Here is a 467,931-nt window from a genome sequence, read left to right on the forward strand (position 1 = left end):
GGGTTCAAATCCCCACTTGACTGTGAAGCTCACTTAGGCCAGTCATTCTCTCACAGAGTTGTGAGGGTAAAATGAAGAGGAGAACCATATGCATTGGAGAAAACATAGGGTATGAATGCAACTGATTAATCAATAAGCTTCCCAGTCATAGCATCACCATGCTGAGAAGCATAGCTGTCAACATTTCCCTTTTTTTAAGGGAAATTCCCTTATTCCGAACAGGATTCCTCACAAGAAAAGGGAAAAGTTGACACCTATGCTGAGAAGCTTTGCCCCACCTCCAAACAATCAAATTTCTACCTGTCGCAAAGCTGTTGAATATATAGCTATAGAAAGGTGGCAACCTTATTCACATATCTGGCAGTCCATTCTCCCTAGCACATACTCCCTCATCAGCTTTTTGCTATAGAGCCAAAAGCTTTTATGTGCAGAGACAATGCAGCTGGTTCCAATTTGCTGTCTGGGGCTGCTGCCTCCCACAATTAAAATCAAAGCAGCAACAATGAGGTCTCTGGTACCAATTTCACCTTGGCCAGGCCCAAAGCTTATCTCATCCTGGTGTACAAAAGGCAAAGGAAACCTTTTTCAGAAGGTTAGCTGGCCAGAGTGGATGGCATTGAAGACAGGCGTGTGAAAACAGAGGTGAGCTTGAAGAACAATTCCATCTATTGAAGGGACAGCTTTCACCTGGGTGGACAGATAGTTATCTCAAAATAAAATTGCAAGAGTAAGGAAAGAAGTAATTTATGATTGTAACTCCTATCCTTCTTGGCAGTGCTTATTGTTCAGAATCGAGAGACCTGGGAACTATACGCTTGGCTGTCTGGGAGAATTTGCATGCCCTGCAATAATGCCCCTCATGTTTCTGATAGTGTTAAAATAAACCCATAAATCATTATGATGATTGTACAGTGCTGAGGTTATGTCTCATATTTCCTCCTTCCTCCAAGATACTGCTACCAATATACTAGGCTCCCATACTAGGCTTCTGTACACATGTCTAAATGGGATTGCAGTAGTGCTGGGTATCTCAAAAATGGGTCCTTGGAGTAGCTACCAACAGATATCAAGCAATGCTGGTGCTGACTACACAAGTGTATTTCTTTCACTGTTGTCTTCTCCAAAAAGAGTTGCAGGAACAGTATACAGATACTCATTATCCTGCAGTGTAATAAGCAAACTTCACTAAAGTGCTTGGTTCAGCTGGCACTCATGGAACATCCCTGGAATACCCAGCTGCCAACAAAAACACCTCTTTGTTGGGTCATTAACTAGCCCTGGTGAGATAAAAGCCAGTAGGTGCTCTTAAGAACTGTTGATAGTTCTGTATTTTATCATAAACTTCCTGGGTTTACAGAAAGTTAAGTGCAAGACACCAGATTGTTGTTTTTTAAAACAAATAAACACACACACACACACACAAATAAATAAATAAAATAAGTTTATTTCCACATGCTGAAATCACCCCCATAAATATTGCTTCATTTTCCATTTCTGCAGTCTCAAGCTTAGTTTCTCCAACTGCATTTGGAAAAGCAACTAATCCTGAAAATATGTTTGCCTCTGTAATCAGTTCCTCTGTCAAGAGGCATTGGGCAGAATTGCAGTTATGATTATTTTTATTTAAAATGATTTATCAAAATCAGTTACCATATCCCTGTTAATCTTCCCCTTGACTGAAGCAAAAATGCGAGCTATGATTTTGAGTAATCCAGGAAAGTTTTAATGGAACAAATCTTTTTCTTCCAATACTGTCACCCCACTCCTTTAATGAAATGGAAAATATTCTGATTATAAAGATTTTGTCCTTTTTACAGGAGATGGAGATAGGTGCATGCAATGAATAATTGGGCTAGCTCTTCCTGTATGTTGCATTTGCAAGAGGAGAAATGAAAATGGCCTGCTAATTCTCTTGTAGGAGAAACTCAGTGTTTTTCCAGCAGTAGTTCTGAATAGTAAACATAAAATCATGTAAATTAACTAGTGCTAGGTAAGTAATCACCAATGCATTTTTAAAAGGATAAGTGTTACATTCAGCTAGATCTAGCTATTCACTTACCTGTGAAGTTTTGAATAAATTGCAAACTTTCTGGAGAATTATGTGATTTGTTAGAATAGGATTTGGGGTAAAAGTAATATTTACATTGCTGCAAATTCTTTGAAATCCATGACAGTTTCATATCCCTCTTTAAATGCATTTCATTTGCTTTTATTTTCCTCCACTGATTGGATAAACTAGGCTCAAGATTTCAGGAAATGAAGGCCTGCTTCAAAAGGTGAGGATAAAGCACACAACCCAAAGTCCACTGAATATAATGGGCAGAATAGTGTAGGATGCAACGGCAGCAACCAAAAGATCTCCAAAAGCAATGATGCCTTCATCCTTTAAAAGTATGAATACCCTGTCCTGATGCTCAAAGCTACATAGAACTAACATGGCCAACCCTTCAGTAGGGTAAGAATTTGGCAGGATTAGCAGGGCAAAATCTCCTTTGTGAATGAAGACTTCCTAATTATGTGTGTACCTGCTAATGCTAAGATAGTTTATATTTTTAGACCTTTTTGTGTGTGTAGCATACTCACCTATATCCAATAAAGTGGAATGAACAGAAACCTCAGGATTGTAACACACTCTATGTTGGGTCGCCCTTGAAAAGTGTCAGAAAGCTTCAGGTGGTGCAAAATGTAGCTGCAAGGTTGTTGGCAGGAGTGTGGATTTTTGACTGTACCATTCTGGCATCATATCGACTTCTAATTACCTTCTCAGACAAGTTCAGGGTGCTGGATAAACAATTTGGGACAAGGGTATCTGAAAAGGTGTTTCCTCCAGCATGAACCTGCCCACACACAGCCATCAACAGGGGAGGTCTTGTTGCGTTTCCACCAGTTTTGCATGGATTGTCTATTGCAAAGTTCAAACTTAAAATGCTAAGATATAAAAGATTTTGAAAATACAATAGAAATACTTTTGCTGTGATTCACCCTCTCTTCTTACAGTGTAATTGTACACATGTCTGCTCAGATATAAGACCTACAGAATTCCAAGGGATTTATTCCTAGGTAAGTGTGTATAGGATTGCCACATAATTATACAAGCACCACTCTGCAAAAGGTAACACTTTTTGTTGCAGAGCTTGTTTCGATTGTGAGGAGGAGTTAGCTCTTCTAAAACTGGTGTTTTGTGTTTGGGGTGCGTGTGTGCTTTACCTTTTGAAGCTTCTCCTTGGTTAAACAATAGGCTTGGCTATGAATGTGGGAGGAAAGACCTTAAACAGTTCTCTCACTCATTCCTTATAATAGTACTGGTCTACCTTACAGGATAGTTGTAAGGAATAATGAGCTAGAGCTTCTTTAAGTGCTTGTATCATTCTAAAGACTTCTATACTTGCTGAGTAGAATCATTTGCAGCCCAACTTTATCAATGCTTGGAACCAGAAGTTTAGCACTACTGAGTTTCACACAGTAAATAATAGATATGTACAGAGTTGCTGTGTCTCCCCCTCCCACCCCCTACAATTTCTCCTAAGAGCCCATAGCTCATTGGTGAAGGGTTTGAAAATCACGTGGTATTTTTTCCCTTCCTTCAGGACAAGGAGCTAGATAGTCTTTGCTTTGCTAGGGGGAATTAAGTCACTCGCAGGCATTAATGTTGGGCATCCTTGAACATGGATTGGTAGCGGAGGTGAGATCCAACTTCTTGCTGTATTTGCAAATACAGTCCCCATGTTTTGGCACGGAAAGAGTTTGTGCAGGGATTAGAAGAAAGGGGAGGGAACAGCAAAGGCAGAGAGAGAGAGAGAGAGAGAGGGAGAGAGAGAGAGCTGATCATATGTCACTGTCTCATTCTTATCTTCCCCTCCCCCGATTTAAGTATAACGGCGGGGTTTAAGTCTTTCGACATCATCAGAGCTCCCTCGGCGGCTCTATTAATCTCAGAGGGAAGCGTTCAGCACCTCGGCCAGCTCCTCCGCGACGAGAGCCGCTTGGCGTGAGAGGCAGAGAGAGAGAGAGAGAGAGAGGAAAAAACTACAGGTGGGGAGAAACAGACGAGTCCAGACTCTCTCTCTAGACAGCACCACTACATAGGTCAATCTGTGGGCGTCTGGCAGTTGAGGAGAGTGAATCGAGGCAGTCGGTTGTTTCTTTTTCTCTTTTTCCTCCCTCTCCAAGCAAACCTCAAGAGAGATTCCCTGTGGGTGGCAACGAGGCGTCCTTCGAGTCGACCCTGCCTTAGGTTTGTTAATGTTTCGTCCCGCTGACCTATGAAGGAAAGGTTGGGGAGCGGGGTATTCTCGGGTTTCAAAAAGTTATTGAAAGCCTTCCTGGCTCGTCTGTGTTAGATGCTGGCGATGATGACCCAAACTAGTGCGCTTTGTCCTTTAGTTTGGGCAGTGGTGCGTGCAGACTCTTCTCTGTCTTGCAGAAATGACTGTGACCAGCTCAGTCCTCGGAAGGTCGCTGTTTAGTACAGCCCCTGACACACTGAGGCTACTAAACAAACAGTAAGCAACTGAAAAATAAGCCTCATTTAACACAGCTCTGTTTATTTGTGCTTGTGTTTCCTTTCTCTTGTAGGTGTATCCTGAGATACTGGACTCCATATTTTCTGTCCAGATGAGTGAAGCCAGCAGCCAGCTTGTATCACTTTATCTTTTCCCATTTAGCACCAGGAAGAGTTGTCTGGAAAATATCAATGACAAGTGGAAAGGGCAAATCTGCTTCTCTTCCAGGAACTATTCCTTGTTTTAGAATTTGGATTTATACCTTTTACGCTTTAAGGATAATGTGACGCCATTGGATCCACATAGACAATCATGTGAAGTTTGAATGGCAAGTCGCTCTTGGACAGACTGATTTCTGTTTTTTTACCTGTAGGGATGGTTTACATATAAAGGAAAAAAAGTGCATTGAACTGCTCCCGGGTTTGTGAAAATCCATTTTCCTCCTTTGCCATTATGATCATTTGCAACATCAGTGCAATAAAAGATTGGAGCACATTTCTCTCCCAGATCCTCCCCAGTGTCAACAAGACTCTCAACTTGGTGCAGCAAGTGGAAGCCACCACCAGCTCTGTGGTGAGTGTTCTGCAGGATCCTGATCAAGGCAGCTATTTGTCCAACAGCCAGTCCATGAATTCCAGTAACTTTACCACTGGCCTGGACCACCTTTTCCAATACTCATATTCAGACAATGACCAGCTTTACAAGGAGTACAAACCCCTTCCTCGGGATGCAATCCCTTTGCCCAAAGCTGTGCTCTACCTTCTTATGGCAGCACTTGTGGTGGTGGCAGTAGCGTATGCCATTGTTGGGCATCTCATCAAGGATCTTGTCCATGATTTGATAGGTGAGTGTTGGAGGAACACGTTTTTATATACCGTGTGTAGCATTGGTGACAATGTCCATTTTCAAATGGAATGCTGGAATTGGTTTCTACTCTCTCCCCTCCCCCCCCCCAACATATCAGTAATTCCAGTGTTGATGGGCAGAATAATCCTAACTGGGTTCTAGAGACTGGCAGAGCTCACACCACTACCGCCAGTGATGCTCCTCTCTGCTGGTGGAGGATAAGTTCATATATGTCATCCTACCCGCCACCCCACTAATATCAGGAAGTTAGAATTGCAGCCTAACAATACCTGTCTACTCATAAAGAAGCTCCATTGGATTCAGTTAGATTTACTCCCAAATAAGTGTGTGTAGAATTACAACATAAGCATTCATTTGAGTTGTTTGTTGTTGTTTTACGTTGTGCCATTGATGTACATAGTATTTAACAAAGTGACTTAAAAATATGGGCGGGTCCCTGCCCTGATGTGCTAACAACCTTAAAACACTTATAACGTACAGTTTTAAAATTACTCTTTTCTTTTCTTAATTAAATGTGTGCTGGCACCATGAGAGATGCTCAAAGGTACTTTAGGTGTTACATGAGAAAACACCAGAAAAGACTCTAATTCAGAACAGGGTGGTGTTGATTCAAGTTTTTTATTCTGCTCTGTTTGGATTTGGATCTAATATGTACTGCCTTGTTAAATAAAACTACTACAGCAAAGTAATGTGGCTAAGTAACAATGATCCATAATGTTAGAAACAATTAATGCTCCCTTTATTGAAAGGTAGATCATTTAAAACTTTGCATTGTTTTTATATCTCACCATGTACTCCCATGTAGCATGCTCTGTTCATCCCAAATGGTTTCCATTATTATTTTTCCTGCTTTTGCTACAGAATTTTTATCCCTGGCTTGCCATCTAGCTGAAAGAACCTTAACCTTTTTAATGGTGCAGCATACAGGTCTGGATTATGCAAATGAAGACCAGGTACTATAGTAATGTTCAAACTTTGAACTGCCACATTTGGAGCATTTGTAGAATCAAAGTGAATCCTTCATAATTTGTGATTGAGCTGACACACAACTTCTGGTCAATACAGAATTCCAAAGCCTAATCAGGTTTCACCATCAGAATAATATTTTAGACAGCAAATCCTCTGGAGCAGGAACCTTGTTTCTTTGATCCATTGTAAAATATAGGACTACAATCTTTAACTGGGTTTCTTGCTTTCCTAGATGCTGATTAATTGACTTATGGGGCAATATAATGCATGGTAGCTATTCATATAGTCACTCATATCAGTAAGTGTGTGTGTGTGTGTGTGTGTGTGTGTGTGTGTGTGTGTGCTTGATTGTTTACAATTAATATTCCAGAAAGGAGTATTAACATGAAACATTACTGCCATATGTGCTGGAGTTAGAGGAATCAAAATATCAAGATTCTGTTTTCAAAGGATCCAAAACATCTACTGTGCAATGTAATCCTAAGCATGCTTACTTAGAAATATGTTCCCCTCTTTTCAGTGAGATTTACTCTCAGGGAAGTGTGTATAGGATTGCAGTGTTTATAATATGTTTTAAAAGAGCTTTCAATAATCTTGCTCAGTCCTGTCACATTCAAACTACATTAGTTCCTCAGTTTGCTTATTCTGAACATTTTAAGCCTTGACTAGTTAACACCTACAGTATGTATGGATTGTTGGACAGATATAAATCTGCTAAATCAGTAAAGAGGAAGAAATGAGCAGGACAAGTCAATGCACATTTACTCAGAAGTAATTTCCATTGAGTTCAGCAGTGCCTACTTCCAAGTAAGTATAGATAAGTTGTAGGTCAAATTGTATAAAGCGTGTTACAGCCATGTCTCATTTTATTATGAATGATTAACATGTACATATATGTGTACGCATTTAAAAAACCACACACATTGTTTTCAGAATCAGATGGGCATAATATTCACTGTGCAAACACAGATGGACATCTGCAAGGCTTGTAGTGCAAGACTCTAATTCTGCAAAAACACAAACATATACTAGACTGGGAACAATGTAAGGGGAATCTTACCTGACAGGATTCCCAGGAGACCTGCTGACATTGTGTGACCTTGATCAGGTGCCAAGATATGTATGTACTTTCCATATTAATGAAATGGGAATTTAGATTATTTCCAAATAAGCTATGCTATGTTGATGGTGATTATCATAATTATTGATGTAACTCTGGCAAAAGGCTTCAGAACATGCTTAATTTTAATCACATTCATCCGTATTATTAGGTGTAATCCACAACAGGAACAATCCACACTGATTTTATTTGATCTATAATGGAACCACTCAAAGTGTGTGCGCTTGTATATGAATGAGAGAGAGGGAGAGAGTGCTCTTGCTTCATTCCATTTTTCTAGGTCTTCCCAGGTACTCCCTCATTGCTGAGAGATGGCAACTGTTCTCCAAATCTGATTCATTTCACTGGGCTCACAGATACATCCTTCATCTTGTCAGAAATAATAGCTCTGCTAAAGAGTGAGTTTTAGAACTCAAAATCTTTTATTTATGATCAGAACAAAAATTTGTACCTGCTTTCACCTCATGCAAATAGAAAATGGAAATGAGTTTCAGGGGCACCTCAAGTCTGCTAAAGCACACGCTCCTGCTTACATCTCCTTAGCAGGCAGTACATGCATTACTCGTATTTATATGCTCCAAATTACAGAATTCTCCAAGGAGGGAGAGGGAGATGATGTTTGTTAACATTGTCAGGTGAGTCATCATTTTCCCTTCCTCCCAAGAGGGATCTTCATTTGAATGAGTTTGCATAAAACGACTTCTGGGATCAGACCGAAGGTGAAAGGGGAGTGGGAAGCAACTCTCAGTTCGATCTGAATTCTTTTCACACAGTTGCCATAGTTAGGTCGTTTTCAGTCATGCAGCCTTTCCCTATAATTAATTCCCATTTAATCAGTGTACTGATTATGAGATGGAAGGTAGAGGACCTACAAGTGCCAGCCCAAACACCCTGCCCCCGCCTTTTAGCCAATTGATGCCTACCGTATATGAGCATATGAAGCTGCCTTATCAGAGTCAGACTATTCACCCATCTAACCCAGTGGTGGGGAACCTGTGGCCATTCAGATACTGTTGAATCCCACCACTGTCCATGCTTCCTGAGACTAATGGGAGTTGGAATCCAACACCATCCGAATGGCTGCAGATTCCCCAACTCTGAGCAAATGCAACGTTGTCTGTTGTGACTGGCAGGAGTTCTTGACAGTATCAGGCTGGGGTCTTTTCCAAGTGTATTACCTGAAATCCTTTTAAGTGGATATGCTAAGGATTGAACCTGAGACCTTCTGCATCACAAAGGCCCTCTTAGAATTTGAGCTTTGCGCCTAATGCTGTTTCTAAATTGTGTTGCTAAAGCATGCACCAGTATCTAGAAGGCTACAACGTGTCTGGGTTTTTGTTTTGTTTTGGATTTAGGCATAAATAAATACATTGTGAGTTTATAGATCATTAGACTTTGCTAAATAAATGTATTTCAGTCAGATGGCAGGTAATATACCTGTATGCACAGGTTCTTATATAATGTTAAAACATACTGCTTTGCTCTTTACAGTGAACATCTCTCAACAAATGAGGTGAGCCAGCTTCTTTCCATTTTCAAGGTTACTCAATTTATTCAGATTGAAAATTCAAAGGGAGTCCAAGTGACATCGTAGCCTTGAGAAAAGTCACTTTTGAGGGGATATAAAACCTTTTATAATGTGTCTCTGACTTATGGAAAGGGATGAAGGTTGAAAAAGTTGTATTTTTTTATTTTGCCAACAGGGAGTGAGCAGAGTGAGATTGGATTCATTTTTAAAAATGAATGCAGAATAGGATAATATTCCCTGTGAGGTGGGCAAATAAAAGGACACCTCTCATTAAAAAGCATCAGGACATTTTGATCGGTTCATTTCAAAAACACACCAGAAGGTGCCTAGCGTTGCCAGCAAACTCTGAAGCCCAACTGTTTGCTAGATTTGAGGAACCTGTCCCTCACAGATTAATTCTGGCTAAAGCTCTAGAGCAGGCATAGGCAAACTCCGGCTCTCCAGATGTTTGGGACTACAATTCCCACCATCCCTGACCACTGGTCCTGTTAGCTAGAGATGATGGGAATTGTAGTCCTAAACATCTGGAGAGCCGGAGTTTGCCTATGCCTGCTCTAGAGCGGAGACGAGGGCATTGTGGACCTCCAGGTGTTATTGGGCTCCATCACCCATCAGTGTGGCCAATAGCCAGGGAATTGGAATCCAACATCTGGAGAGCCACAGATTCCCCATCTCTGTTCTAGGGACTGTTTGCTGTAAAATGGATCTGGACCGGGGCTCTGAATAGCATTGGCTTCTAGGCACTGGCATGAGGCAATTACATTATCATTACCATCCTAGTTGTGCCTACTAATACATCAGTTACTCTGTGTATAATGGGGCCTGCTTCCTAGTTGTGTATTTAGTATGGCAGCCAATATGTTACTCTCCAGTAACATTGATAAGAAGTCATGTGGTGGGATGACTTCCCACACTACTATTGTCTGCGTCTGTCACCCATCCTTGTCTAGAGGAAGACAGGATGGAGCATCCCGAAACACATACAAACTCTGAACAGCCATCAAAGGTGGTCCATTAGAGATCATGGTACAATGTTCTAGGTATGAACCACATGAAGTATGGTTGCTCTGACTAAATCTGACCTCCCAGAATGTTCACAAACTTCTTGAAGCAAGCATACTTGGTGAAATGCAGTGCTGGCAGGAGCAGTGATCTATGCAGGAACACTCAGAGGCTGCTAACCTGAACAACCCTACCCTACACCCAGGTAGACAATTCACACATGGTCTGAACTGTTGATATGTTGACAGTCTGTTGCTCTGAGACCTTCTTTCAGAAGCTTGTTTGGATTATCCATAAATTCCGTGGGGGAAATATGAAAGCGATTTGCCTTATTTTTGAATGAACCTTGATTGAAAATATTCAAAATATTTGTGTTATGCTGAAGAAATTCAGGCAATGTTGTTCCCGTACTTTGAGAAATCCTAAAGCGGTAGGGAGTTCATCACAGCATGGTTTCCTACCTTCCACAGATGACAGAGCTTTCAGAATGCATTTGCACCTGCAGACTGAAAACAAAAGTTTGTCTTGCAACAGTGAATTTGGATAACAATACAGCTGATCTAGGGAATATGACTGCATACAAAAGAGAAAGCAGAACCATAAGCAGGAAATTCTGTCCAGCTGAATGAAGCACAAAGAATATGCAAAGCAAAGCAGGAGAACCATTACTGAAAAACTAATTTAACCTGTAAACACTGTCCCTGTCTTCTTCATCCAACAGCCAGTATAGACATGGCATTCGGTTTATATCCAGCTACAAATGCTCAAAAACTTGGCCATGTTTCGTAAGAAATGTATAACTAAATGAACAACCCCTCCTAATAGCAATAATAAATCCAGTTTCTCATTGGCCTCCTTGCTGGATTGTTCTTTTTCTGCCTTATCTCCAAACACCATGTTTTAGGCTTCTCTTTTGCATAAGAAACATTTTCTTTAAGTGAGTGAAATTAGAACTGTATATAGAACTTCTGAAAGCAACTGATAGCTGATTTAAGTGGCGTATGAATGAATTTGCAGTCATTCTAATCTGGATTTATGAGAGAGGAAGAATACTGTAACACATCTCTAGCCACTTTTATTTATTTATTTAAGTTATTACATTTATATACCACTTTTATCTTACAAGCTGGTGTACATGGTTCTCCTCCTCCCTATTTCATCTTCACAACAAGCCTGAGAGGTAGGTTAGACTAAAGAATGGTGACTGGCCCAAGGTCACCCAGTGAACTTTGTGGCTTAGCGGAGTTTTGGACGCTGCTCTCCCAAACATTCTAACCATGTATGGTTTTATTTTACACTGCCATTGATGTTGCAATTTCCCTTAAAATATCAACAACAGAGTGGGAGTCCAATTCAACACTGTGGACCATTCTTGAAGTGAACCATGAGCCAAGGAGGTAACAGAACCATTTTATTTCTCCATTTAGCATATCTGAATATTATTTATATGTGCGTAATAGATACAACTAGCGGCAATGCTGGAATTTTTTTGCAATGTCAATTTGTACATATTTACAGTGTGAGACTAGAAGTGGCTGGATAGTTTTGTGAATGGCTGCCAATTAAGTTAGGCCCCCATTAACCCCCGATAATGTTAAGCAATTAAGCAATGAAAATGGATGCTCTCCAAAAGTATACACTAATTGAGGGACAAATGCTTTCCTGAGAAAATTCCCCTACATTTCAAAGAACTTGGATGACTTCTCTTTGATCAGATGAGCTTTCTTTTCTTAAGCAGTTTAATTATCACCCTGGGCCTTTCTTTTCTCACACCCTTTCCTGTGTGGATTTGAGGAGAACCTTGGTAAAGCACACATCAGTGAGAAGCCCTGCTCAGTGGGCTTACCTGGTGACAGCAGTGGGAGCAAATAGTCCAATGACACCACCATTTAAATTTTCTACAGTGATCCAGAGTGACACTACATCAGTGGCACTGTGGAAATTGCAAATGGTGCCTCCCCTAGGAGCTGGGAGACCAAAATTCAAATCCCCACTCAATCCTAAAGCTCATTGGGTGACCTTGAGCCAGTCACAGTCTCCTCTATTGTGGGGATAAGATGTGGAGTTGGAGAACCATGTACACAATATTGAACTCCTTGGAGGAAAGGAGGAATACAAATTTAATAAATATAAATTAATAATTGCTACTAATAAATCAGTGTATCTATTGAATAACTGACCAAACTTGCCACATTGGCTTAGATCATCCCTGCATGACAAGCTGGAAAAGCAACTCTGCTTCTGCACAGCTGTGGGTTGTAGCCAATGCTAGCCTACTCAGAGTAGATCCATTGAAATTAATGGCCAAGACTAACTTGGTTTTTAAAAAAAATAAATCAGCAGATCAGAATAAAACTCTGTGAAATATACAGAAAGCCTGTCCTCCTCCTTGCCTCTCATGTTGGACTCACTCATTAGAACAGGGGTCAGCTACCTTTTTCAGCCGTGGGCCGGTCCACCGTCCCTCAGACCATGTGGTGGGCCGGACTATATTTTGAAGGGGAAAAAATTAACGAATTCCTATGCTCCACAAATAACCCAGAGATGCATTTTAAATAAAAGGACACATTCTACTCATGTAAAAACACACTGATTCCCGGACCGTCCGTGGGCCTGATTGAGAAGGCGATTGGGCCGCATCTGGCTCATGGGCCTTCAGTTGCCTACCCCTGGATTAGAACAAGGAAAAGTCCCAAATCTTTTCCAGGATTTTCAGTAGAGTTGAAGCCTTGAAGTTAGGTGAAGTCACATTCTTCAGATTCGATATTCAAAATTAATGCCTGTCCCCAGCTCTTTCAAAGTTCCAGCAAGGCCACTTTTTGTAGAGTAAAAATCCTGACACCCACAAAGCTGTTGAGCTTTCTTCCCACTGGCATTTTGCAGATTCGGCAAAATTCCCCCCAATGCCATTTTTACACCAGGAAACCAGGACACATCAGGAAATTTTCCTGGCAAGCCTACTTTTTGGCTAAGGTTGTGACAGTACCTGCAAAAAGAAGTGGATTATTTCCTTACCTGCCACTTTGATAAAGTCATTTGTTAAACAATTACAGGACTCCTGGCCTTGCTCGTCAGGAGGACATTTCCCACATGAGCTGTCACAGCTGATTTTTAAAATGTGCTCTTCAAGAGCATAAGGGGCAGCTGCCATCAGTTTCAAGTCATGAAAGAAAGGACTCATAAAAGGAAAAAGGATTTCAAGCTGGGGGTTGTTTATTGGGTTGTTTGTATTTTGATTTTATGTATGTATGTGATCCTTTTATGTATGTGAACCACGCTGAGACCTTTGGGTATAGGGTGGTATAGAAACTAACTAACTAAATAATAATAATTGTTAGCTTTTTATGGCTTGCTTTGGCCTTCGCTCAGTCAGTAATATGATCTGTACCTTCGTTTTTTCCAAATGTATACCCCAGACTTAATTTGAGGCAAAGCTCACCAGGTGAAAAAAGTGGAGGCTCACTCAAAAAGTGTCAGTTTGAGCATGTGAAGGCCTCTTGCCCTTGAGGAACCACTATCAGCACCTACATATATGGGATCAAGGCCTGGGTATAACTCTGAGACAGGCTTCAGCCATGACCTCTCATATTTGTGAATTTATTAAACTTTAAATGCACAGAAAGGTTTTCAGAAGAAGCATCAAGGCATTTAGAGGCAGCATTGGCAGGTCAGCATTGGCAGAGGGTGTGTTGATCCTAAAAATCAGGTAGTATGGCATGTACTGGGTGTGTGTGTGTGTGTGTGTGTGTGTGTGTGTGTGTGTGTGTCAGTCAGTCAGTCAGTCAGCACAGCAGCCTCTTTGGGCACATGGTGTGGGTGTGTAGCTGTGTGGACTGTCATGCAGTGGCACTCCCAAGTGTGCCACTACAAAAGTTCATTGCCCAGCATGCTCCCTCCCAAGGCCACTAGACAGGCTGCTTCTGGGAACCTCAAAAATAGGATATGATTCCCTCTTCTTCATTTTGCTACAGATGCTGATCATTGGGGCTGATAGACCAACTATGCACATTTTCTTTCTTAAGAAAGCAATCCAAGCTTGTGCCAATTAATTTCACAGGTTGATTGTGCATGAAATGAAGAAGAATGTTCTTTTCTCTGTTTAGAACCAGTTTCACTGGATGACTCCTAATGTTTTGAAAGTGGATAATTTTATCTGCTCAACCTTACCATGCTTATTTATTTCAAATTTCCCTGCTGTTTTTCATCCCTCTGGGGCCCTCACCTATCATGACTGTAGATTTGTTCACTTGTTGCAACTGAACAGAGGCACAAACACTATTCCTGTAGAGGTGTTTATGTGAAAGAATCAACAGCTTGTTGATTTGTATAGCTCAGCTGTTGTGAACACAGACCATGTTGCATGTGAATGTTGCATGTGAATAACTGCATGAGTAATCAGCTCAACTATTGTGTACACAAGTACAGATTTTACACTGCTTGAATGTATGGTAATCTGTGAACACCCTGTGAACACCTCAAGAGGCCACTAAATACCAGCGGGTGGGGAGCAATAGAGGGAGAAGTCTATGGTGGTGAGCTGGATCTCAGTTGTGGATTTGGTTGCTTGCTGCAGATCTTATAACGTTCTTAATCTCATAGGAGGGTTATACAATTTTCTTTTTACAGATGCAGTGGTTTTTGACTCCTTTCTACTGGAACAGGCAAAATTGCAGCGTGTATAAAACCCATAGGATTCATAACTGCTGAATCCTGCTTCCACTGGCTGTTGTCAAGTATTGCTCGGTTAAAATATTGTTGGTTTGTAACAAAGGCAAAGCATGGCAGAAACTCAAAAGCAATAGCCACCAAAGGTTACCATAGCAGGAGAGGGCAGTTAACACTTTTATTACTATTACAACATCTAAGGTCACTTTCAGACATCTGCATTTCTGCACCTATCTCTCCAATATTTGGATAGATGCCAGCATACGGCCACTGCACAAGAAGAGTGCACCTTCATTAGTCACTGCACAGAAAGTGGGTACATTGTGATAAATAGCAACAGCGAAATAGTGCAACAAATTGGCTTTCCAAAAAATCAAGACTTGGGAGGGGGAAAGAAAAGTTATGAGAAGCTGCAGCGGCATATGCACAATAACAACCACTTGACAGTGGTGTTGTATAGCCTCCGCACTAAATTTGTAGAAATAGATGACAGTTGCCTGATATATGCTTTGTCTGGAAACCTAAGCTTTCCCAAAGGAAGAGCTTTCTCTGATCTCCCTAATAAAGACCTCAGCCCTGTGCCTGGATATAAGGCCTTGGGTGCTAACAAGTCTTAAGGGTACCTTTGCTCTCCTTGCTCATAGAGAAAAATCCTAACAGCATCTCCTTAAGTACTAGCTAGCAACATCCTAATTACCTCTCCCTGCGGATAAGTGACATATTAAATCTAGAAGGTCCCAAAATAATCCCCACGGAAACCATCTTGCAGATTAGCCTGTGAAGAAGTAAGCCATCCTGTTATTTACTTTGGAATTAGAAAAGGCTTCCGTTATATAATTCCCCCCTGGTCTGCTGTAGTGCACTGTTTATACCGAAATCAGACTGAATTTCGGTTTGCAAGGCGTGCCCACAGTCTGCAAGGCTTACAAGGCAATTGCCGGAGCTTCTGTGCTAGCTCTTTTTTGCAAGCAAAATGGAAATCTCTTGATCCAAAGTGCTATGGAAACATTTGGGAATGCAGAGGAATATGCTTCTGTCCTTGGCAACCACAGTAATAGCAATTCACATCCTTCTGTGGTCGACCATTCACTGTCTTCCTGCAGATGTTGTGCAGATTCAAATCCAATGAAATCAGACATGGTGTTGTTGTGATCTCCAGTCCACTATATGTTTCTAGCATGGAAACTGATAAGACCCCAGGGGTGTGCACATGGCTTCAGATACAAATTTTAAATCTGAATTTCAAAACTTCAACCAGTTTTGAACATGTGGCATTTTATTTGTTGCGACAAGTGACTGGGAAATTGTCTTATTCTCTGTACGGACTTTTTGGCTTCTGATCCAGCAACACTGAGGTGTGGTCCTGCTTCTTGTTGTTGTGCTACATTGTCAGCAACCCACTAATGAGGTTTACCCAGGGCAACCTATTCTGCAACCTGCTTCTCCACACAGGCCTAATGCAATTGCTCCAGGAACAATGTGCAAAATGTTGTTATCAGCATATTTGAGATCCTTGCTGTTGCAGGAGGCTTAGACAATGAGTGTTGTATTTTAGACAAGGTCAGTTCAAAAATGTCACCCCCATAATTGCTCTCCAAATTTGATAAAAAAGATATTTCAATGGCCATCATGGTCAGGCCAGCTTGGACTTCACCGTAATGACTACGGCTATCCAAATAAATATGGCTGGGTCACCCTGCAGACATTGCTTGAGCAAGAGACTAAATTTACATTTGTGGTCCTATGCCTCTGTCTGTGTTATCTTCCTGTTGCTTAGAAGATACCAAGACGCTTTCTTACACTGGAGATAGTCTGCCATTACTTTCTTCACTCATAAAACTCTCTTACCTTCTAAACCATAGCCTCCTGTTTAGTTAAAGGTAAAGGTAAAGGGACCCCTGACCATTAGGTCTAGTCGTGGCCGACTCTGGGGTTGCAGTGCTCATCTCGCTTTACTGGCTGAGGGAGCTGGCGTACAGCTTCCAGGTCATGTGGCCAGCATGACTAAACCGCTTCTGGCCAACCAGAGCAGCGCACGGAAATGCCGTTTACCTTCCCACCGGGAAGGTAATTGCCTTAATGCAGGCATGGCCAAACTTGGCCCTCCAGCTGTTTTGGGACTACAATTCCCATCATCCCTGACCACTGGTCCTGTTAGCTAGGGATATTGGGAGTTGTAGTTCCAAAACAGCTGGAGGGCCAAGTTTGGCCATGCTTGCCTTAATGGAATCTGTGAAACATTTTAATGTTTTGCATTAAAATGTACATACACTGAACATACAAAGAATGTTCAGTTCTGTTGACTTGTCTTCAACATGTGAAAATCCTCCTCCATTTAAAATAAAAAGTATTCATTGTATGATGTGCATCTTATGCCAGAGTAGCACAAGGACTTTACAAATAGTCGCTGGGCATCTAGGTCAATTTTCTTCAACTGTAGGAAGGAAGAGCCTTACTGAAAAACTAGCACTGTGTTATCTTCACCCCATAAAGGTAGTTTGCGCAGCTGCACAGAATTACATTCTGGTCCCTCTGATTCTGGAAAATCCTTATGCAAGTTTCCTTATGCAAGAACTTTTGAATTAAACCTAGTCCAATGTCTTTATTACACACCTCTGGGCCTATCTTTGTGCCTTCTCAGGTCATGAATTATCTCCCATCACGGTATAACCCACCTGCTCCCAATGACATTTGGCCACTGACGTCAATGAACCTTAATAGTATCTGCAATCTCATTATGGTAACACTCATCCTCCCACATCACTTCCTGTTCCTTTTGGAAGCAAGAAACAGGGAGATATAACAGCTCAGAACAGTCTAAAGCCAAGAGGTTCTACTGCAGACTGCCGCAGGGAAGGAGGCATAGATTAGCCAGTAAGAAAGTGTCTAACTGGCAGAATATTTTTGCTGGCAATTTTAGTGGATTTAAGATTGCACCCAGGGCCAGAAAGTATCTAGCCCTCATGACTAGATAAAGGTTTGAAAACATGACAGGGGAGCGCTAAAAATGCTCAGTATCAGTAAACAGAACACAACTGCATGGTTGTTTGGGGGTTTTTCCAGACACCCTACCTTGTTAGTTTTGTCCAATCAGGGTTAGAAACAGTGGCATACATATTATTTATTAAATTAATTTCCCATCTTTCCCCCGAAAGCAACCCAGGGTGCCACCAGCTTTATGTACAATAAACTGCATTTGTACAGTGCAATCTCAGTATATTTCCTGGGATTTCCTATCTCACCACCTGAGTTCAGCAGGGCTTTCCTTTAGCCTGCATGCTTACGATGCAGCCAATGCTAAAAGAGTCTTATGGAAAAGTCAGGAAGAAGTGTCAATATCTTGTTTAAAAGATTGACCAAATGCCATAGTGATCTCTTTTTAAGTGCACTGGGTCCAACAGGCTCACAGTTACCCCCCCCATGCCCATTTCCTGGAGTTCTTCCAGACATGAGAAGCTTTTAATCTTGAGCAGTGAGCTGAACGAGGTCAGCTGAGAGCAGCTACAGATGGGAGTTACTTCAATTGGCATTATATTTCAGGGCTTATTCATTCTCAGGATAACACTCTTCGACCCTAGATTAATTAATCCCAAAGAACTAGCAGCAGCCACCCTTTCAATTCCACACCTCCCCTCCACACACCTCAATTCCATCTATACTATAATTACAAACACAAACACTGATTAGAATCACCACTCCGCTCATCGGCCGGAATTGAAACAGTGGGGGGAGTCCACCCTTTCCCCAGTTGGACTGTGCGTAATAGAGGATGTTTGGAGGAGTGATAAAGAGTAACTAATCCGTTTTAGCAGGCTAATCCTATGAGCTGCTACACTGACACAGTGGCTCATAAGATCAATACGCTTGCACAGGAATTCAGCCTCAACTTCACTGCTGAAGGAGCAACAGCTAAGGCCATTGCAAAGGCTGCTGGGCTGGCAACGGCAGTTGGGCCATTTCACAGATTTGGTGGGGCAGAGTAGGAAGAAGCAGGGTGGACAGCACTCAGGGATGGCTGAGAACGGCATCATCCTAAAGACTTTTTGAGCCGAAACCTTGGCATTAACATGCAACAGGTGATCATCCTTCCCTGAAGCAGAAACTGTGGTCCTCCAGGTGTTGGTTGAACTACAGCTCCCAGCACCCTGCATCATTGGCCATGCTGGCTGGGGCTGATGGGGTCTAGTTCCCCATCCCTGCTGCAGCAGATGCTCTCTTTGCAAGTCAATATTTGAATACAATCAGTGATTGGGCCATCAACTTAAAACTGCATTTTTGACCTGGCAGCGGTTCTCCTGAACATCAGGCAGAGATCTTCCCTTGTCATGCTGCTAAGGCTGCATGCACAAAACATTTTATTTTAGAATCAATGGCAAATGGTTACTTTAAAAAGGAAAAAAAAGCATAGTCCATACCCACAACCTAGAGTTACTTCAATTTATTTTACAGTGGTACCTCGCAAGAAGCATGCCTCGGAAGACGAAAAACTCACAAGACGAAAGAGTTTTTCGTTTTTTGAGTTGCTTCGCAAGACGATTTTCCCTATGGGCTTGCTTCGCAAGACGAAAACGTCTTGCGAGTTTGTTTCCTTTTTTCTTAAAGCCGCTTGAAGAGGTGCAGTTGCGACGGACCGTGCTTCGCAAGACGAAAAACCGCGCAAGACGAAAAGACTCGTGGAACGAATTAATTTCGTCTTGCGAGGCACCACTGTATTTTTTAAGCTTTTCTTGAGAAACTGGTTTCATTCCAAAAGTAAAAGCTCATTGCGCGTTGATTCTCCATTACTCTGGAGTGTGTCCATTTGAAAACAGCTGAAAACAAATGAAGGCGGTCTCAGCAATGGAGTGTATATATCTAAGCCTGCCCAATGAGGTTGTGTGAGTCATATTGCAGTCTCTACTTCCTTCGTCCTTCTCTTGGGGCATGCAGGGAAGAAATTGTATGGATAACCAAATCAAGGGGAGGACATTCAAACGTGTATCGCGTAACCAGAACTACTCTTGCTGACAGCAGGATCTAGAATCCATCTAGATTGAAAGCAGCATGTTGAGGATGAGAATGAATTATTCCAGATTGAGAAAAAATTACATTTTTGTGCTACAAACAAGTTACTGTGTGTACAGCCTTACATCTTAAAAAAACCAACTAGAGGTGTCAATGATTGAACCCATATAACATACAAAGCATTATTTCACTGAAATATGTCCTCTGCCCTAAGGCTGCCATTTTGCCCACCCTTTCCTGGGAGTAAGCCGAACTAAGTGGGACTTATCTTTGAGTAAATATGCAGAGAATTGTCTCCACAACACTCCACTTCAAAGGGCAAGACTTTTGCTACAATAAACCAATTGTTTGGAAGGCAGAAGCTAAACCAGACTCCCCAGAGGATTTCAGTTGTTGAACTGAAAGGTGTTCTGAAAACAGAGGGAAAAAATACAATTGCCAGTGTTCATTGATAGGACAGAGAGTGAAAATAATAAAATCTTGTTTAGAAGGAAAGAGTCCTTAATTCAGTTTGGGAGATATGAGTAGGACGCAGTGGGAAACAGGGGTGCCAACTTGAATAATATATTTGGGGGGCCCAGGTAAGCCCTGCCCCATCGATCACAAGACGTGGCTCACACACATCATGGCAATGTCCATCAACTTGGTGGGCATGGCCCCCTCTAATATTTTATTGGGGATGAGCAAAGGGAGCTCAGCCCCTAGGAGTAGGCTTCTATGGTGGGAAATCATGTTGCTAGTCTATTTCTAACCACCACCACCCTCCACACAGACACCTTTTCTCTTATTGTGGGCTGAGATTTAGTGGGTAAAAATTTTGTCATAATTTCATCTCCATGCCCGGCGGTGTGGGGGACTTTACCTGCTAAATTTCTATGTGATATCTGCTAAAAGCATAGAAGCTTTGGCCATAATAAATCTTGACAACCCTACCTCTACCCAATGCATTAACGGAAGTGATATCTATTAAATGATCTACTTAGAATATGTGTCTTTCTAAAACAGACAGGTTTCATTGTTTGTGGCCGCATGCTAATAATCTCAGCTCTACTTCATTAGCTGAGATTTTTTTTATCAGCCACGGTCTTCTATTTTCATAACTGCTGAGGTGCCCTGACTCTGCTATACTTATACCCAGACAATTGGAACCATACAGCCTTGCGATTGTGTTTTAATGAGCACTGAATATAAAACTGCCATACCACCCCCTATCCCTATCTCTCTCTCTATCTCTCTATCTCTCCCCGCCTCCCTCTCCCTCTCCCTCTCCCTCCCTCCCTCTCTTGTACACAGGCTGTGCCCTGCACGCAGCCTTGGTGTTCATGCCATGTATATACATACATTTGTACTAGATAAAACATGTGTGATATTTAACTTCCAGGGATTCTGGGGAGGGAGGCTGAATGTATCACATTTTGCACTAACAACATCTTAATAAAGTATCGCCAAAAGTGGGGGGGGGGACATCTGGCAGAGTGGTTTACCTGAGGGCTTTCCCTGCTGCTTTTCCTGGGCAAAACTGCTCTTTAGTGCTCAGTAAGAGCAAACAGCAATTTGGGATTTCCCCAGATTGCCATTTGTTCCAATCTATCGCTAAAGAGAGGGTTTTCCCTTGGAAAGGAGTGGGGCAAGGGGAAACCCACTCAGACCCATGCGTTCTAGGCATAGTGCAAGTGAATGTATGGACGAATCCTGAGACCCTTTTGAAAAATAGAAACGGTCCCTGGTATATAGGACCATTGGAGCATATGATTAATGTTGCATTCTTCTCCATATTCGCTTCAGAAATTAAGTAGGCATCTTCCTAGCATATACAGCCTCTGCAAGAAAGATTTAGTGTGGGAGGATGTGCGAGGATGGTTGCATATAAGCAGAGTTGGATTAAGACCTCTAGAGTCCCTAAACTGTTTTTTTAAAAAAATGGTGCCCCCAAATATATCTAATTCAAAACATAAACAATAATAAACCATATATCATTAATCTCTGTTATTACTATTTCGTTATTGCTATGTTGTGTGTGTGTGTGTGTGTGTGTGTAATTTTTCCATTTATTGTGGGAGCCTTTTTTGTGGAACCTAGATCAGCTGCACGATATGGTACAGTTTGCTAACAGGGTCTCCCAGAGTGAAGTGTCACTGAATTACATCTAGAGTGAAATGCAAACTACAAAGAGAAAAGCAACATTTTTTACAGACAGAACTGTTTGGTTTGTGTGTGTTTTCAATCAGAGTGCATGGATATGGAATCCTTAATATGCCTGCCTTTGTGGCTGAGAGACATTCTGCATCTTGTCACTTAGAATCTATTACCAAGTCTACATTTCTGCCTCTCGGGAGCCTTTTCTAAATTGGTGCCTTATCTTCAAGGAGCAGACTGAAATATTCCTGCTTTTGGCATTGGCACTTCAGGGCACTGGCTGGAGACCGTTTCCTTATTGGGAACTGCCATGCTCACTCCAGAGCTCTCTCCATCTCTTCTGTCTACATCCTAACAATAATTCAGCTGCTTTTTTTAGTGGTCATCAAATTTGACATTTTCAGTTTCTCTCCATTTCTCACTTCCCTGGTCTTAAGTTCAGTTCTCTACATGCCCATATCTGTTTACTATTTGTTTGTTTCTTTTTAAAAAAAAGTTCTCATGAAAATTTGTCAGTATTTTGGTGCACATACAAACATTGTTGTAAGCAATTTCACCTAATATACAACCACTTTCAAGCAATTTTCCCTAATATAATGATTTTTTTGTATATTATTTTCACTGAGATGTGTCTTTTTATGCACACCATCCTTTAATATGACACTGTTTTTTGTACACATTTGTCAGCTGAAGAACAGCATAATAAAATCTTGAGATTTATGGATTTTGAAGGATGGCTGTGTTTTGGTTCATGCATTATTTCGGGAAGTGCAAATTAAGTAGGTTCACATTAAAATGCAAACTGAACTGAGATCCTTAACCATTTTCTCATCTCTTCCATGGGTTTTGTCTTTCTCAGTAGGCTGTTCTGCAACAGTCACTTCCCTTTTATATATGTATTTTTGACATTGATTGGCCATTAACAACATCCTCTGGGCAATTTGCCCAAAATTCAGACAGTATCAACCAAGTTAGAACACTTAACTTCACTATAATACCCACATAAATGTTGGGATACTGCCAGGGAGACAAAGGCCATCATGCCCCCATGTCGATTCCGGACGATCCATCGATCTCCCGTAGAAACGCAGTATCAGTCAATTAGCGACACAAGCCTCAGAAATAGCTTTCCACATTCCAAGGACTGGTGCACGCTCTATCAGCAGAGTTCGCACAGTGAAAGATGCACTCAGGAGAGCATTATTTACAACTTTATTCAGCGTTGGTCAGAACAAAGAAAAAAACATGACTGCCTGCTTCGATGTTCAGGCACAGAGAGAGGAAACAAAAGCTATATACAAAAACAGAAACATCCTGTGAACAGGAAATACGCAGGCTGTGACACAACAACCTGCTCCCTTCTTAAGGTGGAACGGAAATATCCTAACAATAAAAACCAGCCTGTTCAACATAAAACCATTCTAAAAGCCACATCCCTAAAATAATCTGTCTCAAGAACTAAACATGGTACTAAAAGGCCTGGAGATATTAATGTATTGCTCTCTATTGTATATTGCTTAGTAACTATTGTAGCTAAGTGATATAGAAATTGCTTAAATAAAAAAAATACAAAGTGTCATCAAGGAAGGCATTCTGTGACTGAGGCACCACCACCAAAAAGGCCATCTCCCTAGTGGAGAACCTGGAGGTCCAGCTTAAGGTCCGGCTAAGTATATATGGAAGAAAACAGATAACGTAAGCTTTATATCAGTAATACATATGTTATCTTTGTTCCTGTTTACTCAACAGTCTTTCTTTTTTGGTACTTCTTCTTGGTAAATCATTGCCTCTATTTTGCCTTTGGGGGAGATTCTGGAGATGCCTTTTCAAAATATATTTTTTAGTGTGCACAAATAACCTGTATTAGAGTTGGCAGTCTTCAGGTTTCTGCTCCCTCCTCCAAAGTTAAAACTCTGCATCTGATGTGACAGAGCCTAGTCCATGAAAGCTTATGCCATAAGTCTGTCAGTCTTTAAAGTACCACAAGACTCTTCATTGGATTTGCTATAGCAGGTTAAAGTTATTATATGGTGAGCAGCACCACAAGTCATTTTGTGAATGATCAGGACCAGGATACTGTTTTCTCATTTTGACTGTTAATGTCCTTCCCTTCCTTATTGCCTACTCCAGCAGTGGATAGCATGGTGGGGCTAAATCGCTCACCAACCTCCATCTGGCTGAGTTGCTGCTGTAAGAGAGAGGGAGGGGCTCAGCGGTTTTGAGATCAATGCGGTGCAAATGCATCGGCTCCACCAGTGCTCCTTCCCCCTCTACATCTTGGTATGCTGCAGTGACTCAGCCGGATGGAGGTCAAGCAAGCAGTGCAGCCTTACTATGCTGTTGGCTGCTGGTCTATCCTTTTCAATTTTTCAATTTCAAATTTTAGCACCCCATTGCCTTCTCAGCCTCTCTGGCTGAGTCACTCCTGACCAATGGGCACCATGCAAGTTATATAGAAAACAAACACCATAGTTCCATGTCTGCAGCATCATTTATTTCTGTTTTTGGTGTCAGTGGGCACAAATCCACTGGACACAATGCTTTAAGGACATAAGAAACTCTGTCTAGTCCAGCATCCTGTTCTCACTGTGGCCAATCAGATGCCCAGGGAGAGCCCACAAGCAGGACCTTGGTGCAGCCGCATGATCGCTCTGTGACTTCCGGCAAGCACATAGGCTGCATTCCAGCACTGCTAAATATTAGGCTACTTCCCAGCAAGGAACACTTCAAGTGGCAAGTCTCTTCTGACAGATCTAATTTGGTTTTATTTCCCCTGGGAATTAACAGTTCACTTTCATTTGCATTCCACAGTCTTTCCTTGTGAAGCTGAAGAGTAGATTTTCTCTTTCTCAGACAGCCGAGAAGTATCTGAGGACTGACGGGCTGAATAAATGCTGAGTGATGGGAGATGCTTAGGGATCCAGGGATTCAAAATCCCCAGGGATGTTTAATTAGGGAAGAGATTCCAATACATTCTTGCTTGTGGAGATTACAGTAGCTGTAAGCCCCCTAGGAAAGTGGGGGGGGGGGTGAGCCCAGACAGGTAATTATCTCCAGAGTAGACTTGTCTTTGACCTACATATTTGAAACCAAGTGCCATGTCACCAGAGACCACGGAACACTAGTGGGGCTATTTTTGTTCAATGGCCATACAAACACTTTCCTTCGGTAATGAAAGAGGGGAGTTATAAGAACTCCACTTAGTGCAGAGTAGTAAGACCTTTGTGGGTGCTATGCCACCACAAGGGGTACTGAGAGGCATTTTTGTGTGTGAACACCCTCCCTTACAGCTGCAATGTAACACCAGCTGTATCTGTTGCAATATCTAGTACTGTTGCTACAGTCACTAGTGATACAAAACTCCCTCACTGCATCTGAATATTTATGGCTGCTGACTATGACCACACTGCTTTGTGGTCTGAAATGCACTCCCAACAGAAGAAGCTGGCAACATCTTCTGTTAAAACAATGTGTATCTTGTATTCCATGAACTGCATTAGGGATTGCAAAATGGTTGCTTATTTTTATGAGGCAAACACTGTTTGATAAAGGTCTCCATGTAGAAAGGAAACAGGAGCCCTGAGACAACCATGAGAAAGTGAACATTTGGGAACCAAACAATTCAGTGCTAGGTTAGTAAAGTGTCCTTCTTTTCATTTTAATAATATACCTATTAATTTCTTCCATTTATCAGCATATCTATTTTATTCAAGTCCCCTGTCCTCAGGCAAATTATTAAAAGACACCTCTTTGATGGATGGAAATTTATCCTTCCCTAGGTGTTTCTTAAAGTAATAATAGCAATACCAAAATCATTACTGGAAGGCTGTTGACGGTGGCTGTGACCCAGAAAGCAACACCAGCAGCACCACAATAAACTCATCCTACTTCGTTGGATACAGATGCAGAATAACTAATACAAGAAACTGTGTGACATTAGAATACCTGGGAAGCAATTAGCTATGTGAAACAGCTTCAGGACATATAGATATCCAAACTGGTATAAAATGCCACAGTTGAACCAGGCATACTCACCCAAATCCCTGTTCCATCATGAAGCTTCATTGGAGACTTTTAGGCCAGTCACGCTCTTAGCCTAACCTACCTAGAAGGGAAGTTGTTGAGAGAATATAATTAGAAACACCAGAGAGAGAGAGAGAGAGAGAGAGTCCTCCATCCAGACAATCAAGATGCATTATTAGAGTTCAAGGACTGATTACAACCAGGCAAAAAGCACTTGGAACAGGGCCAGTTAAAGACATGGTCTGAGGAGAGGGTGTGTGGTTTAGGGGGGATTCCAAGGGCCAGATAGAAAGGCCTGCAGGGCCACATTCAGCCCCCAAACTTAAGGTTCTCCACATAAATACCCTTTTTCAGGTAGATTGCTAAATAGAAAGCAAACCCTGAATAAGCTCCTCCTCCTACACATCAACCATACCAGCCTCTCGCTCCCCTTCCCGTTTTCATTGCCAGCACTTACTCCTACATTTTGTTGTTCTGATTGCAGACTGGATGTTTGGTCCCAACGCTGATGACAACAACAACAAGAGCGACGTGAACTGCATCAGCAATAACGTGAATGAGATGGGCGAGATTCGGGGGACGCACAATCACCAGGAGTCCCAGCCCCAGGATGTGGTGATTTCCATCAGCGAACCTTCTTCTTGTCATCTACCCCAGCAGATATGAACAAGCTGGTCCCTGGATATATGCAGAGAGTGCTGAGAGGGTGACAGGTAGAAAGGGAAGGGCTCCCCTTTTTTAAAAGGTACTTTCTCCCCACCCTCAAAATGACTTTGCAACTTTGATGAGGGCTACATTCTCAATTCTTGGCAACCTTGTACGAATACTGGAGTGCGCAATGTCCCTTCCTTTGGGAGCATCCAATGACCAGTGCAACAAGCTAGCACGAAGCAGCTCTATACCAACAAACACTGCAACTTTATATATAAACAGAGGGTCGCAGCTTTTTGAAACACTCCACACAGACTTCCAGAAATCCCATGGGAAGCATAATAAGGAGCGAATCTGCAAGACAAGCCATGGTTTTTCTGATCCCATAGTGTTGTGTAAGATCTGCTTTCCCTTTTGGGTGGCATTCTCCTTGGGAAGAGGCTATGCAGAGTATTCAGCAGAAGTATTTGATCCTGAGGATAGCATTTCTTGCTACCACAGCACTGCAATGAGCGATCCTGCTTCTTTGGTTAATTCCTGCCACCGCCACTGCACAAATATTAAAGGCTCAAAGGCCTGCTCTGCGTCTGAAGCTGGCAACCTTCAGCACAAGGAGGCTTAGACGGAGATAAACATGAGGACTCTGAAACAAGCATGGAGACTCTGTTGCCAGGCAGAAAAGGAGACATTATCCACAGATGCGGAAAGCATTGCCAATTTCAAATGAAGCCTCACAAAGTGCAAAAGTGCAAAATATATGCACCACCTTTCTAATTTTTGCTGTTAATCCGCCTTCTGGTTAGTTTAATGTCTGCCCTTTTTTTTTTAGCGGAACAATGTGTGCCTGGACACACATATTAGCACCATCTTCTCTGTGGAACAATTTGGGCTTTTTTTCTTTGTTTCTATAGGTTTCCACTTCCTGTTTAAATTTTTTTTAGTGCAATAGTAAAAAACAAGATTTTGAAAATTGCTCAGCCTCAGAAATGATTGACTCTTCTGTCTTGTCTTCTAAAAATTAGAAGCAGCCGCGGCCCTGCACACACTCCATTTGCATTCTCAGCCTTTATTTTTCATTGCTGCTTCTCCCCGTCGTACAGATGTTTCTGTTTCCTGAAGCACTGAAGCAGGGAGGCACAAAACAAATGGGCAGGGGCGGAACATCTGTTTCCACTGTGTTCTCCACCAGGATCAGCCTGGTGGTATAAAATGGGCACAGATGCAAGGAGGCCATGTCTTTGCTTGATTTCCCTAGCTAACCTCTCTCTGACTGCCTGCAAAGAGAGAATGGTAGCATTGCAAGCCAGTCTTGTATTACACTGGAACATAGGAAGTCAATACCATTGGTCCATTAAGCTCACTTCTGTCTACCAATAACTGGCAGTGACTCTCCAGGGTCTCAGGCAGGAATCTCTCCAAGCTTTGCCTGGAGACACCAGGGATTGAACCTGGGACCTTCTGCATGCAAGGCCCTTAACCATGGAGGAGAGTTTTTAATTATTTGCCCTGATAATTTGCCCAGATATTTAGGGGTATTATGCTTTTTTAAAAGTGTTGCTTGTAAGAATCATCAGGCCCAAGCAAAAACATGAAGAGCCTTTGCAGATTGATATTATGTGATAGTGCCCCATAATGCAAGTGGGAACCCAAACTTCCATGCCTCTCCTAAGCAACCTCTTCTAATTCCATTCTGCCTTGTCACTTGACACCCTTGCAGTACTTCAGGCTAAATTCTGTTTCTTATGCTGGTCAAGCTAACAGTTGGCCTGTGTCCTAGCCAGGCCTGCGTCCTGGCCAGGCCATAGCTCTCCCGACATATGATTTGGTCTGGAGCCACAGTGTGGAAATAAAGGATGAGATTGCCCACCAGATACCAGGCACTCTACTATTCAATTTAGGCCCCAGTCTTTTCCTTACAATCCCCTTCTCAATGTGCCTCGTTTGAATTAATCAATTTCAATTTTGCATGTAAATTCTCGATTTTTTCTTATTTAAACATTCAACAACTTTTGTACAATCTTGTTTGTTTTCAGTAACCAAAATTATATCAACAGCATATACAAGCAGAAAATTTATTTTCCCATTTTGTAGTTTTCCCCATGAGACATCGGTTGAATTGGACCACATATATCAGGATTAATAAGTTACAAAGGCTCTGTTGAACTTTTCTGGCTTTGCTTGGGGGATAGAAGGTCTTGTTTCCTTTGCCAACAAAACAGTGTTCACAAATTTCACTATTTAGGTCAACTTTACAAGGTTTAAGTCTTTCAAGGTGGGGTTTTATCCTGAAGAACACAGCCATCCTGGGAGTTTCTGGAGATTTCTAAAAGCCCAGTGCATATACCTAATAAACAACCTTAATACATTTCACATTGGGGTGAGACAGAAAACTAAACTATAGTAGCTGAAGCCTGCTCTGTACAATACATAGCATAATGGTTAGCCCAGTCCCGACAGCAGCACACAAATACTTGCTAAGGAAGCCCACCAGCCAAGGAGGAGGTGTCTCTTTACGGGTAATACAAAAAGATTACTATCTGAAAAGGGAGAGAATATGTCAAAATGAAAGAAATGTGATACACCTTGCTCTTTTATTTTGGTCAGAAGACCAGAATGAAAGACAGTTAATAGTGCCCCATCTTTAATTCAAAGTTACTTTTGATTTCATAGAAATGAAATGCATTGGGACAGGGTTACGAAACATAGCAAATTTAACCTGCTTTTCAACTCCTACCAGATGTATTTTTAAACAAGGGAGGGGGTCCCACCTGTACACTGACAATTGATTGTTCCTGCTATTGCAGAAAAATATAGGGCCTGGTCTTTGTGAAAGAAAAGCCAAATAATGGACTGCCGTGAATGGTAGTCCCATAAGACTTCCACTGTCTCATCTCAGTTTTGTTCCTGGTCCTGTTCCACTGCCTCTGACAGGCAAAGGGATAAAATGATGAAGAATAGAGATGAAACTGCATTCCCTTCATTTTGATACATATGTCCGGCTGTAGTTAAACCAAAGGCGCAGGAAAACACAGAACAACAAACTTGACAGCCCTCATATAATTGGCTGCTATTGACCACTGAAGCCCTTAGGCTTTATATAGAGTAAGGCACGGATGGCTGTACAAATTAACAAAAAATATGTTTCACCATGGTATGCATCTGGGACAGCAGATTTCTCCACACTTCATTCTGCTTGTTTTTTGTATTTCTTATGACGAAAGAAACCAAGTTCCCACTCATTTATTTTACTGCTGTCACTCTTAAAGAATGGTATTTCTTTTCTCTTGGAAGGGACTTAAAAATAGTAATTCTGCTCCAGTCCATGAATGAGTAAATGAACACTTGTTAGCATAGAAATGAGATCCAGCTCATTGTCAGCTAAATGTCTATAATTGCATGAATGAGAGCCATCCTCTTCCCCTTTTAAAAGCATTTCTGACAACTGAATAGGCAGTTAATACAAAAAAAGAGATTTCAATACATTGCACTGATATCCATCAAGGAACGATTTAGATCAAGTGCATTCTGCTGGAAGATAGAAGGCTGGGAAAGTTACACCGATAGCCATAAGCTTGATTTGTTCCTTTGAGAAGGAGAGGAAAGTTTCAGCCAGGACAAGATCAAGCAAATTTGACACTTCTAAAATAATAGATCTTTTACTGTTCTAATCTTCAATTTATGGAAACATATAATTCAGCCAGGTGTAACAGGGGGTGTTGGTGGGAGTAGAATCATGAGCAGTGGCTGAAATCCTCTCCTGTACTTGCCAAAGGGGCCCTAGCCTTTTAGGGCCAAGGAACACATTAATTTAAGTGTTGTCACAACTGCAGATCACCATTAATTCACCACTTGAAGTACATCCTCTGAGAGAATGGCCAGCTGTAGGTTAAGCAAAGCATATCGACCCATGACTGTCACTGAAGCGCAACCCATAAATGGCTAGAATTAATGTATGGGTTCTTGCATGGTCTCTCATTGTACGCAGCATTAACACACCACCACTGCTTATTCCTGGGGCACTGGGGTGTATCAATGTGCTAACTCTTCTTGCTTTTTTCCCAACACATGGGGAAGAGAAATGAAACCGTTACCCACACCCAAGCAACCACTGGAGGCAACAGTGGGAGGGGAGGTGTCCATTCGAATTGTCCCTAAGAGAAGTCAAGGAAGGAGAAAGGCAGGCTGCTGGCTAGCTGCAATTGCCCTATCAGCTAGGGAATATAGCAGGAGAGCCCCTAAGGCAGCGGTTCTCAACCTGTGGATCCCCAGATGTTGTTGGACTACAACTCCCATCATCCCTGAGCTCTGGCCTTGCTAGCTAGGGATGATGGGAGTTGTAGTCCAACAACATCTGGGGACCCACAGGTTGAGAACCGCTGCCCTAAGGGATTAATCTAGGTGAGAGGTTGGGAAGTGGTAGCTGTTTCAAAGGGAACATTGAGCAGAGAGAGAGAGAAATGGTTTTTAACAACTAACTGATGCTCCCTTGCTGTGTTCGTTTCATTGGCTGCCTCACAGCACCTTCAAATGGCAGGGGATGCATTTCTGAAAAGCCCATCAGCTGTGATGTGACGGATGCTGCAGGGAAGGATTCCAGCAGAGCCCAGTGGCAGCAAAAGAAATAGCGCTAAAGGGAAGGCTGCTTGCGTAAGCCAAATGGCTGTGAAATTGGCAGCCTGAAGTTCAAACCTACCCTCAAGACATGAGTTTAAAAGCTTTGGGACCAAAAAAATTACATGGTTTGTTCCCGAATCTATGGTATGTGTAGTGCTATTAGACAAAGCCTCTGGATGTTTTACATCATACTTGGGCATGGAGAATTTATTTTTGTCCTTGGTTATTAATTAGGATCATGCATGGCTGTCTTTCCAAACAAACCTCATGAGAACAGCAGAGAGTAACCCTGGACAGCCACAGGCAGGACTTGGGCTGAATACTTCATGCAAGCAGACTTCGGGTGTTGCTCCAACAGCAGTTAAACAAGCCTTAAGCAGGAGTTTGAGTGGGTAGCTGTGCCTTACTGAGAAGAACCTTTCATTCAAAGGAGTCCAACCTTCTTTGCCAGTTATTGTTGTTGTTTATGTGTACCCCGCCCATCTGACTGGATTGCTCCAGCTGAGTGGGAGAGACTCTAGTAGTTGCATTCAGGCTTTTAAACTAGGTTCCTCAGAGTCAGAAGAAACGGATGAGATGTCCTTGACCCAGAGGGATACCAGCAGCATATGATCTTCTTGCAGAAGTACTTCCTGTCGGTTAGATGCTTCTGGGGCTGCCCCTGACGGCAATTCCTTCTCACACCACAAATCCCCATCCTCATCCCCTGAAAAAGGGGAGTCTGACCCCAGGGTCAAGACACTTAAAGGTCATCAAGTTCACTGTTCACTTAGCAGTTTTTCAAGAAGGGGGTCTTTGGAATGGATAGCTAAAGGCCTGTCTCAGCTGCCTGATTCAATGTCCCTCAAATTCCTATTCCATATGTCAGCAGCATTCTCTTCTCAGGTGCGCTGACTCAACACATTCCCAAGGATTTCTCTTCCAGGTGTTTGTAAAAGCATTCTGTCCAGCTAGAATCTGAGTTATGAAGGCTTGATCTCAGTCTGTGCTAATTTTTCACTGACAAACGTGTGTGTGAAAGGAAGTCTTTGAGGGGTGGGCAGTGTTGGGGAGATGTAAAAGGTTTCCAGGCAAGGAAGCAGTCTTCTAATGCTCTGCGGGGTGGGGGGGAGGTTTTAGTTGACTGACTGCACAAATTTAGGGTGTGACTTTCAGATGCCTCATTGCATGGATTGTTTCTGCCACTGCCACAGGAAAAAAGGCTATGCTCAAGGATCTATGCATTCAATGTTTGAAAGAATAGGGTAAATAGGAAGTAGACCAGCCAGGAGAATAATGTTTGAGTAATTACTGAGTACTGGGATTAGGAAATTGGGATAGGTTCTTAGCTGTAGTGAAGAGCTTTGAAACCAAGCTGCTAGCACAGGGCTTTATGCTCACAAACCTTCCTGCATATTAATAGCATTTCCAAGCCTATCATGAAACTGCTGCTCTCCCACAGTTCACAGATACTAGTGGAGCAGTGTGAGCCAGGCTGATAGAGAGTGACAGAGCCAGAACAAGCTCCATTGGGTCAGCTCTGATAAGGAGCTGGATTTACTAAGGCTTCTCTGTATTAAAGCGAGAGGAGGTTCAGGAGGAGAGGCACCCCCCCCAAAAAAAGCATGCGTTGAACAGTAACAGCCGTGCTGAGGAGTCTTTTCCCCAGAGCCAACTGACAGAAGCAAGTTCATATCAAATCCCTGTTAAAAGAGCTTAGAGAGCATAAATCCGCCGTCCTGCCTGTTTAATGATTAGTAGGGCAGTCTTCCCAAGTGTCCTCAGTTGGGCATCATGCCTAGGACCAAATCTTAGGCAGATGTAAAGTCAACAGAAGCACATTCAATCTATTGCTGGTGTACCTCAGGCACGTGCTGGCTCTAGCACATATTCCCTTAGAAAGATGTGTGCTGAGCTAGGAGCTCCTGTTATTCATTTATTTAAGAGAAGGGTAATTCAAATTAAGACAAGAGTGTTTAGGTGGAGGAGTAACCCTTTCCTATATGCCAAACTTTGCCAACCTGCTGCCTTCCTGGTGCTCTCCAAATACTTGGTCATGTGCTGATGGGGGCTGGTTAAAGTTGCAGCACAAAGCATCTGCAGGTCACCAGTCTGGAGAAGGTTGGCATGTGTCATTTTCCCAATGGCAACCACCACCTACCCAACCAGCTGCTATAGAATAAAACATAACAGTGCATTTGAGGTACCATTCTGCTTTGTCTCTTGGTGAATCTACTGTTTCTGCATGCTTCTCTCTAAGGTGCTAGCAGAAATTTCAGGAAGAGGACAATGTAGAAAGTAGATCAGCATTTTGTTGGAGATGTAATAAGGATAATGCTTCTTTAAACCATGTTTGTACAATGTTAAGTTTTGGGAGAAAGTAGTGAATTATATAAATATGACTGTACGAAAGGAGCTAAAATTTTCAGAGGATAATAATTTTTTTCAACTACATACTTCCTATATGGAGTTTGGCAACTGGCCTAAGTGCATGCTATGTTAAATATACAATGTGTGAAGCAGAATAAGAATAAGAATAATACCCCACCCATCTGCCTGGGTCTCCCCAGCCACTCTGGGTGGCTCCCAACAGAATATTAAAAACACAATAAAACATCAAACATTAAAAGCTTCCCTAAACAAGGTTGCCCTCAGATGTCTTCTAAAAGTCAGATAGTTGTTTATTTCCTTGACATTTGATGGGAGGGTGTTCCACAGGGTGGGCACCACTACCAAGAAGGCTCTCTGCATCTTAATCCAATACTTAAGCACAAGGAGCCCTGACTTTCATCAGAATTGTATCATGAGGGAAGGCGAAATTTAATCCTCCCACGCCCAGCCAAGATCATGACAAAAATCTCTTCCCCATCCTCATATGGCTCTGAGGCTTAGGGGGAGAATCTTCCGCTAGGGCCAATGGAAGCTTCTTCTTAGTCCCATAGCAGCACCAAGGGCATGACTGGAAAGAGAAGGATTAGACATCTTTGCAACCATCAGTCTTAATGCAAATGTCCTCCTTCCATGTAAGCATTAACTTTTCTCTTAAAAAAATAGTATTGATTTTTCTTTTTAAAAAATAGAGAGGATAATGCATACTACAGAAATATCCAACCACCTGCTAGTAATTAGCTGCCACAAAGAGTCATGAACAGCCATTCTGAACTATTATCTAGCAAACAAAAATGTTCCTCAACCAGTCGCTGTAAAAGTATATAGTATTTATTTCCCCCAAATATTTGCCATGTAGTCAGGTTTTCTTGAAGAAAGTCTTGTTTTGCCAGAAAATGTATTCTTATTTACAGATTCTAATTTTGAAGAACCTTTGAATTTTGGAAGTTTATATTTTCCCAAACCCGGAATCATATATAATTAAGAGTACTAACATACAAATATTTTATCATTTGTTGACTGAATTCTGCAAAAAGCACACCCGCCATTCTAATATAAAGTTACAATGACAAATACCCTACAAAATCTGCTTCATAAGCAAACAAATCCTGAATGTATTCCTGAGTTGTTCAGTCGCAGCTGCTGTGAGAATAACTTGGATGAGGCTGTTCTTAAAAACTGATCCTCTCTTAATTACTGGAAGATGAGAAGCAAAACCCTGAGGATGCTGGGTAAGAATATGCAAATTAGGTTAGACTGCTGCTGTGGAACCAAGATTCAGTTTTGGCATTACTTTCAAAAATGACTGTGAAGTGCTGCCACTGACGCTTTAGCATGACACATTATTCATATCCTCACAAAGCAGCTGGATTCTGGATAAGTAAAACCAGGTAGCTATGCTTAAGTCTCAGGCTGTGCAGAGCAAAGAAATCTTCATTTTAATGCCATTTCAGAGTATTAAAATCAGGGCTTTTTTTCAGCCATTGCCATTCCAAGAGGGGTTGATGGTGAGTTCTGGCACCTCTTTTTCTAGAAAAATAACACTGATAAAAGGAAAGCACTGATTAAAACCCTTGAAAATTCCATACCCCCATCGTCACCATTTTCCCTAATGAAATGGATGAGCAAATGGTTCATCTTTAAGACTTGAAACCTTACAGCAAAAAGAACCAACCATTCATTCCTTCTATGGCAAATAGTATATTTTATGAAGTTGCCACTTTATCGTAAATCATAAAGCAGGGTGCTGAACCTTAGGCTTGGGGCCAAATGTGGCTTTTCTATTTGGCCCTTAGAGCAGGCTTCCTCAACCTCAGCCCTCCAGAAGTTTTGAGACTACAATTCCCATCATCCCTGCCCACTGGTCCTGCTAGCTAGGGATCATGGGAGTTGTAGGCCAAAAACATCTGGAGGGCCAAGGTTGAGGAAGCCTGCCTTAGAGCTTTCTCCAGGCCACATACCTTCTTCCCCAGGTTCTGCTCCACATCTCACTATCCCAGCTTTGCACCCCATACATTATCCCTGCCTGGAACATGTCCTTGAACTCTGATCACACCTCTTGCTTGTCTGGATGGGGAATAGAGAGGGCTGTGTGAGTGTGCATAGAAACCAGCCTACAAGGCAATTTTTACATTTGTTGCTCCACTCACTTTTGCCACTGGCCTTGACCACTACTGGGTATGTAGCCCTCAGATCAGTGCTTTTCCCCCCTGGGGGTACTCAAGGGTACACAGTACAGGCACCCTTTTTTTTCTTGAAGAAAAGCACTGCCTCAGATGGTTACCCAGAAGAGAAAAAAGTCCTCAGGCTGAAAATGGTTTCTCATTCCTGGATTAAAGCATGCTCAACAGAGGTGATTCTCAAAGCACACATCAATTGTCCAGTCTAACAATTTGGTAAAGGTGAGACTGAATGCTCAAACCATTCTCAAAAGCCAAACTAGGCAATACTGGAAAGGCATGATCTTTTTATAATAATAAAAAATAGCAGGCACTATTAACAGAGAGCTGTATAACAACAGCTGCATTTGAATTATGTGGAATGTAAGTTTACTGTTTTCTAAGTCCAGGTCTGCAAGGCTCTGTAATTACAGATTGTGTCTGGAATATGTGAAGTCGGTCCCTTGTGGCCATTTCGTGTCACTACAGGCATTCTTTGTGCAGCCCATTAGTCAACGCATATAAACACTTGTTCGCTAGATATTGGTGGCTTCTTAGTGACGTTCAGAACCAGTCCTACAATTAAGCAAAGCAAGGCCACAATTTTGGGTGCTAAAATGGTGGCATGTTGCCAGTTTCAGCAGTGTTGTAACTTCACCCAAAGCGATCAAAGAGACACCTAAAGGTATCATGGGCGTAGCCAGGATTTTTTTTAGGGGAGGCAGTTAGCTATGTATTTTTATTTATTTTTATTAACTTGGGGGGCAGCTGCCCCCCCCTTGGCTATGCCCATGAAAGGTATAGAATCTAAATGCAGAGAGTCCTGAAACAGCATATTAGAGCAGGGGTTGTCCCTGATAGGACTGTAAACTCTGTCTCCATATTTTAAATGTGTTGTCGCCTACTTGGAACTATTGAGATCAGGTTGGGTAAAGATATGAATGAATGGGGAAAAAGATATGCAGCAAATCATGCGCCCAAGCGCTGTGTGAATCAACCCACATTTGCTGCTGGCAATTATTATTAGAATTGATGGGCCTCTTTCTGGTCCAGTGTAACAGTGATCATGTTCAAGATGCAGCTGCTATCATAACCTCAGGTGGCAAAGCAAAAATCTGCTCTCTCCAGGTATGTTGAATCCCTGCTTCTCACCAAGGGTTACTCTGCATCACATTTTTCCCTGTGCATACAGGCCAGCCTGACTGGTATTCTGTCTGTGTACCGTATACCTGATAAGACAAGCTGAAAGGCTAGTGTTCTCCAGAAGGTGGCAGGCCTGCACTAGGAATAAGTCATCAGCTTCAGAGAAAACACATATTCCAGATGCCAAACAAATAGACTGAGCTTAGAGGCTGAAAATATGCACACAGGGGTGAGCTTTACCCAATCCAGCTACCAATGGTCTATTCCCATCCATATAACTTTTGTCTGTGTTCATTCTTAAGTCCATTACATGATGTTTCTGCATTAACAATCTGAATTTTTTTAAAATTCATATTTAAATAGTTTTTTTTAAAAAATCTCAATATGCATTTCTCAGTGTTTTTTTCTCTCGTTTTAAAAAGTTTTTTTTAAAAAAAGTTGATAATGACACTAGAATGTTCAAGAAGAGCAAACTTAGTCCAAACATTAGTTTGTGAGGTGCAGCTCATGTTTGTTCAAATCAGAATCCACAAAGATCAAATTCCTCAAACACTCTGACCTGGTTCACACGTGATATTAAGCCAAACCATGGGTAAGTGTAAATGACTAAGGTTGCTGGTATATAGTTTGAAAATCAAGGCTGCCTTATTCCTCCCTGACTCTTGTACCTACAGCATTACAGGGACCCATGGTTTGGATTAGTATTGTGTGCCAATCTGGGCTTGTGGTTTTTCTCACTCCAAACAAGCAACCAATTATAAATAAGGTTTGTTTTGGGCTTACTTATCATGACTTGTTTGGAGAAGACAAACCATATGATTGAGTTTACACATGATGCCAAGTCAAACTTTGTATTAGCTCTGGCTAGTGCATCAAGTGCATGGGAGGAGCACAGTGTCCACATTTTTCTAGCTGCACCAGCAGATTTACTCATACATGCTTAACCATGGTTTTGTTATGTGCAAACAAAGCCAGTGCATAGTTACTAATGGAGCTTGTTTCCACAAGATGAGGCGATGAGGGCCATCAACTTAGATGGTTTTAAAAGGGTGTTAGACAATGTCATGGAGCAAAAAGGTTACGAATGGCTCCTGGTCACAATGACTATATACCTTCAGATACAGGGGCAGGATGCCTCTGAATACCAGTTGTTGGGGATTACACATGGGGACAGTGCAGTTGGCCTTACATCCTGCTTGTGGATTTCTTATAGACATCTGGTTGGGAAGTGTGGGAAACAAGATGCTGGATTAGATAGGCCTTTGGCTGATCCAGCAGGCTCTTCTTATGTTCAAATCCATATCTCCAACTCTAGAGCTCAACACTATTGTTGTGCGATTGAGATTGGGCTAAATGGGTTGGGGGTGTCTTCAGCCCTGTGACTCTGTTTGCAAAAAGAGACTGCTTAAGTGGTCAAACTGCCCAACAGGTCCTGTCATTTGTTGCCATAGGAGCTAATGAATCTGGGTTCTTCTTGGAAAGGGCATGTCTGTCTCCCCTACCCCCTAGCTTGGTCAGAAGTAATGTCTCCTGAAACCGAGGCAGACGAACTTTCAGATGGTAATATTATCATAGTACGTGGGGTTTATTGGAGGGAGTTTGTGAGCACAGACCTTAACAGCTGTCTTAGAAGCATGCATTTTCAAATGGGAATGATTTCCCATAAATGTTGGATGCCTGAGTCTTATTTCCCCATCCATGGTTTGATCTCAGGGGGAAAGTCCTGTGAAGTTATAAAACTTCCTCCCACTGCCTCTCTCATGCCCCAATGACATCTTCACAATCTAACTGAGGTCACAAGCACAAAGACGCAAGGTTCATAAAACTTCATGGGAACCAAAGCCAAGGAGGAATCTTGCCATCCCAACTCTCAGCCGTAAATCGTTCACCAGTGCCCCCGCCTTCCCCATGCAGTGGTTATTAAATGCAAGGGATTGGTTTCTAAGTCTGCTTTTCCTGTCCTAAGCATCTTACAGGAATGTGGGGAGAGAGAAATGCAAGGTTATTTTTAACAGCCTAATCCAGACTCACTGCTCTGTTTGCTGCTTCTTTCCAAATCCCAAATGGGCTGAGCTGCCTGTGACAAATAAACAGGGAGCTTTTAATTGAGGTGACGGATGAAGAAAAAGTTTTTTCCTCCCCCTTAATGTTTGGGGTGAGACTTCTTGAATTTATCCCAGTGTTTTGCATTGGGAGCCCAGGAAGCTCCTCATAAATGCATGCTTGTAGGGACGTGTGGGTCAGGAGGTTGTACTTGGCATCCTTAAAAGGCTCCTGTTTCTTCCCAATATCCATGAAGTTAAAAAAGAAAAAGCTCCATGGCAGCCCTTCTCTCTCCAGGTCTGTGATCCAGGCCATTAACCCATCAAGTGCTGGTGTGTACCTCTCTATGGAATCAAGAGAAGGAGCAAATTGCTAACTCACACTTCATTAATGACGTGCAAATTTCAGGAGGTGAGAAATAATTACCTTCAATAAGTTGTGGCACATTCACAACTCAGAAGTAGGTCTTATGAAATGAAGAGGAATTGAATTGTAATGTTTCTAAAACCGACTAAAAGCCCTTTGAGGGCCCATTCACTGCTTGGATTGTTGAAGGATCTTTGATAATTATACAATAGAAGAATTTTCCCTGGCTAAAGCCATCATTACTTGAAGACCCAGGCCTGTGAAAAAAATTTCTGGGCTGATTGCCCTTCAGAGATATGCACTGTTATTAACCTTAAAAAATGTTAATATAAAAACGCCTACACCTTGAAAGAGCCTCCTGCCTTGCTGAGCTACTACATTGTCTCAGACAGACATAATGGCAGTGCATTTTCATTTGCAAAATGCAAAGTGTAATGAAAATGAATGCTGTTTGGGGGAAAAAACAAATTATATGGTGTATCCTGGGGGAAAGTAGCTGACTGTACAGAGGGATATATCAGTGTTTTTTTCTGGGGGGGGGGGGACACAGGGGGATGCATACCCCTAAACATTTTGTGAATCTTTGCACTTTTGTCCATTTACTGTATTTATTTTCCCCGATTTGAACTATAAAATGGTGATTTTCTTGAGTCAAAATGAGAGTACCCTTAAACATTTTTTAAGGGAAAAAAAAAGTACTGGATATACTGATAGACATACCCTGGATTATCACGCCTCCTGGGTTTCCTTACAAATCAGTTGCAACACAACCATCTGATTGTAAGTAACAAGGCAGGCAGGTGGAAGCCATCTGGCCAACAGACTGAGCTTGGTGGGGCAGTGTCCCATTTGCCCTAATTGGTCAGCTTGCACTGCCCTAAACTCACTTTCTCCTGTCACCTACTCCTTTTGTCTCAGTAGTTTCTTCATCCTCAACATCCTTCCTGGCTCCCCCCTCCCCTACTGCCCAATTACAGTGGTACCTCGGGTTAAGTACTTAATTCGTTCTGGAGGTCCGTTCTTAACCTGAAACTGTTCTTAACCTGAAGCACCACTTTAGCTAATGGGGCCTCCTGCTGCTGCCGTGCGATTTCTGTTCTCATGCTGAAGCAAAGTTCTTAACCCAAGGTACTATTTCTGGGTTAGCAGAGTCTGTAACCTGAAGCGTATGTAACCTGAAGCGAATGTAACCCGAGGTACCACTGTACTTTGAAACTGCCTCCCTGGAGAGCTCCATGAGCAGGATCACATGACTGAAGGGTGTCTTTTTAAAGAGAGAGAGAGAGCTGCTTTGCAGTTCCTGCATGCTGCACATGTACAATAATACCATACCCTCCAATATTTCTCCAATGAAAATAGGGACGTACCATTCCATAGTGATAATTTTACTATTTATACCCCACACATCTTACTGGGTTGCCCCAGTCACTCTGGGCAGCTTCCAAAATATATAATAAAACATTAAACATTAAAAAAATCCCTGCACAGGATTGCCTTCAGATAGTTTGGGGGTCAGATAACGCCATACCCTCCAACATTTCTCCAATGGAAATCAGGACATCCTAAGGAAGAGTGGGACATTCTGGGATCAAATCAGAATCTGGGGTGGCTTCTCTAAATCAGGGACGTCCCTGGAAAATAGGGACACCTGGAGGGTCTGTAATACATATAACACCACCCACATCCAGACCCCAATGTGTTACAAGGAAACCATGTATAGTTTCCTTCGTGTCCATGTGCAGGCTGGGTGAGCCACAATTGGTTGCAGCTTCCCAGCATGTGTGCAAACTAGCACAAAGTTAAATACACACAGATGGCATGAATTTCCTACTCCAAAATGATTTCCATAAAGGATTAATATTAGACAGGCGCCTTCACTGTATTTTTTCTGGTGCCTGCTAAAAATTCTTTTGTTTAGGCAAGTTTACAGAAACATGTAATGTTGTTCTGTACATTTGTTCTAAAACTATTGCTTTTATGTATAGCTTGATAAAATTTTCTTTTTTTGGAAATTTGGTTTTATCAGTTTTTTATTATGAACATTTCTTATTGGTTTATGAAAAGGGCTTAGAGCGTTTGTTCTTGATTAAGTGGAATATAAATCTGCTTAAATAAAAAAAAATGTTCATGTTAGAATGGCCTGTTCATTTGGAATACCTGCCCCAAGCCATGACAGTTTGATAATGTCAGTGAGCCCAGGAAAAGGGGTGCCTGGAGACCTCCCCCAGCTGCACTCGGTTTTCAAAAAATGTAAAGAAAAGCCTAAGAGAAATTTCATTCCTGCCACTTTGGCTTGTTCTGTTTCTGGTGTCTCACCTGGTAATTGAAATTATTGTTGAAATCATGTTCTCAGAACATGTGTCTGGACTGCAGGGTCAGCGCAAGACATTGTGCTCCCAAGGCAAAGAACAAGATGGCGGCCCCCACCCCACCCTCACCCTCACCATCCCATGTACACAAGTCAACTTTCAATTGGATCCTGTTTCAGTACTGGCAATGGAAAAGTGTCCTCTGCTACATCTGAGAGCAGCAGGTTCCTTAGACGTAGGGGACACTGTGTGCCATGCACAACTTTGTAGTCCTACCTGGTCCCCAGTATCTACCACATGAGGTTGTTGTCTCAGCTTCCTGTAGGGCTGGCCCGGGCAGGTTGCATGTTAGAAAGCACTGTGTGGGCAAAATAAGACCACAAATGGATTTGCAAAGGAGTCCTTAGATTTGCTGGAGGAAGTAATGGGATATAATATCGATTTAATAGTTAATAAATCAGCCCAGAATATAAGCACCAACAAGCAGTGGAGGTCACAGCCACACCATTTCATTAAAGCTCTTATACCACATTAAGAGTTGGGAGTTGGGAGGAGACCCCTCACTGAGCTACAATTCCCAGCACCCTTGACAAACTACAGTTCCCCAGGCTTCTTTGGGTTTAAAGTGGTATAAGAGTGTTTTTTCATGGGTGGTGTTGATGTGATCACCATTGCTGCTACTGTTTTCACACACAGAGGGCTTACCCCTTGTCCCACTGCTTTCTCATGGGGGAAACCACTCTTTAGCACTCAATCAGAACAAACGGCAAATTGGGTTTTCTCTAGATTGACGTTTGCTCCGATTTGGTACTAAAGAACGGGCTTTCAGTGGGGCAAGGGGGAAACTAGCCGGGCTCATGCCTAGAAAGCACAGATCAAGCAGAAAAACAGCTCAGACCAGTGCTTTCTAGGCACAGGAGGAGCAGAAGTGTGAACAAGCCACCTCTCTCTCTCTCTCTCTCTCTCTCTCTCTCTCTCTCTCTCCCTCTCCCTTTCCCTCTCCCTCTCCCTCTCCCTGTCTCCCAACTTACTAATGAGGTTTGTTAGGTCCCTGCTGATCATCTTCTTAAAGCATCCTGGTTCAGCAATCTAATCTTATAATTTTATTTCCACAATCTGGGATTACTGCAGCATCAGGTTAGTGACATGTGAAGTGGGTTAATTACTAGCAAAAGAGGAGAAAAGAGAGTGGAAAGCTGAAGAACAATGGCCTGGACCGAAACATCTGAAGCAAAATACAAACTCCATCCAATCATGCCATGCAATTAAGAGAACCCAGCAGTGCCCTCCAACCAAGCATCAAACCCCTGCCACATCCTGCAAGTTTCATTACTCATGCAATGAAAATATTGCATAGATACACCTCTTTTACTTGAGTCGGTGCCAGCCCTTAGCCCAGTTTAAAAGTTTAAATGGTCCAAGGTAACCAAGAAGGCTGCTGCTTCTTGCATCTCTCACCCCACTCCTCAACTAGTCCAGTGTGGTGTAGTGGTTAAGAGTGGTAGTCTCGTAATCTGGTGAACCGGGTTCACGTCTCTGCTCCTCCACATGCAGCTGCTGGGTGACCTTGGGCTAGTCACACTTCTGTGAAGTCTTTCAGCCCCACTCACCTCACAGAGTGTTTGTTGTGGGGGAGGAAGGGAAAGGAGAATGTTAGCCACTTTGAGACTCCTTCAGGTAGTGATAAAGTGGGATATCAAATCCAAACTCCTCCTCCTCCTCCTCCTCCTCTTCTTCTTCTTCTTCTTCTTCTTCTTCTTCTTCTTCTTCTTCTTCTTCTTCTTCTTCTTCTTCTTCTATCCATTGTTCTTCCCCACTTGCTGTAGACACCAGAAAGACCTAACCTTTGCTCCAAAGTAAGGGTGGAAGGAAGGTAGCCCATGGAAGATCAGCGTAGGAGGTGCAATGGTTGCATCCTTTCCTGTAGAACATTGCTGTAGAACATTTAGGTATTGGATGAAGTTGTACTTAGAGCAGACCCATTGAAATGAATGGAGAAGTCACTTAAGTTCATAGGTTTCAATGGGTCTACTCTGAAGATAGGTACGGTTTCTGGGTACGGAAGATAGGTACTGTTTCTGGGTGAAACCCTTACTGTAAACACTGGATTTTCTCGAGAGCAAGGAATACTAAGATGCGAAGAAGTTTTCATATTAAACTAAACAAAGCCAGGAAGCAATGTAAAGATCCCCTCATTCTAGCTAAAGGGTGGAAATGGCTTCCATATGAAGGATGGACCTTCTGCTGTCAGTCTGGAAAGCTGCCACCAAGAGGACTTGACCTCCTTGCTGGATACAATTTGCTGATATAAACACTTCCTGCTTCTTGCTGTAGCCAAGCCAAGTTTCATACAGGGAATCAGGGAGGAGAGACACCCAATCGTGTGGGACTTTCATTGGGAACTCCCCCAAGCGTTTGGAGATGGTGTTCCAAGAATCTGGAAGTGGTTTCATTCATTAACTTCTGCCCTCACCACCGAGTGTGTGCACACATGCAGGCAAGCAGACTCATGCACCAGCACTTGAACAACACTCCTTCCTCCCACAATCTCTGCTATCCAGAGCCCAGTTGCTTTAAAATGGCCTAGACTCAGCCTGGCCAGGGGCAAGAAGCTTTGTGTACCATTTAATGGAAAAATTAATGCAACAATTAAGGGAAAGGGAAATTCCAGCAAACCAAAAATGGCAACTTATTTTATACAAAATGATTTTGTTTTGCCGGAAGCTTCTCAAACAAAGAACTTGACTGGGACCCTCCAACACCATACACATCTTTATGTAAACGTATCCTAAGCTAAATATGTTATATGGTTATTTCCCTGCGTTATTTCATTTAATTGCGCAACATACCTTTACTTGTGACATGTCCATTCTACATGATATATAATAACATTTTTTATTCACATACCTTCTTTTATTATTATTATTTATTTCGTAAAATTTATATACCTCTTGACTATAAAGAAAAGCCTCAAAACAGTTTATGTTTCTAATCCAAATGGTTGGCTTGGCATAATTATGCCTACATCTTTATGTAATGCTCCTTACATATAATTTTTTCTTTTGTGTTATATCTTTATATTCATACTGTATATCCATTTATTATATTCAAGATTCTTTCTGTGTATGTTGCATAGGTTTTGATGTAACCCATGATGCTTTATCCTGGATGACTTGTTGTCATCTATGTTATATCTTACTATGCTGAAAAATTCCAATAAAATTATGATTGGTTGAGTTAAAAAACAGAAAACTATGTACACCCTTGCTGCTATCCACAATGCAATCTCATGATAGTTTTTACTAGCCTGTACTTAGACACCTGCCTTTGGCAATTGGTATGGACTTGCTGAGTCTCCTCCTGTCACTTCAAGAACTTCTCACTATGTACTGGGTGCTTTGAAAGGTAAAGGTAAAGGGACCCCTGACCATTAGGTCCAGTCGTGACCGACTCTGGGGTTGCTGCGCTCATCTCGCTTTATTGGCCGAGGGAGCCGGCGTACAGCTTCCGGTTCATGTGGTCAGCATGACTAAGCCGCTTCTGGTGAACCAGAGCAGTGCACGGAAACGCCGTTTACCTTCCTGCCGGAGCGGTACCTATTTATCTACTTGCACTTTGACATGCTTTCGAACTGCTAGGCTGGCAGGAGCAGGGACCGAGCAACAGGAGCTCACCCCGTCGTGGGGATTTGAACCACCGACCTTCTGATTGGCAAGTCCTAGGCTCTGTGGTTTAACCCACAGTGCCACCCGCGTCCCACTGGGTGCTTAGCCATACCACAAAAGAAAAGCCTTAAAAATCTTAATTCCTTTGAAGATATCATGCATACAGTGAGCCTTTTAGGAGCAAACTGGGATTAAAACCATGTTCTATCCCCAAGTGTTTCCTCTGTCACTGATTAACTTAGATGTATCACTTTGTTTCCCAGAGTAGGGGGTCTCTAATCAAATTTACACACAATGTTTCTTTTACAAGCACCTTTTATTTGGGAAGTTTGTTTTTTCTTGGTGCTTTGTTTCCATATATAAAATGGGAGCAATGTCTTTGGACCTGGTACTCCAGTCCCAAATACAAGAGAGGCTGTTAGGATATCTTTGCGGTAAAGAAAGAGCACTCTAGTCTTCACATAGTCAGACACATTCACTTTTAATTATCACTTCACGTATTCCAAGTCACGGGCCTGGCATGTTCTGCAGCTAAGCACTGGCTTGGATTAAGCCCCATGCTCTTCTAGATCTCTCTCTGGCAGGGATTTGTCTATGGAGAAGACTGCAGTGCTCGGTTATCCCATAAGCACGCAAAATTAATTTGGAACTCCATTTTTCTTGGCACGCTGTTGCCAGGATGAACCCTCCCCACTTCATAGTCTCCTTTTCCCAGAAGCTCACCATCTGAATACATGGAGCAAAAAGAGGAGATGGAAAGTCAGAAAGAAAAAGAGAGAGGCTCAAACCTATCCAGGGAAGCAGTGGCTGGTGTGGCAACAGATCCTGCTGAGCCCATTAACACTTTATTGACAGCGGATTATGTGATGCACATCTCCTTCCTCCTTTGCTTTGTTAACCATTTCCTTTTCCACCCACTCCCCTTTTTCCTACCCAGGCCAAACCCTGAAGCCACAAAGTATTTCAAAGAGCTGTGGATGTTGTACACAAAAGCAAACTCATGGACTAATTAGTTGATTTTGAACTGTCTCTGCTGCCTCATTCAGCAGCTGCCTGCTCCTTTGCCAAAGTCCTGGGTGACAGTGCCAAGTTGGGCAGGCAAGCAGCTGCTGTGCCAACAAAGCAGCAAAAGAAAGGGAAAAAAGAAAAACCCAAGAGAGCAGCCGAGGCTGATGCCGGGGATCCCAGAAAGATCCCTTGAGATTTCCCACATTGGATTTCCGGTGTCTGTTCCACCAATGATGAGTACATGCACTCTATACACTTGGAGGGAGGAGAAGGCTCCAGTTATATTTTGGTGCCTGTGTCCCAAAACACCTTCCAGTCATGCCTCAGGCAGAGCTTTGCATTGCTCTGCTTATAAAGCCCACTGGGGATTGCTAAGAAAACTTCTACCTACTATGCTGAAGAGAAGCTAAGGAGGTAGACAATAAACTGCTCATTCTTAATTAATCCCTGGGAGACAGTGAACAGAAACAGGCTGCTTTTGTGAAGCTCCTGCAAAGGAAGAAGAAGATGTTGAAGCTGTGAAGGACAATGACATCTCACCCCAGATCCAACCCAGTAGAGTAGCTCACTAGCAATGGGTGGCTTGTCCTACTTATCTCCTCTTGTCACAACTTGCTTATCTGTGACCAAGGGCAAGGGGTGCAGGATTCCCCACTGCCTTACAGTGGTCTGCTCAGGTGTAGCGGGGCTGCCAGCAAGGTCCGAGTCTCCTAACTGGCAACTTCTCCTGATCTCCCAGGTACTTTAAGCCAGGAGCATACCACAAACAGCCCTCAAGTGTATGCAGAAATCAGTACAGTCATTTAAGAGGCGTATAAAATAGGGGGTACAGGAATTATTCATAATCAGAAGGAAAATAAAACACAAAACCAGATTATTGGTCTAACTAGTCATGTTTTGGGCAAACTGACATAGCAAAACTAACAGTGTCACCTCTGACACTGGTATACCTCCCAGCTGCCCTTACTCCTGGGTGACGTTTGCCCCCCAGTTCCCTCCCTCTGCATTTCAGCCGCAACCCCCACCCTACCCCACACACCCATGTCCTCAGGCTCCTCTGCTGTCCCCCTCACAACTGCTGTCACCATCCACCTCACCCACTTGCCCACTGCCATCACTGTGCACTGAGCAGCCTGTCACAGGATTCCCCACCCACAGACTTCCATGGTAACCATAGAGAGAGGGAAAGTGGCAGGCGAGCACCTGGGCACTGCCATGTTGATGGGAGCAGGGTGGGGAAAGTCTTTGTTGCCATTGGCAACGGCTTGTGAAAGATCCCTGGGCAAGGAGCATCTTTTGGTTCATGTGAGAGTGTGGGACCAAAAAATGGGACATTCCAGGATCCAATCCAACAGGGATGGTTTCTGTAATTCCACGGTTTCCCACTCAAATTGGGATGGTTGCAGGGTATGTGTAAGACTGTGTACACACCTTTAAAGGACATTTTGCCCCTCAAAGATTTCTGGGCAGAATATTGTAGTTTACCCTCACAGACTTACAGTTCAGAGCAACCCTTAGCAAACTACAGTGCCCATAATATTTGAGGGGGGAAATGCTTTGAATGTGCTTTAAGGGAATAATGTGTGAACAGTAGCCTGTCCACTTCAAGGAAATGGAAGCTGAGTGAGTAATGTGGTATTTAAAGGGGCAGTGTGAGGGTAGCCAGAGATGCAACACAGAAGCTGCTGCATTGAGGAGAAAATGAGCATTGCTAGCCAAGGCTTTTATCTTATTGGCTCCTGTGGAGAAAGGTGAGGTGGCTCAAACAGATTATTATATTGACTCTGGGAAGCTTACCAAGACAAAGTTTGAGAGCCTGCTCTCACTTAATCACACAGGCAGGGAGGAAATGGAGCAATTCAAGATGGATTTGAGGCCTAGAAACTGCACTGAGGCTACTTAATGCTAGCACCAGAAGCAGAACTAGTAAATTACATGTGTAAGCTACCAATACTTCCATTATTTTCATTTTATAGTGTTCACCAGGACAGCTCTGTGAGGAAGCCTCAAGGGGGTAGGAATGTATAACACCCCTGACCCCCCTGCTTCTTTGCTTCACTAGTCCAGGCACCCATCGAGTTGTTACCCACCTGGCTCCTGTACAGAGGTGTCTGCTAACCTTAGGCATACTGAAATAGTGCTGCCCCTTGATGACAGCATCCATCTCAGTGCTAATCAGCTCTTCAGAGGGACAGCCCTGCTGCCCGGTTACCTGTGAGACCAGGAATGCTGAACACCTGACAATCCAATTACTATGTGTCTCTCCAACACCCCAGAACATTTCCAGGACATCCCAAGGAATACTAATTCCTTCCAGTGAGTAATTCTGTCAACCAACTCTAGGTTGGTCTGTTCTAAAGGTGCAATCTAGTCTAGTATGTAATGGTGGCATGAAACAAGGGCCCTCCCTTAATAACTGGGTTTCAAATGTACATGGTGGGTCTATTTAGATATGGTGGCTAATAGCCCCAAGAGGCCTAAACTTCCATGCAGTTTCCATGCATTAATTCTAAGCATTAAAGTAGTTTTAAAGAAAAATCAGCTGCAGTACTAGACCTTGAGAAATGTTAATTGAACAAAATGTTTTAATTGAATATAATGTGAGTATGAGAGCCTTGAGACAAATGCAGCGCTGGGATGGATGCTTTGGAATGGGAGATAATCCCAGCAGCCCTGTGAACTGTCCCAAGGCTTTTAAAAAACGCCTTGACTCAGAACAATTAGGAAGGGTTGGCTGGTCCCTTGCTATATACTGCTTGAGTTCCCCCCATGCCACAGAGAGCAGGAGGTGCATTTGCTTGTTTTGAGAGTCGCTGCATTCTTCATTGCTATACGAGACCTCATCTCAACCCATCATAGTAAGGAGGGACAGTATCTATGTGGGTCAGGAAGATTAAACGGAACAGGCAGTTGTGAGCTCACTGGAAGGGAATTCAAGTCAAGAGACTTGCGGGGGGGGGGGCGCCTCTGTTTTCCTGCTGCCAAGGTTCATGCACACACCCTGGACTAGAGAAGTGGGTGAGGTGGCAAAGATATGACCCATATGGTGAGCTGTTTAAAAAAACAACAACAACCTCACTGAATTCTGTCCCTGACAACTAGCATTTATTAAACACATGTTAGTCTTCAACTCGAACATTGTGCTCTCATCTCAATAAAAGGGGTAGGGGAGAAATTTGGTTCAGGTTACATTGTTATGTGAAGCTGCCTAATCTGTGGTTCGCAAAACAATGAGCGACCCAAAACACAGCTCCCTGAACTTTGCAATGCTAAGTAATGTGTGCCAAAAATAGGTATATTAAAGAAAAGTGTGTATAAACATTTGTTATACCAGTGGAAATATAACAGAGAAACTCATTACGTTCAGGAAATTGCTGGAAAATAAATGTGTATAATGGGATAAATTGCATACAAAGATGTGCGTACTGGGAGAAATGCACAGTAAAATGCTGACAAATTCTCACGATTTACAAATAATAATACTAACTGCAAACTAATCCCCAAAAGTGGACCATTGAATTTAGGTTGGGGGGAAATGATAAGCCAAAATTGACAGATTTGTCCAGCCTTACTCAGTAATCTTGGTTGTAATCCTGTTATCTGAGGCTGTACCTGAGTGATAGTAGCTTGCCTAAAGTGACCTAATGAACTTGTGGCTGAGGTGAGATTTCAGCTGGGATTTTTCTGGTTCACAGCTTACTCTAGCCCTCTGCAGGTGTTCGGCTTGGATACGCAAGGGCAAAAATGTGCAGAGGGATACGGTATGTGCATGAGCCCCATTTCCAATGTCACCAGGCACGCCCCCTCCACTTCCAACCTTAGTTGGTGTAAGTTGGTGTCCCAGAACAGGAACTTACAAGAATCCCCTTGCAATTGGAAACTTTTCTCCGAGCAAGAATTAATGGGATAGTATTGTAAAAGTAGCCCACTTCAGGTTTTTACTGCAGGGGTATCTAACATTGTGCCCTCCAGTTGTTGGACTACAACTCACATCAGTCCCAGCCAGCATGATGGGAGTTGTAGTCTAGAAACATCTGAAGGACACAGCATTGGCTACCCCTGCTGTCATCTCTTCTTACAGGAATGCTAGAAAATCCACATCAAGGGACAAAACCGAATTGTTTCCTCAAACTCTGAATTTATGCAGCTGATTCCCAGACTTAGGGGCCAAAGATCAGGGAGTTGTTTTGGTTGTGTATTCTTTAATTAAGCAGAATGATGAGTGTTTGTTTTAGAAACGAGACCTGATGTTCTCATTGATGTAATAAAGGATTGGTAATGTCACAAACACAGTTTAACGATCCTGGACCCGATTCCTAGGTAACCATTGGGACATTGCTCTGTCCTTGAAAGTCCCCTGAGCATAAGGCCTACAATAACCTCATAGTCCTTTTTATTTAAGCATTTAGACATATTCAGTTGATGGGTGCTGTTGGAAAAGATGAGAACTGCTAAGGCACTAGGATGAGAAAATTATGTTTTCTGTTGGGGTGGCAGTGGAGGCTAGGAAACTGGAGATCATAATCTGCAGAGGGCAGGGTCTATCGTTGCTCCTTGCAACTATATTTTAAGGATTTCAAAGTGGATTAAGATTCTGCTCGCTTAAAAAATAATGAGGCAGCTGGGGACTTTAACCACAGCATGCAAGCAATAAGCTCTGTTGGTGCTGCTAGATCAACATTTAAAATAAAAGGAAGAAGTGGAACCTGCAACAAAATGTCGCAATGTATTGTCACCTCTAAATCAAGTGCTCCTGTTCAGGGTTTGAGCTAGCTTTTCCTTCCAACCAGGACTCATTTTCAATGGATTCTCAGCATTCCACAGCTACTGAGCATGCTCAGCCTTATTCGGATTGCACGGGGGGGGGGGCGTTATGCCCTTTGGGGTTGTTGTTGTTTACAGTTGGCTAGTGCCAGTCCCTAATCTGGCCACCATATTCCACATCTGAATTCTAATTGTGTATTCCTTCTAATTGCTCCCACCCTTCCCAACATGATATAAATTGCCCGATATCCCATGGCTGTGCAGGTGTGTGTGTGTGTGTGTGTGTGTGTGTGTGTGTGTGTACTGGCTTGGATTGCTGGAGCCTAGGAATCCATTCTCTGCATCAAGGATAATAAATCTGCAAAGCAGAAAGCCAAACAAATGCAGAGGTGATGGGCTGGAATGCTGCTAGGCAACTGCAAGGAACAGGGTTATGCTAGGTTTGGTTTACATTGGTTGCCACGGGCATCCCTGCTGTAGGCCTCCGCTGTGCCAGCCTCTTTTGCCCTATATTGATGTCTTGTCAGATAAGCAAAGTGTGTTAGAGCCTAGGGAGAGACTGGGAGCTGCCAGAGTTGCACTTTGGTTGTAACTAAGACATATCTCACACCAAGCACCCTGGCTGTGGCCTGCTAGATGCTGCCAGTTAGTAATTCTTTGGGTAGTCTAGGAGCAACTGCATCCATCCATTGCCTTGAGATTTCCTGGGGTGGCGAGGCAAGGAGAGGAGCCCCAAGGATGTTGCACAGCCCAAATAGAGAAGACCCCGAGAAGAGCCTGGAGCCATGCTTGTCCTCAGGCTTTGGTGGGTCCTCAGGGAAACAGAGTCCTACAAATGTGGGTCAGCTACAGATGATGCCTCTCTGCTTTCCCACTGCTCACGCCCAAGCCCCTGCTGTCTTCTAGTTATCTGGCTGGGTGTCTTTCCTCACAGTCTCTCTTTCCTCTATTAGGGCTCTGTTTATAAGCACACTTGCTCCACTGACCTAAGCCCCAGGAGCACAGCCAAGAAGAGAACGGATGTATTCAAACACAAGACAATTGTCTCTTTTTTTCTTCTACTGGTTAACTCATGAGACAGGTGCCGAGGCAGGGGTGGCACAGATCCACGGGCATGTGGGTGGCCACATATAATGCAATGCACAGCACCGCTTATCGCAAATGCCGATTGGACAATCCCTAGCAAGAAAAAAAGGAAATTTGAACTATTTGAGTGAGCAGGGGCGGATTAGATGGAATATTGGAGGAAGGGGGGAGGACAGTGTGGGTGTGTTTAGCATGCCAGCCTCTGCTTTTCTTTTGCTGAAAAGAGTTCTTTCAATTGCTTTTCATCCAATTAGCCAGAGACAAGGGGCTTCTGTACAGCAGCTAGGCTAATGCCCACACTGTCAGCACATTAGGGAGAGACTTGCTTCCAAATGTGCCCCCCTCCATTAATATCCTAGACAATTGTCCCTTTTTATACACCCTGGCACCAGCTTGGACCCAATCATGCAAATGGGACCTTGTCTCATGGGAGGGGGAGACTGCATGCTCAAGAGAGTCACGGTCGGAGGTTGCTTGCCCTGCCCGGGTCTTGTCTCTTCCTTCCTCCCTGGCCAAGGAACAAACCCCTGAATGTTCCCCTGAGGCAGAGATGGCTACAAATGGAAGCAGAATGTGAAACACTCAGGCTGTGCCCACTTTGCTGGCTCAAAACGCAGGTAATTGTTCTTTTTCTCAGTTTGGATGAAAGCAGGTTTGGAGGAAAACACACCATAAGAAGCAACAGATACAGGATAGATAGGGATTGTGGCTAATGTCGTGTACACAGCTCTTCCCAAACCAGTATTGGAGCACAGTGGCTGCAGAGTAACAGGTGCGTTTACACAGCCTCAGAGTCAATCACTGCGAGGAAGGTCCTTTCTCCCAGACTGCTTGTGACTCTGAGGTTTCTGTGCCTTTGCACCTTCTCATTTGCTTGGGCTCTTTGGACATGAAACAATTTAGCAGCAAGTAAGATTTTGTTGAAATACATCTTAGATTGCTTGAATGCTTTTATTTTTGTTCAATATTGCAGCCACCACCACCATGACAGTATGTCCCTGGAAGCATGAGCTGCTGTGCACTGCACTCTGCCAGATATATTCCTCCTTTTGCTCTACTGGCCTCTCCTTATTTAAAACATTTTTTAAAAAATAAACTTTTTTTTACAGAAGGTAAAAGTGATAGGACTTCTGCCTGCATAACAGGACTTCTAGCTCTCCTCTCCTGATGTGCACATCCACCAAACCTGCTCTGTGGAGTTTGGGGAACTCCAGAACAGATTTGGGGGTACAGAGGAAAGGAGGTCCTATTGCACAGGCAGAAGTCCAGATGGGGTTTCTTTATTGAATGGCTGTGCTGTAAAGCACGGTGCTAGCAAGATCCAATCCACCACACACACCCTTTCGGGCCATGGGCCTGTGTCCTGAGACTTCTAAGTACCTAGTAATAGGCTGATGGCATACACCAAGTCAAACCATTGGCCCATCTAACTCAGTATTGTCAACACTGACTGACAGCAGCTCTTTAGGGTTTCAGGCAGGAATTCTTCCTAGTCTAGCAATGCTCCTGAACTTTGCCATTATTTTCAGGAAACTGGGCTGTTTCTCTCCATGCTGATCAGCTGGCAAACCATTATGTGGTCTCCCAGTCATCCCATATCTATGGTCCCATGTCCAGCTGCAGCAGTAATTTAGCCCATCAGTAATGTAACTGACAACCATAGGCCCACAAGCAGCATTGCCTCTTTTTTATTATTTAAAAAAAATCTTTTTATTAAATTTCCAAAAATAAAGAAAAACATTGCATCTTGCTCCCCTCAGCTAAGCCCTGAGAACATTTCCCTCTACTCTGAGGCTCCAGCTGTTTAGGAACAGGGCTCTGAGAGGAATATCCTGCCCTGTTCTGTATAGAAAAACATCTGAGGCTACCTCAGTGTTCATTTAACCATGAATACATTTCAGTTCCCCAAGGATATGTGGGCGGAATTATTTTTAGCTCCAAAGATAGTGAAGCAAGGCCCCCCAAAAAAGGAAAAAATAGAGCGAGGAATTGACTGCTTGAATGGATATTATGCTTTTGAAGAATAGATTCCACAAGGCTACACATCCAAGGAATGTGCTTGCCTGTGGTTAATGTGAATCTCCACCAGGCACCTTGAAGGCATTCCTTTTTCTGGTCAGCCCCTGTTATTATAGTGCACATGCTAGGAGCATATGAATGATCTGGAGTATGAGGTCAATTGCTATAGTCTCCTTATGGTTACTTACTAGGGGTGTCCATTTGTTTTGGAGGAATCCTGAGCCAAACCAGGCACATCTGTATGGGACAGCTACATATTCCTGCATTGCAGGGGTTGGACTAGATTATCCTTTCAGCTCTACAATTCTATGATTCAGAGAGATTCAGCAGGGTGGGTATCCTCTGATGTGCCCTGCACACCAAACTGAATGGCTCTTTAACTTTAGGGATGCCTTGTTTCTCCTGAAATCCCAGAGCACTCAGACTGTCTGTCTCTTTAAAATCATTACATTTCCCCAAGTTCTCCATACAAGGGCAAGTCTATGGCCCATAAGCTAACTTGTATACAGTGGTACCTCGGGTTAAGAACTTAATTCGTTCTGGAGGTCCATTCTTAACCTGAAGCACCACTTTAGCTAATGGGGCCTCCTGCTGCCGCTGCACTGCCGGAGCACAATTTCTGTTCTCATCCTAAAGCAAAGTTCTTAACCTGAGGTACTATTTCTGGGTTAGCGGAGTCTGTAACCTGAAGCGTCTGTAACCTGAGGTACCACTGTATATGAGGCAACTGGTTGCTTTTATATTTGCCTGCCTTGCTTTTAACTTTGTATTTTGTTGCTGTTTTATTGTATTTTATTATATGTTGCTGTATTTGCATGGTTGCTGTTAGCCACCTTGAGCTCCATTTGTTGGAAAGGTGGAATACAAATTTAACAAAATAAACAAAGTATTCCATCTCCGATCCCTGCTTGGGAGAAAGAACCCAAAAGGATACTCTGAGCCAAGCCCTCACTGATGCTTGAGAAAGGGGTAATGCAACAGGCACAGCTATAAAACCTCTCTCTGCCTTGCTGACTACAACACTGTCTCCTACCCAGTTCTTAAGTCTTGTGGTCTAGCTCTGACTCAATGGCTGGACAGCTCCCCTGATGTTGTAGAAATATTGCTCCTTACTGTGCTGGACTCCTCACTGGTAGGTTGAGGAGTCCAAGGCACACAGCTCAGAGTTGGTGGGAACTGAATTAGGGAGGGGTGAAAACACAATTAAATACATTAGCAATTCAGAGTTTACTTTACATTTTATGGAGTAATTGTCTTTGCATCCAAAAGGAAGTGAAAATCTCAGCTACCTAATTCCACAAAATGTAATATGCTGGGCTCCATCTGCAAGTGATTGTAAGAAAGCAAGGAGACGTCACTGAAGGGAAGACTGGAAAATTTTATTTGATAATATGATTTGCATTATCCACTGGAATGCACTGGGGTTTGTTTTTCTCATGCACAATTGTGGTTTTAAGAATCAACCTCAAGAGGCCATCTTTCCCAGCTATGCAAGAGAAATTTTCATGAGTTATAAAATGCTTTGCTCTCTGCAAACAGCACAATGAATTCTCCTAGGTGAGAACACTGGAAAATCCCATCAATTTCGTTATGGGAATGAAAATATTTCAAAAAGGGCCAACATCCTTAAACTCCACCTAGTGATGTGTGCTGTAACAAGATGAACAATACATTAATATTCAAGGCAATTTACTCTGCATTCTAACAATTTGGAGAGAAGCTTCCTTCTGGTCATATTGTCTGCAGAACCTGGATTTCTTTATTTGCCTTATTCTGCAGCATATGGCTTTGTTCTCTGTTTTGAATCATTTGAGGCCATTTCCTGTGCAGGATTTGGTTTTTCCCAGCCGTGCACCTGCTTGGGACATTCTGTGATCTGGATTGGGTATGTTGAAGCAGCTGCTTGGGCTGTCCAGTCTCTGGGCAGGAAGTTGGACCAGATGAACATTGTTCCCACCCAGTTTTCTAATTCTCAATTTCTGGGCGTATTGTCCAAGTTTTGCAGCAAGTAGGAGTGAACTATATATTTTATGCAAACTCATCCCAAATGTGAAGGGTTCACATTGAAAGCATCTGTTTGTTCTTCAGTTGCTTTGAAAGCAAATGTTAATCTGCCACATTGGTGTGCACTGATTTTGATTGCACATTTATTTGGATGAACTCAAATATGTACGAATTTGTTTTCGAAATGTCATTCTCAGGCTCTGAAGTCAAAGTTTGCTGATATGAATCGTGATGTAGACTTTATACTGGGCTCTGGTTTCAAGTGACAGCTGAAATTGGCCATAGGCTGCCTATAAGTTTAACCAACATGGCCTGATAAAGGTGGAACAAAGAACAAGGTGCTTATCACATAACCAAAGTGGTGAATCCAATGAACTTTGAAAGTTCATACTGGTTGTTTGTAGTACAATATTTGTTGTTGTGTCACCATTGTAAAATGAATATGGCAGCAAATTAAACAAACCGAAACAATTCCTGATTTCCAAGCAACCCACTGTTGAAACTTGGGGAAAGAAGCATAAAGGATTTTATTGTTCTTGGGGCTGGAAACATGGGCAGAGGCATTAGACAACATTGCTTGTGGAATCTATTCATAATCTTCATGTCATTCACTGACCCACACTACTGCTGAAAGCTGGCTTTTTGTCCTTTCAAGCCAAGGTGTTGGTATACTGACATGCATACAAAAAGCTTTAAGGGTGGATATACCTGACAGATGAAGCAATATAGGTCTCTTCACAGAGGGCAGCCACTGCTGCTGCTGCTGCTCTCATTTCTGAGTTTGGATTCTTCAGGTTTTTAAGACCACATAGTTTGTACCAACCCACAGCAGCTCAGAAGAGGATGGGGGGAGGGGAGGCATCGGGGGTTAAATTAGATTGGCCATCATCAATCGCATGATTGAAATAAATGTGTCTTAAAATGCATGTAGTTTGTCTTTAAACATGCTGTTTAAATAGCGTGCACACACACACACACACACACACACACAGTGTGCAATCAGGATCAGGACTCAAGCATGTGGGGAAGGGGCTAACCCTTTTTCAGCCCCGTGTCACAGTTTGAATGAAAAATGCCTTCCTCTCTAAATTTTGCTCCCCACCCCCAAAAGTAGCAGTTTGGGAAGGAATAGTATCAGGGTGATAACATAGGAGGAAAGGATTAAAGTACCCCCCCCCCCATCATTCAAAGTCGAATCCTTTTTTAAAAAAGGGGAGGGACAGTTGCTGTTACACAATTAAGGGTTCTGTGTAATTTCACCCTTTACAATTCAGCATTACATGGGAAATCTGTGTGTCTTCCTAGCAGCCTGAGAAAAGAACAAGTCCTTAAGGTTGTTGATGCAACACTTTGTGGTGTTGTGTGTGTGTGTGTTTTCCTCCTTAGAATTACGTTGAAACCTTCAGGAGAGAACCGTTGTGACTTTGTTGTCAAAACCAGAATTCAAATGCACAGTGAACTCTGTCATATGGCTGGACACATCTACCTTCATCACACGGCATGCATAACTGAGTGCTGAACGTTGTATTGCAGCTGAGGAACTGGCGCCTTTAAGAATGATGAGCATAACAGACACGGAAAATTTAAGTGAGCCTTCACAGAAAATATGGTAAGACCAGATTGGCCAGTGTCATTTTGGCACGCAAGGTTCTGAAAGAAAATCTAGGGAGAAGATGGATGCTCCTCAAATACAAAACCATGTTTAAAAGGATTTCAAAGAAAATACCGTAAGGATTCAGAATGTAGCATGCTGTGCTGTGAAAAATGGTTTTGAAACTTGCAGGATGAAAGTGCACAGTGGCTCAACAGAAGCACTGCAAAATTATGTAAGGCTGACAGATATCTGGTGTTACTGAGAGCACCTGTCCACCCTGCTTTTATGAATTTGACATTGTCTACAATGCTGGCAGGTCAAAAATTGCAGCAATGTGGGGCATGGTGCAGCAGGGGGGAGGGAATAGCAAATGAATTGTCAAACCTTACAGGGAAGAGACTGGAGGATTTGCATCAGAGAGAGTCCAAAATTGGTCCTGTTTCAGTCTTAGCCAAAGTGGGTTAAAGGGACCATTAATTTAAACAAAGGGACCATTAATTTAAACAAAGCCAAAACTACTTCAGCCTGCTCCTTTATTCCCTTTCTAAAAAAAGAGGAAGATTAGATTTTTGCTTTAGCAGGAGTCAAACGTTGGCTTTATGACATCCCCACAAAATCAGGTAATTCCATCTCCCTCTTACTACAGGGTAAATTGCATGGGAGAAAAGCTAGTCAACTTCTTTGAATCCACACCAGAAACAAAGCACATGGGGTTGAGGAAAACCCAGGTCCCTGGATATCAGCCTGAAGGTAGTGACAAAAGCATATCTGTCTGTGTCTGTGTCCCTCTGCGGAGCTGAAAATATGCTGGCTCCCGAACATTTGAGCACACCCTCAGTTCTTCTCCCCAGGATTTTCATTGATCAACTTTCCCCAATCTGGTGCCCTTCAAATGTTTCCACAACAACAACCCTGTTTGCTCAAGCCAGCATGTAGCAAGGGTCAGGGATGATGGGTGCTATAGTTCAGAAACATCTGAAGGGTACCAGGCTGATGAAGGCTGGCCTTGTAAAATGTGTGAACACCAGAGAGAGGCAGTGTCCTGTCTCCAAGCATGATTCCTGCCTCCCTTTAAGCTTGGAAAGAGATCTGGGGCTTGTTTGTGCACCTCCAAGGTACTTGAGCTTCCTGAAAGCATGGAACTAGGGACGGGGAAATAATCCCCAGAGACATGCTACACCTTCAGTGCAACAGAGGCACTTCTAGACAAACTTCTGGGGGCCACATCTCAGTAGAGAAAAGAGCCAGGGGTAGAAGTGGGCAGAGCAATAAATGTAAATGTTACCATTGTACAGAGTAGGCACAAATACACACACCCTTATCCTCCATCCAAGCAACCAAGAAGCGTTTTCAGAGTTCAAGAACACATTCCAGACAAAAGGACCCAAGGAGGATGCAAAGTAGGACTGGTGAGGGCTGTGGCCACAGAGGAGTATAGCTGGGGGAAAGCAGTCTGTAGGGGATCCCTACAGGCCAGACAGAGAAGTCTGGAGGGCTGCGCTTGTCCCCTGGATCTGAGTGTCCCCATTCCTGCTCTAGCCCTTCTCAAAGTGCCTTTGATGCACACTAGGACAGTAGGAATGGTTACTACCCCCCCCCCAATTTTCCTCTGCTCCAGCTCAGGTGGAGGCAGCGACGAACAGAGAGGAATGCTCATCATGGTGAGTGCTGCAAACAAACTGGAATTTGTTTCCCCCATTCCTTTCTTAAACCTGGGACTTTGCTGAACTATTGAGCAAAGGAGGGATAATCTCCCCATCAAAGTGCATAATAACGAAACAGATGAGATGGGGAAGTGGTGTCAAAGGCGTGACTCTGCTTCCCTTCTGAAACCCACAAGCAACTCTCCATTAACATGAACAGCAAGAATAGGGGGCAGAGTTCTCCCAAGGAAAGCCAATCGGGTTGCATCAAGGTATGTGCGCCTCGTTGCTCTTAAGATGAAGATGTTTCTCCAAACCTCATGGATGTGTGGAAGCAGTGATGTGTCACACATGACAATGCAGCATCTCTCTCAGAGATTAGAAACATTATTGCACAAGATTGAAGGATGCCGTGATGGAAGGCCAAGAACCCCTCCAACAGGTATCGCTCGACACAAGAGCTCTTCTTAGAGGCAGTTAATGACAAGGGAGAACCATGCAACTCTATGTTGTGTCCACCAGCAAATGCAGTAGACAGAAGCAACCATTTTGGCAAGGAAAACAGATGGTCCAATCCAAAGTGCAAACTGCTGTAGCTGCATGAGGCCCTGAGCCCATAACCTGCTAGCCCAGGCAGCAAGTCCGGGATGCTACAAGAACGTCACATCGTCTTGAGACTGAACCCACTGCCAATGGGCATCATACTCCAAGTGCCTCCTGCTATTCAACTTGCAGTTCTCCATGTCAACTTTGCTGCTCCTCAAGGCCTTTGCTGCTGGGCTGCTCAACTGCTCGGCAGCTGCCAAGGGTAACTTAACCTCAGTGCTTTGCTCCAGCCCTGGGACATTTCTGCCCAATATCCCATTGGCCATTGGTGGTGACTTCCCAGCAGCTCTGTTTGGCTCACTTGAACACTGGCTTTTAACGGGGACCCTCTCAAGGCACATTTTGCTTTTCTCCAGCTCTTTCTCACCCTTGGCAGGAAAAGCCCTATCTAGGTCAGTCTTTGATCTTTCCAGCTCGGCTCTGGCCAGTGGCCTGCCCGGGGTGGAGGACATTATGGGTTCCATGGAAGAGCTTTGCCCATACTCGTCCATATCATCAGCAAGTGTGTCCAAATAGCTGCCAATGGAGATGCTGTCCAACTTGTCATTGGGGTCTTGAAGGCTGTTCCAGCTGCCCCGCCGGGATGTCTCCTGACTCTCCACCAGGCTGTACTGGCTGCTGGTGAGGCTGCTGCAGTGGCTGGTCAGCGTCCCTTTCTCCTCCAGGAGCCACTTCACCGCCTCTATGCCCTCGTGCACTGCCACTAGCTGCTGTAGGATCTTGATGTCTATTGCTCTCAGGTAGGCCTGTGGGATAGGAAAGAAAATGCAGTACGAAACTATTAGCTGCAGGAGATATGGAATGGAGGACCTTCTGGAAGGTATATATGTATAGCACAGGAACATGGGAATCTAGCTCAGTCTTGTCTGCACTGACTGGTGGTGAGATTCAGGAAGGGGTTTCTCCTAGCATGATCCTAAGTGGAGATGCTGGGAACTGAAATTGTGGCATTCTGCATGCTATGGCCCTTCCCCTTGGCCACTCAGTGCAACAGCCCTGCTTCCATGAAGAACCACCAAAGTGTTCTGACGATGCAAATATAAATAAATACAGTAACAATGCCAACTGGCAAGGGGTGGTTCTTGGCACTGGACTTCTCTCAGTTGGGTCAGGAGCTTCTCATGTGTTCCATGTGGCAGGCAACAATGAAAATGAGGAAAAAACACCAGGTGGCTGAAATGAAATGCAGTGACAACAGAGGTCTCACCAGAATGCCCCATGTATCGCATGAGAATTTACTGCCCCTCAGGAAGACAATTTCCCCAAAAAAAACCTGTTGGGCCTGCAATAAATTTCACTTAAGCTACCTAGAATCCCCCTTAAAAAAAAACAAAAAAACCCAGCCATTACATCTTTCCTGGTTATGTGGTTGGGTTTTTCTATAGAAACCATTTTTTCTTGTAGCTACCTCATTTCCACAAGCTACCTCAAACCTTTCCCCCTCCCAAAGCAGTGGCATGGTGAAGATCAGAGGCCTTTGTATATAAACCAGTGGCAAACAGCTCCTAACAAAAAGCATAATTAAGCATTCTTTGATTTAAAAAACACCATTTATGAATCAGTCCCCAGGTTTCACAAGGAGAAGCTGAGTTCCGTCAAAGTTCTCCCAGTTGTACACAGCATTTGCTCTTGAATGCAGCCAACACAAAACTCCACGATGCTGTCACAAAACTCAGAAGAGAGGCAAGGATCTTGAAAAGCTAGCAAATGATTTGTTTAGAGAAGTTTTGATTTATTAGGCTAGATTCAAAGGCAGCGGTATTGGTAAATGATTCCAGCTGGACAAGATGCCATTGAACTAGCTGATGAGGCATGTGAGCACCATGGACAGAGGAGAAACAGTTCCAACAGCACATAGTGAAACGGGAAAACAAACAGCAGGCCTGTCTTCACCTAGAGACCAAGTGCACCACCAAAGGCCAATGAAGACCAACCCACAGAAAGCATGAAAGCCATCAACTAAGGGCAGCTTGACACGTGATGATTTCTGCAGGCAACACCAGCATTACACTAGTGCTTCCCACTGCGGATGTCAAAAGTGCAGGTATAATGTTGACCTGCATCTTTGTGTACAGACGTCTAATCCAATCGGGGTGCATAGCATTTGAAATGTACATAGTTACTGCAAGAAGCACCAGTGTGATACTTGTGTTTCCTGCAGCAACTCCAACATGAAGAGCTGCTCTGAAATGTATGTATAAACATTGAAATCCTCCTTTTCTTCTTCTAAAAGAAAAAGAACTTTAACTAATTGATACCAAAAATCAGTACTGGCGATGACTATTAGAGTGCCAGATTCCAATGTATTCAGTGGAGAATGATTAGTACTAGACCAGATCTGTTTCAGGTACAGATGACTTGAACAGATGTAGATATATTCTCACAGTTTCTGCTCATGAGCTCAGACATGGAATAAATCCTCCTTTTTTGGAAAGCAGAGTTACCGGTAGCTGGCCAGGGCACTCAGTTGGGCACTTAACAGGGAATGGCGAAGCATTAATTGTGTCCACTTTTCCTTCAATAATACCTCATAACTAGTTTTGGGCTACAGGTTTCAAGCCATTTTACAAGGGCTTGAGGTGGCAAAATAATATTTACATACCAGCAGTTTTGCACTTCCATTGCAGCTGGTTTTGGAAAGGGGAAGTCTGAATGAACAGATGGAAGAACTGTGACTAAGGAAATACATGTCCAGGAAGTGCTTTTTAAAAACCAGGAAAAGACCAGAGAACAAATGGCAGGTCTGCAGGACATGGATCCTATTGCACAAATGTATAGTTCTATTTTTGAATAAAGGCAAATAAACAGAACAGCAGCTGTTCTTTAAAGAGATGTGACTGCTTTGTAGTGGCAATTCCCAGTGGGCGGAATGAATGTGTTCAGTCTGAAATTGGATTGATGCAGGCAGTGAGCATAGGCTTCTGAATTGTTTTCCAGAGTCTCTGCTTCCATTGCATCTTTTAAAACATGTTAAGACTTAAATTGCTATAGGTTTAAAGAAAATACAGTGGTGATACGGCTTACATCTCTGGGCTGCACACTTAAATAAAAATGGCTCTGAATGTGGTGCAGATTGTTAGGGGAACAGTCTAAATATCCTACTAAATATCCTACATGGATACTCTGGATATGTCCCCCTGGACCTTGTAAAAAATTCTGTGCTGATGTTCCCATAGGGCAGCCGTTGTCAACCTGGTGCCCTTCAGTTGTTCTTCGGCTACACTTCCCAGAAGTCCCAGCCTGGATGGACAACAGTCAGGGTCAGGGATGATGGGAAGTGGAGTCCACTATGATCTGGAGGGCACCACAATGGCTACCCTAATGTGCTAGGAGCTAGCAACATATCTCCATGGCATATCTTCTATGCCCAGGGATGGTAAAATATGTAAGAATTCAATTTGCTTGATTAACAAAGGACAGAAAACCACCACAAACTAAGAAGGAAGACAAATTCCTTTGTGGGCCAATAATTATGTAAACACTCCCAGTTTGATGCTGGCAGAAATGTATAGGATGTTCCACTTGATGGGCCATCAGGGTCTTAACTGTGCAGCAGAAGAGTTCTTTGAAGTCCCTTTCCAGGATTGTGTCAAACCAATTCACAAAACAGAAAAAACACTTGTTTATTTTTGGTGTAGGATGTTTAAGGCCACAATTCATTTCAGTGGTATATTACTAAAAAAAACCTGCCTCTTAATGACTGCCAAGTCAAAGTATAAGCTCACAGCATGTTTCTTAAACTTATTTGTTTACATTCATAACACACCTATCTTTCATCTAGAACCCAAGCAGGCAGGCATGCAATTCCCAGCTAGTCACCCATCTAGGCATGGACCAGACCCAGACCTGTTTCATTTCAGCAGGGAGGTAGCCTCACGTGCCTTCGGAGTACAATGAGACATTGCAGGATTAAGGACGCTAGGCATTGCAGCAAGTACAGGATTCACTAAGGCCAGTATTCTAAATACCTTACTCTTAAGTGACTTACTTTTGAATAAACAGAGTAAGGTCTGGACTGAAAGATTGCAGTGAAGTTATCTGATAGTGGTGGAGCCAGGGCTGTACAAAAAGCAAGTTTTAACAACCAGCCACCGAACGCGAAGTGGCTCCTTGAAATTGCTAAAACCATTGGGACCTGCAGCTTCTTGTACCAATCATGTACAGATGACAAACTCCCACCCCCTCTCTAAGAACTGCATTAATCCACATTTGGGTACATCTGTGTAACATATTTGCATGGCAAGCACAACATGGGTGGGGATACCATTGCCCTGAGCAAGCTTCCACCCACATATTCAAAGACAGATAAGGAGTCTCATGTGAAAACATGTTCTTCACACATTATTCCCTTCTGCCGCTTTCTCTCTTACACACACACACACACACAATTTAGGCTGAGTGGGGATTTGAACCCTGGTCTCACAGGTCCTGCACTCTAATCACTACACCACACTGGCACCAAACATGCAGAACCACATGTTATGTAAAGGTAAAGGACCCCGGACAGTCAAGTCCAGTCACAAATGACTCTGGGACTGCGGCGCTCATCTCGCTTTACTGGCCGAGGGAGCCTATGTTTATCCACAGACAGTTTTTCCGGGTCATGTGGCCAGCATGACTAAGCGGTTTCTGGTGAAACCAGAGCAGCACACGGAAATGCCGTTTACCTTCCCGCCGGAGCGGTACCTATTTATCTACTTGCACTTCGACGTGCTTTCGAACCGCTAGGTTGGCAGGAGACATGTTATGTAGGACATATTATTTTTTGTCCTAAAAACAAGCACCTGTCTATCCCCCCACCTATTAAACCAGGGCAACAGTAAAAAGGAAAAGGCTAACCCTCCTCCACCAGTATAATATTATTATTATTATTATTATTATTATTATTATTATTATTATTCCACTCAAACACCCACCAGTCATTGTCCCTTGTGGTCATTTCCAATTCCTGCCTGTAGGGTGTGTGTGATTCAAATCTCGGCACAACCATGAACTTACAAGTTGGCTTTGAGCCTCACATTTCAATGTAGGACACACCGTACAACATTCCTGTAAGGCAGGGGAGGGAAAATGGTGGCCTTCCAAATATTGCTGGACTACAGCTACGGCTGATGGAAGTTGGAGTCCAGCCACTTGTGGAGGACACAGGTTTCCCATCCCTGCTCTAAGTACACTGAATACCCAAAAGGTACCATATATCTAAGTATAAGGTTAAGTGCAAACAGTTACATTGTGTTGCTTCAGATCTTGGGCCTATATATATATAGGCCCAAGATCTAAAGCAACGCAGTGTAACTGTTTACACTTAACCTTAGCCTGAGAAAGAAAAGAAGAATACAGAAATTGAGACAACCTGGTGATTCTGAGTTCTGTGTGCCAAGGCCTCTCAGCTGTCATATTTATGGGCATGCCAAGTTCCCCTGCTCTCTTACACTGACAAGTACCATATCTGCCTGCTTTGAGTAGTACAAAGAATTGGTTAGGGTTTTTTTTAAAAAAAAAGATACTGGGATTTCATTCCTCCCTGCTTGATATCTCTCAAGTGCTGCTGCAGTAGCACAGTGTTCGTCCCAAAGGCACTTGGTATTAATATTAATTAGTGATTAATGGGGATCAAGCAGCACATTTTCTGGTTTGATCCAAATCCCAACTTTCCCAGGGATTAAGAGCAGACACAAACTTCCTCTTTGTGCTTGCCGCTAGTAAAATCAGGTCCCTCTGTCTTTTAGGATTGTAACCAAATTGAGAAATCAGTTGTGCAAAGTACAATCAGAATCCAGCTGCACTGGCTGCCAATTAGTTTCTGAGCCCAAGTCAAACTGTTGGTTTTGACCTATAAAGCTTTAAATGGCTCAGGACCACAAGAACTGCCTTTGCCCATATGAACCGACCAGACCCTGTGATCATCATCTGAGGCTCTTCTTCATGTGCCTCCTCTACATGAGATCTGGAGGATGGCAACATAAGAACAGGCCTTTTCTGCAGTGGCTCCCTGTTTGTGGAATGCTTTCCCCAGGGAGGTTTGGCTGGAGCCTTCATTATACACCTTTAGGCACTAGGCAAAAAAAAATAAATTCCTCTTAAACAGACCTTTGGCTGATTAGAATCCAATGCCCTTTTAAATGTGTTGAGGGAGGGGAGATTATTGGTTTGCTTTGGTTCCTACTTATTATGTATTTTGTGCTTTTCATGTTGTAATTTTGTGTTTTGACTCGCCCTGAGATCTGTGGATGAAGGGCAGTATACAAATTTAATAAAATGAATGAATGAATGAATGAAAAATTTAGCCTCATCAGCGTATGTGCAACAAACCCCTGACTTCAGTCTAAATAGAAAATATCCCATTTGTTTCAAAAAGACTAGATCCAATCCAGCAACTGGTCTAACTTAAGGGCGAAGAGCAGGAGTTTTGATGAGGCAAAAAGTTCCCAGTGCAAGTTATATCTCAGCAATAGCTCACTAAATGGCCACAGGTTACTGTCATTCTCTACCTCCATCTCAGTTAGAGGAAAGTGACATTGGGCCATCCACAAATCTTTGCTGAATTCACTACTGCAATTACAGCTAGCTACCCTCTCGCGTTCCTGGGGTTAGTACCGGTAATTGCCCTTTGGGGCAAGTAGCTTGCCAGACCCACTGCTCATTCCACTAAGAAACTTCTAGGTATGTGCACATGGATACAGGCAGGCTACACTGATATTTTATTTTATTTGCATTCATATGGAAGGGTGTTCCCAAGGCAGTGGGACTCGCCATATTTGGAAATCAGTCTCCAAAGTTAGCATTAGCTCTGAGCTAATGTATCCCAACCGTTTTCTTCCCCCATTTCGCAGCATCCTTGCAAATAAAAAAACCTCAGCATTTGAAACTGAATGGATGATAAATGAAGCTGAATGCCGCCTTCAACCTCCTCCCCGCAGTCTTTCTACCAGTTCAGAGACCTCAAGAGCATCTTTCTCATGCTGTGGAGCAGATGTATCCCTTAGGCAAAGAGCTAGCCAATCTGTGGAGGACAAGAGGCTGTACCCTTGTGTACTATTTTCTCCCTGAGGAAGCAATCTAACAATAAACCACATTTCTTATTGTTCTCTTTTTTTATGCTGATGTCTGGGAAAGGATCACCTGCATGCCAAGATCTAAGTGGAAGATAATAAAAGGCTCAGAATAATTTCATCAGCAATATCTATGGATTAGATTGATATTCTTGCCTTTTATTGCATTTTTGTCACATTAACAGGCAAGTTGGAAAAGGCTCCCGGCAGTGGTTTGGGTTCAGTTTTATTTGAACTCACCTGGAAGTAAGCTCCACTGAAGACAATGAGACTCACTTCTCAGTAGGCATGTATATTGGATTGCATCAAAAGTTTGCAGACAACAACATTTAGCATTTGTACTGTGCATTTAAAGTGTTTGAAGCATTTCATAGTCATTATTTTTTAGCAATTCTTAAAACATTCCTGTAAGGTAGGCCACTGTTAGGATCCCCAATTGCAGAAGAGAGGCTGAAGCTAAGACTGAGTGACCTTAGTAAGCCCATGACTGAGATGAGATCTGGGCCACGAGCTTCTCCGTTCATAGTTCACAATCTCAGCAACAACACTTTGCCAGCCTCTACACACGCATATTTATATAGCATGTGTCTGTATATGTGTATATGTATATAGTGCAAACTGCAATCCTACGCATGCTTACTTGGGAGTATGTCCCACTGCATCCAATGGTGCTCTACTTACTCCATGTATCCTTAGCTCTTCAGCATCAGTCCATCATCAAATATCCCGTTCTAGCCAATATCTCAAAGACAGACATTATAGAAAGAGTATGTGCTTAATCAGTCCAGATTCCAACTGAAATGACATTTCCACTGAAACACTGGCTGAATTGACACAATGGGTCCCAAGACCCTCAGTTGGTCTGTGAAACGGGGACTTGAAACACCTTCCTGCCTCCAGCATCTGAAATGCAGGGAAGTTTGTTGCTCAAACCCCATCGCTTCCAACCAGCATGGCCAGTGGTTGGGGATTATAGGAGTTGTAGACCAACAACATCTGGAAGGCCACAATCCCACAGCCACTCTCTCATGTCAGGAGATGGCAGGAAAAACATAGAAAGAGAAAGACTGGTTGATTATTGCCGGAAGCGCCGTTCCAGCAGAGTCACTTACGACAGGCAAAACATGGTTTGTGTGCATTAGAACTGGTTTGCTGTGACCTGAGGTTCAAGTGGAAGCAGCCACTTATCACAGATGCTGCAATACTGGAGTTCCTGCATAAGTAGGGGGTTGAGCTGGATGACCTCTGAAGCCCCTTCCTATGATTCTAATAATCAGCTACTACATGAATTGGACTGAAAAGATGCACGTATAAATGGTTGGGGTGCAGTTAGCAAATGTAATGTGATGCAAATGTAAAGTAACAGATCCTCTGGATAAATGGAGCTCCCTCCCCAGCAAAGAAATGATGCACACTTATTGTCTCCAAACATTTGGGTTTAGAAAACGCAGATTCTCAATCCCACACTGGAAGGCACAGCAGAGGCGGAACTTGGACAGAGTTGCCCAGCACTTCTATTGCACTCGAAAGGAGGAATGTATGAAGAAGGGGATGGTGACAAATCTAGCATTGAGGATGGGCACTGTCCACCCACCCCCGAAAGGCCATGTAACCCAGTGGGTACAGCATGCGTTTAAAAGGTCCCAGGATCTCTGCCAGAGCTGGGAGGAGACCTCTGCCAATCAGGGCAGGCATGCAGGGCTGGACGGACCAATGGTCTGAGTTCATGGGAAGGCTTTTTTATATACCACTGAGCTGTTAGGATGGGAATGAATCGTTACCCTGTTCCACGGGAGCAGGGAGGGCGTGCTTCTAGCTCCATCGATAAAAAGAAAAGAGGGGGAGTTTCGAGTCGTGCTTTTCCCCTTTCACCCCACAGGTAACCCAAAAAATGGGGGCAGCAGAACTCACCAGCTCCAGCTTCAGTGCCTTGATCTTCTCTCCCAGACCGTGGCGCAGACCCCGGCTGGGGCTGCTCCGGAGCAGATGAGCGGCGGGATCCTCCCTGAGCCAGCGGAGCAGCCCGTCGGGGGCCTTCTGCCCTACTTTGCTCTCCAGATCCTTCAGGTCGTGGGGCAGCGGGAGCTCGGCGCAACTCCCCGGGACCTCCATGCCCAGGAGACTGGAGCCGCCTTCAGATTGGGGAAAGGGGCTCTGCCTGGAGCAGTAGGAAGCCAAGGACCCCGCTCCCCAACTCCTTCCCAAAGTCGAAGCGGGCGGGCTCTACATGCGCTCGCAAGTAGCAACGCGCCTCGCTGCTTATTCAAGAAATTGGCAGCCAGCGCCTCGGCCTGCACCCCAGCGCACCCCAAAGATCTGGGGCGGGGCTGGGGTGGCTCAGCAGGCGGCAAAGCCTCCCGTCCCAAGGATGCGGGGTGGGCCTCACTCTGCAAACCTCTCGGCTCCCAACTCTCCCCACTTCCCGATCTCTCTTTTATCCCTGCTCCCCATCTGGGATTTGGCCAGTTATGAAACCCCCTTTGCTTCGCTCCCGCCTTCTCTAGGAAAGGCGGAGGGCAGCGGCCGCCCTTGCTTTCTCCTTCCAGGACCTTCGGGAGAGGCGGACACCCACTTCTGGCAGGAGTTGACAGGGGGCTCCCTGCAAAAGTTGCCGCCCCACGCAGCAGCAGCGGGAGAGCGGGGAAAGGGCTGCCGCCCGAGCTGCGATGTCTTTTTCCCAGGCAGCCCCGAAGGACAAAAGAGATCCCTCGTCCCTTTAGAGAGTCTCCTCCCGCGCGGGGCCGTCCGGCAAAGGCAGGTCACCCAGTGACGTCCCACGCGGCTCCTGCTGCTGCTGCTGCTGCTGTTTCAGCCTCTCCCACCTGCCCGAGCAGGGATAGGAAAGCACAATGCAGAGAAACAAACTGCTACAAGCCCAGCTACCGTAATGCACCTCGGATAAGCGCATCATGACGCTGCTGCCTTATTTCCCCGCGTGGGGAGGCATACTAATAAATGACACTGGTAGGCAGAACGGTTTAAAAGCTGAACATCCCGTTTAGCCTCCTCGCTTCTCCGTGCTTCTCCGTTGCGCGCTCGCTCTCCACTCTGGTCTTTCTTTCTTTTATTATTACATTGATAGCCTGACTCTCTTCCAAAGTTGAAGGCAAGGTGGCTTGATCTCCCTGCCAAGCACAGACCAAACCTGCTTAGGGTCCGCAAAGCTGCTGTTGCATCATGCGCTGGTCGGGCTGTGTCCAAGATGTCGTCCACAAAACCCATCTACCATGGTTTGGACAGAGACCGTGGCTGCAGACAGACAGCAGTTTCTAACAGGGAGTTTTGTGTTGCGTTGTGCGCTTTCCATCCTATCCTTTGCGCAAACGGAAGAGCGCTGAGTGGGAGGCAGTGGAGCCTGGTGCCCGTAGGGCAAGAGACAGGGAGGCCAACAGCAGGGGGAGCCAGAGCAAATGACTGGTGGAACTGGAGCTAATGACAAGCGGAGTCAGCTTCTCCTTTTGTCCACACCAGTCTCTCTGCTGTGTTATAATAATAATAATAAAAAAAATTATTTATATCCCGCCCTCCCCAGCCGAAGCCGGGCTCAGGGCGGCTAACAACATTCAAATAATCAAACAATCAAATAAAACAACATTCTAAAAATATTTCACTATAAAAATTAATTAAAATCAAGTTGATGGCAACCATTAAGCAAAACTCTGTGCAGGTTACCAGGGGAGGGAGTCAGGCTGCGCCCTGACCAAAGGCCTGGTGGAACAACTCTGTCTTGCAGGCCCTGCGGAAAGATGTCAGGTCCCGCAGGGCCCTAGTCTCTTGTGACAGAGCGTTCCACCAGATTGGAGCCGCAGCCGAGAAGGCCCTGGCTCTAGTTGAGGCCAGCCTAACCTCTCTGAGGCCTGGGACCTTCAGGATGTTTTTATTTGCAGACCGTAGGTTTCTTTGTGGGGCATACCAGGAGAGGCGGTCCCGTAGGTACGAGGGTCCTAGGCCGTATAGGGCTTTAAAGGTTAAAACCAGTACCTTAAACCTGATCCTGTACTCCACCGGGAGCCAGTGCAGCTGATATAGCACCGGATGAATGTGGTCTCGCAGCGAAGACCCCATAAGGAGTCTCGCCGCGGCATTCTGCACCCGCTGGAGTTTCTGGGTCAGTCTCAAGGGCAGCCCCACGTAGAGCGAGTTACAATAATCCAGTCTGGAGGTGACCGTCGCATGGATCACAGTGGCTAGGTCAGGGCGAGAGAGATAAGGGGCCAACTGCTTAGCTTGGCGGAGATGAAAAAATGCCGCCTTTGTTATAGCTGTAATCTGCGCCTCCATAGAGAGGGAGGTATCGAAGATTACACCCAAACTCTTAACGGACGGTGCTGGCACTAACTGCACCCCCGCAAGAGATGGGAGTTGCCCCCTCAATCCCATATCGTCCCGTCCCAGCCAGAGGACCTCTGTCTTCGAAGGATTTAACTTCAACCGGCTCCCACGTAACCATCCAGCCACAGCTTCCAGGCATCTGGTCAGTGTGTCTGGGGCCGAGTCAGGATGGCCATCCATCAACAGATAGAGTTGGGTGTCATCGGCATACTGATGGCAACCCAGCCCAAAACTCCGAACAAGCTGGGCGAGGGGGCGCATAAAGATGTTAAAAAGCATCGGGGAGAGAATCGCACCCTGAGGCACTCCACACACCAAGGAGTGGCGCGATGACAATTCCCCCCCAAGCGCCACCCTCTGTCCCCGACCAGAGAGAAACGAGCGCAGCCATTGGAGGACTGTGCCCTGGATCCCCACGTCGGCAAGGCGGTGGTCTAGGAGTTCGTGATCGACCATGTCAAAGGCTGCTGACAGGTCTAGAAGAATCAGCAGCCCTGACCCGCCTCGATCCAGCTGTCTGCGGAGGTCATCTGTTAGGGCGACCAGAGCCGTCTCGGTCCCATGACCAGCGCGGAAGCCGGACTGGAATGGATCGAGAGCCGATGTTTCATCCAGAAACCTACCAAGCTGTTCAGCAACCGCTCTCTCAATCACCTTACCCAGGAATGGAAGATTCGAAACCGGGCGGTAATTGGACAGATCTAAGGGATCTAATGATGTTTTCTTTAAGAGCGGACGCACCACTGCCTCCTTCAGTTCCCCTGGGAATATCCCGGTGCCAAGGGACAAATTGATGATATCCCCCAGGGGGCCCGTACCTCATCTGGACACGCTCTAATCAGCCATGACGGGCACGGGTCAAGAGGACAGGTGGTGGGCTTTCCAGCTTGGAGGAGTCTGTCCACATCGGCTGGAGATATCCGGTCAAAGTGGTCCAATACTGGACCCGAGGACAGTCGAGGGGCCTCCAGTTCATTTATTGTATCCAAATTGGCAGGAAGGTCATGGCGGAGCAACAGGACCTTCTCCGCAAAAAAGCTCGCAAATGCCTCACAGCTATGTGTCAGATTGTTATTTAAATTTGGCTGTCCTTCAAGGGACGTTAAAGACCTAATTATACTAAATAATTGCGCCGGGCGAGAGCTAGCGGATGCAATGGAGGCCGAGAAGTAAGACTTCTTAGCGGCCTTCACTGCCATCTCATAGGTTTTCATAAAAACCCTATAAGATGTTCTTGAGGCTCCGTCACGAGCACCCCGCCATACTCGCTCTAGCCGTCTGAGATCCCGCTTCATTTTCCGAAGCTCCTCGGTAAACCAGGGAGCCCGGTTTCTGTGGGGTCGCAGAGGGCGCTTAGGTGCGATCTCATTGATGGCTGCCAGGAGCTGGGTATTCCAGCCCTCAACAAGCTCAGTCAATGAGTCGCCAGGGGGAGCAAGGTCCCGCAAGGCTTGACGGAATCTATCAGGGTCCATCAGCCTCTGCGGGCGAGCCCAAATCGGCTCGCCACCTAAGCATGGTGGGGATGGAAAGTCAATCCTGGCTTTCAGAGCGTAGTGATCAGACCATGGCACTTTCATCAAAGGAGACATGATCACATCTATACCGGCGCCAAAGATCAAATCCAGCGTGTGGCCTGCTTGATGTGTGGGGCCCGAAACAAACTGGGAGAGCCCTAGTGTTGCCATGGAAGACACCAGGTCCAGAGCCTGTGAGGAGGAAGTGGCATCAGCATGGATGCTGAAGTCCCCCAATACCAATAGGTTAGGGAACTCCAAGGCCCAGCCAGCCACCGCCTCCAGCAGGCCTGACAGGGTGGCTGCTGGTGCGCTAGGTGGCCGGTACACCAGCCAGACAGCCAAGCTCACCTCAGAGCCCCACACTAGGCCAACACATTCAATGCCGGGGATCAGTGGCGATGGTAGAGCCCTGAAAGAACAATCTTCCCGGATGTTCTATTAATTAGGGCAACCCCAGGAGACAGAAGCCCCTGCCTAGACTGCACTTCTCTGTTGGCATGACTATCACCATCCTCAGTTGCTACAAGGAGGCAGAACCCCACTGCCCATTCTATGGTCCTGAGGGCCTTAGTCATTCTCAATCCAAAGCCCACCAGCAGATTCTGCCTCACTGATTTATATGCAAGAAAGAGACCTGAAGGGACGAGGCTGGCGGTCTCTTTGTGGTATTACTTTTCACCATGACAGCTGGAGACATTAATAATAAATCCAGGCAGATAGGCTTACTCCAATGGTTTTCAACCAATGTGCTGTGGCACCCTGGGGTGCCTTGAATGATGATCAGGGGTGCCGCAGGCAACACCGACCTCCTTCCCTCTTTCTTTGCTTCTCTCCCTCCTTGGATGCCCACTCGTGTCTCTGCCTCTGCATGCAAGGCTGTTTGCTGCAGCAGCCCTGGCTACAAGCTACCTTGGCAAATGATGCCTCTGGGGCTGGCCAGGGGGTGCTGGTTGCCAGGAGCTGAGGTGGCCTTGGAGTAAGCAAGCAAGTGGACGAGGGAGCCCCACCCTTGCTGTTGGGAATGGATGGACAAGTGGGAGGCTGGACAGGCAGGTAGGCAGGTACATTGCTGGCTTTTCTTGTGCCTGCTGTGTGCAATGCCTGCCTGGGAGCTGAGTGCCAGGTGCTGAAGGGGCGCCCTTCTGCCATGCAGGCCTGGCAGCACCCACTGCTGCCTCCCAAGGTAAGGTGCCGGCCTCATGTTCACCTTTGGCCAGTGTCTGTTGGACCACTAAGGCTGGGGGCATCCTCTTCCCAGGCCTCTGTGGGGCAGTGTGAGGAGGCACCTCTCTTTGGGGCAGGGCAGGAAGCTCAGAGACCAGGAGTGGCAGCAGCTGCCCAGAGGAACCCCAAGGATAGTGGAGGCTGAGGGAACACTCCACAAGGGAGGATGTTCGAAAAAGGCTTGAGAGGCTGCCAGCTCTCAATAACAGGGCTCTTGAGCCCCACAAGGGGATGCTGCAGAAAGAATGTAGTTGGTCAAGGGAGCCATGGACTCAAAAAGGCTGAAAACCTCTGGCTTACCATAGCCGTGCTAGGGAATTTTTTTCAGCTCAAGGGCCACATTTCCTCATTGTCAACCTTCCGAGGGCTGCATTCATGTGGTGGGTGGAGCAAGAGGCAAAAGTAGGCAAAGCAACAGGTATGCCTTTTCCCTTCGTACAGTAGGCTGCACACACGTTATAGGTTTCCGTACACACACCTATTCACAAGTACCTGCCTATCCTCCATCCTAGCAAGGCAGATGCATCGTCACCACTCAAGGACATATTGCACCCTGGCAGAAGCACTCAAGTGCAGCAAAGTAGCCTCAGGAGAGTCCTGATGGCCAAACAGAGAAGCATGGAGGGCCACATTCAGCTGCTGAATGTACCCCACTCCTGCTCTAATGAATCTTATCGAATCTGCATGGGGCCAAACTGCATGTGATGATGACAGCAGCCTCATCTCATGAAATGCAGGGCTTGCCGTAAAGGAGATGGTGTGCCATAAAGGAGACGGAGGTGAAATCTGAAGGGTGAAAAGGCAAGATGGATGACATCCCCACTGCTTTCCTCTCCCTGCCCCACCCTGCTCTGCCCCTGCAGTCTGTGCCCCCAAGGTAAGTTTTCTTCCACCTGGACTTGAAAACTAGAAGTCAACCTAAATAGGAGAAAAGTGACTGGCAGGGGTAACAGTGGCTGGGGAAGTGTTACACTCCCCTGACTCACATCTTTTTGAGCATTAAATTGCATTTCACCCCTGCTTTATTCATGATTAAGGAAGCATAGTGTTTAAAGTCACTGGCGTACATTTGCCCCTTGTATGTACATAGAATAAAGGTGGTTATTTGGACAATAAGAGGTTTCTTTGAAACTTGTTGGAATATTTCCCAATAAGCATTGTTTTGCATCATTTTGGATTCTTTGTGATTGTTCTAGTGACACGACCCTCCAAACTGGGGGCCCCTTTGGGGAATGATCAACGTTGCCCTTGCAGGGAAATTGATTCAGTTTAGAATCTAGACCAGCAGGGGATTTCAGATCAATGAACCTTATCAGCTATCCCCTTTCATCATCCCTAAGCCAACTCCTTTGACAAGTTAAATAACAAGATTGAGCCATCAAGTGGAGAGAGGGGAAGGAGGCATTCTTACTTCTGCATAATTCTGTGCCTCCCAACACAGGAAGAATATAAAGCATTAAATTGGCAGCTTTCCCATAATGGATCGCTTTCTGCTCGCTGCACTCTGTGGCTTCATGCTCTGATGAAACCAGCTGGCACATGGCAAGGCACTGCAGCGCTAGCACATGGTTGCAATATCACATTGATGCAATTTCTGTGGGAAGATATCTAAGCAGCCATGGATCACCTTCTATCATGCAAGCATCCCAGCACCTTTTAAGGCTCCAATTGTATCTGGCACCTTTTTCTGGAAGAATAGAGCGCTGTGTGTGTGTGTGAGAGAGAGAGAGAGATCTTCTGAACCGCCCTGAGATCTTTTGATAAAGGGTAGTATCATGTAAGTAGATAGATAGATGATAGGTGGATTGCGCTTTAAGTTTGTTATTTCTCTCTTTGGAAAAAAGCAAAGCAGTTTCCCTCTGAATGCCACTGCTGAGAATCACAGATGGGCAGACTGTTGTCTCAAGTCACCTCCTAATATTCTGCCGGAATGCCTCTAGGGGCATTCAAAGTTCTGACATTCTCATTTGTTTGTTTGTACAGTATGGTGGGCACTTTCAAAATGCTGGTGCCATGATAGGTGTTATTTCAGGGCTGCTTGTGTAGTGCAGACTTCAAAGCCTGGGCTGGTCTCACTCCAGGCACAGCAAAAGAGCCTGCATGCACTGGAGAAAGTGGGTGTTCACTAGATGGAGATCCTTCATTCTTCAATATAACTGTTCCAATAAAGGAGAGATATGGCACTGGAATCACATGAGCAACTACTTAGGACCCTTTCAGACATCCTTTATACTGTGCACTCATGATGACTTGTATTGAGGCAGCTATACACTGTCTTGCTTTTAATTCTGTTAGTGTTTGCAAGAGTTCTGGGGCAGACGTACTGCTTCATTTCCAACCAGTGCATGTCCCATAACATCCTGCTGAAATCCTATAACAAATCCTGTAACATTTATAGCACAAATGTTGCAAGGTGTCCGACTTTTGTTGCAATGCTGTGATAACGTTGGAGAAGCAGCTAATAACACAGCATGATGTGTGAACAGTCCACTATAAGTCTACCACTAATGCACTATTATTGTATCAATGACATTGTAATGACACTCTTGTATTAATTGTTTCCCTAACAACTATTATTGTATCAATGACATGTTGCAGAATATACAAAAAGCAAACAAAGAAATGCAGCCCCCACCAGTCTGGAGGGACCCTCAACCACATTGCATCCTACTCCTTTTTCATCATATATTGCTGTAGAAGCATCAAGCATGCAATTTCCTCCCCAGAGGAATGGGTGGTTACTAATCCTAAGAAGTGTCTAGGCACCTAGTACCAAGATGGGATACTGAGTTGGATGGGAGGACGTGCTTGACCTGGTGAACCTGTTCATACTTTTTGACAGCTGTGGCCTCTTCTTTGTCCTGGAGTTTCTATTTGTCAATTATACCAGTCTGAATGGCTAGTAATTAGCAGAGCGATCTGGCTTTCCTTCTGGGAAATCACCCTGCTTAATACAGCCAGACACTACAGGGCGATGCCTGGAGGAGCCAGCCAACCATTAAATTGTTAATCTGCTTCAGGGGGCCTAGCAGACTCCAGCCCACCCATGCACAGAGGAGGGGGGTCAGAAAGGACAGAGGAAGGTGATAAGGTGCAAAGGAGGCCAAGGATCTCCTGCGTTTAGAAATTGTGTGGAGGCAGCAATTTCAGCAGGAGCAGCTGCACCAAGCAAAATTCCATCTCCTGCCCCAAATGGGCAGGGTATAAAGAAGAAGAAGAAGAAGAAGAAGAAGAAGAAGAAGAAGAAGAAGAAGAAGAAGAAGAAGAAGAAGATGATGATGATATTAGAGCCCCAGTCTGCCTTGGCATGTGCTCACCCTGGAAAAGAATGCAGCTATGACCCTGTGCCAAGCCTGGCCAGATGCAAAGGATGGTAAGGTGCCTCTACTTTTAATTTCTCCACCCTTGTATTAACTGTTTCCCTCTTCTCAAGGGCTCAGGAACCCTTCCTGTTCTCTGACACTGCTTGGAAACAGAATGAAGTATTCTGACCCCACACTCTGTAAGAGAGACTCTCGTACATGGGCAGCGTTCTAGTTACAGACAACTAAATAATGAAGCAGCTTCTCTGTGAACTAACGTAAAGGTCAGATTGAATGTTTAGCCACGCCAATAAACTATACCTAAGATCAAATTCATTTTCATGTCTTGATAAGCACTACAGAGGACAATTCAACAGAGAGTCATTGTGCTTCATTCATGCACTCAGTTACAGCACTGCCTTTCTGCTATGGCACCAAAAAGTGATTCACAATTTTTAAATATAAAAACAAGCAAAAGTTCTCTCTGGCTAGCTGGTCAGGAGCCAGCTGAACTTTTTTCTCTGGTATCTTGGATGAAGAAGAACAGACACAGACACTCAAACCTAACAGGGGGAAACGATTTCCATGCATCTGTAAATAAGCTGTAAGACACCAAAACAAAAACTAATAAAACTATTTAACTTTACCTTTGAAGATTTTTTCCTTGAACAAGGCTGCTTTGCTTCTGTCCATGTTATGATGCCGCCACCCAGTGGTGTAATAATGCTATCTTCCCCTAATTGAAATTAGGACTGAATCCGTATAGGCTCAACATGTGAAAGCAAAAGGAATGTGTCTGCTTTCCTTGCATCCCACCTCCACCAGTTGCAGTAGCCCTGGGTGCACAGAGCCTATAGCCCAACGCATGCATTATGTGCAGGGTATAGCTGCACAGAGAATGGAGCAGGGCTGCACTTTCAACCTACTTCCAATGCTGGGTCTTCCTTCTCCAACAACTAGACATGCACAATTAGCTGCAAGGAAAGCCCAGCATGGGAGCTCCTGCTTAATGGGACTTCTCTAAGTAAACTTGCGTAGGATTGGACAGTAGTGGTTTTTTGTCTGCTGCAACATGGGAATTCTTCGTTTCACTCTAAAAATGTCGGTACAACTATCATATTCTCAGGATCAGCATTTTTCTTTCAAAGATAATGACTTACCGTATTTTTCGCCCTATAGGATGCACCGTCCCATAAGGCGCACCTAGTTTTTTGGGAGGGAAATAAAGGGGGGAAATTTATTTTCCCCCCAGGCGCGGGGCTGGGGCAGGGGAGGCCCGAGCTTCCCTCGACCCCAGCCCCCAAACAGGCAGCTCTCTGCAAGCCGTGGGAGCCCAGTGCTGGCTCCCGCTGCTTGCTGAGAGGTCCGCGAAGCCTGGACGCGCTGAGCTCAGCAAAGGCAGGCTTCAGCATGCAGGCAACTCTCCGCAAGCAGCGGGAGCGCTCCCGCTGCTTGCGGAGAGGTCCGCGAAGCCTGGAGAGCGAGAGTGGTCGGTGCGCACCGACCCCTCTCGCTCTCCAGGCTTCAGCGAAAGCCTGCATTCGCCCCATAGGACGCACACACATTTCCCCTTCATTTTTGGAGGGGAAAAAGTGCGTCCTATAGGGTGAAAAATACGGTAATAACTATTGAGTTCAATCTTTTATTTTAGGAAATTCTAAAAGCTGAAATTATATATTGCACTTCCCCAGAAGCCTCAATGGGGCTTGCTTCTCAGCAGGCACTTGTAGGACTGTGCTGAGAACCACCTGTAGCTGAAAAGGGCTCCAATGAGCAGAAGTTTAAACCATCACTCCTCCTTGATGGAACAAGGCAAGGGAGCCTGTGGTGCTCCAAATACTGCTAGACTAAAAAACCCATTATCCCTGCTTATTGGCCATGCTGGCTGGGGCTGGTGAAGTCTAACAACAGTTACAGGACCACGGGTTCCACATCCCTGGATTACGTAAATTGGGTGGGACTTTTGTGTTGTCTAGATGAAAAAAAAGAAATAGGAGGGGCACTGTGTGAGAGAGGAAATTGGGTAGGATTCCCCCCCCCTTTGCATCTCCTTTCCTAATGTCGTTTTAAAACAAGGTTACCAGACATCCCCGTTTCCTGGGGACAGTCCCCGGATTTACAAATCAGTTCCCATATATTTCGTAGGAAGTTGAAAAGTGTCCCCAGATTCATTTTAAAAAATCTGGTAACCTTATTTTAAAAGTTCTATCCTTGAGGCAAGGGCACTCATACTTTTAATCCCTCTCTAACCTTATTCCTCTCTTTGAGCTCTTGGAAGAGGGCATCCTTAAAGCACTGGATAAATCTATGACATACTAAACACTCGCCTGATAGTTTAGTGTCATGGGTTGTTTTTTTGTGTGTGTGTGTGAGAGAGAGAGCCGAGAACCCAAAAGTGTCATCTTACGCATGTCTGCCCATTCTTGAAGAATGCTCTAAGGGTGTAGGTAGCCTTCTGGCCAGCAGAAAAGTCTGTGGCTACCGTCATCTTTTATTCTCTCCCCCCCCCCCCCGCGCGCCACATTCATCCAGAAATGTAGCGCAATTGAGGCTCCCCTTCTAGCTGGGGGCGACTAACGAGCCTCTGAAACTAACGTGTCGTGTTTGTCGGGATTTGCACCCACCCAGCAGAAGTCGACTCCAGGAAATCTGTCGCTGCCTTTTAGGTAACTCTTTAGTGTAGCAACTTGTTACACGTGTGTGTGTGTGTGCGCGCGCGCGCGCGCCCTCTCTCTCTCTCTCTCTCTCTCTCTCTCTCTCTCTCTCTTTATACACCTGTCCCGGCGAAGGTGCTGCAGAAAAAGCAGTTTGGCTTCGGATCGAGGTTTCTCTTTTTCAGCCAACCTTTGGGGGAACAGATCTTGGCACGCCTGCCTGCCCTCGCCTGCTCGGGGCTCCAGCCTGCGGCTTGGAAAGAAGACTCCTTGTCCTCCTCGCCTGTTGCGCTCCTTCGAGGAGGGGCCGGCGCTTGGATCGGCGGCCAAGGGGGCCAATGGCACTGCTGCGTCCCTGCCATGCGGCGCCTTCTTCCGCCCATCGACAGCCGAGCCGAGACCTCTGCGGCTGCTCCGCCCCTTCTCTCCGCCCGCTGGCTCGTCTCCTTCTTCTGCCGGAGCTACCGCCGCCGCCGTCTCCTTTAAGAGCAGCCTGCGAGCTATATATCCCGCGCCGGAAGCGGAGGAGCGCGTCGGGTTCATCCTCGCCGAGAAGGTCCCTGTGCCTGGTTCGCGACGGGGAGGAAAAGGAAGAGGAGACCAGCAGCTGCCGCCGCCGCTGCACACTGTGAGCGGCTCCTGGTTATGGGCAGAGCGCCGGGCTCGACCCGCTGTCAAGGCCGTGAGTAGATCCACATTCCTTGGAACTGCATGCAGCGTGCTGAAATGAGAGATCCCTTCTGGCAATCCGCTGACCCCCCCCCTTTTCCCCAGGCGCTGTGATCCATTTTGCACCATCACCATCCACCCGCCGTCTTTCGGTATGCTTCTTGTTTTGTGGAACCTGCCGTCGACCCCCTTCCGACGTTTACTCAGCCTGCCCTTCCTAGTAATGGTGGCGGCGAAATATGGGGGAACCTCCGTATTCCCAGAGTTTACTGCTTGAGGCTTATTTTTAAGTCCCTTTCCCAGGATAGCCTACACAGACACCCCGCCCCCGCCCCCTCCAAATGTGTTGCACTCTGTTCATTTCAGGACACGCAATGCCGATTCCGGTTTGCTTTCCGTTGAGGGAGCTGAACATGGATCGTGGTGTTATAAAAGCGAACTAAAAATATCCTTTGTTTTGATGTAGTGTGCCATAAACGATACCCTCTGTGTGAAAAGGAGTAGTCAATAGTGCCCTCCCTTATTCTTTTAATACTTGCCTAGAAGCCGGTCTTGCTGTTTTTGACTTATTTTCAAACATATGTAGCCTTTGCCACTGAAATACAGGTAAAGGGTTACTCGCTGCTCCCACTCCAACAGCAAGCTTTCGTTAAAGAAAGCAAAGATAAGTAAGCATATAATCTGCTCAGCTTTTGGCAAGTAGTGACAGGCTTCCATCTTCCCAGAGGAACAGGAAGCTGGCTTATCTGGAATCAGGTCATCCAGATCAGCACACTAGTAGTTTCTTTACAGGGTTTCGGAGTGGAGTCTCTCGCAACCCTATCTGGAGACCCCAGGAACAGAACCTGGGACCTTCTGAATGCAAAACATATGGGAGCTACAGCCCCTCTCGGCTCCTTGCTAGCATTGGGAAAGGTGTGCACATATTCTGGTTTTAGGCATATCATAGAGTTCGAAGAGGACCTCAAAATTCATCTAGTCAGGCCTTCTGCTAATACAGGAAATCGACTGCTCATGGGTGGCTGTCCAGCCTCTAACAAAGGAGAGTGCACCACTTTCTTAGGTGGGCTCTTCTGGTGCTGAAGAACTTGTGCAGTTGGGAAGTTTCCCCTAAGAGTCAGAATCCGCTTATGAGTTATCTGTAACAGCTTTCATGTACAGTGGTACCTCGGGTTACAGATGCTTCAGGTTACAGACTCCGCTAACCCAAAAATAATACCTTGGGTTAAGAACTTTGCTTCAGGATGAAGCGTGGCGGCAGCGGGAGGCCCCATTAGCTAAAGTGGTACCTCAGGTTAAGAACAGTTTCAGGTTAAGAACGAACCTCCAGAATGAATTGAGTTCTTAACCCGAGGTACCACTGTATTTGATTAATCCACTGGTCAATGTAGTGAGGAGATGTTGCAAGGAACTAGAGGTGTCAAGATGGTCAAGTGTGAGAAACTATGTCACCTCTAACACACCCTTGCTCTCCTTAGATGTTGTGTCATCAAAGTCTCTGTCCTGTCCACCTGCAGAAAGTGTTAAGGATCTCTGATGATAATTGGTTTTTTCTGCATCCTATTATCTTGCGATAACCAAAACTGTGCCCCATGAGCTGGTTCACATGTAGCGCTAAGCCAAATCATGACTTGGCACAAATCAGAGGGTCCCTGGAGAGGGGATTGCTGCAAACAAAGCCAAGGTTTAGCTTAGGGTGTTGCCCTCACCTGTGTTCATGCATCGCCTTGCTCCTGGCAAACCTTGACTTGTGGTTTGTCTTAAGTGAAACAAACCATGATCCCAGGTTTGGACAACACGCTAGGCCAAACCACAGTTTGGCTCACACCAGTGCAGCAACAGCAGGATGGGAGGAAGAGCAAAGCAGCAATAATATACTCTCTGGGAAAACTCCCCCCTGCCATGCTAAACATAGTTTGACTTAGTGTTAAGTGGGAACCAGCTCACTGCAGCTCTAAAGACCATCTAAGTGGGGCTTGGGCCTGGAATAGGACCACTGGTCCTGCACTTGGCCTTTTCCTTCCAGTGGCCCATCATTCCTCTACCCCACAGCTCCCTAACAAAGGAAGACTTCCTTCTATCCTGCTTCTTGCCAAACTATGACATTTTGACAGCTTTCAAGTGATGTAACAGAATAAATTATGTCAATGAAACACTTAATGCACACTTGCATTTTCTTTTAATTAATGGAGCAGATATTGTGCTGCCTTGACATAGAGCTGGACCTTCAGACCTTTGGAGCAATATTGCATTTGACTCAGCCGATTTCACTCCTTCAACTTCTTCTGCTTTCTTTGCTCTGCCAGGTCTTGTTGGTGGTAGAATGCAACTCAGGGAGGCCAGATGCTGAGCGCTGCCTCATGTAGGTGTCCAGTTCCATCTGTTTTGCCCTACTATGATGGATGAGTGGAAGCCCAACCCACTAGCCAATCCACGGAAGAAGCGCAGCTGGTACCTGGCCTGGAAGTACAAGCTGACGAATCAGAGGGCTCTGAGGAGGCTCTGTCAGGTGAGAGAGCAGGTCCCTTGGACTCTTGGTTATGCTCTGCTTGCTGGAGTAACGTGCTGCATCATGTGCAGTTAGGGTTGGCATTATTATTAATAGAAGACTGTTGACTTTAAATGCTTTTGGGTGATGCGGTCTGCGCTTGAGGAAACCTACAAGTGGAGTGAAGAAGATAAAGTGATTCTTTATAGGTACCAAAGGATATCTCTGCATTGTTTCTATTAAAAGGGCAGGATCCTGTGGCATTTTGAAAGCTAGCTGATTTTATTGTAGCATGAGGTCTTGCTTACAAAAGCCCTGGCCTGTGAAAGCTCATATTACGATAAGTATTGGTCAAGAAGGTGCCATGGGATATCTATGTTGCTTAGCTTGTAGCAGACGAGTGCAATTACCCTTGACCACCTTTCAGCAAATGGAAAGGGAGCTGTGCTTTCTCCCTCCCTCCCCCATCTAGCTATATCTATACCTACAAACCAGTGGATTTACAGTGATGTTGATAAAAGTTTTTTTCAGACTGCCAATTCTGCCTTTTTGCTAGTGGCACTGAATGGGTTTCATTTAAATGCTGGAACAGAAGGAGGAATGAAAAGAGTAGCTTCCAGAGACAGATCTTCATACTGGATCATGTCTCTTTGCAATGTTTCTATTTTATTTCTTCCCCCGCATATTTTTAGATGCACTGATTTGCTCCCTGTTCTCTGTAGCGCAGATTTTCAAAAGATCTGTTTATGCAACAGAAGGTTGCTACTAAGTTGCCCCCCCCCCCAAGGGGACAATCTTGTGACAATTTGAGGGAGAAAATATTTTTGCAAATTTTTATATACTGAGACGTAGAAGCCAAAGTGAAAGGTGGCAAGAGTTACAGCAAGGACAGTAAACAAAGGTGGGGGGGATAAGCCTGAAGGAAAGTAGCTGATAACTTATAGGGAGATGCTGAGGCTCAAGGCTACCTGAAAGGGGTTTGTGGTGCATATGGAAGTTTTGAAAGCCTTTTCAGTGCTACTTCTTTATATGTTGTTGTTAAGCATTGAAAGCATAGCCCTTGCTTCCTAATTGCAGGTGACTAAGGGGTTGAATGGTGAAAGAAACTGTCAAGTCTCCAAAATACTGAGTGAGAACTGCAACAAAATATTGCAGCATGGAATACTCCAGCCATAGTTGCTTCCATGGTATTCCACTCCATTCCCCACCCCAGAAGTCAGTCAGCATTCTGTAGCCACTGAACATGGTCAATCCTAACTGGACTTTTTTGCAGGGCTCCCCCTTAACTTTTCTTTCCAAATAATTTTTGAACTTCTGCAAAACATAGGCTGTCCTCAAGCTTGTTCACACCTCCCCTCTTGTGCACAGAGAGTGCAGTTTTTCATATCTAGAGATCCACACTTGGAGAATGAGCTCAGTATTATAAGCTTATAATAACCAATGTCTATGGCATCTTGTAGTGCTTCATAAGCAAGAGAGAGGTGCCTGCCCCAAAGGAGCTTACAATCTAAACTTGAAAAGGGGGGAGAGGACTGGAGACAATAGTGTGGAGGGGGATATAAATATGGGTAAATAGAGGTCATATTTTCAGGAAAAAATTCCAGTGTTATTATTTTTCCTCAGAAAATGTTTCCTGAATTCATTTGTTTACTAAATACAAGTAAAATAAGCATGCTAAAATAGATGACCCTCTAGGGCATCAGAAAATTATCAAATCCAAATTATCCTACACATAATTCGACAAGGAATTGTTTTTTGGAAGATGCACATCATAAAATATGCTAAAATTGGAGGTGAGGATTAAGGGGGCCACATGGGAAGTGTGGACTTTGAGGAGGCAGAGAGAGAGTTAGCACTGCATGCATGTTCAGCAGTGGAGAGCAATGACCTCAAAAACACTTACTGAAATTTTCAAGTGTTCTTGTTTCAAGAATTGCGCAACCTTCCAGCAGCCTTCAAGAAACGTGACATTGCAATAGGCAGAGAGGCATAGCAAATGTGTTCCAATATCTTGTCTGGATCCCATGTCTCCAAACAGCAAGCTTAATACAAAGCTGTCAGTGTTGAGGGGAAAGCTGACACCTTAATTGCACACAGACAGGGCTCTTCAGGTTCGGGTTCCCATAGAAACCCATGTTGCCCTGTATTCCTGCATCACTGGGGGATTGTTCATCATGGCACCTGCTGTGGCAATAGGCAATACTCTGTCAACCACAGTTCCATAACAACGTAATGGAGGCAGTAGCGTTGGGCCTCCTCAAAGGGATATCTAAAACTTGAAGGACCTGTCACTGACTGTTGAACAATCTGAGTCTTGGTATGGGAAAGTTGCTGTGTTCTGAAAACCTTTTGCTGTGTCCTACAGAAGATTAGCAGAGTTAGAGGCTAAGTAAGCATCTGAATTATGGGTCTTGTGGATAGTGTGTCTTCTGGGATGTTTTCACCTGTAAGGAAAGAGATAGCTGAAATTCTGCTCTGTTAAGAGACACTAAAACTTGCAGCTATGACAACCTCAGTTTTCATAAGTTACCGTATTTTTTGCTCTATAAGACACACTTTCCCCCTCTTAATAAGTAAGGGGAAATGTGTGTGTGTCTTATGGAGCGAATGCAGGCTGCGCAGCTATCGCTGAAGCCAGAAGAGCAAGAGGGATCGGTGCGCAGCAATCCCTCTTGCTCTTCTGGTTTCAGGGATAACCACACAAAGCCTCTTGAGCGCAGCGGGAGTGCTCCTCCCTCTTCGTTCAAAAGGCTTTGCGTTGCTTTCTTGCTTCTTGTTTTCCTCCTCTAAAAACTAGGTGGGTCTTATGGTCAGGTGCGTCTTATAGAGCGAAAAATACGGTAAATAATATTTGCAAATGAGGCTGTACTGAATACACTTAAATCTTACTGCCTGACATGTGCTCCAGAGGATCAACGGGGCAGATTGGAGTGGTGGTGCAGAGACTGCAGAAGAGGGGAGAGGAATGGGAAGTCCCATTCATACAAGCTAACATCCGTTGCACAACAAGGCTGCTTCAGCTGGATATGGCCCAGCAAATTGAAGCAAAGTTTATTTGCAAAAACTTGTGTGGCAAATGCTGCATAGCTCTGAGAACCTTTTCCAGGCCAAGGGGTTCTCTTTCCTGTCCTCTCCCTTTGGAGAGTTGGAGTCCTACATCATCTGGAGGTTCCCCATTCTTAATTTGGGGCTTTATCTTTGTGAATATAGGGTGGCATAATTGTTAACCGTTTCTTATGGATATATCCCATATTATTGCATAAATCAGCTTTCCAAGTTGTGCAACCTTTTGGTTCAGGGGCATAGGTGAGCAGGGGCTACACGTTTTATTTTTAAAAAATAATTAGTATTTCTTGAATATTTTCTTGAGTTACATGACAAATAAAATAGGAAAAGTACGTATAGCATCTTCACTTTCAGTTCATAGTCTTTTTTACAGTTCATTTACATTCGGTATGAGACACTAATGTTATAGACATCTTGCAGTTGGGGGAAAAGAAAGGGGAGAGAAAGAGGAAGGGGGGAGATTTGGGCATTATTTTTTCATTCTGTTGCATAGTGTTAGTGTAGGCATTTGTGTCATCATCACAGGGGTAGGTCCTTTATTTTACACATTTATTCATATCCATTGGCATTGCAACCGCTTTGCAACAATTTGTGGAGACACAGTGGGTCCAGATTCCTTCCAAGCAGCTGGTTTTCACTGACCTGAAATCTGATGTCACTTACGTCAATCTAATGTCAACAGCAAGTCAACTTGATATTGGAGAATGGTCATCTGATACTAACTACAGATTGTTGTACCACAGTGCTGCTACACCCTGTGCTAGAAAGCTAAAAACTGCCTGTAATAACAATGGATAGTTTTCAACAACACCCATTTAAGAGGTGCCAGATGTTGGGGGTTGGGGGTGTTTGTTTTTTAATCCTGCTTGAATGCCTTGCAAAGAAAATGTTCGTTCATAATGATCTAGCAATTCATGGTTACTTGGTGCCCTCTGGCTTATCTTCCTAGTTCTGTGGGCTAAACCGGGATTGAGAATTGTAGTAACAATAGCTATTTTTCTTGGATCAGAGTGAAGAGACTGGCAATTGCTAAGGAAGCTTCTGTTTGGAATACAAGGCTAGCAGATAAATGTTTCTGCAACAATCAAAATGTCAGAACAGGGTTTTGTTTTTCTGCTACATATTTTGTAGGTAACATTTGAAATCCTCCTTGCGGCATGCCTCTTGGCCTTGGACTCTGCCGAGTGCAGTTTATTTAAAGAATTGTGTGCCACTTGACGATATTGCCATTATCAAATGTTGGAAGGCATGCAGTATCTGTCACATGACCCCAAACTGATTTCCATCTCCAAATGCCAGCAACTCAGTTCTAAGGAATTTAAATAATGTCTGGTTACTTTCAGGAGAAAACTGAATATATTTGCACCTTTATGCATAGGAAAGGGAACGTGTGGTTATGGGTGACAAGCATTAAGAAGGTAGGAGGCCCCCATTGCCATATAAGACCCTGTAAAATTTTGCTTGGGAAAACAACTCCTTTTAGATGTGAACGGAAGTAGCAAGTAGAGGTATAGGTGAAAGGTACATCAGAATAATTCAAGACCTATGGTTCTGCTCTTTAGCCAACACTGCATCTTTGCCTTCATGTCCTGCTATGCAGGGGATACTTTTCAAGACAGAAGGACTTCTGAGGCATCAGATTAGTAATACTTATGGTCTAATACTAATTGTTTTGCAGATGGGGGCTGTTCTCTTTTTGCTAGTGACTGTGATTGTGAATATAAAGCTGATATTGGACACTAGAAGAGCAGCCAATGAAGAGGAGGAATCTTCTCAGGATTATGGTGTGTATGGAGTGTTGTGTCTAGGTGATAGCAGTAGAATGTCCTTTACAGCAGAGGTCAAGCTGGTATCTCCCCTGCTCAGCATGCCCTAGCATGTTAAATCTCCTGTCTAATGGGTAGCATGCAACATTCCTAGCTACAATAGTGTTGTTCACGGTCTGCTGCGGCTCTGCATGAAAAGTCCTTTAAAGTGTATTCTTCAGCTGGTTGGGAGAGAGAGAAGAAATTCCTTAGAGGAAGGTGTATGGATGTAAGAGCTTAATTACACCTTCCAGTTATTCAGATCCGTCCAAGGAGACCTCTAAGAACCTCAAACGCATGGTCAAAGCAGACACTTTGGAGCATTTCTGTTAGATAATGAGACCTTTAAATGGAAGGAGAGAAATATTCAAGGGACATCAAGTGGGAGGCTGCCACTAAATATCTAGTTTCCCTGAACTTGAGGGTGAAAACATATGTTGTATTATGCTCCTCTTGGAATCTAGATCTTTGGATTATATTTTCTGGGAGTGAGTTGATTGTGGGGGGTTTTAAACCAGAGTTTTTAAGTAGCTTGAAGTAAATGGTTTGTTCCCCCTCCCTAGATGAAGGCTTGCAGAACCCAGAGATCCCTCGACGACCTGTCAACAGCAGGAAGGTTCTGGATATTGAGGTGTACTCCAGCCGCTCCAAAGTCTACGTGGCAGTGGATGGGACGACGGTGAGGGACTCCGCTGCAGCTATAAGGGGAGATGCAATAAATGGGGAAACTGGAAGTTCTCATATGCATGGCTTCAGAGCAAAGCACAGCACCTTTTGGAACGGAGAGGCTCGATACGCTTTGCAGCAAAATCCCACATGTTGAAGATGGGGAACCTGTGCTCCTCCAGATGTTGGTGGACTATAAATTCCATCAACCCTAACCATTGGCCATGGTGGATGCAGCTGATGGGAGCCAGAATCCAACAGCATCTGGAGAGCTGAATGTTCCCCCATCCCTGCTGTATGTGTTTACTTGGAAGTAAATGCCACTGTGTTTAAGAGGGCTTACTCCTTGGTAGGTGGATTTAAGATTATGGTGCTTACTTAGTATTTCTTTCTACCAGGGGCAGGGAACTAATGGCTGATGTTGGACTCAGACGTCCTTCAGCCCCAGCCAGCATGGTCAATAGTGAAGCATGGTGGAAGTTGTAGTCCAACATCTGGATTATGGGAGGTGCAGTCCAGCATTAAGCTAACCATCTCTGTTTTTATAACTGTATTTCACCAGCCACTGTCATCTGATGGGGCATTTGCACCTCAGCTTTCAAGTTCTTCAGTGTAAAGCAGGCTTCCTCAAACTCGGCCCTCCAGTTTTGACACTACAGTTCCCAGCCCTCCAGTTTTGACACTACAGTTCCCATCATCCCTGACCACTGGTCCTGCTAGCTAGGGATCATGGGAGTTGTAGGCCAAAAACATCTGGAGGGCTGAGTTTGAGGAAGCCTGGTGTAAAGCTTACTGTATCTCTTGTTTACACTTCGGGTGGTTTTCCTTAAGCAAGAAATGTGGTGGTAAGCAGTCAACTCTTTGGGGCCACAGGACTTCGGCAACTAGTGGGGGACATTCCTGCAAGAAAGCTTATTTGTATCAAAGGGGTGTGGTGGCAGCTAGAGGGATGGAGTATTATTATAGTTTCTTTTATCATAGTACAGGTTTTGGAAGATGAAGCCCGGGAGCAAGGCAGAGGCATCCACGTGATTGTGTTGAATCAGGCTACAGTAAGTGATTAAGCCATAGATTGACTTGCTGAAAGAAGCTACTTTGCATCTCAGAAGCCAGATGTATTTACAATTGTGCGGAAGTGACTGGTTAACTGTAGGGAAGTCGCTGAAACTAGAAATAGTTCTGATTGCATCATTGATTCTGAAGCCTGCTCTTCTAGAGTTGGGACCCAAATCCCACCCATTCTGCTTATCACTGGTGGCATCCTAGCAGGCAACAGCTTGACAGCAATCTGCAACAGAGGCCTGCAAGCCACCTGTCTCTTTAACAACCCCACAATGCCCTGCATGGCGCTACATTTGGGCACCATGGGGATATCCAAAATGGCAGCTTCCTCTCCACCCTCTGCCGCTGCTTGGCATACTTTAAGCCAAGAAGCAGCGGTTGCTGGGAAAGCCAGGCTCAGTTGCCAAGGAGCCTTCCCAGATGCCCAGCCCTTGTTAGCCCCTTGACTGTGCCAGGCGCTGCTTCCTGTGGCTTGCTTTAAAACAAATAAAATGGTGGATGAAGATACAGCACTCATGTTGGCGTGAGATAAAGACCAGCCTGTTTGCTCAGACACTAGAGGATTCCAATGTTAGTCTGCTGCTGCAATGGGAAGCTGCAAGTGGCTCTGTGGAAGACTTGTTCTACTTGCTCTTTCTTTTTAACCAACATAATTTTAACAGAATAGCAACCCACCCTGGAATCCTATGATGAAATGTGTGTGAAAAAATATACTCTAAAGTGTGCATAGAAGTCCCACCATGTGTTTATATAGAACATGAGGAAGATCCACATTGGCTTCAGTTTTTGGCTGACTCTGTTTCCAAAGAAGCAGCTGGTTGTGTTTAAAACTCTTGTTGTCATTAGTGGATCTCAGCAGTTGAGCAGGACTCATCCATCCACTGAGGCCACCATCTAATCTGCTTCTGTGTATGAATGCTTAATAGGGTCATGTGATGGCGAAGAGAGTCTTCGACACCTATTCTCCACATGAGGACGAAGCCATGGTCCTCTTCCTCAACATGGTAGCTAGAGGCCGCATTCTTATCTTCACAATTAAGGTAGGTGGGAAGGCTGGAGTTTTGGTTCTTTCTTTTTTCTCTCTGCTCCATAGAGATAAAAAGGGCAGATGTGCTCAGTAGCTTTTTATTTTCTTTCAAAGTCATGTAAAATGAAATGCTTCAAAATATTTGGAGTAGGCAGACTTGGACTAACTTTAGCTTTGCAGCTACTGATTTATTTACTTTCCTGTGGCTATAACATAATATGGAGTTCTATTTTATGCAGTTGCTATATATTTACTTTTGTGAATGGTATTGTTTTGTATTCTGTTTACTTAATGAATGATATGCTGGGTGATTCACCCAGAGCGGCAAAAAACTAAAGAAAGTCTAAGGCTTAAATATATTTCTTGATGAAATAATTAGGATTTTATCCTAATCAGAATACACCCACTGAAAATAATGGACCTAAGATAGTTGTGCCCATTAATTTTAGTGGGCCTTCTCTGAGCAGGACTAGTGTTCGATGCAACCTCTTATTCACAAGATAGTGCTCTGCAGATGTTCTTGAGCCAAACGATTAAATTACTGTGGTGGTACCTACTAACTTGTTCTCAGCCGAGAAAACAAATTCTGTCATGAGTAATGGGCTGCTGGAGTTGACTCCACCTTATGGTTGCATCCCTGTTGCTCCTTAGAAATCAGGAGGCAACAAAGGGGGAAAGGAGATAACACTAAAGGGTTGGCCTAGCTGCTAGCATCTGTCTTGGGTGGCTGAACTAATTAGTTATAATTGTAGAACCCATCCTTATTGACATTCTTGTCTGGAGAAAGCTAAGTACTGCTGTTATTTTTGCAGCACCCATTTATGGATGCTCTTTATGCTTTTATCTTTCTGTATAAATAATACACTGTTTTTAACTAAAATGGTAAAGTGGTGCTGAGAAAAGGCTCTAAAACTCTGGAAATTTATCAAGCACATATTTTTGACCTTAACTTTTTTTTTTAAGTGACATTAGTTGTGCCTCTGTGACCAACTCAGAAGGAAAAGGCTAAAAATTGATTGTTATTACAAAAAATAGAGGGGAAATCCTATGTAATTACAGCCTAGCTTTTCTTCCATTTTTCAGGATGAGGGCTCCTTCCACCTTAAAGACACAGCAAAGAATCTCCTGAAGAGTTTAGGGAGTCAGATTGCGGCTTCCCTCAACTGGAGGGACATGTGGACGTTTGTGGGGAAGAAAGGAGGTCAGAATCTGTTTTTTTCCCTAACCCAAATCTGCATGGGAGAATGTGGGAAAGGAGTTCCTTCTTCTACATCACAATAAAAGCAGAGGTGTCTCCATTCCTCCAGTGCCACTTGGTCACCTTAGATGGGTGTTTAGCTAATCCTGCCTTGTGCAGCAGTCCCAATGGGGCACAGAAAGAGGGCAGGCTTGGCTTGATTTCCTTGCTGAGGGTCATGGATCTTGCATAGAAATGGGGGGCGTGTGTCCTTCCAGACCTTGCTGGGCTCCGTCCCACCATCTCTGACCATTGGGCATGCTAGCTATGGCTTTGGGGAGCTGGGAGTTGAACAGCATGTGGAGGCCCAAAGGTTCCCTACCTGTTCTACAAGATGCATGTTGTTGCAGCAGCGGCAGCCTAGTGCCAGGCTGTGGTAATTATCGTATATCCTGGTAGGTAATTATCGTATATCCTGCAGACCCTGACATGCATTCTTCTCTCTAGGTGAGGTTTATGGTGAAAAATACGCCAAGTCCCCAGTGCTTTCCTCTTGGGGAGAGCCTGTCTTGCTGAAGACTGAAGTCCAGCTAACTTCTGTGGAAGGTATGGCCTGCTGGTTCTTCATCGCCGTTCCCTGAGCATCTTCTTAAGGGTGGAGTTGCAAAGACAAGGGTTGTGATGACCCAGTGACACCATCCATTTAAAGGGTTCTTTGCTCCTCCTCTAAAGCATCTGTAGTGAGAACCTGATAGAGGCTTGTCTAGCTCAGAATTGTCTTCGTGTCTCAAAATAACCTCCTTCGTTGTACTCTCAGATGCCGAATGCCACTGGCCTGACACAGAGCTCAACCGGCGGAGGAAGCGGTTCTGCAGTAAGGTGGAAGGGTATGGCAGTGTCTGCAGCTGCAAGGACCCCACACCTATAGAGTTCAATCCAGACCCAGTGAGTAGGCCTGAGCGAGAGCCCCCTTCTTCTTCAACCTCTTCCAGGAATGGAAGTTGATGAGGAAGCACAAAGGCCTTCCTGGGATCTCCTTAACTAAGCAGCCAGCTGAGAGCTCTGTAAGACTATGGATGGAAGTCACCAAGTGACCTGTGAAGACTCTCAAATATGTAAAGGCCTACTGCCCTTCATGCTCTGCCCAGTTCTCAGCCACTTCTTCCGCATTATTTCTAATTCTCAAAGCGATATCTCTCAGTTCCTTTTGCTTGCATGTTTATGCCTTAAATCCAGTTCTGCTGGATCTCTGCCTTTGATACTGTCGACCATGACATCCTTCTGGAGGAGCTGGGGACACTGTTATACAGTGGTTCCGCTCCTTCCTTCTGGGCCATGTTCAGAAAGTTGGGGGGGGGGATGAATGTTCAGACCCGTGGGCTCTCACTTGTGGGGTGTCTCAGGGTTCTGTCCTCTCCCCCATGCTTTTAATATCTATATGAAGCCGCTGGGAGAGATCATCGGGGGGGGGGGGGTTTGGGCTGGGTGTTCATCAGTATGTGGATGATACCCAGCTCTACCTCTTTTAAATCAGAACCAGTGAAGGCAGTGAAGTTCCTGTGTGAGTGTCTGGAGGTGGTTGGAGGATGGAGCTAACAAATTGAGGTTGAATTGGGAAATTTTTAATGCCTAATGTTTTACAATTTTTTATGTGCTCTATGCTGCCCAGAGTAGCTGGGGAAACCCAGCCAGATGGGGTATAAATAATAAAATTATTATTATTATTTTGAGAGCCAAAAATTAATCCAAGTTGTGAGGGTCTCTTCCCAGTTCTAGGCTGCTTAATTTGTAAGGTGGATTTCAAGAGCAAATGGGAAGCTTGTTTTTTTGGAAACAGTTGAAGGGTACCTGGCTGATGGAAGTGCTTTATTTGGCATGTCATAAGAAAATCTGTGCTATGCTAACTTAGTTTACCCTTATAAATGTTCCAGAGCAAGAAATTATATGGGTGTGAATAGGAAGAGGGAATGGGTTTGGGGGACAATTTGTGCTTTTCCTCTGAAACATCTGCTTTAAGGATCTTTCTTCCACTTTTAGCTCAAAGACAACAAAGTTTTTGATGTGCCTGTTGCTGTCATTGCAGGAAACAGACCTAACTACCTGTACAGGTGAGTTGAGTATGCCTTGGGCCCATTGACAGGGCACTTGGCTGGGGTTTCTAAGCACAGCAGTCGGAAATTGAAAATTCAGCATCAGCCTTTCCATATTTATTTCTAAGTGTATGAACCTCAGGTTTTCAAATTCCTTTATAAAGACCCATATTCCTGGCATGCATCTCCATGTACCCTTTAGCTGGGTGGTGGAAAGGAGAGAGCAAGCACAAAACAATGAGTCACAGAGCTGACTGCAGAATATCACCTAGGACAGCTTTGTTGGGCTTGGAATGTGGGAGCCTTGGCTTCTAGCCCTCTTCAAGTGTTGCAATTAGGGTTGAGTAAATGCGCAGGCAGGATAACAGGGACAAGCAAACTAGCTCCATCCCCTCTCTGCCACTGTGTAAGGTGATTATCTGATACAGGGAAACTTCTGTACTCATGGAGGATCCCTGTTCATATTCCTCCATTTTCCTGTTCAGAACCCTGATGTTCACCAGCTATACTGCTTCAGAATAGTGGTTCTTCCTCAGTGTCTCCCTGCAGGCAGAAAACTAGCAGATGGGGAGAAATATTCCAGCTAGCTTTCTATGTGCAAGACTTTGGAGAGAGGGAGACGTGCCCTCCTGTTGTGCAACATTTACTGTTGTTTTTATTAAATCATTTGTTTCTCTAAATTATATAGCAGGAAAGATCATTAAACAACCAAAAATGGTCCCTCTTTCCCATAGGATGCTGCGATCGCTGCTGTCAGCACAAGGAGTCAATCCTCAGATGATAACAGTCTTCATTGATGGATATTATGAGGTGAGTCCCTTCTTCCATTTCATCAAGAACTTTGCATCCTTTCTGATCACAGAATAATGTGCTTTAAAAAAATCCCCCAGGGCTGACCCAGGAATTGAGCTTGCACCTTCTACATCCACCTATTGACAAAATATCCCGTCTCATTCTGTTGAGGTGCTACTGCTGATTTGCTGAGATCTTCCTTTCCCCTTCAGGCCCTACCACTTGAGAGAAGCAAGCAAGCATCTCTTCTATCCTCACCCCACCCCCCACATACACACACCCAATGAGAAAGGCAAAATGCAGCTGTGGAGCATCAAGTTGTTGTTTGGGCTGCCTTTTAAAGCTTCTTCTGAAACCCCAGCTGCTCTGGAATGCAGCAGCCAAATTAAAATATGAAGCGTCTGGTTCATTTCTGGGCACAATGCACAGTGCTCACATTAGTTTTTAAAGCCCTAAATGACATAGGCCCCAAATATCTGAAAGACCGCCCCCTCCCCATAGACCCTCTTGGATGTTGAGATAAGCAGAGGGGGTGTAATAGCGATACCTCTGTAGACAAAGCATCGTACTCATCTTGTAAGTTTCCCAAGAGAACAAGTGCTCTGTCCAATTCTGCTTGGAATTTAGACACTCCAGCCATTTTTGTAATGTAGTATCCTTGTTACCCCTCTAGGGGGATTTAATTCCTTGATCTTCCTTTCAGCTCAGAAACCAAAAGTCCAGTTATTTTGTATCAACCTTATTTTCAACAAGTTATCCCGAATAAACCAGCAAAAACAGCAGAAACAATGTTCTCTTTTTCCAGCTGACAACTAGCTGACTAGCAGCTCACTTGACAGCTGTCAAAATCTTCCATGCAACAGGCTTTCTCATCGGACGTTCCCGGGTCTAGGGGGGGGTGTAGTTTCAGCTCCCAAAATTCTTTTTATCCTCCAGAATATCTTCTTATAATGTCCAGACCGTGAGGTCAGGATCTTTTGTTAAAAAAAGCAAGAAACAGATTCTCTCGACCTTAGCTGCCCAGTCCTTTGCTTTAAGTTGTTTACAAAGAGGGGGGGGTGGACTTCCTTTTTAGCCCCTTCCCGCTCGTTCCAAATCCAAGATTAGAAATTTTTTAAAGTTCCAATCTCCGTATTACTCACGGGTTGATGTTTTAGAATCCAATCAATCTTAGAAGAAGTTGGCGCTCTCTGTCAATGGCTTGCGGCTTCACTCCGTAGACGAGGGAGTACTCTCAGCACCACGCCTTACCCTGCCTCCGTTCCGAAGCCTTTAAAAAGGCTCCGTCGCGGATTGGGGGGGCGCAAATGGTGCCCGCCGAGTCTCTGTGTTCACAGGCATCCGCGCCTGTGATTTTAAGGGTCCCCGCTTCGCCGCAGCGGCCAGACCCAGACACTACGGAGCCGATTCCCTCCGGAGCTCGGAGGGAATCCGCCATTAAACAATGGCACCAACCCGGAAGTCCTCTATTACACTGGACAGTAAACAACTATTACACTGGACAGTAAACAATCGCTATTACACTGGACAGTAAACAACAGCTTGGAGTCTGATAAGGATTTGAAACAGGAAGCCTATTCAACTGAACAAATAAATGAAACCGAAAGCGTAGACACGATGGAGCAATATGTTCTTTTTGAAGAAAACGAAGGAGGAGATGGAGGTTTGCAGGAGTCAAAGGAGAGCTACAATATGAGGCCTGACATGATGATAAAAAAGGACAATAAAAACTGGATGCGGAAAGCCTGGTTTGATTGGGAGTTTGGAAAATGGAGAGATCCTCTTTTGAGGAGATCTGAAGACCTGAGGATTATAAATTTGTTGAAGGTGGAAGCTGGAGCTGTGGGGACATTTGGATTTGAAAGAAATTTGAAACAAGAGTTGGAATACCCCATAGGCTTTGCTTTTGCTTTTAAGTATGGAGGGTTGGCCAGAAGCATCACCGATTCTGTTGGGCCGGAGCCCCTCAGAGACCTGGGGCTTAACATCAAGGTCTATCAAAGAGACCGGCAGAAAGGAACTGAGAGAGACATAAGGGCCTCGGACCTGAGATCTCCAGGCTAAATAAATAATATAAAGACTGATGGATATTGGTTGGGGACTGGAACCGGGAGAAGGGTGGGTGGAGGTTGGGAATCCAAAGGGTACATAAGGATAATTTGCATTGCTTTGTTTGTTTTATATTTTGTTAGTGGTAAGGAAATTGGGTAAACCGTGGAAGGGAAATTTTGGTCGACCTTAGGAAAAAGGTTTAAGAATAAATTAATGAGGTATAAGTATTGATGTGTAATTTTAATAAGGTGAAATTGGTTTTTTTTCTTTTTTTTTAAATTAAGTGAAAATAAGGCTGTTAAAAATAAATGGAGGAAATGGAAAAAAGAAGTAAAGTAAAATAACAGTATGTTAGAATAAATGTTTAAGTTAAGGTGAAGAAATAAGTTAAGGACTTGCTGAATTGACAATTTAAATTGGAATACAAGAAGGGGAGGTGTGAGGAGGTCTGAGAAACAAGGTTGAGGAAAATAAGTATTAGAAACTGTATGTGTTTTTTTCTATTTTTCTGTTTAGTTTCGAATATGCTTTTTTGTGTTGTTTTTATTTTGTTTATTTTTTGTTTTTGTTTGTTGTGTGTTTTTCGAAAATACCAATAAATATTTATAAAAAAAAAAAAGAGATAAGCAGAGGGGGGCCCTTTTGGTCCTTTTGCCACCCTCTTGCTGTAACCCACCCTGGGACCTTATGGTGAAAGACGAGTAAGAAAACTAATGAAAATAACTTGAGGTGCCAACTTTACCTGGGGAATAAGCTGCGCTAGGAGTTCACTGGAACTTACTAGGGAGTAAATGACAGAAGAGTGCAGCTTTTACTGCACTTACATCAGACAGCTTGAGGTAAACTTTCACCTTAACTTCTTCCTGCTGCTTCTCGTGAATGCTGACCATAGACTCTGGCTTACTAAAAGCACTTGAGAAGCTTTCTTTCATTTCAAGGGCAATAAACACCGGTTGTCTTCCTGTACCTTTGTGGTAGCAATACCTTATCAATCGATCTTTGAAGTATGTTGTGCTCCTTGTTACAGAGTCAAAAATATGTCTAGCCATGCTTTCCCTGCCTTGATAAAAAGGAACCAGGGTTGTGGGAGTGTGAATCTCATATGTTTCTTTTTCTTTCCAGGAGCCAATGGATGTGGTGGAACTATTTGGCCTGAAGGGAATCCAGCACACACCCATCAGCATTAAAAATGCCCGAGTTTCCCAGGTGAGGGACCCGTTTTCCTCTTCTCCCCTTGGAAACCATGCCCATGCATTGGGGCAGCCATCTTGCTTGCCTACGAGCCCCATTACAAATGATTGCCCTGAGTAACCATGCTTGGCAGCTGTGAAGCAACTGGACCACACAGAACCTTTAGCTCAAGCGTACCAGTCTTTGTTCTCCAGCAATGTGCCTGTGTCTGGGACTGAGCTTAAAAAACCAACCTGGTGTGACTCCAGATGAAAGTTGCATGAAACTCCTGCTTCTATGCCTAAGTATAATAGAGGTGACCTGCTCTCTGGCTGAGGTTAACACCCTAGATGGACCACACTTGTCAGGCGGGGATGGAGATATATGACTTCTGTAAAGTAGTATTTCAGTAGCAAGTCCGAGTCACTGATCTGAATCAGTCGAGTTCTGAATAGTGTTGTAACAGATGGCATCATTTTCCTCTCACAGCACTACAAGGCCAGCTTGACAGCAACATTCAACTTGCACCCGGTATGTGATCTCCGCCACATTTCCCCACTTTCCCCTTCTAAGAGTGAAAATTCTACCTTTGATTATATCCTTGTATGCAATCACTGGGGAGGATATTCTGTCCTGAATAAATGATTCTAATGATCACCTGTCATAGAACATGATGTAGCAGAGGCTTTTTTAGTTCAGCATGCCGTTAACAAACATGCACAGTGACATAACTGTCTCTTATATAGTGCTTGTTGAGGGGGTGGTACCTTCATGCACTGATCAAGTTGGCATAGTTCTGAAACTGAACTGTTGCTGGGAGCACTGGGTCCCCCAAAATTCCTGCATCCCTTGGGTAAGAACGTTGCTTCTGAACTTTGTATCTCATTGGTCTTGCTCACCACCTTCACTTTTCTCTCTTTGTGCCCCACCTTTTCTGTAGGATGCCAAATTTGCCGTGGTTCTAGAAGAGGACTTGGACATCTCCATTGACTTCTTCAGGTATTATCTGAACCCATCAATGAGCCCTAGCTGCGTCCTGATGTCTTTGCTCATTCTGACCAAAGTCACTTTGGGTCAACTTGCTGCATGACTTAGAGAATGCAACACCATTGTAAAGGGAGTATGAGACTGGTTTCACAAGCCAGCCCATCAGGAAGGATTCTGAAGGGCTGGAAACTAGCCGTAATTCAGACCAACCCTTTATGTCAACCTCTCCAGAAATGTGTGCATTAGATTAAAGGGTAAGGCATAAAATAAATAAAACTCTTGTGGTCATACTTAGCATTTACTCAGATCAATCCATTCGCACCACTGGATTTGACCCCCTAGCCTGACTTGCAAATCATGACTTTGCTCCATGTGTGATACTTTTGTAAAAGAATGCCACTGACCTTAGGTTGATCAATGATCAAAAAACCTCTTTCATCAACCTGATTAAGGTTGGCTTAAACAATGTTTATTCTAACTGTTTTTTAATTGTTGTCTTTTGATGTATAGCTTCCTAAGCCAGTCCATCTATCTGCTGGAGGAAGACGACAGCTTGTACTGCATCTCTGCCTGGAATGACCAGGTGGGTCTTGCTTTTGGTTCTTCATTGCACTTTCCTGCCTCTTCCATTTTTTCTGCATCACCCTCCTGTGATCAACATACTTCTTCCTTCCCTCCCACCACCTCAAATCAGGGTGAAGGACTTCATGATATGCTCTTGTTACGGAAGTTTGCTTAGGTGCTTCTCTTTTTGGAAAATAGGGATATGAGCACACAGCGGAGGACCCCTCACTCTTGTACCGTGTGGAGACCATGCCTGGGCTGGGCTGGGTGTTGAGGAAGACTCTCTACAAGGATGAGCTGGAGCCCAAATGGCCAACACCAGAGAAGGTCAGTGTCCTCTCAGTTTCCCTTGTAGAACAAGGCCTGCTCTTTCTATTGTCAAATGGCTACCCTTTGCAGGCCTTCAGTTTTTATCAGCATTTTTAAACGGCAAGATATAATTGTTCACACTTTCTAACTTTTAGTATGGAAATAAAGTAGAATGTCCCCCAAAAGCTGTTAGATTTTGTAAAGTTGAACAAATGGAGCAGGTAAGGAAATGGTCAGTACTGGGATGTTTGGAATTTTTGGAACCTAGACAACCTTCAAATCCCCTGATCATGTGACCAGGGACTGTCCGAGAAGCCCTTTCTCACAATGGGCTCGACTCCTTTGTGCTCTCTTCCCTCCAGCTCTGGGACTGGGACATGTGGATGCGGATGCCAGAGCAGCGGAAAGGCCGTGAATGCCTCATTCCGGACGTGTCGCGCTCCTACCATTTTGGCATCGTTGGCCTCAACATGAATGGCTACTTCCATGTGAGTATCAGCCTGCACAGAGAAGCATCAGGCAATGTGTGCTTCTGCCTAGGGAACCCCCTTGCTGGCTGCCTTCTGCTTCCACATCCACTGGTTGTGGTCTCTGCTAGCTTCCCACTTCTTTGTTCTTCTCAAAGAGGTCGTGACATGTGTGTTACTCAGTGAGAAGGACGGTTGGAGCAGTCTGCATTTCCCCAGCTGCAGTTCAACCTTGGAGAAAGAAGCTGCTTCTTTTCCTCATCTGTGCATATTGACCTCCCATGCACCTATGCAAGCATTTGTAGGCCATGAGAACTCAGCAAAAGCAGAGGAGGTCTGTCATAGGAACATAGGACTGATTCAGACCATGGGTCTCTCTAGCTCAGTGTTGTCTACACTGATTGGCAGCAGCTTTCAGGCAAGGGGTGTTCCCAGTCCTGCTTGGAAATGCCAAGGATTGAACCATGTGCTCTACCACTGAGCGATGACTCCCATCCTTGGAACCAATAGGAGAAGGCTGAGCCTTCATGCCTAGCTTGGCAGCCTCAAGAGAACTCAGGGGTTGCCACTTTCAAGAAACAGAGTGTAGGGCTAGATCATTTTTCATCTGAGCCAGTACAGCAGTTCCATCCTGTTCTGATATTGAAAGCACAGAGCTATCATCACGTGAGGCATGAGAGGAAATTGGCTTCTGCCCAGCACTCTCTGCATCTTTGGAAGGATGTCTGCAGCAGGACTGCCTGCCAGTACACAGGGACTATCCCAGCAAGCGGGAACCGTGAGCGCTCGGGGTTTCATCTCATGGGGACCAGCTGCCTGGCTTTGGGAGGCTGCCCTGCTGCAAACATCTTCCCAAGCCTGTGGACAATGCTAGGGAGGGGAGACTGCGCCTGGCCCTGCTCTGTGATACTTGTGTGTCCTAAATGCCCACATAGGGCAAATGGCTTGTGTCCAAATAACTTTTCCTGAAAGTCAATTCATGAAAAATAATGGAACTTCAGTTAGTCAATGTGGTGACTCTGCTCTGAGTAGGTCTAGCATTGGATACAACTCTGTGTTCTTATGTCGATTTGTATGCTAGCTCCCAAGTTGCCAGGCTGGTCCAGTGACCCAAAATAAACCAATGCCTCCTGTTTATTCACTTAACACAGCTGCATTTCAGGCTTTGACTACTCCCTGTGGCCATTCCCATGCAACAAATCATTTATGGATAGTTGTCTGCCATGGGGCAGTGTGTTTTTTGATGTGGAGACTCAGTATCTGTGCATCAAGCTTAGATTCCCTCCCGAGTGTGCTCCATGGATATGTGGAAATAAGGGGTTATACGTACATGAAAGGTGACTGATGACCCCTAAATATGTGTTTGCCTCTTGGTTTTTCTAGGAAGCCTATTTCAAAAAGCACAAGTTCAACACTGTCCCCAGCGTCCAAATAAAAAATGTGGAGAGGTGAGTGCAGTATGTCCAGCCTCTGCGGAATGAGCCCTAATACACCCTGGGGCACCTGGGACTGACTTTCTGAGCCAGGCTTAGGGCTTCCTGGCTTATGCACCTCTCCAGCTGAGACTCACTTCTTTACCTGCACCAGAATGCCCTAAAAGTTGATAATAACATGTTGCCTCTTTTGTGGGTGGCCTTTAAAAATCATAGAGTGGTAGTCAGCTAAGCTTTACTCAGAGTAGATGGATTGAAATCAATGAAGATTGCTAAGGTAGGCCTATTAGTTCCAATAGGTCTTCTCTGAGTAAAACTTACTTGACTATTACTTCTAGGAGATTAATACTAGCAGAAAAGTGGTTTCTTCATAAATAGAAAAAAAATACATTTATTTTCCTCTCCAGCTGATGAGTTGTGTTTCCTGGGGTATACTATCTTCTTCCCCGTTTTCTAGTTTTTACCCCAACCCACGTCGGTGTTCCTACAATAGGGTCAAAAAGCTGATGGCTATCCTAGAATGCCTTTCATAGTAGCAAAGGTAGACTGTGGAATTAAATAGTGGTTTTATTGCAGTGGATTTACTAAGCAGGATGCTGACACCCAACAAATTGCCTCTAAGGTGTTAAGCATCAATATTTCTCTCCCCCCCCCCCCGACTGTCTGTCTTTATCTTTCCATCACCCAGCTTAAGGAAAGATGCATATGAAATTGAAATCCACCGGCTGCTCAGGTAACTTGAATGCTAGGAAATCGGACACATGTTGATGGTAAATGATGATATTTTGCAAAGTTTTAAAGAGTGTGTGTGTAGGAACTGTTTCATGTTGAAGATGAATACTTGTTTGTCTGTTGTTGGGGAGGGTATTATGTTTTTATTCAGTTTTACAGAAGCAAGCATCAAAATTATGCTGATACATCTATACAGCTCTTAGAGTTGTTTGGATCACCGGCAGGCTGTGTCTGCTGTCGTTGCGTGGATTGATTTTGCTAGCATGCCATGCCTACAAGAGAGGTATTCTAGTGTCCCCATTTGTGGAAGGTGTGGCATCTTGTGTATGTGCTGCAGCATCAACTGTAAGAGGAAAAACAATAAGTGGTAGCCAGGAATTTTGCACAATTGGATCACAATGTTATCAGTCAATCTCTGAAGTGGGTGGGTGGATTTTAACCAATGTCATTGTGAAGGGCTGGAAGCGTCCCATCTAATACGCGAAGGGGAAGGGTCCCAAAGAACAATGTAGTCACTTTGAATGTTTTGTCCGACGTATAACTACAAAGCTTCAACAATAGGAGCAACGTGAGCCCTTCCCACAAACTTGCGGCCTTTTCTTTTTTACTTTTCCCCACAGACTAATTGGCACTTTTAAAAAAAATTGCTGAAAACCCCTGTGTGTGTTCATACATGTGTGTCTTACGGCTTTTATCTCTTCACTCTTTTGTCTGTCCTCACGGTCCCGGATTTATTTTGATTCCTCCTTCAGTGAGGCAGAAGTTCTGGATCACAGCAAGAACCCCTGTGAGGATTCCTTTGTACCCGACACCGAAGGGAAGATCTACGTTATGTACATTAAGATGGAGCAGGAGGCAGATTTCACCACCTGGACTCAGCTTGCAAAGGTAACTTCCAACTTTTTTGCCTGCCCAGCCTGTGACATAAGATGGACAGGGTGGGGTTTCTGTAGGCCTCTAAATCCAAAGCCAGTGCAGAACGGGAATTGGAAGGCAGCCCATCGACTTAGATGCTGGAGCTTCTGTCGCATGGCTGATTCAACCTTGTTGGCATGTTGCTTGTACAACGTCCTCTTTCAACTGTCCTTAGTGCCTCCACATCTGGGATCTGGATGTCCGTGGGAACCATAAAGGACTGTGGCGCCTCTTCCGGAAGAAGAACCACTTCCTGGTAGTGGGAGTGCCTGCCTCTCCTTATTCGTAAGTTTCCTTCGTGGGCAGGGGAAACTCCCCCTGGTCCCCATGTTAGTGCCAGGCTGCTTAGTCTCTGCATGTTTCTCCCAGCGTTTCCTCAGCTTACCCCTCAAATCAGATCCTGCTCCCCAAGCAAGCTAGTTGAGCCTGTTCGCTCTCACATGTTTTAAGAAAGCTCAGTTGGTTAGAGCATGGTGCTGATAACACCAAGGTTGCAGGTTCAATCCCTGTATGGGACAGCTGCATATTCCTGCATTGCAAAGGGTTGCACTAGATGATCCTCAGTGTCCCTTCCAATTCTATAATTCTGTGTCTTCATAACTCACTGCTGCTGCTGCCACCTGGCGCTTGGAACAAAAATTGCAAGGAACTTGGAAAGAAGCAGAGGCAACACCATTCTTTGCCACGGTTGCTTAGCTGTTCAGCTCCCTGGAAAGGTGGCCGTGTGCACCAGGTAGCTGCAGCAGGAAGGGCTGCGATAATAGCTGACTCTGAGAGCCATCTTGGGAGACCATAGCAAGGTGACTGAGAAGGGATGGGAGGCAGCTTCCAAAGGTGGAGATAGATGGGAGGGTGTATTGTGTGTAGTCATGAAGCAGCCATGAAAAGCCAGAATTCCTCTCCAGGCAGTTATTAAGAGGAGAGGCCTTGACTCAGTGGCAGAGCACATGCTTTGCTCACAGACAATCCCCAGCATCTCCATCTATAGAAAAGATTAAGTCAGGCTTCCTCAACCTCAGCCCTCCATCTCCATCTATAGATGTTTTTGGCCTACAATTCCCATGATCCCTAGCTAGCAGGACCAGTGGTCAGAGATGATGGGAATTGTAGTGTCAAAACATCTGGAGGGCAGAGGTTGAGGAAGCCTGGATTAAGTGGAATGGGGATGTCTGAAGCCTAGCAATGCTGCCTCCAGATGGACAACGCTGGCCTAGATGGACAAATGGGCTTATCTGGGGCAAGGCAGCTTCTTATTTTCCTCTCCACACTGCCCTCTTTGGCCCGAGACACTTCTTTAGCTCCTCGCCCCCTTTCCCTTTTTCATAGCCAGCTCTTTTTTCTCCTTCTCCTCCTAGATCCAAGAAACCTTCCTCAGTGACCCCCATTTACATGGAGCCCCAAGCCAAGGATGAAGCGGTGGGAGCCGTGGGAGCAGGAGCAGAGCAAACTTGAAGCAGGGCTGGGGATTGTTGTCCGTGTTGCCTTCACAGCCTGCTGGGAAAAGGGGCTCAAGACGCCATGGAGCTTCGTGGGAGATTTGTGTGCCGCTTTCTCTGAAGGACTTGGGAAGGGGGCAAAGACAAAGGGGGGACGGCTCCCCACTGCCCCAAGGCAGCTGCTGAGTGTGAATACATTGCACTGGGAAGGCAGGAGCAGGAGCCTTTAATATTTTTCTAAGCCACTGCAACAATACAATTTTGCGGGGTGGGGAGGGGGTTGGTCGGTCCCATTTTTAACACTGATGCTTTACTAACGGTGGCCACCCTCTCCCCCAAATTGTGGGTTAGGCCAGAGGGAGCTGTTTGGAAAGGTGATTGGTTCCCTTTTTAGGGAGCTCTTCTCAGACCACTACTTCAGGATATATACATTTGTTGTTGTTATTTATTAACTCTGTGTGTTGGTCAACATCCTTCAAAAGGCTGTTGTCCTGCTTATGTTTCTGGTGGTTTCCAGTTTAGGGGGAGATTGTGATGGGACTCTTAAGCCCTGGAAAGCATGTGGAGCCATTCATTCTCCAGGCAGAGGAACCATCCTGTACATGGCTTGGATTGATGGCTACAGAGCAGACAGCTCGCCTGAATTTGGAGAATGGCTTTTGTGCCAGAGGATGGAGAAATAGACCTTCATGGCCTTCATCGTCGGGACTTAAGGACACAAACCACAAATGGAACTGCATGTATCGGTACTGTGGGCAACCCAACCTGGATGCTCAGGCCCAGAATTCCTTTCCTCCTGTCTCTGCTCCCAGTGGATTGTGATGCAAGAAGGGAAACATCAAAATCTCTGGCATTTTATCTACCTAGCAAGTTCTCCTGGCTCTAACTGAGGCACCTCTTCTTGACTGAAATGCTCAATAAGAGCCAGACTGGCAACAACAGGTAGAGGCCCAAGGCTGCGAGGCTTGGTGGAGTTGCTCTTCTGTACAATACCCACAGAAAAGAGCCAAGAAGTGGTGAAGGTGTGTGTGTGTGTACAAAAAGTGCCTTGAGGGAGTATGTGCTGGCCTAGAAAGCCTGCTCAGAAAGGGAGAGTTGAAGTGAATGGATCAAGCCGAACCTCAGTTATGTTTGCTCCATTGGAACAAAGCTTCTGTGAGCTCAAAGATCCAAATGCAGGAACACTTGTTAGTCTGCAGTGTGGATGACCTGTGGCAATGGCCACCGTTAGTACCACTAAGCAAGGTCAAGCTCACTCCTGTCCTCCATCCTGTGGAGCTGATAGGCTTTGTGTCCTACCCTGCTCAGTTCAAGCCAGTCTTGCTCTTTTTGAGGCCTAGGTTGCTGAAGCACGTTGCTTGGAAAGGAGGAGCTCATAGGACCTCAAGGAAGTTCTGAAGAGGCTTCTTGGGGAAGTAGGTTCTTCTGGAGTCTGTGTTGGCTGGGCAGAGGTAACGGGGAAGGGAAAGGGCAGAAATTCAGGGACAAAGAGGAAATAGTGGTTTTCCTCTTCCACATCTGGTGCCTTATGAGGTGAGCGAAGTCCTTGGGGTCTAGAATGTAACTTTCTGTACAATGATTCAGTGAACAGCTAAAGGAAAGGGAGCACCACCTACGAGCAGATGGCCAGGTTCTAGTTTAATGTAATCCTTTCCCTTCCATTTGGTGGTGAGGTGTCTTTTTGTTTTGTGTTTCCTCTTCTTTCTCCACACCACCAAGCTAACCATACATAGTTGATGCTGCCCGGGTCTTTAAGAAAACAAACGAATTGGGTGTAGAAGACTAGAAAAGGGGAAAGGTGGCATTACAGCATTTAAGATGTCCATAAGGCAACTGTGGCCTCCATCAATAAGGTACCATCTTCAGCCAACTCCTGAACCTAAGAGTGTCTTGCTTCACCTCACTTGGTCTGTACATTTTCCAAAAAGAAACCCTTTGGCTTCTATCCACGTTAAAGTCTAGTGACTGAGGGGAGACCATAGGGAATTTTGGATGGATGACTTTGGTACAGTCACTGATTGAATGCCGCTGATTTATGGGTTAGTGATGCTTTACTGCAGGGAACCAAGACATCTTGTCAGTTCAGTCCATACCATCTCAGGGGAAACTGGTGGGTGTGTCTGCCTCTGGAAGGTGGGCTTCTCTTGGCCCTGCCTGTTGGCCTTGATGCAGATACACTCAGCATATTGCAGCTGCAAGGTGAGCGTAACCCAGAGCTGAGAGTGCAGCAGTTCCTGCCAGAGATGAAAAGGAACGCTTTGGCTGCTGCTTTCCTTGATTACATCGCTTGCCATCACATTGCCAGTGCATCATGTTTCACTGGAGGTAAATGTGGACACAGCTGCTATTTCCCCCAACAGCTTTTGCAGGTACGGTAGAGCTAAAAGTTAGAGCTGTGCTGCATTTTTGCAAAAGGATAATTTTTCTGTTATGCCTTCCTTGTCTCTCCTTGGCAAGCATTGATGCAGAAAGGGAATCTGTTCCTGTAAACAGGTACCTGAAGGTTCCTGGATACAACTTTAGCATGCGTTTGCATTTTTAGAAACACACATACAAGTTTTGCTGCGGAGTCTTACTACTGATGACATATGAAATGATCCTCATAGTGAAGCAGCTAGTACTTTCGCCATTTTTGTGGCAACATGGTATGGAGCATGGTTTTTTATGTTGTTGGGTTTTTTGTTTGGTTTTATTTAAGGCGCACAGCACCCTTAATAAGGGGAAGGAGCAACTTCTAAGCAGAGTTCAGCAACCTTTGCCCTCCAGAAGCACATTACGTTTCTTTTCCTTATTTATTTGGTAACCAGAATAGGGGATGTTTTGAAGCCGCCAAATCTCCAAGGCCCTATTACACTTGGCACAAAGTGCAAAGAGTTGGGGCTTCTGCAAATGCACAGCAGCAGCAGCAACCCTGAAGGCTTTTTTAGTGATGGCTAACTTCAGCAATGCTGAATTAGCTAATGTGCTTCTTATTAATTTAGAGAAGCCATTTTCCCCCCTTCAGAACCAGTCATGGGATTTCAGGGGCATGGCAAGTGGAGATCTCAGGAAGCCTAATGCCTAGACCAGCCTTCTCCAACCTGGTGCCTTCCAGATGTTTTGAATGACAATTCCAGTCAGCTGCAGCCATCACAACAGTGCTGGCTGTGGCTGATGGGAGTTCAAAGCACCTGGAGGGGCACCAAGTTGGGGAAAGGTGGCCTGGATCTACAAATACCTTTGTCCTTGATGGAGAGCAGAGCACAGGCCTCTCCAGACTTCATCTATATGTTTGGCGTGAGTGTTTAATTGTGGGCAGAGGGAGGGGCTAGTTGCTTTTTGCAGCAGAAAGGCATTTCCTACCTATCAGGTGTGTAAAATCAGGTCACTTTGTGTAGTCATGATCAAAGTTCAGAGCACACTTTCGAAGGGGCTACATCTACCTTAAAAGTGTTCATGAGGTGTCTTCTGAAAGGAATGGTGTTCTGCTCTTGGCACTGGCAATAGACACAGCTCCTGCCCCACCTGACCAAGTGCAAAATATTTTATGGTGAGGACAATCCCAAGTTCCCACGGTGACAGCATCGTTGCAAGAAGATTGTAGTTTGTGACTTTGTGAGGAGGCAAGAAAAGCAGAGATGGGTTGGGGTGGTTTCCCCTATTCAGCCTTGCAAGTTTCCACTTGTGAAACAACTGGAATATGTCAGAGGGTAGCTGGAACAGTTGCTCTAAGCCACTACAGTGGTACCTTAGTTTAAGAACAGCTTAGTTTATGAACAACTTGGATTAAGAACGCTGCAAACCTGGAAGTAGGTGTTTTGGTTTGTGAACTTTGCCTTGGAAGCAGAACATGTTCCGCTTCCTGTTGAGTGTGTTCCATTTGTAAATTGAGTCCCCCGCTGCTGTGGGAAAGCACGCCTTGGTTTAAGAATGCTTTGGTTTAAGGACGGACTTCAGGAATGGATTAAGTTTGTAAACCAAGGTACTACTGTACTTGCCCCTGGCAATATGCCAGTGGGAGCAGGAAGAAAAATAGCAAGGATATAAATTTAATTCAGTTTTCACTGTGTGTGACTTTTAAAATAACAAGTTTCCCCTTGCCAAAAGTTTGTCTTCATAAGGTTACCTGTACTACAAGTGCTGCTTCTAAAACAACCGTTTAGGGATGGGAAATGTTTGATCTAAAGCATTTTAATCTTTAAAATATAGTCCAGCACCATGGACATGAGACTTTTGACTGAAATGGAAGCTAAATGGCCATATGGGGGTTGTGTATCCTGCTGGCATTGGATTTCAGTGGGGTAAGCATGTCTTTCTCTGGATTACACCCAGCAGCTGCAATCCTATGCTTGCTTGTTCTAAAACCTCTTGGCTTCTAGGTAACCTGGGACTGTTTATGAGTAAACCTCCTTGGGATTGACCCAAGTGTGAAACAACTGGAATAAAATGTGTTCACATTCAGCTTCAAATTCCCATTTAAATACAAACAGTATTTAATCCCTTTGATTGCAGTGACTTATTCTCGTCAAACTTTGCAAACAAGTCCAAGGATCATAACCCCTGACCTTGCTCTTTGCAAACTATGCGGGAAAGGATAGCTAAAAGTTCATCAACTGTTCCTCTCTTCCAGTTTATTTCAGCCAGAATCTTTCTGGTTGTTAGTGACAGCGTGCTTGATGCTTTGTCTGATCTATCATGGAAATTACTATTTTCTTGTAGCTTCTGGAGGGTTTGGGGGTTATTTTGATGGTGGTGGGAAGTTGGAGAGGAGACGGTTCTGTTGCAAAGCAGTTAACATTTTTCAGACCAACAGATGCCTAGGTAACATGCCATCATTTGCCATCAGTTTTTCTTGTTTCTGCTGTTCCCCAAACTATCCATTGATAATGCACGACGACATCAGAATGTAAAGCTGTCACACCCTGTGGGTGTTGGTACCATATGTTAGGCTGCTTGGTGCCAGGTGCTTCAAACTGGTGTAACTGTCCTCTTAAATGATACCATCTAGGACTGAATTTGACATTCTTGCCACTATTTGGTTTCCACTTGCTCTTCTATCTCGTTCTTTATTCCTTGCCACCACCAGCACTCTTGTTTTCCTGTAGTTGTCTTTAACTTAATGCAAAGGGCAATGCAGTTTCCTGGGCTGGGTGCACCTTATTCCCTGGACAGACTTGGATTTCATTTGCATGCAGCAACAGGCAAGAACAGAGGCTGCTGTGTGCAGGGTGACCGACTGCTTTTGGGAATCCAGTTTTGTGTGTGTTAGTTGTTGTTTTTTTGTTTTCCAAAAATAAAGGTGGCGGAACTACTAGCCTATCCTTTCTTTTCCCAACTTCCATGGATGGTCATATCTTGCACCGTAGAAAAGCCTGTATATTTTTAAATGTTGCTCAGGAAAAATGCTGCCTTCACCTGTAACCAGTGGGCACAAATGATAAAATGCTTCCCCAGTTATATAAGGTTTCCTGGCTGATCATCTCAAGACAAAACTTTGAAGTGTGACCAGGTGCATCTGTTTAATGGCAGCTGCCCGTAAGCATATTTTGAGAGGAGAGAAAGGCCAGTTACACACAAACCATGGTTAACTTCTTTTTAGAGTCCTGCATTAACCACAGAGCCTAGGACTTGCCAACCAGAAGGTCGGCGGTTCGAATCCCTGTGGCGGGGTGAGCTCCCGTTGCTCGGTCCCTGCTCTTGCCAACCTAGCAGTTCAAAAGCACGTCAAAGTGCAAGTAGATAAATAGGTACCGCTCCAGCGGGAAGGTAAACGGCGTTTCCGTGGGCTGCTCTGGTTCACCAGAAGCGGCTTAGTCATGCTGGCCACATGACCCGGAAGCTGTACGCCAGCTCCCTTGGCCAATAAAGCGAGATGAGCACCGCAAACCCAGAGTCGGCCATGACTGGACCTAATGGTCAGGGGTCCTTTTACCTTTACCTTATTAAAAGGCCTTTAGTATTGAGAGCGCAGTTGAGTGTCAAGAACATTGGCCTTGTAACGGGAAACGTCTGTTCCAATTTCACCTTGCACACAGTCTCACTTGGTGGCTTCTACAAAGGAAGAACACACTTAAGATTTATAAAGTCCCTGGAACTCTCTGCATGGTTAATAGATAAAAATGAGCTTAAAACAAGGAGATCCTTTAAAGTAGAACATGGGGAACCCTTTTCAGCCTGAGGGTTGCATTTCCTCCTAGGCAACCTTCCCAGGACCACAAGCACTCTTCTAAAAATAAAAGAAATGCAGCCCTATATCTTTGCCATCTTCTCATTTCTAACAAAAAAACCTTTGGTCCCTCCAACTTTGCCCTGTGATGCAAAATCAGGCAATTTGCCCTGTGATGCAAAATCAGGCAATTACTGTGTGGCTCCACTAGAGGTACTCAGTCTTGCATAATGTCCAAAAGATAAACTTGAAAAAGTACCATCTATTTGTGTAAACAGGAGAAGGAAGCAACTCCTGCTTTTAAAAGACTGACTTCTTTTTTAACTACCAGGAAATACCACTATACTGCATCATGGTCAAAGGCTTATCAGTGGGATGTGATCATGGCATCAGCTGTATGGTCTTTGATCTTCCTGCTTTCCTATCCTTGCCTGCAATACACCAAGAATATGTGTTGTGAGTCTGGCTGAAGGCAAAATGGATTGATGGCAAACTTCAGTGCAGTTCTTGGAAGTAGATAGAGTAAATGTATCCAAGTGTCTGTGAAAAGCCTCTCTTTCTCCTATCAGTCTTGTGGACTACAAATCCTGGCCATTGGCCATGCTGGCTGGAAGTGATGGGTGTTGTAGTGCAGCTACAACTATTAGGATATGAGTGTTGCTTCTGTTCATATTATGGTGCAACATGGCCCCCTTTGCATTGTTTATCCGGTCAGCAAACACAGCTGTGCTCAAGTTGATTTCAAAGGGATTTGCTTTGGAATAATTTAGTGCAGAGATCATATATTTTGGTCCAGGTGGCACATTTTAAATTCTGAGAGAGTGTCGGGGGTGCCAGCCACAACATGGCTGCCATGAGGGGCATGGCATAACACAAAATTAGTTAAGAGTACAATAGCTCTGAAGCATGGAATCAGAGTTGGAAGGGATCCCGAGGCTCATTTAGTCCAACTCCCAGTTTTTCCCCTAGTTGTAGTTCCATCTGAGAAGAGGCTTAACCTGTTGAATTTCTGCCAAGAAAATTAGAATCAAAAGGTCAGGTGCATTAAAAGGGAGCAAGGAAGTGCAGCTCTTTAGGACCCATGGGATTCCTATTGCCTGGTGCCCAAACTCGCTCATCAATCACAGCTCCTGGCTTCAATCATTGGCAAAAAAAACTACCGATGGGCAAGAGCAGCTAGACTGGCTTATTTCACATAAATCTCTTAGAAAGCTATCTACCCCTTTCAACAATGGATAGCATCCCTTTGCTTCTATCCACTGATCTGACATCTTGGTACGACTCAGCCATAGTGCCTTGCATGACACAATGTAAGGCAATTATAAGGAAAATATTATTTTGATCATATGACAAGTCACCATTAGGGACTTAGGGAAGGGAGGGTGGGAATGGGGCTTCACTTGTTGGTGTTTTCGGTTTGTATTTTTCATATACCGTATATTCCATTAACTTACTTTCTTTCTTTCTGTCTGTCCTTTCTTTCTTTCTTTCTTTCTCTCTCTCTCTCTCTCTCTCTCTCTCTCTCTCTCTCTCTCTGTGTGTGTGTGTGTGTGTGTAATATAAGAGGACTAGAGACCTTTTTTTAAAAAATGACAGCTCAGAGTCTGGGGCACCATGGTGCCCATGGGCACTGGGTTGGTGATCCCTGCTTTAGCACTTTCTTGACCATGCATATTGCCCTTTTATGGGTTTGTACTAGATGCGACTGGTAAAATTTGCCTACGACAAACAATTATTCTGCCTAGGTGCCCATTCTTATGCGTGTCTCTTATTTGTGCCTTCTCAGAAGTAAGGCTTGCTTAGTTTAATGGGACTTACTCCCAGGCGCATAGGATTGCAGCCTTTGTGCTCTTAGGGTTATGACAATGGTCTTAAAGTCCACGTAAATTAGAAACTGGAACAATCTACAGGAAATTCTTGAAGGGGTCAGAGAAACCAACACCCATTTGGTTGCGTGTTTCCTTTTAGAACATTTTAGTATGAACTTCCTGTGTTTCTGCTTGTCCCTCACTCGAATGCTATAGCTTCCTTATTGTACAAGGGAGTTGCAGTTTCTACTGACACAGTTCTTCAGCTGCTGCCCAGAATAAACTTGTCAAAAAGTGACAGAAAATTCCTGTAGATCAAGGAAGTATACCAGTGATTTACTGAAAAAATCCCCATGTAATGGATGTCCCTGCTGCTGCAATCCCACAAAGGCTGAGTTAACAAAAGTATTCAGGTGCCTTTTGTGGCCCTCCATATATTTCTATAAGATCAAGTGTTTAAATGGTAATACGGTAACTTCTCTTGTTGTTATAGATGCAGTCTGGGAAAGGGGTTGAAATTAGTACCTGATGTCAATATCAGATTTGACAAATCCCCCCTCACTCTCCTAATTCTGCATGACCATAAGCAAGAGAGTAAAAGTGCTTGTTTCCTTTTAAAAAAATAATAATTAACTGCAGCTTGTCCTTTTGCCTGTACCGTCATTAATTACAGTTTGAAACTAGCCAAGTTAAAACCATTGGTTACAAAGCTGGCTTGTTTCAACAAACCGTAGTCAAAATTGCCCCACATTTTAGGATTCAGATATAATACTAAATCACAGTTACACAGAAATGAAAGCAAACTTTGATTCCCCTCCTTCTGCATTTGAGATTCGCTGTGCCTTGCTCTTGTCAAGATAAGCCATTGTTTGTTGTGATGCTCAAACTGTCCCATAGTGTGCAGTCAACTTGTGGGTGCAGAGGATTGTGTAGGTAAAGTACCGTATTTTTCCGTGTATAAGACTAGGTTTTCCCCCTAAAAAATAATGTACAAAGTTTGGGGGCATCTTATACACAGATAGATCTCCCCCCATTTCCTTAAATCGGAATCCCCCAAAATAGGGGGCATCCTATAAACAGAAAAATATGGTATATCTGCTTACTGTGGCATCACGGAGTTGATTGGGTAGTTAATTAGTTTAGGCAATTCATTTCATTTCATATGTCATTCAGTTTCTCAGTCCAAGGGTGTGTTCTTTTTCCCACAAACACTACCAATACCATTTTTTCCTGTTGTATTTTCTCTCCTACCATTATTACATTAACCAGTGCAAAGCGGCATTAAGAAGCAAGAACTGTGGGTGAAAAAGGTGATAAGGAGTAGAAAAATCAATATATTGTGAGCTAATGGCACTAGGAGCAAACACCTAAGGGCACTTAAAACTGATGCCTGGATAAGATTGGCTTTTGACGGGTGACGTAGCTGAAGGGCACAGCAGCTGGATTTGGTACTGGGTGGCATTTTCTACTAGGCTGCAAGAGCCTGTGGTGTATGATGCATAGGTGGATAAATTGCTATCTATAGCAGGAACCCAAACTTTTGCTCTGGTGAATTGGTTTTGCAAATTGGCTAGGTCTGACGCAGGTAATTCAAGCTGGTTTGCATCCATGATAAATATACATAGGTTAATTTATCACAGGCTCAAAGCAGGTAATGTCATTGTAAACGAAGGGGGGGAAACTACACTAGACACAACACCATAATACAACTAAAATAGGTCCAATCTATGGTTAATCCAAGTACAAATAGAGAAATCTTAATCACGTCTGGAAAATAATGTGTAGATTGGGCTTTGGGCTTTCAAGAAGGAAGTTTGAACCAGTGCCGCTACATTTTGGGGGGTTGGTGAAGGAGAGATGATGGGGGAAGTGTTGGAAACTTCCATGGGAATACAAAGCACCCCAAAATTTTGAGCTTTCATTTAAAAAGCAAGGTTGGCTCCAGCCCTCTCTGAGTTTATACAATTGGATCCCTAACATAGGAAGCAACTTTTGAACTATGAGGAAATTAGTTTGCCCATTGCCCAATGCATTGCATTGCATTTCCATCCCATCTTTCCACCAAGGAGCTCAAGGTAGTATGCATAGTTTCTCTTCATTTTATCCTTACAACAACCCTGTGAGGTAGGTTAGGAAGGCTTAGAGTGAGTGGCCGGCCCAAGATCACTCAGTGAGCTTGATGGGGATTTAAACCCTAGTCTCACAGGCCCTAGTCCAAACTATGCCTCGTTGGCTCTTGTATAGAGCTTCCATTCACCTAGTGAAGCTTGCCCTCTTTATATTTCTGACACAGCAATATTATGTGGTTGAAGACTGGAAGGGAAGAACACTGTTCCTCATTTCCATTGCATCTCGCTTAGAAATGTGGTAGCAGAAGAAGACAGGAGTAGTGGAAACAGCAACTAGCCAAGTCACAGAGTCAGGAGTGAATTTCTATGCTAGAAGCAACATTTCCTGGTTTAGACTAATCCACACAGAGCATGATCTTTTGTCCAAACACAGCTAGGCTCACATGTTACATCCCACCAACAGCATCGTGTGGGATGAGAGTGGGATTAGATCAAGCATCATCCCTGAATACTGGCCCTGTTAGCTAGGGATTATGGGAGTTGTAGTCCCAAAACATCTGGAGGGCCAAGTTTGCCTATGCCTGGATTAGATCATCTGCTTCTTGTCTGAAAACTGTTCTTCAACCCCAGCAACTGTAAGATTTCAATTAACCATGTGCTTTGTGGGTTTTCCTTTCTACATATCAACACAGATTGACAAGTTAGTGACACACTATGTAGCTACTGAGGGAGTTGTGTCATGAGGTCCACGATATTGTTACGGCAACCTGCATATTGTACGAAACATTCTCGTGCATCCAAGATTTATTTACATTCTTGGCTCCCACTCCTGTTATGATCTGATTTTTTTATTATTACATAATGTCTCCAAAGATAATCTGCGTGTCACAAGTATGTGGCCTTCTGCCAAGCTCTCAGTTTTCCAGCATTACACCCCAACCTTCCAACTACCAGTAGGTAATTCTGTCAACTAAAATGCTGCTTGAATACATTTCTACTATCCCTCTGCTTATTTGCGGGAATGATGTACCAGCAGTGTGGCATAGCAGTTAGAGTATCAGGCTGCAGAGAGTATCAGGATCAAGTCTCCATTCAGCCATGAAGTTCCCTCACTGACCTTGAACCAAGTGATCTCTCCACCTAACCTGCCTCTCAGGGTTGTTGTGAGGATAAAACAGAGAGGGAAGGAGCCACGTAGACCACCTTAAGCTCGAGAGAGAGAGAGAGAGAGAGAGAGAGAGAATAGAATAGAATAGAATAGAAATCTAATAAAATAAATGCCACTATGAATGGATGGCAGAATTTAACAAATGGATGTAAATACATTAGCAGAACAGTTTCCGTACACACGGCAGTAAATACTTGGCAAGCAAAGTCAGCCCCTTTGTGAACTATTGGAACTTGCTTTGTGGACATGTGGACCTATCTGCACTCTCCATTTAGAGCAGCAACAAGCATGGCTTCCCCTGAAGAATCCTGTGAACTGTAGTTTGTGAAGGGTTCAGAGAGTTGTTAGGAGGCTCCTATACCCCCTCACAGAGTCTCTCTTCCCGGGAAACTCTAGAAAGTGTAGCTCTGTAACACCAAATTCAAAAAAGCACCAACTTTTTGATGCAAAGTTCTGGGGAGTGTAATGAAGAGCACACACCCAATTCTCCTGTTTAAAAAGCGGACATGGTTTGCCCAAAATGGTGGGCAAATCACCAAGGTCTGAAGGGCCAGATTAGATCTGTGGGCCCAGGGTTCTACACCTGTCTGGTCTACACAAACTGATAGCATCCCTCCAGAATTTCCATCATGGGTTTCTCCCACCTCTTACTGGAGATGCTGGAGACTGAACTTCGGACCATCTGAATGCAAAGCAGATGCTCTGCAAATAAGCTTCAGTCCTTTTCCTTAATTATTAGGGATAATGGCAGCTGTGGTCCAGAAACATCGGAAAGACCTTAGGTTCCCCACAGACTGCTACAAGGCATCGGAACCACAGTGGTGTTTTTCTATAGTCCTGCCATAATATTTCTTCTCGGCCCCTTCATGAAAGAGCTTGTTTTCTAAATGGCTAGGAACTGTAGGCAAGCATGAGTTTTAACATCAAACTGAACCCATCCTGCTGCCTCAAAGTGTTTTGTTTTTTAATTGTTGTGTTTCTCGTTCTTGTACCACACAACCGTATCCTTTTAATTAGTAACTTTTTCTGGTTTAATGATAAACCTAATATAGTCAATGGCTGCGTCATGGAGCCTTAATATACTCTGAAGGGCTTGTTCTATTCTGTTATCATCGAAAAAAATCCAGCAGGGATTTTGAAGAAAGTTAATGGGAATTTTTTTGTGGGGGTTTTGCAATTTGTGAGTTCCCTCATTTACATTCAGATCCCCTGAGAACTTCTGAAAACTTTTAACTGAGCTTAATGAAATGAAGTTCAGTCAAACCATGTTGAAACAGACTGTGTGTTAACTGTAACAACAAGCAAATCACTTGTCGCATAAGGATCTGACATTGCACAGATAATAAACAGAAAAACTGATGTATAACAAATCCTGAGTAAAATAGAGAATTAAGTGATATTTAAGAAATAAGTACATGACAATTATTCTCATTTTACAGATTGGATATGGCAGGAAGTGATATGCCAAAGGTTACCTAACAAATCCAAGTCGACCAAGCATTAAAACCAAGGTGAACAAGAAAGTAAATGAATAATGAATGATATATTTAAAGGGAAATTGAAACAAGAATTGCAAAAAAACAAAGAGCCTCCAAAATGAACCAAAAACCAAAAGAGAATGTGTCTATTGAAGAAAAAGATTGCTTTCCAATTTGCTTTAATGCAATTTGCTTTGAAAATAAAATCCATTTTTACCCCCAGCATCTTGTGACGTGTTCTCTTTGGTTTATAGGAAAAGTGAACCCATGGCAATAGCTATTCAAATTTATGCTGGAATATTTGCATAAGGAACTCTGTAATTCTATTAGGCGTTCAGCTCCACATGTGTGAAACGAAATGTGATCCCCTTGACAATGTTTGTGCTCCAGAAACTATCCCAGCCAAAGCAGTTCACATATTGTTTTGTAAAGTGCAAATTAATCAGGTTTGCTTTTAATGAATCAAATTTTTCCTCCATCACTTGTTAAGTGTTGCCCTTCTCTGTGGTCATTTGAATTGCATACTATGGGTTCTTGCTTAGCTACACTTCAGCGACCTCCTAATACTTAAGGTAAAGTTCAGCACACTAATTTTGTGTTGCTAGGAAAGTTTATCACCTCCTGTAAGAAAGAATCAGGTTCTGCCTAGACAGCTGAGTTTCCCTACAAAAATAGTCATGATTTGGGAAACGTACAAGATAACCTGCTAGTTATTTCTCACAAGGGTCATGGTCTTCTCCACTTTAAACTGGGCAGGGTAAACAAAATAGCAAACATACAGGAACTCGGAGGAAATAAAGAGTTGTATGAAGGAATAAAGGTGTTCTGACTCTCATCCAGGAAGACCTTTCCACTCTCCTTAAAGATAAAGGTAAAGGGACCCCAGACCATTAGGTCCAGTCATGGCCGACTCTGGGGTTGCAGCGCTCATCTCGCTTTATTGGCCGGCGTACAGGTCATGTGGCCAGCATGACTAAGCCGCTTCTGGCGAACCAGAGCAGCGCACGGAAACGCCGTTTACCTTCCCACCGGAGCGGTACCTATTTATCTACTTGCACTTTGACGTGCTTTCAAACTGCTAGGTTGGCAGGAGCAGGGACCGAACAATGGGAGCTCACCCCGTCATGGGATTCGAACCGCCGACCTTCTGATCGGCAAGTCCTAGGCTCTGTGGTTTAACCCACAGCGCCACCCGCATCCCTCTCCTTAAAGATACCTTGGTCCAAAATAGTACTTTAACTCCAGAATTTAATGACTGGACCCACTTTTCACCCTACATTCTCAAGAACCAGCTTCACAGTTTGCTGGACTATGGACCAAGCAACTGGTAAGAGAGATGCTGTAGTCTTGCTGGTGCAGGATATGAATGGGGAGAGCGTAACTCTCACATGGAAGGTACATATCTCTGATTCTTGGCTTAGGTTCCACTAACTTCAGGACAAGGTATACCCTTCCCCTCTTTCTTTACTTATTTTATTCTGTGAACTGCCCCGAGACCTCCAGCGGTATATAAATTCAATAAATAATAAATAAATAATGTGAGTCTGTGGCCCACTGCTGCACTCACTAGTTAGGGATTCTTTTACTTTTAAGCTCAAAGCATGTCTGTGCTGTATAATCTTCTGTCTGCATGTATGCTATCTTGCTGTCTGAAGCAGCATCCATATATTCTTGTCTCTCTCATTTGATGTTACACAACAATTTTTATTTCCTAACATGTGAATTCCTTATTGGACATAAGGTTAAGGACAGAAACACATATTCATAAGGGATGCGTGCATTGACTCCAGCAAAAGATCCTAAACCTTTCGGAGGGTGCTGAATAGGGAACAGGTGGACACACATGTGGGTTCACAGGTACACTTTGTAGGAAAAGGACTACCCCAAGGTAAATTTGTGAGTCAACAGAGCACACAAAATCTTACTCCAGTCTTTTGACCCAGGGTATTACTGTATATCATCGCAGAACATGCAAGTAAAGTTGTTTAAACACGTGATCACATTACCTGCTGCTGTTCTAAACCTCCTTTGTGTCGCAGAGCTATTGAATAGCAGTTTTATCTTACAGCAAATATTTGCATGGCTATTTATCTTCCCTCTTTGGGAACATGCTACCCACTATTGCTCTAGTTAAATTGTGATAAGCTCATGGCATCCAGGGTGTGGTGATCAAGTCTTTGAAAAGTCTCAAAGACTTTTCAAGCCGACTATAATGAACACGGATTATGGATTGATTCACCAAATAAATCCTTCTGTATTCTGAAAGAGACTGACAAGGAATACTTTTTTGTGCTCATCTCTAAATGTATATATTTGCTCCTTCCTCTGAGGCCAGTAAGTATCCTGTCCTGTCCTCAGTTCCCATATTGCTGGTAGTGTTAACAGCAGTTTGACATCTAAATCCTTGCATGATGGTTTCCCAATAGTCGACAACAGTATAATAATAATAATAATAATAATAATAATAATAATAATAATAATATTTTATTTATACCCCGCCCTTCCCAGTTCAAAAACCGGGCTCAGGGCAGCTAACAACAAATTTAAAAAAATTATAAAAGCAGCATAAAATACAGTATAAAAACATGAATAACAATAAAATTCAAAAATCAATTTAGGGGAAATAAGCATTAGATAACCCCCAGGGCTAGCTGGCTGAATTGCTCCTACTTGGGCCAGCAAGGAAGCCAGGGGAGAATTAGCTGTGGGGTGTCAGAGCGGGTGATCTTCATAAAAGGGGAGGGGGAGGGAAGGGAAAGGAAAGGAAAGGAAATAAAAGATCAGGCTGAATTCAAATTAAAGGCCAGGCGGAATAGCTCTGTCTTACAGGCCCAACGGAAGGAGGTTAAATCCTGAAGGGCCCTAGTCTCATGGGACACAGCATTCCACCAAGTCGGAGCCATCACTGAAAAGGCCCTGGTCCTGGTGGAGGATAGTCTGACTTCCTTAGGGCCCAGGACCTCTAAACTATGGTTGTTCATGGACCTTAAGGTCCTCTGTGGGGCATACCAGGATAGGCAGTCCTGTAGATACAAAGGGCTTTAAAGGTGAAGACCAGCACCTTGAACCTGACCCTATACTCCACCAGGAGCCAGTGCAACTGGTAAAGCACTGGGTGAATATGCTCCCATGGCAGGGACCCCGTGATGAGCCTCACTGCAGCATTCGGCACCTGCTGGAGTTTGTGGGACAGTTTCAAGGGCAGCCCCACGTAGAGTGAACTACAGTAGTCAAGCCAGTCCTTACTTCAAAGCTCACCTCAACAATGTACTCTGTTTGTGGCCATCCCCCCCCCTTTGACAATCCACTCTCTCCCCAAATCTGGGCTATCCATCTGTAAATGGATTTAATAATAGTAGCCTCTAAAAGTATGTATCCAATTCCAACAAGAAAGAAAAGTGGGAGGCATCTAAAGAAACTGGTGTGGCTCCGTAAAAAGCTTACAAATGAGCTAAGATTTAGGAAGGGCATGCATGTATAAGAAATGGAAGAAAGGGGAAATCACAAAGAAGAGTATATATGAGTAGCCAACAGTTGCAGGAAGGTCATCAGGCAGCCCAAAACTCAGAATGAGTGCAGGCTTGCAAGAGTGGCTAAAAATAATTTTAAAATGTTCCTTTGGCTGTGTTCAAAGCAAGAGGAAAAACAAGTTGCTTACATGTGGCATTATAGTCTTTGGAGTTCCTAGTCTCCAAGCTCACAAGCCAAATAAAAGAAAGGGAAAATGTGTGCATACAAAAATAAACCCACAGCCTGACCCCCAAGTCAACCACACCAACGGATCGCTTTCCCTCTCACCCACAGCAAAGTGTGAGGGTCACATGATCGAGGGTGTTTCACAACTCTAGTGACATCACTGACACGCTAACTCCAGTTTGCTAACTATAGTAACCTTTTATCACACTCATTTCCTATTGCAAGTGTCCTGGAAAGGGACCTTTTTAATGCTGTTCAATCTGCTGTATACGTGGAAAGTCCAGTCAGACTATATCCAGTTTCATTTCCTCATACCATCTCATGACACCTCTAGGTTGTCCTAGCATTTGTTGCTGCTGTTTGGATTTCCTCTTGATCAAGATTTTTTTGTTCTTAAGGATTACAAAGAGTAAGGCTGCCCTGTCCTCTAACCTCTGTGTGCCATTCCATCTGAGGCAAGGGGTCGGAACAGTCCCAATGCAATCCTAATTGCTACAGTCACTACCGCACTGACCTTGCTTGCTAAACATTGCAGCATTGTAGGAAACGTAACATTGCAGTAAAGTAGGAAAAGGAAACCAGGGGCAAGAAACCTGTGGCCCTCCAGGGGTTACTGGACTACAACTCCTGGCATTTCTTTCCTTTCTTTCTGTAAAGTTTTCATTTCATTTTATGGTGGATATAAAACGGAGAGAACAATTATTGCAACAGACGAAAATTAAAAGATGAAAAACAAAACTATAAAATAGGCATGGACTCCTAAGTGGTGCAGCTAGCATATTTGCAAAAGCTCAGCACGGTCTGGTACAGTTTCAGATTGGGTGGGGGACCGTGTCTTGCGGTTGGACTAGAGTTGGTTCCCATCCAACTCTATGATTCTATGACTCCATATCTGAGTGGTGATATTGCGCATGGGTTTAAATAACCAAGTCCAAGTAAAGACTAACTCCTGACATTTTTGACCATTGGTTGGGCTGCCTGTCTGATAGGAGCTAGAATACAACAACATCTTGAGGATCATCTAGCCCCTCCCCATCTGTGACATAGATCAATGCACATATCATCATAGGATTGTAGAGCTGGAAGGGTCATCTAGTCCAACCTCCTGCAAACCAGGAGTCTTAACACTCATTCTCCTATCCAATTAGAAACCATACCAGACCCTCCTTAGCTTTGAAAAGGTGCTAGCAGGTTTATTGCTGCACCACCAGGAGGTGCCCAGAATCTCATGTTCAACCCAGTGCTGGGTTTTTAATCTGTGTAAACAGGATGTTGTTAAAAATGCATGTGTATCCTGTAATTTGTTATAAGACACTGTTTCTCAACTGAGCTTCACACAGGTTGGAGTTCTAAAGATGTTCCCAGTTCATCTTTAGCCAAGGTGTTAAGACCTTTGTGTGGGGTAAATATATCCCTGTCCCAGCAAGACCCCCTGGTGTGAACACAAACAGAAATGAATACAACACTAATGAAGCTGTGCTGATATGAAGTGCTCAGTGGGATAGAGTTGTGAAATAGCGGGAAAACTTCATGGGGTGGGGATTTCACTGGCAGTAATGTGGACACACACACACACAGAGAGAGAGAGAGAGAGAGAGAGAGAGAGAGAGAGAGAGAGAGAGAGAGAGAGAAATGGGTAGATAACAGAAAATGGGTTAGAACAGGGATGGGGAACCTGTGGTCCTTCAGATGTTGGACTACATTTCCCATCAGCCTCTGCCAAATTAATATACAGGGATTTGAATTGTGCCCTCCTGATCTTATTAGTAACCCCCCCCCCCCGGGAGTCTTTTTCCCCCTTCACCAGCAGAAGGGGAGAGTAAAAAAATGTTTCATGTCAGTTGTTTGGGACTACAGCTCCCATCAGCTCCAACCAGCACAACCGGAGGCTACCAGGTGGAAGATGTCAGCTTTAAAGGAAGGGAAGGAGAAGGAAGAAGAATCAGGGTTCAAGGCACTTTGTGTGTTTGCCCTGAGAAGGCAAACAAAACCCTGTTTCAGTTCAAGGTGACTGCCGGGTGAGCAAGCAACCTTCAGCACTCCAGGAAATAAGATGTCTTTAATAACTGCTGTGCCCTTGGAAACCTGTTTTCTGTGGGTGGGGTTGAGAACGAGGTAGAAAGAACACTGCAGGAGTTGAATTGGAATAGGGCCACACAGGCTCATAGAAAAGAAGCCTGCCATTATGGAGATTTCCCAAGGCAGCCTTCCTTTGAAATATTGGGGCAATCTAAGAAGGTACAATATCTACCATGTAAGCCAACTCCATGGCTTGCGACCGGTCACCAGGCTATTTATTGCCCCTTCAAAACTGCTGTTTATTCCACAGGAGCAAAATTACAGGTATATGCATCACATCTTTTCTGTATTGGCCCTAACATGTCTCTTTTTTGGAGGGGGAGGTTATAACCTCAAGCTAGCAATCAGAAAAGGACAGAAATCTGCATCAATCTGAAATGAGACACAGGGAAACCAGAGGAAAGGAGTGGTGACTCATCACAAGAGGTGGCATGAAATCAGCTTGGAACATTGTCTAATGAAGTGTACATGGTCAACATTTCTCTCCTGCCAAGCAGCAGGAGCATCACCCATAACCAATCAATTAAAAAGTGGATTCTATTTTTGTCATAATAGAGAGGCAGCTCTCATGCTCATGCTTTTGCAGGCTTTTCATTATCCAGCAACCATCCTCACCTGATTGTATCAAAGACAATACATTGCAGGGAGGAAGCCATAACAGGGCAATGCCTGAGAAGTGATGGTGGTAGAATAAATATGTTTTTTCAAATCAAGTGCAGGGTTATTTATCTGCAACCACATCCTGTCCCTTCTTTCTCTCAGGCGTGCAATGTGATGTTTTGTCCAAAGATCTTTACAAAACGGGCCTCCCACTGATCCTCAGTGGACTCTAGCAAAGCAGACAGACACCAGCATTTCCATGTCAACACAGCACCATTTGCATGGCTTTGCAAATGTGGTAGGTGCAGGGCAGTAAAAGAACAAATCACCAGCTATGCTGAGGACACAGCTGATATTGTGCTGGTTTCATTGCAGCAGAGTCAATGAATAACTCCAAGAGCAGTGCCACACTAGAGTCAGCTGAGCTCTAACTTCTCCATGGTTGCTACTGTGATATGGCACATTTCTCGGCTGCTGTCCTCAGAACCTCAATCCAGGGAAAATTAGTCAGGTCTATGAAATCAACTGGACTTGCTAGTCACAAATTGCTTGCCCTGTTGGTTTTAAGAAAACTTAGGTACAACTTGCTTTTCATAAAGCAGCCTTTCCCAACATGGTGTCCTCCAGATTCTTTGGACCACAACTCCCATTATCCCTGACCATTAGCCATGTTAGCTAGGGCTAATGGGAGTTGTAGTCCAAAACACTCAGGGGAAGGCTGCTGTAGATAGCTGCCATCATATTCAGCAATGCTCTGTACGCTGTGTATTTTGACATATCTTTTTTTTTATAAGGTATTTATTAAAGTTTTTGGAAATACAACAAGAAAAGTAAAAAAAACTCATTTTAAACAAGAAAAGATAAAATACAAAAAAGAAAAAAAGAAAAATCAAAAAGAAAAAACAGAGAATTGAAATCCATTAAGTAAAAAAGAAAAATCAATAAAAAATACAACAAATCTTCCCATTACTGATCTTTCATTAACTTATTTCCCTGACCTCCTCACACCTCCCTTTTTTGTATTCTAAGTCAATTGTCCATTTCAGCAAATCCTTTCCCTCTTTTCAAATTTTTGTCCTGTAAATTTATCTTGAAATTAGTATAACTTTACTTTCTCTCCTTTCACCAATTAACAGTCTATTTTTCCTAAATCTTTGTAACATTTCTGCTAAAATCACATAAATTCATTCCAACATCATTCTAACATTCATTAATCTTGCAGTGTTTCTGTAAATAGTCTTTGAATTTCTTCCAATCTTCCTCCACCGATATTTTGACATATCACAAGGCTTAATATTCTAGTTTTTTAATTAGCAAAAACCTTCAAGGCATTTCCCCACAATAAATGTAAATGGGGTTGTACTTAATCTGAGTTATAATGCAAGTATAAAAGCTACACTGAGAAGCATTTTCCAAATTAGACTGCTGCAACAACAGCAAGGAAGTGTCTTGTGGCAAGTTAAACATCTACACTGACATAAACTTTCATGAACTACTGTCTACTTCATCAGATGCATGAAATGGAATCCTGAGATGCAGACACACATATACAGGTGGGGGAGAGAGAGAGAGACTGTAAAAAGAGAAGTCAGAAGAAAACAGCATTCAGAAAAGTACAGAGAGTGATAATTACATATTTAACAGTGACTATTCTCAAAAGTTGTTGACAGCGCAGAAATCCTGTTATCGTTAAGACAATTAGCACATATAGTGTGATAAAAATCCACAGTGCCAATTCAATCCATGTACATGGCTAGCATGTATGTTTGATTACTCTTCCACCATTCATCCTGCATTAACAAAATGGTACAAAAATAGAACACAAGAAGCTCAAAAGGTTTTAAGAGGGGGCGCGTCTGTAACATGCAATTACATTTCTCAGATATTGCTTTACAGTGTCAGCTCCCCTGCTGTCTTTTGGAGGCAGTCAGGTAAAGTTGTCATTGGATAACAATAGGGAATATTACTCTGCCTGTTTGTGATAGTATTGAATCTCCATCACACAGAAAGAGTTCAGACCCATATGAGGTGGGGTCTTGTCTTGTCAACCCATTCAATTTATGATCTGTGATTTTGATGCAACACCGCCCTACCCATCACCCCACATGGCAACGATATAACGTGGACCAACAAAACTCTGTCAAGCATAAAGCTCTTTGAATAACCTTGGACTGGTTGCTATGTGATAGACTCATTTGCCTTGCAAGATTGCAGCCAGGATAAAGAGGGAAACACCTCCCCGCCATGTATTACCCTGAGTTCTTTGGAGAAGGAAGTGTTGGCCAGAAATATGATACTTGCTTATAATAATAGTAAATGAAGGGTGGATGACAACCTAATTGTCACTTCTAGTCAGTCAGAGGATCAGGAACATTTTCTTCTAGATTCGTTTGTATGGGACAAATTTATAAACTGGGATGGCATTTCCCCACTCTCCTTTCTTCCTTATATCTACAGCAGAAAGTTACTCACCACCTTTATTTTTCAATTTCATTGTTCTGTATGGGACAGCGACAATAAAGATTATCATATCGTATTTCACAACCTCTGTGGCATATGCAAAATTGGCTTCTCTGGAATGGAAGAAACTTTGAGTTCATTTGCATCTGTAAACACTGCTTAATTTTTTCAAAGCAATTGCATATCAGTGTGAACCAGATAGTACACAGGAACAGCAGCAGATATTCATGTGAACATAGCTGGGGCGAGTGGGTGTTTTCTCTGGGGATTGCCTGGCTCATGGTAACATTCAGAGTTGGCCCTTCCATTAGGTAGATGAGGAAGCTGCCTCAGGTGGCAGTGAGATAGTGGAAGACAGAGTTGTGTGTGCCCCCTGTTATGTGTCTGGCTGTATACACACCATACATTTAAAGCAACATCCCACACCTTGCAAAGACTCCTGAGAACTGCAGTTTGTTAAGGGTAGCTATGTCAGGGATAAACTACAGTTCTCATTATTCTTTTTTGAGGGGTGACTGCTTGGAAGAAGCCCTGGGGAAGAGGAGGCATGGAGATAGATGGCTTTGGGGAGGTGGGGACTTTCAATCTCAGCAACTGGTTTCATGGAGTAAGATCTACAGGACATGAGCTGCTGTGCTTATTAGGCCTGAAACTCTGTCCAGTCTGTGAAGATCATGTTTCACTAATGAAGAGTTAATTCCAGCTTTGAACTGGGTGATGTATTCATCAACTGGCTCTGTGACAGTGGGGGAAGAGATCCTCATCTTTATTGAGCAAACCAGATCAGCCCAAAATATTGACAAAGTTGCCTTTAATAATTTTGTAACTTTAAAAAAATCGTGCATGACTGAAGGTCATAACAGTTTGGAGGTAACAGGAAACCTAGGCTAACAACATTCTGCAATAAATTATTATTGCATCCAGCTGATGAGGAAGGCATGATGCAATCTTATTGACATTGACATCTTGCCCAAGCGGTAACTACACAACGCAAAAGAGAACAACAGCAGCAGTAATTATATCCACACGATTCCGCAAACACAAGTTCTCCGTGAGATTTCTTTTCCATGGATAACTATCTCACACCATTACTCTCACCTGCTAAATCAATGCTGCAAATACCTCCTAGTCGTTGCATAGGAGGTTCAAAGCTCCTAGAAGCTGTCAGCATGCGACAGTGCTCACACTCCAGGAGCGGCTTTTACAGGCTGGCTAAACCAAGGGAGGGTAGCTGATGGGTTTCAACCCTCAGTGAGTTAAGGACTTCCCCTGCATGTGAAGACAGGCTCTGGCAGATTGAGCAGATGAGACCAATAGCAGGTGCAACAGTCAAGCAGGCAGTTTCTGCATATGCTATATAGAGAGAAGTAAGGAGTAAATGGGGCTCATCAACCTGGGAAGGTAGCCCATCTAGGAGAAAGAAACCTCCACTGCCTTGTGGGATATCTTTGGGAGAAGAAAAGGCTAAGGAGTAAACCCTACACAAATTCTGAGTGGATTCCCTAAGACGGTTGGATGGCGGTGCCTTGTACGCCTCCTTCTGGCAACTCCTGCAGCCAAGCTGGTGCCAAACATAATGCTCTGCTAGCCTTGGACCACAACAGAGAGGCCGAGAAGGGGGTCTTGTGCCTCGAGGAGGTCACTTCAGTGCTGCTAATGCAGTGGTTTGATTTCTCCCCCAGAGGCCCACTCCATTGTGTCTCAAGACAGTTGAGTGCCAACAATTAGTTGTGTAATGCAAAAATAGTGTGTAGCAAACTTACAAACAAATAAAAGGACAGAATTAAAAACTGAGCAAAAAATAACTGTCAGAGCTGCCCAAGGTCCCAGCTCACAAAGGACCAACGCTGCTTCGTTGTTAAGTACAAAAGTCTTTATTGAAGTTCAGTTTCACTTCCAGAGCCGCAGCGCGCAGCTCTACGTCTCACTGTCAGACCGCTGATGATCCGTCTGAATCTCCTCCCCCTGTACACCAGTTTAAGACCCTCGCCTTGCTCCACCTTTTCCGCTGCTCTTTCCTCCTCTGGGTCCGCCTGCCCGCCGGGGTCTCGCCCTTTCTAGACTCTTCTGACGCTGATTCCCCTGAGCCTTCTCCCTCCCTCCGGCGGGCTTTAGGAGCTGGTTCCCCATCCGGGTCTCCTGCTGTCCCCCGCGCCTGCACATTTGAACTTGGCGCGCGCGCCCAGCCAGCCACTTTCCTCCTGACCGTTTCACTGCTGCTGTCACTGCTTCCCCCTTCGGGGGGGCTAGCTGCAACTGACCTCCCCTCCATTCCCCCACTCTCCGATGGAGGCGTGGCCAGCCCTGACTCATCTCCTCTCCCCGCTGGAGGAGACGCTGGTCTTGACACATGTGACTCTTCCCCCCCACTACGCTCTGGTGGGGAAACTGGTCCTGATCCCCCGCTGCTGCTTTGGGGTTCCCCGCTGGCTCCTTGTTTCTGGTGCGTCCCCCCTGGGACCCCCCTTGCCCTGACCATCGGCGCCCCCTTCTGGGAATCTTCTGATTCGCTGGAGAAGCTCATGGAATCTCTCGGGTCACTGTCATACTCCCCTACGCTGCCTTCGGATTCCTCCCCCTCGCTCTCCATTTCCTCTCTCCCCTGTGCTCCTGCTCCCGAGCCCCTGACAATAACACTAGTAAAATTAGTGACCTCAAGAACAAGAGAGAGAAAATGAACAGTTCTAATAGTATTTAGAAGAGAAAAATAACTCTCCCCCCCCAAGCTAAATGCAATATTTTAGCATTACATACACAAGCATCTAAGTAACAAACAGATAACGCAAATCAGCTAAGTGAGAGGGGGTAGTGTTGTAAGTTTGGGGGGGCAAGACTCCCCTAAGGGTTAGAGTTTAAGCCACGGGTAGGCAACCCAAGGCCCGTGGGCCAGATGCGGCCCAATTACCTTCTCAGTCCAGCCCACGGATGGTCCGGGAATCTGTGTGTTTTTACATGAGTAGAATGTGTCCTTTTATTTAAAATGCAGCGTCTCTGGGTTATTTGTGGGGCATAACAATTTGTTCATTTCCCCCAAAAAAATATAGTCCGGCCCACCACATGGTCTGAGGGACGGTGGACCGGCCCACAGCTGAAAAAGGTTGCTGACCCCTGGTTTAAGCAAACCTCTACATTCTTGAGTCTAGTAGGGGCTGCAGTTTAAACCAGTTTTGCCATATCCAGGAAACTGCCTGGCAGAAGAAGCATCAAGAGGTAATCACTGAAATGGCAGCATCATGAACCCATTAAAAAAGCCATTAAGAGAGACTCTCTGGGCTGGGCAGAAAATGGGGAAAGCTACTTCCTGAGGTGAGAGATAGTAGAGACAAAAGGCCAGAGTTTCAGGAGGGAAGGGCAGAATTTTAGTGGGCAATGAGGTAAGTGAACAGGAATAAAAGTGTCAGTTTTGCAAGCTGGAGAGGTAAGGGGACCAAAGCATGAGGTAGGCAGTTTTTTATGCTGCAGAGAGGGTCAGACCCAATGGTTGTGGTCTCTTTACATTGGAGGATGCAGCAATGGAAGGAACAAAACTCTTAAGATGCGAATGCTTTCCTCTCTCCCCATCTAGACACAGGTTGCATATATGTGTAAATAATCCATGTATCATAAAGGCACCACAGACTCTGCTGTGCCTCTTTTTTCCAAAAGCAAACACAGACCCTGGGTTTAGCGCACCTGGGACCCCAGTATCTTGCACAGCCAGAGAGATGGTGGTGGCATGTAACAATATTAAAAGAAAAACCCTTTCCCTTTTGCCTCCTCAAGGAAGGTCAGGAGGTCCAGTCCCTGCACACTCAAAGCAGCTGTGTTTCTGAGGAATAATTCTATGTCATAATATTCTCCCCACTTCTTTTTTTACACACAAAAGATATATTTATAAATAGAACCAATGTGCAAGAGGGGAGCAGGGCCATGCCAGATAGAAACGACCTGATGTTGCAAACATATTGGCCCTGATCCACAGAACCTTGCATGCACCCCAGTTAAACAGGCACCCCATGTTTAGGGAGTGAGGAGGGGAGAGTGAAAGTATATTTCTTCTAGCCATGCTTGTTAAAAAATATCTATAACATATTAAACATATAAGGAACCAAAACACACACACACACACACACACACACACACACGAGTGCCAATTACTTCCTGTGAATTATCAGGGGAGACTGATCTGGTTTCAGGCCTCACCCAAAGGCAACTGCTGCTATTGATTAATGTTTGTGCTGCTGAGCCATTGTGAAAGAGCATGCAGAAATACACACCCTTCCATAGAACTCTTCTGGGATGACCTGACACTGCTTCTTGTGAAAATAGTTTTCTTGATTAAAGTAGAACTTTCCACATGAAGTTGCGAGTGGAGTAAGCATTTCAACATAGAATTTAACAGGCAGCCAGAAAATAAATGTGATGAGCTTGGGAGCACCTTTTGACATTCCACAATCATAATCAAAGTTTCAGAGACACAGTGGCGCAGCGTGGGTTGTCAGCACCCGGGGCAAGGCAAGTAATTTGTGCCCCCTAACCCGTGGATTTGCACCCCCTAACCCTAACCCCCAGATGTTGCACCCAGTGCGGCCGGCCCCCCCTGCACCCCCCACGCTACGCCACTGCAGAGACACAGTCTCATGTTCACCCACTTACCACAGCAGCTTTGCTTCCTTACACAATACCACCTTCTCCTGGACACGACTTACAACAATCCATATTCACGCCCAGTGCTTTTTTGCTTTCTTTTTTGAGGCGGTATGTGCCGGTACACCTTACCAGCACCTCTTTCGCCCCCTGCACTGCCCCTTGGCCTGCTGCCACTTCCACAGCAGCAGACACAGCATCTTGGAGGTGCTTTGACACAACCCTTTTACGATCACCAAAGCACCTTCCAGGAAGGTGCCTGGCAATCAAAAAAAGGTCGTGCCAGAGCAGAGGCACTTTGGGGCAACACTTTTACAATCACCCGGAAGGCACTTTTCCAGGTTTCATCTGAAGTTCAAGTCCCACACCACAGTGCGAAGCAGCAAATGCTATCGCAGCACTTCAGACCAATTGGAGTTATTTTTAATTGAACCTGAGCCTCTTTGGTCCAAGTCCAACACTTCACCATCAGCATTCCAGTGCATTTCCAAGAATGATTTTTAAAATATTTGTTTTCATTACACATATACGATAGCATTGCATTCCATGTTTATCAGACAAGGAGTTTCCCCAGGTTCTCATGTCAATATGGTACCTTCAAGTGGGTGAAACTCATTGGCATCTGCACAGCACTGCAGATGGGTATAACTCAGGTGCAATGACTGGCAGGGTCTGACTCACCTGCCTCAGCGGAGATCTTTTCTGCCCCAGCAGCAATCGTAAGCAAATGAAGTCCTCAGTGTTATTACAATGCAAGGGGTACCTTACACCTCCTAAATATAAGCACAAAGTTCCATTTCTGTTGTGCCAAGTATTTCATGTTGAAAAGATCCACACACAGGACACAACAGTAAGCCATGGCACTACTTATGAAGCTGTCCCAAGAACCCATCTTATTCTCCAGTGTGTCACTTTTGAATGTTAGTGCACTAGAGAAAGAAAAGAGTAATGCTAAGAACAAAATCAAATGGAAAGTAATCTGAATGAAAAGAGAAATGAACATCCCATTTTTGGCTACCCGAGATCATAAAACCTTTTAAAATCAATCCTGAGTTCACTTGGCATCCTCAGTTATCTATTACGATCCTGTCCAAGGCTGACTTTTTGTTTCCAGTGATGTTTATTCAAAGTTGCTTTCCTTCCACCAGCTGGACTGCTCTTAAGCACCAGGAGTAATAGATCAACTGCAGGGCCTTAAACCAAGATCCTCTCCCTCCCCATTTCCCCCTTCTAAAGAGGTCTTCAATGGAGAGAAATGCTGTGTTTCTACAGATGTTCCGAATAATTTTTTTCATTCTCTAATGTGCTGCAAAGCATCCATGACCACGATATATAATTAAATAGTAGATTTTATTGCAATAGTCAAACATGCAAAACAAAATGATTTTGTAGGTAGATTATAAATTAAATTGTATCCACAAAGTGTACAAAAATAAAGGGCTAAGTCAATATACAACAGAGCTAAGTTCTATGGGGGGGCTCCCTTCAGGTAGAGCCAGCTCAACCAGACACCCGTACAGGTTTTGGTAAGTCACACTGATCATGTCAGCATGGAGTGGGGTGGGGTGAGGAATAGGAAAAAGGCAGGCAACTCCCCATATGCACCAACCTGCGGAGAGGGATTGAAGCATCCAGTGCTTTTTTTCTAAAAAAAATGTTTAGGGGTACTCTTGTTTTGGCTGCTCCCCCTCCTACTCACCCCCTTCCTCCCAACAACCCCCAGACAAGGGACTCGAGGCAGCGCTGGCACTGAGAGGACTGGAAGGCCCCCAGCGACGTGGGGTCCGCTTCAGCGAGGAGGGGCGAGCGCTTGCAGGCTGGCTCTAACCCGGCAAGAGGAGGAGGAGGAGCAGAGCCATCGCCTCCACCGCGGCTGCCCCCAGACTCCCCTCCCTGGGCACCAGTGGGGAGAATGATGGAGCTCCAGTCCGCACTGCTACTGCGGAGACAGCTGGCATGTCGATTTGTCCGTTGGTCAGTCAGGGCAAAGCAAAATGTTTAGGGGTATGTGTCCCCCTCTGTCCCCATAGAAAAAAAGCACTGGAAGTATTATATCACCATTCTCCATAGCCATGCACCTTTTTTCCCAGCCATTTACAGCAGCATATGGGTCTTCGCTAGTCTCCTGTGTTGTGCTGGTATTTTGTGTTGTGGAATAAAGGCCATGTTGATTCCCATTTATACTCCATGGAGATGGGAGTCTTATTATTTGCAAATGAATGCAACCGGAGCCTTTGAAAGCCACCAGCAGCATTCTGGGCCATTTACTCTCCTAGAGAGTATTTCAGGATGGCAGGTATCAAAGCCAGTGGAAAGCCCCCTCAACTCTACTGTGGCAGAGACCGTATTTAGAAGACAGAAACGCTGATGGTTTTTCTCCCCACCCCACCCCCAGTCTTTGATTCAGTTATTACCGGCTTTCAATATAAAAGCTGCTTGTGCTATTACAGAAGCTTCATATCAAACCACTTTTCATTTATGTACACACTACAGATTCCAGCTCGGTAGAGTCAAAGAATTAATCACACGGCATGCCTCAGGCCCGAGAAATGTTTGATTGATGTGGACACAGGTTAATGAAAGGTTGCTATGTGTGCCGTTCTCTTGCCCCCTGCCAGGGTGATAGTCCTAGCCTTCTATCCCAGTCATTTCTCATCCAGGCGGCAATAAAGGTACATCGCTACAGCCATTGCTGCAACCTGGAAAGAGGAGAAAAAGCTTGAGTTTCTACACATCCCATCCAAGTGCTTTACACAGGCATTGTAGAATTAAAGAAAGTGAAGGCAGCTCCTTGTGCTCCTTATTACATCGAAGAGGAAGCAGGATAACACTGTAAACAAAGACCTGGCACAGCCTTAAAAAGAGAGAAGATTTGATCAAATTTCTAGCCTGCAATTTAAGATCAGAGAACCATCCAATTCAGGATGAGAGGAGCTCCCTGCCCACACATTAACAACTAGTTTCCACCATATGAGAGAGCAATATATTCCTCCAAAATTCTTGGGGTTTTTTCCCCCCTGGGCCAAAAGAAGCCAACACCATGCCAAGGAAGTCTGCCCAGCAAGGACAAGGCCAGGCTCCTCCACACACAATACAGTAGCACTTGCACATCTGTTGTGCAATATGATAGTCACCTGGAAGAGGTTTCTGGTGTGGGAGCTTGGGTAAGGGATCAAGTCTTTAAGAATCCAACAGCACACATGCTCCTCCCTACCCTAGCACTGCTTATTCCTTTCTCCTCTCACATCTTACAGGACTATTCACATCACTATATATCTAACTGTGAAGTAGTAACATGCTGCCCAGTGTGAAATGGGTTCTAGAATGAACAGCCACGGGTTGCTCTTTAGGCCTAAGCTTCAAATATCCTGTGGCATGCAAGCAAGAAAAGGTGCCAGGATTATGATGGTGGTAACCTTTTCATCATCAAGTGGTCACCGGGTACATGACTAGGAACCACAACCAGCAATAACATCTACCGTTACATCTCATCATTGGGGGCAAATGCTTCAGTACAAAGAGCGTCGTCTTTCGTGGCCACCAGGTCACAACAGTTGAATGCAGCAGCAGCACAAATCCGTTCAGTCAACCTACCTCCAATGCACAGATCCCAGCTGCAACTCCACCTACTACACCAGCATTCTTGCGTATTTCGGACAGCAACTGAGGGAAGCAGCCCTAGGAATTTTTTGAAAAAGAAAATAGTATAAAATGTAAGTCAAATCCACTGCAACGCCGTTTGACATGATCAAGCAAGTGACACAAATCAGAAATGAGTAATAGTTCCCCTTAGAGGAATTTCATAGGGAAATTACCCAGATGCTCCATGAAGACTTTGATTTTTGGGGAGAGGGTGGGTTCAATCATTTGGCAAAACTCACTGACCAAGGCCACGGGAAGCAAAGAGGGAGAAAAGTATTACCTACATGCAAAGCTGCAGAGGTTTCCAGGTGCTAGCCAGAGTCAGCAACAACTTTAGACTGTAGTAGCACTAGATGGCCAGTCGTCACAGACGACACCCAGGAGCAAGGCCAAAGGACACCCACCCATCATTATATATTTCAAAATGTTTACACCCCACCATTTAAAAACAAAACACACATTTTAATACACATATTGGGGGCAGCAGTACAGTCCTCTACTAACCATCAAAGGTGGTGAGGGGAAATGCAACAGACCCACTTAAAATTTGTTGTGGTTCCCCAGAAATCTCATCCCCAGAGACTCTGGGAAGTCCCCCAAATCTGCCAGCAGATTCTAGTTCAGCTGGAATTCACCAAAAGTTTTGTGTAGAATGCTTCTCAGCAGTGAGATTGACAGCTTGTCGGAAGATGAACTGTTACCCTCATGGCAAGACAGAGGCTTCATAAATACCCAGCATCTTCCCTCAACACACAAGAGTCAGCAAAGGTTATTTCCTGCCTATTCACCGTCCTTCACATCAAAATGTAGTGAGAAAAACAACAGCACTCATTTGTTTTCTTACTGGCATATCTTTTGTCCGGGCGTAGTCTTCAGTGCAACGAGGCACACTTCCACAGCAGAATGGTGGATACTCATTGTTCTTCTCAAAGTAGTAGGAACCAGTGAAGTCTGTGTAATTCATTAGACCACAGCATTTCAACTGAAGAGGAGAATGTAAAGAAAGAGAAAAAAGGGGGGTAACTCACCACAGTATAGCCTTTACATCCTAGACTCCTAAATGGCAACTGGTAATCAACTAATTGTCCCAGTGTCTCATTAAGAGAGCCTTTTCTTCAAGACGGAGAAGAACTATGTGGTAACTTACACAACAATGACCCCTCTGGGACATGAATCTGCAAAGAACTGGAAATGAATGATTCATACTTACTCTAACACTCCCTCACATTCTTTCTAGAAACTGTAAATACAATGTACATACACAGAGTTCTTACACATCATGCACTACAAGACCCAACATTTCAACCAATTGAGCATGTCTCTTAAAATTAAGAGATTTTGTGAATACATCAGCAACAACCATTTTGCTTTCACATTATTGCGTATTTATTATTTATTTATTTATTTATTTATTTATTTATTTATTTTTCAATTAGCAATCATCGTACCTCAGATTAACCTCATTGGCTATGATACTGCCACTGTGCAAAGCTGCAATATTGCAACTGTATCAAATTTTGTTTCACACTTTCTCTCATGTTTCAGAACTTTATGTCCACATGTTTTGTTCTACCCTTAAACTGATCAGACTCTGCCATTGAAATGGTTGCTTGATTGTCTTCTGCTACCTGTATTGGAAGTACACACTTGACTCCTATGTCAGTAAGAATTTTTACGTAACATACCAATTCATTACATAGATCTGATATGCCTTTATTTTCAGCCTCTGTGGAAGAATTAGCTACACTCCCTTGTTTTCTGGAGTTTTACCCAACTAGGGAATTGCCAAATTTAAACACTAATCCAGGCACTGATTTTCTGCCTGGTAAATTTGCCCAATCGCTGTCTACAAAACACTTTAGTTCCTCTGGTCCTGAGGACAACAACTTAAGACAATAATCACATGTTCCTTGTAGATATGTGAAAACATGATTTAACCCTTTCCAAGCCACTTCAGTAGGATTACTTACAAACCTACTCAATATTCCAAGAGAATAACTGATATCTGGCCTACTCCATTGAGAAATATACATCAAACTTCCAATAGCAGCATGATACAACTCAGCATCTATTTGCTTTGTACACTCCCCCTCAGTCTTGAGACTTTGCAATCTTGCATATTGTACTTCTCAAATAACTTGCATATTGTACTTCTCAAATAACTGAGCTATTTTGTCTCGTTGACTTAGGGCCTTCTCGGTAGTGACACCCGCCCTGTGGAACGCCCTTCCACCAGATGTCAAAGAGAAAAATAACTACCAAACTTTTAGAAGACATCTGAAGGCAGCCCTGTTTAGGGAAGCTTTTAATGTTTAATAGGTTATTGCATTTTAGTGTTCTGTTGGAAGCTGCCCAGAGTGGCTGGGGAAACCCAGCCAGATGGGTGGGGTATAAATAAATAATAATAATAATAATTATTATTATTATTATTATTATTATTATTATTATTATTATTCCACCCTCAAATAATTTTATTCACTTTTTCCACATTCAAAATAAAGAACCCAAGATGGCAATGCAGGATGTGAAAGAGGGATCACTTTGCAGCTTAAAAAAACAAAGAGCAATCCAACAGCCTTGCCTCCTAGGGTTACCCATTCCTCCAACATATTAACACAGGCAGCCCTTGCAGCTATCTGACTAGGACAGCAGCCCAAGCATTAGGACCTAGAGTTCACTAAGATTCTTCCCTTGCTTGTTATGTGTCATGGCACTGGAATGGGCCTTTCAGCTAACACAGCAACCCTAGGCTCAAACTTTCTTCTAGGCAACTAAGCCTTCAGGATCAGACAACCCAGCTTGCTCCCAATAGTTATTACGTATATATAGTATCTCCCTATTCTCCATGTATTCTCCAATAAGGCCGGCTCCACTGCAATGATAATCTCAGCTGTCCTGGTGGGCAGTTCTATCCTGAACATTCAGGAACTGAAATTACTATTCACCTTCAAAATTGGTTCTCCAGCTTCTGACATGTATTAAAACCCCTTGTAAACTCTTACTGCTCTTCTCTAAATGGTCTCTTTGTACCCACTTCATCATTTGCAAATAAAAGCCACACCCAGTAGTTTTAAAAGACAGGCTGAGTCCAAGAATAAGAATGCCATTGTCCCCTTTGGTATTGTGCAGGCTACTATAAAAACAACCCTGGAACGTACTTGGGTTTCCATCTAAGTCAAGCAGAATACCAAGGACAATCAATCATCACTGCCACTTTACCAATTCTTCATAGTCCCAAGCTGTTCTGTGGGCCAACTTACATCTTCCATTGTTTTGTTCCATACTGTAGTGAGGTCAGGGGACTTCCCATACTCTTTTTTCAATAACTGTGTCACTGTTCCTTGAAGTATAGTCTCGGCCTGGAAGGAGGTGGGAGATAATGGACAACAGCATGTCAGAACACACTGGTAAACTCAAATCCCAAATTGCAGGCAGTGCACATCCCGAACAAGATCTGTTGGGATCAGTAACCTGAATTCCTTTTCTAAAGAGCAACATTTTTGGAGCTTTTGTATATTTAGGGTTGTATATATTTAGGGTTGCCATATTTTGAAGAGCAAAAAAAGAGGACGCTATGATGACTCTCACTTAAAATACTCTTACTATATGTAGGCTATAGAAGCTGTGATATTGCTGAGGGGGGACAGGAGAAGAGAAGAGGAAAGCAAGTCTTCAGCCATCTGTTATGTCTATATCTCATCCAGAAAGTATAGCCAGAGACATTTTGGCAAATTACAAAATCCACCCAGACAGAAATTTTACCCCTGAAAAGGAGGGCATGTCCTAGAAAGAGAGGACACATGGCAACCCTATTAACCCCTAAGCCTTAAAAGCCAATCTGGTCTAAACCCTATGCCTTAAAGGCCAAACTTTAATATCTTTTTTTATCTGTCTGCCCCATTCTTTTTATGATATGGGGCTGTGGGGTAAGAAGGGCCCCAGATCTTCCCTGCCTTATTTCCCCTCCCCCATACTCTCACCCAATTCACCTTTAGAATAGCCAGGTTCGCTTTTGGTAAAACTGCCTGAAGTTCCCCTCATTATATTATTTAGTAGTAGTAGAAGTAGTAGTTGTTGTTGTTATACACCGCCCATCATCCAAAGATCTCAGGGTGGTTCACAAGATAAAAAAAGATATTAAAGTTTGGCCCAGTCACCTTCCATTTTATACATGAGCAAACATGGCTGTTCAGTTACTTTTAGGCTGCATACATCCTATAATTTTAAAGCACATTGGAAGCACATTGTTCCTCCTCAAATAATTCTAGGAACTATAGTTCACCCCTCACAGAGTTACAATTCCCAGCAACCCAGCAAGGAATTCAGGCTATGCTACCTGTGGATAACAACTAATTTTTTTTTGTCAGGGATACACACAGCAACAACATGATATATTGCTAGGAAAAGCAGGAACTGAAAACAGATCGTTCTGAAAATGGGAGGCTGAAGTGCAAATATTAAACCATGACAAACAAAGCTGGTCTTTTGACTCTTATTTACATTTAAGTTAAAGAACCCTTGCAGGAGGGGGGGGAGAGAAGGTTTCAGGTTTCCTTCACCCTTAATTCCCTTTTGATGTTAACAATTAGGATCTCCCTGAAGCTCTTGCAAATTAGCCAGACCCATGATTCTGTGTGTATCAGCAAAATAATCAAAAGTTTAAATGAATTTAAACAAAACCCAGTTTGTTTCTAGACAGATGAAAGTCCAAACTAGGAGCAGCCATCTCTTCTTATAGGTCAAGAAAATCATCCTGGTATAAATTTAAATTCTCAATAAATAAATAAATAAATAAATAAATGGGAAAGTCTCTTTGTATTGCCACATATGCCTTTATTTGGAGATTTGTGTACCACCCCAACCTAGAAGTTCCAAACCATTAAGTAAATTAAAACCAATTTATTGCATGAAGGTATTTAATGTTCCCAAATGCAACATACAAAAACCATTAAGATATGTCAATGTCCAAAACACTGATGTAGGGATTTTGCTGCTTACAAGAAACTTTGGCTTGAACTACTCTTTGTAGCATTTCTCAACTGCACACCTTCCCCTAAAAGAGCCATGTGATACAGTGGTTGGAGTGTTGTTCAAGGGCTTGGGAGACCAGGGTTAAAATACTGTACCCACTCCACCATGAAGCTCAGCAGGAGACTCTGGGCCAGTCACGGTCTCTCAGCCTAACCTACCTCACAGGATTGTTGTGAGGGTAAAGTGGGGAGGGAAAGGCCCATGTCTGTAACCCTGAGCTACTTGGAGGTTCTAAATGTAATTGTGAATAAATAAATAATAGCATAGCATTATTTCAGCAGAGGCTAGGAAATAAGGTGTGTGTTTTGTTTTGTTTTGTTTTGTTTTGTTTTGTTTTGTTTTGTTTTCCCCCAATACTGAAAGCCTATCACTCAAAGAGGGAGTGTTTTGAGACTTACAAAGGCACTTACACCAAATGCTTTGAAGCAGCCGGAAGCTGAAACATCTACAGGCTAGGACAGCTGCTTCAAGACTAAGCCACTTGTTCCATACTCATCCCTCTACTCCATGTTACTTACAAGAGAAGTGTAGACCAGGGCCACCACTGCAGCAGCAACTTCTATTATGAAGATGATCAGGACAATTGAGAAGAACTAGGAGGGAAGAGAGCATAGGGTCAGATTGTTCACTCCATAAAGTGTCAAATACAAGAAAAAGGCAAGGACTGTTTGGATCGCTTGGACAAGTGTGCTATACAGCTATCTTACCTTTCCAAGGATACCTAGCTACAAGTCTTCAAGAATTTGCAAATGGCACAAAGAGGGACTATCAACACCATGTTCTAGTGGGGATTTTCCACTGCTCTGGACTTCCTTATGTAGTATGAGGAGACACAGACCTGGATCTCCCACAAGAAAGAGACGCAAGCACTTCTTCAAATCATAGCCTGGCTTCCTAGATCTTTCAGCATACTGAAACACATTTTCATCTCAGTGCACCAGTTCTGACTTTTCTCAGATCACTCTAGAACACATATATAGCCACAACTTCCTCATCAGATGAGAAGGCTTAATATTCACATGTCTGTTTTCTCTTAGCAAGAAGAGGAAGGAAGTGGGGATCAAGAAACATGAAGGCAACTCCAAGTGCCACTATTCTATCTATGGGTAACAGATTTGATGACTTAGGATCCCTTCCTTCCTGAGTCAAGCATTCAGACAGGTTGTCTGACCCAGGGGTAGCCAACCTGGCACCTTCCAGATTGGTTGTTGACTACAGCTCCCATCATTCCTGGCCCCTGGCTATGCTGCCTGGGGCTGATGGAAGCTGAGACTCCAACATCATCTGGAGGGCCACATATTAGCCAACCCTGCTATAAGAGGGCAGGTTTCCCCAATGTCTTCAATGCTAAAGTTTATCAACATGCACTTTTCCTAAAAGCAACACAACTGTACACATCTGCAGCAGGCAAGAGATGGAAATTGCTTAATGTCTGCATTTTACCATGATGAGGAGGCACTTGCTCTCCTTCTGAGCGCCACAGCATCCTAGGAAGCCCAACAAAAACAGGACGGCTCCAATGGCAATGAGAAGGTAGCCCACATTCACAAACTGCAGGACACTGGAGGACAAAGGGCCAAACGTGCTGACAAAGTTGCTACTGTCAACACTGACCCAGATCCCAATGCCCAGGAGTGCTCCTCCGCCAATCTAGGAAAGAAAGAAAATAGAGTTATTTCAAAATGTAGGTACTGGAAACACACGCAGTGACCCATAATTATGACACTTGAAGCCTATGCAACAGATGGCACCCACCTAGCTGCAAACAGCTCACTAGGCTACATATTGTACGTAGCCTGTCAAGTTGAAGCACTAGACACCTTCCCCTCCACCCCATTTTTGCAGTCCCAGGCAGGCAACAGAAAATGAGATTCACGAGACCTTCATAGGTCATCCTACATAGCTGAAGGGCTGCATTTAACTTGGCAAGGCACAAGGTGTGCAGGTTTGCTGTACCTGAACCAGACAGGTTAGTGGAGACAACCTTTACAACTATTATTAGCCATATAAAAGACTCTATACAACAACAGCTGCCCTTTGAAGCTTTTTCTTTAAAAAAAGAATGAAACCTCACAAGACATTAGGAAATGTAGGCTTCTGCCTGCCAGCCATCATTGGCAAGAGTGCAAGCCTTCTCCTATTCATTTTATTAATAAGACAAAGAGCCACCCCAACGTTGAGAGTGCTTAGGGAAACAATTGGGACTATCAGTAGTAACTATTAATTCCAGGGCATTTCCTAATTTTTCTTGGTTCTCATCAACAAGAATGTCTAGTCATGAAGATGCAGGGGGTCAAGAGTCCACAGATCAAGTTTGCATGAATTTTGGCTTTTGTTTCATACACAATTGTACCAGAATGTTGTTAATCTCTATTTCATCACCTAAGGCTATGCTAGGGACATGTGACCAGAATATCCTTAAAAGAATTAAACTGCCAATACAGAGGCCCTGGATCAGTTTAGGACCGTGATCTTGGAAGTGCTGGGTGGGCTGTCTATATGTTTCCCCTGCGGAGTAGATAGCAAACTGGGAGAAGTGGCACAGGCAAAACTTTCTCCCCACCACAGTCCCATTATGATTTGTGGGTTAAGACAGCTTATTTGCTTTTTTTTAATGGAACAACCTGATCATAATTCTCCCATATCATTTCTATCTTGTGAAGTACAGAGGGACAACGTATGTAGGAACTCATTGTTCACTGGTTTCTAGAGTTCAAACAAATAAACTGCTTTTGGGGGAGGGAGAAGCAGCAGAGAGAGATGCAGAAAACAACAACATATCCTTGGTTTCGTCCACATTATTTATGCAGTACTCTCGGTAGGTATATACCTGTGTTTTGCAATGCCTTTTTTATTTTGTAAAATGCACTGTGACCATTTTTAGGGAAGGGCAGTATAGATATCCCTTAATAAACCAACCATCAAATAAATACTGGTGCAGGTATTCTGAAGGGATTGGGACCTTAATGGGAAAGACAAGCCACACACACCTTGTTGAACAGAGGTTCAACAGGCACCACTTTTGTGTTTTAATTTCATCTATCATATCTATAACAGCTAGGAACCTACCCTTTTTCACACAACAAATAGTTTTAGTTGACTCCTATGTCAGGAATAGAATATTGGAATAAGCAACTGGAAGGGCAATGCTATTAGGCCACAATCCTATTTAATTGGGAATAAACCCCACTGAACTGAGCAGGAGTCACTCCTGACTAGACATGTATAGGACTGTTAGTGGCTGAAGAAGCACAGCCTTCTCCTCTTGGCTAAGGAGAGACAGGTTAATTCTAAGTTTAGAACAAGGGTGTCAAAACCAGACAGGACTTCTAAGAGCTGTGTGGATGATGTTTCTGCAGGTGCAGCTTCTTACACCTGTATGGCAAGGTGTGCTTTGCCAAAACTCCCTCTTCTACCTAATCATTAGTGGTTTGCGAATTATTTGCAAACGTTCCAAGGTCTCTTGAATTACAGCAAGCAAAGAGGTTGAAGAGTCCCAACACAACAAGAGTCTTTGTCCACTTCCTGATTCCGTCTCTAGGCAAGTCATATCAAAAACCCGCTCCCAAGGCCTTGGTCCCAGTCCTTTGTTTATTTAAAAAAGTGAAGTATGCATTTGGCACCATGCAGAAATGGTCCCAAGCCTTTCAAAGCAATTATCCTTGGCCGGAGCTGCCAGTTTTGTTTGCCCTCAAATAAAAGGGCAGGGCGGGCACTGATTCGGTACACACTGAAGAGCAGATTCCAGGTAGGACCTTGTTCATGAAGTGGAGGAAGAGTCAAGACAGCGGTGTTCCACCTTTGTCCTTTGGCAAAGGTGAAAGAGCCAAAGATCAGCTATGGCAGTGGGGCAATGATGGGGCAGGGCCAGAGGCAAAAATGAGCAGGGCAATGAATGCGAAATTCACCCTTGCACAGATGCAGTGGTGGATTTTCATGCTCCGGCACCGGGGGGTGGCGGAGAGCAGGCAGGGGTGGGGCTGGCATGTGTCCTGGGGCAGGGCACGCCACCTATAGGGGCGTGGCATGCGTCCTGGGGGTATGGCATGCCGCCTGTAGGGGTATGGCACCCAGCACAGGTGGGGGAAACAGCCGTGATGGCACCCTACCGGGATCACACTGCCAGGGGCGGTGCACTCCCACTGCACGCCTCTTCCTCTGCCAGTGCACAGAGGGCTAGTTTCTACACACACCCATTTGTCTCCATCCAGGCAAGCAAAATGCATTATCAGAATTCAGAATTCATTTCAGCCAGGCAAAAACACTCAAGAAGGATGCAAAGCAGGGCCAGTAAAGTGTGTCACCTGAGGGCCAGAAGGCTTATAGGGCTGTATTTGCCCCCCTCCATGGTGCCCGAGATTCTCTACACCTGCACTTTACTAGAGCAGGTCTTACTTTACACATGAACCCAACCCCATACCATCAGAAGCCCTTGTATATATACAGCTGTGTGTATATATACACAGAGGACTCTGTCCACATCATCAGGAAGCAACAGGTGGCAGGGTTCCTGCTCACGTGGAAAGAGCCCTCCATGCTTATATGTACAAGGGTTCTGCTCAGAAACCACATGATCATGCAAAGGGGGAAATGCCATTCATAGTCACTGAGCATGCAACCTCACTGCTTGAATCTACCAAATCCCTATTGTCAACCTCTCCCACGTAATTCTTTACCAAGAAGCTTGGTAAAGATAAGAGCAACAAGGGATATTGTTTCCTCTGCTTTCAAGACTCTGAATCAGCAACCCCCTTTATGAATCTTCCCTTTAAAGAGGAAGTTGCTCCATTCCAAGAACTCTGTCCCCTTGCCAGAGTCTGTTGAAGAAGCCCATTTTGGATCCTGAGGGCAGGAATTAAGGACCACTTCTCTCATGTGAAGACATCTTCCCTATACAGATAAGAGAAGTGGCATATACACTACCACATATGATTACCATACAAATTGATGCCAGGAAGGCATAGCTGGCACAAACTATCAATGAAGCAATAGAGACAATGTGTGTCGTCTTCATGAGGATGTGCAGAGATGCAACACATGACGGTTCCCCATGTAGACAGCAGCCCCCCAGGTTATAAACAGATCGTCTTAGATGCCCATAGCCCAATCTCTTCTTCTGCACTACCCCACAAATGTAGTAAGAAAGCACTGAAGATATACCCCCATAGTCTACTATTGTATTCATTATATTTTAATATTCCTGTTTATAAACCCAGCATTTGTCAGCACTTACTGACTGGCCTGCCCTGTGTATTATTTTACTGTTATTTATATTATTTATTAAATTTGTATATTGCCCTTCATCTGCAGATCTCAGGGCAGTAAACAATCTTCCTTTGGGAAACCCAAAGGAGTTCATTTAAAACTGGAGCTAATTCAGGACAAAACTTTTGAGATGATTTGGGTTGCATTCAACTAACTAACTTTTATTTATAGCAAACCCATGGAAATTAATAGACCTAAGTTAGGCATGGCCATTAATTTCAGCAAGGTCAACTCCAAGTAAAAATTAGTTAAATGCAAGCCCTCAGATTTGGTTCTTTTGGAATAAAGGTCACTGGAAGCTAATGGTGTTATCTGTGGTGTGAAATTTACTTACACTTAAAGGTAAAGGGACCCATGCCCATTAGGTCCAGTCATGGATGACTCTGAGGTTGCAGTGCTCATCTCGCTTTACTGGCCAAGGGAGCCGGCGTACAGCTTCCGGGTCATGTGGCCAGCATGACTAAGCCGCTTCTGGAGAACCAGAGCAGCGCACGGAAATGCCATTTACCTTCCCACCAGAGCGGTACCTATTATCTACTTGCACTTTGACGTGCTTTCAAACTGCTAAGTTGGCAGGAGCAGGGACTGAGCAAAGGGAGCTCACCCCGTTGTGGGGATTTGAACCGCGGACCTTCTGACTGGCAAGCCTAGGCTCTGTGGTTTAACCCACAGCGCCACCCGCTTATACTTACATACTAGCTAATAATAAAAGGGAAGGTTCACAGAATTAACACACCAACAGATCTTTCTCCCCCATTAAGTTTTAGGGGGGAAAGGGTCCAGGGCTTTGGACTCTACACAGACACTAGTCCCAAGGCTGCTGGATTGTTCTCTCTCGCCACCCACTCAGACCCTGAGATCATCACTTCCAGTTGGTTGAAGTGGGAAGACAGACAGTTCTTCAATTCAACTTCCAGAGCTGTCTCCAGCTAGTTTCTATGGCAACAGTTTGGCCCAAACTTACTAACAAAGTAGATACTGAACAGACCTGGCTAAGCTATTTACCCAACAAAAGGACTAGTTTGGCCATCAACAGTCTCTCTTTCTGCAGAATCCAATCTTATAGCTAGAACAAAAAAGCCGAAAACCTATTTAGTCCAACTGCAAACTTATTACAGAATCTTGCAACACGCCATGGAGCTATTGCTCCGAACATACATACAGATTTCTAAAGCCCTAGATCCCCTCCAACCTACATAGGGCACTCAACATAATGCAGATCACCTCACAAGAACTCACTTCAGCTAGAGCCCCAGTGCATTTAGGGAGCCACTTGGAAGCTATTCCTGTGGGCTTGCAGGTAGATGAAAAAAGGCAGAGTATGCCAAAGGAATAGGCTTGAGCCAACATAAGAGACTTCCTTGAGAGTATTGCCATTGAGGCACCAGCGGAGTGTGTAGGAGGGCGGCTGCACAGCTTGTAGAAACCCTATTAACAGGGCAAACATGAAACCAACACGACACCCACAGAAACCATAAAACCCACTCAGCCTGTCCAGAGACAAGGAAGGAGGCTTGAGAATACATTTTAATGAGCACTTTGGCTTGCGTCATGATAGTGTTCAAGCTACCCATTGCCGTTTTGTGGGCTTGGCCTGCCATTCCATGAAGGCACACCCGTCATCTGGGATCATAAACCACAACCGAATATCACGGTGCTGCATGTGTTTGCCCCATGGGTGTGGCAGCTGAAGAGGCAGCCAAAGTCAGAGGACGTTCCCCACAAGCCAAGCCCCGCATTAGGCAACCGCTCCATGTTGTTCAGTACAAGGTTTATCTGTGAACCAAAACAGCTGTAACTTGTGTAGGTGGACAGATTCTGGATTCCTTGAATGTGCTGTGCAGGACACTGAAAGGCGCAGTAAACCAGGTCCAGCACAGAATCAGAAAAGGCCAGCAGGTCATGTGATACAGACTCTTGAGATGTTTATCCTGAGATAAAAGGCACACCTAGGTGAGATTCACACAGTTACTTGGCCTGTAGGGGAAACACATAAAGGTAGCCCTTTGGTATCACCGATCTCCAGCTTTATCTGGTTGTGCCCTAAGACTATTCACAGGCTGTACTTATGGTATGTCTCAGGCACAGTATTTGTAGTTAAAACTCTTCAGTAGCATCAGGGTTCAACAGGTAAAGACCATTGTTCTGATCACTAGAATTGTTACAACAATGACGTGCATCTTGTTAACAAATTATATACGGGAAGCACACTGCCAAAGAGAAAACCTAATATTTCTTAAAGTAAGATTTGTCCTGTTACCAGTCCTTCTGTTTGGGGATCAGCATGCAGTACAGTGCTAACCCTATTTTCTTAAAAAGTAGGATTGCTGCCTATACTATATTTTGGCAGTGTACACACCATATGTTTAAACCACATTTCTGCCCCTGCAAATAATAAATAAATCATGGGTTTACTCCTCACAGAGGTGTAATTCCCAGCACCCTTAACCAACCACAGTTCCCTGGATTCTTTTTTGGGTGGCGGCGGGGTGTGTGTGTGATTTATGTGCTTTAAATGTATGGTATGTATATTGTCTATATCTCTCAAGATCTTTAAAAATACAGACGTGGGGGCTTTAGTAGAGTTACCTAGAAAGCCTTTAGTAGAGTTTACCTATAGTAGGTAAACTACCTATTTAGTAGAGTTACCTATAAAGAAAAACTAGGCATCTTATAGGGTTTGCCTCACCAAGTTATACTTTTACAAGACCAGCTACCTGATGCATAGGGAGAAAAGGGTTAATACTTACCACAATGGCCAGGTTAAATAAGACCATCATGACCTTCAAGAAAGTGAAGCAGCTCATCTTGATTGCTATAAAAATTTAAGGAGAAAGTTAACTAACAGCAACTCAAAAGCCTCTTAGTTTAAAGAGGTCTAATCCCAACTCATGATCCAGACATTTGGGCACAGGGTTAGTACATGGTCCAAAGCAAAGAAGGTTTACTATGAATTCTCATTGGAAGATTCAATGTAGTAAGCATGCTCCAAATTACACCTTCAGAAGCAGGTGGAACTTATGCAAGAGTACACATAATCCAACATGACCCTCATGCACACAGACACAGACACACACACACACACACACACACACACACACACACAGAGAGAGAGAGAGAGAGAGAGAGAGAGAGAGAGAGAGAGAAACTGCTATGTTCTTCTTCAACTATCTTGAATCAAATCCTCTTTTAGATACATATTTTAGGAAACTTCCTCCCCAATACATTCTACAGAGCCTTAGAAAGATACTTTAGTAAATGAAGAAGAAAGCACACCAGAAACAGAACTTTAAGCATCTCTGGTGCCAACAGCACCTTTTGCCATAAGGGAGGGAACCAGTTAATGCCATTTTACCAGGGCAGCAGTGAGGGAAGCAAACATCTGGTGAACTGAGGACTTTGAAAAAGATCTTTCCCCTCAACCTCACTTTGCTATCTCCACCTGGGAAGGAATCAAAACAGGGAGCCACAAGACATTTGGTACCATCAATAGTACTTGGTATTCCTGATCCATCGAAATAGTAGCCTAGTCGTTTACTTTTGTGAACCATGTCAGTTAAAGCAGCAGCTTTACAAACCTTGTACGGTCAATTTTAATAAAAGGCAATTTCTCCTCTTCACATTCCTCTGTAATTTTTGTGGGAAGATTTCAAGGAGGAACCACACTGAAACAAGCCACCCTTAAACGAGGTTTCTGCTTTAAAGGAAGAGACTTGAATCTACTTCGCACACGGATGCCAGTAAACACAGATAAAACACACATCAGTCTCCTTCTTCAACAACAAAACCTTTACAGACCAAAGAAGTTCCCTAGACTCACCTTAAAAGGCAACAACCAACTCGAGAAAAAGACCTGGACAACTCCCAGCTACCTTTCCAGTAGGCAAAGCAGTCAGCTTTTAAAGTAAACTGAACCAGCTGTTGTTTCAGGCTATAATAAATATCCCTTCAGCCTATAAGATGTATCCCTTTTTCAGGCCAATCAAATCTCTTTAAGGGCAAAAACCACACCTCTCTAGCACTTTAATTTTTTTTAAAAAAAATTAAGCAACAGGGAGTAGACTAGTTTTCTTTATTCTTTACTGCCCTCTGATGGCTGTAGGTGAATATTTATTAATGCATAAGAATTTTTAAATGCACTTGCACGTACACCAAGGGCAGCAAAGTCCTGCTACCTGGAAGAGTGTGTGTGTGTGTGTGTGTGTGTGTGTGAGAGAGAGAGAGAGAGAGAGAGAGAGTTTCTGTGCATGTAAGTGCAGTGCCAACAGCAGAAATGGAAACTGCTGCCATAGCAGTACATTCCACACCCAGCCATGGTCCTCCCTGCCTTTGCAAGTGACAGCCTCTGGCGGTGGAATTAAAGGAGGAGCATAATAAGCCATGAGAGGAAGATACACAGTGCTAGACATGCTGGCTTGCTCAAGCCACTCATTCTGCTGCCACTGATGCCAGCAGACATGCTGCCCATGCTGACACCCTGCATGAGCTTCCCAACCACTGTTGTCAACAAGTCCACAAAACCACCACCAGGCCACAAGAGTATATTCAGGGGCCAGGTACAGTGGCAGAGCTTCATGCTCCAGCACTGGGGGGTGGAGAGCAGGCGGGGGCAGGGCTGGCACGCGCCCTGGGGGCATGGCACGCCGCCCACAGAGGCGTGGTGTGCCGCCTGCGGGGGCATGGCACCCAGCACAGGTGGGGGGAATGGCCGCAATGGCACCCCACCGGAATCGCACTATCGGGGGCGGTGCACTCCCCCCGCACTCCTCTTCCTCCGCCAGTGGCTAGGTAGACTTACTTTCTCAAGTGATTTGCTCTACATGGACTGTGCCCTCCTGTGGCGCAACAGGTCAGTGTGTCTGGCTGTTATCCAGATGGTTGGTGGTTCAAGCCCACCCAGGGGCAGAATTCCTGCATTGAAGTACCTTAGATGACCCTTGGGGTCCCTTCGAACTCTACTGTTCTCTGATTCTATGACTTTAATATTAATGTATGCAGAATATAAATTCAAAGCTATGAAAGCAGTACCTGCACTGAGCCACTAGGAGGACCTCTGTCATCGCATAAAAAGCCGTGGAGTGCAACCATCTACATGTCAGATTTAAGCCTCACTAAATTCATTCCCTGCCATCTGAGACAATTGTCTCCATTGGCCATAATGGGCCAGCTCTGCTCCCAAGTCAAGAAATTTTTGGTAGCCTTTTGAAGTTGGGGACTGAAGAATGGCAGCTCACACTAAAACCATCTTAAATAGGCATTCCCAAAAGGCAACCATAGGGACTAGACTGGGAGAATGACACTCCCATCCCAGTATATAGGGACATTTAGAGCATACAGATTTTTAGCAGCCTTTTCCTATAAACAAAAACAGCTCTCCTGCATCAGACCAGAAGCTCATCTGGTCCAGCATCTTATTTCTCAACCACAGTGAGCAACCAGATGCTTACAGGATGTCCACAATCAAATTGTGAGCCAACCCACCCACACAGCAAGATGAGATGACCGCTGGATCCACAGGGACAGCAGATTCGACCTCCAAGGAATGCATCGCCCGCTGATGCGAAGGCTGTGGTGTGCTCCTTGGAGGCTGGATCTGCCTCTTCCTCAGCAGCCCACCCCCATGTGTCTGACAGCAACTCGGGCCTTGCCACTGCAAAGATTTCCTTGACCTCTGCTCCAACGTACATTAGCAACTCAAGCTTACAGACTTGAGCACACTTTACTCAGCAGTGTATACTGCGCAGCAGAAGAGGCTTGAGGCTGTAGATACATACTAAGCTACGCATTTATTAAACATAAATCAGGACAAAGAAACATGTCGTCTATCCTTGCCGTCTTCTCAGAAAGAGAGCCAAAAACAATAGCTATACAGAGCGGAAGTTCCGCTTACGCCAGCGATCTGTGCTGGAATGTAAACAGACATGTGACACGCAACAATCCCATGTCGGCAGCAAAAAGTGGAATGGAATCCCAACAGTGTCCTCCACAGTGGTCTCTTGGCAAATAGGAGGCGGTGCTGGTCTCCTCCCACCCCTAGGGATGAAATGGCAGGGACTTGTCTCTGGGGTCTCCTGGGCTCTGCACCTATCCAGCATGATTCAGAGCAGACCCTTCCACCTTGCCCCCATGGCAGCCTTTGATTCTCAGTACAACCATCAGGTGAGGTTGATCTAATTCCCCTCCTAGTTCCTAATGTATATTTTCAGTCACCTCCTTGCTTCCAATATAGATATTCACTCCCCGCCTTATTCCCAATGCAGATCTTCATTCATCCCTTCTTCCCTTGCAGGGAAGCGGGTACCATTTTGTGGTTTGCCTCAGGTACTAAAATTACTTGATCAGGCCCCAAATGAAGTCCATAGCCTTCTTCTGCTTTTGTTCCTCAGTAAGTGGTATTTAATGTTGCCTCTGATCTTAGAGATAGTACACAGCCATCCTGTTTCTCATAAGAACAAGGACAGAGGTCACAGAAAGAGTGGAGCAACAGTCACCTGTGGTGGCATTTCTGGGCCTCCTGCAAAGAGACCACGTGCTTTGCATGCAAAAGATCTCAGGATCTGGGACTTGCCTATCAGAATAGTTAAGATGAAGCTAGCTAGGCCAAATGTGTGGCAGTCCCATATGCATTTATCCAAGTAGTACTGCAATCTTGACAAACCTAACCTGTTTAACAGAAAACACCAGGCAGCCAATGGCATAAGATAAAAGTGAACCAAATCCATTTACCTGGGTTTGTGAAATGCAGTTGGTCTTCACTGCATTTCCAAATGTCCCAGATGTGTTCTGACTTCATCTGACAGTTAGCTAGTTGCCCCAATGGTGCAGCTTCCTCTAGATGCTCAGCTTTCTTCGAACCTAAGAAAAATCCCATTTCTACAGAAAGGGGACAGTCATTTTGAGGGAAGACAGAGACTAATTACTTTAAATGTCAGAGAGAACAATGAAGCAAGATTGTGTAGAACAGGTCACTGCCATGATCAGAGCTTGAGATGCTTTACTCAATGTAACTTTGAAGGATCATATGGTTGATCTATTTCAGATCTCTAGAAGGCTGCTTCAGGGTTTGCCCAAGTCTGCAAGTAGCTGTGGTCACAATACCAGGGCTGTTATTAGGGGATGGCCAAAACAGGGGCATAACTTGTGTATATTAGGGAAAGCATGAGAAAAAAGCATCCATTTGAGAACATGACATGCAAAGGTGTATTTAATTAAGGGAAATAGCTCGCAAAAATGTGTATATTGAGAGGAAATGTGACTAAAATGCTGCCAATTTTGGGTGAGAAAGAAAGAAAGAAAGAAAGAAAGAAAGAAAGAAAGAAAGAAACAGATACAGAAATGTTGGTAACTGAACTTAATTAAGACCAGAAACGTAAAAAACTGAATTTGACAAATTCATCAGTTGCTACTACAGGCCTTTGATCTAAATGGGAAGCGTATTCCAAAATTGCCCTGGGGCAGTTTTTACTCTAAAATAAAAGCTAAATTAAACACACCTGTCATCTATAGTTTGACCTGAGCCTAAGGTGATCAGGGATCTACTGCCCTTAGAGAGCTATCCACCCTTTGTGGGTGTCTACGCTCAACACATGGATGTCAAGGAGTGGAGCAATAGTAGAGCCCTGGAACACCTTAAATCACGTGGAGCCCCTTCATGCAGTTAGTGCACAAAGAGTCTCGTAAGCATGAACAAGGCCATTGGAGGTAATGAATCTGGTGCTCCTGAAAGGTGACCCAGGTCTTCTACATAGTTGTTCTGTATCTGTACTCATTCCTTACCAGGAATAAGGTATACAGAACTACTACATAGTTGTTCTGTATCTGTACTCATTCCTTACCAGACTCAGATACATGTCTGTAGATCACACTGTATGCAAGCTTAACACACCCCCTTCTAACACTGTGTCCACGTCCATTCATTCAAAACCACATTGACTTCCCTTTCCTATTACTTTCAGGCAGGTGGGAAGCCCTGTATATTCTGCCTCTAGGGCTTCCTAATCAAGTAATTCCCCAGCTGAGGTTGGAACAGATACCCCAGTCCTATGGCAGTTCATCTCCCACCCTTTTGGCCAGATAGCCTTGGCTCTCCCCCAGTTGACTTTATACAGCCTTCCTTTTGCAACACATCCCATTGCTACTGGACTACTGTATACAAAGTGCTAGTTACAGAATTCAGAAATGCAGAGGGGTTTTGCAAAATGAAGGCAGTCAAGCTTGTGGTTATGTGAGAATCTCATTACTCACCTACCCAACTGAACCAGCTCATGTCTTCATCTGATGCAAGGCTCCTGCACGGCTAATAAGGAGAAAGGGTTTCATTGGGAATTCTGATTCTTCTAGCCTTTTAAATTACAGCCTGCTGTCGAGTTCTGCTTTCTGTTTCAAATTCCTTTACACATCCAGTTTCACTTTACTGGAAAGGGGTGGTTTTGTTTTCCATGACTATTTTCTGGCATGAAGATCTAGGTTCCTAATGTCCTGACCAAAAAATGCTTCCTTTGTTCTTACTGTGAGATCATTTTTATCTAAAGTAAGTCAACTAACTACAAGTGCTTTATCAGCCAATAAGTGTAATATAGCCACTGATGCAGTATAGTCTATTAGGCACACAGAATCTCTCAATATGTTCCAAGCATGTTAAAAAAAACAATAAAAACCCATTCTTAACCATTCTGAAAACTGTATGGCAAGTGTTGCTTTCAGGTGAAGCAGAACACGTTGTGGGTAAATTAACGCACAAGAAACCCACTCACTGCATTTGAAAAAGAAAAATACCGTCAAAAGGCAATTCATCATTTTTGAGCCCATTTCTCACAAATGAACTTACTAGGTAACTTCCTAACTTAAATGTTTTCACTGTCAACAAGTTGAAAGTTAACTTTGTTTCATTTCAAAGACTGTTTAAACTAAATTTATCTAGCTAAAAACATCATCATTAATCTTTCCTATGGCTGTCACCATCCAGTGAGATGGGAGGGAGGGAGGGCACACTCTTCCTTTCACTCTTCCAGTTCCAGCAGATGGCACCGAAATGTATAGGAAAAAGAGCCCGTTTATGTTCCTGTGGTGTTGGTGTTATTTTAGCTTCCCTTTCATATAGCTGGACAGCAGGCAAGACTCCAAATGTGGTTTGCAGAACTTTGAGATGAATTGAGCCTCACTGGATTTTAGGAGGACACACGGAAGGAAGTGGTATTTATTTGCTGACCACAGTTTGAGGGAAAAACCTGCTGAACAAGACATCTGAGGTGGAGAATGAAACTGTAAAATGAAGAGAAAGTAGTAGTTTCAGGAAGGATAGTGAAATATACTCAGAGTCTCAAAGTGATTTCATGCTCTTTATTCAGCTCATAGTGGTGAGGAGGAATGAATTGAAATGTCCCCTCAAAGTATCTGCTTTATATACATTATTTACACAATGGGCTGCACATGATTGGCTAATTCCGGAATTCTACTGTAAGCCAATCAGGTTGTGGATTCACTTCTATCTGGAGCATGATTGGGTGGTTCCTGCCAACCAATCATACTGCTGCATTGTTCTAGGACCAATCAGACTGCTGCATTCTGAATCCTATTGTTCTAGGACCAATCAGACTGCTGCCTTTTGGATCCTATTGTTCTAGGACCAATCAGACTGCTGCAGTTTGGATCCTATTCAACTCAGTACCTAACACCCCATCCCTCTAAGTTCCAGTCCTGCCCAGGAGGTCGCATTCATAGTCCTCAAGGAACGCCGGCAGCCTATGTGTGCGTTGCGGCCTGGGGTGTTCCCTGGTCCAGGGTTCAGGTTCTGGCTCGTGTTCCAAGGATGCTGGCTGTGATAGGGCTGTTTGGTCTGGCGCAACCAGCTCGCTCAGTCGTGGTTCTGGTTCCGGTGTCCTTTCGGCCTCACGGGTCCCCTCTGTATTTACTGATTCTGCCTCTCCTGCTTGCCCCTGCTGCTCTATGGGCCTCACTGCCCCACTGTTCCCTGACCTGTCCTCCTTCTCCTGGTTTTCTCCCGGGAATCATCGCCATATCTGGTCGCAGTGGCGGCGCAAGCATTGCCCCCCATCTGTTAGCACCTCGTACGACACGGGGCCAGTGACCCTGGTGACTCTGGCAGGTACCCATGCAGGGCCTGCCCCAAAATTCTTTGCGTACACTGGGTCCTGGGCCTCGAAGGTCCGGGGGTTCCTGCCTTCCCCCACCACTACCTCATCCTGAGCTCTATCGGGGTGAAGGCGGTCCAATCTGATTGCAAGGCGCCGACCCATTAGTAGTTCAGCGGGGCTCCGGCCAGTCGTTGAGCTGGGGGTGCTGTGCTGTGCTAGAAGGAATGTGGCAAGGCGGTACTCCCAATTCCCTTGCGTCATGTGGCGAAGGGTGTCCTTGGTGGTCCGCACCATGCGTTCTGCTTGGCCATTGGTGGCAGGGTGGAATGGCGCCGAACGGATGTGGCGGATGGCGTTCTGCGCTGTGAAGGTTTGGAATTCTCCTGACGTAAATGCAGTCCCGTTGTCTGAGACGAGAGTGTCAGGGAGCCCGTGGGTTGCAAACAGCCTGCGTAGTACCCGGATGGCTGCGGACGTAGAAGTGGACGGTACCAGTGCGACTTCCAGCCATTTGGTGTAGGAGTCCACCACTATGAAGAATGTTTTCCCCTGAAAGGGGCCAGCGAAGTCCACATGCAGGCATGACCATGGTGCTCGGGCGGACTCCCAGGACTGGACTGGGGCCCTTGGGGGATCTGGGCGGGATTCTTGGCAGGCCTGGCAGTGTTTGACCCAGGCCTCTATCTCTCCGTCAATCCCCGGCCACCACACATAACTCCTGGCAAGGGCCTTCATTCTTACTACCCCTGGGTGTGTCTCGTGTAGGGCTGTGAGGACCCTTTTGCGGAGGGGCTGGGGAACAACGACCCTGCTTCCTCATAACAGGCACCCCTTGTGGGCCGACAGTTCATGTTTTTGGGTTGTGTAGCCGGCGAATTCTGGCCCGGGGCTGCTGCTGGGCCATCCCCTCCACACCTAGTCCAGGACCCGGGAGATGACCCTATCTTTCTTGGAATGGTGTGCAACTTCTTGTGCCTGAATGGGGCGGTCGGAAAGCAGCTCCAGGCTCATAACCTCTTGTGCAGGTGCTGGGTCAGGGCCTGTTTCCGGTAGTGGTAGCCTGCTGAGGGCATCTGCATGGCCCATTGCCTTCCCAGGGCGGTGAATCAGTGCATACTGGTAGCTGGCAAGGAAAATTGACCACCTGAGGACGCGAGGAGACAGCACTTGGGGGGTCTGCTTTTCGGGGGCAAAAAAGCCAAGCAACGGCTTGTGGTCAGTCACCACGGTGAAGGGCCGCCCGTACAAGAAATCATGGAATTTTTTTACTCCCTTCACGATTGCCAGACCCTCCTTGTCGATTTGCGAGTAGTTCTGCTCGGTTGCGTTGAGTGTCTGGGAAAAGTATGCCACCGGTACCTCTCTTCCATCCGGGAGTTGGTGTCCCAGGACAGCGCCAATGCCATAGGGCGAGGCGTCGCATGCTAGCACCACCGGCAGCCTTTCGTCGAAGTGTGCCAAGACCGAGTTTGAGACAAGCAAGTCCTTGACTGCCTGGAATGCAGCCTCCTGGCGCTGGCCCCACACCCAAGGGGCCCGCTTGTCCAGGAGTCTGTGTAGGGGCTCCGCTACCGCCGCCTTGTGGGGAAGGAAGGAATGGTAAAAGTTCAATAGTCCCAAGAAGGCCTGAAGTTCAGTCTTGTTCTTGGGTGCTGGGGCATCACAAAAGGCCCCTACCTTGTCCCCAGTCGGGTGGACCCCTTCTGCATCCACCATAAATCCCAGAAAGTCCACCTGAGGCACTCCTAGTAGACATTTTTCCCGCTTCACCTTGAGACCCGCCGTCTGGAAATGGTGCAGAACGGTGCGGAGGCAGTCCTCAAACTCCTCTGGTGTGGGCCCGGCAATCAACACATCATCGAAGAAGGGGGTGACACCAGGAATCCCTTTAAGGAGAGAGTCCATTAGATTCTGGAATATGCCTGGTGCCACGCTGACACCGAATTGCAGCCGCTTTACCCTGAACGCTCCTCTGTGCGTCACAATCGTCTGTGCCTCTGCTGTGGCCTCATCTACTGGCAGCTGTTGATATGCTTGGGCCAAGTCCAGCTTGCCAAAAAATTTCGACCCAGCCAGGGTGGCAAGGACATGGCTGACCACTGGCACTGGGTATGCATGGGCCATGAGGGCCTTGTTTATGGTACATTTGTAGTCTGCGCAGATGCGGACCGAACCATTAGGCTTGACGGGTGTGACGATTGGGGTTTCCCAGGGGGCATTAGGCACCGGCTCCAGCACTCCTTGCTCCACGAGTCGGTCCAATTCCTCGTCTATACGGGGTTTCAGGGCGAACGGGACCCGGCGGGCCTTGAGCCTGACCGGTCGTACTGCGGGGTCAAGCTGTAGAGCAATGGGGGGGCCCGTATACTGTCCCAATTTCCCATCGAAAACCCCCGGAAATTCCTTGCATATGGCGTCCATGTCCACTTGTAAGCTCGTGTGGTTCACCCCGGTGACGGCTAGCCCCAGTGGTCCAAACCATGCCAATCCCAGTAAGCTAATGTAGGGGCCCTTGACCACAAGCAAGTCCAGTTGCCGCGTCCGCCCTCGGTATTGCACCCTGAAGGTCCCCACCCCCATTGTGGGGACCTTACGTTTCTGGAAGTCCCAGAGGGTGAATGGGGCCGGCCTGAGTTTGGGACCCCCAGTAGCACACAGTTTCCTTAAGGTCCTTGCCGAGATTATGGATAGAGTTGAACCCGTGTCAAGCTCCATGTACCTCTGTACCTCTACATAAATTTTCTCTACGTTGGGGTGGGGCAACTGGTATACCTGGAAGTCCGTGAGCTCCGTCGAGTTGCCTTGGTGCGTTGGGCCCCGGGACCTGGGGCTCTTGGATTGGTCATCTGATGCCTGGCGTCGGGTGGGCCAAGCCCGACACACCCGGGCGATGTGTCCCAATTTTCTGCACTGCCTGCACTCTGCGTTGCGGAAACGGCAGGTCCTCCTCTCGTGACTTTCTCCACAGCTTGCGCAGTTCCCTCCTTCTCGTCGAGGCAGCTGTGGTATGTGGGCTGCTTGAGTGCGCTGCTGTACTCGGTGCACCTCCTCCCTGTTGGATCCTGAGTCGTCGGTGAGGTCTTCGTGGTGGACCCTCGGTTGGGACGGCTGGCTCGGCCGTGCCTCTTGCGTCGACCTCTCGGCAGCTTCCGTTGCCAGGGCCTCCTCCAGAGCGACCTGGAACGTTAGGTCCTTCTTAGTGTAGAGGCGTCGTTGCAGCTTCTCATCCTTCAGGCCACCGACGAGGCGGTCCCGAAGCATGTTCTCCAGCTCTGAGAAGTTGCAGAACCGGGCGGCTTGGCGAAGAGAGGTCACAAACCCAGTTATGGTTTCCCCAGGGGCTTGCCGCTTTGCGTAGAAGGCATTTCGACAAGCCACCACTGAGGGCTGTGGCAAAAAGTGCCCCTTCAGCTGTTCCATTATTGTTTTGTATGGAACAGTAGCAACGTCTTCAGGCGCAAGGAGAGCCCGGGCGATTTCAAACGTCTCCTCTCCGCAGACGCTGAAGAATATTGTCCTCTTCTTGGCGTCTTCTTCATCGGTGACCCCTTTGGCTTCTAGGAGGAAGGTGAAACGGGAGGCGTACGCTTCCCAGTCTCCAGATGCTGGGTTGAACGGCGAGAAGCTGCTGTCGGTTGCCATTCTGAGTTCCTTGTGTCCCGGAGCTGAAGCCTGGATACACGGTGCGAGGCAGCGGTGTGGCAGGTGGCAGTGCTGCGGTGCTGTGTGTGGCAGTCAGCTCAGCGGGATCCCATCCTCGTCGCCAGTGAAATATACTCAGAGTCGCAAAGTGATTTCATGCTCTTTATTCAGCTCATAGTGGTGAGGAGGAATGAATTGAAATGTCCCCTCAAAGTATCTGCATTATTTACACAATGGGCTGTACATGATTGGCTAATTCCGGAATTCTACTGTAAGCCAATCAGGTTGTGGATTCACTTCTATCTGGAGCATGATTGGGTGGTTCCTGCCAACCAATCATACTGCTGCATTATTCTAGGACCAATCAGACTGCTGCATTCTGAATCCTATTGTTCTAGGACCAATCAGACTGCTGCATTCTGAATCCTATTATTCTAGGACCAATCAGACTGCTGCAGTTTGGATCCTATTCAACTCAGTACCTAACAGATAGCCAACCTACTAAATGAAAGACACAGTCCAGATTTTGGAAGATTTGCACTTCCAGCTTAATGAATGTGTGTTTCATGCCAGCTGATACAACTTGTCAGGCTTGAAACTATTGTGCTTGATTGAAGCACAATGCATGGAGACCCTGGCATTTCAAGATTTATGAAGGCCTCACAGGACCACACTTACCCTTAGCATGTGAACTGTTGTCAGATCAGGTAGAATTCAGGTTGCCATGGCCTTCTCTCCTCTATTGGGGAGAAAATGAGAGCCTTGTTTGGCCAGCAGGCAGGAGGAAACAGTGGGTGTGACAAAAGGTCAGCTTCACCCTGCTTTCCAATAGCAACCCTCTAACCACAAAATATGGGTCGGTCTACCCAGAGATTTGCAGGTGCCAAAAATCTGCATCACACCACACCCTCCTCTCCCCCACCCCAACGACTGTGCAAATTGTGATTGGAACATCTGAATTCTCTTCTTCTCTTTGAGAGTTTCCCACCCTCTATAAAAATCATGGAGGTTGCCCTGTTCTCTGCCTTCTTCCTGCTGTGGTCAGCAACCATGGAAACCTAGGTGGGTCTCACCCAAATGGTTTGAAATGGAAGGTATTCTGTTTTTTGGTTTCCTGATAAGTAAGTGGTAACTAGTTAAACTGTGTTTTGTTTTTGTTTTGTTTTTTATAATAAAAAAAATAGTTTCCCACTTCTCAATCTCTCTCTGCTTTGCTCTTCAATAAATGTCCTTATTTTGAACTGAGCAGCTAAACCAATTACCTTAACAAAGGAACTGGTTTGACTGCTTCACAGAATTCCCTTTGATAGATTCTAACGTCTCAGATACAGGATCATAGGTGTGAGAAGGGGTACAGGGGTATCATCCAGACTGACCCCCCCAATCCCATAACAATATATTTCAGACATATTGATACATGCCAGCTTTTCCTGCAACAAAATGTATTCCCCTTATTTCACATGATTTAATGGCAATTATTAATTCTCCTGAATTAACAAGGCTCTGGATAGTTATTTTCATTCAGCTATTTGGCATCAAATGCTTGTATTGCACAATTCTTGGCTTGCAGGGGATTGGAGCAGATGATCCTCAGGGTTCCTTCTAACTCTCAGGTTCTATGAATAACTAAGATATTTGGAAAAGGCATTTTTTCCAACAAAATCTCTCTCTCTCTCTCTCTCTCTCTCTCACTCACACACACACACACACACACACACACACACACACACACAGGATCTGGATGGATAAGATTAATAATTTCTACTTTCACATGCAACCACCATTTTTCCTTGAACAAAAAAGGTTGAGCTCTGTTTTCCAATAAGCCTCTAAGAAGCGGGAAAGAACAATGGATTAATCAAAAGCGACTCCAGACAGAAACGGAGACACTGTTTTGAAAACACAGGCTCAGACTGAATAGTCCTTGTATGCTCTCTCTTGTTGTGAATGTCGGCATTTCTGTGATGAGAATTCAGCCAAAGGAAAATGAACCTGGCACAAATGTTAATTATAACAATTCGGAGGAAGACGAAAATTATAAAAGCTGAGCTTAGGCAAAGAGAGTAACAATTGCATTTTGGAAACAATGGGTTGTCTGGGAACAGATGAGAGATGGAACAAGAAGATACCCACAGCAGACAGATGCAGCTGTGCTGGCACGCTTGCTACCCAGGCTAGCCCAGAAAGAGAGGCAGTGTGGAATATTTAAACCTCCCAAGAGCCAAGGTCATATTTGGCAAGTTCTTTGCCATAATCTGCAAAGCAGGTCTGGTAACTGGTAGCTTTATTTTATTCATCTTTACTTTTCTTTTTTAAAATGCCCTTTCTCCGTTTTCCCTCCTGTTGGGGCTGCAGTCTGAGGTGAACAGAGAAGCAGGAGGTGTACGATGAAGCCGGGACTGAAGAAATCTTATACCAGAACACTGCTGGGTTCAGGATCACCTCAGGAAGACTCCAGCAAAGATAGGCCACAACATGAAGTCCTCTTGTAGTCTGTTCTATCCAGGACGCTTTTATTTTATTTTATCTATTATTACATTTATATCTCATCTTTCCTCCATGGAGCTCATATACAGTTTTCCCTCTCCCTATTTCAACTTCCACAACTCTGTGAGATAGGTTTGGCTGAACTGGCCCAAGGTGAGCTAAGGGGGAATTTGAACCCTGGTTTCCCAGCTCCTGGTGCTGCACTCTAACCACTCCGCCACACTATGACCAGCTCGGGATGGAACAACTCCCACACTAGGAAAGGTTATGGCATTTGGGACTGTTAGAGAAAAGATGAGTAAGAGTTGGGGGGGGTAGCAGTTTGTTAAATTATGCATGGATGGAAAAGTGGACAGAGAAAAGTTTTTCACCTTCTCTCATAGCACTAGAACTCGGGGACGTCCAATGAAGCTGAATGCTGGAAGATTCAGGACACATAATAGAAAGGAGTTCTTCACACAGGCTATCCATAGTCACTAGCCACAATGGCTGCGTTATCCATCCACTATGCCTCCACTATGCCTCTTGAATGAATACCAGTGGCTGGAAATCACAAGTGGGCAGAGTGCTATTGTGCTTGTGGGTTTCCTGCAGGCATCTGATTGGCCACTGTGAGGACAGGAAGCTGACTGGACGGGCCACTGGCCTGATTCAGCAGGTTCTACTTAGGTTGCTGCATTAACTAGACAGGAGGTCACTTCATGTCTTGCTCCCAGAGACAACCAGACAGCCTCTGACAGCTTCAGTATGCAAGTTTGAAATTCTCCTGCTCATACAGTTGAACACTACATACACATACTGTATAACAACTCCTAAGCCCTATCTAGCATTAGCAAATAAACAATAGCTCACCAAATCAGCAGTCCTTTCTGGGAGACTGAGCAGATCTCCACAGGGTCTCAGCTTCAGTCTAATATGGTCATACTTCTGTCTCTTTCTCATGCCAAGAACAAGGGGTTTAAATACCTTTCAGTCCAGTTTGTTGACCTGTCCAGTCTAAACTGTTACATACAATATTCTGGTTCAGACAGGTAACACTGCAGGGCAATGACCCAAACATTATACTCATGATTACATCCTTCTTTAATAAAAGTACCACTACTTCACAACCAATTTGATCAAATACATAAAACAAGTTTTACGACCAATGAAAACACGATCTTATACAAACACAAAGTAATTATAAGATGGCTTCCTACTGATGAAAACTAGTTGCGTGGCGAGTTCCTGCCCCCCACCAGGATAAATAAAGACACGAGACACCATAATTTAAGGTTAATTGGGCGAATTAGGCCACAACTTTATTGAATTCAGGAATGAGAGGCATTGGCTTAGGCATTGGTCCTAACGACTATCCGGCTCCAGCCCATTTGCTGGAGACACGGGGAAGGGTTAACACTATATCGGGGGAGTCTCCTGCCGAGGCATGTCGACTAGGAGCTCCCCCGGGTCACCGCTCTGGGGTGTGCCTTTGGCCCACACCTCCATAGGCTTCGGACAGGGCCACGCCCCCCCGGAGTTCTTTAACGGACCACCCTTCGCTCACTGGGGGGAGGTGATGGCGTTCCTCCCCCCCCACATCCTCTTAACCCCTTCTTACCAATGCCTACCGCCACACGAGCAACCGCTCGCCGCCAATACTCTCATGCCTGAAACCAATCCCTTATCCCCTTTGCTATGTCCCACAGCCAAATATCATTTCCAGCATTCGAAAGATGCACGCCATCAAACCGGTAGAGGGCCTCACAGTTGAAACGAATGCCCGGGTGTTCAATGACCTTCCCACCCAGGGCCACCACTCTACGCACCACCGCCCGATCCAAGGCTTTCCTCGCCCTATTCATGGCTATCGGGCACCTGCAGTCTCTCCAGACCTGCCTCTCCATCAAAGAGGCCCAAATGATTGTGACGTTCGGGTAAGAGGCCTTAAGCTCCTCAAAGTCACTAAATATGTTCCACTGCAAATCGACCGCCTTTCTATAAGCTAGGTCATTTTCCCCTAATTATATCAGTAAAGCATCTGGGGGGCCCTCCGCTGCAACTCTGGTCTTAAATGCGGGCAACATCTCAGCCCAGCGCATTCCCCTCCGCGAGACCCAGGATATAGTGATGCCAGATGGTAAGCCAAGTCGCGGCCCGAGACCGGAATACATCCTTCTTTAATAAAAGTGCCACTACTTCACAACCAATTTGATCAAATACATAAAACAAGTTTTACGACCAATGAAAACACGATCTTATACAAACACAAAGTAATTATAAGACGGCTTCCTACTCATGAAAACTAGTTAGAAGTTTGCAAATGAAACTGGCCACAATTCTCCTTCCCAGTCAAAGCTGCAGCTTCTGCCACCGATCTGTAGCAAAAAGATAAGGAGCTGGTCCCTGTAAACAGCAGCTCCTCTTGAGTAGTTGCCATACTGATTATGTTACAGAAGATGCAGTTTCTCAAAAATATATCAGTACTGTGCATGGACCCTTAAGCCACTGAAAATTGATGTGCTGCATCTGGACATCAGTAGCAGCTCAATAATTAATAACAGCTTTCCTTCCCCCTGCTGATGTAAAAAAAAAAAGCATTGAAGTGGAGGAACTCTAAGTCTTAAGAATTTTGTGAAGGAAGGAATGTTTGGTGTTTCTTCCTGTGCAGCCCCACCCCTTTGGTCTTTCATGGAATAAGATGATACAGCATGCACACTCTCCCCCCTCCCGCAAGCTGTTCATATCTGTGCAGTTTCATTAGTGTCAGATTTGTTTCTATTTGTGTAGACACCAGAAGGAAATGACAGGTCATTGACAAATGTATGAACACCTTTGCAAATGTGTTCACACCTAGCTAGAGGTCTAAGGACTCCAATATTGGTGTGAAGCTCGTTTGAGAAACAGTGCGTATTTTATAACAAAGTACAGGGTAGTTTAGCATTTTGGATAATGTCACATGAACACAGATTAAAAACCCAGCACTGGAAATGCATAGTAAACGGGAGTGTGAACACAGCATTGACTGCAGCAGCCGAGGTCCTCTGTGCTGTTCTGTAACCTCATGACTCCAGGTATTCTCACGCTGCATTCAGTGGCTTGCCTGACTGCTGTTTTTGTAATGTCTGCAAGAATACTGAGAAGCTGCTGCAGGCACTGGGGGGGGGGGTGCTTTAACTAGCACACACCAGTTATTTGCAATATGGCCAGTTTCACTGTGATTTACAACACACAGCTGCTTTTGCTGGCAAGTTAAGCCAAATTAATCCAGACTTTGCTACTTGGTGGTTAATAAGCAAAGCAAGGCACTGTGCTCCACAGATTGGGGCACAAATTAGGCAAGGGGAATAGTTGTTTAACATCTCTCCTATGGGTGGAGTATGAAAATATATTGAAATAGCATTAATTATGAGTAATAAAAAGAAGAGTTTTGATTTGATATCCTGCTTTATCACTACCCAAAGGAGTCTCAAAGCGGCTAACAATCTCCTTTTCCCTTCCTCTCCAACAACAAACACTCTGTGAGGTGAGTGAGGCTGAGAGACTTCAGAGAAGTGTGACTAGCCCAAGGTCACCCAGTAACTGCATGTGGAGGAGCGGAGACGCGAACCCGGTTCACCAGATTACAAATCTACTGCTGTTAACCACTACACCACACTGGCTCTGGGGAGTAAAGGGGGGGATGCAAGGCCCCTTTTCATGACCATATCTCTCTGTGTGGAAGTGTGGTTTTTCATCAGCTTCAGCCATGAGAACACTGACAGTACTACCCACACAAGCCACTGTAGACCAGGCTGCTCAGCAAGCCATTCTCACAGTGTTCTGTAAAGAAGAATCCACATTGACTTTGGTGCACATTGGTGCATGACCAGTTTGACACATGTCAACAAACTAGCATGACTTTTGCAGCCCTGAAAATGAAGCTGGAGATCTGACAAACCTACATGAGGGAGCAAATAAACTAGGACATCTTCCACTAAGCATAGTCTTCTGTTTTGTCCAAACCATGAATCCATGATTACTGGAACATTTTGGTTTTTTGAGCTTCATATAATTAGGCTCACCAGTACAAAGGTATTCTGCAGCCCCAGTATTGAAGTCCAGCTCTTGAGAATGCCAATCTCACCTTCTGGACCATTACAGAATCAAGCAATTCCTATTTTTTAACTATGATACACTGGGTCTCAAACCTACCTGGCAGATGAAGTCCCATCTCTCAACCTTGGAAACCTTTACTTGTATGTACGCAAGTGTTTATTGTGTGGTTACTCCATAGTAATGGTTGTAGCTGTGGCAAGCTGTTCTGGAAAAGCATGAATATTTTATTTTTATTTTTACATTCCATGAACTAACTGGGATTGCTCCCTTCCTGCAAGTTGAGTCATGGTACTGCAAGCCGCTGAGAGGCTCAGAAGGAAGAGTCATGCTCCTTTCCTAAACTCTTCCACACTCTGCTAGCACGTGTCAGGAAAGTGACCAAGGCAATTTCCATTTCAAACCTGGGCTAGAAGCCAGTGTATGAAGTACTGAGTTACTTAAACACATTCTAGGTTGCATATTGCAGGGGTCAGGGAACCCCAGGGATCAACAAGTGTCAACTTGAGATAAACAGTCTTTCTTTTTTAGTTTAGCTCTCTATCCTCAGATGGAAAGCAAGTCTGTTCATGTTACAGCCCATATTAATTTAGAAAACGATGTTGCATCCAGTGTTGGTCGTTCTCTCAATCTCATTTGAAACAGAATTGCTGTTTCCTTCTTTCTCCCCTTTCTGTGAAGAGTGTGCAGGGAAGAAAAGATAAAGATCTTTGCTTTCTCACCTCTGCAATGTGATGGTTCGTTTTCTACCTTCCCCTATACATTACATCAGGTCTACGTGCCCTGCTGCAGCGAAACATTTATGGTGTTCAAACACTACGCCTTCCAAATGGAAAAATCAATTGGTGTGATAAATGGTTCTTGGCTGGGTGAATCTAATGAGCGAGTGACAGGTGTTACAGCAGGATTACTTTTACACATTTTCCAGGGCCAACTTAGCCATTCACTTACCATCTTGTCCCAGATGAACTGCATTTATACAACCATGGGTTTTCCCTTGAACAGCTTTGCTGTGGATCTGTAACATCTTGAGAAGTAAAGCAGTTGCAGAAGCAATACTTTATTAATTATTAAAACACCAAAATGAAATACATAGCTTGCAGTACAGCTTGAGCAGACAAGGTGTTTTGACTGCGACAACTAAACATTTGTTCAGCACCTACAGTGTGCTAGGCTTCTTGGATGTTAAGTGTCCCTGAGCTAAATTGAAAGACAGATTTCAGGAAGCATACACCTACATTGCAGTGACCAAATATCTTGTTAACATATTACTTATACAGTGGTACCTCGGGTTACATTCGCTTCAGGTTACATACACTTCAAGTTACACACTCCGCTAAACCAGAAATAGTGCTTCAGGTTAAGAACTTTGCTTCAGGATAAGAACAGAAATCAGGCTCTGGCGGCGTGGCGGCAGCAGGAGGCCCCATTAACTAAAGTGGTGCTTCAGGTTAAGAACAGTTTCAGGTTAAGAATGGACCTCTGGAACGAATTAAGTACTTAACCCGAGGTACCACTGTAATGCAAATATCTTTTCTTTTTTAAAGCAAGTAATTCATCCCAGTCATGTCACAGGAATGAAATAAGGAAACTGTGTGCTCGCCTGTTGCAAATTAGAAAAAAAGAATTCATAACACATCTATTAGCCTCTGCAAGAACAACTATTGCTAGGACATGGAAATCGTTACAATTATTAACTATGGGCCAATGGTATCTTGCAATTTGGCAAACAGCATTATTGGAAAAACTGACACAAAAATTAAAAATAGCAAGAGGGCAAAAGGAGCGCAACAATTTTCATGCAGTCTGGTGTGACTTTATTGATTACACAAATAATGAGGCATATTGTAGTACAGTACACATAGTTTACAGCATGGCCTGGCATGCATGAAGTACATATTTTATTTTATTTTCTCTTCAGTCCTTTCCTCCCCCTCCTTCTTATAAATTCTAAATAAGTAAAATACCTTTTATTTATGGCCACCAATCTAAGCAATACATTTCACTATACATCATTTCATATCTGTAATAATTTTGTATCTATGCTTTGACACAACTTTGTCAAAATATTCAGAAATCTTTATCTGTGTGTTGTTGCCAGTCCAGTCAGCTTTTTGTGCATGGAATGGGAAGGAGCACGCCATTTTGTTCTTCACCTCAGGTGGCAAAATGTCTTGGGCCAGCCATTTTGACAGCTTTCATGATATCCATGTGGTACAAATAGGTTCATATTCTGCTCTTGTCTCTGAACATTTAGCTATGCAGCTTGTTATTTATGACGACACAAATAATAGCAAAAGTCACATTTAATTTTGACCATTTAAAAATAAGTACCTTTACGTTTGTTTTTAAAGTGACAACTTACGGGTTAATTTACATGCTCTGTTGGTCTAAACTGCATCCATAGATACAAGGAGACAAGGGCGTGTGTGGAACAAAGTGTCCCATATGGTCATCATAGGCAATATCAGGACACTTTGGGGAAAACTGTTGCCCAAGAGCCACTGTTCTCTCCTGTCATTCTGAGTGCCTGAAGATGATTTCTGAAAGAGCACTTTAATCTACCTGCCATATCTCTGAATTGAAAAAGGGAACAAAAGCTCCGAAGGCGAAGCCAATAGAATTGTATTTGCCATGGCATTAAAGCAGCTCCTCTTACCCAGGATGCCTGAGAGCTTAATCAGTTGCAAGCCAAGCACCAGCCTGAACAAGAGAAACTCCACATGAATGCAAAAGGATAGATGAATCTTCTTTAAAGAGGCTAGAGGATTATTCTCCCATTTTTCTCTTCAGATTCTGAATACCCACTAATGTAAGCCACAGGAACGACTTAAATCGGAATATTTTGTGCCAGGCTGAAATGTGCAGCTTGATCACAACCAACAGCCATAATCAGATGCCACATAATAAACCAGAGACCTGGAACTTTTGTTCCTAGCTCTTATTATAATAGAAATAGACTTGATGTGTAGTATCAGTACAGTGGTACCTCGGGTTAAGTACTTAATTCGTTCCGGAGGTCTGTTCTTAACCTGAAACTGTTCTTAACCTGAAGCACCACTTTAGCTAATGGGGCCTCCTGCTGCTGCTGCACCGCCGGAGCACGATTTCTGCTCTCATCCTGAAGCAAAGTTCTTAACCTGAAGCACTGTTTCTGGGTTAGCAGAGTCTGTAATCTGAAGCGTCTGTAACCTGAAACGTATGAAACCTGAGGTACCACTGTATATTCATTTATATTCACACTCCCTCCAGGTGCCATAGGAGCCAACTCCTAGGGGCCAAGGGCCAAGGGCTAAGTTGATGGGCACATGCCATTCAAATGTTGTGTGTGCACCACATCATTTGATCAATTATGTGGGGTGGGGCTTACCTTCCGCCCATATTTTATTCAAGTTGGCGTCTCTGCCAGGTGCCTTAAGGCAGCTTACGCGGTCCAGGTGCTTCCTAATTTGTTCCTAATGAAAGAGATGAAAAGTAATGTTTCTGAAATCAGTTCTGATAGACAACTAAGCCACTCATGGGGTTACAGGAATTACTTGCAGCCCACTTTCACAATCTGTCTGTTGCCTACTCCTACTGTTCAGATATAATGAGAGAAAAACTCTCCTTTTTGCCGTATTTGTTTTTTATTTTTATAAAATATTTATTGAAATTTTACAAAAACATAGATTTACAAAATACAAAAAGAAAAAGAAAAAAACATACAAAAATACATAAAAAATAAAAATAAAAATAAAAATACAAAAAACAAATAGATACAAAAGAGTTAAAAACAAACCCATTTTTTGTAACTTTAAACTCATTAGCTTGTTTCCTTGACTTCCTCACACCTCCCCTTTTTGTATTCCCATTTGAATAATCAAATCAGCAAATCCTTACCCTCTTTCGTTTATCTTAACTCTATATCTTAACATATTATAGCTCTATATTTTCATCCATTATCAACTCATTTTTGCATATTCTCATTAACTTTGTTGCTAGTGCCTCTTATTTTCAATCCAACATCATTTTTAACATTCATTAATTTTACAGTGTTTCTGAAGATAGTCTTTAAATTTCTTCCAATCTTCTTCCACCAACTCTTCTCCCAGGTCTCGGATTCTGCCAGTCATTTCCGCCAGTTCCATATAGTCTATCACTTTCATCTGCCATTCTTCCAAGGTGGGTAGATCTTGTGTCTTACAATACTTTGCAATGAGAATTCTTGCTGCTGTTGTTGCATACATGAAGAAAGTTATGTCTTTCTTTGGCACCAATTGGCCGACCATGCCCAGGAGAAAGGCCTCTGGTTTCTTCAGGAAGGTATATTTAAATACCTTTTTCATTTCATTATAGATCATCTCCCAGAAAGCCTTAATCTTTGGGCACGTCCACCAAAGGTGAAAGAATGTATTTTTTGCCATATTTGAAGGTTAGCTCATACTGAGCTAAACAAAAAAATATGTCATTAATTGGAGGGGAAATTGAATTTCAAAGATTGGCATATTAAGAAGAAAAATATACTGTTGTCAAAGGTTATATATAACAATTTGAGGAACCATACAAAATCAAGTGCAGCAGAGATATGCAACAAAATATGCCAGAAGAGATGTTGCAATTTTTTGGATCAGTAAGGGTTCTTGGGTTTCAAATAGCTTCAAAATTAGTATTAAATGGCATCAAAATGACATTTATCTACATGGGAATATTAAAAATATATATCCACAGGTGGTAATAAGAAGGCTAGTAAATAATGGTGGTAGGCATGGCTAATGAACTCTTTTCCCTACAGATGCCTTTACATTCATTGGCTTATTGACCCCTGTAGCTTTGTAAAACCCATCACACATATTCATGATTGAGACAATATTATATATTTCAACTCCAGCAAGAACCATGAAATAATGAATTTGAAAAGAAAGGAAAACAAAATTACTCACTAGTTGTTCGGCAAGCTAATCACATAATAATAATAATAATAATAATAATAAAATAAAAACAACAACTGTGGATTTTGATACCACGAGGAATGGATGATCACCAGTAACAGAATATTTGATAAATAAATTGCTAGTCTCAAATGATGAATATCATTTCGTATAGAAATGAAGAATAAAGCCAGTAATAAATAAATAAAGAGAGGATGCATGTCAATGCATGCAGCTAAATAATAATAATAATAATTTGTTATTTATACCCCACCCATCTGGCTGGGTTTCCCCAGCCACTCTGGGCGGCTTCCAACAAAATAATAAAATACAATGCAATATTAAAATTGTATTTTAAAATATTAAAATACAACATTAAAATCTCCTGCACTGTGCATAGTACCTGTTGAAATGACTTTGGACTATATTTTTTTTGTTCCCTTCACAAAAACTGGTTGCGCAATTTGGCACGGGGGAAGGACTCACTGTCCCTTCCTTGACTCCTCTCAGTCAAGGAGTGAGCTGCTCTTACAACAGGATGGGCTTTCCAGTAATAGGTACATCTAATATGGTGCTAATACCTGCTCTAGGATTGCAAACCTTGATGCATGTGGTTGCTAAGATACACTTAACGTTCCTTAGAAGATTCACTATCAAACCAGACCTCTGGGTAATTTCATCCCATTCTGGTACACTCTGCTCTGGTCGGGAGTGCTAATAAATACGTAGCAACTTTAACATCGCTTCGCTTTCAAGAGGAAAAAAGCCCTCCACACCAGGTGAAGGAGCTGTAAAGATGAATATACCTAATTAACTCAAGGCTGAAGGAAAATGGAACACAAATAAATGAGGCCTTCTTCTCTGGGCCAGTGCTGGTTTTAAGAGCAATGGCTTGTCAAAAGCTATATTAAGATAAAAATCGTAATTACAGTGGTACCTCTGGTTACGAACTTAATTCGTTGCAGAGGTCCGTTCTTAACCTGAAACCGTTCCTAACCTGAGGTACCACGTTAGCTAATAGGGCCTCCCACTGCCACCACTGTGCTGCCACCATGAGATTTCTGTTCTCTTCCTGGGGCAAAGTTCTTAATCCGAGGTCCTACTTCCAGGTTAACGGAGTCTGTAACCCGAAGTGTTTGTAACCCGAGGTACCACTGTACCAGACACCTCTTGATTAATAAACCATTGCCCCAAATACAATTTTACCAAAAGTTGTTAGCTCTTGCAGGTTTCTGGAAAGGGTGTGGGTGGAGGGAGTTGGTGTACCACCTAGTGTAGCACATCACCTGTGTGCAGGTTAAGCATATAGGAAGCTGCTTTCTACAGTGGTACCTTGGGTTACAAACACCTCGGGTTACAGGCACTTCAGGTTACAGACTCCGCTAATGTGCCAGTGGCGTGGCAGCAGTGGGAGGCCCCATTAGCTAAAGTGGTACCTCAGGTTAAGAACAGTTTCAGGTTAAGAACGGACCTCCAGAACGAATTAAGTTCATAACTAGAGGTACCACTGTGCTGAGTCAGATACTTCCATCTAGGTCTGTATTGTCTAGACTCTATACTAGCTGGCTATGGGTCTCCAGGGTTTCAGATGGGAGCCATTCCCAGCCCCATGTGGAGATTCTGGGGGTTAGCAGTGCCCACTGCTACAGTAATGGACCTTGGCAAGTACTCCCAAATAATGACACCTGAATAAGCCGCCCCCCAATCCACCATGTTATGACTGTGCGTGTTCCAAAATGCTTGTTTTCCTGAATCTACTACGAGTTTAATCTAGACCAGGAAATACTGGTTGCTGCCTCAAATTTAATTTAATGAGAATGCTGTATTACTCTCAGCATCTGCAATCTTGCAATACTGTCACTGCTTTGTACCAAACCAGCTGTATTTGTGCAGTATTTTGCCCTTCTTTTTCTGTAACGCCACACCATAATCCTGCCATTTTACCAATTCCATGATGCCCAGTGTGTCCTAAAGTCAAATGTACATGAGCAAGGATGGCAAAGCGGTTCTGTTCTTAAGAGCAAAAACCCACCACGCACTGGGAGTCTGAGCAAAGACGAAAGTGGAGAAAAACAGAAAGGGTTTTTTTAAGATGAGCACACAATTAACAATACGGAAAGAATGACAGCAGGAGTGTAACCAACCAAAAAGGCTGTCAGATTTTTCAGAGTTCAGAAAACTAAACTAGAGGCAAAGTTTGTCCTCCATGTTGCTATTCCTCATCACTGCTTCAAAATCTGGAATCGTCTTCCAGCAGGCCCTTACCCTTCCAGCTTACAACACAGGGGCCATTGGGTGGGAGTACTACATGGCTCCCCAATCATCCCTTCCCTCTGACATCCACGTGCTGAGTGTGGATATCCGTATAAGAAAAGCCTATCTGTGCAGTGTAGATATAGCGAGTGTTAGACCTTTTCTGTACTGTCCATCAGTCTGGAAATTCATCACAGTGAAAATGAGACATGGGCAATTTTCTCTCTAGCTGGCACGTTGCAAAATAAATTGGGTTGTTGGCTTTTGCTTTGTTTTTTTCATGGCAGTTTAAATCCAGTAAGTCTTTGTTCATTCTGTCCAACTATAACGTATGGAAATACAAGGGATGTCTCATTTGTTATTCCAAATGTTAAGTTGTTAAAAGACATGCTGGCACTGAAAATTACTCTTTCAGTTCCAACATTATTCAGCTGTAAGGAGCCCCTGGGATTAATTGACACCATAATCTCTTCTTGCTCAGGTCTTTCTTTCTCAACCAGAATTTAAAATAATAATAATAAAGGTCCTTGTCAAGGGTCTGACAGTAAAAAGACTAAAGGGGGTGGGATTGGAGGGTGGCAAATGTCTGCTCATTCGTCCTTGCTTTCTCTACCACCTGCATTATAATAACCATTCAGGGGGAAAAAACCACATGTCAATAAATAAAGCTGCTCAGAGGTTTCAAGCTGCAATGTCAAACATCAGCAAAAGTGGGAGGAAATGTAGTCCATCTGAAGGGTCACAAATTCCACATCACTGGCCAAAGGAAGACCCACGTCCAATTCATTCCAGTTAGTATTATTTTCAAGCTTGCTCAACAGTTGCATAATGGCAGGGTTGGGCTGGCAGCAATACAAGCGCAGGCTGCTTGGATCTGAATGGTTGCCTTCTTCAGTATGAGAATAGTGCAGTCAACTTTGTTAATTTTACTCATATGCTGAAATGTAAAAGAACTCATTCCATTCCCACTATCAAATTGTGCAGCTAAAGAGGAACAGGGAAGTAGCTGCAATCTGTCATCTAAATCCGTGGAGAAGTATGCTTTTAAATTTAGTTTTGTAAGTTACTGATTTTCAAGGTCTTACTTTTATTATAAGAAAGCAAGGCTGGGTGTCAACATCACCTTGCTGACAAAGGTCTGTATTGTTAAAGCTATGGTTTTCCCAGTAGTGATGTATGGAAGTGAGAGCTGGACCATAAAGAAGGCTGATTGCCGAAGAATTGATGCTTTTGAATTATGGTGCTGGAGAAGACTCTTGAGAGTCCCATGGACTGCAAGAAGATCAAACCTCTCCATTCTGAAGGAAATCAGCCCTGAGTGCTCACTGGAAGGACAGATCGTGAAGCTGAGGCTCCAATACTTTGGCCACCTCAGGAGAAGAGAAGACTCCCTGGAAAAGACCCTGATGTTGGGCAAGATGGAGGGCACAAGAAGGGGACGACAGAGGACCAGATGGTTGGACAGTGTTCTCGAAGCTACCAGCATGAGTTTGACCAAACTGCGGGAGGCAGTGGAAGACTCCTGTCTGGCGTGCTCTGGTCCATGGGGTCACGAAGAGTGGGACACAACTAAACGACTAAACAACAACAAGGCTGGGTGTGTGCAGGCAGTGATGTGGGCAAAGCCCTGCCAGCAAATGGGGCAAGTATTGTTGGTTTCATCCAGCCTTCTTTCCTTTCCCACTAAATCTGCAGAGGGGGGAACCTGTGGTCCTCCAGATGTTGCCCATTATCCCCGACCCAATAGCCACGATGGGTGGAGCTGATGGGAAATGAAGCCCAGAAGTATCTAGGGAGCTACAGGTTAGCCATCCCTGCATTCAGAGAAAAAGGGGCACTGACCAATAAGTGGCTGGGGATGTGCTCTCTGTGCCTACAGTTTGTTCAGGACTGTTGCCCATCGGGGAATTTCTCCAAAAGCACAACCATGTGCGATTCCACGGTCGTCGCCCCCCCCCCCCAGCATTTTCTGCTAAGATGCAGCGGCGTGACAAACAAACATTAAAAGCCTCCGAGGAGAGTGACAAACCTGCCCAGTGAGAATTGTATTACAGGAGCCCAAACATAGAATCGTAGAAGTGGAAGGGATCTTGGAGGGTCATCTAGCCCAACCCCGTGCTCCTCCGTGCAGGATCTGCAATGCAGGAGGGCTGCTGCCGGGAAGCCGTTCAGCTCCCGCTTCCTATCTGGGGTAAACATACCCAATCTTATGCTAATAGGTTGCAGCCCTTGGGGTTGCGGCAATCCTCTGCACGCTTCCTTGAGAGTTAAGCACTAAAGCCCGACTTAAGGGAGCAGCCATACATTTTTAAATAGCAAACTCGATTGCTGCTGCATTCATATACGCCGTCACTTCCTACAGCAGTGCGGCATGCACACGTGCACAAGTCTCTTATAACACCCGTTCACGAGTACCCGGAATGAAAGGGTCAAGTTTCCCAGACGTGACGGTGCACAAATACAGCTAATATCGCCCACGGACTGCGGAGCGTGCAGGCTGCTGCTACGTTCGCCGAATCGCTGCTTTTACTCCCAAGCAACTATGCCTAGAATAACCCCATTGCCGCGTGGCTTCCTGCCCCTAGAGCGCCCTCTTCCGCGCCGCTGAGCAAAGCACTTTTGTTCCACGGGATGCGGACGATTCGCTCCCCACGTCCACTTCGTATCTATCCCCTTGCGCTCGCCCAGCCGACGCTGGCGGGGCAGCGAATTAAAACGCCTGTCCGATGCACGTCCGTCCGTCCGTCCGTCCTTCCTTCCTTCCTTCCTTCCTTCCTTCCTTCCTTCCTTCCTTCCTTCCTTCCCTTTTCTCCCATTCTCTTTCCCAGCTTGAGACTTCATGTCACCACACAAACCTCCTTTTTCCTTACTCCCATTTTCTTTCCTTCCTCCCTTCTCCCCCCCACTGCAGAGCTGCCTGGGCTCTCTACATTTCAGGCGACCGAGAGGTGTGTCTGCTGACATCACCAAATAAATCCTGCTCAGCAGTGCAGGGGTGTAAAATTGTTTTCAGGCAGGCAGAGGATGGCGGTGGTGATGCACAGCGTCCGGTTGATACAACTTCCTCGGAATTACTATGCATAGAAACGGGGGGGAGGTGGAGAGAGAGGAGCTGGCCGCCGGCAACTTTGGGCCCCACCCTTCTTCCCCCTCCCGCTCCCCCGCTGCCTTTTGCAGGGGACATCCAGAGATTGCGGGCGGGACGCCGGGCGCAGTCCGCGGTCGGGAAGCGCGCCTGCTTTTTGTCCCCTCTGCCCTTCCCTCCAGGTTGCGGCAGCGGGCCAAGTTGTAACAGGTGACACGCATGGAACTAGAGGGGTTCCGGCTTCCAGAGGCTTTAGTGGAGAGTTGCCTGTAAGTGGATGGGTAGAAGAGTATGCTTTAAAATGCACCCCCCGCGCGCGTGCGCCGCATCTTGCTCCTTTCTGTTGCTTAAACAGGCTGCGCTCTGGCGATTTTGGAGGGGTGTGCGGGGAGGGTGGAAACTTTCGTTGAGTCCCTGGACTGAGGTTTGCATGCTCCGCGTAGTAGCCTCATTTGCGCAGGATATTTTTTTTTTTCTGGCCTCCCAGTTAAAACGCTTACCATTTGAGTTTGTTCTATGGGACCCTTGTTTGGGCTGTGGTCCAATAAACCTGTGGAGGTGTTGGTTGGGGTGGGGGAAGCTTCTTTCTGGGGTTTATTTCGAAAGACGTTCTCTGCTTGCTCTTCGGTGATTGTAGGTTCTTCTCTCAAGCACGCTGAGTTTTTGGGGGTTGGGTCAGAGGTGGGAAAATGCATTTGCACCCTTACAAGGTTACCAGCTGGCCAGAAACAGGTGTTAAGAGACGGGACCATCCTTCTCATGTGCCTTTAACAGCAGCTTCATCTGGCTTTTCACAGCCTGGTGTGGAGAAAAAATCATTTTCAGGAGATCCTCATGAAGCCATCCTTAAAAGGCACAGCTACAGAGACTGACTGAAAAGCTGGCAACTCAGTGTCTTTATGAAATCATTAATGTCACTGTCTTACTCTTACAGCAGAAGGCGCTGCCAAGGAATCTGCTGTTGATACCAGACTTGGAATCTGCAACTGCCTGAACAGAGAGAGGAGGAGACCTGCCGTTTTTTTGGTTCTCTGCCTCATTAAGTTGTTCAGCTGGGAATTGGCGGTACTTGTAAAGATGACCGCAGATTGATGGCCTGAGTTTTGCAGACGGTTGAGCCCTAAGGGTTTGCTTGCTTCTGACATCATTCCTTTATGAAACAAGGAGTTGTGCTCAGGGAGTTGAAACCAGGGGGAGCCAGCGGAAGGGCTACAAGTTTTTGCTTTTAAAAACCCAGGCAACTGCAGTTCTCTATCCCAGCCCCTAGTTACCTCCTTCCATCTTCTCCCAATGCCTGTGAGGATGCACACGACTGTCAAGTTTTTGATGTAACTCGGGAGCCTCCCAGCTTTCTAGCCATGGCCTCAGTGGATGGATTGCAGTACCGTGCTCTTTATGAATATAAGAAGGATCGGGAGGAAGACCTGTCTCTCTGTCCCGGAGACCTGCTCACCGTCAGCAGGGCAGGGCATGCCTGTGTGGACTATAAGGAAGGGGATGAGAGAAACCCCCAAGGCTGGCTTAATGGCTTCAATGAACGTACCAAGGAATGGGGAGATTTCCCAGGCACTTACGTAGAGTACTTGGGTCCTGTGAGGATTGTGGCTGCCACGCCTAAATCAAGGCCCAGACCACTGCCACCAATGCCAACTGGGGCACCTTCCAGTAACATATGGGGTGAGTTCATATATATATATATATATATATATATATATATATATATATTTCAAACGAAGTGTTTCTGTATGAGGCATGAAATACAGTTTTCCAGAATTATGGCAGTATTTCCTAACCGTGTGTCCTTCTGCAGCAAGCTGAAGGGGGCTGTGCTCTCTAACTAGTTGGCCTTGAGCCATGCACTGAAGTTCATAGGACTTTCTCAAGCTCTACTTCTGTTGTCTGTGCACATCACTCCATTAATGGGAGTAGGGGGAATGTGCGTTCCCAAGAAACTTTCCCTGTTGAAATGTTGGCTTTGCTACTGAAGTGAGGCTTTCTTGAAAGCCCTATGATTTTACAGTTTATGGACAATGTGGTTTGAGAGCCACGTTCTCCCAGAGCGTGATTTGTGTGAACCACTCGGGAATTTGAAGCAGGGCAGGCCAATTTTCCAGCTGGCGTGTCTCTTTTTGTGTGCAGGGTAATCATTTTCATGTGAGCAGCAAGTCACATGGCTAGCCAGATATGTGGATGCCTGTGCTGATGGTTGGGAACAATGTGTTTATACTGGGATGGGAATGGGGGGGGGGCGGGATTAGGAAGCCGCTTCTGGCTTTTGTTTTTATGAGAAATGAGGCTGACATTCTGAAATGTTCCATCTCTTTGAATTGTCCAGATGACTTGTATTAAAAAAAAGTCTGCTGTTAATTAAAGGAAGGGCCAGCAGTGCATCTGTATTTGAAATATCTACAGAGGATCTTGAGGGCCATTTGAGAAGACAGAATCTGGAAGGTGACTACTTCAGACCCAAGTGTTGCTGAAGGCAGTACAGACTTTGCATTTCACCCTGGGGGAGCTGTGCTCCCATTGTGTGAGTGTGGGAGAGCTGTATTCTCTCACTCTTCAAATCAGTATTCCAGCCATGGGATTGATAATGATCTATAAGATCACATGCATGAGAGAAAATCGTTTCCACAATTATTTTTATTTTTTCAGTGTATAGTCCAAATTATGATTGAGAAGTTGTGCCCCAAAAGCTGCACGCAGCTGTAAATTCTCTTCGGACAGGTATAGCTTTTATTTTAATTTTTCAATACAGACATCTTTACCCTTTGTGACTGTAGGAATAAATTGAGTATGTTTGGTGGCAAAGAAAAAAAGCGGGGGGATGGCCTTCGGTGTTAAGCAACAAGTTGCTTACCTTTGTTGGAGCTGGGGGATGTTATTGCAAAATATATCAGGTAATGCTAAGTCTGTGTTTTAACTTGTGGATTCATTCAGTCATTTTTTTTTGCTACTTGCACCGTGGCAGGGACCTGAAGAGAGAGTGAGTGGATAGAGACACAGTTGGGACTACCTAAGGGCATTTGTGGACAGCATGGTCTGTGTTAATTCAGCACTTAGCTCTTTGCACTCATGTAAACCAGGTCTAACCCAGGGTTAGGAGACTCCTGCAAATGTGCTGGCAGTAAGCTGCGCACTGTGGCCAATGTGAACTCCATAATGCAGAGCAGACAGATGGGCAGTTGGCCCAGGCCCACCAAATCCTTTGGAATTGCTTGTATCATTTTTATTTTATTTATCCTTCTCTTCCGCCCACGGAACACCCAGAGAGGATTACAAACCAGGGGTGGGAGAGCAATATGTTAAAACAATAGTATAATAAAATGCAACATCATAACCACTCAAGGCCCACACATTTTTCTTCCCCAACTCACGTACACCACATAAATATGAGCTAAAGTCTATTTCCTGCATAGAATTTCCATGGTAGATATAGATGTGCTTCAGCTACATGTTAGCAGGTGTATAAAGTTAGGTGTTTGTGCCCATTAAAATCTTACATGAAACAGCCTTTAGAACAGGGGTGGTAGTGTGTATGCAGTGACTATGGACTTTCAGGCTGCTAGGTTTTGTATGAAAAACGTACAGTGTGTATTGCTAGGCGGGGAGCGTGCAGAAGGGCAGAGAAACTGTCTAAGCAGGAGTATTTGGTGGAGCTAATGATTTTGAAGCGGCTCCAGTATTTAATCAGAGCCATAGCAGCTGTGTTGATCCCATGGAATAAAATACTCAGAGCGGTGAGGCAATACCTTTTATTGAACCAAGCAAAACTCAATATAAGAAACACATTCAGGTTAACACAGCCCTATTCTTCTTATGCAGGCATATAGACAAGAGTGAAAGATGAACATTGTACTCCCAGGCTGACGTTAACCCGTTAGAGTTGAGTTGAAAACAAAGGCATAGAATGTTTAACTTTAGAAGAGAGGAAACTTTCCTGTCCCTTGTTTTGCAAATCTTCACCTGGTTTATGGCACAATCTTATACCTGTTTACTTATAGGTAAGTCGCACTGATTTCAGTGAGGCTTCCCAGGTAAGTGGATATAGGGCTGCAACCGTAAATTCATCCTGGGCATGTAATTTGTGGTGCGTATACTAGCCACATGGCAAATCACCCTATTGCTGAGGATGTGAATCTTAAAAAGAATTTATTGCTTGGCCTTGGACTCTGAATGGGAGGGGGGGCGTTACTGGTTTGTTTGTTTGAGAGTGGGGCCCTAAGCTATAGCTTGTTTAGCTTATACGTAAATCCGGCGCTGCATATTTATGATGTTTCGGGGCTACTTCTGTGTTTGGTGTCGCTTGGACACCTGTAAACCATTTCCTTCCCTTTACCTTTTAATTTGTATACCGCCTTTCTATATTACTAAACACAAGGCAGTTTACAGCAACAAAATATACAACAAAGAACACACACTTTATCCCATCCAATAAAAAAAAATCATAACAAAATAACTTTAAAATTGAACGACTTATATCAAATAAATATTCAATCATCTATTAGAATATAATAGTACACAGTAAAATTAACTCTCAGAACATCAGCAAATAATAATTAAACATAATTTCACTCTTAACAATTATAATAAATAATTACTAAACTATTATCAATAAAAATAATGCATAAAATACCACAATGCTTACAAAACCATGTAAAAGGATCAAATTGAGAAACAAAGACATACAACTGATAAAACTTTTTTTAAAAAAAAAAATCACTGAACTCTTCTTTCCCCAGCTGTTTCTGCTGTTCTTAAATCTATGGCCAGCTCAGCTGGGCTTAATTGCAAGTGGGGAAGGCGAGGCTCTTCTTCTTTGCACTTCCTTACTGAGGAAGCTGACTTCTGCTCAATTATTTTAGAGTTCTTATAGGGTTTTTTGGGGGTGGGACTTTTCTAAACAACTTCCGGCCAGGAGTACTGTGGACAGCAGGTTTGAGTTCCCTTGTCATTTTATGAAACATCAGTTGTTGCCTGTAATAAGTATGATGCCTTGAACCGATTATTCCTAGTCATGTTGATGTGGCGGAAGAGCAGGAATAGGTCCTTAATATATGCTGCTTTCAGGAATATGAACTAACTTAGTTGGTCTCTAAGGTGCTACTGGACAATTATTTTTATCCCCACTCCCCCCCGCGTCAGACCAACACAGGCTACTTACCTGGATTCATTAATATAATTATTTTCAGATGAAGTGTTGATGTGTATGCAATTCTGTTAAATAATCAATGCCACAAACTTAGGATGCACTGGGTAGTCAGTAAAAAGATTCAGGAAGTCTCTTAGTAGAATATCAGTAGTTAAACAGGACTACACTTTTGCTCTGTTTCTTTTTCTAACCCTGTCCTTCTATATATACACACATACCGGGGAGGAAGCTCCATTGAATTCAGTGGGGCTTAGTTCTGAATAGACCTATATTGTATTGTTAGAGACTTTGCTTTGTAAAAAAGCCCCTGTATTAAATGAGACAGGATTGTAGTGAATAATTAAATAGAGCAGAATATTGACCTGATACGTTGTATTCAGTGTAGCATTAAGTGAATATTTTAATATTGCCCGTAGATGCCAATGTATGTACTGGTTCTCATCTAGTGCTTTTAACAGTAACTTCATACATTGGAATTCAGCCAATTAAACTTTCTTTTAGGTGCAACTAAAGTGAAGGGGAAAGCTTAATTAATTTGTGCATGTCAGACTGCTACTCCTTAAAGTTGACAAATCTTAGTCTGCCTGATGTTTCCCCTTCCAGCTAGATATTATCTGGTCCAGAACTAAATTGCAGCACAAGGCCAGTGGCTCTATTGTTGCCTGGGAATTTAAGAATGCTCAATTGATTGCCCGTTTTATTTGCTGGGTTGCTAAGCCCAATATGGAGTGTCTAAAACAGGTGACAGGAATTGATGGACTGCTTTAAGGTTATGGATTCCTCCTTGGGAAGAGTGGAGTGTGTAACAGTTTCATTTTTATAATGCATTATTAATATCTTGCCTATTGCTAAGCACAATGCCTTTGTCTGATCAAAGGTAGTTAACAGAGGTTTATGAAGAGTTTTGGCCAAGGGGTAGACAGGATAACTGGAAGTGTGAAACTTCTTTTTGTTTTCGTCACCTCATTCTCTCTGCAAACTTTTGACTCTCTTGCTGATTATGCATCAGCTGTTTTATCATGAACTTGGTTTTGTTGTACTTAAATTGATTTTATTGTATTTATAGTTGTTTTACCATGAGCTGTTTTGGAGCAGGGGGCTTCCCAGGGACGAAAGGTGGAATATAAGTGTCATTAATCTATCTATATCTATATCTATATCTATATCTATATCTATATCTATATCCATATCCATATCCATATCCATATCATCATCTCCACACACACTTACATAAGTTTCTGTTAATTTTTCTTAGTTCTTGGATGCTTTTGCCATACTCCACTCTGAGCATTGGTACTTATTAACTGTTTGAGCTGACTGATTTGCACACACACACACACACACACAGGGAACTCAGAGCAGATTGTTTCCTTTAAAGAGCTGCTTGCCAGTTTAAAGAGGAGACTGGGCCTCTGAATTGGAATGGACAAATAAGTTAATTTCTGGTCTGTGTGACTTTCACATGCGTTCTCATAAGTGCATTTCTGCACTAATTTACAAAAAATTAAAAAATCACATGAAAATTTGCATCTAAATACATGTTGTTAAATGTGTCTTCTCTCAAAACACACATTTCTGAACAATTTTCCCCTAGAAACAGGCATTTCTAAACATACTATACCTCAAAATCCACGGGTTTAGATGTACAATGGTACCTCGGGTTACATACGCTTCAGGTTACATACGCTTCAGGTTACAGACTCCGCTAACCCAGAAATAGTGCGTCAGGTTAAGAACTTTGCTTCAGGATGAGAACAGAAATCGCGCACCGGTGGCACAGCGGCAGCAGGAGGCCCCATTAGCTAAAGTGGTGCTTCAGGTTAAGTATGGACCTCCGGAACGAATTAAGTACTTAACCCGAGGTACCACTGTATTTTATATTGTTCCTGAGCTAAAAACTGTGTTGCAGTGTTGAGAGAAGTGTAACATTTAATGTGCAGCTATTTTCTGATCCACACCTTAACCTTCAAAGGTGAGGATCAGGTCAGCTTGTATCAGAATGTGTAAAGATTGAAATTCTCAAGCCATCCATTCATCTGAATCATTGCACTTCTCCAGCAGCTCGCCTCTCACAGTGCACACCCACAGTGCCTTGCTCAAGGCGGCATATGTCTGACACACTTTCTGCCTTGGGCCGTGGTGCTGGTTGAGTCATACGTTTGCTATTGTGGACATATGGAGGAATTCTAATGCTTCATTGGTCACAGAGGTTGTTAATCTAGCTGTGAAAAAAGTGGTTCCTAACTGCAGCCAAAGTGGAGACAGCCACAAACTGACCTCAAACTGGAGCTCTCGTCATGATTTTTTTCTCCCTAGAAAAGGATCGCTGAGTTTGGGACCCTGTTCCTCTTTTGAGGGCCATCCAAAAATGTAGGTTTCTTCTGTTCTACACAGTTATTGCCATAGACAGCAGGATGTATGGTGCCAGATGGGCCATTGGGTATATTAAAATATGTGGATAAATAGGCTGTATCCCCCCCCCCCCGCATCTGCTCCAGTGTGAGAGCCAGTGTGGTGTAGCGGTTAAGAGTGGTAGGCTTGTAATCTGGGGAACCGGTTTTGCGTCTCCGCTCCTCCACATGCAGCTGCTGGGTGACCTTGGGCTAGTCACACTTCTCTGAAGTCTCTCAGCCTCACTCACCTCAGAGTGTTTGTTGTGGGGGAGGAATGGAAAGGAGAACGTTAGCCGCTTTGAGACTTCTTCGGGTAGTGATAAAGCGGGATATCAACTCCAAACTCCTCCTCTTTTTCTTCTCCACTTCTGTTCCTCTAATTCTGTAGTTCTCTTCATCCCCTTACATTCTTTTGCATTTGTACACCTCTTAAGAGTTCACAACCAAATTTTGTATGTTGGTTCCTGAAACCAAAGAGCAGATTTTCTTCTATGTTTAAATACAGTTGGACACCATATGGAATCAAGATGGTGGGCTGAATGAACCATTTGAAACTGCACTGATTTTTTGTTTTATTAGAATTCCCAAGCAACACCAGGTACCAGGTTGCTAGTTGCTGATAAAGGCACCTCTGCTCTGCCCTTCCTTGGCTGATTTTTGTAACCTCTTCCTTTTTAGTGTGCCTATGTGCACACAGTAAACTTCCCCAGCTTCTTCGGCTCGCTTAATTCCTCTGTTATTTACATAGTAATGTATACAGAAGTTGCTATTTGGGAAGTGGTATGACTCCTAAAGGTTGTGGGTGGAATGTAGTGCTAAGTGAACATCACATCAATGCAAGGATTTCTGCTTGCATGTGCCCCCTAAATCTGTTCTATGGGTTCCTTTATGCCTCTGGAGCAAATCTGGAGAGGTGATGGGGAACACCCAGTGGGAAGAGAGAGGGGCAGTGATTTGTGATTTTGTGCAAGCAAAAATCCTTGCACTGATGGGATGCAGTAGTTGAATACCACCCTGTGGGTTGTATCCAACAGAGTTCTACTTAGTGGGCCAGGGTAGACTGAAAGGAATGGGCCTAGGTTAGTCATGCCCATTCCTTTCAGTGGGTCTACTTTGAATCCAACCCATAACCTTTAAGAGGTGGCTCATACCACCTCCCAAAGAGGTAGCATCTTCTCTCTACGTCACTTTTCTTACCTGCCAAAGCAGCACATGCAGGTAGGCTGAGGGGTGGGAAGGAGGTCATTTGGCAGTTGTGGCTGACTCCTGTTCCCTGAGCTAAAGGTTTGGAATTCCTTCCAACTAGTCACAGAGGATAACTGCCAACAATTTATGAAGCTGTGCTCTCAGGGGACTGAGATATAGGTCGTGTTCCACATTCCCACATCAGTTTGCTTTTTGTTTTGTTTTGAAATACGCATTTCTGTCTGTTTCTCTTAATATATACATTTTTGCAAGCAATTTCTTCTTAATATAATGCATTTTTAAAATTAATATACACATTTTTGTGTGTGCTCTTCTTTAATGTACACATCCCCCCCTTTTTTAAGCTGGCCAATAGCATTGCAAAATTCAGAGGAATGAATTTCAAGGATAGCAGTGTTTGGGTTCCTGTATTGAATCTAGTAGCTTCCTATTAAAATGCGAACCGAATGGATTTCTCCCCTATTCTTGCTTGGGTTTATGGTTTTACCATCTTCATTATCCCCAGCCACCCTTGCACAGATGCAGGGCTAAAAATAATTCCTAATGAATTAGGAGCAAACGTTGTTCATTTCTTCTGTGGCCTTGAAAGCCTCTGCTCTGAGAAGCATTAAAAATGTACTGATTAATTAAATTGAAGGAAAAGTTCTGGGGCTGTGTTTTAATTGACTTGGATAACATTTCAGGAAAGCTTGGTTTAGTCCACAGGCTGCAAGGAGCTCTTGTTGGCTCCCTAGAGACGTAAGGCTCATCCACACTTCCGCTCTTTCCTTGCCTGGAAACTACAGGTCCGAGCCATTTTTCTGCTTGACCCACACTTTCTAGGCATGGGCCCACTGGTGCCAACTCCAGGGTGCCCAGGCACTCACAAAAAAATTGTTGTGAGTCCCCGGCCTCTGCCCCTGCTGCCACCCGCTCCATCCCTGGGTGGCAGCCTTCAGGCCACACACCCCTCTATTTCCACCTCCTCCATCCAGGGCTGCCAAACTATGCCAGATCCTGACAGAGCCGAAGAACTCATGACACACAGGCCTGGTCAACATTGCCAGTGGTAATGGATGATCAAAGTTAACCTTTCAACAGCATCTGAAACATAGAGAGCAGCCTTCCACCAAGACACCTCCATACATCTAGCTCAGTATTGTCAACCCTGACTTACAGCTGTTCTTCAGGGATTTGGCCAGGGATCTTTCCCAGCCCTACCTGGAGATATTGGGACTTGAACCTTGGTCCTTCTGTATGCAAACAGAAGTTCTGCTACTAAGCTTACAGCCCTTTTGGACGCCACAGTCTCTCACCTCAAATTAAATGTTGGCCTTAGGGCAATTCTTACTTTTTATCACCCCTCCAAAGTGCAGGAGTTAAAGGTGCCACCATGAACTCCCCAGTCTGGCTTCATTTTGTGTACAGAGGAGTCGGTGTGAATAAACCTAGTCAGATCCTTGTTAACAACCTATTATTAGCAGCCGGAATGCTTAATTGCCACCAAATAAATTACCTTCTATAATAGAATGGCTAGATAAAATGTGGAGCATGGCAAAAATGGAGAGACCAAAGACTATAGAGACAAAATATTTTGAAGAGAGATCATTTTAATTTGGAGTGAGGCCTTTTGGTTGGTTTAACATAAATTTAATAAGGGAGCCAAGCAAAGCACTGGGTAGAAGCTGTCCTTCAAAGCCCTGTTGCTCATTCTGGTCGAGGTGAGAAGATGCATTGGGGTGGCGCAGTTATGTTTTATTTATATGCCATACCAACTCCACACAGTTTCAGCATAAGAGTCTGAATCATCTCCCCCTCTGGGAATGGGCTGACTTTGGATCTGCCTCCACTCCTGCAACACTCTGCTATAGGGCCTTGTGAGGACTGCAGCTGTTGGGAACACTGCCAGAGGTAACCTGTGCTGTGCTGCTTTCAGCTGGTGCAGCAGGATCTCTGCAGTGGTATATGAGTTTTTAGGGGATGTTAGAGATGGATGTGCTGATCTTGCTGTTGATATCCCTATTCTCCACAGGGCTCCTTTCATCCTTCTGTCTAAAAAAAAAAAAAGCCATGTACGATCATGTAGTTTTTCATTTGCATTGCAGATTATTTTTTTAAAACCACCACAAAATCTGGGTCAGTTTAATGCATTGGCCAGCTTCGGTACTAGCTGTTTCCTTTGGCCTGTACTGACGTTAGGGCAGATTGAAATGTCAGGCTTAACGGTCCATTTCTTGGCTATGTGTGGCTGAAGTCAAAACTCCTTAGTGTTAAGACCTAGGAAGGACCAGGGGGCAAAGGAGGAAGGGGACGCAGTTGCGATGGTTTAATATGCTATTTGCCCAAGACCAATAGGAGCAATCCTGCTGCCTTCCACACCATTCAAGTGGAAAAGGGACGTCAATTTACTGCGAAACTCTTATTCCCCGTAGTGTCACCTCCTTGGTTGACATTTCTAGATTTTTGCAGCTGTCATGTTAGCACAGAAAATGCTTCAGTGACTAGGCAGCTGGGGAATTAGACCTTATGCTCCAAGGCTCTTAAGCAAACCAGGATAAAAAGGTCCCCATGCACCTCAGGTAAGATGAGGAGGGACTTTTGAAGGTGGGTGTACAACTTTCCTCCAGACTGGCAAAGTTCCCTTTGCCCCTCCTTCTTTACACTGCCACCAACCTCAAATGTAGAGAGTTAAGCTGCATCTTCTGCTAAAGCAGGGATGGGGAATCTATGGTCCTCCAGATCAGTGTTTTCAACCTGGCGTCTCCAGATAGTGCTGGACTACAGCTCCCGTCATCCCCAGCCACCTCAGCCAATGGTCAGGGATGATGGGAGTTGTACTCCAACAACATCCGAGGACCCCAGGTTGAAGAACAGTCATTAGCCATGCTGGCTGGGACTTACGGGAATTGGGAGTCCACCAACATCTGAAAGGCCACAGGTTTCCCATCCCCGGAAGGAACTCAAGGTTTCTAATGGCCAGAATGAACACCAGTTTGTTAAGTCACGGTGGCCAAGCCATTCTCAGGCCAAGGGCTGCATTGACCCAGAGTCAACCCTCAGATGGGTGCTTGTGACTGCATATCAAAATGCAGGTGGCTAAAGTGTAAAAGTGGGCATGGTGAGAACTCAAAAAATCTTTCCCATCACCTACTGTATTCAGTTAAAAAGTGATTTCAAAAATCATATTTTTTTATTTGGTAGGCTGGGGTCATAAACCATTTGGCATCACAGCAAGGCACCCATGGGAATAGCCAGCAAATTTTAAAAGAAACAAAAAAATTAAAAGAAAAAACAAACAATGTGACAGATGAGGGGGTCTTCCTGGCAAAGCCCCTTTTTGTGGAAGGGTATCCCTCCCCATATAATCACAATAGGTTGCTACCCTCAGACTGAAGCTCCTAACAAACTATCTGTCCAGCTACCTGTCAGGGAACTCTCTATCCAGAGCAGCTGTAGGAAATAATAAAAAGAAAGGAGCCTTAGTTTTACTTTCCCGAAGTCCAGAGGACACCAAATCTTATAGAACCTTGTGAATTCTCCCCAGGACTCATGTGGTAGCTTAACAACTGTGCAGCACATACGGAAGAAGTTAGCAAGAAAATCTAGGAAATGTCCCTTTAAACTAATGAAGCCAGATTGTCAGAGCTTGTAAAGAAAGCAAGGCAACAAAATCACACAGTCTTGCACATAGAAAAAACAACAAAAAACACCCATCTGACTGAGCTGCTTACATTTTAACTGCTTGCCTGGCTGAACTTAACCAATTTCGGCCTCTTTCGTAGACCTTTCTTTACACTCTCAGATTCACGGGATTGCCCTGGGGGTGGGGGAAAGATCCCTGAAAGATCATTAAATTGCATTGGGGGGGGGACCAGTACAGTGTTGCTTTGCAAATGAAAGGGGCTTCAGTGTGGCTTGCACCCAGGAAAAGGAGCACTGGTTCTTTTACTGGCCTTGTATAGCTCACGACCCGTGCCTATTTCAGCTACCATGGCCGGGCATCCGGCTGTATCCTGCCCAGTTAGAGCTCCTTTTCTGCCCCCTCCTTTCCCTGGGGGCCTGGTGTCCTTGGCAGCCTTTCCCTCCCTGCCCAGCTGCTCATGGCAAAGGTGTGAAGAGAAGCATCTCCTTCCGCCCATCCAGCTGTCAGAAAAGAGCCAATGAAACCAAAGAGTACAAACAAACCTGACCCAGTTTTGACAGGCAGGATTTTACAAGAGGAGTTGCTTCAAACCAACACATAATAAAATGGGGTTTTAGTTCAACTAAAATTCCATCATTAGAGATTTCCCCCTTCCTTCAGAACACACTCCTCCTAACTCGTGAAAAGGCCATTGCTTTAGGTACATGGAAAAATACCATTGCTGAGTTTGTGTTGAGTGGGCTGCTTGCACACCAATGTGCCTACCACTGTCCCTAAAACTTGCCAGCTCTTGAGGTTTGACCCATATATATTTTTTTTATTTCAGCATTTGATCTTTAGTTTTAGGATTGCTTTGATGGAAATCCAGATTCAACCAAAGCTGAATCCTTGGGCCTTGGCCAAAGCCTAATTCATGAGAACCTGGACACATAGGAGCTGGCAGTACACTCTGCACATTATTCTTCTGGGCACACAGTGTCCACTTTTCCAGTGTCTTCTCACTGCTGATCAGCATGAAAAAGCCAGTGCTGTCAGGCTATGTGTGGCTGGTGTAGAAACTGGTGACACTTTCCTCTGTGTATGGATTAGGACCACGTTACCAATCTGCATTTCAACATGGTACCAGAGGTACTGTGAATCAACCCTAAGGTGAGCCAGGATCAAGGTTTCATGGAGTACTGTGTGGCATTTGTTTCAGACAGCAAATTAGTTTGTTGGCAAATGGCAAAACTGGATATTTTAGGGCACTGCAATTAACAGGATTATAACAGGATTATAACGAGTGTACAAAGGAAGACCTACATAAGAAAAAACATCTATGGCATTCCTGGAGGGAGAGTCATTCCATTTATTTGGTTGCACAATAAAACATCAACAGTAAAAGTAATTACAAACATTTAATATATAAAATGTCAAGGGTGCTTCCCAGCCAAGGCAGATAATTAAGTATTTATTCTCTATAGCTCTGGATATCTATCCACACCAATCTCATGGCTAGGCAGCTATTCCCAGCTCTGTGCTCTAGGGAGCATTTGCAGCAACAGGGGGCCACTCTCATGCCACCAGCTTATGTACCTTCCCCTGACAGATGCACACCGCCAGAAATTGGGCCTGCATGGAAACTTTCTCTGGGCCTCCCATTTCAATTCCCTCCTGGCTCTGGGAGACAGTGGTACAGGAATGGGTGGGGAAGCACCGGGCCCTTCACTTGCCTGACCTACCTCTTCCTCCAGCTCTGAAGTTTCCCCTGCCTCTGATCCTTGCCTCCTGGCTCATGCAGATCCCCACAAACCACTGCCCCCCCTCCCACATTAGACTTCAGCCCCCCTTGCTCCAGGGCACACTCGTCAGGGGCCTGCCAGTCCCTCACATCAAATGATGGAAACAGTTGAATTATAGAAACTCTAGGCAGTTGATTGGGGGATATCTTAGTACACTGCAAGTGTAAAGTGATGCACATTGGTGAGGAAAAATGTAATTCACATAAACGCTAGTGTAGCCTGAACTGGCAGTGAATGAGCTTGGGGTGGATAATTTAATGAAAATGTTAACCCAGTGTGTGGCAGCTGTGGAAAATACAAATTCCATGTTAGGGGTAATTAGGAAAGGGGTGGAAAATAAAACTGCCAATATCCTAATGTCATATTACAAATCCATGGCGTACATCTAGAACGCTGTGTACATTTCTGAGAGCCTCTCAAAAGAGATATTGTGGTGCTGGAAAAGGTTCAGGAAAAAGGAACAAATATTTGGGTGTTTTTAGTTTAGGAAAGAGGGGACATTATATAGGTGTATAAAATTAGGTATTATGCTGCAGAAGCGGTGGCAGAGAGGTTTTTCTTTTTCTTTTTAAATATTAAAACCTGGTGTCATTAAGGGAAGCTGAAAGTTAGAAGATTCAAGTCCTCTTCGCACATTCCATCACTTGGCTGTGGAATTTGTTACCCTAAGGCAGAGTGATGGCCAACAACTTGGATGGCCTGAAAGGGTGGGATAGACAAATGCATGGAGGATAAAGCTGTGAATGTCTACCAGCCGCAGTAGCAATCTCCTAGTGTCAGATGTCATATGCCTCTGAACGCTAGTTGCTGGAAATCACAAGAAGGAAGAGTGCTGTTGCGCTCATATCCTGCTTTCAGGCTTCCCACAGGCATCTGGTTGGCTACTGTGAGAACAGGATGCTGGATTAGATGGTCCTTTGGCAGGTGGCACTGTGGGTTAAACCACAGAGCCTAGGGCTTGCCGATCGAATCCCCGCAACAGGGTGAGCTCGCGTTGCTCGGTCCCAGCTCCTGCCAACCTAGCAGTTCAAAAGCACGAAGTGCAAGTAGATAAATAGGTACCGCTCCAGCAGGAAGGTAAACGGCGTTTCCGTGCGCTGCTCTGGTTCGCCAGAAGCAACTTAGTCATGCTGGCCACATGACCCGGAAGCTGTACGCCGGCTCCCTCAGCCAATAAAGCGAGATGAGCACTGCAACCCCAGAGTCGTCCACGACTGGACCTAATGGTCAGGGGTCTCTTTACCTTTACCTGGCCTGACCTAGCGTAGTTTCCAACCCACCCCCGAAGGTGCTACAGAGAGGAAGCAAAAGTGTGTGTAGAGTAAGAAATGATAGTCAGGTATCAGGTTGCCAGACAGTAGTTTCCTACTACGTGCCAGTTTTGTGGGAAATAAACCCTTGTTCATTTATTTTTATTACTTGAAATATTTATATATACACCATATATATAACATGGAAAGTCAGCATACAAATAAAAGGATGTATGTATACATTTATGAATACATATGTGTGTATGCAACTGCAGCGTCTCTTTGCCAAGCAGCTACTTTGCAGTGGTTGACTCTGTAATCCTTTATTTCTGCTGGAATTGTTTTCTGGTTTTCAGAGGTAGCTTTTGCTTTTGCCCTTGCCAATAGGAGTCAGCTCAAGTATATTCAAAGCGCAAATGTTTGTTTAAGCTCTTATATTGCTTTTCTGATTCTTTGCCCGTTTCAAAGTTGGAAGAATTGCAGCATCATGTTTTGCAGGGTTGTAGAGAATTGTGCAGTAGGCCACATCCTTTGCACACTTACCTGAACCTAATTAGACTTAGTTTAGAGTAGACACTGAAAGAGCTTCTTTTACAATCTCTTGCATCATTCACCACAGCAATCAAATACACGGGAATGGATTTGGAGTGACTCAGTGCTGCTCTATGAACACTAAGATTGCAAATTGCAACTCCTGCATTTCCTGATGCAGAAAATGAGGCAACTCTAGTTTTTGCTGACCATTCCCACTTCACTCCTAATGTCTGCTCTTCCCATACATCATGCTGTTGACACCCACAGAGTCCAGCTCAAGACGGTGATGCACTGAAGAGAGTTACAAATATAAACATGAATGTACAGGGTTTACTTCTGATTATAGTTAATATTTTTGTAACAATTTCTAGAGGGGTAGCCTTGTTAGTCTGTTGCAGCAAAAGTCTAGTCTGGTGGCACCTTAAAGATTTATTATTTACACATTTAAAATTTATTACAGTATGATGATTTGCTCTTCAAGGTATCATAAGACACTTGGGTATTTTTGTGTACCTGACAGACTCTGCTGTGCAAAGCTGCTGCAGAGATGAGCTCACTTTGGGTTTTATAATGTAAGGAGCCCTTGTCCAAGCTCTGATGTCAGTAATTCCAGCTTCAAAAACCGGATGAGATTCCAATGCTGTCCATTTTACCGCTTCTTTGGGACTGGAACAGGACTCTGATTTTTGTGGTTTTAGAGCCATCTGCTGGCCAGGATTCATGCTCGTAAATGTGCAATAGTCACAGTTTGGGAAACCTGCACAGGAAAGTCAGGTCCATGTTTTGGAGATCTGGAGCTATGAAGCAGATTTTCTCTAGCTTGCTTAAATACAGATTAGAATTGGGAGACCATCTGTATCCACATTCATTCCCCCCCGCAAAAAAGTTCATGTAAAAAAATCTACAGACAAAAAAACTTCAGACGCAGTGTAGAGTTTTCCTGACAACCACAGCAAAGAAAAAAACACAATATATGTTGTACATAGATTGAGCCTTTTAAGATAAGAGTACTGTATAACAAAATCAATGATAAACAATAGCTTAAAAATACAGAGAACACAGACTTTTTGATGATAGAATATAGTTTAAGAGCGCACATGCCTCCTGAACAAATTGTGATGCAATGATAGTCTTGGGAAATTAATAAGAGTCTGGGTGATACAATGTCATTTAATGTAAAGAATTACTATCTGAAGCTGCTTTTTTCCTGCTTCCTCCTTGGCATCATGTCTATTAGATTATCAGCTTGTGGATGGGGACATTGTTGCTTTTAAATTTTTGTACAGCACTTAAAAACTTTAGCCATTTTATAAATAATAATAAAAATAGTTTTTAATTTTTTTAAAAAGAGTGATCCGACAAAGGTGGGGGAAAGTGAGACACTCAAGTGACTTAATGCTCAAACTACATGATAATTTTCTGTTCTTCTAAACTCAATGGCATGCAAGTGAATTGTGACTAGTGAGGGATGTTGGGAGTTGTAGCCCACAACACCTAGAGGAGGGTCACAGGTTCTCTACCTTTCCTCTGTTCATTCAGTTTAGTAGCTGGAAGTAGCAACCAAATCAATTTTATTCTTTTTAAAGATAGTACCTGGCCAGCCAGCACCAAACATATCCTGCAAATTTGAGCCTGTAGGAGACTGACAATTTTGCTGCTTGACAGTCCTAGCTTTCATTATGCTGGAATGAGGAGTGTATGAGTTCAACAGTCTTGTTTGCCTCTCTCTTCCTAACAGGACCTCCTGGGCAGATGGAGTTTGTTGACTGGTCAAATCTCCCTGAACAAGCACTGCTGGTTGTAAAGAGACTTGTTGAAGCATTGGAAAAAGAAGGTATAAGAAAAAACTCTGTTGCTGCTAGATTTCATTGCTGCTGCTGTTTGACATTCCACATCCTAAACTGCTGATCAGTATATGTTTGCTATTAGTATATATGCAAATTCCAGAGAAGCAGTGGCCTTTGTAAAGAGGAGGCAGCTGGCTCATTATTTCTGCCCCTTTGGACAGTGCCCAGTTGGTTCCCTGCTTTCAGCCCAAGGGCCAGGTCCAACCCAGGCCAACCTTCCAGGGGCCGCATCCTGATAGCGGGCAGTGCTAGAGGCAAAAGTGGACGGGGTCAGAATACTGTGACTGAAATGCAGTTGTTCAAGGAATAAATTATTCAGTTTGTAAAGGGTGTGTGTGTAAATATAATTGGACCCTTTCTCTTGGTGATGTAATTTCACTGCCTGGAACTTCTTCAAGGCCCCCTTGATTAGTTGACCATTTTTGTATGATAAGAAAATCTTACTGTGTGTGTGTCTCTCCCCCCCCCCCATTTCTATTGCATTTACAGGCTTAGATAATGAAGCCCTTTACCGATCACCTCCCAGTTCCTTTTGCGACGCTCAACTCAAGCAGCATCTTCTGACAGGTAAGACATGGCTTTGGGGGTTCTATGCAGAAAGCAGCATTCAAGCAGTAAGGTTCCAAAACAACAACAACCCGAAAGTGGAGTTCTCTCCCTGTTGCGAAGAACACAAGCCTTCTGAGTACAGTGGTACCTCGGGTTACATACGCTTCAGGTTACAGACTCCGCTAACCCAGATAATAGTACCTCGGGTTAAGAACTTTGCTTCTGGATGAGAACAGAACTTGTACTCCGGCGGCGCGACGGCAGCAGGAGGCCCCATTACCTAAAGTGGTGCTTCAGGTTAAGAACAGTTTCAGGTTAAGAACGGACCTCCGGAACGAATTAAGTACTTAACCCAAGGTACCACTGTATAGGGACCACTTATGAACATGGACCACGAGGAGTTAATGAATGTAGATCTGAATTGTGTAGTGCTTATGAAGTCCTCTGTGTTGGGTTAAAGGACTAAATTCTATTCTTGGTGCCAGTGCAATCATCAGGGTGATTCTGTCTATTCAGCAGAACCTCTTGGGTTACTCTTGTAACAAGGGGAGCCCACTGCAGGAGCTAAGGGGAGCCCCAGCTGATGAACCACTTCTGTTTCAGCTGACAAAGCATCAAAGCAAGTTAAGTAGCTGGGTGAGTTTAGCAGCAGGGCAAGGAGGCCAGGGCACACTACTCTGGGAACACTACTACTCCTCCATGACCTAAGCTTCTAATAAAGTAACTTAATAAACTCCCCCCCCCCAAAAAAAAGCTAGCAGGTGTTGTGGGCTTTCCAATGTCCTGCACTGTCTGTCATATGTACTGTCATGAGCCTGTAGCACTGTTGGAATCAGGCTTGGATTTGCTGGCTCAGATGGAGAAGAAAGAAGAAACAGAGGGGAGGATTATACTGTGGGAACCTGGGTTGGAGGAAGGTGGAACCTCCCCTTCCTGCCCCAATTTCATCCACTTTGGAAAGTGAAGTGGGCCCTCTCCACCGACCCTCCCTCAGTGGACTCTGGGGCGGGTTCTGATCAGCCCATGATGGAGGCTGAACAGGAGGAGGTGACTACTGGACTAGAGATAGAATAGGAGTATAAAGCCTTCACAAATGGGAACAGACGCACCTGATGCAGCGTACACTTGCAAGCTCAACATTCCCACAAGGCGAAAGAGTCTCATGGGGAGTGCACCATGCCTTGTCTTTTAAAACTTGGTGGCAGAGGTGGGGAAGCTTATTGGGACATCTTTGTCACTTCCATCCAGTTCTGAACTTCTTGTCCTGTACCTGAACCCTTGAATCCTGACCCCTGAGCTGGGAGTGGTTCAAAAATGCAATATCAGAAGCTCAAGTGGAGTGTATGGTTCAGATCAGGAGAGGTACTGCCAAGACCAAGAGGATGCCCTCTTTATTATAATTAAAGGTGTGCTAAAGGGGAAATTGCAGAGAAGCTGAATGAATTTTTTTTGCATCTGTCTTCACAGCAGAAGATACAGGGCAGATAGGGATCTGAACTAACTCTGCAGGAAAGGGAGTCCGGGGAACAGAGGAAAACAGTGGTGGCAAGAGGTGAAGTTCTAGGCCTAATAGAGAAAACAAAAACTGACAAATCTCTGGGTCCAGATGTATCTGCCTGAGAGTTCTCAAAGAACTCAAATGTGAAACTGCTGACACACATACACTGTTTGTTTGCTTGTTTGCTGGATTTCTCGCTTGCCCTTCCTCCCGAAGGATTTGGGGTTTTAAAAATCTGTACATACCTTCTTGCTGCATAGTAAATTCTGTTTTTGAATAATTTGGCCACTAGATGGCACTGTGGCACCAGGCTGTGGAGAAGACAGCTCCGTTCCTGGTTTATTGTGTTTGTGAAGGAGGCAGCGTGATGCTTTGTAGCAGCCTGCTGATCCACCCTCCTGTTACCTGCGCTGGTTCCTCTCCGGTCTGTTGCCTTTGAGCGGGTGCTGTTTGCAATGATGGGGAGGATGCGGTGTCAGACTCAAGCAGCCAGGCTCTCTGACAGCACAAGCCCAGAGGCTGTCACGCCAGGACGTGTTGCTATGGAGAGGAATCTGACGGGATATCTATATAAAGAAACATGAGCTCATCCATCCTCAGCAGAACTAAGAAGCCAAGTCCCGAGGTACTTTATTGTCTGTAGCGAGGCACACTCGAAGCAGCTGCGAATGTTCTCACATTCAGCTGGAGAATGAAACATGGGCAATGTGTCTTATCATCCGCAGGCCAAGCCGCAAAAACAATTTTCAGGCTATATCTGTATCTCAGAACCTTCTAGCCCAGGTTAAAGGCCTGCAGCTGGTATTTAAACCCTCCCCCCGCACTTCAACCTGTGGATTCCTCGCCAAACAGTGACTCCCAAAATTCAATAGGGGAAGCCATGACAGTTAAACTGGTGCGAAAATTATGATGGGTTGCATACATGATAGAGGAACACATGCAGCAGTGGGCCATGGTAAGAGCTGGTGGTGTGTGGGACCAGACACAGGCAGACTGACGCCTGTACACAAAGGTGATGGGCGCTTGGGGAGTGCTGTCCCCACCTGCCTTCCTCACCACCACAATCGCACTCCCCACCCCAGCTTGCTAAACAGCTGTGGGGCCGAGGGATTCATAGCTTACATAGGGAGGAAGACACATGGGCACAGGGGACAGTTCGGTGGCAAGAGGGTTTGAGTGGGTACCCATGGCATGCCACAGTGGAGGGCCTGTGAAAGCTGCATGCAGCCAATGACCTGAAGCTTGTCCACGTGTGGTACAGATCCACCCCTTGAGGGCAAAGGACCATCCCTTTATGCACACAAGAGTTGCTGAACTAGGGCATAAGAGGTTAGAGCTTTATTCCATTGCCCCCAAATTAAATATTGTGAATATTAAATATAAGCTTCTTGTCATTGTGTGTCAGTTTGTTTCCTTTTTTCAAAACATCTCCATGGTAGCCACAGAAAAACAATTTGCTCGTATCAGGCTTTGAAATACTATTTTAAACAAAATCTGAGCATCTGCGTGATGGACTGACTGCTGTCAATGCTGACCTCAAGTGGAAACAAAAGATCTTGTTCCAGCCATTATGGTTCACTCTCAATATAGTGTTTAGAAGCAACGGAATAGATCCTGGACTCATTCCTGTAGCTATATGCTACAGGAAAGTGTTTTGTGCAAATGAGCCATCCTTGCAACCTGCTTTTTGAGATAGTCCTGTGAACTGTGAAAGTATTCCTGACAGTTGACAGTCTTGGGATTATCTATGAACAAGTTGCTTAGATGACCAGTTATAAATGCCTTCAAAGTTATGAAGCCACAGAAATCGCTTCAGCTGCAAAATATTACATTAGAACAGGCCTTGTGTTAGTTTTTTTTAAAATGAAGCTGAAGCTGAATGTCTCAGTTCAGTTGTGCTGAATTTGTGCAGCTGATTTCCACTTTGATATGCAAGGCAACTCGGCTAATTAAAGTCAACTTGAATGAATTCAATGAATTTTGACCTCGTTAAATAAGGAAATTAAGTGTACTCAGTGAAGCTGAGTTATGTGTGAACATTCCCAGGGACAATGCAAGTTTTCCAATGGAAAGTCGACTTAAGATGTCTGGTGAATGAATTTGCAGCTGCAAATTATGAAAGTCAGGGTTTCTGTTGTTATTTTCTTTACATCCAGTCCTCACTCTTGTTCAGCCTGGGTGCATTGCACTGACACAATATTTATTCCAAGCTGAGGCCCACACACAAAAACTTGCATCCATATGAAACTATTTATCTAAGACCCAGAACAAGAGCATGTGTCTCCAGACTGTCTTAAAGTTAGCACTTTCATGCTATGTGCACAGGTTCCTTGATAGATTATGGACACCATCTTGATGCAACATGATTATAATTCACTTCACTCTTGACATACTTCAGGTACTGGAGACGATGTTTGCCTTGCAAAAGTATGGTTGTTGTTTTTTGTGTTGCCATTAATATAGATTGCTAGAATCAGCCATGAAATGAGATACATTTTTTTTGCAGAATAATTCCCTCCTTGGGTTATCACAGAGATAACTGTGTATGTGTTGTTTTCTCCTGTAAGGGAAAAAGTAATAATCCATATGCATAACAGAGGTATGTGCCAAGTTGCGTGTAGAACCTCTAATCTCTCTAGGACAGGCAGGTAGGGAACCCTATCACTCTCTAGATTCCTAACATCTCTACCACTGGCCATGGTACCACAAGTTCCCCTGCCACTGCTCTAGAATAATGGATAGATGTGCCTCTCCTGCCCCAACCACACATGATACGCCACAAGCACCATTATAGTAGAAGCAATCATTTTTCAGCTGTTCTCCTTACCTAGCCAAGTGGGAGCCTTGTTGTGCTATCTAATATGGCTGCCATTTTGAATAAGGCACATCCTGCTTCTTTGCAACACAAAGGAGGCGAGGCAGTCAATGTAAGGAATGGGGAAATGGAGCCGACTGTCTCCTTCAATTTGAAAGTGGGTTGGGTGGAAAGGTCTTCTCTAACTCCACTATCACTTTTCATACTCCTCCCCGAAGCCCTCAGAAATTGCCTTACCCAAACATAACTAACTAGCAGAGGGATTTTGAGCTGTAATCTGGCAGAAAAACTATCTGTGCTGTAGTGTCTATAATGATTTTAATTCTTCTTCCCCCACCAGCAAGAGGTTGGCTTCTGAGATATCTTGCTAATTTTGGTTACTCTAATTTGACCCTAAACCCTTGATACCATCAAAGTAGGACGAGTTAATGTTACATAGTTGGGCCCTTGTGTGAGAGAGGCTGCCTTGGGTGCATTGCTGGGCCCTTGTGTGAGAGAGGCGGCCTTACTGTCTCTCTGGAATGTGAATTATAGTAATTACTGAGGTCTCCTCTGTCCTCAGTTGGCTGTTGCTGTGATTCCCTAGGACCCTCCTTGTAAAAGAAGCTAGAATAGATGTTTACACTAGTGGCTGATAATGATATGTGTGTAATTGCAGTACATTTTCATATCCAAGTGGTGTGATGCTAGACATACAAAATCAAATGCCACTATCCAGTAAACAGGTGTGTGTGTTGCACCTGTGTAATCCCTCCCCAGCAGCTGATGTGTATGGTGCAAATTCTGAAAGAGATGCTTGCTGTCCACCGTCAAAGGTGCAGTTCAGCAGCTGCCTTCACTGTCTTGCCTCTCCATTGCACCACTGGTTTAGTGCAGATGTTGCAGGGATTTAAGAGAGCCACAAAGATCAGGAAATCTAGTGCCACCAATGGCTCTCCATCCCAACTTGGTGAAATCTCAGTCAGTCAAGGCAAATGGTTTTAAAACTTGCCAGGGGCACCTCTTTTGGGAAGAAGGGCATGTAACTACTGTTGAAAGAGAGGAGCATTGAGACAACCAGGGCCCAAGTTGCCAAAACATCCCAGCCTTTTGTGGTACAACCTGGAGGCAGGTTAGAAAGTTTAATTCTGGAGAATAGAGCAGGAGAGGAGGAAGGAAGGATTATTGGAACAGTCAAGCTCATTTTCACTTAGTTCACTTAGCATTACTGACCAGAAGGGCAATATAGGCATCTGGGCGGGGGGAAGCCCTCTTTATCATTATTTTTCCTTTCTACTTTTTCTTTTGCTTGTTATTATTGCCATTTAGTTGTACCTCTCTCCTCCTCCTCCTCCTCCATCCACTTTTTCTTCTTGTAACTGGTTTGAGATGTGCTGAACTGATAAGAATAACAGGAACATGGTTTCAAATGACAGAGAACAACGGAAAAAATCAGTTAATATCAACATTCAAATACTACTGTAATTAGGGTCATCAGACAAGGAGAAGATTGAAGTCCATAATATATTTGCAAATTGCAGAGTGGCTTGCTGGCTCACAATCTAGTGGCTTGGGGGGGATTCCTCTGAATCTTGGCTGACTATTTTTTAAGTAAAAAAGATACATTTATAAACCTCATGATTGGCATACGGGCGTTAAAATGTCCAGGAAGCATGATACGGAGCTCATGAAACAATACTCCCAACGAATCTCTCTTAACACCCATTCTCCTCTTATTTATTTCTGCACTGTCCCATGTACTCTGTCCATTGTTCCGTTCTACCTGCAGAGACCAACAAAAATCCCTACAACCTGGTGGATAAAAAAACAAATTTTGCAATTGAAAACAGTAGCAAGGCCAGATGCATTTGTGTCCATTTCCTAGATTGCATATCATATTCAAGAACCAGATACTTGCATTCTCCCTTCCCCCTGCCCCTCACCCCAGTGCACAGTTTGGGAGCTTGTACATGTCAGTACCTAGCAGATGGCATCTGGCCTTGCATCCTAGGGATGAAAGGCTCAGCATCCTATGACATGGTTTCAGAGGCATTCAAGCCAGAGCAGTGGTGTAGAGGAACTAGCAGAATATCAGATGGAGCTTGCAGAAGGAAATGAAGGTTTTAATGAGTGAGTAATGGTTTCCAGAGGCTGGCAAGCAGAGATGTAGTATAAAATTAGATTGGATGCTGGAGGTTGAAAGCCCTGTTCATCTCTGCCTCTTGGGGGCACAACAAGGACAGACTTCATCAGCGTGTTGTCTATAAATACTGTCTCTCTCCCCTACTTGGAGATAAGCGGACCAATTTTCCAGACATAAGCAATTTAATAAGATGCTCTCAGGTTCCATTTAGATGCAAAAGTTAGCCCACAGTGTAGTATAATACGGTAGTAACCTCTGTGAGTGCAATTCAAGTAAGAACCGCCAGCCAGGCCAGGGACAATGATCTGCTTAGCCACCCATGGTTCTTGTCGTGAGAGACTGGTTTTGATAAGCAGGCACAAGCAATGAGGCAAAATTTCCCTCGTGTCCTTACCCCAGCCAAATCTGCGACTGTAATGCAATGGGAAGGGGGTTCGCCCTTTTCTCTGCATTATTTCCCCAATGAAAATCTCCCCATCGATTGCTTGCCCTATTAGTATGAACTAACACAGAGGCAAAACAAGCGTAGAGATGTGAAAGACAAGCGTTTCAGTGGAACCATTCTTTCTGCATCCCCATCGAACGATGAGGAAAGAGGAATACCGTACACACCACGCTTCACCCCTGATGGGTGTTCCAACCATTTTCCTTCTGGTAAATAATCCATCCTAGAAATGTTTATGAGAATTTGCTTTAGACTGCATTTGAAGCAAAAAAAACAAAAACAAACCCTAGAGATAACTGATTTTTTTTTTCATAGCATGCCAGAACTTGTGATCCTTTATACTTCAACTGGGCCATTACTTTGCAGCTTGGAAACTGAACAACATAGACACAAGTACTCAGTCTTAAGGAAGAAAATCTGCTCTTCTTTCAGAACATGAATTCTCTCTTAGTTGCAGGCTCTCCACCGTGGCTTAGTAGTGCGACACATGCTTTATGAACAGAAGGTCTCGGATTCAATTTCTGGCATCTCCAGTTTAAATGAAGAATCAGCTAGCAGGTGATGTGAAAGACATCTCTCGCCCCGAGACACTGGAGAGCGACCGTTAAGTCAGAGTAGGTGGTAGTAGGCTAAACAGATAAGCAAGCTGACCTTCACAGATGTTACCGATGTAAGGATGTAAACCTGAAATTGTAGAGCGCCTAAAACCATTCCTGTGGGCGGAGGATATAGATTGCCATTAAGAAACTTAATAACTCACCATACTTCTGAACAAGCTGAAAAGGACATACTATGACATACTCATATAATGTTGAGAATTTAACCCTACTTCAGATAAACATCATGCAGGATACTAGAAGATGAACAGAACTTGGCTATTCTATGAGAAGCAAAATGGGAGAACTGTTCAGTCATTTAATTATGATTTTGAATAATTAATATTTTTAATTACTATTTGAGAGACTGCTTGGCTCCTACAGCTGAAGGATAAGCAAGTGTTTTGAGAGAGGTCACAGTGAATAAGTGTCTACCTGTGTGTGCCTTCAGACATCACCTTTATTTTTGTCCAGTGAAGCAGCCAGTACCATGCATTTATTCATTGTAGCTGACCAGGTTACCCTTTTTTTACAGTGGTAAGATGAAGGTGATTTGCCAGCAAGGATATTTACATATAAGATGCTAAGATGGAAGTTACCAATCCTTCTGAGAACCAACTAGCTAAAATAAAATAGAAGCTGTATCTCATGAGCACCTAAAGGAGTAGAAATGGCTGGGCTGGTTTCAAATCCTTCGCAGTGACAGAAAATCAAACCATGCCCAACACAGCTTCTTCATCTCTGCCTCTTGGGGGGCATAGCAAGGACAGATTTCACCAGCATGTCGTCTATAAATACTGCTGCCTCTCTTCCCGAGATAAGCAGACCAATGTTCATTCAGAAGCCATTTAAGAAGAAGCTCTCAAGTTCTATTGGAATGTAAAAAATAGCCCAACATTGTAGTTTGTAATCCTGTAGTAATACTAAGAGCAATTTTCAAAAGACAGGTGAGAACTGCCAGGCAGGTGTTAGGTTTCTTTTCTAGAGGGCATAGCAAGTTGTAGAAAAGTGCTGCTAATGGTTTTACTCCTGCACATTACCCCCCGCCCCGGGTAACTATAATCCCCAAAAGCACACACAGCTTTTAGTCAGTAATATATAATAGGTAATGATAGCTCCCTATGTTAATTGGCAATCTTGGGCACTGCCTCTGAAACATCCAGGAGTGTTCCAGACTGGTGGCTCCTCCCAGTATTATTGCTTTTTTCCATGTAGGCTACAAGAAAAATTGCAATGGATTTTACACTCTAAAGTGGGTATAGCACTTTGTACATCTTGTGAAGTTCTGTCCATGCTACTGGGTGGGACGTAGCTGTTTGGGCAGACAGGAGGACAACAACTCTGAATGCACCATTTTAGAAAAAGATCTGTTTTTAAAAATCATTTTTTAAAAAATTTGCACTGTAGTGTTTATAAATATATATAGAGAGAGGGGTGCTGCTGCTGCACAATTCCTTTCATATCTTTTTTTTAAAAAAGGTAAGCTAAAAAGTGTTTCAGTTCTTAAAAGTTGTGTGGACCAGGGATTAGTGCAATGCTAAAATCGCACTGACCAGAAAGATAACATGATACTTATTTAAATCAATTTTTAAATTTGCACCAAAACTTTATTCACTATTGCACAAATATTTTGATAATGGCGCAGGGGGAGAGCACAAACCAGAAGATCAATTTATTTGTTTACAACATTTTAATGCCACCTCGTAACATACAGTTCTCTGCATGGCTTACCATAAATAAGCATATAAACAAAGTAAAACCAACATAAACACAGCAAGGAAACAAAACTCTCTGCAACCCTCAGGTTAAAACACAGATGTCTGCAAACTGCAAAGCCCAGACTGTAGGAGTTATGTAAAAGGCCTGGTCCTGAAAAGGCAGATATATCTGGGAAGACTGTTCCGAACATAACCAAGGTGTCCCTACCAAAAAGGCTCACTTCATTCAGCTCTGGTGCTCAGAGCAGGGCCTCTAAAGAGGATCTTCAGGTTTGGTTAGATAAAACCCCTAGGGGACGATAGAGTCACTATTGTATGTTCAATGCTGGCTGAAGCAAAGCTAGCACAAGGTAACCAGCTCTTAACTTTGCTGGCTGAAGTGTTGTGGACCAATGAACTATTGGAGAGAGATGCCAAATGAGCTAGGGATCTTGCTTGATTTATTTTTGGCTCTGACGCTGATTCATCCTTGCAGTGAAATGAAGAGGTAATTAGCTTCGGTCATGTTTGCTGTGGGGCGGGGGCGGAATTCTACTGGAAGAGCTGTATTAAAATAGGTTATTATTGTATATTAATTAATTTTATTTATTGTCAGAGTACAGAGTACTGAGAACTGTTCATCCAGCTTGGTAGTCACTTTCCATGTGGTAGCTGCATAGTGTTATTTAGACATTTCCTCTGTTCCCATTTCCCCCCTGCTTCTGGTGCTTAATTTCTACTTTGGTGGCATCCAGCAGCTAAATGAATCTATCTTTGTGACACTTTTCCCCACCCTGAAATATGCTCCCTAAAAAGGGATAATCTTGCTGCAATTGGTTTTCATTTAAATGCTGTTTGCTTTGTGATTCCTCATTGTCTTTGCTGTAAGTGGAGATGCTCAGTCAATTGCAGAAGAAGATTGCGAGGAGGCGGCTTCTCCAGAGGCGGTGGCAGGAGCCCTAAGAAATTATCTGAACTATCGCAACTAAAAGACAAACTTTCCAGTTCTGCTCTCAACCAGCTCACTTCAGCAATTGTTTTACATATGCTTGTGGGGTCTGAACTGTCTGTGTCCGACCAGGAATGAGACCTTCTAGCTTCTGTACTTATTCTGCATACACTCTTACTATCTCCTGCTCTTGTGAGGATTTCAAAACAAAGTACTGGGGTGTGTGTGTTTTGCAACTGAGTACCTGTCAGCCCTGGTAGGGTCCCAAGTGGTGGTTATTTGTTCTTGGCCCAATAAGCCAACAGTTGAAAGAGAACCAGCGTTTAACATAAGGATTGAAGGCCAATGGTGGCTTTCTCCTTGAGCACTTGGTTACCCTCTCAGGAAATTCCAAAGTAGCCATTTTACATAGTCCTTTCCCACTTCTTTGTGGGAGCATTAAGGCCCTCACTCCCCCCCCCACATACACCCTTAAATTGGCAGCGCAGGAGTTACTGCAGCTTTGGTCACCCCTTGATTAGCCTCATCACCATCTCAGTGTTGCCACAAGAAGCAGTTTAAGAGTCTAGGCATAAACTTATCCCACATGGGTCACAGTTCTTCACGTTCCCTCAATGCTAAGGGAAAGACCTATGTTTAAGTGGCTCCTATGCCATAACGAACATGGCATAAGAAGCACACCTGCAACCTGCCCAATGCTCAGCAAAATCTACATGTATGCATTGCTATCCCTTTTCTTGTCTTCAGAAGTCTGTATTTGCCAACCTGCCCTCAAAGGCAGATCTAGGAGAACGCAACCATTTTGGTCATACCAGGCATGGAACTTCTAGGGCATTGCAGCAGTCACCGCAACTATGAAGTCCAATGGAAGGAGAAAGGGGGGGGCAACAGATGTAGGTGTTGCACAGAGTGCAACTGAAATTTGAGATACTAGAGTTCGCCACTGCTGCCATGTTGCACTGGCCACTTACATCTGAGACTCCTTCACACTGTATGACTTTCTGGGGGAATGACTGTCTTGTGTGCTATTGCCACTGAACTGGAGAGGACTAGAGGTTGGAGGGGGGCACACAAAACAGAAATACCAATAGAGTGGAGGAAGAAGTAGTGGTTACAGAGGGGCTGAGATACCTGGTCGGGGCGGGGTGACAAAAATTGTGGAGTAATACAGATGAGGATGTATCCTGCAGGGGCGCAGAGAACAAGAGACAAAGTGCTGTGGAGTGGAGAGAGAAAAAGAGGGTGGCTTAAGAAAGACTAGCTGTGTTGCAGAAGAGAAATCCTACTGTGAGGTGCAGAGAGAAAAATCAGAATGCTTTAAAAAGAAACATTTGGGTTAAGATAACAACAAAAAAGCCCCCCCCCCCGCTGCAGTTAGCACAGTGTTGTGTCTCTCCCAGAAGTGATACCAGTGTAAAAGTGTCTTCCTGAATGGTTTTTGCACCTGTGGCCTGGCACCACTGCTAGAGAAGGGCAGAGGAAGAGTGAACCAACCTGTGCCACTTTGCTACCACAAACATCCCCTCCCTGTTTCCTTCCATCGTAACTACAGAGGAGCATTGCAGCAAAACCTCTATGCACATCTGGGACAATTCCTGCTTCCCAATGAGATAGGATTTCTCAAGCTGGGTGTCTCACTTGTGTCTTCAACTCCTATATTCCCAAGACCCACATTCTGCCCCTGATCAAAAGACTGGTGCCAGCCTAGAAATCCCCCCTTTGATTTCGCTGAGATTAAGCTCTAGAATTCATCTGGCCCCAAAGTTAAGAAAATAAGCTAGGGGTCTTTGATCTGGAAGCCCTCAGCAAGTATTTTCTTGTGTTATCTTGACTATTTGAGAGAGAGAAAATTAATACTCTCCCTATCAGCCCCTCCTGTCTGTCACCCACTGCAGTACTGATCTTAGACCCATACATGACTTGTGTAAAGCCACTCAGCTTCTTTCTATCTTTTTACCTCTTATTTCATTTGCATAGGAGATGTTGGTTGGCTGCTGGTGATGTCACCGTGCTGGGGAGTCAATAAGCAATTAGTGCTATGGATTTTGCAGTAAAAGGAGTTGAACCGTACACTGCTACTTAAGCCGTTTTCTATTACAGTAATTTACTCTTCAGCTCCCTTTCAACAGAGAGACCCATTTATCAGGCATCTGATGCTGTTTCTCAATAAGAGCAGAGAGGAATCTTGTAAGACTCCGAAGAAGAGGGGTACCTTGATGCAGGCTGCTGTGGCAGACCCCTCCTCTCCCCCCCAAAAAGAAAAAGCCCTGCATTGAGAGCCACAAAAAACTATCCTAATCTAACAGATCTGTATGAAAACTCTATAGCTTGATGACAAAATACACAATCTCCCCCTCCCCCTCCCCCCGGCCACTGCTGCAATTGCATGTTGCCCAACTGCCTTGCGACAGAAAGGTAATCAGTCTTTGGGCAAAATGGTTTTTTGTGAACAGGGAGGGAATCTTTCTTTGTTCCACCAGTCCTTAAGCAGCCAAGGAACACAGTGAACGATTAAGTCCACAGCCAAGGAAGTTGCAGCACGCTTGTGAAATGATTTGGGGAGGGCAAGGAAGTCATCTAATGGATGGATGCATGGGTGACAGGCTGGCACTTATATTTGCTAACTCGGGCTGCAAGCCTCACTTTCAGTCAAACATTGGCTGCCATGCCAGGAACCGAACAGAGAAAGGCGCATCTACTCCAGCTTGCTTCCCTTCTAGTGCTGATTTATTGCTTTGTGGGTTCATCACACAGGCCGAACATCCGTGCCCTCATGATGGAGTAGCTGCTTCTTTGTGCTGTCCTCCAAGCACCCACAAAACTGCCTGCCAAGAAGAGCCTCAGTCACGGAAACCTGGGCTGTGGCCACTGATCTAGCAGCTTTTTAAAAGACCTTTCTGTGTTACCCTTTTTCCTTCAGTGTCTCTTCCAGCTGATGCAATATGCAGCATAGTTCAGCGGTGTTCCTTAGGAGTGTGTGTCTCTAAAGTGGAGTACAGTGTGCAGGTTCAGAAATTGATGTGGAAGTGGCAAGGTGTTTTTTTGGTGTTTTTTTAATAAGTTAGCATGTGCAAATGTGCACTGTCAATCCTTCACATAAATAACTTACAGCTTGGCAGCAAGTACGTGTGTGAGTGTAGAGTGTTTGTGAGTCAGCAGACACACTTGAAACATTGCACACTAATGCACTCATTTACGCACCAGTGCCTAGATACAAGCATGTATCTACAGTGTACATAGGCACTGCAAGAGCACACACCCATAATCTTCACAGTGCTCTCCCAAGCCCCTCCTCTCCGTCTACATTTTCCACCAATAAATTCCTTCTTCACACAGCCAATCAGAGTGCTAGGCAACAGATGATATTTTGGGATGAGGGCTCAGAACTACCTAAGCAGCCTCTCAGGGCTCTGTCTGTGCAGAGAATTGAACAACTCATCTGAATGCCAAGCTGAGATTTTTATCTTTTTTAACCCACCCACCCACTCCCCTGCACAATCTTCTTTTACTTGTGCTAAGCATGTTACATCAGATTTGATCTGAATAAATATCCTAATGCTGGTGGATGGATCTGAGAGGAGAACGCAATTTTCAGATTGAAGCCTGTTGATTTCATTGGGATAAATAAAAGGATGCTTTGTTTGGAGTTTTTGTTTTTGTTTTAGTGCCTTGATACTTTGCTGAATCTCAAAGTGCTTTGCAGATTCCATTTATTTTCACACCATTACTGCCCATGCTAATTAGCCACACTACACAGAGAGGCTCGTGCATCAGCTTCTTGCAACTATTCTGGGATAAAAAGCAATAATACAAAATGAGGGCAGCTCCCAGAGTCCTGACTATTCCCTTCTGCCTTAATGTGAACACTGTCACCTTCAGCACCCTCCTTCTCCCTTCTAATCAGGGGCACCCACCTTGAAAGCAACTCTGTACTCCTCCTGACTATCAAGCCACACACACACACACACACACACACACCCTGTGCCATTAATCCCCAATGGGCCAAGTTTAAACAGTGGGTGGAGCAAGCCACTCGTCAATCACCTGCTGTTACAATGATGTCAGGTGAGCCTTTTTTTGCCCCATGTGTTTTGAAATCAAAGTGTGCAGGCAAAGTGTAGCCCACAAAGCGCTGATAGTCAGCTGATTGTCGGGTCTTGCAGAGCCTTCAGTGGGTGCCTGCAAACCCCATTTCAGCTGAGCCAGGTCTTGCTTCATAATGTCAGGTGTAGGTCATGTGGGTTTGGTGGGCCTGGGGTTCCCTACTCCTGATCCCCATGAAAGGTAAATGTTCTGAGAATCTCTGACAGCACCCACTTTTCACTAGGTAGGAGCCATAGTGAAATAATGTGCTTCTCACTGATTTCCTGACTGGTAGCTCTTGTTTGTCTCCAATGCCGCTGCACAGTTCCTGTGCGAAATGCATTTGCCGGGTGTGCTGAATGCTACTGGCTGCCCATACTAGTAATTCATAAACATCTCTGTTTATGAATTGTCTATTCTAGTCTTTATGCTTCCCTTTGCAAAGAGAGTCTCTTCTGTGGGTTCAGTTTCTCGCTTTACTGCTCTGATAAAGCAGGGGCATATTTGGATTCCAAAACCCAAATCTCAATGTCAGCAGTGGTGGCCCAATAAATTTCCTTGCCTGAAGCGAAGCTTAAATGGCCTCCAGCCTGTACTAGGGCCAATCCTTTGAAAAGTCTTGGTCCTCCAGTCAGACACCAATCGTGGCCTTCATCTTTCGCTCCCTCCTGGTGCAAGTTGCTTCACCATGCTGTGTGGCACTGACAGCACTAGCCCTGGTAACAAAGAGGTTTCTGGATCTAGACTAGGTCAATTGCTCATACCTATCTTCATAAATTTATATATGACTCTGGGGCATTTCTAAAAGCTGCTTCAACCAATTACTACTTAGTGGGTAGCTCAGGCCACAATCCATTATAATGCATGCACCTGGAGGATATTTGAATGGCATCTGGGTGTGCATTCACAAATACTCTGGTGCATTGCCTGAACACTGATGTACATCTGATTTAGGCTTCTGTTTCACATCTTGCAAGTGTCAGGCAGCTGAAAATCTGCTTCTTTGCATGGATCTTCTCAAAACAGGCAAGGTAGTATGGATGGGGTGGTGAAAAGGGGAGAAGATGACAATTTTTTTGCCTTTCACCTGTAATAAAAAGTAAGGTAGCAGTAACTACTTTTTCATGGGTCTAGGCTTGTATTCTACTTCTGATCTTATCATTTCAGCATCTTACTTAATGTTTAAGCTAAAGCCCTTTATACTGGCAGGCGCCGTAAGAAGGCAACTCAGACGTTTCTGCCATTCACTGGGGGAGACGGAGGGATACAAAAAAGCTCTTGTGGATGTAGACAGTTCTGTGAGCACCAAACTGCCAGGTGAGGTAAATTGTGAAATTTACTATCTCCTATTTGACACTCACTTAAATGTGGTTGCTGATGGTGTATCGAAAGGGAGAGATGGAAAGAATAATTTGCACTAACTGTGACACATTGGCCAGAGGAGAATTAATTGATGGAGCACATTCTGCAGCTAATTTGACTGCTATTATCTATTGAAAAGCACAAGAGAGGTAAGCTTATGTATGGATGGATGCATACAGGCACACACATGTAAGTGCTTGGAAAAGTAGCCTGCCGTAACAAAGCAGAGGAATGGAAAAGGAAATGTAACTTCAACTTGGAAGCTCAAATGCATTTTGTAGACAAACGCTTGGTGGTGCTTGTTGACTGAAGGTGATGCCCTTAGAAAACATCTGCAAAACTTAATCTTCTGTCTTGGGGTGGGATAATAATGTTTGCATGTTAGAATGGCTTCTTTGATGACCTCCCACCCACCCACCCATGCATTCATAGAGTTATAGAGGAGCAATGTGTAGCTGGATCACAACAGCTGTGTCAGGGGCTACGTGGTTCAAGATTTCACTCTGCCAGAATATACAAGTAACTTGCATCCTACACTTATTTAACTTACATGATCACAGCTTTTTTGGGGGGGGATAAATAAATGGAGAGCAGAGGAAACCCACTCTCCATTTATTTCACCCCAACGAACTGTGCAAAGTTGCGATCGCCGGCTTCAGGAAAGCAATGTGGGGGCTCAGACGGTATCCCAGAGCCCTCATACTGCCTTTCCAAAGTCAGGTAAGCAGCCCTATACCTTGCAAGGGGGCTGGTTCCAGGGTCTCCTGGCTTTACACATTTTTGCGTATATGTGTGGACCCCCGGAACCAAACCCTCATGTAAGATGCAAACTATCTGTAGTTTTACTCCAACAGTACAAGGGCTTTAGTAGTGATTCCACTCTCATCTTGTTGATATAACCCAAGGATAGAATCAATCTGAAAGGAGCCAAAATCTTGAGCTGAACTGTATTTCAGTCTAGCGACTCTCATTTTAATTGTCAGAACAGTACATTTAGGAAGTATGAATGAAAATATAAAGAGTGCCTTGCCCTCTAAAACACTGGGACTGGGAGTCAATTTAGAGTAGCAATTAAGCAACTGAGAATCTAACTCACTCCAACAATTTGAGTACGACATCCAGCTTTTCACAAATATTCTGGTGCAATCCTCAGGGTTTCAACAGCAACAGAGTATCAGAAGGGCACCCATAGAAGGTTGTTTTCACTATAGCATTCCTGATTGGCTGTTTTTGCCCCTGATTAGTTAAGGCTCCCTATTTTAGATACAAGATAGGGCCTTCTCCATGGTGGTGCCCCAACCTTAGAATGCCCTTCCCCAAGTAGGGTGGCCTGTTATGCATCATCAAAAAAGGACAAAAAGGACACAATGTTTCTTAAAGCAATTTATATGTATTGTAATTTGTATGTGCAATAATTTATATGTACAATATTTCAGGGGGGAGGAAATGCTATACTTTAAATATCAATGCAATCTATCTCCCCATAGTGGGGAAGACACTAGGTGACTTGTGTGCCTGTTCTTCTCCTGACAAGGTGCTGTTAATTGTTGATGGGCAACTTCAAGTCTCCTCCTCTCCCATTTTATGGCTGCTTATCTTGAACCAGACCTGGTCTGGAGTGTCTAAAATAGAGGGCACCTTCAAGCAGAGGCAGTCTTCTGACAACCCTTCTAAATAGAGGCCCGTCTCTGTAAAAGTAAGACACAGAGCAATGCAAAGAGGTGTGCTCGGTGCCAACTTAATTGATATTCCACTACCAGACTGAAACCCACCTGGGCATTTATGAATGGTTAGTCGCCACTGTGTTGAATATGCAATGGCCATTATTAGATCTGCTGTTGACTGTCTTTTCTTGTTGCTGAGTGTTTTACTGGCTTTATTACTTGTCTATTACTTTCATACTTCTATGGTTGTTGGTTTTACTATTGTTGCAGCTGCCCTTGGGATTTATATGCAGGGCAGGATAGAAATATAATTAAATGGAGTTTTGTGTCTTGCGCTGCTTTGTCTACTGCAGCCTTCCTGACCCGAATTAGTGCTTTGCTTGTGGCATATTGTACTACTTTTTCCACCATGTTGTTTGCCCATGTTTCAAGATCCCAGCTTGTATCCAGTATGTCCTTGATATTCCACTTGAGAATATCCTGTGGTTGAGATTCCTAATTTTGACCATTTTTGTAAGAAAACACATGAGCGTTGAGAAAGTGTCTCTGCATTGAGAGTACTGTACTGGAACTTGGGAGAGCCTTTGCTGTGCTTGCTTCGATTATTACACTGCATGGCTGTTCAGCTGAATATTAGACTCACTTTTTTCTAGTTGAAGGAAAGTTCCTAAAGAGGAAGAAGGGAAAAACTCCCCTCCTGCAAGTTCTTCCCTTGCCCTTTTAAAGAATCAGTTTTGCCCAGATGTAATGTGTAGTCATGTACTGTGGTGACTTATTCCCGGATGTCAGCAGAGAGAATGAATTACAAAACAAAGGGTAAAATCCCATCTAATCCCATCTGAGATCCTTAGTTAGTTTTAACAACATTTTGATTTCACACTGAAAATTGAGTGGTGCATCTCCTTTTGCATCACCCATTAACTCCTGTTATGTGTTTGGTGCAACCCTGGCTGAAGTACGAAAGGCCAGTCTTGTCACTGGTCTGTACAGGTGTTGGTATTGTATAATAAGTAGCCACTTGGGGCAATTGTCAGGCTGGTCAGTGGATCTGCTATTGCTCTGTGCATACAATGACCTCTTTTTTTGCAATACTTAGCAATCTGCCTAGGAACAGACCTGTATGAGCAAGAATTAGGTCATGGCTCTTTAAGGATTAGGAAGCTTTCTAGCAGGCCATTGTCTTTTGAGCTGCAAGGGGATATTCCCATTGGCTTTGATAGCTGCTATAGCCAGGCAGAAGAAGCCTGTGATGGATCCATGGTGATAGGCTAAGAAGAGCCAGCCCATTTGTGCTTGGTTTCTACCTCTTTGTGAGGGAACTCTGGCACAATGAGACCCTCTGGCTTCCCAGCTCATTGTGTAGCTGACACTCATCTGACAGACGTTTCTGTTCACATAAAAGTTGTGTACACGCTAACTCATATGTAGCACAAAAATCTGTTCTTGCGCAATACTGAATCATTCTCATCCTCAACATGCTGGTTTCAATCTAGATTGATTCCAGATTCTCCCTCCTGCAAGGGAGGATGGGGTTGCCTGCAACATGTTTGAAAATCCTCCCTGTGCATGCCGCAGGAGAAGGAAGATGATTGTGATCTTGGCATGCGCATACCCACAGTGCCCTTCGGCAGGTGTGGCTACATATAAACACATAATTACCATGACCACCAGTGGACACACTGTGGGGTAATGCAGAATCAATGAGCTTTCATTTTTGGAATGAAACCAGTTTTTCAAGAAAATTTTGCAATGGATCTAGATTGTGTGTCAACTATATAGAAAAAGCAAGCACTGAGTCTTATTGATTCCAGAATAAAATGTTGTGTGTACACAGCCCAACACTAATTCAATTTCTCCTGAATTATGAATGTAGAGTTATGAGCGCACCAGCTGTTTTTCACCTGAAATGAATCCTTCAGAAAATAAATAAATGTTAATCTCACGCACAACCTGCTCACTCAGTGGCACTCTACCTTAGCCTGGATGTCTGTGTGTAACAATAGTATGTTGTTAACCTTCCTGAGTTATCATGTTAGCCTGAACAGGAACAGGGTCCTAGTGCACACACAGCACTTCAGGGCCAGATGAAATCTGACTGGAGACAACACTGGGCTGGAGGAAGTGCTCTAACCCTGCTTTAAGGACTTTAACCTTGGCATTGTGTCATTGCTGCTCCTTTGCTATAAATGCATTTTATTTTAATACAGATTTGCCTTTCTATCTATGCAGCCATCCTCGCCAAAAGACAAGATTCTCTCTTGTTTGGGCATTGGGGCATTCATTATAATGACCTTGCAGAATCTCAATGGCACTGCTGCAGCAGCCCATATGTATGATAGAGCACACAGTAATCTTTCAGTATATCCAGTGCTATTAAAAATAAAAATGAAAAAAATGAAAATTCTCTTTATTCTGTTCTTGCATTCTCCATTACTCCCCCCATAATGAAACTAATAGCTTGAAATCCAGTGTGCACCCTTTTGAATATTTGCATTCATAAAGCTCACATTCTTAAATGTATGCTATAACCAGAAACATTTGAATCGCTTCATATAACCAAGCTTTAAAGCTGGACAGAGGACCGCAACCTTACCTTGGTTGTAGATTGTATTCCAGGCACATCCTTGTTAACCCCACCTTCTGAGCTAAAAAAAAGCAGCTAAATAAGAGATGGTTAACCAACACTGTATGAAACCTGAGCTGCTAGGTTGCTTCTTGCAAGATCTTAAACTGATTAGAATGATTTAGGGAGGTGTTTGAATTGCAAATTTAAGCTTGTTTGACACTGGCCGCTGAAGTGCACAGCTCCTCAGATTAGAGTGTGTAGCTGGAGCCTAGCGGTTTTTCAAACTGGTTTAACCTGACAGATGGCTGCCAAGACTGTTAAAATACCTCCAGCAAAGGAGAACCTACCACCTCCTGAGGCAGTCTGTTCCACTGTCAAACAGTCTGTGCTGTTAGGAAGTTGTTTCTAATGTTTAGTTGGAATATGCTTCCTTGCAGTTTCCACCCATTGATTGAAATTGCCCTGCGCTTCAGAGTAACAGAAAACAAGTCTTCTCCATCTTCTTTGTGTTAGCCTTTCAGATACTTGAAGATGTTTAATCTTGTCTTCTTTAGCAAACAGGAGGCAGCCAAGAGCGCCTCCCCTACTCCAAGAGCGCCTCCCCTACTCACGAGGAAACCCCTTTTCAGGGCTCCGGAGTGAAGTGGGGTGAGCAGCGCGGTGCTGCGAACCGATTGCTATTTCCACGGAGGGAAGCCGCACAGCCATCGCCGGAGAGTGCTGACTTTTTCCTGATGACAATTGGACTCTAAATCAAATACCTGTGAGTAAAAATGGAAAATTGGATCAAGAAATCTGTAAAATTTGTGAATTAGGCAACGAAGCGGGAAGGTTTAAACAGGAAGTCCGCCTTCCACTTTTTGTATATAGAGTGAAGCAAAGACCTTGCAATCTAATAGCCTGGAAAACTGTTTTAAAGTTGGAAATTTCCTGCATCTACAACCAATAAAACCCCCTTGGAAGCAGGAGAAAGGGGGGGGGGGATTTGACTGTTTAATCCTGCAGGAGGAGAGTAAAGGAATTTAAGTTTCCATCGTCCCAAACCTGGGGACGGGGTGTCTGGACAGAAATTGTTTGAGACGTCCATTGATTGAAAGTGGAACATATTGACAGATAGTTAAAAAAAAAAGAGAGAAACAAATTAACTTCAATGCTACTTTCTGCATTTCTGCATTTTAAAGAAACAAAGTATTTGAAAACCGAAAGTAATCTCCTTTGTTGGATACATTTTAAAAATGGATACAAATAGAAATTGTGTCCCCTAGAGGGAGCCTGTCAGTTGGTTGTTGCAGCTTACTTGGAGACCTTACAGCTGCGAGATTGGGATCGTGGGACCAGCCGTTTGACCTTGAACAGAAATGTGTTGGAAGGAAGGTTTGGTGTCTGCCCTTGGCATGACAAATGTTTCGCTGGAGCAGCTGCATAAGAAAATGAACTTGATGAATGAAAAGTTGGACTTGATGAATGCTGCAGCCAGTGAATATGATTTAACAGGAAATAAGGATAAAGAAGCTATACAGCGACCAATTCAGGAATCTGGTTTGACAGGGCAAGTCCAAGGGCAGATGAGGAAGGAAGAGGCTGTGATTACACCTCAAACAACACAAATGGAGAGACCCAAAGTCCTGCAGGAGCAAAAGCCACTGCATTGGAAGATTGAACTTGGAGAGTGTCTGGAAGTTTTTGGAGTCAAGAAACTCTTAACTCTAGTGGGACTATGAAACAGGTAGACAACTATCTTTTGGATAACTATTTTTTGGATTACAAAGATGATGATGGGGAGTGGGACTGTGGGGAATGGGCTAGTCTGATGAAGGAAAATGGAAATTATTACTGGATGGAATCCTCTGGAGACCCACTCCCCAAGGAGAAAGTAGAGAAACTACGAAAGAAATCAACAAAAGACAAAGAAGTGCGTAAGCACAAACAAGAACAAGAAAATCTGCAGAAGGGGCCTAGAAGAGACTTAAGGGCCTCAGACATAAGATCACCAGATTGATGGACTGGATGTAATGGTCAGAAAGGACTGACATAACCCGAGACCAGGAAGAAGGGACGTTGGATAAAAATTAGAGATATCAAGAAAAATTTCTTTTCATTTTTGGAATTAGTGCAACATTAATGAAATATCAGGGAACATGCTGGAAAGGAACTAAATTGGCTTTAGTAAAAAAAGATTTAAGGAGTTATGTATGAATATGGTTTAAATTTTGAAATTTTAAGGTTTGTAAGATAAGATAAGGTTAAAGAAATTAAGGTAAACTGAATAACAGAATATATTAAAAGATGGAAAAGATATGTTGAATTAATAAATAAGATAGATTGTTAAGATAAATTATTTAAATTAAAATTGAGAAATATGGGAAGAATTTGCTGGAATAATGAATTAAATTAGAATACAAAAAGGGAGGTGTGAGGAGGTTCAAGAAATAAGCAAATGAAAAGATGTAATTTGAGATTTGTATTTTTCTTCTTTTTTGGTTTTTTCTTTTTCTTTTCTTTTTTTTTGCTGTATTTTTCTGTTTTTTTCTTTTTTCATACTTATGTATTCATGAAACTTTGAATAAATATCATTTAAAAAAACAAAAAACAAACAGGAGGCAGATCCATGCCATACAACAGCCAATGCACATTTAAAGCGCATGCCCCCCCCATAGAATCCTGAGAACTGTAGTTCTCCCTCCAACCACCCTTAACAAACTACAGTTCCCAGGATTCTTTGAGGGGATGTCGTGTGTTTTAAATATGTGTTGAATGTGCTTTAATTATGGGAAATTCTTATGTGGTGTGGACCTGTCCTTTAAATTCACCCAGCTCTTTCGACCATCTCAAAAGACTTTGTTTCCACATCTCTCAGAATTTTAGGATAGGAAAAAAGGATACCTGTATTTTCAAGGTATCTCTTTTGCTCACTTATCCATTTTCAGTTCTGCATTTATCCACTGGTGGGGATGGAGGAATGACAAAGGAAATTACTGTCCAGGTAGACTTTGGGATGCAAAACACACGATCGCAGGTGTGTGTAGAGGTGGCAGGGGAAGGAGAATATGTTTTCAATGAAAAGACTTTCAGGGAGTGATGTTTGCCTTTGTGATGATGGGATTTGACTGAAATTACATAATCATTCAGGTAACAGAGAAGTGATGATGATGATGATGATTCATTTCATTTTTATACCGCTTTATATTTTAAAGAAAATATCTCAAAGTGGCTTACAAAACATTAAAGCATCAAACAAAATAATCCAGAATTTGTCTGTGTAGCAACTGGTATTTACATTAGTGTCCTGATGGTGGAAATTGTGTGTGGCTCCTGGATTTCATGTCCCTGGATTATTTACTCAGTCTTCAGGTTTGTCTGCCAGGGTCACTTAGCTCACTATGGGATGCATGGTGGCCCTGTGTCTTTGCTGTCTGCTTTTTTATTTATACCTGCCGTGTAAATAAAGCCCAAGTCCGTCAGAGTCATGAGCTCATCTGTTATATTTGGTGGTGATGAGAGAAGGGTAAATAAATGGGAACGCCTTGGACTCATCTCACAGACACAATGGGGCCAGGCCGCCACTCATGAGTCATGCTTTCTCCTTGTCGTTCCTGGAGACAAAGCCCCACTGAGGTCCCTGAGACAGAGCTGGCATTTGGAAGCATTTACTTTCTCCCAGTTTAAGGAGCATTACATCAGCCTGAGCCCCAGGTGCTAACATGAATGTCATCTGGAAAGAACCTACCTATGTCAGTCAACTTTTCATGAAAGTGTGATTTCCCTGTAACATCAGCAGACGCCTCGTCCCTTCCCACCCACCCACCCACTAACCTCTTATTTTAATCTCATGAACAGAAGCAGAACTTGGCATTGAGTTTCAGATTCCACAGTGACAGGGCTCTATGATGTTCAGATCTGAGATCAAACACACCTCCAGACCTCCTCATCTCACTCCCGGCTTTGAGTGGGTGGCACAATTTTTCAAGCTAATTTTCTGTGCTTAACATTTGGACAGCTCTGTTTAGCTTTGTCTTCGCTGACGTTTTCTAAACATTGCTATCAGCATTTAAGCTGTCCAAGAGCAGTGGTTGCACTTCAACAAGTCAGCGTCTCTGGGGTGAGGATCAAATTCTGACAAGTCCACGAGGTGGCGAGGTTGGCGCAGTGCAAATGAACTGGCTGAGCCAAACTGGTGCTCCTGCCAGCTCCAGTTCATTCCCCGGTTTGAGTGGGGAGGAGTGTTGGGGTACCACAAACTCTATGGATCCTTTGGATCCATAACTTTCCCGTAGTCTGTTCCCAAACCATCTCCACATCCCTCCCTCTTCCCAGTCTTATCAACATCAGAGCTCTTGCAGAGAGAAGTGGCAGTGAGGAGGGAGAATTGTGACATTGAAATTGAAAGAGTTGAAGCTCTTTCTCCATCTTAGAGAGGAAGATCCAGTATACACTGTGGTTGCTGAGATACCCTCTGAGAGGCCATAGAACTGCAGAGTGAGATTTCTTTCATTGGGGCATTGTACCCAAGTGCCCCAGTTCCTAGTTTAACCAGTTGTCTACTGAATACATTCGGTGTATGCATTCCCACAACTGACGACTGCAACAAAATGGTGCCATGTGGGAATGTTCCTGTTCAAGCTTTCTGTCCTGCCTCAGGCTCACCGCCCACAGACAGCGGCTCTTTCTTGTAAGTAATAAAGATATCTTTATTCACACATGCAACAGTACAGGCTTGGCTGCATTCAGGAGACACAATTCAGGATTTGAGGAAACAGGCACAACATTCAGAGCTGGACTGAATCCAGTGAAGATATCCAACAGTTTCCATAGCCCACCCACCAAACTTTTGAAGATGAGGTGTGACACTCTCTTCCCCCTTGCCCAAAGAATCCTGAGAACTGTAGTTTAGCCCTCACAGAGATACAGTTCCCAGCAGCACACTTAATACACAATACAGTCCCTGGGATACTTGGGGAGTGCTTTAAAAGTATAGTGTGTACACAGCTTTAGGATTGAATTATTTGTTTTGACTAGGGCTGGAGAGGGAGGAGGTGGAGAGGGAGGAGGGAGCAATGATGGTCTGTAGTCCTCAATTCCAGTGGGAATGCATTCACTTATGTCACCCCTTTTGCAAGCATAATGGTATGCTGTCATGATTGATCCTCAACAAGGCATAGGTTTCTGACTGATCTTTATTCCTCCCCCACCACACCCCAAACTCCCCCCGATCTTTCCTCTTTCATGGCACCAATAGTAGCCTTCCACCAGGGAAAGGGCCAGCATATTTAAATAGTTATAGATATATTCTGCCCATGTTGCGTGGTGTTCTACCAGTGCAAGGCTGTTTAGGAGCAACCCTGTTCCACCCAGCAGACATAACTCGACATGCAAAAGATTCCTGCATTGCAGGGAGTTGGACTAGATGATCCTCGTGGTCCCTTCCAACTCTACAATTATGTGATTCTGTGAATAGGAGTGTTCTGTTAACACAGAGTTGGGGTAAGAGATGAGGACGTCCAAAAAGTGGGTTTTGAAGACAGAAATTGTCTTTGAGTGTTGGAAAGGAAATCAGGAGCATATTTAATAAAGGTGAGTGTAGTTGGAAAGATGCAAATCCAAGTGTGGGCGTCCTGTCACGCTGTTGCCTTCCAAGAGATTCTCCCTGCAGCTGTTCTGCTCCTCTACCACCTTCTCTAACTAAACATCCTCCCAGGTTACCGAAAGTAATGCTGGGCTCGCATAGCTACCCCTATTTTTGAGTGAGTCACACAGCAGCCTCCTTGCCTCGGCCCCTGTTTTATTTCAAATTGATGGTGAAGGTTTAATACCATTTCCTGTCTGGCTTGAGTCAGCTGAATTCCATGGCTCACAGCCCCCATTCATCCCATGAGGCAAAGGAAATAGCACTAGAGAGGTTGGCTTTCCTGTTCCATTTGTCAGACTTTGCTCAGCCCGAGCTCTGACGCTGGCCTTCCCGAAGGACCAACGTTGCAGGCAGAAATGGCAACCAAGACTTGGAGGGGTGAAGGGGGTCATGCAGATCCCAAAATGAGGATTCTCTCTGGCAGTTCTAACTTTGCCCAGTTGCTTCCTGTTATCTGGTTATCCTTCTTTTTCCTGCTAAGTTAACAAATTGTCCTGCGTTGGTTGCTCTGAACGTTTCCATTTAACACTTTTATAATTCCTCCATTGGTTCTTGTTTCTCCATTTTGTAAGACCTGTCCCTGCAATCTGACTTTGATCTACATATCTTAGAGGCATGGCCAGGTCTTCAGAATAAATTCACCTAGCCAATGTGTATGCACAGGTTATAGCCTGCTTTGCAGTACTTTATTCCTTCTCACGCAGTCCTATGCAGTGAGCTCTTGATGTTCCCGTTTCTCAGATGGCAAGTTGCAGCTGTAAGTGTGTGGCATGCCAGCATCAACCAGTGAGGGTGTGAACCCACCCACCCAGCTACAATTCCAACACCCATAACAAACCACAGTTCCTATGATTCTTGGGTGGATGTTTCAAAAGTACTTTAAGTGTACGGTTTGTATGCAGCCTCAATCAATGGCTCAGCTAAAATGTTAACTTAAGACTTCTATATTCTATTTGTTATCCAGGTGTAATATGCCTACTAAATTCAGCTTAGAGTTTTCGGGGAAGAATCAAATATTTCTTCAGGAGTAGAATCTTTCTTAATCTTTCTGTGGTAAACTTTGAATTTCTTATTATGTGAGGAGATAAATATGATATTTCCAAGTGTTTACTGGTAATCAGGGTATCTTGTATGCCACGTGATCAAGTTTTAGGTCTCTGTGTTGTGTGGAAGTAACAAGCTTTGATATTCCTATGAGTCACTTATAGTTTATATGTTTGTATGGTATCCCAAGGCCCCTCATAGGTTTCGGTTTACTGCTGGCAGGAATCCTGTACCTTTAACAGCTGCAATTCAGGCAGAAATTAAATAAGTGTGGCTTTCTAAGGCACGGGGAGATTGCCAGTTGAATTTCTGCCAGTCATGCACCCGTTAAAGGCACAAGAACTCTGCCAGAAAAAAGGGTGGCAACTATACCTCATAATTCTCATTTTGCAGATGGAGGGCCAAGGCCTACAAGTGACCAGGGAGAGGAGTGTGGGTGAGACCATTCAGTGAGATGAAAACCAAACCCACTTTTCTCAAAGTGTAGCTTAGCATTGTGTTGTTTCTAGGTCACTCCCTCGCCTGTTCTTTGAACCCAAAGTACACAGGTATGTGCATAAAAAGGGGTGGCATATTATGAAGTGGCAGCACTGCCTGTTTTCTCACAACAAAAGTGCATGAAGTGTTTTTTTCTCATAACAGGGCTGGCTCGGTGTCTGAGGGGACCTCAGGAAGCTGGGGCCTCCCACTGGGCTGCTACTTTTAAAAATTTCCCACAGCTCTGCAGTACCCCAGGGGCAGCATTTATTATTTAAAATGGCAGGTCGCTCCCACACACAGCCACCAACCACCCAGCAACAGTGGTGGGTCCTGCTTAGGTCCTAGCAGCTGCCTGGTGAGAATGTCACACGCTGACAGCCATATAACACATCCCTGGCTGAAAGCAGAAACCCAGACTATACAGGTCACCCTGGACATGCCCCTGTCAGCCATACAGAGCTGGTGTAGTGCCATTGTTTAAAAATGTGAGCTGTGAAGTCCTTGGTTCAAGTTTCATTTTTGTCACAATCTTACTAGGTGTGTTCAGGCCAACCACTCTCTGATTTGGCTTCCCACCAGCCCCTGCCTGCAGTAGTAAGATAATAATGCTGATCTACCATGCAGGGTTGTTGAAAGGATTACTCAAATAATGTGTCTAAAGCTCTTGGGTATTTGACTAAAGCAGTGTATCAGCACTATGTACAATGGAGGAACAGTATGGACTGCACGTGTGCCATGCAGGGGTTGTGTGGAGGACCACTGTATCGCCCTGTTCATGTTGTCGTTGCTGTTATTCATACCTTCCTTCAATAAAAATTGGCAGGATGGTTTACATAGGAGGGAAATATGTAACTCAGAGATTGCGAGTCCAGCATTGGTGCATCTAAGAGTCCCATAGATGCCCCCTGAGTGTAAGCCAGGCAGGCAGCAGCTATCTTCACCCTTGTTCTGGCTTCAGGGCAAGCGTGCTGCTTTGTTCAGATGGAGATGGGGGAAGAGCTTGGCATATGTTCGTTTATTTACGCATAAACAATTCAAAATAGCTTGGGACTGAGGCTCAGCTTTAAAAACCCAACCATAGTACAGGGCTGGGCAGTGCCAAGTTCCTTAGATCTTTTTTGGGAAGCCATGCGTGTTTAAGGCTATGCAACAAAGCCCATCTGTCCCTTCCTTGCCCTGTGCTGCAGAGCACGGTCCAGTCTTTCCCTTTGAAGGTCCTGAAATGTTTCTCAGAGAAAGGCTGGGGCAGTTTGGTTTGATTTTCCTCACCATAGGTCATGTCCAAAGAGCTGGAGTCAGCTTTAAACAAAGCCGCCCTTAAATCCCAAACAAGACGGCCAAGCCAGCTCCCTGGAATCCGTAGCATGGAGAGCATAATCAAATCAAATTCATCTGTGCTTAGGGCTTATCTCCTCCCACTACACTTGGCTATTTTGAGCTGCTCAGGAAGCAGCGCTGCCCTTTTCATCTCTTTGTATATGTGAGTGGGGATTTTTTGACTCACTCCTTCCAAGTTGCATGATGCAAGAAGCTGCCTTTCATTCTGAGACCGGACAATCGGCAACTTTAAGCTGCTTTTACGAGAAGGGAGTGTGGAGGGTCAGTCCTGACTGACCACTTTGAAGTCATATAAGGACTGTACTGATCCATTCCACACTAGGCCAAATAGCAGAGCAGGAGTCAGGCTAACAGCAGGGCTGGCCTAAGACTTTTTGCCACCTGAGGCAGAGAATAAGGTGGTTGATGCCTTCCCCCTTTCACATACAGAGGCTGGCTGGACTAATAATATAATAATAATAAATTTTATTTATATCCCGCCCTCCCCAGCCGAAGCTGGGCTCAGGGCGGCTAACAACAATCAAAATAATCCAACATTCTAAAAACATTCATTATAAAATTAATTAAAATCAAATTAAAATCAAATTGATGGCAACCGTTAAACAAAATTCTGTGCAGATTGCCAGAGGAGGGGGTCAGGCTGCGCCCTGACCAAAGGCCTGGTGGAACAGCTCTGTCTTGCAGGCCCTGCGGAAAGATGTCAGGTCCCGCAGGGCCCTAGTCTCTTGTGACAGAGCGTTCCACCAGATTGGAGCTGCGGCCGAGAAAGCCCTGGCTCTAGTTGAGGCCAGCCTAACCTCTCTGTGGCCTGGGATCTTCAGGATGTTTTTATTTGCAGACCGTAAATTTCTCTGTGGGACGTACCAGGAGAGGCGGTCCCGTAGGTACGAGGGTCCTAGGCCATATAGGGCTTTAAGAGATGGATCTTACCTCAATGTTGGTGGCAGGGCAGCATCCTGCACCGCACCTAAGGTCAGGCCACTAGCTTAGGGGGTGCAGGGCAAGCTGCAGGACACACACCATTCTGCCCCACAACACTTCATTGACACTGCATGCCCTACAGCATTTTCTGCTTGAGGCAGCTGCCTCACTCTTCCTAATTGTTGCTCCAGCTATGGTTAACAGGAATATGGTTCAAAAATAACAATTTATGCTAGTGGACACCATCTCTTCTTCCAGTGTCTCCCCACTGTACTGCACTGTAGGATGATCAGTCAGGTGGGAAGTTGTTGTCTGGACAAGTACTAAGGGGCTATTACAGAAGCCAGTACACATACCCTAACTGGTATGTTTACACTGTGAAATTCAGCAGGAGCTGAAGCTTCCCTAGAACTGCTGCATCACATTCCAAGAGCAGCTCACCCCACATTTAACACACCATCACAGTGTGGGCCAAAGTCAAATGACAGAGTTAGTACACTGTGGATATGGGCTGAATGGAACAGTGCCAAGCAAAACTCTTATGCGCTAAAGTGGTTGTGGGATTGCTCCAACTCTATTACTTGATCCACATTTGGCAGCTTTGCCATGGAGGAGCAACTATGTACTGAGTTGGGCATATGCTGGAGCAATACACGATGGGGTTAGCTCCTGTTGCTTTGTCCCAGCTCCTGCCAACCTAGCAGTTGAAAAGCATGCCAGTGCGAGTAGATAAATAGGTACCACTGCAGCGGAAAGGTAAACGGCATTTCCGTGCACTCTGGCACTCGTCACAGTGTCCTGTTGTGCCAGAAGCAGTTTAGTCACACTGCCCACATGACCTGGAAAGCTGTCTGTGAACAAACGCCGGCTCCCTCGGCCTGAAAAGTGAGATCAGCTCCACACCCCATAGTCACCTTTGACTGGATTTAACCATCTAGGGGTCCTTTACCTTTACCTTTACCGTTACGCTAGAACAATGAAAACCTGGACACCTGGTTGTTAGGTTTCATTTATTTCTCTCCATCACATTTTGAACGTTATTGTGTAACTTTAAATCTTGCTTGCATGGACAATTTCTAATCTGAATAAGGATGCTTCTACAAATGGTAGCTACAACCTTGAAAGGAAAATATGCCATGCTTGGTAGAAAAGGAACCTGTTGCCATGTGGTTTTGTGCTGTTGTCACTGGTTTTGTATGACTGGCTCTGTTCCCCCAGGGCTGGTTAGCAAAGCTGGTGTCTGGCTGGTAAGCATCTAGCATGCAGACATGTCAATTTGTTGGTCCCTTGCTTAAAGACTGTCATCAATAGATAAAGCCAGTACACTGGTTACAAACACTTCAGGTTACAAACACTTCGGGTTACAAACTCCGCTAACCCAGAAGTAGTACCTTGGGCTGAGAACTTTGCCCAAGGATGAGAATGGAAATTGTGCGGCGGCAGCAGTGGGAGGCCCCATTAGTGAAAGCACGCCTCAGGTTAAGAACGGTTTCGGGTTAAGAATGGACCTCCAGAACGAATTAAGTTTGTAACCCGAGGTTCCACTGTATTGGGAGTCTCCATGCTCCGACTTCCTTTCTCATCTTAGTACTGGAAGGGATGCCAATAGCACTGGCCAAAGACAGCAATCACAAACCAGCAGCAGTTTTCTTTATTTCTCACTGAACCCTGACATGAAAAGTTGCTTCCAACATTTTAGAGCAGTTTGTCTGAGTCAGGGTAATTGTCTGACTTGCCCCCGGTTGCTTCTCGTTTTGAGAGACCAAGCAAACATGACTGTAATGCAGGGAAGGGGAACCTGCAGCTCTCTCAATGATGCTGGGACTATAGATCCCATTATTCTTGACTGTTTGCCATGATGGCTGGGGCTGGTGGGAACTGAAGTCCAGCCGCATCTGGAGGGCCACAGGTTCCTAGTCCCTGACTGCAGTGTCTTAACAGCGAGGATTTAGAAGATCAAAGAGGGGCTTTTGACGCTTTAAATAGCAAAACACACACACACTAAGGTAGCCAGCTCTGCTCTGTTCTGTTCATTGTTTTTCTAATCCAGCATGGTCTGAATTTAGCATTTTATTTTAAAAGTTTGCACAAATCCTCTTTCATAGGCAGAGCCAAGAAGTCAGAAATGGAGCGGCTATGCTGGAATATTATATGGGATGACCCCCTGGTGCAAGCTTTGTTTTTCTAAATCCTAATCACTATTGAACATAAGTACTTTTATGATGTTGACTTGACTGTTCAATTTTTGTCGCTAGCACAAGGACTGAATGGAGCTCAGAGGCTGTCGCAGTGTGGTTTGGAGAGAAAAATGCTAGGTTGTCAATTCAGAGAGCTTTTCTCCTTCAGGAAACATCAGTTGTGTTTAGCTGGCTTCTTTGTGTGACCTGAGGTAGTTTTGAGACTTGAATGGGAAACTTTTAACTCTTGCTTCTGCCCTTTAAAACAGCAATAAAAATAGTGGCACTTAGCCATCCCCCTCAAGGCTGAGTATTCATTCCTGGGTTGCAACAAGGGATAGCTCTTGCAAGGCAGAGAGGACGGCTGGGGTGTTTGGGTTGGTTTGAACAGAGGCATAATAAAAACAGAGTATAGTTAATTTCAGTTTCTGTCAAGTTTTATTGTAACCTAAAACAGCCTTTAAAAAAATAACACAGTGAACAAATTTTGTCCCTCTTGTCATTTTGGGAAGGGACGACGCCTCCTTAATGGAAATCTACAGAAATGAGTTGCCTCCCTGTGACACCTGGATAGTCATAGGAAAGAAGTGACATCATTAACTTATTAGAGATAGGTATATTCTTAACCTGATGTCTGCAAGGGGCAGGGGGACACCCTAGGCCAGTAATTGGATGGGGCAGGGAGGGAAGGCCTCCAAGGTCAACTATTCCACTCCAGCTGGAAATAGTGCAGGAGCTCTACTGGTGGGGATTACATTTGAGGCCATATTGAAGTCTTTACTTTTGGGCTAGCTGTAGGGCAGTTTGATGAATTCCAGTTTGAGGGATTCCAGCCTTCCTAAATATACTTGTTGACTTTTACCTCCTTCTGAATACTACAGCTCAATTCAGATGTAACAACCAACCATGGCTTGTTGTTCCTAGATCAAAGCAGCACTATGGGCCATAGATCAGACAAGGACAAGGTTTGAGAACCTCTGGTTTGTGGACACTTTTAATTTCCTTCCCTTGAGCATAAAGTGATGGGAAGGGGGGAACATGCAAGTCTAAGACTTGCTGCATATTGTTCTTATGATAAACCATGGTTTGATGCTTCATCTGAATTGAGCCTACGTTTGTAGCTTCCCACCTCAAGTACAATACATACCCAGAGGCGTCCATCCTCTTACGTGTCTAAGTAGGTTCATATGCAGAGAGGTGGTCCTTGAGGTATTGAGGTCCTAAGCCGTTTATATTGTGTGATGAGCATTCATGTGTCTATTTCAGACAGAACACATAATTGGGAAGTGTGTTTGGCCCAATATGTGCCCAGTTGTTACATGTCACAGATTTTGGTTGTGCTTAGATTTAACGCAGTGAGATCAATGAGACTTGAATTAAGAGGAAATTAAGTGCCATTAATTGCAGTAGTCTATTGCACATAGGACTAAGTCTAGATCCAAACCGCAATCTGCACATGCATTCCACACATTTGCCTACAACTATGTGCTTCCTGTATAGGGGATGCTTAATGCTTGGGGTCAGATGTGAATGAGCCCCAAATTGCTGAAGCTGGGACTGCTTCCTGCCACCTAATGGTAGTGATGACACTTTGTGTGAGAGGCCTTACTTTGGAAAGTGTGTGTGTGTGTGTGTGTGTGTGTGTACACACACACACACAAGTCTTTGCCTTTGAAATCCTTCCCCCAAAGCCTTGTTATGAAGAAATATGCAAATGATCCAATTAGTTGAGGGAGGGGGTCCCTAGGGCTAATAGCCTAAGGCCTGTACCAATTAGGAACAGCTTTCCCTAGTTCAGAAGCAGATTGCTGCTGTTTCACACCATCTAGTCAATCCTCATTAAAGCCAGGGCCCAGTGGCAAACTCTCTACCGACATACTGCATGAAGAACCATCCTGCCATTTCCCCCTCCATGTGGCTCCTGCCTGAGGATTAAGTTGTTATGTAGGAAGCGGAAGGGGCAGGCTCAGTTATGCTGTCTTTCCAGAAGAACTCTCTGAAATAGCATAGAACTTCATTTTCATGCTTTCACACTCCCACACCCAAACACCCAGCCTTTCACCCTTGCACCGTCCACCCACAACATCATTACATGAACTGGTTAGCATTACTGTCTGGAGGTTGGTTGGTATTTTCTGGCTTATTTGCCTTGACGCTGAGGTCAAGGCTGATGGGAAAAGCCCTCTCTCCTGCTCTGGATCACACCAAAGACCCTTCTAGTCCCGCATCCTCCTCTCCTTCATGCAGTAGCCAACCAGGTGCCCACAAGCAGGACATGAGCACAATTGCCTTCTTCCACTTGTGATCCCAGCAACTAGTATTCAGAGGCATTCTGCCTCATTGCTTGGAGGTAATGGTGCCATCATTGCTAGTAGGCATTGCTAATTTTTTCTTTTATGAATCTATATAATCCCCTTTTAAGCCATCCAAGTTGGGGGTCATTGCTGTATCTTGTGGCAGGGAGTTCCATAGCTTAACCATGTGCTTTGTGAAGAAGTGCCTCCTTTGGTCCGTCCTGGCTCTCCCAGCATTCAGCTTCATTGGATGAACCTGGAAGCATAGTTCTTCACAGCAAGCATAGTTTTCTAGACTCTATCTTACTTGCCTTTTGTCTAAACTAAAAAAGCCCCAAACACTGTAGTCCTTCCTCAGAATTTCTCCAGTCGCTTGGACATATGGGTTTCCCCTTGCTGCACCTTTTCCAGCTCTGCAATTTCCTTTGTCAGGTGTAGCGACCAGAAGTGAACACTGTATTCTAAGCGTCCCTTTCCTAATGTCCCGTAATGTGGAATCCACCATTGCGTGCCAAGACCCCATGACCCCGCAGTTCCCTAAGGGTGAATAACCAGACAAGACAACAGCATATGGTTTTATGGGATCTAATAGGCCACAACTTTTATTGGTTACAGATGTGAGCGGTTTGGCATAGGCACTGGGTGAAGCCAGGCAATATCAGATGATAGCACTGCAGCCCATCTGCTGAGAGTGCATCTAAGGGCAAGCTACCATTAGGGGGAGTCCTATGACCTACATCAAATAGGAGTACCCCCTGAGGGGTTCCTGTTTGAGGAGTGGTATGGCCCTAGCCCTGTGTGGGTGTCGGACAGAAGCCACTCCCCCCAAATCCCTTAACCAAGGATGGGCAGGCAGCAAATAGAGAAGGTTTCCCTAATCCCAACAAGTGTGGCAGTTGGTGGTGTGATTGTGGGCAAAGGCTTGTTCAGTGACCATTGGCAAGGAATGAGAACTCGGCCTGTCAGATGAAACACGCAGTTCTGCAACCAAGTGGGCTTCAAACAGATGAGAGTAACCCTCAAAGCCACTTTGCACAGAGGGATGATATCATGAGGCTTCCCTTGTTTTGACTTCTGAGTCTAGATGTCAGTTTAAAAATCAGATGAAAGTGTGACTCATCACGTTGTCTCCCTAAGTCTGGCGCTGGCAGCACTGAGCCCAGGGCAGCGTCAGGTCACCCGATCGCAGAGTCACACCGGCGCAGAGGCCAGCAGAACAAAACACTTTCTGTACCAATATGACTTCATTGGTCATCCTTGCTGGCTGGCAAAGCATGAATGCTGCCCTTTGTCTTCTGCTTGCTACACACCAGGGATTGCTGCCAAACACAACCTTCAGGTCAGGGACTGGATCAAGATCTCCAGGGAAGGGAGGGGATCCATGCCGCCCATCTGGCTTGGGACAGCTTGAGATCTAAGTTAATCCATTCCAAAGTGCAGAAAGGTCATTCTGTTATGTGGCCAAGGACAGACCACATCCACAATACTGACCTGTGAGGAAATGTATTGGTCCCAGTAGTAAAGTCTCAATATAACAAAGGAGTTGGGCAACTGTGCTTGGAGAGGGTATTGTCAATTTATTTATTAAAGCGTTAGCGAAAATTGTGGAGTTTTAGCCCTCACCCATCTGGTGCCCTCTGGATGCTAATAGGAGTTTTATAACACATTGAAACTCATAAGATTTTATGGTAACTATATTCGTAATGTATTTTTGTTGGTGTTTGTCCTTTGATGCTATGGCCTGTCGGCTACGCAAATAAAGTCTATTCATTCACACATTGAAACACAGAATTGTAGAGTTGGAAGGGACCTTGAGGATCATCTAGTCTAACCCCCTGCAGTGCAGGAATATGCAGCTGTTTCATACGGGGATTGAATCTGCAATCTTGGCATTGCAGTCCAAAGCATCCAGAGGGCACTAGGTTGGCAAAGGCTGATGTAGAAATGTAGTTTTCTGTGTTACCTTAGCAGGGCAGCCTTGGGGGGCGGGGCCACAGTAAACCGCATCCAGAAACAGATTAAATGCCATCTTCGGAGAGAGGATAAAGAAACTAAGATGTAGACAATAAAGACCTAGTTAATGGAAAAGTCACCTTGAAATTGAAAAAATATAAGCTTAGTGTAGGATTTAGTTTTAGGTCATAAAAGGCAGCACACAAACTACATGTTAGAGCAGGCCTCAATCAGGGCTGGTACAGAGAACCAGCAGATCTTTCTCTGCTGCCCAGGACAGCCATTTTGTGTTGGCACCCACAACACTTTTATCAATATATGATCTCTCTCTTACAAAATAAATAAATAAATAAAAAGCACTGGCATCAGCCTAAATTAAATATTTCAGCTTTTAGTTCAGTTTAAAACCCGTTAAAAACCTAGTTTCATTTTAAACAAGAGCAAACTTAGAATGCCAGTTTTCAGTACAGTTTTCAAAACTAGAGAATAAGTTAAAAGTAGCATGTAAGTTACTGCGCTTTTAGATTGTATAACATCTCCTGATGTTTTATATGAAATGTGCAGTTTATGCATATTTAAATTACATAAAATGATGGAGCAAAGGACCCAAACCCAATAGGTTCAAATTACTAGAAAAGGGATTTCAGCTAAACATTAGGAAGGCAGGAAAAGGCATAGACCAAGAGGACAGCTGTTCTAGTGTTAGCAGCTCCTGACCTACAGCTGTAGTTTATTTCTGATGCCACCATATTTAAGTTATTAACATGGAAGGAATATCAGCCATTTGACAATGTAGAGTGAGTTCTTCTTTGTTGATGCTTGATTAGCTTCTGATTGGTCTTCATATAATTCCTTCTTTTTAATTATATTATTAAAGTACAGTGTTGAGGTTGAACCTTTAACCTTCCACAACCTTGGAAGTTAAAAGGCAGGCCCTGGCAGAGGCCCTGTCATAGTGTCCATGGTCTCTGTTTAGCTTGTTCATCATCTGATGGGAACTGGAACATCAGGGATTAGGTTTGTGGGGAAAGCTGCTCTGTGAATGTCAGAAAAAAGATGGGTTTGATTTATTTGAAATCCCACAACCTTTGAAAAGTGCCTTGGTTAGTGTTTTCAGAGCTTGCACCATTCCTTCCCAAATGGTGCAGTCTGTGCAAAGGTATGTCGGGCATGATAACTGAGGCATGGGTTGGGTTTGGGGGGAATATAGTGGAAGCATATGTGCTCCACAGCAGTCTACATGTGCTGTAAACAAGAAAAGGCATTAAGAGCAGTGTTTACCAGGAAGGGTGATCTGTATGGGCAGGAGGCAGCCCAGTTGCTCAACTTTCTTTCACAATGGAAGCTCAGGCAAAAGATGGTCAAATGCTTATCCAGAAGTGCCCTTGTCGAGATGATGCTGCAGCTGTTAGAAGATAATTTACCCCAAGTTTTCTATTTTCACATATGATTCCCAGCTAAGGAGGGGAATAACCAGTGCTATGCTGAAAATGACAAACCTAGACAGCATCTTAAAAAGTAGAGACATCACCTTGCCAACAAAGGTCCGTATAGTAAAAGCTATGGTTTTCCCAGTAGTGATGTATGGAAGTGAGAGCTGGACCGTAAAGAAGGCTGATCGCCGAAGAATTGATGCTTTTGAATTATGGTGCTGGGAGAGTCCCATGGACTGCAAGAAGATCAAACCTATCCATTCTTAAGGAAATCAGCCCTGAGTGCTCACTGGAAGGACAGATCCTGAAGCTGAGGCTCCAATACTTTGGCCACCTCATGAGAAGAGAAGACTCCCTGGAAAAGACCCTGATGTTGGGAAAGATGGAGAGCACAAGAAGAAGGGGACGATAGAGGACGAAATGGTTGGATAGTGTTCTCCAAGCTACCAGCATGAGTTTGACTAAACTGCAGGAGGCAGTGGAAGACAGAAGTGCCTGGCGTGCTCTGGTCCATGGGGTCACGAAGAGTCGGACACAACTAAACGAGTAAACAACAACAACATGCTGAAAATCTATCCAACCTTTCTCTATCAATTAATGAGAAAAGAAATTGCATCCAGAAATTATCAAAGGGGAGAGAAAATATTGGTGAAATTCTCATCAGGTGAGATTCAGCATTTTGGATGTGCTAACCTTATTTTTAAAGTGGTCAATGGGTGTTTGTGCGTTCCTTCCTTCCACAGCAGTGAGCTGCACTCTGCAGCCTTTGGGAATGCTTCAATCAAAGTCCAGTGGAAAACACTCAGAAATTTGGGCAGCCAGGAAGATTGCAGAGAGCTAGAGAAATGTTTACTCAAAAGAAAAAAAGTATGCTTCGTGCCCTCAACCACCTCACAACAATATTGTAAGCTCAAAGCCCTGCACTGACCAAAATTCTAAAGAAATTCTCAAATGCCCTAAGAATGGAGCAAATAAAGAAATGAAGTTGAAGCTTTTTTTTTCCACAGAGGAAGAAAACTTTTGAGAAACTGGAGGGCAGATTTCAGCACAGTGCTAGAAATAGCTGCTGCTTTATTTTTATGATCTTGTACTTTCAAACACAAGGGCCAGGCTGATCATTCTCTTTTCAGTTCCCCACAATGGATGCCATTTATGCTAATGGATAACCGTAACTGTGCCTCCATTAAGAACTTGCTTCAAGAAAGAGTTCAGGTGTCTATAGGCAGCACATAAAATACAGTGTGTCTTGTGGGGAACAGAGCTGAAGACCTTTTGGTCCAGAAATGAAGCAATTGTAGAAAGCTGTCAACACAGAGGTGTTAAGGGCTTTGCTGTTGTTCTTCATCTGATGTTCCATTCTGCACCATTACACCTAATAGGCAGATATTCTGGGTCTTTATTTCATGCACTTGCTAATGTTCTTTGGAAGGGACTTAACAAAGACATAGTGAAGCAAACAGAAGTCCTTCATATTGTTGATATTATCTGATGGGATACTGAGAGATTATTTGGCTCCAGGTCATCATATCACTTGAAACTTGATGATCACTGATCCACAGTTGTTTCAGGCAGTCTACAGTAATTATTTCAAGTGTAAATTCAGATGAGAAAATGGGAAATTATGCACAAAATGACTACCCAGGGGAGGAAGATAAATAATTGCCACCCATTATTTCCACATCGGGAGACCTGGTCAAAATTACTGTGTAGAGCAAAGAAAGGCAACATTTCTTCCTCCTCCCACTCTTGTCCAGAGACAAAGAAAAATAGAGATCCCATAATTAAAGGTGCCCCCCCACTCCCACCAGAGGGATGTGCATGAAAGGGGATTAGGAGAAAAATAACAGGACTTGTTTTCTCATTTTTTGGCTAGAGGAAAGGGAAAGGAAGGGCTCTAAATCAAATATTTAAATCTGAAAGCTGTTGTTTAGACCAACGGGGAGTCCACTGTTCTGAATGCAAGAGATCAGGGGCCCATGTAGAGTTTCCAGTGCAAAATTTCAAATATAAGGGGTACTGTGGAGTTGCGGCATCCAGTGGCGTAGCGTGGGGGGTGCAGGGGGGGCCGGCCGCACCGGGCGCAACGTCTGGGCGTTAGGGTTAGGGTGTGCAAATCCACGGGTTAGGGGGCACAAATCCACGGGTTAGGGGGTGCAAATCCACGGGTTAGGGGGCGCAAATTACTTGCCTTGCCCCGGGTGCTGACAACCCACGCTACGCCACTGGCGGCATCTGTTCCACAGTTTTATAGCGCTTTAGTATTCTGAAACAGGCAACAGCAGTGATAGTGTAGTAGAACTTGGATATTTTATTATGAGAGTCACTAAATTTTTACCTTTTAAGAAGTACCTGTAAAATGTTTATGTGGACATCTAAAAAAGTAATGTGTAAATCATAGACATGCCAGGGACCCAGGATTGCCTATGGCTCCCTACTGCATGTATCATAGAGTGGCAAACCTTAATTTACTGCTGTATAATGTGAGCTGGCCCTTAGAGACATCTGATAATCTTAAAGCTGCACAATCTTGGGATTGTTAAACACTTTGGACACAATCCAGCCAATGTTAAGCACTTTTGTGCCACATAAGAGAATTATGCACATAATTAACTCATCTGTTGAAATCAACGGGATTTAAAGGTGCTTTAATGGATGTACTGAGCAGTGTGTCGTTTTCTCCCCAACAAGCAGCCAAAAGGAATCCAAAGTGACAACTGTTGCCATCCTTACACACCACATTTGATAATATAAAATTCCATCCCTTAGACTTTTAATATCTTTCCTGTGTTCCTGCAGCCTCAGAGCAATGAGAAACATCCAACTTGGCAGCAATATGTGGAGACGGGGCAACATTTTAGAAAGTTGTGTTTATTCTGGTGTGTTTATAGAGGCATAAGGGTGGATAATCATGGCAGACAGGTCCAATGTAAGGTTGCCATTTGTTCAGTTGTTAAAACCATTTAATCAAGTAAAAAGTGCCCCCTGTTTAATCAGACAGCAGGCTTTTCAAAATATGTCACCCATACAAATACTTATGAAAGCTGCAGATAAGGAAAAGGCACGTCCCTTTTCTCCCACGTAAGAGGGAATGCCTCTTCTACAATGATGCTGCCTTCAATACGTGTGTGTATTATCTAAAGAATGGTAGGGGGAGGAAGTATGCTTCTTTGCCTCAGAAATATTGGATGGTATTCTAAGAAATCAGAGATGGATTTCCACTTGCACAACTGGGTTTCCCCTCTCTCTTTCCCTCATGTGTGCCCCATACCATACTCAAAACTACTCCAAAGGGAACCCCTAAAGAGATTTAGGTGTGGTGTTTGGGGACAAGAGTGGGAGAACATTCTACTGTGCAAGCAGAAATCCTTGTGCTGACGCAATGTTCCCCTTAGCACTATCTTGGGTTCTACCCACTGTTTTTTACCCAGATACAACTTTATGCAAACTTTAATAGATTTAACTGCATAACATTTATTCAGTTGGCTTATAACTCTAGTTCAAAACTGCAAGATTCTGAAACTAAAACCTGTCTCACCTAACCAGGAGGCTACTGTGGTGTAGTGGCTATAGAGAGAGTGTCATACTAGGGCTGGGGAGATGCAGATTCAACCTCCCCTCATCAGCCATGAGGTTCACACTGGGTGTCTTTGACAAATAAATGTAATTAAAAAAGTAAGAAAGAAAGAAAGACCCTCTAGGGCTGCTTCTAAATTGGTATTTTCACCTTGACCATCATGTGGCGTACAGAGACAATCCTCATTCTTCCAAAACCTCAGTAATTTCCAGTGCATTGGTCTGATCCTCAGGCCCTTGGTTTAAGCATCTAAGTCATCATAGATCTTAAATAATATATATGATGGTGACCTACATCACACAACAATTTGCATGGCAAACATGATGGCAATGAAGATGCTGCCTAGGGGAGGTACTGCATTGTCCCATATAACACTTTGGGATATATCTTGGGGAGAATACTACCTTGCTGGGAGACGTATGAACTTTTTTGTGCAAAAAGCTGATTGAATCATGCAGAAAGGGCCTTAGGGATACCACGCCAGATGGGATCAATAATATTTTTCATTCATTGCTGGGAAGCTACATATGCCAGGGTTTCTGCCCCTCCTGCATTAAAGATTTCTAATGTTTCGTGGCACTTGTTTGAACGCCAGCAAAGGCAGAGAAGGAGAGGCATTTGGACCACTGCTGCATCTTGGCTTTTCTCTTTAGAAGCCTTGATAGACCATGGGTGGATTCAGATGTACAGCTAACCTCAAGGAATCTCTGCTAGTATGGATGAGTTGACATGTTTCTGTATCTCAGTACAGTGGTACCTCGGTTTACGAACTTAATCCATTCTGGACGTCTATTCTTAAACTGAAACCATTCTTAAACCAAGGTGCGCTTTCCCTGATGAGGCCTCCCACAGCCGGTGCCCTTCCACTGTTCGGCTTCCATTCTTAGACCGATTTAAAGTTTGCAAACTGGGGCACTACTTCCAGTTTTGCGGAGTTTGTAAACCGAATAGTTTGTAAACAGGGCTGTTCTTAAACCGAGGTACCATTGTACAGTGGTACCTCGGGTTACAAACGCTTAAGGTTACAGACTCCACTAACCCAGAAGTAGTACCTCGGGTTAAGAACTTTAGTTCAGGATGAGAAGAGAAATGGCATGGCGGCAGCGGGAGGCCCCATTAGCTAAAGTGTTAAGAACAGTTTCAGGTTAAGAACAGACCTCTGGAATGAATTAAGTTCTTAACCAGAGGTACCACTGTAGTGAGATTGTAGTTCTATTGGTCAGGTATGCAAGTAGCGGTAGCCGCGGCAACCCTTAACTTAAGTTGAAGAGTAGGGGATTAGCTTTCACAAAATGTGAAAGACATTACTTCACCTCATGCACACACAGAATTTCTCTGTGAACTACTGTTCTGGCCCTTTTGTCTGGTATAACACGTAAACACGATGCTTCTTGTTTTGTTGTTTCATACCCACTTCCAGACTTCTGTATTTTGCTTCTGGGAAAACAGCTCAAAAGCAAAGCCACATTGCTTAATCTGTGCCATACTTGGCCAGGGCAGGCCAGTATCCCCGACGTGACTCTGCTGCAAGCTTTCTCACGGTCTATGAAGAGAAAAAAGCCTGCCAAAGTTTGCTGTTTTCCCAAGGAGACTGCAATGAGGTTCGTGGTCACACTTGCGGGAACCCTAGACTATAAGATGATGTATCCAGCTGCTGGGTTAGAGGTTTTACTGCTGCAGATTCAGTCTGGGGTAGGAATGGGAGGAAAATGGGTTCAGTTCACATTTAAAGGCAAATCTATCAAATTTGCGCTTAACGAAGCAATATGAGAACTGAAACACAGCTGTCCTTCGAAATTCAGACTTTCAATTTCAAATTTTGCAATGCATTTCTCTGTGAACCAATGCTTGTATAAGGGAAAAGTGTGCATAAAAATTAATACATTGGTGAAATAACATGCAGAAATAGATTTTATCAGGAGAAATTGCTTGCAAAAATATGTACGTTAGTCAAAACTGCAGATGAAAACATATTTCTAGCAAAAATTCACACTAAAAAGTTGGCGAATCTTCATAAGGATTTTTAAAAAATTGTGGATTGCTTCAGAAATGTGGAGACCTGAATTTAAGATTGGAAAAATAAGAAACAGAAGTATCTGAAATTGGTGGCTCGGTCCATCCCTAGTCCGGGATATTTTCTTCCCCCTTTTTGTTCAGCACTGTCTAAAGGGGTGGGGCAGCAAACCTTTTTAGACACTTAGAAACGCTGACTTTTTCTTCTTCAGCCCCAACACATTTAACCAGCTACCTTTCAGAATGGAATACTGAAGCTGTTGTCCAAATTTTACTTTGGCAGCCCACAGGGGAACATGAGCAAATTAGTTCCACCGTCAGAAGACTTCATTTATACCAAAGTCAGGATTTGCTGTCCTCAGCCTTCCTCTGACCCCAGCGCTTCCCTGTACTTTCCACGCAGGTGATCCAGCTTATTAAAGTACAACCAAACAGTCAGCCTCAAGGAAATGGACAGAGTCCTTTCTAAATACATTCAGGCTTTGGCCAAAGAAATCAGCAGTAAGAGCCACAGTTCTTCCTTCAGTCCCTTTCCATGGGAAGTATCTTTAGGCCTGGAAAAAGGGGGGGGGGCGAGAATAATGCTGAGCTGCAGCTTCTGATTCCCAAACCAGGAAGATTCAAAATAAGGTGATTTGTATGCAAGATCTTGAAAGTGAAGCAGTGCTGGCCATTCTTAAACAGGAGTTTTGAAATTTGGTTGCTAGATTTCCCACTGCAGATTATTATTATTAATATTTCACAATCATCCATTGTATGCTATTGGTGTCATAATGAGAGATTAGCTACTGATGCTAACCCAAGAGAAAACCCTCATGTCCTTTTGCTGAAAGGTGTGCACAGGAAAAGATAAGGAACCAGTTATACTGGCATCTTATTTTAAAAGTAATACTAGCTGCCTTTAGGCATTTGGAGGTGCCTCAGTTTTCCTATGAAAATCTGGGTGCCAGAAGTGTTTATAATGGAGCGTTGAAACATAGGTTGGCACAAATGACTTAAATGAGGGATAGAGAACCTGGGGTTCCCCACATATTGCTAGACTGCAATCATCATCCCCGATGACTGACTGTGCTGGTTGGGGTTCATGGGAGTCCAATAATACTTGGAGGGCCACAGCTTCTCTATCCTTGGCTTAAAAACATCAGCACAATAATACATTTTTTAAATATTAAAAGTTTAGTTTTGGAAATCAATATAATGTGAGATGCAAACAAAAATAAACAAAGAATATTAAAAATCTAACCAAGAGATCAACTGTGTTATCAAACGGTAGAAAGAAGCAAGGGACGTGTTTCTGTAATTATAGGGTACTAGAATTTTTTAAGCATCCATTTTTCAGAGCCATGTTTGGGACATCAAATGCAGGCCAGCAACTCTCATCTGCTTCAGCTCTATTGATATTAGGAACCAACTTGTTTCATGAGCAGGTCCATAGAAGGAAGCAGTTCTGGGGAACACCAGGAGGGAACTGAAATGCAGGGCAGCAGCAACCATGTTGAGATCAGTTGCAGTTAAGGGTTGCACAGTGTTAAGTGAAGTTTGTTTGTTCCAGATTCTTATGACATCATTTTATAAAGTTTGCAGAGGCAAATATGCCAGTACGTGTTCTCTGAGAGAACAAATGAAGCAGAATAAAGAAGTCTATTCCATTATTATAGCAACACATAGGACACAAGCTGGGTCAGCATATGAGAAGCCAGAGTCCTGGTTTTTTAAGGAGTAGGTCAGCAAAGGGTGTTCATCACCCACAGTGATTTGGACCAAAAGTTAGCTACAAGCCTTCCCATAAGTTTTATGAGAGGGGAATTGTGAAAAGCCCATCAGAGAAACTATGCTAATTTAAGAATTCCTTTGTTTCCCTGCAGATGAAGTGTACTTTGAACCAAGATGTTACATCGCTAGATGGTTTTGAGCAGACTACCAAAAATTTCAGACTTCCAGTTGCATAACTTTAGAAGCAATACAACAAAAACTCTTTCCCAGACACATTATGCTATTAGAAACCCTAGTCTGTGGTAACTCACACAGAGATTTGGTGCTGTGTGTGGTTTTATGCAGTTATCTTGGTGTATGCCTCATGGGGTGCAATAAGTAACTGGCTCCTCCCCCTCAAACCACCACTTTGCACTTGACTCCAGTTAGCAAGAAGCAGGGAGGTCCTAATGGAAGCATCTGCCCACATCAACTTACCCTAAACTGTGGAGTGATCAGGTAGAACCAGAAAGGGCAGTGGCTGCTTGACACCCTCCATGGGATCGTTTGGCAGGAACGAGGAAATTTGTCTAATATTCACAATACTTTCTAGGCTGATTTCAGCAACAAATAGAAACTAGGTTGGGGATGAATGATCTTTTGCCGTGAAGAAGAGAAATATCTGTAAGCTTAGATTGTGACCCCAAAGTAAAGTTCTGGGCACTCTTAGAAATTGGAAGCCTGTTACAGCAAAGTGGGTCACATTGCTTCCCCAGGACTATTGTGCAATGGTTAAAATGTGCTTCTGGCATTCGAGGGGTAGGGTGATTGTTTCAAAAGGCTCTAGACATCTGTGGAGATCATTGGAATGGAAATCCCCCTGCATGGGCGGTATGCAGTGGCTTAGACACATAAATGGCTCCACGGAACTAGTGGCCTTGAGGCTGAGTTTTGCGTCACACCCCTTTTCCAAGGGGTGACATGTAGGACACAGGGGATATAATTAGGTGTCCCCATGGTTTGTGGTCACTTGCCATTTCTAATTGTCAGTTCTTATTTTGGGGCAAATTATAGGTTCCTCTCTAAGGAAAAAGAGCCAGTCTTTGTTGATACAATCCTTTTAATATATATATCCCAAAATTGCTTTTCACAAATTTTGATATCTTGGAAATGGCCCCTTCCTGTTTTCAGTTATACAGTGGTACCTCGGGTTACATACGCTTCAGGTTACAGACTCCGCTACCCAGAAATAGTACCTCGGGTTAAGAACTTTGCTTCAGGATGAGAACAGAAATCGTGCTCCAGCAGTGCGGCAGCAGCAGCAGGAGGCCCCATTAGCTAAAGTGGTGCTTCAGGTTAAGAGTAGTTTCAGGTTAAGAACGGACCTCCGGAACGAATTAAGTACTTAACCCGAGGTACCACTGTATATGATAGGTAAGAAATGGTTTCTGCGGTGAATACCTAAAAATAAGTGGAGGCAACATTAATTTTTAATGAATGATGGTTAATTATAATTAGCAACCTAATTACAAGCGACCACCTGAAATTTGCTATAAAATTTGAGAGTGAATGAATTTGTATTGAAAAGTGAGCCATCATTTTACAAGGGCATATTACGATCATCGGAAATAGGTGGAGTCATTTGTCCTCTTGTAATTGCTTGTGCTGTTTATTGCATGGACTCAGCATACAGTCTGACAGCTGGTGTTGATTCCCAAATGAAAACTCACATCTCATTATTAAGGCATATATGGTTGCAGAAATAAGATGGGTATATTGCTCAAGCGAGCATCTCTACAAAAGATTTCAGTGGGTAGAGCTTCACACACCCTGTGGACATCTGGAAGCAGTGGCGTAGCGTGGGGGTGCAGGGGGGCCGGCTGCACCGGGCGCAACATCTGGGGGGGCGCGCTCACACTCGCAGCTCTCTTCCCCTACCTGGCTCACTCAGGGTTAGGGGGCGCAAATTACTTGCCTTGCCCCGGGTGCTGACAACCCACGCTACGCCACTGTCTGGAAGGCCTTAGGGCAGTGAAGGCTGCCGAATGGCTTCTTGTTTCTTCTTCATGGTTGCCATGATGTATCCCGCTCTCCACACACCTCTAGTATTATTTCCTTACTTACACCATCACTCCCGCTCCTTGCCAAAAATGTTCTGGGCACAACCCAGCCAAAGATAACAACTTTTAAATGCCACCGATCTTTGATGGTAGATACTTAAGCATATTTTTCATTCTATTAGATTTAAAGTAACATTAGTTTGCTGAATTTAGAGTTGCCAGGTCATCTTATGGTTTGATCCTGAGTTTTGCAATTTTACTCTCCTTTGCAGTATCTCCAGGAGAAGTAGCGTGGGGCCATGGCTCAGTGGCAGAGCACGTGCTCTGCATGCAAAGGGACCCAGGTTGTTTGGCTGGCATCTCTAAACCTCTGCCAGGGACCCCAGTGAGCTGCTCAGTCAATGCTGATCAGGATGGACAAATGGTCTGAGCTGGTGTAAAGCAGCTTCCCATATCTCTATATATCAGGATGAGAGGCAGAATCAAGAGGACACTCTGTTTTTTGTTTCCCATTCCCATTCTCTTCATTCTAAAATTCAGCTCTCTCCCCTTTTCCCATTATGCTCTTCTTTTTTCTCTCTGTTTAGGTGATAAACCGAGAGGTAGACATGAGCATCATAAATTTGTTTGAAAACACAATGGAAGCAGGGTAATTAGCATTTTGGACCGGAGAGTAGCTAGGAAGAGATACTTGAGACAACACACACACACACACACACACACACACACACACACACACACCTACCTGTCAGGTGACTACAGCCTCGGTCCTGCTGGGACCATCCTTGGTCTTTAAGGCTACAATCCCAAGTCTGAGGACCAGAACATGGCAATCCAAGATGGATTGTACTCTGTGTTTGCAAGAACTCAAATACAGAGTTTAAAGTCAAGCTTTTTAAAAAAGTGAGCAAATTCAGTGCTTTATATGACATTTGCATCTCTGTGTTATGTGTATACCAAGAAAAAGTATATGTGCAGCTGTAAAATAACACTTTTCCCAGTTGTTGGTGAATTATGTTTTGTTACACATAATAATCCTCTACTTTTGTGAGTTATGGTAGACTGGAAAGTGATATTTTTCTAGTTTTATACTAGTTGGGGAGACTTGTTTCCTTCCATTCTGGTAAGTCAAAATAAGTACTGTGTTCAAAATGGGACACACACACACACACACACACACACACACACCTTTTAAATTGAGATATATTGTGTCCCTTTATATGAATTAGTGGTATATTGAATAGGATGCTTGTTTCAGCATTTTTCTCCAGAAAGTGCAGGATATTAGAAGTCCTTCACATCCTTCAGTGCTTTTCAGATCTCTGAGTATCCAAGAAGCAGCCCAGTACAGAAGCTCTTGATGAGTAAATTCAAAATGAATGCAGAAAAAGGCATTCTTGGTATACGGTTCATGTTGTTCTCCGACATCAGGATTTGCAATCCAAAGCTAGGTTCCTTCTGTACAAACAACTCAATTTCCTCCCTACCCCCAGTTGCGAGGGCACTCTGTAGGATAACCTCCCCTGCTTTTCTTCTTCCAGACTTGGGATCTGTTGATCTGGACCAGTTTGATGGGCAGACATTAGGTGAAATGCTCTCTCCCCTTTTCCCATTCAGCTCTCTCCCCTTTTCCCATTATGCTCTTCTTTTTTCTCTCTGTTTAGGTGATAAACCGAGAGGTAGACATGAGCATCATAAATTTGTTTGAAAACACAATGGAAGCAGGGTAATTAGCATTTTGGACCGGAGAGTAGCTAGGAAGAGATACTTGAGACAACACACACACACACACACACACACACACACACACACACACCTACCTGTCAGGTGACTACAGCCTCGGTCCTGCTGGGACCATCCTTGGTCTTTAAGGCTACAATCCCAAGTCTGAGGACCAGAACATGGCAATCCAAGATGGATTGTACTCTGTGTTTGCAAGAACTCAAATACAGAGTTTAAAGTCAAGCTTTTTAAAAAAGTGAGCAAATTCAGTGCTTTATATGACATTTGCATCTCTGTGTTATGTGTATACCAAGAAAAAGTATATGTGCAGCTGTAAAATAACACTTTTCCCAGTTGTTGGTGAATTATGTTTTGTTACACATAATAATCCTCTACTTTTGTGAGTTATGGTAGACTGGAAAGTGATATTTTTCTAGTTTTATACTAGTTGGGGAGACTTGTTTCCTTCCATTCTGGTAAGTCAAAATAAGTACTGTGTTCAAAATGGGACACACACACACACACACACACACACACACACCTTTTAAATTGAGATATATTGTGTCCCTTTATATGAATTAGTGGTATATTGAATAGGATGCTTGTTTCAGCATTTTTCTCCAGAAAGTGCAGGATATTAGAAGTCCTTCACATCCTTCAGTGCTTTTCAGATCTCTGAGTATCCAAGAAGCAGCCCAGTACAGAAGCTCTTGATGAGTAAATTCAAAATGAATGCAGAAAAAGGCATTCTTGGTATACGGTTCATGTTGTTCTCCGACATCAGGATTTGCAATCCAAAGCTAGGTTCCTTCTGTACAAACAACTCAATTTCCTCCCTACCCCCAGTTGCGAGGGCACTCTGTAGGATAACCTCCCCTGCTTTTCTTCTTCCAGACTTGGGATCTGTTGATCTGGACCAGTTTGATGGGCAGACATTAGGTGAAATGCTCAGGCACTACCTTCAGGAGCTCCCTTGCCCCGTGATTCATCCAGCAACTTACAGTGAATTACTTTACATAGTTCAAGGTAAATGCCTGCTATTTCCTTTCTACCATTTTAAAGGCTTCATATTCCAGAGTTCTGTTGTGTCACACTTTTCAGGAAATCAAGGAAAAGCTGCCTGACTAGATGCATCGGACTCAATCCTATTTTATTTTCAAAGGGGCTGCAGTTGGATAGTAGTGTTATAACTTTACACGTTTCTCTCTTTAAATATTGCTGTGATAATTTGAATTAATGTGTGGAAGCCTGTTGTGCTCTTGTATGCATGGATCAGTGAAGGCTGTTGTGATTGAGGCAGCAACACTCTCACTAGTGGTTTTTAGTCTCTCGCTGCAGTAAGGATGTGGTTTGATGAAGGTATTTTAATTTATTGATCACCTGCCTTTTAATGGATTATCTTCTTAATTAATCAGTTGCATTTAAATAAAACTGCATAAAACACAGTATAGGTATATTTTACTTAATGTAATGTAAGATAAATTACAATCTACTTGATGTAATACAGCGTAAGATAATTTACAATCTAATAAACAAAAATCACCACTCATTGTTAAGAAGGAAATACAGTCTTAATGTTTTTAAACCCATAATTGCAATAAAACACCAAAACAAAAGTAACATAAAAAAATAAACCAAAGAGCTTTAGTTTTCAGAACCACTAGTTAAAGTTAGCTCCCACTGATCAATCAACTAAAGCTTGAGATGATTGATCTGCCAGTTAAAATGTGCAACTCTAATGCTGACTTGTATTAAAGTCACCCCATCCCAAGCCAACTGATAATGTGGATTTGGCAGATAAATCAAAATGAGATCTAGGCCTGTCCTGTACAGAGTTCATGCTGCTAATGAAATGAGATGGGGAGGGGCTTTAACAGATGCAGTAGTAGGAATGCTGTGTTTTTCTTGGGGGGGGGGGCGGAATGAGGATTGCCCTTCATTCCAGCACATAGCTTGGCTCAGTTCTTAAACAATTATAGCTCGGTGATAGAGCATCTGCATTGCCAGCTGCACATCCCCAGCATCTCTAGGTAGGGTTGAAAGAGAGCCCTGCCTGAAATCCTGGAGAGACGCTGCCCCTCAATGCAGACAATACTGATCTAGATGGTCTGGCTATAAGGCAGCTTCCTAGGTTTGTTCCTAGAATGTTTTGTTGTTCTGTTTATCAGGTTGCCTGAGTAGGTCCACCTCTCGTCTACTCATAGGGAAAAATATTCTGAACAGCAAGGGTTAATGCGTGAGATGTGGTTGTGGGTTAGTATATGGAGGAGCTTACCATAAGGTCCAGACTAGTTGGGATATGCTATTACATGTATCCTTCTTCCACCTTTGTAAAAGAAAAAGAAGCAGGGGGGGAACAAACTTGGGAAGTTGCAGGTTTAAGCAGAATAATGGCAGGAGGAGGAGGGCTGTTCCACCATTTCTCCTCTGGTCAAACTCCCAACAAGGCATTTATTTCCCCTCTGCAGAAGAAAGTGCTGAGCTTTCCATTGTAGGAGGCAGTGCATAAATTCCCTTTATTTTCCTTCGCCACCAGGAAAAGCAGCATGTCCCAATGCACTAGACGCTATTGACAATTATTTCTTTTAAAATGTGCCAAATAGCTCCCTTCAGGTGTGGATTAGATAACTTTTTGCATGTGTTCTAAGAACAAAGGAGGTGGTCTTGGCAAGCTTTGACGGCTGATTTACCTATTATTTAGATTTGCACCAGACTTTCCTGCCCTGATTCAGTTTCCATTTATTGCATCATCCCTGCCCTTTCAAAGAAATGAGATGGCAAAAGTAAAGTAACAAGGTGGAGGCTAGGCATGTCTCTCGTTCCAGTTCCATTCGAGTTTAATAGAATTCCTGTGCTACAAAGAACCAATAAAGGCAAAATCAATTTATTAAATGTAACTCCCCTGCCTGAAGCTTCTGTGCTGGGTGCGGGGCTGTGCAGTTGTTGGCTTCAGACCAGTGTTGTGTTTTTCAGCTTGCCTGTGTACATGGTGGGTGCTCCAACTTAGTGCATGAGCATGTTGATAAGTGGTGGCGGTGGTGGTGGTGACAGCCAACGGCCAGCTGAACATCAATGTTGTTGTGCTGGAGACAGCCAGGAGTTTATAGCATTGGGAGAAATTAAGAAGGAGACTGGAAACTGTAAAGAGCCCTGTCCAAATTCCAGTTCACATTCTTCCTATTCTTAGTAGTCCGGACACACCAGGAGACATGGTGCTGCTGCCTCAAGCACTGAAAAGGATATAAGCTCAGACCGTGTATGTTACTCCAGGCCAGAAGCCCAAGTGGCTGCCAAGTCCCTGTGATACTGGCCTAGAAAGAAAGTGTTATTGTAATTTTTTGGCTGAGCTGCCTGGTAGGGTTTTAACTGCAAACGAGTCCTTTTTTGGCTTTATATGGGCATAGAAAAATCTCTGGGGCCTTTTTTAGTTTGACAAGTTGGAAGCCCCTCTTAGTTCTTGCGGGGTGTTTTTTTTATTCTCCTCCTCTTCCTCCTCCTCTTCTTCTCCTTGGCCCTATATATAAATAAGTTTCTGTGTTTAGATTTAGATTTTACTGGAATTATTTGTTGGAAGCATCAGGCCAAATACTTGAAACTGCGAAAGTTAAAAGAAGCAGAACTCAGAAGAGGAGACTTTGACATTTCAGTGATCAGCAGAAGAATCTCAGCTACTTGATTCCAAAGCCCCTGTAAAATGCATGCGTTTTTAAAAGAATGCTATAAAAATAATAGCTAATAATAATGCTTAATGATACTTTCTATTACTGTAGACCTATAAGCAGCAAGCCTCCTAAGCACCCTCGTCTTCATCTATCTTATGTGTTCTGCCTCCTGAGAGATGCCAAAAATAATTCTCCAATTTACAAACCGGGAACTTAGACCCAGTATGATTAATGACTTCCCCACATAAAATATGATGAGAAGAGACAGTTTGCCACTTACTTTGTATGCATTACTGGTAACCATCTCCTAAAAATGCATCTGTATTGTCCATCAAGCATTGATACAGACAGTTCTAGCTCACACTGCTCTGTATAAAAATCTACATGTATGAACCCACCAAAGCAAAGAAGGTTGCTGCTGTAACTTTTGTCAAAGCAATTCAACTGTTGGAGTGGGAGCCTGGATTCCTTCCTTCCTTCCATTTTCTAAACAGGTCACTGCTACTGGTCAAAACTGACAGAGCCAAGAACTTTTACTCTGTGCTGGGCCTGTGGCCCTGATCCAGCAAACAGGAACTCTGTTTATGATACTAAGTGCTGGATGCAGAAATACAGCATGAGCGCTATGCCAGCATCCATTTGCAATCAACAGGAATGGATCCAGAATCTGGTAAGCATGCAGACGCCTGCTTTTTGCCTACAGATTGCTTATTTTGGATCATTTCCTTGCCCTGAACCAGTTAAGGGCAAACAGGTATCACTTCCAGCCCGTTGTAATTTTGCGATCATTACTACTGCCAACAGATTAGAATCAAATTTGACATATATCATCTTTGTTCTGTGCACAGCCATTTTAAAGTGCACAGCAATTTTAAAGGTGTACCTTATATATTACTTATTTTGGAAAAACTCTGCCAGAGCTTAGGCATGTTGACTCAAGCTCCATAAAGCTGAGAAAGTAGAAGCTAAGGCCAACATCTTAGCAGAGCGCCCTTGGGTCAGTGATGTCAGAAATGGACAATGTCACTTCAGCTTCACACCTTGTGCTGACTGTGGTTGGTAATAAAGTATATTTCATCAACTGAATACATACCATACAGTTAAAACTCATCCCCCCCCACTACCACAATAATTCTGGGAACTGTTGTTTGCACACCACACAGTTACAATTCCCAGCACTCATAACAATCTACAGTTCCCAGGATTATTGGGGGGGTGCTTTAAATATATGGTGTGTACACAGCCTGTGTCTAAACAGAGTTCCTTAAAGTTCTTACAGCAAGGTGGAGGAGAATTCCAACTGGAACCCTGCAAGTGCATGCATGCAGAGTACTGAACTCTGATTATTTTCCAAGTTGCAATACGTGTCTCCGAGTCAAGACAAATACACATCTAGTGATGTGAAGCTGCTGCAAGACTTTAGTGCTCTTGCTGTTGCAGGTTTCAGGCATATGCTCAGCCCATAAATTTGCTTTCAGTGCCAGAACTGAGTTTCCAGGTCTGTTACACAAAAATTCAGTCCTGGATTATTATCATTATTTTCCCACATCTCCCTTTCCCCTCCTACCAAACTTTCTTAATCTCAGCAGCCTCATTCTGTTCCTTTGTGGAGCACCACCAATCCAATATACGATTCCTGTGTGGAAGGAGAAAGAGAAGAACATCACTTCACAGACCAGCAGTAGGACTGGCTTACGTGGTTACAATTTGTTCCATACCACCGAAAGCTGCAGTTTTCCTCCTGCATTCCCAAGGTCTTTCAAAGGCAGAATCCTTTCAGCTGGGTCCAGCCAAAATACATTCTTTTAAAAATCTGGTTCCAACATCCAAATGTATTTATATGCACCTAAGCCAACATTTGGATACAATTTTTTTCCTTGTCCAGAATTTTCCTGCTAAAATTGTCTTAATTATTGTAATAACAAGGCTCCATCCTCTTCCCAAGGAAGATGAAAAACTATTCCTTCCTAATATCCATTAAAGATCCAGTCAGATGAAAGCAAATGAGCACAGGGAAATGCTGTGTGAAGCATTTGCAACGTGGTACCACTTTTGTTTCCTGAAAGAAAAGCTGGCAATGATTCAAGCCAGCAGACAAATCTGCCTATAGTTGGAACCCCTGGTTTCTTTAGCCAACCCAAGAAGACTGTGGGTTTGCCATGTTAACTGGAGAGCAGGGGCCTAACTTCTGGTTGTAGGTCTTCCCAGAGCACTGCCGCCTGCTACCTCCAAGAAAACCTAATGGGGTCTACCAACAAAGGAGGGTGACTACCAGAGTTCACTGCCTAAGAGCCTCTCAAATGTGGTGCCAACCCTGAAAGTGCATTTTCAGCCAAGTACTGCCATCCTTTTGACCACATGCTGAACAGAAGCTTCTGCACTTCACCACAACAGAGCTGCTGTTCTGTTATTTCTCTAAAAGAGAAGATAGCAAAGTTAATTAGCTATAGATTTTATTTTATTTTTTGTTCTTGCTATCTTATGCAGTCATGCACTTCTCCCTACCCCTCAACCCACTTGACGCAGAGAAGTTGTGAAACTTCCGTAGAACTATGGGGTTCTTTTCTTTGGTAATTCTGGAGAATTGAGAGCTTCATGCCATGGCATGTCTCAAGTGAAGCTTTCACAATGGGAGTACTGGAGGCCAGACTGAACTCAGACAAGCTTTGGGTTATTCTTTTCCCTCCCTCTCTCCCTTCTTTGGCTCAGCCAATTTGAGTAACACAAGAAGTGCACACAAGTCAGGGATTTCCCTTCTGTTGGATTAGCTGGCACCATAGGCTATTGTTTCACCCTTTAGCCTAGGGCTGAGCCCAACCACTGTGGTCTGGAAAAGTAACCAAAACCTCTTTCCCAGGAGTGGAAGTTGTTTATGGCAGGGTGATCACAGCTCTCTCATGAGAGTTCCTAACACAGCTCCTGAGGGCCAAACTAGACACGATGATGGCAGTTCCATGTGATCCAAGCATGGAATTGCTCCAGTCATGCGGAAAGAAAGGTTGGGTACAATTTGAATAGCAAAAAAGGGGGCATGTGGATGAGACAGCACTGAACCCTGCCCTCCACATGCAACTTGATTCTCCACAATCCCTCTCCTGCAAAAGTTCTAGTATCAGAATTTTAGTGAAGAAAACAAGTCACTTGGGATGAGAAACAAGGTGAATTAAGTGACAGGCAGGGAGAAGGTTCTGTGTTTCTCATCCATGCACACCTTCTGCTAGTCAAACCCAGGGCCAGACCAATGCAAAGGACAAGATGGCGGCCACCCACCCAATTCCACATGCAGAAGTTGACTTGTCTGACCGTTGAATGTTACTTCAGCATTGGCACTAGGATGGCATCCCCCAAGGTTCCTGAAGGTAGCAGGGGCTGCAGGACCCTCTGTGTGGCACAGAAAGCTTCATCTTCCAATAGAAGGGGATGCTGCTTCCCAGAATTTGGTACCTGAGGTGGTTTCCTCATTCCGCCTAATAGTAAGGCTGGCCCTGCTCAGATCCCCACCTATTTCTGTGTAATTGGGGCAGTTCTATATGTTTCAGCATACATGACTTCCTTTGGCACATGTCATTTGGCCTGCCCTTTCTAGAATGGGATAGCTGGTAATTTGTGTTAAGAAACAAACAGTACCTGTCAGGGTAGAAATATGGAACTAATTTATTACCTAGTTTGGCCCTCAGCAGGTCTTAAATGTAGGCAGGTTGTGCAGAGTGGCTGGTTGCAGGAGACAGGAAAATCTGGTACCCAGGAGGCGGAGAGCAACATGGACATAGTGTTTCAAGTAGCCTCCCAGCCTTATTCCTGCTTTTCATAGACTTTGTTGGCTCACAGCGATGTTCTCACAATGAGGTGAGAAAATACTGCAAATACTGAGTATCTGGAATTCCCCTGGCGGGCCACAAATAGTCCAAGAACAGCATGTGCACCGTACGTTATGCAGGTCTGCAAATTTGTGCAGTCCCTTTTTATCCAGATCAACATATTTTGTCCTATGCCTGTTTTAGCCATAGTTACACAATCGCTTTTGCTTAATGCATTGTTTTGGCCTTCTGCACTTAAATGTCTGGTGTCAGCTTCCCTCAACCTCCCACATTAGCATGGGCCGTGCTTTATTCCACCAGAACCCACCCACCCACACAATACACATTGGAAATAAGTCTTTTCCCTGCCCCAAACTTTTCCAGAGTCAATTGCTCCATTATTTTTTTACATTTCATCCTGGACCTGCCCTTGAAGGAAGTGCAGCACTGGGATTGTGTATCTCTGCTCCCACATTACTTACTCCAAAGGAAATCAAAGGGTGTCTTCTGCCCAAGCAAAAAAGGAAAAGGAAAAAAAGGACTTAATTAGAAAGCAATTAGTTGGCCTTGCTCATTAAATTACTTCAAAGCAGAGCCATCTCCCCCTGCCCCTTCTTGCTTTCCCCACACCTCTCAGCCAAAGAGTTCCTAAAATTCCACGGTGGCTCTGATCTCTGTTCTTTTTGGAACGCAGGAAGGACGCCAGCGCCAGCAGAAAGGGGAGTCAAACAAGTGTTTCCAGCCGAGGCATTTAAAAGTGTCCTTTCGGGAGAGAATTTGAAATTAAACTGGTCTTTTTAATCTTCTGCCACAGAGACTCGGGACTTGGCTGCTGCCTTGCATGCTTGGGTAATCGCTTGGCCTGGCTAGCGTTGTGCCTTGCATGTGGGGCTGCCCTTGATAACAGCTGGAGATTCAATAGATCACAAGTGGTTCAAAGGGTTATTTATTTTATCTTTGTTTTCTGGTCCTCCTTCCTGAAGAGAATTGTGTGGCGCGGTGCACAGAACTGTATGGCCATTGAAAAATCCAGGAAACTCTTAAATCGTGCAATAGCCTGTTGGGTGCGCTTTATGTATGGCCGAGTCATCTCTCGTGACCGTATCCGGATTGGCGACCAAGCCTTGTACCGGAATGATGGGGTTCATCTTTCAGACCAAGCGAATGACATTTGGTTAACTAGCATCAGCAGCAGCATCAGGGATTGGTTACAGCTGTGAGGGTATTGGCGGCGAGCCCCTTTTGGGCTCGGGTGGCGGTTAGGCATTGGAATAATGTGTTGTGGTGTCGAAGACATCATCTCCCAGAAAGCCTTAATCTTTGGGCACGTCCACCAAAGGTGAAAGAATGTACCTTCATTTTCTTTACATTTCCAACATTTGTTATCGGGCAAATGATATATTTTTGCAAGCTTGACTGGTGTCATGTACCACCTGTATATCATTTTCATAATATTCTCTCTTAAGGCATTACATGCCGTGAATTTCATACTGGTGGTCCACAACTGTTCCCAGTCAGCAAACATAATGTTATGTCCAACATCTTGTGCCCACTTAATCATAGCAGATTTAACCGTTTCATCCTGCGTATTCCATTTTAACAGCAAGTTATACGTTCTCGAAAGTATCTTAGTTTTGGGATCTAACAGTTCTGTTTCCAATTTTGATTTTTCCACCTGGAAGCCAATTTTTTTGTCCAAATTATAGGCCTCTCTTATTTGATAATAATGAAGCCAGTCTCGCACTTTATCTTTTAATTTCTCAAAACTCTGCAATTTCAATTTGTCTCCTTCTTGTTCCAAAATTTCCCAATATTTCGGCCATTTGGCCTCCATATCGATCTTTTTCTGAGCCTTTGCTTCCATTGGTGACAACCACCTTGGGGTTTTATTTTCAAGTCTTTATATCTTATCCAGACGTTAAACAATGCTTTACTGACAATATGGTTTTTAAATGCTTTATGTGCTTTAACCTTGTCGTACCACAAATATGCATGCCACCCAAAAACATTATTAAAACCTTCTAAGTCCAAAATGTCTGTGTTCTCAAGAAGCAGCCAATCTTTCAACCAGCAGAATGCTGCTGATTCATAGTAAAGCTTAAGGTCTGGCAGGGCAAATCCGCCTCTTTCCTTTGCGTCAGTTAATATTTTAAATTTTATTCTGGGCTTCTTGCCCTGCCAGACGAATCTAGAAATATCTCTCTGCCACTTCTTGAAACAGTCCATCTTGTCCAAAATTTGCAATGATTGAAACAAAAATAACATTTTTGGCAATACATTCATCTTTATAGCTGCAATTCGACCCAACAAGGAAAGCTTCAAATTTGACCATATTTCTAAGTCTTTTTTCACTTCTATCCAACATTTCTCATAGTTATCTTTAAATATGTTTAAGTTCTTAGCAGTAATATTAACCCCCAGATATTTTACTTTCTTAACTAATGTTAAACCTGTCTCCTTCTGAAACCTCTCTTTCTCAATCGGTGTTAAGTTTTTCTCAAGAACTTTAGTTTTTGACTTGTTCAGCTTAAATCCTGCCACATGACCAAATTCTTGAATCAGTTCTAATACTCTTTTCGTACTAGATTCTGGCTCCTGTAACGTCAAAACTAGGTCATCTGCAAAAGCTTTCAATTTATATTGTTTGGCTCCGACCTGAATACCTTTAATCAGACGGTCCCTTCTAATCATATTTAACAAAACCTCCAGGACCGAAATAAAAAGCAATGGGGAAATTGGGCAGCCTTGTCGTGTCCCTTTCTCTATCTTAAATTCCTCTGTCATCACATTATTAACTATTAGCTTAGCCTTTTGTTCTGAGTAAATTGCACTTATACCATTTTCAAACCCTTGACCCACCCCCATCCCTTGAAGATTTTTCTTCATAAAATTCCAAGAAATATTGTCAAAGGCCTTCTCCGCATCTATGAAAATTAAAACTGCTTTGGTATTAATGTTCACTTGCAACTTCTCCAGAATGTTAATTATGTTCCTCGTGTTGTCAGACAAGTGTCTACCTGGGAGAAAGCCAGCTTGGTCCTTATGTATCTCTTCCACTAATACTTTTTTTAATCTATTAGCCAAAATATCAGCAAATATTTTGTAATCCACATTAAGCAGGGATATGGGGCGGTAGTTCTTAAGTTGTGTCTTTTCAGACTCAGTTTTCGGTATAAGCGTAATATAAGCTTCCTTCCACGACTCTGGCGCTTTTTTCCCCTCCAAAATTTCATTACAGACCTCCTTCAGTGGTTGAATTAACCAATCTTTCAAAGATCTATAGTACTTTGAGGTTAAGCCATCCGGCCCTGGAGATTTACCCAACTGCATATTCTGAATGGCACCTTCTACCTCCTGTTCTGTAATTTTGTGGTTCAGCATTATCTTGTTTTCTTGAGAGATTTTTTGTAATCCATTTGTTTTTAAAAATTGGTCTATATCAAACTCTTTCTGTGGCCCTTGTGTATATAACTGTTTAAAATACCTCTGGAAGCATTTTCTAATTTCCACTGGATTCTGAATGTTCTTTCCTTCCACTTCCAAATTAGTAATAGTATTGAGCTTTTGTCTTTTTTTCATTTGCCAAGCTAACAATTTTCCACATTTGTTAGCCGATTCAAATGTCCTTTGTCTCATTTGTTTGATTTTCCATTCAATTTCCTGATTCATCATCTTCATATCTTGCACTTGATATAACTTTATGTCTCTCAGAATCTCTTGTGACTTTGGTTTCGCTCTTAGTTTCTTCTCACCCTCTTTTATTTTTTCCAAAATTTTATCTTTTTTCTCATTTTGGGCTCTCTACTTTATTGTATTTTGTTGGATCAGAAACCCCCTCATAACTGCTTTACTTGCATCCCAGATTATTCTTTTTTCAGTAATAGTATTCAAATTTATCTCAAAATAATCTCTCAAGGTTTTTTGGGCCTTCTTGATAACCTCTTGATCTCTAAACAAGGTGTCATTCATCCTCCATCTGAAGGAACCGATTGATGTTAGTTTCATCTCCATCTTCACAGCATTATGGTCGGAGCAAATTTTGGGGCAAATTTCCACTTTTTGAGTCTTAGGTGCCAGTCCTCTAGTTATCCATATTTGGTCAATTCTTGTCCATGTCATTTTGGCTTCAGAGAAGAATGTTCCCTCTCTTCCTAAGGGGTTCTTAATTCTCCAAATGTCAATCAAGTCCATATTGTCAGTCAGTTCAAAAAATTTTTGGTAGTCTGCCATCTTTATTTACAACCTGTCTCTGCGACTTGTCCATATTTGTAGATACCACTCCATTCATATCTCCCATCATAATAATGTTGTAATCCATATAGTCTAACATTGAAAGTTGTGGCCTTTTCTTGCCCATTAACCTTATATCACATGTCCTTGTGTTTCATTCCACTGCGCGGGGTACGGGTCCTCGAACCACAAAGACTCTCCTCCCTGCAAGAGAGGGGAGTGGTTGTGGCCGGGAGCCGGACTCCGCCTCAGGCAGGGGGCGCCCACGCCCTCGGCCAGGTACCCAACCAGGTGCCTTCAAGGGGGGGCGTGTACAGCAGCCTAAATTGCTGCGGCGCCAGCCTCCAGCCCTCACTTTTCATCGTCCCGTCGCGAGTCACCCACCCTCCACTCCCTTAGAGCAGGGTTCCAGTTTTCTTTTGGCCTTGCTATGGACCTTAGGTTGGTCGCCCTGGTTGTTTGGGGGGCCTGGTAGGAATTTTTCCATTTGGCATTAGGCTTTTTGGTTTTTTCGCCTACCTCGTAGCAATCGTCACAACTTTCGTGGTATTGGTGGGTAGGTTAGGCATTGGAATAATGTGTTGTGGTGTTGAAGGGCTAGGTGTGGCCATCGCCTGCGCCTTCAATTTTTGGGTATTCCGTTAAAGGAATCCGGCGGTTGTGTATTCTGTCCGATGCCTGCGTGGCGGGAGGCCATGGCACGACCCTCGGTGACATCAGGGGAGAGCTTATAGTTGGATTAGCATCAACAGGCTCCACCTACTGGTGAATAAACCCCCCCCTTGTTTTTTAGACTCACCCCTCTCCGAGTGGGTGGAGTCAGCTGACGTAATCCAGTGCCTAAGCCAATACCTTTTCACTTGCTGTAATCAATAAAGTTGTGGCCTTTTCTTGCCCATTAACCTTATATCACATGTCCTTGTGTTTCATTCCACTGCGCGGGGTACGAGTCCTCGAACCACAATCACTTGGCCTGGTTAGCGTTGTGGCTTGCATGTGGGGCTGCCCTTGATAACAGTTGGAGATTCAATAGATCACAAGTGGTTCAAAGAGTTATTTATTTTATCTTTGTTTTCAGTGATGATGAATTCATGCATCCTTGCTTTTTGATTGGTTTGTTGATTTTAGTCATATTTTTTTCTCTCTCTGCACCACCTGGATAGTTTTTTCCTTAATCAGTTGGTTTATGAAATTTCTAAATAAATAAATAGCTGCATTTGACCACAGAAACCATATCGCAGCAATCCTGATATTTTGACCTAAATTCAAGGTGCTGATTTTTCCTTAAATGACTTGCATCTAGGATATAAGGCATGGCCCAGTGTACCTCGCTGGCAGCTGCAGCCATTTTCATTGGTGGGGAAATATTTCACGTTCACCTGCAAACATGTTTCCTGAGCCAAACAGCTATTATACAACTGCTGTCCCCAGGGGCAGGACGAAGCTAGGCCATCAAGCCTTTTCCTATTTGCTGTAATCAGATAAAATACGGTAAAATAAGGAAGCAGTTCAGTACCAGTGTAGCTCAGCTAGCAATAATTGGTGTTTGTGCAGCCATGTGATTGCACAAAATTGGAAACATGCAAGCAGGACGCAGACATCATTTTAGCACGCAGGGCATATTAATGTTTCCGTAAACAACGACCCTTATCTGTACGAGCCCCAGTGGGAGGAATTGGAAGAGTGTCTTCCTTGCAAAATCTGAAAAGGCTTTGGTGCTTATACTTTTAACCACAAATAAAAGTTGAGAAAGAATGGTTTGGAACTGACCTAGAAAGACTGCAGAACATCTGGCCAAATACCCAGATTTTATGAATAATGCCTTTCCATTGTTAAAAAAAATCTCTGAGGAAAGTGGTTGGGGACCATCACTTTTCTGCTTCTGATTTTAGATCAATCCTATGACCCCTCCCCCCCCCCCAATTCCAGGCACCCACTGTATTGGCACCGCACCAGTGAAGTATTGTTACGGGGTTGGTCTAAATGTCCTCACAGGATCCCTTCAAAACTAGTGGCTCTGGCTGTAAAAGATCCAAGATTAACAGTATAAGGAACTGGTTTTGCAAGATCTTTGCCTGCGGCTTGTCTGCTACATTTGTGTATTTGTGTATGGGCCAGAAAGATGGGAAGATGACTCACCCCTTTGTCCTTTTCCTGGCCAGAGTGTGTGTGTGAGAGAGAGTGTGTGCGTGCATACAAAATCTGCAGCTCTGGAGGTAGACCAAGTGGATCCTGAGGAAGAACGGCAGAGGGCTGAGCTGCTCTCTGTAGGAAATTGTGATGGCGCTGGCAGGAATTTGATGGCGAACAGTGAATTTAGGGGCACCTGTTGGGGTGTCTCATGCTGTGAACGTCCACCTATCATCATCTTGTTTGTTTGTAAATCAGTGCAAATGCTACAAAACTCCTGAAGTCTCCAGTTCCTAAGGAAACAGAACCTGAGTTCACACAGCACCCCTGATGTTCTCACCGCTCAGCCTCAGAGAATTGGAGTAGGGCGAGCATAACAGTATATTGTTACATGCACCCCCACTTTCCCCCAATTTCAGGGGGCACAGTACTTACAGTACAGTACAGTACAGTACAGTATAGTACTTACACACAGGTTTGGTTTCCTTCGGATGAAAAGATCACTGGAGATTTATGGGGTGGTGTTTTGTAATATTTCTTTACAAATATGCCACATTGAGCTTAGATGGTAGCAAACACTCCAGCAGCACAATCCACAGTCCCAAATCAGAACGCCAGAGAGAGACAGCTTTGAAAACCAAGGCTCAAATCTAGCCCTCTTGCCTCTTTCTCAGACCTCTTCAAAACTGCAGTCTTTGTTTCTCTCACAGACACTGATCTTGCTTACATCATCCTTAGCTGGGAGTGGGGGTGCAGAGGGAGAGAAAGCTGTACGCTTTTTGCCAAGATAGCTCTCACCTTCTGGAGGAATCTCCAGCTGCTTCTTTGTCATTTTGGGCCGTTTACCTGTAATTTTCCTTACAAAAAACAAAAAAGAACTTGACAACTTTGCCTCTGACTATTAAAGAAGTTTCAAGCAGCTCTTCCAATTCCATTAACCCTCTCCTGTCCGCTCATGGGACCTGCTCTCCCAGCAGCAAAAAATCAAAACCATGAGGACAGGAGAAACAAAAACTCACTTAGCAAAACCGACAGTTACTCTCACTATCTCCCTGGCAACTCTGCTGCCACCCACCAATTGCAGTAGCACTCGCTGCTTTAATTTCACCATATTGGCCGTGCAAGCAAGGCACCACCCAGCCAGCATGTGGCTATGGCCAGAAGGTCAGGATGATGTCAGAGAATTCACCCAACGCCCCCTCCACCACACATGACATAGTCAGGCTGTTGGGAACAGTCCGTGTGCCTGGTCATGGGCAGGAGGGTTTGCATGTAGAACGTGTAGTTGACCCAGGAGAAAGGTTGGAGTCCTGCTGTAGTAGCAAGGAATCTGCACAGACGTAGCTTAGGCTACTGCACACAACACTTTTGCACTGGGTGTCTGTGCAAAGGTAGTAAGGGAGAGGGATGGTGTGGTGCCACGTTGCAAGGGCAAAGCAAACAGCTTTGAAATATGGCTGGTAAACCCAGGAGCAGGTAAATCCAGGTTGGCCCCTGCCAAGGGTGTGGAATATTCAAGGGCAGTCAAACCAAAAATTCAATGTTTGCTAGATAGGCACATGATAGGAGCTGAAGCTCTCAGAGTTTTCCTGTATGTTTGCTAGAGAGAACTCTGTGAAACACTCCCACTGTGCCCTGACAGGCAGAGCCATATTTAATGTTCTTACCCGTGTGGGCACACTCCTCTTTTTTTTCCTTTCCTTTTCACTCTTACTTCTTCATCTCACCCCCAAGCCCAAAATGTGAGAACTGCTAAGTATGAGCTACAGCTCCAACGCCACCTTAAGCTAAAGCATGTCTTTGAAGAGCCAGTGTGGTGTAGTGGTTAAGAGCGGTAGTCTCGTAATCTGGGTAACCGGGTTCGTGTCTCTGCTCCTCCACATTCACCTGCTGGGTGACCTTGGGCCAGTCACACTTCTTTGAAGTCTCTCAGCCCCACTCACCTCACAGAGTGTTTGTTGTGGGGGAGGATGGGAAAGGAGAATGTTAGCCGCTTTGAGACTCCTTAAAGGGAGTGAAAGGCGGGATATCAAATCCAAACTCTTCTTTGAAGCAGGCCCAAGAGGGGTTGGGCGCACAAAAATTGTGCCTCTTTCCACTCTGGCTCAGAGTGGCTAAGCGCCTATCAGCGTGCTCCCTGGGCCACTTCTCTGGGTGGCCAACATCTCCTTGCCAAGGACAGAAGGGACGTGTGTGTGTGTGTGTGTGTGTGTGTGTGTGTGTGCGCTGATACAGCTCCTTGCTAAGGGCACAAGAGAGCCTAGGTAACTCAGTGGGGACAAGCAGTGGAATAGGAAATAGGAGGTGAGATTGAGTCCCAGGCCTGGGAAATGCACTTATATTTTGGCTTTTCTGCCGGCAACCGTAATTTGGGAGGGGAAAGGAACTAGAACTTAGGACCCCTGTTCCAAAGAGCAACGCCTTAGCACACAGCCGCAGAAGTCACACCAGTGAATTCTTTGTAGGTCCCTAGGAGCCTTAGCATTTGCAAGTTCCCTTCCATAAGATCAGAAGAGGTGCCTGCTGTATCTGGTCAATGGACCCACTAGTCCAGCATCTTCTTCTTCTCCTCATAGGGGCCAACCAGAGCATAAGAGCACTCTGCCCTCCCACAGTTTCTGGCAACTGGTATTCAGAAGAATTACTGCCTCTGGGAGTCAGAGCAGAGCCACCAGGGCTAGCAGCCAAGGTTGACCCACCCACAAGGCAAATTGAGGCAACCAAGGCAGGTAGCAGGATCCACGGGGCAGCAGATCCAGCCGCCAAGGAATGCATTTCCCGCTGCTGCTCCTGCCATAGTGGCAACAACGACTGCAGCACATTCCTTGGAAGCTGGGTCTGCCTTTTCCTCAGCAGCCCTCCAGTCCTGCCTCTACAATGGCCTCTTGGGGAATAGGAGGCACTGCTTGTTCTCCTCCCACTCCTAGGGAGGAAATGGTGGGGGCTGCCCTCTGGGGTCTCCTGGGTTCTGCACTCAACTGGTGTGATTCAGAGTGGACCCATTTCCCCACCCCTCAGCCTTTGATTCCCACCTCAACCATCAGGTAAGGCTGATTTGATACCCCTGCCTTGTTCCTGAGGTAGATCTTCACTCACCCCACATTCCCTGGTGGAGGAGGTGCCATTTTGTGGTTTGCCTCAGGTGCCAAAATGTCTTGGGCCACCCAGCTAGCAGCCTTATCCTCCATGGATCTGTCCAGTCCTCTTTCAAAGCCATCCAGGTTGGTGGCCATCTGCCTCTTGCGTGAAGAAATATATGTTATCAAGATGCCAAATCAACACAAACACTGATTGCACCTAGGATGGTGTTTCTGGTGGCTACCTGTCTCACACCTGTGCAACCCCCTTTCCTTAGATGCTCATCAAAATCAAAGTCTGAAAATAGTGCTGAAAATAGACATCGGTGCTGAAATCTAAAAAAGAAAGCACCAAAATTCCAGTAAAATACTGAGTTAAACATGGTGGTGGCTAGTTTAAACAGTCGTGTTTTTGAAGGAATCATGTTTCCACCAATAAGTTTTATGTATTGCTATGCCACCAGCAATCTCATAATATTTCAGTCTTTTTCTCTCTTTTTTGAACTAAGAATTCTGCATTCTTGTGATATTTTGACCTGAGTTCCCCCTTCAGACTGGTGTTTTATTACGGGCGTATTCTGTAGGATGTTCTCAACACAATAGCAGTCTCCCCTTCCAAACGCTGAAACAAACAACAACAATCAAAATTTCATGTCACACGCTAGTAGAACAGAAAAGAGATGTAGTAAGTTGAACGGCACGTGCGTGTCTTTGGAGCCTGAATTTGAGATTTTAATTTACTTTGCGTATTGTATTTTATTTAAGGCATTAATGGATCCCCATCCCTGCAAGCTGCCTCCAGGGAACGTATGATTCAGACGCCTTCTCTGTGCTCCCCCACCCCTCCTCTCCAGGTCGTGAGCATTTTGCAGCAAGGGACATTTTGAAAAGTTAAAAAAAAATAATCAAGAGACAGCTGGCAACTCTCAGCATGTTTGTCCACAATGGTAGATGCTGCACCGTAAAGGTGCTATGGTGGAATGTTCTTTGTTGCTAGGGCTTCTTTTTCTTCGCCCCTTTAAATCAAATGAGCTCCTTGAATCCTTTGCTAGAGGAAAGGTCAGGCACACAGAGTGTTGCTAATGCTCTAATGAAGAGCTGGGGGGGGGGGGCGGCAGTGAGACATCAAAGGAGCCTTTGCCAGTACTGGAGGGTCTGTGTGTGCGGAGCAATGCATAGCTGCAACAGCAACACAAACCCCAGCCAGCCCGAAGGCTTTGCTTTCTCGGCTGCTAAGTGGATTTGTCTCGATCCTATTTGCTGGGGAAATGTGGCTGAGCAGATCTCAGCTTTACCCTGGCGTTTAGGAGAGCTGCCTGTGAGTGCTGCTGGAATTTATTTATTTCATTGAAACAGCTTTGCTAAGTTTAATTACTACCCAGCATGGTGTAGACCACAAACTGGGGCAGGATGGCAGGGGTGGCAAAGGCTGCTCTTGCCCTGGTCACGACATCCACACACAAGGGCTTATATAGCTTAACAAAACCTTAACGGGATTTGCTTTCCTAGCTGTTCTCACTGGAGGGGAGGGTTAACAAAGCGAAAGAAGGAGCGGGAGATTCGAGATTTTTTAAAGCATGGATCATGAACCCACTGCTCCTGGACTGTTGGTTCACAAAAATGTTGCCATAGAAGAGCGTCTTCCACCATTCCTTTCCAGTATAATAAGTGCAACAGGAGATAATTTCAGGCTGCCCATCCCAACACATCACCTTGAAGTAGTAGTGCTGGAGTACTGCACACGCTCTTGAATGAATCCTATAGAAGTTCTGTTCTCTTCGTTAGTTATCACAGATGACACCAGATCTTGGTAAGAGTTTTCGAGCAAAAACCAATAAGCCTCAGAATATGCTGTAAGAGTCCAATCGAGAGCAATATTTTGGCAAAGCAAATTACATAGGCAGCCGACGGTGGAATAGCCTTTTCAATCTGCATGCAAAAGGTACTGGGTTCAACAATGCCTGGCACAGCCAGCTGAAATGATAAGTTCAGCTGGTGATGAAAAGGCCCCATGTCTGAGATCTTGGAGATCTGCTGCAAGTCTCAATAGACAATGCTGGGCTCGATGAGCCAATTGTCAGGCTCAGTATAAGGCAGCTATCTGCATATTCCTATATGGAATGTTGGCAGGATTTTCAGCCCTTGGGGCACAAGAGGCAAAGTGTGTCTGAAATATTGCAGTAGCACAACCTTCCCATTCCTCTGATGAAAATAGCAATGTCCTAAGGAAAAACAGTACATTCTGGGATCAAATCAGATGGCTTCTGAAAATCTGGGACTGTCCCTGGAAAATAGGGACACTTGCAGGGTCTGCCTTCCCTCTCTGGTGTCAGGGATTATGCAGTCTTGCAAGATACAGGTTTACCTCCCTCCTCAGGATTAAAAGCTGTATGGGGCAAGTTGCTGGGGGAGAAATTAGAACCAAACCAAGCTTTTTACTTCTGTTTCAGCCAGTTTTATGGGAAAAAATCCTAAAACTGGTCCACAGCTGGTATTACATGCTCATGACCCCAACTCATATACAGAAATAAAACAAAACCATCAATGGAGTGTAATGGAAAAATTGTCAGGAAAGAGGCACTTATTGGCACATTTGGTGGAAGTACCCAGTGTTGGCAAAGTTTTGGGACGTAGTCATTAAATAGATAAGCATTCTTAACAAAAATAAAATCGAGAGGGATCCTTGTCTGTGCCTTCTCCTGATGACTGCTGGGGATATTCTGAAATCCTCTCAGAAGGATTGATATTATTTATGCTGCTTGCTACGTGAGAAGATGTGACTAGTCTTACTATAGGTGTTAGGTATAAAAAAACCTCTTGTTATTGCAGTATCTGAAAAGCTGACGCACCAGTTGACCATATTGCAAGGAACATCAAATCTGTTTATACTTATTGTATTATAACGTATTTCCTACACTTTTTTTTACCCCCTCACTTTTTTCACACTCCCCCCCCCCCCGTTTGCCACTCTATCTTCTTATAAATGAAATTCTTCTAATTAAATATAAATAACAAAATGGTTTTTTTGCGGTGTGGCAAGATTTCATTTTTATATGAACAGAGCAGACCAAAGCAATCATATTCCTATTCAATATAACTTTATTTGGGGGGGGGGGAAATGTGAATTTTTTGTTTTATTAAAGATTAGCCTTTATGTATACCTGCCATGCAGCCACTATGTTAAGACTGTGGTTAACATGTTTCATGCTATTTATATGTTATTGTTTACTATAGCATTAATAATTTTAAAAATAAATTGCCAGATGGCCATGCCACTAGCAACATTTGTTGTAAAAGTCTTGAGAGCAGGTTTTCTGTGGACGGATTATTTCTCTTCTGTGGACGGATTATTAACAAACCAGCACCACCAGGCTGAAGCATATTGATCTGACTCTAGTTCCCTACACAACCAGGGGTGCTGGTTAGAGATGAGAATTACAGATAGTTCTAGTTCACGTATTCACACCTCAACCCATAATCCTCTTAGTGTGACAAAATCAGGTGAGACAAGAAGACCAATCTAATGTTGCTATTTAATTTGAATCTCTGGATCAAATTTAACATGGTAGCTTTAGGCAGATCACTCTCTGGTTCTGTATATGCTCCCATTTGCTCAGCTTACAGTATGCTCCCACCACTGGTTTGGGAACCAGTGTACACATAACTATTCTGTTGCGTCTTATGAAATACTGTGGTTTTCCCCAAGCCAGCTTCCAGCCAACCTAGCTGCATTTTAGGCCAGTAATGTGTATATAGCCTCCCTCAGCCTCTGCTTCCTGTGGGAGACCCAGACTCAAGTCGTGTGTTTTTATAACCTCTTAAATTTGTGCCCACAGTAGATTCTCTGTTTCAGATTTTTAAATTCCCCAAACCTCAATCATCTGCTACCTCCACGGTTTCTTTCAGCCTTATAGCCATTTGAGGAATGTCTCAATTTCTTATATAAAACCAGAATATCTGATTATCAGGAGGGTGTAGAACAGCAGAGTATTTGGCACATAGGGGTGTGCAGATCTTTAGCCATATTAATACAGTAGACAAACATAGATTAATTACAGCATCAGGAAATCAAATCACGGAAACATATATCATAAACATAACAGAAAATAAGTTGTTTCTAAAATGTTCTCTGCCCAGTTGAGGGCAGCTACATAATTGCTTGAGTTGGAAGAGTCCATTCCCCAAAGCCAAGTTCCATGGAAAATGTGCATTATCCCAAGTAAAAAAAGAGGAACAGGAACGTTTTCCTCAAGCAAGCATCAGAAAGGAGGCTTAACCAATCTGAATTTGAAATCTGAGCCACACAGGCACAATGGCATAAAGGATTTTAGCACAGAAAATCCTTCTGGATTGAGCAAAAGGATCTTCTCGGTTCCCAACCCCCACTCACTGGACAGTAGCCAAGCAATATCTTATAAGACTACATAAGGCTGGGCTTGTGAAAAGTCCATCAGAGCAATGGAAAGCATGAATGTTATTATGCATCTCTGCCAGGGCAAGATTCTCCTGCAGGGTAACAAGCTGGTTCACATTTGGGTTGGAAATTCCAGGAAGCATAGAACCTGATGCCAATCTGGGCAGCCTGTCGAGTAATTTGGGAAATTCCTCACAGGAGCTCAGGACACTTAAAAGATTTGTAATGCAGCCTGCATCAAAATGGTGGGCACCGAGTTTCCATGTAAAGTGTTAAGCCATGCAAAGGTTATGGCAACACTTCACCTTCTGTGGTGCCACCAACCTGTGGGCAGTGCGACATGATTTGACTTTCTTGACTAAGTCATGTTAAGTTTCTAGTGCCGTCTCCAGCTAGGGGTTGGCTAATTTGCTACTACTGAGATGAGCTGTTGGAAGGAGTTCTGCTAAGTCAGTAAGTTTAGCTGAAGTGTTAAAGACTCCTATATAGAAGTCCAGGCAGGCTCTACATTCACTACTGGTGGCACCTTGAGTTATTGTTTGTCATACCAGAAGCTGAAGGGCAGTGACACATACTGGAGCAACTCTGTTCATATCCACCAGAGGGAAGCATCATGCACATCTTTTTGCTGGCTCAAAAGCATAACAAACCTGCACCTTGGCATACCACCACATGAACAATAAGAGTGATTTATGCTACAAGGAGAAAAAAGTGTACATAGAGAAGACAATGCAGCTTGGATTTATTACACATTGAATTGTTTTGTACAAAAGCTCTAGTATAGATATGCTGGTTCAAGGGAAGTTTGCATATCTGCCTTTTAATTTAAGCTGAGAAAAGATGTGACATCCAAGATTGGCAGTGGCTACCATTTTATTAGCAAAAAGCTAAGCTGTGGGGGGAGGAAGGGGTCCTTTGTTGGTCCCCAAGATGGTTCCAAGCCTTCACCACCAACACATTTCAGATATACACTTCATCCTCCCCCATAGGCATTTAGGGAGCTATAATAACCCAGATTTTCTGAGGCTGGAGCCAGTGCACTCCCCAGCCCCTAACCACATTCGTCTTTGATTTGATTCTCTCTTTGTCTGCCTGCTCTTAATTGCAGCTCTGTTTCCTGTAGTTCTGCTGCCTCCCACCCTCTCCCAACAGTCTTGTTTGATGGGCCCTTGGGTCAGAAGTCTTTCCCCACTGCCTCATTAGCGATGCATAGCCCAGCCCATTTCACATCCCAGCAGCCTCGTTAACGAGCTGCAGCACCACACCATCAAATCCAGCTCGCTAATTATTATCATCAGCCGTTCATGTTGCAGATGTGGTAGAGCCAGTGGTTGCTGAGTAAACTTTCTCAAGATCAGCTCTTTTTTTTTTTTAAGGAACAGGTGCCAACAACCTAATGAGAGTAGCATACAGGCTACATTCAGAGGGCTGGAAGAAATTGGACAAATTTGTGCCAAGGCCCATCTGAAGAGACCCCATAGAAAGAAAGAGTTTCCTATCTCAAAAGTGGTGTCGTTCTCAATAACCATCCACATTAGTAGTCAGACTACAAGCTTTGGGCTGGAATCTTGAACAGGGAGGAAGTCCCATTGAAATTAGTGGGACTTATTTCTGTGTTTAATATTATGTTCTTGAAAACACGGTATGCCAAGTCCAATGAGCAAATAGATAATCTCACAAAAAGAGATTAATTTTATGTCTCCGGAACCATTTCTCTTCTCTGATCAAATGCTTACCACAATATCTGGTATGTTATTTCTAGAGTTGTGGATTCAGGCCGCATGTTGGGGAGGGGAGGATTCCCACATAAGATGACCCTCATGGCCCCTTCCATCTCTATGATTCTATGAGAGGTTCTATGGAGAGCCAGTGTGGTGTAGTGGTTAAGAGCGGTAGACTCGCAATCTGGTGAACCGGGTTCATGTCTCCGCTCCTCCACATGCAGCTGCTGGGTGACCTTGGGCTAGTTAAACTTCTCTAAAGTCTCTCAGCCCCACTCACCTCACAGAGTGTTTGTTGTGGGGGAGGAAAGGAAAGGAGAGCGTTAGCCACTTTGAGACTCCTTCAGGTAGTGATAAAGCGGGATATAAAATCCAAACTCTTCTTCTTCTTCACACACCTTGCAAGGCAGGATAGGATGAGAGCTACAACTTGTGACTTGTTCAAGATGACAGAGATTGCCAAGGAAAAAGCTGATCTTCAACACTTTAAAGCAGGAGTGGCCAGCTGGCAGTGCAGGGACTAGATCCAGCTTGCTAAGCAACTGTATCTGGCCCTTAGCAGCCTCAGCAAATTTTAATCAAGCTTGCGATAAATATTTCCCCCATCGTTTTGCTTGTAAGGAAAATGCATATGTTTACAATGTTGTGAGATACAGATGTTTCTCATTTCACTTTTACAACTTTTTGGGTTTTGTATATAATATTTTCCTCATCGTGCCTGTGCATCTGGGCTCCATAACTCCATAAAAGTTGGGTTTCCCCCCTGCTAGCTGGCATGTCTTTTATTATAGAACCACTAGCACTAGCAAAGTGTCATGTTGTGCAGCAAAGTAGGATTCCCAGTCCTGGGCCACTGGATGGAATGACAGCACTCCACCCCCAGGACACAGAAGGTGGCTGTGCCTGCTTTAGATCAAGAATGACATTTTGGCCAGGTGTATGTGTGTGAGACAGAAATAGTGTGTGCAAAAGAGAGCACAAGATGTCATACTACATTATAGATTAATACCAAGAAGTAACAACTGCAAAAAGAACTGTTACAGTTCACAGAGGCCATTGCTCTCAGAGCAAAACAGTTTTTAAAAGTCTGTGTTGGTGGAATTTAAATCCACTTTAGTTTATTCTATAGATCCAATTACCTGAGGCCATATGAGAAGATTCTGGTTGTCTGTCTGTCAATGTATCTACCACCCGTCTTTTACATACAGTGGTACCTCGGGTTACATACGCTTCAGATTACATACGACTCCACTAACCCAGAAATAGTACCGCAGGTTAAGACCTTTGCTTCAGGATGAGAACAGAAATCGTGCTCTGGTGGCACGGCAGCAGCAGGAGGCCCCATTAGCTAAAGTGGTGCTTCAGGTTAAGAATAGTTTCAGGCTAAGAACGGACCTCCGGAACGAATTAAGTACTTAACCTGAGGTATCACTGTATTTGTGTCCTAAAACCTTGCAAGGTCTGTTTAGAAGTTCCCAGGGAAGACCAAAGAAGTGCCATCTGTTCCACTCCAGGGACAAACTTGGATGTTTCCCCATATCGTTGTCTCTAGACTTTGTCGCGTCTGTGGGTCCCAGGAGAAGAGACTTCCGTCTGCTATTTCATTTGGCTGTTCCCATGATTACAACAGGGCAACTGGATGGAGGAGCCAACTGCTGCTCCAGCAAGATAGAAACTACTAAAAGGATATCTAGGAATCTTGTAAGGCCAAAACAAATGACACGTATTTAGATTAACTAGCTCATATGTGCGGAAATCCACCAAAGGCTATATCACAAACTGATCAATGACTAAAAGAGTAGTATGTATCTGCTCTTTGCAACAGCATCTACAAATAAAATATTGATTGGTAAGCAAAATACATCAATCGGTTAGCAGAATTTCTAGTCTGTAGGTTTGTGCACGTAATCTTGAAAACATAATGGTAGCTATATGTGCTGGATATTCCTAAACCAAACAGAAAGCCATAAAAAGAATGCAATCAGCTTTCAGTTTCTAAGGCCATTTCCTGATTTTGAGAGGTAGGACTTGGTTTGCTTTCTTGTTTGTTTTTCCTTCAGGTTTGATGTTTCCCAAAGGGAAATACCACAGGAGTGCAAAATATGCACCAATTGTATATTAGCATGCACTACCAAGTACATCAACACAAGAAGTGTGTGCACTAGGGCAGCTTTTCAGATTACAATAGGAGTGAATAAGTCAGGATGTAGGTACACCAATCACCCTTGACATATGAGAATTAATGGCATAATCTATCCCCCTACCCCCTGGCTGACTTTTACTGAGCCACTGTTGCACCTGAAACCTGAGTGCTCATGACTGCCCCACCAGAAGGCAGAGGGTCAGGACATGTAGCAGCCTCACAACCTATTGGGTTTTAAGTGTGTGTATATATTGGGTTGGATTGGCACTTTGCTTCCCACTACTTGAAGGGCTCCAACTGGCAGAATGGGAGAGGAGGCAAATTTTCATCAATTCCCCCTTCCCCTGCAGCCGTCTATGCCCCCTGAAAATCTGCTCTGGTGGGCTGGGGGGGCATTCCAAAACGAGATGGGGGGTATTGGGGGGCTGCAGGAGGAAGGGGAATTGCTTTCCTCACCACTGCCTTTCCACCGGCAGATGTATCCTGAGTATATTTACACTCAAGTGATGCCAGCTGTAGCAAATTCACGATCCAGCCCCACTGTCTGATAGCACTTATCCCAATATGTATGTGTGCAAATAAAACTGGAACTTCCCATGGCAGACGTCAACAATGAGCAAGGTGCCTCCTAAAGCTGAAATAAACTAGCCAGATGTTGTTTGGCCAAGATGGACTCTGCATTCTAGAGGTTTCTCCAGGAAAATGCCAGCAGGGAGCTGTGGAAGCAAAACCTGTGTGCAATATGGAGACAGGAATGGAGAGTTGAGATTGTGAGTGAAGACAGAAGTTACCTGTCTTGAATTTTTACCTGTATATAAAAGCTGTCTTCTTTTCTCCTGTCTTTTTTCTTCAGAAACTCAGAGCCCAGAGGAGTGTGGTCAACAGATAAAATTGATCCTAGAATCTCCCCGTCTTCCTCAATGGCACAGACTCCTTCTGCAACACCTGACCAGGCATTTCTGTAAACTGTGCCAGAATGGCAGCAAGAATCACTTCACACCCAGATTGCTTGGAGAGGCCTTTAGTGACGTGCTTTTTAAACCATCCCCATCAAGGTGAAACTGCTGGACTATTTAACCAGAAGCATCTTCATTTGCTCCTCCTCATCCCTCGCGTTACTAATCTGGAACTCAATTTTAAAACTAAGATGTTAAAAATAAGATTTGGTTCCTGCCCACTAGCAAGAAGAGTTCCATTTGCACCTGAATTTCAGAAATGCCCCAACTGGTTGAAGCCAATTATATTTCAGTTGGAGAAGTTTCCAAGACTCCAAGAGAAAGGGCTTTAGACAATGGCTTTCAGTGGACCATCATACATATAACTGCTGCCTTGAATATTTGGCAGAAAGATGGCATATCAGTGAAGTAAATAAATACATACATATAAACAAAGACAAAGAAAGAAATGTAAATCAATAAGGAATCATAATGTAATGAAGGCAAGCCTAAAACTGCGGCAGCTATTCAAGTAACTTTTAAACCAGGCACTGAAGTTGGGAGCAGCACTCGTAGACCATAAATCTTTGTTTCCCATGAAGCTCTTGCAATGCAAGGACCCAGGTTGCACAGATTCTTGGATTGGCATGTCCAAGGGATCATTCCAAACCTCTGCCCTTCAGCAGTGGGGCTTAATGGAGCAACATAGCCACCACCAAATCCACAGCCCCACTGCACATGCCAGCTAAGGTAGAAGGTGAAGGCAGGAAAAGTAGCCTCCTCACTTGGTCATCTGCCAACCTGCCTCAGTGAAGAGGTCTGGATCAAGTCCATTGTAGTCACATGATCCTGTTTCCATCCTGTGATCCCAGTGCCTGCTCACCTTTTCCACTAAGCACCCTGGTTCTTTTGGTTCTGCTCACTGTTACTGGCAGTGGCCTGGGTGGGTGCATTGGGGTACTCATCACTGGCAGGGCTGGGTAGGTAAACACCTCCACCTCATCCAAACTGCTTGCAGCATGGCGGATTATGGGTTTGGATTTCTCTGACTCGTCTCAGTGTCTGATTCCCTCCTCTATTGCAGGCAAACTGAGCAAGCAGAAGCCATGACTAACATTGTACTAAGTTCTTTGTCCTTGTTTTCCTAGCATGGAACTGAATCCAGAGCACCATGTGAAGATTATTGAGGCTCTTATCATCGCTGGTGGAGTGTCAGAGATCCAGGCAGCACCAGGTAGGAATTCATTGAATGTACTGGCTTACGAAACATTATGGAATGAGATCAGGTTGACTGTATTGTGTGGCTAATAATATGCTGAATCTGAAAACTGGTCTTTGCTACAAGGCTATCTGTGCGATGCATTTGATTCAATGTGGTCCTAAGGACTGGATTTGGGGCACATGAAATTGGCCCTGAGTCTTTATGGAGAAAGTCTGGAGTGTACATTCCTTTTGATGTGAAGAGTTTCCTTGTGTTTCACTAGCTTCATGTATTGTGTTCAGCTGGGTTAGGTTAGAGTGCTTTTATTTCAGTTTGTACATATGGAATGTATGTGACCAAAATTAGTGGTATTTGTGAGCAGACCTATTCTACAATTGTGACAGAGAATGGTGAGGGAAGTGAGTGACTGTCGCTTAGCAGTATGATACTTTCTGGAAGCTTTGCACCAATTTTTACCTGCTGGAGGGTCAGCACTTTGGTACTAAACTGGAAGCAAAGTAACTTCTTAGAGAGCCTCCAGGAATAACAAGATACTTGTCCCTTCAAAGCTTGATGTGCTAGATGTGCTACAGCTTCAGTGCTGATGTCAGACTGATTTGCTTTTCTGTTGTAGGACGTACAGGGAACTAACACCTTATCCCATCTATGTGCATGTAATGCAGAGTGCAGACATTTGTATAGTACTGCACCAAATCTTTGCTGGAAAGTCCTGCTGGTCACTATCTTCATGACTTTTCAAAATTTGTTTGCAGGTCTGATCAGCAGCATTTTCATTGCCATTATTTTTCCGACTATGTATTTCTTGTAGGATTACATGGCCAGGACAATGGCGCCATGTATGCAATCAGGTTTGTCTATGTGGCAATATCACAAGGTCAGTTCAGAGTAAAGGCAGTGCTTTATGCCCTCACTCTGAATTAGCCCCAGGACAATGCCATCAGATTTGGCTGTGCAGCATCATAACATCATTTCATCATAACATCATAACATCATATTTATTCCCATTTCTTTGAGATAATGTAGCCAGAAAGAACAATCACATTTAGCTAAGTGATGAAGTTGCAAAGACAGTTCAGTGTGAAGGCATAACACATTGCCGTTGTGTGGAATGTGTACTGAGTAGGGAACCATTCTGCAAGCATTTTCACCCTTGTGTGGAGGCCCCTCCCAAAGAATTCTGAAATGGGTATGCATTTCACAGGGGGAGAAAAAAAATCACCTCTCTTCTCAACACACACATTCATTTCAGTTTAGCTCTAACAAAATGCACTCCAAAATCTTTTTAAAACTAAGGATAGACATGTTTAGATACAGTGGGTGGGATCCACATAACAAACTTCTTCAGCAGAAGGCCTGCACAAAGGCTTCCAAATGTACAATGAGGATTACCCTCTCTCTTTCCCCTGCTTGCACCTATGCCCCCGACAGCTGGCTCTGCAGGGGTTGGGAGAACCCCTATAACAGCATGCAGGGGGGGAGGTAGGATTGTTCCATTTGGCAAGCTGATATGCATGTGCAGGTATAATGTTTGCAATAGCATGATATTGAATTTCACCCAGTAAGATGGAGGAAATTATGCTGGGTATATTCAGCTAAGTTTTACTCATGTTGGACACATTTAAAATAATAGACCTGACTTAGTAATTAATTTCTGTGGATCTACTCTGAGTAAAACTTAGTTGAATATCACCCTCTGAGATGAACTACCACATTGCAAACTGGCTGTGCCAATATATTGCGGTTCGAGGTGAACCAAAATAGCCTTGGGGAGTTTCCCACTTGTTTTTGTTAATGGGCATTGGAAGGGGAACCCACCATTTTCTATGTACTTCTGACAGCTGCATTAAAATTTTGTCTGTTATTTGACTGTGTTTTTGATACTGGAAAGGAATTCAGAAAAAAACCCAAATGTTCTTTTATTAAGCTTATAGGGGATTGTGCATTCCCTGTGGTAGGTCAAACATGTAAATGCAGACAAGGTAGAGAATGGGCTAGACACACAGGTCTTGGAAGAAGCATAAATGAGCTCTGAGTGGGGCTCAGCTGGATTTGGGAGCTTTTCCAATCTTAGCTAGACAAACTCAAGAATGGCACAATTCCCTTGCTCCCAAGTTACCAGTCTCTGCAGCCACAGCAGGAGCTGTGATTCTCCAGCAGATTGTCTTCACCCCTAGAGGTGCACTCCATTGTCTCTCAAGGCAGATGGGTTTTTATTTTTTATTTTTAAGGCATTGCTTGAAGCAATCCCCAAGTTGTGCCCTATGGGCTGACTCAAGGACTGCAGTTGCCTAAAGTTTAGACTGTGCTTTTGTATAGCACAGTCTGCATTGCAATTTGTGTTCCAGACATGGGGGAAATATATTTATTTGATTTGTTAACTGTCTGATGAAAATCTCTCCCCCATCAGATTGTGAAACCAAAATGGAAATGCATGGAAAATTATTGTTTCAACTATTAATGTAATGATCTGTAGCAGCACGTGAGTCTGTTGTGTCTCTACCGGCTGTTGTCAACAGTAGACCCCTATTGGGAGGAAGGGAGGAAGACTCTTTTTTCACACCAGAGTGACACCTGCCCTACAGCCTTCAGGTCAGAGGTTCACTGAAGTCCCCTGAGGCGGACCAGTTAAGACACTATTATGTGACTTTGCTAAAGCTCCTCTCACAGGCTTGCTTCTGATAATCACAGAGGAAGGAAACGGAGGAACCCTAGGGAATTCACCACCCAACTGTCAGTTGTATGGTCACTTTCATGGCCCTGGTGCCTTCCGTCTTTCTGGCAAAAAGGTGTTCACCCTGCCTGGGGCAGGAATGGAAGATCCAAGTTTGTCTCGCCTCCTTGTCTTTGTCCATGGTCGTTAGTTTGATCGGCAGCACAGCTGGCAGCTGGGGACGGTTTAATTGCTCTTCAGGGAATCGCTGAGGTGATGTTACAGGAACGCCTTTGGTGAGGGTTGACTTTGGGAAGAGTCCAGCACACGGAAGGGAAGGGGAAGGGAAGTTGTGTTTGCTGTATTTTCCAACTCACTGTTTGCTCACATGAAGTTTATTGGCAGAAGCGATGGCTCCTGATCCTGTTTGCATTTATCATCTGACCAGCTAGGTTCAGCAAGGTTATGAAGAGGTAATTCTTGAGGCATATGACAGGACTGAGGTCTTTCCTCATGACTACTCCATATCCTGAAGCCCTATTGATTCACTGTCTTGCTAGAGAAGACATTTATCAATAGAGTTATAACTTTCAGATGTACCAAATAAACTTGCTTAACCTATGAATTTCTGATGAGTGGTTTTTCCCCACATGCAGAGATTGTTTCCATTTGCTTAAAGATGGGAATTTAGCTAGACTAAACCATCCTGTTTGATGGTTTCTCAGTCCAGCAGGGATTAATTACCAGCACTGGTGACTTCTGTGTAGCTAAATAACAACAAACTAACTACTGGTAGTATTTAGTTGAGGCGATGATGCCTATCAGAGGCATATCCTTCTTTGTTCTGCTTGTGTCTCAGTACTATTAACCTGTTGTAGCAGAAAAGAATGCAATCAATATTTTGTCATTTGGGGGCTGAAGGAGCTTGCACTGTGGGCAGGCCGTCAGATCAACAGTAGGTGTAATATTTGCTGCTAGAAACTTTGTGAAGTGACGCCACAGGAGACTGAAGTGTGGAACTAGGCTGCCTCCTGTGATGGCAGAATTCAAGAGGCACAACTAGGCCTAATGTAAAGCATGAGCTTGGCTACCACTATGGCGTATTTGTTCCCTAGGTGAACTGAAGAGTTTTTCATTTCCTTTGTGTATTTAAAATGTGGCTTTTCCAGTAAAAACAATCTGCAAAGTATGCTCAGGAATGCTCTGCAAAATTCTGGGACACACGCTCATTCTAGATAGGGACCTTCTTGCCTTGCTTTCAATCCTGCCCTGCCAAGAGTAGCTAAAATTTATGAGCCATTCCATCTACTTCCAGATGTTTTTAGTAGATTCTCTGCAATGCCACTGAAGACTAACAGCACAATGCTACTCATGTCTCCTCAAGCAAGTCTCACTGAGTTTGGCTTACCCCCAGATAAGCGGATATAGGATTGTATCAATGGGATGTACTTTTGAGTAGAAATGGATAGGATTGTGCTGTAAATTAAGTAGAAGTCAGCACGGACCAATGGTAAGTTATTAGCGTAAGCAAGACTTGAATCAGAGATGCTTGATCAGTTTAACCAATTGAGTTTAGACATTTGTTTGCATGAGGTTATACAAAAGTTGATTAATGCGATATGCAAATTGACCTGGGGGGGTTATTTTTAGGTTCGATCTTCACTTATTTAAGAGTTCCTTTCAGCTTTCCTGCTACACTGACATGTTTTACTTTGGACATGCACATCTTGATTAGAATTGGCTTTTTATAGCTGTTAGACTCATCCTTCTGTGACAAAGAAAAAACTTTGGACGTTGACTTTCTGTTGCTAAAGATACAGCTTATGCTTATATTAACAGTAAATGCATCCAGAAATGACCACAAGTATGTACTTTCAAAATCATTCAGGCCAAATCCCTGCTTCAAGTTGCTGGCTCACATTGCTTATAATATATTTATATTTGGTTTTCTTTTTCTTCTATCACTCTTGTGTTAAGAGAACATTCAAGATCTCTTTTAAAAGTTTGAAGCTAAGGAATTAGCAGGTTGATTCATATTAATATCTGAAATTAAGTTCTGATCTACCTCTCTCGTTAGCTCCTCCTTGTCTCAGTCTCCATTTTCCTCAAGCCAACTTCTACTTCAGCTATTTTCCCTCAGTTTCCTCTTCCTGCATCAAGTCAGGAACAAGAAGAGCCTGAAAAGTTGTGTTTAGATGAAGCTGTGGTCAAAATAAAATAAAGCAGTCCAGGATTAAGCACAGTCCAAAAGGCAGAATTGTTGAGTAGCGGTCCAGAGAGTAGGCAGCGCAGGAGAGTAGACAGTGTAGGTCAATCAAGAGGTGGAGCAAGGCAGGTTAGCCAAAAGTCTGGTAGCTGAAAGGGATACATCATGGGTAGGCAAGCTAAGGCCCAGGGGCTGGATCAGGCCCAATCACCTTCTGAATCCGGCCCACGGATGGTCTGGGAATCAGTGTGCTTTTACATGAGTAGAATGTGTCCTTTTATTTAAAATGCATCTCTGGGTTATTTGTGGGGCATAGGAATTTGTTCATTCCTCCCTCCCCCCAAAAAAATAGTCTGGCCCACCACAAGGTCTGAAGGACAGTGGACCGGCCCCCTGCTGAAAAAGTTTGCTGACCCCTCGCATACATTGTTTTAGTAGCTACGAAACCTCAGCTAAGAATTGGTGTAGTTTCTGCACAGAATCAGATGCAAGCACTTAGTCCTGCTCTTGAGCAGTGTTAGAAACTGAGATATGAAAGCTAGGAGCTAAATGGCACCTTAAACCTAGGTTATGGGTGCAGCAATGGTATGTCTAGGCACGTTTTTTTAGAACAAGAATACGAAGCTGAAAATGAATGAATTGCAGCTAAAATATTAAGTTCATTTTTCACATGGTCTAGTCTTTCCCCTGCAAACCCCCCTAACATTCTTTAGAAGGTCTCTTCTCCAGTCTTCAGAGAGTAGCTGGAAGTGGGGAGGCAGAAAAAGGTCCTCCTTTCCTTCCACTCTGTAGTTTTAATCTGAAATCTTAGGTGCAGTACTGCGCCCATACCTCAGAAACTGCTCGTGCTAATGAAATTCCCTGTCACAAAATGCACCTAGAACAATGGGAGTTTCCAACACTGCTCTTGAAGAGCCCTTTACTCCCCAGGAGCCTCTTAACTTGTGAGCTGCTCTGTTCCAATGGGATCAGGTACATGCTCCTTTGCTGAGTGGCTGTCTGAACCTGGACTTTCTGGCATCTAAACTCTCTGGCGCTGGGAAGTCATTTGGTTCCCCTCTCTGTTTCAAAAGCAGGCTTTGTTGCATGACAGCTTTCCAGTCAACAGTCTTGCATGTCCCATCCAGAATTAACAAGCACTGATTACTTACCTTCCCGTGAATGCAGGTTGGACATACGACACCCAAGCATGCTATGGCAGTGTGGAAAAGATTATCACAACTGTGCTAACCAAGTGCATCCGACATCTTCCCCATATTTTCATACTTCAGAACAAAACTGGATTTGTTGGTGCCAAGGCAAAAAGTGTGTTATGCATCCTTTCCCAGGGAACACCCCACCAGGTCCATTATTACATTTTAAAAATCAATTTCCTGCCCCTCCTTTTTTTGTCCATAAGTAGACATCTCAAAAGTGGCCCCTCATAACAAATTGCAATAAAGAACCATCTACTGCCAAAGTGTGGTGAAAGAATATCTCTTTGCTGATGCCAGTCCCAGCGCACATTTACGATAGGGCAAGTATAGCACTAAAAGTAAAGTACAGTTTGCTAATTGCCTTCAGAGGCCCAGAGTTGCTCTCTCTCTCTCTCTCTCTCTCTCTCTCTCTCTCTCCCTCCCTCCCTCCCTCCCTCCCTCCCCTCTTAGTCATCCTATAGCCATGCAATATCCACATGTGTTTCTTCTGGTAAATCCTCATAAATCAACCTTCCCAGCCTCTATCTCACATTTATTGCTCTACTCAGAGCTCTCACCAATCAATTAAGCAAAGTTGGTATGCATCTTTTCTCTCTGGTTCAGCCATGTGTTAGGAAATCATAGGTCCCCCTCTCCTCTTTTTTTTACTACAGGTTGGTATATGATTAAGCTTCAAATCAGGTTGAGAGGCATTGCCATATTCTCTACTATAAACCTCTCAGATTTGCTTATAAGAGATGTTGGGGAAACAAGGATAAAGGGTCATGTAAAATGGAAGAACTGGAGGAGAAAGTCCATTTATTTCCTACGGAAGGTTATTTGCACAAAACTTCAGTGGAAATGTAAATTGAAATGAAATTTCATTGCAAGTGAGATAGGCATTTCTCTGGGTGGGTAATCACAGGGGCAAGTCAGTCAATTTGTATTCACTTTGATAAGATTCTGCACTTTTAGGAAGTTGTTATGCCAAGTCAAATCACTGGTCCATCTCAGTATTGTCTGAGCTGACCATCAGCAGTCTCCTAGGATTTGCCCGGAACTGATTGAACCTGAGAACAGCTGCATCGAAAGCATGCACTCTTCCACTGAGCTGTGGTCCTTTTGAAGAATCCTGTGTCAATAATCTGCATTTATAAAATGCAGATATGTTCTTTGTTCATCCAGGCCTTAGGCTACCTCCCTGCTGAGGAACACATCTTAAACTTGCTCCTGTGAATGGATGGGCCATGCAAATATGAAAACTTAACTCATTCCAATGTTTCAGGTTATGAGTTTGGGAAATGTTGATTAACTCCCCATTTCTCAGCATGTACACACACACACACACACACACACACACACACACACGTGTGTGTGTGTTTATACCCAGCAAGCCAAGAGAGGTATGGGCTACCTGGGTTCATAGGGGTGATGCTGGCATTGCTGCTGACTGTCTGTGTGACCTTAGCTTGCCATTTTAACCTTCTGTATGTCTAAATTATTTCCATCACACCTTAGTGGTGTGAGGTTTCACTCCATAATTCTAAAGTTCTTTGGAGACCATGCTTGGCCGTAGAAGTGCTATATAAAGCTTCTGGTGTTAATATTAGTCTGAGAAGTGGATGCCCTAACCACTTTGCCATATCCTGTCCTATTCCCCACATACACCCTTGTCCCACATTCAGTCTTGCCTTGTAATTACACCTATATAAAACAGCTATAAATGCCTTGCAATAACAGAGACCTCTGTGCAAATAACCATATAAATAGGAGTCAGTAGTTGATACCAGGGGAAAAGAGAACATGACCTTGCTTTGACACAAGAGTAAAATAGTCTTCTTGCTTAGTTTTTGTATCCCCTTTCGGAAGGCAGGAAGAGAAGCATTGTTCTGTGTTCATATTGCTGACGTGTCTACTGCTTCTGGCTGTGTGCATTCACATAAACAGATAAAGTCAGTAGTAGTGCAGCTCAACCTTGAATACAGTTTGTGGCCATGACCAAGTGGCTGTTCTTCAGCCTCAGAGCACTAGCTGTAAAATGGCGAGTCTAATGATCTGCCATTTGTCACAGGGCTGTATGTATGTGGGAAGGAAGAATGAGGTGAGGTGTGCAAAAATGTGAGAGGCCATAACTCAGTGGCAGAGGTCATGCCTTCTTCCTGTATTCTTCCTTTATGGCCCAGTCTTTACTAGACATAGAAGGATCTGACAATTTTTGTTCTCTCAGCCTCTCTTTTTTCCAATCTTAAATTCAGTTCTCCACATTTAAGCAGCCATTTGCAAATTTTTAAACAAAGAAGGAAATCCTCATGAAACTTCTTCAGCAGTATAGTGTGAATTTTGTATCCAGTTTTGACTAATGTACACATTTTTGCAAGCCATTTCTCCTAGAATAACCCATTTTTGTTTGTTATTTCCATGAATGTATTCGTTTTTATGCATACTTTAACCTAATGTACGCAGAACTGCCCCACAGAATTCAGATAAGTGTGAGATTCAAAGAATGGCTGTGTTTTGTTCTCATATTTAAATGCAAAATGAATCAAATTCCTTGACCATTCCTAGTCCTTACAATTAAGATGGTTATTGCACAGGTCATTTACCTGGGCGATAACAGCAGCCCAGTGCTAGAACATATGTTTTGCACACTGGAGATTCCAGGGTCAGTGCTTGGCACCTGCATCTCAAAAGTGGCAGGTAATGGGACCCTGAAGCGCTGCTGCCAGCTGGAGTAGACAGTACTGGGCTGGAGAAACAAATAGTCTGATTTGGTATAAGGCGGCTTCCTGAGTGTGCCAACATTATGTAAGTAATAAACAAGAATTTTCTGCCTATTCCCATTTGTACAATCACACTGATGTGCTGGCAATCCCGGCCTGGCTGATCTGTCCCAGTTACTTTGCTAGAAGAACCTTTCAGAATGCCAGCACGCAATCGCAACAGGTGGAGGGGCAGTGGGCATATCCTGGGGCAGCCACATGACTTCTTCACCCCACATGCTCTGCATGGAAATGCTCAGCCCCTGTTTTCAACATGCTGGGTTTGCACATGTGGATTTGATAATATGACCAAAAAAGTGGGGTCACGTGACAACATGCTGGATTAAGGGTGGCTGCATGTAAGGGGGTGGCCCAACTCCTGCTTACTCCATTTCCAGTGCTGGGGCAGGAGGAGAAGTGAGTCTGTGTGGAAGAATGGATAGAAATACCAGCTTATGTAAATGTGGATGACATCATCCCTTCTCCATTCTCCTGGTGCTATTTATAGCTACTTTAATTTACTCCCCTTTGCTTTATTATCTTTCCACAAGCTCTTTATCCCCAGCATTTAGCATCTCAATTGGCAAGCAGCAGCCAGCTGCATGATACAGCAGGATGCTTTTTCTCCTGATGCAGCACAGCCGGCCTGTGTGGTGCAAACAGGGAGGAAGATGAGGGAGAAGGGGGAAGGAAAGCTTGCCTCCTCCTCTCCCTGTGTATTCCTTAGTGGGGAGTATGTTCTGTTGGGTCCTGGGATGGGGTGGAGTTTGAGACCCTGTCATAGTAATCAGGGGTTGGGCAACTCCCTGGCCAAGGGAGCAACTGTTTGGCACAGCAGGAGCTGGAAGCAAAATGAGCAGGTCTAGATTAACGGGTACTAGTCACGGCTGATTAATTTTGATACAGTCCTGTATAGCTGCCTCTTTGCCCTGCTTCTGAAGGCTTGTCTAAGGTTTGATCTAGTATAAGTCCAAAGTAACACAGACAAAATAGATAAGACAGTACATGTTGAGTGGTCTAGGGAAACACACACACATCATACCTACATTAATACAGCTTGATACCTAAGGCAGAGCAAATTAAATGTGTCCGAAGCCACCATTAGAACACAGAACTTTTCACAGTGTTTTTAGCTTCTTGATGTAGCTCAGTCAGTAGGGCATGAGGCTCTTAATCTCAGGGTCATAGGTTTGAGCCCCACGTTGGATAAACTAGATGGTTGGACTAGATGAGCCTCTTGGTCCCAATTCTACAGTTCTATGATTCTATGTGCAACTATTATGCCCCACCACACTAAGTATTTTCTAAATTCTAATGCCTCTTACTTTTTATTCCAGTTCCTATACAAGAATGCAAACTCGGCCCTCCAGATGTTTTGGGACTACAACTCCCATCATCCCTGACCACTGGTCCTGTTAGCTAGGGATGATGGGAGTTGTAGTCCCAAAACATCTGGAGGGCCGAGTTTGCCTATGCCTGTTCTAAGATCTCTCCCTTCTCCTTCCACCCCAATTTTAAGGTTGCAAAGAAAAGTAAGATTTAAAAAAACAAAACAAAAAAGGCCAAATGGCAAGAAGGACCTGGTCAGAATGATTAAAAGACCTATAGTGGGGAGAGAAATACAGCCAGAAATGGTAACTACTAACCAGTATGGAACTCTGATTTGGAGTGAGTAGGTTGTTTTGTATTTGCTCTGCAGTGATGCAGTCTGGGGTACGGGAGGATGCTTAGAAGAGGGAATGGTGACTACATAAATCCATATATTGGATGCAGGTCTGCTTTCTCTGAGACCCAGGTACCCAAATCATCATCCTCTTGCAACTCCCTACTGCTTTCAGCCAGGAATACGCATAAAGTGATTTGTTAGAGCCATGAAGACCACAGTATGAATTGGTGGAACAGCTGCTGTGAAAAAGAGGCTGCCTGTAAATTTAAGTGGCTCTTTTATTTCTTTAGCTGGAATAGAAGTGGAGCAACATTTATGTCCTAGGAAAAACTGGGTGTGTTGAAGGTGACCAGTCCTGGATGCCACTCCTTCCCCCCAATGGCAGACATTCATGAGAAACTAGTTGGCTGAATTGCACCCACACCATTCATGCACCCATGTGCGCGCACGGCTCTTCCCAGAAGAGATCCTGTGAGGTCATGGGCACCAGCTTCCCGTTAGCTTCAAACATACAACAGCTGCTATAGCACATTAAAATTAATTCGGCAAAACCAGGAAAGAAAGGGGAGGGGGACCATGACTGATGTGGATTCCCGCTCTCTGAACAGGCAGCTTTCGGTCATTATGGATGACACATCCCTCATTATAGCAGGAAAACCCCATGTTTTCTTCACATTTAAGTGGCTTCCATTGACTTCTGTCTGCGGAAACCCAAATGAAATTCTCTTTGATACAAACAGAGCCCTTGTGTACACGCATATGTACTCATGAGGATGTTTGTCTCATTGAGATCACTGGAATATACCCACTGAATCCATATACACTCCCATGTAAATTTGGGGGCACTCAGAGGTGCTTTTAAAAGGCAAAAACATATTGGGAACTCTGGTCACAGATCTCAACCTAGATTCTCCTTCAAAGTCTGCTCTACGTTTTATGATGGTGTCACTGGTATGATAGGAGAATTGAGTGTGCATTCATTTTGGATGAGTTCCATCTTTCTTTTAGTGTATCATTTTATTAATCTGTATTTTTTCTTCTTCTCCAAAAGCATCTGTGGCATGTTCCACCTAGTTCTCGTCTTCTCTCTTTCTGCTCTGTATTTGTACATGATCATGTATGCTTATGTAAAGGTAAAGGACCTCTGGACGGTTAAGTCCAGTCAAAGGCGACTATGGGGTTGCAGTGCTCATCTTGCTTCAGGCTGAGGGAGCCGGCGTTTGTCCACAGCTTTCCGGGTCATGTGGCCAGCATGACTAAACCGCTTCTGGCGCAACAGGACACTGTGATGGAAACCAGAGCGTACGGAAACACTGTCTACCTTCCCGCTACAGCGGTACCTATTTATCCACTTGCACTGGTGTGCTTTCGAACTGCTAGGTAGGCAGGAGCTGGGACAGAGCAATGGGAGCTCACCCCATTGTGCGGATTCAAACCGCTAACCTTCTGATCAGCAAGCCCAAGAGGCTCAGTGGTTTAGATCACAGCGCTACCTGCATCATGTATGCTTATGTGATACACACAAGGCAACCTGCCCCACGCAGTGCAGGGGACTGATCTAAAGAATTCCGGATCTAGGTTTATGATTGGTTGCTGTAATGAGTTCCATTCTGAAACGAGTGCGATACTGTTAATGCCTCCAGAGTGTCTTATCAGAACTTTAGCAAGTTCTCATGATACCCTTTGATACTGGTTGGGAATTCATGCTGTGTATGATTTATGTTGTCATTGGCCAGCCTCTCCCATAGGGGCAGATGCCAAATTCTCCATTTATTTAGGCCTACAAGGCCTGGATTCAAGTGTTTCCCTGCTATGTCCAATTCACCTCTACATCCCAACTTCTAGTAATAGCTCTTCTCTTCTTCCAGATTCCCAGACTCAGGGGAGGAAACAACCAAGTTCTACAATAAGTGAGAGAATGTCCCCCCCCACTTTTTGGATCACAATGCAGTGCAGCAGCAAAGCTTTGCTGCCCATTTCCTGTCAGAGACAAATAGCTTCCCTTCCGTTGATAAGCCATGCAGACAACAGTATACGTATTCTCAATATTCTGCCAGCCTTCCCTACTTTTTCCTCCCTCTACTCTCAGTTGACCCTTCTGGTTACAGTGTGTTACACTCTTCTTTAAAAATATTTAAGTGTCTCATTTGACAGTAAACTCTTTCAGGGTGGCTTACAATAAAACACAGAAATAATGGTTGAAATGTTGATGAATAAAATATTGGGAGGATACCAGCAACAGATAAAACAAGCAGCCCACCCACAATCACAACAATAGAATCAAATCCAAGAGCAAAAGCATAATAATAATTGTAATAATAGTTATGATAAAAATCTTCAAAGTAAAGCTGCCAGGGGGTGGGGGGGGTAAAGTCTTAGGGTCTTTTGAAAAGGCCTGTAGTGTTGTGTCTGGTGGAGCCCAGTAGGCAATTACGGTAATTCCAAAGCCATGGAGAAATCCTTCTGATTTATAGACCTGGGGTCCATAATGTGACTGTACGGTTCTTGCCTCCAGCCACAATGCCCAGCACTGACACTCAGAGTGTAGGGGCTTCTGCATTTAGTTTTCAGTGTCTCTGATGTAATCCATTGTTTATCAAGGATGTAGTCCTAGGCATCCTCTGACTTGGTCTTTAAAAAAAAATTTGAAGGGCATTCATCAGCCTGAAAACTCACAGTAAATATGTGCCCAGAAGCCCTGATCAATTGTGTTTACTGTGTTATAACGGATATGCAAATACCCTTCAAATATAAATGCCCTTCAAAACAACTACCTAGCAGCCCTTGTCTAGAGAATAATTGTACTTAGGATCGTGGTGCCAGGTTCCTTTCTTATCTAGACACATAGTCCCACATGCATTATGCTCCTGGTCCCTCTCACAAGACCAGGGGACGGAGACCAAGATAGGTGGAGTCAGGGCAGAACCTGGTAGGTTGGGTAAGCTTGAGTCACCCCACTTCCCTGAATGAGCACTGTTAGGTTTCCGGGGCAGAAAAAGGTTTTACCCCCTGGTCCCACTACTTTCAAGAGGGGGGAAAAATGGCATTTTCTCATCTGTATCACTTAAAATGTATTTCCTTTCAAATTTGGCCACTCACTTCCCTTGATCTTGCACCTCTGGCTTCTGGCATGGCTCAGTGGTAGAACATCTGCTTGCATGTAGAAGGTCCCAAGTCCATTCCTTGCCATCTCTAGGTAGGGTTGTGGGCTTATACATAGCATAAGGGAGCTCCGTGTGTTCCTATCTGCCTGAAATGAGGTGAAATAATCCAGTTTAGAAGCAGTTGGGTAGTAACTCTACTCATAGACTACAGTTGCCTTGTTTTATAATTATAATTTAAGGGTTAAAATTGAGACCCATGATTCCTGGCCTTCCCCACTTTTGTGCTCCCGGCTGATATTTGCTTTTTCAGATTTTGCAAAGTAGAGAAAGCAATGACCTCTGGCTTGAAGCACAACACTGTAGTTGATAGAGAAGTGTGTTTTCTTTTCCATTGATTCCTCCCTTTTTGAGAAGGTGGCCTGGTTAAAGGCTGCTATTTTTTAATTATTTTTTAGCCAAACTGTGGGTCACCAGATGTGGGACGTAACAACATCAAGAGGCTTTGATGCTTTCTTTCCTTCTCAGCTGCCATGCTCTTTATCAGGCTATCCAACTGCCCTCCGTTGATCTCCCGGGGGCAGTGGTCAAAACCTTGGCCTGAGATCATAAGAGAAATATATACACACCTCACCCACTGTCCTGTCTCTGATCTCAGGAAGTGCTCAGTAAGGTTTTGGGAAAGAGATGGAAACATAAACATGCTATTACTCCCAAAAGTAGTGAAGCTGCTAATGCTGAAACATTTACCTTTTAATCCTCCAGAGATGGAACTGAGGCGTGCGTGTGTATGTGTGCGTGCCTGCACACTAAACCACTTGGAAAGCTTTCTTGAAGTTCCAAAAACACTGAATTAGATCTGAGAAAGGTCAGCGGCAAATGTGTGTGCTCATGGCTTCATTTTCTCCATCAAGTCACTGCTTACTTTATTTCCATTTTGCTTTGCTCTGGTTACAGTGGGTAGGAGCACAGCCTAGCAGCATCTCATGACTCAGCATTTGCATTGGCAACAGAGGCATGCAGAAGGAACAAGAGACCATAATCTTGAATTGGCACCATCTGTTATCAACACATGCACTTTATTCATTTTATTTGTTAAGAGATTTATTTGCTGCCCTTGACCAAAAATAGTCACAGAGTAGTTTACCAGAAAAAAAGGCTTAACGCCCCCCCCAAAAAAACACCCTTGGTGAAGGGTGGGGGACATCTTGTCCCTTTTCTTAAAGCATTTCCAGACCACCTCTTTATTGAGCATTCATCTTGATTTGTTTGCAGGGAGATTAGGCAATGCTGGCTGTTTAATGAACGTTTATTCTGATTTGTTTGCAAGGAAGTTAGATGACGTTGTGTGTCAAAACAAGTAATGTCTCACACCTTCCAGAGCATTTGCCCATCACTTTTACCTGCTGCAAAAAGTCTGATCATTTGGGGAAGTGGGCTGATTGTGCAGGAGCTCCCAATCAACTATGGTTGCATAAGCTGAATTTGGCCAACTTATTTATATGTGGCATATTTAGTATCCAAGTGTGTGAGATGATTCTTCTGACCACTAAAGAGAAATGTGCATGTCAAGTGACTTACAGTTAGGGGTGTAAGGCGACAGCAATTTCCACACTTGTCTGTGTTAATTACAATCAGAGCTGTTTCCATTCCGCTGCAGTTCGCCTTCCATTGTTTGTCTCATCTGCTATTGGTGAAGCTAACACAATTAATTACGTAACTAATTATGTAATACAGAGGTTTTCAACTTTTTTGAGTCCACGGCTCCCTTAACCAACTCCATTCTTTCTGCAGCACCCCTGTGGGGCTCAGGAGCCCAGTTATGTCTGCAGAGCTGACAGCCTCTCAAACACCCTCCCCTCAGCCTCCTCTCCTCTCCTTTCTCCTTGGGAGTCGTTCTGGCAGCTCCTGCTGCCGCCCCTGGTCTCTGAGATGCCACCCCCCCACCCCAAAGAGAGGTGCCTCCTAGAGGCACCATTCATCTGCGGAGCTTATAGCCAGAACTGCATAATAAACAGCTTTGCAAGCCTTTGGGAGGCAGAGATGCAAGAGGGCATCAGAGGGAGGGAGGGAAAGAAAGAGGGACAAAGAAAAGTGTTGACCATGGCACCCCTGATTCAAGGAACCCCTAGGTGCCATGGCACATTGGTTGAAAACCACTGATGTAATCAGTTTTAATGCATTTCAAGGAAGACCCAGAAAACAGACCATACACCATTTCAAACAGCCCCCACCCACCCAGCAATCATGACCAAGAGCCCTAGATTGCAAATCATAAAGTCCTTCATTTGGTAGCAAGAGGTTTCACCATTGGATATTGGGCATGTACTCAAGGATGAAGTCATAAGCTTATATTATTTTAGGACCAAGCTACACGTGATGCTCAGTTGCATGTACTTGATGCTTCCTTCCTTCCCTTCACAGAAATACAGACACAGAGGCTGCCGTCTGCAGCAGAAAACTCATGCAAGGGGTTATTGGCAATTCTTAGTCCTTTCCCGACGGGCAGTTTTTCTGCTAAATATGAGAAGCTCAAGTATTCATATATCTTCCCCTGCTGGTGACAGGAACAGCACAGAGGGCAATTTTAGTAGGAAAACCACTGGAAGTGTAAGGAGAAAGCTCAGAAAGCACCTCCCCCATGTGAGTCTTCCTCTACAAATTACAGGTTCCAAAGCTGCAATTTATAAAAATAATACATGGGGGGGGGGGCTGACTACATGTGACTGATGGTGCAGGTGTAGTTTGGCCTGTAGGAGAATTTCCATGTAATTCCAAGCAGGCAATTAGAACCCCACATCCTGTAATCTAAATGGCTAACCTCTAGCTCCCAGGACTCATATTTTGGGAGCAAAGGCAGATAGAGAAAATTCAGATGTACCTACCTACAGGAGCCAGTACATTGCTTTTTTCTGCTGTAGGCAAGGTCTACACATCTCTGCCTTAACTCCTGCGATTATGCATGTGCCAAACACACTGATTTTCTGTCTTTCCCCATGCTTTAGGCTGGCTCTCTCTCTCTCTGTATGTGTACATGTATGTATATGTTAGGGGCCTGACATGTTTATGAAGTTAAACATTTATTTGGCACTTTTTTGTTTTTAAACCAATCCAAGGTGGTTTCTACTTTGTAACATTGGGGAGTAGCTTCTTGATTACCCAAAGGGCCAGCCAATCATAATTGTGAATAGCAGGCTACAGTGGGAGGAGGGAGGTGTCTCTGTGATGGTCACAAGGGCCAGCTAGTTGGCACTCTGTACAGCCAGCTTCTGCTTGAAACAAGAAGAGACGTTTGCTTCTGAGTTTAGTTTTCTGAAGAACTTCATTCCTCTTACCAAAAAGACAGGGGCTATTGTTTTTCTGATATAGTTTAATATAAACCTTTGGTATGAAATGCTACATTTTCATTTTCAAAAACTGGCTGTAGAAACTTCCCTCAAATAGCCATTAGCAATCTTGTGCACTGAAACCCAGTATAACTTTGATTGTTTCAGTTTAAAACATTATAGGGTGACTGTATTTCTTAAACAAAAACGCAAGCAGGCCCTAAGTGAGCACCCTTTCCTGGGCACTGAAATCACCAGGAAGGCAATTCCATGCCCCTCACTGAGCCAATCTGCCAATTCCTGGAGCAGCTGCAGTGGGCGAGCACCTTTCTGTAACCTGTCAAATGCAGGTGAGCCTTGGCCCTGCCTCCCTCAAGTCCCCCTGCTTGAAAATCCAGAACCATCTGTTTCAATTAAGTCATCCTGTGCACCTTCCTTCATCTGCTGGTCAGCCGATCTGTTGCTAAATTGTTCCTGACAAATACCGCCACTCCGAGAACTTCTCAGACTTCAGACCTGATAGGGTGAAACAAGTGGAGGCGCTGAGGAGAAGGAAAGGGTTGAATAGGAATGTGGGCATTCTCAGTGGGAATCTCCATCTGCAGCTGGCAATCCAACTTGCTAAGCAACCAGAATATTTTGAGTGGGGTTTGCATTTTTGGTCCCTCCAGTGTTGTTTGTTGTTGTTTCAGTTATTTATATGCCACTTTTCCAGATATAAATCCTACCAAGGGTGGCTTACAAGTAATATTCAATTCTGTATTTTTAAATTGCAAGAATTAAAATCCTTTCCAAAAGGTGGTTGATTGTAGAGTGGTGGTGGGTGTTGAGGAGCTGCCTCTCCCTCTCTCTCCATTGGAATCCTTCTCACAGAGCAGTTGTTGGTAGATCACTCTGTTTTTTTGTTTTTTGGAAGATCTCTATACATTTGCAGAACCATCACACCCATCACAGTGGTTGGGTGACACAGTGTACATTGTCCCATGAATAACGAACAAGATTGCTAATTTCCTAATTAACGTGGCATCTCAAAATCTTTTCTTTGGAAGTGCCTGAAAGCTTCTTCAAAAACCTTGGCTGCTTACACTCCTTAAAACCCTAAAGTAATAATATCAAACAAGCAAATTAATAGTGGAAAACCTATGTACGGACTTGCTAAAAATAGCACCTTCTGAAGCATAAATACAAGCTACAGAAATATGGGTAGTATGGGTCAGGTCACAGCACCTCTTGTTTATATAGCCAGGTGAGAGAATTTAATACAGTCATGATAAGTGAGGCAGGAATACGAGACGCATGTACTGCGTGATGCAACTCTGTGCTTCTAAGTCTTCATCTCAAAGCGGCTGAGATCTGGACCGCACCTCGTGTTATGCAAACGGGTTGGCAAAAAGGCCAACAACAAGACCTGCAGTGAGAGCTAAACAAGTCAACTGGCACCTTCTTTGTTTCTCTGTTTCTTTTATCTTTCCCAGTGATCTTTTATTTACATTTGGGCGTTAGCTGTGGATTCCTTTCAAGCCAGTGAACACTCTAGCACCAGGTGAATGTGTGCTTGAACAGTCACATTTGATCTGTTCTGCACAGCAAGGAAGGCGAAGAATTTTCTTTATAAAGGAAGAGAATATGTAATGCCGTAAAATACATGGTTGGCTTGGGCATCGGGTGGTGGAAAGCAAGTGAGCGGGTGGTGCATTTGACACCTGTGGGGCAGCTGCTGGAGGCAGCAAGCAGATATTTATCCTTCAGGAAACTGTTAAATTGCTCTACACCAAAATAATTGGTGCAGGTGCAGACTTATGGCATGAGAAATGGAGGTGCACGGAGTCAGACCCAGTACCAGCAGTCAGCAAGGTTGAGCACTGGTTGAGGGCACCAGGGTAATGAAAGAGCCCTCCGGCCCCAGCCCAACCCAGCCACACTGCCATTCACTGCCATCCCTACCAGCTCCCTCAGTGCTTTTCAACAGTGGGGGCCCATTTTGAATGGGAGCCAAGCAGCTTCCACCCACAGTGGCCACCCACCATTTTTAAGCTACCCAAAATGTAAACGATGTCATAGATCTATGGAGACTGCTGAGTGGCTCTACCACTACTGCCAAAGCAGAGGCAGCAGAAAAAATGTGGGGCAACTGACACTATGGGCACCATAAGCAGAGCTGGGCTCTGCTCCATTTGGGGGGTGAGGGCATTTTTGGCCCTGTGCCAAGAGCTCCCTGAGGACTGGCCCTGGCCCTGCAGGTATTGTTGTTTTCTTTTATGTGCAGAGACCATAATGCCACTGATAAGATATATTTAGGATCATTTAATCTATCGAATTAAGCCAGATTCAACTCTTTGTCCTGGCTCTAGCAGTAATATTGCCAATGTTGTGCTGATTTGTTTATTACTCACCCTTAAACCTAAGGCCCCAGGGTGGGTTGCAGTATCAAAACACCATATTGAAAACAATTTAAAACAACTTACCAGCATAAATATAAAAATAGTTAGTATCCATTTATTCAAGAGTAGTTCCCACTAAAACCAGAGGATATTAAATTGCAATAGTATTATTATTATTTAAAAAAAAAAGCAAAGCACTGCATGTGTTTTTAAAAGTGGGCAAAGATTAAGATAATTCCACCCCTCCAAAAGTATTTTGGGGGCACAAATGCATTTAAAAAAGCAATGATACCCATATGTTGGGATGCTGGAGGACGCAGATAGCACTTAGCAAAGGAAAAGACAAAACTGAGCCAAGAACTGAGCCTGCCTGAAAACTAGCCGGAACTGCAAGGTCCAGAAGTCTTGTGATTTTCAACCCAAATGTATGCCTGTGACAAGAAGTCCAAAGCCTGTTTTTAGGACTCACTTTATTCTCTCTGCTTTAACTGGTTACCCAGCCACTGTTATTGATCTGTTTTGTAGGGGCTGCACCCCTATTTTGTCTCCATACTGTTACATATTTTACAGGATTGCTTTCATTTCATTTTTTAGTTATTAGCCACCTCGGGCACTTCTGTGTGGGAAGGCAGGATATAAATTTAGGTAACAGGCAAATAAATACTGTCAAAAATTAGGCACATGAAGCATTCATTTGGGGTTATATATATAGGCGGAGCTCACCAGCGCTCAAGATCTAGAACCTTGCTGCCATGCTCATGCCTAGCCCTGTAATAGGGGAATAGGAGAAGTAATATAAAGAAGAAAGCTTTTGAGCCTGTTAATAATAATAATAATAATAATAATAATAATAATAATAATAATTAATTTATTTGTACCCCGCCCATCTGGCTGGGCCTCCCCAGCCACTCTGGGTGGCTTCCAACAAAGATTAAAAATACATTAAAATGTCACACATTAAAAACTTCCCTGAACAGGACTGCCTTCAGATATCTTCTAAATGTCAGGTAGTTGTTTATCTCTTTGACATCTGATGGGAGGGCGTTCCACAGGGCGGGCACCACTACCGAGAAGGCCCTCTGCCTGGTTCCCTGTAGCTTTGCTTCTCGCAGTGAGGAAACCGCCAGAAGGCCCTTGGCGCTGGACCTCAGCATCCAAGCAGAACGATGGGGGTGGAGACACTCCTTCGGGTATACTGGGCTGAGGCTGTTTAGGGCTTTAAAGGTCAGCACCAACACTTTGAATTGTGCTCGGAAACGTACTGGGAGCCAATGTAGGTCTCTCAAGACCGGTGTTATATGGTCCCAGCGGCCGCTCCCAGTCACCAGTCTAGCTGCCACATTCTGGATTAGTTGTAGTTTCTGGGTCACCTTCAAAGGTAGCCCCATGTAGAGCACATTGCAGTAGTCCAAGGGGGAGATAACTAGAGCATGCACCACTCTGGCGAGGCAGTCCGCAGGCAGATAGGGTCCCAGCCTACGTACCAGATGGAGCTGGTAAACAGCTGCCCTGGACACAGATTTGACCTGTGCCTCCATGGACAGCTGTGAGTCCAAAATGACTCCCAAAGAGAACTTTGCCCTCATAACAACCACAATTAGATGCAACTCATCTGGAATTAGTGAATCAGGACTTAGAGGGCAAACTCCCCTGCAGGCTGAAACCTCAGCACCTCTCTTCTTAGGAATTAAACACTGCACATTGCTGAGAAATAAATCCTCCCTGAGCACTGCATTCCCGAACACTGCAAACGTGGGGCGGGTGGGGAACATACAGATAACTGAGGAGCTACAGCTGAGCTGACAGCAAAATCCCTTTCCTGCTTGGGTCATGTGGCTGGTGCAGATATGAGCCCAATAAGTCACAAATCACTGCTTCTAGAATTCTGGCGTTTGTGAAGAGCCATTGTGACATTCAGCCTGGAGGGAATGTTGCACGGTAGATTAATTTTTAATTTTTTAACATTATTTTTTGTTTCTGCACAAGGCTTTGTATAAGATTGGCCTCCAACCTCAAAACACACACACACACAGAGCCACACAGCTGATCCACATTCTGAGCCAATATTTTGACAAACTGGAGCAGTACCCAAACCGAAGCTACCCAATTGACCTGCTGCCACCCAGATTAGAATTTTATCCTAGTCCATCCCTTTTCCCAGGATCCCATCAAAGCCATGAAATTGGCAAGATTAGAAGTTTGGCTTGTGATCTGGTGTCTTGCAGCAATGCCAGGTTTCAGTCCTCGGCCTCAAAGTGGGACTTGTGTGGTGCACTATGAGCCACATGGAAGGAGTGCTGCAGGGGAGGGGAGGGGCTTTCTTTGGAGAGAAACACAGACTGAGTGATAGAACATCTCCTTGAGATTTTTTTTATTATCATTATAATTATTTAGCAAGATTTATATACCACTTGATGATGATGATGATGATGATGATGATAAAAGAGCTCCTCTTCGTGACCTATTTATTGAGCATTTATCCTGATTTTAATGGAGGTTAGATTGCACCTGGTCTTTGTTGTTTAACCTCCCTGCAAACAAAACCAATAATGAGAATCCATCCCAATTTGCTTGCAGGGTGTTGTGTGAACCCCACACATTTCCGTGCATTCCCTTGTTGCTTTCCTGTATCTTTCTTAAGGTGGATTTGTTGAGAGCCAGTGTGGTGTAGTGGTTAAGAGCGGTAGTCTCATAATCTGGGGAACCGGGTTCGCGTCTCGGCTCCTCCACATACAGCTGCTGGGTGACCTTGGGTCAGTCACACTTCTTTGAAGTCTCTCAGCCCCACTCACCTCACAGAGTGTTTGTTGTGGGGGAGGAAGGGAAAGGAGAATGTTAGCCGCTTTGAGACTCCTTAAAGGGAGTGAAAGGCGGGATATCAAATCCAAATCCAAACTCTTGTGCCAGGGTCATGCAAACCAAAACAATGCCAGTGTGTGTGCTTCAGTCCCTCCCACAAAATGATGACAGTCTGGAAGGCGCCCAATCTCTAAGCAGCTTACATAAAACTGGTATAAAATATTAGTACATACACATTATTATTATTCATTTTTAATATTTCTTCCTTTATGTGTAAACGTACACCTTGCATGCGACTCAGATGCCACACACAGCAGAGCTCAGGTTTTTAAGTGCTCTGGTGAAGCTGCAGCCACTGTGCCTCTTCCTCCGTTCCTCTACTTGCCCTTGCGGGTTGAGATAACAAGTGGACCAATGCAGAAGGGTGCAGCGGCTGCAGCTTCATTGGGGGCTCTTTCAGACATTCTTTTTTACTGAGCATTCATCCTGGTTTGCGTGCGCAAAGGTTATGCAGAGGTTATACGATGCCTGCTCTTCATTGAGCTTCCATCCTGATTTATTTGCAGGAAAGTAATATATCTTCCAGGGATGCAGGTGGCGCTGTGGGTTAAACCACAGAGCCTAGGACTTGCCGATCAGAAGGTCGCGGTTCGAATCCCCACAACAGGGTGAGCTCCCGTTGGTCAGTCCCAGCTCCTGCCAAACTAGCAGTTCAAAGTTAAATATATTCAGCATGTAGTGCCAAGGTTCGTATTTACCATTTAAGTCTTCTTTGAATAATTTTTTTTGGGTTCTGTGGGTATTTTCTTTTATTCATTGGGGTTGACTTAGAGATAAAATGGAGTGTTTGTTTTATCTCTCAAGGAAACATGTTTATAATAAAATACTAGAAAGATTTAAAAAAAGCACGTCAAAGTGCAAGTAGATAAATAGGTACCGCTCCGGCGGGAAGGTAAACAGCATTTCCATGCACTGCTCTGGTTCGCCAGAAGTGGCTTTGTCATGCTGGCCACATGACCCAGAAGCTGTACGCCGGCTCCCTCAGCCAATAAAGCGAGATGCGCGCCACAACCCCAGAGTCGGTCACGACTGGACCTAATGGTCAGGGCCCCCTTTACCTTTAATATATCTTCCAGTCACTAAAAAGCCACACTTTTTATTGCATTTCCCCCCTCACTTTCTTAACTCCAAAAGGTCAATTTAAAAAAATCTATTGTTCCTCCAGAACAACAGGTCTTTAATCCACTTTAATTGTGCAAACCTGAATTTCTGGTATGCAATCTAATCCCTCCTGCAAAATTGTGACAGTCTGGAGGTGACCTTGGTGCCCTGGAACATATAAACCATGCAAGATATATACCCTGGTTAAGAACCTGGCAACCTAGACTGCGGAATCTCATTGGGAAGGGAAAGGTAGAAACACGGGATTAGGTGAAGATCCAAGTGTCCAAACCAACGTTAGGTTGAGCTGAGCAATGCGAAGAAACGTCATGGCTGCACAGAGAGCTTTTTGAGTGCCCATGAACCAGTGTGGACCACCCAACTCTCCATATGATAGACAATGCTGGGGTAGATTCCAAGTGAGGGAAGGCATATGCTGTGCAAAACAAGAGTTGCCAGATTCAGTAGAGGACTGGCCTTTCCAGGGTGCTTCCAGATGGAACTCACAAGCTGCATATCCATGAGCTGTCCTGATTGCTGCTAGTCCAAACAAACCAGCAACGTAATCATGGATGGGCTATTCTATGACTGTGGAGCTGAAGCCACAGCTGTAGCTCACAGGTTTTGCCTTCCAGGCACAACCCCCAGCTTTAGTACCCCAGGAAGCCCCACTGGGTTTGTGAAGACCAGATCACTCTTTGACTGTGTGTGCAAGAGAGAAATATGCAAAATTCAGCTAAGCATGTGCAAGAAATGTCCCACTTTTGTTCTCCAAAGAGCTAAAGGTGGTCTACATGGTTCTCTCCCCCTCCTCATTTAATCCCCACAGCAACCACGAGGGGTAGGTTAGACAGAGAGGCAGTGACTGCCCCAAGGTCACCCAGTGACCCTCATGCCCAAGTGGGGATTTGAACCCTGGTCTCTCAGGTCATGGACCAACACACAAACCATTACACCCCACTGGCTCTTGTTGAGGCTCATGCAGAGGAAAAAGCTTTTCAAACACATTTACACATATAAACCTATTCCATTGTTTGATACATTATGTCACAAAAATGTCTGACCGTACAAAAATAAGGGAGAGGAGAAAAAAGACATGAACAGCTTGAAAGTTTATGGTTCTCCTTCATAGGTTATATGAAGCAAAGTTTTAACTTAGAGTTCTCACTACTGAAATAGCAATAATTCAATAGAATATGGATATATTATATGCTATTGGTGGCATATAGGATAGTTGTGCATAGTAAATTTTGTATTGTGTGTTTGTATGTCTATTTTTAAAAGTAAAATATATATGCTGCCCTTCATTGTAAGATTCCAGGGCAGTTTACAAAATTAGGAACAATAACATTCAATGTAAAACAGCAATAGGATGATTGTTTCCATTTCAGAGCATTCCAGTTCTGTGGCCTCTTCAGAACTGTGCCCAGACTCTAAGACAGGAGCCTCTGCAGCCCTCTTCTCAATGAGCTGTTTGCCCACACAAATTAGTCCCTGTTCCATCCTTGAGGTATTTTTCCTTCCCCACTCACCCCACCTTTCTAGTTTAGTGCTACAGTTACTGCTGGAAGCAGCTGTCTGGATACAACCTAATAGTTGTGTAGGAGGGGAGCTTTCCAGCAAGGAGGCTATCTTCTCCCACCACAATGCCATGGAAGGAAAAGTTCCAACTGCTGAACATCTCCTCTCCCACACAACTATTAAAAGCACAAAAGGGCCAGTCCTGTATCGTCAGGCAACCCTAGGAAAGATAAAATAAAATCCAGGCTGCCCATAGTTGCCTTTCCCCTACCTAAGATTCTGCTTCCTCCCCCCCCCCCCAACCCCTTCCAAGCTTAGTGTAGGGTGGTCACCACTTGGAAATGCCCTCGGGGGGGGGAACAGCAAGAATAGTTGAAACAGGCTCCAGCTCTAACCTTTCTGCGAGCCTCTATACATTCATTGGGAGAAAGTCTCATTGAATTGCATGCAACTTCATTCAGAGGATTGGGCATCATGTAGTAGAAGGGTGAAAAGAGAGCGTGGCTGCTTCATATTTCCTCTTTGGTCCTATTTTTCAGCTTAGTAATCATTAGCAGCACCACCACCCCAGCTCCCAATCCCCTGGGACTCCCCCCCCCCCCCGGATCAGGAAGCAAAAAACAGGATCTCCATAGCTTTCCTGCATCTCCCCACCTCCTAAAACACACATATGGATGACAAAGATGAGCTGGAAAATGCCTGGTTGTGGGGATTAAGCAGCCTCCCCTCAAGCAACCTGCCCTTCCGCCACTGGGGCACAGTCTATCCTCACTGATTTGGTTAAAAATAAAAGCAGAGGGAAGAATTTGAAAAACTCTGCATGGCATGTCCTAAGAACCTAGGAAACCCCAGAAATGGAAGCATTAATAGGATCAGGGCACAAGATGAGTGACATGTTACATAAGCTATTCCTAGTGTTTTATAAGATAATGATAATGAACGGGGGGGGGGGCGTGTTTGTGTTGATATGTGTTTCCCCAAGACTTGACCATCGTACTTGGTAAGTAAAACTGTGGTGCCAGAAACCCATTGTCGCCTTCTTCTCCTTCTTAGAGCTACCATTTTATGTTGTGAAACAACAGGAGTACTGGGAGTGGGTTGTATATATTAGCATAATATTAAATGTTTTTTATTGCAAAATTTAAGTGTCCAAATGGGAAAATAAGCATCTGGAATGGCTACTGTGACAGCATGGCTCCTTCCCCTTTACTTATCCCACAGCCTGCTTTCCCTTCTGTCAGGTGGATCTGAGCATAGTTTGAGTAGTTTTCGCCATTGCACAATTAACCAGTGCTATTTCCAAACTATGCACACACCTAAAGAGCAGTACTTGTACAGACTTGGGCAGGAACAAAATAGAAAACAGCAGCAGCTGCTGCCCTCAGCACGACAGCTCCAGCAACCAACATTTCTGCTTCACCTGGCTGTCTCCATTGTTTGGTTGGCATGCTTGAGCATTTATGATGATTCTAGTTATCTCTTTGCCTTAACTCACCCTACTCAGCAAAGCTCAATTAGGGGCTTCTGTGTCATAGATGCTAGGATTACAGGCCCTCTGAGCCATCAGCTAAGCAGTGCTAATACCCATGAGTTTGCAAACACGGCTTATTTGCATGGGAAACCCTTTGAGCTAAGGGTCAGCAGCTGTCAAGCTTGCCCAACAAGAAACAAATGTGTGTTTTCCAAAGAACTGGGCTCTACAACACACAAAAGGAACAGTTGTTTTGGGTTGCTCCACAACCCTCTTTCCATTGCTCTGACTCCACATATATTGCCGAGAGAGAGAGAGAGAGAGAGAGAGAGAGAGAGAGAGAGAGAGAAACCAGCATGTCTTCCTAAGAATAACATGGAGGGCTGTAAACCTGTGGGAATGATTGTCATGCCACAGAACCCCTGTGGACTTTGGTAATAGAAGAAACATCTTGCAAATATACAAATAGGAGAAACTTGGGGAGTGACCCTCAAACACAGGCCAGTGGACAGCATGTATTTAATTCTGCCAAGTATACCCTGAGCTACTGGAGATCTTGCAAACCAGTAATGCCAAATGCAGCACTCAGAAGGCAGTCCTACCCCCATCATTTTCATAGTGGTTCTCAGAAAAAAATATATTGTTAGGCTCATCTCACTTCATTGCAGAGGTGTAGCATCTGCCCAAGTTTGATCCAGTTTGGAAAGAGTCCACTGGAAGCTTATTGGGATTTTGTAATATTTTCATTTATTTACAAGTATCTTGGGAACTCTGTTAAATTCTGAAAGCAAATGGCAAGTTGCATTTGGTTTTAACACCCATGGAATGCATTTTGAAAAGCAATATTGCAAATGCATAGTTGTGGGAGAGTTGACCCTAAGATGATCCTGTAACCTTTCTGGAGATCTGTCCACAGTTCTCTTATCTCCAAATTACAGGGATCATCCATTCTGGAATACTTATTCCACATACAGTGCAGAAACACAACAAATTTGCAGCCTATGAATGTGAAACACCAGAACAATCCCTGAATACAGACCTCAATTTTTTTAGCCATTGCAACAGCCTGTGACCCTTTGCTAGCTGAACAGTTGTCATTTAAAAAAAACTGCTCAAAATGTGCTAAATCTGAGAACTCTAGATTGGCACTTCTAGATAACTTTGTTGTGTATGCAGCTTTCTGTGAAAGTTCTGTTTCCATCTCATTGTTTCCCTATTACACAACCAGTGGGTGGTAATAGCCCCTGCTGTGACTGTTAGGCTGCTTTCCCCTCCCCTGGGAAAATGCTGCAAGGGAGCCTGGGGAGGTTAAATTATTGGTTGTTAGTAGTGATTAGCACCCACATTGCACTTTCATCTCCAGACTGCTTTATGAGCAGTTAATGAATAAGAAAGTGAGAACTGGGTGTCACTGCCCAGGGTGTGGAAGGCCCTCCAGGGAAAAGGATAACATTCTATCAAACTCTTTATGTGAGTGGTTCTTTGTAAGTTATACTGGAGTCATTTGTGCTAACCCCATTGGTTAGACAGCTGATTCTTTTCCCCAAAGGCACAGTAGAAAAGGAAGGTACAGTGAAGGAAGAAAATCCAGTAAGGTGGGGCAGGGGCAAGTGCTACTAGTCTCTTGTAAGGTTAGAAATAGCTCATCTGTGAGTGCTTGCTCTGGCAGCACATACACTAAAAATTGAAACGATACAGAGGAGAAGTAGCTTATCTCTTCATAGAATGCTCCATCCATATTGCCACTTGTTCAGTAATTTAAGCATGGGGTGGGGTGTTGCAACAGATATATTCGGCGTAGGATTGGATGGATCCACTGAAGTCTGGTCAGTCCCAGTGCCAAGAGGGGACAGGACTAAGTCCATTTCCAGGGGAAATCCTTAAATAAATGCAGACATTTTTCATAAATACATTTAAAAACAACTTAGGATGTGGTATGTGGATTCTCTCTCTCTCTCTCTCTCTCTTTCTTAAAAACTGCTTGGACCAGTTAGAAAGTGAGGTGCTTGCTGCACTTGCTGCAGATCTTTAATATAAGGCATGGGTTACAGTGTGCTGCCAGTTCTTGGGTAATTGTATGGAGGAAAATATGGCTTTTTCCATAAGGTGTGCTTTGATTTTTTTTAAGGTAGGAAGGAATGGACTGTGATCAGAAGGGTCTATAGACATTCAATCTGATCCACGTGCCTGCTTCCCCCCAATCTGATACTTATAGGTTCATCAGATGTGGGCTGGGGAGATGTGCTCCAAATTGCAGAGTGAATCAAAATCCTCCCCCCAACCTTAGTTCAGAGTCAGAGAATCAGGAGTTATGAGGCTATGTAATGGTGTCCCAAAGCCTCCTGCCTGTTGCACCTGTAATTTCCATGTCTTCCTCCAGTATGGAAGAAACACTCATTGCACCTTGACCATAATGGAATAGCAAGCCCTTTCTTTGTTTATAACGGGATAGCAAGCCCTTTCTTTCCATCGAGGGATGGATACATGGTTGAAAGAAAGTAAATGAGCAGAGTGTTTTAAGGGGTCTCCCTTCAGATATCAAATGGCAAAGTATCTCTTATCCCCGCAATAAAACAGCTGCAGGGGTTAAGTTGGTGTTCAGTTGAATACCACCCAAAATACGTAAGATGGATCAGAAGTGTAGACTGAAAGTATTTAATTGGGGGAGACAAACATGTTGCTAAGATGATGGCGAACAGAAAGGTGTTATTTATTGGCATTATAGTTAGAGCACTAGCCCTCTTTCTCCAAAGCAGTATTTTGCTAATATTTTGAGGAGGCTTGTAAGTGTGTTGCAAGTCCCCTTCAGACTTTTGTGGTAATTGTGGGGAGGTTGGAGGTGCAGTAGATGTGCCCGTCAACACTGGGGGTGCAATGTGAGCCGAAGAATTATGTTCAGATTGGCCACATCAGCTTTCCTTCTGATAACTCCCATCTTCAAAGCAGATATTGCATTGTGAATTTTCATATATGTTAATAGAAATAGGAATTCTCTGCATGCTTCCTTTTGGTGTTTTGAAAGCACCATTCAATGGAACAGTTAAAAGCCTCCTTACATTTCACAATGCATTCCTCTTGCCTCATGTGGAAACTGAGAGTGCCTTCTCTGGGAACCTGCTCTTGGGGAGTGCACATATGGCAATGATTTAACAAATACAAATGCTGTCTGCACAGAGTGCAGGTATGGACACTTGCAAAGCGATGTCTACAAAAGTGCTTTTAGAAAACCCGCAAGCCACAGAGCTTCAAAGGCTGAAGTGTGTACACAGCCTTAGAAACAAATGCAGTGCCAAAATCAGCAAATGAAACAAAGGCTTCACTTCGCTCAGACAACAAATGAAGGCACCTTAAAGTTAGGCTTTTCTGTTTTTGTCTTAGGCCATTTTCACATAACATTAAAAGTGCCTTTTAACCTCCCACACACTGTTTGCATGGATGTGTGAATATTAATTGGGATAGGGACAGGGACAGAGAGAAAGCTAATTTTTAATTGTTTGCTCATTCTGTCCAACATAGCTTTTGCATTAACGTGAGAAATGCAGGCTTTTTATTGTCGCACGTAGTTGTGCACATATCGGCTGATTCCATGCATATTTACTCAGAGGTAAGCCTCACATAGATCAATGGTAGATGTGCATAAGACTGCCATCTTAGAAGCTTGGTTCCATGTGCCTTTATTCAAAAGGAAGCCTGTGTTCTATATGGCACTTACTTCCAAGTAAACATCAGCTTACTGACCAATCTTTATTGGTTTTATGCCTTCTTACCTGCTGAGCAGTTGCCAATCACCGGAATTGATAGAAACTAAAACAACATTCTTGGTAATACATTCATTTTTATAGTCGACACTCTACCTAACAGTGAAAGTTTCATTCTATCCCAAATTTGCAAATTTCTTTTAATATCTTCCCAGGTTTTAAATAATTATCTTTCTACAAATTTATATTATTTGCTGTTAACCATATACCTAGATACTTGACTTTCCTTTAATCTTTAGACCTGACACATCTTGTAATTTGTTTTTACTCTCATCATTCATATTTTTTTACCAAGAGTTTAGTTTTGTCTTTATTAATCTTAAGACCTGCTACATCTCCATTTTTTTTTTTATCTCTTGTAATACTTTTGGGATTGACTCTATTGGTGGTTCTACAGATAGCACGTCGTCTGCAAATGCTTTTAATTTACATGGTCTCTCTCTCACTCTTATACCTTTAATTTCTTGATTACATCTTATTCTTTGTGCCAATACTTCTAAAACTAATATAAACAACAAGGGTGACAATGGGCAGCCTTGTCTCGTTACTTTAGTTATTTTGCAATTCTCAGTCAATACATTATTTACTATCAATTTAGCTGACTCTTCAGTATATATTGCCCAGACTCCCTTTATAAAAGTGTCTCCACAGCTCATATATTCCAAAACTTTAAAGGTAAAATCCCAGGAGACATTGTCAATCTCAGCATATCTTTCATGTCCAGTAGTCTTCCATGACTGTTCCAGTCCAAGCTGCCTAAAGTAGCTTTGATCACATGGATTTCCTGTTTCATGATGGTCTTCTCACCAAATCAGAAATGGGTTTTGCAACTCATAGTCTAATTTTAGAAGTGGTCTCTAGAGCAGGATGGTTACATTTGGTTCCTGTTCTCAGACCCAGGCTCCCCATCATTTCTTGGCACACAGAAGAGACTGTGTTTTGGATCATTGACACTACAACGTGTTGAAAACTGAACTCACATGCTGTATAAAATAGCAGTACAGTAGGCATCCAGGCTGTTGTTTAAGGGCTAAGCAACCCTCTTTACAATGTCAGCAGTTCATTTTATGTGGCATGATCTCATCATTAAAATGTACAGCAGGTAAAGTGATAAGAAGGCATCTTAAGCCTTCCCAATTTAAAGTAGCAACCTGAAGATTTAAGTTGATGGGGGTGCCTATCAACTCTACAATTCTATGATTTTATGTTGCCATTTTGAGAATGGTAACCCGTTTTTACCTACCCAAATTAAAGGAAGAGGCTGATTTGCCATGCAGAGTGTTAGTTTGCCATTAAGGAGCCCAGTTAGTTACATGTTGCAAGCATTCATGAGTTAATAGATCTAGGCTTCTCAATTACAATACACAAAACAGGGTCCATATTACTTTATTTTTATTGTACCTATTTCTGTTTGACTCCAGGCATTATGGGGCTGGAGTTATTTTCATCCCGCCAATGATGACATGCATCTAATCCCAAGGGCTGCCAGTCAGGATAAATGAGCCCTTCTGTAAGCAAGAGTGTATCTTTCTGCTGCTGTTCCCATGCAGAATGAGGGCTGTTCTGAGAAGGAGCAGCTAATTCCATTAGCTGGCATATTTGCCAGCCAAATCTGGGTATTCCCTAAGCAGCATCTAACAGTACACTGGCTTGGAGGAGCAATGGTTGCATAAGCTTCTTTAGTTAAAAATGCAACAAATCCGTTTTGAGACTTCAGATAGTCATGTGAATGACCCACATTTGCAATACTTGTGTGTGTGTGTGTTTGTGTGTCCCCATGCAATCAAAGGTCTGCAGGAACTCTGGACATTTTGGATGCACTGTCATGGTCCTAGTGGGGAGACCTGAAAATGTTACTTAACAGGTATGCATCTGGCTGCTTCAACCACTGCTGCTACTGCTTTGACATTTCTCTAAAGTTTGTACACGGATGGCATGCATGTCCAGTACTAATAGAGCACTGCACAAACATGTAACAAGCCAACATGCTAGCTTCTCTGAACGATGGGTAAGCATGCATGCCCACACTGTCACTATTAATGAAGTACTGGGCACAGTCAGTGACCACTCTTCTACTGGACATTTTAGAACTCTGGAAAACCAGGATTCTAAAATAGACAGGGAGCCTGCATGAATACAGGTTTGCAACCTAACACAGGTGTCCCTGGTGGTGACAAGAAAGATAACAGTGGCGGTGTCATCTCTTACAGCCCACTACACATAGTTAAAACATCACAGTTATCACTAGAGAAGCTTTCTTTGTCTAAGAACTGAACCACCTTAGAGCTGAAATGGCATTTTACAAATAGTGAAATCTGGTGATGTTTCAGAAGCCAAAATTTGGATATTTTTCTCTTTCTTGTCATGCAACAGTCAAATTTCAGAAATGAAACTTGAGGTCAGATTTGGAATTCATGGCTTGTATCCAATGCAGCTGTAAGTAAGTGCCCCATCAGTCACTGCCCATAATGGCATCTGCCTCCCCTCCAGAGAAGAAAGGGTGAGGGAAGATCTATATCAGGAACTAGAGTGGAGGAAAGAACAGCATTAGTATATGCTGTCTCAGTGAATCCTGCCGCCTGAGGTAGTCATCTCACTGTGCCTTATGGGTGGACCAGCCATGCAATCAGCATAAGGATTTCCACTTGTGCAATGGGACTTTCTCCCCTTTTTCTGCCCCATGCGCCCCCTAAATTTGCTCTGGGTTTCCCCCCAACCCTCTGGAGCAGATTTGGGGAGGGTGTAAGGGGGGTGGGGAGAGTTGGATATAGATAGAGGACAGAGAGGATCTGAAAGTTTGATCAGAGTGATACATGAATTTGCTTCCGCTCTATGCAACTTACACATAGTGTGTGCAAGGGATTCTGGCCAATTGGTTTTTCCAGTGGTGTTCTGCAGAAAAAGTGATCAAAACTGACCCGGTTTCTAACTCTCTATCATCTACAATCTGAACTGTAGTATAGACCACAATGTGTGAGAAACATTGAACACTAACTAGCTACTACTAGTTGAATAACAAAACATGTCTGCTGTCCAATATGACTGTTTGGACATTCAATATCTTCATCATTCTGGAGGACAGAAGTCTTCTTTTCCCTAGATCAGGAAAAAGCCAGCATGGGCATAGAAAGAAGTGAGTGGCATATCCTGGGTTAAAAATCATGGTCTTGATCCTGGCATTGTCATGACTGAGTATTGCTGGAGGCAATGGAATTTAAGCTAGTCATAGCTTTAGCTGAATCAGGTCCCATATCTCTCAGGCAGAGGCCTTCCTGTTTAACCAAGGTCAGGGAGTCTTAAAGGCAGCATGCTTAAGACATGAACTGTTGCTAATGGCCTGGATTCTTAGAACTGCTGAGTGTATCAAAAGAGACTTCCTTAACATTTCCGGACATTGAGGAGATGTTGATATGGGGGGGGGGATAAATAACTTATTTTCCCCAAGAGTACCCCTCCTGATTAAGTTATGTGGGTGCAGGAAATCCCTCCACCGTTCTGACCCTGATGAAATTGAAAATCTTCTACTGCAGCCCTGGAAAAGGACAGTGACTCAGATGTATGTATCAGAGTGCAAGGCCAGTCACACAAGGCTGGGCAGGAGCCAGTGCTAAAGCAAGGGACCTCGTCATGGTCTCTCTGGGGTGCGTTTCCATAAGGAAATCAGAAGTATTTACAGACGATAAAAGAACACAGTGCTGCCAGGAACAGTTTAAAAGCAGAATCGCCTGCCTATAAATTCTCTCCTTTACTGCAAGCAAATAGGAATGAGATCCCAGCAAGCATGTAAAGGCAGCTGCACACTGAGGGAAAGGAGCTCCCACGCTGCGGGATGTTTCTATATTTGTCTTTTTAAACTGATCATTTTAAATAGGAAGTGATTTTAGCACAAGCCAAGAGCGCCTTGCTGCCTGCTCAGGCTCCCGGTCTTGCATTAAGGGATTTGAATGCATGAGAGTTGTGCATAGCAAAGAGACAGCCTGATCATTGGCTCCAGAATCCTCCACTAACCACCACTCATTCTGCATCCATAAATTTGATTAAATTATGTATAAATCTATGTAATTTTTGCATAAGATGCTAGACTGGGAACACTGGTGGGTAAATTCTTTTTTGAGAGGCAGGCTCACATGGAAGGATATAGAAATAAGTAAAGGAAGGAGAGGCTAGCCACTGGGAAGCTACATGTGACCTCAAAATATTGACTAGGCACTGCCTTTATGGTTTTCTCAACAGCAATGAGGATTAGAAACCTTGTTTGCTTTAAAATTAAAGTAAATATTCTCACGATTTTGAGGGGCATAAGAATCTAGATTCTGTAAATGATAGCTGATGCCTGCAAGTGCGTTGAATCTGTAAACACTTGTGCAAATCAGAGTCCTGAAAGAAAGTTGTCGTAGCTCCCCCCCCATTTCTCTCATGGGGGAAGCCTGTTTCATGGACCCTCTTACATTTGTCCTAACAGACTTCCCTAAATTTTCTTGTTATTTATGTTTATACTCCTGACTTTATTGACATTCCAGTAAAATGATTCCGTAGGGCATCTCAAGAGATATGGCAAAATCCAAACATGTTTGCTAGGAATCTATTGTAGAGTGTTGGTCATTCCTATTTAGCTTTGAAAATAGGTTTCCAGCTAAAGCACGTTTGAAGAGAGTGGAACTACAGGCAGCAGCTTGCAGTTCTATAGAGCATATACGTACCTATTCTTTAGAGAATATACATTTGTTTCTGAAGCAAGTGGGCTAAAACTGAGTTCAATATTTTTCTTCCTGAGACTTCAACATAAAACACTCCCTTTGGTTTGTATAGTTTCAGCTTCCATTATCAGGGGGCACAAGTTGCATCACAAGGCTAGGACATGAGCTATGGGTGCCCTTGGAACACCACAGAAACACCTATCTTACCTAGGTACTTGCACAGCCGCCCACAGATTGGATGCCATAAATAATTTCTGTCTCATCTGCCATGGTGTTTTTCTTTTCAACTGGGAGCTCAGCTGAGGACAATCCAAGGATATGCCTGCACATGCAGCTCTTCCATTTCTGGGCCAGCCCAAGACATTTTTCCGCCTGAGGCGGAGCAACAAATGGAGCCTCCCTGCCACCAATGAAAAAGTCAACATGCATAGTTCCCAAGGTCAGCCAAGTTATCTTGGCACCTGAGGCAGAAAATCCCACAAGTGCCTCACCTCTCCTTTCTGGCAGGAAAACTAAAATAAAAATAAATTGAAATAACTAACTGTTAGCTGCCCTTTCATCACACCCCAAATCAGACTGCCTGAGGCAACCATCTCAGGAGCTATCCTCACTCATGCCCTTCTGGTTTGACAGCACCAAACCAAAGGTCTTCCCATGTGGCACATGGGAACCCTATGCAGAAAGCTCACATTGGCTCATGCAAGCAGTGGGGCCTTCATTGGGTCAACCTTTGTCTGCCATGGTAGAGGAACACATCTCAGCTCATGATAGTGTAGTTTGGATGTGATTAATAACCTCCAACCTATGGGAAAAGTGCCATGCAGACAGACTGTGGTTGAGACTTGGGCTGGATCTAGACATATCAAAGAAGTGTTTCTGGAAAACACGTGGTAAACTTTATACAGTGGTACCTCTAGTTACCTACTCAATCCGTTCCGGGGTGCTGTTCACACCCTGGAAAGTCCGCAACTAGAGCGCCGCTTCTGTGCACACACGTGGCACGATAGAGCGCTTCTGCACATGTGCGCATGGCAAAATGTGAAAAAACGCAACCGGAGACTGATGTAACAAGTGGTACGACTGTATGAGAAATCGTGTTGGCAAAAATGGAACTTCACAGCGCCATCTAGTGACACAGTGCTTTCATACTTATACAGTGCATATAAAACGCTTTTTCTTTACCAATCTAGCTAAGTCCTTGGAGTTAATATCTCAGACAAAAGAAGTGACAAGTTCAACTGAATGAACAAAGCCATTCTACGAGGATGCTCTTCCTCCCTTCCTCCCTCTCTTCCTTTAAGAGCAAGGAGGTGATTGCTTTTTATGCAATCTCTTCTTAACAAAGTCACACTAATCCCCACACTAATCCTTAATGCTTCTTGGAGAACCCCAAAATAAAGGAAGCACGTTTGCAACTGCAGAAGAACCCAAGAACCTTCTGGGAGCACAGTAGTATCTCAGAGATGCACAGCCAGGCTTTTAATGGAGGGCTGGATAGTTTTCCTGCCTGCTAATTAAATGACTCTGGATCATTAGAATCTTGTAATTTAGCTGTTCAGGGAGGCAGATGCTGGCATATCAAAGCAGCATGGCCATATTTTTGAAGAGTGTTCCAGTTAGTTATCTTTACTAAGATGGATCCTATAGTATTCATGTTGAGGTCATTCATACTGTGTGAAATACAAGAAATCTCAAGTTTAAAAATGTCATCTATTGGAGCAAGCTCTGTTTCAGAATACTCTTTTTTTTTTAGTCAAGCAGGGCAGCCTGAAAGTTCTTCTTTTACTGTCTTGTGCACTATTAGAAATCACAATATATATTTACTTGAAATATACATTTGTCTGGATGTGTTGAACATCACACATACAAAAAAATATATATGCAATAAGTGTACGTACAAAACTATCCTGAGTAAGAGTGGAAAAGTCACACATCAAAGACATAACTGCTTCATAGTGTGAGAGAGTGGCTGGTTTGGGGGGCTCATGTATTTAACACAGAATACTTGACTATGCTATGTGATAGGTTAATGTGGCAATTATTTGAGTTTCTAAGTAAAACTACTGATAACTCATTGTCAAACTATTTTCTTTAAACATTTATTCTAAAAAAGAAGCCTAATTTTCAGATGTAGAGAGAACAAGGTTGCTCAATATTTGATAATCCATCTCACCTATATAGCATGAAAATTGAGGTAAAACGGGAAAGCCACAGGGATTGTGTCAGATTGTGGGCCATCCCTGTCCTCTTCCTTAAGTTGGTTTGTTTGGATAGGGCTGTGGAATGGTTCCTCCATGCAACTTCATTCCGTAAACCTGGGATGGCGTCCGCAATGTCTCCTGGGCTATTAACATGTCTCACCGACCCTGTGCTCCTTCTCCAGTTTTCTGATGAATGGCACGTGTATCTCTCTGCATAGTGTTAGCCTAGGACATTTTCACATAAGAAACAGAACATCAAAACACAGAATTGACTTCCCTAACACAGAATTGACTTCCATTTTTAAAGAACATGCAAAGGGCCAGGTTGCAAGCAGGAAAGTGGAGCCACATCTGGAATCTGCCACCTAAAATGACACCTAAAGGTTGCTTAATGGAAAACTAGCTTCGTATTCCAGATGGAGAAAATCTATCTGTTTCTGTTAATGCTGGCTTACCATCTTATTTCACTTTAATATTTTCTCCTCATTCATTTTTTCTTCTGCAAAATGTGTATTTGTTCATCGAATTTCCTGAACAAAGTATGAGCAATTAAGGTAAGCTTTGCAAGAGATGAACTACTGGGACAAAACAGAACTCCTTGCAAAGTCATCTTCTGTCCAGGGTAGCTTGACGTAAAATGGCAGCCCAATCCAAATTATGCTTATTAAGCTCCATTCAGTTCAGTAACATTTTATCCAGACTAAATGTTCTTAAGATTCCAGTCTCAGTTTTGCCAAGAGCTGAATTGTCTGGTGCAACCAAGAGTCCAGGCACAAGTCTGCTCCCATGCAAGTTAAAATAACCAAGACAGACTAAACAGCTTAAAAATAGATTTCAACAAGGAACTAACTGTAAAGCCAATTCCTGAAAACATAACCTTAAGGCAATACTTACTAGAATCGTAAACCTGCTGTTCATCCCTAAATGCTTTTACTGATAATATATACTTAATAATGCACTACGATGGAATGTTGGAATATTGCTTTTGCTTTAAGTAAGGACAAAGGATTGTGAAATCCAACCCCTCATGTTTTTCCTAGTGCACACAGTTTTGCGGCAGTTAAAGGCACAGGAGCTCTGCCCTATGCCGCCCCCCCCCCAAAGAAAATAAACAATGGGCCTATTTTCAAATGTTGGGTATCATGGGGGTTTTTTTGCATGTGGCTCCCTTTGGGAAAATTCTTCAGGGAGGGTGCAGCAACTTCCAACAGAATTATTGCTGCCTCCAAATAGATAAACCATTAGATCAGATGGAATAAGGCAGTCACTGCAGTAACAAATGGAAGTGATAGACCAGCTCTTCAGAGTGAGGCTCAGGCTTCTAAAGCTTAGAAGCAAATCATTGGATATGGAGGGTAGATGAGGAAGAGTAGCATTTAGACTCCCCTCTGCCACCAGCCTCAAAGTATGACCTCAAGCAAATTGATTAATTTCCCCTTTGGAGGGAAGTCTCATTATTCAGCTCCCCAAACTCCGCAAGGACATTTGCTGCTGTGACCAGCTCAGCTGATTAAGGGCTATGAAGAGGCTGGTTTCCTCCCCTCTGTCCACAACTAGGCAAGTAGGGTCTGGTTTGTTGCAACGAAGGTACATGCAGGTTTGGGAAAGGGGCTTAATCCCTGAGAGGTGTGCGTCACATGGGCTGGCACTATGCTGAAAGAGCCTGTTGGGGAGTCAAAGTAGGACATTAAGCAAGACAGGAGCTGAAAATGCTAGGCTCTCCTAGTAGTAATTTAAAGTTGGGTGACAAGATGCAAAGGAGGGAAGGATTCCTGTACCTTTTAAGAGTATTGTAGAAACAGGCGATTTTGCAACAATAGCTTGTCATGTAGAAACAAGAAAAGCTTTGCTGCTGAAATTGTTTCTGTAAAACTGTTTTGGGTTTCTGTGTTTGGTGTATTTATTACAAATACATATCTGCACAAAAACAGACATCAGCAATCAATAATTGCTGATGATGACAAACTCTTACAATTTTATACCTAAATTGCATATTTTCTTCATAACTTTGATAAACTTTGCTGTGTGCTATTGTTGTGTCAAATATGTTCTGTTAATTTTGAGACTTCAACTAACTTACCACTTTAACTCACAATATGCATCACAAATTATTAGATCAAATTAATACTTCTCATATGCAAGTAGGAAGTTAATAACCAAGATAGGTGGGAGGATGGGATGGGATGGCATCAAGGAGTCAAATGATAATTTCACAACATGCTGGTTTGGGGGCAATATTGATGTAGTTCGTAGGGTGGGAAACCCATGGCCCAGAGACCCAAAGCAGCCCTCCACACCTCCACATTTGGCCCTCGGGAGTCTCCCAAGGAACCTTCCTCAGCTACACCCCCTCACTGGCCCTGTTTGCATGTAACTTGAGTTAGAATGTGTCCTTGAGCTCTGATCATTCTTCTTGCTTGCCTGGGAAAATGATTTTTGTGTAGAAACAAGCCTACTGTACAAAGGTAAAACTAACATCAGTTGCTCTGCTTTATTTTACTGCTGGCTCCACCCACCATGGTTTTGTGCCCCCCCCCAAAAAAAATGGTTTTCTGGAAGGGAATGTTGCCTTCAGGCTGAAAAATGTTCCCTACCCCTTTAGTACTCAGAGCAATCCAGAAAGCACATCCCATTTGTTATTAAATTTGTGTAAGGTGTTCCTTCATATGTAAGCCACTCATCCTTGAAATTTCAGTTCTAAGAGTTAATTCAGACATGCATTCTCATCGTTCAGTGAATATAAGATGTGCCTTGTATGTATGAAACAGCCATCACAGATCAGTTACCACAGAACTTTCATAACACCTCAAAGATGATATTTTTCAATGGAAGCCATTCATATATTCAGCTGCAAGTTATCAATGGGAACAGTCATCTAGTAACATACATACATAAATGAATCAGCGCTTAGCTCGTGTCTCTGGGATGCACAGCTGTGTTATGGTTGGCACAGAAGAGGTAGGCACTGATCTTCTTCAGGAGGTACCACACCAACACTTCTTTGAAAGCAGTAGGGATCACTCTCTCCCATAATGAGCCACATGCTACTCCCTGGACGTATCTAGTGAATCGCTTCCTGCTATACGTCACAAGCCAAGATGGGTGACCATCAAGAGAACAGATGGTCAGCCTAACCACTGCAACCACCCTCAGGCCACAATAACCGAAACTGTTCCCGTAAACTATTTCAGATGGTGTTCTAAACACTTCCGTTGTGGCATCCAGTATGGAAAGATGGGAGCAACTTTACCTTCAAAATGTTTCACATATCCATTGTGGTGAACCTCTAAGTAATTAGCTGTATCCACCTCCAGAATTAATGTAACCTGCTTTTCCTCTCCAGGGCTAGATCTCAACAGCCCATTCACCACTCAGCAACCACTGGATGGTTCACCAAGGACTGCTGCCACTGCCACATGGTAGGCACACTTATGTCTTTAAGCCAAGGAGTCTTCTGGATCATTATGTTGATAGCACTACACATCTCACTGTTCCACAGCAAGACAAGGGCATTGACAACCAAGTCAGCCATAACATCTCCCAGAGTACTCAGGAATCCCTTGAGTTCCATATGTCTCCAAGGGTGGACTATCTTAATGGGTCTCCTACAATTGCAGGGGACTCAACCACAGCCAGTCCAAAGTTAACCAGGTGCTGTCCATGAACAGACCACCTGCCCATAACAACGGGGCCATTCCCACCTTTTGAAGGGCTCCCAGCCCACTCTGTAGTGAAGACCAGATTGAGCGTATAACCTGCAATGATGAGGCAAATGATCACAAGCTAACAAACCCTAAAAAACTATAGAAAGCAATCTTTTTGCAGGATGTTTCATGTTGCCGTAATGTAGTGTCACTTTTGCAAAACCAATATGTGAATGTTGAGGTGGTTCTTCCACTTTTGGAGGAAGAAGTTGTTGCCTGTCTTGGCCAACACAAAGCCCCTCTTTAAAACAAAACACAGCTCAGCAAAAACAGATCTAAAACGAGCAGGGGTGTTTGCATCTGCTACCCATTCATATTTTTTGTAGCAGTTCCCCTTGACCATCATGAGAAAATCATTCTGGATTAGCAGGCAATGACCCATGTGAACATGCCAGTCTGAATTTTGTTTCCAGATGCTTTGGACCTTTACAAAAGGGATGAAGTCACACCTTTTTGAGAGACCTGATCTCTATGATGAGTGACACTTCTAAAGACATTTCAGATGTTCATTTCAACCAGAGTCAAGATTAAAAAGATAGCCGATGAATAATCCAGCCAGGGACTGCCTAGAAATGGAAATAACAGGGATGGGTGACTGATCTGCTTGCAGTGAGGCGATGGGGTGATGTCATCATAATGCAGTCAGGCGAAGGATAATCTGTTCCATGATTGGCTGTGATGAAGTTTTGTTCTGAGATCCTCCTAGCCTTTCGCTGCTTCATTAACTCTCACAGATTCCTCCTGTCAAATAGGATTGGGTTGATTCAGGAGGAAAGCAAGGAACAAGGTTATGGATCGGCCTGCACTTTAAGGACTTGAAACCTTTTCCATGGTGTTAACTCAAAGTTAACCCTTTAGCTGTTGAAAGTTCTGCAGGGCCTAATACTACAACAGCAGCTCTTGTTGGCCTGCCTTGGGAATACACTGCAAGGCTGTATATCCTGCAGTCTCCTCTTCGAATGGAGGGCAAATTCAGAATATTTACACGGGGGAAAGGATGATTATGAGTTCCAGCAAAGAGTTCTGATAAAAATGCAAAATTGATACAGTCATCTGTTTGACTTCTCTTCAAGTCCCTTAAATAGAGTTGGGTGTCACTCTTTTACTTGGAATGATGAGCACCAAATATTGATGTAGTTCAGATGTGGGGGAACCTTGGGCTCTCCAGATGTTGTTGAACTACAACTTCCATCAGCCCCAGTAAACATAGTCAATGGCCAGAGATCCCAATGCTTGCTATAATTCATGTGAAAACTTCTAAAATTCTGCACTTGCACACATTTTCACAGAATTTAGCACTTGGAAGTTATATATGAGAGCAGAACTGTAGCCAGCCTATCCTTGTCCAGAAAAGGTGGAGTTTGGTCCAATTCCTCCTAAGATTTATGCCAGCTGTGCTCTAGCCATCATCCTTCTTGCTTCATTACCTGCAGCTCCCAAGAATACCAGAGTACAAAATCAGAAGAGGCCCCAAGGAGTGATACTGTTAAGAGTCCTTTCCATATTCCTATTCCATAGTGAGACCAGAGCATCAACAGGAGTGTCAACTATGTCAGTCAGAAAATCTCTGAGAGCATTCAGGAAACTGCCATAAGTCTCCAAAGATGGACCATCTTAATAGCTCCCCCACCCCTGCAAGGGCATACTGCCATTATCAAACCAAACCTCACCAGGAAATGGTTCGTCCAGGACAGCAGACTCACCAGTGGGATACTGCCTTTAAACCTTGTTGCAAAAACCAGATCAAGAATATGTCCTGCCACATGAGTTGAGTCTTTTATGTATTGAGACAGCCCTATGACCGCCATGACTCAGGAAGCCCCAGCGTGAATGCTAAACTCCCCCAACACCTTGATGAAGGAGTTCTTCAACACACACACTCCAAAACCAGCTTCACACCAGCTCAGCCAGGAAGGCTGAACAGAACAGACCCAATTCAGTCTCAGAGCAGAACAGCTTCCTTGTGTGGTCATTATCCCCTTCTCCCATGATTAAAGTGCCTTTTGGCCTAACACGTTTGTTGTCTAGCTGGTTTTCTTGTTTTTGTTGTTGTATTCCCCAGTGTCCAGGCTTTCTGCAGTACTCTCCCAGATTCCACTTTTTTCTTCTCTGACTCTACTGTATGTAATTATTATGAGTTCATTTTATTATACCCTCCAACCCCCAACCCAGCCACACACACAAATATATATACACATATATATCTTTTAAGGCCATCATTAACTATAATTATCAGTCTCTGTCAGTCATCTTCTGCAATTCACAATGCGCCTAAAGCCATAGGAATCACTTATCCAACCATGGGTAAAATAAGCATACTTCCAAACATTCTGGGAAGATAATAGGCCTTAATTGAAAGATTTTTCCCACTCCCTTCTCTCTCCAGCTTCAAGCACCTCACGTCTTTCGCATTTCTTTCTTGAGGGGGTAGAATGTTTCTAGATGAGAGGCTTGGTAAGAATACACAGAAGATGGAGCCTTAGATAAACTTGGAAAAGCTATTTGTATTGAATAGCCTGAAGTCAGTAAGCAGAGTGACCTTACAATGATGCTGTCTGGGAACCCTTCCCCATTGAATCATTTCTGGTTGTGGAGAAGGTTTGTGGCTTTGGGCTCTGAACTAAAGCGTAGCATTTGGAAGGTTGCACATTAAAAAAAAAAGTTGCTGCTCTTCATATATGGGAATGATGTAAATAAATTAATGAGATCAAAGCAAAGCCTGTTCGCACGAAGCTTTTTGCCTTTGCAAGATTGTACGGTCTGATGGCTAGCCTAGCACAAATGTCTATGGATCAGGAGTTCTGAATTCACTATCTGAACTTGCTCTCACTCTTGGTCATCATGCATGGACGAGGAAGCAGTTTTGGTTTCTGTTTCTCCAAAGGATAGGATCCAAACCAATAGGCTCAAATTATAATAAAGAAGATTCCGATTAAACTTTTTAAAGAATGTTCTGATGGTGTGAGCTGTTTAACAGTGGGAGAGGCTGTTTTGGAAGGTAGTGGACTTTCCTTCATTACAGCTTTTTAAGGCTGGATGGCCGGCTATCAGAGATGCTGTAGCAGTGGATTTCCCACATCAGCAGAGAACTGGACCTTGTCCCTGTTGCTGGCATGGCCTTGGCACCCCAGCCTGTCACATGTGCCCCCTCCATGCCTGGCTTGCTGGAGAACAAATGGAGAGTGGCCATAATAGGCATAAGCTCAAAGGATCATTTTTCTTGTTGCACCAAAGTCCACATCCAGGGAATCTGATGTTGTATCTTGCATGCAAGTAACTGAAAACCTCAACATTCCTAAGTCTGTGATAGTAGGTGTGTCTACTTGAGAGTAAGTCCCATTGAATTCTGCAGGACTTGCTTGTGAGTACTTACACATAAGGTCTGATCATAAGGCTGCAATTTTGCTCCTACTCCCTTGGTAGCAAGCCCCATTGAGCACAATGAATTACTTTTGCATAGATACGTATAGACTTGCACTGCTCTAATACAACCTCTAAGATTAGTAGCCCTGTTGAGAGGAAAAAACAATGAAGAGTCTTGATAGTACCACCCTTTCACCAGATTTGCACGTACAGAGGCTTGCTGCTCCACCATAATGAAACCCCCTCCGAAATCTTGCCAGTATCGAAACCTGAGCATCTTTCAGACGTGCTGTAAATGCGGCCCGCTTTCTAGTGACTGGGATAGGGAGTTAAGTCAGCGTGGGGTACTTTTCATCTTGTAGCAGATTTCGTTTTAGTGGATACTAGGATGGAGCAGGTTTTTTTAAAAATCCTAAACACAATTGATCGCTAAACATTATGATGGTTATTTCTATAACACTTCTCCAAAGTACAAAGTGCTTTCCCTGCAGAGCTCAAGATGCCCCCTTTGTTGGATGTGCATATTGCTCAAGAGGCCTTGTCATTCATCTCTTACTGCTTTGAAAGTGTCTGTCTCTGGAAGGGAGGCTCTGCGTGTGCTGTTGTAAATGCCTGTCCTTAATGAGCAAGCTGTAGAGTCCTAGGTCCACTATTGTGACCTTGCCTCCCACCTCATTGCCTGCTTTTCATGCAGCCACATAATAATGAACACTCCAGAGGAGCCAGAGAGAGGGAGAGGGAGGAAACATTGTCCCGAGAACAGTCCAACTACTTAGACCACAAATTAAGCCAGATAATGGGATGTGTTTTAAAGCAGCATGCCTTACCTTTGGGGTATAGTCTGATGGCTGGCTGTGAGTAAGAAAAGAAAAACAAAGCACAGAAAACAATGCTGGAGCGGGGGTTGCACTACAAATGGTTAGCTAAAAGAAATCCAAATGTGCTTTTGTGTCATCTTTCTCAGAGCACAAAATTATGCTTTCCCCAAAACTCCTTACACAGAGCAATGCCCCATTGTTGCAGATCTTAACCTGTTTTTCCTGTTCTCTTTTCTCGCCCACCGTTTTGCATTTCTGCCATCCATATGTGATCCTCCTCCTCCTCTCATGTTTAGTGGGTTATTCTTTAATTTTCTACAATGGGCTTAAGGCTCAGGTTGTTACTTCTTGTAGATTTGCATATCACCAGCTGTGTATGCCCCACTGACACTGCACATTTTTGTTGGGAGATGTAAATTGCACAGGGGTGTGGGGAAGAAAGTCTGCAAATTAGATTCTGAACTAGCCAAGAACTTTGCTGAGAATGTGGGGGTGGAGAGTGGAAACAATGAATGGGTGCATAGGTGGAGGTGCACATGATCAGATTTAAAAATAAAAACTTTTTAAAGGGTAAGAATCATAAAAGAATATATAGAAAAGTAGGACATTTGGCCAGAATGAAGTGTGTTGTTAAGTGGGATCCTGGGAGAATGCAGTTTATGTGAATTCTGATACAAAACTGACCTGATCTGCAGCTCCCAGAGTAATGTGCAGATTGAAACATAATTATCCTTAAGATTTCACACTTCTCTGAATTTTCTGTTGTATAGTTCGTACCTGAAAAAGTATTCAAATGCATATTTTTAGAAAAAGTTCATTTAGAAATGCATATTTTTTGAGACTCCATATTCAAAAATATGTATTTAGATGTAAATTTTCATGTGGAATTTTTTAAGAGTTACAGAATAATGCGGAAATGGGAGACTAGACTAATGAATGTAGGGATGCCAAAGTGATATAAGCCACACAGAAGCTAGTCCAGTCATCCTGCTCACATTAAGATACAGCTGATAGAATTCCCTTAGACAAATAGCAATGATCAGTGCTATTCTCAAATAAATATATTGAGTCACTTACATGCTTATGGTTAGCAATCCTACATGCATTTTATAGTGCAATCCTTTACATGTCTACTCAGAAGTCAGCCTCACTGAGACCAATGTGATTCATTTCAGCCTTACTCCCCTGAAAGGCATCAATCCTAACCATGACTACTCAGAAGTAAGTCCCATTAAATGTACTCCCAGGTAAGTGGGGTTAGAACTGCAGCCTTAAAGTGTGAAAGACCACATTCTAATAATATTCTAAAATGCAAGACTAACTAAATTTGCATGTAATACTAACTTGTATCATGTTTCTTCTTTACTCATTCATCTCCATTGACTTGTGGCCCTTGTCAACCATGGTTATCCAGAAACACATTGTGAAAATGCGAGACTAACCAGATTTACGTGTAATATTAATCCAAACTGTGACCTTAGCACGAACATGTGAATGTGCAGGCTCCCCAGTTGTTCTGCGCTATGCTGCTCTGTGTTGAGCTAAGCCAGGCTTCCTCAAACTTGCCCCTCTAGATGTTTTGAGACTTCAGTTCCCATCATCTCTGACCACTCATCCTGCTAGCTAGGGATCATGGGAGTTTTAGGCCAAAAATATCTAGAGGGCCAAGTTTGAGGAAGCCTGAGGCATGTGAAGTAGCTCTCCTGGATAAACCACAAGCCATAAACCATAGGACAAATCTTGATTACAGGTTGTCGTTAGTCTGGAGAGAGCAAAACCACAAACCCAGGCTCAGTTGAAGAGCTAAGCCAAACCATGGCTTAGCACAGTGCAACAGCAGAATGAACAGGAAGGAGTAAAATGGCTTCAGTCTCATTTCCTGAGGCCTGCACACCACCATGGCTTGGTTTAGTGTCTTAGCGCATCCCTTGCTTCAAGAGTTAGAAAGTACCCACAATGAAACATTCCTAAGGAAGAAGCTCTGTCGATAATACACCCTCGCTACCCATCCAAGACAGATTAAACTTTAGCATTTGTCAACAAGAAGCAAAAGTCTTCTGATGACACATCATCCTGGCAAGAGAACTTACTGAGTCAAAATTGTATTTGATTTGGCAGAATGGGCAAATTATCAGTGGGCAAATGACATCCCCCAGTCATTTGTCTGATTAGTCAGCCTATTCCTCAGAAGCACCTCTCGGACGAACTTGCCTATAATGTGATTCAAGGCACAGGAGGTAAAAATTGGTCCTCGGCTCAGCACTGGCTAGCTGGAAAGTGGCCAGTTTAGGTCAGCATATTTTAAGAATGCAAGGAAACTGGAAAGGATTCAGTAGGGAGCAACTAAAATGATACAGAGTTTGCAATACACATACAAGGAAAGGCTGAAGCAACCGGGTATATTTAGCCGTCAAGCGTGGGTTTTAAACCTTAAGACATCAGATCAAACATTTTGGGTGTGTTTGGGGTTTCTTTTCCCGCTTTCATTTTCTAACTTGGGTTAGTGTAGGAGTGGGAAAGCAGTTTACCTTGACCAGGAAGAAAGGTTATATGAAAGTCAAAAGCTTGCATGGTTCTTCTCACCAGTCCTCTGTAGCATGAAGTCCACTTCTGATAGCAGTCAGCAGGGGTGGTGAACCCGTGGCACACATAAACCCACAGTAAGCCTCCTTTAGCAAAGGGAGAAGGACGGTTGACAAGTCAAGTAGCAGTTGCTTCCCAATAAGCAAGTAAATGCTGCATTGGCTATCAGCTGCAACAGCAGAGCTTCCAAAAGGAGGGAGCCACAGGCTACACACAGCATTGGGACATACTTGAGCATGCACATTTGAGTTTTTCTTGACCGTTAAGCCACAGAAAGGCACACCTCTCCACCACATTTGTCCTATGAGAATTTTTGTTTAATTAAAAAAAACTGCAATTATATCTCCTTGTCATTTGCTAAATTGCATTCCCACAAACATCCCCCCCACACACACACACACTTTGAGAGGCCTTTTTACAGTGACCACATGGGCCACATAAATCCTGAAATTGTGAATACCTGGATCTGTATGTGGATTCCAGGCCAGTATGACTTGGTCAGACTGAAATTTAGCAGTGTATGGACTAAGTGTGTGTGTGTGTAACTTAACTGGTTTCCCACCATAAACAGAAGGAAGCCAAAAGATGTTGGCATACTTTGGGCATTGATTACCAGTCTGCTAAGAGCCTAGCATAGACAAAATGGTGGCAGACCAGTAGAAATATTGTCAATTGTGTGGGGATAAGAGGTTGGTGTGAGTTTTGAATCCTCCCCTCCTGCTTCCCAGTTTCCTCTGCTGCAAAGAAAACCCTTCTCCACAGAAAGCTTTTCTTTCAGTCAAGCTCTATGATCAAAAGTAATGCCTGCCAGAAGAAAGGCAGCTTTGGGTGAGGCAGTTTTGTGGGTAGAGAGAGTGCAGGCAGGCCTAGGTCTTGGCATCCTCTTCTAGAGTGGTCACATGCATTACCAAAAGAGAGAGAGAGAGGAAAGGTTAGTGTAAAAAGAGGACACTGGTTTACATTATATTTCCATATGCTGGTTTATATGTGTAGGTGCAAATTTAGAAGTAATGCCTATCTTTGTAATATAAATACAGTACATATCACTGCAGTGGGAAAGATTGTGACCAGTTGACCTGTGTGCCTGCTGAGTCTGCATTTCAAGGTCCTCCCTGCTGACCCATCTAATGGTTCATTTAAACTTGGACTGGACAGCCTTTCAAATAGTGGGCTACCTTCCCTAAAGTCGGCCACATGGCCACCCTACCCTCTTCCCTCCTGCTGCTTTCCCACTTTTAAATCACAGGTCCAGTTTGTGTGTTTTTTCATGGGATTTACACAAGTCCACATTTTCTAAGTGAAGTTCTGCTTCTGTAACTCATCTTTCTACCAGCCGGGCAGCTTTTAAGTTGAAATGTTCTGCTGTCCCAGAGCTGTTTTCATTTCCTGACCTTCTCCAGTTGTTTCTGCTTTTTAGCAATTCCAGGAACTGGCAAAGAATTTTGGTGCAAAACCTCTTTGCCCCAAAAGGTGTTTTTCAAACAGAAATCCACTTTCCAAAACATCCAAGAGAAGGGGAATATTTCCATTTCATGTCCTTTGAAAGAGAACCATTCCTCACATTATGAACGTCAGACTCTGAAACAGAGTGAAAAACAGTCCTGCCAGCTCTCCCTTTTCATGCCTTCCCAGCTGGCGGACGATCGGACCAGCCCAGCTGTGTCCTGTTCCCACTTTGTTCCTACTGCAAGAGTTTTGGAAACATTCGACACAGCAGAGGATTGGGAATTGAGAACACGCCGCATGCCTGTAGCACAGTTGACTCTGCGGAAGAGAATTTGCTGGTTATAAAATTCCCTTAGTAGTTCCTTCTGCAAAAAAAGAAAGAAAGAAAGCTGCAAAATGGGCCTAGTTTTGCTAAACAACATATGAAGGACAGGCAGGGCCAGCTCCAGGTTTGAGGGGGCCTTTGGACCCCCAGACTGCCATTTAAATCCAAAGCCCAACCCTGGCAGTGCTCCAGAGCACCAGATGCAGCGTCATTCCGTGCTATAGTGAGAAAGTAAAATGGAGGCTCACAGAGCCAACTACCCTATGTGGAAGGCATGGGGAAGGTGACAGTGCTGGTGGCATGGTGTGGGGCACAGTAGCTGCCCTAGGATGCTGACCTTGAGCCCACACTGAGAATAGGCCTGTTTCATGGTGAGTTCTGGCACCTCTTTTTCTAGAAAAATAGCACTGGCATTGCCCATTTACTGTTCTGGGAGTTCTCCCACCACCACCACCACCCCCTTGAGCCAGTTTTGGGGGGGTGCAAGGCCTACCACTTGTGCAATGGGCCTTCCACAGGGCTTTCACTGACATGGCTTATTAGGTGAATCCTACCCATAAAGGCTAAGTCTCAGAGGCTCTTTCAGACAGAATATGAACAACCATGTCGCTGTGAAATTAGTATCTACACTGCCTTTTCTTAATCTGAGATGCAAGAAGAGCCCTCTGAAACATACCAGTGCTCCAGGCATACAGTGAGTATAGCTTTCTTAATCTGCTCAGTGTCAAATTCTCTTCTCCAAAACCCTCACCAAGCCGCAATTTGCTGGGTACAGTTCTGAACATTCCAATCAGCTGTGGAAACTGTGAGTGACGTGTGCTGTGCCAGCTGAATGCAGGGTGCCAAGGTACTCATTCATGGGTTTGATCCCCCTTGGCAAAGCCCACACAAGCTTGGTCTTAAAGGGGCAGAACTAGATCAAAACAGGAAATGTTCACAAAATCTCATGTCATAATTTCCGGAAATTCAGGTGAAGTACACTATTTCACTTTACCTGAACAAAGGAATCAGAAGAAGAAGCCTGATATAAATGATATAAACATATTTTTTTTCATGTGTGTCTTAATCATAAATTTCTGTGGATTCCAAAAAAATATTCTAAGCAAGTACAGTTTCACTGTTGTGAAGATGTAAGAGGCATCAATGGCTGCAAAAGGGGACTTAGTGCATGAATCACAGACATCAAATTTCAGTTCCATTAATGCATATTTGTACTATAAAGGACCATGTTTTTGCCATTCCTTCCTTGCAAATTTGTATAGCTTCAAGGCTTCAAGGAATATTAAATTGGCGTGTTTACAGTATATTTTAAATGCATAGGTCTCACTTCTGCTCAGTTGAGCTTACTCCCAGGTTAGTACGTATGCACAAGGGATTGATTCCTAGGATTGATTAACTTAGGCCTGTAGCCACTGGGCATAGGGGACTGTGGAAAGCAGTGTGAACTGCTTTCATTTTAGTGATGATTTTACTCTTATAGGTAAAATAGTATGAAAAAGCACAGTCAGAGTTTTCCTAACTTCTCAGTACAAAATCTGTTTCCACTTACTAATGTTCTTTCCCGATGGCAAAATCACTGAGATAACAAAAATGGATTTTTAAATGTTATGGAATCATTTTTATTCTATTAATAATAATTCAGTTGTGTTGGAATTGTTTGATTTTGCAATCCTGTCCTTCCCTAGGTCAAGCTCTACTTAAGACGTACTTAGGAGCAGACATGTTTACCGTTGCATTGTAAGTTAACTATATAGTGAATTCTTAATGAGTTCCTGGAGTTCATCTCCTACACAGCAGGAGACATCTCAAAGCCTCTTTCCACATTTTCACATTTTGCATTTGCCATTTGTGGGGAAGGAGGATTATTTAACACCCATTTGCACTATTGTGCAATAGTATTTGCTGAAAATATGGGGTGTATGTGATATCAAATGAACCCACCACAAGAAATGTGAATTTTGGTTGCTAGAAAGGAAGGGCAAACTAAGCAGGAAGAGTGCACTAAAGAGCAAGGGAAATAGCAGCTCTTTAGGACCCTGGGGGTTCCTGTAGCCTGGCATTCAAACATAATTCAGACTTTACTCACTGGCTTAAAACACTGAAAAGTATGAGCAGCCAGACTGGCTCATCTTCCAGAAATGGCTTCAAAAAGTTGGCTGCACATTTTGCTTCATAACTTTACTTCCTGGAGATCTAGAGACTTACTTTCAAAAAGCAGAAAAGATAGAAAGTTCAGAGTCTGCAAGTATGGTCTCTTGTGTAACCATTCCAACTGCCCTATTATAATCTGGCCATGTCTCCTACCCATTCTGTCATTCAGCCCCTTTCCTTGTGATCTGAGCTCACAGACACCTATTAGGTGGCTGGCAAGTGCCCTATTTTTTCCATTTATCAGCCTTACAGGAGCATGGTGCTGGTAGTGGTTAATTTACATACATTCCCTGCTAGCTGGTGGTGGAAATGCCAGCAGCTATCCTTCCTTTCGGTTTCATTGTGGAGGCAGTAGTTGTGGTTGATGCAGAAGTCAAAGTCGTGATGTTGATTCAAGCTGACATTGCTAGAACTGTACATCGAAACACCCACCTGCACTGGAGATTTATCATATCCTTGTAAGTGTCACTTTACTGTTTTAGGGAATGTACAGGTTGCGCAGGCCTTATATGGACACAGAAGGAATTGCATATGGGCAAATGATACTAGTCTCAGAGCAGTAGTAGTTCTGGCTCTCAATCCAAAACAGCTCTTTCCCAGCTGGATCCCAGTTGCTCCCACTGGTTTTGAACACTTTGTCCTGGCAGATTAGTGTGTCTCACACATCCAGTCATGGTTATATATCCAGCCATCTATAATTAGAGAACACTGAGCATAATATAGTTTATGGACTAGATCCTACAAATTTATTTAAGTTGGTCCCCTGGTTTCATAGGGTTCTGGAGTATGAGCCTACCATACTATACGATACCTAAGCTGAGACAACTTTATTGAAAAGCTGATTGTAGGATACCTCTGAGCATGTTTGGAGTGCCTATACCTCTCCACTGAGTCACTACAACTAGTTCCCCCATATCTGGAATGAGGGTCCAGTGATTAAGCCAACAGTAGTGAGATAACTGTATGATAAACTACAGCACAAAGTAATCAGTTACTGAACTGAATGATCAATTATTTCTACCTGCTCCCTAATCAGTCTTCCTGGGACTAATATGCCAGATAATTAAGCTTCCTTCAGTGATGACTTGTTTATTTGTTTTTTGTTTTTATATACCATTTGTAAGAGAAATTACTCTCTCTTTTTTTTCCAAAAGTCACTGCCACCCTCAGAATCATGACCATCTGTGGCACAGAATCAACCAACAACAAATAGCATTGTGCTACATCAGCCTCAGCATCCTAACCACCTGTAATGGCAAGGTCTCACTTCCATTGGTGACAGGTGCCACAACTCTCCTGACAATATTCCCCCTCCCTCCCTGGTCTCAATCCTGAATCTTTTCTACCAAATCTTGACTGAGCCACTTCTTGTCATTCCCTTTGGGTGGTTCCTGAGGAGCAGCCAAAGGGAAGATGGCAGAGGTCAATCAAGTAATTGAAGTTCCTAGGAACACAGGAAGTTGTCTTGTACTGAGTCAAGTCCATCTAGCCCAATATCATCTACACTGACTGGTAGTGGCTCTCCAGGGTTTTGGATAGAAGTGTCTCCCATGCCTACCTGGAGATGTCAAAGGTTAAATCTGGGACCTTCTGTACACAAGGAAAATGCCCTGCCACTGAGATACAGCTCTTCATAGCCAAGCTGTGACATGCCATAGCCAAAGTGTAAGAATACAACTTTCCTCTTCCTGCCACACCACACACCTTGCAAAGGAATTCCAGGAGGTGTTGTTTGGTAGCGCCAGGCAAGTCAAATGGCTGGTTCCCACACTCAGTGACTGCATCACTCAGATGTTTGTCTGAATCCTTCTTTTACAGTCCTAGTGAAGAGCAACTTTACACACTCCCACACACTCTTTAATGCACGGAACCGGTCCAGCCTTTGGGAGAGCCACTGTGATGTAGTGAGAACCCTTGTCTGAAATCACTAGTATCCACACATTTTTGTACCAAAGTGTTAACTGCAAGTCCTTCAGTGTTTTCCGCCGTTCCACTATCAAGGTTTTGGCTGCAGCCAGCATCCATGTTAGGAGGTCTTTTGAGTATGAGTTACAGATAGGTAGCCGTGTTGGTCTGCCATAGTCAAAACAAAAAAAAAATTTTTTTTCCTTCCAGTAGCACCTTAAAGACCAACTAAGTTAGTTCTTGGTATGAGCTCATACCAAGAACTAACTTAGTTGGTCTTTAAGGTGCTACTGGAAGGGGAAAAAAATTTTTTTTTGTTTTGAGTATGAATTACACACATAGCCATTGCAGAGATTTAACAATGAAAATTGGGCAGGTCATTACAATATCATTTCTACATATACTGGAGATCTCCCTCTAAACATTAATCCAAATATATAAATCAGCAGGCAATCCCAGTATGAACCAGAGAAAATGTACCTCTGCCCCCACGCCAGTAATATGGCAAGTGTCCAGATGTTATTTTAGAAATCTGTATTGGTGTGTGATGCCATCTATGTGCTATTTTTAATTAGCATTCCCTTATATGTGTGGATACTGATTTATATATATGGATACTGATTTATACCGTTATCAATGCTGAAGTAAGATTCATCTGTCAGTTCAGTTGACTTTCGTGCATTGAACGGAAGGGAGGCACCATCTTGTTCTTCACTTCAGGCATGAAAATGCATTTATCAAAGTATGATGCTACCTGTCTGGTAGCAAAACTGCCCCCTTGCCCCCCAATCCCTGTTGACCTGTTCTTCTCATACAGTATGCATGTTCTGTTTGATGCTTGTTTTTCATTCATGGCTCACTGTAATAAATGTTACAATGCCATTGCTCTCTCCTCTGTACATGTATGCTAATCCACGGTGCTGTGTGCTATATAGATTTTATCAACAATTCATGTTCGGGTTGACCTGCACGGCTTTCCCTTATCTTTGACTCTCAGGGGTGATGTATATGCCAAGCCAGCAATCACTTCATATTGGTGGGGGGGTGTATGCTATGCTTGGAAGAATTTGCCTAGATATGCATCTGAAACTGAGCTTCTGCTGCCATTAAATAATGATTGTCTGCTCCCTCTAATTTCCTGCTCTTGTGAAAATGTAAAAAAAGAAAAGAAAAATAATCTAAACATTGACAGTATGTCAGATTTATTTATTTCCATATATATGTGTGTGTTTGTGTGATTCTAATCGGAGCTCTAAGCATCTGCATTCTTACAGTGGAGCAAAGTTTTGTTTTCAGGATGATCCTATGGTCCCTCTATGCTAGGGCTGATGTTGGCATAGCATAAATGTGGTCCTGTGTACTCTCAGCAGCAAATTCCATGCCACAACAATAGCTGTAGAAACAAAAGCTAGCACAGCACCCAGCCAACTCCACAGCCCTCTAGGGTGGTCCCAATTGGAGGTCCTCCAGGAGGTCCATGGCACATATCTATCAACTGTCCGGAACATCTCGCATGAGAACACAGAGCCCCAAAACGTGTGAGATTGCAGCCTTTTGGGTGCCGTGCTCTCATGCGGGTCACATAACTCACATGAGAGCACAGCCCAATTTTCCGCTGGGACATGTTGGAGGGTATGGTGGCACCATTCACAGAACAAAAACTACCACAGAGGTATCAACATTTTCAAAAGTAGGGGGTTCATGGCTTGGCTTTTGGAAACAGTACTTAGCTAATTGGGAACCACTGCTCTGTGAGATTGGTTTCAAGTCCTGATGCAATATCAGTGCTCCCACAAAGGCAGTCATCAGAATATTCCTGTTGCATTAGCCCCTGTATGGGGTAAACTGTCGGCCCTGCTGCACTCCCCAGGGCTAAGCCATAGTTTGGCTCAGAAACACCCCCAAGTCAATGCAGTCTGTCTATCAATCAGGGGAAGCGGTACAAATATGCAGTTGCTTCATTCAGATAAGAGTTGGGCCCAATTATATTCTGATATGCTTTTCAGTATGTCCATCCTTTTTCATGCTATCCAATTCAGCTTCTTACCATATTCATTGGTTTGGTTGCTAGTACCTGCCTAGTTTTTCTTTATAGCAGCTTTTAATATCAATCTCCAGCCCCACCCTACACATAGCAGAAACACTGCTTGGCTTGCTGCCATACCACCAGCAACTTGTGGGTTGAGACATGAGAATTGTGAACTGCAGGGACCTCCTCTTCTCACTCGCTCATGCCCTAGTTGACAAGGCTTTGGCTAAGATGCAGACCACCTGAGCCAACCTCCATGCTCAGTTCTCCCTCCAAGCTTTTTACTACTATAGCATATGCCAAATAAATATACACATATAAAATTTAAAACTCCATAACAGTGTACAATTTTTACTGTTTTCTTTTTCTTTGAATGCATGTGTGTGTAATATATATTTGGTAGAATGATATAATTTCATACAATGGTGACCCATCAGAACAGCAAATATTATTCGCTGTCAAATCTCCTGGAGTGTCCACCTCCCTCTCTCCTCTATCACATTTCTGTTAGTTCAGTCTTCCTTATCTTACTCTTACCAGGTTATTCCCTAAATCCAATAAAATGTGATTGAGTTGCTGTCTCAATGAAGCTGACACTTGCAACAGACCTCAAGGTTCCACAGCAGGTCCATGAGCATCCTTCAAATGAGTCATCTACCCACTTGTCATATCCTCTGGCTGCCATTGGCTGAATTTCTCTGATGCCATAGGGAGTCATGTGCTGTGCTGTGGTCACACGATATCTTTGATCAAAAGGCTTTCAAACAACCCTTTTCTTGTGCAGTTATTGATTGAATGAACTGAGACATTTGCCAGAAATGGAGAGACTTCTCTAGCTTTTTGCAAGGGACAGTATGGCACGGTCAAAGGAAAGCAAAAGCCACAGCAGCTGTGGATATTGTATAAAGGTACTTGGGCCTCATTAGCTGACAAAGATGTAAACATGGCTAGCATACATCCTCAACTGATAACTGAATTTGCCACTTTTCTCGTGCTCTCTGCTATAGCCAAGCAGGTTAAAAAGGGAAGGTCATGTAATGTCACAAAGCCTGTTGCCTACAAATTTCACTGGCCATCCCCTTGGTCTTTTTATGTGCTGTAAAAGTAAATATTCTTATCAGTTATTGTTTTCTTCCCTCCTTCTAACCAATCCTAGATTATTTGCCTTCTTTCTAAGATATCAAATTGACATCGCAGGTGGAAGCAAGACTAGATAAATCAGGCTGGAGTTTGTGTTCTGGTCCAGTCTTGTTTTGAAATTAAACATGCTACAGTATAAGCAAAGAGGAGGTTAAGCCGCACTTTCCTAGCTGAGTTCTCTAATGAACAAAACAACAAAGTCTTCCTTTTCCCTCTCCCCCACCCCCATGACTCTTTTCCCACTACGTTGCATATACCCCATCAAATATTCTTTGCTAAGAACAAAACTCTTTGCTGTTAGAAGATGTTATAAATCTATTTGGCTCCATCAAAGGCAAGCCTGGTGTCCTCCAAGGCCCACCTTGACTTTATTAAGTTTGAACTGCTCCAGGGCATGTTGCTGAAACCTTTCATGTGCCCCCAGTATGAATAGCTCCTTGGTATATTTTTAATTAAAATGACGTGGCTACAGAATATACCATCTTGTTTGAAAAGGCTTGTCTTGGAGAGGCAAAACCAATACATTCATCTACTGATACAGACATTGATTTCTTCAGAGGGAGAAAACGGACATCAAACGCATCAGGTATTGGAAAAGAAAAGAACTTGTGGCAATTTTGCATAGCAGCGTTGGCTAGAAACAGGGGAGTAAAAACAGTCAGAAAAGCATTTGAGAAACAAACCATTTGGATTAAGTCATCAGTCACCGGCTTTAAGAGACTTGGGCTATGTACACATTAGCAGCTTAAAACACAGCGAGGTCAAACCCCACCCCGGCCGCCTTCCCAGACTGCATTTCAGGTCACATTTGCACATTTCTGTACACCAGAGATGAGGCAGAAATGTCTTCACTTGGTGCACATTATTTGGTTTTCCCACACCTGCAGCTCCCCAGCTCCTATTTATGAAGTTGTCATCTGCGAAGTGAATGTGGCTTTCTAATCAGGTGGAAGGTAATTTGAGGGGAAAACATATCAAACAGCAGTATTTCTCAATAAGCTACAGGTTTGTTGGTAATATTGCGTATACACAGCTCCAAACACCAGCAGTGGGAGTGCACTGGTGCCAGAGTGTAAGTGGCCTTGGAACCTGCCATCTTGGAAGAAGGTAGTGCCTTTGTGATCCTTTAAATGGAAACTTCCTAGAATTCTTAAACTGACCATTGTTCCTACTCCTGCCCACTAATTGTCTGCTTCAAGCCCAACTTCCTGGTATGCAGAAATCCATGCTAATATGCAGCAACAAAGACTAACACAGACCACTAAGCCCAAAATCAGTGCCACCCTAATTCTGTTACCAGAATCAAAGCAGGAAGGGAAATCCAGACTCCATGCTATAGTGTAGGTGCTCAAGCTGATCAACATTGATTAAGGGCTAAACTAGGCATGACATTAATTGCATGAATGCAATTAAAATACTTTTCTAAAAAATAAAAAAGGTATAGCAGCTGTAGGCGAGTCCTAACATCAAGAGCTCAGAGAGTGCAGAGAAGAGCTTAACCCTTTCCTCCCCTGCCATAGTCTGGAAAAATTGCCACCCCTGCTGCTGTTTGCAAGTCTGAACGGGATGATCACAGTGGAGAGGAAGAGTTGATGTCTCCCTCCTCTTTTCCTGTAGTCCTGATGCTGCTTGAACTCGTTCTTTGCTGCTATTAGGCATTTTTAAAAGCTTTCATGTTAATTGTACTCACATTTAGTTTAGCTGGAAGTATAACACATTCCAACCATTCATACAATCAGAGAGTGGTGTATTTATCAGCCTTCTGATGCACTCTGTCAGACATATTCTGACAATCCGGCATGAGCCTGTGTTGATTCTATCAAGTTCATTATCCTGGAGTTTTGTCACAATGGCCAATGCACATCAGAAGATTTCTAAACCTTAGTGAGGTCAAACATTTTAAATGGTCTTTCTCAAAAAAAAAATAAAAGTCATGGGACTCATTAGTTTTTAAACTAAACCATGTTGTTGCCTCCAAAACTGAAGCAACTTCAGAAACATCCTGCTATGAGGCACAAAGACCTGTTGTCAGGAAGAAGAAGAAAGTGGGAAGCGCTGCTGTGTACACACAGGCACCTTAAAAGACACTCTTTGTAGGCACCAGAAGGAGTTTGGATCCCAGCCATTGTGTGGAATTACTTGTATCAGAGGACTAAAAGCCTGTTATCACAGAGAGGCTGAAAAGCAGAGCTGAGCAAAAATGGCCCCCCAATTTTGCAACCACATTTGTAGGCAGCCTAATGGGAGAGTAAGCAATTTAGGGGGATTGAAATTGGGAGGCGGGGGACTCAATGTTATCCTCACAGCTCCCCTCCCTGAGCTCTTCACCGCAACTACCAGTTGATACCTTAATTCCTACATTACTCTGCCAGGGGATTCTTGTTGGGGAGGCAGTGGCCCAGAGCTCGAGGGGGTGGGCAGCCCGAGGGCAGGGATGAGTTTTGCCCACACCAGATTTCACCTCGACAGGGAACTTTGGACTCCGTGCTACTGAAAAGTCCATGACTGAACTCCACTCTGTTTGGGATATGGAGTGGCTAGTGGCTTGAGACAACTTCTGCTTTCTCATACTGAATATGCTAAAAATTGAGTCATTTGGATTTATTTTACTGATCACATTCCTTACTTTGCACATATCCCTGGCATGGCACACCTTAGTTGCTGTTGTCTAATGCACTTTTATTTCTTTTATGAGAGCTAGGTCAGCAGCTAAAACAATGCAGAACTTACAGAGACTCCCCCTGGCAGTGGCATAGTGTGTGTGTGTGTGTGGCCATGGCCCCAGGTGCAGAATTATGAGGGGACGCAACCCAGTGCCCCCATGACAGGATGATGATGATTCCTTGCTGTTCTGCACTCTGGCTGTGACAACCTGCCTCTTGCTTTGGTCCATCTTCCTTCCATTGCTGAACCCCATCCCTGCCTCTCTTGGGAGCCTGTGAACTGATCCACTCAGTTGTAATGGTGGTGCAGTCCTTTTGGCTTCTATTCAGGCACTACCTAAAACAGAGATGGCAGAGGCCATGCATACCTGGAAATCATCACTATCTTTACATTGCTACGTTTACTAATCTTATTGGACTTAAATATTTCTATGCCACTCATCCAGCATTCAATTCACTGTACAAGATTTAAAAGTACTACTGTGAAATAAAACCATAAAACAAAACAGCAACGGCTCTTCGCCAACCCAGTCACCAGGACCAACTACTCTAGGCACCAGTTGTTTCTGGCTAAATTTTTGCTCCCTTATTATAGGAGATCTGGCTTTAGAGACACCCATGATTTACCTCCTTGGTTAATTGACCGAAGCAGTGGTTCACATGTTAAGATGAATGCCTTGCAACTCTGGCCATGCCTGGAGTGCAGTTAATCATGCCTCCACTTGGGTTGAAGCAGCAGCAATGGGAATAGAACGTGTGGCTCTTGCTTAAACAGAATGGTGTGTGGCAGCTATAAGTTGATGCTGTTCCTCAGTACTCCCCAATGTGCCACCCTGAATCAGAAACTGTCTGTAGAGCAGATGAAGACTGGGCTGGTGCATGGCACAATGCAGATTGCACGTTACCTGCACATTAGAGCATACCAGATCCTCAAATCTGCAAGGGACAGACATGGAAAATCACCTGCTGCATCCTGCAGAGAACATTAGTGTATATACAGTGGTACCTCGGGTTAAGAACTTAATTCGTTCCGGAAGTCCGTTCTTAACCTGAAACTGTTCTTAACCTGAAGCACCACTTTAGCTAATGGGGCCTCCCGCTGCTGCTGCGCCGCTGCTGCACGATTTCTGTTCTCATCCTGAAGCAAAGTTCTTAACCCAAGGTAATATTTCTGGGTTAGCGGAGTCTGTAACCTGAAGCATATGTAACCCGAGGTACCACTGTGTAGCTCACCAAGTTTCTGTTGACATTGTTCAGAAACTTATATCCACATAAGAAAGGAGTGGATATGCTGCATGTGAATAGCTACTCAGTGGAGTACCCTCAGGCCCTGAACTGACTCTGCCCACCCAGGTTGGCCATTGGATCTTCCTGAACAGGCAGGCGCAGTCCTTGCTGTGCCAGTTGAGTCTTGCTTGAACCTATTTCTGAGCTCTGGTGTGTTCATATATTGTCCTTTGGTTCTAACCACTGGTTTGCATCTCAATCCTGTCTTCTGTATCCTCCAGTTCTGACTTGCTCTTCAGTCTTGACACCTGGCTTAGCTCTGTGATCCTGCTTACTGATTTTGTCCTTTGCTCCTGACTTCTGGCTCATCCCATAGTTCCTGGCCCCCAGCTCACCTCACACAGCTGCCCACAACCCGACGCTGACACATGGAGATCAGTGGCTGAATGGAATCCATGGAACCAGGGACAATAATTAGAGCTGCTTTTAAATTTACTTATTTTTTTAAAGGAGGAATCAGAGAGAACTAGGGGCAGCGAACAAGCTGCTGAGGCCTTGGGCAACACATGGGAGCATTTTCTTTATGAGACATATTAATGCTAAAGGCAACGATAATGAATGTGCTGCACTGGAATTGATTACATGGAGCAGTAAGTGCTGTGCGCTTAGCTCATCTCAGCGCTGGATTACAGCCTAAAGAGGCCACATCTATTTAGCTTGCTGCTTAATAGTTTATGCAAATGGATGATGGTGTATGTGTGGAGACAGAGCGGGGAGTTGTGGGGAGGCGGGTGGAGAGAATTTCAGCCTCACCATATCCAGATTGCAGTTGCTTACATTCTATTCTCTTTCAATGAATTTGGTGCAGGTATCAGGTTACAGGAATGTAGAATGTAGGAGGGCATGTGGCAGATACAGGATGTCTGCCACTGCAGAACAGGAACCAAATTGTGGGTGGGGAATAGAGCCCCATTCTCTTAATGGCAGGAGTCTTGTTGGAGGCATGGGGTGTCTTGATCAATGCCATGGTGTGTAGCTGATGACTGGCTAGTAGCTCCTCACACAGGTACATTCCATTAATATCATTAGCAAGTGGCTGGAGGTATTACTGGGGTGAGTCATCAACTGTGCATCACCTACCACCATGCTTCCAGCACCCTCATCCAGTGTCTTTGGTCACAAAATATACTACCTGGTCTTATCGGCCATTGCTGTCAGAAACAGAATATGGTTACTTGTAACAGTGTTGTTCTATGCATCTATGCATTTCTATGTGTACCCAGCTGGCTATAAATTCTTTGCTCAAACTGTTCTGAGCATGAGACACATTCAGAGAACACAGAGATTCAGAGGGGCCTATTGCAATACAGTATATCAAGTTGGATAGATGATGATGATAGATTAGATAGATGATCGATAGATAGATCTGAATATCTATCTATCTATCAAACATGGCTTTTAAGGCTCATTTTGCCTTAACTCCATCTGAATTAAGGTGCCACTATTTGCCCCTACCATAGTTAAGAAGTTGGTTGACAAATATCTCTTATTTTGATTATTCCTGAGACCATCACAGCTGTCTCTTGCTTCAGAGCACTTCACTTCCATAAGTATACAGACCACAGCAGCCCCTCATCTCCTCTGTTGTACCTTAACTGTCAACTACCCAATGGCCTCTGTCCATCCCTGTCATGCCTGGCTATTGTAGGCTGCAAGAACTCTCAGCAGGCTCTGTATGATTTCTGTGTTCTGCACAGTGCCTAGCACAACACTGATACGAGATGTTAATGAGGAGAAGTATAGTGAAAGCACTAGCAGACTTCAAGTGTCCTCTATGTTTCACATTTTGATTAGTCTATCAGAAGGTCTCAGTGTTGTGAAGATACTGTACCATTGTGGATTGCCAAATATATGCATACACACCCAGATGGCTGCTCTTGTGATTTTATTGCAATCATGTGAGGCCCAAATCACAAGCTCTGCAATGAAATGGTGAAGCTGTGTGCCAGTATTGTTAGGCAGCTGCTGCCCCCACACTGTCTTGCATTACCTCCTCATGCTCTGCTCCTCTTCTCCTTCTGTCCAACCAACTCATGATGTAACTGCAAGAATAGGTTATTACTATATTTTTACAAACAGGCCTTGGGAGCCACAGAATAGAATTACCAGTGACTGATTGAAAATATATATATATTGTATCTCACATAGGTATTCTCTATCACCATCATGTTTGCTGTGAATATGAAGCTATTCATGCTCTGTTGGCCACCCTTAGGAATTTCCTAGTGCTAGAGACCTTGTCCAGTTTTGGCTAAAGTCAACGGAACTTTCCACTGAGAGTGCAGTGATGACATCATCAAACCTTCGGAGACAGCATTTGTCAAATGCACTCCCTGAAGCATAAGCAAAAACATGCATGCTACAGCAGCCTTCCTACAACCTGGTGTCCACCAGATGTTCTGGAATACAAGCCCCATCACCCCCAGACAGCATGGCCAGTGGTCAGAGATGAAAGCAGTTGTAGTCCTAAATATCTGTAGGGCGTCAGGTTGAGGGAAACTGGGTTAGAATGTTGGGTGTACACTCAGAAAACAACAAGATTTGTGGTGGTGTAATATTGGAAGCATAATCTATGTACTTTAGAATTCCAGAGAGAGTAAAGTGTGAACATTCTCTCAAGAGTTTTGCCATATGGACATTGTCTAAGGCAGACATACGTTATAATTCTTATGCAATATTTTCACAAACTTCCCAGAAAAATATATTTGTGTCTTTCAGAGGTGGCTCTATCACAGATTTGATTGTAAGAAGCTCAGGTTCAATTCCCTGCTCATGCAAGAAGCTCACTGAATGACCTTGGGTAAATCATTCCTTAGACTAACCTTCATTGCAGGATTGTTAATTGTTAGTCTAATTTCCTCGGACTAACCTACATTGCAGGATTGATAAAATGAGGTCCACATGTGAGCCACCTAGGGGCAGAATAATAATAATAATAATAATAATAATAATAATAATAATAATAATAAAAATAAATTTTATTTATATCCTGCCCTCCCCAGCCGAAGCTGGGCTCAGGGTGGCTAACAACAATCAAAATGATCCAACATTCTAAAAACATTCATTATAAAATTAATTAAAATCAAATTAAAATCAAATTGATGGCAACCATTAAGCAAAATTCTGTGCAGATTGCCAGAGGAGGGGGTCACGCTGCGCCCTGACCAAAGGCCTGGTGGAACAGCTCTGTCTTGCAGGCCCTGCGGAAAGATGTCAGGTCCCGCAGGGCCCTAGTCTCTTGTGACAGAGTGTTCCACCAGATTGGAGCCGCGGCCGAGAAAGCCCTGGCTCTAGTTGAGGCAAACTACATAGGCAGACAGCTGGGAAATTACTTCCCCTGAACTGCAGGGAAATAGCATTTTCCCCCCAGCGTCTCCAAGTATGACTGGGAGGGACCCCGGTCTCAAATCCTGAAGTGCTGCTACCAGTCAGCATAGACAGTGCTTTGCTAGATGGTCTGACTTGGTATATACATAAAATCATATAATTCTAGAGTTGGAAGGAACCTTGAAGATCATCTAATCCAGCCCCATGCAATGCAGGAATATGCAGCCTTCAACCTTGGTGCTATCAGCATCACACTCTAGCCACCTGAGCTATGTCCAAGGCAGCTTCCTATGCTCCTATCAAATAAACGGAGCAAACTCAGTAAGAAGCCCTATTGGGAATGCATGCATTTTCTTTAGTGATTAGCACAGTAATCTCAGCTGCTATTTAAAATAAAATGACCAGAGCAGTTCATCAGAATAAAAAGGTGCAGCCTTGCCTTGTATGCAGGCTTTGTCCGGAGGAAATACGCTCCTGTAACAGAGAAGAGGAATCTCACGTTACTTTCTTGGGGGGTTGCTTCTGCATCTTGTGTATAGTGTTTTGCATCTGACTGTAAATGCTGTATAGTGAAGAGGTGTGGGGACGGGTCCATCCACTAGATTTAGCTAATGTTTAGAAATTCAGGCTCCCAATCTTTTATCCTTGCCCGAAGGAGAATCTTGGAAGCAAACTAACAGCAGCTCCTGCACAGAGGGGGAGGGGGAAGGGGGAAGAAAAAGGCTGTGTTTAGTTAAGGACAAATTGTTCTCCTGGCATTTTTTTTTTCTCCCATTGAATTTCAATCAGGCTCATCGGAGGGAGACAGGTACTTTGGGTCAGTATGCAACAATAAAGATGAATGCCTGCAAAGATGGATTTGTGCAGCACGCCCTTTGCTTTCCTGAGTGCCAACAGGGAAGCAGCCAGGAGCACAGACGCCTCATTAAGGGAGTTTTGCACAAGGCCAGGAGGGGAGGTCGCATTGCAGTTGAAGATGACATCACTGAGTTGGCAGCAACCAGGGTAGCGCTCCATTGCCGGCATTCGCAGTGAAGGAGATGGGCAGCTTTATTCCCCACGGTGTATCGGAGCTAATGGAGCGAGAGCATAGCTGAAACCTATTCCTCTGATAAGAATGAATGGCGCAATCCCCATCAATAAAGAGAAGACAGCATTCTTGGAATGGAGTCAAGAGAAATCGTCATCCTCAACCCAGAGAAGCGGGGGGGGGGGGCGGTGTGGAGAAGATCAGTGCATTCTCAAGGTTGAAATTAAGTAAGGAGAAAATAAATACGCTTGCCTTGTCCCTGAATAAAGGGCTCCCACCAGAAGTGCTTTGCATTCACCCTTCAGCACCCAGGCTTGCATTCGGATCCTGCCAGAATGTGGATTATTCTAAAACAAATCCAAAGCATGGATAGGAGACCTATGTTCTACTGTGAGATTTGTCAGACAAGAAATGGGCTGAAAACAAGTTTCACACTGAAGCCACAGCCTTTTTGCTTGGCTGGTGTGTGCAGGACCAGCTCTACCATTAGGTAAAGTGAGGCAACTGCCTCAGGTATCCAATGCTGTAGGGGGAGCAGTGACAGCAGCCTCCTAGCTATTGCCTACTGGCTTTTCCATAACCTTGAAGAACAAAGCTGTGTGTTACATGGCCAGTCCTGACTCTCCTATATTACTGCACCCTCAGGTGCAATGGAAGTTACTGTGCTGTTGCCAGTTTTGAACTAAGATTCATCTGCTAGTCAGATCAGTTTTTTAAAAAGAATGAAATGGGGACAAGGGAGTGTGTCTGTGTCTCTGTGAGTATGTTTGTTCACTACTTAAGGTGAACATTGCAACACTGCAATCTGGATCTGTCTCTGAAAAGTATGGTGCTCTGGAATCACCACCTTACAAGCAAAATGCCTCCCTTTGGCCTTTTAAAGCTAGATGGGATATAGCAGTGAAGCACATATGCAGCTTAGTGGAAGTGTACTGATTTGCATGTAAGAAATTCCAGGATTGACCCCTGGTGTCTCCAGTTAGGACTGGAAAAGATTATCATCTGAAACCATGGAGAACTGATGTCAGCACATGCAGACATAGAGACATAAGAAGAGCCTGCTGGATCAGGCCAGTGGCCAACCTATTCCAGCACCCTGTTCTCACAGTGGCCAACCAGATGCCTGTGGGTAACCTGCAAGGAAGATTTGAGCACAAAATACTGGTGGTTTCCAGCCACCAGTATTCAGAAGCATTACTGCCTCCAGCTGTGGGGGCAAAGCATAGCCATAATGGCTTGTAGCCTTTGATAACCCTCTCCTCCATTAATTTGTCTAATTCTTTAGGGCAGCAATGGGGAACAAGCATCATATTCGCTGGTAGGTGAGTGCCCATCCAAACAAGCACCTACTGTTCTTGAAATCTCTCTACTGTAGATTATCTGAGCAGATTTAATTTGTATTTATAGACATGTTAGATGGCTGTCCTCAGTCCTACCCTCCTGCTTCCTAGATGTTGCATAAAGGAATTTCCAAAACAACCCCTTGCCTGCTATGGTCGTGGGGGTGAGTCCCTACAGCATGCATTCAATAGCCACATGCCACATGTGTGTCACGATTGGCAATGTAGTGTTGGACGAGTGTGTGTGATCACATCTTCATATCCATGGAGAAACTGCTCCCCACCCCCAATACCTCAAAACATCATTGCTAAATCAGGAATTATTTGGCCTGTATGAAAGCACCCTTAGTTCTCCACCCCCTTTGTTTGTACAGGGCAGCACTGAGTAATTCTTTCGAAACAGGCAGTAGTTATGGTGGCAAAGCCTGGCCTTAAAATACATCTGTCTATCCTGAGCACGGAATCAGCTTCATTATTTTGGTAAGGTGTCACTGCACATCCCTGCAGTGTTACATAAAGTAAAACAATATCAGCCAGGAAGTGCTATGTTTTCATTTGTGGTTTGTAGTGATGAGGAGGTGCAGAGATGCAGGGAAACTGGTCCACATGCCAGGAAAGGCAGAAGTGACTGTCATCACAAGCAACAGTGGTGGGATTGTTTGACAGGATAGAGAAGAACTTGCAATTCCTGGAGGCGTAGAAAGACAAGGGCTATGAAACAGGCTGGAGCAGGTCCTCTGGGAGAGTCATTTTAACTGGATGGAAAAGAAGCAGTTTTACAAAGGGACTGGAACAGTAGCATGAGAGTGACCTGATGGGTTTCGGTGGAGTGCTATCATGGTAACAACAACAAAATCCCAGACTTGTGTCACTTTCAGAACATCACTGGGGCTAGATAAGCAATCCTACAGCAGCTTCAGTTGATTACCCTGAAGGTTAAGTAGCATTTCAGGAGAACGGATTATTTCCAGTCTATGATACATGCTCCACCAAACTACTCTGCAGCTTGTCCCAATGACAGAAAACTATTTTTTCTATATAAATATAATTGAATGGGTTAATGAATTGTACTGATGAAAGATTTGAAATGGGGATGCTACTTGGATTTCAGCTAGAGCTTCAATTCCTGAAACTGTACTTCTGCCCCTAGAACTGTATTCTAGCTCAAGGACAGAACACATGCTTAAAATGCAGAAGATTCCAGGTTCAACTCCTGGCTCCTCCAGTTGAAAGGTTCAGGTAGCAGGTCATGTGCAAAGTCTTCTTTTGAGACCCTGGCAAGCTGATGCCAGTCTGAGTAGACAAAATGGGGAGAGGTGGACTAATAGTTTGACTTGGTGTAAGGCAACTCTGCTAGTGGGAGAGGTCATTCTGAGGTCATTCTCTCCTTGTTTTTGGGAGTGGGGAGAACTATACGTAGGACAATGCAGGCAAAATGTTAAGAAAAAAATCAAACTCATAAATAAATGTAAAAACAAACACAATTTCAGGTTATAAAATTAGCCTGTTTTGAATGCAAAACAATAATGACTCTGAATATATATACACATCAAAAAAAATTATTTGCCATCAGAAATATAATTCAGAAACTTGAGGTAGAAGACTAGCATGTACACAGTTGTTTCAAGCACAATACAGATAAAGTAAGGTGTGCTCAGTGGATGAGACTTTATCAGGACTAACTTTCTCTATGACTGAGGTTAAGATGTATTTTAAAAACATGCAAACCACAGTCTTTTCTGTAGGGATAATCTGTGGCAAATGTTTCTAGTGTAACAAAGTTAAAAACAAATACACAGATATTTAAAACAATTCTGGAGGTAAACCATAGTTTGCATATAATGCAGCCACCTTGGGTTGTTAGGAAGAAGCGTGGAACAAAAATGTGATGAATTAATATGGGGAAGGGGTGTAGCTCAGAGATAGGGCAGATGCATGCGGAAGGTCCCAGGTTCATTCTCCAGTATTTTCAGGTAGGACTGGGAGATAAGCCATTGCATTCTGCTTGGGCGCCCTGCAGGCCTGCATTGCTTTTTCAAGCAGCACAGAGCCTGCAAGGAGTCCACCCACTGCCTCTCCCTCAGCTGGCAGGCAGCTGAGGGGGAGCCTGCGGCGAGAGGCCAGCCCCATGCTGCTTTTGTTGTGTCCTTCTCAACTCCCCTCTGGTGGCTGGGGGGGGGTGCAGCAGCTTGGCGCCCTATGAGCACAGCCCTGGGGCCGTGCTGCTTTGGGGAGCAGTGCAGCATGCTCTGAGGTGCCTGGACTGGGGCATCACCTTGGGCTCTGGCATGCCGCCCCCAAGGTAAGTGCCGCCCAGTGTGCCCCGCCCCCTAGCTACGCAGCTGCATATATAATTTAATAAATATTGGAGTGTTTGCTACTTCCTTCCACATCCTGTCTTCAGACTGTGACTGGGTGCAGACTACATCAGGCAAGCTTTTCCTTCCCACCGCCCCACACTTGCTAACAGTTATATGGCACAGATGTTGAAGTGATCTTCTTGTCTCTTTGTTGTGCATTTACCCTGTCTATGTGAGGGTTACTGAATTAACCAACCATTTATTGCAACACTTTCCCCTTGGATACCTCCCTGGTCTGCTTTCCCATCAAGATCAGCCTCAACATTATTGTTTGGTTGTGGGGTGTGGGTGGCATTGGATGCCCCCCGCTGATTAGCACCTTTCTGTACAATATAAAACCGGGGCTTTTTGCCCAGCCAAAACTCACGGGAACTCAGTTCCAGTACCTCTCAGGTGGGCACCATTGCCATTATAAGAGAATAAGGGAGGCATTCATGGTGAGTTCCGGCACCTCTTTTTCTAGAAAAATAGCACTGCATAAAACCATTCTACTAACACCACCACCATGATTTTCCTTGTTCCAAGGCTAGTACTTAAATAGTATGCAAGGCAGCTTTGTCTAGTGTTACACGGATGTTGCCCTGGCACTGTGATTGTTATCCTGGCTCTGTGATCGTAAACAGGGCAGAAGAACAGATATATATGGCCTGTCCAGAGAATGGTCTGAAGGCAAGTGTGTAGCTCAGTAAGAGATAACCATGACCAGTGTCTGTTTGGGACAATATCCGGTGACCATATGCAAGCCACTCAGAGAGAGAACATAACTCTTATATTACTCTGTATTTATATCATCTATCTGCACACACCTATGTACAGCCACTTTATAAAATGAACCTATGAGCGCAAAATGTTATTATCTCCTTCCATGTTTCATTCATATATGCAAGACAGGGAACACACCAAGCCATTTGGTTTCTCTAGCTTTTTTCAAAGAAGGAAGTCCTGGAATTTGCAGGATGACAGGAAAATCCATAACAGTCTGCCGATTCAGTTACCCACCTACACAATATGAAGGTCTTTTAATCTTTCTCTGTTCCCAAAGCTGAACTCAGAACAACCCAGAGATGGAGATCTCAGACTGACTGGCAGCAGCAGCCGGTCAAACCCACTGGTGCTGGCAGCTGATCCGGAGACACATTGTTTGGCCGAGTTCATTTGCATTGAGCTGAGTTTCCGTCCATTGTTTCAGGAGGGGGATACAATGAGGTGTGTGACAGCAGAAAATCAGCTGAGTTACATTTTAGCTGCATTCAGTATTCTTAGTTGATGTTTAGCTTAAAGATCATGTGAGGTTTTCCTCCTGATGTGCTAGCTAATGAAATGAGTTCTTGGAACACCAGACTAGATACTTTCTTCTTCTATTACTCATTAATATCTTGCAAATGAAAGAATTCTGATCTGAGGAATGGATTTATTTTATCCTAACCATGGCTTTTAAAAAGTTGAGTACTGTTATACCCCACCCCAGTCTCCACAGCACTGCAAGATTCCACGGGTTTAGGTGCTTACCCCGGGTTTGTGTTTCCTTTGCAAATGAGGCACAGTGGAGACTGTGGTGTCTTTATGATTTTTGGTTTATTTAAACACACACACATATAACCGTAGCCTACAAAAGAGGGGCTTATAGCATTACCCTCCAAGAGGAATCTGTTTCTCCCATTCCTACAGCCTTGGATTCCAACTGTTAGCCCACAGTGTGCTCTGACCCTGCCCTCTTGCTACATTTAGCAGACTGACACCTTTTTCCCACAGCCAACTAAAATCCTAACAACTACAGTGGTACCTCAAGTTACAAACGTCTCAGGTTACAAACGCCGCTAACCTGGAAGAGTTACCTCGAGTTGAGAACTTTGCCCCAGGATGAGAATGGAAATTGTGTGCTGGCAGCAAGAGGCCCCATTAGTGAAAGCACGCCTCTAGTTAAGAACAGTTTCAGGTTAAGAATGGACCTCCGGAACAAATTAAGTTTGTATCTAGAGGTACCACTGTACTCTCCTTCTAACGCAACATCAAGGGCTTTGCCTTTCTAGCTGATTCTGAGTTTGCTCTCTGGCACAAAGCCACTCCCTTTGTTCCAGCTAATGACCCGTCTTTAGGGGGCCATCACAAGGTTGGTAACTGACTTGCATTTTAACATGCTAAATCCAGTCTCTGGCACCCAGGAATTAGGTGCACCTCTCTGCAGTGTTCTATGAGGGCAACACTGAAGCTAAGGATGAGGAAGGTGTCAGCCAATGCCACCCCTTGGGCTGGTTATAAATAAGAGGGCAGACAAGTGGGAAAAGGCTTAGAGCAGAGTGATGTTGATGGGGCAATTGACTCTAATGGACCAGCCTCCACTGCATGTAACTGTTCCATCTTTTACATCTCCTCTTTGAATGATAGCAGACTATGCTTTGCATGTCAAGTTGCTTGCAAAGACTGAATGGACACATCCAACCCGCTCTCAACAATGACACATGCTCTCTGGCTCCGTTGGTACTATTGGCAGGTCAGATCGGCCTAGGAATGAGATCAGATAAAGTTCACCTTTCTTATGCATATTATTCCCATTGACTACATTCGTTGTTCCACAGTTCAAAATAGATGAGTTGCTATGGGTACCAAAAATGTAACACGATTAGAAAGACATTCCTGCGACAAATTTAAAAAAGAACATTTCCTTGCCAAAAACTGCTTCCTACTTACCTTTCAAAAAGCACACTATGAGACTGTCAGGTGTTTCAACCTCAGCATTTACATAAATGCTAGGTGAAGGTGGGAGATTTCTGTGCTTTGTCAGGGATTCTTAGTTTCACTTTATTTGGCCCTTGTAAAAAAAAATCCCCAATTTGCAAAGATTCAGAGAATCTGAAAGGAGAGCTATGTTTTGGCTCATGTATTGGTTTGGATACTGTAGGTTTGCATTAAATGTTAACTAAAAAAATTCCTCTCCATTCCTCATGTCAATGTGTTTTTCAGCCAAGCAATACCTCATGCAGTGTCTTGGCATTTCAAAGCTAGCATCAAAGCCTGTTGGGGTAATATTGTGGGGTATGGAAGTGGCAATGCAACTGCCTGATCAGAATATCAAACTAAGCACTTCCAAAAACATTAGCAGCATCAGAATGCTTCATACTTTGCACATCATGTGAAACTGCAACAAGACATGCCATGTTTGAACTGACCCCAGTGAGGTAGACTTTGAGAATATTCTAATATTAAGCCCTCACCCTAATAAAAATGTGGACCTTTCATCACACTAGTCTTTGAATCCTTGTTCTTTGGACCTTCTGAGCTCTCAGTTTCCTGGAAACATTTATGTAACCCCATCATTGACCCCATTTTGTCAGCTGATTAACTTATTACTGCAAAATTAGTTCTGCGTCTCCTTATCTATCGCCTTGAACTGCTATGTTGCCCTTGAGAAGATGGAGTGGCAGATAAGTGATATCTCCATCCCAGGATCTAGCCATCACCCTGGCAACTAGCCAGAAACCCAATGGCTGCACGGGTTTGAAATCAATCACAGGTAGACCCAACTTTTCATCTAGAAATGCAACAGTTTATATTCCACCTTCCACCTCCACACTGCTTCATGTAGAGCCAATAGAACCAGCTTTGACTGAAGGCTGTGGCCCTCTTGGCATTTAAAATAATGTATGGAACTTTAAAAAGGGCTGCATATGAAAGAGTAAGCACCAGCAGAGATGGAGGAAATATAGAGCAAAGGTGTTCAGATGTAAGAGGGCTTCCGCACTCTTTTCAGTTATATAGAAGGGAACACTTCAGCAGGTACAGTCTGCACCGTACCTGCACTTTACAAAGTCTTGTTGCAGTGGTCAAAATCTTGTCTTCATTTCCCCCCCACCTCACCCACCCTGCATAGTGTCATTGGAAACAGGCCTCTTCACCCCTCTGTATGGCTCTTCTCCTCCTCCTCTTCTTACTCCTCCATCACAGAAGTAGCCCAAGATGATGACAGGATAGGGGACATTGCTCTTTCTAGTTCTATAATGTGTTATTAATCTGCATCATCATGTTTCTCTATATGGGCTGTTTGTGCTCTGTGAGACATGTTGTTGTTGTTGTTGTCTAGTCGTTTAGTCGTGTCCGACTCTTCGTGACCCCATGGACCAGAGCACGCCAGGCACTCCTGTCCTCCACTGCCTCCCGCAATTTGGTCAAACTCATGCTAGTAGCTTCAAGAACACTATCCAACCATCTCGTCCTCTGTCGTCCCCTTCTCCTTGTGCCCTCCATCTTTCCCAACATCAGGGTCTTTTCCAGGGAGTCTTCCCTTCTCATGAGGTGGCCAAAGTATTGGAGCCTCAGCTTCACGATCTGTCCTTCCAGGGAGCACTCAGGGCTGATTTCCTTAAGAATGGATAGGTTTGATCTTCTTGCAGTCCATGGGACTCTCAAGAGTCTCCTCCAGCACCATAATTCAAAAGCAGACATAGCTGCTCTCAAATTCTGTTTAATTTTTTTTTTTTAAATTACCCGTGATTCAGTCTCTGCAAGGCCCAGGCTTGTACACAAGGAATAAAGACTTTTGGTAGAGCAGGGTTCAGCAAACTTGTTCAGCAGGGGGCTGGTCCACTGTCCCTCAGACCTTGTGGTGGGCCGGACTATTTTTTTTTTGGGGGGGGGGAATGAACAAATTCCTATGCCCCACAAATAACCCAGAGATGCATTTTAAATAAATGGACACATTCTACTCATGTAAAAACATGCTGATTCCTGGACTGTCTGCGGGCCAGATTTAGAAGGCTATTGGGCCGGATCTGGCCCCCGGGCCTTAGTTTGCCTACCCATGTGGTAGAGCAACCCATGTGTCTGCCATCTTTGTGGGTCAGGGCATAGGACAGCATGAGATAAACTGGAAATGTGGAAATGGAAGGGCAAAAGGTGTGGGACTGCTGGGACTCTTGAGACCATCTGGTGTCCAACAGACTGCCAAAGTTATCTGGGCTTATTGGCTCTGCTGTCATTATTATGTAGAACATTTGGCTCCCTGACTATGACATGTAGTGATCTAGATTGTGGGGAAAGGATGTATGGGATGGTCTAACATCTGGCAAGTGTGGGCCTCTTGGTTGGTTCTAGCTCTTGGTCATGCTGCCAAGAAGATGGACAGAAGGTTGCATTTGTGGCATGATGGATTGAGACCAATAGGCTTTCTTCGATTGGCTAACTATATAGCACAAGAGAGGAGGAAAGCATAGCTTTCAAAGGAGTTGCTGACAATTAATCACTAAAGAAGTACAATATAGCAGGTATTAGTAGCTTTGCTGCTGATAGATGATAGATAGATGATAGATATTGCTGGACTCCGCACTGGGGTGACACAGTGGAGAAGTTGAGGGTTAAACAAATTATTTTTTGACATTAAAATAATAATAAAAGACCTCACAAAATGTTGCAGGCACAGCAGAGGGCTGTATGGCTCATCATTAATTTCATCACTGGAATACCCAGTAGGTCTCACTGCTAATCGCAATAGCAATTAATGTATTATCTGGGGGAATCCTTCTACTTTCCCAGGTACAAAATACCGTGCTTTTAGTGTCCAGAAATGTTATATCTCCACAACTGAAGATTTAAGAGAAGATGTGCTGACTGTGTTCAATTATTATAAATGTGCAGAAAGGCCAAATTTCAGCCATAGCCATTGGCCCAGTCAGTTACATGTCTCTTTCCTTGTTTATCTCTGTAATTGCTCTGGGTTCAATACAGTAGCAACAAAAAGCACAAATTCCATCTCAGTAAAAGCTCCTCTCTGTCCCCTTCAGAACACACACTTCAGGAAGTTAGAAGAATGCCTTCATTTGATTGGTCACAACCAGCTTTTCACAGTGCATTAGAAGTACTGATTTCAGCTGTCTTCACTATTTCTCAGGATAATATCTTTCTTAATTCCACTTACAAAGAAGATGAAGCTAATTGAAATTCCTTATGGCGGGGGGGTGGGGTGGGAGTTGATATTGACAGTAATGTGTAATAGCTATTCCTTAAAAACACACTCAGACAACTGCTCCTATTTGAATATGTAGGCTGAGGGGAATTTCCCCAACCAAATTCTCACAATTACTATGAATATATAAATACAAAGTTCAGTGCACTTTTGCACCATTCCTAGGCCTACTACATGGAAATATTTTCTACAGCAATGAAGACTGATGCAAAGAATTTACTCTGTAATCTCCACATCCTCCTTCAGTAACCCTTTTGCATTGTTGTCATCTAACAATATGACCACTTCCCCGACTGGTTTCCTGATCCTTGCGTATCTAAAGAAATGCTTCTTGTTTGTTTTAATGTTTCTAGTGATAAGCATTGCCAAGGTTTGTGCTTCTTTTTATATTCCATATTTGGGCAAGATGGACACTTCTTCAAGAAACTCACCTTCCCTTTTAAGGCACGTTAACCATAATGGCATCGTCTTGGATATGTCTCTGTTTTTCTTAATGTCTGCTGGACGTTCTATCTGAACTTTGATGGTTGTGGTTTTAAATAACCACCAAACATCTTGAAAAGCTTTGGCTCTTTTGATTCTTCCTCTCAAGTTCCTTTTCACTAAATTCTTGTTTAAGCTGTTCCCTTGCTGTTTCCGAGCAGTTTGACAATACTTGCATCCCACGCTAGATCCTGGTCACCTCTTGGGATTAAATCTGGGTTTGTCTCCTCTCTGGTCAACTCCTTGACTACCTGTTCCAAGGGATAGTCATTTATCAGATCTATAAGCTCTGTCTATTACAACCTGAAAGGTCATGTATTCAATGTGAGAGTACACCAACAGGAGTGGAGAAGGTTTAGACTCTAGCACTCCAAAGCTTTGGGCTGATCTGTGCTGTGGTTCTCTTAAAGCCAGTTCACACTTTACTTTTCAATCTAGGGTGCAAAAAAGTAGCAAGTTTTAAGGATATCTGTGAATTGTATCATTGTAAATGGTAGCATTTGCATTTCATACAGTAAACACAGAAGCAATGGCTTGACCCTTTCCTGATCAGCACTAATACATTTCATGACAGAGAAACCCAACCATTTACATACCTGGGTACTATTCACAATTCTGGTATATTGTCCCATTTAAACCTAAGTACTTTGTGTATACCTACTTAAAAATAAAAGTGTAATTCAAACTGAGTGCATGGATAGTCTCTGCTATTCTGCAACAATGGCTTTCTGTGTTGTTACAGACAAATATGGAACAACTGTGAGGGCAGCATATATAAGCCATTTTTGTCCTTTTCTTTTTCCTGGTGTGATGTTCATTCCCAAATAACTTTTGTCTATTACACAATGTTTCTTTTCCTTTCTTACAATGGCAATAAACCACTAATTCTGTCCAATTCTGCTAAAATGTTGTAAAAGGCAATTATAGGTATTCTGTTCTTTCTACTGAGGCACCTGAGAAAGAGGCAAGACACATTAATGAGAAGTAATGTGGCGGAGTCTAGATGGCCCACCTCTTAACCTGAACCCCCTGTGCCATTTAGGAACCAGGCCAACATGACTCACTTAGCCATTGTTAAGGCAGAACAAGTATTTTTTTCTGTTGGCAGCAGAAACATAGAGGGCACAGCTGCAATTTACTGTAAATCCGCAAGTCTTGTTTGAAGTACTGTAGGCGGAAAACTAACCATATCCCACTGAAACAATTGGACTCTGCTTCCTGTGCCTGCATGTGCTCTCCGTGAAATCTCCCTGAAGCCTGCCTTGCCTTGCCCTTTGTAGTTCAAGGACTGTTAACACTGTGCTGATTTCAGAACTTGTATCCTGTATTCCCAATGATGTATGGCAATTGGGTTACGTTCTGTAATATAAGTAACCATGATCAATGGTGTCATCATGAATGCCTCTCAAGTGCTTATTTTGAGGTTACCTTTCTTGTCCCATGATAGCTCAGGCCAGAGGTGGATCCTCTCCGTCACATGTGTAATTATCACATGACAGTGACTGTAGGAATCTAATAGCAACCCATGTTTCTTCCAGGTATTGTTGCTCTTTATTCCCAGATGCTGAGAGTTGCTTATTTCATTATTTGTCCATGGTAGATTCCAGGCCTTCCAGATTGAAGTCAAGCTCTTCCCTCCTCCTCCTAGGTTGCAATGCCTTCCTCATCTGTCTCTTGCCTCAGGGGAGGGAGCCACTTCTTAGCACTTAGCCCTTGCAGGATACACATTGCATTCTTAGGAGAGTTATCACCTCTACTAATGCAGAATCGAATGTTGGTCAGAGCACACCTAGAATTGCCAGAAGTCTTTTTGCAACATTAACAGTATTCAAAACTGGCGACACTTTCCAGATTATATATAAATGAAAATATTGGATATTCCAGAAAACCAGCAAGCAAGATTTACATAATGCTCAACATGTTCCACCTCCACACAAGCTCCTACGCAGTTATTGAACCATTGCTCATCTTATTTTTAAGAGTTTTCCAGTGGCACAATAAGTTTGCCAGCTAGGGCAGAAACAGTCAGCCCAGACAGTTTGGGAACTTTGCCTCGCTCATTCCCAGAAAAGGGGGGAGGGATGCTAGGTTTCCCATTCACACTTCGTTTTCCTGTGCTCAATTATTATTATTATTATTATTTTGCAATAATTTATTTTTTATTGCTTTGGGGCATGTGAGAGCTGCTCACATTTACTCTAGACCCTGTGGGCTGTAGAGCACCAGCCAAGAAAATATGTGCCAGATGTATGGGAGCATTTGCTTGACCAATCAGGGCTTGCCTTCTTCGACAGTCTCTTTGGAAAATCAGACTGTTATGTCACCTACTGATCTGTTTAGCTTTGGCTCCAGCTTCTGTTTCACAAACTCATACTTTGCTCAGGAGGACCCACTGGGAATTGCTGATTATACCAACAGATTTTTTTGCTGTGTGCCTACTTCTGCTGTTTCAGTGGAAGCCAAGTCATGGATTAATTTTGAAGACTCAGCAATGTTCAGAAGCTGCCCCTCTGACATGGCAGATCAAGTCCCCCTTTCCCAGTTGCCAGCAAGTCTATGTAACACATTTAACAACCAGAAGAGTATCTACATAAAAAAGCTGCACCAGTTCAGTCACTTAAACAATTCTCTTAACAGCTGTCTGCATTTGATATATTGGGCCTGGCAAAATTCCGTTCTGTTTGCACGTGCTATAGATGAAAGGAAAGCATTGTCTGAAGATTTCTAATGACTCCAGCTATGCCAAAGCATTGGACTTGGTTTTTCTGTTCTGCAAAATCACAGCCATAGATCCGAAGCTTAATAAGGGTTTGCGTGGAATGAAGACCACAGGAAGGTTAGTGTGAGATATGAAAAACTTACAAAATTATTTTTTGTTACCCACTTTTTATTAATGTTGGTCCCATTAAACCACAAGAGGAAACACAGAAATTCATCTCCACATTCTCTCTCCTCCACATTTCAATGTTTAGCTCAGAGAAACTAGGTGGCTAGGCTTGCCATGTTGTAACCTGGAGATTTCCTCCATAAAATGAAGTTTTTCTCTTAATCTGAAGGTGAAGCAGCAATAACAGCCCCCCCCCATTTTCCCTCCCCTTCCTCACCTAACTCCTGTGTGGCATATCTGAATTCCTGCCTACTACAGCAGGTGGAGGAGATGACACATGAAATAAGTGGGGGGGGGGACGGGGAGAGATGCCACTATTGCAACAGAGGATAAAATGAGGAGTCCCTGGAATTCAGTCTGGGATCTATGATGACGCCTTGTAGCAGGCAAATTGGAACATAGATTTCCTGTTATATGGTGGTGACAGTCAAGCAAAGCAATTTATTTGCATTTCTTTCAAATGGTGTGTGTTCTTTCCATATTTTCTAGAATTTAGGTTAATAAAGGTTATTGGTTTACCTTTAATTGCAAGATAGGTGAGTATCATTATGTGATGTTGGAATTTTTGAGCAGAAATGGTGGGAGCTGAAAACTGAACAGTTGCACAGTAGTGCTTACTGCTTGCCATGCATATGATTTGGCGAGGGGATTTTTCATACTGGTTTCCCCTTGAGATCCTTTGTAGAGTATACGTATCGAGTGAATCCTGCCTAGTGTGGTTTTGTAGGAATTAAGTGTAAGCAGTTACTTTCCTCCACCCATCGCAAGAATGGGCAAGAGAGAATGAGCAACAGAGCACCCTCATTGTAAGCTGTCCCTTGAGCGCAGGGAAGAACCACAGAGGTCTACCCTGAGTTTCTTATAACAGAAGGAAAACTAAGCTGAAGAAAGGCTGTATAGCCCATGGCTGAATAAGAACCGGTAGCTGGAGGTTAAAGTTGAACCAATTAAAATTATAAATCAAGTATCTCTTAAGCGTTTTGTATGAGATTATCCATAGGAGACACAAATAGGAGTGAGAGAATTTAGGAGATACTTAGATTAGAAGCAGCATTACTGTATTGTTAAAATTAAACAGAAAAAGGGTCCAGAGGGGCAGGAGTTAACATATCAGAGAACACTGAATGCCAGATAGAAAGGCCATGGAGATGCCATTTAGATTTCAAGATAGCAGATCACTAGAACTGTGGATAGCGCCAGGGAGACATGCTTGAATCCCCATTGTATCTTCATTGAAGAAGGGTTGACATTAGACTACACAGCCATTGCTTTCCATGCTCGGGCATTAGGTGTGCATTTGCCTTATGTATTGACATAATTGAAGGGAAATCTTCTTTATAAGGCAGCATCTGTATATGTGGGTCAAGTAGGTTACATGCATATTATCCTGGACTATGAAGATTGTAGTTAAAATTTCTACAGCCGTTTTAATTTCATTATGCTCCTTTGTATGTCTGCACTGCTTTGAAGCCCTATATAATTAAATCCCTTTCTTCTGGTTCTTTCTCCCCCTTTTCTCTGTTAAAAGAACTAGGCAATTCCATTTTTGTTTTAATTTGTACAAAGGAAAGCTTACTGCTGCTGCAGCAGGAAATGCCTAGATTGTAGCTGAGATGGTGCCTAGCCTTGTTACTGGAGGATTTGTAAAGGGAATACAAGGATTTGACCCCTTCCCTCAGGCATATTACAAATTAAGCCTGGGGTCCTCTGAGGACTGGGTCCAATTCGTCATGGGCTTGAATCAGAGCCAAATCTTCCTGCTATCATACTTCCCATTCCCAAACCTAGTCTTGCTAGGAGGATGGGTGGTCAATACTGGGAGGCATCACAGCAGCAGAGTCTCAGGTTTAAACTCTGAACATACCCAGTGCCACTAGGAAACTTGTCATGCCTTGGTCTGGTCCTGGCTTGACCTTGAGCTGGAGGTGAGAGGGAAGCTGGGCCCCAGGACAAGAGCTGGCCAAACTCCAGAGGGTTACAGTATTTATTTGTAGTTAACAAAATGTATAAACCACTTAATAAAAAAAGAAAACTCTCTAAGCAGCAGCAGGGAGATATCAGGGCACTCAGAAGCAGACCATGCTGCAAATGTTTATCTCAGCTTTCAAGATTCCCTTACTCCAAAGGAGGCCCCTTATTCCAGAGGAGCCTAGCATCTCTGGGCATGGAAGCATGCAAACTCTCAACGGGTGTCTGCCTGTGCTTGCAGTATCTGATGCCAGCATTCCCTGGGGCTGAGAGTTGGTTCACCCTCCCTCTCTGATTCCATAGGCAAAGCAGGAACCTCATTCATGGGTCGCATCAGGTTCTCTGCTGCAGGTAGGCCTGGCATCACTTCTCCAGAGATGCTGCAGGTGTCCACCATAGCGCTGGGGTCAGGAGGCTCCATAAAGACATCATGCATCATGTCAGTGAGGTCTTCATCTAAGGGGGTCATGCTGGCTCAGCCCTGGCTTGGACATGACAGAATCGTGGAAAATCAGATCTGGTTCAATCTATTTCTCATGCTTCCAGGCAACAATGGGAGCCTCCAGGTCTAAAGTTTGAGGTCATTGCCTTGATACCTCCCTGTTGCCATGCATCCTCTCTCCTCACCAGGGTATGTCCACGAAAGGAAACAGCAGAAAGAGCTGGTGGTAGAGAGGCCTTGCTTGGAAATTTCCTGCCAAGCTGTATTCTTACTCACCAATAGCCTTTTTTCTGGGAGAAGAATAAGGTACAGATGGCTATGAAATACCATTTTTAAAAAGAGTATTTACTTACATAATATTTTTATGGGCAAGCTCTCATAAGGTGGCTTTCAGAAAAGGAAATACATAATACATAATCAATAGCTAAGAGAGAAAATCTTTCTGAGGAAGAAATACAAATAAGACTCCCAATTGTCTTCCTTTACTGGACTCTGATTCTTTGAACCTCCATTTTAAGACGCTGCTACCATCTTAAGTAGTGTTTTATAATGCATGTCTTCTGCCACTGTGTTGACTGTGGGGTAAACTGGATATACCCTAGTTGATAGAAAAACTACATAATTGCTCTGACTTTCCCAGAGGAAAAGTAGGATATAAATAAATAAATTTTTCACACAACACATTATACTGGACATATAAATCTAAATGAATTTGCATGTTGTATTCAGCTCACACTGCTGGGAGGTTTGGAGTTTCTGCATAAAGTAGAAGAATATCTGTGTCCATGTACTTTTATCAGATATCCAAAGTGATATTTCCACTGAACAGTTATGAAATCACTTTGTCACTTTGCACTGCCAATATGTCATTTGGAAGTTCATGTCAGGTAGAATATACTTATGCAATCTGATTTACCAAAACTTGCTTATTGGCCTTGTAGTTCAAATTTTAAGCTTTTCAAAGTCAACCTTTAGTGTTCAGCTCCAAGCTTATGGCTGCCCAAGCCATCTCTGACTTCAGAGCAGGTAAACTAATGGTAGCCAGAAAGTAGACAGCTTTGCCAGCTTGGGTGCACTCTTACATAGCAGAATACAGTGGTACCTCGGGTTAAGAACTTAATTCGTTCTGGAGGTCCGTTCTTAACCTGAAACTGTTCTTAACCTGAGGTACCACTTTAGCTAATGGGGTCTCCCACTGCCACCACGCTGCTGCCGCGTGATTTCTGTTCTCATCCTGAAGCAAAGTTCTTAACCCGAGGTACTATTTCTGGGTTAGCAGAGTCTGTAAACTGAAGCGTATGTAACCTGAGGTACCACTGTATTGGCTACTTGTTGCTAGATAACACTTGCAATTTGTGAGCTAAGTACATGCTAATAAATCCATATGTGGAATGTGCACATATCTGAAACATCTGCATGTTACCTTTCCAAAATTAACTTTCTAAAAACTGTACGTACGGCCATTATAAAACAATAAATAGACTTCTAAACTTTCTCTCTTCCCTTGTATAATTTCTGCATAAACTAATCTGATTTCAGCCATGATTGGAAAGCAGCAGTATCTCCACTTGGGTGCTGAGGTCAAAGAAGCCACTTCTCTGAGGTCTCACAGGAAACTCATTATAAGACCTGGTTAAAAGATCTGCTCAACCAGCTTTGGGGACATTTGCTTCAAGCAAAAAGCTGCCTGTCCCTTTCTTTTGCTTGATCCCTCTATGAAACAAAGAAAACTTTGATCTGAGCTGCTCCAGTGGAATTAACTCTAGTGCTAGCACTGACATTAACACCCTCATTAGCTGGATTAAGTCTGGAGTTGCCAAACATTAATCTAGTTAATTAATGTATATTTTCCCTGCCACACATATTATATTGGCATTTTTTAGTTGCTGTCGTGAAGGCTGTGACCTGGTGACTGGGGTCCTGACTCACATGCATCTTTATTACATTGCTACCCTACTGATTTTGCAAGGCACCTCAAGGCGGTTAACATGAGACTTCCAGAGGACCTCCCATCCAAGTGCTGGCCAGCTTTCAAGCTGTTTAGCTTCACAGATTAAACTACAGCAGGCACCTCCCAACTATTGCTGTTGGCTGAATGCTTTGCAGGTTATGCATGCTTTTAACTTCTAGGGCTTGAGCTTTTACAGTGAGTAGACATCCAGCACAGGAATGAGGAGATCCCTCATACCCTCCTTTAACATGCAACACCGAAGAATGACAGACCTCTAGATGTCATAACCATAGTCATCACATGTTGAAGGCTTTGGATTGCAGAGGTCTCCCCAGATGATTGGCTAAGAAGTTAGCCTGCTTAGCTGTTGGTTGCTTGTTAACTGTTTTGCACCAATGATGGATGAAAGAATAGGAGTGGGTGTGCTTGGGATCTATGTGCCCTAATAGAGATTCCAACACTTTCATTCTGTTCCCCTCAGATATTATATGGCTGTATCCATCTCAATGCACCTGTCAAATTTTGTGCCATTTTACCTCTTTTCCTTTTTTTTGCTGGTCTGACATAATAATGGTGCATTTTTCGTAGATATGTTCTCCTCCCAGATTTCCATGCTGAGGGTTTTGATTCTTACTGAAATGCTGGATTTTCCTAATTGCATCCAGCTCTCTTACGTTTTGTGCTCCAAAAGAAATGGGCCTTGATCCAGGAGGCTAAAGTAGCTGATTTCTGAGACAGTGGACTAGCTGCTGTGAGGAAAACCGGCAAGGTTTCTAGCTGAATAAGTGCACAGAATCAGTGGTGCAAATTAATTAGCACACATTTAAAGGGGGGAGAGAGAGATTCAAACTGCACCAATCACATCAAATATGTATGCCAGTTCAATGTTGTATGTTATTTTGCACAAGAACAGCAGATGTAGACAAGAAACCCTGAGAATTCATGGTCCAGTACAGGATACAGCACTCCTTACAGGAATATCAACAATGGAGGCCTTATGTTCAGTGTGGCAGCATTACAACCCGTGGTCTGCAGAGATCCCTGTTCCCTTCCCCCCACCCCGCCGTCTCTCGGCTGTTCAGGTCAGTTCAGTTATGACCTGAGCCAGGCCTTAACTCGTAGGACACATCCACACTTCCTTTTGTGCTGTGTTTCTAGGCATAGGTCCAGGCTTTAAAGATTCAGGCCCAAACATGTTTTTTGAGTGATATTTGGTGAATATTGGTTTTCTAGTGGTCAAGTGATTTGGAAAGTTCAACTCTAGCATGTTAAAATGTTACTAGCTGGATAAGGGCTTTAAAAAGTGTTGTTTCGAGTGAGGATAAAGGCAGTAGGTAGGTTTGTGTTTCGGGAAAAGTCCAAAAAGGAAAGCAGGCAAGGGTAATTTACTATCTTAACCTATTCTCGCTTTCAAGATCACTTGCTGTTTTTTAATGGGATGGTTATCTAGAGATGGTCACACATTGGTTTTTGGTGTCTTGTTCTCATTATTGTAAGCTGTTTTGAGAGAGAGAGAGAGAGAGAGAGAGAGAGAGAGAGAGAGAGAGGCAGCAAATAAAGTGATGGTGATGATGACATTGTTTTTATTGCAAGTGTAGCACTCATAGAACACAATTAGGACTGTCAATTTGATCAAAGACCACTTTCTTTTAACCAAGTATTATAGTGCTTAACCGCTTAAAATTAATTTTATGGTGTCTTAATAAGGTGATAGTTTTAATACTTTCTACAAATAGTAAGTTTCAGCTAAATAGACATTGCAAACAGTATATTTTTGTTCATAGTGCCTAGTCAAGAGATGTATAATGATGGACATCAGCAGCAACTGCCTTATACCAGTTAGGTCAGAATATTAGGCTATTCAACCTAGTATTGTCTACTCAAACTGATAGCAACTCTCAAGTCTTAGGCAAAGAAAGGTATTTCACATCACCTGTTACCTGATCTTTTTACTGGAGGTGCCAAGTATTGAACCTGGGACCTTTTGCATTCAAAGCATGTGCCTCCTTAGAAACTTCATCGGTAAGATAATGAATAAAAAACTTTTATACAGTAAGCTAATGCATATCTTTTCACGGGTAGAAGTTCTAGTTAAAATCCAAGCAGAACCCTCATTTTGAATCTTGGTTTAGTCTGTGCAATTCATTACTCCATTCAATTTTATTTATATATTAAAAATTAATTTTCCATGATTGGCTCAACATCTAAAATTTAAAGAGTTTTTGATTTGAGGTGGAGCATGCTGCAGGCTTGAAACAGTCTACTGTCGTATTTAAAATCCTCTTTAAGTAATCTGCTGATGCTGCTGTAGATTGCTTATCCATCCAAAGTGAAAGTGGGCTTTTTTAGTTGTTGTCACTTGAAAACCATCAGTTCATTCTCATGCTACTATTCCAGTGCTATTGTAAAAACCTTTTCCTTCCAGCTAAAATGTCTCTCCCAGGGGACTTGCTGCAGCCTGTTTCCTAGCCCTTGTCTTTCTACGCCTCCAGGAATTGCAAGTTCTTCTCTATCCCGTCAAACAATCCCACCACTGTTGTGCATGATGATTGTCACTTCTACTGCCTTTCCTGGCATGTGGACCAGTTTTCCTGCATCCCCGCACTCCCTCACCACCTCCTCATCACAAGAAACCACAAATGAAAACACAGCACTTCCTGGCTGATAATTGTTTTACTTTATGTAACGCTGCAGAGATGTGTAGTGACACCTTACCAAAATAATGAAGCTGAATCTCTGCCCAGGACAGACAGAAGTCTTTTAAGGCCAGGCTTCGCCACCCATAATTCATGTTGATTGCCTATTTCAACAATGTCAAAAGAATTGCCCAATGCCATGCTACTATACAAACAAAGGTGTTGGAGAACTAAGGATGCTTTCATACAGGCCCAATAATTCATGGATGTAGCAATGACATTTTGAGGGATGTGGGGAAGTTTCTCCACAGATATGAAGACGAGATTGCACGCACTCTTCCACTGGCACTACATTGCCAATTATGACACACACACGGCACATGGTTATTGAATGCATGCTGCATGAAATCAGCCCACAGAGGACCTCATTTTCAGGTGATTCAGGATGATGCAGGAAAATGTTTCATATGTCATAGAAACACAGAATTTGTGTAAGTTGGCATGCTCAGGACAATAGCCTTACTTGCTGTTCTTCAGGGTTAAACCAATGCACATGGCTAAACCAAATCTCCATCTATCTCAGAATTTTGTGTCCGACAAAGGATATCCAAATACTGTGGGAAGCTCTCAAGCAAGGCAAGGAGGCGAAGTCTGTCTTTTACAATTCAGAATGGTGGGTGGAAACAGCCTTCTGACCTTGTTACTATTTCCATTGATTAATATACAGTTCTGCTGAAATCAGTAAGGATATTGTGATTCTTGCTTTGGCTTGAAAGCTTGGATTTTACTGCATTTTGTGTAATTTTAGAAGGCTGTTGCACATGTGCACATACTACATGGAAGTGTGCACTTAAAGGCATGCCTGTGTTCCTCACCGTGCACACAAGTGCCCCAGGGGGTACTCAACGGTATGCAGTACCCGCACCTCTTTTGTTGTTAAAAAGTGTGGCACTTACTGTAACGACTTCATGGCGAGAGTACCGGCACCTATGTTTCTAGAAAAAAAGCACCTCTTTAGTGTTGCAATTTCGTAGTCATCACCTCCATCCCATGTGCCCTTTGTCATCTCCCATCCTTCCCCATTGTTATTTAAAAAAAACACAACCTGTGTAGTTAAATTAACCCTAGAAAGCACAGGTTGCTTGCCTCCAAGGTGCTATCAATGCAAAACCTGTATTGTTTGGATTTCTGTTTGACTAGGAAAGGTAAGAGTTTGGGAGATCTGGGTAATAAAAGTTGCTTCTTCAGGAGCTGGCAGCTTTTACAAAGCTCTTACTGTTTCAAAGGGGGAGGGGGAGAATTTTGTGTTAACCTAGTCACTGTGATTTGCATAGGAACAATTCAGGTTTTCATTTTATGGCAGGTTCTTGGCCTAGAAACTGTTGTTATTAAATGTTGCACTGGTATGTTGGTCCATTAATCAGTGCTGCAGTATTTACCTTGCCTTTACCCGCTAGACAATAAACATCTCATGATCACTCAGTGCAGTGTAGAGCCAAAGCTAACTTTTTTGTGGTTTCATAATCCTCTAAAGCCATAGGTCTAAAAGCACGAGGTAGCCCTTCCTACTGGAAGTGCCAGCAAGGTGAGCTCCTCTGTTAATCACATGCACTCATTCGCTCTTCGAGTAGCCATCTGGTAGCCCAGGATGAGAATTGGTCATCTGAATAGTTTATCACAGGCTGAACCCAATCCACATTTTGAAGGATTGCACTATTGGGCAAAATTACAGCCTCTCTGCTGATGGCAAATGGTTCAGGTGAGTCATCTGCCATGCTCATGGAAGTGCCAGAAGCTAGGGAGTTGAGCTAGTGGCTGCAATAGGAAGAGCTACCATGTGTCTGTATCATTACCAATTTAATCTGAGAGGGTCAAATGAATCTCGACCTTGAGCTTGCATCGCCTAGATTTAAATCTAGCGTTCTGTCTTCTGAACCATTCTGGATAGTGTCCAGTTTCTAAAATGCAAGGTTTCAAGTCTGTATCAAAGCAGCACCCTGCAATCTGGAAACAATCTGGGTCCCAAACATGTGAGGACTGGCTGTGGTTAATTCAGTAGCAGAATTTACAAACCCTTCATGTGATCTTAGAAACAGGTTCTGGGGTCTAAATGTAATCAGCTTAACTATGCTTCTTGCACTGATAACAGTGACTGATTTGATGAGAAACCCCATTCTTATATGCCCCCTGCCCTTCTAACATGTTTCAGGTCCTTAGAGGAAGAGAAAAGAGAGGCTGTCATTCTCTTTCCACACCATCATCCAATTTATATAAGATTTGAGGTTGTCTTTGGGATATATTATCACTTATATAGTAGAATAAGAGCAAGGAGGGATAAACTGAATGGAAACACACCATATATTTTAAAACAGCTGTGTAGGAAAGCTTGTCACACCTAGCTAAATGCAACCTGCTTCTGTGTGATTCCTACATTTTATTTTATGTTTTAGAAAAGTCAAGGGATAAACTGAAATTGGGGGCGGGGAGAGAGAGAGAGACAAAAAGAAATAACTTATCAGTGGATTTCATCCTGTAATGAGCAATTTTTCTTTGTATAAAATGTGGAATTTAATCGGACAACTAATAACAACTTTGCAAAGTTTCTAATGAAATTTTTCTGTTTGAGTTTTCAAATTAAAGGTGCTGGAGCTCAAGTCTTCCTACAGATTGTAGTGCATCCCCCCATTCCCAAATGAGTGGAGGCTGGTTGTAGCGCCTCATTGGTAAAGAAAAGGCACCCAGTATTTGCTTACTTTTCTTTAGCATTAGGGCACATGTGCCCTGGGGTGTCTCTGTTAGTGGTCCCCCATAGCTCAGATGCATAGCTTGTATCCAGCAGAAACCCTACATTCAGCATGGTGGACCCAATTCTGCCCCCCCCCCCCAGCTAAGATTAGACAGGCCCCCTCCTTGCTGAACTTGAGGCACTTGACAAAGAACCTTCTATTTAGGCAGGCATTTTAAATAAGTTTTCTGGGGTCTTGGATTAATTTTTAAACATGGCTTAAAAACTACAGTAACTAAGCAGTATAAAAATAGCATAAATAAATAAACAAACTCTTGCATTCTATCTTTTCTCCTGCCCCACCACTGTCTTACCATTAAAGTGGAGTCATGTTTTCATGACTGCTCTTCAGAGTAAAAAAAATAAATAAACTTTCATATAGCAGCTGCAATTTTTGCCTGATGCTAAGAGGTTGCTCTTGTCCCGTGTGTGTCCCTTAGGGAAGGGAAGCCAGGAAAAAGCCGCGTCTTCCAAGCAAACATAACCATGTTTCCATCTGAGAAAATGTACAAGGAGAGCGAACGTAGCCAAGCAACCATGCATTATGGTAAAATGGGTCATTTTGAAGGCACAAATTGCATGTGTGCTATTGGAGGGAAATGATACCCCCAACAAAGATTTGTTTGTGGTGTCTGCGTCTGAATGTTTAGTTCAACTTATTAAGAAATAATGTGGCCTTTGTAAATTTTTCATGCCCTCAAGGCCTCTCCTTCCTTTACTCATCTTTGCAAGCCCCCTCCACAGCTCTGAGTCCTGGATCACAGTCACGCACCCTTTTTGCTGGTGAAGACAACAAGATTACAGATCTGTCAGTGGGATCTGCGTGACACTCCTCCGTTCCCACACCTCTAGGGAGACGAGAACTGCCTCAACAGCATTCCTAGTTGGGGCAGGAAAGCCCCCAGCCTGAAAATCTCCAACAAGGCCATAGAAAAACCTTTCTAATTTTCACTGAAAATGGCATTTACTATAGAGACCACAGGCTACATTACATGTCTGGAGTCACACTCCAGCTTGGTATAAACAGATGTGATCCCACTGATGGCTTCCTAAATACAATATCCAAAATGCATTATTATTTAGGAAGTCGATATCATCCTATTTAAAAGACAGGGTCACACCCATCAAACCTGGACTCTAAAATCAGATGAAAGCACCCTCAGATGTAGAATGAACAAGAATAGCCCTCCTCTAAATTAAGCACAAAAATGAGCTTTTTTATGGAAACAATGAATTGAAGCAGCATATTATAAAGAAGTATAGATCTCTGCATATATTGCAACCATAGAAGCCAACTCCTAGGGATTGAGGTCCTTTCGACCCCCCCATAAAATATTTGAGGGGTCTCCCCTCAAAGTGGGCATTGCCATTCAAATGTTGTACATGCGCCACATCTTGTGATCAATTATGTTTAACTGCTCCCCACATATTTTACTCAAGTTGGCACCCCTGAATTTGCAAACTCCTTTCGAAGAACTGAGCATGTGAAAAAGTCAGAGTGCCTATAAAATTTAACGTGCAAATGGGGCTATTTTTTATTCTAGAATAGGGAGTTTTTGAAACAAGGAAGATTTCCTAAAAGCGTGTGATTGAGATGGGGTCATGCAGTAGTTGGGGTTCCTCCAATGACCTTTTTATTGAGTATTCATCCTGAATTGTTTGCATAAAGCTTACATGGAGATTATATGATATCCAGTCTTTACTGAGCCTTTGTTCTGATTTGTTTTGGGGGAGGTTGTACAACAATGAGCATTCACCTTGCATTCACCCCAGTTTGCTTACGTGGTGGTTACACACCTACCTGTTAATCTGTCATTTACCCACACTTTTTAGTGTATGTTCTCTTCACTTTCCTCACTGCAGAAAGTCCACATTTGTAAAAGTGGATTTGTTGCGCCAAAACACTTTAATCCATTTTAATTGCAAAAATTTACAGTATGAGATTGAATCCTTCCCACAAGGTACTGACAGTCTGGAGGCAACTTTAGTGAAGAAACTAGGCGTTTTTATGAGACGGGAGTTGTAGCATTGGGAAAGAGATGACTGCTTGTTCCTTATAAAATAGCAGAAGGACTGCAAGGTTTCCTTCTCTATGTACCAAAATTATGCTGTCAGAATTTTTTTTTAATTCCTGCTGCAGCTTCTGCTTGTCCTGGTCTGTAAGATTGAACTGAGAAAAATAGCTAAGCAAAGATCTCTTCCCTGTTAAATGAGTTACTCACGGACATATGGTGAAAGTCAGGGACTTTGCAAGTACAATCAAGGATGAGAGACAACATAATTGGTTACAATCTGTACACAAGATGAGGTGTGGATAGAGCAATTGTGGACAGGGCAAGAGCTATACTTAATAGCCTCTAGCTCTATGGACATACTCTTCCAAGGACTGCAAGTATTAACACAGATTTTAAAGAAAGGTCCATGAAAGTCGACCCTGTTCCAAAATAGATTGTAATTCCGTATTTTAATGATAGTATAATTGAGCACATAGAATAAGTGGTGACTCAGAAACTTATCCTATACTAAAAGAAGACATGTTTGGTGTTTTTGGTTTTTGAAATAAGGGATATCTGGCTACATTATTCATCAGGCCCACTCAATAAATATACATAAATACATTTTCCCCATGGAAGAGAGAGGAGGAGATAAAATAATGCATGTAGCCTAGCCCAAATCCTGCTAGATTCTTCAAGTTTAGTCAAACAAATTACCATGAATGCTTTCATGAGACACAAGATCAGGCCCCTCAAAGAACTGGGGTGAGGGAAGAAATAATGAGGAAACTCCTCACACAGTAGAATATTAGACAAGTTCAGAGCTGGGTAACTGTCTCTGAACTCTCCAATCCAGCACTTGAAGGGTGGAATAGTTAGCTTGCCCTGACTGTATAGGAGAGTTCAGGAGGAAATTGGCATCAAGGGATGCCTAATGCTGTAGCTTCCTCAGTATCTCCCCTCTCCCAAACCCTTCAAACTGTTAGGAGGCATGTAGCTTTTATAGTTTAAATAGTCCTTTCTATGAGTGTATATGGGGAAGAGTTAATTTGGATCAGAGGAAATATTTCCCTCCGAATCAAATTAATCACTTCCAATAGACCCTTTAAGCTGCAAATGGGGTGTGCTCCATAATAAATTAAAGGAACATAAAGAGAATTGGGGTTCAGTGATGCATTAGCTCTAGGTCTGATGGTCACCCAGCACAGAAACTGGTTGTTCCTGCACTCTGCTCTCATGCTGTCAGGGTTCTGTGAACAATCCTCAATCTTCTCATTTTTTTAGTTTGTTTCTTTTTAAATAGAGTTTTTCTGCAAACCTAAGATGTCCCCTCAAGGGTGCAGGAACCATCACCTGACCTTGGGTGGCTCTGTTTCACTGCAACATTGGTTGATACAAGACAGCTGACTTTGCTGTTGTTACAGTCTTGTGCAAGTGATATTGTTCCTTTTAAAGGTGGCCAGTCATCTTGATGTATTATGGAGAGAGTTTGCTATCTGTTGGGAAAGGGGATGGCAACACTCACCCTTGGAAAAAGAACACTCTACCACTGCCATCACTTTGCTGCACACCAGCCAGCGGCAATTTGGGAGTCTGATAAATTCCAGTGAAACTATGTCAAGGAGGGCCACAAATCAAATTAAGTGAACAGGCTTGAAATCATTTAGGCTACTCACTTGATAGGAATATGTCCCATTGAACTCAGCAGGGGTTACTTCTAAGTAGACATGTATAGGATTTGCACTATTGGCACCTGTTTTGACTAAGGGATTGTTTTCCCATTTCATTTGCCTTTATGAACCATGTGTGGCTGTTTCTCATTTTATTATACAATCTGCAGTCACAAAATATATGGGTACTTCACTATGCAAATACAGTTCTCTCTGTGCTGGGTGGCTAACAGGGCATGGTAACATTTCATTTGAAGCTTGGAGCAGAGTGAATAACTAAGACTGCCATCTTTATTTAAATCTGCCAAAAGGAAAAAAAAGGGGAAGTAATAGAGTCACTCCAAAACTTGGCTATTGCCATTCTGTTGATAAGCCATGGCAAAGGCAGGCAGCTATCTCTTCAGAAAAATTACTTGCTTGTGCTCCTCACCACTACCACTGACAAGACGACCATGGATGGCACTGTTGGGGACTGCAGCCAGAACTGCGGTTGCTGAATGAGAATAAAAAAGAAAGCTTTTTCCACATATCCTTAACAGCTCAGACATGCAACACAGAGCTTGTTCCCACAGAATCTGCTTCGTCCTCTCTCCCCAGTGTTCCTTTGCAGTGCCACCACTGCAAACAGAAATATAATACAGTATTGGAAGATCTGGACAATTGTTGCTGTACTGCTTTGAAAATTTCCACTGGGGATGCTTAACAGTCCAGGCTTACTTTCACATTCAGAGTCTGATAGCCATATTTGTACACAGGAAGGAAATTTATCTGAGATCAGATCAGTTTGGTCTGGTCCTGAGGGAATCTTGCTTTTCTCTGTGGCGTGTAAAATGGTTTGTCTACTTGGTGGGTCAAAGTTAGAGTATTTTTACTGCAGCACCACTGTGAATGTAAGGCAGATTGTGCTGGAGTTTTTCAGAGAACAGGAAGGGGAGAGAGTTGAGGAGAACATGACTGGACTGTGTGTGTATGTCTATCAAAGAGATGGTGAATACATTGCATATATGTATACATATTCACACACTCATAATAATGCATAATATCTGCAAACACGTAGGCTGACCACATTTTGATTAATTGCATAAGGAGATTAATTTTAACATCTCTCTCCAATTTTTCTCATCAGAGTGGTACATGCTGTGGTTATTTCCCACTTGGTTTACTGCAGTGCGCTCTACTTGGGGCTACCTTTGAAGGTGACTCGGAAACTACAACTAATCCAAAATAACTGGTGGCTGGGAGTGGCCACCAAGACCATATAACACCAATCCTAAAGGATCTTCACTAGCTCCCAGTACATTTCTGAGCACAATTCAAAGTGTTGGTACTGATCTTTAAAGCCATAAAAGGCTTCAGCCATCATTCACCTCCATCATTCAGCCTAGACACTGAGGTCCACTTCCAAGGGTCTTCTGGTGGTTCCCTCACTGTGAGAAGTGAAAACAAAAATTTTTGTTTTGACTATGGCAGACCAACACAGCTACCTATCTGTAACTGTGAGAAGTGAAGTTACAGGGAACCAGGCATAGGGCCTTCTTAGCAGTGGCGCCCCCTCTGTGGAACACCCTCCCATGAGATATCAGGGAGATCAAGAATGAAGCAACTTTTAGAAAACATCTGAAGGCAGCCCTGTTCAAAGAAATTTTTAATGTCTGGCATTTTATTATTTTTTATATTTTTCTGGAAGCTACCCACAGTGGTCAGATGGGTGGGGTATAAATATTATTATTATCATTCAGTCTCCAAAGGGATCCTACTGTTTCCATGGTGGGAAATGTCACTTTGGGGGGAAATGGACACAAATGAGGAAGGAGAAAGCAGCATTCAATATAAAGATAATGTTTCATTACTCACCACCTCCCCAAGAGGTTAAATGAGCTGCCCACTGAGATCAGCTATCCCAATTCTAGCTCTGAGGTTTTAAATGGGTTTCAGCAGGGTAGGACCCAGGGCTATTCAGAGCTGCAGTGTTGAATGAAGCTTGATCGACCTTCCACCTTTGCAAAGTTGCAAAGGGTACAGCCCATGTTCTGCAAGCTGTGCCATTTATGCCAAGGAACCCAATCTGGAAATGAAAGGACTTTTGCTCTCTTTTGTGCTCAAGAGGGGCTACACAACCCATATCTTCTCCTATCAAATGTGTACTTCTGCTATGGGCTCTGTCTTGATATTCTTCCACCAGTGCTAGGTGCATTGCAATCTCCATGGAAGTGGTGATTCACCATATACTGTCTCCCTATTTAGCTGTAGAAGCATGTTGGAGCCTAAATCAGGTCGCTGGTTATCACATTTTTATAGCATTGCCCAAAAGAAACCCAGCAGATTGGCTCAGATGGCTTTTCTGTGTTCAGCATATTCAGCTGGAAGCTCTTCTGGCTTTTTGCAAAACACATGAAAACACTTGGGTCTTTAATATTTAATCCTGCCTCAAAGTACAAATTGTCAAATGCAAGGAAATGAAAGAGAGTTTATAGCAGTTGACAATGTGAACCTTTGTTGCATTGGAGAGTGGGCAGAGTGTTGGTTTCTAAACTTTCTAGTGTTTTTAGATTGTCATCATATCATCACCTTTATTATATGGGACCAAAGATCATGGGACCCATGAAATACTGCTTGGGCTAAGAGGGAATGTGGCATGTTTAGGCTGTGTATAGGACACATGGAGAAAACCCTCTATTAATCTGAACATTGTGCAAAGTTATCTGGCCTAGCTATCTAGCTATCTCTGTACAGTATCTATATATAATGGAATTGATGGAGGGGGTTTAATTACAATAAAATAAACTTGGGTATACCTTTCTGCATTTAGTTGCAATTAATACATACAAGTGGGACCTGCAACAAAATCTTGTAGTGTGGAGTGCCCCTTTTCAGAATTCCAGATGCTCTATTCCATCCTACTCCCACACTCCATTAGTCAAGATTATTTGCCAATAGAGCATGCTCAGTCTGTGGGCTTTTTTGCCACCCTCCCTTAAGTTTTGTTTTTAAATGGGTGTTTTTTTTTGTACTTCTGAAAACTATTTCTGAGTAGACATGGTTAGGATGACACATTATTCCTACACACATTTACACTGAATGTCAATGTCATTGCATTAAATCAGGGGTGGGGAACCTATCACCCAACTGGAATTGCTGGACTGGCCATCATTCCTGACCATTGGTCATGTTTGCAGCGGGGCTGGATGGAAGTTGGAGTCAGCAAGATCTGGAGGAAACACCCCCCATCCCCGCAGTGTCTCATAATATTCTTCTGGGATTCACTGTTTCTATTAGAGGGTGTTGAACAGAAACATACTGAAATAATTTCTCATATTTTTTATTTAAAATGTTAAAAGAAAGGGGGCATATATTCCTATCATAGATTAATCAGAGAGTGAATATGGATATAAATTAATTTATCTAGAGTGAATTACTTGAATGAAAGCTACGCTTTTATGCAGCGCTCTCTCTCCCTCAAGGAATCTGGTTACTGTAGCAGCAGCTTTCTTTCAATTACTTCCTACAGAGATTATTCAAGCAGCAGCAGTAAACTTAAAAATCTCTATTGCTATACTTCTGTAAAGTGAATGTAGGCTTCTAATTATTCAACACCATTTTATTCATTTTTAGTATTCACCAAAACCCCCATCAGCAGGGGGATTGGTTTACTGGCACAAATATTGTATCATCTGAATGTATAATATGTATTGCTATGGATTGAGAAATTATCAGTTGCTTGGTTTTCAGAGCAATGAAAAACACCTTTAAAAGAAGAAAAGCAGTCTCTTTCAATACTGCTTCCAATGTTACATTTGAAGCTGTGGTTTAATTAAGCTCTGTGTCTCAAAATGTGTGCTGAGTTCACGGAGGAAGGGTTACATCATGAACATTCATCAAAACTGTGAAAGTTGTGAAGAGAATCAGTGACATTTTACAGGCAGAAATGTCTTTTTCCGTGAAATAGATAGGTATATAACAATTCTGATGTCAACTTTGTGTGTAACTTCAAGCATCTATGAGCTCCCCCACATCACCATTTGACATCAAATTAATTCCACCCATCACCATTCAAGTAAATGTGTCCTTCCAAGCCGTGCTCCTGTGACCCTGCCATTGTTTTAAATTTTCTAGAAGACTCTTGCTTTCTTTACTTAAAGAGATACTCCTTTTCTCTCAAAAGCTGAACTTTGTTGAGGCCTATATCTATTACACTGACTAAAGGTAGTTTCAAACATCTCATTGAAAAATGATTGCAAAGTGCTGTTTCTAGTTTTCTTGGCTTGCAGCCTGACTACAGCATCACATTACCTCTCGTTTTGGGTCAGCTGCAACAAGTACAGTAGTGCTGCATAAGCTGCAAATTGTCCTGAGCCTACTTCCTCAGAAGCAAGCTATATTGAACTCAGGGGGACTTACTTTGGTGTAAAAAGACTCAGCATCTGGTTATGAGGAAGCACAACAATGTAATTTAAAGGTGTGTGAGAGAGACTGCAATTCTTGACTTTCTAAGAAATCATCCATCCCACAGAATGCAGTAAGCTTTACTTCTGAGTGAACATGACTAGGATCATGCTGACAGTCATTGGAGTAAATATCAGTTCATATCACCTGGACCTGTATAATATATATTTAAGACAGAGGCAGCTAACTTGTGGCCCTCAAGATGTTGCCCCCCCCAACTCTGTAGCCAATGGTCAGGTATAATGGGAGTTGTTGTAGTCAAGCATCTGCAAGGCCAAAGGTTAGCTATTCCTGATTTAGATGCAGCGAAAAGTACAATCTCTGTCCCCTTTTAATATTTGTTTCTCAGTTTCTGAAGGTTGCTCTTATTACCTCGCTATCTGTACAATTGACAGACGCTATTTCTCAGCTGTGGCCAGGCATCTCTTTAGACCTGACGTTCATTCAAAAGGAGTGATTAAATAGGAGCATGTAGTTATAAAGTGCCTTAAGAGTATCTGACTAGAACTGAACTCATTATTACTATTATTTGTAAAGTCACTCGAAATCTTTTGAGTTGTACGTTGAAGTGTTAAGTTCCAGCTCGCTTCCATCTCTCCAAACAGCTGGAAAGGGCACCGGGGTTACTGGGCTGAACGCCAACACAAGGAAGCAAAGCGGGTGAGGGAGCAGAGCAGCGAACGTTGTGTGCAGTTTTATCCACGGTGCGTTTGAAACCATAGCTCTCCTTAATGCTGCGTGTTGCCTCTCAATTATTTTCGAATATTCTGTATGGGACGGCTAGATCTTGAGACATCTTCAGCCGACCCAGGAGGTGCCCAGATTTCATCGGTGGCATTCGTAATGCATCACTTGTGTCTATTGTTCATGTGAGTAGTAAAACACCATTTAGCGAAAGGAAGAAGCGGGGGGGGGGTGGAGTCTGATGGGGAAGAACGGAGGTGGGCACTGCAAGCTCTTTCATTCTCCACTCCAGCTCCCCCCTCCCTTTACCCTCTTTTCTTTGTCCCGCTTAGTAACTGGGGCTTCCAGCCAATCGCCATCCGGCCGGCTGGATTTCTTTCCTTCCTATTGGGTAGTTCTGCCGAGGGCCGTTCAGCCAATCCTCAAGCTCGATGCTTCCTCTCAGACAAAAGACAAGCAAAGCGGCTCTCGCAAACTGGGCTAACTAATCCGCGTTCTCCTCCCCACCCCCGCCACTTTCTACCCGCCTGCCGAGCTGGCGTGTATCCTGGCAGCAAGCCAGAGACGTAATATGCGACTTCTTGCCTTAAATAAGGAGAGGAAAGGTAGAATTGTATGCCTATATTTTACACTGGCAACAAATAACATTGTTTCTGCAGCTATCCTAATCAAAGCACTCAGGACCTCTCGTGCCACAAAGTTCAGAAACATACCTAGACCATTTATTTGTCTTGTCACTTTGTCACCTGCTTCAATAACTTGCCTTCGTTTGTGGCAGGGTAAAGAAGCTCAGCCTTTGAACAAAATACGCAAACTCCTGTTCCCAAAACTCTAAACCAATTACGGTAGTTCTGTCTTTGAAGACAGAGACATTGAAGAATATCCTAAAATTACTTCACCATTTTCACATGTGCAAAACTTAAGCTGACTCATCAAGATAACATGGGTAGCTCCAAGCACAAAGCATGTTTTAACTAGGAAAGTGAATGTAATGGTCTTGTCTATACATTAAACCTCAGCTTGTAATTAAAAACAATGGTTGCTAGATGGAGGCAGTGGCTTCTCCACAGATGTGAAATCAGGGAATGGTTGGCTATAGCTTCCCCAATATATGTACACAACATGAACATGCAGCAATAAGGAATGTGTGCAGTCATCAGATATGGTAGTGTACAGTTTTTTCCAATATGATATCCCTAAGGACAACAAACAATGTTGTATGGCTAGGATATTTAATCACAAAAATTACCATTCACATAGGTAGATGCTGCTTAAAACCAAGTTTTCTCTGAGAGTATTCATTGATTCCACATGTGCATAGTAGATTACAAACATTTGGAACCAGATTATCTAGACTATCCTGAATATTATGGGATAACTCCTTCAAAATGTTAAGGACTGTGTGAACACCAGTTTCTGTGAATAATAACTATCACACATGAACATGTTAGATTTTGAATACTGTAGTTAGGGAGGTGGGAGCAGAAATAGTACTGCAGCCTAGCATTTTACAATCAGTATTTGGCAAGGATGGTCAACAGACCCAGGTTGTTTCAGACTTGACATGTAAGACTGATCCTAACTAGACAGGTTAAAACATACATGTTAAAAGTATTAGATGAGCAGCTAATTCTACGGGAGTCATTGTCTCACATGTCCTGCCAACAAACTACACAACATGAATTTTACAATAACAGTTCCTCCATCATGAAATGCATATAAAATTACATTGATTAAGCACTCTTCCAAATATTACATCACACCGAGGCACAAACACCGCATCACCCACAATCTGCCACATACACAAATCTGGCTGCAGTCCTATGACTTCATACTTGGAGAAGTAAGCCCCTGTGACTCCTAAGTAAACATGGCCACAATTGGATTGCATGGTCACAAACTTTCAGTCAGTTGCACATAATTAGCCACACCACATTATATGCACCATGCCAATATGATTAAACACTTCCCATACACTCTGTCACAGATGTTGGAATATTCACCTATAGAAATTTCACTGAGTTTAATAGAGTGACTGGAGCATATTGCTTCTTATGCATGTAACAAATGTACACAACCAACCAGAATTAGATGTGCTTAGCCACTGCTGTATAGAAGGCACAGATAAACTGGGCTTGGTACAGTTCTCTCTCTCTCTCTCTCTCTCTCTCTCTCTCTCTCTCTCTCACACACACACACTCCTATTTTCAGGGTTCCCTCCCCCAGTACATGCAGCACCCTACATTTTTGTTCCCTTTGCTTTCAGTAGCCAACCCAATTCATGCACATGTAGAAAAATTTGCTGTGCAGGACCAAGAATGCATGCACTGATTCCTTGCTTCCATTCAAATTTAGTTTCTATAATGTATTAGATACTAAAACAGTTATGACTCTTATATCCAAGCTGGCCATTTCACATCCGCACAAGTTCAACCATTGTATATGTGCCCATTCACAACTCTCCATAAACAGATCATGTACACATGACTGGAGTCTCCACATCCCACCAAATTTGGAGTAATCCCATTGGAGACACTGGCACTGCTCTGTAGTTGATGGGCTGCTGATTATGGCTTCAGTTATGTTCATACACACTTAGCATATTATATGGCTGCACATCAGCACAGTGAAACACCATGCACACATTAAGTCAGACAGTGTCAGTTTCACACGCATCACACATTAAAATATATAGTCCTTTCGCACAACACAACCGCATTATCCACAAACGTTCACCGTCCCAGTGCAAGCAAATCCAAAGATGGATCATACCAACAAAAAATGTAGGAAGTATGTGGTCAACGGTAACATACCGCTTACTCTCCTGTGCGTTAACCCATGTCAGTCAGCAAGTAAGCACATACTTTCTTGTGCATCGTCTCCTGTGTGCCGTTTGGGAGGGAAAGGGGGATATAGACGGGGCGGGGGGAGTCGATCCTATCTCTGAATGGTCTCTGATGCTGGCGATTTACCTCTGTGCACCGGGGTCTACATTCACAGGGTGCAGGCGAGCGATTGGGCGGCCGGGGTGGGGGCACCTATCCATCTTTTGCTGCTCCAGCGGGAGGCAATCTCCCTCATATCGCTACACTGCCCACCCTACCCTCTGCTACTTTCAGTATGTGTGTGGACTCTCAGAAGAGAGGTGGAGGTAAAGTTGGAAGCAGAAACTCCCCGGCTCCCGGCTTCGGTTTCTACGCACGTCCAGACTACGTAGGTGAAATACTCTTTCAGCGCAAGCATGAAAGGGTTAACCGAAGTGGGGGCGGGGTTCTCCCCCCCCCCCCCGCGCGCGCTCTGCCCCTCACCCACTTCTCTCCCCCCCCTCGGGTAGGCGGAGCTTCATCCCCGGCATAGAGGCGGTTGGCGGCGGTTGGGGCCTCCTCAGAGCCTCTTTAAAATGAATCCGAGTGGGGTTGGGAATAGCCGAGCACCAGAAAGCGCGCGGGGGCCGACGCTGGGCTTGTGCGCGGCGGGAAGCGGGTCGGGAGCTGCTGCTGCTGCTGCCTGCAGCAGTGAGCGCTGGGCTTCGAAGGGGGCAGCGGTGCTCTTGGACTGGCGGCGCTGGGCTTTGCCCTGAGGCGACAGAGAGAAGGGAGACGTTCCCCTTCACTGGCGCACACTCGCTTTGGGGGAAGAGCAGAAGGATTGTTAATATTTTAATATTTTTTTTAGAGAGAGAGCGACATTCAGTTTCCTCAAACTTTTCTTTTTAACCAACACAAAACAAAACAAAAATTCTCCTTCTGCCTCCACGCACACGCTTTTTTTTGCATATTTCGACTAAGTGGCTTCTTTCCACCCTCAGTATCCTCGAAGCAAGGAGGGAATTAAAAAAAAAAGAGAGAGAGAACATTTCTTTGGTTCCTCTCGCTTCCTGAGAGGGGAGTGGTTTTCCTGAAGAGGAAGCCATCGAGTTATTCTTAAATAAAGTTTCTCTCCCACTCACCCCCTTTTTTTGTACGTGCTATGGGCGGTTAAGCTTTATTTTGTGGTGTGCTGTTCTATTTATTTAAAAGAAACGAAGCTCACAAAGAGGGATCCCAGAGATCGCCCATCTGCCTGTTTGTCACAATGTACAATACAGTGTGGGATATGGATCGCGATGACACGGACTGGAGGGAGGTGATGATGCCATATTCAACTGAGCTGATATTTTATATCGAAATGGACCCACCAGGTAAGAAGCAACACCTACTTGGTTAAAAAAAAAAAGTTTAATTGTGTTTAGGTTTACAATCGTAGTGGTTCTTAAGTGTCGGGCATCTGTATTAAAAGTTTATTGTTCTTCCCTCCAATGGGACAGGCTTTGGTTCTTCTCTCGTTTTCTCTCCTGGAGAAGCAAAGAACTGTACTTGGAGGGGTGTAAACTTTTGCTCTTACTGTGTTCCGCTGTGCCCATTAAGCGAGTCGTTTTTATAAGGCTCGTTTTTGTTAAGAATCGAGAGCTACCTGCTGTTAGGCTGCAGAATCCAGAACACACGTTTTCCTTTCCCTTTCCTCCTATTGTAAGTTCTTTGTACCGTGTATCTGTATTCATGATCTCACCTAAACTCATCTATTTAAAAATGTTATCTTCTCTATCACTTTCTGACACAAAATGTTTGCTTAATGTTTTTGGTCCTGATGTTTTTGAACTGATTTTTTAAGCTTTTGATTCTATATTGGCTTCTGTAAGAAAACTTGCAGCCCAGTCCTTTGCTTGTGTGCTCAGGAATAAAATTACACAGATTTCATTTCAGCTTCCTATCATAATAAGCATGCATAGGATTGTAGCTTAAGTACTATGCATTATTTCCAGTGCTGAGAGGTATTGTCCCTACTTTGTTCTGGCGTAGGACTTCTTTTGTTTCTGGAGAGGAATGAGATGTGAGAAGAGCCAGAAGTTAGGTGAATCAGAAAAGGAAGCTGGATCCATTTGACATCACTCCTAGTGAAATTATAGTGGTTGGTGTTTGAAATTGCTGCAGGCTTGTGATTCCTAAAACTATGCTGGTGATGGTTTTAATAAGGAAAAAAGCTACATTACATTTTGGTTAAATTTAATTTGAGATTGTTGAGTTTTTTTTATTTTAAGAAGTTCGGAAAATACACTACCATCCATTATTTCAGAGTTCTGGTTGTCATGCAGATATGTGATTCTTTGTGACCTAAGGTGTTTAGGCTGTGCCAGCTGAATAATAGAAGTAAAAGTAACCTCAGAGATAATCCAGCTCAGCCAGATACAATAGCATGGTTTCTTGGACTTTATCCACACCAATGATGCTCATTCATGCTTCTCTTAAATCTCCAGAGTGTTCCATAACTTCTTAAGAAAAATGATCCAAGAGTCTTGTCGCATTTGAAATACTAACAAATTTATTATGGCATAAGCTTTCATGGACTCAGGCATACTTTGTCAGCTTGAGTTCACAAAAGCTTATGCCATAATAAATCTGTTAGTAAGGTGCCACAAGATTATTTTGCAAGAGACTAATATGGCTACTCCTCTGGAAATTCTTCAGAAAACTTATTGCTGAATGCGTATTGATATTAACAGCTTCAAACATCAACCAGAAGTCTGTGAAACTGCAGTTTAAATACTTTTTTTAAAAGTTCAGTCCTATCTCTTGGTGCATGTAGCAAGCATTCTCTGTTTCCTTTATGATAGCAGTTTTCAATAATCCAGAGAACTATCTTATTTCCTCTTAGGCTGCAATCTTCTACTCACTTACCTGGAAGTAAATCACATTGAACTCAATAGCACTTACTCCCAAGTAGGGAAAGGATTGAGCTGTCTAATCTCTAAGCAAAACATGTCCAGTTTTTTTTAGTACCTCCTATGTTGTCATGACCTTCTAATGGCTATCATATTTGTTTTCTGAATTGCTGAAGCATAAGTTAAATTAAAAATTGGTAATGAAAACTGTGAACATTTCCTGTGAGGAAGACTGAAATCTGATCAGGGCTATATGTTATGTGCACAACAGAGAAAAAAGAAAATTCTGTACTTTGAATAAACTATGCAAATGAAGCAAACTGGTATAGGTCTACTTTGCATAGTTGTGAACCCAACACTAAGGCTTTCAAGGATTTATAATGTTTGCTAAAGAGAGAGAACATAGAAGCTGGAGGTGGAGGGTGACATTAAAATTAGTAATAAGACAATAGTAGGAACATGATAAGGTTAATAATACAGTAGTTATACAGTAGTTATAAGGGGGGGGGAGCATATGCAAAGCGTTAGACCTCTCCTCATATCCATTCAGATTTCTGATGCTTCATCAGACAGTTAAACTTTTTATCAACCACCATGAAAGCTGGGAACTTGATCCGGTGTAAAAAAAAATTAAAACTGACCTTCTCTGCGGATCTGATGTATGCATAAAATAGCATGCAGTCCTTAATACATAGTTATTTGTACTTTTATTATTTGGTTAGCTAGCTGAAATAATAAATAAATAAATAAATAAATAAATAAATGTATATGATCACGTGTGCATATCTATCTCATTTTAAGCTTTTTAACTTGTAGAATATATTTTAAATTCTATTTTTCTTACACATTTCTGTTTTCAGTATCTGTTTAGGTATATCTGTTCCATGTAGCCTTTTAAATTTTGAGTTGTTTTTGGATTGTATTCAGGAGAATGCTACAGTAGATCCTGGCCATCCTACTCCAATAGATTGAATTACATTAGATACATTTATCAAAGAACATTTGTGGGATGTGGGACCCCATAATTTTCCATTCTTGTTCATTATGTTCCACAGTATTTCCAGGAAAAGTGCTTATAGGTTATGTTGGAATGCTTTCTCCAAGACTTCAAGTATGTCTCTTGACCCAACCAGGAACTCTACACTCTGTATTTGAAAACCATTGGAGTTCGCTCAATTTTTAAAGAGACTTTCCTAGGTAGTATAGTGCAGGCAAATTCACGAATATGGAAGGAAGACCTTCATGACTCTTACCTCACCACAAACTTTCAGAGTGCTTAGATGTGAGAGAGATATCAGAAGCAAATGTAAGGAAAGAAAAACGGTTCAGAAGTGATAAGTCTGGCTATTGCTAAAAATTGAATTTTCATATGTAAAGAATGCCAATGCAATAAATCTTGTAATTTTAATATCTAAACTAGATGATCATTGTTCACCAAAATGTTTATTATAATAATTGTCATTATTGAGTTCCTTTACAGAACAACCATGTTAATGCAGTATAGCACTGAATTGATGCAGGCCTCCTAATAGCTGTTTCCAGGATTTTGTTTGAATAACTTTTGGGGTGTATGAGTAACCTACTACATCTAGTGTTGATCAAGTATCTCCATTCACTTCAGTAGCCCGCTACTAGCATAAATGATTTAAGAATAATAGTCTAGATTGCTGCTAGTTTACTAAATCATAGTTTTGTAGTGCAATTTATGGGTGTCAGTCTTAGTCTTCAGTTGTCTAAATATTTCATATTGATAGATTAAAGGCATAGTTGGCTTGGCAGGTGGGTGAAATCTGCATGTCTTCCTCATGAGGAACTTGGATCTGGAAGTAACGATATTAAGCAACGGGCAAGCGTTGGATATTTAGTGGAATAGGTTTGTTTTTCTTATGATGGTCAAAAGCCAGACTTCTACAATATGCTTTTTAAATTATTAAATATATATAGCTAAATCTTACAATGAAAATAAAAAAATAGAATGGGAAGATAATTTTTACCCCATTATGACTCATTTAGACATAATTGAAAATTGTATATGGGTACTTTACCAATGAGCTCTTACACTTATCAGAGTATATTTAAATAGAGGTACATACCATGGTTTCTCTGGAAAGCTCATGTACATACTGAGGGCCCTTTCTTTCTCTCTCTCTGTATGTATATATTTGTTGGAGCATAGGAAGCTGCTTTATATCAAGTAAGGCCACTGGTCAGTCTTGCTCAGAATTATCTACCAGTGACTAGCAACAGCTCTCCAGGGTTTCAGTCCGGAGGCTTTCCTAGCTTTGTCTGGAGATGCCAGGTTTAAACCCAGGACCTTTTGAATGCAAAGTGTGTGTTTTGAGGTACAGTCTTCATGTATGATAAAGGGAAGCTATCTAAATTGTCAAGAATATCTCCTCTTGCTCTGCTAGCATTTAATAAGAGATCACTGGCATAATGTATCAGCATTGTTAATGTGGTCTGTGGCAGTGCACATTAGTTGAGTGAGTAGATTACATCATCTCCAGGGGCAGTGAAGCACAGTTGTGGAATGTTCAATAGCTTAGAAACCTATTACCTATTATAGGTGAGAATGTATAAATAGGCAAGTTGGCCTGCAAATTTTTAGATCATGTTTTTTCTTAACTAAGTTTAAAACACTTGCCAAGAACACATTAATAACAATTTAAAAACCATTTTCAATTGTTAATGGCAACAATTTTCAGCACTTTTGTGTTGCTTAGGAGTGCTAGAACATTATTTTATGGATTACATTGCCCCAGCTGTTCAGCCTTAGCAGAAAATTAACTTCTAGCCAAAGTGTAAGATTTCATACGTGTGTCTTGTGCTCATATCAAGTTGTTGAAGTAAGTTCTTTAAAGATGCAGTAGAAATAGACTACATAAATTCAGAAATACATTAGTGACAGAACTTTATGAATATGAAACTTTATATTACCTCTTCAATCAATTATTGAAGGAATGCAAAAGTGTATCTTCCCAGGGTGAAAAAAAATAGTCATGTAGGTTGGATTGTCATGAAATCCATCATAATTATTGAATACTTATTAATTGGATGTTAGTCAATTAGATCGACATTGTTGAAGTTGGTTTTTTTCTCCTTTGAATTTACTGTGCTTCAAAGGTATAAGCTGTGAAGCAATAGTCTGTATTCTCAAACACGCCCCCCCCTTACTTTGCAGTTAGTTGTCAAGTAAGCTCACTTGACAGTGTTATTCCAAAGTGGAGAGGAGCAGGTTTATAAATTCTTGAAAATATTGTTAATGTTTAGCTTTTTAAAATATGATCCTGCAACATCTGAGACTTTGTAAACATTCCCAGTGAGCTATTGCTTTTAACATGAAGTGCTGCAGTAACAAACTATGCATTAATGGATTATATTATGTTGAATCTGATTTTGGAATGGGTCCTTCTAAAGTACATTAACATCAGTTCCTTTCTGACTGTCCATTGAATTATACAACTTGCACTTTTTCTTGACTAGCAAGGATTTGAAAGAATATGTGCTTTCCTTGTCTTCATTTCTGTAGGGTGTTGCCTGCTTAAAGTATTTCCAACATGCAAATGATAATGTTTGTTGTTGGAAATCTTACGCAAAGAGGAAGGGCTGTAGCTCAGTGGTAGAGCATCTGCTTTGCATGCAAAAGGTTCCAGGTTTAATCTCTAGTATCTCTGCGCAGGGCTGGAAGATACCGCTATGTGAAACCCTGAAGAGCCACTGCTAGTCAGTGTAGAGAATACAGTACTGAGCTTGATAGACCATTGGTCTCACTCGTCGTAACTCAGCTACCTGTGTTCTAATGTATAAAGATTAAATGGTCACACACTAAACCACATTTGGTCACAGCTTCTGAGTGTATGCACTCAGTATAAAAGATACATGTTGAATTTTTTCATAACCATTTGTATATATGTGTGCTTATGCATGTGCATGTGCACCAATGTTATTACAGAGCAATCCAGGCATCTCTACTGCCGAGGACCTCTCCTTTTCCCCTTCCATGGGTCATTTTCCCTCTTAATAGCAAAGTGTTTATCCAAGGACTAAATGTGGAGCAGTTTACATGGATTTGTAAGTAAGCAAGTGACACAAAAATTACCACAAGGAGAAAAAGAAGCAAAACAAAGTGCAGGCACATATGCAGCTTTCGTGCACGAATTTAGATTATCTCGTGTCCCTGAAGGCATAACATAAAAAGCCCCCCCCCCTTTTCTTAAGATGCTTGCAACAGAGGGGCATCTACTCTGGTGCATCGGAGACTTAGGAAGTGACACAAGAGTGCAGGAATGGGCAACTTGTAGTACAAGGTCAAAAGAAAAATCTTAGAGGTGCCATAGGTAGGATTTTCTTCATTCTTATGAGTCATATCATATTGGTAAGGAAAAAGGAACTATTTTCTCAGACCGGCTGTGATCCTGTAAGGCTTGTTGCCTTCTTGTTGCACCCGTCTCCCCCACGTCTAGCATAAGGTGTCTGAATTATTTTGCTCATTATTTTTCTCTTGTCAACAAGTGCTTCTCACATGGGTCATTTTGTTAGGTTTTTTTTTATTTGCTACTTTCAGGCCGTAGTATAAGAAGATTTCCTTAGATGAAGCAGCTATGACTTAGCTACTGTTGAGACTTGCAAGCACATCTCTAGTCCCTCCTGGAGCCATTGCCCATATGTAAGTGAAAAGTCTGAATGTAGGGCTTTTCCATTGAGCATCCTAGTGACCGGGGAGTGCAAATGTTGTGGGGGGGGGGTTGCCTTTCAGTATTCTCAAATGCCATAGAAACAGTTCTGTGTGCCACATCTGGTGCATGGACTACTAATTGATCATCTAGAAGCCATCTGATTAAAGCTGGAAGCAGAGGAAATATGTGATGTGTTGATTAGTACTTAGAGGGTTCTGCTCTGGAACCCCTTGGGTTAGACGCGACAACTTTCATATTCTGTTTGTACTTGATGCTATGAGTTGTAGGAGGAATAGTTGAGTCTTAGCTGTTTTATCTCTTTAATACTTAAAATAAGAGTGCTAGAGTATATTTATATTGTGGAAGGAACTATCGAATGCTGAAGAAAACAACAGACTTCAGAACTTAAAATGCCATGGGCTCCTTAACGAAACTTAATTCGGGTCATGAAGGCCTATCAGTTCTGGTACTTCATCTTTCCTTTCTGTTGGGGTTTAAGAGGGTATAGTGGGGAGTGTCTGCACATTTCACCAGAACCCCTCTGATACGGCAGAAATGAATGGAAGGGTCACTAAGTACTTTGTACCTCTCAAATCAGGGATGCTATAGGATGGGACACCCTATCTCTGATGCTGCTTTGAAATTATGCACATGCTGGGGTAGAAATTGCAGTAACATCTCTGTGCTGCATTGCGGGCCTCCTGGCTCAGTTGCACATCAGCAAAAAAGATCATATGGATCAGTTGCACATCAATGTGCCGTTGCTCTTAAAATGGATATGTATTTCTGCACTTGTATAACTTGGCCTAAGTGAATATTTACTTTTTTACTAAGTTCTCAACTGCTTGTTCTTTAAATGTTAGCAATGGTATATTCCATTTGATATGTGATAAACTAATGTGTTTGATAGTTCCACTTCCTTATCTTTGAGGTTTCACATGGCAGAATCCAAGCTGGTACATTGTACTTTTCAGGCTTAAGCTCATAGGAATGTAATAGCTATGTGTATTCTGTTTGTTAAATAGAACACTCATAAGTGCATGTGTTTCTGGAAAAAAATAATGTTGCAGTAAGAACCTCTTCACATGTTTACTTAAAACAGTCTTCTCAAGCCTGGTGCCCTCCATGGCAGTGCTGACTGGAGCTAATGGGACTTATAGTCCAAAACATCCGGAGAGCACCTGGTTAGTGGAGTCTGACTTAAAATGTTTTGTGTTGCCTCACTGTACCTTGCTATCAATTAAGCTTACAAAGCTTACAGCGGGGATGGAGAACTTGTTTCAGCCTGAGGGCCAGATTTGACCCTGCCCAACTTTCATGGGTCTGCATTCCAACCTCTGAAAGAAAAGAAAGAAAAGAAAAGTATCTACCTCTTTTCCCTCCCTCCATTGCCAAACACACTGCGCAAGGCATGCAACACACAGTATTCCGTACGTACCAAACAAACCCTCAGCCACACACAGAGAGAGTCACTTAGTCTTGCAGACTGGACATATAGACACACAGGCAGGGTGTGTGCACACACATACTCAGCATTTCCAACCCTTACTCTCCATTGCTAGGGTGAAGGTGACTGGAAAGCTCTCCCTCTTTCTTTCCTTTAAAGAGGATCTTTAAAGCACAGGCATCTTATCTCCCAATTATAGCATTAAATAGCACAGTGCTAAGATGGGTTGGGCAATGGGAAATACTGCCTTTTATTTATAAGGAGGAGACAGAAAGCTTATTTCTGATCTTAGTGCTATTGTGTTTAATGCCAACATCATCCCTATAACTCCTTTTTAAGGGTTAAGGGTTTTTAAGGTTAAGCTCTACAGTATCTGATCTAATTAATAGATTCTAATAATCAGAATATAGTACAGGGGTCGCCAACGTTTTTGGGCCCATGAGCAGATTTGTAAATCAGATAAATTGTTGTTGGCACCACATGTGAAGGAAGTTGAAGTGGTGCGTCCGCTGTTAAAGAAAACATCATTAGATCCTTTAGATCTATCCAGTTACCGTCCGGTTTCGAATCTTTCGTACCTGGGTAAGGTAACTGAGAGAGCGGTTGCTGAACAGCTTGGTAGGTTTCTGGCGGAAACATCGGCTTTGGATCCATTTCAGTCTGGCTTTCGCCCTGGTTATGGGACCGAGATGGCTCTGGTCGCCCTAACAGACGATCTCCGTAGACAGCTGGATCAAGGCAGGTTGGGACTGCTGATTCTTCTAGATTTGTCAGCAGCCTTTGGCGTGGTCAATCATGAACTTTTGGACCACCCCCTTGCCGACATGGGCATTCAGGGCACAGTCAGACAATGACTGCGCTCCTTTATCTCAGGTCAGGGACAGAGGGTGGCGCTAGGGAAGGAGTTGTCATTGCGGCATTCGTTGGTGTGTGGAGTGCCTCAGGGCGCAATCCTTTCCCCAATGTTTTTTAATATCTTTATGCACCCCCTTGCCCAGATTGTCCAGAACTTTGGGCTGGGTTGTCATCAATATGCTGATGACACCCAGCGTTATCTGTTTATGGATGGCCGTCCTAACTCAGCCCCGGACACACTGACTAGATGCTTGGAAGCTGTGGCTGGATGGCTGCATGGGAGCTGGTTGAAGTTAAATCCTTCGACAACAGATGTCCTCTGGCTAGGTCGGGACGACATGGGGTTGGGGGGCCAACTCCCATCTCTTGCGGGGGCTCAATTAGTGCCAGTGCCTTCTGTCAAGAGTTTGGGTGTAACCTTCAATGCCTCCCTCTCTATGGAGGCGCAGGTTGCAGCTACAGCAAAGGCGGCATTTTCCCATCTCTGCCGTATTAAGCAGTTGGTCCCTTACCTTTCTCACCCTGATCTGGCCACAGTGATCCATGCGATGGTCACCTCCAGGCTTGATTACTATAATTCGCTCTATGCGGGGCTGCCCTTGAAGTTGACTCAGAAACTCCAGTGGGTGCAGAATGCCACAGCGAGACTCCTTATGGGGTCCTCGTCACAGGATCACATTCATCCAGTGCTTTACCAGCTGCACTGGCTCCTGGTGGAGTACAGGGTCAGGTTCAATGTGCTGGTTTTGACCTTTAAAGCCCTATGCGGCCTAGGACTCTAGTACCTATGGGACCACCTCTCCTGGTATGCCCCGTGGAGGACCTTAAGGTCCATAAATAACAACACTTTGGAAGTCCCAAGCCCCAAGGAGGTTAGATTGGCCTCAACCAGGGCCAGGGCCTTTTCAGCTCTGGCCCCGGCCTGGTGGAATGCCCTGCTGTAGGAAATAAGGGCTATGTGGGATTTGACATCTTTCCGCAGGGCCTGCAAGACGGAGCTGTTGCGCCTGGCCTTTGGGCTGGACTCAGTCTGACCCCCCTTTCTCCACCCTTTTCCCCTTTTTTATGGAATCCCTTATGTGGGATTTTGTATATAAATTTTCCCTCGACTCTTTTTGCTGGCCCATATAGGACCAGCATGGATAGTTTGGCCCTGGTGAATATTTGATGTTTTCTCCCCTTACAATCTTGATTTATGGGCTACCGCTAAAACGAGGCTGCATTTAAAGCTATATTTTAAACTGTATTTTAATCTACTTTGTTTGTTTGTTTTAATGTTTTTATTGTATTTTATATTTGGTGTTAGCTGCCCTGAGCCCGGTCTTGGCCAGGGAGGGTGGCGTATAAATAAAAAATTATTATTATTATTATTATTATTATTATTATTATTATTATTATTATGTGTCACAACTCTCCCCTCCCCTGGTGTAGCAACCCTAAAATTTGTCCTGTACCACAGTTAAGCCTGGGAGTAAAGCATTCCATTGTTTTATTTGAAGCCTAATTTCAGTTGGGGGATGGGGCCCTGTGAGCATCAAAGAAAGCCTCCATGGGCACTTGTGTATCTATGAGCATCCATATTGGTGACCCATGATATAATAGATGTGCCATTTGAGCCATTAGTCATGGTAAGGTGACTAATCACATGGGATGATTGGCAGGTGGGTGGGGCTTTCTCAGACAGGCCTGGTTGGCCAGATTAAGATTAAAAATATATTTTCTAGAAGTAGCGAAACAATGTAAACAGAACATGAAAATGAGTAGAAAATATCTACAAAAATACCTTGCATTGCTAAGTCGCTGAAAATCCCTTTTCTGAAGACTAATAAAGAAGTGACTATACATATTGATAGAGAGTGCATTCCATAGCCAGTGGTTACAGATTTAGGTTACAACTAGGGACACAAAATGAATATATGTACACTTATGTTTGTAGTATCTCTTCAGTCATCTGCATGTAGCAGAGAATTGTGTGTGTGTGTGGTGAGATAGGTACCGTATGTTTAGCTATTTTAGTGGCACTCCTAATCTTTAATATAAGTTTCTTAACTGAGTGAAATTAACCATTTGTGACACATTCAAAACCACTAACAGGTATACCCGCATTAAGGCAGCTAGTCATCTTTGGTACTTTACATGTGGTAAAGCTTTAAAATAAAATGAGAAGTAGCAGGTTATAGCAAAGGTCTGTGGTGAGTTAAGTCTTATGTTGGTCTTATGTTGGAAACAGATTTCTGACCTCATCTGCATAAAAAGTTAAACTGAGCTACCTACAGTAGTTGTGGAGTTTTATTTGGGGACATATATGAGGTAAGGGGTTGCCAATGTAGTGCCCACCACTAAGGCCTCCATTGGCACCCATGGGCAGGGCCCCAGACTTTGAGCTTTCATAAAAAAAGTACCGTAAGTCTCTAGCCCTCTAGAAAGAAAGCTATGAAGCAAAATGTGGAGGTACCTTTCCAAGTATTTGCTAAATACGTGCCCCCATACCTTTACATACGCACCTCAAACCAGAAGTGACAGTGTATAGCAGGTCCCATTCATATGTGAAGACTTCAGAAAGTTAAACTTGTTTAAATAGGCTTACATTTTTTTCAGAAAAGTGACAAGTTTTGAGAACAATATGGTTTCCCATGTCCTTGGCCCATTCTATCATAAAGATTTCCTAGCTATTATGCATTACTGTGATGTTTGTATACATATTTTATAACTGATGTTGGCCAAACCATTACTTTGAGGTTTCATTTTTGGGTGGTAGCACAGCTTGCCTGGTATATGCAAACTTACAGGAGGAAGAGTTACATTTTGTTAGAGGGAAAATAAGAGAAACTAACAAGGGCTGTAAATGTAGAATAAATAATTACATTCTGGAAATCATGGGTTGTATCTGTGTGTGTTGCACCGATTGGGGGGGCGGGCGGTGGACAAATAGTGAAAAATTGCTTCTATCCCTTTCCTTACAACGGAAGCTTTATTGTCAGTTGAGCAATGCTGTTGAATACATGCAACCCCTTATCTACACGTCTAAATGACATAAATTGTTGGCAAACTAGTTTGAAAAGCAGGATATAAACAACTTAAATAAAAATCAAGTTATTGAGAGTTTTTCTCTCTGGCTAAAAAGAATGTAAATCCTGTTTAGAACTCCTTAAGCTGAGTTTGGGCAGCTGCTAGTGCTGGGCCTGAAGCTTCAGCTTCTCAGGCAGAGAGCACAAATTCTTACTCAAGTGTGACATGGACATCATAGAGCTCCTTCAACCCTCTCTGATAATAGCAAGCCCTTCTGATTGAGAAATATCAGGGAACTTCCTGCTATAAGGTGTATTCTGGTTGTGATTTCTGTAGCAGTCTTACGTTAAGGAAGTTAGTTTTGGTGCATGAGTGCAATAGAAAAGTACGCTACTTATTGAAATGTTTGGTACAACAGAGGAGACGGTAGCTGTGTGGTTAGCCAGCCACCTACTTGGTTGGTGCAAGTAGATTAGTGAGTGTCAGCTTCCCTGCACCCCTTAACCCTGTAAAGCAGGGAGAGGTAGCTACAATAGTGCTGCAGCATTCTTCCTGCACACTGGGAAAAATAATGCTGCAGTGCTGTTATTTTTGCCTATGTCACTTGGGAGGTGGGTAGCAGAGCAGAGGGAAGAGCCAGTATGTACAGTAGCAGTTAATATCGCAGCACTCTGCTATGATACTAACTTGACTCCTGATGGCCAGGTACTGCAGAAGGAAAGGAGACCTGGCTGGAAGGAGTGATGAAGTACTATTGGAGCATATGTTGGCGGCAAAAGATTGAGAGATGAAACTGCAGCACTGATGCCCCAGTATTCCATCGCTGCAAAAAGTGTTGTGGAGATGGGAGGAAAGTGTATTTTTCCTAAACTATTTGTAAGGTTATTATAGAATAATGTGAAAAACAAAATAAAATGCACAATATAGAAAGGAAGAAATTGTGGTTTTATTAAAGATTTTCAGAGTCAACTGAAATAAAGAAGGATTCTGGGTAACTGCAAATTAATGAGACCATTGAAACTGTTCTCTTGAGGTACAACAACTGTAGTTCTTTGGCCTCATTATTATGCCTTTCTGTAGCAACATTTTGCTTCTTATTCTGAAAATGTTTATAGAGCTATCACTTAAGAGAACTGGAATATGGCTTGTACGTATGACATATTATTTTGTAACTTGTAATAATTGCTTTTTTAAAAAGTGTAGCAGTGCAGCAAATAGCAGACTTTCATTTATATGCATGTGACTAAATGCTGTAGGCTTCATTTCCATGCACACTTATCTGATGGGATTATTGATTGTGTATATGATGGTTGGTGGTGAATCTCCTTGACATAAGGTGCATTACTGTATTTTTAAATAAACACGTCTTCTGCATAGCTCTTCAAATAGCTACCATACTTTATCTTTGGGAAACTAAGGGTGCCTATGGGATGCATATAAGGGTGCAGATCTGGAGGAAGAGGCTGAGTGGAATCTACAGCAGTCTTGCCATTCAAGCTAAGCGCCAAATTATAAATTACTCAGGAGGTCTACTATTGGCTCTCCCAATGTTTTCTTTACAAATGAAATGCCATAATGGGTTGTCCATTTGATTATAGTAGTGTGTGCATTTAACAATTCTGCATGCCACTAAGCCTTCCAAAATGAATGTCCCAATTTAGGTTGCTCCTCCCCAAGCACCCCTGCTGAGGTAGAGAGGAAAATGAAGTAACATGCAGTTTTGCCCTTATAGGTATTCTAAAGATACAGGCATCTATCTAGCATCCAGATTATTTCTTTCCTCAGGGGAAAAAAAGGCAGTAGAGACTAATTAGTATTATTCTAGATACTCCGGTATCTCCTCTTCCTCATTCTCCAAGGACTTTCCGCTTTACATGAAAACAAATTACAGCATCGTTCAATAGAGATAGAGAGTGTAGATTCTAACTGACATGTAAAGAAGATGCTATTTCTTATGGCTGCTGTAAAAATTGGTTAGTTTTATAGGTCTTGGGTTCATAGTCTACATGTAGTATTATCAAATTCTTCATCACCTTTGCTGCCGTTCTGGTCAGACACTTGTAGAAGAATGGCGTAACAGTCTACCAGTAAGAACAGAACTGAATCATCCCCACCAAATGCTCCTTTCAGTTGCAAAAAATATAAAAAAATCAAAGCAATGGAAAGAACCCAGCTTGATCTATCTTAGAAGGACACAGAAATAAAAGGGAATGGTTTTGTTTATGTAATGGAGAAAATGTGCTTCCCTGCTGGAAAATTAACTTTAAGATGAGTGTTCAACCTGATAACTGGATTCCATCCAGTTAGTCTGCCTGTAACCATCTGATCTCTTTATTTCAGCTTAATACTAATATGAGGACTTTGTCTCCGGCTTCATGTTGTTCTGAAGGCAGCCCTGTTTAGGGAAGTTTTTAATGTTTTAAGTTTTATTCTGTTTTTAGTGTTCTGTTGGTAGCCGCCCAGAGTAGCCGGGGAAACCCAGTCAGATAGGTGGGGTATAAATAATAAAATTGTTCATTATTATTATTATTATTATTATTATTATTATTATTATTATTAAATTTCTTGTATCCTGGGCTTTAACTTTTCTCCTCAGACACATTCTGATTCTCAAAAGTCCAGAAAGCATCAAAGACTTTCAAAATTATGCAAAGAGCATCAAGAGAGCCAGGTCTTGGTGTTCTAACATTTTTTCTTTAGGGGAGAAAAACTTATGAGACTGTATGGCATTCTACAAATTGAAAACAACTGACAGACCTTTGCTGCAATCCTATATATTTATAGGATTGAGCTGGGAATAAGCTCAAGTGAACATACTGTAACTTCTTGCTGGGGTGGGGGGACGGACATGTATAGAATTGCTCTGTAAGAATGTTCCCATCCCCTAATGCATTCACACAGATCTAGCAAGGGGATTTGCCTGATTTGTGTTGTTCTTATTGAACTGGTTGGTTGTGTCTTTTGATGGGAGATACACCAAAGCTAGTTGCACATGATTACAGCTAGAATGTACCTGTGAGTCTTACTTCCTGAGTGGTTTGGGCTGCTGCTGCTGCTGATTTTATTATTATTATTAGAATTTATATACCACCCTAGACCCAGAGGTCTCAGGTCAGTTCACAGAATAAAATCAAAATATAAAATCACAAAATCAGAATAAAAACAACAACCCAATACCCCCCCATTTTAAAAGCATATAAAGCACACAGCACTTTGGCCCTCTTGGAAACATGGTTACTTATGTTGTAGATATTGTTGTAGGTTGGGGGGAGCCCCCCTAAACCCTAGAAAATAATAAATGGTAAGATTTTGACTATTTGGGATATGATGGGGAAATGCAAGCTGCATAGGAATTCCTCGGCAAGCCTGTGCAAAATGATGTGGCCAAGCTAAGGCCATTGCCAATGCAAGAGAACTGTCCTTCCCTCCTGCCCTGAGGTGTGAACAGACATAGGGGATTTGGAAAGTTGCCAGGGTAAGTGGGCGTGATGTCATAGGAAGAGTGGGGTCTTTGGCATGAAGCTTTGGAATAGCTGAAAAAAGCACAGAACAATCTTGGTTGGCTGGCTGAAGGCAGGTAAGGAGTGATTCCTTGGACTGTAGGGCTGCACTGCTGTGGGGAGCAAGCCCCTCTTAAGATGACCATGTGGTAAGATAGATCTGGATTCCCCCCATCTAAATTCAGGTGTAAATATGTAAATAAATCATATTTATTAAAGCTATGACAGCCTCTGCCACATCTTCAGTTCTCCAAAGGAACACAAGACTCTGGTTGAGGGCCAAGACCCCTAGAATCCTGTGCATGGCTTGCAGGGATTGGGGTGGCCTGTAACAATATTAACACTTGAGCATGTATGGTACTAATGAGTTGATATCTTCACACAAAGATGGAGAAATTAAAAAACAGCCATATTTAAATTTCCTTTGTGAAAGCACTGATACAGCTTAGTGCTGCTTTTACTCTGCCTAATGCTTATTTGGCTCATCAAACTGGAATTTCCATGAAAGTGGCATCTTTTGTGTGGTTGGTGATATCTGTCAAGTTTTGTGCCTTGGTGTTTGAACTAGTAAAAGAATGCCTGCCACTTGTTGATCAGCTTTAGGATTTGAATTGCTTTTCCGGTACAGCCAATGCTAAATTACTGGGATGAAGTACAGAAGACCTGTCACCTTTTTAAAAAAGCTATAATTCCTTCAATTCAGTTTTGTTGAGTTTTATTACTAGAGATTAACAAAGCTACAGCACATATTGTTAGCCCAAATTAAACATTACATTTTAGATTCTTCTAGAGAAGAACTGCTCCCTCTTAGAATGGGAAGAACATGTGGCTGGTGGCCTGAGTCCCCTTTTTTTGGATCTTTAACACAGAATTATTATTAGATAATACTTCCTATTGAAACAGCTGTAGACATTTAGGGTGAGATGTCTTCGTCAACTTAGCATTACTACCTGGCACGAGTCTTGGTTTTGGAGTGCAGGATTTAGGGTGCAAGAAAAGGAATTACAGTAGTACCTCCTGTTATGTAACCCTCTGGTTGGGTTCTTCAGGATGCGAAAACGGCAAACCCGGAAGTATTTGACCGGGTTTCGCCCCACACGCATGCACAGAAGCGGTCCTCAGGTTGCAGAAACCTCAGGATCCGACCGAACCTCCAGAATTAATCCCGTCCGCAACTGGAGGTACCATTGTACATAAAACCATTGAAGTTGCCATGTTTGGATGCATGTACAAAATTAAACTGGGATTTGAATGTGCTTGTTCCAAGGGGTAAATTATATTTCTGTTCACACATATTCATCTTAAAGCTACATCCTGCTTCAAAAAAAAATTTGATCTGATCTGCTCAGTCCATCTAACCTTTATATTATGCAAAATCTTCTTCTAAAGGAGCCTCAGCTATTCAGCACCCCAGGAAATCATCCTTGGGTCTTGCTGCGACGACTGCTTCATGATGTCACGGTGCTTTTAGGCTATGCTGCTTGATAAAGGTTGAGAAGGCATGTGAACAGTTGCTGGTCAGTGCTTTAGTACTACTGAATCCTGTGTACTTACCGTACTCAGATATGATCAGAAGAGAAACCAAGCTGATAGTTTTCATAATAAACGGTCTAATGTTTTTTCATCTTGCAGATGTTCTAAAGCAAGGCTGCAAGCATATTTCTTTTCTGCAGATAATTGCATTTAGTGATATAGACCCTAGCTTATGAAATGTACTGTAATAAATTACTACTTCAGATACTACAGAACCTCTTGTCGTTGCATTTAAAGAACCATCTAGGCACAAAACTGACAAGTAATATGGGAGATAGTAAAGTTTTCACCACCTTGGGAGCCTTCTTGTACCATTCTAATGTATTAGGGCAGTTCTCAAAATTTTTATTTATTTATTTAATTTCTATACCGCCCTATACCCGAAGGTCTCAGGGCATGAATTCAAATCTGAAACTAATACTGTTAGTTTGGGAACAAGTGGGAGGAGGCAGAAATGGACATAACAAAACACCACTGTGAATTGTTGCACAATGTTTTCCAGAGATCCACAACCAATAACACCACATTAAGTGAGATAAGCTCTTAGATGTAGCATAGCCATGCCTGGTACAGTTAGAAGCCCAAATAGATATTTATTGAGTTAAGGAGGCTTGCTGTGCCAGTGCTTTAAGAATCTGCTCCAATAAAAATGCATATATTAAGTTAAATTAACTGGACCCTTTTTTTATATTGTAATCAAATACTACAATCAGACATGCTGGCTAAACAAGAAATAGTCATTTGATGTAATACTGCACAAATGCTTTCAGTTCCCGTGTGTTTTGCTTATGCTATGAAAAAGATCTGAATAACAGCCAGGCTTTATGTTTCCAGAAATGGGGATCAGCCATTGCCTGTGTATCTCGGGATTCTAGGTGCAACCTGATACCTGCGGTACCTAGCTGCAAGTAATCGCCATTTTACGAAATCATAGGATCATAGAATTTTAGAGTTATATTGGAGCTAAAATATCCACCTTAAGTTTCACATTTATTTTTAAATTCCCCTGCCCCGGTCTTTCTCATCCCCTGCCTTATGTAATAGCTAACCTGACAGATAAGAGAACTTCTAGAAAATTATTCTGTGAGATTTTTGTTGGTCCTAATAAAAAGTATTGCCCAACAGTGGATTTTGGAGTCTTAACTGTTGAAAATAATGTAAATTGCATTAGAAAGAATGTAACTGAATTGCTTCCACTGTCTTGTTATGGATGAGTCGTGTCTTTTTCTTTTCATTGCCTTACACATGACTCTGAAGCTTCAATTTGTAGTGTATTTTGAGACATAAAATGTCTTCACACAGAGAGGTTTGGAATTTTGTAAAGCAGAAAAGGAAAATCATTTGCAAAAGCTGAGCAGCTATACTGAAAGTACCTGCTAGAAACTCCACAGATACAGTCTATGTACTGACGTCACCAACGTATGATCTCAGTACTGTGCTTTCATTGGCTGAAGTGCTATTTCCTTTCAGAGTCCAGTTTCTCAAATCCCAATCAGAGTTAGCTGAATTCTGAATGCAGGTTGGTCGGTGGTGCTGGCTTAGAGTGGGAGTAGGGTTACTAATAAGCAGGCTTTCGAGAAACCATTCCACTGTGAGAAATGGTGTTTATCTTTGCCTTTGTGAGAAATTGTGTAACTTAGCAGTGCATACCAGCTAGCTATTGAAGTCTAGATCTGATCATGCTTATGTACAAATACAGAAGAAAGGTTTTGTTGATTCACTCACTTTTTAATCTTGAGGAAATGGCTAAACATAGTTTTTTGAACTGCCATTAGTAGCTGTTTCTGCTTCAGTGAACAAATAAAATCTGAGCCTTCTGCGAAATCAGGATTTTCTTTTCTTTTTGCATAAATATGGTTTGGGGTAATTCAGGGAAAGTGCAACTTGCTTGACAATGAAATATTGAATATCAAACATAATTTTATGGAGGAAAAGGCTAAAAGCAATATTTTGAAAAATGAAAGCTGGGTTTTCTAGGATTCTATCAAGAGCACACAAGAGGCAGAAAATAACTTAGAGGAGTAAAAGGTGCCCTTTAATTTGTTAGTGCAATTCAACACTAAGTTTTCTAGGTGATTTGGTAGCTGTTGTATTGCTTCAGTGAAACATGGGAAAATCCTCATTTTCATAGTGGACTGTTTTAAGTCTTTATCATTTTATTCCCCTCTCCACAGTAACACATTAAATTATGTTATGCTTGGTGGCTGTAAAATTAAATTTGGGAGCTTATTCTAAAGTCCATGTGCCTATGTACATCCTTACATAATGTTATTTTGGAATTGTTTGAATTTCCTTTTTGTATTTTATTTATACTATAAACCACCTTGTGTGCATTATATCCCAAAAGGCAGCCTATAAAACCAATACTAAATAAAAAATCAACCGTTATGCTCCTGCATCTCTAGCACTGTTTTAATACTGTCACTTAATTCTGTAATTTACTATTATGCTAGTACTGTTGGAACAGGTGTGGATAGTTCCTGCAAGTGACCAAAGTGACTTGTTAAATCAGAAAATTAAATACTTCACCAATTGTGCTTTATAGGATGAAGGATTTGTATTTTTATATTGCAGCTTCGTTCCAAATGGATACTAATTTACCAAGCAGATGCTGATTGACCATAGAAGCTATTGTGTTATATTCGCTGTACAAATAATATCAAAAGGTACAAATGCCTTATAAATGTGAGGACCTAGTGCCAGTCTTGAGGTACCTTCATGGGACTGTTCCATCTTTCCATGAATAGTACCAGTGATTTTAAGAGAGCTTTCAATGTAGCAAATAAATTAAGATATTTTAATGTTAAGAAAATATAAGCCTTTTGCAACCATTTCCTAGAGCAGTTTCCCCACTCATTTTCAACAAGATACATTCCTTTATAAACAAATATTTTTCAAGTGCAGAATCATTTTTCATTCTTTCCCTGTGGTATTCCCCACCTCCTTGCTTTGTGGTGCGCAAGGAGGAGGTTTTGAGGTTCCTCCCACCCCCAATATACAAAATAAGTCTTACTTTGCCTTATTTTGTCTAATGTCTCTTTAAGTTCTTGATATTTAGGATTGGTCTTCTTTCTGCCCTTGTAGGTAGGAAGGCATTCAGCACTGGTTTGGGTCCACCACCAGGGGTAAAAGGCTTTTTCTGAGAGGCAGAAACTTCCTGCCAGTCCCCGCTGTTTCCAGCCTGGGACAGTGGACAGGCTTTTATGGAGTCCTGAAAAGAGAGAGAGGCAAGAGCAAAGAGGGCTTTCTAGCCTCAGAACTGTTGGAGCCTTTTATCACTCCCTGCGGTTTACTCCCTCTGTGCCAGTTCAGTAAGAAAAACCAAGGAGGACTGCAGGAAGCTGCTCTCCGGCACTCTTTTTGTGCCATAGAGACTAGCTGGATTCCTCAGCCTCCACCGCATCCAAAGGCAGGAACCACAGGCACCAGTCTGGCAATATAGAAGAATGTTTGGGTAGGAAGCTTCATCTCAATTTGCTTCTTGGGGAAATGTGCTACTGCTGCATGGCAACAATGGCCAGTGGGGAGGGGATTTAAAACCATTAAATTAAAATAATCCTAGAATATCCTGTAGAGCTTAGAGAAAAATAGGAATACGACAAAGCAAAAATGTGTGGTCCTTGTATTTCCTACTTCCAGTAAAATGGCAATTTGGGGAAGTAATTCTGAGCTAGAAAAGGTCTTGGGCAGGAGGGTGAAGCAGTGACCTTGTGACCAACTGTCCATGTAGACTACCCAGTCTGTTTGGGATTTTTATTTTTTTTAAAGTATAGGGAAATATTTCAGAGTCCCATGATGTGTAGTTTACACTTTGGTTCAATATGCTTGTATTCTGTTCAACAAAATAGGGATGTACTTTTAGGTGCCCTGGTGGAACATTTTAATTTGGAGATATAGGGAATGCTTCCCTTCTGATTGTCAGCAGCATTTGTTATTGTGGACCATAGTATCTTACTGCATCATCTGGAACATCTAGTAGATGTTGGCATCTCACTGATTTCACTCTGTGTCATTTTGTTAGAACAATCCCAGATAGTGGTTAGTATAGAAGCCAGCCCATCCTCTGGGAGATGTAATAGTGGGTTCCATTGGCATCAGTTTTATCACCTATATTACTTAATATATCTATAAAGCCACCAGGAGAGATAATGCAGAGCTTTGTGGTTAGGTATAATCAATATACTGCTGTCACTACATCAAGCTTTATTTTTCTTTAAGCAACTTCTCTGAATTGGTTGGTGGAAGCTCTCTTAAGGTAGATGACAATTAACAAGCAGAAGTTGAATCAAGACAAGGTGGAGATTATGTTGACTGGGAGGCTTGAGGCTCTGAGAGTGTGAAGTGTACCTATTATCAGTAGTATATTTGTTGCTTTATCGGAGCAAGTATGCATCTTGAATCTATTTCTTCCCATGGAAAAGCAGTGTCCTTTCCAACCACCCCCAGTTGCATCTGATATGCTGTTGTTATCCTTTTTTAGTAGAGGTAGAGAACTTGCACCAAGTTATCTATACTTTTATAATTTCCAGGATTCACTACTGCTGTGTGCCGTAAGTGGGGTTGCTGAAGACTATTCAAATACTGTACTGCAGTTAGTGCGGAATGTCATATGCCTGCCTGTTTGTGGGGGATGGCAGATGGAAACATAATTGACTGTACTTTGCTAGTTGCACTGCTGCTGTTGAAGTTCTTGGCCCAATTTCATATGCTGATTTTTGAATTTATGTATTTATAAATGTATTTGTCATTATTGGTTGCAGCTGGAGATAGAAGGGTTAACTGCCTAATTGTTGCATGGGTGATTTTCCTAAAAGGTGCACCTGGAAAGGGAAGGATTAACTCTGTCTTCCCCAGTTGCAAACTCCTCAAGCTCACCCTCCAGCAATTGGACTTGAAAAAGACCACTCCCCGTTAGAGCCCACTAACTTTTTAAGATCTTCATTGAGAACTTCCCTGTTGCTCTCCTACCAGGGAGGTTATTTGTTAATGGTAAGCAGAGTGTTATTTGGGCTGCACCAGCTTTGTGGAATGAATGAACACACCACCACCACCACCACATATCATTTTTCTTCCTTGCTTGCCTTTAGATGAAAGTCCCATTTGTTTGGGAATATTAGATGGGGTGAGGAATTTGATTTGGTTTTGATGTTTACTTTGAATGAAATGGTTTTAAATTGAAGTTGTCAGTGGCCTTAAGCAATTGTAGAAAGGTAAGATATAAATATTTTAAATTAAGAAATAACTTGCGTCAAAGTCCAGATATCTGTAATGTCCAAGTCAGACAGTGTGGAGTAAGGGAGATTGACTGAACTAACACCCTTATTTGTGTGCTCCTTGTCATTTAGGCCATCTTTCCATTCTTCCACATAGAGTACTTAGCACATCAGGCTTGTACACAAATATCTTATTCGAGTTTCTGGGTGTGCATAAACTGCACAAATAAGCCTGAGTTGCTAGGTGCTCTGTGAAGTGGAGCAGAAAGCCTTAGGTTGCCTTCTGTTTAGCTTGTGCATCTAACGGAAATGCAGCATTGCAAGAGCAACATGGATTGATCCTCCAAAAGGTCTAGCACTCTCCTCTCCATATGTGTGTGTTCAGGCACCCACAGATTAACTGTTTGGCAGGTGTACTTGGCCTTCTGAAAATGCCGAGCTGCACACAGGTCCATTCCTGAGTTATTCATAAACTGCCGAGAACTCGGGAAGGACTCTCAAACATGTGAAGGGGATGGGCCATACACAGCCAGTCTCATCCTCAGGGAGAATGAAATACTTACTCCCAGGGGCAGGGGCAGGAAATGGCAGCAAAGAGCTGGAAGACAGAGCTGGGTGCCACACAGCCTGCCCTCCAGCTCCTATGCTGGCATTCTGTCCTGAGGTGCAATGGAGGGTCCACTTTTGTTATTCTTGAAATGAATAATAATAATAATAATAATAATAATAATAATAATAATAATAAATAAATAATTTATTTGTACCCCGCCCATCTGGCTGGGCCTCGCCAGCCACTCTGGGCGGCTTCCAACAAAGATTAAAAATACATTAAAATGTCACACATTAAAAACTTCCCTGAACAGGGCTGCCTTCAGATGTCTTCTAAATGTCAGGTAGTTGTTTATCTCTTTGACATCTGATGGGAGGGCGTTCCACAGGGCGGGCACCACTACCGAGAAGGCCCTCTGCCTGGTTCCCTGTAGCTTTGCTTCTCGCAGTGAGGGAACTGCCAGAAGGCCCTTGGCGCTGGACCTCAGCCTCCAGGCAGAACGATGGGGGTGGAGACGCTCCTTCACGTATACTGTGCCCAGGCCATTTAGGGCTTTAAAGGTCAACACCAACACTTCGAATTGTGCTTGGAAACGTACTGGGAGCCAATGTAGGTCTTTCAAGACAGGTGTTAATGTGGTCTTGGCGGCCGCCCCCAGTCACCTGTCTAGCTGCTGCATTCTGGATTAGTTGTAGTTTCCGGGTCACCTTCAAAGGTAGCCCCACATAGAGCACATTGCAATAGTCCAAGCGGGAGATAACCAAAGCATGCACCACTCTGGCGAGACAGTCTGAAAAGCAATATATAAATTATTTTAATAGTGAATAAATAAATATTTGCAAGCTGACCTATATGTAACAAAGACTAAATCTCACTGACAAATTTAACTACTCTAAAACTGAACTGGCCCTTCAGATGATAAAATGGGTGTAAGACTCTCAGGGTGGAACTGCATGATTCAGGGGTGCTCTGTTAGGGTGTTGATTGTATTTGGTGCTGACTGTTGGATGACTCTCTCTGTCTCCCCCCCCCCCGCTCACTATATGAATGGTTCCCCCCCCCCATGTATTGTCAGAATAAGTCAATCTAGTGGGTGTCATCACCCCTAAATGAGAGGTAGTATTGGGGTTATAGTACCCCAGGTGAGAGGCAGAGTAGGCTGCCTGAGATTTACCTTCTCTCATGATCTTTTTTCTCTCCCCTCCTTTCCTCTGCCTTCCCCTATGTAGTTTTCTTTCTTTGTGTACTGGTTGGTTGATTGCTATATGTTGAATGTTCTGGCTTTTGCTAGAACTCTTGTTAAGGTGGCTTCCTTACTATCTGCAGGGTTTTGCCCAAAGGGTAGCACTGAGAGAGTAAGCTTTGGCCCCTGGTGTTTAACAAGCTTGTGCTGGCTTAGGGTGCCTTCTAAGCCCTGACTGGTGACTGGGGAGACACACCCACCCACATAGGACCACTGTCCAGCACAGGAAAGTCACCAGCTTCTAGATCAGTCATACCTCCCATTCTCAACATCTGTCTTGTCTAGATTTGGCTTCAGTTTATTAATCATTATTCAGTCCATTACAGATGCCAGGAATCCACTCAACCACCTCACCTTGTTTTTCTGGAAAATGAGGAATAGAGCTGAGTGACATTGGCATACTGATAAACTCAACTCCAAATCCTTTGATAAAATCTCCAGTAGCTCTGAATATATATTTAAAGGGAACAAGGCTAAACCATATAGCACTCCCTAGCATAGGTCTAGCCAATGTGGTGTCCTCTAGATGTTATTAGACTACCTCCACAATCAGCCCCAGCCAACAGGTTCAGGGATCAGGGATGATGCAACCTGCTGTGCAACTGCATCTGGAGGACACCATATTGGCTAGCCCTGGCCTAGCGCAACTAAAGGGCAGGGGTCCTGACCCAAGCACTACCTTCTGAGGTCTACCCAACCAAGAGTGGAACCAAGATGCAATACTCCTATCATGCATCCTTGGTAGACGATATCATCCATACCATCTTTCTTGATTATCAAAAACGCTATATAGGTCCAAGAGAATTAAAAGGTTTTAGTCTCTACATGTAGCTCCCAGCATAGGTTCTCCACCAGGGTAATAGCAGCAGTTTCAGACACAGCGATTTGTAGATTTGCTCTAGCCTCTCAGGAGTGTAACTTCTTCAAGCAAGACGTGCATATATAGCACCTTCATTCATAATTATATGCATGTGGTATATGTTCTTTATATGTGTGAAGCAGCCTGTTATCCTTTTGTTGATGCAATCTGATATCTCTGAAGTTCTTAAAAAATCTCAAGTAAACTTGAAGAATAATTCTTAATCTTGATACTTTTTTCACTTGCACACTCAAGTCTGTAGTGTACTAACAGGCAATGTTTTAATTTGAGGATGTTGCTAAGTCCAGTAGATAATTCATTAAAATATTCTTCCTGCACACTTTTTTCCACAGTGTTGAGAAAGAATAGACCTTTAGAAAACTGAACAGTATGTTACAAAAAATGTGGATTGATACTTTTTTACAAATGAAGAAACAATATTTGGTTATTTAGCATCATAGTACTTTGACACAAATTGAAGTCCTGACACTTTGTCAGTAGTCCAGTGGCTTTTATGGCATGAAACTGCAGTGCAACATAAATTGCCAGGGTGGCTACACAGACATATAAAGCCAATCCAAAAATGCCCTGGTCTTTGCAAGCATAGCCTTAGGCTAATTTTCAGTAAAATAGATTAGAGGATGGCCAGTCCTAGGGTCAAGGGCTGGAATTTGGATTATGTACTATTCTCCTTATATATTTGGAGGGCCAGTCTTCTCTGGATGCAGAACATGGAAGTATGTTGCTGTAGTTTGAAAAAAGTAGGATGTGTCCCCTAAGCACTTCACAGTCAACTTCAGAATTGTTGCCAGGCAACAAAATGTGTTACTTTTCATCAGCCCCACTCTCTCATGGTGCTGGGCTCAAGTATTGTATTGTCACTGAAGGCAGAACTGTGACTGGTGCCCAAACTTACAGTGCCTTCTGCAAGACCAGTGTCCTACAGGTGTCCAATAGATGGCCCAATCCATAACTTTTTTCACGCTTTAAAAAAAAAAAAGTTCCAAAATCTGTTTAAATTTTAGGTGTGGTTTAAATTTTATGGCGTCCAACCCACATAAGCAAACAAAACCCAAAACTCTATAATTGGTCTGGCATTGGGCAGTGGCTCCTTGTGGTTCCATGATGGAAGAAAGGTGGGCTATCGATGTGAGAAATGTGAACGTGCGCAATTTGAGGAGGATATAGTAAAAAACCAAACCTCTATCCTGGAATCTGGCTGTTTTGTATGCTGTCAACTGAATCTGATGCTTGATCAGCAACTCAGAGTTTGAATGACTAGGTTAAAGTTCAGTATAATTTAAATTGTCTTGATTCAGCATGTGCAAGAACAGTGAACTACTGTACTTAGGGCACTTAAAAGTAGCCTTTGAAACAGAAGTCAGTGAATCATCTTAACTACTTTAGTGTGGTAGGCATTGTAGAAGTAAATAGAAAAATATTTTGAGTAATTGATTATTCCTTGCCAAATCATCTTTCATTTAAACCAGACATCATTAAAACCAGACATTTCTGATTTAGTACCACAATCTCAGATGAAAAGGGATTTCTGTCACTTTCCTTTTCTTTCTCTTCAGTTCTCACAGGTCTTTAGTACCATACAATGCTTTACCTAAAATGTATTATTTCCTGATTGAATCCCTTATTTAATATTTTGAGATATCGTTATAAAGCCAAAAAAGTAAACCAACGAAATCTCTCTTCCAGCTCTTCCTCCAAAGCCCTCCAAACCAATAACTCCAGTAAATACAAGTGGGATAAAAGAGAATTGCAGTTCATCACTGCAGGATGCCGAATGGTACTGGGGAGACATTTCAAGGTAAGATTTTTTTTTTTCCTGGAGGAGAATGTGGCTTATTTGCAGCTTTCCTTTATATCATAGGTTGGGTACATTTCTCAGCCCAAGGGCTGTGTATCCTCTTGGCCAGTCTTCTGGAGGCTGCATGCCTTCCCCACATGCAAATCACATGCATACCCCACATACCATACCCACAATCTTATATGTGCATCATTTTAACTTTATTGAAGCCTTTTTTTTGCGGGGGGTATTGGAGAGAGAGGGAAGGTTCTTCTTCAGCTGCACTCTCTGGGAAGAATGTCCCACATACACCCTCTACATACCACTTTTCAACAAAAATAGACTTTTAATTGCTCCAATAGAAGGCATTTTTGAAGCTTGATTGTGATGTGTGGAGGGCTGCATCACACATGGAGGGAAAAGTCCCTGAATAAAGCCATTTTACACATAATTGCAGTGGGAAAGGGACAGAGTGAGGTGGGGGCAATGCAGGCAGGATCCAGAGGCCCTAGGAGTCACATCTGGGCCAATGTTTCTATACCCCTGCTTTGTATGTATGTATTAAAATGTGTTATTATTATTTGGGTAACATTGTGAACAGATTAATCTTAAATTTAGTGCACATATATCATTTTCTAGACTGTGTTGTCACCATTTTAAAACATTTAAATCTTATTACAGTTAAGAAATCTGTAATAATTTTCACTATGGGGCCGGGGTTAAGAACATAGGAAGAGCCTGCTGGATCAGACAAAATAATAGCCAACATCCAGTTCTCATGGTGGCCAACCAGATGCTCATGAGGAGCCTGCAAGCAGAATGTGAGCACAATAGCACTCTGCTCACCTCTGACAACCACCAGCTGCTATTCAGAGGCATACTGCCTACAACAGTAGAGGCAGACCCTAACCATCATAACTAGTAGCCATTGATAGAGTTATATTCCATGAATTTGTCTAATCATCCTCTAAAGCCATCTAAATTGACCACCACTTATGAGAATGATTTCTATATGATTTTTTCTATGTACTTTGTTGTCTGTCCTGAATCTTCCAACATTAAGAATTGTTGGATGTGCCCAAGTTCTAGTGTTATGAGAGAGAGAAATCCCCCCCGTCTACTTTCTTCACTCCTCTATCATGTCTGCTCATACTTGTCTTTTATCTGAACCAAAAGCCCCAAGTGTTGTAACCTTTCCTCATACTAGAGCTGCTCCATCTGCTTCATCAATTTGGTAGCCTTTTCACAAACTTTTCCAGCTCTACTACAGCCTTTTTGAGATGAGGTGACCAGAACTGGTACACATCATTCCAACTGTGATCACACCAAAGATTTGTATAATGGCATTACAATATTGGCAATTTTATTTTCAATACTTTTCCTAATGATCCCTAGCACGGCTGCCTCACACTGGGGTCAGTATTGTCCACTATGATGCCAAGGTCTCATTCCTCGTCAGTCACTGGTAGCTCATATCCCATTGGCATATATGTAAAATATGGTCCCAATGTGTACCATTTTAAAATTGCTCATAATGAACTGCATTTGCTATTTCACTGCCTGTTTACTCACTGCAGAGAGATCCTTTTGGAGCTCTTCACTGTCCCTTTTTGTTTTAACCACCCTGAACAATTTGGCAATTTTAAAATAAAACCATTTATATTAAGTGTCACAAATAAAAGGAAACCTGAGTTTAATTATCTTTTCATATTGAATCCATGAAATTATCTTTTCATATTGAATCCATGACCATCTGTCTAACACATTTCAGTTTAACAACCTCTTTTCTATGTAAAAGGAGAAACCAGGGATAAAAATGGCACTTTTGAGAACAAACATTATAAATATGATACTCAGGGCATGTATTGTGCAAATTACAAATATTTTGACTCTGCTAGCCAAGCAGCAACTTCTTTTTATCTCATGAAAGAAATTCTTCTGCCCAGTAACTGCCAAGCATTGCTTTTAGAAAGTTATCAGTCTTTGAATAAGTGATCTTTCATGGTGCCTTTGGATATGTACAGAGAGCCAAACAGAAATCCTTAATTTCACAGTTGCTCTCCTGTCTCTAGATAGATAATAAACCTCTAGTCTTATTTTGAATATCATCCTAGGCAGTATAAAGTTTCTATTTACTTGTAAACCAATAAATTTTAATTGTTTATAATAAACAATTACTATCTTGTTATAAAATAAATGAAATACAACTTCTCTATAGGACATTAGGGCAGTATGAAACAGCCCTTTGTTTGTTTAATCAGATACAGTTAAGTGTTGGTGCTCAACTATTGGCCTCCATTTAGGAATGAGGCTTCAGGTGCAGCTGCTTCCAGAATCTAAAAGTTCAAATTTACCTTTGAAAGTTCTTAAAACAGATTACAGATACTATGTATTGGTCAATATAAAACTGGAATGAGACAGTTTTAAAGAAAAATAATTTCAGAACCAAAGTAAAGGAACCCCCCCCACACACACACTTGTAACAATGAGTGGTGCTGTTATGAATGAGTAATACTTTGATCTACATTTTGTTATTCCAGGGAAGAGGTAAATGACAAATTACGAGACATGCCGGATGGAACATTCCTGGTGCGGGATGCATCAACAAAGAAACAAGGAGACTATACACTGACATTGCGGTAAATAATTTTGACTTTGCCCTCTCTATTGTCCTGCACAAATTGTAGGTAGTACCTGCTGATAAATTTGTCTAGGTGTTTGTAGCTAGTGTAAATACAAGCAACATGTTTTCATTATCTTGGAACTTTGTTTACATTTTCTGCTAGGCTATACAAAGAGAGCGCAGAATGAACAGCTTTATGCTGCATCAAATAATTTTCAATCTGTAGTGGACTTTGGCATCATGAGAATTATTAGCTTTTTCTGTTTAAAACCAATTTTGTGTTTAGGGGTAGCTCTCCATATATTTGGGACTACAATTCCCATCTCCCCGACCATTGGCTATGCTGGTTGGGGCTGCTGGGAATTTGTAGTTCACAAAATATGGAGGCACCATGTTGGCTACTCTTGTTCTAGCTTTTTTGACACTACAGAGCAGTGGCGTAGCGTGGGGGGTGCAGGGGGGCGGGCCGCACCGGGCGCAACATCTGGGGTTAGGGCAAATCCATGGGTTAGGGGGCGCAAATCCACGGGTTAGGGGGCGCAAATTACTTGCCTTGCCCCGGGTGCTGACAACCCACGCTACGCCACTGCTACAGAGGCTTCCGTCTGTGAAGGTAGAATAGAGTGGGCAAGGGTAATGTGGCTTCAGGACCTTGCACAGCTCTTTGTTGAACCCTACAACTTCTCTGTAGCTCTTCGCATTCTTTTCTTGTTCTCTCCTCTCCTGTCCCCAGTTCTTGCTAAAAGAAAACTTGAGTATTTCAATTCTGAAGGCAGCATAAAATAAGCAAACTAAGGATCTCAACCCCTCTTTTTGAGGAATTTGTCTTTCCTTTGCAGGACATTTGGAATGTCTTAGTACAAAGTGTATACAGTGGTACCTCGCAAGACGAATGCCTCGCAAGATGAAAAACGCGCAAGACGAAAGAGTTTTCCGTTTTTTGAGTCGTTCCGCAAGACGAATTTCCCTATGGGCTTGCTTCGCAAGATGAAACGTCTTGCGAGTTCTTGCGAGTTTGTTTCCTTTTTCTTAAAGCCGCTAAGCCGTTAATAGCCGCTAAGCCGCTAATAGCCGTGCTTCGCAAGACGAAAAAACTGCAAGATGAAGAGACTCGCGGAACGGATTAATTTTGTCTTGCGAGGCACCACTGTATAGCCTTCCCCATATGCTGTAATTTCACCAATGGCTAAAAGATGGGAAAGGGAGGGATGAAGAATCTCAACCCTTTCCCCAGTTCTTCTCCCTTTACTTCTCTCACAAAGCTACCCATCACTTAAGACTGTTGCTTCTGTCATGTCAAATCTTAATCCTCTTCCCAAAGTTATTATAGGTAGAAAGAAGTAAGGAACACTTTCCATTTATCCCAGACTGGAAGGATTAAAAATGTTGTCCTGCTTGTACCTGCCTCCTAATCAGATGGGAGATGGGATATCATAAACTTTTCCTCTCCCCAACAAGCCTAGTCTTGCTTTCTGATGGAATTCTTAATGGCTGTATACGTTTGGTATTGGGAGTGATAGGTAGGTTTTAGCTTCCCTATAATGTTGTCCCCAAACGTAGTGCTTTATTTTTCTCAGCAGAAATTAATGGCATTTATCATTAAGTAAATGTAGGCTGCCTCTTTTTATTAATACATATTTCTGCTGTGAAAGTGCCTATGGAGGGAGTGAACAAGCCCAAGGCTTGTTCCTGGACTCATTCTGCATAGAAACTTAGGGTAAATGGTGACCACATTGCACAAATGCAAAAGTTTGGTTTAGTGATGTGTGAATGAGCCCAAGTAATGCATTCGGCTCACATACTTATGCATAGTCTGGAGACTATGAGTTTCATTTCACTTACAGGGAATCTTCGCTGGTTATAACATTTGAATTGGGTAACCTGGCTTAAAAGAAATTCTGCTTAGTTTTACAAGTTAGCTTTGTAACACATGTTTTTACTTAAAGGTGGCTGATTATGGAATTTACCAGTTTGTTTTATATCAGGATTCTGGGTTTAAACATAACAAGCCAGGACTCCCAGAAAGTGAATGTAAACACTGCTGAAGTCTTCCCTCAACTTCATAGGGGAGATGTGGGGCCCAGCATTTCACTCCAGCTCATTCACATAGTACTAACCATGATTTAGTGTTAAGTACCAACATTGTTGTTAACTGAGTAACCACAGATAGTCAACATGCTGCCTTTCAGATATTGTTGGACTCCCATCAGTGCAAACATCATGGTCAGTGCTGAGGGATGGATGGGGGTTGTAGTTCAGCAACATCTAGAGGCCACCACATTCGCTAACCCTGAGTAGCCCCTTTGTACATGTAGGCAAGACTTATGTATGCAAGACTGAATCCAGAAGACTAGCTATGGCAAACAAACTGGTGAGGTATATTAGTGGCCACCTAGCTTGTTAGGCATGAAATTTTGTAGGAAACAAGTACTGTCAAAGTAACTGGACCATATGATGTGCTAAAAGGTTAACTATTCCTTTATACAATTCCTCAATACTAAAAAAACAGTAATTCTTGAACTTCCTTTGGAGAAATTCTAATTAATCCTTTTACAAATTAGTGAAGCCTGTAACAACTACAGTTAAGATGTTTTTGACTGAATATTACTCTCAAATTACAGTATTGCATGGGATGCTACATACAAAGTCAACAACATGTAGTGCAAAGTAACTATGCAGGAGTTTGTTTGACTTTTTGATTTAGTATGCTTATAGTATGCAACATGAATGCACATAATGATATGCTTGTTTTCTTTAATTCTGTCTATTGCAGGAAGGGTGGCAACAATAAATTGATAAAAATTTATCACCGGGATGGGAAATACGGTTTTTCTGATCCACTGACATTCAATTCTGTTGTGGAACTGATTAACCACTATCACCATGAGTCTCTTGCCCAATATAACCCTAAACTAGATGTGAAGCTTATGTATCCTGTATCCAGATACCAGCAGGTGAGATTTTCAAAGAACCCTGTATTACCATTTGTATTACCATTAAATGTGTGTTTTTATTGAGTTTTAATAAAAAAATTTTTTTCTAAAGACAGGGTTTTGTATGAGAACACTAACATTCATCGCTATATTAGGAAGTAGCTGGTCCCTAATTTGGCATACACTCCTTTAAATTCATGCTTGTCGTAGTCTCTCATTGGCTGTATAGCTATAGGTGCATAAAACCTTTGATCTTGCAAGAGAAATGAACTGATTCTCTGCTTTTTAGTAAATCTGGAACTTTGCCCGCTATTTTTTCCTGTCATTATTGGTATCTCTTCCAAACTATAAAGTTTACAAAGGCAAAATAGCATAAATATTTTTTTTTTGTAGAAGAAACATTAGAGTATTGAAAGCCTACCATGCTCTCTAAAAGAAATATTGCTGATTAAGCAAGTGCTTGCTCAAATAAAAGATCCCAAAACTAATTTGTTAATTCTACAATCTCAAACATTTATACGTATTTCCTGAGTAACAGGAATAGTCATTGTTAAGGATAATGTCTTGGTAGATGTATAGAGAGGCTTTGTTGTTCAGGCTAAGACTGTCTTGTGTTTCCATAAGGGTAGTTCTGCAGATAGGTCAGCACTGGAATGTCTTTCAGAGAAAAGTATACTTATTTTCTTTTTTATGTATGCAGGATCAGTTGGTAAAAGAAGATAATATTGATGCCGTGGGCAAAAAGCTTCAGGAGTACCACACCCAGTATCAGGAGAAAAGTAAAGAATATGACAGACTATATGAAGAATACACCAGAACATCACAGGTGTGTTGTTGCATTGTGTTCTTATGGTTACTTGGGCCTGAACTAGAGTTTAGCAGCAAATATACAATCTCCAATCCAAATTGGGGGAACAGTGCTTGATCTGTGCTCTTTTGCTCACAGTACTGAGAAACCTGGTGTTGGAGCCAGCCTGGAGCAAAAGCAGCTAGGAGGAGAGGTTGCACAGATAAAGTAGCTGGGATGAAAGCTAAAGACACATACACACTTCCCACCTACCTTTTATCCCCTGCTTTGTATGTTAGAGGCCAGCATAGGAAAAGGAATCTGCTCCACGTCCAGCAGAAGGGAACTGTTACAGATTTTGAATGAATGGCATTCTTGAGTGTATAGTCTTGGATGCCAAGCTATCAGGAAGATCATGCTCTGCTGTGGAACATTTCAGCACAGCATCATGAATCTGCTAAGTGGTAGTCTAGCAAAGAAATGGCAGCGGGTGGGGTGGGGGACCTCCAGTCTTTAAATAGTACAGCTTACCTCCTAACAAAATTTTCCATGAAAGCAAAGCATTTTGTGCTAACAGAAGCAGAGTTCAAACTTGATAGAAAGTGTTTGCACTGGGTAATATTATGAGTAAAGAACTGTTTGTGTAATCCATTATGCTGGTGTGCATTGCACAATAATTTGTGCAAGACTGGCTTGATTCTTTACGCTGACACTTTGAAGAGCCAGTCTGTCTCATAGTTACTGCTTCTAAAGCTGTGCTCACAAATGATTATTTCATCAAATAAACTGCACACTGTGCATTGGCTAATATATACCATATTTTTCGCCCCATAGGACGCACCTAGTTTTTTTTTTGGGGGGGGGGGAATAAAAGAAAAAAAAATATTTCCCCCCCCCCCAGGCACGGAGCTGGCGCGGGGGAAGCCCGAGCTTCCCCCAACCCCAGCCCCCAGAACAGCCTGCTATCCGCAAGCCTAGGGAGCCACACCGGTCTCCCCAGGCTTGCAGAGAGCTGCGCAAAGCCCGGGCGCGCTCTTCAGCGCGCCCCAGGCTTCGGAACGCAGGCAGCTCTGCGCAACCTTCGGGAGCCCGGCACGGCTTCACGCCGGGCTACTTAGGGTTGTGCGGAGCTGTGCAAAGCCCGGGAGTGCAGGCAGCTCTGCGCAACCCTCCGGAGCCCGGCACGGCTTCATGCCGGGCTCCCGAGGGTTGCGCAGAGCTTCCTGAAGCCTGGAGAACGAGAGGGGTCGGTGCGCACCGTCCCCTCTCGCTCTCCAGGCTTCAGCGAAAGCCTGTATTCGCCCCATAGGACGCACACACATTTCCCCTTCATTTTTGGAGGGGAAAAAGTGCGTCATATAGGGCGAAAAATACGGTATATATTTAATTAAACTGAAATATTAAATCAAATAGTATTGCAAACAAATGAGCCTGCAAACAAACAGGAAAAAACTGAAATGCACCCTAGAAAGTCTTTGAGGCATGTATCCCATCATCATTGACAAGAGTTGGCATGGTGTGTTGTGTAAGAATATTTGATTCATCTATTTGGAATATATTTTGAATGTACTGGGTCTCTGTGTTGGTTTTTTCTAACGTCAGCACAAAGAGTTATATAAAATATGGATTTTGGTGTTTGTATGAAAATATTCTAAGATGATGTAAATACACTGTGTAAGGCTGTGTAATATTCCTGTGAAAGGAATATTTCTTTCCGAGTCTCTGCTTGTGCAGTCATTACTGAAACACTGTAACCTCTTGTTGCATTTAATGGGTCTCAGGATCCAAGTCTGTGACTTGTACAAACTGCTTTGGCTAGCTAGGAATTATGTCTGAAGCCATGGTTATGCAGATTCAGAGCAACAAAAAATGACATGTGAATAGAGGTCACTAGCAAAATCACCACAAGTCTCTCCTTCATACCTATAAATATACTTGCATGTGAGTAACTTTGCACTTGAAATCCATCCATGTGTGCTCTCAGATACCTGTATTAGATAGAGTAGATGGTTTGTATAAATGGGGCCCTGGCTTCAATCCTGACACTGTAGCTGATCACCAGGATTGGAGCTAGTTTCTCCCAATTCTGTATACTCAGAGTTGTAATCATGTTGTTGCACTCCCAGTTCCCATCAGCCCCTAGCCATCATAGCCAATCCACAGGAGTGATGGGAACTGGATAGCCACAGGGTCCCTATCTATGTCCCCAATTCTTTTTAACATCTGTATGAAGCCTTTCAGAGTGGGCATTAAGGAATTTGGAGCAAAGTGCTATTAGTATGCTGATAACACACACCACTGTTTTTATGTAACATCTGACGGAGTGGCTGTGCAGGCTGGACCAGTATCCGTCTGCGGTGGTGGGTTGGATAGCAGCAGATAAGCTGAGTTTAAACTCTGACAAGGCATAGGTCTTGTGGGTGAGTGGTCCCCATGTCTTGGATATAGGTCAGTTACATGTTCTGAATGGGGTTGCACCGCCTCTGAAAGAGCAGGTATATTATCTGGAAGTGCTCCTGTATCCATCTTTGTCACTTAAGGTATAGCTGGCCTTGGAGGCTAGAAGTGTCTTCTATCAGCTTCAGTTAGTAAGACACCTATGACTTTTCCTGGACCAAGATAGCTTGGCCACTCTACTAACCTCAAGGCTGCATTCCTGCAACACACACTCTATGGGGCTTCCCTTGGGCTTACTGTGGATCTTACTATGATTTAATGTGGAAATTGTTAATTAGGTTGTGTACTTTTTGATGAGTTTTAGATATTGTTAATGGCTATTTTTGTTATATTTCTAATTACACAATTTTTTTCAAGTTGTAAGCTACCTTAAGCATGGTTTTATCTATGGAAAGGTGGCATAAGAAAAAAAATGATGTGTGTATATGCCCTAGAGGTGCACTTAGTTTGTATTAGAAACTGCACTTTTAGTGTTGCAGCTCTAGCTCTTTAGAATCTGTTATTAATATTGCACTTAATTTATTAAAAGCCTTTTAAACCACCATCTCAGGGGGATTTACACATAACATAATTAAACACAAAGTAAAAAAATACATTTTAAACAAGATTAAAACCCTAACAGGTAGAGACTCATGATAAAGACTTGTGTATACAACTGGGAAAGCTTGTTGGAACAAAAATGATTGTGGGCACCTGTCATATCTCAGTAGAAATGCTATTCCACAGAACAGGGGCAGCCACACTAAAAGCTCTTCTCTGAGTTACTGCATAGTGGGCTTCTGAGATGCTGAAACTTGCCGGACCCTCCCCCAGACAACAGCAATCTGCTGGGTGTGTTTGGCATAAGACAGTCTCTCAAGTAACCTGCCAAAATTAGACAGGTGCCTTGTGTCATACCGTGTAGGCATGTCTTGAAGACATTTTTGTTTAAGGCGTTCCCTGAGGTGTGTAACCAGTCATTTATGAAACAATTGCATAGCTTTAGAGTTTGTTGAAATGATATTGTTCTTAGAACTTGGGTTGTTTTGTTTTGTAAACTGCTTTAATAGCTTTATTTTGTGAAATGCTCAGTAAAGTTGTACGACAACATGGTCACTTTTTTCTCAAGGTGAAAGAAGGCAAAGCAGGTGTATCTGACTAACCAAGAGGGTCTTGTAGATTAGATACTTTAAATTGGTAATTCACTCAGTGTTTGGATTATATACTTTTCAATACTGAATCAAATCATATAGACCTATAGATTATCTGCTTTGATTTATGTAAAAATAATAATCAAATAGTTCTACAGCTTTGTGCTTCTGGTGAGTAATGGTGATTTTTGAAATTGGTTTTTCTGTGCAGGAAATTCAAATGAAGAGAACAGCAATAGAAGCTTTTAATGAAACAATTAAAATATTTGAAGAGCAGTGTCACACCCAAGAGCGATATAGCAAAGAATACATTGAACGATTCAGAAGAGAAGGAAATGAGAAGGAAATTGAACGGTAGGTCTGCCCAAATGCCACTTCTGTTGCCAGTCCTGGCCTCAGATAGTAACTGCATTTGTGTTCTCCATAAATATAATTTCTCCCATTGACCTCCACTGTACACTATATCATCATATTTAGTTACATAACTACTGTGCTATAGATCAGACACCTTTGTTGTAAGCAATTTCCGCACTGTATGAAATTTACAAGGAAACTGACTGCATGTTACCTGATGTTCTGTTGAATTTAGATAGCAACTTTTTCCATGTTTAAAATTTAGTAAATCATGGATTGAGTTGAAATTACTCAAGAAGCACAATCCCAAGCAGGATGAAGAGCTCCAGATCAACTTCTTCTGAAAAAGGAATGACAGAATTTTAATAGAGTTGGAAAAGGTTTAGGAAAGGGCAGCTACCTAAATGGAAATCTGGTTGATCACTGTTGGAGACAGTTTGCTAGACTTAGGTGGCTATTCTTAAGAGTGTTCTTAACAGCATAGATTCTCAATTAAATAATTTGTTAGATAATGAAACAACATGAACAATAGTGTGGATGCTTTTTCTAATAACTGTGAAAAGTATTCATGTGAGGTATCTTATCCAGGCAAAATGACTTCTGAAGTTCAAGTGGTAGTAGTTGGGCAGCTTGTAATAAACAATAGGGTAACTTATCTTCATTTTTAAAATTAATTTAAATCTTTCTTCTCCTTAACAAAGCCTCTAATACAGCTTACAGTGCAATTTTCAGAAGTGTTTTCATAATAAAAACAACAAATGGAATAAAAAAACAACCTAGCAATATTATATTAAACCAGCAGAATCTACACAGGAAAGGCAAATTAAAAACCATCATGCCCAAATAAAGCAGACTCTGCAGCACCCTCCCTGTTTAATTCAGCAACCTCTCTGCCAATATGTAAAAGGTCCTGTCTGCTGTGGCCACCTACTTTATCTCTGAAGAAGGAGACAGATGCAGCAGAGTATCAGTGGAAGATCATAAGATGCATAAGATGCAGCTAGGATCATATCTGATGCATGTGGTCTCTTACTTTTGAGACTGCTCAAACTTTTCCATTTTTTCTTCAGTTAAGCTCAGATCAAGAATCATGTTCTGTTAGCATAATTTTTGTCATGAAAGTCTTCGTCCAAATAATATTTAGATAATAGAGAGGAAGAAGTGGTATTGTCCAGGTGCTTTTGCTAGAATGTTCTGCTCTACAGCTTACAACTGCTATTCCAAGGTAGACTTTCTGCACCTGTGGTTTAGTGCTTAAGTTGTAAAAGGATCAGGAAGCTCTTGTGTAGATACACTTTTAGTATGAAATGAATGAATGAAGCCAATGTCTTCCACAGTGCCTAATACAGTCACTATGTACTATTTAGTTGTAGATGAGAGTGGTTATTTTTGTGTGTAACTTTTACCCTTTAAAAACTAGTCACTTCTTTACAGCATTGCGATGAATTATGAAAAATTAAAATCACGTCTGGGTGAAATCCATGATAGTAAGCTGCAACTGGAACAGGATTTGAAGAAGCAAGCTCTAGACAACCGGGAAACTGACAAGAAAATGAACAGTATCAAACCTGATCTTATGCAGCTGCGCAAAATCAGAGATCAGTACCTTGTGTAAGTAATAGCCGGTCTGTGAGTCTCCAGTATTCTGGTTAGGGTCATTCACAGAATTAGCAATTGTGTTGCTGTCATTTTAGAAGTAAATAGAGTGGCCCTGAGCTAGATTAAGACCCTGGTGGGGGTGGAAGCTTTAACCCTCCACTTGTGTCCCAATCCAGATTGGGCTCTTCATGTCACCTAATGATTAAAGACCCCTACTCTGGTACAGATGCAGATCAGGTCTGCTGTACTTATTCACTTATTTGTTTTATTTATAACCTGCCTTTCATCCCAAAGGTTTTCTAGGACAGTACAAAAACTAGTCAATAAATATACTCAACAACCATAAAATCATTAAAATGCATAAGCATCATAAAACAGTCAATGGCTAAAAATAAAAGTCCTTCATGTTTGATATGACATGTATGTCTTAACTTGCCATTTGAGAATAGATAACATGGGGGACAACAGCATCTCCAACGAGAGCGAGTTCCATACTCGGGGTGCCCAAACAAAGAAGGTCCTGCTTCTTAAAACTGACTTCAGCTACTGTTGGAGCTACAAGCAGGCTTTAAAGCACAGATGGGGGATATGTTCTTTCAATTTACTTACAAAAAACATTCACACAATTCCTATTAATTGTGTGAATGGTGTCTCATCTAATTTGGTCCAAATATATTAATGGAAAGGAAGCTGAGCACTTAACATGAAAGGATGTTAACAGTTGGTTAGCCTTTTCAGCACTCATGTAATAAGTGCTTGGCTTAATAATAACTAATCCATAGCATGTCTTGTATAGAACATTTCTGGTTCCAGCTGAATTTTCTTGTTAGCTTTGAAGTGAAATAGAGCCTATACTGAATCCACACTGGGTGTACCAAGTCAGCAGATAACTAACCAGCGCCCTCGTAGATAAGCTGCTTTTCTGAGCATTAACTGCTTACCCACTAAATGGAATTGGGATATCCAGTGAGCAAATCCCGTATCTTGCTAGGAGGGGGAAGGAAGGGATGTGAGTGAAAATCTTACATAGAGGAGGTCAATTTTCCAAAAGGCTCAAAATGTTGTACAATGTGCAGCCATATGCAGTAAGTACAACTAACTGTATATGCCTTTTCTAATTCAGGTTTTGATATATTCCTTCAGTAACGACACTGCTATAGGAAGACCAATTATGGCCTCAGAATGTTATGAATTGTTAAGTGTCCTTTTTGTAGATTATATTAACTATTGGACCGTATTACAGTATATTGTCTCTCATTGGCAGCTGGCTTAATCATAAAGGAGTGAGGCAGAAACGAATAAACGACTGGCTTGGAATAAAAAACGAAAATATTGAGTAAGTGTTTTTGTACAACCACTCTGAATTTTGCAATATGGATGATTAAAGTGCATAGAAATAGTGCATGACAGGAGTGTGTAGCTCTGTGTTGGTGTACATGCATGTGGCTGTCATACGACCATGTACACTTTTTCTTAATCACGTGACAATATCTGGTCATGCATATAGATTTTCAGATAACACCAAGGGATTTTTTCTCTTAGTGGTGTACAGTTCCAGAAGAATCATTCGGGGAAAAAATAACTCTATCCATCCCTCTAACATATTTACTACTAGTGATATATAACTAGTACAAATTAATTTTTTTAAATCTTAGTATCTGTTATCTTGCATGGATGAAATGTAAGCATCTGAGACAATGAAAGTGTTTTCTTGTGCACCATAAAACTACTGCTGATTTTTCCAGGGCTTGGTCCCATATACACAGGAATTAACAGTGGTATAAAAATAATGTGAGTTAGGCCTCTGTTGTTGTTTGCATGAATTGCTTCATGCAAGAACAAGTAATCCTAATACAGAAATTATTCCTGCATTAAGGAAATAAGATTTGTTGTCTCTTCCTAGTACATACTTTACAAATGAGGAGGATGAAAATCTGCCACATTATGATGAAACATCTTGGTTTGTGGGAGATATCAATCGCATCCAAGCAGAAGATTTGCTTTGTGGGAAACCTGATGGAGCATTTTTAATTCGAGAAAGTAGCAAGAAAGGCTGTTATGCTTGTTCTGTGGTGTAAGTAGTGATTCCCTGGATTTCTTTTAGGCCAAGTCCTCTATGTGCATTTACAGGGGAGTCAGCCACATTAGACTAATAAATTTGGTGGGACTTGCATCAAAATAACCCTGTATAGAATTTGGCTGCATAACTTGGATAGCTTTTTGCCTTATATTTTCTTAATTAAAAATGGGTTTAACACAAACTGTGGAGAATGCAACATAAAGATAACTAAATGCTTACTTGGTTAGCTTTCTACCGTATTTATTTGAGTCTAACATGCCATTGAATCTAATGCGCACCTCAATTTTCGCAGTGTAATTTGCCCCCAAAAGGTGAGCATTAGATTCAAGTAAACATGGTAAATTAAATGGCACAGCACAACCAGTACTAAGAGAACCAGACCTCAGTTCCATAATCTATATACTGTTTGTGACTCTTTTGTATTTGCATTCTTTGCCTAGTCCTCTTGACAAAAGTATTCTAAAGTGTTTTTAAGCTTTCAGTGTTATCATTATATACACTCAAGAAAAATACTGAGTGCCTTGATTTGCCCATGTGAACAGCTACTTAGAGCCTACTCTTCTGGTTTGCTATTGCTTCCAAATCATGCAGCCAGATCTTGCTCAGAAATGCACTATTTTAGTAAAAAAAATTGGGATCTCTTCATAGATACAATAGTGCAAAGGACTGGTGTCTTAACATCTGCAATTAAAATAGCTTTGGTAGCAGGAGTGAGAGAAATTTAATTCAGTCTCTGTTCATCATTAGTCATTTAGATGGGTCAGTGGTCTCTTAAAAGATGAAGACATTTCTTAGCATTTAGATTATAACATGGCATATTAGTTTAACCAGTCCTCCCCAACCTGGTGCCCTCTGGTTGTTTGGATTAGTATAGGAACTTAGGAAGGCTGTCTTATACTCCATCTATCTCAGTATTGTCTGCTGGCAGTAGCTTTCCAAGATTTCAGACAGGGTTCTCTCCCAGCCCTACCTGAAAGTGCCAGGGATCAAACCTGGGACCTTCCACATACAAACACAAGAGCAGCCTGCTGGATTGGCCAATGGCCCATCTAGTTCATCACCCTATTCTTACAGATACCAAAGCAGGACAAAGCAGCAACAGAACTCTCCCTGGCATTTATGGGGATACTGTGTCTCCAACCTTGGTGGTAGAACACAGCCATTGTGGTTAGTGTCTAATTCTTTTTTAAAGCCCTCCAGGTTAGTGGTTATCACTACTACTTGTGGAGCAAATTCCATAGTTTAACTATGCACTATGTGAATAACTTTCTTTTGACTGTTCTAATCTTCCAACAGACGCTCTACCACTGAGCTAATTGCCTTTCCCCACCTCCATTCAGCTCCACCCAACATGGCCAATGGTCAGGGATGATTGGAGTTACATCTAGAGGGCACCATGTTGTGGAAATAATGTGTTGGGAATTGTCCACAATCATATCTTTTGTCAGTAATGTTAGTGCAGTCAGTAAGTTAAATTGTTTAGTATCTTCCTGCTCTTGTGACATAAGCAAAACAAGTTTCTACAAGAGCTAGAGGATGTACATTTCCCTAGATTATGGGTAATTTGTAGTTCTTGAAATGCTTCGCAGGTTGGGCATTTATTCTGCTTACATGTGTGATAGAATTATATGTGCTTTAGTACTGAATGAATGTTAGCCCTATGTATTCTGGTCCAATGAGCCCCTTAGTATATATAAGGATCTGCCCAGGAACAGTACTGGAACCTTAAATGCCACTTACCTGAACTGCTTTAATTTTTTTTAAATGGATTTACTGAAAGTTAAATCCAAAAGCTGGTTCTCTGGCAAAAAAAACTATTTATTGTAAATATGTTATATATTGTATAAAGTTAAGCTCTAGAGGGTTTGGAAGATGATATTCAGGTAGAATAGGAACCTCTGTCACAACCTGAAAGGCTTTTTAAAAAAGCCTTCACTGCACCGTGACAAGCATTCATGAGACAGCAAGCCATTCTAAACATGAAAATCATTACAGGAATACTGTTGTATCCAAGGTTCCTTGATGTTTATCATGACTTTTCAGTATCTCACTTGTTGTAATTCTTCTAAATTACTATCATGTTAATTTTTAATTTTCTATTTTTTTAACAGAGCTGATGGTGAAGTTAAACACTGTGTGATTTACAGCACTCCAAGAGGTTATGGGTTTGCAGAGCCATATAACCTTTATACTACCCTAAAAGAATTAGTCCTTCATTACCAGCATACCTCCCTTGTCCAACACAATGACTCCCTCAATGTCCGGCTCGCTTATCCTGTCAACGCACAGATGCCCTCCCTCTGTAGATAAATTCTAGGAGGGTGGAGTATAGGTGAAGTGTTGGTTCTCGGATTTCTTTTCTACAGTTTTTACTAAAACCCAGAGGGCATTCTTTCTCCTTAAGACTGCTTGTTTTGCACAAGAAATGATTTGATGAATGTGAATTGGAGACCTAACAGCAACAAAATAATAGCTTTGGGGTTGGTGCCCTGGTGCTACCTGAAGATCAGCTGTGTTTTTATATAAGGAGACTCTCTCATTTTCCCTATAAGGAACAAGTTATCTCTTTAAAGATGCATACAGAAAGAACTAAAAGCAAAACTTTTGCCAGGCACCATCAGCGGAACTTCTACTTGGATTTTGTTTTTCTGAGGTATTAGTAATGTCTTTCAGTCTTAAGCTCCAGGAAAATGTAGGGAAAGTCTCTACTCCAGAAACTTCCCTGTTAATTTTAGCAGCTTGGCTGCAAGTCAGACAAACTTACACATGAGGGCTCATCTTGATGTAGCATGGTATTTGGTGAGAGGAGACCAAAGGAATTATGGGGAGAGTTTCAGGTTCTTATTTAAAAGAATATCCTCAAGGAAATATTGCTTTATATTTTACCAACATAGCAAAGCTTTGGTTTCAATAGTACTTACCGGTCTTCAAATAAAAGAAACCAAATTGAACCCACCAAAACTACTTTCATTGCTGGATTTGGGGGGGTGGGTAGATTGCATTTGCAATCACACTTGCCAAAACTTGAAGAGAGAAATATAAAAGCTAAAAAGTCTTCTGTTGTTTTGAAAACTAACCTGACCTGATGTAACTGCACCACTTCCCCCTTTATTATTTTCAAAATGTGGTTCCTTTCTTCCAAGGATGTCAGATTTTGTTTTTAAAAGATACTAAGCTTTGGAATGTTAAGCAGAATGAAGCTGGCACCTGGCATGTTTATAAGATGCTAAACAATGAATTTTCTGTTTTAAAAACATTTGTTGTTGTTGTTTTTAAAAAAAACTTTAGAAGTGCAATGGATTGCTTCTCAATGGCTTGCTAAACCAAAAAACAAAACAAAACAAAAAACCCCTATGGGTGCAGTCTATATACTGTTGAAACTGGCTACAAAACTGTGTTTATAATGCATTTGGATTGCACCCTAAATCACGAAATCCATTGTACAGGTTGTATAACCTTAGAATTCATTGCTGGCTTACCATAAGACAAATATTTGGGTAGCTGAATTCAATGGGACTAGTAAAGATATAAAGTGGTAGAATCTATCAGTATGTAAACAGCTTTGCTTGGTCATCTGCCATCAGATTCATCTGGATTATATGTAACATCAAATAATGAAATTATAGCAAATAGTGAGAACTGGATCCACTAGACTGTGAGAATTTGTGCTCTGACAATGCTGTATTTACCTTTTTTTTGTCACTACATGTATGCCCTTGTTGATTTATTGTAATTTCTAAAGATTATATTTGAGCTAGAACACTTGCTTACACAACAAGGACAAATCGGTAGATTCAGCATGAAGTCTTTCCTTTTTCTGTGTAGTATTTGAAGTGCATGCCAGGGAGTTGGGACATTTGGATCTTTTCTGGCTCCAACCTACCTTCAGTGCCACCTTGAACCCCCAGACTGTTAGATTCTAATGTTTACACAAAGCAGAATGCACTATAAGGGAGCTTAGAAGTATTATGCAGAATATGAAATTGCTGAACAGGAAAATGATAAAATTTGAGCACTAATCAGCAACTGTAGGGGCTAAACTAGATTGCTTGACATGTCCCAAAAGCACTTCTGTTTTGCACTAATCTACTGCCACTTAAGCTAAGTGCTGGCTAACCAGCTGGAACATGATCTTCTAAAAATGGAACCATGGTTGTAAAAAACAAACAAACCCATCCTGTAGTCTTTAAATTTGTGAGACAATAGTTAATAACTTAATGTGCCACCATCTCTTCAGTCCCTCTCTTCCCAGGCCTGTCCACTCCCACATCCTCTTTAGCCAGCAGCAATATGCTACTTTTATTAAGCGTGGCACTGGATTCTGCCACTTTTCAGAGTCACCGGGTTGAGACTTTATACCTCCTCTGGAAGCCTAACCAGCTTGCACATTCTAATTTGGTACCTACACATTGCTTAATACTATGTCGTTAAATCTAGCCTAGACCACAGAGGCTTGTTTTGACTTACTCAGAATCAGTGAAATGTTTTCCCATAACTACCAATTATAAATCTTCACATTTTAATGTTATAACCAAACAATGAGCTAATTGGCAATTTAGGCCATACCATACAGCTTCCACTGTTTTGCATTTACTTCATTTGGGTTTGCCCCTATGAAGTCACTGAGTCCAGTGCTAGTCTGTCTCAGAAAGACCCACTGAAATTAAATGAACCCAAGTTTGTCATGTCCATTGACTTCAGTGGGTCTACTCCTAAGCAGGACTAACATGGCCCTGGGGATACAATCCTTTGGCTTCTGTTACTGCATTCAGAGTATCAGTAAATTCATATGCTTCCTTTAGGTTCATTTTTTAAAAATTTACAATTAACTTTATGTGTACTTCATCTCACAAGGTGCCTTGATTTACTTCCCTTTAAATTGGCACATTCTGACACATTTAGATTAGAATTTTGAGGAAAGTAAACATATATACATGGCTTCCTTTTGGCTTATAAATAACAGCCAGCTGGTGTTCACATGCTTGCAATGCCTCTCACATTGAACATTTTTGGATGGACTTTGCAAGTGAAAAATCATTTTGCAGTTTACAAATGAAAGTTTGTAGAAGAAATGTTCTTCTACCACCATTCAGCTCCCATCAACATTTCTTGATTTAATGTTCTCATGCCTAATTTTTCAAACAGGTAGCTGACCTCAAGTGGCAGCATTCCAAATTCTCATACTTTACCTTTGTTAAGATCAGCCCCCTAGCATAACTTGCTGTCTTTCTACAAATGCACTAGAGAATAGCAAAATGGAAGATGAGAAGAGCTGAATGTGTGGGTTTTTTTAAGCCAATGAGCTAGGCTTGTTTTAGTAGAACATTTTTTTTTATCTGCTAGATGTTATACTGATTTCAATGACCCAACTATGTAAATGTTTTTTGTTAAGCAGTAAACTGGTTGGGTAGAAAGGCTCTTAATATGCAGCTTATCTGAAGTGCTTTAGTGGGGAAGATTCAATATTTTCCTTTCTCACAAGTAGAAAACTGCATATTTTTCTGCAGCTGTTGCAGTAGCTGCAATGCACAATAGATCAGCCAAGATTGAAAAGTAATTGAACTGCTAGTACTTCTGAGGCTAATTTCTTTGCCAGTCACATATCATAAGAACAAATACAGCACTGTTAAGGAGAAATTTTGGGAAGAATTCATAAGGAGGTTACAACATAGTTTTTCCTCTGTACCTATGTTGTACAAAGCAGTATCTTGAATATCCTACTTATGAAAGTAGGAATAAATCCAGCCTCACTGGGTTACTTTTCTAGTCTGTGAGCTAGATTGATTTTATGTGCACATTGGAGCTGCTTGATTACCTTTCACTGAACAACAGTTCTTTGCTCAACAAGTCACTTTTAAAACTTGGGAGAGTTCAGAAATTATACCTGATGCGGTGTGTGGTGTTGTTAGCCGGATACAAACTTTGAAAAGCTCCTGTAGTTAAAATGTAGAGCTGGTGATGCAATTCTTAGGATCATGGCCTAAAATGAAAAGGAGCAGGGGATCAGCCAACACAAGCAACATAAAACAATCATACAACCCAAATTTAAGTTTATATCTACCTCCAGCCACTGAATTCACTTATAAATTAGTATGCATAATCTCTTTAATTCCAGTACTCCCCCCCCCCAATAACTGTAGGTTTTTGGTTTTCCCATACATAAGCACAGTTCTCATATATTCTTTTTTTTTTTTCATCCAAACCCCTGGTCTGCACAAGCTCAGGAATAGGGAATAGCAGCAATTCTTCAGTCTTTCTTAAGATCAGGCACACAATAGACTGTAGAAGCCAACCTGGACACATGTAGGACACATATTAAGGGCTTGAGGTGGTTTGGTTCTGTAATTATGTTGTCACTTGGAAAGCCACGACAACATGTACAGTGACTTAATGGGTTCTCTTCACATAGCAATTTTCCTGTTTGGCTATCATATTTCCAAGTCTACAAAAGCCCCCTCTTTGGTACTTGAACAATATTTGTTTGAATGTGTAGTTTTTTGGTTTTGGTTTAATTCACACTAACAGGGAATAAAAATCTGAAGTGGTAACATGTATTGTATGTATGCAGATGTAAGACAATTTTTGTGAGATGACAGAGTATAAATGCAGATCTGGGCATAATGTATGCTCAAGGTTTCTCTTCTACCCATTTTTATCTTTTTAATGTGAATTCATAAATATATACTTCATGACTTGAAAAGTTTCAGTATGCTCATGAAGTAAAGATTTACATCCAGTTTGTTTCACCCTTTAAAATACTTGCACTTAAAAGCAGCCAGACCTGGAGTTTTAACTTATTGAAACTCCATTTTCTGATATGCAGCAATTGTACTTTTAGACATGAACTCTGCCCCCCCCCGCCGCCCCCAATAATAAGAATTACTTTATTTCCTGAAAATGATAATTTTCCAGAATTGAGGTGTTTTAAGGCATTTTGAGATAGAAAATCTTAAAAGAAATAGAATAAGGATGTGTCTGAGGGCTAGCATCAGCAGTGGACGTGGTCAGGTACGTCTTGGGACCCATACCCAGGCAGCTGACCCATAACCAGTCTCCAACTGCTGCACTTCTCTTTCTCAGTGACACCTCACCACTCGACTCTTCCCTGCCTGCTTAGGAGACTCAGGGATGTGAGGATGTTCACTGCACCACAGTCTCATGACTCCCCTTAAGTCAGGAGAGCTATTCCCTGTCACCACAGCTCCCTTGCTTCATCCAAGTTGACAGGGAAAGTCACACAGGCAATGGAGGCAATACCTGTCATTGACTCCACACACTTGCACTAACCAAGGCAGTGCTTTCCATCCTAACCTGCCCTAGTAGTTCTTTCTCCTTGCTAGCTGTAGATGTATTGACCAACCCTGGCCTCTCCTTCCTGTCCATGAGACACTGCACCCCACATTCTTTTCCCTGAAGCCCACAACCTGCTCTTACACCTCACCCCACCCCCCAGTAAAGAGATGTGGGAAGAGGCATTTTGCTTCTGCTGCTTGCCATCATAAGATGGCAGTTGCCTAAAAGCTAAATGCTGTTTTTAAGCCAAATTGTACAAACAGTTGCAATGTTTCTACACGCCAAGATAGCTCTGGGTGTGGTGGTTGAAGCTTTTTCCCCTGTGCCATCTTCATGAGCTAAATCACCATTCTGAAGCTATTTGGTGTGTTATGGGAAACACATACAACTGGGGGCTGCCTGTGTTTTCTCCCCAGCCCCTTGGGGCAGATATTAAATATGAGGGATGATTTATTTTCAGCAGGGAGAAGAGTTAAAAACCCACTGTCCCTCAAGCACTATTCTTCTGGTATGATTGGGCTATAAATAATACACAGGATCTCTCAACATCCTATCTACTCTCAGCCCTGAGCTAAGAGCTTTGCTTGGCTGGAGTATGTTTTGACTGAACACTGAATAACAAATAGTGGAAGTTTAGCAAATCAGTCTAACTTTTCTAGGTTTCAAGCACTAGCATTTTTGGCTGGCTCCATAATTTTAATGCAGACCTTTATACTATACACTATTCTTCAGCAACATCCCTTACTCCTGTCTTATCGCTCATGGAGGTTGAGTATTGCATATAGCAATGGCTCATAGTTAAAAGGTTATTCTGTTTCACACTGCTTAGTATTTTACCTATAACCATTGAGAGCCTTGCACTTTTCTCCAGTCAGCCCCTCGGGACACTTTTTTATTTTCAGACAGGCATTTGCAGTGTGTAAAGAAAAGCTATTTAAAGACATTTTCAAGGGTCAACATGCTTTCTCCTCCCCCATCATAGGCCTAGTATGTTCAGTGGTGTTGCACCCTTGTATGCCAGCCAGCTGTGTGTTGTCTTTCTTGGAGTGTAGAGTGTTCGGTATTTGCAGTGACTGACTACAAAGAAATTTAACTCAACCTGTTAATTTTTGCCAGTTTACAGCACCATGGGATTGTACTGGTCTGCAACGTGTGTGTGTGTGTGTGCGCGCGTGTGTGTACTGTATGTATATAGATATATGAAAATAAATTCACATACATATATCTAATATGCATTGGCCATAACTAGCCCTAGCCCTCTGAAACTCCAAATTCACAATTTTCACTTGCTTTACCCACCTCACAATCTGAAAGTTTGGATCATTTTGTTCTCTCCTCCCCCCCAAAAAAGTGGGGTTCCTCACTAATATTCTCGGTGTGCTTTTAAATTTCCAATTTTTTAAAAGTGTTTTCCTTATTTGCTTCAAGATAAAGCATTGTAGTTTATTCAAAGCAAAGTGGTTGCATTTTACATAAACCCCATTTCCTTTTGAGAGACAGTAACAGTTGCAGTTCTTAAATATGGGAAAACCCCATCTAGAACTAATGTGCAAAGGAGAATAATAGCATTAATCACTGTGTATGGACTCATTTTACAAATACGTGTAACAATGAGTAGGTAGCTTCATTTTGTATTGAGGTATGCCAGGACTGTGCACTCCTTCTGTACATCCCGCACATGAACACTACATTCTTGAAATCCATTTTGGTTTTTCTTTTAAGGGATGCTATTTGTCAAAGGTTGCTTCTCATGGAGCAAAGGGGATTGTTTTTGTTTTGTTATTTTTTAAATATAAATTCCAGCATGTAACTTGAGTAGTCTTGTTGGTATGTAAAACCTGTTCTTCTGTCATTTTATGGTGTAGTCAAATTCATGTAGTTTAACTTTAAAAAAGAAACTGCTTCATGAGGAAAACAATTGTATGTTAGTCATATTGTAGTTTCTAGATAAGTAATGCAACATTGTACTTGTCACCAAATGTGCTATGATCTTACTGTATGTTTCTATTTTTTAAAATAAGTGGTTGAGCTTTGGAATCCCAGACACTAAGCATTCTGGCCTACTTTGCTTTAGAATAAAAATGCAATAAAAGATTGCAATAAAGCACATTTACATGTAATGTTTTAGAAGGATGTACTGACCGCTGTTTCTAATAAATTGAGAAATACAGCCTAGCTGGTATGATGTGGTGATAAAAATGTGTTTACTCTGTTTTGAAATTTTAAATACCAGATCAAATAAATATTGGAGCCTCGCTTGTCAAAATATTGCTGAAATTCCCAACTATTACTTTAAAATCCCAGGTGGAAAATTACTTCAGTTCATCATAAACTGTTAGTGAACACTGATTTACATCACTCAATGATCTCATTTTCAGTTACAGTCACTGGACCTAGTGTGTTCCATTCAGACTTTGGTCAGAAGAACCCATCTTTTAAATGTCATTCATAACTGATTGCTTTGCAGCTTACATTCTGAAGAAGGGACAGACAATATGCTGACTGAGAGCAGATTCTAAGCCAGCAGTAGACTGGGCCAGAGCCAAAAGTAGCTATGGCCAACCTATTCTCTCTCTCTTTCTGTCGCGGCCAATCAAGCTGGTAAGAAAGGGACTCACTGCTCTTGCTTTTCAAATTATGCCAAGGGGCACAAGCCCATCCATTCAATAGGGTTAGGGTATTAAGCATGAGCAAAATGATCTACATGCATACCTCACTTTATTGCGCTTCACAGATATTGCTCCTGTGGGTGTAGTTGCAGGCCGCCTAGTTGCTTCCAGGAGAAGGAAGATGCCTACAGCCCCTCTTCCTGCCACAGGAGTGGAGCTGGCTAAGAACCAAGTTTTTCTCCTCCCAACCCTGGAGCCAGAGGGGACATGGCTTAACAGTAGAGTATAAATAGACCACAGTATAGTATAAACATAACTTTACATGCACTAGAAAACCAAGAAAAAAATGTGTGACTCGCTTTATTGCAATATTTGCTTTATTGTGGTATTCTGGAACCAAACCTACAATATCTCTGAGGGATGCCTGTACTATTGTTGATTTTAATGGGTGTGAATTGCACCTACAGCATTGGGGGAGGGAGAATTTGAGATGGGAGAACTGCCAGATCCAGAATCTGACCTGGCTTGTGCCTTTAGGGCAAAGGAGGGTGGGCATAATCTCTTTCCCCATTTTCTAAGGCGTAAAAAAATTTAAAATAAATAAGTACACCACGTCCGAGGGCCACTGCGCTCCCCCCCCCAAAAAAAAAATTCTGGCAGTGCTTTAGATCCTGTGAATCCCAACACATCCCGATTCACACACACACCCTGAAAACACATTTTTTGTCCTCCCATTGAAGCATATAGAGTGAAAGCTTCTGAGGGCAGACCTGCAGAGAGGGAGATTGCAACATTCTACCATCCCTGGGGACATAAGACTGCCCTTAAAAGGTGCACATCCTTAAACTGATTTTTCTGTTCAGTACAACTAAGTACTAATTTTTGATGCAATTTATAATGGGGCAAATCCTGAGTTCATGCTACTTGCATTCAATAGTGTATCTATCCCTATTTTTGCAGATAGTAACTACCAAAATAGAAAACGTGGCAGGGGCATAGGAATGGGCCAGAGGTATCTGCTGCAGCTTGGCGGTACTGAGCTAAATAAACTATTGCTACAAGGTACTGCTGACATTTTTATTTTCTTCTTTACTTTTAAAAAGATCCCGTTTAACAAGACAACTGTCATCTTAGGGAACATAATGTATTATTTACGGTCTCAATGTGAGTCTGCCCATTTTTATAGCTGGAGAAAGAAGAGCCAGCATCAATTAGAGCTTCCATAAGAACCTTAGTGTGTCACTGATTCGACTTTTTAGGGTGAAGAATTATTTTATGTTTACAAACTAGGGTCTCATCCAGACCAAAGTCTAATGTGGATTTGAAGCTGCTTGTGCTTCTCTATCTTTTTGCAGCTTCCACACAATGTCCTCATCCAAGTGGCAACCCACACCGTCTCCTGCTAAAGTCTGATTTTCCTGTTCTCTGGATAATCCAGTATAAAATCATGTGTTACTTGACTGTGAATGAACTAAAGCACATTATATGAGCAGGTTTATACACACGTGTGATGATGTTTTGCTGGGTGCAGGAAAGGAAAAGGGGAGGAATGGAAGTGTCAGCCTTTCATTCCAGCAGCTCTCAATCTTGCCTGATGTGAAGCAACACACATTTTAAAAAAATGTTTTTACTGCTCTTTTGTGCTCTTTTTTTGGAAAACTTGTATTTCAAAACAAAAATGTTGAAAGCTGAACAAATATCCACATGAAAGGATGTGACAACAACACAAAAAATCAAGCACTGGCCACGAGTGTGGACAGGAAACATCCAGGCAGTGGCGTAGCGTGGGTTGTCAGCACCCGGGGCAAGGCAAGTAATTTGCGCCCCCTAACCCGTGGATTTGCGCCCCCTAACCCGTGGATTTGCGCCCCCTAACCCATTGATTTGCCCTAACCCCAGATGTTGCGCCCGGTGCGGTCCGCCCCCCCTGCACCCCCCACGCTACGCCACTGCATCCAGGTACATTTTAGAAGCATAAAACTGAAAGTGCTTGTGTGGATGAAGGGACACAAACACAAGGAAACAGCAAAACATACATGGACATGCATATCTACACATTCATGTCCTAGTTTAGACACAACCAAGGTTGCCTTCCTAACTTAAACAGGTTTCCACATTCTGGTTTTGGCTGAAGTCATGTGGTAATAAAGCAAGGTATGCCTGTAAGTCATTTGTGCATGCTTAATACCCTATTGGGATGCGGGTGGCACTGTGGGTTAAACCACAGAGCCTAGGATTTGCCGATCAGAAGGTCGGCAGTTCAAATCCCCGCAACAGGATGAGCTCCCATTGCTCAGTCCCTGCTCCTGCCAACCTAGCACTTCGAAAGCACGTCAAAGTGCAAGTAGATAAATAGGTACCGCTCCAGCGGGAAGGTAAACAGCATTTCTGTGCGCTGCTCTGGTTCGCCAGAAGCGGCTTAGTCATGCTGGCCACATGACCCGGAAGCTGTATGCCGGCTCCCTCGGCTAATAAAGCGAGATGAGCGCCGCAACCCCAGAGTCGGTCACGACTGGACCTAATGGTCAGGGGTCCCTTTACCCTTTTTAATACCCTATTGCCTTAATACTTCTCTGTGGAACTTACACTCAGTTCATTTCTGAGCATGCACATTTTTCTTCTCCAATGGCAAGTAGAACTTGTCAGGAGGTGTTGTGACTGCATGAGTAAAGTTCCAGAACTAGGCCCTCACCATTAGTTCCTGTTTTGGGAGACCACTGGATGAGTGGTTTTCAGGCAACAATTCAAAGGAAATCATCAAAATTTCTTCTTTCCTTTCCTTTCCTTTAACTGCAACACAGTCCGCACTGACCATGCTTTCTAAAGGACATAATGCCACAAAAATTTCACAAATGAAAACTCAACAGTTTTTCTTCAAATTACCCTTAACTTAGTTTTCCATCTCTACAATAGCAGTCTCTGACTTGTTTGCTTCTGAAGTGTCCAAAATTTGAAGCAGTATATTTCTGCATGCCTAAGATTTTGGATGACCATCTAATCTGACTGTCTTGTTCAAACGATGCTTTATTAGTTTTCTTTAAACTCTCCCCCTAAGAAAAAACATTCAAAAATACTATGTAGCTGCCAAAGATTTAGCCTCTGGCATTAAAGCAGCTGCAAAAACCTCTACAACATTTGAACTGTGGGTAGCACATAAAGATCTGCTTTAATATTCCAACCTATAACACATTTATGAATACCTGACACGTTTGCTTTATCATCATATAACACTTGGCCTTCGTGCTCCCAAATATACAAAAACCTCATCCTGAACCTTGATCTGGTCTGAGCCACAAACACCTCTATGGCCCCACTCCTCTTGCTGTTTTAGGCTAGTTCTCCCAGTTTCCCTTACTCACAGCCACAAAGTGTTGAGGAACTGCAGTATATTTCTGGGAGGGAGAAGGGGGAATATGTTAGTGTATGTAGCATTACACTTTCATAGGAGGAGAAATCAATGTGCAGCCCTCCAGATGCTTTGGACTACAACTCCCATCTGGCCATGCCAACACAGCTAATACACAAGAGATGGTAGGAGTTGGGAATTCACAACACGCAGAGGGCACCATGTTGACTCTCCCTGCTTTACAGAAACATGAGATTGTAGGAGTGTACTCAATATACCGTATTTTTCGCCCTATAGGACGCACTTTTTCCCCTCCAAAAATGAAGGGGAAATGTGTGTGCGTCCTATGGGGCGAATGCAGGCTTTCGCTGAAGCCTGGAGAGTGAGAGGGGTTGGTGTGCACCGACCCCTCTCGCTCTCCAGGCTTCAGGAGAGCCGCAGCGCCAGCCCCACAAGGTTGGGGGACAGGGGCAGACTCGCCATAATCTGTGGATTCAGTAAAGAGCTAGAATTTGAGCAAACTCATAAATTCATTAAGTAAGCAATGCACCAAGTAAGCAATTTGGCTAGTTAAAACTAAGTCAAGCACTGTTAAATACAGTTTAGGAACACAAACCCAGGCAGCTTCACATAGCTAGCTAGGGATAAGCCATGTCGTTAGCATGACAACATGTGTTGATGGCCTATGTAGGAGGAATCCTTGGGCCTGGGCAGACAGAAATTGCCAAGATGGTGGGGTAAGAGAGAGAGAGGTGACAGGAAGAGAGTGATTTTTATCAAGGTGTGCTGGGAAGAATGGGGAGAACAAAGGGAGAACCATCTTAGCAGGCAGGCTGAAGGGAGGCTGGGAGAGATGCCTTGGGCTCCAGTGCTGCACTTCTGTGGGGAGCAAGTCCCTCCTGAGATGACCATGCTGTAAGATCTGGACTAACAAGACAAACAATATGCAAAACACTAAGAATAACATATAAAGCAGACAGTATCCTAAACAGCTCTATCTTCCTTGCCCAAAAGCCCAACTGCTGCCAGAAGTGATCTTTAGAGAGAAAACTCGCATAAATGCTGCTGGTCTCCAATGCAGCTGCAAGGGCACTGGAAACTTCCATTTCCCGTTTTTTATCAACTACAGTTCAGTGGTAAACACAAACCCAGATAAAATGTGGTTTGTCTTTACTATGGTTTAGGCCTCTTGTTAAACCTTTTTTTCTGTTGAGGTCTGCATTACCTGGGAGATTATTTTGACAGGGGCCACATGCTGTTGAGTGACTCAGTGCCAGAGGGGGGTGAAGCCTGCCCCTTTTTCTTACTCTCTTTTCTGCTACCTCCTTTTTCCTTTCTGCCCACCAGGCTGTTGGAAGAGAGACAGATCTCTCTTGCCAGAAGTCTGTATTGATCAGTTACAGAATAATTTCCCCTCCTATTCCATTGTTTGATACGTCCCTGTCCCCCCAGGATTTTCCCTCTTGCCCTCCTTATCTCCCTCCAGCCATACAAAATTAGGCAGAGAGCTACATGTTGCCCTTGGGCCACAGTTCACCTACTCAGGGAAACAAGCCAACTTCAAGCCATGTTTTATGGATTTGGTTTGTTTCAAATAATACAGTAGTTTAGATTAACTACAGCAGCATTGTACTGCAGTTACTTGAAAATAAAAGTGAAAGCTTCTGATCTCACAACCACACTGGAGAAGAAAAGTGCAAAGTGCAGAAGTCTCATGTGTGCAATGCTAAACCAAAGTTTATAATTACATTGAAATTTTGCCATTGTGTATGAGCATAATAGTTGCCGGGAACTGCCATCGGAGCTAGAGGCGGAGGCAAGGCTCCACAGCGATGCTGGAGAAGGGCCCAGCAGGGAGAGAGGCAGCTCTTCGGCTGGGGAAGGAAATCAGCGTAACACCAGGGATAAAGGGGGGCCGATGGGGGAAGCGGAGAGGGGGCTCCAGGACTCCTCGCAGGAGACCAGCGAGGAGAGCACGGGTCCTCCGCTGCCCACACCCACCCTGCGCAGAAGACTTCCGCGCAGGGAGAGTAGGCGGCGCCTTGGCGTCAAAGAACTTCTTTGCTGGAAGAGGTTCAAGAAACACCCACTGATGGATTCTGCTAGCGACTGAAACAGCCACGAAGTGAATGGCTGTCCAGACAGAAAAGGTTTAACCAGGCAACTTAGCCTAGAGTGGTGGTAACTTACGCATGAGCAATCCCTAAAACCACTACAATAGTGTTATGACTTTGAGGGGGGTGGGCTGTATGCCAAGACCCTTCTATTTCCTGGAACCAGCAAGTATTAAAATCTAAGCAAGGATTCAAAAATCATATAAAGTTTAAGGATATTAATAGATAGTTCAGCAGTCCTTTCAGCTAAAGTGCAGAAATGCAATCTCTCAGTTTTGATGCTTTCCATTGCGTAAATTTCTGAGGCTCTTCAGATAGGCTGTGAAGGAATGTGAGATACCAGCTCAATCTAACTGGAGTACTGTTGAGTGCCTGGTGATCCCACATGCCTTAATCTCATAGACAACCACTGTGGAATGTGACAATCTTTAAGCTAGTCATGCACTTGCAACCAGAGTACACTTATTCCTCCTTCCCACTTAACCACCCCTCACTCATGGGTTGGCAGGCACTCTACATGAGCAAATGCTTAGTGGCAAAACCCAGCATCCTTCAGGACAGGACACTGCAAGACACAGAATGGGAGGAATTCAACATAGCATTATGGTAGTCATTCTGTCAATGCAAATATTTCAGTTTGCCAGATGGGATCTCCCCACTCCTCCCCCGTGCACTGTTCTGGGGATTCACCTGACACACACACAAACACTGAGCCAATGCAGGGCATATGCGCTAGTAGAAGTCCTTGCTTGGGTTTCTGCTACCAGGACTCAGTTGAATCCAGTGGCGTAGCGTGGGGGGTGCAGGGGGGGCTGGCTGCACCGGGCGCAACATCTGGGGGTTAGGGTTAGGGGGCGCAAATCCACGGGTTAGGGGGCGCAAATTACTTGCCTTGCCCCGGGTGCTGACAACCCACGCTACGCCACTGGCTGAATCTGCCCCTATATATCTGGACTGAGGAAAAATAGCTTCTCTGTCTAAAATGGGAAAGGAACACTATTTTGAGCTTTTGGCATTAGACACAAAAGAGCATGTTGCAAAGCCCTATGAGTGCATAGCTAACACAGATTTAAAATGCCATTCTTCACCCTCACAGAAAAGGAAGTCTGCAGACATGTTAGCTAGTGAGAAGTTGAAGCTGCTGGTGCCGAAGAAGCTGCCATCCTTCTTTTATTAGAAGCTGGGCAGCAACCACAGCAGACTGTGAATTAACATTTCCTAAACATGATGGGCAGACACAATAGAGTTTGGGTTAGCTCTAATCAATATATGCAAATGAAGACCCCTCCTGGCGTCTCCATTCCGTCAATGGGCACAGATGAAAGTGCAAGTAATTAAGAGCTTGCTCTAGTGATACTGAATCGAAATCAGCTTAATGAGAAATTGTCAAACTTGAAGTCTGTTGGGTAAACAGTGCATGAGAGAGAGTGGCCTAGCATACACAAAATGAGCTTTTCCACACTGACGCCTTCCCTGTGGGGGCTTCTGTAGATGACAAGCAGATAACTTCTGAGGTCACAGCTACTGGGGAGTGGATGCATCCTCCCTCTTGAAAACTGATAGGGATAGACAAGCTATACAGAGCTATTATTTAGTCAAAATTTCCTTTATGGCCTGTGAGCCAACAGGACTAGGAATGGGTTGAATAGAAAGATACATCTACTGGGCAATCCAAGGCCCAAGTCCAATCTCACTGCTCCTGACAACCCATCCCGCAGTCCCCAAATAGAAGCAGCACACAATAGGGTGACTTGTTGAGGGAGAGATTTGCTTCTGTCATGGCCACAGGCCAGAGAGTGCATAAAAGGGACTACTGTCAACCCTATTATTTATATAATAGATACTATTATCTCTTTTCAATGGCATTATAAGCACTCCTTAACCTACACGTTAAAAGTTGGGACAGCATCTTTTCTAACCAACAAGCATCAGAAGCCAAGTTCTCAGAAACACTAGATAAGAACCATGGAAGTTGCCTTGCTCTTTTGGATTCAGTGGCTATAATACCACAAGTGGAGGGAAGTTCGATGCTTTCATTAAATAGATCGCACAAAAAACAATATCTAAGCAAAATAGCACAGCAAGAACAAGATAAACTACTTCCCCATTCTGTTATAGGGAGCTCCAGCAAACAGTAAAGAACAGACTCCAGCTGGCCATTACACAGCAGCCTCTCAGTCCAGGCCTATGCTGAAGTTCAGGAGTCAGAACCCATCTGAGAGATTTAGATATTCCAGCTCCTTGGTGACCACAAGCTGGCCAGCCTTATATCTCAATTCCTCCCACCTGGTAAGGTAGGCCAGTTTACTGGGGCCAGCATAATTTATCTGCCTTCAGGCACTCAGCCTACAGTTGGCCCACAAGTGGATCTTCCCACATCCTGCTGCTACTGATCCCTGGAGTCCAAAGCGTGAATTAAACCCAAAATCATTGGCAGTCCAGGGGTGCCAACTTGAATAAAATAGGGAGGGAAGATAAGCCCTGTGCTGCATAATCAGTCACATGATGAAGCGCGCGCACACAGTTTGAATGAGATTTCCCTTCAACTTTGGAGGGCCCAGCCCCCTCAAATATTTTAGGGGGGGCAAAGTGACCTTGGCCCCTAGGAGTTGGCTCCTATGTGCCAGTTCCAAAGGTCACAATAAGAAGGGAGGAAGTATCATGCAAACCAATATCTATCTCCTCAAAATGCAAAATTCGCCCACAGTAGGTTTCCCCTACACCAAGTCAAACCACAGCTCAGTATTGTTTTACAATGACCAGCAATGGCTCTCAAAGATTTCAGATGGGGTCCCTCCCAGCCCTACCTGGAGATGCCAAGTACTGAAACTGGGACCTTTTGCATGCAAAGCCATTGCTTTGCCACTGAGCTACAGTCCATTCGTAAATGATGGAAGATGAGGTGGTAAACTTGTGTTTGGATTAACGAACATTTTATAACAGGTGGAGCTCACATGATTTAATCTTCCTACAGACAAAAAAAAAAATTACATATAGAAAACATGGTTGTCAGGAAGAATTCCAGGCTAAATCCTTCTCATGAATACGGTAATTTCTATGTGCACTGTTATATAGAGGAACATCCATTAGGAAAGCCGCTACTTACAAGGTGGTCTGGTCCCACTGTTGCTGCTTTATTTGTGGTTTGTAATGACCTGCTGCTTTATGATACCATTTGATATTAGCTAGCCTACTCGGATACCATGTTGAAGAACAGTTTAATTACCGGGGGGGGGGGTAATAAAAATTATTACCTTAGAAGGTTACGCCTTATTTGAGGAAAGTGGCAAATCAGGTTGACTAGGAAACATTTCACACAAGCCTAGCAACAGGAGGATGGGTGCATAGGACCAGTGTTGGCACCTGGCATGCTTGGGCAGCTGCTAAAAAGGTAATGGGGACCCCTGACCATTAGGTCCAGTCGTGACTGACTCTGGGATTGCGGCGCTCATCTCACTTAAATAGCTGAGGGAGCCAGCGTACAGCTTCCGGGTCATGTGGCCAGCATGACTAAGCCGCTTCTGGCGAACCAGAGCAGTGCACGGAAACACCGTTTACCTTCCCGCCAGAGCAGTACCTATTTATCTACTTGCACTTTGACATGCTTTCGAACTGCTAGGTTGGCAGGAGCAGGGACAGAGCAACAGGAGCTCACCCAGTCGCGGGGATTCGACTGCTGACCGTCTGATTGGCAAGCCCTAGGCTCTGTGGTTTAACCCACAGCGTCACCAGCGTCCAGAATGGCACTCGAAACAGTCCCAGGCAGCTGCGGCTGCCTGTCATTTAAATTTCCCACAATGTTCCCAAGTGAGCCTACAGCAGGGTATTGTGGGAAGTTAAAATGGTAGCTGTTCCTAGCAACCTGGCCCTGCTCTGAGCACTGCTGCCGCCAGAGCTTCTTTTGGTAAAATAAATGAATGAGATACCAATACTCCTATCTTAATAAATGTGCTGTGGGTGCTGACACAAAATGGCTCCTGTGGGCAGCAAAAGAAGAAGAAGAGTTGACAGGAGTACCAGTGAATACCATCACCACGGCAGCCACGTAAGACTTTCAGGACCCGGTGACAGAGGAAGGGACCCACCAGAGAGCACTTTGCCCACCCAGGACTCCCTCAAACCTGGAGCCAACCCTGCGTGCACAGTGTCTCACAAGACTCAGCAGTGCAGCCAAGTAATGTTAGATCCTGGTCTTGAACTTGCGGGGGTGAGCAGGCACTTTAGACAGCCACGGTATTAAATTAGAAGCACACAATAAACATTTCTGTTCTTCCCTCCCCCACTGCCGTTCTGAGCCTTTCAATTGCTTCTGCATTCCTAATATGTACAGTTCGTGCAGTTTTGCATTTTAAACTCACTTAAATCACAGCACCATTGTGACTACAGGACTAAAACGAGCATTGCTTCTGCTACCCTACTGCAAACTGAATAAGCATCATTTAGTTACAAAAAAAAAAGGATAGTAAGTTTTTGAAATGGAAATAGCTGTAATCATGTACATGCCTGGCCATCTGCCATAAAATAAGAAAGACTGCTAGGGTGACCTGTGGCAGCCCAAGTGGGGTTGATTTGCTTGTGCTGATTGGGGGGCAGGGGGCTTTTTGCCACTGCCTGCCTCATCTGCTGCTCTCTGAGTGGTCATCTGGAGCAAGGGAGGTGGGCCTGGGTAGAATCTAAACACATATAAAAATTGTTCTGAAAACAACATTGAATTTTCCATAAGGCTCATCATCGCCATCTAGTGTCACATTCTGTATTGCACTTAAAACACACTTAAACATTTTATTTGCAGCTGTAATAGCTGAGTCCCTGGACTGTAGGCCCTGGCGCCAAGGTCCATCCATAGATGCACTGTTACAAATTATGACTGCAGGTTTTAATTAAGAGATTTAACATTTTGCTCAGTGATGGGCGGAGGATAATTTTAATAGATGAATACAAATTTAAAACAGTGCCACTAAGAGCTGAGGGGACACTTGTTGGATACATCAAGTTATTTTGGTTCTGGTGTGCTAAATATAATAGGACAGTGAAAAAGACAAACATTAAAAACAGCTGTTCCTTCTAATATCTTCTACAATACTGGATACAGTCCAGTGGTATAACAGAAAATGAGAAGCAGCTTTAAAAAACTAAATTCACCTAAAAGAAAAAGAAGGGCAAGCACCTAGCAATTTCCTGAAAAGATGGGAGGCATTTCAACAGAACATTCGGGACTGTAGCCAATGCTAGTCCTTCTAAGAGTAAACCCACTGAAATTTAATGGGCATGACTAACTTAAGTCAATTACTCTCAATGGGTCTTAGATATTAATTTTTAAAAATGTGTAGTGAAATTAAGAAAAGTAAAACTGTCATGCTGGATCACACGAGAATTATTCCTTCTAGCAAAGGGGCTAGAATTCACAGAACCTCAAAAAGTTAGACAAAGCATTTTTCATAAATGGCACCTATTAATAATGGTGTTTCGCCTTCTTACATTTGTAAAGCAAATGAAAAAGGCACATTGATCAAATCAAATAATTGGTTTTAAAATAGCTCTTTACTATAGGGGCACACTGGACATTAAGAGGCATTTTTAGCATCACTTAAAATATCAATAAAGGAGGAAGCAGCAATGTATCCAGTTGGGTCACTTTGCAGAAATAGAAAAAAACCTAAACTGACCTTTTGAGTTTCATTAATCGCTTCTTCTGACTAAAATGACTGGAGCACAAACCAAAAAAGGGAAAGGCAGTCTGAGCAGAACTGGATGGTACATCAAAGGCAAGCAAAGTATGTTAGTTTGGGAAGATCAGATAATAACATAATTAAGAGCAATGGTCTGTGCCTGCCTTTGCAAGAGAATATGACCTTCTTTATTAGGCAGATGCTTCTTTTGCTCCTGCCCTTATTTGAACTCCACAGAATCCTGATTTTCAGTGGAATATGGGGAAAGCCACAATAAAGCCATTCACACAGGTGAACAGTACACAGAAGAGATAATTAAACTGTAATTTAAACAGTTGCAGATGTGTGGTTTAGAAAATATCACTGTGCAAAGCTTTCCACTGGACAGACTTGCACAGTCTACACATCCCAAGTTAACAGTTCATCTAGTAAATCTGTAGTCTACCAGAGGGGTTGGACTGTTACAACAGAAACCACTGTCTTGTAGACTAACAGATTCTTTACTAGGACATAAGAATCTGATGAAGTGGACTCTACTCCATAAAAGCTCATGCCCTCATAAATTTATTAGTCTTTAAGGTGCTTCACAAAGCTTCAGTATTTGCTTTTATTCTACCAGAACCACCTAGGATAACAGCCAGATGACAGTGCAGCTGACGGAAGAACAAAGTCCATTGAACCCTGAGACTGCAGTTTCTTTTCCATGAACTGGGCAAGAAATCAGCGCATGACAATCTTCCAGCTTACAGAAGGGAGCAGGTGATCTTGAATGAGTTTGCTGCTCTCGTTATACTGCTCACAAAAGTAGACTGCTTATGGAAACGGTGTGTGGGTGTGTACGAGAGCAGCTGGCTGATTATCGGAACAAAGTCTCATCTGCAAGATCTAAATGCTAAGCAACAACCATGACCTCTTGGGGCCTGAGGACCAAGTACACAGAGACAAGCAGAAGAGGAAGAGACTAAAGATCCACAACATGGTGGTTGTCTACAAGGTCAGGGCAGTAAGGGGGGCAGTGAATCTGGAATCGTCATGCTGCAGTGCATGCAGAGTGCAGATGCAACTAGTAGTGTAGTGGTCAGTTCTGCAGTTCAGTCACTCATCATGATGATCGCCCCCATAGCCATATCCCTGCTAAGCCTATACAACAAAAATGAACTTTTGACCAATGAAGACGCTATGGCCTCAATACTAGTATGTCAGCTTCCCCTTCTATCCTGCTTTAATTAACATCTAGCCTGATGAAGAGTGTTGGTAGACTCAAAAGTTTGTTCATTATATTCTGACATTCTGGTTGGTCATTATAAAGTCTGGAATTCTTCAAAATAAAAAATCCAGTTTAATCCATAGCTGTGCATGCTAATGCCAACTACCTATCCCTCTGCTTAGGTGATTTGGTGGGTTTCTCTCTGAGAAATGTTTCTTTACTTGGTATGCCGAGGACTGGCAAACAGTGCTTACAGGAGATGACAGCATTGTCCCCACTGTGAAATGAATGGTGACGCATGGTCCCTGCCTAATGCTGCTCCACTACACCACTTTTGTAACCCAAATCCAACCTTGCCTGCATCTATTGCATCCTTCTCCCTCCCTCTTTCAACAGACACCACCGTTGTGTACATATTACCAACTTAAAAACACAGCTAGATCATTCTTTTCCTCAATTCTGATTGAAGCTGGCTTTGCACATATATTCCGTATGAAACAAAACAGCAGATACAGATTAAATATGGATTGTGGCTACCGTTGTATGTACACCACTTCCCAAGCCAGTGGTGGGAGTGCCCAGGGTGCAGAGTAAATAGGAGTACAGAGCCCAAGGCAGCCACTCAGTATCTGCTTATCCTAAACAACCAGCCAATTTCATTCTGCAATTTCTCCTAGCAAGCTGTCACTATACCTGCCTGTTCTGCTGTTGCATTTGCCAATTTTATTAAGTCAAAAGATGGTGCAAGAGACTGGGCAAGTTGGAAGGAAAACACTTCATTCTAAAATGTCTAGTCTCAAAGGGGCAGTGTGCTATTTAAAATAGGAATAAATTTGCATAAGACTAAATACACAAATTAGGGTGCCCGAATTTCCAGTTTGCAAAGGTGGGCACCCTACCAAATGTCTCTTATTTTGAGAAAGTGTCCCTTATTTCAAAAACAGATCAGCCACAGAGAGTACAATATCTGCCCTTTACCCAGATTCCAAACAGCTCTGCAGAAGAGACTAAAAGCAGCCATGTGTTTTTGAATGGTTAATCTGGCAAGCCTAACAACAGGTTATATTTATAGTCCCCCAGCAAGGAGCATTTGTTGGCCATTTGCCCAAGAATCTGGATACTAAACTGAAAGGAAAAAAGAAGCCTTCCCCTCACCATACTTACCCCCCCTCCATATACACAACCCCCACACAATGCAACTGGGAGGGAAGCATGGGAGGGGGGGGAATAGCTGACACAGCACAAAGAACTGCTTTTTCATCAGATCCTGTGAAAACTGCTTAGCAACCTGGCCTGTTGGCTGCACATGGCCCCAGTCACTGAACACTGAGGAATCCCTGACGCCCATAGCCTCCAGCACCTAGCAACCAGCCTAGCCAGTGACTGTTCAGCACGTTGAAACCCCTTCTCCCCCCCCCCACTAGTTTCAGCCTACGTGCCAGACACGCCTGTATCTAGCCAAATTAATCCCCCTTCTTGGAAAGCAGGAGGCTTTTGAATGACAGCACTGGAACAGTTTCCGTGTGAACAAGGCAGGATTGCCTCTCTCCCCACCTCCCCTCTCCCTCTCTATACGCTGAAAGGAAAGGAAAACTATAGGTGACTGAGGAGATGGTAACAAATCCGAAAGCACTGCGTGGCTGTTGCTGTGACCACTCAGAAAGCCATGGCAACAGCAGAGCGAAACCCAGCTCAGGCAAGTGCTAGGGAGAGAACGGCAAAGGGTGGGGGGGGGAGGAAGACAACAGCCTACAAGGACCACGTTATTAAGTGTGACAGCTTTGAAAATTTACTCACTCAGGACATGAGGCAAGAACAGAATGAGGGGAATAATTTTTCCCTCTGTGTGCCAACAATGGCTGAAATGATACACATCCAGTCTGGGCACACAGGCTTTATGGCACACAGAGACGGGAAATGTTGGAGCAAATTCAGAACGTACATTGGGGGTGGGTGGGCAAAGCAATGAGGAATGCCTTCAGATAACCAGAATAAAGGGCTAGGACACCATTTCAGAAATATTCGAAGCCCTGTAGCAGAACTGAGGGGGAAATCCCCACTCATCCAGAAAGTCACAAAGCAAACTTTCCCACATGGAGAGGAGATTCTGAGAAAAAACTTCAGCAATGCTTCCAAGCTTGACATTTTAAAGGCACCAGCTGCAAAATGTATTGTTACTTGCTCACCCCACTTTTCAACACGGTGAAAAGTTCCAAGGGAAGTGCTACAGAGTTTAGTAGCTGACAAGTACACTGGAACATGGTCTTAAAGTTGTTGTTTTTTATACTAAGGCTACAGCATGATATAAGATTTCACTCAGCAATGGTGATCTGATATATGGTGTTCTGCAAATTAAGTGCTGTTATTTCTCTTAGGAATATGCATCATATCAGGCCTCTTACTGAATCAATTTGTTTTAGATACAAAATAGTCTGTGAACGGAACAGATGGCTGAGCTTCCAGTCATAGAAGCAGTGTGCTGTAACCAAAAGGCAGATGAAGCACGTACCCTGAAATGTTGCCTACATGTTCCATAGTCACTATCCCTGTCACATGCCCATTGTTCCCTAACTTAATTCCTAGCCTCTTGTTCCTCTCCTTGGATTACTTATGAAACTGAGAAATGAACTCACACCACTTAGAAGTGACTGACAGACATGGAGCAGTTACTGCTAATTTCTACCTTCCTATCATTGGACCAGGAAGGGTCTTTTGCTAAATCATCTCCTCTTAATCTAGTTATACAGATATACTAAGACAGGAAAATGGAGTTTTTATCCTTTGCTATCATTTAAATCATTAAAGCCCTATTTCAGGCATTTAAAAATGCTTGCTTTCTGAACATGCAACCCAGAGACCTCCTTTCCCTGCACAGGAACTGTCCTGTGGACTCCTCCTCCAGGGTTTATTCACACTTACTTTCCCTCTGCTCTTTCCTGGCATGGTCTGCACTTAAAAGCTCTGTGTCTGAGCGCCCTTTTCTGTCACTGTTCTGGAGCTTCCTCCATGAAAACTTGCCCTTTTAAGCTGAATCGGAGCAAACGGTAATCTGAGGAAACTCAAATTGATGTTTGCTCTGAGTGATAAAGAACGGGTTTTCGTGGGGAAAGCTCCATGACAAAAATAAGGAAACAAACAGACCTTTTAAGTGTGGACCTGTGCCTGGAAAGAAGGGTAAAAGCTAAGTGTGGATGTTGCTGAAGACATACCCATACCTCCAGCACATCACAGAAATAAGGACAGATACTAATCCCACCTAACTCTTTCCTCCCTGCAAGGATCCATTTCCCTTCACTCATTCAGTCAAAATCTTTCCCCAACCCACCATTTAGTTGCAGTCAACATCCTTCCCCCACTCCAGTGGCGGAGGAAGGGGGCGGGGGGGATTCGCCCCAGGCGCCATCTCTGAGGGGGTGACAAGAAGGCATCCCACGGGGGGCCCCGCTTCCCCCAGGCACGGCGGCGTGAGCTGCCACCATCGCCCTGCTGCAGCTGTGTGCAGAGGATCCTCCGCTCGTGGCTGCACCTTTCGCCGCCATCCATATGGCACTCGAGCGGCACTGTTGGCAAGCCACCAGGCGGCACATGCATGGCGGCGCTACATACAGTGCTGCGCATGCATGCTACATGCGGTGTGCATGCCTGCATCATACGTAGCGGCACACACGCATACACCCTACGTAGCAGTGCCACGCATGCGCCACCAGGCAGTTTGTCCCACCCCCGACACCCTGACCAGGTGCCGGTTCTCCTTCCTTTGCCCCTGCCACACTCCACTCTTTCTCTCACCAATTTTACTGCATCCTAATTACCTAAGTGAACCTATGACTTGAAATAACAGGACAAATGAAAGTGTGGAGGTCCCCACTTGGCATCAGGACCGCAGTTAAAGAGCTAAAGCCACCCCTGCACCCCACGCCACCCACATATGCCTGGGTCCCCAGCCCAGACTGGTCCCCTGTACATGCAAACTGCTTGCTTGAATGCTTTTTTGTTGAGACCTATAGCTCATGGTAGCAGAGGGGCTGTGATAGCTTTGCCTGCACAGCAAGAAAGGCAGAGGAGACAGAGATGGAGGGAACAGCAGGGGTGAAAAGTTCAGAGGGCAAGGAGGATATCCCAAGGCTGTAGTAGGTGGTTTAACGCTGCTCACAAATTGTGTAGTAACAAGGAACAAAGAGAGAGGCAATGGCTTCTATTGACTCAGATAATTTTCAAGCTGTGATGGGTGTGATTGCAGGATCTGCTCTCTATGTTTTTAACAGAGAGGAGTAGGTGGACATAAATGGGCACAACAGAGATTTGTTCACAAGCCCATTTCTCCATTCCAGTGTGAGACTGTGTTCCTATGGTAGTAATGCTAAGGGGTTGAACTTATGCTGACCAACCTCAGAGCTTAATAATAAATGTATGAGGCCAACCCATAATCCTCTTAAGAGCATAGTCTTGTTTGCTGATCCAACACTCAATGAACTCAACTTTGCGCAAAAGCTGTCTTGGTTTGAGTACCTTACTGCTGACACCTCCCGTAAGCAAGCAACTTCCATTGTCACTTCCATGCAGAGCAGGTATTTCATATGGAAAACATAGGAGGGGTATCATAGGGACCTATATATTTGTTAATAAAGGAAATAGCATATACAAAGCAAAACGTTAATTGAGGCAATAAGAAGAAAAGATAAATGAAATGGGGAGCTGTGACTTATAGGCAAAAATAAGCCCATAACCAGAAATGTTGTGCTGAGGGACAATTTTGCAGTGGTAAATTTTGATGTGTGTGAGGTCATCATGAGAGTCCAAATATGCAGGCAACTGTGATGATCCAAATACATAAATCCAAAGAGCAGCAGAACATAGGAAAATACCCAGTTTATTAGTATCAGCTATGAGCTGGGAAACAATAGTGTAGTGGTTCACATGTTGGACTTTGGCTGGGGAGACTTTGATTTATAGCCCTGATCAGTCAGTTCACTGGTCAGTCACAGCCGGCCCTAGACCCAACCTTGCTCACAGGGTTATGATGATGGTGGTGGTGGTGGTGGTGATAAAATGGAGGAATCCACAACCAGGTATGCCATGAATGGAAGTAGGGTGGAATATAAATGCAAACCACATTATTATGAGAAGGAGGAGTAGTTGCAGTAGTACAATTAACGTTCCGTGTAATACACATGCTAGTAAGGCTCTTTATGGACTGTTTATAATCAATATCAGGATAATTGTGTTAGCACAGGAAAGGCGGTTGCCAGATAAATTAATGAATACAGGATGTCCTATACTGTATTACAATCAACCTACCCCACTTCAGAGTTGCAACACTGGCAAATGCAGCTGCTGCAGACAACACTACTGCTCCTGCTGAAAAAAAAGGACCAGAGCTGTGAGTGTCTACATTCCTGCTCCACTACAGAGGGGTCCCATGAGTACATGATGTTGGCGATTTTATCAATACAAAAGAGCCAAAGCCTGCATACAAAGCCCAATATGTTTAAAATTATTAAGTTACGTTGTATGTTGAATGGTAGATAATGTAAAGCTATACTTTCAAAACAATGCTTAGTCATTTTCTTATTATCCCAGCAAATTTGTACTCATTGGCCAGAACACAGGCAGGCAGGAGAGCAGCTATCCTTCTGCAATCATGAAGAACACTGCTTGCACACTTTACCTTATATTTGACTTTTTAAAAAAGGAAAGAAAAGTGGAAGCTGCATGCTCGGGATGGGGCCAGTAATAGTCCTTGAAGGGCCAGGTCCCTCCATTTCTGCGTCTCTGTACACAAAAAAGTTTGGTTATGCCTGGCAACAGGAGGTGACATTCTTTCCTTGGACAAGTACCAAAGGCTCATCATTGCCAACACTGCTACCCCAGGGAACCTTTCCTGGCATTCTGATGGATGCTGGGTAGCTGCCATTATAATTGCCCACAATGTCCCACAGTGACGCTTCACTGCTTTGGAGCATTGTGCACAATTGCAATAGCAGCTGCTTGGAAGTTGGCACTCAGCGAAGGAGCGCTGCCACCACTGTTGACATTGTCCTCTGCATGCCAAGATGCTGTGAGTGGCAGAGATGCAGTAAAGGATCTCATTCTGAAGACCCACTCAAACCTAAGTGAGGTGTTTATATTGTGGTCCTAGTGCAGTAAGAGTCCGTTTCAGCAGTGTCTTTCAGTTCCAACCTTCAGCCCACTGCTGTTTCAAGCTAGGTCTCCCTCTCTTCATCTCCCTTCGCTGATGCCCCATATTCCAGGCCTTGGGTTTCATCACATTACAGCCTAGCATAACCAAGAAGTAGAACATAGAATGGGCTATCTGTACAACAAAGGCAGAATCAGCATCTCCAGTCACACCCGGACAATCTGTTCATCCTGATTTGTTTGCAGGCAGGTTACATGAAGTTGTGTCAAAGTGAGTGCTATTCCACACTTTTCAGCACATGTCCCTGTCACTTTCCTTAATGCAAAAACTCCAATCTTTGGAGGAAGCAGTTTGTTCCACAATATGTCCAAATCCACTACAATTGTGCAAAATGCATTTACCACTAAGTGATTGAATCCAAATCAAAACTAGTGCCAATCTGGAAGTTCCCTCAGTGGCTCCCAGAGAGTTCCCTGTGATAAAGTCCAGAATCTATAATTTGAGGGAGGACAAAACAGAGATAGGCTTGGTCTTTACCCCAGCATTAGGTCCGAGTGTACCCCTTTAATTTCTACCATGCAAGAGAATGCTTGTCACCAATTCCTATGGAAGCAAGTAAATCACTGCATTTAGGACCACCCCTGCCCTTTCCAAACCTCTTTTCACACCTGAAACTGCGTCACCCAATCCTGCCATGACAGAGACGGTGACTAATGGCTGAGCTTGTGCAATCCATCCCTAATTCCATGGTCTGTCACGGATTGTCCCAGTTTAGTGCTCACACTTCCAGTTCATTTTTGTGGGAATATTAAAGAGGTACCAACATTCGACTTTCAACTGTGCAAAAAATTGATCAGTCTCGGAAACTGATTTTATGCAATTTACCATTACTTGTTCACTTGTTCCCCTTGTCTGAGGGGATTTTTTGGATGTTCCACACATCACAAAGCTTTTCCCTCTTCCCCCTTATTTATTTGGATCCATTTCATAAAATGGATAGAGGTACTTGTGTTCACATGGCTGCTTGGTTGCATTAAATTTATAGCCTTCCACTGATCAAAATCAGGTATCCTTTGTGGTGGCCCTTGACAAATATCCTTCTGCTTTAACCTTGCTGGAAGCTAGGCAAGAAAATATTGTCAGTGTCCCCCATAGTACATTCTCCTTAGCACTAGCAAGTTAAACTTAAGGTTTAGAACACAGGTTTTCACACTTGCCTAGGATGGATAAAAAAAATATTGAGTCCACCATGCTCTTTGAGCCTTCATGCCACTTCCTCAGAAAAACCTAGGCATTTTGGTATACTTTTAGCTGGGTCCTTTGCACTGGTTCCCTGGACTGACTAATGAGGTAGCATTACAGGAAATGTGTCAGTCACTAATTGACTAATAATATTCAGGGCTTTGACAGCTGAGTTATGAAAGCACTGCAGGGGAAATGGGGAGGGGGGGCAAAGAGAGGGTGGTGTTTGGAAATTTCCATGCATACTGTCACACTCCAAAATGACGCATGCTTCAGATGTCTTCTCACAGAAAGGGCAAAGACCTGGCGCTTTTTCCACTTTGGCTTCTTGAAATCTCTAAAAGACTAACTATGGCAGATAGAAGCAAAATTGAAGGAGTTTTAACATGTTAGGACGACAAATGCAAAAAGTCAAACTAAATTGAACCTGACCCCATCCCCAAAACTCCAAATTAAAATCTCTCTGCTACCTTGAACCTGAACCACAAGAGAATCCTCTAAAGGAAGAAAAACTAACCAGTTCTGATTGAGTTTATATTCAGGCCGTTCCTATTTGGACATAACGCAGGAGCATGAAACCCTGGGGTTTGCTCACTTGTACTTCCATTCCCATCTGAAACCTAATCCTGTCCCTGCAGTGGTCAAACATCACTGGCAGAATTCCTGAGGTATCTTGCCAGTAAATAAGACTCTTAATCCATCAGGTCTAGCAGCCTCTACTAGTTCAGAGAGCTCCATTCACACAAAATGCTAAGCCACGGTTTGCTGCAAACATGGCTTGTTCAACAAATCACAGGTTGTTTCACAGACAAGCAAACTAGCAATGACTTGTTTCCTTAAAGCTTGGTTTGCTTTACATCTGCTCTTGCCTTGTACCTTTGTACCTTGGCAAGTATCTGGGTGGGATGCCAAAGCAACTTAATTAAGCAAGGTTGTTGGGCTTAGCCAAAATACCAAACAAACCATGGTTTATAAGTCAACAGCTAGCCATGTCTTAATATTGTGGATTGTTGGCAGCGGGGGGGGGGGGACATGGTTAGTCTGCTGGGCTGCATTTGTGCAGTCAAATGAACCATAGTTGGGGTAAACAAACCATGGCTTAGCAATATGTACAAGCCAGGCCAGTGCCTCATCTTGTAGCCACCTCCATAACTACAAAACAAATACATCAATGCCTCTACTCAGTTCACTACTAGCAACCCAATACTTGCAGGGGAAATGTTGCCCAATTACCCAGGATAAGCAAAATTCACTGGACTTGTGATAAAGAGCTGGCATCCTGTGGTCCTTTATCAACTATTTTGTCCCATGTTAGATGTGATTATTTCAAGTACTGTAAACAGCCCATTGTTATTGTTTCAGGCAAGTGTTAGCAGCACATGAAAGGTTGCTCTTGCTCCTCTTGGTTTTACTGAGTTCATTCACAATTTCAAGGGCTATTTATACCATAAGCATATAGGGTATGTATACTGTGAGTGGAACTGTCTGTCCTTGTTCTAAAATGGAAACTTGAATCAACTGTGAAAAATTTAGAAGTCACTTTCTCTTAGATTCATTTCTTCATTTGCAAAAACACAACAGTAAAAAAAATCTTATGAGAGTTGTGGGTCCTCTGACCATTCTTACATATTTGTGTTAGAAATACCTTTATCAATGATTCTATAAGAATTAGGGACACAGCTCCTTCACTTCTTTAGAAGTGCCCATGAAGCCTGATGTGGCTTTTCTAACACATAGGTAAAAGGTAAAGGGACCCCTGACCATTAGGTTTAGCCGTGGCCGACTCTGGGGTTCCGGTGCTCATCTTGCTTTATTGGCCGAGGGAGCCGGCGTACAGCTTCCGGGTCATGACTAAGCTGCTTCTGGTGAACCAGAGCAGCGCATGGAAACGCCATTTACCTTCCTGCCGGAGCGGTACCTATTTATCTACTTGCACTTTGACGTGACCGACCTTGGAGTTGCGGTGCTCATCTCACTTTATTAGCTGAGGAAGCAGGGATACAGCTTCCGGGTCATGTGGCCAGCATGACTAAGCTGCTTCTGGCGAACCAGAGCAGTGCACGGAAACACCGTTTACCTTCCCACCGGAGCGGTACCTATTTATCTACTTGCACTCTGACATGCTTTCAAACTGCTAGGTTGGCAGGAGCTGGGATCGAGCAACGGGAGCTCACCCCGTTGCGGCGATTTGAACTGCCGATCTTCTGATCGGCAAGTCCTAGGCTCTGTGGTTTAACCCACAGCGCCACCCGTGTCCCGTTCTAACACATAGCACCTCCTTTATCCAATCTGCCTAACTGGTAAATAAGAGAAACAAAGACTCTAGAGATGACAGAGCCAAAGTCTGTTGCGTGATAGCAATTCTTTAGCAAGTGATCTGCTGATGGTGTTATGTAACCCCTAGATGCGGCTTCAAAAGATGTTTCTGCTCATCAATAAATAATTGGTTAAGAAATACACTTAAGGGCACATGGAAAACTTATTGTGCTTTAACCCTCCTACATGCAACTTCCAAGGAAGGAAAAGAATTTCACAAATTGTCCTGACAGTTCCTCTCAGCTCTTCCGTACATGAAGCCCAAAAGCATCACAGCTATCACTATAAGTGCAGGAAGGGACGTACGTAGATTCAAAAGTACTGCTCCCTACCTGCTGTTCAAAGTGGGACGAGGATCTGGCCATCAGCCTTCCTAAGAAGAGAGTCATCAAGGAACCAATGCCAGATGTGGCTTCTTAGGCCAAAAATGGAGGCATGAGTTTAAATCCCACCAACAAAAATTAGTCTTTCCCTATGGCCTGGGATTTAAACTCATGCCTTCATTGTTGACCTAAGAGGCCACAGCCGGTATTGGCTCCTTGTTGAGCCATTACACCTCAATGTGCCACGCGCTATCCATGCCATCAGAGCAAGTTACCCAATAGCATCAGAGGTGGAGGAAGCAAAGAGCCAAGAGGAAGTTGGCAAGAAGTAAGAAGAGCTTGTCCGCCATGGGGAGGTCACATGTTTTCAGTTTAAGTAATCCCTAAACTTTCCCATTAAGCAATAACACACTTGTATCTTGTTCATTGAAAAAATATGTCTCTCATGATCCCCACAGCCTGTGAGATATAGCAGGATAGCAGGTTTAATAAACGCACATTTAGGCAGGCTCTCCATTCAGCCACAAGTCCAAATTTGATCGTGTGATAGTACAGCTCAGTTGCAAGTTCAGCACACACACACACACAATTTTGCTGATTTCGTTTATTTTCATTTTCAAACTTTTCTACAACTCATCTCCTCTACACACACTTCCCGCTCCCTCCTATCGGGGCTATTGGAATTTGTTACCTAAAATTTCTGTTCCATTTTGTGGTCAATATCTTTTGCTCTGATTAAGCAAGGCACCCAGGGCAGCCTCTGTGCACTGACATGGGCATGATTCCAAAGAAACCAGGGAGGATGCTGTGGGTTGCTGCTGTTAGCATTCTGATTCTGGATAATGCAGCAGGGCTGCCTGGTATCCAGGCTTTGTAACCAAGTGCGGGGGGGGGGGTGTTGTTTCACAGGTTATTAAAAGAAAGTGAAACCCACACAGAGGCCCTCACCCTCATCTCCTTCAGCTGCATCTATTGTCCCATTCGCAGATAGGAGCTTTCCCTGTTTTAAAAATAGCACAACTGGGCAGCAACACTTGGGAGATGAAGCAGCCACTTCTTGCGAGTGGCAGGTTCAGCCAATGCCAACACACTTTCCATGAGTTGTCTAGCAGCATTCATTTAGCTGAGGATGGGAGTTATTTTGGGAAGCTGCAATAGCATCCAGGGAGACAGCCTGTCACCTTTTCATCCGTCATCAGAGAGAATAACTCGCTTTTATTTATTAAAGACAACAACAAAAATCCCATCATTTTCTATGATTTCGAACTTGAATGTGAAAAAAAAAAAGGACAGGCAAATTGCTTTGACCTCACAGTAAAGCGCTCTCACACAACTTCCCTTTTCTGAAGCTGGTGAGGAAAATATGCATTGTCATAACTCAAAGGCTGCCAAAAAGTGGCACCGTCAGGAATGGGCAGGAGGCTGGTCGATCTGTAGTTAGATTAGCATGGACTTCCGACTCCGTTGTTTAACAGAAGGCTTTTCCTCCCTAAATTTGAAATAAACTGATATGTAGATATGTACCTGTATAAATGGGTCATTCCAGTCTACATTTTGTGAGGCAAGTGGCTCCAACCCAAGCCACCAGTTTGCTTGTGTTTCTGTTTGGTAGACCTTGGTGTTCTAGCAGATCCCACAAGCCTGAAGCCTACCAGCACCTGACTAACAATCCAATCCAATATACAACTACTCATAAATAAGCTCCACTGAATTCAAAAGGACTTTCTCCCAGGTAAGTGGGTACAGGATTGCAGCCTTAGAGATTCTTTCTCATCGTTTTATATACAAACAAAACTTTCTCACTCGCCCTTATAGTGCCCACCCATCACACAGTGGTCCACATTCAACCACCCTGGTGCGCTACTGGAAGCCAATGCAAGACTGCTGCTAGTGCAACAGGGCTTTCCTCCCTGCACCTCCAGCAAATCCACTCTGAGTACTCCCAGAACAGCAAATGGAAATGCCCATCATTTCATCCGGCAAGTAGAAATGCTTGCACTGACACAACTATTGTATTGGTGTGATGCCAAATCCCACCCAATGCTCATATTCCCAAACAAGCAAGAACTGATGCTTGTTCTTGCCATTAATTAACTGCAGGAGTTTGGACAGTACCAAGGTTGTTTCTGTTGAGAGTAAAGCAACAATGTGTCTAATAAATTACCTGTACCAGTGGGTGGGTGGGTGGGTGGGTGGGTGGGGTACGTGATAGAAAGGCAATCTATCCTTTCCTTGCTGATTTCTTGTTCAGTAATTACTTGCTGATATGTAGGTTGTTTCTCAAACTTTAGGTGCCTCCTTCTCCTCCTTCAGTGTTAGTGCTGGTTCTCTGAACCCAATGACTCCCCAATGACTACATGTAAGCCTAAATTCAGAATAGCTTTATTTGTCAAGAGTAATAAACCTTGTTGTTGTTGTTGTTGTTGTTTAGTCGTTTAGTCGTGTCCAACTCTTTGTGACCCCATGGACCAGAGCACACCAGGCACTCCTGTCTTCCACTGCCTCCCGCAGTTTGGTCAAACTCATGTTGGTAGCTTCGAGAACACTGTCCAACCATCTCGTCCTCTGTCATCCCCTTCTTCTTGTGCCCTCAATCTTTCCCAGCATCAGGGTCTTTTCCAGGGAGGCTTCTCTTCTCGTGATGTGGCCAAAGTATTGGAGCCTCAGCTTCAGGATCTGTCCTTCCAGTGAACACTCAGGGCTGATTTCCTTCAGAAATTTGATCTTCTTGCAGTCAAGCGTCTCCTCCAGCACCATAATTCCAAAGCATCAATTCTTCAGCCTTGTTGTGGCGAAGGGGCTTGAACAACTCAGAGAAGCTATGAGCCAAGATGGGTGGGTTATAGTGGAGAGTTTTGACTAAACATGATCCACCTGGAGCAGGAACTGGCAAGCCACTCCAGTATCCCTGCTAAAAAAAACTCCATGGACAAATACAACAGGCATATAAAAATAAACCTTACTTTTTATTATTTTAACCAGCAGTCTCAGGCTATTTCTTCACTCTGTTGCAATATACTCCAACAGTTTCCACCTTGGAAGTAAAATATGGGGCGAGAAAAGAATTGCCATTCCAATATTTTTCTGATATTGTGACTGAGCTCTCCATTGGCACTTAAGGGGTATTCTGAGTATTTTAAGTGCTTTGCCTATTTTGGGCTGCAATTATTAACCAGACTCACTTGTATTGTAGCTCAAAGTTCAGCGGTAGCATTTCACAGGCAGTCTTCTTCCTTATGGAGAAACAGTGTGCAAGGAAATGCTGGAAATAATTCTGCAGAAAGAGAGATTCATCTGGGGGCTGGTGTCAGACAAAGCATCCAAGTTAGCAGGTCCCATACACCACTTTCTCAAGGAAATCTGTACAGTAATATTTTCAGTACAAGAAACTGATGTTATGTATGTGCTTCTTCACTCACTACCAAAGCTACATCAATACTTTTCTTTATATTTGCCATCACTGGTTATCTATACTCAAAGCAACAATGCTGACAAGGGCAAATCAACAGCTCTCTGCTTCTTTCCTCTTTTTCCCAACTGTAAAATGGACATTCTACAAAAAATTAAAGACAATGCAATGAAGGGGCACTGAGGTAGACACAGTCCCAAACTCACATAGTTTTTTCTCCTGTTGAGAGGGCACAATAAAACAGCAGCAAAACTAAGAAAAGCTCCCACTTGTGGAACACCCTCCCCTCTGAGATCCGCCTGGCATCACCTTCATTGGCATGCAGCCATCAGGTTAAAAGCTGGTTATTTACTCAAGCTTTTAGTCATTCTAATCTCACAATATAATTTTGTAATCACTGTCACTTATGTTTTACGAATCTTTATTGCTTTATTGTTTAATCTACTCCCAACTTTGAGCTGGATTTGTTGTTTTAATGATTGGAAAAAGGGCGGGATACACACACACACACACACACACACACACACACACACACTTATCCTCCCAATCTCAAAACATCCCTGTTTCTGCACAACAGGTTCAAAACTGAAGGTTGTTTTGATATACACAAGGATGACAATGCATTCTCAATGAGCAAGACCAGGAGAATGCCTCTGATGCTTTAACTTATCTGAGATGAGCATTGTACTGTGAATTCTGATGGAAGTAACTACACAGGATAGAATTTATGCATGTACTATAAACCCATTGATAAATAAGGGCTCACTCTAGTACAGCTGCTATGCCAACTAAGAGGCCAGGTGGTTTACTGGAGATTCAATTTGGATCTGGTTTATGGTGCTGTGGGATGAGGCTTTTTTTTAAATTAAAAAAAACCCTCTCTCCCCTCTCAATTTTTCTGATCCAAAAGTTATTAAAAGAGCCAGAAAATAAAGAAAAGAAAAGCCCTGCTGCCTCTGGGTTGTGGAGTTGAGCAAAGAGCAACAAATGTTGATTCCAATGGCAGGGAAAAGAATGGAAAAGAAGGAAAGGAAAATGTCTAGAAAGCCACCAACCAACCAACCAACCCCATATTCCTATATTCCTCAAGTGTCCTACACTGTTGCCGGGGGGGGGGGCAGGCAAAGAGAAGAATATTCCACATGTCCTGTTCCTTCCCATGTAGAATTTTCTACTTCTACTTTCCTTTGAATCCATGGTGTCTGGGGAATTGAGCTCCTTTCATTCCTTCTGTGATTCATCCACGGCTTCCATGCCTCCCACCGCCCCATATTCCTAGAAAAGATAAATCTTTCTTGGCTCAGTGAAGATGGTGGAAACATACCATCAAGCCAGCCAGAATCATTGCTTGCAGCAGCCAAGAATCCTCTGCCAAATGAGGAGTGTGGGTGGGCTGCATAGGTGTCAGATCCAGGCATTCACAGATCCTGACTTTTCTATGTATGCTGCCTGTACTAAGACAGTCTTCTGGTGCATTCCAGACATATTGGACTACAGCTCCCATCAGCCTCAATCAGCACTTCCTCAGCCTTCTCCCACCCAGATGCATGTCTAGAAGGCATCAGATTGGGGAAGGCTGTACTAAGGCAAGTCACAGACCAGTGCCTGAAGTTTTAAAAATACCTGTCAATGCCCTCCTCCCCCATTTTGAAATGATGGGGCCATTTTCCTTAGGAGGAAGCCCACTGGCACCTAACACTGTCCACCCAGACTGCAAGACTGTCTTTCTATTACAGAGAGAATAAATCATTAGCATAGAATCCTTTCAACAAATATGGAATCTCTGTCTCCTCCCTCCCCTTCCCTGTTCAACAAAATTATTTTTATTTATTTAATTCATTTCTATTTCACTTTATATTCAAAAAACAGCTCAAAGCAGTTTCCAATCTATCTTGAAACATCAAATAGAATATTTAAAGATATCAAAACATGAAAAATTAAGGTCAAATAGAAATACTCTATTAAAGCAGAATGATTAATGGGATAACAAAATGTTATTTTAAACATAAAAAATAGATAATAATAATTTAAAAAACTTCACAGAAACAGTATAATTAGAAACAAAATAAATGAAATAGAAGTTGAGCGCGCGCACACACACACACACCATACCCTGCTACAAATGCATTCTTAGCCATCTTCCACACACAAACCTTACTCTCAAACATTCCCGCCACCCATACAGATCACACAACTAATCCCCAGCTAACCATTTGTTGCAAAGCAAACATCCAGCCTACAAAAACTCTCTGGCAGCATTAAGCATAATTTACAAACAGCTCATTCAGCCACCTCAATCTAGGGCAATACAGTATCATACAAACAGCAACACTGCTGTATCCTTGTAACATTTCAGTCACTGGTATTCTCAGTTTATTGTGGTTATACCGTGGTCTGTGACAATATAATGCTTTGGGATGGCAGTGGGGTGGAAGCCCACAAAATAATGGAAGGTTCATCCTTCAAGTCTATAATAAAACATGAAGATTCTCCCCTTTGCCCCCAAGCACTAGAGGCCAGAGAAAGCCATGGAGACTTATGGGCTTCAAGCCAGACCTGGCCCACCATCTTCTGGTCTTTAGGCTCCCAGCCTCTCTGTCTTCCCTCCTTTACAGAAGGAGAATTGTTGGTACTATTTTCCACAGCACTCTTGGCAGCCACTCGGCATTCTAGGAAGACTTTGCACCTGTATATATAAAGCTGCCCGGCACGCAGTGGGTGTGGACAGGGAGCCTCCTCAGGGTGGGCCAGTAAAAGCTACACACACACACCCTCCATTCGCATCCTGAATAGTTTTGACTTTCGTTCTGGCAAGCAGGAAATGAGACTTGTAGTGATGCCAGCAGCAAGAGGTGGGGGTGGGAGAGAGAGTGAGAGAGAGCGCAGGAGGAGAGGAGAGAGAAAGGAGAAAGATGGAGAGGAACTACTATGGGACTTCTGTGCTGCAAGTAACCAGGCAAAGGAATGAGATACCCAAAGCCCCTCCAGACGGATGTTGGCTTTGGACTGAAAGCAATGTCAAGCCACAGCTGCTAAGCAAATGCAACAAGAGAAGAGACGCACACACATATCCATACGTCACTGGGGACATCTGGAACTAATCTGCAGCACTGCCTCCCACCAAACTCCCCATTTGCTATTTAGTTAAAACACAGGCCTTTCCCCCAGGCAAAAATCGCAATATAAGCAGTTTGCGTTCCAGTTGGCTGTCAAGCGTTGCCCAGTTCCCCATCTTCTGTGCCAAGGCAGGCCTGAAAAGTTGCCATGGTTCAGGTGTAGCCTGCTGTGTCAAAGCTATGCCAGTCTGTATTTTGGGTGGATGGAGGGGCAAAGGCTTTATTTTGTTAGTGACAAAACCAGTTCAGCCCTGGGCATCTCTAAACCCAGTCTGACCATGTCAACTCTGTCCCTGCTCCCACTGTAATACACTCCACTAAAATTCACCCTTCTACCAGCAACACATTGTGCTGTTTCAGTACACACTTTCCCATTCATATGATAGGCCAGACAAAGGATCGCCTTTAAGGTACCATTGGCAGGGAGAATTTGAGTGGAAACAAAACAGGATATTTTCTTGAGTCGACATAGTGCCCTCTGGTGGAGGCTAGTTGCTATTGAAAGGAGTGAAGCCCCAGTTTTGAGGTAGCACCCAAGGGTGTGAAGAAGTATTGGTGTAGTGGAGATGCTGATGTAGAGATGCTGGGTGTCAGGCTAACCAGAAGCAAGTGGTTTAAGGAGTGCCGCTTCCAATCTGATCATTTGGAAAATTCAGGAAATTAGCTGAAGGAGGAACTGAGGTCATAAACTCACTTCAGCAAATCACTTTGATTTACATAGCTGGGATTAGGTCCCAATCTGAGGTTTGCTTACCACATGGAGGCAGAACCACTGTCAGGGAACACAAACCTTTATGCACACTACATAGTTGCTTCGAACATTGATGGCTTTCTGATGGCTTTCTGTTTCCTTTGTGTATCTGTTCCATCATGTTAAATTAACAGCCCCCAAAACCAGTGCCGAAGAGGTTATAGAAACTGGAAGAGGAGGAGGGAGGAGAGGGATATTGGATTCTAGTCAGAAAAGTTTTTGCTATTCCTCACTTTCCATGAAGTAACATATCTCTCTCTCTCTCTCTCTCTCTCTCTCTCTCTCTCTCTCTCGTCTTTTGGCTCGGGAATTGGAAAATAAACTCATCTAACAAACGGTGCCTTAATTAGAACCTGTTTCCAAGCAAGAGCAGGGGAGGGGGAAGGAAAGGAGAAACGAATCTGCAGTTTTCAGCAACCACTGTTATTATTTTATTAATTCATTTATTTTGATTCATTCTATTTGTACACAACAACCATAAACCCATTTTCATATCACAACTTCTGAATGTTCTAGGAACTTAGATGCCCCCTTTTTTTTAAGAGCCATAACACACTTAACTGTGCAGTCATTTATAACAGACATTTTATGTTTTTAGTAATCTCTACCAGTCTTCATAACGCAGTACGTAAGCTTTCAAGTGACACAGAACTCTTCTAAGGATAATTGGTCAGTGTAGGACTTGCTTATATTTGTCTATGGATTATTCCAGTCTCAGGATGGATGTCCTTGCAAAGCTAGAGTGCAATCCTATTCATGTCTATACATGTTCACTAGATCTTACTTCAAGTTTAAGTGTGTACATTGCATACAGGATTGCAGCCTTAGGCAGGCAGACAGACAGACATAAGATTTTGGTGTTCCATTAAATTAGAACTTAGTTACTTATTATCTCTGAGAACGCTGGAATGAAGAAAACTTGGTAATATTACCTAGTAGTTACTGTATTACATGCTGGCTTGTGAAAATTGAGTGGTTTTTACATGTTATGTTATTGTGTCTGGGAATTTTATTCTACTAAGCCAGCCAACATTTAAAATATGCAATTTTGCTCTTTAAAAATCCTGCATGGTCATCCAGTCCGAGGAAGAGTTCTGCATTACCTAGAAGCTTATATAGTGCTTTGCAAACATTGGTTGGTCCTAATAAAAGGCATTTAACTTATTCTGTAGAGATGGCTACCTCATTTTAATTTATATTTCCAGATGTTAATATCAGCCAGTCTCAGCTCCAGCAGAACATGTTCAAAATGTCAGGGTTCAGCTCTTAAACATGCAACCATGAGGAAGGTATGTCTGGAAGCAGAGTGCCTTCCCTCTATCAGGTAGCCATACTCACTGCTCCTTGACATTTCACATCCAGGGTTTTTTTACGCCCCCCCCCCCAAGCAGCTCACGACATACAACGGAACAGAGCAACAAAACATTAACATGCAATAAAAATCAATCACAAAACCTCATAGCCACCTAGTAAGATTAAATATTACAAACATGTCTTATGCTTCCCACAGCAATGGGTGTGCGTAAAACAAGAAATCAGTCTTTTAATCCATAATTAAATCACAGGTGTTTGTAGTTTTGGGGGTTGGATTTTTTGTTTTTGTTTTGGTAAGAACTAGACTTGGCATTCAACAGGAGCAGAAGGTTGGGAGACAGCCTAGAAGAAGAAAAAGCTCTTAGCTATCTGATCCTAACCTCCCTATTTTGGCACAACATCTACCCAATGGTGCCTGCAGATGGAAAGTTCTCTCCCTAGGGAAGCTTGCCTGGCGCCTACTTGGTTATCTTTTCTGCACCAGGTGAATACTTCCCCCCTTCCTCCAGGCTACTTAAAAATCTTTCGGCTCTGAATCTGCATTGTCTGCTGTTTCATTTTTTATTGTTGTGTTTTTAGTACTTTAATGTAATTGTTGTGAGTTTAGGCGAGTTAGGCTGTATATTCTAATTCCTGGATCCAACAAGGATTAAATATCAGGAACGGTCAGGCCATCTTCCTGGTGAAGTAATGGCCGAAGTATGGGTAGTTAAGGTAACAGATGAAATGGCTCTGGGCCTGAGGACAAATGAGTGAGCCCCCACTTCAACTTGCTGTCAGTTAGAAAGACAAAAGATCAGAGTTGAGGTGTGTGAGCTAGAAGGAAAGCAGCAGACTGGACAGCTGAGAGACAGAGCCCTGCCTGATTTCTGCTGGGATCCAAGGCTGTGGCTATGGGAGAAGCAAGACCTTCTTGGGGTGTTAATGCTGTGAGGCCCTCCATTGTAGGCTCCAGTTGTATATACGTGTAAATAAATCATATATCATAAGATACCATAGTCTCCACTGTCTCCCATGCCTATTCCCTGGAATCTCGTACTGCTCTGAGGTTCGGATGGTGTGCAACAATATTTTAATTGAACACTATAAACTATAAATTACTGGGCGTTCTTTTGAAGGGCAGGACATGAATAAATGCTGCCGCCTCTGAATTAACACTGATTATGAGATATATCTCTAAAAACAATGGGGTCCATCTTCCAAGCTAAGTCAGTAACTCATCATACCAACAAGCCAGCAAAAAATCCAAAAGATTGGCTGAACCTCTCCACATTCTTCTGTCAACATAAAAAAATAATAACCACCTTCGCTCTCACAGACAGGGAATCAAGCATAGTCTGACTTTGTCTTCACTTATATGGTTATACTCTTAACTTGGCCAGTATAACACTCAGTCACTTTTACTGGGAGCCTGAATCATATGTATGGCAGAGAAGACTGGGCAGACATGATGACCCTACAACAAACTAACATAGGGTTAAAAACACAGGTGGGGCTCATCAAGCTCAGATAAAGCAGCTGATATTACTTCCAGGCTGAAGACTAACAGCCTACCTCCAACACAAGCAAACACTAGGCCAAATACAGGCCTCAAACAGAATCAAGGAAACGGGGGGCCAGTTTTTAAGGGCTGTAATATTCCTGTTGTCACTGAGTGCAAGCATCAGTCCTAACACTACTATTTTGTCCTTTGATAATCTTTACAAATACAGTTGGGTAAAAGCATTTCAATAGCTTGTTTGTGCATGATATCATCAAGATTTTCTCCAACTTCAAAATATTTTTGAGAGGAGCTATAAAGAATATTAAGTACGCGCACAAGAAAGTCCAGGTTTTTCCTGGTTTTTACTATCACTGGATAATAGAGGAGGAAGGGGGTGTGGGAAATTGCTGCTCTGTGAGTAAACTACAGTTCTCAGGAGTCTTTGGGGGAAGCCATGTATTATTATTATTATTTTTTATTATTATTAAACTTACCATATTTTTCTGTGTATAACACGCCCCCATGTATAAGACACCCCCTATTTTGGGGGGCTCAAATTTAGTAAAATGGGTGATGGCCCAGAGTTTTTCAGCTTTTGAGGGGGAGGATTGCCCAAAGTTGTCTTTATTTTTCCCCAATTTCAACTGTAAAATGGTGATTTTCTTTTGTCAAAATGAGAGTACCCCTAAACATTTGGGGGGAACACTGCTTAGGACCTTTGTGGTAGGGTCGGGGGTCAGCTTCTCTGCAGCAGGGAAAAATCAGGCAAAAGTAACGGGATCGCATTGAGGTAGCTTGCTGTATTTCCCTTTTCCTCCAGAGCTACCACACTGTCCTCAACAGAGCTAGTGTTTTAGGGCTCTATCAAGATTAAATCAATTTCTCAGCCATTGTCTGTGGCTGCTTCCACACCAGAAGAGTCACACTCTGCTTACTTACTTTTTAGAGGGCAGATCCACAGCATCATCCACAAAATACCCCCTCTTGCATTTTCCTTCTTCAGCTTTCTTTCTAGAGCTGAAACAATCCAGCTTCTTAAACCAAATGAAATTGATGAGCAATTTCCCCCAGGTGTAGGTGGTTTATTCTGGCCAGTTACCACCACTAGAGATCTGCTTCTCTAGGATTCAGCTCTATTGCTTCAAATCTTCCCTACTAAATAACATCGCCTTTATGTGTTTAAAAAAACAAAAACCAGTGGGGAGGGGGACTAACATTACAAAAGCACAGAGGAGAAACAGAGCATTTAACCCTTTCCAGATGCATATTGAACCCCAGTAAAAATTGCAACACACACTTGACATACCTACAAATCACAGCACCCTTAATAAACTAGTTACCAGGATTTTTGGTGTGCGTGCTTTAAATGACATTTGTGAAAGTGCCATGTTTGTTTGTTTGTTTTTGTGTGCGTGTGGTTTTTTTTTTTTTGGTTTTTTTTTTTTTTGTGTGTGTGTGAGAGAGAGAGAGAAAGAGAGAGAGAGAGAGAGAGAGAGAACAAGAATCCACTTGTGCAAAGGTGTGCATGGGTCATATGCATATAGCCATATGTTCCTAGACAGAACGTCTGATCCTTCTGCCAAATGGCCCTCCCAGAAGAAAGTACCTCCATAGCAGTTCAGTTCCAACTAAATGTACCTGTAAACTGAGAGCAGGATATGCAAGTATTTGTATGGTTACTCTGGGTTCTGGCAGAGCCAGAGAGCTGACACAGAGCTGTGGAAAAAGAAATATAAACCCAGCCCATCCTAGATTGAAATCTTACACCTATTTGCATTGCCAAACCAAAGCAACCCCAAAGTATTTCCTGAGCAGTCTAATAGCATTTGTTTCGCTTTGACAAACACAGTAAATTTTGCTATTTCATATCCACTCAAAGCCTAAATCAAAATTGCTGAAAGGTCTGGAAGATCCAGTCAACTTTTTTTATGTATACCCAGTTAAATACATATGCTTCAACTGTATATGTGCCTTTGCTTCTGGTGTACATAGTCTTCATAAACTGCCTCATATTCAGTCAGGTGCTAATGGAGTTGTTAATAATTGAGGCTTTTTCCAAGCAGAAAGTTCTAACTCTTTTTAATTTTAACATATATGGGTAGTCCAATCCTCTAAACTGTCTGGCACAAATTTCCCCTCACACGCTTTATACAAGGCACTGGGAGAGGAAAAATTGCACCAGTATTAGTCATTGCAGAAATTGGTGTCACAGTCCATGTATGAATCTTAGAGATATGTTTTATTTGGTTGGAGGCAATTCTGCATACTGTATTTGGTTTCTGACATCATTACTCTTTTTATTTTGAAGTTTTATAGTTTTTAATAGTTATATCTGTATCTAAAAGAAAAATGTCTAAATCCTAAAACAGAAGTCATTTCCATCACTGCACATTTCCTCTAAAACCGGTAACTTACATGGAAAACAAACTTTGGAGTTAAAGTGTGCAGCCAGCAGTAGGCAGAAGTGGGAGAATGAAAGGAGGCCAGATTTAACGTCCCTCTCTTTTCCTAAATTAATACACTGGGCAACTTTTGAAAGGTGTTTCAGACCAAGGCCCTCAAGGAATATACAAGTGCTGGAATTTAATGGGGTTTCCCTTTTTCCAGAGGCCCTCACTCAAAACAGCTTTTGCTGGAATGTGCTGACATTGCAGAGTTTCAAACAGCAGGGCCAAAGCAGCACCAGGGGCTTAGAGGGGTGAAAGGGCAACAGAGCCTAATTAATTACAGCTTCCAAATGAATATCAATATGCCAGGGATGGGGGAGGAGCCCACTTGTGAATATCTTGAGGTTTTTGGTCCTGCTGTGAAAAATGCAAGGGCTTGGCAGCGAGAGTTGAGGAGAGGTGGAGGCCCTCCAGGAAGCAGGCAGAGGCCCAGTGACAAGCTTTTTGAAACTTTGGCCAGTTTCAAAGAGCTGAAATTACTGAAGGATGTCTGAACTTTTTTTTAAGCATGCCAGATCCACTTGGATCCAAGTGAAAGGAAAATACAAGGAAATTGATGTTTAATGCAGTCATCGTCTTTGCAGGAATAGCGTTATCCTCTCCCACCCACTCCTCCTTGGGGTCTAATTTAAACTGCTCAAACATCAAGGAACAGAAGTCCAGTATTTTGAGTGCTCCTGGAGGAAAGCAGCAGCAGCAACCAGACCAAATGCTGTTGCTTTTCAACATCTGTATTTTGGAACGCTTTGGTGTTTTGCTTAGCTCCACATCCTAGTGCTTGGATTAGCAAAGAACAGAAGCATAGTTTGGGTCTAGAAGAGAGTTTTTGGTGTCAGGCACAGGGCCCCAAAAGCCTGGACCTTTGATCCTCCAGGTTAGCAGGCAAGGATATTTGCCAGCTGCAGAGCACCTTTGGCTGTGCTTACAAAAGGAAACAGAAACCTTTATATGAAGTTTAACACCAGCAGGGGCTATTTTCTCTACTCACAGACTGTTAGCTAGTAACCCTTGAGAATGACTAGCAGGCAGTACAAGAGAGACCTGTGCTATGAAATGTGGAGCGTTTTTGTTCAGGGTTCCAGGGAAGCAGCCATGCCCCTTTGCAGGATACTCCATTCCAATTATTTTCTAAATTTTCTATTCTACCTTGCCTTCAATAGGCAGCCAGAAGTCCTTGCCTACTGAGTATGCTGAGAACTATGTAGTGTGTTTTGGGGGGAGGGGTGTGTCCCTCTGTAAATTTTCTTCTGAAATGCTATTGTACTTCTGTAAGCATGGGGGTCCCCCTGAGACTGCCAAAAGCAAGCTAATTGGTAGCTGTGCAGTCCCATCTACCAGTCAAACTAGCTAGCATGTGGTGGGCCAGTACTCTTGATTGGGGGTGGAGAAATGAACACTGGAAGCTGCCGTGCACAGAATCAGTGCATTAGTGTCAGTATTGTTGACATTGACTAGTGACTGCTCTCCAGAGTTTCAGATAAGGAACATTCTCAGCACTACCTAAAGATGTTGGGGATTGAACCTGGGACCTTTTGCATGCAAAACATGTGCTCTACCACTGCACTATGGTCTGTCTCTGGGGTCGTCCTTGAAGATTTTAAGAAACTAGAATGAGTACAAAATACAGTAATAAGTTTACTAGCTGAGAAAAGGCATATGAAACACACCTTATCTATATGGGCTCCCAGTCCACTACTGAATCCAATTCAAGGTATTAGCTCACACTGTTGCAGCTAGGACTTAATGGTCTTTAGACCACCATCTCTGTTACTTCAATTGTGAAGCACACAATTAACATTCCTCTTCTCTATTCCCTGACATTTAAAACCCTAAACGGCTTCAGCCCTGTATACCTGGAGCATCGCCACTCCCATCTTTTAGGTCCAGCTCCGGTTCCCTCATTGTGAGAAGTGAAGTTACAGGGAACCAGGCAGAGGGCCTTCTTGGCAGTGGCACCCATCCAGTGGAACGCTCTCCAGTCAGATGTCAGAGATAAACAATTATACAACCTTCCATAGACATCTGAAGGCCGTCCTGTATTGGGAAGCTTTTATTGTCCGATATATCATGTGTTTTTTATATTCTATTGGAAGCTGCCCATAGCGGCTGAGGCAACCCAGCCAATGCTACTACACTCTTAAGAGTTACACTTTGCCAGACCCAATTAAAAGCAAACACTGATACTAAAAACACATTTACTTAGGAATAAGCACAATTGTGTTACAGAAAAGGATAATATATCTTTTAAGTGAAAATGGCAAAATGAGTGTTTGTAACTGTGTACACACCCAGCTGCCAGATCCAGGACTATAGGAGGAGGAGGAGGAGGAGGAGGGAGAGGGAGTGCGGCAAGCCGTGTCACCTCTGGTGGGCCCTGGCATGCCCATACCAGCCTAGGTACTGACACCAAGGCTCTTTGCTTCTGCCCCCATCCAGGTAACAATGTCAGATTCTTCCCATAATGTCATTATTAAAAATGCACAACCTGAAAATTATTATTATTTTCTAAAATAATTATAGTTTTATCAAGCACTGCAACATGAAGGAGATATCTCAATCATGTAAATATCCAATTATTTTACATAATTGTATCAAACTATATGTCTAGGCAAGGCCCTAAAACTTTTCAAACCTCTCAGGCAAAGATAAGGTCAGAGTATTAAATCAAATTGGGGTGGGGGGCAGCATGGTTTCAATATTGACATTATTGTAGCCATTCTACTCTATACAAATTAACAATTCTCTGTATGTTTGTCTCATTGTTACCTGTTATATGCAACTGCTCTCCTAGTTAGATGCTGGGGTCTGAAGATTTTCAGTCAAACCTTCAGATCTCTGTTCTTGGTGGTGTCATGCCTCAAGACATGGAGGAGGGTGCCACCTAGTGTACTTCTGCTTAGGACTTCCTTATGCCAAGATGGCAAGAAACATACACATTTGGGACTATTAGCATTTTCCCCGCCCCACATTATAAGGATTTATTGCTTAAGGAAAACCACATTATTTTAGAAACATGGATGCAATCCCTTGGTGGACAAAAGCTCACAAAGCATTATTTCTTAAGGGGAAGCTAGGAGATGCAACAAAGCAGCGTTTCTGCCATTAGGTTTATTAACCATAGCCTAGTGTCAGCGTTTCTTGTGCTGTTCACTTGTGTTCCTTTGGTGGTGAGAGAGGTTGGGGTTGGCCTAGGGTGTGGTTGTTTATTTGTGATTGGCTGTGGTGATCTTTGTTTTTGTGTGTGAGTGGGGTGGGGGGGTGGGTGTTTTGGATCAGGTTAGCCATATTGATTTGTATGCTGTTGGTGGGTTATTGTCATTGTCTTGTTGGGCTGTGTACGCGACCCCACCCCCACCCATCTTCCCTCCCTCCACCCCTTCTCTCTCTCTCTCTCTCTCTCTCTCTCTCTCTCTTTTCTTTTTCCTGTAATGTCTCAACAAATGAAACGGATTTGTAAAAATGTTACATGGAAAAAATATGAGAGACATTACACTTACTACTGTAAAACAAGAAAATCTTTAATAATAATAATAAAAATTAACCATAGCCTAGATTCTGAAATAGGCTCCGGTTGTGACTGTTGACAGTGGTCAGCAACTATTGAAGGGGGATTCCAAAGGACAAATCCATTGGCACATGAGCCTCTGTATGGGAGGGAAGACTGCTTCCAGTATGCTAATGGCAAGCTTTGTTGAAACTCAGGAGCCTGTTGTCCTTTAATAGCTGCTTTTTTTTCAGAGCAAATGGCAGAGATGCATTTAAGAAAGAGAGGCCTCCAGTAGACATGGTTATTCGCTCTAACCTAAACAGAACAGATTCTGAATTATTGTTGCTGGTGTGGGAGAATGCTTTTCCACTCAGCTTCTGCCTGTGAGCTTCCCATAGGCATCTGGTTGGTCACTGTGAGAACAGTGGCCTGATCCAGCCGGGCTCTTTTTATGTTCTTATAAGACAACTTTATTCAGTTTCTTAGTAAAAGACAGTGGAGCTGAACTGTCTTATTTTCAGAGCAAAGCTGGGAGCCTAAAGGTTCTCTCCAAATCTTGTACTTTTTAAGTTTTGAGAAATAGCACTATATTGCAGTTTCCAGAAAATTCTGTCAAGCTGAAGCAGAAGCCGAGCACGAACTCTTAAGATATGTCTACTCAAAAGTAAGTTCTGTTGCTTTCAATGGAGCTTAAAGCATAGGATCACACCTTTTGAAACTAAGAGTACAATCCACTGAGAAGTTTTCCTGCACCGACGGTGTGGAAATGAAATGGAAGTGTACAGGAGAAAAACGGCACTCTCACAATAGTGTCTGCCATGTGGAGCTGCCACAGGAGAAAATGTACCGCAAGTGCTTTCCTGTGTCATGAACCCTCATGGCAAACAACCTGTTTTATCAGCTTCATGGAGTGACAAGCAGCCATCCAAAGCAGTTAAAAGTGAAATGGAAAATATTTTAGAACTTTATGCTACAACACTCAAGAACAAGAAAGGTCATGGCTCAGTGGTAGAGCACATGGTTTGCACTCAAAAGATCCAGCTGGCAGTCTTGGCATCTTCAGATACAGCTGGCAGTCGTAATGAGTTAGATCAGGGTTTGCCAATGCCACTCCTGTGGAGACATGTGTACCAGCAGAGGCCTTCACTGAGGCTAAAAGAGTACCCTCCCCACCTACTGAAATTCAGGTTTTAAGTATTATAATGTAGTTAATAGACTAGGTTGTAGTCTATGTGAATGTGGAGTGCCCATGACAGTCTCACCAATTTGAAAATGTGCCCACAGGCCTAAACATGTTGGCAACCCCTGAACTAGACAGGCCAATGGTCAGACTCAGTTTTAAGGCAGCTTCCTACATAAGGAACCACTAGACAAGTGCTACAGGATCAGCAGAAGAAAGATGAGAACAGACTGTAATTCTTACAATTTCAGCAGCTGGGACTCCAAAGAAATACTCAACTGGTCACCCCAGATTTTTTTTCTCCCTATGCAACTATTGACAAGAGCAAGACAAGAAAAACAGAAAGTGAAGGTGGTGAAGGAAGAGTGGCCACTTTCTGTGGGATGTGGGGGAACTGCTGCACATTCCTAAATTAGGCGAGCCAGTGTCCAAAATGCAGTGGAGGCGGTGGATTCCAAGTGGTGGGGAGGTCAGCTGGAGGAGGATAATATTGGTCACATGTCTTGCTCTCCCAGTGGAGCTGGCGGGCATTTAGAACATTGCTTTGTACTGGAACATCAGAGGAAAGCTACAAAGGCAAACAGCAGTAAACAGAAAAAACAGCAGAGCTCCAGGAACAGATTGGGAGGTGATGCCTTGCTTTGAATGTGTTTCAGACCCAGCCTCCTTATGTAATAGCTGCTCCTGGTTCAGTGTACCCTGCCATGCTCCAAAGGCAAACAAACCCTTAATTGGAGCAAAAGGCAAAGGAAGAGAGGGGACAGAATGAACTCTGGAACTGGAAAGGGCTCAAGTCTTTTCTCCGCTGCTGGAAGCTGCGATCATGTGACTCAAGCTTTTGAAAAGGGGCAATTGCCCCTGCTAATTACAATACAGAGATGTGTGCGAAAACAAATGTGCATTAGCCCTAGGCGTGCTTTGTCATCATGGTTGCCTCGTGCAGGGTAAGTGGTTTGCCCATGTGGTCTCCTTTTCCCTTTGCTCCTGTTGAAAGTGGCTGAAGCCCCTGTTGCATGCTGCCCACTCTCCTGAACAGTGAAATGTTTCGGGGCAGCAAGATTGAGTTTAGCTTCCTTTGGATGCACATACTGGAGGACTTAAGGTGTCTTTGTAACATTGGTTTTTCTTACAAAGCTGAGCATAAGCGAATGTAAACACAGCAATATTACAAGGCAGGAAATCGGCTGTTGCACATCAGATGCCCAAAGGCCTGGCACACCAAGGTGCTTTCAGTCAACTCACAACCACCTCTCTTGCTTTCACACTCCGATCTTATGCCTCCCTCAGCTGGAGGAGTGGTACCTCTATGACAAGTAACAGAGATTGCAACTATGGATGCTTACACACAAGCAATTTTATCTGAAAGAGAAGAGTGACTCCAAACATGTGCAGAGTCCTACTCCAAACCCACAACCAACTCCCTCACACCACGGATTAGGGTTAAAAAGGTATTCCAGTGTGTGCATTTAAAGACCAGCTTGTGCCCTGGGATGTTTAATTTTAGAAAGTAAGCGATGTCAGTGTTTCAAAAGTTCATGTCTGAATCTTTGATGCAACCCAAGGCCTTCTCCTGGTACAGCTCCTACTTCTGGTTTTTGGTCAACTCAAGCAAAGGCCTCCAGTTTGTCCTCACTGCTCACCTTAGGTGCTTCCAGGTGGGGGTTTAATATTGTAAATGGGGGCAGTGAGGTATCACAAATGGGCAATTGGAAACATTGAAAGAGAGAGAGAACAATTGTATTTCCCCTGAAAAGGTAAATCCAGATTAAATTTAGAAATATACAGACTGGTATTTTGAAGACAATGGCATCATATGAATGCTGCAAAATATTTTGGGAAGTCCTGCAAAGAGGGAATCTCTTAATGGCTGGTCTGCACTTTCAAACAAGCCCAGGGCTATTTGGAAGGAGCCCAAGACAATAATCAGGATTTGGTTCCATACATTTGTACCTTCTACATGTGCTCTAGGGGCATCAACCTTTATCTGTCCTGCACAAGGGTCTTCAGATTGAAATAATGTGATATTAGCAGTATTGCAGAGTTATCAAAGGAGTGATGGAAAGAGGCCCACAGCTAAGGACTATGCTAGCCATCCAAATTACCTAACTGGTAAATATGCCTCTGCTTTCCCAGGCTCAGGGAGCTACTGCCGCAACCTGGTGCTCCCTTTTGGAAACCAAGAGTGACAGAAGCCTGAAAAGGCTCCTGAAACCTGCCACATGCAATCAGTAAAGCTCCCATCACACAGCACAGCTGAGAATTAACGCTTGTGGCATGTAGCTGCTTCACTCCTGGGCGTTTGGCTAATGCTTGAAAGGAAAGCTTGAACCAGGAACAGAGTGTCCAAAATTCCACAAGAAAAAGAAAAAGAAATATGAAATCTACTACATAAGAAGGCCAAATAAACTCTGCAAGTTACTTCCCTTCCAAACAATAACACCAGCGATAGAGTGGTTTAGGATGCCATTGAATTTCCTAGATGCTTAGTATGGAGCAAGGCAGTTCCACTTAAGATACCCCACTGTTTTCCCTGCCTCCACCTGGGCCTATTGACTGCTTTGGAGGGAAAGGCCTGAGAACCACATGAATGCAAGCTACTGTTCAGGCGCACCACCTTGTCCTCGTGACAGAGGGGGCCTGGGGCATGCCAACATCACTGCAGCGTGTGCACATGACATCAGCACATTCCACGGCATGGTGACATTACTTGCGCATGTCGCAGGGGCGTGGTGCCATGTCGTGCGGATGCCCCATGGCGTGTATGCGAGTATGATGTGTGTATGTCCCACAGTGTGTGAGTGCCACCATGTAGAACTTTATGGATGCCCAGCCCCTTCATTGAACATCTGTGGGTGCCTGGGCTCCATAGTCCCGCATAGATGGTGCCTGTGCTCCTGTTACAGAGAGTTCCTGAGAGGAAGACCAGAGTGTATTTCTAGAGTAACACTAGCGGTATCTTAAGACTTAGTATACACAGATCATAGTGGCAACTGTAAAGAGTGCCATGAAACGAAGTATATGCTTAGGTCAGAAAGCGTAAATACCAGTATATAATTATTATTACAGTACCTGGATTTTTATCCAGCCCTTCCCCCTACTCCACTGAGGCAAACAGCAAAACAATAAAAATAATACAAACATTAAAAAAACACTATAAAGGAACCAAGTATCATCACAACTAAAAAGCACAGAATACAAAAAGAAGGTGCAAACTGACTGGGTTTGGGTAATCAGTGTATGGTCTAACCAAAGTACACAAATTGAAGCTATGGTGTTACAGCAGAAATCTAAACCCAGGAGCAAAGTAGTGTGTATGAGTGTGTTGTTTTGAAGCTAGGTGTGGTTATCTGTGTGCTTCACAGTAGCCTTGTAAGGAGGGATATTTGAGCACATTTAAAATGAAACCAAGAAACCTGTGACATGGTAGAGTCACCCTCAACCAGAAACAGCAGTGTCATTCCAATAGTCTTTCTTTTCCTCTCCTTGCTGCCACACTCAGGTGGGTGCCCTCGGGAGCTGGGGGCCAAATTTCACAAGGCATAAGCCTATTAAGCAAAACACTCACCAACAAGGACAGGGTTGTAGCTGCAGCACAGTAATCCAGAGGCAAGGTCAAGCAACAGTGCAAGGTCAACCTCACAGGGACTTCAAGTAAGATACCATACTCTACAGCAAGGAGTGGGGACTCAACTTAGAAAAAGGCACCAAAGACCTGTGTTGCTTCCAGTACATGGAAGGCTCAAGAGTGTGACCTGGCTTCCTAGATCACACCCTAACAGCAGCTGCTGGTACTTAGAAGAGTGATTTGGTGATTTCTTACTCATGAGTAGATCACTTACTATCTGTGCAACAACTCTGGGCCCACTGTCACATGCTATGTTGTCGCTCTTTGGCCTGGACCTACAACCTTTTGGTACTAGCAAGCCCAAGGACTGTGGGGTGGCTCTACCTCTTCCCCTGACAGCTCCAAGGAACTTTCTCTGGAGCGCTCCTCTAGGGCAGGCTTCCTCAACCTCGGCCCTCCAGATGTTTTGAGACTACAATTCCCATCATCCCTGACCACTGGTCCTGCTAGCTAGGGATCATGGGAGTTGTAGGCTAAAAACATCTGGAGGGCCGAGGTTGAGGAAGCCTGCTCTAGGGGATCCTCAGTACTAGTTCCAGAGGACCACACCTGCTTCTCAAAGGTCCTCAACCTGTTGGGCACCTTGTTCATTCTCTGAGGACCCCACACCGCATACCAGGTAGGGGCTAGGCATGACCCTCCACTTATAACCCACAAAGGCCTCTCTCTGTATGTCCAACACAATGCGGTTTCTTTCCGTTTTTGAAGATTTCCATGGGAATATGTGTGAATGCATGAGCCGCTCTCACTCTCGTTTCAAAGAGAATAGGAAAGTGGGGGTGGGGTGGAGAGTATGCCTATATACATTGATTCCAACACTTTCCCCACTTGAGGGGAGCTAAGTTTCTAAGGAAGGGGCTTGCTGTGCATTTCCTACACTGCTCTGCCTGCCCAATCCCTTGCTATTTCTAATTAGGAGCAAGTCTGCACCACTGGCACCACTGTTGTGAGACCTCTGCCAGTCCTCCTCTCTTCCTCCTGGTTGAAAAATGAAACATTTATAGGAAAAGTAAATGAAAGTTATGAAAATAAGCTGCAGCATGGGACTTTGCCCCCTGTGTTATTATCTGTTTATTAGTCTGTGCCTGAAGGCAAAAGTCTTTCATTACGCAGTGTGAGAAACCAATACTTGAAGGACTCTTTAGAACAATCTGCCTGATGCTTCATATTTATTTTTAAAATGTAGCAAACAAGAAGGGGAAAGGGAGAAGGGAAAAAATCTTTTCTGGTCCCTTGGGAATGACAGACGGTTTTGTTTCAGTAATTTTCTTGTTGGGCACCTTCCAGCTGGCAACTTAGAAAGCTGACAGGGAGGGGATTTTTCATAGATTTTAAGCTGAATTATTGACCAGATTGTTTCTCTAATAACTTTTTAATTTTGGAGAGGGTGACTACTTACAGAGAAGAGAAAGTGAGCAGAATTGTTTGTGTGTGCGGCAGCCCTGATTTGAAGCTAATTGTGCAATATAAGACAAGTGGTGGGACAGGGTAATCTGCAATATTATGGAAAGGGCTTGAAGGCTGAGGCAAGGAAAGAGTGAGTAGGTGGGATGGTCAGAGCAGGAACAGGAGCAGCACTGGGGGGTGTGCCTGGGGAGGACTGGGTCACCAGATACATGCAAGTAAAGCATAGGGGAGCCCCCACCTACCATGAATTGCCCAGAGTATAGAGTAGGGGAGATTTAGCATCCACCCTTTCCCAAAATCTTAGGATGAAGGTCAAGCTTCCAATTCTTTACATATAGCCAAATACAATAAAAGAGATTTATTAGCAGGGACCACCCACAAATTGCCACCCTGGGGTTTCATATTTCCCTTAAGCATGCCATATTACTCCCAAAATTTCTCTTTCTTGCTACTTCTGCTTGTCTCCATTTCCCACCACATTGGGGCACATGGAAGCCCTATCCTAGTCCCTGAATTTAAATCCCAGTCATCTGCCACAACCACAAAAGCCATTAAAAGCCTCAAAGCTCCCTTCCTCCCAGTCTCTAGCTGTTTTTTTTCCTGAATCAACCCACCATCAAAATGTGCTCCAGTTTCAGACACAGAGATAAATTATGAACCCCAGGCCTGTTACTGGTCATCATAGCTGTGCACCTACTAGACGTTATAACTAGTAGAGGGTATACTACAAAGCACCAGAAAGTACTTGACACTGCTGCCCACTGCCATCTTGTATGCATACTTGGCTATGCCATGTGGCCAAGAGAGGCAGACACTAAGGAACAAGGGGGTGTGGCATGGTGGCATATTTAATATAGGAAGCAACTGCCGCTCACATGCCTCAGTTTGCTTCATTACTTGTGACCTAAAGAACTTGGGCGCCAGTGAACACAAGCTAGCCCTACAGCAGCCACTTTGCCACTCCTCCAGCAACAGGGGCCTGCTGCAGCAGAATGTAACCTTGCATGGTGTGGGAGCACAGGGAAGTGGTTTGTGCACAGGGAAGGAGCACAGGGAAGGAGGAGTGGTTGTGGCATGTACCTGAGATAGGTAGGTGGCGCCTGCAGTAAGTGGAAAGTACTTAGAAGTGCAGGTCTAGGTGGTGGTAAAAAACCTCTGGTTTCGATGCTTGCTCGATCTTCGCGTTTTCAGCTTTCCAAAAGGATTCGTGAAATCTTCATTTACTGAAAAACCTGAAAACTTTCCAGCTGGGCCTGTTATAACTGCAGTTTCCTCCCTCTGAACATTTCCCAGTGTTATAAACTTCTATTCCTAAGGATGATGCTCATGCAACTCTAAAGATTGTGCCCTTGATAATTAGGAGCAGTAAACACCAAATAATGTTCTATAGAGTAGTTAGTTACTGCACCCTCTTTTCAAGAATCATTTCTGAATTTGCCATTTATGGCTACCTCCATTAATGACTATATTTATTAAAATATGTTTGTGAATGTCATTGACACGTCAGAGCCACCATGCTTATTTGTAGCACTGTATACATTTTTTCCAAATGCATTCCAGGATATTTAAAACATCTGAATGATAGAAACAACATATGACCAAATAACTCAGATCCTGCTTACAGGCTTCCTTCCCATAGGCATTTGGTTGGCCACTGTGAAATTAGGGTGCTGGACTAAGTAGACCTTTGGCCGGATCCAACAAGACTTCTATGCAGAAAAAAGATGTGCATTTTAAATCAGTTGGAGTAATGAATTTGTATAACAAGATTTTTTTTTACTACATTACTAAATAATTTAAGACACAGTACATTTCTTAATAATTTAATAACTTTTTAAATCCAGAAAGGGTGGCTACTTCCAGGGAAAAGAGGGTAGGGTTGTTTGTGTGTGTTTCTTGTTAATATGGTAGCCCCAATTCAAAGCTAATCATGCAATTTGCTTATTTTTTTATTATTGTGCAATCTGCCAATTATTGTACAGCATTTAGAAAAAAATTAATCACGTTATATTCAAAAGAATACCAAAGTGATGCAAAAAAGAGAAATAAATAAAATATATTAATAATCAAGTAGAAACCTATTTAAATACAATTTTACTATTTCATAATTAACCAGGCCAGGATTATCTTCTGGGAGACCTAGTGGACTAAAGATGTCTTCTGGTTTTTATTTATTTCCCACTCTTCGCTTTAAGGTCCCAGTCCAGGTTACAACATTAAAACAACATTCGAAACAGTTGAAAACAACTGAACAGGTGCTGAAATCTCCAAAGGGTCAGTGACTGTCTGATACCCACAGCCAGTACAGTACTTCACAGCACAGACTTATTGAGTTAGCTGCCCTATATAAAACAAGCATAAGGTGATTTTCTTGTTTAAGGAGAAATAGTTGCACAGCAGCGGGCTATGCCGTATTGTGATGCCACACATGATGGATCTAAGTAATGGCACCAGTGGTCATATTTAACACAGAAGAGGGGAAAATCCCCAAGATTTACGGTAGCCTATGCATTTTATTCTTGTGCAACAATGCTGCCCTCTAGTGGAAGGATAGTGGCATTTAGGGGAACCTATTGATTTCAGTGGAGATCATTCAGCCTCCACTGCTGCAGATGCAACAACACATCAAGTCTGCAGAGAACTCTTGTAACAACAGTGGTGGGTGCTGCCCACTGTAGCTGGTAGGGTGGGAAGCAAGAAGAACAGTAGGCGGAGCTAACTGTATTTCCAGTTTTCTCCCTGTCCTCTTTTCTGCTGAATTCTTTATTTATAACTGCAACATGGCTGCAATATATGGGGAAAGAGGAAACTTTCCCCCATCCAACCTGCATAGCCTGTTGATTGCTATTACATTTTGTAAGTGAAATGACGTCATACTAACATTGGGGTACCCAACTGATATACTTTGTGACATTGTTGGTGTCCAGCAACATCTCTCCCCCCTCTCCAACCAATCATACTCAGTACTTAACAATGCCTCTTAAAACTGAGCATAGAACAACACATGCACAATGCAATGAAAGCTTTCTATTTCTGATGCAAGTACACAGGATTGGAAAGCTGAGCATATATTGAATTCCAACACGTAAGATTTCCACTGCAGTTCCATCAGTACCATACACTAGACAGTTTGAGGGGTGGTGTTGTGGATCTAGGGTGTGTGTTTCTGGCACTGGGCAATCAGGACTACCTACCCAGCTTGCTAGTGTGCACTATAAAGCACAAAATCAATCACACATTTAATTACCTTGTGACCAGAAAAAGCAAACTTCTTACCGTAAACTCCAATTCCATGTCTCCTGGCTTGTGGGGCAAGATCAGGTCCTCTTGGAGTTATTAAACTGGGCAAGGTCCCGATATCACACACGAGGCATCTGATTTTCTCCCACTCTAGACCCTGAGCTAATACGCGTCACAAGAAGTGCTTCCCCACACTTCTCAGTTGCGCCCTATTAACCAGTAGGCAGTACATTTCTGATGTGGCACTGTTTGAGCTTTATTCCAGCAGTTTATTTCTATTGGAGGAGAAATACACCACTTGGGACATGCTTTGGTTAGCACTTTGGAGGAGAAGTGCGTTCCTCTTCTGACACAGCTTGCTGCACTTTGCTTTCTCCAATTA

The 467,931-nt window shown here is 43.3% G+C and overlaps 5 protein-coding genes and 4 long non-coding RNA genes across 15 annotated transcripts; 3 read left to right on the forward strand and 6 right to left on the reverse strand.

Annotated features, from left to right (window-relative positions):
- The first annotated feature begins 3,606 nt into the window (after positions 1-3,606).
- Positions 3,607-27,893, forward strand: LOC310764963 (uncharacterized protein). 2 transcript variants are annotated; one of them, XM_083619346.1, is made up of 3 exons: positions 3,607-3,682; positions 4,576-5,346; positions 26,301-27,893. In XM_083619346.1, the coding sequence occupies exons 2-3, from the start codon at positions 4,956-4,958 to the stop codon at positions 26,480-26,482; spliced, it is 573 nt and encodes a 190-aa protein (XP_083475472.1). In that variant the 5' UTR covers positions 3,607-3,682; positions 4,576-4,955; the 3' UTR covers positions 26,483-27,893. The 2 variants fall into 2 exon arrangements, with proteins under 2 accessions (XP_083475472.1, XP_083475471.1); XM_083619345.1 differs by lacking the exon at positions 3,607-3,682 and adding an exon at positions 3,828-4,234.
- Positions 19,615-26,382, reverse strand: LOC310764964. The gene is made up of 3 exons (XR_014549387.1): positions 26,274-26,382; positions 25,829-25,898; positions 19,615-19,680 (listed from the first exon to the last, which is right to left on the reverse strand). It is a non-coding gene; the product is annotated as an uncharacterized lncRNA (long non-coding RNA).
- Positions 27,894-56,523: 28,630 nt separating the features above from the next.
- Positions 56,524-80,337, reverse strand: LURAP1 (leucine rich adaptor protein 1). 2 transcript variants are annotated; one of them, XM_083620212.1, is made up of 2 exons: positions 80,172-80,337; positions 56,524-60,603 (listed from the first exon to the last, which is right to left on the reverse strand). In XM_083620212.1, exons 1-2 carry the CDS (start codon positions 80,322-80,324, stop codon positions 59,902-59,904), a joined length of 855 nt encoding a protein of 284 aa, XP_083476338.1. In that variant the 5' UTR covers positions 80,325-80,337; the 3' UTR covers positions 56,524-59,901. The 2 variants fall into 2 exon arrangements, with proteins under 2 accessions (XP_083476338.1, XP_083476337.1); XM_083620211.1 differs by lacking the exon at positions 80,172-80,337 and adding an exon at positions 68,821-69,787.
- Positions 80,338-80,364: 27 nt separating this feature from the next.
- POMGNT1 (protein O-linked mannose N-acetylglucosaminyltransferase 1 (beta 1,2-)) lies at positions 80,365-110,141 on the forward strand. The gene is made up of 22 exons (XM_083620193.1): positions 80,365-80,623; positions 82,917-83,119; positions 87,843-87,948; positions 88,533-88,648; positions 89,622-89,687; positions 90,624-90,737; positions 91,808-91,925; positions 92,409-92,507; positions 92,719-92,846; positions 93,939-94,009; positions 94,726-94,801; positions 97,958-98,041; positions 98,495-98,536; positions 98,946-99,004; positions 99,503-99,575; positions 99,755-99,883; positions 100,228-100,353; positions 101,716-101,780; positions 102,454-102,498; positions 103,250-103,385; positions 103,588-103,697; positions 104,768-110,141. The coding sequence occupies exons 2-22, from the start codon at positions 83,006-83,008 to the stop codon at positions 104,862-104,864; spliced, it is 1,974 nt and encodes a 657-aa protein (XP_083476319.1). The 5' UTR covers positions 80,365-80,623; positions 82,917-83,005; the 3' UTR covers positions 104,865-110,141.
- Positions 110,142-132,308: 22,167 nt separating this feature from the next.
- On the reverse strand, positions 132,309-153,261 carry TSPAN1 (tetraspanin 1). Of its 2 annotated transcripts, XM_083620165.1 has the most exons (9): positions 153,160-153,261; positions 151,642-151,788; positions 147,666-147,730; positions 141,094-141,300; positions 140,169-140,243; positions 137,880-137,978; positions 135,464-135,601; positions 134,572-134,655; positions 132,309-133,676 (listed from the first exon to the last, which is right to left on the reverse strand). In XM_083620165.1, exons 1-9 carry the CDS (start codon positions 153,179-153,181, stop codon positions 133,623-133,625), a joined length of 891 nt encoding a protein of 296 aa, XP_083476291.1. In that variant the 5' UTR covers positions 153,182-153,261; the 3' UTR covers positions 132,309-133,622. The 2 variants fall into 2 exon arrangements, with proteins under 2 accessions (XP_083476291.1, XP_083476292.1); XM_083620166.1 differs by lacking the exons at positions 151,642-151,788; positions 153,160-153,261 and adding an exon at positions 148,736-148,884.
- A 13,642-nt stretch (positions 153,262-166,903) lies between these two features.
- LOC310765345 lies at positions 166,904-174,529 on the reverse strand. The gene is made up of 3 exons (XR_014549531.1): positions 174,402-174,529; positions 168,583-168,667; positions 166,904-167,477 (listed from the first exon to the last, which is right to left on the reverse strand). It is a non-coding gene; the product is annotated as an uncharacterized lncRNA (long non-coding RNA).
- An 859-nt stretch (positions 174,530-175,388) lies between these two features.
- On the forward strand, positions 175,389-419,300 carry LOC310765352 (phosphatidylinositol 3-kinase regulatory subunit gamma). Of its 4 annotated transcripts, XM_083620186.1 has the most exons (19): positions 175,575-175,726; positions 176,392-177,134; positions 193,134-193,229; positions 193,732-193,809; positions 242,810-242,941; positions 267,943-268,144; positions 269,173-269,258; positions 315,142-315,250; positions 365,410-365,508; positions 369,508-369,668; positions 395,779-395,890; positions 398,410-398,508; positions 401,266-401,446; positions 402,126-402,251; positions 406,011-406,153; positions 407,588-407,764; positions 409,017-409,088; positions 409,656-409,826; positions 411,944-419,300. In XM_083620186.1, exons 2-19 carry the CDS (start codon positions 176,816-176,818, stop codon positions 412,140-412,142), a joined length of 2,562 nt encoding a protein of 853 aa, XP_083476312.1. In that variant the 5' UTR covers positions 175,575-175,726; positions 176,392-176,815; the 3' UTR covers positions 412,143-419,300. The 4 variants fall into 4 exon arrangements, with proteins under 4 accessions (XP_083476314.1, XP_083476313.1, XP_083476312.1 ...); XM_083620187.1 differs by lacking the exons at positions 315,142-315,250; positions 365,410-365,508; positions 369,508-369,668 and having other exon boundaries at positions 175,554-175,726; XM_083620188.1 differs by lacking the exons at positions 242,810-242,941; positions 315,142-315,250; positions 365,410-365,508; positions 369,508-369,668 and having other exon boundaries at positions 175,389-175,726.
- Positions 292,488-368,406, reverse strand: LOC310765370. The gene is made up of 4 exons (XR_014549547.1): positions 368,302-368,406; positions 316,532-316,672; positions 314,688-314,780; positions 292,488-293,000 (listed from the first exon to the last, which is right to left on the reverse strand). It is a non-coding gene; the product is annotated as an uncharacterized lncRNA (long non-coding RNA).
- On the reverse strand, positions 399,089-415,814 carry LOC310765367. Its single transcript, XR_014549540.1, has 3 exons — positions 415,717-415,814; positions 404,136-404,200; positions 399,089-399,231 (listed from the first exon to the last, which is right to left on the reverse strand). It is a non-coding gene; the product is annotated as an uncharacterized lncRNA (long non-coding RNA).
- Positions 419,301-467,931: the final 48,631 nt, after the last annotated feature.

Source organism: Podarcis filfolensis (assembly GCF_964270895.1).
Source record: "Podarcis filfolensis genome assembly, chromosome: 6".
In the NCBI taxonomy this organism is placed as follows: domain Eukaryota; kingdom Metazoa; phylum Chordata; class Lepidosauria; order Squamata; family Lacertidae; genus Podarcis; species Podarcis filfolensis.

Coding starts and splice junctions, on each gene's coding strand:
- POMGNT1 (XM_083620193.1), top strand. CDS start 83,006: ATGATGGATGAGTGGAAGCCCAACCCACTAGCCAATCCACGGAAGAAG. Junction 94,802..97,957: donor TCATTGATGGATATTATGAG/GTGAGTCCCTTC, acceptor TTTTCTTTCCAG/GAGCCAATGGATGTGGTGGA. Junction 98,042..98,494: donor AAAATGCCCGAGTTTCCCAG/GTGAGGGACCCG, acceptor TTCCTCTCACAG/CACTACAAGGCCAGCTTGAC.
- LOC310765352 (XM_083620186.1), top strand. CDS start 176,816: ATGGCCTCAGTGGATGGATTGCAGTACCGTGCTCTTTATGAATATAAG. Junction 193,230..193,731: donor TGAAGCATTGGAAAAAGAAG/GTATAAGAAAAA, acceptor TTGCATTTACAG/GCTTAGATAATGAAGCCCTT. Junction 242,942..267,942: donor ATTACTTTACATAGTTCAAG/GTAAATGCCTGC, acceptor TTTTTTCTTCAG/AAACTCAGAGCCCAGAGGAG.
- TSPAN1 (XM_083620165.1), bottom strand. CDS start 153,181: ATGAGCTGGTTCAGTTGGGTAG. Junction 151,789..153,159: donor GAGCTGGTTCAGTTGGGTAG/GTGAGTAATGAG, acceptor CCCTTTCTGTAG/AAATGGGATTTTTCTTAGGT. Junction 134,656..135,463: donor CCCGGACAAAAGATATGCCA/GTAAGAAAACAA, acceptor AAAAATTCCTAG/GGCTGCTTCCCTCAGTTGCT.
- LURAP1 (XM_083620211.1), bottom strand. CDS start 69,021: ATGGAGGTCCCGGGGAGTTGCGCCGAGCTCCCGCTGCCCCACGACCTG. Junction 60,604..68,820: donor AGGCACTGAAGCTGGAGCTG/GTGAGTTCTGCT, acceptor CCTATCCCACAG/GCCTACCTGAGAGCAATAGA.
- LOC310764963 (XM_083619346.1), top strand. CDS start 4,956: ATGATCATTTGCAACATCAGTGCAATAAAAGATTGGAGCACATTTCTC. Junction 5,347..26,300: donor TCTTGTCCATGATTTGATAG/GTGAGTGTTGGA, acceptor TTCTGATTGCAG/ACTGGATGTTTGGTCCCAAC.